Here is a 576,716-nt window from a genome sequence, read left to right on the forward strand (position 1 = left end):
CATTTAACACTGGCACCGGCCCTGCCCTCAGCCTCCATCCGCACAGACTATAGAACGAGGGATAAGGAAGAGTTAACTTACTCAACGGGTGCAGCCGAGCAGAGAGAGGACCCCTTGGATGGATGGAGGTGTATTGCCTTACATTAACCCTATTCATGTAAAGGAGATCTTGAAGCTGCAGTGAATGTGCACAGAGCGAGGTAGAGAGGGTGAGAGTGAGACAACGAGATAGAGACCAACACAGCAGGCACTCACTCTCTGGATGATTGTTCCCCTGCTGCGCTCACCAGCGCTAATAAGGCCATAGACGTTTTTTTGTTCTTTACTGTGGGATCTTATCAAAGAAAATCTAGATCCCGCAGAATTAGCAACTAATGACTTTGGCAAGAGATCTGCTGGCAGTGAAGACGCGTCTCATGTAGACAGACAGAGCACAAAAACACTTTCTCCTGCCACACTTTCTCTGACGTGCTGCCCTGATGATGGTTGGTTTCTGACATGAAGCTGGTTTGTCAACATATGGCCTTTTCTGCAAGAGGAAAGCTGCTTTGCTCATAGTGGAGTCAAAATTTCTTAACATTTGTATTTATTTAAATATAGTTGTAGCTACACGAAAGTGATCAGCAGAGCTTTTTGATGAAAAAAAAATGTGTTTTTCATTGATGAAGGCAGCATAGTATAAAGGAAAATCAAGATTTTAGACTTTCCTACCGAGACTTAGGTGAAAAGATTCTGAGATCTGTACTGTTTGTTAAATATAAAGCTACAGCAGCTGGTAAGTTCAGCTTAGCACAAAGACTGTAAACAGAGGCAAACAGTTAGCCTGGCTCTGTGCAAAGGCAACAAAATCCTCCTATTAGCACCTCTAAAGCTCACTAATACCTGGTTTGCTCCTGAAGTCTCTGCATGTTGCCTGTACCTTCACAGTGATGTCTAGGCTTTCTGAGCTGCAGTGAGGTATAAGCGTTCTCTGGAGTGTGTCAGTACAGAATCATGTTTATTTAAAGGTGTGGTTACAAAGCATTAACAACAATTTACAAGCTGTTAAACCATCACAGTATATATATTTATGTGCATTACCTGTCTAAAACAGATTCTCATTAAGAATATATACATTTACTGCATTACAGTTTATGCATTTTATCACTACTGTGTACACCAGCCTACTACAGTAACAAACAGAAATCAGGAGTTGTGTCTCTGGGGAACAGGAACAAACTGCACACAATAAGAGGTTAATGCTAAATGTACTGTTGGTCATGAATAGATGGTTTATCCACAGTCTTGTTCCCTGTCTCCTTCTTTGCTCCTGCAGCATCACAGACCAACCACACCTCCCGAAGGTACCGCCCAGCTGCACCCTTAATGTGTCTTTCCTACCCTGTACCTGAAGGTCCCACACTTAGTACACCAACTGCCCTCACATGTTTTTAAGTCAAGGAGCACCCCGCGAAGGATACATAAGCTGATTATTTGCACAATTCCCTCCCCACTGATCAGGTGTAGCTCACCCAAGAGACTCCATGACACAGCAAAGATCAGACTGGTTTTAAACAAGTGAAAAAGACACACACACCCCAAACAACACTGTCTTACTCCTTCCCTTGTGTGTTCCACATTAAAATTCTTGGTACTCTGTCAAACATTCCTTCACAGCAGCTTGCACACAGTGATAAAAACGTCCCTGTTTTCCATGAAGATGCGGCACCACACTGAAATACAGCACGCTGTCAAACGGATAGTCTTAACTGAATGAGAATTATTGCATGTAGGAAGCTTTTTCGACTAAATTTAGAGACTTGTGATTTGTGTGTGTGTGATTTTATCTGTGAAAAGAATGAGCGTATTATCACATCTGTTCTACACTGAGCAAATGTTGTGTCTCTAATGACCACTTGGTGGCAGACTTGTGTTTTAGGTTTAACCACAGGGATCCTTACAATTACAGACCTTGAATTATTTAGTTTAAGCAAAAGTGCATTTAACACATTTTAGGAACGTATAAAAATATGTATCGGCTCATACTGTGTCTTATTAGAACCTTTTGGTGGCCGACAGCAATGGTGATGTTACTCTCTCAAGTACATTTAGGATCATAACAATCCAGTATCTTCATTAAGCTACACTGCTCTTCGCCAAATAGTACTATGACTCAAATGTAGCACAGCTCCTTTTCTTTTGTAGTGAAAGTCCATTGACCACGTCAGGGTTTGGCCCCAGCTGTGGTTTCACGCCTTGCTGGGCTCGGTTTTTCACGAGGCAGACCACTCCTACACTCATATTGACTAATTCCTAACTCAGATATAATGTGGAGCTGGGACCTGTATCATGAAGTGAATTCCTCCTCCATCTTCGGTCAACAAAGACTGCAGACAATTGCACAATCATTCTAAATGCCACAGAACAAAACACATCTGATTGCACAGAGATCGGGCTCGAAATTAATCTCAAACTGACATGGAGTTAACATAAAGCAACATATTAATTTACCATCAGACCAGGATAATGTGTACCTGATCTCTGTTGTGGATGTGATTATATCCACAAGTCATCTTAGTACTTTGGCCATTGTGTCTAATCTAATCTATGTATGTTGTTTGCTCAGTGGGTGATTTGCAAAGGATGTGTTACAGCCTCGTTTCTAGAAGAGTTTTAATTAAAATGAGAAATGGAACTATTAAAGTGGGGAAGTGACTGTGCAGTACAGATTATCATATAACAGGAAAATAGGAAAATGTATATATATATATATTAACACATGTACTTTGTATGAAAGGGGCTTTTTGGAAATGACCTCTTGAGTGCATTTAACCCAGCCCCAGCCCACACCCAAAACACTGTATAACAACAGACAAAGACTCACACAAACATGAGCTACACACACACCCAACAGTGCAAACAATGTTCCTTCAAAACAAGCCTGTTAAATGACACTATAATACATTATAATGGCAGGGTACTGTCTGTCCTTTTCTCTTTTTTTTTTTTTTTTGTTTCAGATTTTCACACAGGTGACTCAAGGTCTGTCCGGTCTTTGCAAAATTCACTTTCACAATCAAAAGACTGAGTCATACAATTAAATGGAAAAGATTCAGATTTGTTGGTCACATTTAGTTAGTTATATAAAACAATGCAAATGTCATGTCTTATATTGATTTTGTGGCAAACTCTTGGCTGTAGCAGATAATAAAATTCTTTGACTTTGCACCATAAAACCAAACTGTATACATGTTAGTGCAGGTACTTTGGTCTAGATTTACCTTCAAAAGGCTGTCCTGTGATTTGAATACGTTTGACATTCACTATTTTTGTATGCTGCATTTCAATGATGTGTATTAAAATACCCAGTATACTTGTTTGTATCTCTGAGTCAACCTTAAAACCGTAAACATATTTCCTACAAAGAATGATGGAAGCGTTTGCACTCCTATGTACAGAAACTTGTACCAAACAGGAAACAAACCTGAGAACAACCAGATTTTCATGTTGTTGTTCATCTTGTTGTCACATGGTACAGTACAGTACATAAACAATTTTAATGCTACTCAAGAGAAGTGTTTATTCTAACTAAAGAAAAAATCTGAAAATTAAATGACACAAATGGGATTTAAAAGAAATTTTAGTTGAAGAAAAATAAGTATATTCTGTTTGTTTTTTTTTTTGTGACCAGAAGAAAACATTAAGTGCAATAAGTGCAAAGGAACCACCAAGTTAATCAGTGCACCTAAATGCGTCATTTCAAAGTTAATTCAAAGATTATGTCCCAGCTGTGATACAGTGTGTGTGCGTGTGTGTGCGTGTGTGTGTGTGTCTATTGTTGTCCATGTCTGTCAGTCACTGATTGTGGCTAAACTGTCATCTTAGCTGATTACCATGGAGACATCCATTGTGATGGCACACACACCTGTAGGAAGGTCAAGTTGAACAATAGCACCTTTTGCAGGAGGCTGTAAAGTTGTAGAACTTAAGCTGTGTGTGTGTGTGTGCGTGTGTGTGTGCGTGTGTGTGTGTGTGTGTGTGTGTGTGAGAGAGAGAGAGAGAGAGAGAGAGAGAGAGAGAGAGGTTATCGAATACTGACAAAGATATTAATATTTGAACACTTTCTGGGGTTTCCTTGTAAACTGAAACCTGGCTGCATAGGCAGTGTTGGCGTGCACACGTGTGTGTTTTTCTCTGTGTCTCTGGACCCAACTGTTGCCAGGAGTCCCCCCTTGGTTTTCTGGGAGAAACAGTCACAGGCCACAAGTAAACACAACAGAAACAGTACTCCACCCCTCTGAGTGTTTTGAGAATGTTTGATTTAGCAGATAGCTTTGTTTACACCTTGTCATTCTGGAGATAACCTCTGGTCCCTTCCTTCATAGATACAAATTAACATGTTAAGTGTAAACACAAGACAGTTCTTTAAAGACCCTGAGACAGGCTAGAGAAACACTGCTCGGTGGGATGCCATGAGAAAACGCAGTACCTAGCGTTTTATGTGAGTGGAGAGGACTGGAAGTGTGGTAAAAGAAATTAAATAAAAGGAATAGAGGGGAAGTGAGAGAAAAGGAAAGGAAAGGAGATGAGAGGGAGTTAGGTAAAGGACATGAGAGGAGATGAGAAGAAATGAAAGGAGAGGAACGGAGAGAATAGAAGGGGAAGGAAAGGAGAAGAGAGGAGTTGAGGTGTAGGAAGGGAAAGAAAATAAAAGGGAAGGGAAGGAATGGACAAGCGAGGAAGTGAGGTAAAGGAAATGATGGAAGGAAAGGAAAGGAAAAGAACGGAACAGAAGGGAAAGCATTAAAGATGGATCAAAATGAAAGGAAGGAAAGGGAGAGGCATGAAGAAAGTGACGGAAATCAAAGAAAGTTAGAAAAGGAAAGGAAAGGAAGGGAACAGAGAGGAGAGAAAAGGGTTTCAGTAGCAGTTCAGGATGAGCTTAGATGTGCAGGTTGAGAACGGAGGGTGTTGCAGCTATTGTGCTCGTTGGAAAAAAAAAAAAAAACAAGACGGAGGTGTCCAGTTTCAAGGCATAACCATAGTTACCTGGCCAGTGCCTCTGCTGCAGCTAAACTGATAACCAAAACAATTTCCTGCTCCCTCACCCACCATCTGTGTTGATAATACTGCAGGAAATTTGCATGTGCAGGGCAAATCTAATTTCAGCACCATTGATTCCCAACTGTTCTACTAGCGAGCCCTTAAATGTTTCAGTTCCTGCATTATATTGATTTGAATTGTGTATGTTCAAACAAAGAGGATAGACATGCTAGACTTCAGGTAAACAGAGCTTTGTTGGCACTGACAGGTTACCTAGTGTCTGCCGTAGGGAAAGCAAAGCCGCTGGGTACTCATTCCTGCACTGTCTAGGGAGAACTGGTTTGGTGGCTCTGCCTCTTATTGTGTGATTCCACTTTATGTGGTACAGTCAATGGTGTCAGGTATGTGCTACCCATGAGCCTATGTTTTACTTGCTCTTCCACTTAAAGTAACTGCTCTGCTTGACTGAAGGCCTAACAGACTTGATACGCTGCATGGATACACACACTTTCATATCAGAAAGCAAACAAGGGAACAGTTGTCCAGGTATCTTCAGACATCTTTATTTTCTGGATATTGCAGTGATGTGTTGCTATCATGTATAAATAGGTCTATAACATTCATTTTGGTGAACAGCGACAAAAGCCTCTCAGAGAGCTCTTCATTCTTGGTACAGGAAATGTTTGGAACTACTGCAACATGTTTAACGAAACTTTACATGAAATGACGCAAACTGGGAACAATATAAAAGCACTTTCAGGTGGAAAAATAAAGGAAAGAACAAATGATGTGTTATTTATGGCCACAAGAGAACACAGGTATAAATAATCAAAGAAGTTTGGTAATTGACATTGTAACCAGCCAAGCATTTACCAGTGTATATAAATATATAACTCCGTATAAATAAAGTTAACTTAGAGATCATGATTTGACTGTAATCAGCGAGCCCTTGACCCAAAGCACAAATAATCAAAGATGATCTTAAGCACACAACTAAATGCAATGCTCATCACAGCTACCAGATACCCCGCGACTCATTCTGTCTCCGGTTCATCCTCTATAGATCAACTATATGTGAGGAAGACAGGGTTTGCTTTTCATCCAGGCTGCGTTTGTCTTTGCATTTTGCGTGTGACCACAAGCAGTTCTGCTTTGAGTCCAGAGGCTGTTGATTTTAACAAAGCCAAGCCTAAACTGCAAAGGTGTGTTGTATAAATATTTGCTCATGCTCAGTGCAGGCCACACCTTCCCGACGCACCAACCAGCTAAAAAACAGAAGATAAAGAGAGGGTTCGGCGCACATTCGTGCCGTACTTCGTTTTATTACTCACTTTGACCAGTAAATCGGTAAATGTGGGCCTGGGACAAACATTCCTCAACTGTGTGACGCATCCCCGATCGTTACACTTTTAAGATCCGTTGCATAGCTTGGGATTTTCTATCAGCGCTCTCTTGGAAGATCAGCTACACAGTGACTTGAAATGTGCAATGCACCCTGCTAGTCAGCATTACACTGCATAAAGGCAACTTAAAAAGGTGATGATGGCTCTGACACAAAAGCATAGATCAACCAGCAACTTAAGTGCATGTCAGAAATGCTGGGATGAGCACTAACTCGCCTTTTTACCAGAGCGCAGTTCCCAATCGGTGATAATGTGGCGCCACAGATGTAGCAGATTAAAAAGGACACACATACTTAAAGGGGCAATCCACTGATTATACAGATAAAGCTCAGTGTACTCGTCACAGAGAGTACTCAGCCTGTGAAAACAGCTCTAAGATGTCTTCAGTGGCTCTGAGTGGAGCTCTACAAAGGCCGTGTCTGAAATCACTCCCTCCTTCTCTAATTCACTACTTCCTATCAACAGTTTACTCTGTAGTGAGTTTAGACAGACATTTACGAAACAGTCATTTTGCATCATTGCTGACAGCTGCATAATGGCTATTTTCACATCTATAAAGCGTGAACCATTGCATTGTGGGACTAATTGCAGAATGCACTTTTTTCGTTCCATTGTTGGAACTTTTGAGGGCGTTATACTGTACATATCAAATGGCAGAGGCTAAATGTAGTGCACTTTATAGTTAACAGTGATTTCAGACACAGCCATAGTCTGAAAAATAACCCAGAGAAAGTCATCAGAGCCATTTCAGCCTGGGCTTAGAGACTACACATATGTTGGCTGTGCCTTGGGTTTAAAAGATGTGGGCATTGACCAGCTCAGGGAGGGTCTACCAAAAGACCCACTTGAGTTGTATTATGGGAAATGTAGGATCCAGTGTTTTGTCTTGACGCTTGACCTCGGCTGCTTCGATTAAGACCACTCTCTGTTTAATCTGTCTCTTAACAAGTTCTCCAATTTTGGCGGAGGTGACAAACTGAATCCCTGGAATGCCCCTTTAAAGACTGTTGCTTCAACATCATGAACAGAAAAAAGCCTAGGCGTATTTTTTAGTGAGATGAGCATGCAAATATACCAGCCCCATATGACCCTATCATGCAAAACCAACAGGTGGTATGCAGTCACGCAGGACATGTGTGGGGGGGATTAAAAAAAAATAAACAAATGGAACAAACAACATTTCACAAGATGTTTCACAGCGAGGGTGTGAAAGTAATGTACAGTCGTGTGTCTAATACCATGGGGTAAGGCCAGAGGGTTTGGGATGTAAAGAAGATAGTAAGGCTCTGATTTCCAGATCATTCCATTAAGATCTTCATGTTTTCAGTCTTGATTAGCAGAAGTGGCTGAGCGCTGTGGTTCGAGCTGAGGAGGAGCTGAGTAATAGGAAATGATTTGGGGACTCATGCTAATCCGCCCAGTCGCTGCCTCTTTCCCCTCCATGTTCTCTCCTTCTTTTAGTTCATGAGTGCCATGGTGCTCTCAGGCTGGCCGCCGAAGATCCCAGAGAAAAACTCCAGTGCGAGGCGCACGTGGATTGGCACGAAGACGTATGAGGTGTAGATCACCATGGCGATTGCGGAGAAGAGGATGGAGTTGAAAATGGACTTTTCCCAGGGTTCCAGGACATAGATGCCGGTGATGAGCAGGTACTGGTAGTACAGCCAAGCCAGGTACTCCCTAAAATTCTTGAAGTTCATCTTGCAGGCTGGACGGAAGGGAAACAGAGGTGGAGTGTTGTGAGAGTCAAGCCGTAAGAAAGAGATGGCGCAAAGGAGGGAGAGGATGCAAAAAAAGGAAAATAAACACTTATGAGAAAACACAGGTAGTACCTCAAGGTAAAAATACCACTCTATAAATCCTGTATGCAAAACATTACATTAGTAGAAGTACAGAAGCATTAATAGCACAAATATACTCAAAGTATTCCAAAGTAAAGTACTCATAAGGTCAAAGAATGGTTGTATTGTATGACTCGATTATCATTACTGATGCATTATTTGGTAAGCAGCATTTTGTGCGGATCAAAGTTGATTTATATACTGTTGGGTCGTTTAATCTGTAACAATATATATTTTATGATCTGATGAAATATTTTGTATGGAAATCCTTGATCTTCAAAGTAACAACAGTACAAGTACTTGCACACAGTATTTTAGTAAATCTACTTAAATGCAATCTGAATTTTAGGAGGTAAATGCAATGAAGAGGCACCCTGAACAAGAGGAATTTACTCTCCAATAAAGATTACCACAAAAAAAAAATCATTTATATCATAATAACATAATATTTAGAATTTTCCATGGTGAATGCTACTAATACTCTGCATACACAGGTCATGTTCTTCCCTGTGTTACCAATTATCCTTGACACAACTGTGCAACCACAATGGAAAATAATCCTCGAATAAAAAGAAGGACTTGTGGCTTTCTGTTTATTAATTAGGAGGTGTGAAAGGGAATTAGGAGCATTCAGGTCCTTCAAACCCGCAGCAGAGCCCCGAGCGGGCAATCAAGCAGGTCTCTTTGCAGCTCGAGGTCTTATAGGATTCAGTGGTGTGGGCAGAGAAACAGCAATGAAATTAAAACCCAGGGGTCCCACATGAACATAAAACAGTCCTCACTTATTTTCCTGGCACACTTATTCCCACACTTGACACACATGTGATCCCACACACACACAAGGGACGCATAATTTATGTTGTGTGAGGAGGGTAATGAGCTGTTCCCCACCCCCACAGAACGCGCAGCACAGGCCAAAACATGCACTTGAATTTGAGGACGAAATATCTCGTTTTAATGCTTTCTTTGCACGCTACGGCGTTTGTGGTTACTTAACCGTTTTCCAGATATCTGAAGAAAATCTATATCTGATGGAAGGTCTACACAGCCGCAGGCGTTAACCGCTCCTGCAACACAGGTAGGGGGGCGGGCCAACAAGTGCAGGTGCGCTCACCTGGCTTTCTAGAATATGCTTGCAGGGAGAACATGAAAAACAGCAGACGTGCTTTTCTTGGGACAGGGCAGCCTCTGTCTACAGGATGTAAGCAAATTAACTTCCTTAACATAAATAATACTGCGGGACTGTTACACTGAAGTTACAACAGTAACACTTTTTTCAGTGGTTATCATTATTTTGGAATTAGGAGTATCATAATGTCCCGATAAATACATTAATTGAGAAGTTTAACCCAAAACACTACAAAATTATAGTAAAAGTTATACTTCCTGACCTGATGGTATAACTGCATAATGACCCGCACTTAGCAATGACACATTTCGTCACCACTCCTCAGTTAATTGAGATATTATATTAGAGGGGATACATCAGCTCTGCATTGTGTATAACGGAATCCATATAGACTCACCTTAGCGGCCGACGTGAGATCCCCTGGATATGAACTAATGGCAGATAATTACAGGACGAGCCACGGAGAACCGCCCGCGTCCCGCTGCCGCTCCGCTGCTTTGTGTAAACGAAAAGCTGTCTCACTTGCTCACCGCTGGCCTATATGTAGCAGGTCATACGGGACTATGAGAATGACACCACACCCACCACTAGTGCTTATACTCACCTGGCTCACAGATCATGCAGGTGGAGTGGCCAAGGACTACAACGCACAGGCCGGTGTGTGTAAGTGCGTGCGTGCTTGTTTGCGCGCGCACGCGTGTGTGTGTGTTTACGCAGCTGAAAGAGACCAGTCCTCACCTCGGAGGCACGGGAAGAGTCAATGTCTTGATTGCAGCTCTATTTCAGCCATGTGAAGTCCGCTGCTTTGTGCAGCATCTTTAAACTTTCTTCAGTCCGCGTCGCATCCTTGTGCGCATCGGAGCCACCATGCTGCAGCCCGACGCTGCGCCGCAGTACCTCCGCCTCTGACGTAGGCAGCAGCAACAGCAGCAGGAGGAGGAGGAGGAGGAGGATGGAAAAACAAGCCGAGGCAGCACAGACAGCACGCACTCACACTGCAGCGGAGGGATGCTGGAGTTTAGAATAGTTATTCAAATGGAGGCCAAATATTAAACAAATATGAAATCACGCACTGGCAGGTTCTTAATCTTGAGCTACAGTCTCTGTTTGTTTGTATCATTTGTCTGAAACGTGCATTCACTAACCAGTCCAGCCGCTCCTTTTGTGATAACATTCGTCGTGATAAGAGTATTTCGCAAGCCGCTTCTATAAGATCGCATGAGTGCATTCGGCTTCTATCGGACCACTGTTCGAGTAATTTCGGAGATCAAATCGAAATTTTGAATAAAACATGTACATGTCTTCTCAGACAACCGTCTCTGCTCTTTTGGCTTCATAAATACGGTCTATGCGTTTTAGCATGGTGGTGGCAGGGTTATGATAATTGATGATAAGGATGAGTGATAATGCTATATTCAGGGACAGAGAAGTGACTGAGTTGTGTGACTGGTCAGGTGCTCAATGCGTAAACGTATTAGGCGTTTACGCATCGAGTTAACCACAACAGCTGTGGCTCTGTTTGTCTTGGCAAACCACCAAATGCTTACTACGATAGGCACACTCATACAAAACCTACCACCAGAAGAGTGTTAATTTAGCCTCTCTAGTCATCAAAGTATTGAGGACTGAGGAAAAAAAGAGCAACTGAGAATAACCTGAAGGGTTAGTGAGGCGTCCTCAGTAAGGACAACCAAGAGGGGAAAAAACGCACAACCCAACCACCCCTGCAGAAGAAATCCAAGCATGGTCTGAGAAGTTGTTCTTAAGTTTTCGGGCAATCAGACATACGGTTAGGAAATCTTATCTCCTATCTGCCCGAGGGTTGCTGACCTGCTCACTTCTTGCTCTAGACAACACTATGCATTATTGATGTGTAAACACGGGCAGTGCCGCCGTGGCGCACCGTTTACGCATGAACACACTGCGATTCTGTTAGCTATTGAGGACTGGTTTAAAATGCCAGACACGACGCATTAGGAAAATATTCCCCTTAAAGACATTAAAAACCTCTATGTAATATAAATACCGACAACCGACTTAACGTGAACTGTCCTGACATGACCCGCCACAAGTAAAACAGGGTTCAAATCAGACACCCAGCCTCCTTAGACCTTAATAGCTCAAGTATTGTTGCTCCAACAACATGTCATTGGTCTTCTTGCACTTGGAAAGTGAGTCTGTAATACTATAAATTGGTTAAAGGGCGTACAGAGGCAACGCATTTGGTTGTAAGGGCTCTGTTTGTGCACAAGCTGAGATGGTGAGAAAATCAGGTCAACAGGAGGGTGATCAGGAAAAAGGACAACCCCTGCTCTACATTGTTGTTACCCCCAACACACACAAAACACACACAACACTCACACAACACACACACGATTCAGCTCATTCACTTTCCCAAGTAGATCTGATTACCATTAACAACCAGCTCAGGTTTGTGAAAAACAAGACAGGGCCACCGCCTCCTCCTCCTCCTCCTCCTCCCTCCTCTTCATGTTAGAATGTGAGACATGTCACACAGACTAATACAGCCTGTGGTACACACATTCCTCCGGTGTCTTAGATTACATAAAGCCTCATATCAGTAGGTCTGCACACCGTGCAACAAATTTGGTGACAAAAGAAAACCTCTCAAACTCTCTTAGTTGAATTCTGGTTTGGATTTAATGATGAAGAGGAGGCTGCATGTGTGCAAATGTCATGGTTTTAAATCACAATCACTCACATTTTATCTATTATACTGCAGCCATATGACCACAGGCACATTCCCCCTCTGCTTTTAACAGTTGCAGAGGCAGCTATAAAAAATATTATCTATGTATTATTTTACTGTATATACAGCTGCCCTCCTTATCATGATACTTTTATAGACACAAGAACTTTTTGGCATTAAAAATGTGTCTTGTTTTCCAACATACAAAAGTTTATGTAGTGCTTTCCATTTTTATATTGCCAGCCTCAGAGACTTCAGCTCATTCAAAACACTACAACTCAGCTATTAAGCAGAACCAAGAGGAGGAGAGAGCCAGATATTAGTGCAGTTTTAGCTGCTCTGCACTGGCTTCCTGTAACATTTCAAATTTATCTTAAGGGCCTTTTCCTTGTACACAAAGCCCTTAATGGGCTAGGACCAAGCTACATTGCTAAATCCCTTGTTCACTATTTGCCATCAAGAACATTGCAATGATCTCCTGCTCGCATACTGGAGGTTCCTGGCAACAGCTGAAAGAAAATGAGGGATGCAGCCTTTGTCAATTTAATATGGAACACACTACTTATAGCTATCAGGGAAGGCAGCTTGCTGAATATCTTTAAAAGGAAGATAAAAAGGCATCTACAGCTACGACTTTTCTGATACACGCCATAAACGTTTGAACTTTGCCTCATACTTATGCATACACGGCTAAAATGTTGTACTTTACTTGATTTTATGCATTCTGTGTACTGTTTTTAAATCGAATCAATATTATTCAGAAGGTTTTATTCTCCATCTTATTTCACATTAATGTTCTATCCCTTATCTTTTTATGTTCATTCTGTCTTTTTTATGTGACGCATTCAAGCAGTATTTCTTCCATGAAAGCTATTATACAAATAAAGATTATTATTATTATTATTTGAATATCCCTAGCCAATTAGGACAAGCCTATGTGTGTGTTTCTATGGTGTGTAAATGGTTGCAGGTTGGAGTTGGGAGCTGTTTACACCTGAGCTCAACTGCAACTGCATCAACTGCACGTCACTCCAGACCATATGAGGACATCACTGTTATTCAGAGCAGCAGTAATCCCAATTTGTATCCAATTTATGTCCACATCAGAGCAGAGACAGCTCTCTCTCTGGCTGAAAAGGTGGCACAGCTGGGTGGTATCTGAATATTACCCATGGTAGCCAAATGGCACCATTAACAGCCTTGACCCTGCTTAGTATGAGTGTGGATATTTGAATGGATTACCCCTTTTCTAAGTGGTCCAAAGCTCCCTCTGGTGGATATGCACAGGAATCTACTACACAAGCGCCAATGTGCCAATTCCATACTGAATGCTGATTCTCAGCAGGTTTTGGGCATGTAGTGTGTTCACACTAGAAATGTGACACAATACAACGAGTTTTGAGTGTGCTGTTGATGCACACTTTTCTTCCACAGAGCACGTAGGAGGAGCAGCTGGCAAACATTTTAATAAATTATGGATGGTGGTGAAACAGTTCCAAAAAATCATGGAAAACAAAAACAAGTACTAAATCTTCAGAAATGAACTGGATTTCATGAAGTTTAAGTGGCGGGAGCTTTCCAAGGTGGCAGTTTGACATCCGACACCTATTTACGATTAGCATGTAGCATATGTTGGATAAAATCAGGATATAGTATGGATTTGGGACACAGCTAATATATTTTAAACCCCCAAGCAGAGAAGATCTACAAAAAGGCGGTAAGACAAATTATTTATTTTGATATAGTGATCCAGAAGAACTTCCATGTCCACATCACTTCAAAATTTTACAGGCAGAGGGGAAATGAGTATTTTAGAAATAGCTGAAAATTGTAGTTTTGTAGGCCCAGTGTGGAGATAGAAACTTACTGAAAGTCCAGTTTCTCAGCATAAATATATTCGCTACTAAGTGGCACAATTTTAACCCACACATTATGGGTTTTAACTGCAATGAGTCATTACACCACAGTCTGACGAACTGTGGATTTGTTGAAACATTATTTGTCGATGGTGCAATCAGTCCTTAATCTGCTGTCAGGTCAAAACCAGAGGCCCCAGCTCTGTGTGTTATTGTATCACCGTATCATCAGTGGACCTGTATTTGACAGATCAGCCATCAGTGTCACACAGGCAGGACGGCGAGCGGCTAGTCTGTCATCATGTCGGCCCCCTCTTCTCCTGTGGCATCTGTTAGGCTGAGCTCTTCCAGCATCTCCACCAGGGAGATTCGTGGTGCTCCGTCATCGTCAGTGTCGCTCTCCACTGGGATCTTTGATGCATCTGAAATTCAAGAAAATCAACACCTGGTCATTAACTATCCAATACATCATGTGTAATAAACTGTCTAACATTAGATCTGTTAGCAGCTTAAGCAGCCGCTGACAGTTAATGAGCCATATCTTAACTATTTAAACTGCAACAATGGAAGCAAACATCTCAACAGACGGGCGGAAATCTCAGGGGAAAGCAGTGCAGTCAAAAGTCTTTAGCGTCCAGCTGCTCACCTCTGTAGATGTTAACGTTCTTCCTCAGAGCCTCATCTTCCTCCAGGTCCTCCAGGAAGTCCTGGTATTGTCTGAAGACAGAAAGGCGAGTTAAAGGAAACCACATGTGGCACAACATCACAGGGAACAACATATCCACAGGAAACTGGGCATTCCTGGCACATTTTCAGACTATTCACTAACTCACCAAAACAATGTCTTTGGTCACCATCTAGGCATCTTAAATGCTTTCCCTTATTTTCCACTCTAAAAACTTTCCTTATAGCCTCAAAATGCAGTTGAGGTTTAAACTTAATTTAGGTACAACTGTATTCTTGCAGCTGGATAAAGGGTTTTTCGAGCACTGTCACATTTAAGTAGAAGTCTGGAGATATTCTACACTTGTCTTATTGTCACATATCCCATGAAATGATCCAATCCAACACGAACTGATCCGGATAACATGCAGCCAGAGCCTGATATGGCTTATTCCTTTGTGCCATAGAGCTCCAATGTTGTCCAAAAACTATTAAAACACATAAATGAGTCCCGACTGGTGAATTGTTATTTTTGGTCTTTTCAAATAACTAATACATCTAGAATATTGCTAACCTCATTCTTTGAAGATGACGAGTTTAACATCGGAGCTGCATACCAGACAGCATTTCACAAAAACACTGGCTGTGAAGTCCTTGAAGCTGTAATTCATTCAAGAGGATTCAGACACTCCAGCAGTACTCTCCTACCTCTCATCATCTGTGTCCATGCCCTCACGGTCTCTGGCCATCTCCTGCAGCTTCCAGTTCCTGCGCTTCACCCTCCTGGAACGGTCGAAGCTCTTCTTTATCAGCACCTTAGATAGTCCACAGCCAGGGTTGCAGAGGTTAAAACACTACAACAGATCGTCTACACACATTTCATATGTGATGCGATGAAGGAATGTAGTATTTTTCCAAAAACATGATCAAATCTACAGTCATTATTTTATGTTGCCACTAGAGGTCAGTGTTAACCAAGTCAACAATAGCTACTCAAGGATCAGGTCCATTCACAGAGGATGTTCCATGATGTGCAGGTGAGTCTTACCACATCAGGAACGTGGTGAGGGTTCATCTTATTCAGGTACTCATCGTTGATGTTAGAATTGGCAAAGTCAAACCTGTTGGATCAGAGGAAAATGTGCCATCGAATGTAAATAATGCAAATTATAATAAATTTCACAACCTGCCAACCTGACCAACATCTGAACTCCTCAACAATAACCTCATACTAACCCTAGGACCAGGTCTCCGATGTTCAGCAGGTGGCCCAGGAATGTGCGGCAGTGATACTGCTGACTGGTGTCCATCTCTGATGTTTTCTGAACCCACACCTCAGCCAGGGTGTGCTGTAACACACACATACACACACAGAATATCAATGTACTTTCAAGACATTGAACAACATTACTCTTGTTCCTTTCCTCGAATCTATTCAGACAGTTGTATCGATACTAATGCAACATTCAGACAGAGGAGAGAGAGAGAGCGAACATCGCCCCAACAAACTTCACTCCCTGCACCCTCGCAACAAACACTCCTTGTTGTTTCTGTTCTGCTGGCTTAAATCCCACATTCAGGCTCAGGAATAATGTAATGGTTCGCTATTGATTTTGCTTCCAGAAGAAAAGCAATGTTCCCTCATAATGCAATCTGTTCTGCAACAACACACTCACGCAACTCACACACACACACACCTTACTGGACCTCATGCCAGCTCCAGCACCCAGCTTCTGGTCTCTGATGATGTCAGTGTCCATAACGATGAACTCCTCCAGCTGCCGTGGGTTACAGAGACTGCTGAAGGGGTCGCGCCAGTACGTGCTCCCATCCACCTCAGCAACTAGAGAGGTAGAGATTATGTATTATTATCATTATTCTATATTATTAATCAGTTGAGCAGAGAGCCAAAACACATGAGCACAAATTATATAGTTCCTTCATTCTTTTTACTTGACAGTTAAAGAACTTGGAAAATTACATAAATCACATGCGTTTCACTCACTAACACAAACAGCTTTTCAAATGACAAAAATATCTCAAACAAACAACTTAAATTTCAACATGTTCTAATTTCCTTTATCTAAAAATAGCTGTCAATGTGTTTGTCTGTCTAAAGATATTCCAAATAAACCAGACCGACTGTTTCTCTCTATACTGCAAGTAAATTGAACACAAGCAGACAAACAGCATCACAAATATTTTTAATACTGCAGTTAATTGCCTACTGCAGCCTAAATCTGCTGAACAGAGCTCTGCCTCGAGGCGGTTCCTGCTATTCAGCCTGCTGAAAAACTTTCTGCAACAAAAATAGCCTGCTCTTTGAAGAGTAATTAAAGACGCGTGTGCCGCTTCCAAGATGTCAGAATTCTGCGGAGGAGCGTCTCAGCCTCTCACATAATCAGCGATTACACCAGATACAGAGGAAACACGTCATCACTAATAGTCACCATACTTGTATTGATTATAAATCCCTCCAAGTAAGATTACATTGCTGTGACAGGATGTATAATGCAAATTAAAGATATGTTTTTTTTCGTTGTGTAAGTGTGTCTTGTTCCGTGACTAGGAGCAGAGGGAAGCTGTTGAGTTAAGACAGCTGTGATGAACATATGGGCGGCAGACTGGGGTCAGCTTCATGCAACACATACGGCATTATGAGCTTTGCTTTTACTTAAACACTCAAATACACTAAAGCACAACTGTGTAAAACCTGCAGCAGTGACTACCAAAGTCTAAATCCTAAAATGCAACTTAAGACTGTAATAAAGTGAAGAGGTCAAACAATTCTTCAATTAGGAAATCAAGAGAAACCTAATGAGCAACTATTATGATAATCATATACTATATGATTATATAATTAGTCATTTATCAAACAAAACGGCATACAAAAATGGCATAAAACAGTGCATTTGTAAATTATTGCATTCTGTTTTTAATTTTTATGCAGTTTAACTTTTTTCGTATTCGGGTTGTACGTGAAATGCCAGACAATATTTGACTGGCTTAAATGAAGAACTGTCAGCAGTCTGGAGTTTTGGACTATTGGCTGGACAGAACAAGACATTTGAAGACTTCACCCTGGGCATTTTTTTTTTTTTTTTACTATTTCAAAACTAACTCAATATTGAGAACATAACAGTCTCAATAAAGGGGTATTTGACTACTGGAAAGATGGTCTTTTCATGAAACTGGGCTGTCTATGCAGTAGAAAGATGCAAATATTTTTTTTAAATTAGTGCTACATGACCCACTGTTGTGTCATGCTTTGCTCTAAAAGTAGAAAACCTACAACAACCAGAATGCATTGTGCCGCACCGGACCACAATCGGTAAAGTGGATCCCCCTTCCAGGGAATAATAGATGGAGATAGAGGGAATCTACATAATGGAAAAACTGACACATCATTTGAGATTGCAAAAATCAGAACTGGAGGAAAAGTGGAAGGAATGGACATTATTCAGGACCCCAAACAGTCACAAAGACTACAGACAGGAAAACTGAGAAAGGATGAACTGCTAAAAATGAAACCTTTCTTTGTATCGTTTTGTTTTTAGGTTTGTTCATCTGTTGGTTTTACATGTTCATAAATCATTAACGAAATTTTAAGTGAAAAACCAAACTCAGCAGCACAAATACTCACTCTGCAGGGTGTTGGGATCGATGAGGTGGATGGTGCTGGTGACACGGACGCACACACACACTTGACCCATGTTCCCCAGGCTCTGCGCCAGCCGTGGTGAAAGGCACACTACGTTGTCCTGGCAACCACACAAAGCCAGACAACCCGGGGTCAAACTGAGGTCGAGGGGAAAGTTAAAGTTTGTTTCCCATATCCCATCTCCCTCCACTCTGAACTTTAACAGTGGTCATAAAGCTCTTTAAGAGAAAATTCACTTTTCAAGCCCTTTCAAGGTACCTAAACTAAAACTTTCCAGACTCTGGAAACATATCATCACGTCTAAATTGTTACTAGAAATCCAATTCTAACCTAACTTTAAAATTAAGCCTTTTCCAAACAGAATTTGCGTGAACCCTGCTTTAAGAATAATCTGCTGACAAGCAGAGCACGACTCAGATTCCTGTTTTCAGTTAGTGAAGGTGCCCCTGATATTCAAACATCCTGTAAAAACACACCCGAATCTATCTATTGCTATTTTAAACATGGACCTAAAGCTACAAGTCGAGTTGGAAGAAGCAGCTACTGAAAGTACACACACCTGCCAAGAATCTATAATCCTACCTTTGCTTTAAAGTAAAAGTATGTGAAGTTTGAGTTTTATTCATTATCAGCTGGCACTGTGAAAAACAAATATAACACGAAAGATTCTTGGCCAGGCTCAGGTTTCCATCTGCATATCTGCAGAGCATGAGACAGCTTTCTAACACAACTTTCTTACTAACTAACAAAGCGAAGGCTTCAGAGGTGATGTGTGGAGACAGATGACAGCTCTGGCTTGTGCTGAGCAGATGTGGCTGTGTCTCAGCTCAGCTTAAATTGAAAGTAAAACATGTTGCCGTATACCTTGCAGACGGGCACGATCTCCATGGAGAAGGTGCTCTTGTAGTTGTAGGTGTTTGAATGGATGTCGTGAGAGATGAGGCGCTGGGACGTCTTCGACCTTTACAATTAAAAAGAAAGTGTTTATTATTATTATCGCAGACATCGTTCAGAGACACAGCAGATCTGCCCCGGTTGGACAAATCATAACAGCAGATAAAATACAACAAGATGTTATGCACATGTGTAACAGACTTGTCTTCGTCTGGTTATGTAACGTTTGAGCTTCTATCATGCAGAAACAACACCTGCAGCTTTTCTTTTGCAAATCATAAAACGTACACAGTGACAGAAGCACACGTGTAAAATTATGCTTTTTAAACAGAGCTGGATTCTGTGCTAATGCATGTTTTTATTAGGACATCGATCCACTTCAGCCCACATTTTGATGCACACCTACTAGCAAATTATTCCTCTGTGACATCGCCACATTTTCTCATAAACTTCTGGACTGTTGGATGTAGACAAGTAGGGAAAGTAGGCAGCCATCATCGGTTTGAATCCTCTTGTGATTAGCATTTTAATAAAAGGGGAATGTTGTTCTAATACCAGTGGTGAAATACAACTACATGCATTTTCTCGAGTACTGTAATTCAGTGAAAAATTCAAAGTACTTGTACTTCACTTTAGTATTTCGATTTTATGCAACTTTAAACTTGTACTCCACACTTCAGAGGCAAATACTGTATTTCTTAATTCACTACATTTGTCTGACAGCTTTAGTTACTAGTTACTTTTCAGATTGCACGTTTTGATACCTATTCTGTCCAGTGAAAACCACGTATCTCAAACTTTGGAATTTTGAATTTGTCTGATAACCTGAAGGATGAAATGCTCCGTTATGGGTCGAGAAAATGCTTTTACTTCCTAATGTACATAAACTATTTAAAAACTTGGATTAGGATAACAGAGATAAAAACAGGGCTGCTGAAAAGTTGACTTTTAAGAGATGCGTGATTCTCACAGGACAGCAACGCTTCAAACATGAGGATCTTGCTGAATATGATGCATTGATGCAAATTAAACGAGCAAACAGTGTATGATGTAGTTAAAAAGAGCTCAACTGTAAACATACACGTTAATGCAGCAGTAATATTAATCCAAAAACATCATATGTAATATACAAAAACTGACAGGGCAAAATGAGTACTTTCACTTTCCATCTGAGTACATTTCGCTTATAATAATTAAATACTTTTGCTTCGTATGGTTTTGAATACTTCATCCACCAATGTCTAATGTTGTTTTTACAGGCACAGATTGTGCGTCGCTCACCTGCAGGGCACGGTGCATTGGAGGAAGTCGACCATCTTCTGAGCGTGCTGCTTGGAGCCATAGTAGAAATCAATTCCCTCTGAGCGAGAAGAGCAACACCATCAAACCCTCCACAAACAAATTCATCACAGGTGCTTTACGGGTCATCATCGTCGCAGAACACACATGCATGCAAGCAACACACACTGGAGCGCAGAAAATATGGCGGCCACATGTTGTAACCTTCACGAAGCTTTTAAGTCCTGCCGAGATGTGGAGAAGATTTGAATCACTCTTCTCAGCCAAAACTCCACTTCACAGTCCCGTCCAAGAGCACACAGAGCTGCTGCTGAGCTGTCACTCAACGCACAGCATGTGTGCCTGCGTGTGCGACTGCTGTGTGTGTGATGCAACGCTTAGCATCCCTAAACAGGGTATGAATCAAGCTTGCATTGCAGGAATCTGGTATGGAATGCCTGCTCTGATTACAGCGCACTGATTAGATGCCCAACGCATGCCCCTCTGAGGCCCACATGAGGACAGATTGGCGCCAGTGATATGCATGCACGGCCTGCTGTCTGGAACGGGAAGTAATTAACGCTCGACACATCATTATGTTCTGCTTAGTTCTAATCCACATTAGCTACGCTGGTGACGAATGAGACAAGTTTCCCACTTTCCAGTATAATTCAGTTAGAAGCCCTGAGGAATATAGCAGGTCCCTCCCTTAAAGATATGTATATTATGATACATGGAGAAATGAAACATAAAATCATGTGCCATTGACCTACCATGGATTTCTTTGATGTTGAGGGCATTCTGGTGGAGTTTATGCTTGAGGATCAGCTGCTCTAGATAGTAGAATGTCTTTTTATGAACAGTCTGTAAAAATATAGAGAGACAGATTTCTTTGGCATCATCATGATCATACAGATCCCCCCAGCCCCATGCCCCTATTATTTGATTATTTATATATTTGTTGGTATGAAACTTGGATGGACAGCCTGGCATCTGCCACAACCTGTCAGCACCTCTGACCTTTCAGAAAAAAAATCAATCACAGTGAAAATCTTCAGCCCCTGTGGCCATATAGATATTTTTGTTTCCACTTAAAACTGTACATGCATCCTCAGGGCAAAGCACTGCGGGGGAACAAGTGGGAGCTAGTGTGATTTTAGCATGCTATTAATTCACACTTTCTGTGCAACTGCGTCATAGTAAAAGCTTTTCAGTGAAGAGAAGTGACTTTGGCCTTTCTTGTGAAGTAGCTGCAGAGGGCGGCCAGTTGGGTAGCTTAGCATATTTTAGCTTAGTTAAGTGGTAAGAGTGGCAAGGTTCATGTTTTAACATGCAACTGCAAAATTAACCCAACATAGCAGGATTGTTATAAGGAAGAGTAAACCAAGCAGACTTAAAACCAAATAATGAGAGGAACTGAACTAAGAACACTTAAACAGCAGTGAAATATAGGGTCACAATTAAGGGATGCAAGAACGTTTAACCAGATTCAAGGAGTCAAACTAATATTAATGTTTCAACTAATCAAACTTCATACATACTTCCTATTAAGCATATAGCATGGTGTTGTGATTAGAGATCCCGTAAAATAAAAAAAGGCAGATAACCAAAATGATAATAGTATTTATTTATAGGATATTTCATTGAAGCACAGACTCTTACCTTCTGCCTAACTTGAACCACAGCCTTCCAGAAATCCTTGGCTTCCACACGGTGGCAGTCGTCACACATCTGGTACTGGATGACAAACTCGACCACAAACACCTGCTGGAGAATAGCGCCATTCATCACCTGGAGAGGCAAAGACAGCAACAAGTTACACCATATGCTCGAACTGCATGACAAACAGCACTGAAAACTCTGCACTTACTGTGGGATGAAAAAGAAAACTAAACACGCTGCCGTGTTGCCATTTGACCAGCAGGATCTGGAGACAGTATTATATAGACCCTCCACAAGTACAAACAAAAGAGTTAGCCCTGAGAAGCACAGGGCTCAGGTTCCCAGTAAAGGTCAAGGAGATGAGATGACTGCCACTGGCAAAGCTCACATCTCTCAAACACACATAACTCAGTCAACAACAGACGACTCCATTTAAGGGTTTATCTTGAAATCTGTTGCATATATGATTATCTTACTGAATGTCTCTTATAGTAACAGGACGTGTGTGTGTTACACCTTGACATGACCATTTCAAACTGTTCTTGCTGCCAACTACCACCTGAACAGGTAACCCAGATTTTAGATTCAGATGAAAAGCATGTTGCCCATCTCAGGTCCACAGTCATTTTTTTTCCCCTATAAGTTTGAATGTCACTCTCCCACACTTATCACTTCAACTCAGTTCTCTTACCTCTTTCTGGATGGTTACTTTCATCTTAATCCTTTTGGAATGTGGCTCTGTCCAAAGGAAGCCAGCATCAATGAGACGCACCTGTGAGAAGAGATGTGTTGTTGAACCCATGAAGTAGCAGGAGTCCCGACTGAATATTCAATATACTGTGGTGCACATCATCATGACAAGTCACATACACGGGGTGGACATATATGATAATGCATCTATGACAAAAGACCTGAAAATAATACCATACATTTGTTAATTAACAATGTTAATTTTTGGTATAAAGTGTGTTAATGTGTTGGTCATGGTTATTTTTGAGGCCATAATCCCTTAGATTGTATTAGGCATCATTATATTATAAGACGCTCCAATTAATTTGTCACTGAAAAGATCCTACTGCGTGTGTGTAAGCTTTATCCTCTGCACACCCCCACAAACATGAAAATCAGCAATAATGTACTGAAATTACTTCTTTCACAATTAACCAAATGTAGGAAAATAAAAAAGGATATAATAAAAAATAAGTCAGTGAGGGACTGACAACAAGACAAGGAGGGACTGAAGCAAGTAGGTTAGTATCAATATCCTGCAATCCCAAGTTTAGTGGGGACAAGCTGTAGTTTATACCTGTAATGTTCATGTATGCTTTTTGTGTCTGACTGCAATTATGCTACTGTCTTTTTTAGAAGGATCAAACTTACTTTGGTCATAGAGCTCTTGATTTTTTTCAGGCAAAGGGCCAAGAGTTCCCTGGACTCCAAGGCACACTGCACCCAGGTGGCTGGTGGCTGTAAGTATCTGCATGAAGGAGGAAGATGTACATTCAAGCCTAACCTTTACCAGCAAAATTACTCAAGAAAGCATTTTGTACCTAGAAATGTTTTCTAGAGAGGAACAATGATATGATCTGTGTACCATGTTGGGGAAAAACAGTATGATTGATCTGTGCTTAAAAACAAACCTTTCACACTGTTTGCAGAAGTGCACCGTGACTTGCTTGGGGATTCCCTCTGAGATGTCCACCTGAGTACGCAGGCAGGCTACACACATGTTGGCTGGGTTGGGAGGAATGGGCACACCACAGGTACAGCACAGACTGGAGAGGAGAGAAGCAACATTGCTTCAGTGAAACTCAGTGAAATAAAAGGATGACGTGGTACTTAACACATCTGGCTTGATCGGAAAATATGCTTTTTGAGTTTAAGCCTATTCAATTAAGACAATATGCATTACATATTACAGCAAACAAAAGCAAACCATAGTTTATTTTATTGTGTTTTCCCCCCTTTTCTAGCAGTCATTGGTTTCTGTTCACTTTAGCATGCCATGCAAGACTTAGAACTAGCAAGACAAAACTCTTAGCTAGGAAGTTTTGGAGCAATTTAAGAAGATAACATACTTTGTGAATACAGCCCATGAGGTTGAGCTGTATAGCTTGTGAATGCACAACAAAAATGACCAAATGATTACTATGATACCAGATAGGCAGTTTGCTCATTCTTTGAGCAGTACAGAGAAAGGAATGTGTGCTTTATCACCTGTCAATAAGGCAAAGATGTTTTCCTTCTACAACATGCAAACACGTCAGTCTTGAGAAATGTTTATAAGTTGTCAGGACTCACACAATACTACACACGGAAATAAAGACCTTTTATGTTTTGTTTTGTTTTTTTCACTTACATATTCCCCTGGCTGCTTGTGGCAGGAGCTTGCATGTACTCCATTCTTGCCAACTTGACAGGTCAGTGCGTGTCAGTGGATCTTCGTTTAGCTCGATGATCGCTGAGGACAGATAAAAGGCAAAATTAAGGGGCCTGTAAAAGCTTACACACAGATTTGGCAGTAGACAAACAGCTAGGCAATAGCCAACGTTAGCTGGTAGCGTTCACTGTGTGACGGCTACTACCATTCCTTTAAGTAGGTTAATAATATAATACTATTATCTCATTTTTCACAAGTGGGTACTAATAAACAGACAAACAGTTATATAAAGACTGCTAGATTACTGAAAACATGCAGTGTGGGCTCTATATTTAACGATAACGCTGCAAGCTCATGCCCTACGTTCAGTGTCAGACAGCTAGCATTAAAGGCTAAATTGCTAGTTTTGATGAGTGATTCTAACGGATTTTCGGGACGAAACAAGCGACAAAATGTCAACCATAAGCACTGGACAACTTGAACTAGTACAAGCGAGTGATGACAAAACTTACTGAAGTTATTTTGACGGGAAATCCACAACACACCCTGAAGTTAAGTCCTCCACGTTTTCCCCACCGAGGAACGAGGGAGGCTTGATGACGTCACGTGGGACTCAAGGACCCCGGGACTGTTTTTGATTGCCTGAATAAATTTCCTGCACTAAAAAACATTCAAATTAGATTAAAGAAGAAAAATGAAAGCCTAATCAAACATATTTGGCATTTAACTCTTGTATCAGCTAATCCACAGCATTGAGAAAAGTTACAACTACAACTGTTGTGAATCAACAAACCAACCAAAATAAAAGGAAAGGTTTGTCAAAAGACTTTTATCCTATCCTAGAGATTAATAAAAAGAAGAAAAGAAAATGAAGGAAAAGAAACGAAAAAAGAGGGAGCCAATTTCAATATATCCTATATATATCCTAGGTCAGCAAAGTAAATGAATAATTTATAGGGAAATATTTTTGAGAAATACACCACATTCAACCACATAAGACCTTAACTTGGGGTCCATAATATATAAGAGCCTACAGCATTTTAACTTTTATGACACCACACAATTCAGAGTGGTGGTAGCCTGATAACTCTTACAATCATAAGCAAAACCTGTATTGCATTTGCTTCCCCTCTAACCATGGACAGATTAACTTGCCTCGGGGAGTCTGGGGCAAAAATGAGCTGCTGGCTCCTATTAACCCCTCTGTTCCTGCCAATGTCTGTGCAACAGATACAGTGCTCCTATTCTGGAATATTACATGATTCCAGGTTTACTGAGTGGTGTTTTAATCACACACAAATTATTTTGGAATATGCACCATATAAGAACAAAACCATCTCAAATAATGAGGATCGTATGACTAGATTTTGACAAAAGGACCCTCCACAAAACAGGGTCTTAATGTCAGGCAGTAGTGCACAACCTTAAGGCCCTTGTCATACCATCAGATATTGGGCTTGTGGGGCCCCTGTGTGTCTGGGGGCCCAGGGCAGTTGCAGATTGTTTTCTTAGTCTGTAATTGTAGGATTACTTATCTGATTTTGTCAGTTGTTGAAATGAATTTGGTAGTTAGGCCCACGTGTTTTAATAATTAGAATGAATCAATTTATGGCTTTTGTGCACACCTGTGGTATGACAGCGCTCAGGATCACTTAAATGTTGTCGGAAATATCTAAACTCGAGAGGAGCGCACACTAACGATTTTACCTCAATTCTAAAATGCACATGACAGGAAACATGGGCGCACTTGATATGCTACCAAGCTGTTAAGGCTATTAATAGACAATATGCACCAACGTCCTGTAGAAATTTGATGGTAAAACTGTTGAGGCAGTTTTTATATTGCTTAGCCTTATGTAAAGCACTTTGAACTGCCTATGTGTTTGAAAGGTGCTTTGCAAATAAAGTTACCTTCTAAATTTCTGTACTCAAATCAATTTGCAAAAAGTTTTTGTCAGACATATGAAGAACTTGGTCTCATGTTATGTGGAACAGTGGAACACAATTTGATCGGTCTGATTGATTTATTTGCAATTTTACCTACATTTCCATATCGTATCATCAATAAATATCCACATTGATATCACGATAATACTTCCAACCATATCGCTCGGCCTTATCTGTGAAGACGTTCTGATATTTGAAATACAAAGTCGATTAAAAAAAACTCAACGTAAATTCTTTATTAAAAAGTTAAATGACTCTTAAATCTCCCGTGGTTTTGTGGTCAGCACGTTGGCTCCGTTAGATCACGCACATTCCGGGCTGCACCTGAAGGCAGCACCACTGTTTGGTCAGGCACCAGCAGAGAGTCGCAGCTAGTGTGGCAGCTGGGAATGTGACGGTTCCAGCACAGACCGCTATTTTCAGGGACTGGCAACAGTAGCGGGGCTGGCCAGGAAGAGGCTCATCGCACAGCTATAATCTAGCCAGCACACAGGCTTGAACTGAAGTCCAAACGGGCGACCTGCGTTTTCTGCCCGGAGAGTCGGTGTGTTCTCGGACCGCATCAGGTCAACGGACGGCCGTTGGTGGCTCACTGCGGGGCTTGCATGCTAGAGGGAACCAGCCGGAGCACCGTGTTTGCTCCCCCACCGGTCTGCGTACGTACACTGACACCTTACCTCCCGCCTGGTGAGTCGGGTTAAAAATGCAGTGAAGTGTCACCGGTTTAGTGAGTGTAATCTTTAATTACCCCGGTTAAATGTGCCTGTTTCGCCGCTACCAAAGCACCCAAGCCAACGACGATGGACTGAAATCTGCGGCGGGCGCGAGCGACACACAACCTGCCGCGGTTTCCTGCATGTAAACAAATAAATGATAGAGGATACAATGACCCTGCTGTCTCTGTTAGGTCGGATCATGCGTTATTTTCTGCTCAGACCGGAGACCTTGTTCCTGCTGTGTATCAGCCTGGCTCTGTGGAGTTACTTCTTCCACACGGACGAAGTGAAGACCATCGTCAAGTCCAGCCGGGATGCGGTCAAGATGGTCAAGGGGAAAGTGGCGGAGATGATGCAGAACGAGCGGTTCGGCGGGCTGGACGTCCTGGACGCGGAGTTCTCCAAGACCTGGGAGTTCAAGAGCAACAACGTGGCCGTGTACTCCATCCAAGGCCGGCGAGATCACATGGAGGACAGGTTCGGGGTGCTCACGGACATCGTCAACAGGAGTCACCCGTCTATATTTGGGGTTTTTGATGGCCATGGAGGAGAGGTGAGTGCGCTGTGGTGGGGAGGAAAAGGAAAGGCAAGGTGTCTCCTTATGGAACCCAGTCCTCATTGGCGTATTCTCACGCTGTCTCTCACCAGCACTGACACATTGAAAGTGTGTGTAGGTGCCCAGGGTCCCCCAAACTGAGGTGCAGGGGGCCACAAAACGTCTGGTCTTCAAGTGTCGATTTAACAGTTTTGTATGTGATCTGGTTTAAACACTGCTTTCAAAACATCTGTCACAAATGCTAAAGTGAGACAAAGTGCAGCAAAGCCATTATTGTCCTTCATATATACTTTGAGAAGGGCATTTTAACGCAAAAGTAGGACTAGAGCTAACAATGAATTTCTTTTTTTGAACGGTTAAATGAATAAGTAGCCTTATCAAATGTTGAAAATGATCCACCCATCAGCAGAAATGACAATCAAAAATGATCCAGTTACAGCTGGATAGCACATTCTTCTGAAAAGCTGCTACAGTTTTGCCTTTTCCGAGCAAATCTTTATGTCAGCTCATGAACAAGTGATGACTCTGATAAATGCTTTATTGCATTATGTTGAATTTATTTAAGATTAATGTGCGGCGGTGTGATGAAGTTGTGGACAGGGTCTAGCTCAACCTGCCAGTGGGCAAAAATGAGCTGCTGGGCCCCAGTTCCTCCCACTGTTTAGACTGTGTTGTTTTTTTTTCCTATGCTGGAGTAGGAGCTGGTCCCAGATTTGCTGTAGGGTAATTTAATTAAACACAAATTAATTGAGGAATGTCCAACATATAAGATCAAAACTGAAAAACGAAGGACTACTTTTTGACACAGTGATCTCCTTTGAGACGGGGCCTCAAGGTCAGGTGAGAGAGGAGGACAGACTTTAAGGCAGTTATTATGTCAGTTGATGTTGTGCATTAGTGGTGCATATTCCCTATAACTTTTCAATTAAATTAGGACAAATCAGGTGACACATGGCAAGACTGGAGCTATCGGGGGGCCCTGGAGGAAATTGGTCATCCACCCATGGCCATTTGTCATCGAGTATTTATGGATAAGTGGAGCAGGGACCCCTACTGTGCGTAGGAGCCCATGATTCCTTGCTACAGCCGTGCACGCATATTCACCCACACTTACTCTTTTCCCTTCCAGATGGCAAGGCAACTGCATCTTGTCTATTTACAGCTTAAAATAATTTCCAAAATATCCATCGCATGTGTATTTGCCAAAACAACATTATTAGGATGCAGACAGCATAGGCTCCATGGTCTAACATGATTATAGCAGGAAGGAGGAGGGTGAACTCAAATCGGTGTGCTTCAGAGGCAGCTGAGCTCAACACTGTGAGGAAGGATAGGTGAAGCTGGCCAATTAGATCACCGATTTGCTGGTCACTGCCCACCCCCAGTCGAAACTTGCTGGCAGCTAAGAAGTCTCCTCCCTTTCTGTTTCCTCTGTGTTAACTAGTGTCGTTTGACATGAGCGCGCAAACGTGGCGATGCATTCAGGGCAGCAAGGGAGCAGCTTTACAAAGAACTCACAACAGGAGGAAAAAGTTGTCACTTAAAGGGACAAAGAGCATTTGTGATGATGCCACAGTTAGGCGCAAGCATGAAAACACTGATTTATCATGAAGTCATGGCTTGCATGAACACTGACATTGTTTCAGTATTGATGCGACAGAGCCACACATGAAAAAAAAAAAGCACAGAAACAATAAGTGACAGGGTATCTCTTTTTCCTCTGTCTCTAACCTTCTCTTGTGTTCTCTTAGTTCAGCTCTTACATTAAGCATTACGCTCTCTGATCAGCCAGTTCTGGTTGCTCTTTTGGGCCTGACAACGACTGGTCTTCATTCTGAGTTTGACTGCTGTGGTCTGATTGAGGCTGAACGATAACATGCTAAAAATAGGCAGCCAAAGGCATAGAGGATAGCTGTTCTTTTAGGGGAAATTAAATTTTAGGCTGCAGTGCTGACTGCTGCAGCTTTTGACCAAAAGCGGTCATTGGATTGTTTTCCCTGTGGCCTTTTTCTCCCATGCTTCTTCACTCTGCGGAGTGCCTTTTTAGAGAGTGGTGACCTAACCTGTGAGCTCTGCTGCAGCTGCCGCACATATAGTTAAGAGGCTAGGAGAAATAAATAGTGAATATGAGATATATGTTTGTATATGTGTCAGGAAAAGGATAAAATGAGTGGGAGAGCATCAGTGGTGAGAGTAAGAGCAAGAAGAAGAAGGCTCAGATTTGCCCATGTAGGCGAGAGGCTTTTTTATCACTGCATGTCCATGGGCAACAATTTGGTCTGTTTTCATTCCCACACCCTCGTTTGAAGTGTGTGAAATGGTTGCCAGACAGCAGCCTTCAGAAACAACTTCCTCTGTTTTAGCGACTCTAGATTCTTCTTTCAGCCAGAGGACATTGAATAAAGCGGAGGGATGCTGTGTGGCCCAAGGCAGCACCAGGAATACTGGCTGCCTCAGCTGGCTTGTTAGTGAGGTGTCAGCTGCTTCCGTTTCTTTCCACACGCACACTCCGCTCATCCAAACCACATACACGGTCATTAAACAATGTCGGACTAGTGTCGACATCTATCTAGCGTCCAAGACTTTGCATCAACATCAACAGGTCTTTGACAGTGTTTACAAAGCCTTCGAATGGACAGAACTTTTCACTGGGGTGCGAGTGTGCCAACTAGTTAGAGCTCAGATTTGACAAAAGATTTAAGGATGGGGTAGTCGATCCAAATGCAATTAGTCCCGCAATGAAGGAATATTTTATATATATATATATATATTTTTTTTACATTTGAAGCTTCTATTCTAAGCTAAAAACAAGGCATACGTAGACTGTTCCGGCCCACATTTTGGCTTTTGTCATGGCTCAAAAAACTTCCATAGAAACATTTGGCCTCATCTTGAACCAGAGCATCTGCAGATAAAATCTTTCACGGTATGTTATGATCCACTAAAGGTCGGCACAATTCGAGATGAATAAAACCCTGTTTTCACTGCCATCTTAGTTGTAAGAGAGCTGGGAAGGACACTGCGTGAGATTCAACTCATTTGTTGAACCTGTCTCACAGGTGTTGTGAAAGAGTACAGGCTGCAAATGGTCATTTTGCAAAACTAGGAATCACAGCACCCAACGTAATCACGATATCATAAGCACTGACTGGTAAAGCAATCGCACCCGTGAAAATGTTGTAGGCAATGGATATTTTGCACTGTGCGATGTATAAAAGCACACTTAATGCATCTTTAATAATAGACCTTACACTTACTTGCTTTCTTGCCAAGAAATAGATTAGAAGATCAATATCAATCTCATGTCTCATGGACCTGGAGCCAAGAGGCGATTATCTTATCCTAGCATAAAGACTAGCAGTGGCTAGAACTAGTTAGAGCAGGAAAACACCACAAATTGTCATTTTTACATTTCTATTTATGTACAGATTAAAGCAAGATATATGTCAGTTAGTAAGAGGTAGGTGTATTTTCTATTTCAATGTTGACAGAGGCTGGAAAGCTGTTTCCACGTGCTTCCAGTCATTATGCTGACCTCAGCTAATCTAGACCTGGCTCTAGCTGCGTAAAGACATGAGGGTTGTATCAATCTGTTATCTCTCTCTCTATTCAAGAAAGCGAAGAAGTGTATTTCCGGAAATGTCAAACTATGCCTAACAATTGTTCTGCATTTGCAGCATGGTCAGGGGTGATTCAAACGCTGTGATCCCAGGATGTGAGTCAGCACGTTGGAAGGTGTCAAGTCGAGAGGGAAAGCAGAATCCCTTAGTTATGTTCTAGCACCTTACTTGGACCAACTGGTTTAGATAAATCATCAGTCAGTGCTAAATGACATCTGGAAATCTCCTTTTTTTTCTTTATCTCTCTGCACCACACACCCACTCACCCACACCAATGCAAATTCAATTTTCAGAGTGCTAAAAATCAGTGTTTAATGTGAAAATAGCCATCGGCGGCCTCAGTCACATTATGTTGGCTCAGGGAGGGGATTTAACTGCTAAATGGAGATTTTTAGCTGACGTATGGGAATAACCTGCATGAAAGCGACAACCCTGGGCCCTCCATCCATAAAATGGCAACATGAACCATTTGTTCCTTACTGGCATGTAGAGAGTCAGCCGTACTCCGCTCCTCCCTGCCTCACTGTCAGGATGTGGCTTCAGGCGCTGCAAAATTACCTTAACTGTGGAGTACAGAGAAGACACTCACTACAAGGCTGTTTAACTTGAGTGTGGGGGCTGCTTTTCTCTGTCTGCTTTGCCATTCTTTCAGCTTTTGTTCTGTTGATTTCTTTTTCTATCACAGCTCACTCTTTCATGTAGTGGTGTTTGTGTGAGTGGGTTGTGATAGATACAGTATGGTCCGTTAACTGTGAAGGAGGCAATGAGAGAGCGCAGAGTAGCAGTGGAAGTGGAAAAAAAAAAAGAAAACGCTGAAACCACAGGGACGATGACCATTTTTAGAGGGATCCTTTCTGTCTTAATTCAGCTCTTGGCTTGTCTTTAGTTTAGCTCCGCTTCATATTCAGTCTGAAAGGCCATTTCATTTTCAACTTCATTATTAATTTCTTGAATTGCAAAGTAGAAAGGACGTTTGCGAGCAACTGAAGCAATGATGCAGCAAAGCTCGCCTTCTTTGCCCCCTCGCAATGACATTATGGATCAGGAAGGCTGGCGAATTTTAGGCATTTTAATGTGTTTATGTGCATGTTTATGTTTTCGAGCAGGGGGTAGGTCACGTAGTTTAGATACTAAGCAGTTTGAATTCCTCCTGAGTTCGCTCGCACTAGATGAAAGAGCCAGCATGTGACTAATTGCACTGTCGGCATTACAGGATTAGAGAGAGAGCAAACGAAGAGAGGGAGTGTGTGAAGACCAAGGGCAGCAGTGTGTGTATGTGTGTGTGTGTGTGTGTATGAATATTTATGTGTGTGTTGCAAGCTTTCACAAGAAGACGCACTGCTTCATGGATGTTGAGGATTCACACGGAGATGAGAGGGGCAGTTCGGTGTTATCTGGTCTTCCAGGGAGAGACGACTTCACTGTGAGAGACTGAAATGCCAAAGGCCTATCAGGACCAGACACTGGCTTCACGCTATTTCACCTCACGTCGTCAATCAGTGCCCTCAGCCAGTTTGTAAAATAGCCTGAACAGGCACTCATTTTGAAATAAATGTCACTTACTAAATAAATTAAGATGGGAATTTTAGGATTGTGAAAGCGGCTATAATCAATATTTTTTTTATTGACAATGCCTCACATAACCACTATGTGTGAAAGGGCTTGCCTGTAGTGCTGAACCACCCGAATCTGCAAGCTTTATAGCATCTTTTTTTGCTCATCATTTGGTTTTACAGCCCAAGACTTTATTGTTATGGCTCATCTTCAGCCACGACAAGCAGCCGTTTTCAGTGAAAAAGCTCTGACAACCCACTGACCTACCCAGCACCACACGCCAGACTGGCAAAGTTAGCGACTAGATGGCGAACATGGAGCATTTAGCGTTTAAACAGCCAGGTATTTCCCTCAGGAGTTGACCAAAACAGAGTTAAAAGGAGAGTGATTTTTGGATTAAATTTTAATGTTTAAATTTTCGCTAGCGTGATGTGGAAACGTGAAGCCTCCAATGCACAAACACGGAGAATGGAGGAAAGGAAAAAAGTTCATCTTTTGAAATGACATATTTGCATAATCATAGATTCAGGATTTTTAAATCAGGGTGAAGAAGTACATGTCATTTCAAGCATTTTCACAAAATAGAGCTTTTTTGTGGAAAAACCATATTAGAAACACATTATTAGTGAGTTTATATACATCTTAAAACATGTCCAGATGGGTTCTTTAAACATCAAATCCCTCTGCGGATGTTGTTTCACTGGCCAGCTCTTTCTGTATACTATGACACAACTGTGACCAGCAAATGTGCTCTGTGGCATGGTGCACTGAATAGCTGGACGTTCACCACCAGGCTCCAGCTGAAGCATCAACACTGAATTCCTGGCAGCTCAAGCAGTTTACTCTGCACTTTGCAGAGGGCAAAAACAGAGGAATTAATCTCATGAGGATCAGTAAAGTAGCTCATTACTACTGTTATCCTCCTGTACCCTCTTCTGTCACTTGTGGCGAAAGCTTGACGCTCAACATTTCAGCCCTTCCTTGATGTCAAGTGAAGCAGAAAGTGGAAAGCACACGGGAGGTCATGTTCTGCTGGAAAATACTTGTGCAGCGGAGACAGGAGAGCTGGAGGGTTCTGCTGAAAAGTCTTCTGACCTTTTGGTAATTTGTCCCCGGTGGTGAGGTTTGTTTTCCTTGCACCAAGAGGACTGTCGGGGAGCGACTGCGGAGTGGAGCCATGGAGTGAAACACACCAATGAAATGGATGAATGGGGCTGTTGCCTGTCAGGCAACCTAAATGTTTAGCCCCGGAGTAAACATCTGTAATCTCCTCTTTTCCACTGGCATCCTTTTCCGTAAAATAAATATGAGGCTCATTCATAAATCCACTCATTTTAATAATATTTTTGCCACAGTGTGTCTTAGCATGTAAAACCTTCTCCTCTCTTAAGATAAGAGCATTTAGTAGGTTAAAAGGAACATGCACTCCTCTGGTTTGATGCGTGTTTGTGCCCGTGTGACAGGAGTGTGTGTTTGTGTGTGTGTTTGCCGACAGCATGTAGCGGCAGATAAGAGTGCCTTCTTCAGCCTCAGTGTGCTGTCCTTCCCTGCTGGCAGTGACTGCTCAATAATTTAACACCCACTCTGTCAAACGCTTCTGCTAAAACCCCTTGACTAAATATACACGCACCTGCATGCAGAACGAAGCCACAAGGTCATTGTTCACACACACAAACACACACGTATGTGTCACACCACATGTCACTGTGTATGTTGTGTTTTTTGGGAGGAGGTCTTGTCCAGAAAGTTGTGAAGTTGGAGTGTCATGGTGTTTAGCTTCTCTTTGTCCTCCTTCACTTCACCCACTTTCTCCCAGTGGGGCTAGTTTGAGCTGACATGGTGCTGAAGGGTGAGTTTGGTAATGGAGCTGTTTGGTTGCCCCCCCCCAATTTTCTCCTTTCACCTATATGTCTCCCTCCTCTCTTCATCTCCTTCTCTCTCCTAGGGGGTTGGCAGCGAATGAATGGGCTGCAAAAGCTCCATCTCTAAGGCCATGTCAACCTGCTGTGCGCCCATTATAGCATCTCACCTGACTCCCACTGTGTCCACACTTGCTTTGACTGCTTGCCACGCTCAGTCACTCAATGTGGTGCACTAACACGCTACCCCGTGTGATGTTGCATGCTGATTGTGTTGGAAGTGTAAGCTTAGAATCCAATTTGTTGCAAAGCTACAAGTCTTGCTCTGAATGCATAATGCTCACCCACAGCAGTACTGCACTTGTCCAAAGCAATGCTACTAGATTGTACCGTTGCATGTATTTTTGGTGTGTAGCTGATTAGCAGTCTCTAAACCTAATCACATGGCTAGAATTGACTGGGCTGCTTTGTTTTGAAAGGGTGACATTCTTCACGTAGACGGCAGTTATATAAAATGCTGAAATGAAAGAAAGCTTGTGCATGTTTTTCGGAGTATCGTTGACAATTTGAATCCGACTAGGAGTGCCAGGGCAGGCTCCACAGTTGTTTGTTTGTCTGTGTGTGAATGAGAAAATAGATGAGTCAGTTGGAGTTTGCCTGCTCGCTGTCTTGGCAGTGAAGGACGGCGGCAGAAGAATGTTGGCTGAGAAAAGGTAGCAAGTCGCAGCTGCTCGAAGTTAGCGACATTGGTGTGGTTGTGTGCGCAAAGAGACCGGGGGCTGTGATTTTTGTAACGCTCGCAGTTGCGGCTCTTCCTCTCGTCTTGCTTCCCAGATGGGCCTCTGAGTAGGGCAGGTGCATCCTGGTAAAAGGAAACAGGCCTCCTGGTTGTGTTTGTCTGCCACTGTATGCCCACATGTTGGACATACGCCATTTGATCATTTTCAGAATCAGAGTTCTCTCGCATGAAAATGAAACGTTTCCCAGTGATTTGCTGTACCTTACTCTGAATGTATGACTCTAGTGCCCTGTACAGTATGTATGTTTAAAGTCTGCATGCTGGAGCCGATCTGCCGCACACATGTGCTGCACAGCCTTCCGGACATCGATCCATCCGGACAGGAGGAATGCAGCTGATATGAATGTTTGATATTTGCACATGGTTTCTATTCACTGCGAGCTACAAACCCTCAAATCCACTCTGCGGTGAACCAACCCTGAGCCAGGTTGTCTTTAATTTACACTGTAACGAAGGCTCGCAGGGTAGAAGAGAGGATCAGACTCCACAGCATGTCATTAATTTGTGCTTGTGATTAAAATTGAGAGGAAGAGGAGGGATCTTATGTGCACACACAAGTGTGTGTGTGTGTGTGTGTGTAAGCTCACTGCATGTATTCTTAGGCAGAGTATGTGTGATTGTTTGTATACCAGGGTCTTGCTGGATCTCTGCCATGTACTCTTGATTATGGCCCTTTGAGATTTATGACCCTTTTCACCCTGTTGTTTTCGCCTGTGGTTCCCTCGTTTTTTTCCCAGCCTACTTATTGAGAAGGGTGGTGCAGGGCCAGTCTAACACTGGTAAGGCTCTCTGGTGAACCATCTGCTGTGCAAGAGTTAGATAAAGTCGTTAGGCCTAAAGAGAAAACAGAAGAGAGGTTAAGAAGCAGATTGAGAGCTATTTGCAAACAAATTGAAGACAAAGCCTGTGTTCATTAGTGTAACTACAATAAGTAAACTTAATCTTCCAATGGGGTTTAAAGTTGATTCCAATCTGGATTTGTCTGACCTTTTTGTTTGTAATCCTCAACCAAGTTGACAGTGGCAAAGGCCACAACTAGCAAGCTGAGTGTAAATCCTGTGTTTAGTCACATCCCAGTCAGATATAGGCTATCTCCTGGCTGCCAGAGCTTAATATTTGAGGCCTCCAGGGGTATCGTTGGCCTCATTCAGAAAATCAGAAATGGGTTGTTAACATACTCTGACCCCAGCGACATAACTGCTCTCACACACATTTTTCCTGTTAACATCCAAGCTTTGTTTTTACATCGGCACTAGGCATGTGCTGCGATGAAACATTTAAGGACAGTTATCTAGTTTAAAGTGTTCTTTGTACTGCGTCTAAATTCATACCAGTGTTAATGTTAACATGGAATTAAAGCATAAAACAAATTTATGGCTGATAAGATTAATCACAATACATATTTTTAAACCTTATTTAATCGTAAATCGTAAATGTTTTAACCCAATACGTGTCACTCACAAGTAAATGTTTTAGCTAATAAAAGCTAATGATTCAAACAAAATAAAATGTAAGTTTGTTTAGATCAGGTTTTTGTAGTAGTTGCTAGCATATATCCTTTACGAAGTCAAACAGCATTGTATCTGGTACTAGGGTTGCAGATAACAATTATTTTATTGACTATTGATTAATCTGCCAATGATTTTCTTTTTTCATTGATTAACCACTTTGCTGTAAAATACCTGTAAAACAGTAAACAGTGTCCATCCAAGGTGACCAGCCAGTCCAAAACCCCCAAAATATAGTATAATATATAAAGCATCAGAGAATTGAAGATGCGACTAGTGACGTTTATGTCAAGTCTTTGCTTGAAAAATGACTTAAACAACCACTCAGTAATAAATAATGAATACATCAATGGACTAATCGTTTCAGCTCTGTCTGATGCATTACTGACACTATTTACAGGCTTCTCCATCTATGCTCTTCCCATGCGGCCATGGTGGGTTATCCCCTTTAACGATGGTTACTGGAATAATGTGAACTAAACTGGGGAGATGTGATAATTCCAAACCGTCACAGACATTTGTGCACCAGCAAATATGCAGTACACATCAGATCCAGCGTGTTGGTAAATGGAGCTTTGCGGCAAGCAGGCTGGTAATTGATTAGTGTGGTGCAGAGAAAGCTTATGGTGATGTGAGTTAATGCTAACAGCTCAAGGCTCTTAGGATCCCCGCTCTCTTCCTGAGAGCGTCTCTAAACTGAGGCTAAAAGGAGTAGAAGAGACAGCGGGGCAGATTAGATTTACACTAATCCCACTGGGGAGATTGGGACTATACGCTCTCTCCATGGATTCAGTTTTTTTCCACCATCCCTCTCTCTTATATTTATTCATTTCCCCAATTAATTCCTCGTTCTCTTCGTGTTAGACTTTTTCAATATTTTTAGATTGTCCCCTCCTTTTCATTTACACATCCACTACCTACATGTGTTTGTTATGATGAGAAGTCTGCATGTTGCCCTCTTCCTGAGTTGGTTTAATGAGTTTATCCAGCAGCAGAGCTGGTAGCTATACTTACAGATGCCCAGAGGAGGAGAGATGCTTTATAGAGGGTGAGAGGAGATGAAAATGATGGCATGCACGATAGGTGCCCTGAGTCGGGTCAGGAGAGAAGAGGGGGAAAAAAAGATGCCGAGACGAGAAAAGAGGAGACGGATTGACAAAGCAGCCGAGAAATAAAAATGCGACACGCTTACAGAAGTGGAAGTGAAGATAGTGGAAGAAGGAGCTTAAAGCTGCTGTTTGGGGGTGGAGAAAAAGGCAGAGAAGAAGCTATTTCTTTCAGAGGAGATGGGGATAAAAACATGGATGCTGAGAGGCGACGCCTTGCCCATAGCCTGAAGATTTTCCAGGGTTGCAGCATTACTCAGAAAGCACCAATGAGTGTAGATTCAGAGGTTTAAAGAGTCCGTGTGAAGCCAAGAGTTGACAGAAATAACTACAACGTACTGGAACTATACAACGAGCTGTGAGTTAGACCATGTATGAAGTGCCAGTGGAGGTTCTTCATCTTTTGATCATAAGCCTGTCAGACTGAAGGCCACGGCACCATAGGGGCAGTTCCTCCTCCAAGAGCGAGCGTGGCATACTTTTCCACCTCTTTCTTCTGTTTTTCATCTCCTCCCTCACACTCGCTCTCTGTCTCTGTTGACCTTTCCTCACCACAGTAACTGTCTCTGTTTTCTCTCCCTCTGTTCTCCTCCCTCCTACCTCTCTGTCCACACCTCCCCTTCCTTCCGCCTTACCTACTTATCTGTTCTCTACTTTCTCTCCTCCCTCTGATCCCCCCTCTGATCTCTTTTCTCCTCAGAAATCAAAATGTGTCATTCACTCCAATATTGAGTATTATCAAGGGAGGCCAATTGGAGTGTGTGTGGAAGTGGGAGCAGTGAAGGACAGAGTTTCCTCTTTCAGATCACACATCTGATTGGGCTGTTGAATTACACAAATTTGTAGGTTTTGATCTGCATTATTGACTGTTCCTAATGCTTAAAAATATATACAGCATATATCAGATATTTTCCTTTTGGCTGTAGAGCCTTATATAGCATTATTTCTGTTTTCCCCATTTCTCACCTTCATGTCTTCTCTGACCTTTTGCTCTATTACCTTATATATCTCTTTCCACCTCCTTATATCCATTTCCACCTTCTCCCTTTCTCCCCTCTGTCTCCGTCCTCCCTCTCCCTCCCCTCACCCCTACCCGCAGAGTCACCTTATCTCTCTGCAGTCTGTCTGACTTATTTATCACTGCTGTGAAATATTAAAGAGTCTGCTGCCTCCAGTCCTGAGGGGAGTCCACGACTTTTACTTAACACACACGCACGTGCAAACACATACACATAACCTAAATCATAATGTCTTCTTGAGGTGGCGCACAATCTGCAGCAGTCTGCTGTGCACAAACTGCTCATTGTCTTGCTGTTTTAGAGTCTTGTCCCGCTTCTTACAGACTGACAGACAGAATGCCGAGTCTTGACAAATTCTGCTCCTTGGGACCCTGTAGATGCCTGTATGCCATTAGAAAAACTCCTGACATGTCTGCTAGAGTGACTATCAGTCTGATGTACACATGCCAGTTCCATGAGACCAGTTTACATTAGCTGGGCTTGTAATATGAGGGAGTCCTGACTACAGCTGAAAGGATTAGTTGCCTCTATTTGCCTCTATTTTGATAATTGAGTAATCATGTCAGCCTCTTAATGTGCTTTTCTCTGTTATATGTCATTATAAATTGAGAATTGTTGTGTTTTGGATTGTCGGTTGGACAAAGCAAGACATTTGAAGACGTCACCTTGGGCTGTGGGAAGCTGTCGCCCAAACAAATAATTGTTTGATTTTGAAAATAATCAGGTTAATCGATTATGAAAAGAACCATTAGTTGTAGCTCTAGTCCTGACTCATTTGACCTATCGGTGGCACAGCACATTTCAGCAAAAGTAACAGCAACAGTAACTTCAACTTTTCTCTGTGAATATATCATTCCACAATTAAAATAACATGGATTAGTAAGAAATAGTAAAATCTTGAGAGAGTTCTCTAGTGTTTTAGTTCTGTCAAAATAAATCAGTCTGTCAAAATCACAAATTTGCTTCAAAGTGCTTTACAGCCTGCACAATGTGCAACAACCTCTACCCATAGACCCTCATTTCAGATAAGGAAACTCTCTCATTTTAAAGAGGAGAAAAAAGGACAACACCAGGCACCTCCATAAAGTTGGGAAACCTGCAATAGATGAATTTAAAAACAAAAGAATGGTGAAATCTCATGCAGCAAAGGCTGAGATATCCTTCTTCTATTCTTAGCAGGCAGTCCCTTGGGGGGCAGTGGTGTCTAAGGCTGGAAACAGTGAGCAGGCCAAAGTGGAATGGGTCTGCTCTGTGATGGTACTGCACCTGCTGTGGAAACTGGGCTGCCTTGGAGACCCGTGGCCTGACGCCTGCTGGCTCTTCCACAGCGCCTGCAGCCCTCCCTCACCAGGCAGGCAACAACAAATGTTCAAGCTGTCAAGAGCTTGCAAACCAAAAGTGAACAAAAAAATGATTATAAGCTTATTTTAATCCAAAATTATTCCCTGCGTGGGCAAACTTATTCAGCATATAAGCATCGATTCAATTCATTAGCTGGAAAGTTGTTGGACACTTTCCACGTAACGCTTATTTGAGCGTGGCCAGCCCAAATGCCCACGGTGTAGTTTTGAGCTGTAATAGGGAACGTTGAGATTGTTTTGGAAAGTGGGCACTGGGTTTCGTCGTTGGCTCCACATCCTGTCCTCATTATGTCGTATGGGAACTTGGCTGCGCCGAAGATTTGAGCCATCATGGAGCAGCATGTGTCATCATCACCGCCTCATCGTCATGTCATTATACTGTTTACCACTTAAATTGGTTTGACCTTAGGGAATAAGTCAAATTTAAGGCTTAAATAAAGGAAAATGAACATCAGCAGGGTCATGGGCCAATTGGAATGTTGTTTTCGTTGCTTCAAGACCATAACTGACTCAGGTTCAGTCAGTGCCTTGTTTTCTTTTGCAGATCGAAGAAGACACAATGATCCTGGATTAGATTATTTCTCAGAGACATCTGCTACTCTCTGCCAGAGTGTGCCTTGGTCTCCCACTCTACAAGCCTGTCACACAGACTGATGTGATGCAGGATCTACCTCTGTCTCTGTCATGACTCACGGGCTGAAAGTAGCTACTTCTCTTCACTCTCAAATCCAGTCTGTTGTCCCGTCTCGAACTGAGTCCATTAAATCTAATCATTATTCTGATTAATAGACATCTGTACTCTCCCATAAAGTGACACAGGCATACACACAAAAGCCTTTAATTTTGTCGGGAAGCTTTATGGGAGCAGCAGCGGTGGAGGGAGCAGATGAGTATTGATTTTTATGAATGCCTGTATGTTTATCAGCTAGTGCAATTTGGTTTAGGCGTTGCATTGATCCCTGTGTGTTTTTTCTTCCCTCTGATGAATGGGAACGCAGAGTGGGGGAGATGCCAAGAGGCCAGTGTTGTGACTTGTGAAGGAAAGTCATATTTTCAGCATTGCATATCAGTGAATCATGGTGAATAACCTTGTGATGAACTCTGTGCGTGTACACCTGCGTACGTCAATGCAGGCCTTGGCATAACACTTGTGTTTGTGGCTTTCCTCAGTGTTGCCTTTTTTTTCTATGTCACTAATCAGACCGAGAGAAGAGGCAGGCTGTTTGTAATTAACGTGATAAATGCAACATCTGTCTCCAGAGTGACAAGCGAGAGAAAAAGGGGGTGAGGTTAAGCAATAGGAGGAGGATATAGATCGAGCACTGGAATAGCAAGCGAGGAGGATGGGGGAGGTATGATCATAAACGAGAGAGATGAGAATGAAAGAAGGTGTGGTGAGCTGGTGCAGCAGGAGTACATAAAGGTGCGAGAAGGAGGGAGTAATCCAGATGACACCAGCAGAGTGCAGCGTTATTAAAATGAAGAGCCATCAATTTATTCACACATGCACCTCGTGCAAAACAGATCAGCAGAAATCCAGGCGTCACTCTGTTCCTTATTTATGGATGCCCCAATTATTGGCCTGCTGCTGCTCAACACACTGTATGTGTATGGAAATTAGGTGCATATGCATGTGAAATATGGAATGGTTACTTTGCACCATATGCTCACTGTTGGGTTATTTTTTCATGCGCGCTGTGGTATTTAATTGAAAGCGTTGTTGCGCCAGAGAAGCCAGCTGTATGGAGATGAGAGCGATCATGAATGGATGGACACAGGAAGGGATGAATGGGGTCCAGGAAGCTGTAGACGCTGGATGGTGGAAGTGGCACTTGGCAGAGCGCTCTGCAATGTGCCTTGTGGTGGCAAGAGTCTTTTCAGAATATCAACGACTGCAACGACTCAATCTGCATTTCAATAATCACCAGGTGTCCGTAGTAATAACAGGGATGTTAAATTTAGAGCTGAAACGAAGTCGATAAATCAATTAGTTGATTTACATAATTTTTTTTTTTTTTTTTGCTATAAACAGATGAATAAGAAATAATATGAAATAGGATTTGCAGCACAGTTTAAGATGTAAGAGACAGATAGGCCGGCTTTAAGGCCACAGTTTGTTTTGCTCGACTTAATTTAGAATGGAGCTAAATTTCTGGTAAATCGGCAAGCCATGAACAACCTGCTGCTCAATAAGGTGTAGTTCATGCATGTCATTTTGGTTTAATTTCCTGAGTTATCTGCAGGTCAATGTTGTTTTATTTTCTAAAACTGTTTATGGAATGGTGATTGGACAAACTGATCAGGGAACCAGAGTTAGAGTTAATGAAACATACAACATACATGTCTGCTCAGTTTAATGCCATAGTTGTGTGTTGCGTCACAATTCAATATTAGATCTCCTTGGATTGGTGGAGGGTGTTCACCTCCGGCAGGAAGAGGTGACAGAGGGGAAAGAAGGAGCTGGAGGAACAGCAGGCCAGAGTGTGTGTTTACTTCAATATGTAAACAGCTCCTTCCTTCCTTTCTCGCTGTTTTCCTCTGTCCCACAGTGAAGGCATTGGCGTGTGATAAAACACTTGCACAGCAGAGGTGGTAATCTGTAAACAGAAAACTTGGTTTGCTCTCCCCTCATTCTCTTATCTCACATTCGCTCTTTTCATCTCTAAAACTTTGTGTTTCCTCCATCTGTAGATCTAACTGGGAGTGCGAGCTTTGTGCTCCAACTCTCTCTCGCTTTCATTTTTTTGCCATGCTCCCGCTGCCTTTCCGTCTTTGATAAGAGCAGAGGATGTATCCACCTAAGGAGAGGATAAGGAGGGGAGCGGCAAGAGAAACGGCAAGTGTTGAGTTCAGATTTTGCTCTATGAAGGCCACATGCATAATTGCCCCTTCAATCAAAGCCGTAGAAAGTGAGACTGAACAGAGCAAGGACAAGGTTTCAATGAGAGTGAGTGATATGGTATCGCTGTGTTGATATGCGTTGTGTTTGCAGCGAAGTGGAGAGAAATGCAAATTGATATTTCAGATCAGAGGAGCTGTATAAGTGTATGGCTGCAACATGTGTGTGTGTGTGTGTGCCCGTGTGTGTGTGTATGTGGGAGGGAGGGAGACGGAGCACGGATGCAATGAGCCGTGAAGACGTAGGAGAGAAAGTTGGTGAGTGGAGATGATGAATGCACAATAACAGAGGTCTCGAATTGTCTCTCCACCACCAACACCTTAATGGCCTCCCACAAACGGGGAGAGAGAGATTCCTACTCCCACTCTAATGAAGTTTGACGACATCAGCGTACGACTAAGTCCAATAATGGTGAGGCTTTGTGGAGAAACTTAGCTTTAGCTGTGGTCTTCAAAAGTATTTACTGATATCTTGATGCCTATGCCTCGGCATCCAAGGACTGACACTCATTATGCATTGTGTGTGTGTGTGTGTGTGTGTGTGTGTGTGTGTGTGTGTGTGTGTGTGTGTGTGTGTGTGGTGCGCACATTCACACATTCACAGGTTTCTGCCTCCTTCCGAAGCCTTCAGACAGATGTGATTAATCTACATGGTCCACTGTACCAATTATTCAACCAGGAAATGATTGATAAGCGGCTTCAGTCAAAGGAGGAAAGAGGCAGAGATGCAGTTCTTCTTAGATATCCATTGTGTGTGTGTGTGTATGTGTGTGCGTGCATGCATGCGTGTGTGTAACATGGGGTAACAAACAAACACTGACATGGTTCATTAACCTATGGTGAAAGAAGCTGCTGTGGCTCTCAACAGTTCTGTGTTCACATACCGTATGTGCAGAATTGTTTAGGGATGCATCACCATTGTGTGAGATGTGTGTTTGTGTGTGTGTGTGCATGCATGTACATGCATGTAAGCAGTCAAACACAGAGAGGGGTGGGTTGGTGAAGCTTGCCACTCTGACTAGTGAATGAATATTCATGCAGTTGATATATCAGTGTCTGCCAGAGAAAGCAGGCTCCAGATCGCAGGAATACAAATAAGAACACTTGCCAAGTGTGTGCATGTGTGTGTGTGCGCGCTCTGTGTGTGGGCACACAGGGAGATTATAGGCCCTGGAGTGCATGAGCAATTGGGAGGGTGTAAGATTGTGATAGGTGTGTGTGTGTGTGTGTGTGTGTGTGTGTGTGTGTGTGTGTGTGTGTGTGTGTGTGTGTGTGTGTGTGTGTGTGTGTGTGTGCATGCTCGCTCCAGAGAGAGAAAGAGAGAGAGAGAGGCGTAGCTGACATTTACTCAGCTCTCCTCCTCTAGGCTTTTTGTGCCCCATATTCAAAGGAGGGAGAGGAACACTCACTCTTGTTTTTTCGAAACTTTTGCCTGCTGTCTTCTCAACTCAGCCTCCGTCACTTCATTACATCCTGCTGTTTGTTGAGAGTTCATGGATAAACTAAGCTCTATGTGTGACAGTACAGTAAAATAAGAGATGAAAGTCTGTGAAACACTGCTGCGATAAGAACTTACAAAAAGTAACCAAGCGTAGGCGCTGAATATCAATCTGCGGTTCGTTGGACTGACAATCACATTATCCCAGTCTCATCAATAAAGATTGTATAATTTGAAGGACAAAAAACACAGTCCTCGTCTGGGTTCTCTTCAAAAGTTAGTCCTTTTAGTACAAAATCCCTCCACCGCTGCTCAGCAAGACAACACTTTTAGTGAAAACACTAAAAAGACTAACTTTGGGAAATATAATTTGAGCTATTCAGCCTGCTGAAGCCTCATGTTAACCCAGGCCAAACTGTGGGTTGCATTTTTGCACACAATGAGGACTGTGTGGCTTTTGTCCTCCATCACTTCCACTGGAACTGCGTTAGGTAGGGATCTTTGTTATGTAGATATGAGCATGTGAGTGTATTAAGACAGACTAAAAAACATGAACCTGTCCTTTAAATCTGATGTAAGTTAGATTTTGTTGGTTGGAGCTTGGCATTGCTTGAGATCTTTTGATACTCGGGGCAGTATGGTAGTCAGGTTTCCGTGCAGCTGCAAAGGCATAATTTGTTTTGATGCCAAAAAAGTTGGGACATTGTGTTAAATGTAAGCAGAATGCAGTCACTTGCAAGTGAACTGTTTTACAAGCATATGTAGGAACAGCCTTTATACAATCATGTGTTCACAAAGTGACCCTCACTCCATCCTTGCTTGTGAACAACTGAGCCTTTGGAGGATGGAAAAGTTGTGGAAACAAACAGGTGATTTTGGAGCATTCCACAACTCAGAAGAAGCAGATATAACAAAAATCAATGAAGCCGATGAGGTAAAACATTAAATATGTTGTGTGTACTTTTTTGATTTTAGTACACAGCAAAAAGGATTAGCAAATTATCACATTCTGTTTTATTTGTTTTCACAGCGTCACAACTTTTTCGGAACCTGGGTCATAAATTTCTTTTGCAAATACATATAAAACCCTTTTTTCATTTCTCAAAAGAGGCAGAACTCCTCTAGCCTGGTTCCACACCTCCGAATGGCTTCTGTTGTTAAATGAAACTCTCACGCTGTGACAGATTTTGCATAAGATTCCATTATCGTTCATTCAAATATAAAAAATGTGAGCAATGAATTGTGCGCCACAGCAATTTCGTTCCAGTACAATTATTTGGAGAGACGATAGGTGGTTGTTTTGATTTATTTTCCTGCCAGATTGGCTCAGACCTCTCGGCCCAAGAGAAGGTGCAACGAGGATCTCTAAACAAGAATCATATGAGTTCCATTTGCAGGGAACTTGTTTTTAAATGTCTCTGCAAACACATTCTGTAAACAATAAAATACTGGAACCACGTAAGAAAACATAAACACAGCAACAGCAGAAAAGCAGACAACTGGATAAACATTTTAACTCTGCATGTAAAGAATATGGCCCCTGATTAGTGTGATGTAAGTCAACTCCCCCAGGTTCTTCTTTTCTTGGAAAGCAAAAGAGAGAATGACGACACGTAGATGTCAGCAGTATACTCCACATACACACACACGCACACAGAAATCATGCAGGGGTGTGTGTATAAATAGACCAGAGGTAGGTGTCGGGGTCTGAAGGACAAGTGAAATTCTAATAGATGCCAAAGGACAGGCCTATGGAGACATGAAGCTTCTATATTTGATTAGTGGCTCATTGTTCTTTTTCTCTTCTCTTCCAGCTATAGATTAGTGCTTTCCAGTATTCGGATTCAAACGTTCACGTGCAGCCCCGATGAGTCTGCCGGAGCGTATTGTTTTGTACAAATGTGTTTTAGAAACTTTTAATAGTGCCGGATCTGTCCTCCGCACAAGGACATCTGTGAGCTGATGGACGTCTGAGAAGTGCTTAGCCAAACCCTCTGGGTGCTGAACAGAAGCAGTCATCATTCTAGCTTCACATCTGTTCATTTAAGAAAATTGCAGTTGTGCAATAATCTAGTCTACTTGCTGTCATGATTTTGTATGATAAGCACCGAACAAAGCAGTTTTTTGCGCGGGTTTGGCGTCACTCAGACCTTATTCGTCTACTGTCTACTTGTCATAGTGAGTCCAAACTGATTCTTAAGGCAGATTGCCACTGTTTTAGTTTTTGTTCAGTATGTTATTACCTTTAAGTGCTTCAACTAACAATTATTTTTCATTGTAGTGTCTGTTGATTTTTTTTTCAACTGATCAAGTAATTGTTTTTTTCATAAAAGTTCAGAAAAATGAAAATGTCAAATTGCTTGTTTGAACTGTCCAATACCGCAAAGAAATTAGAATGACAGAAAGCAGAGAAGCAACAAATCCTCATGTTTCAGAGGCCGCAGCCAGCAGCACAGGGCTGTAACTGGCAATTATTTAGATTATCTATCAAGATGGAGATTATTTTTCTCAATAAGTGAGTTATTTGTTTGGTCTGTGAAATGTCAGGAAATGGTGAAAAAGGCTCAGCACAGTTTCCTAAAGCCCAAGCTGATGCTGTTTTTTCCAACCAACAGAAGAAAAGCATCAAATATCTCCAATGACAAACTGAAACTAGGACATTTTGTGCTTCATTAATGACTCGTCAAAAGTTTGGTTAATTATTATTTTATGATGACTAAGAAAAAACAATGGTATGTGAACAGGTAGCTCACCTGGCGGAGTGGGTACCATCTATCATGACTGGGTTCAAATCCAGCCCGGGCTCATCCTCTCTCTCTTTTTTCTCTTTCTCTCTCTCCTGTCTTTCCTGACGCTCTCCAGCTGTCACTATCAAACTAAAGCAGAACTGTCAGAAAAAATATTGAAAAATGAATTGATTGTCAAAATAGCCACAGACTAGTTTTGTGTTGATCAGCTAATCATGTATTTAACTAATTGTTTCAGCTCCACACCGATCAATAGACAAATGTCACATGATCAGTGCCACGTATGTCCTGATTGTGCTGTATCTTGTGCTGTATCATTAAGACAGACAGTACTATTATTCTCGGTATGTAATGCCTTGGCTTGCACTAAACAATCAATAATGCATTTTGCCTGCCTTAAAGATGGAGGCTCATCTGTGCAGTGGAAATGTTGACCCTGCAACTTGGTGATATTGCCTCCATTTGTTTCTGCAGCCCCCTGTCCCTCCTACCCATATTCAGCTAAACTGATCAGTCTCTAGTTTTTGAAAGGGGATTTGTAAGAAGAGACTCATGGGAAGTCTTCTTTGCTCTGTGGTGTAGCTGGAATGTGTAATATTTATTTAGCATTATCATGTGTTTTTTTTTTTTTTTTGCAGCAGTAGTAGCGGCGTGGGATCGCGGGTTGATGTTGATAGCTGCTGGTAATAATAGACTTACTGGAGGTGGAAGATGAGAAAGTATCCAAAGCATTGTCTGTGCTGAGATCACAACACGAAAACACCACCTTCTCACAGGAACATCATGTTCCAGCATGTCTACGCCTAATCATAGCCGAAGTGTTGCTTTGCAGGAAACCGCTTTTATTTGTCGTAGAAATGGTGTGGAAAGAAATCGGTTTGGGAAAAAGTGACTATAAATGGATTTGTCTTGTTGTCCAAACTGATCAAACCTGACATCAGTTCTTGTTGCGGTCAGTCATCATTACTTCTGTCAAGATGGAAGTAATGAAAGGATGCGTGCTTAGTAAAAAAAAGATGTTATTATTCTGTGCAAATAAGTGTATGACAAAGCATATAAATTCAGAACGGAAGTGTCTGTGTGTTTGTGTTATTTTTGATCAGTCCCACACCTCCACGAAACTTGGAGAGTGAATCTGAGTAGGAAGCGCTTTTCTCATTCTTTTTCTCTCCATGTTTCCCCTCTCATTCGCCTCATTTTTCTCACCTGGTCGCACATCAAAAATGGTTTTATCACCTCTGTTCTCTTCCACACACCTCCTCATTCCACCTTTTCTTTCCCTCCATCACTCTCTTCCCTCCGCCGTGGTGTTTATGGCCCGCGCTGATTTATGCCAGTTGGAGTTATTCTAATTGCCACCTCTCCACTCTGTGAGACAGGCGTGTGACGTGTGGAGCACCCAGGCCAAATATAATCACTTACTCTGCCTATCTGTCTGTGACACACGCACACACAAATACTGGCAGATGCACACACACGTCCGCACACAGCACGAGGCTATTCCTATTCCTCTGCATTACTGCTGCTTAGCACTCAGACCCATGTAGATTATTACGCAAGAAATTACAGCGCTGTAGTGCTTAACGACTAGCATTACATTTCATGGGTGCCACATTTACACTGTGGCAGCTCTGTTTGCGTGTGTGGTGTGTAGCGTGTATTGTATGCGCTTGTGTTAAAAAGAAGGCAACAAGGAAGTCTGGATGATATTTACCGCCATCCTGGAAATGTGTGAGCATCAGCGCCTCTGGTATATCGTCGTATATGGCAGCACTTTTCTTGCTGTTATCAGTGGAATATAGAAAGAAAACAATGTTAGTCACACATAAAAGTTGATGCTTTGGTCTGGTAGCTGTTGATGGCTGGTTTTAGTTATTCATAGATCTGTAGTTGGGTTTATGTCAGTAACAGAGATGCCAAATATGCTGTATGTTTTAGGCAACAGTAGAGATTTGGCAGATAATGAGGTGAGAAGATGACCTGCAACAAAAAGTTCCTGCTGGACTCCAGAACAACAACCAGGTTGTTCCCTAGGCCACACGGATGCCCCCGTCTGTTGACCAATTCAGCTTTATGCTAGCTTGTTACCTCATCAGTAAAAGACTGCTGCACTGGCAGCCATTATAAAACACATTTCAGTTATTCTGTTGCTAAATTAGCATATATATATATATATATATATATATATATACACACACACACACATATATGTGTCATACCAACATTTTATGAAATCCACCTTTTTACCTGTTTGGAAGAGTAAGCTTTAGTTAACTTTAGTTCAGGGTGTGTTTAGCCTAGCTTAGCACAAAGACTGGAAGTCAGGAGAAACTGGTAGCCTCTGTCAAGTGCAACCTCGATCGAACCTCTTTTGGAACTGGGGTTGTAAAAGCTGACTTTAACAAAAATAAACTAAAAATATCTATTTGATTTTTAAAAATGGGTGAAAAGTGCTTTTTTTGTTCCATGACAACTGAGTACACATGCACTGATGAAGACTTTGAGATGTGTTTGAAAGCCATGAAAGAGGGTAATAAGTGGACCTTGAGTTTTAAATGTGTCTGCTTTTCACTAGGTGACAACTGCTTGTCTTCTGTCTTCTAAGTTCAAAGCCGAGGCACAGAGCCTTTGCTGAATGACAGAGCTCATCATCCAATGCCTTTTTTGCATGGTACATAAATTCTGTACACGGTGTCTCACTCAGTACATATCTTAATCACAACAATGTATTGTTACCTTTACTTTGTTCTTTTCCTCAAATATCAGTGTCAGTATGCTCAGCAAATATCCAGTATTGGTCAGGCTGTAATACAAGCAGCTCACATCCTTCCACGCTTCAGCAGTTATATGAATCATGTTCTGGCATCACCAAGCCTTGGAAATGACGCCGAGCCTCCTTTCTCTAAACTAAACATCAGTCTATTATTGAGTGGGTGTCCAGGCTGTAGACACTGACAGGGTGCTCTTACTACGGGGTAAGGCTATAGGAAGCTATGGATCAACAAGACGGCCTCCTTCTAATAGACTGTTTAGGTTTAATATGAGTTTTCACCTCCTCTAATGGACCCGGCTGTCGCAGGAAGGACGCACAGTGAGGCCTTACTCCTAGGTTGTGTGTGTTGTGAGTAGAGAGGCAGAAAGATGGCTCCAAGTGTGTTCACTGCCTGAATGTGAATCACATCGGTAATAGTTCCCTTCCCTTTATGAGTAAAGAGAGGCAAGATATGTCTGTGTTTGTGTGTGTGTGTGTGGTAGATCTGGAGTCGCTAGACGGTCACCTTTGCTGTAAAATCTGCTTTATTGGCAACTGAATGAGCCAACAACCTGCGGTCTGTAGTCCTCGGGGGCAGGTGTCTGTGTATTAGCACAAGTTTAAGGGGACTCGGAATGAGACGTCTGCTGAGGTGGGACAGATGTTCAGCCAATCGGAGGCTTTGGCAGCAGTAACCATGGCTACCAGATGTTCTTATCGCACCAGCCTTACACCTCTCGTTCTTTCACAGTCAGACATAGAAAAGAGCCGGGGCTGACTCTGTTCAGCCGAGAGGCAGTATTTCATGTCAAGCGTTCTCCCTCTGAAGGCTGAAGGCACCGAAGCATTTCCTGCCACTTTTAATGGACTTCTATTCAACTTTCCAGTCCTGATATACTTTTATAGCTCTGCGTTTCGCTTCTGAAATCCTCATTCACTTTGCAGAAGTCATTTCTGTCCTCTTTACACTGTCAGCCACGCAGCACAGTGTTGGCCATTACATGTACCCTCTGAGACATGACTGGTATTTGAATATGAATGTTGGTCAGAGTGGTTTATCTTTGAATGTTTCTTGAGCTGGTGTAGCGACGTGTGTGTGTGTGTGTGTGTGTGTGTGTGTGTGTGTGTGTGTGTGTGTGTGTGTGTGTGTGTGTGTGTGTGTGTGTGTGTGTGTGTGTGTGTGTGTGTGTGTGTGTGTGTGTGTGCGCGCGCGCGCGTGTGCGTGTGCGTGTGCGTGTGTTGGCAGATTTGAAGTTCACTGTACCAACACCACAGTCGCCCCTCCCCAGCCCTCCACCCCTGAGCCCATCTGTGCTCAAAATGTTTGTTGTGGTTTTGGGTGAGATTTAAGAGCTGGGAGAGCAAAATAGTTTTGGGATGCCGCGGTAAAATCGGTGTGTTTGGGCACAACAAAGCGGCGTTTTCAAGGCCACACAAACACTTCCAATCTGGCTCCAGGCTCACACTGCACAGGAAGCACATTATTGAGTCACAATACTCAGTTTTACAGTTTTCTGAACCAAGTGAAACTGATCTACAAATTGGTTTTCAGTGTTTTTGCACTTATTTGAGGACGTTCTAGAAGTAAGACTCATGACTCACGAATCATGAAAATGACACTATTGATTTTTAGCTCATTATTTACAGATGACAGTGCATATTATTGAGCTTTTTGAAAACATAACTGCAAGTGTGGGGGTTGGCACAGGTAAATCACAACTAAAACTGAACAAAAGGATGAAAAGATTTATCAAAATGGTCATGAAATCGGCTTCAATTAATGAAAAATAAGATCTCAAAACTTTCTAATAAACATACTTGTTAGCCTGTTAAGATAATGTGCAAAAAACCCATCTCAACTCAAGGTCCACTTTCTAGCTTTTTTTAGCGCTTTAACCACATCTCACAGAAAGAGCCCTTTTTATCTACATAGGGAGCGGCAAGGGGTACTCAGCTGGTTGCTGCCTCACCTCTAGATGCCATTAAATCCAACACACTGGTTCTTTAAGCGCTTTTTGTCTATGCTGACTGACTCCAAAACAGTTACTAAATGGACCAGTTGGCTGTTTCCAATGTCAAGTATCAACTTTCAGTCTCCGCATTACAAATGATGATTGTGTGCTTTGTGTTCATGTGCACTTAACCCCTGTTTTGTTTGCCTGTATTTACATTCCTCTTAAGTACAGATGAGTGGGCTTTTCTTTATGATGCAGTGACAGCATTGTGCTAACACACACACACACACACACACACATACACACACACTCCCACTCACAATCTAAACTTGGCAAAGCCTTGACACATACAAATCTGAGGTGTGAGATGATGAAATTAGGACTCCTTGTTCATGCTCTCCACTGCCTGAGCTCTTTGATGTCATCCTGAGCAGAAACATACCACACTGTTTCTGTAGAGCACCCAACCTGTAAATATCAGTGTGTTTTGATTTTCCTGGTTAAACGTACTACAAGGAGTTTTAAGCTGGTTATGAAACAGTCTGGGAAGTCTGGGCATCCCTGCTTAGACTGCTGCCCCCGCGACCCTGCCCAGGATAAGTGGAAGAAAATGGATGGATGGTATTACAGTCTGTAATACGGTTGCCTCTATATGACCTACATAAGCAAATGAGACCATCGGTGAGAAGACTGACTATTTCTATGTAGTTATTCTTAATGAGTGTCCCAGGGTCTAATTCCCAGATGAAACGATTTACAGCACACAGACCGGAAGAGCCTGTGTTTACATTTTCCTTGCAAAGTTTCGTAGTGAGTGGCTTAAAAGGACACACGAGGAGATTTGTCCTAGGAGAGTTTTATTTTTGACGTAAGAATTTGTGATTATGGCTGATACTGGCGTTAGGGTTCGGGATAGAAGATAATAGATACACTACCTCATCGCTATGCATCCTGCAAACTGTTGTGTTAAAACAGAGCTTGCCACAAAACAAATGCATGTGCGAGCCAGATCAAGATGCAGACGCCACAAGGTGGTGGAAACACCACAGAGGCCGCCAAAGTCAACAGAAAGTGGAATTTCCTTGTAGTTTCTTTCATTCAAAGTAAAGACATATTATATCCCACCTGCCTGAAGCATGAAGCACATGGCAATTTACAGTCATTACATACTATACTGGGATTAGAAAATGTAAACTCCTCAGAGATCTCTTTTGTGATTATAATTTAAAGCGTGTGAATTGGAAATCAAAACAACAAAGAAAAATATTTCGAAATGCTCTTTCTCCAGACTCCCTCTTCTGTAGTATCCTCTGCTCTCTCTGTAGTTCATTGCTTTGATGGTTTTCTGTCACTTATCTCCGGCTCCGTCTTAAAACTGGAGGGACCGTCTCTCTCTCTCTCTCACACACACACACACACACTTTAATGATGTGCTTGAGTGATGCTAATGAATGGTTCTTACACTCCTCCTCAGTCTCTCCCCCTTCGCTCCCCTTTCTCTTCTTCTCTCCATCTGCCTGCTTGATCTGTCAGAGAGGCAGAAAGAGATTTTTCTACTTCCGTTATGAAACTCCCTCAGGGTGATTCTAAAGGAAAACTCGGATGACTTTCCTCATTTCAGCCGGCCTGGCGATATGATGGATGGAAGTGTTTAAAAGGCCTGACTATTTCTGTTGGACTGTTCGTCTGAGTGGCTCACAGTTAGCAGTCAGGAGAGAGTGTTTGGGCAGATGATGCAAAGCATGAAAAGTGTGTAGGTTGCCCTGTTGAGATTGGAAGGTTTGCGTGTTTGTGTGTGTGTGGGTTTGTGTACTTACTGTACGAGCGTGCAAGCCTCTGTGATTGCATGTGTGGTGCAAGTGAAGTGTGGTGTGAAGGAGAGCCCAATGTGACGCTCTGCACAGGTATGACTGATTGCACTCTGAGCCGACTCTCCTGCGTCGGGACTTGGAGTCACAGTAATAATTTTCTGCAAAAAATATACGTTTTTTTTTTTTTGTAATAAGTCTTTAAACTATTGGTTGACTGAGAAATTGAACCTGGTTTTCTAAATCAGACAAAATCATTCATTTTTACACTATGTTTTATAAACCAAACAATCAAATGATAAATCTAATAAAGGATCGACAGATTAATAATGAAAGTTCATTTTAGTTGCATCCTTATTAGTGTAATTAAACTTATCTCACACCAGCTCATGTTTTTGTATTACCAAAGAATCAAAGGATATCTGTGTAATGTAAAAGGAGTGTTTGTGACAAACCCACAGGTAATTTTCACTTGATTCTGCAGTTTTCGCCTCATTTTACAGCCCGCACTTTAACTTTTTTGATTAATTCTCGCCTCTCTCATCAGCTGCATTTTCAACAGCAGCAGGAAGTTGTTTTCAGTGACAAAGCTCTACGGTTAAAGCACAGCAACGCACGGCACACAAAGTTACCAATTAGCTGGTGAATGTTGTGGAGCATTTAGCGGGTAAAAGAATGGATATTTCCCTCAGGAAGTAGCTCCACTTTGGTGGAGCTAAAAGGCAACTGAATATTGGGCGGTTACTCATTTTGCAATCTGTCCCAAAGTGAAGTAAACTCAACTTTCTTGCATCATGTATATGTTTTGTGACACTTTATTATAGTTATACATTAGTTAAAGGATTTGTGTGAAGTTTTGACCATTAGCAGTGCAATGAAAAAGCGTTTTTATGAGTGAAACTTTAGTTCTTGACCCCTGCTGCTTTGACCCCTCTATCTTTCTTTGAGCTAGAATAAATCTCCCATCAAACAGAACTCAAGCTTTAGCTCTTCCTGCATTCCTCTGTTGTGCTCTTATGCCAACCGCTAATCTCATCCTCCATTTTGTTCCCTCCTGTATTACTATCCTTGATCCTTGCCATCTTGTCTTCATCCCTCTATCCCACAGTCTTCATCCCCATCCATCCCTGCTATCCCTCCCTCATCCACCCTTCCCTCCTTTCATCCTCTAAGCCGGCACAGATGCTGCAGCCAGGTGTTCGATGTGTCGATCTGGTTAGCCAGCAGGTTAGATTGTCAGATAATCAAGACTCAGCCTCCATGTCTCAGTCTGTCACGGTTGTCTGCTGTTCCCAAGATAAGACTCATATGCAGTCACACTGTCTCAAAGAGCGGTGGAGGAAGTATTCAGATTCTTTACTTTAGTATAAGTATTCATACTGAAAATACTCTATTACAAGTAGAATTCCTGTATGTATGCAAGAAAAATCAGGAAAATGTACTTGTCGCAGAAAAATGGCTCTTTTGACTGTTGAATTACATTACTTGCGCAATAACATAAAAGCAGGATTTTACTAATGCAGTGTAGCTAATTCTTGATCATTTTGTACAAGACTGATGATTATTTTCATTATCAATTACTCTGCTGATTAATCAATTGATTAAGTGGTTAGTGATTGGATTGACTGTTAGTGATTTAAACAGTGATTTAATAACCAAAGTGACACATTTGCAATGCTTGTTTTGTCCAACCAATAGTACAAACCTCAAATTATTAAAAACAAGTAACTTACTAGTACTTACTAGTACTAGTAAATACTAGCACCCTAAATTTGTACTCAAGTACAGTACCTGAGAAAATGTATTTGCATTCCACCACTGGTCTCATAGACTGATTGGTGCATGTGCAAATGAAGTCAAATGCTTTGGAGGAAATGTAGCTGGAAAAAGGTTTTGTGACCCCAGTGCTTTGTGAAGGACTGACAGGCAGACAATTAAACTGCCAGGTTACTGGCACAGTATAACACAAGCAGACAAAAGTCTTCCTGTTCTATTTATGACCTTTGAACTCAGTTTATGACTCCTATTCCCTGCATGGCAACTGCAGGATGAAGGTATGGCAATGGTGATTGTCTTTGGACAAGAGAAAGCACCGTGTCAGAAAGATCCATGGTGATTTTGGACTGAGCATCACCATAGAAGCAGACAGAAGGGACTTTGGGAAGTGGGTAACTGCAAGTGTTTGGGTTTCATTGCAGAAGATAGGGGAAGAGTGACGGAGCTCGCAGAGGAAAGCTTCAATAACACTGACAAGATATAACAAGAGAGGAGTGGATGAGTTGTTTTCATGTGTAGAGAAGAAGCGGAGGAGGCAGGGTTATCTGAGTCCTTGAAAGTAATTTCCCAGAGCAGAACAAGATATAGATGGAGAGAGAAAGAGAGGGAGGTAAAGATAGGAGAGAGAGCTAAATGGGGACACTCTTGAGACATGGGGCTCATCTATGGGTCTCTGTCATATGATCTCAAGCATCATATTCAACGGCAGGAAATTGCAAACTTTTTCTCTCGTGCAGTCTTGACTGGCTCACCCTGTTCTCTTAATCCACTGCTTTTTAATTGCTGAAGTAGTTTTTGTGAGTGAAAACCATGTATGGAATATGAGCCGTATGAATCTGGGATGCTCCAGACCACTGGCATGTCAGCAGAACATTATCTGACATTTGTACTTGGAACTTTTTGAACTCGGTGACCTTGGACTGGCTCATCTTTACTCTTTGGCACTGAGCCATAAGAGGGAGGCATTATTTGTTCTGAAACAGCAATGGGAGTGTGTGTGTGTGGTGTGTGTGTGGTGGGGTTGAGTTGGTGTTAACCTTAGAGTAAAATGGATAGAGGTGAGGATACAGTTTCTCTTGCTCAGCTCTATCCCACAGCGGGGTGTGAGTGTGGGCTTGTGTGGGTTTGATTGCCGATGCACTTTTTCTTTCTTTATCTTTGTTTATCTGTGATTTTTTTGCTTCGCCAGGGCAGAAAGGATGAGCAGGTTACTGGCACTGCAGCCTGATGTGTATGTGTCTTGCCAAATACAGTGTGTGTGCATGTTTACAGTTGTATAAAAATAATATATTGATACTATGTTCTGTATAAGTAATGTGATATATTTTTGTGGTCTCCCCCAGAAAAATGACCCCTTTTTAACCTGATTATTGAATGTCAGATTTTCATTACACCTCGGTAAGGCCTTAAAAAGCTGATCGACAGAAAATCAACCAGCAACAATTTCAATAAACAATTTAAGCCATTTTTCAAGTATTTTTTTAAAGTCGTTTTGATCATATGAATTAACGCAATTGCTTGAACATGGCCAGTTTAAAAGATAAGCAGACGTCAGATTATGTTTGGTTACACCTGTTTTTGACCGAGCCTATTTTTATGTGTGGCCATCTAACACTCCTTGTCTCCCTCTGCTCTCCGTTATCAGGCCGCTGCTGAGTTTGCCAAGGCCCACCTGCCCGAGGCTCTGCGCCAGCAGCTACTGACCTACGAGCGGGAGAAAGAGCGGGACAGAGAAAAAGACAAGGAGAAAGATGAGAAAAAGGAGCGGAGCGGCCTGTCCTATCCTTCCATCCTAGAGCAGCAGATCCTGGCTTTGGACAGAGAAATGCTGGACAAGCTCTCTGCCACTTACAATGAAGCAGGTGTGTGTGTGTTTTTGTTTGTTAAATTCCACAACAGCCTAGAAAAATACCCCCAAATTATACATGTATGCAAGATATATTCAAGTGTGTCCATGTAAAAATGTATGCATGTATAACAGTATGGGAATGTGTTTCCTGCTGTGGTTTTATCTGTCTAGAAGCTGCGCTGGTTAGACATTAAAGGAATAATATGCAAGAACGTGAAGCAATTTACATGCTCTGTATTGCCGATGCGTGAACAGATTGGAACATAACCTGAAAACTGAGCCCTTTCCTGACTTTTTCGGTTGCCAATGACAGCCTGTGGACTGATTTCTATGTAAATGTGTTGGAACATTTTTTTCCAGGGGAAAAAAAAGACATGCCTCTCTTCCGCTCCACTGCACCACCAACAGTGCGCAAAATGCAGAACATATTTTTCGGATTTATTTTGCAACATTTAGTGTTAATTTCAGCGATCTGTCTCGTGCATGTCATGTCACTATTTGGCCAATGCTCAGGATCAGGGTGATGCTCAGTCATGCCTACAGAGCGTGAGCAACAGGATGCTGACTGCAGTTCAATTAACAACCACTGATGTTACAAGGATTTTTTGAAAGTTCCACATTGTGCTTTTAATTAGAGATTATATGAATGTGTACATATAAAGGTCAGAGGCCACATACAGATGGATTTTTACCCACAAGTGTTGTTCATTATTGGGGAAACAATAGGAAAGCACCAGTTGGTCGGGGATCATGTAAATGCCCCTTATAATGCCGCACATAAACTATTGTTTCCTATTCCAAGTTTTCACTTGACTGTTGTTGAATAGCGACTGTCAGCAGCCCCAGGCCTTGCTTATTCAGCTGTTTAAATACAAGCTGATCTTCACAAGGCTTGTAGTAATTATCTCTGGAGGGAGGCAAGGAGGGAGGGGTGACGCAAGAGAGAGAGAGTGATAGATGGAATGAGGTAGGAGAGGGGTCAGCGGGAAGGATGCATGTGTGGAAGGAAGATATTTTGCCGGTGAGAGCTATATGGTAGAAAGGGACAGGAGACCTGTGTGACAGGCAAAACGAAGGGAGAACAATAAATGAGAAGTGCTGAGACAAAAGCGGTGAGGAACGAACAGAGAGCGGGACAGTGAAAGGGTGAGGAAAATGAGAACATGGATACAAAGGGTGATAAAAAGGCTGATCTGAACAACCCAGAAGAAGCCTTTGGGGGAGAGGAGGAAGAGGACAAAGACAGCAGAATCATACAGTGCAAAGTAGAGACATACAGGACATAAACATACTTGACTTTGCTCTGCATTCCATCAAAGGTAAAATAAGTTTATTGTAGGTTTTGTAGGCATTAAAGAGACAATAATGATGAGGGAGAGGGGCAGCAGCTCTATCAATGTAACATCTGTAACATTAGGAGAAAATGCAGGGGCGTAAGACATTGGAGACCATATGATAACATGATGGTGAACATATATGATGGTTATGTTTGTTTTTTCTACAGCAGAAACCTTATTGGCTTGCTGACCGTGCAGGGGACAAAGTTGAAATACAGATTATAAGATGGTTACATGGACTAACTGTAGTGGCATATTTGCAACCTCAAGAATTCAGCGTTCCTGTGGGAGGCTCACTTTTCCTTCCAGTGCCCCCGATTAAACAAACTCCCTCGGTTGAGTGAGAAGCAGAGCAAAGATGGACGAAATGGGGGCATGGTGAAAAGGGTTTGGTTTACAGAGTAACTAATGACTGAGATACAAAGCGTTGTCATTCCTTAAATGGAAATTCCGGTTTCAAATAACCCAGGTTTTAGCTTCAAGGCTGCATCCATCATACCTTGATAATAATAACAACATTATTATTGTCTATATGGGGCAAAGAAAAAGGTATTTGTAAGACAAAAATAAAGTGAATGGTAAGATTATTACCTAAAACATGCTTCCAATTTACAGAGCCTCTGACCAGTTAAGATTCTTACATCGTCAGACATTATTGTATCAGTGTCACCATGTTCCCAGATCTCAGCAGTTGCATTGCCAGTAGAAACGAAGGCCAAAACCATGAAAATGTAGACCTATGTTGTAATGCACAGGAATCTGAGAGACAAGGGGAAAGAAAAATGCAGCAGCTTCCAATTAGATCACAAGAGTGAACAACGTGCAGTCCAAATGACAGCCTTCACTAACAGCTGACATGTGACTCACATGTATGTTGGTGAGGGGGGTCACTGGTATGAAAGGGCCTTTGAGAGTGCCTCACATCCTCCAGAGAATGACGGGTCATATGATACGTTGATTGTTAAAGAGAATAATTAGAATTTACAGAGCTGGAGCGCCCAGTCTGCAGGCGACAGCTGATTGTTACCTAACAGAAACGGTTGATATTCTGCTGCTGTGATACCTTTTGTTACACTCACCTGCTCTTGACCTCTTCATCTTTTTTTATCCTCATCCTCCTCTGCTTCACTGGTTCCTCAGCTGCAGATAAAGCATCGGCTTTCTGATCTATGTTGCTCTCAAAACAGCCACCAAGTAAATCTCCCCTCCTGATCCCTCTGCCTTAAGCTATGTGACCTGCTGCATCCAGGCTCCAAATATCTGTCCAGATCCTCCATCCCTCTATATTTCTATCATTGTTATTTGGACAGCACAGCAAGAAAGACTGACGCTGTTGTAGATAAACTTACAGTCAAGCTCCATTGCGATGAAAACGCTCCTGCGGTGTCTAATCCAAGCATTAGACATTCAGGAATTGAATCTGTCGCAGTATTTGTTCTAGCTTTCTTGTCAGCGTCTCAGGTGGGGGTTGTCTGCTGATCAGGTAATTGTTGTGCAGTCTTGTCCCTCTATCTGATTCAACAATCGCATCATTTAGGGTGCAGAGCTCCCCGCTTTCTGTCACAATCAGGGCCTAAATTAAGCTGGCAGGGAAGGAAGAGAGAGGGGGAAATAGACAGATGCACTCTCAATTCAGCTCCCAGTCCCCAGGACAACAGCATATCAGATTTATCCCCGTTTGTTCATCCCTCTGTTGTTTATCAGCGAACAAAAGCGCTTGAAAGGAAGATAAGGTAGATGGGACTTTGATGGAATGGCCAGGAGCTTGGAGTCTATTATTGAAACCGTCTCCTTGATACGGTATGGTATTCTGTTACCACTAACCTCTAAGTAGCTGTGTGACATGTCTCTCAGCACACGTTTGCACCCGCGCAAGCACACACAAGTGTCCAGTAGTGCAACGGTCCAAATAATCAGTATTTACTGTTGCAAGCAGCCATATAGACAGAATGCTGACACTGTAGCCATGTCATGCATAAAGGGTTAAGAATTAGAGGTTAGGAAAAGTTTAGATTAAGACATTCTTTTAGATTAGTTTGTGGACACATGTGCACAAACATTTTGGGAAAAACATTTTGTGCACCATCATCTGTCTTCCGGTAGGGAAAAAAAATAACTCGAAAACAGCAGAAATTAAACATACTGTATACTGTATTTATTCACTTTATGTTTTATAGACGGGTGGTGTAAAACAGCGAGTGTGTAGAGACTGAGCCCTCTGAACACACATAGCTACATGAACACACGTGGCATCATTTCATTGCCAAACCATCTGCAGGCAGGAAAGAAATATTTCTGCCTCAGTAATGCAACAGAAAGTTTTTGCATTACTAGTGTCATTCTGTTGATATTGCAGGAAAACGTATCACTATGAAGTATGTTGCCACGATAACAGTATGCGTCTTCCTTAGTTAGAAATGTTTGTCAGGCTTTCCTGAACTGCCAGAGACACTTGAAACAGTCATTCTGTTCGCTTCAGAGTCATCTCCAGTTTGTTTTTGCATTTGTTTTCTCTTCTAATCATTTTAACTGAATTTTTATGTCATTGTCCTTTTTCCGCTGAATCATTTTTTTTATGTTAATATTTGTTTGGATTCAGAAGCAGAAGCAGAATTGGCTTTATTGTGCCAAGCATGTGTGCACATACAAGGAATTTAAACTTAGAATTAAAATTCAAGCTTAATATTAAACATTGCTCTCAATGTACTTGCATAGGTGAAAAAAGGACATACAGCTCAACAAGGACAGACAATAAACAAACGAAAGACTGAACAGTAAGTTAAGTAGTGCAAAAATATAAAATAAACAACAAATACAATGAAATTTACAACGTGTTGACAGTGACAATGAGTGGTGAATGTCGTTTGGATTGTTTTGCTCTGTGAAGTATCTGCGCTTCGCATTCCATTCCCCTTCAACGAAAGGTTTGTTCACACCGAGTGTGTTTACAGCAGTTTGTTCAAACTCTGCAGAGTTTCCTCCTTTAGGCTCCACGTCATTACACCGAGTACAACAACATTTTGAACTTAGTGGCACCAAATACTGACGCCCACGCTGGCCTTACAGCTGCAGCTATGTACACGAACTGGTATCAAACTTTTTTATTTTCTACTTGCGAATGTTGTTATATTTTTTTTCCTACTTTAATTGTTAATCACCATAGCTCCAGTTAGTGACCCTGGTTCCAACCTGTGTGTCAAGCTCCAAGTTTCTCATTTAAATCAGGTCTGCCAACTCTCTCTCGATTCTTAATCAATTTATTTGATTTTTTGCAAGAGTAGTGAACAGAGATGTGAAGATTTCTTTGATTCACTTTTGGAAACGCACGCTGAAAACCGCTTCAGCAAAATGATCCAAACTTAACTCTGGCCTATAGGTTGTAGTGGCGCTAAAGGGACGAGGGCCTGTGACTCTGCCAAGAAATGTTTGTCATAATAATACAAAGCACAATTTTCTGGTTCTGTGACCATTTCTTTAAATCAAAAGCTTGTTTATCCAGCTGTCAAATAAATTATGAAGTAGTAGGCACACAATAAAGGATTGAAATTGATCAAACTTCATATAGCTGATAGCAATCAATAAGGGTGCCTTGAGTGTAATGACACTGATCCTCTCATATCGGATCCGGACACGCTGTATTTTGGGTCCTGATTTACAGTGTTGTTGCCCAAATGAAACTTCGGCAAGACTTGGACAAACAGTAGACCTACAAATAGACAACATGTGTATCTGCATGATGCAAAAACAAAAAGCTTCATGGATGTTAATGAAAGAAGGCTCAAAAAGATTCAAACAGTTTTAATTTTAAATGTTTATGAATGTGCAGCAGAGATAAAAGTGCACTGGGGAATGTTTGGCCTGTAGACATGAGCATAATGTTGATTAAACATTTGACAAAGATCAAACACGTTTGACGGGTTCTTGTTACATAACAACACAGCTCATCATTCCAGCGTTTCTTTGGCAGCTGACTTTTAAATTTCCAATGCCTTGGTTTCCTGAACTCACAAAGGCCACTTTTTAAAGCAGTTCTTGCTCGCCGCATGACTGCAGGACCATTAGATGGCTAAGATGGTGAGTTTTCCATCGTGATGAATTATCCATCGTCTCAAGCAAGTTTCACGTCTTTGCAAGTTTGATGTTGGATTTAAATAGCGCTCTGACTGTCTGACCTCCGCATGAAAAACTCAAGACTTTTGTGTTTTAAAGTTGTTAAAGTATTTAAGGACTCCAGGCACTAACTCTTTATTTTTTCTGCACCCACTTAGTTGTGTGAAGAGGAAGGCGACTGAGGGGGATTTCTTATCTGAAAGGGGAACTCCACTTACTTACAGATCTTGGACTACTGAATATGTGAAGAAAGTTGGAAAGCCTTTTGTGGGTCCAGAGGAAGTCTGAGAAATTGATGTCACTTGCTCAACGTTGGTTGAGTGTGAAGGCTACAAGTTTGAAAACGCCGGGGGTGTGGAGTTAGAAAGCAGTGAACTTACCAGACCTCCATAGCCCGCTTCTGGCTAGCAGCTCAAGGCTGCATTTACCACTAAGAGCAGAAGATGCCTGAATCTGAAACAGAGCTTGTCTTGTTGTATTGTGGGTAATGTAGTACTCCCGTTTTGACACAGAAGAAGAATACAGTGTTCAATGCTAAACTGGTAGCAAACTCTTTTAAACCACTTCCTGAACAACAAGGTTGACTTTGTCAGTGTTGCCATAACCACCATCATGTGATTTGCCCAGAACTGGATGGCCTGATTGTTACTGTAGCTTATGATATACTATTCAATACTCTTCTACTTTTCATCATGACAAATCTAACAAGAAACACTCGAGAAATGATTGGGCGGTTTAAATGTACACAGAAACCAAAAACAAATTCTCACACAGGGCTCTGAAAGGCTGAGGCTGGCCCCGAGGCAGCTAGTTACTTAGGATAGAAAGGAATGACATAGTATGCAAATTCAGAGCGTTGCACAGACTTGATAAAGCAGTTCAAAATGCTTTATGCAGTGCAAATTGCTAAAAATAGCATCGCTATAAATGTTAACAGTGCAAGTCCAAGGAGGGCAGGTGAGACAGGATGGCAGCTCTTGGGGGAAGAACATATTCAGCGGCGTGTGTGGACTAATGGGCAGGTAGTGTCTTTTAGAAAGGCTTTGAAGGAGACAATGAGCCGGGGTGAGCCGGGTGACGGCAGTCCTGCCCTAACATTTTTCACCTAAATGCCAAGCTGTTTGGTTAAGAACATAAATTCATGGGATGTATCCTGGTGCTGTATGGACACTTATACTCTCCAGACTTAAGAGCACAAACACAGAGCCTTTGCTAACTCTGAGAAAGTGAGTCAGTGCACTGATACAAACTGGGTGGAGAGACTAACTGGGGCTGAGATGTTAATCATATTGGAGTGTTGAAGGTGTGCCTGGCCAAGCTAAGCCAATAATTAGCGTGAGCATAGGGTGCATGCAGGTTGTGGTGCCATTTTAATAGGGGATGCTGAATGTGTGCTTGGCATGGCTGGGCTAATTGAGGAAGGGTGTGCTAGCAAGGCACCTCAGTCCATTATCTCTATCGCCATGGGAACGAGATAAGGATAATTAGCTGGACAGCATGGCACAGTGCAGCGGCAGCTCAGGCGCGAGCAGCAGGATTAGGGATGCATACAATGATGAAACTAATAGAAATGGATTTTTAACAAACTGCGTAAAAGATTTAGTAAGTCATTTACAATTAAGTGGCATCCATATTCACTTCATTCATCTTTAGCCTCGCTTCCAGCTGGTGTGCTTTCTCTTTTTTTTTTTGTTTGTTTTTCATTTTGCCCAATTCCCCGCTTCTCACCCAGAGCTATAAATGGGAATAATAAAATCATTGTCCCGCTGAGAAGTAATCTCTTTTCTCTTTCTTTCCTCATATCTCTCCCATTCTCCAAGCTCTCCACCCCTCCTCAGCTCTTACTATTCATTTCATCTGCAGCCACTGCTGCCTGTGTTTCCTCTCTCGCCCATCCCAGTCCTCACACACTGACTGTATCAGGGGTAGGACAGAGTAGCTGTGAACTGAATGGAAGTGGAAGAGCACTTCATGAGGGGAGATAGATTTGTTTCATTCGGCCCAGTGCACCCTGTCGGTCAGTCAACATCACACCAAGATGTGGAACTTTAAAGGGAAGTCTCAAGAGTTTGTAGGTCATCCACATTGTTACGATAGTATTTAAACCAGCTTTGTTTTAGTATTTCCTCCACCTCCTGAGAATGTCTGAGTATGTCCAATTTTCCCCTCTCTCTCCCTGTATCCCACCCCTCTGTCTCTCTCTCTCTCTCTCTCTCTCTCTCTGACCAGGTGGTCAGGGCCAGTAGGACCCCCACACACACACACACTTTCTCCCTCTTTTTTTCCTCTCCTCTGTCTCTCTCTCCAGTTTTGTCTTTTCTCTGTGTGAGCAGATGGCCAAACAGGCAGATCTGTTCTTTCTCTACAGGACTTTGGATCTCACACAATAGGCCTCAGATTCTGAGTCCAGACTCTGTTCTGCCTGGCTGGGAAGCTAAACAAAGAGAGGAAGGAGAAGAAGAAATGAAAGCGTTTTGGAGAGCAGTGCAAGGAAGAGAAGTTCCTTCAAAGAGTTTTTGCAATGTTTGCACATAGTTTCATGTGTCTCACTTTAGTGCAGGGGGGGAGGAATTGTGTGATTTAGAAGTGTAGTGTGTGTTTACTGAGGTTGTGCGCCTTAAAAAATGTTTTCTCCTTATATTATTTGCTGTAATATAAGGTTGGGTGATATGATGATATAAACCGTGGGTTGATATGAATTTGTCAGCCGCCATAGACCGTTTTATAGCAATACATCAATATGTCAGTCCAACAGTTTGGTCCAATTTTTTGATGGATTGGACATTTTTTTACGACATTCATAGTCCCCTGAGGATAAATGCTAATGATAAATGCTAATGCCATCATGATGTTGACATTCAGTGTTGTGAGTTAAATGTCTCGACAGCTATTGGATGGACTGCCATGAAACTTGGTACACACATGCATGTCCACCTCAGGATGAATTGTAATACCTCTGATCACATACTGCGACTTTTCATACAGCGCCATCAGCTGGTCAAAGCTTGACTTGTCCACTAGACATCAGCCTCAGCTGTACTTTGTGTTTCGAGCTAATTACCAAATGCTAGCATGCTAACCTGCTAAACTGAGACAATGAACATGGTAAACATCAGCAAGTTAGTATTGTCATTATGAGCTGTTGAGATGCTAATGTTAGCATTTAGCTCAAGCCCCTCTGTACCTGAGTACAGACTCACAGTGATCTGAGTCTTGAATGATTTGTGCATAAATGTAATTTGTCAGGTATTTGGTGTTTTGGGTTAACCATAAACAAGCATTCTTGTCTGTCAGTTAATTTTTTACAAACTCTAATGTATTACAACTTCTCCCCCATCTTTCTCCTGCCCCATCTCATCTTTCCCTGGTCCCCCGCTGTTCCCCTCTCTCCTCCATCTGTTTCAGGTACTACGTGTCTGGTGGCCCTGCTGTCTGATAAGCAGCTGACGGTGGCCAACGTCGGAGACTCACGTGGAGTCCTTTGTGATAAAGATGGCAACGCCATTCCTCTATCTCATGACCACAAACCTTACCAACTCAAAGAGCGCAAGAGGATCAAGAAGGCAGGTAAGAGAACAGCTGCAGTCCAAACCAGCAGACTCTCCTCAGCTGATTCTGAGCTGCAGAACAAGACTTTAGTTAAAACTTCAGGGAACATCAGAACTCAGATTGTTGTCATGAAAGCACAAAATAAGTCTTATGATCAAAGCTAAGCACCATTATCCTTTTTTTCACATCTTGTTTCTCTGAGCTCAGGCTGACATCAAACCCCGGTGAATGATAACACAATCTGCTTCCAAAGCAGCATGTTATCAAATGCAGCCAGACAGTGCACAGTATTTAAGGTGTATTTGCAGGCATGATTCTTCCTCCCACCCTATCTGCATACTCTAAAGAGAGCTTGATGGCAGGTTGCCAGAGGAGTCAGTCAGTGTGGTCATCGTCAGGATAGCCCACCACCTCCATCTAATGGTCTAACTGGGTACTGGCAAAAAATGACATATAGTTTGGATTATGCTGCTGTTTACTTTTTCATGTAACTTACCTGCAGTTATGACATTGCACATGCTGAGATTCCCTACTGTTTTAATGACCCTCAGTGAGTGGGGCTACCTAATGTTTTAATCACATATCCTCATACACAGGAACCACTAGAATACTGATAAAGACTGTGCATACAGTAGCCCTCTCTCATGGGGTAGCATTATGTTGTCAGGGTGGTGTTTGTCTCCCTGTGACACATTGTGGTAAACAGGCACTCAAGAACAATTAATGACAGAAACTTTATACCTGCTCCACAGGCTGCAGAGGCTTGAGCTGATGATCTGATTAGATTTTGGAGCACCTTGCTGCATACATTTACATATTAATGAGGGAAACCTGATTTCTTTAAACTGCAGTGACTCTTAAATGCTAAACTAAATGCTGCCCAGGCACTGAGAAAAGAAAAGAAAAAAATCCCAAAGAACATTGAAATTCACCCTGTCAGCACAAAGTGTGTTGAGAGTGCTGTGTTTCAGTCATAGACGTTCTGCAGGCACCAGAGTCACAATATGAAACAACAACATCTTGACACCAGAACCACAGATTGTAACAACCAATTAGAAAGAGTCAAATCACAAACACAGCTTTACCATCAATCATTTATAAAAAATGCTCCAAGCAAGACCAGCAATGTATCATAAGAGTCACAGAATACAGTGAATACATTTTTTAGGAAAAGTTTTGCATTTAATATCAGGCGATTTACCATTTCCTTAATAATGATTAAATTTGTTGTTCTTGTGTCTTTCTTGAGTTGTTGATTTTTAAAGTGAAATTTTCTGTATATTTTTTCATGGTTATTAAGCGTATTTCTTGTTTGTGTGTTAGACTTAGAACCCATATGGGAAATCAAATATGGATTTTTGTTCTTGTTGATATGAATTACTTGTTTTGCATTGCCTGACCAGTATTTTCTGTTTCCTTTAGCCTGCTGTGTTCTGTGTATCTTAAGATACCTTGTTGGTCATATTAGGATTTTGTAAAAATCAGTTATTAATGGTAGAATTGTCTTAGGTGTAATTTGTGTTACTTTTAATTGAAGTGATTGCAGTTTTTGCAGTACAAAAATGATGCTGTTGCTCATGTTGTTGGTTTGATGCCTCGCGAAGGATTTGAATGAAGCAGGGAAATCTGCAGTGATACAGCAGCATAGGGGATAGAACAATAGTTATAACAATAGGAAATATTGATATTGCAGTTTTAATACCCTGCATTTATTTGCTTAACTACTGCCCTCAGCAGCTAACTGTTACCTCATAGTGCTTAAGAGAGACGTTAGACAGTGTCTAATTTGTTGTAATTCATGGCTTTTTTCTAATTGCAATTTGTACAGAACATTTTCCCAACAATTCTGTCAAAGCAGCAAGCTAAAGAGACAGTAGATGCTAAAGTAGCTACTGTTGAGGACACATGTCCCATGTCCTGTCTGCTATGTCTGGCAATCTGGGGATTTTTGCAAACTTAAGTGCAGTTTATAATAGAGAGTTACACATAATGTTTTTTTTATGGACGGAACTCTTAACCCCAGTGTTTTTAAAACGTTGGCTATGGCCTTGCTCAATAAGGCAGCCTGACCTAGTATGGAAGTCTTCATCTTATCCACTCATTTCCAGTAGAATTCCCTGCTTGCAAATCTGTTGAAGCCACAGAGGACACACAGCTGTACTTGCAGGATGTGACATGAACTGAAACCAATCCAACTTAAACAATTCGTTCCATGAGCATGAACAGTGAGCATCGAGTGAAAACATGTCAATGGCACCGATCCACATTATTATTTGCACTTTGACGCGACGAGCAGAAGTCTCGTGCTTGATAAATGAATAGACATTCTGCCAGTTGGTTCAGCGGAACAAAAATCACTCCTTATCTTCCCGTTTAGTGGCACTAACATGGAAAACATCTGTTTCCCTACTTTTCTTCTCACCTTTGTGTTTCTCCTTCTTTGCTCTATCCTCCTTCTTCCTCACATTCTTTCTAACACCTCCCCCTTCTTCCACCTTACATTTCACTTCCCACTCCTTGTTTTATCATTTTCCAACCATTTCCGTTCTGTCTTCCTCCTCAGGAGGGTTCATCAGCTTTAATGGTTCGTGGCGTGTCCAGGGCATCTTGGCCATGTCCCGTTCTCTGGGCGATTACCCCCTGAAGAACCTCAACGTGGTCATTCCTGATCCCGACATCATGTCGTTTGACCTGAACAAGCTCCAGCCTCAGTTCATGATCTTGGCATCGGACGGCCTGTGGGACACCTTCAGCAACGAGGAGGCGGTTCGCTTCATCAGGGAGCGACTGGATGAGCCTCATTTTGGCGCTAAGAGCATCGTGCTCCAGTCCTTTTATCGCGGTTGCCCTGACAACATCACCGTCATGGTGGTCAAGTTTAAGGGAAAGGCCAGCGAGCAGTAGACCACACACAGTATCTGTATTAAGTTTGAATAAAAGTAAGATAAAATAAGATTAAGATGAAAGATTTAAAAACCGAGCCCGCCACTTTTTGAGCGAGGACTATTTCTATCACAGATATTTACAGAAGTTAGCCCTTCAGTGCATCAAATCACACTCCACCCCCCCTTCCTCTACTTTTACTGCTGAAAAACTGAATTAAAAAAAAATGTCTTTCATTTAGGCTTAGCCATATTGTTCAGACACCGTGATGCGAGTTGGGTCACTGTTATGCAAATAAACAGATTTAGCTCTGTGCAGCTGTCAATACGCCCATAAGTCTGCACATATTTGTGTGTGTGTGTGTGTGTGTGTGTGACAGATGTGTGTCTTTGTGTGTTAAACTTGCACACAAGTGTCATATTAACAACCAATCCATTGTCTAGCCAATAATGAGAAATTTAAAGTATACAAGATAGCATGGACTTCCATTTCCACATGAGTTCAAGCGTGCTGGCTTTCACTCAATGTCTATGTGACCACTAATTTTATACTTTTAGTTTCCTAACTCTGTGTTTCCACATCATTTAATTGTATTTACATCTACCAAGTGTCTGCACTGTCGTTTAACAGGTCGGCAGGTTGTTTTTTCCAGGATCAAATACATATCTCTGGTGCAAATCATGAATTTAGTCCCTTTATACATGAACAACACAAATGACAATATGCATATGCTTGCTCAGATATCACCATTCATATTGTACAGCGAGAGAACTTGTCATGTCATATCACACTTGCTGAACGTGGCGACTCTCGACTGTTTTATCTTGAGTTGCCCCATTTTCTAAGTTTATCTGTTGAATGTCTTAGTTCACTGAAAATGATTGCTGTTAGTTTCTATGCTGATAAAATCTTGTTTCTGTTTTGATTGTTGATACTTTTTAAGACTTTTTAAAGCCGAGTTATTTCGATCTGTTACTCAGCCCCAACTTATCAGCATCCATGTCCCTACTGATAATATAATACATGTTGGGTAATGCAGTAGATTGTCAAAGTGTAACCAGATCTCACTTTAAATGGGTGGAAAATGTAAAAATCTAAAGCAATACCCTCTCATGGTTAGCAGTGAGGAGTTATATTGAGAAGGTGCAACATCTCAATATGACACTGAACCGCTAATTATTAATTTGTGAGGTTTATCACATGTTATCTGATGATGTAATAACATTGAGTATTCATTTTAACATGTAAGAAGGTGAATGAGTTACATATGATGATAGAAAATTGGCAGTTATGATTTTAATATTATTATATGATTCAGGAATTTGCATTGCCATTTAAGATGTACAGCCCTTTTAATATTTTTTTGCATATACTATTGCTTAATCTGACTTTTCTTACATTATCATGCACTACAGTCTACATGAGCTATATAAATATACTGGAATTTACACCTTACTGTTACAATGCCATCTGTTAATGTCACCTTCTATAAGAGAAAAGCCCTTCATCCTGATACAGATCATATATCGCATTTCTCTGAACTGTAACTCAAAATGTAACAAGCCTTTGAATGAAATGTGTTATTGTTGCCTTATTTTTTTAACTGTTCATTTCCTGTTACGAAGTCTGCTGCCACAATGACGTCTCGGGTTTTAATGTAACGCAGTCAATCATACCGCGCACGCTGCACGGCCTCAGTGCCACAACTTGTTAACTCACATGTAGAGTAGCATCAATGAGAGAAAGTCTCCGGGAGACATGAGGTTGTAAGATGAATGTACATACTGTCCTCATGTTAGTATCAGCCCTCCACTGTTTATACAGCAATGAAGAGAGCAACGCGCCTGTTCCTGGATTGTTAAACTTCAGACATATATAAGAGATCAAACTGTTTGTGCTTTTTCAGTTCAGATTCTTCCTTGATGATGTGTGTGACAGAATGTTTATGTGGCATTTGTACTTGTTTTTGTTGACTTTAATAAACTGTAAAAGCAAAAAAAAAGAATTCTGAAATTTAAAATGTAAATCAAAAAGGTAACATTAAAATGATCATATCATTCTCTCTGTGCCTGTTTTCTTTTTAAAGAAAATATACATCATAGAGGCAACAATATAGACATAAAGAAAAAGATAAGAGGGAAAAATGCCTTACCCTTATATAGTGTATATCCTGGGGGACTCGTTATCTCATACTGAAAAGAGAAATAATGATAACAATGCACTCTTAGCAAAAACATGAACATCAATATTCCCATTAAATATCATAACAGGTTCTTAGTTCCCCAGGTTTTTCCAAATAGTTCTCTGCCCTGGTTTAATTTCCTTGTTTGAATGGAGAAAATGCAGCAAAAGAGATTCATGACCTGCAATCTAACAATGAGCCTTTTAAAAAAGCTTGGTTTAGTCCATCTGTGCCACCTGCTGGGTGATTAGAAGATGTTCATCAGCAACAGCAGTTCACATGAGTGCTGGGCAGTAAGCTCAATTTATTTTGTCTCTGACATCATGATTTTCCCATCAGTTAGAGTTTAGTCATGTCATATTAGACAATAAATAGAAATTTAACCCATCAATTATTCATCAGTCCAGTCAAGACGTGGAGATTACGCTTGGTAATAAGGACAAACAAATCAGAAGTCAGCCAGCATGAGAAATGAAATATGATGCACTGGTGTACTTTTAAATTACATGTATCTACTGTTGCTGTGCTAATTGTGACATTTAATCATGTAGATCATATTGTCCAGTCCTACTGTAGTGCAATATTAGTGTCATAATAATTCAAAAGAGGTTTTACATGTATGCATATTCATTTGAGATCAATAACAAATTTCCAGAAAAGTTTTTTGCTGAGAGGTTTCTGGAAGCTGCACCTTCAGCCTACATATCGTCAGTCTATAGATAAAACTACGTCCCTGAGACGTCACTGGTGTGGGACTTTCAACTAGGAAGAAACGCAATCTTCCCGTTGAACCAAACATGGACTTCCTGGCTGCTGGTGTGTATGATGATCTGGGCCAGGTGTGATGTGACTCCAGCAACTGTGATGTGGTAACCAGAGAACTTACTCGCACCGTCAATTTGGATATAAATAGCTTTACTGAAAGCTGCGCAGGGACAGAAGGAAGTCCATCACAACAGAGGGGGAGGGCTCGCTGTGCCTGTGTATACATAAAGCATTCTGAGTGCAGACAGTCGCCACACTAAGCCTACAGATAAGGCGGTACAAAGGGAGCCACTGACTGCAGGCAGCTTAGTTTACACAACTATACAAGCAGAAGAAACCATACTTTCTTGGATATAGACCCTTTGCTTCTAGAACATGGGTATGCATGGATCCAAGCCTCACAAACATGCACAGGTCCTGGTGCTGGGTCTGGATGGATCAGGGAAGACCACCCTGCTTTACAAACTGAAGTACAACGAGAGTGTGGTGACCGTGCCAACTGTGGGCTTCAACGTGGAGACACTGGAGACGGACAGAAGCAGCCCGAGCCTGACGGTGTGGGACGTGGGGGGCCAGAGGAAGATGAGGCCCCATTGGAAGCATCACTATACTGATACAGCCGGTCTGGTGTTTGTGGTGGACAGCTGGGATCAAAAGCGGCTGGACGAGGCCCGCAAGGAACTTCATCGGGTAATTAAATCGGGGGATATTTGATTTTTGACGAGAGCAACACTTTACTTAAACATCTCTGTTTAGCATTTCTGAGCTTTTAAGATGTGTTTTGCTTTTTGTTGTTTCACTTGGAGATTTGAGCTTCACTGTGCAGAATGAAGTAGCTCTGAACACTCTTTCAGATTTCATTACGGCTGTAATATTCTGTCAATCATTCATTACCTTTTTGTATACCAGTTACAGATGCTTCATAGGAGTTATGATGCACGAATACTTTAATAAATGCTAATATGTCCTTATCTCTGCTTACAACCACATTACAGTGTGATTAAACTACACTACTTCATGCAAAAAGGGAAGGTTTCAGTAAAGTGGTCCCCTGATGCTACGTGTAGCAAACACAGCACCTTCCTGTGATGGACAGATTAATCTAAAAAGTTTGTTCCACACTGTAGTAATAAAGGTGTTCTACACTTTGTTTTCTCCACTCATTAGGTCCTGAGGTACGAGAGTCTCAGAGGAGTTCCTCTCGTGGTCCTTGCCAACAAACAAGACCTTCTGGGAGCTCTGAGCCCAGAAGCGCTTTGTCTGAAACTGGGCTTGAGAAGAGTATGCGAGGGCAGGGCCTGGTTCATCCAGCCCTGTTCAGCCACCACTGGCATGGGACTGGAAGAAGGTTTCAGGAGGATAGTCTATTTGATGAAGACCCCACTAAAACAGACCCAAGAGGACATTAAGGTTAAGATGAGGTCTAAGGGCTTCAGTATCACAGCTGCGAAACAAGTTTTGCTCTGCAGCGGATGAGGGATTAAAATCGTTTTTGAAGATGCATTCTTGCGATGTGTAGGATTCCTCCTCGCCTGTCTGTGTAGCTCGTCAGCAGATGGACTCATTGTGGCAAGATTGAATGAGAGGAGGATGGCATGATCACAGCTTGAAATGTTGACCTCTGTGGCGGAAAGAACTTTTACTCAATCCTGGTGAGGACAAAGTGTCTTTGAAGCTCGGTGATAACCCATGATTAAGCTGTGCGCAATCTTGGAGTGTGAGGATAATTTTGAGAATACAGCTGTTGTGTCACAAGCTGATATGAGCTGTTTGCACATCTGAGACGATTCAGTCTGACAGTGCCACAATGTCTGTGGAAAACTGACTGAAGAACCAGTGTTTGTGGGTCAAGTTCCTGTGGGTCAAAGAAATGTTGTATTTCAGTTTTGCATTATCCATTTTTCTTTATTTACATTACTTTTAAAACCACAACATCACGATATAAAGTCTTCTTGTTATGTGCTTACTATTCCATACAAGCTTTATTTATTTATTTTGGAAGACAAATACAAATATGTTTGTGACAAGTAATATTTCCACCTTTTCATGGCCTGTTGAAGAATTTTCTGTATAAATGTATGTGTTGATTAAGTGATTAAAAAATACAATCATAAAGACCTTAATGGAGCCTACACAAGGTGACTTTTCTTGTTTCTGGAAACATTGGAGCTGATGTCTACATGTGTTTTAATCACTGTGGACCTCTGAACTGCAATGATTACATCTCTGTGTTGTTGTTCTGTATTTATTATTTTTATACTGATATGGACCTAAATAAAGTGGAACTGAACTGATATTGATGTAAAGTTTACATGCTGTTACATTCAACACATTAAAAACAATACCAAATCCAGCAAATCTGTCATATGCCAGAATCAGGTTTTGAACATGTGTGTTTAATGTCAGGCTGTTTCAGTATTGTTTTGTCCATTTGTTACAATGAAAAAAATATCAAGAATCGAATGAGGTGGTTCTTCAGGAAAAGGCCTTAAAGGACATATTCACATTACAATTCTGTCTTAAAACAATATAGGTATATAATATAGGCATTGAAAGAGTTAGTGGCCACTGTAATTGTTCCTCCTATAAAAATTAATGGCTGCTCCATCATTTTGGGAAAACTGTCAGTTTCCACTGGTTGGTAATCCAGCCTTGTTTAAACAACAACATTATGCAAAAATTGGTATTTTCTACAATTTGGCACCCCATTATTTTCTTATTGCAATTTACTTCTACACCAGTATCAAAAATATACACAGCTGTACACAAGCATTTGTTATGAAGACCAAACAGCAACCTCCAGGGCTGAAAAATTAAACCGAAGTGCCAAAACCTGCAGTTCCTTGAATGGCCACTTGAAGCTGCCTTAAACTCAATAGAAGCCCATACGAAAATGCCCAAGTTTACAGCAGAAGTTAAGATGTTTACAGGCTGGTACAAAAAAATAATAATAATAATAAAAAAAAAGACTTTTAGCCTCTATGGCATTTCATGACAACTGTATGGGGGATAATTTTACATAACTCACCTGTTTAAATTATATCAGGCTCTAATGTTTGCATAATTTCATGCATGGCCACTTTGAGTGACAGCTAGCACCGAGGTGTCAGCAGCCAGGCTTCATTCTGACGCCTCACCTCCACCCACACTCCACCTCTTTGTCCCTTTTTGGATTAGCCGGGAGTTAGTGCGGAGTTTCCTATCACTGAGCTTTACAATGGCTCTTCAGAAACCTCTGGGTGATGTTATGGAGCTCACGTCCACGTTTCATACAGTTTATGTACATTAATGATGATCAAAAAACTGATAACACAAGGCAAGCCAGCCAGTGTTACGTACTAGTCTAACAGCAAAAAGGCCAGCTATACGTCTGTCTTGCAGGGTGACATTAGATCATAAACTGGAAAATCTCGGGAATAACCTGTGTTTGTCAGCTCTCCTCTGCAGCTGCCCGCCATTTTCATGTAAAACAAAAGTAACAAGTGACGAGGCTATTTAAATTTTAGTGATGCTAAATGCATTATTTAATTAAAAAAAGGATGCGTAGCCCTCTAATAGACTGAGCTACTGGTGGTTTGAGGTGGCCTGACTTTAGTGTGTGGTGCCTTGGCCACCCCTTGGCTCCGCCCCTGGCTGTAAAATAAATTTAGTTCAGTAAAATACAATGTAGCGGCATAAAATAGAAATACTCAAGTTAATACTCAACATTGTACGTACAATAAGTGTAGTACCTGATTGAACTCACTTTCAGTGTAAAAAATATGCATGTATATGATGGATGGTTAATTGCCTTTGAATAAAATGATCAAATCTAAATTTGCATGTATTATGTGACGGTGCGCGCGCTGCAGATAGATGTTAATAGCGAAGCCAATGAGAGTAAAGGGGGTTTCCCCACCCTTCCTCTACGCCAGAGAGAGGCTGCCGTCCACCACCGGCATTCCCAGTATGCACCGCGGACAGAGCAGCAAAAAATAGTCCATTAACGAAAGGCTGAGAAAAGGGAAGTAGAAAAGGGTAGCTCGCAAGCTAAATCCACGAGTTTAATTGTATTTAACGTTACCAGAATTGCTAACATGGCTGACAACGAGAAACTGGACAACCAGCGGCTGAAGAATTTCAAGAATAAGGGCCGTGATTTGGAGGTAAAAGTTATGCAGATTGGTGTCGAGGATGTCCTCTTTTCCGCGGCGCCGCCGTTATGTTCACGGCCAGCTTCGCCTACTGGCTTCCTTGTGACGTCGTTTCTAATTTCCACCATCGGGAACTTTGGACCCAAAGCCTCGGCCAGGGCCTTCACAGATCACCAGTTTTATATTGCTGGCATTGGCTTTGCGATTCTCCTTTGGGTTTCGCTGGTTTTGTTACACCATGAGACCGCGTTGGTTATAAAACATGTCGGAAAAGCTAGTCAGACTTCATCGCCTGCGCTGGATGTGCTCTGCTAGCTTGCTGCTAGCCAGGCCCACGGGGGACATGCTAGCTTAACTGAAGCATATTTAGCTCGACGAGTTAGTTAGTGAAAACGTTTAATGTATGTGTAAAAGTTCATGTAATTGACCTTCATGTTGCCCTAGGGAAATATTTGCTTGGTGGTCAAGCTAATGCAGCAGCAGATTAGCATTATTTTGATGCTGCAGTTAGCTAACCTGCTTGCTAGCTTGTTTGCTAGTCACTGTTAAGCTCCGTGGTTGGTAGTGCTGGTGGCCGCAGTTCCACCCATCCCCCGTCTTTATCACCAAAAACAATGGCGGAAACCAGTTAGCCTCTTAGCCGGCCAGTTGCCAATGTCTTGTAAATTGTCGTTTAATGTTAAAAAAATGTTCCGCGGTTTACTGAAGTTACATTTGGTTAGAAAGCAAGGTTAACACGTCCACCATCACCGTCTAGTTAACACGATCACATGACTGATCGATCAGAGCTACACGTTAGCTAACCTTGGATCATAAGTTACCAGTTGACATAACTGTTACTGTCAGCTAAGCACGCCTGTGGTTCATTTACCTTATGGGATGGTGTTGTTGTCAGACGTGCTCTCTTTAGATGTTTATGCGAAGGATATACTCACATCCTGTGTACTTTCTGTCGCTTGCAACCTGTTAATAACTTCAGTTATCATCATGATGGAGGTTTGTCAGTGACGAACTCAAGTATTTCCATCAAACATCTACTTTAACTGCGACGTAACCAATACCCTTCAGTTCACAAAGTATATAGCAAACCTAATACCATTAGCCAGTTTATTAGGTTCATTTAGCTCAGAGTAGTGCAGTCTAATACACTCTACTGTCTCTAATGAGGACCAAAATTCAGGATTGGCACCTTGATAACAATTAAAACATAAGGTGAACACTGTAACCGTCATGATGGTAGGATTTAGAACAAGACTGTATTAGTTTTGGCTAAATGAGCCTAATAAATTGGAAACTGAGTGTGTTTCATTGCTGCAACTGTTGTACGGTTTGTATGGGCAAGACCATGAATAAAAATACAATGTGTATCAAAGAATATGGGGGACAGCTGTCTTGTTAAGGCACATAAAATGGTCTTATGGCAACTTAAACTGAGTCATAGTAGGTCAGAATCGTGCCAAGTGTGTTTGGGTGCTGGCATATGCAACGTGTGGACTGTTGACCTAATACTCCAAGCATGACTTCTACTGCTGATCAGCTCTGGTCACACAAACACGGATGCTGATCTCACACTGGCCAAATTTAATGTGTTGCTCTCTTGTGCAAAGGCATGTTGTGATTAAAGTTCATTGTTGAATAATGTTAATGCTCTATCTCTCTGACAGACTATGAGAAGACAGAGGACTGAGGTAGTGGTGGAACTCAGAAAGGTAAATTCATTTGTGTTATCAACTTCAAACTCCTAATAACTTTCAGTAACTACAACTAGCAGTGACTTTTACAAAGAAATTCAACTCTGGCACAGTGCATTATCGAAGTAATGCGCTGAAAGATGCTTTTCCATGTTGTCATGAGTTTTAGGTGGAATGTACATGAAGTGATATATCTGTTTCCTCCACTACAGAACAAAAGAGATGAGCACCTTCTGAAGAGGAGAAATGTGCCCCATGAGGACATCTGTGAGGACTCTGATGTTGATGGAGATTTCAGATCGGTACGGTTGTACATCTTCCACTCAGTGAAGCTTAAAGCTCAGCAGTAAAAATCGCAGTCAGTCCTTCATGCGTACAGTGTTAGCACATGTCACACCTACATTCTTTAGGCTATCAACCACATATAACAATACCATCATCACAACGGGGCTCTACATTTGGTGGCATTGGTGGATCAAAATGGCCACTCAGCATTTCAGAAATTCAATCACCGTAACTGCCTAGTAGTATTGAGAGGTCTGATTCAAAACGGGCTGTTTAGTTATATATCAACAATGACATGCTGCTCTGATTCAATGCAAGACTTGAGAGAGGCTTTTGTAGAAAAGTGTGCTGGCGACTCTAGTTTACTACTTCACAAACCAATGACCGCTGTACAGCTGCTTTCAGTCGGACTAAAATAGCACATTGATCGTCTTGTATTGTTGCCTTGAAGATGATTTGTTATTTCAAACTCAAAAATATATATACATATATATTCCCTTTTCTAATACATCAAATGTTTCCCAAGTCCTCACTTTCCCTCGCCTTTCTTTTTATTTTTCTGCTGTTGTCTGAGTTCTTGTCACCACTGTTTGTAATTTCCCTAAGTTACAGATGTCTCTTTAAGCTTCCACTACAGCCGTGGAATGTAAATACACAAATATAAATCTGCTGCAGAGCATATTTGTATGCAGGGTTGTGCTTGAATGTTCTTTCTTTTTTCTCGTTTGTCTTTTGTTGTAAGTCTATCGAGCCCCCTTTCTATGAGTGTGCACAGGCAATCAGCTGCAACTGCTGTCTGTCTGAGGCATCGGCCAACTTAAATTAATAGGGCCGCAGTCAAGGTCAGGGCTTGCTTGAAAGTGATACTCCGATGCTGCCTACACTGGGCTCTAAACTCTATGCAGACCAGTGCTTCTTAAACTTTTCTGGCACACCCCCTACTGAAACTGAAAAAGTTCATACCTCACCCCCCAACTTACCTCATAATTTTTATTGATCATTAACAATGATGGGGGAAGCAATGAATAAAGCATTCACATTGAATTTTAGTGAAATAAAAGTCAGCACAATGGCATTATCAAACTCATGTTTATTTTCCCTATTATACCTGTTATACCCCACCCCCTGTGGTGGCTGTATGCCCACAGTCTGAGAACCACTGCTGTAGAGGGTGTCAGGTGAGCTTGCCAATTGGCAAATTATCATGTTGAATGCTGGCCTGCACGTCAAGCCTGCTGACTGTTACACCACAACACCACATTAGGTCAAGTGAAAATGCAAGTCACTACATTGTTCCAATGGCATTTCCCAATCAACAGCCTCCGCTCACTGTTCTCAGTGGTACTCTGGCTACTTTCCTTCCTGCTTTTTCAACTTCACATACAAAAGAAATTTTGAGAGTTACTGTTTTTAATACTAAGCAAGAAGCTGACAGATATCTGCTCACCAGTGTTTGGTGCTGCCAGGATTTGCATCTTCAGAGTGTTCAAATTGATTATGGCATCTTTTTTTCTTGCCAAACCACCAGTTTACTATTTTATCTACTACTGATGATCTTGTAACTATTGACATTACATACGATGTTACAAATGTATGACTTTCCAAAATTTTTCTCTTTCAGCAAAACACCTCCCTTGAAGCAATAGTACAAGTAAGTAGTATGTTTTATTTATTTTTCTTCATCATTTATCCCGTCTTATGGGCGCTGTTCAGCTGTATTGACACATCGACTGCTACCCTGAACTTTTCTGGACATTACCCTGGTAAGCTGCACGTGTGAACACAAATGTCTGAATCAGCTGACCTGGACATTAACTGGACTTAACTTGACCAGCTCCTGGGTACAAAGTTTGGATAATGTCCGATTGAGCAGGTGTGAGTAGAGCAGGCGATTGTCCTGAGAATTCACAGCGAGCGAGTGGTCGTGTGGATGACGTTGCATGGAGTGTAGCTGCGTCATCCTCTTTTCTACTTACCGGTATACTGCTTTCCACTCTTTCGTTGATATTGCGGATATGTCCAAATGTGTTTATTATTGATCTCAACACAAAAACATTCACCATTACGGGTTAGTCCTCCTGCATGCTCTGTTCTAGCACCACCCATTGCCTAAACCCAACAGAGTATTTCCAGTAGGTGAGAACTGGCTGTCAATTTCCTGTTATGTGTGAAAGGCCAACTCTGGATAATATCCAGGCCTGTTTACATAATTTCTCTCTTAACAGGGTGCAAAGTCCATACCAAATGATACACTGAAACTAGTTTGTTTGATTCTCCACTGTGCTAACCCCTATTTTGCCAAGGACTTTACACCTACTAAGGGCTAGTATAAAATTTAAGTTGTAACTTATGGCTATATTTGAACTACTTAAGGTGGTGCAACCCTTAAAATGGTAATAGCATGTAAACTCTACCCTAAGTTAGAAATTACATTCAAACTAGGCTTCGTTTGAACTTATGAATATAATGTTTCCGGTGTATTCTCAGGACATTGTCCAGAGTTCATATGAGAAAACGTCTTGTGATGTGGATTAGAATTTAATGTCCTCCAAACTAAACTCAATGCTTAATAGGGCTGTGAATATTCTAACTTCGAATTTGTATTCAAATTGTAAAAAAAAAAAAAATACACACATTCAAGGGTCAAAATTAGTATCTAATTGTGGAGGAAAAAAGCAGCAGCACTGCGGTGGATGGACAGGAGCCACAAGACCAGAGTTTTGGTTGTCTAGTAATTAACGTTTTTTTTGTTAGTTGTTTTCAACCGGGAAAGTCTGTTTAAGGCGCACCATATTTAAAGAAAAAATAATTCCTGAGTTACATGTGTATTACAGCTCAATACAGTTTGGCTGCTTCTCTGATGCCCTCCCTCTCTCTTTTTCTCTTCTCCCAATTTGGTGAACTAAGTTTATTTCAACCAATCCAGAGTCATTGATGACTGTTTGATGATTGAAAAGGACAAACCAAGAAGTGTGTTTGACAATTATAGAATTACTGTTTCTGTGAATGGAGTCTGGTGCGCAAACGCCCAGAGGGATTAAATTGCAGCCCATTTTGTGGCTGAGACTGCAGCGCTCTCGCTCAATATTGATAAAAGCTTCAAAAATTGTTGTCCTCATCAGTCACTTGGACACAAAAGCATGAAAGTTGGGTCCATAATCAGATGATAACACATATAGGACATTATTTTGTTTGTAGGAATGTACATCTTTTAAATGAAAAATTACAAAAATAGATATTTCAGTGGTTTGAATCTGTAAGAATATTCAGATGCCATTTTTGGCAAATTTTGACAGCCCTGATGTATGAGCATTACATTGTAATACAATGTAAATAGGAAGCTGGAAGTTAAATAAAAAACAAAGCAAAACATTTGTTTACATCTGCTTGACGGCATACAGATTCTAGGGATTTTATTTTTTTAAATGTTGTGTATGACTTGTCGTTTTAGAATGCCACCAGTGATAACCAGGGCGTTCAGCTGAGTGCTGTCCAGGCTGCCAGGTAACACACATGCTGACAGTCTTTGACTCTTGATGATCATGTCATGTTTATACCAGCAGTTGACCAATAATTGAATATTGTTCGTCCATGTGTAATCATTTAGCGTCACTTTTCTCATGTTGTGATATTCATTCACCGTTCCAGTTGTCTAGAGGTGCTTTCACACCTAACTTGTTAAGTTTCGTTCATTTGAGCTGGTGTGCAAGCTGTCAGTCAAACTCTGGTATGGACTAAAAAAGTCCAGTCAGATGCTGGTGCAGTTCATTTGTGGTGTGAAAGCAAAGTGGACCGACTGCAGGATTTTATGATGCCGATTTTAGCATGAAGTCAAAAACGCTACGACTGAATTTATCTGCTGAACATAAACTGTCATGGAGTCTTATTTTATAAGCGATCAGTATAATCTGAAATAAACTGATCTACAGATGTGAAAATGATCAAGATGAAGTGATGAAATCTGCCATAGCCTCAAACTTTCAATACGTTAGAGGGTATTTGTAAAGAATTATTCCTGCAACATCACAGAACTTACTTGAACTCAGTGACTGTAAATGTTACTGTTTGACACGTGAAATGGTTAATATTGTTACACATTGATATGAAGACCATGCTGTCACGTTTATCATGATGTTGCTATTTCCCATGCTACCCAAACTCAGTTCTTGCTGTGAATAAACTATTGATGTTTTATCTTATTGAAGTTTTGTTTACTCTATAACAGTAACAGGTTAAATGTCATCCAGATTCACATCTGGTAACAAGTGCATGTGCAAGCCAGAGATTCTGATTAAAATTGACAGGTTCTTGCAAAATACAGTCTCAGTGCGGAAATTACGGTGAGTGTTTTTCCAGCTTGGTTAGACAGCTGTGATTTACAGTAAGTCAGTCCCAGTCAATAATCAACGTAGATTGTAAATGGCAATGCAGCTCAGAAGTGCAGACCTCCAAAAATTGGGTCAGGTGCAGCAATAAGGTAGCTGAATTCATGAAAGGATTTCAGGATTATTTTTATTTGTTTGCCTTTCGTTCGTTTTTTTCCATTGAAGTCTACCCTGCAGCTATATCTAAAGATGCCTTCACACTGTGCCTGATGTTGAGAAATATTGATGTTGGGTCAAATGCATGTTGAAGTCTCTTGTTTTTACAGTCACTGAGATTGTGTTTGACTTACAATGTGTACAAGGTAAACATTCTTTAGCTCTTTTGCCCTGTATGTAATTGGTTCGTCTTGTTGGTATGTGTCAGTAAAGTTATGCCAGAATGTGTGTATGAGTAATGTTCTTTGTTTCCTCTTTGTTTTTGTAGGAAGTTGTTGTCCAGTGACCGTAACCCTCCCATAGATGACCTGATTAAGTCTGGGATCCTTCCTATACTGGTCCACTGCCTGGACAGAGATGACAAGTAAGCAGGCTGTAATTCTGTTTGTCTGCATGTAGCAGTGAATCATGCTTTTTCATGTTGATAGTTATAGTACATGCTAGCCCTTTTTTTCTGATCTTGTTGAGTTTATGTACACTTCAAAGTTATGCAAATGAGCCAGCAGAGTTTAGCCCAGCCTACATCTGAACAGTGTTGCAGTTATGTAAATGTGTTCTAGTTTTCACCTTCCAGGAATGGCAATATAAATGGAAATATAAATGACTCATCAGCGCACTTTTGTTGTTTAAGGCCCTTGCCCAGTCACTCACTTTTACTGCTGCCTTCAGAGATGAAAGTTCCATCACCACAACAGATTTCTGTCAGTTGGCATCCAAAGAGGCCACATATCAATCTGAAACTGGTTGTCTGGGCCACCGGGGGTTTTCCCAGTGGGATTTTTGTCAATTAGGGGTGATGCAACACAAAATATACGTGTATTTTCTAATAACCCCAGCCTCCATTTAAAATGAAAATAACCAAGTACTGTGTCTCTCAGTCAGTGTTGCAATTGGCGCCAGTCCCATGTTTCCTGGAAGATTTCTGCAAATGGGAGAAATTCTGGTCAAACATCAACTGTTTTTAAGGACCCTATTTTCCCATGTTTTTCTGTATTCAAGTGACAGATGGAGACAACAGTTTCTGAAATTTGTCCAGTATTAAATGGGCTGCAGTGTAATCTGTCCAAGAATTTGCATACTGTCAAAGTACATGCGCTAAAAGTGGATGCCACTGACATGCTCAGATTGTTATTCTAAGTGTGTGACAACATTACTGACACTTCAGTAGACTCAAGCTGTGTGCAACATGTTTAACTTTTCATGAACTTGATGCACTAGTCAATGTCATTTTTCGTGAACCAACCAATCACAGCCTGGATCTGGTGGGACATAGGTTTATGTGCTACAGCAAACTGTTGAAATGTTGAATTCATTCTTATCCATGAATGGTTATAATTCATTAATCTAACTAATTGGAGACTAACCACCATTGTTGGCTATTTTTCTTGCACCAAGATTTAATGAAGCAACAAAATCATCGTTGGGTTGTTATGGGATTTAGAAATCGACACACACTCTACTAATGTAGCGCTTCATTTTTGATGATCTTAAACCACGCTGGTTTCACTACACTGCATGTACTACAGGTTTCTTGCCTTGTTCAGCCCCCCATGATATATGCTGAAAGCAGCAGTGAGTGAAGTCGTCTCTGTCGCCCCAGAACTCGAGATAGCCTCTTCATCAATCATAGCCTATATTTCTTGCTTGACCATAATAATCTCAAATGCCCAATCTGTTGACGAGAATGCTGATGATGTGAGTTTAGCACCACATGTCCATTTCAGATGGCTATAATATTATGTTTTGTTTTTGTTTTTGTGTTTTGCTAAGCTATAAGAGACTCGTTTAGAACAAAATCATTGTTTGGTGTTATGAAATAGTTATGCAGATGATTGATAATTTGTCTAGCCTTGCACGAAAGTATTATCATTTCATAGATTGACAACAGTATTCAAATTACAAAAGATAGCTAGCTCAAAAGCTACCTTAAAATATGACTGGTCTCAAGTATTTAAAGTTTATGTTACAGCCTTCTTACAGCGTGTTGACTACATTAGAAGAACAGTAGCAATGGTTGTGTGTGGGCTGCTGCTGAAAGCTCATAATTTTACATATTGTGCTATTTCTTCAGCACATGTTGGGCCAATGTTGGGAACTCTAAAGTTGTTTTCTAAATTATAGATGGGAAATATGACTTGGCTTGCTTTTTTGCTTTAAACCCTTCATCCAAATCTCACCCTCTACAGCCCATCTCTCCAGTTTGAGGCAGCCTGGGCTCTAACCAACATAGCGTCTGGTACCTCAGAGCAGACCCAAGCTGTGGTCCAGTCCAGTAAGTGCCATTGTATCACAGTGCCTTTTCTTCTGTCTTTCGCTTGTTGTTTCTATTTCAGTCTTCAGATTTTGACTGCTCCGCTGCTGATTTTGTTAGTCGGGCGCACAGTTCTGTGCTGGAATATAAACCTGTCATATTTTTCATCAGGCAAACTGTAATGGAATGGCAAAAACTACACATTTACTCTGTTTGCAGACATAACCTTTGCAAAATGCTGATTGTTTTCAATGTGCTACACCTCCTGTATTCACAGACTTATTTTCTTATTTCAATACTTAATAAACAGTATATTCACATTTATGTCACCTTGTCAAGTGATGACACTTTGTAGTTGAAAGGACCTCACAAATGCACAGTGGCAAATTTCACAAGAATGACAATGGAAATGTGTCTGTAGTTCATACACTGTTAGTGTTTACCTGAATTATTTGAACAGTCATAAGTACTTTTCTCAGTTTTTACCATGCAAACAAAGGTATTATGAAATTATGTCTTACGGGTGTTGTGTTAAGAAAATTAGAAAAAACCCAGCCTATTATATAGCATGGCTTTGTATTTTGTAAAACAATTGCAATGAGGTTCCTTTGTAACACTGGGTTTATTCATTCTTTTGTAGTCGTCAAAATAATCTATGTGACATTTTTGTAATAGTGCTGCCTTCTTCACCATCTTGATTTCTGTTTTGTCACAAGAATGCATGACACACATTCAGTTGAATGAGGCAATTGAAATATGTAAATCATAATGTCAGCATAATCTGTGACTAATTATCCCGTCTTAATGACAGAGTTTAAGTATTCTGTCCTTGAATTAGCATATTGCCATGTCCTGAACTTTCCCTGGTCAAACTTCTTCAAAAAATCTGTATTTGTTGGGGCAAGAAAATGTTCTCCCTCTTCATCTTTTTTGTGTTCATTCAATATGTGTGATCAGGTGATTAACATTGTATTAGAAATAATGACTGTATCTCTTACCAGAGCTGTTTATATATTCTGTCAGGAACATGGTGTTGTACATAAATTAAAGCAACACATGACATCACGAGATGTCTTTGTACATGATTTGCACTGATCTGTTTCTTTTGTGTAGATGCTGTGCCGCTGTTTCTGAGGCTGCTTAACTCCTCTCACCAGAATGTGTGCGAACAGGCTGTCTGGGCCCTGGGCAATATCATCGGTGAGTCGCTGTTGGCGCGAACATTAGAACATTGGCAGTAAATACAGTCAGTCCAGAGAAGACATGCGCTTCATCTGTGTGTGTTCTCCAGGTGATGGCCCTCAGTGCAGAGACTATGTCATCAGCTTGGGTGTGGTCAAGCCCCTGCTGTCTTTCATCAGTCCCTCCATTCCCATCACCTTCCTCCGCAATGTCACCTGGGTCATGGTCAATTTGTGCCGCCACAAGGACCCTCCACCACCCATGGAGACGATCCAGGAGGTGTGTATGTGTGTAGAGGAGGAGAGAATGAGTGAGCAGTACACATGCCAGATTGCTGGGTAACAGGAAAGGCATTGTTTAAGTGCTAACGAGTGGGAAGCCAGTAAGGGATTACACATGCAGTCTTCTTTGGTTTATACATTTTCTGAGGAAAGATATTTAGACTTGTACATTCAGAAGGTCAAACATGTCTTTTTATTCTTGTATGAAGCTTGCAAATGTACAAGCGTGTTGAAAAGGCTACGATCAGGTCAAACGATAAGAGAGGATGCTACAAGCTTGCAGCTAGAACGTTTTCGATTATAGGGAAAATGTTTTGATGTAATTGTTTGGCTCTTACTCAGCTCATTGAGGTCACGTCAAAACCAACGGTTTATTGGATGTTTGATCGAAACAGGTGTCTTTTACAGGATAAAATATTTGTGACCTTGGACAGTGTGTAGGATCTCCTCCTGCCTTCAGGCCTGAAGTGAATGTGAAAGAAAGCTGGTTTACAGGATGTGTCATAAACTACAGAAATGGTTACCAGAGGAGAATCTTACCTTGGAAAATTATTCATTTTTGGGTTCTGACTGCTGCTGTGAATGCTTATCAGTGCTGCATATATCCTAAAATCTAAGGTGTGCATGTGTATTGCAGAGTACATGGTCAAGCAGAATCTCCACTATCATTAAGCCTTTGTAGATCACATAGGAACACTATTATTGTTTTTGTCATTTTTCCCCACCTAATGATTCCAACTGTCTTTTCTTTTCAATTCTTTCCTCAGATCCTCCCAGCTCTGTGCGTGCTTATCCACCACACTGATGTCAGTGTGAGTAGAATGAATTTTTCCCTCAGCTTTTTAAGCAGGCTGTGGTGCCTTGACCTCACTTAACTATATTACCACAGTATATATTCCTGTTAAATTAGAACTATCTTAAGTTGTACAGGAAGAATGTGTTCATTTGTTTTTCTTCTTCTATGCCTCCAGATCTTGGTAGACACAGTGTGGGCTCTGTCTTATCTGACAGATGCTGGGAACGAGCAGATCCAAATGGTCATCGACTCGGGCATCGTCCCCCATCTGGTGCCTCTCCTCAGTCACCAGGAGGTCAAAGTTCAGGTATGAAGGGCTGGCAGGCATGACTGATTACTCTTAAGACTAAATTGATAAAAAGTCTGTCATGGAGAGACACTAGAGATCACTATGTTTATGATTAAATCAATAAATAAAATGTATTATTCTATTATTTACACTCCCTCTCGGCATCCAGACCGCTGCCCTAAGGGCTGTTGGGAACATAGTGACTGGCACAGATGAACAGACCCAGGTGGTGCTCAACTGTGATGCTCTCAGCCACTTTCCTGCACTCCTCACACACCCAAAGGAGAAAATCAACAAGGTAATAATACATTCTCTACTCTCTCCCTGTTGCTCCTAAACTACTGCAGGATGTGTTTTCTGGAAGTGATGAAATCAGAGACTTGGTGCTTGTATGAATGCTGTGTGAAAGGTATAGACAGGATAAGTGGCTACTTGCAGCAGTTCACAACATGGAGAATCGCGAGGATGAAGAGGACGAAGAGGACCCCCGTGCTGGCTAGGTGTAGTTAGTGAGACAGATTAGTGGGGTTGGGGAGGAGGGTTGCCTGTGTGCATGTGATTTGAATGTGTGATACCATGGGTTGGTGGCCAGAGGGTGCTGAAGACCATGTGTCTCTGCTGATATCGGAGTGCATCTGAGACCAGTCACTTAAACACGAGGCCCCCTTTTGTGACCTGGTTGATGATTAGAGCCTCAGCACCACCCTCGCCCCACTCACAGTGCTCTGTCTCGACCAGAGGTCAAACGCTCAGACAGGACCTCTGGATTCTGATCCAGTTCAGACAGAAAAACTCAATTTTGACAAATGTTTTAGCCCTCAAGAAAGACGGATGGCGCAGTCTGTTATGTTTCATTCAAATCATAGTCTTTAGCAGACAACTTCTCCGACAAGTTCCTCCTCTCTTGAAGGTGTGACAAGTAAAATCACCTTGCTTGTAATACCTTACTTGCTTGGAATAAAACCTGCATACACATAAAACTCTATGGCTCGACTGTCAATTTCCACAGTAGAGAGCGGTCAGTGACGCTTGTACTTATGCTTTCTATCCTGTAGGAGGCAGTGTGGTTCCTGTCCAACATCACAGCAGGCAACCAGCAGCAGGTGCAGGCCGTCATTGACGCCATGCTAGTTCCCATGATCATTCACCTGCTCGACAAGGTGTGCATCCATCTCTCTTTGTAAACTGTGTCAACTGTGAGTATTTTTAGAGCATATGGGGAAAATCTGTATTGCTCTCTTTCAATGCATATTTGTTTCTTTAGGGTGACTTTGGCACTCAGAAGGAGGCAGCCTGGGCCATCAGCAACCTAACAATAAGTGGGAGAAAAGATCAGGTAAGAATCTTCTAAAATACATGACTTTGTACTCACTCACCTACTGTGCCAGCTTTGGGCTAATTTTTGTACCTACCCTTTAGAAAACGATTTAATTTTGCATACAAAATCAAATTTTAAATTTTTGATGACGGCCAAGTTAGCAGGTGTCATTTTTTGAGAATGAAATTGAGTCATGAAAAAAGAGAACTATGACGAGAAGTCTTGAAAAATTGTGAAGGAATAGGGTGTGAAATATGGTTTTATATAAGCTTAACATTGCTAACATGCCAGATTACTGATGCTCCTTCTTGTCTCTTTGCTTGCCTACAGGTGGCGCACTTGATTGAGAAGCAAGTGATCCCTCCTTTCTGCAACCTGCTGACTGTGAAGGATGCCCAGGTCGTTCAGGTTGTTCTTGATGGCCTCAGCAATATCCTGAAGATGGCAGATGATGAGGCTGAAACGATTGCTAACCTTATTGAGGAATGTGGAGGTAAGTTCCACCTGCACAATCAAGGTTTTACCATGTTTGTATTCATTAACATTAGGCAAAGATGTTCAGTTGACAATTTGTTGTGTTTTGTTCCTCAGGTTTGGAAAAAGTGGAGCAACTGCAGAATCACGAAAATGAAGATATCTACAAATTGGCATATGAAATTATTGATCAGTTCTTCTCATCTGATGATGTAAGTGAATGCAGTTCTTCATTGATTTTGTAACTACAGTTTAAAGTATATCCTTTTTTCCTCTCAGTTGTGTGTTTCTGTTGGCCCTTTCAGTAGTATTGCTGTATTGTAAAGTTGAAAGTTTGGACTGATATCACACTTCAGTGTTTAGTTAACGCCCTCTTGCTTCGTCTTTTCATCCAGATTGATGAAGACACCAGCCTGGTCCCAGAGGCCATCCAGGGCGGAACTTACGGCTTTAACTCAGCCAACGTGCCAGCCGAGGGATTCCAGTTCTAGACGGCATCTGGGGTATTCTGGAGTTTTGTTCGATGCAGCACTCTGTTCAACATAAAAAAATTAGGAGAGAAAGAGCGAGAGAGAGCGAGAGTGTGAGAAATTTGATCCATTGTGCTTGGCTCGTGGGATCCATGGCTGCATCTTATCTGAGAGAAAAATGTGTGGATTTCATTTGGCATTCCAGGGGAACCAGCCCAAATGAAGTTTGAGATGGCGAGTGGGTGCGAGTGAGAATGAGTGGCTACATGTTGCAAAAAAGCGAAACATCTACATCGAATGCGTTGAGAGACATGCCGACATAACTTCTGTGTTATTGGAGCTGTCGTCTTCGGAAAACTACTTCAAATGACAACAAAAAAAACTCGATGTCTGCCCGGGAAGAACCATGGACGTCCAAAAATAAGAAATCAAGAGATCTTGAAATATTTCACACAACAAAATGTAGAAGTGAATATAACTTTAATTATGAACTGAGATGAACCACGAACCATCACAATCCTGCGGTCCTCCGACTAGAGAGGGCGCCACCATTGATGTGCCCCTCCCCCAATCGGCCACGCTATCAGACATGTGTGTGAATGGACCCATTGTGTATGAATGTCTGGACTCAGTGCTGAGGAGCCAGGTTCATCTCCTCCAACGAAACGCCCACAACAGGGCACCATCCTCTCCCCCTGGTGGGCGGGGCCAGGAGTCCGGCGGCGCGTGTCGCATGTGCGAGAGAATGGACGGATGAGTTGTGTGTGCTTGGCTGCGTGCGTGACTGGGAGTATGCAAGACTGGGTGAGAACGCATGCAGAGAAGGGGAAAAAATACAAATACAACATCTGAAGAGAAACAAAATTGAGAAACGCAACAATGAGGTTAGCAAAGGTTTCAGGAAAGAAATTCTGCCTTTGAAAGAGAGGCTGATCCTCAAATCCTTGAAAGGAAGAACTTTGGATATGAGAAAAAAAATCGTCATCACAAGGATTCTTTTTTGTTTTGAATTATTGTTAAGTTAGTATTAATTGACACTGGACAATGCTATTGGCAGGTGTGGAGCAACAGTGCATTGTATTAAGATGCATTTGGTGGCTTTTGGGCTTTTCTTTTTGCCTCCAGTGTGTTCCTTTTTATGATATTTTTTTTTTATTTTCAGCTTTTAGTTTCATTGCTTCTGTAAAGGTGATTGACGACGATCGTATTCCACCCTCACACCAGAACCCTAACGTACGCACCAGACATGGGCTTGATGCTGTGAAATTCTGACACCATCAGTATAGTCAACCAAATGACCTGTTCCCCTTGTGACATTTATTTTTCCTTCAGTTTTCAGCAAAATCACTGCTTTGCAGTATTGTTGCCATAGCTTTGACTTACCACCAAGGGAGAAGAGAACAATGGCCATTTCATGTAGGATTGTGAATCATAACCTTTGCATGTACTAAACTATAGCACAGTTATTTTTTAGGGTATTTTAGTTTCCTTAGGCTGTGGATACAGTGTAATTTTCATTTTAAGTAAAACTGTGCTTAAATGTTACATGTTTCCCCTCCCCTTACCCCTCACTAGTGTCCGATTTGCTAAATAATCTACGGTTTTGCACATGTTCTGCAAAGTGAGGCCTGAAGTCTTTCTGAAGGTGTGTTGGTCAGTTTCATAGGTTTTGACCTGCCAACAGCCTCAACAATATGCATCACTCAACCACAGTCTTTGTTGTCTTTCTAGAGTAATCCAATGATGCTTTTTAGTGATATTTGAGAAAATAATGACTTTATTTCAGGAGCAGAAGTAACGAATCTGCTAATGTATCTCAGCTAGACTTTTCTCAAGGTCAAAGGGTATCCCACATTTCAGACTGGAGTTGTCCTAAGTGGTTTCTCCTGAATTATAAATAAACCCATGAACAAGTTTGCTGTACCTTTAGTACTTTGCAGAGTCCTTCGCCCCATACTCTTCTTTCCTCTGATACCACCCAGGTGTACAAGCTTACCCTTGCTTACCCTTACCCATTTTTTTGTGTTAACTTCAAACACTGTAGTAAATGATTACACATTGTGCTCATACACCTTCTGTTGAACATAGGGTTATTTTTTTTGCAGCATTCCTTGTTAGCAAACATGTGGTTTCAAATCTAAAATTATGACATGGAAGAAAAAAAGGTGGTTTGCCCATATACCTTTTTGGGAGATAGGCTACAGGATAGGTTGTCTTCGAGAAAAATAAATAGTGAAACCCAAACCGGGAGATTGCGTGTGTGTGTGGTCTGTTGTGAAGAAGTGTTGTGATTAATCATTTGGCATTTATTTGCTTTTTTCCTCTTTAGTCTACAACAGCCAGATGCCTTCGTTTCTCTCAACCGCTGAGCTTGAATTCAAATCGAGAAAAGGTGGACCCTGATTGGCCAGAGAGACCGTTTATCCGCATGCGTACTAGGGGAATTATGAATGGTGCGTTCAAAATTATCGGAAAACTCATATGCATCCGCACGATAAACATCCACTGGAGCCACTTATTTATTTCCTAGTTGAAATAACGAGAAAAAGGCAGACCGTTACATAGGTGAGGTAAATGTGTCCACATTTTCTTTATTCTGCGTACAAAAGCAAAAGTGTAAAAACACCATAAAACATTTTTAGTACTTTTTACAACAGCATTTGAACGCGCTGCAGAAATGTATGCTCTCCATTTTCCACCGGCTGCTGCAGTGGGAATGTACTTAGAGCACATGAAGGCAGCACAACAAGGAACAGGAAATGAAACGTCTGTTGTGGACAAACACTTTGCTCCGAACAGACGGTGAGTTTCTGACCAGAGACTTCTCGTTCTAAGCGTCTTTTTTAAAGTGTGTACGTTGCGTCTAAGCGAAAGGGGTATAACGTTAGAGCTCGCTGAGGAAGTAGCCACGACAGCTGTTATGTGGCTAACGTGACGTTACAAGTATTTGGACTAATTTGTTATGTGAATGCTACATGTTTTATTTAGAGTTGACGAAACTCCGCTTCATGAACCCATAAACCGACAGTGTCTCGGCTTGTTATCCGGTGACTAACGGCGAGGTTAACGGTATTCGATTTGCTTCCTGTTATGGAGAGTCAAACTGACGCAACGGCTACCTGCAAACTTAACCTGTCCAGCCGACATCGCGAAAGATTTGACAATTCACAACTCAGAGTGAAGAAGAAACATGTCGAGCTGTAAATGCAACATTTAATATATGCGCATGCGGCTAAATCGAACTTCAAGACAAGATGAATTGATGGTATTGATCGGGCCGCAGCAGGACACCTGTTACCTGTTGGGATCTGGGCGCCTGAACGTTAATCGCTGCAGGTTGGAGATGGATCAGGTTTTAGGGACAGTTGCACAACTGAAAATCCTGTCCTCCTGACCAGTGTGTGTCTGTGCGTGTGTGTGTTGGGACTGGGTGGGTCCTGGCAGAAGGCCTCCTATTGTCACTGCTGTGCTGGCTGTAACCAGAGGAGAGAGCGCGCGCGCGCGCGCGCGCACACACACACACACCAACAACATAACTGATCCTCTAATAGGAGCTCAGCCGGTCTGTTTTCTTGTTTTTTCAGACATGCTGGTTAGACTTAGTTGAATGAGGCATTTCTTTTAGTTAAGCCTCCCAGTATTATTATACACCCACTGGCCATTTTAATAGGGACGCCTGTGTAATGCAATCCAATGCAACTGGTCTGCCATAAGGTCGACAATGGTGCTGAATAAAGGGTTTCACACAGTAATGGCACTCCCTCCTGTAGTTAATCTTTCTTTGACTTCACCCAATAATTAATTGAGAAAATATTCAGCAGATGAATCAATCATTTTGTCTGGAAAATGTCTAACAGTCGGGAAAATGCCTCTTTTTCCTCTTGTTCATTCCGACCAACAGTCCAAATCCCAGAGGTACAAAGCCAACATCAAACCAGCACACGTTCGAGAGCCGGGAACCTTCAAGTGTAGTTTAGAAAATGAATGAAACAATTATCAAAATAGTTGGTGCTCAAATTTCTGTTGATTGACTCTAAACTCAATCACATTCTGTACCAATTTTGAAGCCATCATGTTATTTTCACAGTTATAGCAAGTTATTGTATTTGGCTGAACAGGTGAAACACGTAGCTTTTCATCCATCCTGCTGTCCTGCCAGATCTTCTTCTCCCTAAAGCTTCATTCCTGAGCCTGGACTCTAGTCTCCACCATGGACAGCCTAGAGGAGGACCTGACGTGCTCCGTGTGCTACTCTCTGTTTTCTGACCCGCGAGTCCTGCCGTGCTCGCACACCTTTTGTAAGACCTGCCTGGACAACTTGCTCCAGGTGTCAGTCAACTATTCCATCTGGCGTCCGCTCCGCCTGCCGCTAAAATGCCCCAACTGTCGCAGCGTGGTGGAGCTGCCCCCGACGGGCATAGACGCCCTGCCCACCAACGTGTCTCTGCGGGCAATCATCGAGAAAGTAGGAGAGAATCACTCTGAAACATTCACCCTTTGATTACCGATCAGTCTGACACCTGCTTACTGGACCATACTGTGCTGCTTGTCTTTGTGCTCGTGCGTCTTGCGTGTCTGTTCAGTACCAGAGGGACAGCGAGCCGCGACCCCCTTCCTGTCAGGAGCACCACAGGCAGCCTCTGAACATGTACTGCATCCAGGATCGGCAGCTGATCTGCGGGCTGTGTCTGACTGTCGGGCAGCACCAGGGCCACCCCATAGATGACCTGCAGGCGGCCTTCATCAGAGAAAAACAGACCCCGTCGCAGCTGCTGGCCAGACTCTCTGAGCGTAGATGGACACAGGTGGGGAACCCTGTTAATACGACCAGTGCCTGAGTAGTGGAATATATGGCAATCTGTTCAGCTAAATATATGAATATAAATGCATGTGCCCCCTCCCAGCCAAAAACTCACCTTCCTGCTGTCTCTTGCTGTTAGGTGTGTGAGCTGGGGGAGCAGCTGGAGCAGGAGAAGGCCCGCTGCGAGGGCCTGGTGAGACAGGACCGACAGGAGGTCAGTCAGTTTTTTCAGAGGCTGGAGGTGGTGCTGGCCAGGAAGAGACAGGCCTGCCTGGAGGCCCTGGATAAAGCCGGTGCCGAGGTGTCCCGAGCCTACAACCCGCTCATCGACAGAGTAAAAGAGCTGCAGGTGTGTGGTAGTGGCTGATTTACACAGAGTCATCGTCACACATTTAGTGACCGTTTCCCATCCCTGGAGCGTGTAATCGAGATACTTTAGCACAAGAAACATTCCCTTATTTTGGGATTGCAAGCGTTTGGGTCACTGCATGGCTCAAGGCAGTTTGTATGATTTCAGCTTTGGTTGCGTGAGCGTAATGAAAATACTGTGCACAATTCAGAACAATGAACAATTCAGCACCACATCCAGTGAATTTGGATTGAGCTACTTCCAGTGGCGGACGAGAGGCGTCCATGCTTGTTTGGTTTTCAGGCACCTCTACATTATTTAGCGCACTATCGGATGTGTCCGAGCTTTCGGAAAACTCATGCGTCTCCCTGTAATTGCTAACTAGTAATTATGGAAATTCCCATATGAAACTTATGCAACATCGACGTTTATTTATGATCTTTAAAACTGGTCCGACAAACAGTTCAAAACGCAAAAATATTTTATCAAAAAGCAAATGTTTGCTAGTTTTGCTGAAGTTTAAGTTTTGTCCTTTAATTTTCTGTTGCCTGATCGCTTCAGCGCTGCTGGCGTTCCACAGCATCTGTAACAGACTTGTTTCCTGCAGGAAGAACAGCTGGACCTCGTGTCCTTGGGTTCCTCAGTAGAGGAGGAAGACTCGCCGCTGATTTTCCTGGAGAAGGTGCATTTGTTCAGAGAGAGGGTGGAGCAGTTTATTACAACCCCTCTGCCCTCAGTGATAAACCTCTCCGTCACCCCGCGGGCAGAAGAGTACCTCCAGCAGCACTGGCCTACCGTGACCATCGGGAGCCTTGAGGAAGCGCCCGTGCCGAAGGTGTGCTGCTGCAGCAGATGCGGCGTGGAAGCTGAAGCCGGGAGGGATCAGCCCGACTGCCGGGTGCAGGACCTGTGGTACGAGCTGCAGCCGACTTCCTCTGTGGTGCTGCTGGGGCTGCTGCTGCTGCTGGCGGCGCTGTGGGTCAACCCGGTCGGAGGGGCGTCACTCGGTTTCTCTCTGGTCTCCCGCTTCAGTCAGTTAGTCCACGGCCTGAGCAGCGAACTGATCACATCTGTCTGGGACACAGCGGGGTCAGCATACACAGTGATGGAGGTGGCTGTGGAAAGATGGAGCTCTCACTTCTCCTCAGTGGGCGAGAAGGCCTTCCAGCAGCTGGCTGCATTTCTCAAAACTCTGACATCGCACTGAAAGAGACCGGGCTGGTCTTAACTTTGGTTTAGAAGCTGAGAAAGTCTCTCTTCCTCCACTCTTCCTATTCCTGCACTAGAGGAGAGAATCAACCATAATATCCCATTTAAGCACCTGCTGTTTAAGATTTTGCAGGTCCTGGGTCTGTTTTAAAATATCAAGTCTGATAGTAAAAACATATTTAACAAGTCAAAACAGTGAAAATCAGATTTTGCTGTTCTTTTTAGATTCAGACCAACATTGAACCTTAGGTGATGACACTAAATAGACCACAATGCATTGCAGGTGCTTTTCTTACACTCCTTTGTTTTTGTTAATGTTTCACCACTCCCACAGTCATCCTGGAAAATGAATGATAGTTATAAAATTTAATATAACAAAAATGTAATTTAATGTAATTTAATACTGATCCCTCTATATGAGCTGCATAAGCAAACGAGATGGTCGGTGAAAAGATTATTTCCATGTAGTAACTCTTAATGTTGGTTTGTAGTTGCTTTAGATGTGTACAACTAAAAACAGTCGAAATAACTTTATCAGAAAAAATATCCTTTAAATGCATTAACCATGACATGGGGATAATGTTCATTGAAGGATTTTCTCTTTAGTTTCACCTCAGATTCCCAGGGCGTCCTGCGCAGACCTGGGCAAAAGCACAGGACATGACTCTAATTTTCTATGCCTGCAAACTGCACAGAAAAATACAGTTTGTCAAGCCTTTAAAAAAACTTGAGCCGTTTCTGTAGCTATAAATCTTTTTATATACTGAATGGTGTTATTATCATGTATGTGCCTCTTTGGGGCGTATTATTCTAGGTTATGGTCGTACTGCCTAACTCGTAAAACATTTATCATATCAAACGCCAATAAAACATTTCTGACATAGATTCAGGTTTGCAAAAAGCCACGAGGAAAGGTGTTCTGTATGGAGATATTAAACAGGTGCCTAGAGACTCTTAAATCACCTTTCCCATCACGCAGTGGGCCTTTTCGGTAGCTTTCCCGTCGTGTCAGAGAGCTCAGGACTGCAGTACAGCTGCACATGTATCTCCTTACACGAGACTGTTTACAGCATGTGGACTTTCGTGGCTGGTGAGTGGAACCAGACACAGTGGACCTGAAGTCCACGGATCATGTTGCAGTGATGCACAGCTCTGAGTGGCTCCCTTGCTGTGCCTTTAACCATCACGCCTTTACCTCGCCTCACGCAATAGCCTTATTGTTGTGGACTGTAATTCCACCAGGATCAATAGGTCTGGCTACAATGCTATTTTTACTGAGATGGTGCACTTACAATCTATTTTAAAGCTTATTATAGCCTTTGGGAAAGCTTTACCAGTGCATCCCACAAACGTTTCTTTATTTGAGTCAAGCAGACTTTAGCAGGACTGAAACACTAACATGAGTATCTATCACATGACAATAGGCTGCATTCCTACATATTATGTAGTTATGATATCACAGACAAATGGCATTTTGATTAACATGTTTGCAGTTTATAAGAAATGTTGTTGCCCAGACCTGTTTGTTGTGGTTGTATTTTTCTAATCTGTGTTTTTTTTAAGTGTCATAATAAATTTGTTCAAATACTTTTAGTTTGTTGTATACATCATTTTCAAAAGCTGCGTGTGCAGTATGAAGTGCAGTATGTGAGATCAATTAACTGATGCTTGCTACAGTTGTCTTTGTAGTGTGAAATATGTCTAAACCGTCATGTTACCTCAGAGCAGAACGTTACTGGTGTTCACACACTAGATAAATCATGACGGTTTGCGCTGGTCTCACATCAATAATTATTTTAAATATAACCTACTGTAAATTGCACATTGGTGCATTATCTCTAATTTACTTACTCTCCCCTTTGTCTTTTTTTTTTTTAATTTAGTGGAATATTTAAGCTGATGTACATCTGCATCCCAGTTTGGATCTTCCATGACACCTTAAATGGCCAAAATATTATAAAAAAAAAAAAATGGAGTGAGTGGTCAAGTGAATGTGCACTGAGCAAAAGCAATTACCAGAAAACATTTATTGATTCAGAAAGTAATAAGGAATAGCAGCATTTCATTGTTAAGGACAGAATAAAAAGATGCATAAAATATTTACACACTGTGGGAAACAAACAGTAAAACAGCAAAGGTTAGCACAGATTCTTCAGGCTTTAGCAGTGACAGCATCGTGCTCTTTAAACACAATGGTCTTGGGGTTGATTCCCACACTCTTGGTGGTGTTGTGAGTTTTGTAGATGCCGATGAGACGATCGGCGATCTCAAACATGTTGTTCCTCAGGGAGATGATGATGAACTGAGCGTTCTTTGTTTGCTCCTGCACAGAGATGAGGGAAAAAGAAAAAAAAATGAGTGATCTGAAGAGAGATTAAATTTAAGATGAGATGGATATATACTTCAAGAGAGAAGTGAACATTTATCCAAAAGCCTGTAAAAATGGTTAAAATCCTGTTTTGGGAACTTCACCATGCAGCTTATCTCATTGCCTAGTACACCTGTAGGTCCATACTCACATAAATGTAACAGGCGACGATGGAGACGTTCTTGAAGTCCAGAGCAGCATCTATCTCGTCCATGAAGTAGAGCGGTGTCGGTTTATAGTGGTGCAGAGCGAACACCAGAGCCAAGGAGCTGAGGGTCTTCTCTCCTCCTGACAGGTTAAAGATCTTTTTCCAGCTCTTCTTTGGAGGACGCACACTAAGAGAGGGTGACAGATGGGCCTTCAGGACTTATGTCTAGCCAACAGGAAGCAACAAAATGTCCCTTTGGTCCCCCTGTTTATTTTTCTCGTCTCGTACCTGAACATGATGCCCTCAGAGAAAGGGTCTAAACTGTCCACGAGCTCCAACTCTGCATCGCCGCCCAGTGTGAGCATCTGGTAGTTTTCCTTCAGCTTGTTTGTGATCATGTTGAATCCGGTCATGAACTCGTTAAGGCGCTGTTTGCGCAGGTCCTCGTAGGCGCGTTTGAATTTGTCCCTCTCAGTAGTGATCTCGTCCAGCTGAGCCACGCGCTGCAGGTACAGCTCCTCCTGAACACACACACAATGACACACACAGAAGATTTATTAATGACACAATGCGTGAACCTCTGCTAAGGTTACATAAAAGCACGTCCATTTATATTTGTTCATACCTTCTTCTTGTACTCTGCAATGGCCCCGAGGTTCGGCTTCATCTGAGCACACTGAGTCTCTAACGTGATCATCTTGTTGATAATGACGTTGGGATCTGAGATTTCTTCAAGTTCAGCAGACGTAAGAACAGGAAGTTCCTCTGCTGGCTTGTCCTCAATGGCATGAAGGGACAACTTGATGGCCTGAAGAACATAAACAAGAACAATTAGCACTCAGTCAGCATTCAGATGGCCACACATTTGAACAGAGCCATCTGAAACTTCAGGTAATTCAATAAATAAATGCTGGTTGAATCCTAGCCTTTGTTTTAGAAAACAGTGTCACAAAATCTTTAACAATTTAGCATTAAAACGTCTTTTAAAATATCAACATTTGTAAAGAGCACATTTCAAATCAAGATGCCTCAGAGATAATTAAGTAAAATACAGGTAAGACACTCATTGACAGTCAATTCGATGGACGCAATCAGAACAGTCAAGTAAGAGCAGAGCCCCAAACTAAAATGACAACAAATAGTGATTTTTTTTATTGACTGTGACTTTTCCTTTTCTTCATCAAGCCATATTCAAAACAACGTGAAGTACATGAAGCGTTCATTACTTGTGTTTGTTACCCCATCAGACCAATTCTCAGCAATGTCAGCATTCTCAGCTGTTACTTTAGTGAGTATGTTATTGTAATTAAAGCTGTACTAGAATTCTCTCACACACACCAAACGCCTCACAGTTCCTCACCCACCTCTTTCTGCCAGTGTTTGATCTTGCTGTTGTGTTCGGTGATGGTGGTGTCGATCTGCTCGATGCGGAGCCGGACGCTGAGGGACTCCTCCTGCAGTGCGTGCTCCTGCTGCTGCAGCACCTTTATCTCCTTCAACACCCCCTGATACTGCTCCTGAACCTCAGGCAGGGCGGCCTAGAGGACGAGAAAAAACTCAGCTTATCCCAGTGTTCACTTGAAACTCATTTAGATGTGTTGTACACAGCTACAGCAAAAAACACTCTGCAGTGGTTAAAAGACATTGTTTTACCAAACAAAACCACTATTACTAAACCCAGAAATGGTCGGAATGATCAATTATCACCATGTACCCACACACTCCTATAGAAATCACTTGCATACTTTACTTAATTAATGGAAAACAACACACTGGTGAAATATAAAGAGGAGTGTGATAAAAAAAAAGGGGAAAAACTATTTTCATTCCTTTGTGGGACCCGTCATCGGCAACCTTTCTCTAGATTTTTAAATTACAAAATACATGAACTTAGCTACCAACACCACAAGAAGACCAGACCAGGTTTCCAATAAACTGTCTTCTCAGGAAACAACCACTTTTGGATATATTGACAGAAAATATCTGCATTTTTCAGTGCCGAAAACAAAAACGAGCCTTAAACATAAAGTGAAGACAGAGTGCCAACCTCAGCCTCCTGACAGGCCTTCATGATCTCCCCGGCCTCGTCTTCCAGTTTCTTCAGTTGTTCTGCGAGCTCGGCCATCGACTTCTCATTCTCCTCCAGCTCAGCCTGCACACGATTCACGCTCTCCTCACACTTCTTCAGGTTGCTGCAGAGGAGGCACATACAACCAAAGACACAGACATTAGCCTCTGTCAGAGGAGCTGTGGTTAATATGTGTATGAGTGGGGAAAAACTGATGTCTGGACACGTGATGTGTTCAGGTACCGTGTGAGTGTAGGTCACCAGTGACAGCACTCGGAGCCCAACACACAATCACTGTAGTTATGTGTGGAAAACCGAAGAAAATGAAACATATAAATGCACTTCTTGGTGGCTGCCAAGACTAGGTAGGCAGCTGGATTGATTAAAACAAAAGCATATTTGTTCCGTCACATGAAAGTGACATGGACGACTGAAAAATGCAGTTGAACCACTTTCTGTGTGCATACGCCATAAGACGAATAAATTTCAAGTCATTTTCATGTCAAATATAGTTTTGTCCACACAGATTGTTGTTTTCCAATGTAAAACTAGAATTACAGCCTCGTGATTATGAAGTTGCAGTTTACCTCCATGTCTGTCAAAACTCATAACAACAATTGCATAAAACAAATAAAATAAATAAAACAAATGTGTGTATTACAGCCATTATCTGGTGAGGAATGGTGTGACTAAGACACGCCACTGTTAGACACAGCACTTGTTCTCAGCATGATAAACCTATTTGCTCTTTATTAACATTTACACTATGTTTCAATACAGCTAAATGCACATCCCAGCTGTTCGAACGGACATATTTTTCTGTTTCTGTCGTCAGTGGACTGTATGAGGGTAAAGTAGTGATTTGATGCGGCTCATAAATACTGCTTGCTAAACAAGGCTAACAGTAATCCCTGCACTGCTGCACTGAGACCCTCACTCAAATTAATATGGCATGCCTGTGAGGCCATCCAACATAAACAGAAACGCAGATCAATGTGTGATGAGGTGTACTGACATGCAAGCATTAACTATCAGAAGGAATTAGGCGATAAAATACATCTAAAAATGTTACTGGTACTACACTATGGAAAATGCTGACTAAGTATGTGAGGATATTGTGCGAATTTTAGAGTGAACATGGTTAGAAGCTGCATTAAAACTGTACTTGACATCAAGGAAGAACTTTCATACAGGCTGGTGTGGTTTATAAGCTCCACTGTTTTCTTAACTGGCTGGACAGCTCCTTGAGTGGAGCAAACCATGTCACACACAACCACCAGTAGTGGTGGGCGGTATATGGGTTTCAGTGTCACGTTCAGCCATGACATGGATTTTGCAATTCCGTCATTTAACTGACAAATGTTTTAGCACATCTAAACTTGCTTTACTGTGGCTGTGATAACACGCAGGACTAGAAGCCCACTCATAAAACTGGAGTTACACCCAGTGACTAGGAGTTTCCCCGCAATAATGTCAACTCCGGTAACACGAACATGTGGAAGGTAACATTAACAAGCAAAGCACGTCAATTTCTCTGCTGTTGGCAACAACAAGCAACACAGTCCTCTCCTACTCCCACCATTTGAGAAGTGAATACCCAGTTGGATGGAAATGTCCCTACAAGAACAACAACTGGAAAACTCAACTTGAGGGCAAATACAAATCAGGATGCGCTTCAAAACTGAAGATGGATCAACACCAACTTCAAACTTAGAACCTGTAAGTTTTGCAATTTTTATGTTGCCTTACTGTTTATTTCAGTGGTTAGCCTGTTGAATTGCCATTAGCAGGTTCTCCCGCCAACGTAGCGAGTAGCATCTATTGTAGACCCACACACTGGAGCTATGTTGGCGTATTTAATATTAAGAGACAGTCAAGAGAAACTGTGTGAACACATAGCTTGATACCGACTAAAATTAAAACTCTGGAGAGAAAGATAAAAATGGTTCAGTTTGCCCCTTAAACGCATTTCATGTTAACTCGTTTTGAAAAGACTTTTGTGACTTGTTGAGAGTTTCATATACAATTAAACTAGACACTGTACCAACAAATGTGCTGAAACTAAGTTGCTACACATGGCTCAACATTTCTGACTATTTAATAAATATAGTATTTATAGTGTAGGAAATAGAGTGGCTGACCCCTCTGACTTTAAACAATGAATGAGCGTGTGACCAATGCAAACACATGTAATCACAGAACTTAAATGCATCATTTTCTCACCGGTCAGCTGTCTTTATGGCCACTTGAGCCTTGGTTATGGTGGAGGAGCAGTCATCTAGCTCCTTGTTGACCTTGTCAAGCTTGTCCTGTTGAGCCTTTAGCTTGTGGCTATTGATGTCTACAATCAGGTTGTGGAGCCTTTTAACCTCATTTTCCACCTTTCCAGCCTTACTGGATGCTGCCTCATAGTCTGAGAGCAGGGACAGAACAAGGACAAAGGAATAAGACCGAGAGATAATATTCATATCGGACATTCATAAAAAGAGACATTAAAAGGGACAAAAAGGTCATGTCGAAATCAGCACTAAAAACAATAACTACATGTGAACATTTTGACACCATACGATTATGTAAGGTATTATTTCCACATACTGCAACTCAGTCTAACATGAGATCAACATTAACTTAATAATATTTATTTTATTTAACTATTAACATATCTGTTCAGTTTCCAGGAGGACCCTACCTTTCTTGAAGGCATCCAGGCTCTTCTCCATCTGTTTCTGTTTGGCTTTGTCTGGGGCAGCAGCCAACACGTTGGCCTCAAGTTCCTTGATCTGAACTTTCAAGTGAGCCTCCTGGTCAGCTAGACTCTGAAAGGAGAAAGAAGGAAAACACTCTGTCACACAGGCTTGGTAAGAGCGAGAAGTTTTCATACCATCACATTTTATGGTTGGCTATGAATGATAGAGGTTATTAAAGTCTAAATCACAAATACACTCAAATGAGTGAAACAGAAACACAGTGATTGCTGTACAGTCATGCTGTTGGCGTATTTCTCCAGGGTGTTCTTCATATCTCGGAGCTGCGGCTGCAGGCGCTGGACACTCTCCTCTAGCTGCAGCTTTCTCTCTTGGCAGCCCTGCAGCTTCGACACTTTCTCATTCAGCGCGCTCTCCATACGGTCGAGCTGTGGAAAACACATGAAAATCAATCATGTCTCGTACACTGACTATCTGATAGCAGTGTCATCCAGCATCTCAGCATCACTTTGAAGAAATATACTCAAGGTTATTTATGAGAAACACTTCACCCACTTGGAGTAAGGAATCACAATCAAAAGACTGACAGAATGAACTATTCAATAATGTGATACAAGAAAAAACAAATTAAATACAGAATGAAAACCAAGTTTTTATCCTTGTTAACATGTCCATATAGTGTTTCTTAAATAATCATGAGCTATATAAGCAGTCAACACCATGCCTGAGCATTTCCACCTTAGAACTGCAGTGGACCAACGACAGTCTCACAAACACGGATTCAGACAGCCAGGGTTTCTTATACATTACATAACAAAGGGATCAATCCCATCAACTTGGGGGTCGAGTGATGGTGAAACGAGGGGTATCAAAGGAGAAGCCAGGTGTAGCTACATATTGGTAATTTGTAATGTTTTACCTCATCAACTTCATTGATTTTTATAAATATCTGGGATGTAGTTCGACACAGGTAAATGTTAAATATTAAATTGAGTGTGCCTTGGTATAAATAGTATATTAAGCAATGCTATGGCACTGATGTCAATCTGTTCTTATGGTACAGCTGCATCTGTATGGTATTTTTCTATAATATCAAAAATCCCATATGCTCTGTATTTGAATCTTTTTTCAAATTAGGTTAAAAAGTGAGGATAGTTTTGAACATACAACATATTAGCCATTGAGGTGCAATAAAAACAATCACAGCTCTTCTATTCTATTAGTATTAGCATTAGTAGCTTTCAATTAAGTGCAAATCACAAGAACAGTACCAGGACATGTTCCAGTTTTCTGCACAGCGTGCACTGTTGTATAAAAGTAGCCATTACCCAGGACAAAATCATTATTTTTAAAACGAATGCAAAACATTTTGAATAAAACTTTTGCCTATCTAGAAAAAGTTGAATCAAAAGTAGCAATAAATATGTATTACTTTGAGTTTTGGGCCAGTTAGGACCAATTTCAGTGTCTGTAGTTTGCACTCACCTCCTCCTGGGAGAACTCAGTGCCAATAGAGGAGCCCATCCTGCCCTTCAATACTCTTCCTCCTCCAGTCATTGTTCCTGTGAAGGACACGTGAGGATAAAAAAAAGAAAGAAAAAGTATGTATGTTATCATTATATTCACAGAGACAGCCATAAATATATGAGCTAAGGAAAAGAAGATCAGCCACATAAAGTTAGGACAGAAAAAGTAGGCCACCCACCAGCCATCTCTATTATCTGTCCCTTCAGGGTGACCACTCTCCACCGCTTGTCTTTCTGGAAGGCCATCCTCGTGGCCTGCTCCATGTCCTGGGCCACCAGGGTGTCCCTTAGGGCAAAGTAGAAAGCTGGTCGCACACTTGCATCTTTCACTCGCACCATGTCAAAAAGACGAGGGCTGTCCTCTGGAGTGCGAATGGGAGCCATGTTCCTCTCCCACACCTTCATCTAAGCAAAGGAAGTAAGGATGAATGAGATCAGGCAGCGAGATGAGGAGACCATTTGTTTTATCGGAGGAAACCTGAATAGCTCAACACAGTTTAAAAGTCTGGTAAATGAACGTCTTTATCCACTAATCCCCAAAGACACAGAAGTGAACTACTGCCTGTGTTGCATGTATGATATTTCACAGAAAGGCTAAACCAATCCAGCATCTAAGAGACAAAATTGAAAGTTTACAAGTTTACTGATCTTTACCTTGTCAAGACCAATGAAGGTGGCAACCCCGATGTTCTGTTCTTTGAGGAACGTAACACATTTCTGAGCTGTGTCAATGGTATCCACCACAATGTTGTCCAGAGCACCACAACAAGAGGAAATGGCCACATCATACTTCTCATCAATGGCTCCAAGGTCTCCCTACAAGCACAAAAATAAATTATAATACAGCTACTATAGACTTATGGTTTTCATTCCAAACACTGAAAGCTTTGATGCAAAAAAAACAAAAAAGTTTTTGTGCACACCATATCTAGAGGACAATACATTTAACTGCTGCTGTGTGTCCTTGTGTATTAATATAACAGCTTTTTACCAATCTTCCAAAGATGCCAGGGATTCTGCCACTCTTCTTCTGATGCATTAGGGCATCCAGGACCTTTCCTCGACTACGGTTGGAGGACAGGGAGCTCTTAGCTTCATCCACCTTCTGCCTCATTTCCCTCACCACTTCCCTAGTTTCATTATCCTTCTTCATCAGCTTCCCCAGCTCTTCCTCATCCTGCACAGAAGAGAGGAGCAATTCAAGGAGAAGTTCAAACAAATGATGCCATCCACTGTGCATAAATAGCCACCTGACAGATGTAGTGAGTACAGCTGGATGTGTAGTAGTTTCAACACAAGCTACTGCTTTTTTACAGATCCCATGTAAATGCTGCCGAAGCAAAATGCCATTTAAACATCAATGTTGATGTTGGTTTTACCCTCTTGAGCTCCTGTTCTTTCTGGGGTATTTTGACTTCCAGGTCTTTGATGGCGGCCCGGCGCTCACGCAGTGTGTCAGAAGTTGTCTGAAGTGTCTGCTTGGCCGTGTTGAGCTGCGTCACAGCTGTGTTATGGCGGCTAAGGTAGATGTCAAGCTCAGACTGAGCCAGGTCCATGCGAGACCGTGTCTCATTTACAGCCTTACTGAGCTCCATCAACTCTTTCTCTTTGGTCTGGAGCAAAAAAAGCAAAAAAGAGAAGCCGTAAGATTGGAAGACAAAGAGACATGATTTTACACAAACAATGCAAAACATATACTATCTGAAATTAAGCTATGCATGCAAAAAACTAACACCAAGATGTATATACACACCTCTTTGTCCTGTTGCAAGCCGCTGGTCTCTTCCTTCAGACTCTCCATCACCTCTTTAAGCTTTTCCTCTTCTTTCACCTTCTGCTTCTCCAGCTCCTCCTTGCGAGCTGTTGCCTCAGAGATGGCCTTTTCACTGCTGGCTGGTACACCGCGCACGTCCTCCAGCTGAAAGATGAGCAAGACAGGAGAATGTTGTCACTTGTCTAGATTCAACTTAAGGACACATTTCATCAATGCACACTTCATCCAACCACAGAGTAACAGCCCTTTGCCTCTTAAATTAGATGTTGAGATAAAGGGATCAGTGAAGACTTTAGGAGACAAAAGGTATAAAGTAAATGGACTGAATACGTTTTGTGTCAGTGCCAGTTACGAGCAACTGTGCTACACATTCAGACGCAGGCCAAAACACACAACTGTAATCAACTATAAACACACATTTGGGACTGAGCAAGCCCTGGTTAAGACAAGCGCAAAAGTCTGCTGCTTGGCAGGGTCGAAACAAGGCAAGGAGTGGTGTGTGTATGTAGTCTATGTTTTGTAGGGTTAACTGCGGGTGAAATGTGAATGTGGCTGCTGGGAGTGTTACACAAGTCAGGCCATAGTTGACTACCACACAGCAGAACAGTGCTCTCCAGAGGTCTGCCTGCCTCTGACCAAGACATTTCCAAAGCACAGCCATTGTAGGTGGAGCAGAGGAAGATGAGAAGAGATACCTCCAGTTACCAGACAACTTTTAAATGTATGTTTGCGTGAAAATGTTTTTTCAGTAAATTACAGAAAACATTAGTCCAACAGACAAGACCATCATTAATGGTGAAAGAGAGCATGAGTGGGCTATCACCAGGCACACACTGCCAATCAACTTGTACGTTACTTCACAGCCCCCTAGTGGCTAGTTTAGGGCAGACAGCCCTTCCTGTCATGAAATTTGATTTACAAATCGATACAGGGTTTCTTTTTTCCTATGGATTGTGCCAATAAATTTAGAATTACAGAGATTTCTCTTTAACCAAGGTAAGAAAAAATATGAAAAATGAAAGCGAGGTCCCTACACTCTTGTATAATTTTCCAGTCACATGTCAATAGCAATATACATCACTATTTCTCTGTACTTAGTACTGTTTTGTGTGGCTGTAGCCTTCATGCAAAATAATGTCACACTCTGGAAGAAGTAACACTACCAGCAGCCAGTCCTTTTTTTATACACCACATTAACTGCAGTATTTTTGCACAAATTTATATCATCTTTAAAACTAAAAGAGTGCTTAATTTTGAAAAGAAACACCAGGCCAGAAACATTTAAGTATTATTATTATGAAGTATTTATCTCTAGGACATTTATGACTGTAAAATCCACTTTTATATTTGCAAATAACTCATGTAAGATTGAAATTAAAGGCAGACAACATAAAATGAATCAGAGTTAAAACACACACACACACACACAAACAGTACAGTGACTTGTGTTTGCAACTGCAAAACACGAACCTGTGAAAGGTAGAATGCTTTAAGGGGGAAAAAAAACCTTTAACAAGCGATTCTGGTAAATTTGACTTAAAACTAAACATACAAGGCATAGAGAGAAGTTTAAATGTCTTTGTTTAACTCCGCAATTCATTTATCACTTATATGCCGGTTTCTGTCCAGCCTTGACAAATGTCTTTTTCTCTAGGCCTAAAAACAACAGCCCCTTGTGTTTTCTATAGGCAACGGAAATTGTATTTTTAGTGCCCATGTTTCGGTCTTGGCTATGACACAAAATAAACACAGTAACACTGGAGTGTCATACAACTGGTTCTAGCTTGTCTTGACTTAATGCAACCTCTGTATTTGTTAATGGATATATATTGTAAATTATGAAAAAAATGGCTACAATTACACTTCCCTGACAGACTGGTTGTCTGTGTGCCTCCAAACACTGTGAGAATGTGCACTGTGACACTGTCAGAGTGAAATGATCACAACTACTGTAGAGTAGCAAAGAGTAATACTAAGCTAAATTAAGTCATTGCACTGTGAGTGATAGTGGACCACAATTTAAAGGCCAACACACCTTTTCTTTGTCCTTTTCCAGCTGTTTCTGCAGTTTCTTGTTCTTGCTCTTGGAGTGTTTAATCTTCTCACGCACTTCAACGTCCTGCAGATCCAGCTGGGTGAACTTCTCCTTCTGGGTCTCAATGTACTTGTTGAGCTTATTTTGTTTCCTGGTGACAAGGGACAGCATTTTGAGTGGGTACACTCCATGCAATCATGGAAAAATCAACTAAAATATTAGCTTAACTATGAGAATAGGAAAAAAAATAAAAATTAAAAAACAATATTTTACATTTCAAAGGAGTTTTGCCAGTTTTCCAAAAAAAAATATATATATATATATATATAAAAAAAAATTCTATGGTCACTAAGCAAAGAATGACTGCCTGACTGTCAAGTTCATACTTCTTATTGTTTCGGCAAGGGAACAATTTCTATGCTTTTTTGCAACCATTTGTGGAACAATCAAACTTTAGGACACACAAACTACTGCTGGCACTTCTGTACTTTTCCAGACCTGAACTGGAATTTTGACTGAAACAAAAATATACAGGGCAACAGAGGCCCTGACAACAACCACAAAATGATTGAATAAGTAGAACAGTTAGTGACCTTCTAAGCATATTAAATTGGTTAATAGAAGGGAAGACGAGAAAATGCCTTACTTCTCCACGTTTTTGAGCTCTTGGTTCATTTTCTCTGTCTCCTCTGATATCTTTGTATTTTTCTCAGTGAGTTCCTTGGTGTCCTCCAAGATCTTCTGCTTTTCCTGCTCTTTATCCACCACACGCTTCTGTAGATCATGACTAATGACAAAGAGATATTAGGAAAAAAACTGTGAGAGGTTAAACTTAATTATTTACACATGCAACAGAAAATGGGATCTGACACCAGAGAAAGGTTATGCTGCCACTGTGCAAGTTTCAAAATAGAATTGAAAATTTGCATTTTTATTCTTTTCTAAAATACTGTGGGGTCTACACTGAAATGTAATGAGACAATATTATTGTTTAATTTGCCTTGTGCAGAGAGATGGTGCTGGTGCACTCACACATAATACTGGCAGAGCTGACTCTTGTGTTTGAAGATGTCATTCTCCAGGGTGAGGAACTCCACAGCTTTGTTCTTTTCCCCCTCCAAAGCATTCTTCTCCTTTTCTACCAGCTTCACTCGGTTTAGCTAGGAAAGTGAACATAATGCACTACTTAATATCAGGTGACAAAACACCAATAAAATTCCTACACATAAATCATATTCATTAGTGTCATGTTCAAAAGATGATTTTTACATTGTCTTCATCGTTTTGATGATATATTTTGATAAAAGCTATAACTGCATTCATTTGTTTCAGATCACTCATGTATCTTGTTACCTATGTAGAACATAAATAAATATATAATGAAAAATATATTATTTTCATCTTAGATATACACACACCAAAAGCTTCCAAACACATGTACACACAAAATAAAGTATCTTCAAACTCTAATGTCCACTGTGTGAAGTCAGGACACAGGAAGGAAAATTATCTTGTGAGAATTTGAATGCATATTTAAGCAGATAGTGTATGAGCGCATGTCACCTTCTCTCCCCTTTGCTCATTGAGGAGCTCGATGCGGCGGGACAGGGTTTGGATGGGCTCTTTGAGGCGGCAGGACCCGATAATGTCCTCCAGGTACTCCAGCATGCCCTCATCATGCTCTGTCTGACCTTTAGGCTTCATCATGGCAATCTGTTCCACCTCACCCTATGTACAATCCAGAACAACACATGGACAAAGACACACATGCAATCATTCAAACACAAAAAAGAAGAACAGAGCTAAAAGGTCTGATAAAACGACAACTCTTCCAATTTGCAATAATAAAATAAAACATCCACAACACTAACTCCTAGATATGCAGAAGATATGTGATGACTAAAGTTGGTCTGCTATACACACAATTTGGCAGATATACACGTATAGTCAGTGTACCAAAAACTAATTTCTAGAGTTTCCCTTTGAGAACATGATGGCTTTTCCGACTCAGAGAAACTAAGAATAATCCCCAGTATTACAAACAGCTTTATCAATTCAAAACAGAACGAAAAACAGAAAATTAAAATACTGAACTACTGATTCTTCAAAAAATAATGGATATGATTCATTCAGACATAAATAGTATTCTAGTGTAGCGTTAATAGCGCTATCAAAGACATGTTAAACATGCTTCAGAAGACTGAGAAGTATTAATGTTCTAACACATTATCACCTCACCATCCCATCCCACCAAGAACCACTACCCATTGCAGAATGAGTTTTAAAATTATAATTAGCAAATCTAAAGTGTTCTAAATTTGGACTTCTTTTAGCTATACCTTAGCTGAATTTCCAAATAATGCACATGTATACTACTTGGGCCCAAGATAGGAACAATGCTCCAGTGTAATTACATTTGTCTGAACATGTGTTCATTTTTATTTATTTATTTGAGATAGCTGTCTTAGAATAACAATATTGCTACGTAATAAATTTTAAGTTAAACACAAATTAAATCCAGATATGGCAAAAACTAAGTCTCAAATTATATTTCATTTATATGTAGGAAAAAAAGGCAGCTCACATATTACTTTTATGTATGAAAGAAAGGAGAAGCCAGTAGAGGAAGGAGGGGGGGAATCCCACATCATCCTCTGCTCTGACCAGTGCACAAAATAGACAGCTTCCCCTTAGCCAGAGGCCTGGAAAAGTGACCTTGGAGAACAAGCTAAAGCCTCTTCCCATAGTCATGCAGCCATGTCATAGACAGAGAGCTGAAAATCTAACATCCAAAGAGAGCGAGAATGGACGTGCACATAGACACACACACATAGTCGAGCAGGACACATGTAATCAACCAACTAACCACAAAACCACAGTGGAGGGTAGAAACCAAGTGTTCACCTGAAACTATCACATACTGTAAAGATATGTGATATCAAACAAACAAAAAAGTACAAACTGGAACAACAAAGATTTAATCAGCCATTTTGTTTTACTCTGACATGAATAATCGTCCCATAAGCCTTGGGTTAATCAGTAATAATAATGTGTAGGTCACATGTGTAATACAATCAGAAGGGGTAGAAGTATAGCTAGTGAGCAAACTCAGTGCAACACAATGCAAAATAAAAATTTGAATAAAAAAATTCTAACAAGAAAAATAATTACAAAATATACAGGAATGCACTACATTCACAGTGGAGGCAAAAAACAAACAAAATGTTGAACCAATATAAAAGCCATGGTAATATGGAGGGTGTTTGATCCAGCCACACTGAAGCAGCACTGCTAATATTGGGGTTGGGGTCTATTCTCACACGCCAATATTTACGTGCTGCTAAAGCGTGGCAGGTACATGGGAAAGGGAGGGGAAGGGAGGTCCAACCTGTCCCCACTGGTGGGTCAACCCCATCAAAAATTTCCCCCACTACAAAATCTGAGTTAGTTGCTACAGCCACTCACATCCGGATCCACATATGGGTAAAATTGCATTCTTTCCTTAAAATTCTAAAGCAGCAAATAATGGTTCGCACCTTTTCCACATTGTTTCAAACCATGATGCGCTGCTATAGCAGTCTAAGGGACTCACAGAGGACACATCCTCTCCTTTTCAATTCCAGTGCAACAGGTTATTCCCACAGACAGGCATGGCTTTAAGGTAGCCATGAAACATTTGACTCAAAGAGGACTGGGAAATGGGCAGGAAATCTCTTGACAGAATGGGATGGTCACAGCAAGGATAAAAAAGCAGAGTTAGAAGTGCAAGAGGAAATTAAATAAAAAATTCACAATTACCTGTAAGATCAGAAATCTGTTGTGGTCTAGGTCAATACCATGGCTTCGGAGTAAAGCCCCCACTTCTTTGAATGTGGCTTTCTTGCCACTGATATGGTAGACTGAGGAATTGTCTTTGTTGGCAGTCCTGGAAACATAGAACTTGCTGTTGGGGATGACTTCGTAGTCATCTCCTTCCTGGCTCAGAGGGGGGGAGGGGCAGAAGACACAGAGGAGCTTAGAGCAGAACAGTTCAGGAGAAACTCAAACAGCTCTACACATCAAGTGATAATACACATAATACTGACAAATCCGCTGAGGGCGTTTTGAGAAAAACATCCCACATTAAAAACAATTACAAAAAAGGCTTCTTTAAAAAGCACACAATAGATCTAGGCCAGCAGCACTACATGTAAATAAACAATATCAACATTGATGTGTATTATATCATGTTACATTTACAAAATTAAAACATGATGGATTAGATGAGATTAACAATGCAATACAAAAAGGTATGTCATTTGCCTAAAATGTATTATTTTAAGAAACAACTCTAATAATTTCAGTTGTGTACACCTCTTAAAAAATATTTTTCAGTTTCAGAAATGGCAGATTGTAAAGTTGGCAGAGTTCATATGAATTATGCCATTAGTTTAACTACTCGGTTTTAATTTACTGTGAACTGATGGACCAAACAGAAAGACTTGGATATATTTAACAGTGGTCAAGACAAAACTTACACCCCCTGTGCCAGATCAAATTTAGAAACATGTTTAACTCTAATTCTTTAAACTACAGTCAGTTTTCAGAGTAATTTATGATCTTTTGCAACAGACTACATTAGTCTCTTAACACATTTTATTGACTTTTCACAGTACAATCAGTGAAGTAGAGTCTAGTAACTAAATGGCACATTGACATTTTTTTCAAAAATAGGGGGAATCAATTCAAGCACATTATGAATTGACTACTGCATGTGTGGGCGTTAGCTGTAACTTTCATGATTGATTTGAGTCTCTCTTTAGTCACTGGTGTGATAATTATTAAGCAATATTATCTCATGAGAATTAAGGAAAAAATATATTTAAAATTCAAGAAAAATATCTGTCCACTAGAAAATATTTGTAGTCACCCTGTTCAATTTGGACTGTGTATTGATTATTTCAGGAGTGGCCAGAGTGAGTGCAGTGTGTGTTTGTGTGACAGAGATATAAATACAGAGAGATATATATACCTTATCAATAATCTTTTGAAAATGCACCTCCACAGTACAGCTTTGCACATCTTTGTGTTTATCAGAGCTGTGAATCAGCACTGAGAGCTTTTTCGATCTGATCTTTTGAGCTCTGTATCCAAACACAAAGAGCATCGAATCTATCACATTGGACTTCCCACTTCCATTTGGACCAATGATGCACGAAAAGCGCTGCGAGAAAGATAAAAAATATATATATGAATCAATTATGTAACAATAGGCTGCATCCACAAACAAATAATGCAAAGGCCATAACATTAGAGGCTATATGGGAGCATTTCAGCATAGTAAGGTTGTGACAGGGAGTGTGTTCCAAGTGGGTGTAGTTAAGATTTATTTTAATATACCTATATTGGCAGAGCAATGGGGGAAGCAGAAAAAGGTGAAAAGACAAAGATTTTAAAAAGTCATAATTTAAGGGAAATGTCAGGACATCACTAGATCACAAGCCCTTATACGATACACTCACTAAATCAAAATGGAGGAGTGAGACTTTTTTTCACTTTGAAAAAAAAAACCTCAATAAAGGTTATACTGTAGTGTCATTAATATTTTTGTACTTTTTTGTGCCTACCACGACATTAGGCAACATATTAACACCTACACAACATGAACTTAAAGACAAATAACATAACACTGAGAAACACTAGAAATAATGGCAAATCTGTGAGCTTAACACAACACATTAACAAAGTATTTTCCACACAGGCTTGACATTTGTAACCATGTTTGGTCGTACCTTGTGAAAAGGCCCCAGAATCTGCTCGCCTGCGTAAGATTTAAAGTTGCGATTAACTAAATGTGTTATCATGAGGCGAGGAGCGCCCGGTTCATTGGTCATTGCTGGGGGCGGGGGTGGAGGGATGCTACCGAGAATCTCCTCCAAACTTCGATTATCAACCGCCTCGGCAGCTTCCCCGTGAGACGGATCTGTGACACAGAAAAAGTACAACTTTTATTCCTCTGTGCGAGTCTTTTCAGGTGGGGGACAGTGGTGCATGGGGGAGGGGTAGAGGAGCTAAAAACAAACAAACAAAACAGGCAGCAAGTTACAACAGCAGTCAAGTAACGACTCCCGAGAAAGTTGACAGGCGTTATTTTTCTTTGTTCTCAAAACAAGAGTCAACCCAAAAAAAAGAAAGAGACCATGGCCGCTTATGAACAAATCCACATTATTATACAAACGCTCTCCACGAGAAGCGTTGATACGTGAGAGTAGATGCGCCACATTCATTTCGTCGATAATAAATAACTAAACCGTACATTTCGATCACCAACGCCACATTTTCACTCATGCTGAACTCCACTCCAAACATAGACAGGAAAAATCTTGTTTCGTGATAATAATGTATACGGTAAAACCGATTATGTTGCCATCATAGCAAGCCACAGCGACCTGTCCAAAAATCTATTGTGCTCACATAAGCATAAACAAGCTAAGGGGTCGATGTTTGTAAATTAAATTCTTGCAGCCAGACACTCTGAAGCATTTCAACATATCCTAGAGAATACAGACATCTGTTAATGCCTGTGTGCATCTTAAGCTTCGCTTGAATTAGCATACAAATTACAAATGATCAAGTTAGGAGAATTAAGACAAACACCCTTATGGTGTACTACAGAAAACGATTCATTATTCGAAATAAATTAACGTTACCTCGTTTGCTGAGAAGATCCGAGGAAGAAGTGCACTCGACGATATCAAAATCATCTCAAAAATTATAAGACGTTTATTGATGACTGACACTTCAGCAAAAAATATACCAGCCATTCTACCTACGTGTTGAGATTAAGGAAGAAAAAAAGCTCCACAACTGTGCCAATTGGCCAATACCAATACAGCAATACACGCAACGCCATTGAGTGAACACAACTTATTTAGATTCACAGACACCAAAACACCCTTTGTTACTTGCCAGTTGTCGGCGGTGCCTCCTCTTGGCCATTGGAGTTGGTTTCTTGAGGGGGTACATCCAGCTCGTCTTCGGAGTCATCCCGAGGCTGCGACCCCTTCCCTCTTGGCTTGGCGGAGGCAGTTGAGCTCTTTGCAGTTTTAGATGGCATGATTTGAAATCTGGAGGGGTCATTGGTAAAATGGAATATCCATGAGTGGTTTTTGTGCCTGTCAATCTCCCAACTCCACTTTTAGTCGGTCACACGCAGCTACCGTTGTCAAGCTTAAATCATTACCACAGTCAGATCTCACTGCCGCCCATCTAAATGTTAGTCGGTTTATCTTTTATATAGTGAGTTAACTAGTTTTTTAGACAATAGCATATAAAGTAACAACATGAATGTTTGTCACCTGAACATAGTGAGTTATTAAAATGGGCTCTCGGCCTGATAACATTAGAAGAGATGGTAGCGATCAAGCTGCCAATCTGCGTGATGGCTGAAGCGAATTAGATGTTACTCTAACACTAAACCCAAATAACAGTTAAAATTAATGGCCTCCTCCTGTGACAGAATGGTTTTAGAATCCTTCTGCGTCTAAGGTGAGCATTTGATTCGCGCGTCACTAAGTTGGTCAGTTAATGACCCTTGCAGTGGTGGGGAAAAAAGAAAATAAGGTTAACGTAACGTCAACTTGAAAACAAATTCAGTTAATATGCAAGAAGCTAAATTCTCTCTCCACAGCTCGTAACCTAGCCTGTGTCATATGGTCAGTGCTGAGTAAACGCAGGAAAACAGGCTCTCTGGTTGGTGGTGAAGATACAACGTCTTAAAATGATCGAGGTCTAAAACTGACATATCAACCTTAATCCCCTCAACTTTTATGTTGGGGGGCGGAGGTCTACACGGGCAACCTAACTCGCTAGCTAACTGGAAAGTACATTCAACGAACGCATGTAACTTAACGGTACCGTTGAACTAATAGTGACGTTGTAATTAACAGTCACACGTATGTTTGCCATATATGTTCAGTAGCTTTGTAACGCTAGACTGGTCACCGGATTAAAAAAAACACGTAGCGTTAACTTTGCCACGTTACTGCGCTGTTCCCACTCTGCTAATGTTAATGTTAAGTTAGCTGCTGTAGCTCACTGTCTGATGGAAAATAACGCAGCAATGCTAAAGATAACGTATAAGCTAACTTTGAGTGGCAACGTATGTGCATTGGGGATCTGTAACGTAAACGGAGCACTGTAACGTTAACTGTACTCAACGTAAGCATTATCTGACAAGAAAGGGCACTTAACTTAGCGTTTACCCAACTAATGTTTAATGTTACCCAACATTAAAGTTAAAGTAGTCGACTTTAACCAGACAGAGGTATTGTAGGTCACAGTTTAGCAACCATCTGTAACATTAACATCATCGTAGACAATCGGAAAAGATGCCTATTTTTGTCTCTAAGAAGACTAATTTTGCGTTAAATATAAGTCAAAAAGCGATCGACTCTCGTTGCATTTCAGAATATTATTAAAGTCGGTCAATACGTTTTCCACCGTAGCTAACGTTAAAACTTGAGTTAACGTGTCGTTAATGTTGAGCCTAGTTTGGAACTAACGTTATGCGTTTCAGCAAATAGACGGAACCCAGCCATTACGCTCAGCTAAAATGTTTCTATGTACCTTCCACAATATGGGTACCGCCTGTCAAGAATCTTCCTTTCTGAACCAAATCACGATTTCGAAAAAGTATTCGTTAATCCAAAATTGGGCAAATATAATCCACAAAATTTAGCCCCGTGTCATTCCGAGCCGCTCTCCTACTTGAAAACTCTAACTTGTAAATGGCGCCTAAACTGTGCTGGCGAACCAAATTCGTTACAAACTGACGCAAGGCACCATGGAACGTTCAAAGGGCAAAGGAAAAAAAAGCCACGAAATTCAAAAAAGGGGACGATGCCAACTCCGCCTCGCTCTAAACAAACCCACAATCATATGACGAAAATAATCAGACGATTATCACAGAAAGCAATAACACCTCTTTACGGAAATATATGTTATGTAGGATAATTGTCAGATTAAAAGTTTCAACGTGTTTAACCCGTTGCTTGGTTACAGTTGAACGAAGTCCTGCCCGGAGAAATAGTTTACATTTCAGGAAATATTGTGCGATGGACCGACGATTAATATTAGTGACTGATGATTACAATGAGTCCTCTTAAATGCATTTATTTAACAGATGTCATACTGTCCTTGCAAATAATTCGAAATATCCGTTTTCAGGGAAGCGAGACTTGCAGCTCTCGCGATATCTCATTTTCAAGCTGTTTGTGACCCAGATTAAATGGCTACTATAGGTTAGCTTTGATAACGTTAGCGACAAAATTACAGGTTAGTTATGAACAGGCGCGCTCTGTATTGTTTTGGAAAGGAATGCATCTTTTGCTGGGGTAAATGACACGCATACATTGCTGGTTGTCCCACCGTACAGTCGGAAACGTCATAGCGATGTCTGCTTTAACCAGAAAACCAAGTTAACGTTAGCATTCAAGTCACAGGCGAGACTCGGGGACATCTGAGGATTCACGTTAGCAACAGTGGCAGGTACCGTAGCAACTGCAGACGCTTGTTTCATTAACCGTTACAGCTATCGGAGCATGCGAACTGCTGGCTTGCTTTGTTAACGGGGTAACTTAACGATTCATAGTTTTGGTCTTGTATTGTTGTGTTTTTGTGTGTTGTTTTGACATTAATGTAGTAAAGGAGCTTTCATACGAAAGTTAGTGTCACGTAACTGGCAATTTCTTGTTAGTTTAGGGATCAACAGCGGACATCCGCCATGAGACTGAAAACATCGCTGCTACAGGAACCCAAACATATCCTTTTTATGATGTTGTTAGCTATCCAGCCTCATGTTTGTGTTTCTGCTTAGCTCAAATATATATGATGAAACAAAACATGTAAAACTTTGCTGTTGTTACCATTAATTTCGCTATCATTGTTAGCACCACTAGATATAGTAATACAATTGTAGTAATTGGCTACTTCCCATTGCTTGCCTTGACCTAACGCCTAACCCAGGCATGTCCAAACTATTCCATAAAGGGCCGTGTGGCTGCAGGTTTTCGTTCCAACCAAGGAGGAGCACACCAGGCCAGCCAATCAACATCAAGGGATCACTGAGTTATCAGCTGAAGACTGAGCTCAGCTAATTAAGCTGGTGTGCTCCTCCTTGGTTGGAACGAAAACCTGCAGCCACACGGCCCTTTATGGAATAGTTTGGACATGCCTGGCCTAACCTATAAGTTTTTAGAGGACCCTGTTTATTGCAGAAGCTACCATGGAATTCGATGCAATCAATAGAAATACGTACCCAATGACTAACCATGAATAACCATCACTTTCCTTAACAGTAGTTCACATAAGGAAGTTGTGAGTTGTGTTGGCTGGACCACAGCAGACGAGTTGTACTCGTGCAGTGAGGACCACCAGATCCTCAAGTGGAACCTGCTGACCAATGAGACCACTCTGGTTGTCAAATTGCCAGAGGACATTTACCCTGTTGACCTGCACTGGTTCCCCAAAACCGTTGGTGGCAAGAAACAGAACCAGACTGAGATCTTTGTCCTTACCAGCACTGATGGCAAGTCTCTTTATTCTATATATTCTGGCTTCGGGCCACAGGGCTCTGTGTCTGACTTCACTCATAGGATCAATTTGTCAGTTTTGTTTCACAAGTTGTTGATTCTGTGAATAGCCACATGACAAGAATCTGTGATCAATTGAATCATACTCATACAGGGAAATAAAATTAGTTAAGCAATATTATGTTGATGTAGAACAGAAATAGTCATATGCTAACTGAATTAACTAGACATGATACCTGGTAAGAAAGCTTTCACTACTCTTGGGTCTGCCTCTGGTCTGTTTTTTGCCCAGTCTGGATTTTTGTACTGAGTAGAGTTATTCTTTACCAATTTGAAACTTTTGCAGTAAAGCTGCTTTTGCTCTCTAAACAGAACAACCATTTAGAGAGAAACATATTCATTTTCACAATTTCACATTAGGCTTCCAATGTCAAATCACTAAAGGTGGATTTTTGTTCTGCCTCTGCCCATTTGTAATACTAAACTTGGTCGACACAGCCTGTGTGACGTGCATCTACGTGGCCTCTTATGTCTCTACTTTGGTCTATATTAGATATAAACACACAGAATATGGATGTACTGTTATGGCAGGCAATGTGTGGTCACAACACTAATGGCAGTGTAGGGTTGCATAAACACACCCACAAACTGAAGCAGCAATTTTCTCTGGCAGACCAGAGAGTAGTGAAAACTCTGTTACGATTCACTTTTGCAGCTTTCTTATGCCTCTTGCCTTGTTTCAGTTAAACAAATACCAGCATTGCTGTAGTTGTTTCTTGAAAGATGTTTTTGTTTTTAATTAAAAACGAAACGTGACAGTAACAGGTTTATTCATTGCAAATTTGGTGTGCACTGAAAGATTTTGTCACAGATTTTTATAGCTGGATTCAGTAGAAGATATTCAGCATTTTCTAAGAGATCTGAATGATATAGTTGAAAAGAAAGCAGTCCAACAGCCAGGGTTTTATTGGTTGGGAGGACTGTATATTAATGCTGTGGCTTTTCCTAACCTTATTTGATTAGTCAGCCTCTCATTCCCTTGCCAACATATTAAATTAGTTTTTTTTATGTAGAGCATATGCAGTTTGACCTTTTTCCGTTTACAAACATTGTGTGGAAAAATAGGGTTTGTGCAACATTTTACATAGTACAACATTATCTAAATTTTGAACATTTAATTAGTATACTTCGTTATTTTTGGATGTCTAATTTTTCCATATGGCTAAGCATAAATACGTAGCTTCCATGCTTCATTTTCCATTCAACCAGATAGGGTATTGTGTGGAATGGAAGTAGACCTGTCCCAAAGAGGACTAAATTAAGCATGAAGGATATCGCTTGGCCTTCTGTTTGGAACAACAGTCCATCAGACTCATTCTCTTTTACCCTGTGGAACTACAATGTGGCGTCATAATAAATTTCACACAGACGTATCATCAAGCCTTATATAAATACAAGTAATATAGCAGAGAGTTAGGATGTTATCATGATAAGATGTCATAAAAACACCTGCCTGATAACAAAAAAGCAAACAAACAAATCAGAACCTGAAATCACGACACACACAATGCTTTGTTACACAGATAAGGACTGTTAATGTGATTGCACATGTAATTGTCTTAGAAATTCTATTCTAAAATAGTTTTATTTTCCCTTTTCCGTCCTTCAGTACAGCTGTACACGTCTGTTACATTCACTACCTGCTGCACCAGTAATATCCACTTTTGTTGGCATGTCCAAATTTAGAAATGGGAGAGAGCGGCAGCATGCTGATTTGCAGTTTTAGGCTACCAAAAATTACATAGAACATTCAGAATTTTTTAATATACACTGCCACAAAGTATATGTTAGACTAGCCTCTTCAATAACTGTCTCCATGCCTGATCACCCTTCGTGTCTAGCAAATAGAAAATTGCCCTAATTCAACCAACTGAAACCCTTTAGTTTCACTCATCCGCTTTATGCTATAAGTTTGTAATTTAGCTAGGAGGAGAAAATATAGCTTTGTTGCTAAGTGTGTGTAGGCGATTGACAGTTATTATATGTGTATTTTTAGTGCTGAGTTCTAAAGTTTTTTAATCCTAACATTTTCTCCTCACTGGTGTTCTGGATTGGCCATAGAAAACTGTTCTGCCAATTTTACCTCAACATTAATCATTTAGACTTATGAAACCATGGTCCCTGTATTCTTTATATAAGATGGCATCCACGAAATAGCCAGTGAATTACAGTAGACAGTAGTGCTCCTGAAGTAAAGACTGTAAACACCCACACTAACCCAGGCTTGGAGTGTGAAAATGCCATACAGTAAACATCTTTTTGTCTCTTTACAGGGAAGTTCCACCTGGCCTCTAAGATGGGCCGCATTGAGAAGAGCGTCGAAGCACACAAAGGAGCTGTTTTAGCTGGAAGATGGAACTATGATGGGACTGCTCTTATCACAGGTAAAGATGACAGGGACATATGGTACATATTTTTTATTGCTTTTTAACAAATACGTGTTTAAGCAGCCCAGCCAGCCATGCAGTTTTGATTACGATTAGAATTTTGTGAATTCGGTTGTTTATATCTTTATATCCTTGAGGTTAATTTCATCTCTTTCTGTAATTACTTAGCTGGAGAAGATGGGCAGATTAAGATCTGGTCAAAAAGTGGGATGCTACGCTCAACACTGGCCAGCCAAGGTAAGGCTAAAGACCCTTGCTATACTTCATTGAATATCAGCTCCATATGTATCTAGTGCTTGTGTGAAACTGCAGTCCATAATTATATCATCACTCAACTGAAATTTTGTTAGATGGTCACTGGACCAAAAATTAATGAACAAAGCAGAACACATGCAGTTGTTACACACACAACCTCTGCACTGTGTTGAGGCAATAATGGCTGCAGACGCCTCTTTGTTTGCAATAATTGACGGACTAAATGATAAAAGTAAGGCTAAAAAATGTATCATTTTCATACCAAAATAGCAATTTGAAACAGTGCAGTTTTGCAGCTGCAGCTGTGATTGTTAATGATAGAGGTGAAAGTTTAGGACCATTGATTTCACTGCTTGAAAGTACGACTGCAGCCAGAAAATTTAATCAGCTGTAGCTAAGAAAGAATAATTCCGTGAGTTTACAAAATGAAAGTTTTTCCCCTTTAATCCGTTTAATGTATTCTCTGCACGCCAGTGTGTGTGCACCATTTACACTTGGCCAATTTCCTGGAGAAAGAAACACAACACTGTATCATTTTGATATTTAAGATAGAGAGTGTTTTAGATGTTAAAAACGACCAGCAGAATGGTGAGTCCTTCTGTAGTATTGCATCTTGTCATTTTTAGACGCGTAGTAAGTTAGCAGCTAGCTGACGATGGTAGATAGTAGACCTTTAACCTAAACACATCATAGTTTTAACATAACACCTAAAAGCCAATATGTCTCAAGCCAATTTTTTACATAAAAAATATTTTATACGTGGAAAGGAACACATAGAAGCTGGTGCACTGCTCACCGTCTTTTCTGCTGTTATAAATTATCAGCTAATCCATCATGATAAAGTAACTTGTGACCAACTATAAATATTAGGACGTAGTAATAACCGGAACCTTTATTGCGTGCACACATGCATGCAATAACACTAGTGTGAGAAAAAAGGCGATCTGTTCAATCAGTTTTCGACTGATACAGTTTAAAGCAGGTCACATCCATAACAACTGCCAGCAAGCCAGCAGCAGAGGCCATGCACAGCTGCTGGCTTTTAGTAAACACAGCACAACATACCAACACCAATTACACCCTCTCAGTCTCTCTATATCACACACACACACATGCACACACAAACACAGAGTACCAATTGCTTTCGGACCTTCTGGCCCAGAGAGTGCCTCTGTTGACAGAGACAGTGTGACAGAGGGAAAAACAGCAAGAAGCAGAGACCTGAAATGAAGAGGACCAGGTTTCATTCATGTGTATCAAGGAAGCCTCCTCCTCCTAGTGCTATGACACACAAGTTCACCTCCTCATCTACACTGTGTGTATATGTATATGCTTGCACCATGAAAGTGTATTCATTAGCATATACCTCACATGTATGTCCGTGTGTCTGCTCTGGCACACTTGCTGAACGATCTGCAACATTTCCTTCTGTGTTGAATGTGCCTTTTTACTCAAGCCAGATAATTTAAAATGACAATCAAGGAGGAAATGTGTTTTTTCTCTCTGTGGCTGTGTGTGTGATTTTGTGAACATCTATGGTGTTTGTATGCGTTGGGCCTGTTGGGATGTAATTGTGTTCCGTTCAACCAAAGGCAGAATTGGTACAGTTGCTTACAGTTCTATGTTGTTGTTTTTTTTCATTAAAAGGACTATAAACTTTCAAAGCTTTATAGGAGTGGAGTTTTATTAAAAGCCATAAAAAAGACTCCTAATGATACATTTCTCCATCCAGCATTCACATATGTATTACTTATTAATTGATTCATTGTGCAGTTTGACTTAAAAATTTCTTCTTAGTTGTGGGACAGAAAAAAGATGGGGGGTGGTTGGCTTCTGGGGAAATGGATGGCACACTCCTGTTGAATAGCGGGTGCTGTGGAAAACCTGGCATAGGAACAGCAATTCAGCCCCACTATGTAGGAACTTTTTTCCCTAAGCTAGCTGTTTGGAGAATGAGCTGCTGGGTGGCAGGCTGCTCAACAGACCTACAGATTTGTAGAACACCTGGATGTAGTAGCGTTGCCACAGATACACACCATCCTCCACATGGCACTCAGATCACTGCAGGTGTTGCTTCTCTTCAGAGCCCACAACTCCGTGCACGTGGGCGCGCGCACACACACACACACACACACATACATTACAGCAGCATGCTGTTCTTCTGCCATGACCCATTTTAAGAGAGAGAGAGAGAGCTCAAGGAAGAGGTTGGAAGTGAGTTAGCGAGAGGGAAGAGAGAGGAACTTGTCTCAACACCTCTCATCGCCTTTGTCAGATTTAGATCATGTGACCATTTGGCATTTGTGAGAAACCACATGCACCTGGAGCGGGGTTAAATGTCAGGCCCTCTCCCCTCCACATGCGTAGCCACAAACCAAACTCATACACACAAACACACAAACACACAAACACACACACACACACACACTCACACTCACACACATGTTTTCCCTCACACATGTGAACGTAAGCACACACACACACACACACACACTCGCACTGATTCTTGTGCTCATACTGTAGAGGTTAGGCAGGTTTTCTCAGCTGGTGTGCCTGCAAGCTAGGTACTGTTCCATAGGCTGAATGAGGTGAGATCTCTGAGGGAATATGAGACCTTGTTAGAAGAGGAATTAGCACTGCTGTATCATAAAGCTATTGTTCATACTCCAAGTTTGTCAAGGAGAGAGAGAGAGAGAAAGGGAGATTCATACACACACAATTTTAATTTACATCTCAAAGTCCTTAGGTGCTGAAGTTCTTTTCTCTTGGCTTGAGTTTAATACAGGATCTCATCATGCGTATGCCTGTGTTTCTGCATATCTTCCAGGGTCTCCTGTGTATTCTGTGGCCTGGGGTCCAGACTCTGACAGAATCCTCTACACATCAGGAAGACAGCTAGTCATCAAGCCTCTGCAACCCAGTGCCAAAGTCATACAGGTACACAAATTTTACGTATTTTCTGACAGGTAAAAATGTACATTGGTTACTTAGGATTCAAATAACTCCAAATTTGTAAGTTTTGAAATATTATCTTGTATGGAGTGGGATGGGGGGTTTTTTCTCAGTCACTTCTTGGCCATGTGATCCTTTTGCTCCTAATTATTGTCAATGACTATTACCACGTTAGCTACATTAGGTGTATTTTACTGAGAACACTGAGACAATTGTTTTTGGTGGAATGATTAAATTACCAGGACAAACAGGGGCATTCCTCATTTCATAAAAATATATAGATAAACATTCAATACAAATCAATTATGCCACTAGTTTACAGGTCATTTGACTGAGAAAATCTAATAATCACTTATTACTTTGTGTACAATTAACCCCCTATGGTAATGTGACAGAGTAACTACAGTTTTGCTTAACTTGTATTTTTCTTTTTTGCCTGGCTTGTGTTCTCTGTAGCTCAATTTATTTTCTAATTTGTCACCTACTTAGTATATAATGGCGAGATTCTTCTCTGTTGTCAATATCTTTGTGTGATTGTTTTGATCTTCAATGTGGATCTTCCTTTTTTTTTTTTTTTTTAACTAATTTGATCTGTCCACTTGCCTGACATCACTAGACCCTTTGCCTCTTCAGCTCTTTGTAAATTAAACTTGAGGTTAATCGATTTTTGCATTGCTATATGCAATAGATCTATATGTGTTTAAGTGCTTCTGCATTGAGGAAGAGTGCAATGCTGAGGACCTTGCACACCAATGAGTATTTCTCGTGTTCATGTATACATTTGTTTATTATTCTTCTTTAAGCCGAATAGCGCCTGGGACCTTAGATAAACAGCAGAGAGTTTAATGTGCGCCTTCTCTGCCCTTTGCTCTCGCTCAGCTATTACCACACATGCGTGTGCAGGCACAAACACATGCACACATGCACACATGCCCACGTCTAACTTCATCACCTCTCCCGTAGACCCCTTGGAGACCAACGCAGTGATGAGTGTTGGACCTGTGTGGGCTCAATATGAATGGGTCAGCATGCATCAACCAGCCAGTGTTAAACATGGGTTGAACATTGCCTGGCTTCGGTATCTGATGAAAGGGTTGTGATTGATACAGGCTTTCTGCTAAGCTCTCAGTTAGGCTGATAGGAAACATCTCATAAACTTTTAACTGTGTGCAAGACCGAGAATAAATGCCACTCTCTCTGGAGCCTATCCTGCTCATCTTCATGTTTACACTCTTATTTGGACTCAATAAAAGTGGAGGGATTTATTAGCAGTCTCTCCCACTTCTCCTCAACAGGAAGTTATGTATGGATAGCATTATTATGTTGTGCTGACATAAAATTGTCTTTTCTCTCTTCCCTCTGTCTCTCTCTAGTGGAAAGCTCATGACGGGGTTATTCTGAAGGTGGACTGGAATTCAGTCAATGACCTCATACTGTCAGGTGGAGAAGACTGTAAATATAAGGTCTGCAGTGTTTGAGTGTACTTTAGCTTTGTTCAGACTGCAGGTAAAATTGCTTCTCAAATCAGATCTTTAACACAGACTGTCTTGCTAATGGTCACGTCGATTTTGTGCGTCCAGACAACGGCAACGTATCTGCATGGGTTGCTGTGGTAGCAACGTAACTATATAGCAGCATGGACTCTGCTCAGCCACACTGATGCATTTCTGTCACTCTGGATTTGATGACGTCATCCTGTCTTGTGTTGCAAGTGACACAAAAGACACACTGAAATCCGATTTGAGTGTTCAGAGCATCGGGACTTAGATGCATCTGCAGAAATCTGATTGGAATCGCATATCAATCCCTGTCAGTGGGCTCAGATCCAATTAGCAATTTTTTTATTTTGTTGCGCAGACTTTCTAAAATCAATCTGGATGTAATATGGATATGTCAAAATACAGATTTTTGACTGGCAGTCTGAATTAAGCCTGTTTGACATCATGTCAGTGTGTTAAATCTTTTTTTTTTATTTCAAACCATGTCCTCCTTTAACAGGTATGGGACAGCTTTGGCCGTCTGCTTTACTCCTCGTCGTCTCAGGACTACCCGGTCACTTCTTTGTCTTGGGCACCAAATGGAGAGGTGTTTTCTGTGGGCTCCTTTAACACCCTGCGGCTCTGTGACAAGACTGGAGTAAGAAAACCCCTTTTACTCTCCATCAGAACCTTATCTTTGTTATTCTATCAGTGGGCTGTCAGCAGTTAGCAGTTTTAGAAACTCAAAACTGTTCATATTGGAGAGTTGGAGTTACACAACTGTTTGCAAAACAAAAAAGTAGGAAAAACTGAAAGATGTTACAACAGCGTAGTACTTTGGCATCAAGTTAACTGGTCGATAAACCTATTGACTTTATGAATTCATTTGATTTTGTGTATTAAAAAGAAAAACTTAGCTCCATCAGTATGTGCAAGTCTTGTTCCATATCAGCTGATAGTTAGAGAATCCAAACACCTGTATTGCTTTGCACTTCCAGCCAGGCAATCCATTCACTACCAGTACAATACACACTCCCAAATGCATTTGCATTAACAATGAAATAAGTTGTCTTCAGTAAGTGAATAAAATTATGCAGATGCAGGTTTAGAAGACCAGTATAGCCTGTCAGAAGTGCTTGTTGGAGCTTGTCTGCTTCGGAAACCCCTTCTTCCCCACACCGTTCCCTGATAAGGGGGCGCTGTGTCCGACCAATGCTGTAACTTTCCGAAATCTGACGATCAACATTCACACCCACTTCACGCCATTATTGACAAGCTGAGCAGAGGTGAGAGAGGAGCCAGAGTTTGAACTCTCTCTAGCTCTCTTTTTTCATTCTCGACGCAACTATTTCTTCCCTTCATGTGTGTACAAATAGGTGTAGCACTATGAATATCTTCCAGGAGAGACTGTCTAAAAAAGGGCTCTGTTATCCCTGTATTTAAATGATATCACTTCTCCCACCCTCTTTATGACGGCCAACTTTTGATTCCGCCTTCGAGTGTAGCCGCTCAGAACAACTATAAACACTTTATTTCCGACATGGTCTTCGTAATATACCCGGCTCTTGCTCAAAGTTGGACGCTGACACGAAGGATGTCTTAGTCGGCTTATCCTTATGTAAAAAGCAAGTATGTTAACATTCTTCATCCAGCAGGCTATTTGACACAATCCTCCACAAAACAAAAATGATGCACACACCTGACCCTAAATCCCTGACATTGACCATTTTTGAGTACATAGTAAGATGAAACATTTCACCTAAATACATTTGAGTCACCACTCTTATGTAAAATGAGTGAAACTATTACCCTCTAATGACAAGAACTAGACTTTAGAACGCTGCAGTGACAGTCTACAAAGGCAGCCTGACCTCAGTTACAAGCAGCTGTTGCTGACAAGCTTTGCAGAAGCTATGTAACTGTAGATCTTAAGGTCCATGTACTTTCTAGCCTCTGTTTTTGTGTATTTTGTATGTTTATTCTCATCTACTAATATGGCATTTCTGCTTTATAGTCAGTCAAGTACAAGTACTTATGTGAAACATACAGTGTCTGTGGTACACTGTCAGGGCAGTATGGTTTATGTTATGAGTCTCACTACAGGCTTTATGGTCTCTAAACATTGTTCATCTCTGTAAACCACATTAGGCTGCATGCCACATGTTCTCGTTACCTGGTGCTGATGGTAACTGGAGTTGTAATGAGAGAGGAAATGAGAGAATGATGAATGGTAATTGTTGTTTTATTATTGCTGAACGTTTGGCCAGGAACAATATTACTAGTTCCCCGCTCTGCCCTCATGGGATGGTTGGGGCTTCTTTGAGTTTACTCAGAGATGTCAGTGTATTGCTGTTTCAGACCTGTTGTAATGAAAACAAACAGGCAGGGCCGGGTTTTTGTGTGCTGATCACCAGGCATTTCATGCTCCATTTTGATTTAATTAGGATCAAATGGCTTTTTTTTTCTGAAGCACTAAAACAAATGGGCTGGAGAGAGGCCTGAGCCAACACATATGTCTTCTCCAGAGGGTTAAGGTGTGTGTTTGCATGCGTTTTTGAGAGGTTATGGTAATAACATTTGTAGACTATGAACATCGAAATGGAGACTGGGGATATCCCTTATCCTTTACCATTATTTCTGGTTAGCTGAACCAGGGATTACAGTAGTTTTTGGGAAAATTGCCAGAATATAGCCATGAGCTGATGAAATCGTTCAAATGAAGTCAGCTTGTATCCATTTTCTCTATAAACAAAAATAGAAATTATTGTGCTATTGTAACTATAACAGACAGAACTGAGTACAACTTGCTCTGTTATTTTTTGTAATGACCCGATTCACCTTACGTCCTCCCTTTATGTGTTTGTTTACGTGGTTGGTTTGTCCCATTGTTTCGTCATCGCACCACTTGCTTTGCTGTGGTGTGTGTCTTGGTTAAGGCAGTGTGATGATGATGATAATTATGATGATTATGGTTCTGCCCTGCTCTAACTGCAGGAAGGGTATGCTTGCCTTCTCTCCCTAAGCCCCTCAGAGACAGTGTGTACTGTAGCATGGCGTGGGAGGCTTGCTCAAGAAGAGGATTGTAGGGGGTGCAGAGAAAAAGATTTTAGAAAAAGAAAAATCCCCCTCAAAGGTCACTCCATTTGAGTCGCTTTCTATATGTGAATTCAGACATGTGCCCCTCTCACGCATCAAGTTGGAAAAAGTTCAGTTTGCATACATACAGCATGCACACTTGGCCACTGTACTATAATGACTGTAATCTTATTGTGCATGTGAGGTTACACACAAACTCAGATGCCATTAGCCAATTACAACGGCTTTACCTGTGTTATTGCTGTGGGTTGTTTGTGGCACAGTAAGGGTTAAGCTGCGCGAAGAGTCTTTTCAGTTACTAGCGTGACTAATGGGAAGGAGTTTCATTCTGTATCTGCTACAATGAAACCTTGCACTTTAACGTATTGCTGCTGGCTCAGCAGGATCAGTCCCGCGCATTTAACCCCTTCACCTCCCGTCCAGCTCGGCTCTCCTCTCGCCCTAAATTCTCAACTCTCTCCTGCTCTTTTCCCTTTTTCTCCTGCACATTTTCTCCCTCCTCGCACCACAGGGCAGATGTTGTGTGTTACCCCCCTCGTTATCACCGTGGAGGGAGAGGGAACGCACTCAGACACACACACAAAGTTTACACCGAGGCAAAAGTACTGGGAAAGATAAGTCGTGTAGTTCCACTAAGTCGCTCATGGACTGTACTGACTGAAGTTTGTTTTTCCATAAAGCATCAACATGTGGTTATTATTGAATACGTTATTGAATTATTAATACACCTTTGCTTATTTTTGTTGCGATTTTGTCGAGTTTGGAGTTCTCGTGCGTGGAATACATTTTCTCTTCACAGGAGCTTTAACAGGACACAACGCACAAAGAGGTTCACTGTCCCTTTTACAAGATTTGGAAGAGACAATAAGTCAGTGTCTGTCTGTGTGCCTGCCATAGTATATGCATGTGCCCACATGCCTGTGTGTCTGTGTGCGCGCGCGTGTGTGCAACCATTGCCGTGCAAATGTGCCTGCGAGACAGCAGTCTATTTACGAGGCGCTGCAGCTGGTGTCTAGCGTCTGGACCCTGTCACGATCCCTGACACTGTCACTGGCTAACAAGTAGGACTCATTGTGCCAGGCGAGCACCCTCTCGCTTCTTTTTCTCCGCCTCCCACCCACCCCCGTCTCCCCCTTCTCTTCCCTGTGCTTGTTTTTTTCTCTCTCGACTGTACGCCCATGCTCACATACATAAATGTAATAGCTGCCTGGTTTCGCTCCTCTAATTCCTGCACGATATTCAAATTTTTTCCCCATTTTTAAAACTTTTATGGGTTGGAAATTGTGTAACATAAGTTCAGCAGGTTTTCTTTGGTGAGTGTTCCAGAAACCTTAATGATAAATGAAGAGAAAAGTCTCTTAAAGGGCAGACGGACTGTAGGACATTGTCCCAAGAGCTTACAGAAGTTCAGTATTTTGCTCAAGGACACACAGGCAGTGGCGAATCTTGTAATCAAGAGGGCTTGAACACAGCTATAAGGCCAGATTGCATAATTATTTCACCATCCTTCCTGTGGGTTGATGCTCATTTGGGTCTTAGCGGGCTTTCAAATCAAAACAGCCCTGTGTTAAAATAACGCAGGCCCCCGCAGCACTTTGCCAGATGACATCACATTGCGTTGTCACAAAAGTTGAGCCTGGATCAATTTTTGCCAGCCTGGCCTCATTTAAGTGAATGAGCTGCCTGAACGAGGCCTTAGACCAAGGCCTTGTTGAGCTTAAGCCTTGTTTCCACCAAGCAGTTCAGTTTAGTTCAGCTCCATTTGTCACACAATCGAATGGTTAGTTTTGCATTGCCATTGTCAAAGGTTGTGAATCGAAGCACTCCAGTCCGTTCCATTTTTTCATTACCAAACCAATCGAAGCTGATACTAAAAGATAGATTGAATCTCACGACTTACGTGGTTATTACCATCTGGTAACAACCCCGCCTACATTTAAGCATACTGTTTGAGGTGGAAACTCTAAACAGATCTAATGTTTGGGTACGGGTAAGGTCCGTTTTTCAATGGTGCTATACTAAGTGTTTGGCGGAAATGCAGCTTTAATGATTACTATTCCCCTCCCTCCTACTGGTCTGCTCGACTGAGGTCTTACTGAAGACGTGGCTGAGTTTGGCCCTGGTACGATCCAGTTTTCTGTCACACTCCTCCTGATAAGCCAGTGTACATCTCCGCTTTTCCCCTCTGCTCTCCGCCCCTTTTCTTTCTACTCCCCCATTTCTAGGTTATACTTAACCACAGGCAACCTAGTGAGGATCATCAGGTGGCTTTAATTTTAGTCTCAGGCTGAGCCCTGTTTCTTACTGACATCTTTGTCATGTGTTAATAACTAAAATGTTTCCTTCCTAGAGGTGTACTTGCCTGCAATTTTCCTTTTACGGTGTGATAACAGCTGTCACCCTCACACAGTTTAGGGAGATGAGTAGTTATAAATCAAGTATCAAAGTTATAGCTCTTAATGGCATCATTGTTTTCAAAACTCGAGTTTGTAAAAGTGTAAAACCACTGGTATCTACTTGTGTATCCTCCCTGTTATTTCATACAATCATGACAATCAGTGATTTATTATCTGTAGCTGAGATTTTTTACCAGCTCCACAGGCTTTGAAAAAAAACCCTGCTTCTTCCCTTATCTGTACTCATCCTGAGTACTTTGTGCCAGTACATTGCTCTAACAGCTACTCTGTATGAATTTAAGTGGGAGACAGAGCTACATCATTTTCTTCCTCTTTGTCTGTGAGATATAAGCATGCTTTCCTTTTTAAAGAGGGAACTGTCCCATTTTGAGGATAAGTGTAAATCTCTATCTGCTCCTTTTTGCTGCTCATGCCTCCCTCCTCCCTGTGTCAGGGTGTGTTGGACTACCTCGGGCTTATCAGTGCTTCCCCCCGCTTGGCTCCCTTTCCCTCCTGCTTCCCCAAGGCCCTCTTTACCTCCCTTTTTTCTGGGTGAGTCTGGGGGGGGGGGGTCCCGTTGGGGTCTTTGTTAGCCTTGCTCAGCATTGCCACTCTGGGAATGGGTCCATGTCCAGCTGGAATCACCATCGCTCCTTTCTCTCTCTCCCTGCTTCTTTCTCCTATCTTGCCTCTTTAACGTGCAGCCTCATTCTCTATGGGATCTTTGTCTGCCATCCTTATAGCTGCCAACCATTATTTTCTCTCAGAGAGTCTATCACTCTTGTGTGTCGGTTAGGCTGCCAGGCTTCTTGAGGTCTTTTTTTTTTTTTTTTTATTTCTTTTCTTAGCCATAGACTCTCAACCTCTATGACATGCCACCTTCCCCCTAATTACCAGGCTTCAGGCTTCCCTGTCTTCTCAATGAATCCGTCCAACAGTTTCCCCCTCTATCACAGCGGAGCATATACCTGAGCCTGTGCTGGCAGTTTGCTGCCAACCACTGGCCGGCCAACATCTGGAAATTGCCGCTGCTGGAAGAGAATAAAACAGCCCAGAGTTCTGGTCCTGATCGTGAACCACTGTTAGTGGAGCATGAAAAGGCCAAAGAAACCACTGTAGATTTATTAGACTGCAAGCCTTTATCTGCTTTCATCACGTGAGAAGGGGACTTTTAGTACAGTATAGTTCAACTGGAGAAAAATGTCACTGCAAAAGAAGGGAAAGGAGTAGTTTAGGAGAGACACGCACACACACACACGCACGCATGGAGGATAGAAGGTGGAAAAACAGCAGAGGGGGGGGTTACACAGAAGAGAGGATGAAAAGTCAAGGTGAAATTATTAGTACAAGTCTGACAAAGAAAGAGCATGTGCACAAGAGGAAAGATGGTGACTGAGTGTTTGAAAAAAGACGAGTAAGTTTGAGAGTGTGAGTGTGTCAGAGAGAGAGAGAGAGAGAGAGAGCAAGAGCGAGGGAGCATTGTCAAACAAAGAGAGTCCTGAGTCAGCACCAGAGCAGTTTTCTCCCCAGGCAACTGGGCAGGGCTACCCCCCCCCCCCCCTCTCTCTCTCTCTCTCTCTCTCTCTCTCACACCCCCCTCCCCCCCACTTGCTTTACCCCTCCCTCCCCTTACAAATCTGTGCTTTTGCATGCTATTTCTTGCTCTCTGCACTCTTCCTCTCTGCTCTCTTGCTGTCGTAAGCCCGCTCCCTCCGTACACCGTGAACTGGTAGAAAGAGACCACAAGTTCTGAAAAGGGCAATTGGGGTCTACATCTCTCTTCCTCTGCCATTTTCTCTCTTGTATTCATAGGAATAATTTTAATGATTTCTTTTAACACATTTTGATGAGGTTGCCAGGCCCGTTGAAGCCCAGTTTAGAGTGTGTGAACAGCATAAGACTGTAAGATGCTGTACTTACACGTAGACTTAATCTATCATCCCAAGGAGCTCATTAGTTTCCCGACCAGATTGTGAGGATAATGGTTTCTCCTTTGTATTCCAGGTCCTTTGTGCCGAACAGGCTTTGGTTTTCTGTGTTGCTGAACTTATTCTGGCACACTCTGTGGAACAGTGTATACTAAGGTCGTTCTTGCAGATGATTGACCCCAATTTTTTAGTGTGTGTGTGTGCGTGTGCGCACATGCGCATATGCGCATGGTTGCATGCGTGTGTGTGTATGAGAGCTGGTGCCTGTGTGCGTAAAGTGGGTTAGAGTAAAAGGCACTTGTTGACATGGTAATACTTTTACACCTCTCTAGAGTTCGGCTAAAGGCTTGCCTTGTTGGAAACCAAAAAGGAGGGGAGCATGAAAAAGAGCTGAGAAAAGAGAGCAGTTGGAGGGGTGGGGGGCGGGGAAGTGTGGAACTGTCCAATATATCCTGTAAAGTTGGCCTAGGCAGTGAGGCTTGGAGGATTGGTCTCCATAAAAGACGGTGGTTTCTCTTTCCCTCAAGTTTCTCTCTCTCACTCTGCTCTCGTCCCTCTCGCTTTTTTTTTTTTTTTTTTTACTTTACTTCTCCACCCCTCCATCCTTCCCTCCCCCATGGCTGGAGTAAGTGTATGACAGTGAGACAGTGCCCTGCCAGCCCCTCTGGCAGAGTCATCATTCTTAGCGGCACTAAATCACAACCTCCACTAGCTAGACAAACATGTCACACTCGCAGAGAGAAAGAAGCAGAAAGAGAGGAAAGAGGGATAAAATTGTAAAAGGAGTGAGGGTGATAGTGAGTGACGAAGGGAGCAAGTAAAGGGCTTTGGTGGTGCACACAAATAATGTGTGTAACTGGGGTATCACTTCAAGCTTTACTGCCAACCCAGTTCATTAAGGGCTGTTATTGAGGGCTAGGGCTGGGCTGGAGGCAATGGACCAAGGTCCAGAAAAGGATAATTTGAAAGGGTTTAATTTTGGCTGCACCATAGGGTTCCTCCCCCCTTTCTCTCTGCTTCCACAGAGATCAAAATGGTGCTACGCTTTGACGTTGACTAATTTATGTGACTGGCTCCTTCATTTGGTATAATTTGTTCTATATGTTTTACTCCACAGAAAAGCAATTGGCCTGTCATCACATATGCCCATTCATGCACTTAACTTAAGGTGTGTGTTTGTACTGCTATGTAATTTAGAATAATTGTTATCAACAGGTATTACATAACCCATTGAGGAGCAGCTTAGAGGCATGCTTGTCAGTGTCTTACAAAATAAACTTTGTGTCTTTAGGGATCCCATAGAAAGTTGTCTCAGCTCATTGGCTAAATTTTTAAACCAGCCGTCAGTGGTGTAGTGGGTCCATTGGAGGGCTTATCTGTTGTGCAGTTTGTAGCATGCCAAAACACATTCAGATAGGCAAATTACCTGTGTGTGTGTGTGTGTGTGTGTGTGTGTGTGTGTGTGTGTGTGTGTGTGTGTGTGTACAGCACATGTGTGCATAGTTGGTGCTAATAGAATTCTGCTGTCCAGCTCACAGCTGTGTCCTGCTGATGAGTCCCAGGAGGCCCCAGCATATGTGTATGGTTACTATGTTGAGGCTCCAGCATGAAACCATGTGTAGATCATTACTCTCTCTCTCTCTCTCTCTCTTTCTCTCTCACACACTATCTTCCAGTTTGTCTTACTCCCCCCTCACTCACCCACCCCTCTCTCTGTTTCCCCTCGCACTGCCAAAGCTTCAACTTGTGCCACTCTACACTCATCCCAGGCCCAGCGTCTGTATCTCTTTAGCCAAGCCAAGTGGGTATTTCAATACAGAGATTTGCAGAGCTCCTCTCACTGGCCTATGTTTAGAAATGGGCTTATTTGATAGCCATAGTTATTGTGTTAATTCAGAGTCAGGAAATGCAAATGGTTTATTGTGCAGCAGGCAGAGAAAACTGTGTAAGTGCTGGTAAGTTCAGTGTGTAATGGATGCTTTAATAGTTGGAAATAAACATTGTGTTTTGTTACAGGCCATAACATAGCAAACATAACATAATATTAAAAAAAAATAAGATGCCATGTCAATGTTATCTTCCATTGTACATTATTTTTACATACACATTTGCACACACTCGGACAGTTCAACTCCAAAATGGGAAGACTGAGAAGGCAACTTTTTCAGAAATAAAACCCACGTAGTAGAAGTGTACCGTGTTGAGGGACGTTGTTGTTGAAGACAGGAATCGACTCTGACAGTGGTCCAAAAAAGAACCCCCAGCAAACTTATACCAAAAATACAGTGATTGGTTGAATTTCTGTAATTCTTTCAAGTGAAACCTCACAAATTCCTTCAAGGGCTGCTTTTTGCTTTTTCATAGAAGCTTTAACTATGCTGTGTAATGGAACATTTGAAAGCAGCTCTTTTACAGGCCTGAGTCCTCATTTGCTTTGATAGTATGTAATTTGATACAGCAGGTTAAGCCTTATTATAAAGCACAGTACATTAGATGCTTCACATTTTCCTCCCAAAGAACATCTTGATAATTTACCTTAGCAGTCTTCCATGAAAAATGATTTATTTTCAAGTACTGCTTGTAGACTTGCATGTTTGAAAAATGTCGTTTTGGTAGCACTGGTGCATATTTTCGTAGAAACGTAGAATTTTCTTTTTGTCACAGTATAGGGCATCAGCGATGTGGTATTGAAATAAATAGATTGTTAGTAGTTGAATAAAACTGTAGTTAAACGTACACATTAACACCAGTGTGAGTGTGGATTGGTAGTATCTTTTTAGTATTCACATATAGTCAGTGTCACATCAACACAGTTCAGTAGCCTGTTTTTGTTTTTGTATGTTGGTTCATAGTATTTTATCCTCTCAAGAAAAGGTGTGGTAATAAGGATCACAGTCTATCCGAGAAGTTGATTTTCAGCCACACATAGGCCTAACCTGTCCTGCACGTAGGTGCAGCTTGCCCTTATCCTAATAGTCACCCCATCCCCCATCGAGGGGTCAGTGCACGCTGACATTTACAAGGCCTCCTAATCTGCTGAGAGATTGATGAAGCCTTGTCCAAAACCGCCCCCCCTTTGGTCAAAACAAATGTCTTGTTTTTAGTTTTCATCTCAAACACTTTTTCCATCTTACAGAATTGGTTTGGGAATCGATTTTGTCTGGATGAGTAGATTTGTGGCAGCATTTTCATACATACACACACCCTATGTCTGTTTATGGCTAGATACTTGCCAGTATATGTCTAGTGTCCATTGCACTCAGACATGTGTGTTGTGTTTATTATGTGCAGGGAGTTACAGTCTGTACCTGCACTGCCAGGTCCTGTCCTGCACACAGACACACAGGCAAAGTGAAGCCAGCTGGCTTTGCAGAGAGTCTGCCATCTGTTCTGATTTATGTAAGACTGTTAACCCTGGACTAGGTTGGCTCCCACTAGCTCCCACTAGCACAGTGATAAACTAATAGAGAAGGTAGTCCTCCTTTCACCAGTGTACACAGTGTACACAGCGTTATAGGCTTAAACAATCTGGGGCTTTTGGTGGTAGTATCTGTTAAATAATGATGAGATAAACCAATACTTTTACCACTTTGAGTAATTGATTTCATGTTAAAAAGCTGCTTTCAAAACTTTGTCTGCAGTATACATTAAACATATAAAGTTTCATAATTTTCGAGATAAACACAGCTTTAATCATTGGGAACAAGGGGTCATTCATCATTCAGAGTTTTTTAAGTTTATTTGCTCTCTTTTGTTGAGCAAAGTTTATATGTAGCATTCATGGGATCTGATGTTAAATATATTTAACTCACTTTTGCCCAGCCTTACCACTCTGTTGGTCTCAGGTAAATACTGGGTCACTGTCATGTTTCCATGTCGTTAAAAGTGGACGATACAATGTTGTTTTTAAGATGGATTCAGATGGCAGACATTACAGTATGATAGTTTATAGTGTAATGTCATGAAACAACTTAGACTTGCCAGTCATGTAAAAACTTTGTTGAGCTGAGTGAAATTTGGTGCAACATATTGGTGTCGGTATTTGCACAGTATCATTTCTACTGTGTGCACTCTATACAGTTCTGTATATGTACTACATGTACTTGGGCTGTACTGAATTTAATTCTATAAATAGTATAATACTAATAGTATTAGTGCAGCCTAATCTTTATCTTTAACTGTGCAGAAACACCACGTTTAAACTGAATGGAACAACATGTAAAAAAAATGGCGGGGTTGGGCGGGGTGTGTGAGCTGCAGAGCATTCGAAAGGTTGATTTAGAATTCAAATGTTAACGTTCTGAGTGAAACTTCATCGCTTCAAACTATTCGGCACGGCCCGAACATGTACATTGTGTTCATCTTTTTATAGTAAGGCCCAGCAGTGTTGCAGCTGCATAAAATGCTGGTTTTTAGCAGGGTCACAGACTCAGGTTGACCCATTAACACTAATGGCTGTTAGAAGTTTTCCCTGGGTGCTTGCTCCAGTGTCACAGGAGTGTCAGAGATGAAGGCCTAGAAAAGCGTAGAGAGTCTGGAAATCTCATGCCCCCCTTCTGATTAGCGTGTTGTTGACTTGCACTAGGGCTGGGGGGAGCAGAGAGCAGTCAGGGCAGACATATTTAATGCTTGTGGAGTAATGGGGCTGAATCAGCAGATAGCTCCACTGGGAGCCATTAGTCCAGACATGTGTCATTAACCCTTTCCCTGGCCGGAGCTCCACCCCCTCCCACCCGACTCCCCTCAGCCAGGGCCATGAAGACCAGAGCACTGTTTCAGGTAGTGCAGATGGGGGTAGGGGGGTAAGCTCATGGCACAAATACAAACTTTCATTTTCTCCTTTGACTTTGTTTCTGATATTTTCCAAGCTACCCTCTCTGTGTGCTCCTCTGTTCTTTTTTGGTGCTTTGTTTTTAAGATAGCTTTTGTTTATTTTGTGTATGCCCAGTGTTTCATATACCAGGCTTGTCTTGCATGTAACCTTCTCCGGAGCAACTTAAGATAGGGGTGTTTGATAGAGTTAGCGTCACACCACTAAAAATCTATATTTTATGTATGTGGTGCTCACACCCTGTAGATGGATGTCAAAGGAGGGGTATATATCATCTATGCTCTGCATCATATCAGTTACAATGTCGATAGAAACTTTTGAAATCACAGATTTGCTGATTATTTGACCAAAATAAGTCTAAATAGACAGCTTCCGTTTGTAGTTGTTGAATTAAGTTGCTTGTGACAACTTGAAATTGCTCACCATGAAAGGTACAAACTTGAAACTTGTTTTTTTTTTCATAGTTTCTTTCTGCCATGCAAAGTTGTCACTAGCTGACATAATTCAGGCTGAATGCAGCTGCTATTCTGTGGAAAGGACAAAACTTTTAACTTTCAACAACAATCTTTCAAGCCTAGAGGGAACAAGTATTTTGTACTAAACAGACAGGTGGAGTGTCACTTTAATTGTGGGGTGATGTTTAAAAAAAAAAGGAAGAAACAGCTGAAAAAAAAGGCAGAGCTAGTAATATCTACACCTACATAGATAGGAGCACACAGAGACGAAGAGGCAGTGGGTGCCTTGTGTAACAGGCTTGAGTTATAATTTTGGGGGGTAAGAACGTCCTTGCCTTTGAGCTAACATAGCCTTTTCGCAGGCCTCCCCATGCTGGCTGTGGCTGCAGGGCAACAATAGAGAGAAGGGGCAGGCCCACAACACCTGCCAGTCTTAATGGTAAACATATGTCGAGAAACGCAGAGAGAGAGGAGGAAGAAGGGAGGAGGGAGAGGGCAAGCACACTCCTTAAAGAGGCTCTCACCAGGCTTTGCATTCGTAGATTGGCTGTGTTTTTTGAGCGTGTTTTCCCGTTGTCTCTCAGACTGTCCGCATGTCCAGGTGGGCCTATGGTAGGCTGCATGCTGCAAGTCATGGCCTGTGGATCATCACATCATAGGTCTGCCTCTGAAGCAAAAAGAGACCCAGATAGTAACACCACCAGCCAAATATGGTGAAGGATGGTGGATTGTAGAGCAGTGTCATCAAGTTTTTCTGTGTCGGCACTACAGCATCACACAAGGTCATTTTGACCAGTTCAGCACACCAGGGTTTGTCACGTACATGCAACTAACGTCTGAGCGTCTGAGTCACATTAACACACACATGTCAACACATACAGGATGCATGTGTGGGTGTTTTGCTTGGTGCTCGAAGTGATCATTGCAAGTGTTAGACTACCAGGTGTGGGTGTGTATGTTTCTGTCTGCATTGTGCAGTGTGTGCCTAGACTTACACAGCATGCATTGCTGCTGTATGTACATGCATACGTAGTCAGCGTGTATAAGCTCATTGTAAGTTTGAGGGGCCTCCCCGTCTCTCCCCCAGAGCTCAGCTGAGAACTACACGTCATGTCTGCCACCTTCTCTCTGGCCACAAAGCTGCCCATTATGGACAGACAGGGTTCGGTGACCAGAGAGTGGACTCCTGCTACAGTAGATGAAGGCCCAGACCCACTTTCCACATCCTACTTGCCCCTCCTAAATCCTCATTTTGGCCTTTATGCACTCTTTCGGCATGCCTTTGTGCCTTTTCTTCTTCCTGTTCTCTCTGTGCTAACCTTGAATCAAGTAGAGTTCACAGTATCCAGTACAGTTCCAAACCTTTTGGCTGCAATGAAACCAGTTGCCAAATCTACTGGCACTGGAGTTCATCTCCCTTGCTGATCTCCCCTTTCCCCATCTCCTTCATCTCTCCTGTCCCTCCTGTCCACCCCCACTACCTCTTTATTCCTTTTTGAAATCTGAAAACACTTGTCTGGCTTTGTATTGGTCAAAATGAATAAACAGTATTTTCATGACATACGCCTGCTCAGACACTGACATACTAGGTAGCAGAAATATGCTCATTATGGATGCAGATCACACAATACAGGCATTATCATTGCTGAGAGTACCTGATCTGTGCCGGTCCTACACCTACAAGATGATGGCTGTAATGCACAATTTTGTTGTTTACTACCTAAAACAGGATGCAGAAGAGGAAGAGATGCTAGTTGTTCTTCCCTTGTGTTGCTGTATTTGTCCTCATGTGGACATGCCACTAGTCAGTTGGTCTTAAATTCTCCTTTTTATGGAAGAACTTCCTCATGTAGTTTTCTCCAGACCAGTTTCTTGTCAGGCAGCCTGCTGTCAGAACATCTAAACTCTTCACCCGTAAGGAGAGAGGGAGTGACTGAAAGAGAGGTAGGCCAAGAAGCGAGTGCTGCTCTGGAAAAAGGTTTTCATGTCCCAGGTTTCTCCTCTGCTGGCCCAGTCCGTCCATCTCAGGACAGCTATAGGAAAACCCCCTGTGTGTCATAGTCAGACACTGACTGACAACTCTGACAAGCCTGAGGATTTTCACCTCTTTTACACACATGCATACACACCTTCAAAACAGACATTTGACACTCAAGGGGGGGGGGAATCATATTTATTTCACCCTGTCTACACACACATTAATTACTCTGATGTGGTGTCTTATTTTCTTCAAGTTGTCACAATTGTAGTATTTACACTTTCTTCATCTCATCTATAGTGTCTCTCACTTTCACATGGACAAACCACATACACACAGGTATGAGCACAAGTTCTACACACACACACACACATAGACAACTCCTCTTTCCAACAACGACAACTGGCTTGCCCGCTGACTCTAGAAGGAGTCAAATGGCTCAATGTGTTAAAAGCATTAGGTAAGCATGGATCCAGCAGTGCTCCTCAGGCCGATATCATGTGTCCTGCTTCATTACAGTCTGGTGTATACATTCAGCTGCATCTCTGATCCACCATCTATCCATCCCTCTCTCCTACATCCCTCTCCTCTCCTTTTCCCCCTTGGGTACTTTAACACAGAGCGGGCCATCTCAGGATGTTAGCTGAAGAATGGATGAGATCTCTCATTATTGTAAACGCTGGGCCAGGCTTCTTGGCTGTGGAGATCGTGCAAGCACATGCATGACGTGCGGAAAGACTCAGGTTTGCAAATATATGTATAAAGAAAGTATGTATATAAAGAAAGACTAATTCTTGTTACAGGATGTATCAGTAAGGGCATGTGGAGCTGCGTAAATCAAACTTAAATTAACTGCAGAAAGCAGTTAATTAAAGTTCAACAAACTATCTCTAGTCCAGTACAGGTCTTCATTTTTACTGCTGCAATTTTGGGTCCTAGTATGACTTAAACTGCTGGGAGGGCGCTGACCAAAACCAGCTGAGCGGTGTGTGTATGGAGCGGACAGACAGACAGACCAGGAGAGGGAGAGAAGTCCAAGCAGCGGCCCTGTAACCTGCAGCCTTCCGACTGTTACCTCACGCCACACCTCACATCCCGCAGCTGCATGTGTATGAGGCAGCGAACACACTGAGACCGTTTCTTTAAAGTCACTACAGCACTTGGCCAGCTACACCACACTTATCTCTCCATCGCAGTCAGCGCTAGGCTAACATTAGCACTTTTCTACCTTCAGAAGCAGTTTACAGAGTGAATGCACGTATTGGTGTGGAAGATCACAGCTGAGAAGCCTCCAGCCCAACTCAGATCAGCCAGCCACTTTGCGCCCAAGGCAAGAGGGAGGTCAGGCTGGCCACTCAGGCATGAGGAAGATTCACAGTGGTGTTGGGGGGTGTTGTTGTGTGAGCAGGTCAGCAGTAGTTATAACAGAAAGATTCCAGGTGTGCGCAGCGGGCAGCAACATGTTATAATTTCAGGAGATAGGCACTTACTTTGTGTACCTTACTCTGCTTTTGCCTGGGCTAATGAGTGATCATCCTGGAAAATAACTAATCGGAAAACTTTTAACTGCCGGTGGATCCAGACTAGGAGGAAAAAACACTGGAAACAGGGAAAAAATAGAAGGATCACATAGAGAAAAGGGATACCTGAGGGAAACTGGGAAAGGTGAGAGAGGTATTCTTGTCTTAGATATCTCTCAGTTGTGTCTTTTGCCGTCACTGACAGTCATCAGCACAGCAGACTTTCTATTGCTTTGTGCCTGTTAGTCCCCTGAAAGCTCTACCTTTTCAATCCGTTTCTCATGAAAAGAAGGGAGAGGTCTTGTTAATCAGCTTTTGGCTTCAGTTTGGGGGCTCGTATATAAACCCTCCCTTTTCCTCCCTTTACCCCTGCCCCCCGTGTAAGTAATAGATGAGGATAGCAGAGTGTATGTTTACGAGCGTGAGTGCTGGACTTGGCAGGGCTGAGCGCTACTTCAGTGTCTCACAGTTCATCACAGCTCAATGACTGACTGACTGGGCCCCTGTCTTTCTAGCAGAGTTTACATTATGAGCACACACACACTCATTTGTACGCACTCACTCATACACGACTCTTGACTCTCACCGCTGCTCTTCTCTAAACTTCTCATTGTTTGTAGTTCCTAAGCCGTCCCCTAAGGTAATTGTTTAAGATTGTAGATAAATATCTGTAGCCATTAACTATATTGTTTTCTCGCTCTCCCTCTCTCTACCCTTGTCCCCCTCCCTGCAGTGGTCATATGCATTGGAGAAGCCCAACACAGGCAGCGTGTTCAGCTTGGCGTGGTCTGCAGATGGCACCCAGCTGGCTGGGGCCTGCGGAAATGGGCATGTCATCTTTGCCCATGTGGTGGAGCAGCATTGGGAGTGGAAGAACTTCGTGATCACCCTTAGCAAGAGGAGAAGCATGCAGGTAGAATGAGAGCCACACATGCATCCTTTTTTGTGTTTCCGCTCCTTTTCGACCTTAAAGAAAGTCAATTTAGTCTTGTGTAGGGACTCAGCAACTCTTGTCATTGTTAAGTTTTAGTTTATTTGATAGACAAAAACAAGTGATAAAGGAGGGATATAATACAACGCAATGACAGAAACAGAAAAAAGGAATCTCACCTAAACAAATAGCACAGTTAAATGCATCTGCAAAAGAATCATGCCGGAAACCCATCTTGATTCCAGGTTCATAATAGGAGCTACGGTTTTAAATGTGAAGGGTGCCTTTAAGAGTTTTTTGAAATCACTGAAGATCAGCATGTCTATGAGGGAAAATAATAGGTTTTCACCAAGTAAACATTAACAGACAAAGCTCAGTTATATCAGCATAACAAGAGAATTGAAAAGTACTGCAATGCCATAGGAAGACTGTAAAGGAGTGAGTGAATATGATATGTGGAGAAGCAAATGTTTCCCAGGCCTTGACTAGTTGTGGCCATATATTAAAGTAGGACCCTCCCAGTGTGCCAGTGTGCAGCCCTGAAATGACAATGACCAGCCTGTCTAGCTGCCTCTCTCGCTCCACCATTCTCGACTGTTTAAACTCATTCTAACCACAAGGTAGCGTTTACATGCGGTTAACACACCCAAATGTACACACACACACACAGTTTTATACTTTCAGTCAGGGGTACACACGCACACCTACAGAAACGAGGTCACGCACATGCATGTGTGCCAACATACACGTGCATTCATTTACCATAGACATCTTTACCAAGTGCAGTTTGTGTAAGCCAAACAAAGTTGGGTCATCAGCCGTTTATTTTCAGCCTTGCAGGCGCTTTTCTGTCTCCCTCCTCCCCTTCTCCTCCTCGCAGTCCTTTTTAAAAGTGCACATCTGCCAGTGGTTTGTGAATCAGCCAGCTAAATTTACCACCTTGCGGTCAAATGTTTTTTATTCCTGGTTGTGTTGCATGTAAATTTGGCTTGCTGGAGGGAGCAGAGGAGGAAGATTTGTAAAGCTGCAAAAATAACCCCACCTTTCACCTGGTGCTGGAAAAGGCCTTTTCATTCATTCACAGAGAGAGCTGCAGGGAAGTATTTATCTATGCAGGTGAAAAAAGGAGTAGCAACCACTGCACACACACACTTAAAACAGTTAAAACTGCTTTCTTTTGACCACAGTTGCCCTACGTATACTTGAACATACTGTAGACTGTTTCTTAAAGTGAATAAATACACTTTAATGTGTACGTGACTGTGTTCACCACTCTGTTAGTGAAGCTAGTGTCTCCCCTTTGTTGTTTGTGTGTTCAAATGTAAAGTGTTTGCTCAGTACTATGCAGTTTATACCTGTTTAGTAATTTTTAAGAACTTTATTTGTCCGTACTTGTTTAACTCTTAATCTTTTTGTCCCCCTCTCCTCTACTTGTTTTTTCTCAGGTGAGGAACGTGATGGACGATGCAGTGGACGTACTGGAGTTCAGAGATCGAGTCATCAAAGCCTCTCTGGCTTACGGTCACCTTGTGGTCGCCACTTCCCTCCAGTGCTACGTTTACAAGTCAGTAGCCCACTCCTCCGTCGCTTTTCTCCTCTGGTTCTCTGACCCCCTTTCTCATGCTGCTCTGAAAATTCTCATCTTGATTTCAGAATTTTCCCCACACATCACGATTTTGTGCATCTAAAATTTTGTGAAAGAATGAAAAAAAAAAAAAACAAATGGAAAAAAAAGGAGTGGTGAAAAAACAGCAACTGCATCTTAGCAAGATGCTGATTCTTACTGGTCTCTTTTTATCAGATTACCTCTGTGTATGTGGTGAAATATGGTAGGTAAATGTCATTTTTGAATTTTACACATCATGGAAATGGCAGGGTTAAGATCAGCCTCTGTGCTTGTTACAAATGAGACGAGCACTTAGCATAAAGTCCTACTCTGTTTGTGTGATGATTGTTTGTGTCTATCACTGCACTCTCAATGCTCTGTCTGTATTTCCTTTAGTTTGAAGTCTTTCATAAGTCTTTGCCTTTCTAGTCTTGTTTTCAAGGTCTTCTCACCTTTGCGCTTATACTACAGACGAAGCACTTTTGTTACTGGATGTATGCCTTCTCACATATTTTGCTGTGTATGTGTCTGTTTGTGGTGTTTATTCATGCCAGCTCGAGAAACTGGAACACTCCCCTGATCTTTGACCTGAAGGAGGGAACAGTGAGCCTCATCTTGCAAGCAGAGAAGTGAGTCTCTCTATTCCAGGAGCAGCGCAGAGAGAACAGGCTGTTGGATCGTCTATCAGCTTCTCTAATGCTTCATTACTCTGCACTGACCACTCATCAAGCAGCCAAGCAAGCACGCACATACACGCGCGCACAAACACGCACGCACACACACACACACATACACACACACACACACACATAGGGGCTGTGGTCTAGATCAGCCAGCCCTGTCATACAATAAGGCTGGAGAGTGAAATCACTGGGGGAAATTAGATTAATATGGAGTAGCTCTTGTGCAATACTCCAATGCAATGGCCCTGACATTCAGCATAGAGCTAAAGAGATTACCGGCCATTCTGAAATCACAGTTGAGTTTGATGAGTCTTGCTGAGTTAGTCGATGCTTTCTTAATGCACTTTACATGTTTAAATGACCCGCTTGTGTCAGTTGATTAACTTGACTCTTCACTCTTTTACTGTTTAACATTTCATCTCAACTCCCTCCTCGCTCCCCTCCCCTCCCCTCCCCTCCCCAGGCTATATATATATATATATACAGTGCACTTACTCTGCTCTCATCCACTGCATCCTCTTGTCTTCACCACCCAGGTATTTTCTGCTCGTGGATGGAGCAGGGTTGTATACGTTCTCATATGAGGGTCGATTGATATCTTCCCCCAAGTTCCCTGGCATGAGAGCTGACATCCTAAATGCCCAGGGTGTCTCGCTTAGTAATGACACCATTGCCATCCGGGACAAGAGTGATGAGAAAGGTGAGGGCATCACTATCACCATGATAATTACATGAACAGAATGGACTGTGTTTTTACCCTGTTCCTTTTTTCCCCTCACCAGTCATCCTTCTCTTTGACGCCCTGACCGGGAAAGCCCTTGGCGATGGGAAGCCCTTAACTCACAAGGTGGGTCATCCTTTTGCCCTCATATTGACCTGGTGCATCTGCTGCTTGTGATCACCATCCTCCTACATTTTAGCAAATATCTGACTAGTTTCGTCGTAGAATGTACAGCAAGGAGGACAGTCTGATGAGAGACTTTCTTCTCCAGCAGTATGACAAACATCGACCGCTGTTTACAAAGCGGCGCTGATTAGATCAGTTCTCCTGCACAGCGCTGGGATCAGCTGGTCATGTTACTGTTTTAACAGTCACAGTGACTGATCAGAAGTATTCGTGTTTTATTCTGTGTTTATGTCAATGTGATGTCATAATAGAAGGAGTATGGCCATTCACACAATGTGTATTAATACAATATTTCTTCATCCAAAACAGAGTGCTCAGCAGAGATTCCTTTGGTTAGTCGAACTATTACTCACTGGCCAGTCATCTATGACGTGAACTCATCAATAACTCATGGATATCACATACTTGATTGAAAAGATGTGTTTTAAACCATGTTTAGAAATCAGATTCCAGACCAAAAAAGCATGAATCAACTGGTTTAGTGATAATTTGTGAAGAACGTAAATAATGTCTAATAACTGTCATCATGGAACTGATATGGTAGCATTAGAGCTCTTGATACTTTAAGGTAGTATTAACACCTGGTTATACCAGTGAAACTGAAAATTGGTGATATAGTGACCCCCTAATGTGGGTCATGCTAATATGGTAGCTTCTTTTTTAGACTTTTAATTTAGACTTCATGGTTCTGTCCCTTCCCTTCAATAGTCAGCACCATCAATACAGTTTGCAGTTGATCGGCGGTGCAATATTGTGTCTAAGTACCCTAAAGTTGAACTTAACTCAAAAGCACCGTGCATATTTACTTCACCTCTGCTAGCAATTCCACCGATCATGGTGATTCATTTGAAACGAAATACTTAAATTTTTTTGCTGTTGTAAAATGCAGGTGTGCCCAGAACCTAAAAGTAATCTATCTATAGAGTTTGATGATGTGCTTTTTTCACTTTCCATAGCAAATAAAAAAGCAAAAGCGTGTTCGTACACCTACCCAACTGCCGTACTACAAACAATATTAACATAGCACTTAGGGGGTAGCATAATTTTAGCTAATTGCCTTATTTTGTAGGATAATAGCTCTGCTCAGGACAGGCACAGGGAGATGGCGTGAGATGACTTTTTTCTTAAGAAAGAAGAAATTAAATAAATTGTTTAAAATGGTAATGATAAGGCATAAATCTTACCTCTGTGTGTCTTGTCTGAGCATGTTTTGTTATAGCAGGCATCCAAATGGGGCATCCAAATGGGGCTATGTCAAAAGCGTTTTTCCCTAAAATATTTTACTATACAGTAATGCTTGAGCTGGCCAGATCCAGCTTGTGCTGCAAGATTGATGCTGCTGCCTATTTTCCACATCTTGTAATCTATTCCACATCTATATGAATCAACTGGTGAGGATGCTGACTTTTTGCTTGTAACCTTTAAGCTTTTGCTGAAGGTGTTGGCTAATTGTTGGACCTGATGATTCAATAGGCCAAGCTTCATCTAAATATATAAAAAAATGTACTAAAGACACAGGAAAAGAATGGGGGAATGGCATTCTAGTCAAACTAAGAGGGGAAAGAGACAAAAAGAAGGAGAGAATTAGAAGAGAAGGAAAAGAAGTTGAGGTAGCAGTACTCACTGTTTGTCAGCATGGCTTTGTCTGCCAGTACTCCATAGCTCCAAGACACTGCAACGAAGCCAGCTGGCCTTGGCCAAAAACATACACACACGTTCACTCACACACAGGGCCAGACACACACATACCCACTCAATGTCTCTCTACCTCTCTCTCTCATATACATACACACACTTGGCAGAAAGGCTGTTGGGTCACGGTACAAACCGCTCTCCCCCATTTCCTTTCTTTCCCTGATCTTTTGTCGTGCCTCCATCACTCACTCCTCTGTTCCCTCTTACCTTTGTGCTTGTGTGTATGTCATTATTCATATGTAGCTGGAGGTGGTGGAGGTAGCTCTGGACCAGTGTGGCCCATCCAGTGAAAGAAAGATTGCTCTGATAGACAAGAACCGTGACCTTTACTTGGCCTCTATGCGTCATCTCGGGCGGGGACCCAAAATCTGCAAAATTGGTGAGACGGGAAGGCCAGGAATCACTCGGAAAGATATGTAGTCTCCTTGATTTAATACACAAGTGTAGCTTAGACTGGGCTAACGTGATTGTTGTATGTGTATTCTGTTCTATAGGAAGCATGGTTCACAGTATGGCATGGAATGATGCTGCTAACATCCTGTGTGGAGTCCAAGACAACCAGCTAACAGTGTGGTACTACCCGAGTGCTGTCTTCACTGACAAGAACCTGCTGCCAAAAACACTGTATATAAAGGATGCCAGGTAGACATGTACAGTCCTTTCCTCACACTTTCATGTTGGCATTTTTTATGTGAGTTTAAAACAGCGGTGGAATTAAAGTAGAAGGATTCAGTGTAAAATAAAAGCTCAGAGGAGAGATAGAAGAAGCTTTTTTTTTTTTCTTTTGCACCTTCCAGCTCATTCCCCACGGTACAACACAGCGCTTTAGGCACTCTTCTTTGCCAGCAGCTGTCAGACTGTACAATACTTCCTGCCCAAAAGCTTCAGCCAGTACAGGAGGTGCTAAAACTGAGTGCCTGCACACTCTGTACAGGCGATCCTGGACTACTTTTGCACATCTCTGCTAATCTGAACATTTAGTTTGTTTTTGTTTATGCTCATATTGCACACACTGTACTTTTCTTTATTTTTTGACTCTCCAAGTGGTTTCTGGCTCACCGTTCTTGCTGAAGTTTTTACACTTTTTATGCTGAATCATACTTTTTTCAGACATCATACATTTGCTCCTAATAGGATCAGGTTTTGCAGCTGTAGACTACTCATGTCAACACAACCTTAATTACTGTTGCTACTTTTAAAGGGTTTTTTTTTTTGTTTTACAATTTTGGTGCTCCAGCAGGCAGATTGTATCATGGGAATCAATAAATGTTTGTTTATATGCAATTTGCACACGTGGAGCACCAGATAACAAGTGGCAAGAGCTAATACATAAACAAATACAAAGGCTCCACTTTTACAAATTCGTCTAGGTTTTCAGGATATCTGAGATGGATGGCAGGTTGGACCAAGTACAGTGAAAGTTACAACAGCAGCACTGTCAGTATGTTATTTCATCAATTCAGCAAAATTGTACATGTGGTGAGCTGCCACAAATTTCCCTTTGTATTAGACATTTCAGCACACACACATGCACATAACTGGAAAAAACTGTATGGTCAATAAGTCGATTGTTGAGTTCTTAATTAGCACAGTCCATCGTCATCTGTATGCTAACATATGACATCTGTATGCCAACGTGTGTGTGTGTGTGTGTGTGTGTGTGTGTGTGTGTGTGTGTGTGTGTGTGTGTGTGTGTGTGTGTGTGTCTCCCACAAAGTGAGTTCAGCCGCACACCCCACATTCTGAGCTATGTTGGCACCAAAGTGACGTTACGCCAAGGAGACGGTTCTCTGGTGTACAGCAGTGTACCTCCCTACCCAGCACTCCTGCATGAGTACAGCACCTCTGCACACTGGAAGGATGCCCTGCGCCTCTGCCGCTTCGCCAAGGTTAGATACCCACATATCTCTATTAATGTGCACTAATTGTGCCAATGAGGAAATTTGAACTTGGCTCTAACTGCCATGACTTCATTCTTTCGTCTGGTCTCAGTGTTTGTTTACCCATATCTTTACATGTCAGATACCCAACAAAGCCACATTTGTTTTATTTTACATTTGTATTTATATAATTGACCTCAACATAGTGTGACATATCCTGCAGTCCAGGCCTGTGGCACAGTCCAGATTCGTGTGGTGTGTGTCACGTGCACACATGTACTGTATGTACGAAAGAGAGTGAGACAGAGTCTGAAATGAGAAGGTAGTAGACAGGTTTATGGGAGCAGACCAGCAGGCTTTAATTAGCCTTCAATTAGCCTGGTGACACCATTTACCGGATTTAGCCCCCATAGACCTCACTCATAAATACACACTCCGCTATATGCATGTGTAAACTCTCCACATGCACACACACACACACACATTGAACGCAGTGTTAGACTGTGTCTTTGCTTGGGCGATGATGCAATAACCACAGCCCTGGAGAAATGGACGGCTAGTAGCAAGACGAGGGTGGGACAAAGCAGAGAGAGAGAGGCGCAGATGGAGAGAGAGGCACTGGTTTTAAGAGCCTTTTCCTCAATCCCTCCCCCCTCTATTTCTGGTAAGAGTTTGGTGGCAGCGCAGCTTTTCCCAGAATCACAGTCCTTATTGTCGGTAAGCCTTCACCTGATAGGAGTTGGTGCAGGTAATAGTTTAGAGCCAAACACACAAACAAGCGTACTGTACACAACATACAGTATGACTATGATACAGGCACATCAAAGGAAGATTTCGCCTGAAGCTGTGATAGCTAGCTTTTGTATCAAGTTTATGACCTAAGGCAGTGGCTGACAGTGTTATTTGTTGTTTCCAGGAATGGTTTCCGATTAGAGCTGTTTGTCTCAGTGATGGACACTGATTAAAGGGGGAATTACAGAGTGGTGACTGCAGTGTGAAGTTTGCTCAACTGATGGGCAATTGGTGGTTAAGGCTTCGTTTTAATGAATGCAGCAGCACAGAATAAAGTGGTGACACATTTGTGGACATTCATTGATGTTGCGAACGGCAAATGTCTAGGTTTGTGTTTATGTGTGTCGTGCATGTTTTCTTCATGCCTTGGAGCATGACTACCATGAGGCCTGCCAGGATATGAGCAGGATGTACGTGGGACTGTAAAGGCCCCATCATACCCTGTCCCTGTGCACATTCACACACCCCCATCATCCTTTGTTGTATTCCCAATCGCTGCTTGCTAGAACTGACTTTGTGTTTGAAATGAAACAAGGTCAAATAAAGTTACATATGCTCAGATGACATTTATGTGAAAAAAGGAAAACGTAGAAAATGGGTAAACTTATTCAAAAACTAGTCTCCTGTTTATTGTGTCACTGCCTCTGTTCTATCTATCTATAGGACCAGTCTTTGTGGGCATGTCTTGCTGGTATGGCTATGGCTAACAGGGAGCTGACCACAGCGGAGATGGCCTATGCTGCCATTGGAGAGGTAATGGCCAGATCAGTCAGCCTTTAGTCAGGTCTTCCAACACATGACAACACTCACAATTTAGTTACTTGAAACTTATTTTGATAGAAGTAAGTCAAAGAGACCAGTAGTCTCTTTTTTTCTCTCTGTACATCCTCTCCCTCTCTTCTCTCAGCTACCTAGGGTGCGGTACATCAACTTTATAAAGGAACAGCCATCTAAGGAGTCGTCTTTGGCCCACATGCTGTTGTTCAGTGGTCAGGTCCAGGAGGCTGAGACCACTCTCTTACAAGCTGGTCTCATCTACCAGGCCATACAAGTCAACATTGACCTTTTCAACTGGGAGAGGTACAACTCAGTGTTTGTCTAAATGTCTGTGTGAAGGTAGAGCTTCAAGGAGAGGGAGAGTACAAGATGTTTTGCAGGCTTTTTCTCAGCCTTGTAAGGGGTATTTTAAGAAGAAAGTGTAAAATTAGCTTTGAGTGTGAGTTGTGGTGAAGCATGTTTGTCCATACAGGATGGATGTCTGTATACATCTTGTCATCTTGTGTCCAGGGCACTGGAGCTGGCAGTCAAACACAAGACCCATGTGGACACGGTGCTGGCCTATAGGCAGAAGTTCCTACACAAATTTGGCAGGAAGGAGAACATTAAGATATTCCTGCAGTACGCTGACGGGGTAGGTTAGGGCAGCCTGTCTGCTGCACTTGGCGGCAATCACACTGGACCCCTTTTTAGCACTGGAAGTTGTCTTTTTTAGCTTTTTGTGCTCTACTTATGCACTCTGCGCGCCTCCAGTTAAAAAAAGTTTAATTCTGACATGATAAAGACTTTATGTCACCTATTTTTATTCTCTGCTGTCCAATCGGAAAAGCCCGGGGAACTAAACCAAAAACAGAGGAAAGCCATTGAACTTGTTACTGTCCAACAGGAGCGTCACCTGGATGCCTCTCACTGCAAAAAAAATCCCCAGTGTGATCAGGATCACGAAGCATTAAAACGTGGCACACTTTTCGGGCATCCAGTGTGATTCCCGCCTCATCATGTAATGTGATGCAATGTAATGTAATCAGTATCAATCCCATACTGATCAAAGCACAACACAGCATCTTATCTGATCGCATTCTATGTCGTCTTTCTTTGTCTCTACCAGGTTGAGGTGGACTGGGAGAAAATCCAGGCGAAGATAGAGATGGAGTTGTCTAAAGAGAGAGAGAGAGCTGCTAATGCCACTGTGAGGAGCAGCGTGGCCTCGCGTCGTTAATGCTCAGCGGACCTTTCTCGCAGAATTTGTGATTCCCATGTGTTTTTGACATTTGGTGAATATGAGGTGGTTTGGCTTGGCCTCAGAGTAATAAAAAATGTTCTGTACAATGTCCACCATTAGTTCCAAGTACATTAACTTTGAGTAAAAACAAAAGGGAACATTTGAAGATGTGTAGTAGGCCGTGAAGAGTGTGACACTTGACTTTCAATCTTACAGTCTTGTGTCATGTGCTGTGTAATGTAAAACATTTGCACAACATTGTACATGGCATTCTGCTACCGCGGGTGGATGATTTGACTTTTTGATAAGAGCGTCTGTATTTCTCAGCAACAACTCCGGTATGGCCTTTCTGTCATTTCAGCCTCTCAGTGATTTCAGCGTGACAAGTTCAAAGTAGATTGTTATCTTTTTACATTTTTCAAAATTAACTTGCTGTGCACAGTCATGCACAAATGTATTGCTTTGTTTTCTTGTCAGTGATGTTTGACTTTGTATTTTATATCTATAGATATTTTTATAGTTCATATATTCAAAATGTTGCCTTCTGTAAGAATGTCAAGTAATAAAACAGACTGAAATACTGTATACATTCAGCCAAAATATCCTCTTTTTATCATGTTTCTTTAATGTCTTCATGCTTCACTGGTTCTTTACAAAGATCATTGAGTATCTTTAAGATGTTTTTTCAGCTTTGCACATGCACCCAGAGGGTATTTCTGAGTGCATGTGTGTGTTTTAGAGTCCAATATATCTACAGAGTGTGCTTCTCTTTGAGTTATTCTTGTATTTCCTTTTCTGCTGAGGTGTGAAACCAACTGCTTGCCATGCAGCTCCACCCCCTGGTTGGCAGAAGGCCAGTGCATCAGCGGACCATTATAGCCTATCCATCTCCTCTAGTGGCCCAGGAGGGACGAATGAGGGAGAAGATCTGTCTCAGGGCTCTCCAAAAAACAACTGCTAGACCGTATCACGACGATGTGGACGGAGTCAGTAGAGAGTGATCGGCCCAGTCTCTGAAAAACTGCGAAACATCAGAGAAAACGGTAGATGTAGGAAAATCTATCAATGGTTTCATCCTCTCTTGCTGTTGCTTTCCCCCCCCTCGGCACCCTGCACTTTTAGCCACTTCTACCTTGTCTCTCTCTCTGACTCACTGTCTTTCTCTTATTTTACTCGCTCCATCTGCTTTCTTTCCGAGCCTACTCACTGCGTGATAAACCATAGTCATCCAGACCCAACAGCATTAATCTATGAAAATACTTATCAGTGAGGAGTCAGGTTTCACATGCATTACCACTGAGAGCGGCCACACACAGTGAAAAACAACAAAAATGAATTGTGTACTTCCTCTCAAACTATTCACAGCGCCCTATACCCAGTCTGAGTAATGTGAGGAGGGTTTTTTTTTTTGGATTCTACACTAAAGACACTCTGTGCCTCATCTGTAGATTAAGAATAGAAAAGCCACGTTTAGACTGCCTATCTTGAGACTTTTTAATCTCACTAAGTTATATTGTTAAAAGTACACAGCACAAAATGCCAAATCAAACTCTAGTTTTATTAAACCACAGAGCTGTGTTCCCCTTTTTTAAGCGACCAGCAAGTTCTCATATATTAGATTGATAGCCAAACAATGCAGCTCCCCCAAATATACGCTTCCCGGATATAATGTAGAATTTATGAGGATAATGCTCATTGATTTGCCCTTTATAGTTGATCTGTTCTTTAGCCCAGTGAGCAACAGAGTTACTGGATCATTGGCGCAGATTCTGCTGCTGCTTACACCAAATCCATTTTATGTGTGTGTGTACTGTGTATTCGTCTGTGTGCGTGTCTGCTTCTTTCTGTCTGTGTCTCTGTATATGTCTGGATTTGTAATATGTGCATTTGAGGAGAACTATTGGCAGAGGGATGTCCCAGCTTTATATGATCTGATTAAACTTTCATGCTGGGAGCTGCAGAAGACCTCTGCTCTCAAACCCGCTGTTACACCTCAGATATGGGAGCTGGTTCACGGTGAACTGCGACGACCATGAAGGAGAGAGTGAAATGCAACTTTCACACCTTTTAGTGTGAGTAGCACTCATACATGTCCTCATACATTTGTATTATTTTCTATATTTTAAGGCAATACTGAGGACATCAGAACTGTGGAGTAATACACATTCTTCAAAGTAGCCATGTTTTCCATTGATGTCAGCTTTGGACACTGTTGGCATTCTCTCAGTCAGCTTCATGAGGGAGTCACCTGGAATGCTTTCAGTCCTGAAGGAGTTCAGAGGTCCATCTTATCCCAGACTTGCTGCTTTGGGTTTAGGTTGGGCGATTGTGGAGGTCAGGCCATCTGACACAGCAGTCCAACCTTCTCTGTCTTGATTGAACAGCCCTCACACAGCCATACACGTGTGATGTGAATTTGAACATATCGCCAGCAGCGTCACCAGCAAAGCACCCTCTACACCATCACACCTCCTCCATGCTTCAGAGTGGGAACCACACATGCAAATGGCATCTATTCACCTTCTCTGCATCTCACAAAGACCTCATTGGTCGAACCAGAAATCTCAGTGCAGATTTCATTGGTGTGATGTTCATTCTTTGCGTTTCTTGGCACAAGCAGTTCTCCTTTTCTTTTTGGTCTCCCTCAGTTAATGTTTCTTTTCAGCAATTCGACCATGAAGGCCTGATTCACGCAGGCGCCTCCGAGCTGTAGATGTTGAGATGTTACTGCTACTTGATCTCTGTGAAGCATTTATGTGGGCTCTAATTTGTCATCTTTTATGATAGCGTTTGATGGTTTTTGCGACTGCGCTTGAAGTATCTTAAAGCACTTAAAGTAATGATTGTCATTACTTTTCTTAGAGCGGTTCTTGCCAGCATATGCATTTCTGCAGTAGTGGCATAGGGCTATTTACTGTATGCAAACACCGCCTCTACATAACAGAACTGATGGTCTTAAAGGCAGGCACACCTGTTAACTGAAAACCATTCCAGGTGACGACCTCAAAGCTTGTTGAAAGAGTGCCATCGATGTCTTCAAGGCAAATGGTGGCAACTTTGAAGAATCTAAGAATTGAAACATATTTTGCTTTGTTCACGTTTTATTGTTTACCACAGAATTCCACATTATTTCATAGTTTTGATGTCTTCACGGTCGATCTACAATGTAGAAAATGAAGGAAAGCCGCTGCATGCAAAGGTGTGTCCAAACCTTTGACTGCTACTGTACATCTTAGGGGTAACACTCCATCTCATCTACCCATCAGTGGGTTTTAAGTATGGATTTTAATGCTTTTAAGTGCAAACTCCATCCACCCACAGTTTTCCCTGTGGAAAGGAAAGCCATCAGTGTTCACTAGTGGCTCTGCCATCGTGGTCTGGCAGTATTGGATTACAAAAGCCACCACAATCACACTCAGACTTTTCATGTTACGGGCATTAGAGGAGCTCAAGGTCTCTAATCGTAAAGTCTAGGTTTGCGGATAGATGCTCTAGCAGTACCTTCTCCCTCCATATTTTAATAGCTAGACATTTTACAGAAATTAAAGTGTTACTTGTGGTGAATAAGAATGCTTTTATTACACTGTCCTAACGAGTATACATTGGTCTTTGTCTGATGGCACAAAACCACCCTGCAGCCTCTCAGATAAATCAGTCGAGTCGACGTAATGAGTTGAGGGTCACTGGTCGCTTTATGGCTGCTTATGCACAGTTAAAGAAAGGACAGGTAAATAAATCTGCACATTTTAGATGCTAACATAACATCCCCATTCTGACAGCAAAATAATTTGTGTGTTGTTTTCCATGGGTGGAGAGATTTGTTTGATGTATTTCAGGTTTGAGCTGACAGGATTAGCGCAACTATTTTGATAACTGATTAAGATTGAGAATCAACCTTTGAAGTTAATTCTTTAAGCAAAATTTCCAACAATTGACGGGTTACAACCTCTGAAATCTGAATATCTGTGGTTCGTCTATGATGGTAAATTAAATATCATCATCATCTTGGGCTCTGGCAACCTATAACCTCTTTACTTTTCCATGACGTGTCGTAGATCAGCCATGAGTCAGTTACTTGCAGCCCGGATGGAGATTCACTGTCATTTTTTTTGTCTTCTTCTGTTTTTACCTGGGACTAATGATGTGGCAACATTTCTTCAAATAAACAAAGCATTAGCAAAGATATCACAAGTAAATGAGCTTAATGTTATACCATAATGGAGCATTTTAATGGACACTTTATAGCAGATGTATCTTTAGTTTTAATCCAGATAAAAAAGACCATTAAGCCTGATGCAATCAGGTGTGTGTATCAGCTTGATTTTTGGTTTGCAGCAGCAAAAAAAGACACTTCTTGTCTCATTCGTCAGAAAAGCAAATTAGGAGGGGACAGTTCCACACTTACGGTGAACATACAGGTAGATCTGAAGGGTTTTTCAGTGTGCATCTTCAGACCACTCTGCCAGAACAAAGACAGTTCTGCCTACCCTCCCCGCCTCACCCTTCTTCTCTGATAGATGTGCCTTTGTCCGTCCCTCTGCCTGGTCTGAGCTGATGTGCACCGTTGGGGCAGCAGTTATGATCTTGTCTGACATGCTATCATCAAAATACAACTTTGTTTCTTGGCAGCATACACCCGATCAGTATGCCAGCTGTAATCTCTGCCATTGTTTTTTTTTTTTTTGCTCCTGAATTCAAAAACCTGGGAGACACTGATACATGTAGCCTCGGGCAGCAAGGCTCCCAGGATCAGAGCATCTTTGAAAAACTGCACAGTTGCAGTAGGCATATCAGACATGGCTCAGGTCACTGATAAAATGCTCCTCTGTCAGCCCCTGGTGAAGTGTGTGTGTGTGTGTGTGTGTGTGTGTGTTTGAGTCAGTTTGAGAGAATACTGCTTTCATGCTGATAAGCTATAAATTAACTGGCTCTAGAGCTGGCTGATAAAACCGTGTGCCTCAGAAAGTATTAAAATATTGATATTCCTCCCTTCTCTCTCTTTCAGCGCACATTTCAGGTTACTGAGAGGGGGAACAAAATCTGAATATTCCTCCTTTTGTATGCAAATTCAATCACGAATACATAAAAGAAATGGAGGTCTTTCGGGTCCAGCAGAATATTTCGCATTAACACTATAAGAAAGGACGGGAATTTGACAGAAGAAAAACGGTTTCACGGTGCCACTTAAAATTGAGGTGCTGAAGTGAAACTTAATGCGATTGTACCGGAGCCAAATTAGCTGTCCCTATCACAAAGAGCCTCAATTCCAGCCGCCTTCGCTTATTTTATAATCTCCTTCGCTTTAACCCAAGCGGTCATTTGCATACAAAAGGCGAGTAATCCTCTATAATCTTACAAAACACGTACATTTTCTCAGCCTCCTCCTTTATTCTTAACATTCAGGATTATAATTGCACTTGAGTTTTTATCTCTGCATGATAATTACCCTGATGATATTAAAAGAAGAGTGCTGTATTGTCTCTGCAGCTTTGCTCAGTCTCTGTTTCCCCTCAGACAGAGTTCCGAGATGTCCTTGGGCTGTGTTGCGGTCCTGACACCTCCAGGACATCCCGTCTCTGGTCTCCGGCTCTCGGTCCCGACGCTCTTACCCTGCCCTGACCGCCCCTCTCGTTCTCCGACAGCAAGTTATCATCGGACCGGTCTCTGCGCATCTCTTGCATGCTTTCCTCATACGTGGGCAAATATTTCACCTCGTCGTAGGCTGGCAGGTTCGGAGAGGCGAAGTCCCCGAGGCTGCACTCGGGGTAGCGGTCCAGCAGGGAGTCCTGGGACGCCGATGCGTGCCCGTGAAAGAGGGAGGGCTCCTCGCTGCGGTCATGCTGCGGGTGCCGGCGGGGCCGCGGGCAGATGATCCGCTGGATGAAATAGCCCATGGCAAAGAGCAGTAACAGGATCAGGATGCCCGACAGCTTCCGCGTAAACCAGCCTACGTTGTCGAAGAATATGTGGATGGGGAGCTTGCAGCAGCGCACCGTGGAGCTGGCACTGCCGTTCGCGGTGACGATGGGCGGACAGCACTGCTGGCCGTCGCCGCACTGGACCTCCCCGCAGCTCCGGAGGGCTTGACAAGCGGAGAGAAGACATGCCGACAAAAGGGTGCCCGTGGTCCCGCGCGTTGTCCTGCCGCCGCGCGGCGCACGGGGCATCATCTCTGGATCTCCCGGGACGGAACACAACGCGCGTGTTGCGGCCCCGGTGCGTGCGACGCTGTAATGCTTGAAGTCCGCTCAGGTGTTACAGGTCCGCCTTCCTCTCCAGCTGTGCGCTCATCATCCGCTCTCACAGCCACTGCAGCGCGCAGCGGGACGGCAGGTGCCCCCCGCTGAGGACGACCTGTCTGCTGTGGTCTGGGCGATAGGAGTGGAGCAGCATCAGTGCCTGGAGGGAGCAGTGATGAGAATCATGAATAATCTTACATCATTATTACGCGTGAGGTATATGATCAGATTAAGTAAATACCAAATATATGTTAGATTAAGCATAATTGGGGTAAACTGATGTTTAAATGTAGATTACTTTTAGTTGTAGTATGTGAGACCACATAGGGTCAGAGCAGGGAAAGGGACACCAAAGGTAATAAAGTTTATAGAGGGGCTATTAGGACGCAAACCTCTCAAAGAGATAGATATAGCTTGTCGCAAAGGAAAACATTCCTCAGTGGCACATATGCCCAGAACATGATCTGGTTTTTGAATTAGGAAAAGTATGGGTGGAGTAAGACGAAATGCCATGCTATATATTGTGTTGTCTTTATGTTAAGGGCAGAGTCTTCTGATCTGACCCTGAAGCTCTCTCGGATGGCCGGCATCTGATCTGATACTGCTTGTTAATAAAGGTCTCTTTAACTCAAGCTTGTATCAGCGGAGTTCTTCCTACATCATCTTCATACCACTGCTTGGCAGGACCTGGCTGATAAACTTCACGCGAAGACATTTCTATCAGTTTCCTAGCATGTCCTTCTACCGGTGCAACCCACACACTGTCCCCATCTCTCGACACTGTCACACTGAACCTCACCTGAACTGTCCTCCCCGGGAGACTTGTGACCCCAGCTGTCTCATATCAACAACCTCCCCTCAGATGACTGCAGTGTTTGCTGCAGAGCCCCATGATTTGTGCTGTTTGGGAAAATTCATGTATAGGGAATCCTGTACATGTAGGAGGGGTGACAACCACAGATGAGAGAGTGAGGATAGGCTGTGAAATCCAACTAGTCTTCACATACATAAAAGCACCAATACTGCAATATAAAAATACTCAATTCCAAGTAAATGTTACTAAAGGAAAAGTCAGATTATTGTTAGAAAAATGCATTTAAAGTATCAAAAGTAAACCTAATCATAGTGCAAGAAAATAGTGTTTTAAAAAAGTATATTATAAGTGAAGCGGAGTAAAAGTATGTTTCCATCTTAATTGCAGTCGGGTAGAAGTAGTATAAAGTAGCAAAAAATAATACACAAGTAATGTTCCTCAAAATTTGTATGCGAGTACAGCACTTGAGTGGTAAATCCACCACTTGGGGCCTGTAATCCTCTAGGGATCCCTGCAAGTTCCCAGACCCCCACTTTATGATCCATCGCCCCCCAAAAGGCTGAACTGTGTGAACTTGCACCCTTACTGAATCCTGCATGGACAAAAGTAACCAGTAACGGGTGAATGCCCCTGACATGAGGCGCCAACAGATCTACCCCTCTCATAAAAAATGAATAGTTCTTGCAATGTGGGCTGTAATGGCCCCCCATTAGAAGAGTGTCTGGATTCACATTAGTCCAGCATCACCCTAGAGGATCATGTGTCTGCAGCATTGACGAACATAACCATAAAACTAAATCTCCGGTTTAAACGACAGTCTCCTCGCCCCAACGTGTTAATTTACACTAAAGATGTCCCTTTGGATAACATCCAAGAATGACAGACGGCCCAGAAAGCTGCTCTACAAGTACTGAATATTAACTGATTAATTTAACCAGTCTGCATGTTGTATCGCAGTGAAACAGTGACTGCATGAATAATATTCTACAGCGGTTGCACAGAGTGACCAAGGTCACTTTCAAAGCCTTATTCTCTTATTGGATTTGAAAGGATTACATCCTCTTTTCCTCAGAGAATAGGATTTATGATATTAAGACAGCCCAAAGAAAACTATAGCTTGTTCCTATATTTTAAATAAAGGGGACCTTAGTGATGAGATATGACATCGACAGTCTTTTATCAAGTCTTCATGGTGTAAATCATACAGCGGATCCCTTTAAATTACAGGAACATTTCACCCCTCCTGTCTTCATGTTACTCTTTGTCACTAATAGCCAGTCTGTACTCCTAATGCACAAGACACCAAATCTAATTACCGGAGCATTATGACGTGAAATTCAGTAGAAGGGTAACATCATGCAGCCTAATTTATGCGGCATCGTATTTCTTTCTGCAATCTGCCTCGATTAGGGAAACCTGATCGCAGGGCTCCCTTCCACCCAAATAAACAAATACACAATCAATCGTCTGTGGACAGCTCTGAGAGAAACCCTTTTCAGTCGCTTTGTTTTGAGGGCTTTCCCAGCACCTCTGCTATTCTGCTACTCACTGGGCTCTTATTGACATGTATTGGGAACAGCTGCTATTTTTGATCGCAGCTTTCACTCTCTGGAAAGTAGAAAAATGCTGCAGTCTCCTCGTTACAGGGGTGAACTTGAAACAACTTTGGCTGCTTATTCCCACCCGAATCCAACCCGTGTAGGCAATTATGAAGATGAGAAATAAGATAATAAAGACTTTATTCACCCTGAAGAAAACTGAAAGTATAAACGAGAGTACGTGACATGATGTCAAGTTTTTTGCTTTTCGCAGATCACAAGGACTCTATCACAGTATATTAGAATACAATCCTTTCCTTTTCCTCTCATGTTTGTCTTCTTTCTCTGACTGTTTCTCCTCCTCGAGTCTGTTTCTAACCCACCACATCCTGCCTCTTTTTCCCTCTTTCCCTGAAATCCACCACAAAGTGCTGTTCTTGTGTGAGGAAGATTGATTGAATAAACTCTCTTTTTATCTCTTTTGCCCCCCTCTCTTTCTTGCTCTCTGTCCATCCAGGAGTGGCTCTCAGCAAACACATCAAACTAATTAGAGGCCGAGTACATCCCAGAGGAAACAGATAAGGACAAGTGTTCTTTGCATAGTATATTTACAGAAAGTGGAACATTTCTGTGCTCTAACAGTCGCGAGACATCTGCACAGGCGTAGAGAGAGGATTGCGACGAAGCAGCGAGAAGCATACGCGCAACAAATCTGTCGAGAAAAGCAGCACAAGGGCGGCTTCGCTCCTGTTGCATTAACAGACACGATGACTTGAAGTTGCATCCTCCTGTATGGCCAACAATTAACATGATAACACACCGACTACTCTATATCACTGTAATAAATGTGCTGTGCTGTATGCTTCCATTAATCTGGCACAAACGTCTCCTGTGTTGTGCTTAATAATTCAGTCTTATGGGGTCCATTAGCCCTGTGTAATGATGAATGGCAGCGTTCATTTTCGTGTGTCAGAGACGCTGATGTGCGGACCGCCCGACTGTCAATGTCATGGTTATCGCCTTTGCATTAATTATGAAACAAAGAAAGCCTTGTCAGGCCTCGGGCTTTGTTAATGGACCCGCTGATGGTTCTGGGTCTCGCTTTGTTTGCACCAGAGCAGGAGTCACAACCTCAGGGTTACTGCCCCGAGACCAACAAGCCTCTATAGCCTCTTTACGGAGGGAATGTGATCTTTACATGGTGTGATGTATTGTTGTGATCAGGTGTATAGCATCGCAGCAGTGTTTAGTGTCCACACATAATCTCCTGGTGTGAGTGAAAATAGTTATGTCAGAATTTGCAGACCGTCGAGGACGAATGCATAGGTTTTATCTTAATGTGAGACTGTGTGCGTGTGTGTGTGTGTAAATACTGTGTCTGTGCAGTTCTTAGCCCAGAATTGCAGGATACGTGTGTGGGTGTCACCAGCGTCTGTGTATTCCCATCAGCTTGAACTCTAATAAAATGCAGGGCCTGCAGTCAGTGTAGATTGTGTGAATCCAGAAAGTCCCACACCACAGCTATTTCACACCCACGTACTTCCTCTAATCTTATCGCTCTGCTGGCTCAGAGGTCTTTAAGTGTACGGGATCGTGTGTGTGTGTGTGTGTGTGTTGAGAGTATGGGGCAACTATATTTATGTTTTAGTTTGTTTGTGTGGGTGTTTTAAAGTTTTAAGCATGTTTTGCCTTTTTTGCTTCACTGGACAATATGTGGGTGAGACGGCCAATGGAAGCGGGAAGGGGGCGACATGTGACACAGGTCACAGGGCGCACTTCATTTACAACACAGTATAAACTTTGTGCTCTTTCCCCAGAACTCCACTGATCGAGGTGGTGGATGTGGTCACTCCGAGCAAATATGTTTGAAAGAAAGTGCCTCTTACCTTTATGTGGCTTCCCAGCGTCGTGTAGTTTTTGGCTAGGAGAAGAATCAGAATCCTGACTTCCTTTGAGGAGAAAACCTGCTCCAAGAGCCCCAAAAAACCTTCACAGAGGAGAGAGAGTGAGCGAGCGAGAGAGAGGGAGGTGAAATCCCTTTTCTGTCTCAGTGCTCTGAATAAATCTGACAGGTTGGGTTGGGTTTCTGCTGAGCTGGGCTTTTTTGATTACACTGCGAATAACTGTATAAGGTTGCATATGATGATCGTAGGCCATCCATAATACACTGCTATCATTTAGACAGGTTTGATGGGTAATAGCACTAAGTGATTTGACTCAGCATTGTTGCTTTCTGTTCAAATGGGAACATCGTGTTTCCAGGAAAGATATACATCAACCACTGTCTTTTTACCTTTTGGGTAATATAATATAATAAAATCAACACATTAAACCTGACTACTGTTACTCTCTGGGTAAGAAATTCTCTATTTATTAACTATTAATTAAGGAAGGAAGCTTTAGTATTCTTTTTGTTAAATTCTCTTTCTTCTTTTCACGCAGATCTAATGTACACGCGCCAACCTCAGAAAGATTTAATGGGCAAAGTTCTCATCAGAGGGAGGTGAGTGCGAGGCATAGCTTTTCTTAGGTTGCTAAAAGCCCCCAACCAACCCCCAAAGAGTGAGGGCAACCTCATTTTCTCCTATAAGATAACCCGTCTGCTGCACCCAGCTGCTGATGACTCAGTCACTGGGACTCACGCACAAACCAGACAGACACCTGGAGGTTAAATATAGGATAAAGTTTTCCCATTCCCACATGTTTTGAGTGGAGGCGGAGGGCAGGGGATTTTTGACCCCCTGCCTCCGCACTACTGCGCTGAGTCACTCTTAAAGGGAGGGGGGCATCTCAGAAGGTGACTAGACTATGGCCCTCAGTCGTGCTCCTCCTACAGAACGCCCACATCATATCCCAGGACTCATCCTTCTGTGGCCTCTGAGTTCCTTTAGGCCTCCGAAATATGGAAGCAACAACACGGAGAGAAAGCGGGAAAGATGAAAAGAGGCCGTGACACAACACACATTACACATAAATGTTTAGTATAATATAGAGCAATAAGAGGAGGCTTGTGTAAGAGATGGTAGGGTGTATGTGAGAGGGGTCTTCAACTCAGAAGCTTACATCCAAGTTCCCAGGAGACCACGGAGACACTAACCTCTCCTTATCCCCCCTGTTGCTTAAATTATGGTCTCCCTTCCTCTGGTTCTTCTCTCCTTCCAGTTTTATAGACGTCCAGAGACAGGAAATCTGTTAATGTGAAAAAATGCACAACAATTAAAACCAATCTCCTCAAGCAAAAGGGGGAACAATGAAAGAATCCCGAAAAAATTCTCAGCGAGGAGGCTGTGTAGGTGTCAAATCCAGTGACAACATCGAGGACAGATGTGCCTGAAGATCTTAGAAAACACAGTTTGCACACGATACAAGACTTGAAGCTGTTTTTTGAGAACAAACCTGACGTCTTGCACAAAGAACACTTGAGAGATCTCACCACTATATTGTAAAGGCTTCATTTCTTCACCTCTCTGCAGCCTTTGGGAGGTCCATCATCGCAAACTTATGGTGTGCAGAGAGAGGTTGCTCAAACCCACAAACCTTTACTTTAAATTGTAGTGGAGGTGCCAGGGTTGCCAGAAATATTAAACACTGCATGCCAAATACAGGGAAATGTGTATAAAACGATGCACAATTCTCCGCTCGATACAACACTGCTGCTAAATGGAACTAGGATTTCTGTATCTGAATGATTAAGTGTGATGTAACCCGTGAAAGCATCAGAACAAACAGAGCACACAGGCAGAACGTGGTACTATCAAACGATGTTGGAAAACAGTTCATTTGACTCGAGAGCTACTTTTTAAAGTGAGTACTGGGACCACTGAGGTTTGAGTGGTAACACTTTGTTTTTAGCCACACAAGCTGCGCGGCTCCCGGGACAGCGCTTTGGTCCAGACTGAAATATCTCAACTACTGGATGGGCTGCCATGAAATTTCATACAGGCAATCATGACTGCAAGATGATAAATCCCACTGACACTGGTGAACCCCTGACGTTTCCTATAGCGCCACCATGAGTTGAAATTTGTGGTTATGCGTCAAAAGTCTCGAAAACTATTGGATGTATCGCCATGACACTTGCTTAGACCCCCTTTGGGATGACTAATAACTTTGCTGATCCCTTAACTTTTAATCTAGCGCCATCATCAGGTCGAAATGTACCGTGATCACAATTATGACCCAATATCTGAAAAACGAATGACATTCCAGCCTTGGTTGTACTTGTGTTTAGTGCTAATTAGCAAATGCTGCCATGCTAACACAATAAACTGAGATGATGAACATCAGCATGTCAGAATTGTTGCTAATGGTAAAGTTGACATGTAGCGTAAAACGCCATTTTGCCTGCATGCAACCTCACAGAGCTGCTAGCATGAATGTCGATCACTCTTACAACACTGTTGTGTTAAGACTTTGAATGTCTGTGTTTTAAAAATTAATTTCCCCCATCAACAGCTGAAATAAAAGCGCATATATGTCAGACAGCTTTTCAGATACCAGAGGTTTATTTTCATCTAAATCAAAACACGCTGAAAATAGAGAACAAAAGACGTGTAAACAGTGTGGGTGAGATGAAAATTCCCCAAAGGACTCATAAAACATCGCAACTCAGGAGGAAAATAACATACGATGGCAACAGCAAATGGAGGCGATCGCTGCAAAACAATAAAAGGCATAAAAATAAAGATAAAGAGCAAACAAATATAGGCTCTGGATAATGAAAATGAAATCAAAGGGAAAGGGGGCGTATGAAGTCCCAAGTTCAGGAACAAGTCATTAGTGTTTGCTATTGAATCAGCTTATGCGGTTTGATCCAAAACGCTGAGTCTCACAACAGCGCTCTGTTTTTGTTCTGCTGTGCTTTCATATGGGGAGTTTATCCTATTGATTGCACAGGAAATAATGTTACAGAAGTACCAACTCTAAGGCCCATGCATTATACATTACATCGCTGTGTGTGACTGAATGAGGTTGCCTCTGAAATCTCTCATGGCTGGATGATCTCCAGAGCCTCTCTCCCATTTTGTCTATGCAAAGGTGTTGCTCTTTGTCCCCTCTCTCCAGCGTCTTTATGCGGGGCTGCAGCAGCCACGGCTCTTTTGTGACTATGGATCTTTCCCGTGATAACTCAGCCCTGATGGCGAAATGGCCCATTGAAACTGAAAGGATATGGCGCTCCTCATCTCCAGAGTAAGGGGACACCCTTTGTGCATCTGCGTGTGTGAATACATGTATGTTATAAAGGGAGCGTTTGAGCACAGAGGTATGGGCTTTCCTCGTGCCTTGTATGTGAGTGACTGTGTTTTTCTCTGTTATTTTATGTGTGTGTGTGTGTGTGTGTGTGTGTGATGGATAATGAGTCTGCACAATGAGGGCTCATATTAACCCTCCAGGGTGTGTGACATCATCGTTTCCAAACAGGTTGGTCGATCTGTAAAAAAAAAAAAAAGTCCTGTCCTAACACACATACACACACACACACACACGCACGCACACACAGTTAAAGCCTGTTTTAACTGAGCCACAGCAGAGGGAAAGATTATGTCAGTTGTTTCCTTTGATAAAGAACTTTCCCAATACCTGTTTTTAGAAATATATTTCAGTTCAGCTTTTTATGAAAAGGCTCCAACACAATAGAGATGTATATAATTTCCAGGGAAGTCTTTTGGATCGACGTCAAGTCTTGGATATTTGACCTGTAAGTCAAAAAGTAAGTATTTCCAGTCCGTCATTGCTTAGAATGCTAATTACAATAGCACAGCAGCCAAAATCCCAACATATCTCTCTTGCATTAAACCTTCAGTTGCTAGTGAACCAAAGCTGTATCTCTCTGTAGACCATTCATGATCCCCAGAGGATTAATCTGAATGTAATGATCCCCTGACTTTTCCTCTAGCGTCACCAACTGCTCAAACTTGTCACTCACCTTACTTACAAAACATCTCAACATCTACTGCGTAAATTGGCATAAAAGTTGGCAGACATTCGTGATCCCCGGAGGATGAATTCAAATGACTTTGATCTCCCGACTTTTCTTCTGTCTTCACAGCTATTGAATAGATATTTGTTTTTTCAGTTTTTCATTTTCCCTTTAGAATGAACAGTTGAAAAAGTTGGTGATCCCTTAACTTTATCTGGATCATCAGGTCAAATTTTCTCCAATACTCTGACTTATGGCAGTGACCAGCAAAGCTAAAGACAATCCTTTGGTCCTAGTTTTGTGTTTCGTGCTGATTTACAAATGTGAGACGGCTAACGCGATAGCATTCGGCTCAAAGCACCACTGTGCCTGAGTACAGCCTCACATAGTGTGGCTGCAGTCGTCCTCTTCTTGAAAACGTACTGATCTGAGGTCAAGTCTCCTCAGCTTTTTGTCTCAAGTCAAACCAAATCTTCGGTCGGTCGAGTCTCAAATCCAAATCGAATCCAGGTTTCTAGTCTCAAGCCTCCAGCTCTGATAATTTCATACTTTAAGGGACTTGGGACTCCTTCCCCGCTTCTTCTTTCTGAGCTGACCTTTTCTCTAACTTCCTCTCATCTCCTCTCCTCCTGACCTTCCCTCTCCTCCACTCCTCTTGCTTTATCTCCTCTAATTTCCTGAGGTATTGGGTGTATCGTCTCGCCACTAAGTCTGATGTTGTGCTGTCTCTTCCCGCGCCGGGGAGCTGATCTCTCCCTTTAGACTCTGAGACTTGGATAATGTCCCTCTTAGTCTGCGGCGTCTCTCTCTCGCTCTCGCTCTCTCCTCCCTGCTGCAAGCTACATATCCATCCAAGTTGGACGAGTGGATGGAGAGAGGAGGAAAGGAAAAGATCAATGAAGATCAATGGGAAAGCCCTTGATCCTTCACTCATTCCTCCCACTGGACATCTCATGGAAAGCTCTCCATACCTTTCCTGCTCTCCTGATTGACTGTGAGCTTGTGCCACGGACGGATGCTTTGCTTCCTCGCGCATTTCACTTCAACAACATGTTGACACTCAAATGCATGACTCTAGTTTGAATATGACTTCTGCTGGTTTCGTTGTCTGATGGGCCATCTGCTGGTGTCTTGCGGGTAATGCAGCTCTGCAGCCTGATGCGCGTGTTTTCCCGCTCAAAGTGACCTAGTTGCACTGTGGAGTGCTGGCTGCTCCCTTCATGTGTGGGAGAAAATGTGCACCAAACCAAGATGTCTCAGATGAATGCAGGCATCTTATTTTGATGCGTTCCGCCTCTTCCAACTCACATCCCAGCATCTCTACATTTGAATAGAATAGCTGGATTTAGGACAAACTTTGGGGAGTAATGCATGAAGGTGAGCACGTATGGGGACTCTACAAAGGTTTAAAAGCGTCATTAGTTTCACTTTATTCTGTTATCATTGCACAAACAACGGGGCCAGACATGCAGCTGATTTCAGCCGTGTTTAATGTGTAACAACAGACATCTTCTTATCTACCTGCACTTCTCAATGTATTCTTAGTATGTAAAAAAAAGTAGAAATCCGGCTGTAAATCATCAACATGACTTTACAAAACCCATGCCGAGGGCGGGATGCTGCACCCCGCCCACATGTGGCTGCCCATTGGAGGGCTTCCAAACGCTGCGCCGCAACTGCGCCGCCGATCGCGAAAACTGCCTGGCGCTGTGAGCGGCGCAAAAGCGAACAACATGTAGTGGAGATCGGTTCAGTCAGCCCTCGCACACAGGCGCCGTGTTTGTGAGCGGAAACAATACATCCACATCCACGCCGCGGAACGGCTGGCTGGCTGTTTTCTGTTTGGATTCTGGAAACCGCGAGCGCATTTATATTTTTGGTCAAATGCAGATGTTTTGGAGGGATGCTGCAGCCGAAGGGACGAGTGATGTGAAGTTTTATCAGCCACTGCGCCGATTGCCGCTCAGCGCTTAAACGAGACACCGATAGCCGATGATAGGATCGTATTCAGGTGCTTTTACGCGCAAGTGCTGCACGCCGTGGAAGAGCAGAAGGTGTAGCGGGGGTTTGGCTGCTACAGAGAGAGGATGGTGGCAAAGATGGCGAGCTGCGGAGCGACTTCTCACCTGGAGGACGGGTAAGACTTTTAGTTGCTGTCGCTAGAAAAAAAACAGACGAACCCCGCGTCTCTCGAACAGTGTTCATGCAGTTTGGACATGATGCATGCAGATGATGCAGCGCCACTTAGCGCTCCGCGTCGACACAGGAAGTGGTGTCTTTTGTTGCTGATTAGGGGCTCCTGCGTTTGTGCGTTTGAAGCGAAAGAGACACATATACAACGATCGCTTCCTCATTTAAAGTTCGTGTACTTGAACGTTGGTGCAAAGAGAAAGTAAGAGGAGAGTCCAGCTCTATTTGTTGGTGTTTCTCTGCGCTGCACGCTGCTGTCTTGCATTGGGATGACTCACTGACGACGACGCATGATGCTGCTTGGAGACACAACTGTAAACAGCGTGTTTGATAACGAAAGACGGAGCTTGAAAGCAGTCATTTGATACATGTATATCCTTAGTGTAGGTCAATAACAAAGAGTCCATATAGTAATAGTGCAAGAGAGAAAAATAACCACTCGTTGCTGTGAAAGTCGCCTCATCATCCAGAAACAAACAAGCGCTTTAATTTGACTTCCTGCTTAATGACACTAAACGCGTGCCATGTGATGCACACACGTTTTAGACCCATTTAAAATAGCGGATAATCATCTGATTTAGAGCTGCAACGATTGATCGATTAGTTGTCAGATATTACATTAATGAACAACTGTTTTCACAATCAATTTATCAGCTTGAGTCATTTTTTGAAGAAAACAATTCAAAATCCTTCTTAAAGGTGAACATGCTCCAGTTTCTTTACTCCTCTGTGACAGGAAACTGAATATCTGTGGGTTGTGGACAAAACAAGGCATTTGAGGATATCATCTTGGGCACTGATCAATGTTTTTTACCATTTCCTGGCGTTTTATTGGCCAAACAAGTAATTGATTAATTGAGAAAATGATCAGCTCCTTAATCAACAATCAAAACAATCGTTAGTTGCAGCTGTAGTCTGATTCTCACAGCCACTTTAAGAGTTATACAATATGTTTTATCAGTTGTATTGTCAACCACAGACAGGTGAGGTGATACTGATGACTCATTGCCCTCTATGACTGTCGTGATGAGGGCTGGAAAAACCTGAATGAGCAACACCACAAAGGGTTTATAAACACTGGATTACAGCAAAAACGCTCAGTGAAATTAGAAACAAGTGCCCGTGAGGGGCATATAAATAGTTTAATTTACAGGAAACTTGATATCGGAAGGAGCAGCAGGACAACATTTGCTTTTTATATGTTTATAACCCTCAATAAACATCACAGTGAAAGCACTAAGGCAGAATATTAATGACTTAAGGTAGCAGAGGTCAACAGTTTGTTTTTTTTTTTTGTTCTCCTGTGTATTAGATGCACACAGACTGTTGTTATCTACACACAGATGTCCTCGCTCTTCATTTTGTTTATGGGAAGCTGGAGGAAGCATGTAAATGTTGTGGCTTTTATCTTTGAGCCAGACACAGACCAACACCCTCACAGGAGGGTTTTGTTATCATATTTTGTAGTCGGGAGATGGAAATAAGTGAGTGCAGAGAAACTCGTGAGAAGTCATGCCAGGGAGTTTTCATTTGTGGCCTGAAAGTGTTTGAGCGATGAAAAAAAAGCAAGCTGTTTCTCAAAGGAAGAGATGATTACCATGGCAACTAACGAGCCTCAGAGTTGTTGTGGTGTGAACGTGTTGACCTTGAAGAGAAGAAAATAGCGTTTCCTGGACAGACGTTTGAGAACAAAGGAAGCCGCAGTGCCTTATCAGGAGTAACAGACGGCAAAATTTAAAAAAACGCACTTTGGCAAGGCTTAATAATCCAAATTTCCTGATGCATCATTTTGCTTTCGACCACCCAGCTGTGCTCTTTTAGGAAGAGGCAGGGCGGGATATGACCTACTTTTTCACGCCCGCTGGTGGCGAGCTCGTTCGTCTTCCCCCTGACGGATCTCAGACGTGTTGCCTCTTGTTGAAGCTCAGTCTGTGTCAACAGGTTGCTTCAGTCACACACAACAACTGAACTGTTACAACACTTTCCTGGATAGTCAAACAAAAGTCAAAAGATGTATTGATGCCTGCTGCGCAAGGTTGAAATTAATATCACTGATCAGAATTTCTTTTTGATACTGATATGTATCACACTGTGGCGGATGCGTCAAAATAATGCAAGATAGTCAAGATAAGTCCAGTGAAGTGTGTTCCGTTGTGACGTGTTACATGCTTTCATGTGCGTAAAACAAAACTTTCAATTACTCATTTTGTTAGTTTATAATTACAACGTGCTTGGAATTAAAAATTTAGACGCCAGAGTTTTGTAAAAGGATAAAACCACTTGATCTTATCTCATCACGACATGGTGCCAGTGAAAGTAAACAAATGATGAATTTGAATATGAATGTGAATCATTCAGGCCGTGTTCAGTTTAGTTCAGTGTGAAGCGGAGCACTTTTGTTTAATGGCAAACGTAGCCAGCCAGTATCTTTCCATGGCTGGTTTCCTGTGCCATCAGCGCTGCTCTGAAAGTGGGTCAGAGTGAGAGTTTGGGAGAGAAGGTGAACCTATGGTTCGACAGGATGGGTTGCCGTCTGAAGTATGAGAAAGTGAACATTTCCTGTTTTTCTAATTCACCAACTGCTCGAGTTCCTGTTTCGAAAGCAAAAGTGCTGTCCTGTAAGAGCCTGCGGCTCTTGCAGCAAAGTTAAGAACCATCACGTCCAAACTATGATCTCCCCTGACTGTCATCACACGGAGGTGCCTCACGTGACTCCTGGTGAATTCTGTGTAGTTGAAAGTTGTGTGAATGTTTTCTCCTCTGCCCCACAGAGACGGAGATATCCCTGCGCCTGAGAACAAAGGTAAACATCAACCTGTTTTCATTCTTCCCTCACCCCCACTGTTGGCTTTCCTTTCCTCCTTCACTTTCAGCACATGTTGGGCGACGTGTGTCTGTGTTGTTGTTTGTTATGCAGCGATTGTGCCATAAGCCTCCTCTGGCTCCTTTTTAAAATCTAAAAGCTGTGCATCCACTTCATAGACTATTACTCCTCAGTCCTCACTACTTGATTTCCATATCATTTGCCTTAAAGGGCAGCAAGATTTATGCACAGTAATGCAACCCAACGTTATTATAGTTAACTAAAACTATATGAAAACTAGGTGTGAAACTAACTAAAACAATATTAATAATGAAATGCCTTTAGTTTTAGTCTTTGTCAGTTTGGTCGAATATGTCAACACATGAAGCAGGAGGAGGCATTGGTGTGTGTGTTTGTATTGTAAAACATATTCTGAACTTTTAAATCTTGCCACTGACAAATACTCCCCATATAATAATAAATAAGAAAAAAACATTTTTTAAATAGAATAGAAACTAAACTGAAATGAGCAAATCCACTCTGGGAAGAGAATGGAATTGAAAACAAAAGTTGAAAATGAAATAACAGTAAAAACAAATAAAAAATACAAAACTATGACAACTCTGATGAGAACACCTTGTTCCCAGTTTTGCTGTTTTTGATAAATGTGCACCAGTCTCTTTATTTTTCTGTCTCTAATCTTTTCCCATTTTGTAGCACCACATTGTTTCCCTCTTATGTCTGCAAAGAAATATTCAAATTAAGACAAATGCAACTGGTTATGATTACAAATGTTGCGATTTTACTTTTTATCTCCTGATCCCGATGACAGTACATACTGCCAGTGTGTGCTCTATTGAAAGCGTATAACATTGTTTTTATGTAACGTGATGTGGGAGATTGCTGTGGTTCCAGGTACGATGTTGGTGGGCCACCGTGTCTCAATGAATATAACAGATAGCAGAAACGCTGACTTTTATAGTGACATTGACCAAGAAACAATATTTATTTTGGATCGGCCACAAGCCAAAAAGGTGAAGAACTGCTGCTGTGCGCCACACGTCAACCTTTTCCTGCCCTTGGTTTTACTATTTTTTTTTTACACCAGCAGATGGCAGGCAACGCCCGTGAAACCGTCCAGCTGTAAACAAGCGTGTGTGCGCGCGCTTGTGTGTGCATGTGCGAGTATCTGTGCGGGTGTTTGCTTTCCACCTTGTTTGTCAGTCTGATGAAGGGAAGCGGCCGTGCCAGGGTGAAGAGGGATGCCTGCTGGCTCAGATGAGAAAAAGACGTCGGCCATAGGAGGCATGCGAGGCCAAGGAGACAGAAATGGAGGAGAGAGGGAGTGCAGGGTGGGTTGAAGCAGACAGATCGAGCCGAGTGGAGGGGAGAGATTGATGAGGGAGGTGCCGCGAGTGGAGCGGCGACGGCAGCATCTGCTTGTTAGTCTAAGATAAAACTCTGTGGGCCAGAGAGGATGGGCTCCATCCATTAGACGGCCAGGCACTCAGCCAGATGGCCCGGCCCACGGACAATCACCGCTGCTGGGAAGAGAGGAGAAGCAGCTCCTCTGGACCCCATCTGCATAAACGTGCCAGAATGTTAATGCATGGCACTTATCACAGGCCTCCTCACAGGGTGCCACAGTTCAGCTGCTGAGGAGTGATGGATATGTAAAAGCTGGCGGTGTAAGTCAGACATGCAGAGGGCTTTTTTGATGACTAATAAGGGTGAAGACTTTTTTTTTTTTTAAACACACACACGGTACACAAACATATAAGCAAAGTACAAGTAGAGGTTTCTCGCTGGGGCTGCACCTGTTACAGGAAGAGCCCCTGTGACAAAAGGTAAAACTCGGTGCTTCTTTTTCTCAGACTGCGTTCACCTCTTGTTACTTTCTTTATGTAAGGAACAGAGCATTTGGCTGCACCTGAGGGTTTGTCTGCATGAAATAAGCATCGGTGCGTGAGACAGTAAAGAAGCAGAAACCGAATTGCACATTTGCTCCCCCCCTTTGTATAAAAGCCTCAAACCTGGCTGCTATTTGTTTCTCTTGTCATTGCAGAACTATGACACCTGCGTAGGTGAAATTAACATGAGACACTCGCATCGCTTTACTCTTACTGAAACACTGTGGTCATCAGCAGCACGGTCACGCATTTACTGCTTGGCAGCGTAGTAACCACAGCATTGCTCGGTGATGCTATCAAAACTTTAAACGTGGTGAAGTTCCTGTAACGATGACGAACACGATGTGGTTGACAACAAATATTAATAATGATGCAGTAATAGCCAGTGACTAATAAGATGGAAATGTACCAGGACATCTTCTCACATGCTGACATTATGGCATCAGTATTGTTTCACAGGTCAAACAGCACTAACCTCAAAACCATCCCTCATTTGTTACAGATAATGTGACAGAAAGTGACAGCAGCGGTTCAGGTAAGCACCCGTTGGCACGCCAAAGCACCAGTTGCACGCCAAAACAGTTCAACTCCTGTTAAAAAAATCCTCTTCTCACATTTAATTCCTTTTTTTTTCCTGTAACTTTTAACCGTCGTGGCACGAATCCCACTCAGTGTTCGTTTTTAAACTCAAAGCAAAGTTTTCAGCTCTCTCATGCATCCCCTTTGCATATTGATTCATGAAACAGAGAACACGGGAACGTCCACCGAGGACAGCTCGGAGGAGGAAGCGGAGGATGAAGAGGAGGATGAGGATTCTGGTGAGAGATGCTTCGAACAGCTTTATACCTTTAAAGGAGTAGTTTCACATTTTGTGACATTTGCTTACTCGCCTTCTTGCTGGGGGCCACGTGGGAAGACTGCTAGTGCTCTCATTTCTGTAAGTTAAATATAAAACTACAGTCAGGAGACGGTTAGCTTAGCTTAGCATTAAGGCCTAGCAGGTTGTCATCCAGGCTCTTGTTATCTACTGCACCTCCCTCCATCCGTCCGCCCTCCGCAGCTCATCCAATGGCTGCAACCACAGGAGGCTTTAGAATTGTTGGTAGGCAGACTACCTGTTCCCCCTGGTTCCAGTCTTGGTGCTAAGCTAAGCTAGCTGGCTGCTGGTGGTAGTGACACATTTACCACAGAGACATGAAAGTGGGTATTGGTCCTCAGCAAGAAAGCGATTAATCGTATAATACTTTCTTTGTTTCTCACCCTGCCCTCTTTCCCATGTTGTCATTGTCACCAGAGGGCTGTGCTGAGAAGGATGGAGGAGAGGAAGGTAGGCTAACCATCATCAATCCTAGAAAACCTTTGTAATTTAAAACACTTAACAAGATAAAGCATGAATGGTGTTAGAACGGTTTAACCAAATTTATCTCTTTCATGTTCTCTGCAGATAACGAAGAGGCCGATGCAGAGGAGTCTAAAAATGGTGCGACTCCTCATGAAACCTTGTGTCTACAATATATCTGATCCTGCCTAAGTAACTGGGAAAACTGTCTGTTTGCTGTTTACAACCAGGCTGCCAATCAGCTCGTTGTCATAGTTATCACGGCTTTAATGGTAACTCTGTGGACTATAGCCCCAGCCGCATCTTTAATGGCAGCTGCACTACATAATTGTGCCGGCTGTTTCGTCGTGTCGTTGAGCGCTTGCTCTAAAAACTGGCCCACAATCTAAAAAAGTTTGCCTGGAGTGCCTGCCTGAGGCTTAACACAGGCTTTCATCCTCTGACGTGTGATTTTCATGTAATAATATTGGAATTGTTTGACCCTCTAGAGTCAGTCCCTGGACCTGAAGCTGAGGTTTCAAATGGGAAAGGTAAGAGGATGATACGTGATGTCACAACACAAGGAATGCTCTGTTGCGTCATGTGAATGACGTCCTGTTTTTGTTTTGTTTTTTTGCCCTGCGTCCTGACAGGTGAGAGGCTCTTCAAATCGTGCTGTGAAAAATGCAAAGCCATCCAGCAGGTGAGCCCAGAAACCAGGTGCTGATCTGGCCAACTGGTGACTTTTAATGTCTCGTCCGCCTGATGTTTTTATTTATACAGTCATATTGAGGAGGACCTTCTTTAAGCCATCTATAATGTTGTAATTGTTTGACAGAGCCACGGCAATGAGCTTGTTACCCCCAGGAGAATCTCTAAGGGACGATTGCAGTGAGTTTGAGTGTCTTTGAACATTTCTGTTGATTCTGCATGTACAGCATCGTTGACTGTGCGCGTTTGTTTCAGGGTGCAGCTGGAAGGGGAGGGCACCTACGAGTGTTCGGTCACCGGCCTGGTGTTTGAAGCGTCGGAGCGGGTCCTCCTGCGGTACTCGGTCTTGTCCTGGTCCAAGTTTGGCTCGTTCCTCCGGGACTCCTGGAAATTTGCTGGGCCCATATTTAACGTGGACACAGTCAATAAGGAGGCGTCCGTCCTCAAGTCCATCCAGTTCCCTCACTCCGTCTGCCTTGCCGGTGAGAATGGATCAGGGCTGTCTCAATCCTGCCTGTCTTCTGTGTTCAATATGTAATTCATGATCATGATCTTGGCTTCCTGGCCCATAAGGCAATGCTGCGACTGTAAAATATTTCCAAGAAAGGTGTCGCCTGGAGGTTGTTTTGAATACAGTTGATCTCTGTGAAAGTGAGCAGTTCTTAATTATTAACTAAGATTATGACCCATCTTAAGGCTGTTACACAAAATATTTAATTTTAGCTGGTATCATAATCTTTTATCTATCATTTAAAGCTGCTGGAGGTGAAACATAAAACCCTCTGTTTCCCCACTATCTTCACACAGCTCAAGAAAATGAGATGACATTCAGCGTCCTGCACATAAAGGACAACCGTCCACGCATCGAGCCGACCGTGGACCACTCAGGTAGCCACGTCAAGTGGAACGTGACGTCCCTGTCCCCCGTGGGTCCCATCATTGAGACGAACCAGTCTGTGGAGCGTCACGGGGTGGTCCTGGTCTACAAGCAGCTGGCCAGTGACAACAACAGCTACAGCTTCCACGTCTACCTGGCAACCAACAGCTCATCCGACATCAAGGTAGGCATTGGTGAATACTGTGTGTGCCTCATTGTTCCAAAATCATCCCCAGCGTGGAAGTGAAATCATTTATTTTTTAGAAATGTCATTTCAAGTCGGCCCTGCAGTTGATGAGTGACAGTTTCCCCACTCTGACTTGACAAACGCAGCACTGTCTGGGCTGTCATTAGTCTTTACTTGCATTTTCGAAACTGATAAAAAACGCGACAGCTGTTCTGGAAACGCGGTCAAATTTCTCCAAAACCTCCTGTAGCTGCAGCAGGATCCTGTTTAATCTGCTTCAAACAGGCTCTTTAATCTGTAAATTTTACACGTCTGGCAATTTTACATCAGTCAGGCAGTTTTACTTCAGTGTCACGACTGAAAAAAAAGAGCCTCACAGTTGCTTCCACCATCTGTCTGCTCAGGACGGAGTAACATTTCCGTATCTGTTCCTGCACGGTGACGAAATACTGCACTTACATTTGTGGGTACAGTGCACGCAAGGTCATGGTCTGAGTGTCTGAATACACACACACAAGTTTATCAAATCGGATGTATCATATGCCCAGCTGCTTAACGCTGCAGTAGATTTTCACATGTAATTACCATTTCTTATGCATATGGACATAAAACCGTTAACGATCCTCTTTTAAAATAATGTGAATGAGCCAAAGTCAAAGTGAAAACCTCCTTGTGGCTTTTCGCTTCAAAGGGCATTTTGTGTTTTAATTGAGGAATTTTTCCCCTGACGTGCGAGAAGATGAAAAAACAAAGAAAATACAGAAAATCCCGTCCCTCCATGCACAGCGCAAAGAAATATTCCATTCATGAGACCATCACCTGAGTCTCCCTGCCAACTACTGACTGGATAAAACTCCAGCAAAATGCCTGCGAACCCTGTGAATGAATGATTGTGTAAAAAATGAGAGCCGTAACGTAACTTTCACTTCTTGTTCATATTTGGAACTGCGCTGGCCTCGATACTGTAAGACCTTATAAAGTCCAGGTTTGTGTAATACACTATGATATGGTATAATACACAGAAGCAACGCTCCAACAGAGAGTTCATATGATGATGTCATACAGTATATTACAATGCAAAAATGTGATAACACACTACATTATATTGTTGAAAAGCGGAAATGTCAGCATGCATGACAGTAAGGGCTGCTGAGACCAAGCTCTCTTATCCAAGCTGCCCTGAATAAAATACATATCAAACATAGCATACAGAGTGCACACAACAACAGTCAAAGACCAGCCTTTTTTTTTGTGGAGCATAATAGCCGGTCTCAGTATTGATGCAACCCTTTTCCCAAAAAAGTCTGGACGCTGTGTAAAGCATAAATAAAACAGAATGTGATAATTTGCAAATTCTTTTTGGCAAATACTCAATTGAAAACAGCACAAAGACAATATATTTAATGTTCTGCCTCATCAATGTCATCGATTTCTGTAAATATCTGCTTACTCTGAATTTCAAGTTGTGGAACGCTCCAATAACACCTGTTTGGGACGTTCCACAGGTAAACAGGTTCATTGGTAACAGGTGATAGTATCATGATTGGGTATGTCCTCGAAAGGCTCAGTCGTTCACAAGCACGTTTGACAAGGTTGTGTTCTGCTCAGTTAGCCAGGGTGTCTTAGTGTATGTTCTAACGGGTTGCCAGGTTTGATAGGAGGTCTTTAGGGAACCTCTCTCTCAGGGAGAACCTAAATCCTCTCAGGCCCAATGCACTGCAGTATCTCATGAAAACATCTGTCATGGGTAGGTGGGGATGGATGTGTCCATTTAAGGACAACAAGAGCGGTGAATGCAATAACGTTAAATGTGTGGGCCATAGAGGGAATCACAAGAAGGGCAGTGAGGGGGTTGAGGTCTACTGTCAAATACCACAAGCCAAAAGTCTGATATTGTGGGCATGGCCAACACATGTGCATGCATGACGGTATGTGAGTGGGTTATTGCTACAGTCATTTTGTAACACGGTACAGCTGAGGTCACTCAGGAAGTGTGTTTGTGGTTGTTTGAGCATGTGCGTTTGAGTGGATGCAGCTGGTGAATAATCATACCATACTTGCTGTAACTGGGAAAAATGTGGTAATTCGTGTTTTCCCATCTGATGATTTTTTCCCTCACTGTGTACATTATGATGCTCTGTCCAGCAGTCACCGACGAGGGCGGAAGCCCGAACGGCTGTGCTGAGCCGTCTGAGAGAGTCGTCAGTCTTCCAACCCCCGCCCGTCTCTTAAAATGTGTTTTACAGAATGTTAATCACCATTCAGGCTGCTCATCATCTGTCGCCTCATCTTGTACTCCTTCCTGCTGTCCTTATTTAAACCAGGATATAGCCAAACAGGTGCGAGGCTACAAGAACCGTCACATCCGGATAGATAAGCCTCCCACATGTATACTGGATGAGGGGATGTATCGTCTCATGAGCGAGCCGGAGGGAGAGATCAAACCTCAGGTGCGTCTCTTTGCGCGTGCATGTGTGAAATCATTTGTATTGCAAAAATCTACATTGCATTATGCGTCTGAATTATTATTGCCATCATCATATTTGCATTTGTTATGCGTTGACTTATTTTGAACTGTTTGTCTCTGCAGGATTTGAAATTCACCCATGCGGTGACTAAGATGAAAGGCTACTTCGAAGCTTTCTTCGAGCAGCCTCCTCCCTTTAAATTGTCTCTTATAGAGATTGACAGTGAGGAGACTGTGTGGTCGGCCACCATCAGAGAAGGTACCAGAGCATTTAGTCACACGGAACATGTTTGGCGATTTGCAGGTGAAAGAATTAACGTTTAGGTGTTTAGGCTAAAATCAGTAACCTGATGCATCCTTGGAAACTGTTTGGAAACGGGCAGGTGATTGGATGAATCATCTGTCCGTCAAGCCTCCAGTGTTGTTCTTTGCTCATCTTTTAATGAGGAAATACTCTCCAGTTCTGATATAACTGATGCTGTAGCAGCATCTACGCTAACGCTACGCTAACCTATCCGCCACTGTATGAACAGTCTCGCTGACGTCACACCTAAACCAGCTGCCAGTTGTTCCTCGCAGGATGCCGATTGGTCCGAATGACTGTGGTTCGGTCACAAGCGCATAACTTGAAGCCTGGCAAGATGGATTCTTGCAATGTGTGATCTCCCAAATCCAGCTGCCGGCTGTATTTGTTTGAAAAGAACCTTTTTTTCTGTTTTCATTGGGCAGCTGACAGTAACAGGAAACATACATCTTTTTATCTGCAAATCAACCAAAGAAGTGTTCACTGGGTGTTTACTGTTGTGCTCCAGAGTGGTGACGACTATCTTATTTTTCACTCTCTCTTTTTTTTTTTTTAGGTGACTGTGTGGATAACACAGAAAAGAAGCCAAGGAAAAGGACAAACAGTGAGCTTGTTGTTTTTCTTGTTTTTAATGCGATTTTTCCATCCCAACATGCTCACTCACACCGTATCTGTCTCTCTCACAGGCAGACAGAGGAGCAGCAGCCCCTCAGAAGAAGAAACGGTCTGTAAAAGACCTCGATGGCAGGACGAGTCAGGTGACTTTGCACCTTCTTTTGCTAACTATACTGATTTCAGAAGCGCTTTGTTTTTCCCCAAGTCAGCAGAAACCAGCCCACACCTGAACAATTTCTAGACGCACGGGCGAAAATGAAACTGAAATCGAGTACCTGCTTGTGTTCCCCAGATGGAGTGAAAACAGCGATGACTCAGGCCCGGGACATGTCAGAGAAGCAGCTACTGCAGGTGGCCAAGCGGCTCGGGAAGGAGTGGAAGCAGGTGGCCATCTTTCTAGACTTGGACTCCAAGGACCTCTATGACATCCAGGCGGCAGAGAATGACGTGACCATGCAGAAGCTGAAGATGCTGGTGGAGTGGAAGAGCAGAAGGCGGCCGGGAGAGGCCACGGCGCACCACCTGTGGAACAGTGTGAAGGACCTGGATGACCTGCCAAATGAGGTCCATCAGACACTGCGCGGTAATGAACTGCAGACATACGTAAATAACCCAGTGGAATAGATATAATAACTACAATTTGAAAAGATTATTAAAAATAAATTTCAGCCATGCAGACAGCCCTGTGAGGCCGTATTCAGGCACAGCTGTCCTTAGAGTTCAATGCTAACATCATGCTAACACGCTCACAGTGACGGTAATAAGATTCTGATGAGCAGCAGGTGCAGTATTTACCATGTTCACGATCTTAGTTTAATGTGTTTGCATGCTAACATTTGCTAACTAGCACTGAACAGGAAGCACAGCTGAGGCTGATGGGAATGTTGTCAGTTTTGCAGGCATTTGCTCATAAACTTAAGTGCCGGACAAACTGAAATGTTGACCCGATGATCCTGGTAGGAAACTGCTGAGATATGTCAGTCTGGCTGACCCACCGTCCAAGATTGGCATCCACAGTGCCACTCTGCTAGCACAGCTAACCTGCTGCAGACTACATCATCTATTTTATGACATCATATCGGTAACTAGCCCTGACCCAACGCTGTGTATTACTTAAAGCACAATCTGCTCACAAAAGGTGTTGCAGGAAAAATGATGAAATTGCAAACTCACTGGATCTTCTTTGCTACCTATAAGCTGGGAGATGGTGCAGGACTGCTTCCTTAGTACTAGTGCCTATCATGGTGTTCATTCTCATGAACACGTGTACACAGTGGGCTGACAAGTTGCTGTGTTCTGTTTCTGTGTGTCTTTTTTTCAGACATGATGCACAATCAAGAGGCTAAGTGAAAGATATTTGACTCAAAGTGACTGTTGGGTATCTGCGATATCTGCTCCATCATGGATCTCAGGAATGCAACAAAGCAGAGTTGACTAGATGGACCAAACATCAGCTCTTCTCTCAGTTTGAGGTTCTCTTTTGAATATTTGATATTTGAATACATGAAAGTGGCCTGTTTTTGTATTGCCTTTGAATGGACATTTTCCCTAATTTTGTTAATATTAATATGGTCACTTGATCCTGAAATAAATACAAAATGGATGAGCTGTACCCAAAGCTCCCTCTGTGTTGCCAGAATTTAATGCTCAGCATTATCATGTTCAAAAATGACCAGTAGTGTATAGAGGTGCAGAGTTCACTGAGATATCAAGTAGCTAATTATGTAGCCAGTAACAGATGGAAATGTAGGTGCTGCAGTGTTGAAACTGCAAAAAATGGGAAAAATCCAACCTGTGTATTTTGTTTCACTTTTAAATGTGATGTTTGTGGGACTTTTTATAAAATAATTAGGCATTACATCACATGCACGTGCCTGTGACTCTCCAAATCATTACGGACTGAATTGCGTTTTTATTATTTTTACTTGTGCACTGTATGTCCTGTACATATCTTTTTTTTACCGACTTTTTCAAACCTGTGAACTATTTTTTTAAGTCTGTTTTGTCTGTTTATGCCTGTTTGTGTTTTATTTGACAACCCTCAACCTGAAAAACTAAATGGAACTGCATAATTCTGTTCATTTTGTTTAACTTGAATTATGAATCTTGCCCACCTGCGACTGGGCCGCACATCAGGTGTCTATTGAATATAAATGTGTGTGTGTTAAAGAAGTGTAAATTGTGAGAAAACCACTAAACACAAACATTTGGATTCAGGGCTGAATTTTAAGTATTCTACCTGTGTGAGTGCAGCTGCAGCCTGGAAGCATTCATATATAATTTTATGAGTCTTCTTTTCAAGGTTTATCTTGTAGCAGCGAACCTTAAAACACACAAACTCTACTGTAAGCTGCCTCTGGAAACATTTCAGTTACATTTTCTCAACATTCCACCATTAGTCACAGCTTTGTTTCGGTTGTGCCTCTTTTTAAATGGCATTTGTCATATCTGAACACTATTTTGGAAAACCTGCATGGCATCTGGAATGTCCAGTCTTTTAGGGTCTTCCATGCCAATCTTGTGCAGTAATGTTTACAGTCAGAGAACGGGGTCGCTTCCTTAAACAATTCAACACCAACAATCCAGTCCGTCCTTTTACACTTGTGTCTATCATGCCTGAGGCCCTCCAAAGAATTGTGGAATAATTGCAAAGAAGCAAAATGTTGACCAAATAAAACAAGAAAAAGCCTTCCGGATGTTCCTCTTTCCCTCATTTACTCCACAGCGTTATCTGCAATTAAGTGTCGGCAGGTCCATTTGCATTTGCACCCAACTTCATTCATAAATCACTCCCACTTCAGCACTTGATACCAAAAAACCCTTTATTATAAATAACAATAAATAACATCACAGGCCATCAAATAAATAAATAAATAATTAAATAGATGCAATAAATATATATATAAAAAACAAACTAGCTTTTCCCCGAATAATTAAGTACATTCATATATTTAAATGGGCCAACATGGCCTCCACTGCTAACCTCACAATGGTTTGCTGCTCAGCTCTCACTGAGTGAAGAGGCTGGAGTCTGGCCAGCTAGCTTATGCCTGAGCAGAAATCATGCCGACAGTCGTGCAGCATGTGCAGTGTAAAGCACTACTCGGTCAGTAGTGTAAACGATGGTAGTGAATGATTATGGAAGCTTGTTCAGTTGTGATCAATTAAAGGGGTTGAGAGAGATTGCGGTATTAATTGGAATGATGGTGATGGTGATGATGATGATGACGAGGTTGAAGGACGTTTACTTCCTGTGGTCTCCTGAGGAGATGTAGCCCATGGCTCGGTTGATGGTGATGGTGCGGACGTAGAAGCCCCTCAACATCTTACACATCTCCTGCCTGTTGCTGAAGGTGTTGGTTCCCCACATCTGGGCAGCGTCCTTCTGAGGGGGGGACAAGACACAACCATCATCTGCCAGTTTCACACACAAAAAAACACCTGAACTTCCCTGGGTGTCCATTACATCAGTTTCCAAATTCAAGACTGAAAGATAAAGAATAAATAGAGAACAAACAAAAAAGAAGGAATAGAAAAAATACCTCTGCAGAGTCATTCTCTGCATTTGGCATCAGGGAGCAGTTCTGTATAAACAAAGGAAGATTTCGTCAGGTAACTTTCAAATGTTATTTCCCTTGAGATTCTCTCTCTCTCTCACTATTTCTGCCTTTGAATCACGACTCTGTCTCTCTCTATCTGTTTTTTTACCCCTCCCACACATGCATAATAAACACACCTTCCTCAGGCTCTGGATTATTCCCAGAGTTGGGCTCAGAAGTGCAACCTCTTCCTCAGGACTTCTCAGGGTGGAGTTGAGGTAAGACTGAAAAGCAGCAGCGTAGTGGGCCACGTCCTCCATGATGTTCCTCAGACATTCACTCTGCCAAGACAAACAAGAACAATTACCCATCAGCCTCCTGTCTGCATGATGAAAAAAAGAGAGAAAATGAGAAGAATAAGTGATTAAATGGGCGTGTGGTGTAAAATGCCCTCATTCTGATGCATAGACGAATGTAAAGTTTGATTTAAATAACGTGCAGCATGTCTGATAATCCTCAAAAGAATTCACAAAGAAAGTGAAGCATACCTCACTGAAGGGTGAATTTCTTTGCATCATGCAGCCTGAGTTCTGTGGGGTGGGAAGCATTTTAAACATGAATGATTATATCTTACTGGTCACTGGTGCCAATAAGCACTTGCGAACTTGATTCATTATGTGAGAAAAAGTTAGTGAAAACTGAGATTAGAGGCTGTTTCCATAAATATGTCCAAAAAACAAACCCCCCCCCCAAAAAAACAACTGCATCCTCTCTTGGATTTTTTTTTAAAGAAATCATTATCATTTCTCTGCTAGAATTCAAAGTTAAGCGGCTCTTTACTCTTAATAATAACTTGATAATTCATCATTTATACCGCTGAGAAATGAACCACTGTCACCTGAGTCAGGGTGGGTGTGCAGGCCGCCACCGTCTCAGCTCTGCTCCCCAACACCACTTTATCAGAGGCGATGCCAAAACACAAGACATCCTGGAAAACAAAAGACGGCTGTTAATGATCAACGAACTCCTGTGCAGAAGTGTGTGACAGAGAGGGAGACGGAGAGAAAAATCGCATGAACATGCTACCATTGTACTCGCGTTGTCGAGGAGCTCCCTGATGTTCTTCAGGAGGCTTTTGAAGAGCAGCGAGCAGCTTTCGCACTTCTCCGTGTCCAAAGTGCGCACCGGGACTCCGCTGGATGTGCGCCAGCTCAGGGTCAGCAGCAGCACGCAGCTGGCGAAGTCTGCACGGCAGAGGATAAGCATCAACACACACACATAGAACCGTACAGAAAAAGCTCATCTCGTGCCTCAATCTGTGTTTTCGGGCTCGTTGACTTACAGAAATTAAAGGCCGCCATGTTTCTGGTCAGATACCTCCGGGTGATGCCTGGTTAATCAGTAGCACTGTGCTGCTGCCCTCTTACACCATGGATTTATATGTATTGCAGGGAGGGGGATTCCCTCCGACGGCCTGCAGGAGCGCCAGCAAAAAGAAAACTAAAACGTCATCTGTAATTTCCTCGTTGATCTTCCAGCACTCATCAGTTGAACGAAAAACGGGAAGCCGCCTTGTTTGTTTCATATTTTGAGAGAAGGCAACTACCGGGGAAAAAGTGAACTCAAGATGTGATGTAATTGTGATATAAATTTAGATTCAGGAGGTTTTTTTTAACAGCTTTGCACACCGAATCCTTAACATAGGTGTAATAAACCCATATGTGACTCCACATGGGTGCATACTAACTACTAACTATCCAAACGGAAGAAATACAGTTGAAGGTGATTGCTGAGATTGGTGGAGATTTGCAGGAAGCGTCTGTGAGGTGCGAGCAGCACCACTCGCACTGTCCACGCCATGACGGGGGATGTATGGGATCTATACCTTCAGCCCCGGGAGGCAGCTGCAGCGTCTGCAGGACTTACCAAATAAAGATAATTCACGTGAAAAAGCAAATGAGATTCCACCCCAGCGAGTTGCACAATGACTTGTTAACATCTAAACAAATGAGCGCATTGCGCATGCAAATCCATCCCAGAGTTTTTAGCATTAGGAAACTGAAGGGAGCGCCACAGCGGAAAGTGGAAAGTTTGGTCATGTGCAACAGCCTGTGCTCGTCTCGTCAGCGCCACACTGTCAGGAGTTGACGACAAATTTATTTAATTCCTGATGTATCTAATTAAGACAACTGATGGTAAATGGGTGATAATGAGGTGGAGATACACGCGGGGCTGTGGCGGTAAATGAAAGTGCTGGTAAACCCAGCAGCGCTGCATTGCGGGGGGGCCCTGCTCGCTTGCAGCGCGTCACTCAGGAGAACACTGACGCTCGATGAAGCACGTTTCCAGCAGACGGCTGCGGCAGGTGTTACGCGCTATGAACCTGAGTGGCTCACGCTGCTATTCCTGCCCTCGCCATGATTTCTCATGCTTCAACCCCACCTACGCCCTGTGGCCGTCATCTGGACGGGGGCGCTTTTCGCGGCGCGGCACAGAGGTCGTCAGACTGGACCGGCGTCCGGAGGTGTTGCGCCGTAAAACGCGGAGTCAGGTCCAGTCAACGCTCCCGCTCCCGCTCACGTCAGCGCGGAGGAGGGTTCGCTTGGGTTTTCACCTCTGGCTGGCGCGGGTGGGCGGCTGCTTGGTGACTGTCAGGGCAGAAAACAAGCAATCCCGACATCTCCGACAGAGAAGTGTAACGCAAGCGCTGGCAGCGCATTTCCATTTCACCGACTGTGACAGACTTTATTCTTCTACTCCAACACTTTTCACATGGAAATATTCTACTTTATACTATTTAGTCCTATTTGCCAGCCATGCTGATTTTACATCTAAAATATATGATCATCTTAGAAAATATGATGCAGTATTACAGGTAAACTCCCCAAGAGTATATGAAATAGTCAAAACTACCGCAGCTACACCATTAAATTGCACCAGTGAAGATTAATAAAACAACTATATAATAATACACAGGAGGAGAAAGGAGCCATTCTGCAGGGTGAGCGCTCATTCAGATACTGAATGCAGGTCTTTTAACTAGAATATTGTGGCATTGTTACTTAAGTGATGGAAGGATGTGAATGCTTTTCCCACCACTAGTACTTATGAGAGCTTATCTTTTCATTTGTCATATGTAGGCTAAAAAGATCAACTTCTAGGCTGTATCTTGTGTCTGGATCTCAAAGTTCTTTGTGAAATCTTTTTATGACTCCATAAATGTGCAATAATTGCCATTTCAAACAACAAAAAACATATACTTTGTGCTTGTTTGTTGTAATTTAAAAAGAGTTTAGGTTAAATACGTGAAAAGGAAGTAGATAGTGAGATTGAGAATTAACTTTTGGTGTCAACTTTGAAGCCAAAATGGACGTTAATGTTCAGAAAACAGAAAAACAACTGGGCAAATTCATTTGTAGCTAACAAGCCTTGTGGTGAAACTGTTCCGCCCGCTTCTGTTTCCAAGGTCTGCAGCTAACTTTCAAACAAGGCCCAAACAGGAGAATAACTCATCAGCGTAAGGACCATGATTTCATCCTCTACTGAAACCAGTCCCACTTTTCAGGACCTCTGATTCAGTCAGCGTGTTGAACACATACCTTTGGAAGGAAGTGCACATTCTGAAACTGCAGCGGTCAGTGAGTGGCTGACAGGAGTTTCCTGGCCTTTCTCTGGCTTCACTGCAGGACCATCAACGAGCGAAACTAACCCACACTGTATATGATCATAGAGCTGACCACCCACAGGATGGGAGGGGGGACTTCTTCAGAGAAATATTTATCATATCTCACACGAAAAATAACATTGTATTCATTACTAAACCTTCCTGTCACAGTCACTTCTGTGTGTTTACACTTTAAACCACCAGCGGCCCTTCATAGTGGCCACAAGTCCACAATTGTCATTTTTCACGTGAAAGACAAACTCCTAATTGTGACTTCAAAGGGGTTGTCCAAATGAATTAGAAGCCCCTGCAAAACCAACCCCTGCTGAGAGAATGAGAGACAAACAGTGCCATGATGAGGCAAGACCGAAACAGAGGGAGTTGAGTCATACTACGTGTAATGTGGTGATATATTCTCACTGCAGTTGTGACCAGAGGCCACACTTCCTGCGTTCGTCAGAAAGGGGAAGCGCCGTCTGAAAGAGCAAATTCATCCAGCTGACCTGCAGCAACGTGCAGCTGTACAAATCCAACAAACCGCACAGCAGGCCCACATATATGAAACAAAGTTTATTCTTTATTTTACATATCTGTACATAAACATTTCTTCCCTCAAATAAAGTTTCTGATTACAATAGGATGAAAACGATATTAACACACTTATTCATTTAAAATGACTCGTGTCAGAAAATCAACATTCACAAAATGTTGAAGAGCAATTAGAGTGAACGTATTACCAAAAGCTACGACTCCACTACAAGGCAGGCATGTTTCCTTTACACTCTTTTAGCACCTTCAAATAAACATTTCTCAGTTGAAAACTACCATTTGTGCAGAATAAAAACAGGTCGACTTTGAAATACTTTAAAATTACCGTCCAACTTAAAATGGTCTGAAGAAGTTAGTTTCCATCTGTTTTTTTTATACAATGTTGTTTCTTTTTTCTCATGACTCACTTTCTACTAAATTTTTCACTATTATTTTATTTTTTTTTCCCACAATTTTTGCATTTGACAGTTATAATTTAGTGGCGAATGTAGAAAGTTAAAAAGAAACCATCGCAAAGCAAGGCCGATCACTGCACAGGAAGCTGGGGACAGAATCCATGACAACACACAATCAGTTTCCTCTTCTCCCGGGAAGCAGGAAGTGCTCCTCCATCCTCAGCGCTAGGAGAAAACCACAGAAGCAAACGAAAGAGGGGTGGCCTTCTTCTGTGCTGCTGCTACCACTGGAGTCAGTGGGTCGGACAGGAAGGTAGACGTGGGGAGACGGGGGGGAAGCGGCGAGGAGCGAAATACTTGGGACGAGCGGGCAGGATTTGGATCGACACGGGGCAGAGGTGGAGTGGCCAGGGGGGAAAAGTCTGGTTTGGAGCGGGGGCTTAGCTTGGCAGAGGGGAGAAGGGTGGCGTTGGGACGGGCATCTTATTTGGATAGGGTCCTCTCAGCCAAATGTTTCTGCTGGCTCTCAGCATGCCTGGAAAAGAGCGAGGGAACATACAGTCACTTAAAATCTGGTGATATATTATATTTTTCTTATTGTCAGCAAATCCAAAGAAAAGACCAAAACAAACAACGAATTGATCCTGCTAACAAGCTGAAATTAAGTGCACCTTATTCCTTTCCGCCAGAGACCTCCATCATTGTCAAAAATCTATAAAACAAAACGTGTGAGCCACACTGTTGTATTGGGTGACATGTTGCTATGCAACCAGTCATTCACGCTGAGAAAATCCCAAATATACCGTCCGCCCCCTCCCTCCTCTGCAGGGCAGGTACACTGAGGTGCAGCCAGCAGCACGGTGACTTCATTCACAGTTAATTGGGCATATTCACCTGCACGTCTGCGGGATTCCCAGTAGATGAACACTGAGATGAAGCAAGCAGCACAATAACTAGAAATAATCTCACCTGTATCTCAACAACAGGATGTACAGCGTGGGCACGCTCAATTTCATGGGGGGGTGAAGGGGGACAAACACTCACTGAAAACACATCATGATGGTTTCTTTCCTGTGACATCTTCAAAGTGACTGTTTCGGCTGTTCCTTCAGTGTTTCAGTAGGACTTTAGGGCTCTGTTCTCAACATGAACGACTATGTGACAAAAACGAAAAGTTTATAACAGCGACTTCATGCAGAGGCACTGGCTCAGGGGTCCGTTCGATAATCCACCCATGACCGTCCTGCTGCCCTGACAAATGCACTGTTTACTCCAGTCTGAGTGATGTTTGGCGAAGGGGAACTCCACCGATTTTACACATTAAATCTGTTCACGCCGATGTCACTTGAGTCAGTCACTTGATCGACTGGCCCTGAAGACCAGTTTGAACCAGAAAATAAATGTAGAGTTAGAGAGAGGTGAGCTTAGCAGACCTCTTTAGCCCCCTACTCATCCCTACCTCCGATTAGCAGCTCGAGGCTACATTAGCTGCTCCTAGCGTGACGTGACCGAATTTCTCAGACAAGATTGTTGGTGGTGAAGTGTAGGTTTTGACAAGAAAGAAAAATGTGTGGAATAAATAAAGATTAGATCTGTTTATGCTGCAGCATGAGTCTGAGCACAATGCTAAATCGGTGGAGTACTCTTTTAAAAACTACAGCTGTTGAAAATCTATTAAAATAAATCTGACTATATAGTTGTCACTTATTTTTAAATATCAGTCAGAAAAGATTTTGTTGGGTTCTGTCTCCAACACACCGGACGAGTAAAGAAATGATCGTGAACGCGGTGAATAAATTCCTCATTAAGTGCTTCATCACCTGGTGAGGTCCTCTATGTCGACCAGCATGGCATCCTGCTCCATGTGTAGTTCATCCCGAATCAGCAGCAACTGTACAAGCTCCTCATTCAGACCTGGAGACGGCAGACAATGTGAGGAGGAAGGAATTTGTCCTGATCACATTTACAACATGGAATCACTTTACACACAACAATGATCACTTTGTTCTGTTCTCATTAATAGATTTCAGATCTACATCTCTGACTCCAAAACATAAATAAAACACAATGTGATAACTTGCTAATCTTTTTTTTTTGACATATACTCAATTGAAAACAGTAAAAAAGATAACATATTTAATATTTTAGTTCATCAGCTTCATTATTTTTTGTAAATATCTGCTTATTCTGACTCTGATGCAGCAACACGTTTCAAACAAGTTGGAACATGAGCAACTAAAGACTGGGAAAGTTGTGCAACGCTCCAAAAAACACCTGTTTGGAACATCCCACAGGTGAACAGGTTGACTGGTAACAGGTGATAGCATCATGATTGGGTATGGAGGGGGCATCCTGGAAAGGCTCAGCTTAGCAAGACTTTGTGAACACATGATTGCATAAATGCTGTTACTACATGGGCTGTTGTCAGCAAACACTCTGCTCATCTGTAAATGATTGCCTTCTCTTTTCATTTCCGTTTTATGCGGCGTCCTGACTTTTGGGGAATCGGGGCTATACGTGAAATACCAGACAATATCTGACTGGCTAAAATGTCCCACGGATGATCAGGTGACCTCACAAATCCATCGAAAACATAATGAGCATGAACAGTCAGACCGCGCTTCAGTGGTTGTGGTTGTTTTCGAATCACATGTTTAAGCTATTGTTCCTCCAGCTTTGCCAGACAATATGCAGCACTGACAAAACCGATTTTGAGGGGAAAGTCTGTGTTGTGAGTAAAAACTAGCTCATGATTTTGGACTCATGGGGATTTCTGGAGCTGCTTTATGTAAGACGAGAGATTATTCATCCCCGAGTACCAGGATCAATGATCTGTACAGTGTGGTAACAGTAAATGCTCAGGGGAAGCCGTTAACTGGTACAGTTCTTTGAAGTAATATATATAACCGTACTTTCACATCCACTGTAAAGGGTAGGGGTCAGTATGTATGTGCATGTTTTTTCCCCATTTGCTTTCTTGCTCATTTCTGCAATTGAAAGTAGAGATCGGTGACTCTCTCTCTCTCTCTCTCTCTGTATGCGTGTGTGTGTGTTTGGTCAACTCACTTTCAATCTGGGAGTGCAGGTCATTGACTATAACCTGGAGCTGTCCCAGAGTCATATCTCTCAGGTCGGTGGGCTTCAGGCTTCTTTTCATTAGACACTCACTGATATGAGGCATGTGTGGAAGCTAAAAAACACACACAGAGACACACAAAACCATACAATCAATATCAATACGATCATTTCACATTATCCATCATTCTATTATTCCATATTGTAGGAAATAATAAAAAAAGAAACATCACTGACGTGCAGTACATACAATTCACTGCATTTACATCATGTACAAACAATGGCAGCGGTTGAGTCCTCAAACAATCGCCCACCGATTGAGGGATCAATAACAAATTTGCCAATCAGTTAATCTTTTAAATCGTTCACTGATGCCAGATTCTCAAATGTGACGTGTTTCTCTCTCTCTTTTCACGGTTTTTCACTGTTTTCTGGCGTTTATACACCAAACATCTCATCTATTCATTGAAAAAGGTTATCCAGTGTTGAGTATAATCGGGAGCTGAAGCCTAAATTTGCTGAAATCTCGTCAAAAGAGCATCAATTATCAGCGGAGTAAAGAGAGGCCTATTTGAATCAAGTAACTGGAGGGGTCTTGATTGACTGACAGCAGGTCATCCTTAATCTGCTGCCTGCACTCTGCGATCAGTCACTGTCAGACGCTCCCTCTGTGATAAACGGCTGCTTTTCAGCCGCTCGGCTTCATCTGATAGTGAAACAAAAGGGAATGCCACACTTTCCTTGAGGAGCTCGTCACCCTGCGTAACAAGGCTGTAAAGTTGGGGGATTTCAATTAGACATTACTGTCTGGTCACAAACAGGTCGGCGGTGTTTTATACAAATAAACAGCAGGTGAACCCGGCGATCCTGAGGTGGTTTAACTCTCCAGCAGGGGCCGGCAGTGATACTTTCACCCCACAGCGTAGACTACAGACCGGAGCAACCTGCTCTCGCCTCGCACATCAACAGCATGATTTCTCTTTTCGCGGGAACTTTTAAAATTCCCGAGTCTTTGACGTTTAGCGCAAAATCCCATTCGTCTACGGCAGGGAAAACATCTGTTGTGTAATCAGAGACAAAGGAGGAGTGAAAACAAAGGGTTAGAAATTACACATTATTTCCCTATTAGTGAAAATGAAAAGCTTCCATATTATGCAGCGTCCTGGAAGTTTTGGAGTTGTATTCGTACCAATTACTGTATTGACCTGAGGAAATATGGCTTTTGTTTTTCGGTGCTGCCTCTGATGTGCTCTTCACACTGAATCATCATTCCTCCAGTGCTTCTGATGATTTGCTTTTCGCTCTCCCTCTGCCAACATTCCCATCCAACCGGTCCACATTCTTTCTCTTTCCTTCCAATGCCCATTTTCCCTCCTGCTCGCGTCACCTCCACTCCTGACAAACAGCGGGTGTGAAAATGTTGGCATGCGGCTGGCCCTTCTCAAACCCGCTTTCACTTTCACATTGGCCCTGATGCAACTGTACTCGAGGCTGCCGCGTGTCACTTTCAGTTTCGGGCGACCAAGCGCACGCACGGCGCTGACTTGAGGGTGACAGAGAGAGAGGTGTGATGTTGAAGAGGACGCAAGGGGGTGATGGGAAAGGTTTGTAGATCGGTGTGCGGTGTGAGTTTCTGCGGCGGGCTGATCACACAGCTAATTAAAAATTACTGTCTGAGCGTTCAATACCAGCAAACAAGCGTCCTGCAATGACTCAATATGAGACTGCAGACAGAACCATGCTGCTATTTGAATGATGCTGAGAGAGAGAGAGAATTGAGGTTTTACGGTGGAATTTAAGTCTCTCTCCCCCCGTTTTCTCTTTTGCTAACGCTCTTGCTTTCTCTCACTGATTCTGTTTGTAGAAATTTAGGAAAGTACACAGACAGACATTTGGATGCAGGATTACTGTGCTGGCCGAATTCCCATCCTTTGCCCTTGACAAGAGGGTAGGACAACCCAGCTTGATTAAAACTGAATAAAACTAACTGGCAGCAGAGCCAGAATCAGACCTTTCTGGTCCAACACAACCCCCCACCTCAAGGAACCCTTCATTGACTTCACCTGTTCCTGTAGGGAATATTCATTTTGACAGATGCAGATGCGAAGAAATACTACACACAGTGAACTGCTTCAGTTATTTTTTTCATACAGTTAAATTGTCAGTTTTCACCACAAGGGGCAGAAGCTGAATCCTTCATTTATCCATAATTTACTGCTCATTATGTCAACTGTTTATCCATTAGGCCACCTTTAGCAATTCAATTCAAGTGTTAATTCATAACTTTAAGGTATTTCAACTGTTTATCAAGTAGTTCCAGCCAATGGTCACCCTTTACTTTTACCATCAACTATTCATTTATTTATTTTACTTATTTATTTTTTATCCACCTGTTTGTCATGCTTATTACTATCCATCGCTTTTAGTTAACTGTTTCAACTATTTATTAATCTCTATATGCGACCTGTTTCACCTGTTCATCCATTAATTTGAGCTAATTTAGCTAATTTAGACGATCATTGCAAATGTTTTGGAGAGGGATGAGCACAGCATCATGAAACTGACCTCGCTGGATGGAGAGCCACTGAGCTGGATGGATTCAGAAGTCTATTCAAACCATTCGTCCATGCTTTTGGCTAATTATTTCCACTTTTTCATGCAATGTCGGTCCCAACATGTGGATTTAAGGCGTTGACTGAGGTTGATGGAAGGTGGAGAACAGCATCACACTGTTATCTAATCCTCTTTGGATGGATATATTTTTTCAATCAAATCATAATTTCATTTTTTTTTTAACTATTAGAGCTACTCCACAATCCTTCATTGTACCCCAGGCAACTACCCCCTGGTAAGGACTCACTATTCTAGAAAAGCATTTAGCACATGTAGCTTCTGCAATTTAATAGATTTCTGGTGTTGTGGACGTGGCAGGCGGCTGTAACCTTAACACATCTTAATATTCACTGTGTTCAGTACGGCTGTGACAGTGATGTCTTCTGACTGCTGAGCACCGCTACATCCCTAAACACTGAAGTCAATGCTTTCCGGCGTATGAATTATAGATGGACCCGGCCGAGCTGCCCTTCTCCTCTCTGAATAAGTAAAGCCGCTCTGCCTGCAAGTCCGGGTGGAAATACGGTGCGTGCGCAAGTCTGACAGCGCGAGTGTGCGTGTGAGTTGGTGTGTGTGTGTGTGTGTATGTGTGCTTCTGAGTGAGGCAGATAGAAACGGATGAAATAGTGATGAGCAGGGTCGTCATCACCTTCCGTCCTCTAAATGGAGGCAGAGGAAGAGAGGAAACCGAGGAGGGGCGGGGGGCTTCCTGTGACATCACAGCAAGCGTATGACCCAGTTGGCTCCCAAATAATACTCATATGTTACTGAAACACAGCCCACCCATCTATTCTCACCTACTTTAATAACGGACCCAGATGATGGACGTTTGTTTAAAGGGCAGCGTGGAGAAAGGTTTACTGTCACACGATGACACATGTTAACCAGGACATGTCTGACATTTTGCTCCAAAACAGCTAAACTGCAAGTGTTGCTTTGCATTACATGTGGCGGCTCTTCTATGACTTTATGATTCGTTTCCATTGCATCTCAGTGCCATATAAATGTCAATGTGACGTACTGCTGTGTCACTGAGGCTAATTTCCGAACCTTCTTGTCAAATGATCGGCACAAGTGTATCGATAAACGCGACAAAGAACAGAGGCATCCTTGCTGTTTTAAGCTTTCGGTTTTGCTAGAAAACCATCATCAAGTGCATGCAGAGGTGTTAGAAAACAAGTGTGCCAGCTGACTGCTCACACTCTGATCAGCGTGAAGAAGCTTTTGCCACTTTACTGTAAGCTGAACAGTGGTCTGAACGCTTCTGAGGAAGCTGAAGCTGATTACACGACGATGAGAGAAATGGGTGTTGTTGTAGGCCTGTGACATAATTGATGCAACTGAGCAATCTGCTGGCACACCTGATAAACGGTTCATAATGATGGTTTTAACCCTGAAATAATTTATTGCTTTGGCCATTTGGGACCGGACGAAACAAACTGTAAACAAAATGAGAACATATTATCACCTTTTAATCAATATGGCCAACTTGTTAGCAGATATGGAGCAACGCTAGCCTTCATTTGGAGTCACGTTTCTGCCTACTAATCGACTGCAAGTCCAATTATTGAGCAGTCCTGCAGTCCTGAGCAAAATGTCTGGCTCTTCTTCAGCCGCTGAATGTTCGTCACTAACTCTGTCTGTCTGCCGCTTGGTGCCGGGCAGGGAGCTCACTGCCGATAACTCCACTGACGGGCGTGTTGAGAGTGAACTGAAACAGTAAAGCTGCGGGCTGGAAAACCTAAACACTGAGCTGAAAGATGTGATAAAGCGCCGTAGAGCTGAGGGGGACGGGAGTCAGTCTAGTCATCACTCACCACCACAATAAACCCCTTTGACATACATACAAGCAGTCATGTGATCAATTGTTCATATAAAAGTAAAAGCAAAAGCTTGAAACAGCAAATATGCCTTTGTCCTTATTTGGAGCGACTCTACTCTTGTATGTATCAGTGGATCTCTTGGTTCCAGTGTATCGCTTTGGTGCTGCGTTTGCTTGCTGGCCTCATCCGTATAAAACTACAGAACTCTTGGTCCAAGCTTTCCCTTTTATATGAATTTTGTAATATCAAACATGGTTGTTGTCCCTTTTTGAGGTGAAGCTTGTCCTTATTGATGTAAAACTTTATAGTCAAAGTGTAACTGTGTAATTCTGGTACTGACCAGGTCGGCCACCGGTGACTTCTTGCGATTCTGTTTCTCCACCTCCACCTGCATCTTGGCCATGGGTTTGGCCATAGCCAGGGCCAGCTTCGCCTCTGCCTGCAGCTTCTTCTGTCGACTCAGGAAGTCCATGTCCTCCAGGGACTCCGAGTCGTCCTCTGTGGTGTCCCTGTCCGAGTAGGACGAACTCTGCTTGGACTGCGGGGGAGGAAAGCGGTGGGAAGAGGATGGGGGAGAGAAGACAAGTGTGGCAAGGTGAAGGAGAAAGAGAGCGGCATAAGACATGAGGGAGAAAAAAGAAGTATAGTAAAGGTAAAGGAAAGGTAATAATGAAGGAAGGAAAGAGGGACAGATAAGAAAGGCCAGGCCAGAGGATTAATGTTCATGCATTCTTGGCATTTTGGTATGTAGTTTTTACACACTGACAGGAGCGTCATGGCACATCAGATAGGATGTGAGGCGAGAGAGGATGAACATGTAAGGAGATGATAATTCTCCTTTTACTCTTTCTGTTAAATGTGTCTCAGGCTGACAGGAGGTTAATGCGGCCAGTCATCCGTGGCCATAGCGAGCGTATTCCCATTCACCTCTCGTTTGCAGTCTATGAATTGGTTAACAGGGCAGAAAACGTGAGCAAAGACATTCATAGAGCAACTGAACCGCCAGCTATCTCTCTGGTTCTTAATGAATATCTCCCCCTCGCTGCTTTCACTCTTGTTCTGACTCAATCTCGCTTTTACACAATCAGATCTTTACGCTTTGACACTTTGTTCAGTCATGTACATCACACTACGTAGTGATTTCAAGGTTTAAGTCCTTTTTTTCCCACCGTCGAAGTCTGGAGAAATACTATAGTATATAACACTATAATATAGAGCACAGATGGGCATTGGTGCGTACCATGGGGGACAGAGGTGTGTCCAGACTGGTCTCCGTCTTGCTGTCATCTGCATCACTGTCCTTGTCGCTGCCGCTGTCATTGACAAAACAGATCTGTAGGTTCATTCCACTCTGCAGCCTGCGGGGAACAGCACAGATAGAGAGGAAGACATGTTAACATTAGCAGAAATGCAGATAACATCCAAGCCAGTTCAATGTTGGCACTTTCTGCAGTATTGACTAGGACCAGGGCCAAAACAGGCAGCAATGTCAACAGCAATGCTGCTAATACAAATGACCTATGACGAGTTCAACAAAGTGCTTTGCGTCAATAAAGGATTTGGAGTGGAGTGGAGACTGTGCACTGCGCCGTGCGGTTAAGGGAGAAAAAGTGCAAACAATTTGGAAAAATAGAAAGAAAATCCAAACGGACGCTAGCTGCCTTCTTCAACAGAGCAAACTGCCAACTGTGGATTAAGGAGGGCTTGTGTTTTTAATCATTTCCCCTCTTGTCTCCTATATGGATCGATCCAAGACGCCTCCGTCAGCTCTGAGCCAATCTGCCTCGGGATGGGAGTGGTTTTGTGCCACAGAGGAGCAGAATAGGCGCAGATCCAGCCCACTGTGGATCAATAATCTGCTTATTCAATGCAGTAATTACAAACAGAGCTGATTGGTCACACAGCATGGATCCAGTCAGTTCTGATTAAGATAGTGATGGATTGTTTTTTTGCTGTTGTTTTATGTCTGGAGAGGCAGCATCAGAAACCTCCTTTTAACTTGAATTTACTGTAATAGATTGTGGAAGCGTTTACTAACATTTCTGATACAGTGTGGCGCCTCTTCAGTGTAGAGCCTGACTGATACATCTGCCAATACGAGCTTATTGCATATGTATTAGTATTACTGTTGGCAAACGAGTTAGCTGATAAGAAACAAGAAGCTGCAGTGCAGAGATCTCAAAGATACGTTTGAAGTCGTTTACAAAGAGTGTCACTGCATACGTAGTTTATGTCTCACTCAGTGTACATCTTGGTTTCGCTACAATTGAGGAGATGTATCTGGACGCACATCATGCAAGTGCGAGGCTATTAACAAAGCATGCACACTGACTCCAAGCTGCAAATTTAAACATTTGGAGATCAAATGTTTTTTTGAACACATGTTGTGGTTGGGAGTCGAGTAAAGATGGCAGTTAAGGGATCTTTAGAAAAACTGTTTGGCTGATGCATCATTATCTGATTCTTCAAAAGTCAAATATCAATAACGGTATCAGCCTCAGCCTAGTTGGGCTCTAAAACTGGCCGTCTATGACTTTGTCACCCCAGACAAGTGTATCGTCATCTCGCTGTTTCCCCGTAATCATCAACGAGGCATTAAGCATCACAACCAGTCATTGATCTGTTGCAGCAATATTGAGAAATCCACGTGATTCAAATCACAGGAATACAAAGAGCAAGTGTTTACAGAACATCTAGTTCCAGTAAGGTACAGTGTAGAAGGCGGTAGTAGTTTGTGTATGTGTGTGTGTGTGTGCGTGTGTGTGTGCGCACTTGACAGTGTCTTTTGGGAAGTGATAGCCACAGCGGCTGACTTTGTGAGGCTCATTTCCGCAGCACAAATCCTCTCTGCTTCCTGTCACTCTCTTCCTCCCTCTTTGTTCATTCTTTATTGGTGACCCTGACAGTAAATCTTCACTTTCAGATTTATATGCTTTTTTTAACCCTTATATTCAGCTCAAATTTTTGACATTTTGACATTAAACCGCTGCCCTTGCTGCACGCCCTTCCTCAGAGAATTATGATACAACGAAAAACGCTAGAAAACTCGAAGACGGTGCTGAGAGTGAAGTCATAAGACAGAGGTCTTACCGTGAGGACAGGCTGGGTTTGCCACTCTTGCTGCAGCTCGTGTAGATGCCTGGCCCATCGTCAAAGAAACTGCCCAGGGCCAACTTCTGCCTGATAGACTCCCTCTCATTCTTTTGGGCCTGCGAAGGGAGATTAACGAGATGCGGTTACCTCTTCATGAACTGTTTGCTGACTTATTTTGCAGCTTCACAATGAGGTCAGAGGTCAGGGTCAGGCAGGCGTCTTCCTCAAAGACTCTTGTTGTCACGGCACCTCAAAGCCAGGTACTTAAATATATTTTCTGGCATGCTGCATCACCTTGATACAACCCCCCCCAACCCCCCCCTCCCCAACATGAGCTAGCTGTACACAGAAATAGAAACGCTGTTACCCCTCGCACTTCCTGACAGTCCAAAACACGAGTGCAAGTGTATTAATAGCAGCAGCTTCCTCTTAATTTGCAGAAAGAGGTTCAGTGTCATACTAACAAGCTCTGATGCAAAGTGTGGAGTCAGCTGAAGTGAGAAAAAAAAGGGTAAAAATATCTGAGTGGAGATCATTACAAGTTGACATTACCAGTATTCACAGGCAGGTGGTGCTGTTGTCTCAGAGAACGACCAGTGAGCGCTCCAAAAAGGCCCCACAAACACAAAGTATATCTTCTAATACACGACACACGCAGGATTATGTTTATGTATGGTTAACTCCAGAAGGAGAACAGTCATAGATGTTTCCTACATGCTTAAATCTGCAAGAATCCAGACATTACACGACTCCAGAGTCACGCTCGCCTGGCCTCTTCCCAATCCTGAATTCCTAACTCATTCAGCTTTGGCAGCACTTCACACACGCTCACACACACCAGCCCCCGCAGGACGTCTCGCCTGTGCTGATCGCAGGTAAACACATCCAACTGAGGTGCAAACAACTAATGAGAGAGTCAGACTGTTTCTAATCAAATGAGAGGAGTTCAATTCTCTGTAGCAATTTTCGCACATGCTGCACAAGCAGCGGAGGCCAGATTTTTGTAACAGCACTACGACTTAGGAAGGAAAGGCTGTCTATGGTCCTCGAGACCCTCGCTGCAAAACGTTTTCTGTCCATCAGACGCAGAGAGTCAGCCTAAACACCGCAGTGCTCCTGAATGAAGAGGTTTGGAGAAAGAAGTTTCATATGACGTGAGCTTCAAGAGAAAGTTCTTTTTGGCCTGGGAAACTTTAGGGCAAAGCAAAGCATACCGATGCCACGTCATATAGGATGCATCGTAGTGGCGGAAAAGCCTCTGATGTTTACATCATTGGATAACATGAGACAATTGCAGCGTTGGTTGTGGGGAGGTTAAAAATACTGTGCATTGACAACATGCCACCATATCCATTAAATCTGGGCATATTTTTCTTGAACATGATGTGAAGCACCCATGGTTCTTTGGTTATTGGGCACTTCCTGTTTGTGTCTGTCTGCTTCCCATTATCTTCCACCTCTCTCATCTATCTGTGTTCGTCACATTCCCATGCTGTCTTTACCCACCTGATTCAGCCTCAGCAGCCGTTTGTCTTGCTCTCTCTTCCTCATTATCCCCAATTCCGCTCATCTCCTTCCATCCCCGCTTCCCTCCATCAGCCTCAGGCCTCTGCTTTTCTTCCACCAAGCCATCTCTCTGATGCTCATTCTGTTCCTCCCTCTCCAAATTGCTTATCACAGCTTCACCTCTCTCCCACTCGTTTTCTCAACTCCTTCGCTCCCTCCTTCCCTCTCTCCCTCGCTCTCTGCCTGTCTCTCCTGACAATTGTGTGCAGGCGTTGGTGAGAGTGCCTCCACCAAGGACAAATTAGCATAATCCCACTCCACACAAGAGCCTGCAAGACGCACTTGGCACTGCCAGCACACACACTGGCATGTAGAGGGGTGGACTTGGCACTGCTCCTATGCGTGTGTGTGTGTGTGTGTGTGTGTGTGTGTGTGTGTTTGAAAGATAGCCTGGGGAGTCAAGATGAACACACTTGAGAGTTTCAGTTCATCGCTTCAAAGGCGCAATGGCAGCCTGTGTGGTGCTGCGCAGCCACGTATTTATGTACGTGCACGTCACTCAAATGTTGTACAAGCCTGAACACAACACAGCTGACAGACTGTCAGTCAAGTTACGCAGCAGAACAGCTGCTCCGAGCAAAGACGAGAACCAGAGGCAGCGGGTTCGTCGAGCACTGGGAACCGCCGGCTCCCCGCGAGAGGTGACGGGCTGAGGCAACACAAAAACGGGGGTTGCGCCGAGGCCGTGGAAGGGAAGTGTGACACATTCAGGGAGGCTCGGGGGGATGTTTTGCCTTAGAATACTCAGTAATCACACAGCATCAGCATCACCACAAACTTTAGCTAAAAACCTATTTGCAAATGCGAAACCCCGCACACTCTCTGCTTGAGTCATGGCTGGTCGAGTTTTCACTACTATCACAAAATCTGGTGAAACAGCAGGCGATGTCTAGCATTTTTACAACAGGTGATCAGAGCTGAGAGCTGGGAGGTATATGAGCCAGAACACAGAGCATGTGCTGCTGCAGTGATTTCAAGTGAAGAACATTTCATATGCCGCCCCCGCCGCTAAGATCATCAGCCCTCAAGGACAAACTAACGTGTAACTAACCTTGGCTAATATTTGTGATTTATATAAACGTGGACACACAAGGAGACACTTTGGCTCAAGGCTACTGGTGACACGGGACGTTTTAACATCTAGCTTTAAATATGAATTTGACTAGTTTTTTAATTCTCCCCCTTTACATGATACAGCCTGTGAGACAGTCAGAAGTGAAATGTGTTGCCTCTATCATTGACTAGAGTGGTAATTGGTCAATCACACCAGGTCTACAACAAATATTTTCATCAGCGATTCTGATTATTTCCTCAATTAATTGATAGATTTTTATCTATAAAATGTCAGACACCAGTTTATCTTCTCAATAAGACACCTTTAAAATTCTCATTTTGTCCAACCACCATGTAAAACCCAAAGACATTCAGTTATCAATCATAAAAAACAGACAAAAGCAGCGAAACCGCACATTAAAGATGCTAAAATCAATTTTCTGTCAATCAACTGGTTGATTAATCAACTAAAGTTTCATCTCTAAATTCTGCCCTTAACTGCACATGACATTCTCATGATAAAAAGCTCTCAAAGCACCCCATGCAGCATGCAGGACATCATCTGTGCATCCCACACCTGCCTGACAACACTTTGCTGTCTAAATGTCACCTGTTATACAGCATGTTTTTGTTGTGTGCTTGTGTGTGTGTGTCTTGGTGGGCTGTGTGTGGTAAAACAGTCATCATGGGAGCCCCATAAAACATTTACAAAGGTGTGGAATACGCCACCGAGAGGTGGAGGTGTGAAATGGGCAGTAAATATTTGCTCCTGCCCCTCCTTCCTTTTCTGTGCATTGCTTTCACCTTATCTTCCTTGTCTTTTTGAATCTTGTATGCTATCACATCTCAAACGCACTTCCTTCTTTGGAAGTAAAGTGGATGAATTTTCACATCCTCTTTAATGCAGGAAGCAATCAAATCCTGTCATGTTCACGGTTTCCATGTTTGCCTATTGCTCCTCTTCCAGGTGTGATTTTTCAGATTTAGTTTTGAGTGAATGAAATGCTAAACTTGCACACCAAAGGCAGGAAACACACAAACTTTCTGCTCTTCTGATTGGCTCCCTCACTCAAACCGTCACGAATAAGACATTATTGTAACGTTTTGTGTGCATCCTTGGTTATTTCACCCTCTAGAGCTTCTTATACAGTCCCGAAATGGCAATTATTCAAACTTATCTGCATGTTTCCACATGATGACATGGAAAATTGCCGGATCCATTACATTAGCATTTTAAGATGCCTGTGGGAAAGGGAACAGAGAGCTGGAGAGAAGAGAATGAGTGACAGTCCTAACCACCTCCCTCATTTCCTGGCCTTGAGCGCCAGACTCGTCGCCATCCAAATTAGATTGGGAGGAACACAATTGGACTAATTTGTGTTTTTCCTCAAATTCACAGAGCAGTTTCCTCTGCTGAAAAGCCCTCATTGACAAAGACATTTTCTCCTCCACACTGCACTATAACCATTCATCCGCAGACCTAGAGGGTGATTTAGCTCAGGCTATGGACGACGCGGTGCTTGTTCTGAGCCCTCAAATCTTCCCTGAAAATCTATATTACAGGAGGGAGATGAATTTAATTATCTGTGCTAACAAAGCGCTTCCTCTTTCTCCCTCTCTCAAATTACTGGCTCTTGTGGTCAGAAATTGTCGTTGAGATCTGAGATGTGTATAACTTAGTGTGTGTGTCTCTGCATGCCTACAGATTTCTGTCCTTAGCTTTACTCAGTCTCCCTTTTAGCCCCCCCCACCCCAAAAAAGGTAAATGGACAGGTCCTTTAAAACGTGTCACCTCTTCATTTATTAATAGTTCTTTCTTCTGTCTTCTCTTTCTCTAGATTCCTCCCTTTTTTTGCACAATGGAGGCTATTCACCAGCCAACACATCACTGCCTGGTTAGAGACAAGAACCCAGTGTACACACACACACACACACACACACACACACACACACACACGGAAAAGCAGGTCTTGTGAGAAGCAGTGAAAAGCACGACGTGTGTGTCTGGAGGAACCGGGACAGCTTCACTCTGATATTTATTCCAGGCCTGACAGCGAGCTGCTGCTGAGCTCACAGCTCTGCAAACAGATACAAGGTCACCGTGTCTTCTGTGTGTCTGTATGCGTGTGTGTGTGTGTGTTTTGACTGTGCTCTTTAGCCCCACAGTTCACACAGATGTTCCTGTAATCCTAGATTTGACTAGAACTGCATATACGAATACTTGTCTATGAAAAAATTAGTCTTAAGTCAACATATTTCCCATTTAAAGGAACCAGACATTTTGGGAAGTACATGCATTTGTTTTTTTGGCAAGACTAAGGCAAGAACACTAATACAACTCTTATATACACATGTAGCTATGGCCAGCAGCACCTGAGCTTAGCTTAGCATAAAGACTGGAAACGGCGAAACGGCTAGCCTGGCTCTTTTCAGTGGTGACAGATCCGTCTACCAGCACCTCTAAAGCTCACTAATTAACAAGTGATATCTGGTTTGTTTAATCCCTAAAAAACAACAACAACAAAAAGGGTTTTTTTTAAATTTTGGTGGATTATGTCCATTTTTTGGCTGGGAGTTACGTCAGTTAGCGGCCTGGCAACTTCACTGTGATGACAGGACTCCAGGAAGAAAGGCACAGACATGAGTCTGAAAATGCATGTGTGTATAAGACTGCCCTGTGTTCCTGTGCTATCTGAGACCTGTCTGTCTATGCGGTGCAGCATTCCATCCCAGATAAGGCACCTGACCTCTGACCTCTCATGCAGTTCAGCCTCAGGTCAGTGCAAGGCTGCTCCTGTCACTCAGATTGGAAGTGAACAACTCAGCAAGTGGCAGTGGGCTGTGTGTAAGTGTGTGTGTGTGTGTGTGTGTGGTGGTAAAAGACGTGGGGGAGGGTTATGGTGTGATAAAAGGGAAAAAAAGACAAGGGGGGAGAATGACAAAGGGAGGGAGGAGAGATGGGGAGCATGAAGTGGGTTTAGGCAGGACAATAGGTCTCCAAGTGACATTTGAGCTTTCTCTCTGCAAGAAGGCCACACTATGTGGGAAAAGACTCAGTGGAGGAATCTGCCTTTTTATGCTAGAGAATGAAGCAGGTTTAAGGATAAAACCCTGGTTACTCACACCATTACATCATAGCTTTGCCCCAAATATTTAAGCACTTTAATACCCAAACTTCAAGCATTACGTCACCCTCGGTCTTTTGGCTGTGAGATATAGCTACAGACAAAACATAAAACCCTATTACAGGACTATCGAGGAAAATACGCTGTCTTGCTGAGAGTCAGAGGAGAAGATTGAGACCACTCTTGTAACTGCCTTCAACTCGAGCCAGGAGGCGGTTAGCTTAGCTTAGCATAAAAACAACAGCAGGTAAAAATCTGCCCACCAGCTCTTTCAAAACTCACTAATCATATTTACTCATTAAGTTTGTACAAAAACTATATAGCAAAAGTAGCTGCATGTGTGTGTGTGTGTGAGCATCCAGTAAGCTACACGCATCAGCTAAAATATTCCACCTCCATTGACCCCACTGCTTTTTCTGGATAAGGAATAAGGCACACACAAGCATGACACGTTCCTTTACCTCTTTGTAGTCATCACTGAGGTAGAGGCTGGATGTCTGCCTGGTGACATCATCCACTCCACCACATCCATCCATATTATCCAGCGCCTCCCTCATCCTCCCCTCCCTCCTCGTCTTCCTGTCTTTTCCTGTCTGCTCAGAAGGTTAGTCCAGACCGGCTCCTGCGTCCACTCAGCACGCATCATATTCCCAGTCGACTCCTGCCTGCCATGGTTTGACATGGGAGAAGGAAAATCTACTCCTCTACCGGTGGCTTCTCCTTGTCTTTCTCTTACATGTTGTGACGCCGCTTTCCTCTCACTTCCCTGCGCTTTCTGACGACTCCTCTCCCTCCTGTGGTTCTGCCTCTCCCGCAGGACGGTGAAAGCACAATGGTCAGAGGTAAGGCCCCTTTAGACCCTCCCTGCCTTCCACCCTCTGGTCAGGGCGGCCTCTCGCAGCCAGAGAGAGCAAAAGAGGGAGAAACTCACACTGGTGCTTTTTTTTTTTTCCTCCTGTTTTTTTCACGCCCTGACGTGAGGACAGCAGCTGTTCGCAACCAGTTTGGAAAGAGACACCTCAGCCATGGGATAGCCACAGTGTGTGTGTGTGTTTACGGCAATGCACTTGTGTTGTGCGTACCCGTGTGTGTGTTTTCAGATGCCTCCTGGTGTATCTGGAGCCTCTCCTGGACACTATCTCTCACCGTCTATATTTATTCCCCCTCTGTTACACCCAAGACTCCCTTCTGAATTCTTCCTTTTAGGCTTCCCAACCTCTTACCTGGGATAACTTACAATTCTGTGTATGTTTGTGAAAGTAACTAACTAAAAATGTAGATTACTCTACATATTTGGGGCGAAATGAATGTAGAAGTGTGTGTGTTTATGTAACAGAGGAGGTAGCGCGCTCCCTTCCTGCCAAGGTAAAAATAGTGCCCCGTCTGGACTCCAAAGCCAGCAGCCCCACAGCCCCGGCCAGCTAAATAAACCCTGACAGAGCACAATGGACCATTAGTCTGGCACACAAACACACATGCACGCACACAAAGTCACTCTCTCTCTCTCTCTCGCACAGGCAGAGACTGCTCGTGCCTTGTATCAGTGACTTACATTTTCAATCTGAGCTCTCCACAGTGTGTAATGATCTCATCTTAGCGAGACGCTATCGACCCGTGACTCATACATTTGTCATAGCCGCCCAGACAGAAAATTATGTCCACATACGGCTGCAGAATCACACTGCAGGGGAACATGACTTCACACAAGCACACAAACCATCAACTGGTTACACAGAAAAATGACAGGCATGGCAAGGGTAAACTCATATTTCATATGCACCAGAACAGGGGATCACAGCTTTCCTGTGTAATGATTACATGGAATGCACATTAGAGATTATTTTTATTGTTTGACTAACCAGTTGATTATTTTTTAGTTAATTGCTTATTTGTCTATGAAATGTCAGAAAACTGTGGAAAAAAAACCCAATTTCCATGAGCGCAACGGTGATGTCTTCAAATTGCTTCTTTTGTCTGACTTAACAGTCCAAATCCAAAAGATATTTCACTTTAAAAGGATTAAAACGAGAGAAAAGCAGCAAGTCCTTATAAGTGAGATGCAAAAGAAGCTGAAGAAGAGGTAAAACTGATTGTTTTAGCAGCACAGTAGTGTAAACAATTACAGAAGCAGCAGGCTGGCACCGCAGTAGCTTTTGCATATATTTTGGTAACACAAGTGCACAATGCACACATACATCTTGCTGCAGGGCTGGAATAAAAGAATGCACTATACCTGTCAAGAAACTAGAAATATAACTATACTAAACTGAAACAATAAAAGTATCATAAGCCTTAGAGAAATACACATCACTTTAACCCCGACCTTATGCAAAGTTCTGTTTCTTTCTCTCTCTGAAGCATCAAACCTCCACCTGCACACTGACTCAGAGGATGAATCACGCCAAATACTCAGAGATCTAATGGGAAGACGGGGATATCAGATGAGAAATAAAATAGCCAGCCAAGGACAAAGGGGTATACAAGAGAGATGAGAGGAGAAAGACAAGAGGGGAGAGAACGGCAACTGATACTGATGAACATGAGTCACATTCATCTGTTCCTCTGCTGAGCGAGAGCGAGAGCGAGCGAAAGAAGAAGACATTTGGGGAATAATGCATTTGCATGATAACATCAAAGTGTATTTGAACACACGCACCCACGCACAAACACACACACACACACACACACACACACACACACACACACACAGACACACACACACACACACACAGGGGTTAAACGAAAAAATAGGAAGTGGGTCTGATTCAGCGTTGATCCCTAAGGATTATGGGTAGAGTACAGCGAATTGTCTGGCTGTCTCCTGAATCCACCCACACTGGACTGCTGCTGCTGCTGCTGGGGGACAATACAGACAGTACACACACACATACACACACACACACACACACACACACACACACACACACACACACACACACACACACACAGGCCAATAAAACTGTTGTTAGTTGTGAGCGAGAGTGGCCTGTTCGGAGCTGAAGGGTGGGGCAGAGTCAGCCCCGATGGTTCCCTGCTTCATTACTGAGGCTGACTTCATGGTGAAGGTGAAGTCAGTGCCGATTCAAATGGGATAGGAGGCCGAGAGGGAGGGGTTACCTGGGATGCCGGCAATGCGGATCTGTGCACACCCACACGCACTTCACAAATGTGCACAAAAGCGAAGCCTCAGTCTCAGCTGAAGGGCGAAGACAGGAGATGGTTCCAGCGGCATGTTTGAGACGTACACACAGGTTAATAACTCAGATGCTTGGCTGTGGGGTCAGCCGAGGGGGCGAGCAAACGAGAAAGACAGAGCAATACACACACATACACACACACATGCACACACAGAATGGCTTATTGTTCCAAGTGAACAGAGGGTGACTGTGGGAGAGAGAGTTCCTGGCACCTCCTGTAAGCCTGGGATCCAAGGCCAATGGCGCTATGTGTGTGTGTGTGTGTGAGAGCATGCACATGGCCGATACCTACACCCGTGATGCACTTTCCCTTTTTTTAATCAGCCTCACTCCGTGTTTGTTTACAAGTTTCTGTATCTGCACACTGGCACACACTGCTCCTTAACATCTATGTGCGTGCGTGGTTTTATAACACCAGAGCACATTTACTGACACGTTCGAGAGAGAGAGAGTGCTACAGACTCTGATCTGATCTTATTTTGGAAAGCAGGAGGAAAAGAAATGGGGCTGCTACCATAGCAACGTGGTGAGAATTTCTCCATGGCGATGCTCTGTGTTCAAAACAAATTGGGCTGTGAAAGGAGCACAGGGCGGCCCATCGGGACGTCCGCTAACTCACACAGAGGCTAGTGTTGGAGGGAGCTGAACTTCTGGCAAATTGTATAATATTAGGACAAAGTACGGGCTTGTCTGAAAGGAAAAATAGGCTGGCTGCACAGCAAAGGTGTGACACAGGGGGCTCAAACAATGCACATCACATTACAAATCACAATTAATAACGAAACTTCTAAACTACACTTGTGTCTTGTTGTAACTGTGTGTACAAAAGCAAATATTATTAGTGATATTAGTTCATTAAATTACCATAAGTTTGTCCTGATTAATAACCAATTAAAGTAATATGGCTTTAGGATAGAATTAGATGCGTCTGTGCATTTACTTCAGGGATGGGACATGTTTAGCTAAGCTTAGCATAGAGACAGGGAAACTGTCCTAAGTGGAAAAATGTGCCTTCGCTATGTTGCATTTTGTTTAGCTTGTACATAAACACAAGTGTAAGCATGGTAATTTGTTTCAGTGGGAGTTACATGCTATAATGACTTCCTGGCAAACTAGATTCATTTATTACATGAGTAATTTCATGCATTCGGTTTATTGTTTGGCCTTATTGATCAGTTCTGTCGTTGCAGCGCGATCCATCAGCGGCATCTACTGTACTGCTAGTCCTCATTTATAATTCATCAGGCCACACCTCATATGCTGTTACACTGAGCTCTCCACCGCCGCTCCCCAGCCGAGCGGGACAGACTGCACGAGCTTGTAGACACATATGCATAACATAAACACACATAAATCCTCCAACTGCGGAGTGTGTGACAGGATCCGACGTTCAATCACAGTTCCCGGGGTCTTGGCAAGCTGACAGTGCTCCTGCGGCCTGGGATGACACACTGGGGCCGAGCTGATAAATCTCAACATCACCCTTCAACCTGCTGGTGCCACGATACGGCACAGCAGGATTTAGAGATTTACACGAGGATCTGAAAACGGGATGATATATGGAGACCTTGGCTGCTAGTAAACACGGTGAAGAACAGCGTGCTTTTAGCTCACTTAAATTAAGCACTTAACAAAAAGAGCAGCGTCAAGATGAAGAGGACGGCTGCAGCAGATGATTTAATGATGGACATTTTTTTTGCTTGTTTTGGCCTCGTGGTTTATTTGAAAAATTGACAGAGCTTGAATCAATAGATGCTTTTGGTCGAAATGGTTGCCTCAGTAGTTCTCCCAGGGTCAGCCTGGGACTTAACTGGCTAATGGTTTCTGACATTAAGTGGGAGCTCGCCTTGAATATTAGAGGGTGAGCGATCAGGGAAGATCAGATGCTTTCCGTGTTTCTTTTCCAGAATTAGACAGAAAGACGAGGGCCGCACCTTAATCAAAGCAGAGGAAAACAGCGATGCTGAGAGATCGCCACCGGAGACAAACAGAAACACAGGGACACCCTGCTCCATCTTTCTCCACCTTATCTGCTTACTCCTTGTCCATTTTACGCCCTCATTAAACCCCTTGTCCCCTCTCCTCCTCTATTCCTCTGCTCTTTCCCCCCATCGCACTTTCCTTCTTTCCATCCCTCGATGTGTGTGTGTGTGTTTGTGTGTGTGTGTGTGTGCATGAGGGGCGCTGTCTGCCTGCTGGTTGCCAGGTTACCAGTCTAATTGAGGGGCCTCTGGAGAGTTTCTGTTATCGGAGCCTGAACCCTCTGCTCCGCTTACTGCTCTCATGCTTTCTCTGATTCTCTCTTTTCTATAACATCTCTCACATTAAATCCAGCTCATCTTCCATTACTTTCTCCCCCTCCATCAGTTACAGGTGTGCCACATCATATAAGATAACATCGGCATGAAATTAATATGTATGTATGAAAATAATATGAGAGTTAATGTCAGTAACATGATTTGTAATGACATCATACAGCAGCAACAAGCAAACAAACTACTGATTCAGCATTGCATTGCCAAATCTTTGTAAGGGTTAAGTTGTACTCTATATTTTGTTATATCATCATTGTGGTGATATTTTAGGGCCATATCACCCAGCGACACCCTCAATAAACTTTTTACAACTCAATTTTTCCTTTAAATTCCTTAAATTGGACCAATGTCGGTGATTTTTCTAGTCTTCCTATCACATCTAATCTCAGTTGCCTCAGAAAGCGATGCCGCTCTCATTTCTCTCTTTTCCACCCATCTCTCCCTTCATTGTGCTCAGCTTGTGTTGTCAATAGTCCTCCTGTTACTCTTTCATCTCTGCCTTTCATCTGCTGTCTCCAACGGCCCTTTGGCATCACTTTCTGCCGGTTATCTGCTGCTCTTTCCTCCCATCTTTCTGCGCTCCATCTAGCTTTTATCTACCACCGAACATGGCAGGAAATCCTTATCCCGTTACACAACTTGTCCCCCGCCCACAGAGGCACAAATCCACCCTCCTGACACGCACATGTGAACATGCGCAACTTGCACCAAGATTAATACAAATGTTTTGTTCGATGATTTGAGTCTTTTTGAGGTTTTCCTAAACCAGGGGGCACTTTATTAATTCCCAAAACAAAATCTCACGCGTTAAGAGGATGTGCAGGAAACTGACAAGAGATCAGCTTTTATAAATGCTGATAATGCCACATTACAGCTGCTAGCACCCAGCTTGAAGCACTTGAAGCACATACTAAACCAATCACATTTGCCAATGCATACACTAAAAATGTGAATCTATTTAACCCTGATGAAGGACGGAATCTGGACTCTGAAGTTTCTTGCTGTATTTCAATAAAACACTTAAAGTGCACCCACAAGGCCCGTCCGTTTCTCCAGGACCCTCATGTTTCCTTCTCATCACTTCCTCTGCAGCTTCCCGTGCTTCTACACTCGCTTCTCCCCATCAAAGACGCTCCATCTTTTCCCCCTCAGTGCCTCCCCTGGCATATTCAGCTCATATCTTTTGCCTTTCATCTACCTCTCTGCATCTCCCCTGCATTGCAGACTTTCTTCCCAAGCAGGGCTGCTTACAGAAAAGGGAATGTACAGCTGTGATGTACTCGCTCTTCTTTAATCACGGCCACTTCATTCCTCCCAGTTCCTCGTCAAAGTGGGACAGAGCTGTCACACGTCCCGCCAGAATCACACATGCTCATAAACATGCATGCACACATAGACACAACCCTCCAGGCAGCCATTCACATTTATATTCTCCATGCACGCTGAATGACAGGCATCCTTTACATGAAACTCACAGTGCAGAACACATTCGCACACATGCAGAGTTCAGTCACGACACTGTCAACTTGCAGCTACATGCACACCTCATGCCTCCTTGACATGGATCGGTGGGGCTGGACGAGGGGGAGGTGGAAGGGACGCAGGGCATTATTCCCTTGAGTCAAGTGCTCTCTTAGCAACCAGACAGACATCAGATTCACAACACAATCACGTAACCACAAACGACAGAGAAATACTCCTACACAGGTCTGAGTCTCTGCAATGACACACAAGTCCTGCACATGTGCAACACTGTCCTACTTTCAACGTGACATTCAAGGATTTGCAATATGAGGAGGTAAAACATGATGGTCTCTCTATCAGCGAAGCAAACAACAACAAAATCAACATCAGCTTGCGTCTGTTAAAATGTTTAAGACGCTGGAAATGAAATTAAATGAATGCAACGTGTCGTGCTGCTCTGAGAAGTACCTGGTAAGAACAGTTTTCCTGGTGGACCATCCTTCACAGCATCCTAGAGCGGAGCTGGCTGAGCTGGGGGAACAGGAGCGGGACTGGGACAAGATTCCCAGCCCTGCAGGGGTATTCCAGCGGAGATTAGAGGAGAGGAGGGATCTCACCCAGTCCTGGATCCAAACTAACAAATTCAATACTCTAGCTCGCCAGTCAGCTCAGTCTTCCACTGCTTTCTAGCTCTGTTTTTTTCTGACTGTTTTCTGCTCTATCTGTTTGCTGAGAGCGAAGGGCAGGGTCTGATCGCTGCTTCCCCAAAGTCGAAAGAGGGAGGGGAGCGAGAGGGCTGGAGGAGGGGTGTGAGAATCGGAGAGAGAGAGAGGAAAAGAGGGAGGGAGGGGAGCGGTGGAAAGCAGAGAGTACACTCCCGGTCGCCTTTCTCTGTCTGGTTCAGACTGAAAGGGGGAGGAGCTGCCGGGCCGAGTGTGTGCAGAGCCGGCTGGTGGGGAGAGGGGACGGTGGAAAAGGGAGGGAGGGTGAGGTTGGTGTGGGTCAGGGTCGGGATGTCATTCATATGGACTGATGCCAGACAGAGAGACACACAGAGAGGAAGAGAAGGGCAGAGGAGCCACTTTAACCTTTATCTTAATCCATTTCTGTGCTGCATTAATAGTCAACAAAGACAGGGCGCTGCAGTGCTTTAAAAGTCAGACTAAAACGGGGGCTGGGTATCAAACCCCAAATGTGTTTCAGCTGCAAGCATCCGAAAATGTCAAGTGCCAAAAGATGACATTTAATCTCTGGTTAGATTTGTAACCTTCCACTTAATATTTAATCAGCTCCTGATTTAAACCAAAATGAAGACAAAGAGGCAAAGATGTGTCACCCTGGCGACGTTTGATGATTTGTGCCGTCTTTGTCTCACTGTGTAAAAGTGCGCGTACACCTTCCCCTCAGTCTCTGTTTGTCCCTCTGCAGGATTATAATCTCATGGTGGCAGATGGCCGCCCTATAATCCACACCCAGGCCAACCTACTCAGATAATCTCTCCCTTCTCCATCTCTCCATCCATTCCTCTACCCTGACCTCTCCACATTTACTGTTATGAATCCGTCGCTTTGTTTCCTGGTCTGTCTATAATGTTTGATCTCACTCAGATGTAAACATGTGTCCTGCATCTTGACTTTTTTTGCAGCGGGGTATCATCACATAACATTATTTTGCAATTAATTCAAATTTTTACAATATTTATGTAGCCCAAAATTGCAAATAACAGATTTTCCTCAAAGGACTTTACACTCTGTACAGCATATGACACCCTCCATTCTTGGTCTATTGGTTTGAATAATAATAATAAAAAACCCTTTTGGGGTTCAATTACAATAAAATAAAGCAGAAAAGAAAAACAAAAAATCTTCATATTTGAGAAGCTGGAATCCAATTTTTTTTGTAGAATCTTTGCTGGTTTTTGGTGAATCAAATAATCTTTTCACACACTTGCGTAGTATGTTTGCTTTTACCTACAACCGTTTATTTATATTCCTCCACCGGCAACACTACCATTAAAGCAGTGGAACAGCTTTGCACCAGAATGTGTGGAATGTGGCATCCTGATGCAAAAAAAATCATGCATCTGTTTCAGCTTTCATTTTTGCCTTTTTTTGGCAAGGTAACAAGCTGCAGACACCTCCTGTTATCTCATCCCTCCTCTCCTGCCAGATCTCTCTATCCGGTATTGATCTCTGTTGGGTGACGCTGCTTTCCCCCCTCCGATAAGACCACTCTTGGGTTTAATGACCTGGAAGTGGATCGATGAGCTCCCTGCTCTGATCTCTCTGCTCCAGCCTGCACATCGCTGGCTCTGGTCTGGCCCTCTGTGTGGTGCCCAGCTGGGGCAGACTGGAACGGTGCCCATCCTGTCACACTAACCTTGGATATAATTATCTGTGCATGACACTGACCGGTGATAAACTTGTTATTCTTACAGTGAAAGCTACTGACTGGGCGTTGTAAAAGCACTCTTAAGCTTGTGCTGAGTTTATAGGCATACAGTAAATAGGGGGGAAATAGTAAAGTCAAGCGATTAATGGCAGAGAGATTAAAAAGTGGCTGTTGAAGAGAGTCAAACATCTGGCAAGTCAAGGGATTTTCTCTGCCATTCACTCTCAAGCTGCTGTGTCTCTGTTGGATATATTAAGTTAGCTGTTTGCCAATACATGAGCTGATAGAACTTGGCTACTTTCTGCCCTCTAGTGACTGACAATCGCTGGATAATAACTGGTGGATTATAGTGGACTTTTGTTGGACTACGCAGCACAATCGCAAGTGAATCCGGCTGCTGATCTGAGACTCTCAAAATCTTAAATTTGGTGCCAAGAACAGACTCAAACCGAGTTTCTCTTGAGGTGTTTGGATGCTTCATATGAAGTGCTTCATCTGATCCCCCCCCCGCTGTCTATGACGAGTGACGAGATGAAGGTGCAGCTACATGCTTATTGCAAATTCATCTCAAGCCTCCCCTGGCCTTTAGTGAGTTTGTGGGCTTAAAGAGTGAATGACATCAAAATGGAGGCTGATTCTCCTGTAGTGGTGATTCAGAGGCCATGTTTCCATGCAATTAAAAAAAAAAAAAGTAAAATGTGAATTATTTCCATCAGCGTAGTTTCGTTGGTGGTACAGGCTGTAATAAACAGAGCAAAAGAAGAAGAGGTCGCAATCTGGACACAAAACCAGTTGTTTGCCAAACAATTTTAAAGGAGAAGAAGAAGAAACAAAACCAGTTGCCTCACTATTCATGAGAGATAAACGGAGAGAAACAACAACAGAATCAGGCACTTTTCTTCTTCTCCTTCTCTTAGAGCAGAAACAGCTGATCAGTCACGTGAGTTAAATGTTGCCAAAAAAGGCAAAAACCACAAAAAATTTTTTTTCGCAAAATTGAGGAAGTTTTTTCAAATTTTGGCATTTCCATCAACTTTTGCTCACGCAACACTTCAAAACCTGCATGAAAATGCTTTGATGGGAACACGGCCAATGATGCCATGTACTGGCCTCAGATACATTAAAGCCTGACACTTCTCCCTTCCGAATACAAATGCATCGCACTGATTTCTCTTTCTGATGCACATGCATACCAAGGCAAGTGCATGTACAGGCGGGAGCCCAAACCCCCCAAGCCCCCCCACAAACTTTGATGTCCAACATCTGTGAGCCACGCTTTGATATGAGGAGCCACAGCAGCCCCTTTTTTCTCCCCTATCACCATGGCAGCAGTCACTCCGAAGACACCCCCCGCTGACCTTCACACGGTTGTCAAGGTTACAATCTGAGTCAAAGCACAGGTGGAGACCGAAACAGCACCTTTTCATCCATGCTAGAGAGGAAAACAGTATCTGACACCATCCAGACTGCATAGTGTGCAACCCCTGATTCGCAAATTAGAAGAGTATTAGCCGCGTTAAACAGAAACAGCAAACAAACTCCAATAACTGTGATTATGCAAGTGGCACAAAGAAGATTCAGGACAAAGATTATTAAGCAGAGACAGGAGGAGACGACAGGCAGGCAGACTGCAGTTTAGCCTCCCACACACCGGCCACATTATGAAGCGTTCATCTGGGTGGTGTGGGAGCTAAAAGACAAGTGCCTTTCTGCTAAAATATAGCTGTGCACTGATCCTAATGGCGAACTTCAGCAGCACTGTGTAATTTACGTCTGCAGAAATCGCTCACGTCCATCACTCTCGCTGTAGTACACGCCGAGCAGCTCGCCTCATCCTCCATTCCTCCACGGCTGTGGGGCTCTGCGTGTTTAAACTCTGCTATGTGGGCACATTCACAGATGCAAACAGAAATAGTGAATGCTTAATCAGAAGTTGCCGATAACAGAGCGAATAACAAGCTGACTCTCTCTAGTCGTGGGATACAGAGAGAGCTGGAAATGATACTGTAGGTGGGAAATAATGCCCCGTAACACCCTGCGCAGCTCATGGAAAAGCAGGATTCTCAGTCATGCTGTGACGCCTCCTCCCTTCCACTGGCAAACAGCTTGCCCTCTCTCGTTCTAGCCTCCTTGCCATCTACCCCCTCCTTCCTCTTTCTCTTTCTCGCCGGCCTTTCAGCGTGGCTACACTTGCTTTCTTTCTGCCACTTTTCTCCTCCTTCCCTCGCTCTCTGATCGTCTGCCTCCCTCTCCTTCGCAGCAGGAAGAGGGGAGCGCAGATGCTTTTAGCGAGCTGACATTTTGTGCCAGTTTAAAAACACTGCATAGCAAAGCAGGTTGGCTCAGTGTGAGGGCCAGATTCTGGCAGTAATGAGCTCGCTCTGACAGGGAGGAACTGATGTGGAAGGCCAGGGAGGACGGGCGCGTGTGTGTGTGTGTGCGTGTGTGTGGGCGCTCTCGGTCTTATGATCAGCCACCAGGGGTTGTTCTAATGAGGACTGTCTACGGCTTGTGGTGGAAAGCTGGAGCATGTTGTGACCACCAGGCTGTATTAATATTTGTTTCACATTCTTAAATGCGTCACAAAATCTGTGTACCAGCTGAGTAAATGACTGACTGACCACCACTTACACTTGTGCAATGACAAAGTCCATTAAGAAGCAGGAGCTGTGAGTCACACTGAATAATAAGCAGCTGAGATGGGTTCGATGGGCTTCTTGTTGTCTTGACTACAGATAAAAAAACTGTGAAAAGCAAAAAGGTGAAAATGTGGAAAATAACTGACTTTAGTGTAGAGCTGAAACAATTAAGTGATTACTACATTAATCAATTAGTTGATTGAGAATTTTCAGGCAAAAACACTCTGATGCTGCTTTAATTTGGTTATCATCATCATCATTGTTAACTCGGTTGGACAAGATGAAACATTGTGATTAAAAATTAACCTGCAGATTAACCAATAATGAATATAACCGCTAATTGAGGTTGTCACACGTCTTATGTGATAGCTGAATATTTCGGGTTTCGAACTGTTGTTTGGAACAAAACGAGTGATATGAAGATGTTGTGTCAGGTTTAAGGGGACTCAAACAGGCACTTCTTGCTTTTACATACTAGGCGATCAAGTAAATAATGATTAGCATCAGCCCTACTTCAGTCTGATGGAATGATTATTCCTGTTACGGGTATGTGAGAAGATAAAAGTGCTCTGTTACAGCAACAGATGAGGCTCTCTGCATGACCTGGCACTGAGTCTCTTATTTGCTCTCTCTCTCTCTCTCTCTCTATCTCTCTCTCTCTCTCACACACACACACACACACAGTCACATGAACAGACATCTTAGATAACACAGAGTCAGAAACATGGAGGCAAAAATACTCTTCTTTTGTTGGGGTCTGTGTGGGTGTGTAGACATGATTTAAACATGCCGTATTTTTAGCCCCATATAAACAGACCAGGTTCAAAACCCACTTCTCTTACACACACACACACACACTCTATAATTAAGAGCAGAAAAGACCAGTGTTTCATGTTTCAGCTCCACCCGAATGAGCATGCATGTACACGCACGCACGCACTCACCACAAACACAGGCCACTCTGTGTGTGTGTGTGTGTTTGTGTGAGTCTGACTCAACCTTTTATCCCTGCGACTAGAGACAGGAGAGGTGATTGATAGGAGTTTAAAACCCTTCACTCCTTCAACAACATGAACCCTCTTTCTCAATTTCCGACTCTCACTCTCATTTTGTTGCCTTGTTTTGTTTTTTTTTTGTTTTATCTCCGTCAGCCCTGTTCGTACTTATAACGCCGGCCTGTGCACGAGTGTGTGTTTATACGTCTGTGTTCAGCTCCACTCTGTAGCCACTGACACAAAGTTATAACATTAGAAGCCGTCTCCCGGCTGCTACATAAATCCCCATTTCCTCCACAGCACGCTCTGCCACTCACGGCCTGTGCCCCTCTTTGATAGTTTTCATGGGGTGGAGAAGGGGGAGCCAGGCGGAGGAGGAGGTGGGGGGGAATGGTCTCCTGCTGTATTTTGGCGGTGTGAGAACATTAGGCTATAATGCTTCCTGACAGCTTGAGGAAGAGGACAATTAGCAGGGAACGGGAGTGGGAACGGTAGCGAAGGACAGAGGATGGAAGAAAGGAAGAAGAAAAGAAGAAGGTGGAGACTCGCAGCTGTGTAGCAGAATGAGTTTGAGACTCGGTATGAGGGTGAGCCGACTTCCACGCCAGATAGGATTTACCACATGCTGGAGAGGGGTCTGACTCACAGGCCTCGGTGAATCACGGTTGAAGGAATCAGGGGAAGGGTGTGTTTGCGTGACTTATCAATCAGGATGATCAAGCAGACAAACGGTGGAGGAATGTGTAGCTGTAGGCTACGCCTGTCCACCGAAAGCATTGCCACCTATCTGATTAACTCATGATGCAGCAGGCTTGCCTCGGTGACGTGACTCTTGATCATTAAGCACATTCGGTGGAGGTGAAATCCTCAGTATAATTCCACCTCGAGCGACCGAAGAGAAAACTTATCAGTTCATCTGCACCTACGGCGTCATTATTACTCATCAATACAAACAGGGCTGAATGTTTGTGTGTTTGTTTACCTGTGCAGACAAGGAGAGTTTATCAGGCAGCTGGTTAAACTGTACTTTGACACCAGATAAGAGCAGTTTAGACTGTACCACTCCTGTCTTGAACTTAATAACCTGATGCGTTTCTTGGATGTTTATGCGTCCCCTGGTTACAGTTTGTATGCAACATTTTGACAGTCCTCAGCTAGCAGCTAGCAGGTACATCTAAACAGCGTGAGTGCTGTGTGTGCAGGTGCGGACCCCCTCCAGATGAAAAATGGCGTAGCAGACCATCTGATGTCAAACTGAGCTCAGTTTTCAACCACAGCTGAAGCCCATGGGATCAACGCTGGGCACGTATATGTTTGCTACCTGACCAAGCAGACAGTTGGCCATCGGGCACATTTGGCTGACAGGGCATGCTGAATGGCCGGTGGTGAGAGAGCTAACTGAGCGGCTGTTCAGCCCTGCCAACCTGATTTTACCCATTTAAGGCAGTTTGTTCTAATGTTTTGCTTCTGCCTTTTTTCTCTTCTTCCACAAGCACAGACCACAGGCTGACAAGGCCAGTGCAAAGCAAAGCGTTACAGTACCAGCAGTGCCTATCTGACCTATTCTCTCAATTTGTATTCATAGTGCACAGAAAATGCATGTGTGTAAATTATATGCATGCAGTCGCTAGTTAGTTTCAGTGGTTGCGGTGTGGGCAAGTGACATCCTCAGGTGGCAAAGACATTTTTATAGTCTGGTTTTGTCATGGCGAGTTCTTTGAGCTCGGCCTGCCACTTTCTCCGCAGCTCAAGGTAAAGCAACATTCAAATCAGGTGTATAGCACAAAGCTTTGCTTATTTAAAACAGGATTAAAACACACGTGCGCTTCACATTTGACGATCGACTTCCTTCGCCAAGTAGAAATCCACATATGGTCAGCCAGCATGAACCTGCTCTTTGTTAAAGGGTCACACAGAACGTAGCACTGAGGAAACTGAGTTGCATGGATGGATGTGCAGCTGGCTCTGCTTCATACTCCATCCTCCACATATTTAACTTTTCTGTTACATGCAACCTCAAAAGACGACATGTCACAGCAGAGGAATGTAGTGCCCTAGGATATGATTACATTTGGAGGCTTTTGCCAAACAATTTCTCTGACTTTTAGTCTGTCCTTTATGAAGTTTTAACGCTGTTTACAGCCACATCACTTTCACATGCGCTGCTGAAAGAGGTCTGACAAACCGGACAGAAAGCACACTACAAATTTTACAAGAGGTCATGTTCTGCTTTACCTGAGTTAAGTGCCCGACTTGCTGTGAGGAATCCAAGGTTAAGCTGGGAAGAAAAATACTCCTCTGATAAAAAACGAGGGGAAAAAGAACATCTACCAGCACTGGCAGATTCTCAGGATACCATGAAAACAGAAAGATACCCTTTGTGATCTAGTGAGATGAGTGTGTGCATGTGTACGTGTGTGTGCGTGTGTGCTAACTGGAGACAGAAAGCTGCTCGACTCTAAAGCAGAGGCGGTGCAGTCAGCATGTGTAAGGAGTGTGTGTGTGTGTGTGTGTGTGTGTGAGCTGTGGTGTGCAGAGGGCCGGGCGTGTTTCAGCTGGTACCGGCCATACATGCACACACTCACACACACTCATCACACACACGCAGGAGGAACCGTGGTTAAGCCTAGGGGGCTGAACCAGACACCAGAGCCTCAAAGAGCGCTCTCCACACCTGGCAAAAGCCCTGCCCCCCATCTCTGAAGCCTCCTCCCACTTCCACCCCATATATATATGTTGACTATCTACTCCTCCAACAACCCCACAATCCTTCTCTCACCTCCCTCCTCCTCCACAAGTCCTTCTGATCCCACCTATCTGCCCCAAAGGTTTCGCCAGTCTCCTAAATTCAGACTTCCCTGCTTTGTTTACCCATGCAGGACCTAAGTGGTGCCTATTTATATCCACTATAACTGCACTCAAGACCTCTCAAGCCCTACAATTTCGTCCTTCTCCTACCCTCTCTCCCTGCACATAGCACAGTCTGAGTACTGGGGGAAGGTAGTAGTTAGGTTGTTAGTGGAGGGTAGCGAGTACAGTTCAACTGCTGAACTTGTACATAATCACAGAGCAGAGCGTAGAGAGACAGGAACAGAGAAACCTCTGCCTTTGCTCTTCTCTCTAACCTCTCTCTGCTTCTTTCTCACCCTCTTATTTTCCACAGCCCTCGAGTGCTTCGCTGGGGCAGAGCGCTCCACACTTGTGCAATTCGGTTCGGCTCTTGGCCTTTTCGCTGTTTATATGATATGGTGCGCTTGAGCAGCACCTTCCTATTAAGCAGATGTTCATCGGCCTGTTACTACCTCTGACAGCTGGAAACCGGCAAAGGTAAAATTGTCACATCTGTCCTTAACAGTGCACAGATCATATATTTAGAAGTTGTCCAACTTTTTACAAGGCAGACGGTCTTTTGGATATTTGTGATCTCAGATCTAACAGAGGTTAGGTTAACATTTCTAATCACATTAGCTACATAATGTTGAGGCTGACATATTTTGAAATTTATTTCCTAAAACAAGGATCCTACATGTCCCATAATGCATCTTGATACACTCTCTTTTCATTGGACCTTTCCAAACTACAAACATTTTTTTTTACAAAGGTTTACAGAAGAGATACAGCTGTTTTCATAGTCAACTGATCCAGATGTGTACAACTGGTGCATGGAATTCACCTTTAAAACAATAGTGACAATACTTGACAGCCCTGCAGTGCTAAAAGACTGTAAAGGTGATCAGTGGTGTGACTGACATGCATGGAAGCTGTGTTTTTTACATGAAGAGGAAACATTGGAGGTGTGTTCAGGGGCACTATGCTTAATCTTTCTACTGTACTGTATGAACGCATATATTATGGATTTCACAGATGCTGTCTGCTGTTAAACAAATTTTCGCAGTACTTGAAACTATGCAGTCACATGCACAATAACTACTCTGCCATGATTAGCAGAAGTTCAGTAGAGTGAGCATGTGTGTGTGTGCGTGAGAAAGAGCACGAGTAGTGCTGCAGGTTTCAGCACAGGCCCTATCTTTATAACCACAGTTTGCCCATGGGGTGCTTTTAAATTGCGTGAGTAAGTCTGGGTGTGTGCACTCTGAGATTGAAAAAGAAGCACCCTGCAGGCATGAATTTCGTACTATTCCGGGAGGCACCTTAGACAACACACAGGTGCATTCCTGAGTATGGCCCGTCGTACATGTAGACTGACCCTGTATCTGCCTTTTTCACCTCAAGACTGGCCTGGAAGAATAATGTTATTGTTTATCTTTCAGGGGTGTGGAGCTAAACGGAGGGCTAGGGGTAGTGTTACCCCTGGCGTACTTGAGGTCCCTGTGGGCCCCTCTCTGCCACGCGACTCCAGAGCTCATTAGAAACATATTACAAACAGGTCAGCGTGGCCCTCATCCTCATGACCTATATTGCCCCCGCACCCACAGCAGCCAGAAACCACACCCTAACTAAACACACCTGCACCAATATGACTGGTCCATTGACACAAAAATGAAACAGCATGCAGGATAAATGAAGGCTCTGATGGTGTGCATTTGCCAAAGTATTCTGTGTTAATCTACAAGCAGACCTACAGCACAGAGAACATGTCTTTGCAGGAAGACATGCAGGAAATAGCACAGCATCTGAACTTGTTTACACTTCAGTATTTGTATGAATGAAACAAGCATGATATAAAGTGTTAATTAGGGAGTTTTAGAGGTGCTGGTAGGTAGGGTTAGCTGTAGCTGTAGCTGTAGCTTCATAATTACAGTGTGCAAGAGTGGCATCAATCTTGTCATCTAACTCTCGGGAAGAATGTGAGTAAGCGTACTTCCCCCTGCTAAAATTAACTCTTCCAAGACCTGCAGTCTCTACTGTGACTCAACAGAAAGGGCTAAAGGGACTGGCGTGGAGATGTGGACAGCACAACAGGATGAGGTGTCACTGCTGGTGACTGCATGTGTACGGTTTACACCATATTTGAAAATGTTCCTTTACACAAGCAAATGAGTGTATATGGTGCGTCGTAGCTGCTGCATCTGACTGGAGATCAGCCAAACCAGCCTCCAGGCACTTAGCGGCCACTACAGATTATTAGCTTTGAGCTTCGCCGTGTCCCGTCTCTCTGAAAGCACAGATGCTTTTGGAGCTCCACTGAAGCATGAATATCTCCGTCCCTCCGGACCCCGGCAAACATCCCAGACAGACAGACCCCTCCATACATGAAGACACGCATCAGCTCGCTGGTGGGTCCCGCCTGAGCGGTTGACTAAATATTTAACAACATTTTAAAAGCATCAAGCCCCCCCCTTTCCCCCCAGGGTGTCTGCTAAGTCCTGCAAATTTAAGAATTAAGAAACTCAGATGCCCTCTGGCGTAGGAAGACACCAGCAATGTCTTGTGGGAATGTATTCATGCCTAAATTGACACTTGACTGCTTTTGTGCTCTTCTTAGCAGGTTAGCACAGGGTCAATACTAGCATATCGCCATATGTGGACGCTCAAAAAAGGAGTAAAGAAACCAAGAGGTCAAATTGCACACCAGAAGCTCTGTAATGGTTTGCACTGATACTGTTCATATGATGGGCATTCCCGTACAGCTGTAGCAACAGCTCTTAGTGATTTTAAGAGAGGGATTGTCCAGGATATGAGCTTGAGTCTGCTGTTTTTTCTGGCATATCTCTTCTGCTCCCTGCACAGGTGGGATTACACGGCTAATTCCAATTTCTTATCTACACAGGGCCATCAAAAAGGGAGGCCCAGTCTGAGGGTTGGTTGTTCCTTGTAATAGGAGAGACAGTTGGAGGCTGTGGCACTTTATCGCCATCAGGACCGGGCTATCTCTATCAACCACGCCAGGCCTAGTCTGTGGTACCTTCATGTGGACACATGTGAGACCCGCAGAGACAGAGAATGGTCTATGTGTGTGAATGTGTGTGTGTGTGTGTGTGTGCAGACGATAGCGGCTGCATGCGGAGACAGAGGCTCTCTTTCAAGAGATTTTCCTCCACCCAGGTCAATTATATCACAGCCCACTGCCTGGGGAGAGAAGGACAGAGAGAGAGACGGAGGGAGAGCAGACTTTCCCCAGACTAAAGCAAACCAGGATGTGACCTTCTCGGTTAAGATGGACAGCAGGTAATGAACATTGACACAAACACATGAGCCACGTGGCCCCTGAACTGCCTGGTCCTAAAGATACCATCTTCCTGTCCTTTCCTCCCTCTTTCCTTCCTCGCATCCCCCCACTTCTCCTGCTGCATTCCTGACATGCCTCAGGGAGACAGAGGGGGCCTCCAGGACAGACAAACAAAGACACACAACACACACAACACGCTCACAATGGCACTGGCTGCAGCCATTGTCTGTGTGCACTGAGGAAAAGGTCTTGGCGCTTGCATACCAAAAGAGAACGGCAATCCCCCTTTCTCAAACGCACATTTGCCCTCTCTTAGTTCCTTCTCCGTGACATAAGAGCTAAGTGAATGCACTAAAACTGTGGCTGCTGTAAATAATTTTCTCCTGCTCCTCCCTAAACATTTTCAAAGCTACACCCCTTTGGACCCGCAAACTAACAGTAAACCATAAATCTCTGGCTGGGACTGTGATTTAAACTGAGTGATGTCATGAGATTGTAAGTGAATCATAACAGCCTTCAGTGCCGGAGCTGCTGGTGTGGCATGAAAGGCCTGCAGCAGCTCTCTGCTGAATGTCAATGCAACGCTGACCTCTTCTGGTAGAAACAACACATGGCCACTACAAAGGACATCCAGAGCTTTTTTTTAGCAGGTTAAACAGATACAAGACTATGGTCAGCAAGAAATCTTAAGTTGAAGTTGATATCTGTCCAGAGTCATCAAATATTAACAATCATTTGCTAAGATCCCTCTTGCTAATACGAATGATGTGCCTGCATTTTTGAGAGTATCTAAATCCAGTTTGCTTGCACTGCTGGACTTACTTCTCTGAATCAGTGCACTTATGTAGTCCAGACTTCCGTGATGGTCACGTTAATAGCTGGGCCACATAGCTTAGCGCTACATTAGCCGACTAATCCCTCTTCCTTACTCCAGCTAGCCAAACCTCATGCTTCCAGGGTCCAGCTGACACGGATAACTGCTGGATTACAGATGCCGACCACAGCATGGGAAAACTAAGAAAGACGACGTGTGAGATAACCTTTGACAGACATGAGCAGGAACATTTTTTTAAAATCCTGCAGGAAAATGCAGAAGCAAGATGGAAAAATTCTTTTGACACTTACGGAGGTGTAGTTGGTCTTGCCCATGTTGTGGTTCTGGTTCTGGTTGAGGTTCTGGTTCTCTTGCTCTCTGCACTGCAGCCCAGCCAGGTGTCTCTCCAGGGCTGCCCAGTCCATGGTGGGCAGAGGCTCCTCCTCTACACCCTCCTCCTCCCTGTAGCCCCCCATCCGTCCCCCATTCCCTCCACTACCTCCTCCTCCTCCTCCTCCTCCTCCTCCTCCACCACCACCACCACCCCAGCCAGTGCTGCGACTCCCCCTGCCATGACTGGAGCTGCGGTGGCTGGGCTTGGGAGTCCCTGTGCCCCCATGTGGTGTACCAGGGGAGTGGACCTGGTTGCTCCTGGGCAAAATCAGATTGCCGTTTTGTTTCAGTTCCTCTGGGACGGCTGCGACCGAGGTGGCAGTGTGTCCGCCGGGGGCCGGGAGGGGCGGGACGGTCTTCACTTCCTGGAATTCTTCAGCGAGGCTGCGACTGTTCACTGTCTTCCTGTAGCCCTCGCCAAGGCCGTCGACCCCTACAACACCTCCTCCGCCTTCCTCCTGACCAGGAGGCTGTGGAGAGGTGTAGTCCTCCCCGTACTCACTCTCCCACTCCTCTATCACCTTCTTCTTGTACTCTTGGTAGTCCTCATCCTCCTCATAGTCCTCTAAGGTGACCAGGTCCAGAGAGGGGGAGGATTTGTAGTCCTCCAAAGTGGCCAGGTCAAGAGAAGGGGAGCAAGGTGTAACCTTGTTGGAGTTGGACTCTGAGCTGGAGCGACTAGATGCATCACTCCCCAGGTCCATGCCATCCTCCCGGTAATCCTGCGATGACAAAGGAACAGAGAAAAAGAGTGAGCCTGAGGAACATGCATGTAGAAGGAACAACAGTTTAAACGTGTTCTAAAGAGTAAAAGAGAAGAGAGGAAAGAAGAAGAGGACAATGAAAAGAGAATTTAGGGAAGTTTGTAGACTTAGATTAGTCACATCAGTGCTGTGGTTTGAGACCGGCAACCACAAAGCACTTCCTGTCCCGCAGGAACTTCCTTTCTGCACAGAATTTTGCTGCCACTGTCTCTCCTGGACTTGCTGACGAGCCTTCTGCTGTAAGACTGCAGCGCTCCAAAGCCTCCCAGCCTTGGCAGAGCGGGCCAACTGATTATACATTCCTCTGTATTGGTGAATGTGTGCTCGCGTGTGTGGGCTTGTGCAACACTTGACACACACACACACACAGCGAAGGCGGAGTCCGTGTGGCTGGATGTGTCAGAATAATATCCCACCACCCACAGCTACATCTGCACAGCACCACGGGGACAAAACAGGGTGTCATGAGGGGCGAGAGCGAGAGAGCGACACTGACATGCCAATACACAACACACCAAACTGTGACACGGACAGATGAGTCCAGAGTTGTTGTCTAACCTTGACTGCGATGCCCCCGCAGAGCCCCCAATTCCGGTCTGACTGATAAGTTCACGGCTAATGAAAACGTCTGCGTTGTTTACAACCCTCCACAAATCTCCACCTGACCCGGGCCTTCTCTCGCTGCGTTATCAGGAGCGCATTATCGCAGCGCCTCACGCCACTTTTAAAAGTTAATGAAAAGGAAGGAGCGGCAGAATTTCTCTCAGGGCAAAGAGAAATTAACGACACATTCCTACGTGATCCACATTATGAGCTGCACTGGAAAATAAATTAATTATGAAGATTGCTGATTACTGGTCTGGCCCACGAGGATTTACAGTATTTTTTTTTCCTCTTACACAAGAGGCAGAAACAGCGATCCATACAGCAACATCCAAATGATAATAAGCTTTCTTGAGTTATGGCTACCAGGCCACACCTGTGCTGCTGATGTCAGAGGACGGCGCAGAAAATATCTGTGTTGGGGCAAAGCAATATGACTCAGCACCTTGGAGACGAGGGATACAAATCGCTGATGCAGGGTAGAGACATGAGCCACTTTGTGCTGAGGAACTTGCATTTCTCTGTGCAGCGCTAACAGGTCAGTGAGAGTGGAGGCGGATGCTGCAGGGATGAATACGGCGCCCCCCGGGCTGCACAAATGGGGCCATAAAAGCCACATTTTGCCTTGACGTGATGGCAGGGTGTCATTACAAAGTAAAACTACATAACATATTGCATTGCCACTGAGGTGTTGGGACCTCAAGGGTGTTCAGAGAGTTAAATGTCAGTATTATTTCACTCCCTCATGAATTAGACCTGTGCCACTAATGTTTGATTACTGTTTTGCTTGTTCGGCAGTAATAATAACAACACTTAAAAAATCCCTTATTTAGCTCCTTGGGATGGTTTCAAACAATCTGTGTGTTCTTCACATGGAAACTCCAGGAGCCCCTGTAGGTCTAAAACTGAAGGGGAAGGGGAGGGGGGATTTAAGGGCACATAACATTACCAGCCTACTTATGGCCTAACACTCTACAAGAGCTTGTTAAAAGGAAACATTTAGGCTTGGAAATGTAGCATTGATGGTGGTTATTTTATGGTACAATATATCAATCTGTCAGCACGGCGGAGAACAAGCTTACCGACGTGCTCATCAAACGCGCTGGATCACTGCGCGGTCACCAGCCCCCGTGGTGTGTGAACCAGCTTGTCATTTTGGCGTTGTCACCCTTTAAGTTCTATAAATAAATAAGTAAATAATAAAAAAAAAACCCGCTCCAGGAACCTCTCCAAAGTAGGAACACCGCTAAGTAGAAGCGGAGTATCCGAGCTGCGATCGCGTCTTCAAATCTCGGCCACCGATCCGTTTTTCTCCAGGAGCGCAGAATCCACACAGCGCTCGGTTTCCAGATATTATCGCGTAAACACACGGTGGTCACATGAGCCCCGATTAAAATAATGTAATCATTTAAAGTGTGTGTTTGTGTGTGCCTGAGAGAAAGAGAGAGAGAGAGACAGAGAGAGAGAGAGAGAGAGAGAGAGAGAGAGAGGGGAAGGCGCTGCAAGACGGCAGGCTGGAGCGGTAAAGCTGATCCGCTGTGGGATTAACCGAAGCGCAGGCAGACCATGCAGGCTGGATTTGGCCACAAAATACATGCAAATTGACAGCTGCACCGATCCCCACCCCGTAGCCGGGTGGGTGTTTTGGGGGGGTTGGCGGTGTGGGAGGAGGAAGGGAGAGGTGGCTACCCCTCACACAACTCTGCCCGTCGTTCTCTAGGGTGGTTTGCAAGGGGACATCATCGCATACGCCCAGTCTCTGCGTGCATCGAGCGCACTCCAAGTGGCATTTCTGCACGCATGACAGTTGCACGGTTACATCTGGCAACACGTAGGCTACAATCTCCGATATCGATCGAAAGAGACACATTATTCAGGTTGTAAACATTTTGGATAAAGCGCGTGCGTTTCTTTAATGTTGCCATCGGCTACTCATATGATGTAATGTTGCCAAAAAGTCCCAGGAGGAAGCTGATGTCCCCCCGGCAACAGCGCTGACAGAAACGCCCAGTATCACACTATCACACGGAGGATGACACCCGCCGCAGCTGTGACCAGGCTGACCCCCCCCCCGTGTAGATTCACTATTACCGGTCAAAACTGAAGTCGCCGCCCGCGCTAACAAACCGTACCCGAGCTAAAAGTGGCCTGGATGCAGCATCGGTGCCTTTTAAACGAGCCCATACTCACTGTCATCATCTTTGTAGCTTCCCCGTCGCGTCTCAAGACATTGTAAAGTGTAAATCCCAGCTGTTAGACAACGGCGATGGTGCTGACTCGCTTCACAGCAGCTTTATTTTAAGGGCGGGTGGCGGCGGCGGCGGTGGTGGTGGAAGTGGTGGTGGGGCTGGCTTCGCTGGAGAAATTACAGAGAGCCGGTGGATGATTCAGTACAGTCATTGCTCTGAGTGTAGTCAGTCCACAGAGGAGCCAAGCGGAGTCTCGATAGGAGGAGAAGAAAAATCCCAGCAGGTCTCCGCCGCTTCTCTCCTCTCCTCCCCGGCTCGCAGGAAGATGCCCAGCCGACAGCTCAGCCTGCGCTCTCTCGCTCCCCACGTCAGCTGGAAAACAAATAAGCTCGGAGTAAAGTGCGTCCTCTTCTGTCGCGGGCTTACGCACGCCTCGCTTGCACCCGAGCGCCCGGCGTGCCGTCGCCCAGTTGTGACCCAGAAGCAGGACTCGGAAGTCGGCGCAAAGCGAGCATGCCGCCGCTCCACGGCGCGCACGGGTTCGGTGTCTGTGGCCGCGCTCTCCACGCGAGCCGGCTCTCTGTCGCAGCCTGCAGCTCTCGACGAGAAAGTGACGACGACAGAGCACGAGTGAAGCCCAACCTTCTGCACCCACTGACCTTGCAAACGGCGGAGAAAGGGAGCGATGGACTGAGTGAAAGAGAGAGGAAACTATTTCCGTGAATTATTAAACACGCTTCTGCTGCTCTGAATTTAGAATACCACCACATATAATAATAATAATGATAATAAACCATGGAGCGGTCATGGATCCTGTTTTTGCATCTACTATGTGGTTTCACCTAATGAAAACAAAGGCTGTCATTCAGTTTTGTGGCACACCTGTGTAATCTAATGCAATCCAACGCAACGGCCTTGAAATTTGTGCTAAAAAAAAAAAAAAAAGTTGTGGAGCCCCAACAGCCTGTAGCCACAGAGAGCAGCCACCATTAAAGGTAATTTAAGGTTGGGACCCAATGTTTTATAAAAAATATTGCTTTTCATTCCCCAAAAATATAATTTCCAATCGCAAAGGGCAAGTTGATCATCAAACACCTGCGCGTCAAATATCACATATTGCTCAGAGACCTCCATATTAGATTAACAGAGGTGGAGGAATCCCCCAGCAGTGCAGGAACAGCTCAGCCTCTCCATCAACTCACACACCATTAAAGCCCCCCACAGCACTGCTCACATCCCGCCTATCTAGCCAATGCTTTCTTGAGTTTTCTAAGGTTTGCATGCTACTTTCCAATGCAACAACACTGCAGCCTTGAAAAATCACCATCATCAACCCATCCTGACACTTTGTCAACAAAAACATTCAAAGTTTCACAAATAAATACAGTGATACGTGACGAATTGCTAAAAGTATTAGCTGATTCATCGGTTAATACTTTGATTTGATCCTTTCTGCTGTTATTCTCTTTTCAAATGTCAGGATTTGCTGCATTTCTATGGCACAAACTGCAGTTAATTCAATGTCTATTTAAAGGCCTCAATTGGGCTGTGAGGAATTTGATGTTTAATAGGCTAAACGATTAATCACTTAATGAAGTAAACAGACAGCAGATTTATTGCTAATATCTTGCACGTTGACATTTTTTAAAATATTTTTTTTTTTTGTCCTACATGGGGATTACTCTCGCTGGATGAAAACATATGGATTAACACACACACACACATGCGCACGCAGATGGCAGCTGCAGTGTCAGAGCTGAAGAGGGGTTAACACCAACATGGCATGATATCTTCATGTTGCATTCTGTTCCCTCTCGCAACAGCTGGTAATTTCCATATTCCGAAATGCAGATCAAGCTAAACGTAATAAACCGATCGCAGCTACAGCGGGAGTAAAACGTGCTCCAAAGCATTTGTACAGCACACGTCACGATTAGGAACTGAATGCTGCATCTCGTCAAGCCAAACAGAGAGCCACAGCAGAGATTTGAGGTGTTTGAAGGGTGGGAGTTGTCTTCGGTCATGGTGCGTTGATTGTATAATAGCAGCACAAATGGCTTCATCCATGTAATGACAGTGCAGTACTTCAAAGACCCCTGGCTGAGCCTCCCCTTCCACTGCAGTGGGGACAGCACAAGTGGGGATCTCCCCAAAGAGGAGACAGCAGGAGTCCAGCCTATTGCTACCACGCCATTCCCAGCCGCCGCTTTCAACTCTCTTATCAGCCCCTCCACTCCACCCCCTGCTTTTCCTCCCCAATTCCCCAAACATTAATCGGTCATAGTGAAGTAAAATGAAGAGTTGTACTGAATACCTTTACGGAGGATAAGATACTTTTGGGGTTTTTTTATTTTGGAGAAGAATGTCAAGACTATAAGTTCATACGCTCACCAGGCAACAGAATTATCATTAACTTGTCAACAGGAGGCCAGTATAGTTTGAGTCACTCTTGCACACACGCAGTTTGCTTTCTTTGAAGTTTCCACTTCCCTTTAGCATCAAAGCCTCTGAAAACGCTTCTGACACGGCATCCTTCCCCTCAGCGAATTGTTTCGCAAAACAATAAAAGCAGAAACAAGCTGGAAGTCGGTCGGGCCAGATGAAGATGTCCACGATGTGTCACATCAAAGCTCCATGATCCATGTCTTCATCACACCTGGAAGAGGGAGATGACTTTTATTGCACTTTTGATTGAAGAGGTGGTCAAAGGAAGTTCACCGTGCAGCACTTCAGGCGCATCGAAGCAATCGGTCCTCCCTTCTTGTTTTGTTTTTCCCCCTGCTCGACTAAGAAGCAGAGGAGCGGAGTCTGTCAAGCTGCCAATCAATGGGATTTACCAATCACCGAGGGGCAGAAACATGTGGAAAAACAGCCAGGTCTAGATCTACAGTATCTGGGAAAGCTTTGCACTATCTGCCTGCCTAACAGTCCATCCGCAGCAGCTATCTGGCAGGAATCACTGAAGGCCCATTTCTGACAGAGAGATAAGGCCGGAGAAAGGAATGCCCCTCAGATAATACCGAAAAGTCAGGCAACATCTTCCTCTGCTTATATCTGTCTCACAGGCGTTTAAAAAACAGGGAGCTCCTGACAGTCAGTGAGAAATTGAAACTGTCTCTGCCTTGTCAGGAACTCACCGACTCTAACGGAGAGACACCGAAAGTGACCTTGGAGGATTCTCCCTCTCACTTTTTCTCTCTCCCTCTCCCTCTTTTCAGGGGCCGAGGGGAAGGGCTCACCTTGAAATAAGACTCGGGCCGAGCCAGATGACAGAAAATGAAGCGTCAGAAACATGACTTTGGTACAAGGCGCAGACCTGCAGATGGGAAATGTCCTGCCTGGTTATGAGAAGACACGGGGGGCGCGAGGGGCCGGACAATAGACTCAACACCCTGGTCTCTCACCATGTCATGTCTTTTTCAGATGAAGAAGACCCAATCCTGGCATTTTTTTCATCCTGTCATGACAGAAATCTTTACACTTCACTGCAAACCTTTTAAACATCTCCCCTTAAACACTTGTACCACTTAAATGACTCCTTAGCTCATGCCAAGAAGAGTCTTATGTACCCGACTGTATGAAAGTGACTCGTACATGTAAGAGTAAATGGAACATTTTCCAACCTATTACTCTGAGGCTTTCTCCGTGTCTCTCTTGTTCAATCTTGTCTGCAGAGGATTTCTATAAGAAGGTCTTATAGAAAGAAGTAATTTGTTCGTATTGTAGCACAAAACTGAATGTACTTAAACTAGTTGTCTACTGAAATGCATTTACAACCTTGCTGACAAGCGTGCACGCTTATTACGATATGTAATGTTATATTGTTATGTTATATTTTCTGGAAATCAGTTGAGAAACTGCTTATAAAGGAGAAAATAACCAAACAAGAATGTCTTTTCTGACTAATTAATCAAATCATCCTTTGTGTTTAGTTGATACTGGCTTTACTTCCACATGGTTTGGGGTCCAGCAGATGCGGGATGTGTAAAAATAATGATCATAATTGAAAAATCAACCAATTTTTTCCCATTAAATACGTGTTTTCTCTCCTTGTGACCTCATTAACCACTGTGTAGAAAAGCCCTGAAGGAGTAAAACTGCCACAGAGTGGCGGCAAAACATGGAAATGAGCATAATAGGTTTTTATTTAAGAAAACAAGGAAAAGTGTAATGTTTTATATGTTACATGAATAGACAAAAATTTTCCTTTTGTTTGGTAAAATGTTTTGGGTCACTTAGAGAAGAACTGAAATCCTAATAGACTTATTTGGGATTCAGGAGGGATATAATAAATAATAATGCTGTGTAAAAAGCATTTTCATTAGCAATGCTCATAAATGAGTAGTATGTGTTTGAGCTGTTAAAGGGGGCCAGGACGGGACCCCAAACACAACATAAGGATTAAACACCAACAAAATAAACTCAATATAGCCATAAAGCAGTCCTGCAACATTTTCCACAATGACCTAATATACCCAGAGATGAGATAAATCGCAGCATAAAAGGTATGGCATATTTTATATCATAACAAATTGCCTTCCCTGTGTGGACACAGACCTTTTTCCTCACATTTGCTGCAACACAAAGTGCCACACAAAGCTGCCTTGAGACAGCAGCAGCAGCAGGATGCACACTGTGCGATGATGAATAGAGATGTCAGACGGCCACAATAGAGGTTGGCTCCTTAACTGGCCGACTGACCCGTCGCTCTAAATAGAAAGGGTGGCCAAACCATTGAGAGCAGCCATCAATCTACTTCCTTAACACAATGATGATTTACTCCAGTCAAATCACTGTGAGTGAAGGGGAGTGTGTGTGTGTGTGTGTGTGTGGATTTATGGGCGTTCTTCATTTCCAAAGCAACTATATGCTTGCGTGTGTGCAAATACCAGCTCGGATATGTGCATTTTCGGGTCTCGCATGTGTTCACATGCTACGATGCATGACCGTGCACCTTTGTGCCGTGTTTTTGTAATTGCGTTTACACGACCGGTCGAATCCCAGCGCTTGCATTGGATTGCACCACTAATACCTGGCTGTAATATATTGATCTTCCCTTCCATACTGTACAAGCAGCCAACAATTTCACCTGCTAACGAAGTGTGAAATGAATTGTGAGAGCAACATCTTGTCCGACGTATATACAAGGAGCCACAGCTATTAGAGTAATTTACATGGGAAGCACGTCAGGTTCCAGCCTGCAGTACGGTGTGTGCAGTGTACAGCTGTCGCCCAATGAGAAGAGGCTCAGACTTACCAAATTTATTTAATCTAGATTGGTTTATAGAGGCTAAATGGATCTTTCAGTGGTAGACAGCTAAGCATTCATCAAGGAGCCTTAAACCCAAACTAGCAATTACAGAAAAGACCAGAATATGTACATATGGCCATAACCATAAAGAAAGTGAGGGCAGAAAACAAACAGCGCTAAATGTGATGAAGGGGGAGGCAATAGTATTACAGAGTGGGAGGAGGAAGAGTATTACAGTGATGAAGAAGTTGAGGCAGATGAAAATGGAGCTAATGATAATGTTGACAATCACTACAGAAATCAGAGTGATTACGGCCATGCTTGTGCTGATGAAAATGATAGTGTCTGAGACAACAGTTACAAGGAAGGGGGTGATCATGACGACAAGCATGATAAATCAAAACCAATACGGTCTGGATGCATCCGAATGCATACAACGGAGAAAACGTTTTTTTAAAAAAGCAGAAGCAGATGAGAAATCTGCAAGAAACATGTGAAATCCAAGCGGAGATCTGTACGCAACAGGGAGGCCAAATTCAGACCAGACCTCCTCGGGGGGCACTGGAACCAGCAGAGTTGGAAAAAGTCAGCCAAGTCATTAATGAAGTTATGACCAGTCACTGCTGGGGAAGGAGATCTTAATCACCTGCAGGAGTGGAGGGCCAAGACCCAGTCCAGACCCATTTAGTCCTCGGCACACTAATGCTAATTAGAGGGAAAGAAGGGAAGGTTTGTAATCTGTTCAATTAGCCCAGCCTGGAGAGGCGTCCTGTGGGGCTGAGGACAGATTCAGGCCTGGGACCGTGCTGTGGGTGTAGTTGCTGCTCTAGCAGAGCAGTTTGCAGCAGCCCGCTGTAAAGGAGGTTATTATGTCACAGCCAGAGTTGTATGGAGAGTTATTAGACAATAACAGTTACTGAAGATGTTTTCATGAATCGCAGGGGAGAGGCCTGAAGGTTTGCAGTGCTGTTCCATTCATTTTCAAACTCGTCTCGCAAACTGGATGAATTTTAGGTCAGACTTCTTTCTCTCCTCCTCTGGCCTCGCTTTACGCTTCCCTTCATTACCCTCCGCTCCTGCTCTTTCTGCAACGCGGCAGAAAACATCCACGGCGGTTTTAAGAGTCAGATATAGAGACGGAGACTCTCAGAGTGTGTCAGGTCGCAATTCCCAGTCTCTCTCTCTCTCTCTGTGCTGCCTGCCTGGCACCCCTCCACGGCTGTCTCTGTGCCCTGTCAGCAGTACAGCCAGGCAAGGGATATGCATCCACCCTGCCCTGTGCTCAGCTCCAAGCCTCGCAGTGCGCAGATGTCCTCACAATTTACTGCCCACACCAAATTGGATCGCTTCTCTGGTGTTTTGTGCAGGCCTCGCACCTGCTGTTTTCCACCTTCTCTCATAAACGACTAAACATCCCGAGATTGGGGCAAAGAGAGAGGGGAGGCGGCGGGAGTTGATTTAAGGAGCAAATTAAAGAAGGAAGGGCTGAATGAAATAGAAAAGGAGAGGAAGCTGTTTGATGATTGATATGAAAAGAGGAGGCTGTCTCTACTCTTGCTGCATGTCCTTTCCTCACGTGCACACATCTGTGAAAAGATTCCACCTCTTGCGTTGCTGGGGATCAACACAGCTGATGATCTACAGCTTGCACAGTTTGACCTCGGAGGCAGAGATGCAGTCTGCCAGGTCACCGGGGTGTTGTCGAGGGTAAGCGCGATCTGATGTCGGTGAGTGGCAAGTCCATTTTATACCTGAGTTGGTTGGGTATTGATCATTACAGTAGAAAAACAAACACGTGGGCGTCTGTGTTTTCTGGTAATACATGTGTGCATGTAAACCCCGAGGGGCCATTGCAGGTGGTGGCACACGGTCTAGATCAAGTATTGATCCCTCCTCGAACGGCCAGGTGTGAGATACTGCTGCACCCCGCTCAGACGTGGCCTCATAACTCATCATGGCAGAGGTGGCAAGAGAGAGAGAAGGATCAGGCTAAATAACGGCGCCTTCGCTCCAGCAGCAACCGGTTTGTTGGTGTGTCACAAGGTTGGAGGGCAGCCCTGTCCCTACACAGATTGTTGACATTGGGCGATTCTGCAAAATCCTGGATTAGACTGGATTCAGATCAAGGGCAACAATGGCAGGGTTAGGATTGGGCAACAACAACTGGTCAAAGTTATAGAAAGATGGTGGTTACATTGGTACGGTTGGTGAGTGATGGGGTGTAAATTTTGGTCTCTGGCATTAAAGTCAGATGTGAAATCACCACCCTGATCTCCACACCCATAGTTTCTGCCTCACTAAGCTCTTCTGCAATACATACGGCCACGTTTAACATATTTATAATGTATACAAACACACACATTTCAAAGTAGGTAATTTAGTCTCTTGTTTTAACCCCAAATTGCACAAATTAAACACATAAAGAGAGGCTGTGATGCTCTATCAAAGACTTTCTCAGCATTTCAGATTGAAATCTGCTTTTGAGTGTTAGTATTCTGTGTGCAGTCTATTAAACGAAGAGTTCTCTTTATCTGATATGTAATTGGTTTGAGTCGGTTATATCTGGTATAATCACGAGCGCCTTTTTCATTCACTCAGGTTATCTGCAGTATCGGGCCTCTTTGTTTATCACAGTAATTACAGAGGAGCACCATGTTTCCCACTGACTCAGACAGTTGAATGTGAACCGCTTATCACAGTTCAAGTGAACTGTCGTACCGACGATGTAACTCCATTATCATGTTCTACGTGGTGTGTACTTCATACTGTAATGATGCCTGTCTTTGATAGAGGTTGGGTTCAAATTTTATCTCATCTATTTACAAGACTGGCTTTTTCTTTAAGATCATAGTACCTTTGCATGCGGCGCATCACCCCTGTTTCTATACTTTCAGCTAATAGCCTGCCTAATTGTTTTCATAGTTCTTAAAAGCATATAAATCAAAAAATAACGACCCTCAGCTTATTAGTGTGCTCAAACTCATTTCTTGCTCTTTCTCCTCAAATACAGCATTAAACTGTTTTTGCTGCCTTACAGGATAACAAGGCCAAATTTTCCTTTAATCTTTTAATCTGAAAATCCTCCAAATGATTTAGTCTCAAAAAAGTGCAGCCCTCCTCAAGGTGTTTCATGTGCCACTCGTCTCATTATTTCTGCTTTCATGTCAGTGTCTATTGCTCCGTGTCTGTAACTGGAGAAATTATGATCTTTGCGACAATGGTTATCGCCAGGCTTTCAGATTTTAGCATCTGGCAGCACATCTGCTATACAGCATTTATCAGTTCCAGTCTTCGCTAGAAAGTTTGTCTCAGATATTCACGGCATTAAGGTCTGTGGTTGCAGGAGTCACCGAGTGTTGGGCTGTATTGTCCATGTGCATTTGGATGGGATTGGGATTGTATTTTACTGAATCATATTCACACTCTCCATATCGATGCAGATAGAAGACACACTCAGAGATTAGTTAAGTGATGAAGTAATTGAGGAGACAGTGGAGGAAATGAGATCAGATTATAGCAGTTTAAATGATAATAGCCTTCGTTTTCAAGTGGATTATATAATACAACAGTGATGATTAGAGCTAATCCATGACCACAAAGCATGGATAATGGAAGAATCAGTGAATAGATTGCCAGAGTTTGTATGAAATGATGGTTTGGTTTCAGTAATTACATCTGTCATTTGTTAATGAAACCATTCTGTGGAGACCGGAGTAAATAGCAGACCCACCGGCACTGGCTCGGTCGTTGCTCTGCTATGTTAACGAACGGGCAGGTGGATTGGCGAGGCAGATAATCAGAGAGATGCTTTGAATGAAATCCAGCAGAATTTAAATATTTGTGACTAAAATGATGCTGAGCCAGAGAGGTGTGCAGGTTTTGATGTTTTAAACTACAACATATTCATCCAATGGCACCTGCAGAAAACCTCACTCTGGAGGTTTCAACATTTTCTCCCCTGAAAAGCCATAATGTGCGAAATGCAGTCCAGCCTGAACCACTGAGAAAGCCATAATGGTTACCAGCCGCTGTTGCAGAGATGCATGCCCTGTCAGAGGCAGCGCCAAAAGCCCCTGAAACTGAAGAGGGAGGATGTCACCTCGGCCATTTTGACACAGAGCACACCTGGAGGGGGCCTTATCACCTCCATCATGATGAGTACCTCCCCTATCGTAACTACTCATGCGCTCCCTTTCAACTGTCACATTCCACCTTCATCAGAGCTTCTCAGTGAAACACTTGTGCATCTTTTTTTCATCTTCACTCGCCCTATTCTTCTCTCTTTCTACTCTTTTGTATTCCACATTCGCTCTATCTCTTCATCTCTCTCCTCCAGGCTCTATGTGCCACCTCTGATGCTTTATGCAGCACCAGAGATGCCGCTGAAGAGGCTGAGAGAGTAACTAGGCATGAGGGCATCAAGCTCACAGCTCCCTGGCAGAAATGGGGGGGGGGGTCATCAGCAGAACATTGAGAAAACCACCCTGACAAAAGGAATCAGACAGCAAATGGGCCTTGCAATAGAGTGTGTTGAATCATTCAAAAGCTAAACAACAGGGTTGCACATCAGTATAGTAGCTGATAGGTGAACTGTGTGCATGCATGTGTGTTTGTGCATGCATGTGTGTTTGTGTGTGTTTGTGTGAGTGTGTGTGTGACTTTGCATCTTTGTGCTTCATTTAACGTGATTGCCAGCTCAGGAAAATAACTGCAAGTAATGTAAAAGAAATTCCCCTTTTGCAGCACTTCTTTAATGGCAGCTTATGAGAGGAAGTTCTGTACAATGTCACTTGGACAGAGGATGAAGGCCTTAAACTGCACGTTCATTTACATTTGAAAGTTTTGCTTGTTTGTCAGCGTATAGAATGAATTAAGGTTCATATTTGTGTTATGTAGGAGGGTGAGATGAGGTAGGAGGTAAAGACAGCGCAAGGCTGTGTTAGTTTTATGTAAACATGCTGCAATTTTAATGGACACTAACGTCCTTAGCAGACCCCCCCTGTGAAGAGCAGAGGGGATGGAGGGGAGGGAGGATGAGGGAGGCTTTCAGACCACTTTGCTCCTTTCAGTCTGTCAATTTTGCCCTGCTTTTCCCATCCTCCCTCTCTCCTCATCTTCCCATCTTCCTTCACCGAAGATCTACTCATGCATGCTATCACTAAGCTGGCAGCAGTGGGAGGCTACAGAGGAATTCTTATGCCCGAAATGCTCCCCCGGTGCCATCCAACCCTTCACCACTCCATCTCCATTTTTACTGCCATCGCTCCACAACTGTCCGCCTCTCTCGCTACTGTAACCATTATACCATTATCCCTTCGCTGCATCCAATGTGTGTGCCATAACTAATGATTTCCTCTCCTCTTCTCTCCTCTCCTCTCCTCTCCTCTCCTCTCCTCTCCTCCGTCCTGTACAGTGACAGACTGGCTGTGTTCTATGAGCTGGAAAAACTCTCTGATAAGCAGAGTGGACTTCAAACAGGTGTGACAGGTTTGCATTTCTCCCACCACCAACTGACTCCCTCCCCTCCAGCGGAACCAAAATGCTGCGACTAAATCCACAATCCTGCAGCCTCACCTGCTGCTGGCGCTCCATTATACGCCCCCGCAGTTACTGTGCCACTCCGGGCCATATCCCAGATATGTGTGCCAGTCACCCAGTGATGATAATGACAAGCCTGCACTGCCATTCAGTAGCTTTGCCCCTCAGACAAGTATCCATGACTTGGTTTGAGTGGGCATGCCATCAGGAGAAATTGGAGTGAGCATTAACGAATGAGCTGCTGTGCACAAACACACAGGGAAGCTGATACAGTACATGTTTGTGCACGTGGAGGGGGGCACCCCTTGGCTGCAGTTTTGGTAGCCTGTGCAAACAGGTTGTATCCAAGTGAATGTTCATTCATCTACATTCACCACAATAAGTGCAAAAAGTTTGTGGAGAGAGGAGAATATAAATCTGAGCATGTGGCTATCAATGATTATCCTCTCAGCTAGCCACATCACTGGATTCAAACTTGTTTTAAAACAGCTGTGATAATCACATTGCTTCCATCCACCTGTTTTTATGCACATTTTCAATTTGCACAGAAAAAAGCTTTGAATGGAAACGCCAGACATAAAATAAAAAAAAAAGTTGAGATATCAAGTTTTACTCTTGGCTGAGGTGTAAAAAGTTGGCGTATTGTTAAAGTAAAATGCAACATAAGTGCAGTGGAATGAATGAAGCAAACAGAAATGTTTGACTGGCGCTCTTTTCATTCCAACATCTTGTTGCACTCTCTTCTTCTGTCATGGTTTGACGGCACCCGACTAGAAAATTAGCAATTAGAATTAACAGTGGTGGATGTAAACATGCATTAATTAGCATTTTCTTTTGCTGTTTTTCTGGAAATTTGTTTAAAGTTTTGCTATAAATTTGGACAGAAACCAGCTGATGGCACGTATTGACCATGGCTCACCAAGAGGGGAGAGTGCAGATGAAAGCAGCATGCAGATGAGCTTCTTCAAGCAGTGAAGTGCTTTGTTTTCTGCAGGTTCAGAGAGGTGAGGTGCAAACAGATGGCTAAACAATTATGCAGCCAAAGGCAGATGATTTGACTTTTAAAGTTGAATTTATAATAACCGCATGCTCAGTTACTTAATCTGTAGCACAGTGACCGAGACAAATAAAAGTTAGAATAAAGAATTCAAAGTGTGGTTATTTTGCAGTGGCCTGGTGTTGAGTGTGCATGATGTAGTCAAGGAAACCACAGTGTACCATGTGTGTAATGGTGCTGCAGTTTGGCACTTTTTAAATCAGAAACTGCAGGGAGAACACATAGATCAGTTCAAACTGGCAATTTTTAGCTTAGTTCCTCCACATTATAATAACACATATTCCTCTGCTTACCCCAAGTGGTGTCTGTTACTACAGCTGGTTTTGCTTATTGTTATGCAGCTTTTCAGATGCCCCCTTTTGAAAAGAATAAATGATGTCTCAGTTGCTGAATTATCCACAGATATTCAATCTGTATCATGGTTTTGCAGACCAGTTGATGCAACGCAACCAACTATGATGCACCTGCTTCTGTCAGACATCACTGTCATCTCTATTCTTAGAGAAAGAGGGAGCAACAGTGAAATAGAGAAGAGCAAAGTAAATGGAGGACAGAATATGCAGCACTCGCTCTAAAAGTAGGGATAGTGTGTCCCACTCTTCCCTCCCTCTTCCTTTTTTCATCCTCCTGTTTTACTCTTACGCTTCTCCTCTATTTGCAGCTCATGTGGGACACTAAAAAATGAACAACACGGAGGAGGGATGTGGTGCACTTGTATATGTGTCTCTCTGCATGTATTTGGAGATTACTTAACAACACATCAGAGTTAACTATAGAAGACAAGAAGGAAATAACAGAGACCGCTGAAAAAAGTCACAAGGAACCGTCACAGACATTGCTTTCTGCTCTTGTTCTTTCCAGTCTTTTGTAGCCTCATATGTGTGTGTGTGTGTGCAGAAAAGCAAAAGAAAGCCATAGCAGTTACAAAAGTTACAAATCCTGTGATACATAATCTTGAGATGACAGTGAGAGCAAGAGTGGGAAGTATAGGTTCAGCAAACATGTAGATGGATGGAGCAATAATTCAAAAGCAAGATGCACCCGTGCTTGTAGAAAATAGAATGAGGTTGAGAAAGTTATAAAGAAACATTAGAAAAGAAATGTGCTTGCAGGATTTGTTTAAGGAGTGTAGAGCAGAGGTGAGGGAGAAGGAGGAGGAGGGGGTGAGGAGGGGAGGAGCGAGTTTTGAACAACCTCCAGCATCCCGACGCAGTGTGAACAAGGTGAGGTCATCTCTGGGAGAGCTGGGGCTGAATTCTAATCACAACAATAAGGTCAACGGAGTAATCCCTGTCCGTTGAAATGTCACTGTTCCCCGGCTCTGACACGGCTCCCCACGCACAGCATCACAACAACCGGCTATCGATCACACACTAATTAGGAAAGGATGAGGCCAGCGTGTATAAGACGCAAGGGACGCATGAAGGTGGACAGGTGGAAGGTGGACGGCACGCGCGCGCACAAGAGAGCTAAATACAACACTTTAAAACAAACGTGCTGATGTGACTTGTTTGGCTTAAACGGACTCTCCTGGGATGGGAAGTCAGGTGAGTAATCTGACAGGAGAAGGAAATGGGACTGCATAACATGAACCACACACACACGCACGAAAAGATGAAAAACAGCAAGGAGAACATCTCAGCACTTTATACGGATCAGTGGTTCTTCTGGGAAAGATTAGCGTGTAACTAACTAACTTACAGCAGTGAGAAGTCTGGATTATGGATTTTTATCAGACTGTGATTACTGAGAACAGGACCGGAGCACGAACTGCTGACCTCAGCTTGACACGCTTAATGGAAACTGTAGCCACAATAAATGAAATGTTTATGCATGTTTGTTTTTGTATGTGTGTAGCGTTTCCAGGGACAACAGAGGAAGTGCCTCTGTATGCGCTTATATGCATTTACAGTATGTAACATACGGGCTGGCCATACAAATGAGATTGTCTATCAACAGTATAAAAATGCAAAGTGGGTGGCCCTGCAAGTATTTCCCCCATTTTAAATTCCCATTTAAAAATGTTCTTTCAATGATATCCTCAGTGTTTCTCAACTTACAAACACAGGAGTGTCCTGGATAATTAAATGATCATATGGGTTTATGTTAATCATTTCAATAGTTTTTGTTTTTTTTTTACATCAGTTTGGCCAATGGCTCTGAAACCCTGCAGGAGAAACCATTCAGAGCCGGGATTCATCACAGCAGGGTCAAAAATTTCTATGATTGTGGATGTTTCTTCTTGAAATTCACCATGTGAGTCAAAATATAGTATATATCAAAGGTTCATGTTTTGTTTCCTGTCGAATAAAGGAGTAGACATGGACCAACTGGGAGTCATGGAAAAAAATGAATGGGACTGAATGGGACCAGGGATGCACTATTAGTTCCTCCTATTTCCCAATTGAGTTGAGAAATCGCCTGCAGATAAATAACAACATGGGAATGTCTATTATCGGCCAATCCAGTGAATTTAATAAATAATGCAGGCGCTTCATAATATGGATGCAAAATTCCTGTAAGTCTAGGCGGCCATAATATAATCCTTCTGAATTATTTGCATTAGTTGCTGCAATGGTCTATTAAACCCTAAAATATTAGTTACAACTGCCTTGGTATGAACAGTAAAAACAAAATCTGTGGTACGCACACATGCACACGAACACGCTCACACACACAGTGACTCAAACCAGCAGTAAAGAGGACCACAGAGATGTAGTATGCTCTGCCATCTCGATTCAACCCATGTAAACTAACATCTAGATGGGAATGACAACATTGTCTTAGCGGCAAAGACTGAGACTGCAACATCACTGCTGGTGTGTGTGTGTGTGTGTGTGTGTGTGTGTGTGTGTGTGTGTGTGCGCGTGCATGCTCGTGCTGTACTGTAACGTGTGTGAAAAAACACATGAAACGGTCCTTGTCAGAAAGACAGGGGTTGAAGGGGGAAACGACAGCAAGTTGCAGCGCATAACTGAGAAGGAAGTGCCTGGAGAGGAGAGAGGGAGAGGCAGGAAAGCAGCACGGGAAGTCAGAAGAGAACGAAAGAAAAACAGTTTCTGAGAGGAAAATATATAAGGAAATAAGACTGCACATGCAGAGACATTTAAGAACTTGAGAAAAAGAATTTTTAAATGTAGCGGACTCTTAATTTGCATGGAGTCTGTATTCATGTCAGCGTCACGGTATTCCATATGAAGCCATGATTGACGAGGCTCGCTCTGGTGACATTATTAAACTGATTCAACTCATTAACATTTTAACTACCTGGGTGCTTTGGTCAGAAGGGCAAAGGGAAGGAGAGAGATGCTAATGCAATGCAAAGATATTATACGGTCATACGTTTTATTCACTTGGGCGACATATCTTCATCCCGGAGAACGTGTTAAAGTGGAAACTCAAATTCGCACTGGATGGAGCCGTGTTAGATTTTGACGGCCCCATCAGCGTGTACGTTACTCCCAAAATGACTTCATCTTTCCCCTCTGCTCTTCAGTCTCGCCTCCTTTCAGCCAATTACCCTGAGCACAGTTTTATCATGTACAGGCTACCAGGCTGCTGACTAAGACGTGCATTATCTATGCATCCACAGAGGATCACAAACAACAGCTTATTGCTCATAAAATGCAGCCAGGCTTAAAACCCCACGTACACACACACACACACACACACACGGATGCAAAACACCTACCTACGCAGGAACTGTTTTTCATTCAATTATCAGCATGTCTGTGCAATCTGAAACAGCTTAGAGATAGACAGAGCGCAGTAAAAATGGGCTGTGAAATCTGGCCCGCATAACTGTGAGAAACAAAAAGCGGCGGCAATACGTATAACACCGAGCACAATTATACCACCTCCGTCTGCCTCTGCTGCTCTCAGACAAATGGATAGGTAGATTAGTTTTGCACTTGACTGGTTTTGTCTGGCAGCTCCAGCCGGTCCGCGTGTCACCTGCTGACGACAAGGCCACCACTTCCCCAGGTCTGGTCACAGCTAGACAGGCTCATTTGGTCTGCTGCAGGGTCTCTAACTGTCACTGCCATCCAGCCTCCTGCTCACCGGAGAGACAGGGGTTCATAGATGGGTCCATGAGGGAAACATAGATGGCACAAAGGCACCATGAAGATATAGGGGTTGAACAGGAAGTTATTTGTAAGGGTGGATGCAGTGATGGGTGAAAAAAAAGGATGTAAGGATGAATGGGTGATGAGAGGGAAGATGTGGGGACAGCCAGATTCATGGGAGGAGTAGGCGTAATATTGCAAACTTACACTGCAACAAAGATATATAACACTGACTTAATGATAATAACAATAATAACAATATGTAAAAATATTTTTTCTATTGGTGCTTCTTCCTAAAAAACTGGAATATATACAACAACCAAACAATTACAGGAGGATTCGCTGTTGCTTTAGCTGACCTTAAACACTTGAATAAGCCCTCAAAGGTCGATCACTACACTAACACGCTCACGTCACGCAGCGATGGAGCAGCTGTGTTGGCATCGTTTGAACTCCTCTCTCAAGCTCTCTTCTTGCATTCTTCACACAATATTCCTGTTTCCACGCCAGGCATGTTGGCTCGTCAAAGCAGAAAAAGCACAGATAGCTTATGATGACTATTTTCAGACTATATTAACTCTTATACCACAGCATCCAGCAGGTGATTTGCGGGGGAAATGAGGAGTCTTGCTCGGAAAATGACCAAAATGCATCCCCCTTGTTAACCTGCCATGCCTACCTCCACTCCACAGAGTGCAGGGGCAGAGGGGTTGTTTGGTTGAATATCTTAGTCTGGTCTGTCTGACTCGTTGATCTTTTATCTGACTGAGGTTTGCACAAGTTAGAGTCTACGATCCCGACCACGTCTCCTAAATATCAGCAGCCTAACTGTGCCGTGTATTGATAAATCCATGGTGCTGTCTGTGGTGCTGAACAGCGGACAGGTTTCTAATTGTGCCTTTACCTCTCAGTCCCGCTCTTCTCTGTTTCATGTTGTACCTATAATATTCTCTAAACTATATACTATAAATACTCAGCTCTATAGTATACTGTGGCCTATACTCTATAGAGTTGTGTCACCTCCATGATCAAAGTGACAAGTAGCAACCTGCAGTCGAGAAAGAGCTAGAGGATCATAGAGACACACTGCTATTTGTAGTATTTCTGTGATATTTCTATTATCATTCAGCAGCATCTGTGGTGCTAAAATATATAAATATAAAGTAGCAAAATCTTTTATGGGAGACATGACTACAGATATAGTTTTATCTATAGGGTTTGTATGAAGTTGGGTTAGGACCATCCTCTGTGTTTAAAATTAACAAATCACCGGCTGACAGTGTCAATATCGTATTGATTTATTTCCCAGTTCTAGGATTGAAGGCCAATTATGATGAATGAATACAGAAATGAGTGCAAGGAAAGATGCATGGCTGAATGGAAGCAAATATAGGACGGCACTGAATTAGGGAAGAATATGGGGGTTGATATCCACAGAGAGGAAGTGGATGAGAATAGATGAGCACAAGAGAGGCCCAGTAAAAGAAACACAGTGCACCACATGGCCTAAAAACTATGCAATTTAAATGCATACACAGAATGTCAATTCTCTCTCTTTGTATGCGTGTCTGCCTCTGTCCCAGTGCAGACAGGTGTAGCTGCAGCCTAATAAACAGAGTGGCCAGTTATTCAGTGTCTTGTCTCCATGCTAAGAATAGTCAGTCATGTCTCTGCAGCAGCGACTCGCCGAGAGAGCTCACACATGCTGGATGACCTCAGCTCACGCACAGCAGGATCTCACGGCTATAACGACGCGTAAACAGCGCTTCTGTTTATATGCGTGCTCTTTACACGCTGATACACGTGTCCATGCACATCACATGCCCCATCCTGAACTCTATTTTGGCCACAGCCACAGCCAGATCTCTTCCCATCTCCCATTTCACTCCTCGGGCCTATATGTATCTCTCCGCTTGCTCCCTCCTGCAGCACCCTCGGCCCCCCCGGGGGACAACAGACTGCTGGGTTGTCAGGCTGTAGAGCCCTCAGAGATGGGAAGGATGACAACGTATGTCCCCCTCGGGGATCGGCCAGGGACAGAAGGAGAGATGGGAAAGCAGAATGGAGGGACAGAGAAGAGGAGAAGGAGACAAGAGAGCGCAGAAGTGAAAGGAGTTATAGTCTGTGATGTGATTTAACCCCACAAGGTAATACAGTATGTGAGTGAGGACAGAAGAGGAAAGTCCTAAACCATCTTCCCCCGCCCCAATTCCCTTTTCCTCAAAGTGATATATGCTCTGCCTGTCCCAGCGGATATGGAGCACATACTAGCGATATCGTTCACTTTAATGCTATTTCTACTACAATTCCCTGATGAGAAAAGGGACAATGAAACTTTATAGTGTGAAGAGGAAAGAGTTTCTGTCTGCCGTGCTGTCATAGGCCATATTCTATGGGGCCTAAAGGCAGAGTTAAATACACAGAGACAGGACAGGGAAGCACAGTGTAACACTTCAAAGAAAAAGATGAAGTCAGACTCTGAATGAAACAAAGACATCGGCTAAATCAAATCATGGACTGTTTTTCAGGCTAAATTACAATCATTTTGCATTGTGAAAGTAGGGTTAAAGGTTGAAAATGTGAAATCGTACTTGTCATCACTGGTACTGGGTAATTCCAAATTAGAGGACGACAGCAATCGCATCTTTGAAGTGTGAAAATATTATGTGAGAGATTATTGTGCATCATCAGATAATGCTAACACATAAACTCTCATTCACAAATTCTCCCGATTGAAGAGGGAGTGAGTGGAAAAGGGACTCCTTCCAGCGAGCAGGTGACAGTTGTGTGTCAGTTTATTTGTGTTATGTGTGTGTGTGTGTGTGTGTGTATGTGTGTTTGTCATTTGCCTCCAGCCTCGGTGCTGGCCGGCCTCTCTCTGGGGCCCATCTGTGTAACCATAGTGATTGAACAGTCCCCATCTCTGTGTATTAATCTAGTCTTCCCTGTGGGCTGTGTGTGTGTTTCTGTAGTTTTCCCATTGGCAACAGCACACAGGTTGGTGATGCATTCATTATAAGAGCTCAGTAATTTCCCTTAAACTGCAGCTGGCTAACACCCATTGTCACTGTCTGTGTCTGGAGGACACTAGAAAAAGGTGGTGTGTGTGTATGCTTAAGCTGGTGTGTGTGTTTTGTTTTTTTTTTGGGGGGGGGGGGGGGGGGGGGGGGGGGTGTCGGGGAGTGTGTGGAGAGAGCGGGGTGACATGCACAGAGAAGCTGCTAGTTAAATTGAGCCTGAGCAATGTGACATGTAAACAGTTGCACACACACACACACACACACACACACACACACACACACACACACATTGAACTTTAGCTCAGGTTTTTTTAGGAATAGGTGAAGTATATAATGGAGGAGTGCTTCTCAGTCAGTCCATCTCTAAATGTAGACAAATACTATGCCATTTCTTTGACAGTGCATCCACGATAGCATAGGAGGCAAAATTCAGATGGGAGTGTTTGACTGTATGTATATATATATATATGTGTGTGTGTGTGTGTGTGTGTGTGTGTGTGTGTGTGTGTGTGTGCTCTAAAGCTCTGCCCTGTCTTGCCAACAAGGCTACTTTATCAGTTAAGTGTTATTCCAGACTGACTCTCCTCCGCAGCACAACTATCTGATCTGCAGCAGAACTGTGGGGATTCACGTATTTCCACGGCGTTGCCGAGCGAGCGGGAGGAGGCGAGTGTGTGAAAGCTGATGTTGTCAATATGTGGCAGCAGAGGACAAACTGAAACGGTGGGGAAGTGAAGGAAAGAGGGACAACAGATGAGCTGGTCGGTCTTCCCTTCTACCTCCTGTCTTCAGCTCTGAAGATGAGAGTCATTCCTGCTAACTCACCTCCATTCTACCGACAAACTCCAGGCTTTCTCCTCTTTCCTTCTCCTTCACTCCATTTGTGCTGTCATACACCTTTCCCCAAAGTCCCCCTCCCCTGCTTACCCCCAGAGGTCTGTAACTGGGAGATGATGGACAGATCTGCCAGTCTCGGGGTGCTACGCCATCAAATTGGTATGCCAGGGATACCAAGGCTGTCAGACAAAACACATTCTGCCCAACCCTACCTTATTTACATCCAATTACACATGCACATGAGTGTTTGTGCATGTACGTGCTGAAATGTGTGCACATGCCTGTGCGCAGACTGGCATACAGACCAATCTACATTCAAGAACATGAGATCTCGAACACACACACACACACACACACACACATACACACACACACAATATGAAGTCTAAAAAGTCCCTGTGTGTTAATGTGTCTGGATAAGTTTCCTTGACAGGTTGCAGAACGAGCAACTGTGTCTGAGACAAATCCTAACTCTGCATGCCAGTTGCTACAGTCAAAAACTAATAAGAGATTCACAGACTGAGATGGCTGGGGAGAGGTGAAGAGAGAGGAGAGAGGAATCAAGGCAATAAAAAAAGGGAGCCAGAGAGGAAGATATAAAAAGGAAGAAAACAGAGAGAATATATGGCATTTATCATCCATGTTGTGAAGGCTGACATACAGCTCTGGAACCGCATGACAAATCAGTCATCCCTCGACCACAGGGATGAGACCTGAGTGGCGTAAGGACCTGTGAGGGTGCCAGCAAACTGCCTGACATATCAATCATCCAAGTCCTCTGGGATGCAAGCTATACAGGGAGACACAGGTGGCTGAGAGACATGGACTGGCAGGTTCAGTACACACGGAGAGGTCGGCAAAAACTGCCTGACCCGTCTGTCGGACAGGGAAAGCTTAACACTTAAACTTGCACCGAGGCTGAAACGTTTACACACAAGCTGACGGAGGGTAGCCATGATTCGGAAAACGGAGGCAAAAAAGTCTGACAGATGTGACGTCTAGATTTAAAAAAAAGGTCAGGCCAAAAAAAAAAAGCAAACAAATGCAAGTTGCTCCACATAGGCGCATAGAAAATGCAACAGGCAGGCGGCCATATGCTTCTGGGCCCTTCTAAGACAGTGCACCCGCGGGAAATTAAACAATATCAGTAATCTCTCTTCCTGTTCCCAGTCGCACTCCCATGACTCGATGTAAGAGTTTTAATATGGTTGTGCATTTATGAGAACAGACAGAAAGAAGCTATCAGAGGATGCATGCACAGTATACTCTGTGAATACATATGAATATGCATTGTACTAGCAGATGGGCTGGCTGCAGTGGAGGGGCAGTGAGGGAGGTGGGGGGGGGCATGATTTGATAATGAGAAGCGCATATTTAAACGAATAGAAATTTGCATACCAGTAACACACCCAGACCAATATACAGTATTAGTGTGTCTGTCCCAAGCTGACAAGCAGAGCATCTGTTTGAAAAGATGAAGAGATAAAAGACTCACAACTGCTTGAAGTGTTCTTCCCTCAGTTTCTCACTCACTTCTTTCATGGGTCACAAACTTGAACTATTCGAACAGTTGGGAGTTGGGAGATTCTGCGCCGCAGTAGCAGGTTTATAGCTTCAAGGTTTTCTGGAGAGGTACTTACCAGGAAATAAAACAGATGAATAACACTGACTGAAAGAGCAAGAGGCTATATCAGACTTTCAGGCGCACCTGTTGAAATGATCTTGTTCATACAAGCGAACGGCCCCATTAATTTATTTGCCTCTTTCGTTTTTTAATGTGGAAAACGGAGGGAGGGATAGTGAGAGGGATTACGGCTCAATAACAGGCTAGCATTATGGCTCCCCGTCCCCCACCCACTCAGGGATCAGCTAGGCGTGGAGAACCCCACGTTAGCATTGTAGCCTAATAAAATGGCCATCATATAGAGAGGCATTTAGGAGCAATGAATACCAATGAGTGACTACAGAACGCATTCAGCAAACGGGTAAATGAAAGCCATGCATCACAGTGACGGAGTATAATCCATCTGTTGGCTGACTGGAGCTCAGCTGGAGCTCAACATGTTGGCTTCCTCGCAGTGAGACACGTCTTACTGAGTGGCTTGGAGAGGAGGACCATTTTCTGGATCTCAGTGGAAAAAGGAAATTGTGGAAGCTGAATGGTTTTCTGCTGCAAGTGTAAACAGATGGCGCTAAAACATAAAAGCACACGACTTTTAAGTTTGTAACAGGGCTGTTTTACAACTTAAGATGTATTTATAATATGTGAGTGGTGGAAAAGGTAAAGACTGAGAAACCAGTGTGACAAACGCAGTGATAGTGTGATCGGTGAAGGTATGGACCAGCAGCCATGTTGTTGTGCAAACTCTAAGTAAAAACTAACACATGTATAATCTGCAGCTCTGTTCCTCCTCTACATATCTAAAAAGCATCATTCATTAAAACTGCAAAAACGTCATTTTTTTGGTCATTTGGGTACAAGAAAAACAAGGCCTCAACACAACGTGGACATATTATCACCTTGGTTGGCATGGCAAACTTTTTTTTTATCAAACAACTGGCTACTAATGAATCCAGCAGGCATGGAGCAACATTTCTGTCCACCAGATGAATATAAGTCCAACATTCACTCTACTTTTAGCTTAACTTTGGTCTCCACCTGTGATCGTCTTCCTCTGAGAGTCAATTTTTCCTGAAATTATCTGGCTTTATGGCTAAAAACGAAACAGTAAATTTGTGCACTGGGCAGAGCAATGAGCTAAAAGATGCGATAAAGCTCCTGAAGTTGAGGGGAACTGCTGAGTCTGGGGGTTATTCTCCGGGGGTTCATTACTATGAGTGATCCTCTTCATATGCAAGTACTCATGTGATCCAAAGACCAATTAAAATAAAGTAGTTCACATGCCGATATTGCCCACTAGCCAGCCTGAGCCTGTTTGACTACAGGTAGCTTACAGGTCACCTATTAACAGGTTAGATCAGGTCCTGTTTAGAGAGAATTGTGGGTAGCGGCTCAGTAACAAGACACAATATCATCATGGGTAACAGCACTGCACCCTTCAATTTTCATACTGTACTTTCAAACTGTCTGAAACACAAAATATATTTAATTTCAACCTATATAAAAATCAGCAAATCCTCACATTTTTGACGCTGGATCTTCCTAATATTTACCATTTTTGCTTAATTAACAGGTCAAACAGTTAAATGGGTATCAACATTGTTTGATTGATACTTAATAAGGAGTTATTGTGTATGTTCTACACAGGAAGGTAAGGTAAGAGTCAAAGTTGGGGGCAAGTGAGGGACAGAAGAGGAGAGGGGGGACAATGATGAGTGTGGTTCGGCTGTGTTAATAGTTCTGCCCTGGCTGGCCGTCTCTCCCCGCCATGCCAAACCTTAATGATTTATGGGCTATTTGGAGATAGCTGGGCTACTGAATGTACACAATCCCTCACATGCAGCTGAGAGAGAGAGAGAAAGGCTCGAGGTTGGGCGGGGGGGGGTGATAACTCGGGCGTGGATCATTCCTCACACAAGCCACGAGAGCAAAGAGAGGAAAACAGAGGGAATTCAGAGGTCGGGTAGGAAGGCAGGCGGGAAGGGTGAAGTGACCAGGAGAAGAGGGAGAGCTGAGGAGGAGAGGAGGGTGACCGGTGATGAACGCAGGGAGGCGGAAAGTGTCGGAGCAGAGAGACAGATGAGACAGAGGGCTGGATAAGAGAAAAAGTCAGTGAGAGCGTAGGAGAGGGAGGGAGTGAGCGAGGGAAGGAATGAAGAAGATTGAGGAAGGCGAGATGAACAGAAGGATAAGAGGAGGCCAGCACTTTGATCTGGGCCACACAGCATTGGTATTCACCCTGAACACTGCAGAGGGAATCTATCCCTCACTCATACTCCCTCCTCCGTCGATAATTTCCATCTACCTTTTCACTTCTCTATCACCGCACCGCACGCCCTCTTTCTTTCTGTATTGATAGAACCACAGACACACAGCTGCATCTGCTCCCTGCTCTAATTATCGATTTGCGGTGATAGAGCCGTATAAAAGGGGTTGTTGAATGCATATGTGGAAATCTACAGTTTTAGAGGGACTGTTCTCATTCCCAAGTCCTCAAATCCCGACATTTGGTCATCTCACACAGACGCACAAGGCACCCTTCAGTGTCTGTAGCACCAGGCTTTCAACTTACTCCAGTGTAAACCCATCAGAGGCAATATCAGACGCTCTGACTCAGGAGGCCGGAGGCACGTACCAGCGATGCGTAGTAGGACGTGAAAGTTTTTGTCAACAGCAGCAGAAGAAGCAGGTGCTGTAATGTCAAGATAGAGAATCTGTTTCTGTGGATCTCCCGCTTTCATGCCGACTTTTCTACCTCAGCTAAGCGGAAGAAGTTTTTAGTGAAGCCGTTTTGAAATCTCGGCTATCACGTGATGTTTTATGAGAAATCTTTCAAAATGCACATAGAAACAGGAGGATGGAGGATATTCACATGATGTGACGTCCACAAGAAACCACTGCAGTGACTGAATGTTCTGCTAGTCTGCCCTCCCTCTTCCTCTATCTGTGTGTCACTTCCTCCAGTGTACCTGAATGCTACCTAGACTATGTTCAGTCCGGCAATTACATGAACAATTTAAGTTGTCCTGGTTTTTGCCACAGTTGTCTTTCATCCCCCATTTCCCTTTCACGAAACACTTTCATCCGAGCTCTGGCACACCTAAATGCACCTCCAGCTCTTGTCACTTCCTGGAACAATAACACGTCTTCAGTACCGCCATCTTCCCTTCACTTCTGCACCTCTTTGTTCTCTGCCAGCATAAAACTGAGCGAACAATATCTTTTTACGTTGCTCATTCAATTATGTCGATTGCAACAAAATTCACAGAGGGTGCAGGTGTTATGTGTGGTATGTTTCATGTACTTCAAGGCAGGATTCTGTCTTTCATTCCAGTTAAACAATCAGTTGCAGCCCTCTCCTTCTGCTCTATCGTCCTGCCCAGCTGCTCACAGTCAGTCCATCAAATACACTGCATGAAGAGGCTTACTGACTGTTCTCCAGCCAAGAGTTTGACCAAAAAAAACAAAACAAAAAAACACCATCAATCCCAGAATAAACAAAGAACACTGACCACAACAATGGGCAGACACAGCCTGGGTAACACATATTCTCCACTAAATGAAGCAGGATTTCCTTTTCATGGTCTCCTGGCTGACTTCTGACGGCTGCCACTTCCTGGCATTTCCTCTGCCGTGTTTACTGCCAGATCCCCCTCCAAACAGCCAAGCAGTAATGGCACATAATGAGAGAGCCACTAACCTGGTTCTAACCCTACATGGGGAACCGCCAGGGTGGGACACCTGTCATTTATGTGCATATTTTTGTGAGTATGTGTGTGTGTGTGTGTTAATATGAGACTATAAGCATGTGTGAAAAGGGATTTAAGACCTCATGCATATCATGCATACTACAGTGCACACACATAGGTGCACATGTACAACATAGTACATCATGCACACACCAGACAGGGAGGATAAAGAAGATTTTACTTCTCTTATTACAGCCCATCAAAGTCTTGGATTAATGTCATTGAACTCATGTATGAAAGAAGAACTCCATTACCATATTTATTTTTGACATTTAATTACACTCTGGGGTGTATTCAGGGTTTTCCAACAGCGAGAAACAATATCAGCTTACAAGTGCTGCAAAAAAGAGGGAGTGTAATGTGGCCAGAGGGTGCCAGAAACATCACTGATGTTTATTTCCAGTGCATTTATGCTGTAGCTCCTTCAACACTGGACCTCTGGCCTCTGAGATAAAATTCAGTTCCCGCACATCACTCCCTGTAAACACTTAAGACTTGGTGTTAATGACCTGAGCAAACAAATCAAACAAACAGCTGCAGGTCTTTCTTTCCTGCTGATATTCAGACTGCAATGCCAGGTCGTTATCTCTCTGACTTTGACTCGTTAGCCATTTTCTGTTGGGGTTGGGAGTTATTTTGCCCAAACCAATATCTGTGGAAGCTGTTTCTGTCAACGTAGCTTGTTCTTTATTAGACTGATCAAAGCCTCATATTGTTTGTTACATCGTGAGCAAACTCTACTAAACTATTAAGTATTTACTATTTCATTTTTGCTGTGCATGCAAAGCATGCTGCCGTCAAGGAGAGACTCTTTTCATTTAATCCTCCATCAAGGTGATCAAGGGAAAAACAACTATAAGCAGTGAATCTGTGCAACCCATTTCCTCAAGTACCAGCGGGACCAAATGTTGAATTAAACCTTTTCCCAAAACCTGCTGGGAAAACACCCAAAACATAATTCCTCTGAAGAAACAACATTCAATGTGCAACGCTCTGATTTAAAAGCCGCTCTTTCAGCTGCTCAGTTTACAACAGCCTTGATAGCTGCGTTGATTTCAGTCATGCTTCATTCATATTCGCTGTGATCTGGGCTCCAAAGCTCTGGGAAAGTTAGAGAACGCTCCTCACCTTAGTTCCACTGAAAAAGGCGCTGACTGGCGTCCTATAAAAGGCGAGGCAAATTCAATTGCACGACAAAATGTACGATTTCGACATCTGGAAGCAGCCCAGAGAATTACACTGAATTATGCACAATTTCTCAGACCTGTGACTGACTGAATCAAGCTCACCGGTTTCGAGGTACTACAGTGTACGAGAGTTGTTACTCAGCAGCTGTAGAAGAGTGGGACGCATGAACAACTTGGTGTCACATTATGTAATAAGTAAACAACCTACAAGAAAATGTATTAATCTATATTCAGCAGAAGAATAACACTTAATTCTCTTCACACATACTGCATGCCAGTGGGCTTATGTGCGTGCTTATGTTTTATGTTACAGAGATTGATGAAGCTGAAGGCCAGTGGGTTGCACAGTTGTGTGGGTGTAAAGCCAGCAGCCCTCTGTCAGCCTGTCAGAAAACTGAGGCATGCCAACAGCTGTGTGTGAGTGTGTGTTCGTCACCTCCCGTGTGCGCGGCGTTACAGCGTGTATATTTGCGCGCAAGCACAGAGTGTGAGTGCTGGTGTGTGTTTGACACGGGGACAGCCTGGTCCGCTGCCAGCAGCTAGGCACGAGCCAAGCTCCCTCTCGGTGTGACACCTGCTGGCCATGAGCGAGAACAGGACGCGCCGGGGACGGCCCTGATGGATGGCGGCAACTAGGTGTGTGTACTTGTTTGTGTTCGTGTGTGCCACTTGTATAAGGACAAATCTATCACACATGTACAGCTTCACACTGTGAATTTATGAATGTTTAAGCAGACATCTGTTAGTGCACGCATGCATAACAGCGATGAGCAAGCTGCATCCCAAAGAATGAACAGGCTCCTTTAAAAAGGGAATGAAAAAAAAGGGAGAGGGATGCCCCAGGCGCTTTAACTGCTGCCTCATAGATAAGTGAGCCTAAATCTGCAGCTTGGTATGCTTTCATCTGTCCATCCATCTCCCATACACACACACACACACACACACACACACACACACACTGGTCTCTAAACTTCTCTCTGAAGCTCAGCCTGCATTGCTTAGAAATATCTTTGCTTCTTGAGTTTCCTCATCCCATTTTCAAATCTCATCAAACCTTTCCTAACCTCATTTACTCGGTGCTGAGAGGCACCTTCTTTTCATTCCTATTTAATACCTCCCTTCTCCTATTCATCTAGTCATTTCCCAATATCAGTCAATATTTCCCCTCCCTCATTCATCATTTCTCCATTTTCTCCTCTCTTTCTTCCCTAATGTTTTTTTTTTTTGCCTCTCTTCTCTCAAAGCTTGGCCATTGTTTTTATTCTCCGTGCTAATCTGCCAGCAGCAGACATTGCTGCACAGACGCATCGGCGTGCAAGCTCGCATATGCACGTTCACACACCAGCGTCCAGACACATACACACATACACATACACAAAGAGCACAGAGTGCAGCAGCCCCAGACATAAGGACTTAAACAGCCGTTAATCCTCTAGCACAGTGTTTCTGTCTTCCACAGGGCATTGGGCCTGGTGCCATCCATCCAGATCAGTATGTATTCACCTCCCATCCACTCCCCTTTCAAACACACAAACACACACCGCAGCCCTGCCACAAACACCACAGCACCGCTCCAAATGCGAGACAATCAGAGGTCTGAGAAGGGCAACGTGAAAGACAAAACGCATTACAGGAATAACAGTTTCAAAAAGGAGGAAAATTAAATGGACTTCAGAATAACCAAGGCAATATGAACGGTGCTCTGAATCTGGGAGCAGATTTGATAATCCGGTGTGGTTGCAAATAGGAAAATAGGGTACAACAAGTGCACAGTGTGTGTGTGTATGATACTATGTGGTTGATGGGATTGTAAGAAACCAGATGAAAACTCCATGCTGATATTGAACATGAGGGGGTTAAAGTAGCTTTCGACAAGCCTCTGATTCACAGAGAAAGAGGAGAGGAGGACAGAAAACTGAAGAGAGAGCGAAAGAGAAGTGAAGTAAATATGGGTCTTTTGAGTTTTGGCCAGGCAGACAGATTGGCTCCGCATCAGAAACACAGCACATGAAAAGAGGAAATCTGGGCGATTTCTCCATTTGCCACGGATGAGGCCTGCACAAATGAAACTATCATCCATGTGCACCCCCATCCGCCCCGCTCTCCGTCGCCTTCCAGGAATCCTCCCTCCCTCCGTCTGTCTGTCTGTCTTTTACTCCAGCTCTTCAGTCTATCCTCTCTCGGGCGCCTCTCTCACCAGCAGTGCCTCTGTCACACCTTTTCTCCGATCCATATGTTAATCTGTTTCTCTCTATTTCATTACCACTATCTCTGAGTTTTTCTCTCTCCCTCCAGCACCCATCCCTTCACTCGGCTCTATTCGCGAGAGAATGAGGTGCTTTAATGAGTCTGTTCTTCCGTCCTCATTAGACTGTGGACAATGATTGATGCAGGGAGGAGGTGAGAGCATGCAGACTGAGAGGCAGTGAGCAAACGCACAAACGTGAATCAACACCTTGACCGGAATTGCCGTGTGTGTTTGTGATACTTCGGAAATGCCTGCTTCACTGCATCTGAGAGAGATGGCCACTTTGCCAGGCCCTGATGGGAAGAACAGTTGGTAATGATCAACTGGCAAACAAGTACTGTATGTGAGTGGGTATGTATGTGTGTATGTGTGTGTACGTAAGTAAACAGCACTGCCTGTGGAGGCAGAATGGCTTTGTCTAGCCCCCATACAGGTTTTGGGTGGTACCATTTGAGGAGGAAGCGTCCCCAGCTCCCTCAGTAACACAAAATACTGAGAGGCTGTAAATCTACTGTAAGAGGGAGTGAAAGGGCTGCCACCAGGCTGGAGCAATGTGTGAAGAGATTCCAAATCAGAGCGAGGTTTCACATTGTCATCGCACACACGCACGCTTGCACATTTTTGATAAGCCAATCAGCATCAGGCCTCTCTGGGTGAAGAGGTAATTACAAAGTGCTAATTGGATGTCATTATTATTAGCCCTGATGAAGGGGAGAAGGGGAAGGAGGGCAGATGACAAAACCTAGGGCACACAAGTTCCTGATAGGGAAGCCTGAGAACATTAACCACAATGGGATGAAGGCTGGAGGACGCCGCACACTCTATGTCTGATAGTTTAGATAATCAGATATGAAAGATGGTTATCAAACGGATGCTGGATTCGGAGAGAAAATAAAACATCTAAAATCAAACATAAAATGACGATCAATAAGACCTGCAGACAATCCTCATAGAAGACATGTTTGAATTCAGCATACTGAGAGTGTACAGTACAGATGAAAGAACAGAAAGAGGATAAAGACACTGTTGCTCCAGAAATGCAAACACAAATGGCACCTGAACGGATGACTTATCCTGCATTTGACCCTGAAATTCACAAATAACTTTACATTAACTTTTCATCTCTGTGAGCATCTGATATCAGAGGAAGCCCCAATAAAAAAAAGCCTGAACTCGGCGGCAGCCAGACGAAGACAGGCAGATGAAACGCAAGGGGAACATAAAAACGACTATTTTGCTGTTATTGTGCTTCTAAAAAGGAGGGTAAACACTGAAAAAGAGGAGGAGAGAGAAAGTAAGAGCGAGGAGTGGTGAAAGACTGAGAGAGAGTCATAGAGGGAACTGCGGTTTGAGTCCAACATCAATCACGGAGATGAGAGGATAGAGGAGGCTTGAAAAGGGAGAAAGACAGAGGGAGAGAAAGGCAAAGCGATGGGGAGTTGTTTGATGAGTTCATACGAGTCAGGTCCTGGGTGGCCTGGAGTCAGGGATTAACCGTTGTGCAAGAGGCTGAAAGGTCAATATTGATTGACACCTTGGCTTTATGGATGGAGGATCCTAGTTTTGCTCGTCCATGATGCAGCACTCTTCGCCTCAAATCTTTAACAAAAGCTTTAAATTGATTTGTTTTCTAACCTTAAATAAGACCTTTGCTTTTTGGTTTTAACATGCAAGTGAACATATAACCTAAACTCCAAAACTTAACCCTCAATCCCTGAACAGAAATTTCCCAGAATTAGCTAAAAAAAAAACATCTTCGCTTTTTGTCTCATACTGTTGCAGCTGCATCGGTGCACAGAGGAAGGCTGTTGTGTGTTATCAGGGATCTTCATGTTTCCATGTCTGTGGCAAACTGTTGCATCAACATTCATCCTTCTACTAAATCCACCTTCGCCTGCCCTCTGTTTTCCCATACACAGGAACAAATGGCATTTTATCTTTCTCTTGTTGCGATAAGTCTGTCACATGATGTCTCCGTGTCCTCTGGACTAAAGCTTATAGCCTTCAGCAGCATAGAAAGACAATGTTTGGTGGGAAAAAGCTGCAGCATTTATTGTTTTTTTTACAAACTGTGTCTTAATTTATATACTATTCTAACTATTTGTTCCAGTTTGCAACACGGCTCTACAGCCCACATAATGCACAATAAGTCACACTCTGCATAGTACAAATAAAGTCAAAGGACTGGAATCACAGAAAGCTGTTTTACCGCCCAACAGCTTGTCTGTGCATGGTTAATTGCACTAAAATGCACAGTGAGATGTAGTGTGTGTGGACACTCAAGCACAAAAGCATGGTGATGTGCAAATGCGTGCTCATTTGAAGGTGAAAAAAAAAAAAGTGACTGAAACCTTTCAGCCACTGCAATCAATCACTAGAGATCGATGGCATGCGGTTCAGCCCAGCCAGCAATGCAGAAATGAGAGGTGTAGTAGGTGAAGATGTGTGTGTGTGTGTATGTACAGCAGGTAGAAAGGAAGAAGAAAATAGAAAGCAGCTGAATGAGAAAGCGAGTGCAAAGACAAGGCTAAATGAATTAGATTACAGTGTGGTATCCATATCAGATGACGTGCTCTGCCTCTCCAGCTCTCCATGGAGCTGCAGCATGTGACACACGGATGGTTGTCTAAAAAAAAACAAAAAAACATGGCCATGATGAGGATGATGATGCAGATCCTCATTTAACAAGGTCTACTGATAAATCGTCTCATTTGAAGCACATGAGGGAAAACCATTTCTATCCATTTTTTTTGCTTCTTCGTGCCCCGTCCTTGTTCTGTCTTTCTTCAAACTAAACCTCCGACACACTTTCACACCCTTTCTCACGCTCTGTGAATAAGTCCCTCAGCCTCTCCCATCAAATACTCTACTGTAATGCGGTTTAGAGAGCTGTGGTGGTGCAGCACTAGTGGAGACAGACACTCTGGACACCAGTGGAATAGAGAAACAGGGGACCTTCTCACTGACATCAGATTTCTAATAGGGCTGCTTCTCTTTCTCTTCTTGCACCAAACAGGAAGTGTGACAATATGAGTCCGTTTAAACTGTGAGTTTTTCTGATTCTGACAATTAGAAGTATATTTTAGGCAATTCACGCTGCTCAGGCTTTTCTGTTGAGCTGTCATCTACTCAAGTATGAATGTGAAAACTGACCCCCCAGAGGTCTGTAGGTGACGCACGGAAGCCTGTATGAGAGGAGTTTTTTCTGGGTGAGAAGACTGATTGGGGAACCACTGATTATACAGCCTGCAGCAGTAGAAAATGTCGGCGAGAGCAATACAAGATAATGCAAGGAAGCTTTTATTGATGCTTATTTTGAGTTTCAATAAATAGTAGACCAAAATGAGAAATAGAAGAATGTATGATACAACACGGTTTGTTAAAATGTCTTCTGCAATGCAGGCACTCAGTGGAGCTCTCGTGAAAAACCAGCAGCTCGTTTGCATTTTCTTCACTTTCTTTCCATGACTGGAACATTTTCATTGCAGGAGCACCTTGTTTAACAGCAAGCTGTACTGAATAACAGCATCTTGCTGCAGCAGGACGCTACTGCGCTTAAAGTGCGTGGAGACATCGAACCCGGAGAAAATTGATTCAAGCCTACCTGTTCCCTTTAAAAAAATTTCCATTAACAAGTATGTCAAACTTCTTGCACAATGGGGAGTGCTATTGGCAGGTGCTATGATCAAAAACTCTTGAATGTAAAATAGGAATTTGTGAATATATTGTACCTGATTAAAATTAATATAAATTCAGGTGAATTTTCCTCGATGTCTCAGGACCAAAGCGTTCTGAATTAAATGAGCACAAGCGATCGACAGTTTGCAGGATCCTGTCTTGCTAGAAATCTCGAAAAGCTGAAAACAAAGAGCCTTATCAATATGCCCAGCTAAAATGACCTGAAACACACAGTTCCCCAAAGAATCACATCGAGAACAGCTCCAACCGTACTGAATTACAACAAAAAGTCATCCTTGGACAAGAATTCAAGAGATGGATTGTAATATCCACACCCCACAGATATGATTATGAGGATAAACCACATTAAGGTCAGGAGATGCATGAGAAGAAACACAGGTTAGGGGTCTCGTTAGAGAGAGAGAGCCCAGTAAAAAAAGCACATGGATTAGAACTGCTGTGTGCACAAACCGCTGCAGGCCTCCTGCAACAGACTGAACTCATCCACCGTAGTGAATTACAGACTAACCTTCAGTACAAGAAAAAACACTGCAGAGGACACAAATCCACGGGTACACACACGCAAACACACACCAAACACGTTGGGGAAGTGAAGGAGTGTGTGTGCAGCTGGTCTGTCAGAGGAATCCATGAACTGGAGATGAACCAATGCATTTCTTACAGTACGAGATCTACCACTGGGTAGAGGCGAGGCAGCCACTGAGGTGCATTATGGCAGAGGGAAGGATTGACTTAACCAATGTCGAATTGATCTTTCCTTTGATGTTTTTTTCCTGTGCAGTCAGCCAGGTGTGAAGTTTACAAGAGGATATGAGACAAAGGTGTTAACGGGCTACTGCGGAGTGAATGAGCGTGATTAAACAGACTGAATGGATGCAACTGAGATGCAGGCTGCTGGAGTGACGCGACCCAGTCTGCTGAAATGTATGTATAGTCAGTGCAGGTTTGTGAATTTTAGAGCTCTGAGATCAGTTGAAAGTAGACCGTCGTCGCCAGAGAAACAACAGCATTGGTTCTTTTCATGGAAACAGATGACTGCAAGTTTGCGAAAGGGGTTTGCTAAGAGATTTATCACCCAACTCTGCCGCTCACCTGAGCTCTACGGGGCGTTTTAACATCTTCAAGCGTGTTGTTTTGGTTTTCTGCTGTTCCCAAGTGGCAAAAAAATCTGCTATTCTGCTTTAAACACTTCAAATGATGCATGGTTCAATTTTCCTGACAAGCGACCCCTTGCAGTTGTGTGAATAATGACTGTTGTCTCTCTGAAGCAAAGGTGAAAATACTGTTGGGATGCTGCGAAACCCCTTTGGGTGGAGGACTTGGGTGTGTGACATCCTGTCTCATACACATTTAACACTGGTTTCTTTTAACAATTTTTCCTCAGCCATAACCAAGTAATGTTAGTTGTCTAAATTTGATCAAAACTTAAGTGAGGAGGTGGCAGAAAAAGCTGTTATGGATTCTTTTTGGAAGGCACTGACGAATGACGTCGTCCTCTTAACAAGGGCACCAGAAAACGCTGTGATGGGTCAGTTGGGAAGTCAATGACAACCTATTTTGTCACTTTAATGAGCTCTTTCTCCCACCTGGGCTCATAAAGCTCTTTTCAAAACCCGCTTAAAACCAGACTGCTTTTCTTAGCTATTGGATGGCTGACGTTTTCTAAATGGACGGTTTTCAGGAAAGTATTCAGATTTCCACCTGTGAGCCTTGTTTGTGATCTAAGGATGCCCCCCCTACAGGAATAAGTCTGGTAATAATAGCAGTCAAGATAAAACACGGTTCCATAGCCTTAACTTTCTCCTCCTTTCCAAAGGGTTTCTTGGCCTGCCATTCTATCTGTGGAGGAGACACCCAGTATCGATCTGGCTCCGACACATCGCCGATGACTCACTGAGGAGGGAGATAGAAGGGGAATTTGTGTGTAAGTGTGTGTGTGTGTGTGTGTGTGTGAGGGACATAAAAAGATGAGGGTCTTCACAGCAATCCCTGCAATCCTACGATGTTCTTCAAAGAGGAGTCAGCGAGAGACGATTTCTCTCGCTCTTTTTCTTTCTTTCATGGTACAGTTTGAAGTTCAGAGCATGTTCGAGCTGATGGCCGTGTAAAATAACAAGCTGGGGCTGGTTTACACATGTGCATGTACACTTTCTATTGAGCCTAAACTCCGTGTTGACATCTTTTTATCCGTGGAAGGGCTCCGCTTGGACGTGGAAGCTCTCCCTCCCTCGGATTTGCCCCTATTTTTTCTCCCGTCGTCGCCTTTGTGTCACCGATCACCTCCTCTTCTCCACCTCTTGCTCTCACGGCCCCTGTCCGTGGCACCTCTCCCTCCTGTTTGAAGGAGACGACTGGCTGCGACGTGCAGATTAGGTCCAAGCTGGCCTCGCTTTGCGACTGCGAGGCCAGTGGCGCGGTTGAAAGCTGGACTTCAACACATTAGATGAGTCACTACACTGGGGAGAGCGAGGGAGCAAAGGGAGGAAGAGGGCACAAAGAAGACTCCAACACTAAATATTCCACTCTCAGAGAGCGACTGCAGACATGAAAGAGAAGCTCGTGACTGACTATTTTTGATGATGTACTTGGCCTTTTATCAACAGCATATAAAAAGATGTTGAGATAAAAAAAAACACACAAATATCTGCTTTTGGTAACACTGAGTAATGAACATTTCTTCAAAAAAAAAACGATGAAAAGCTTTCAGCAAGACGAGAGAGAGAGAGAGGAAGAGTGGATTAGAAAGAGAATGAATGGAGCAAAGAAATTGAAAATGAGAAAAAAGAAATGTGATGAAAAAAAGGACCAGGAGATGTTATTTGGAGAGAAAAAGGAGAGAGAGAGAGAAACAAAGGGGTGAAAATAACTGCGGCAGACACTTTATTCTCTCTCGGTTTAACAATGCAAGGTAGTGTTCCAGAGCAAATCACAGACAGCCTATGCATACTAATATATTAATACTCCAGTTATTACTGCTACCATCAGCACAATGGTAAATATTCCCCTAATTGCATATCAGAGATAACACTACAGCTTTATGTTGTTAATGTGTGTCTTTGTTCGGGTATATTTGTGTACTTATTCATATTTGTGCGACTGTGTGGGGGGGGTGTATGGAGTTAATTGGCTGCCACAGATAACGAAGCAGTGTCACGTTCCATTGCTCCGCTCTCTGCTGGGTTTCAACATGTTTTAGATGAAATTTAAGCAAATTGCAAAGATGGCTGTAAATACAACATCATTTTGCTGAAACGATTAGTTGAGCCGTCGATCAGTCAGACGACAGAAAATTAATCAGCTGAGTCAGCTAGTTTCTGAAATGGAAGGATTTGCTTCTTTTCTGTTCTGTACGATTGCAGATAAGAGAAAAACCTTTGGGTGATGGACGACTGGTTGGAGCACAAGATAACATATGCTTTTCACCATTTTCAACACCTTTTACAGTCTACACAATGAAGCACTTAGTCAATAAGACCAAAAGTCCACAGCAGCAGCTCTGTGAGGCTGGACTTTGAGCTAAATGCTAACATCATACCATGTTCACCAGATTAGCTTCTAGTGTTAGCATGCTAACATTTGCTAATTAGCACTAAACACAAAATACAGCAGACGGCTGATGGGAATGCCATTAGCTTAGTATATATTTGGTTGCATTAGAAATATTTGACCTAATGATGGCGCTAGATGAAAAGTGATTGTGATTCACCCCGAGGGGACACAAATGTACAACTAGATTAAATGGCAACAGCTGTCGAGACATCTTACTCAAAACGACAACTATGAGCCTAATGGTGGCAGGAAAGAAAAAGTCAAAGGGCAACCAAAGCCATGGTCTACATCGTCTGGGACCCAGAACTGTCTGCACAGAATTTTGTGCCAGTCCATCTTCAGGTATTTTACAGGATAATTGAAAACATTGACCCGCTGGTGACAACAGGAAGAGTCACAGGGTCACCAAAGTCTTCAGACTTCATCTACTATAATACAAAATAACATAGAATCGAAAAGTTATTGAGACATTTCAGTTTGGACTGAAGTGGTGGACTCGCTGATCCACCGACAAACTCACATTTCCTTCCCTATAGCCATGCTGCTGGTATGGCTATAGGGAGGGAAATGTGAGTTGATCTTGGTGAATAGTTCAAATGAAAATGTCTTCAAATGTCTGTTTTTTTTTAATCTATTCTATAAATAAGTATTTATTAGCACTTTCTTTGTTTATTGGTTTGTCTCATTTTATTTGTATTAGCTACTTTCTTTTGTCCAGATTCATTCTGTTTGTCCTGTAATCAGTTCTTACAGAAAGCTATGGCATCTATCAATAAGCAGCATCATTTTTGGAAGTATCTTGCTTAATGTTGCTTCCTCAGCTGAGGATGAAGCCTAATTTGACCAACTTTTGTTTACAAGCTCCTTCATCGTGGGCTGAGTTGACGTTGGGGTGACGGCAGCCCATCGTAAAACAAATAAATGCAACATAAAATGTGGGAACAATGCGGCGAAACCTGAATAAACGAGACAAACAAACATAATGTCTGTTTCTGCTCACCAAACACTTCACTCAACCATCCAGCCTCGTCTTCATTCATGAATATTACATAGCCTGTGATTGGCTGCTGGATCATTACACTGATGAGTGAGAGCGGGCCATCTGGTGGCGGTGAGAGGGTTATCACGACTCACTACGACGAAGCAGCCCACACTTGTGAACAGGTTTGCAGAGAGAACAATGTGTTTCTGTGTCTGTGCGTGCAGCTGTGTGCAGCCGGCTGTGTTTGAATGTGTGTGCAAGTACAGTAGAGAAGAGATAAAAAAGTCCCCAGCCTAAACCAGGGAGCGTGCAGCAGAAGCCCCCTCCAGAAACACAATCTCTGGGGTAGCTCTAGCTCTCCAGAGGGGGAGGCAGGCGAGGTATCTACCCAGCGGGGGAGAACTCGTGACAGGCTGCTTGCGATGGCATCCTGGCCCCCTTTCCTGGAACTCGCTGCTCACACAGGTGTTGGGCTCAGGTGGGCGAGAGAAGAGGAAACTTGGCAGGCAGGCAGGTAGAGCAGAAGAAGGAGAAGAGAAGGCAGGTTCGTGGGCGGCAGTGAGGGGGAGGGAGAGGAGAAAAGAGGGAAGAAACGGAGGAATGGAGCAAAAGGAGGAATCGGGAACAGTTGGACCGATCTCATTTAGTCAGCTAAGAGACTGAAAAGATACGAGGCACTATTTTTCTGCTTACATAAGGCACCTCACGCTGAAGGGGCTAAAGAAATACCTCGCCTTCTTCAGCTCCCTCGCTATCTCTCGCTTCTTTTTCCGCACTCTAAAGCAAGCCTATATGCATCTCTGGGGAACAAATGTGAATGAGGAGAGCTGAGAGGTACTCAGCGTCTGTCCTGCTTTTACATCCTGCACACACACACAAAAACACATCACACTCATTCACTATTTAAGGAATACCAGTCACTATACAGAGGAGAAAAAGGCGACCAAGCCCTTTAGTGGCGTCCATTCTGATTTTCACCACGTTGAAGTCTTATCAGCGTGTGCCCCTCCCTATAGGCCACGCTTGCCTGTGCTCACCTGACCATCAGCCAGTCAGCGTGTGCCTGATTAAAAATCGAAACTGTGAAATGGAAATGGTGCACGCGTTTATTGTGAGGCTAGCAATCTTGTGTAAAAAAACTAAAACAAAACAAGATGATGTTTGTTGCCACAGCATCAATGCTGGAAACCCCCATTGGTGAAAGCAATATCACTAAGCGAGAAACACAATAATCACATCCCCTCCCATGATAATTTACCCCATGGGCTGCTTTAGCACTATTAAATGAAGAGTAATCAGCCTGACTTGTAAAATGATCTGTGTTTATGAGCATTTACACAAAAACCACCGGAGACATCAGTCAGTTAGCTAAATCACGCCGCTGCACAACGGTGCCACGCCTTCAAACGCAGCTAAACATCTCCCATAACTAATTGAATGTAGGGTGGATTGGTTAGCCGGCGCCATCTGGGAGCCCCTGTTAGTCATCCAGTCACTCTAACAACTTTGCAATGTTTTAAAATCTTTATCACTCAGGTTTGTGACAGTGAGATTAAATCCTCCTGTGAGCGGAAACCAGTTAAGACGGTCTGATGCGAGAGTGTATCCTGCTGATTTCTGCAGAGCCCTGAGGCGGGCCACCTAATCTACAAAGCCTCAACACTCATCCGCACGGATCAATGGATAACGGGGCAAATATTAGCACACATCTCCCCTCAGTCCGCCCGCCTGGCTAACTATGACTGGATCTGTCTGTATTGAGAAATGTAATCTGCTCAGAAACTATGTCCATGTCCACTGAGCGCCGTGCCAGTTAACCCCGACAGCCTCATAAAACTGAAATTCTACAAGAGCTGTAAATATTTTACAAGACAGTAACTGTTAATAAATCCTGGTGTGAATTTATTATCATTTTCTGCTGATGAACAATTAGATCTAACATATTAAATTAAAGTTACTCAGACGGTCAGATCCTGTGGTGATAGGATTGCATCGTGCTATTGCCTCACAAAGGTTTGCAGTCCACACGTTTCAAAGCAAATCAGAACAGTAAAGTGACAAAATTAGTCTTCTGAAGGTTTTGTTGAGTGCGTTTAAAGAAATGTACCAGATGTAAAGCAAAACAATAAGCATCAGTTTGAAGAATTTACATGTGATTTCTCATACGCTGGCTGAGAATAGTTGTCTGCACATCCAAACAACTTCAGTGGGATTTGGTTTTGTTTGCCAGATCATCATTGAAAACATAATAAAAAAGTGCGCGTTGGAAAAAAAACTTAAAGAAAAGTTGAAAAAACATATGAAATACACTTATTGACTGTTCTCTTGCTTTGAGTCACAATAGAAGATCGATACCACTCTTATGTATGTAAAGTGACAACATGTCATTTAACTGTGGGTCATGTGACTTCCTGGCAACCGAGATTCCAGGAAGTTGCTGCTCCCAACCAGAAAAAAATGTCAGCGTGTTAATGAGTGAATTTTATACAAACTCTTCTTTTAATGATGCTATTAGTGACATTTCAGCTTTTCTTTTTCCTGCCTACAGTGTACAAGTACCTTTCGAATATATATTTTTTTTGCATACATTTATATTGCTATCATGATACTGATTCCAACCCTACTGCTCAGGCCTCTTTGGAAGTAACATTAGATGGTTTTGCTGGAGTCATTGCTCATGCGGCGGAGTTACCACATTGCACTCATAGATCTTACAAGATAACAGACATGTATGGTAACACAGACGGTCCCAATATTGTATATCTGTCTCTACTTTCCAGCCCTGTTGGTTTGGTAATTGAAGCATAGCTTGGGGAGAATGGTGTATGTGTCGAGAAATCTAAGCGCTTCAGCTCGTATAATGTGGAATTTGGAAGACATAATGTCTCTTTGTTAGTGTGCGTGGGTATGTTTGTGTGTGGTATGTTTTATAGGCTGTAGGGGGTATTGCGAATATGGGAAGAGGAAGACAAATGGGTTTATTCTGCACTGATAGTTCAGTGCCATCTCTCCTCACATCCCTCCATCTCTCTCTCTCCTTGCATCGTTAGAGCTGTTGTCTGGGTTGTGAGGCCCTGTGGTGTGATATTGAACATGTTGTAAAAGACTCACGCCCCGCACATTAGAGCTGCTAACACACACAGGCACACGGAGAGGACGGCGACGGCATAAAAAAGGCACATGTGTCAAAAGTTCTGAATTACTGCAGGGCTGTCTGGGGCAGCAGTGCAGAGAGGACAAAGCAGAGAAACAGGGAGGAAGAGGAAAATAAGTTCTTTCTGTCCTGCTTTAATTTTCCTGTGGGATATGAGGGGAGGGGTGGCATTCGGCAGATCAATAGTGAAGTTTGTCTCTGTCAATGCAGAGTTTGGATTGGGATAGAATGAGAACAAGGCGAGAGTGAGAACATGCTACTATTCATTGCTCCTCTGCAGAATGATCCTAAAAAAACAACCCATTCACATTCCCAGAGCGTCAAATTCTGACACTTTGTCACGCCCCTCAGCGCCTCATACATAAGGTACCCTTTAGTGTCTGTATAAGACGCTCTGGGCTTCCAACTAACTCTGCAGCAATATTAGACGCCCAGAGAAACTTCTCTGTCCGCCCAGCACGTTCTCATCTCAGCGATGCACAAAGCCTACGGCTAATGTTGTTAAATGATCACATTTGGTTATGTTCATGCAACAAAGCTACACCAGGCTCAAAAGAAGCTTTTCAACACAAACAAACTTCGATGCAATAATAACTTAAATGCGGATTGCAGCATCTTTGACACGTACAGAAATTGAATGAAAAACACTCTTTCATTCGTTGGTGCACACCTTAAGCTGTTGCTCCGCATTTCTGGCACGAACGCATGAGGACAGTATGTCCCACTGACTGTAAACTCCTCATGAACGCAGAAATGAAAAATAGGTCACCCTACTCAAACTAAAAAATGTTTTTTTTTTTTTTTTTTTTGCAGGCAATCACACATGCTAGCATCATGGGATATGCAAAGGGTTACTGAGTACGTCTGTGTACTTGTTGTTGATTAGTTTTGGCAAGCCGTGTGGATTTTGGCTCAGAATTAAGCAGGGCGACCAGCTGCCATTCATAGGAAGGTTGGGCAAGCTAGATTTAATGATGCTAAGCTGCGAAAAGCATTAAACAGTGATCGTTCTGCTGCAATACTTTGTTTCGGACTGCAGACAAAGTGAAAATAATCCATACATTGGGAACAGAACGTACCAATGCCTGAAAAATGAAGTCCATAGGTGTTCAAGGGAGCAAATAATCAATGGCAGTGCATGAAAAGTTTCTCATTAGACTGAATTTGTGAATTTCTGGTTTGGATTTTACAGAGCACAGCGAGGGCACTGACAGTAATAGAAGACAGAGATGTAAGCTAGTTTCAGTATCATATAGTAGACGAGGAGTGGTTTCCCAGGAAACGAGCTCGTAGCCACTGCAGCCTGTCAGTGAGCACTTTTCTAGTAATTCACCACGCACACCGTGTGCAGACAGAATTTGACCTGCTTAACTGGTGCTGACACATTACCACACTGTTACACAGTACGGCACTGACGCATAATCTTCATATTTTCCTTCTAAAGTGCTGTAGCGTGGAGTCGTGATTAGAGAGCTCGCGAGCAGTTCAAGGACTAGGATTCAATCTCCCGCGTTAGAAACAAAAGTCCACCAGGTTGAAACACTGAATATCAATATCAGTTCAAAAGCTCCTGCTCTCTGCAGCTCCCTGGAAACTTCTCAAGCAAAAAATAAAAATCTCTTTTATGTTCAATGAGGGTTTTTTTTGTAAGTATCCTCCTGTTGTATTTTTATGCATGAAGTAAAGCTGCTTATGTTCTGCCAAAGGAACTGAACTGCTTTCCTTGGTTTCGAAATGCTGCCACACTTTTGACTGAGCTCCTCTCTCCTCTCTGTCTTCCACCACCCACCAAACAGCCCGAAGACTCGATTTGAACTCTGGCATGAGTGCAGCTCATTATTGCAGTGGCACAGAGGTGGGGACAGAATCAGATGATCCAAAATTAAATTTACATAAAGTAACCTTGAGGTGAAATGTAGCAGCTGATGGTATTAGTCAGTGAATTAAAATGACACCCTTCGTATTCTTTTATTTTCTAACTTTCTCTGTCTCGCTTAATCCTGCGAAGTAAAGGATTTAGTCGGAGGAGGTTGATTATCAAGTGCTCTCTGACACGGAGAACAGACATTTACCTCCTCCATCCTTCTGGCTTCTTCCTCACTCCTCCCTTCTCTTCCTTTTCCTCTCCTCTCCCACTTCTCTCCTGTCTGCCGAAACGGAGGGAATCGATAAACCCAGCGTCAACGTTATAACAACATTATATCAATTCTGTCGGTGCTAAGGCGGCCCGATCATTACTGCGGAGATGAGCGCTTGCTGTATCAGTTCGGGATGAAGCAGCATTCTGATTGGCAGAGTGCGACATTGATTTATCTGTTACTGAGAGGAGATAGCGTTGGTGTTTATCACGCAGACTAGATGTCCTGCCGGGAAGGAGTCAGGGGGACGATTGGTGTGGCTGTGAGAGTGTGTATCGCAGGTGTGTGTGCTTGAATTTTGGGGGTTATGTATATTTCATTTCAATCTAGAGATCCGGGTGTGTGTGTGTGTGTGTGTGTGTGTGTGGCGGCATTCTCCAGATTTCTTTTAATTAAAATGCATCTGACAGGTCAAATGGGATTTCCCGCCCGTGGCAAGCTTAAAGGTCGAGACTGAATGTGGTATGGTCTTCCTGGGACTGCATGGACACGCCTTAGAGGGAAATTACTTAAATGACTTTGAAAATGGTCTAGCAGCCCACAAATCCTGAAATATTCACACTATAACAACATGAAACAAAGGAAAGTGTCTGCATCTTAGATTTCTGATGTATAGTTTATCAAAATCAGGCTGTGTGTTGAGTCTCAAAGATGAATAGCTCCTATATGTGTTACAGGTGTCAAGAGAATAAAATGCCTTTGAGGGGAAAGTTGAAACTTTGAGAAATTACACAAGTCCTATGTGCATAAAGTATGAACTCTTTCCCTCACTGATTTTCTGTAATAACAACTTATTTAGTCATTGTGTCCTGTGTTTGCACTGGTCTATTTTTGAGAGCTAAAAAGAAAGAACAGGGGTAACAGTAAAAGCGCAGCTTTGGAACAGTTGCCAGGAAACTGTTTTCACGTGCTCCTGTTGACGACCACTTGTCCTATATCTCAAAGACAAGGCTGTATCGCTCGCGCTTGTCGCGGAGTCTTCTGCTGAGGTGGATCGGAGCGCTGCTGTCCCATTGATTCACTCCTTCTGACATGTTGAAACAAGTGAAATTGTTCAACGATTACCTGCCAGCTTCATAGAGTAGCCCACAGGACAGTGCTGATGCAGCCAAACCTGGATAAATTGGAAGTAAACACTTCATCACAGGTTGGAAGTAAAAATAAACCTGGACAAACAGAACAAACTATAAATGTGCTCTGAAGAAGGTGCTCAGAGGACACTTGAGAGTATGAATGCAGCAACCAGGCTGTTCTGGTAACACCTTTCAGCACTGTTTACTGCATTTACAGGAAGCTGGGGCAGGGGACTGACCTTTGATACTTCCATGACACTGTATTTCCACGGACTGGGTCGATACTAAGGAGTATCAAATAAATGGCTTGGTATTTTGTACCAAATTTTGATAGCTAAGTGGTAAATCTCATCAGCATCACAGATTCAATAAGCATGCAGTATGCTTGAGATTTAAAGTTGATAACGCTGGTGATTGGCTGGCTAATGCTACGCTACACGTCATACAGGAAACCGCCAGTTACTTATCAGCACAGAAAACACACCCTTTCCTCGCCACTGCGGGGATGGATAACCCGGAGCCGAGGCGGAGAGCGATTCTGATGGCAAACATGGGGTTGCTTAGAGACTGACAGGTAAAAGGAGAGAAATACACCTGAAGTTGACATGGTGGATGGCTGTCAGACCTAGGCTAGCTTCTCCTCTGCAACTATTACAATAAATGTCAGCCATGCTGTCATTCCCCTCTTTGTCTTCTTCTTTGGATTGGGCAGACAAGATGTAACAACGGTCTATTGCTGCCATACTTTTTGTAATACTGTATGGATATCTTACCCCAGACAGACCTGAAGCATCAGCATGCATATGCACATTATACATCTATCAGTAAAGTGATATATATTTTTACATTACATTTATTTGGTATTATTTTATTAATCAAGATGATTGTTAATTAAGTTTGCAATGGTTGATCGTTCTTGATTTACATTAAAAATATGGGGTATACTGGTGCACAAGACATTTGCTATTTCAAGTAGAGAAAATGTACATATGACAAACCACTGTGTCGTTTTTGCCAGCTGAACGCCTGCTTGGTTGTTTGGCAGCTATCCAGCCAACTTCCCCGAAAGGTGCAGTCCAGCTCTCTTCCTGCCCCTCTCACGCTTTACTCTACTGAATCCACTCGCTCAAAGCATTATGTGAACCGCAGTAAGTGCCCGTCCATGAGCAGATGAGAGGGTAAATCCAATCTATTAAAAAGCCACAACTCAGCTCCAGAGCCATACGGCCACCATCCAACACTTGACCCAAATCTGTGCAGCACTGCAGCTGAGCTGCCACACAGCGTCCGTGGAGGCTTTTGTTTTTTGGGAACAAATGTGTCTTTGTGCCGTGTGTGTGTGTGTGTGCCTCTTTTGAGCGGCGGAAATGGTGTGTGTGCGCACGTACAAAAACACTGGGGTTATTTTAATCCGTATATGCCAAGGTGCTAATGAGCAAGCTTATATGCATGTCTTGTTATTCATTGCTGATCCTGTTAGAGCATGCCCTGTATTAAACTCCATGCATTGTGTCTGTGTGCATCCACTTGAGCCAGTGCTTAACTCAACTCAATGAGCCACTAGATTACTGAGGGATAATTACGGTTTCATGGCAACAGATTTAGAGCAATGGACATCATTGGCCCACATTCGCAGAGCATGGCCTATATATTTAGGCTTTATTGCAGTTAATACAGCTAAGAGCAGATGCAAACACCTGCAGTCCACTGGAACGAGAAGCTGATACTAACTGGCAATAACAGAAGTTTGGTATACATGCACTGAAAGCATGGATGGGTTTTCGTTTGCAGAATAATTAATGAACATGTCTCAGTGGGTTAATCATAACATCAAAGACCAAATGCAAGAAAAGTATGGGATGTGCATTCGCATGGATCACACAACAGACAGAGGAGCAAAGAAGTGAAACTTGTTCCAACTCACTCAACAGAGGAAGTTCAGCACACTGCGCTGTCCTTTAAAAAAGTAAGTGGCTGATATTGAGAGAGAGGCGAGAAATAGAGATGAAACTAGATTGAAAAGGGAAGGGTGGTAATGGAGGTCAAACTTCAATCACCTGACAAGCAAAGGATGCTTTTACAGTGTAAGGCCTTTAACGGCATTAGAGAGGAAGCAAAGGGAGAGTGTGAGCAGAGGAGCCGGTGATGGAGAAAAGATATCCAGCATTCCTTGCCGTCAATATTTAACCGCATATTTTACTCACATGTGGCTTTTAAAAATATCTCCCCCTCGCTTCCCTTTGCATCCCCTCTCCGCTGGTCTCTCTTTCCCTCTTCAGCTATCCTCCTGGTCCCCCTGCATAAACACATTTTTGTTTCCACATCATCTCCCACACTCTTTTGGCTGTCTTTATTTGAACAGATAAAAGCGCTGTCGCTCTTTGACAAGACACACTCCGCTGCTTCCTCCTCTGAAGGGAGAGAAAGTTAGTCAGTCAGCGACGGAGAGAAGAGAGGGCTGATATATATGCAGGTACAAAAGTTCACTGCGTTTATGCCGCCTTTGATCTGTTGAGCACCTGTCTGGAGCCCCGAAGGCCACTACAGTTCACAAGGTCAGCCATGCAATGATCTGCCACTCATTTCTACTACATTTGAAATATTAGAGCTGTAAGGCTTGCAACAGAGCAACTGCCAGACACTAGCTCACTTTCACCCTAAATGTAGAGATTCGCCTTTTGGGCCGTACTTAGAAAAAGAGGAACAACTCAAAGACCGATAAATGTCATGTAAAACAGGGACGACATGATCTTGATGATGTTTTAACGACTTTATATTTACATTTTCAGGTAGATGACCGCATGCACCACAAGAGGATATATATGCGTTATGTATATCTGTATGTATTTTGGCCTAATGGGAAAGCTTGGGAAAGACTGGCACACTCAACAGACATCCATTCAAGCCAGAGAGGTACAGCAGCACAGAGGAGATGCCTCCTTGTGTCTGAACAGAGACTGCAGGATGGAGGTGGGTGGAGGTGAATGGGGGGCGGCGGGCAGGAGCGGAGGGAGCGGCATCCCCGACACAGAACTGCAGTCTGTTTGGATTACATCACATAGATCTTTCAGAGCAATTACCACTCTGACTGGGGAGGAGGCAGAAGGTGGTGGCAGAGACAGGGCATCGAGGGACAGACACTGAGAGCCCAGAGGTTGGGAGCGGAAAACAAAATGAAACCGCGTGGGTGAGAATAGAGAGGCAGGGCTAGAGAGAGATATAGGCAGAGACAGAGGGAGGAAGAGAGAGGGAGAGAGGGCAGAGGGAAGTAGGGCGAAGTGGCAGAGCACAATTTATTATGGTTCCCTTTCTCTCGGCGAGAGCCCAGGAGCGAACGACAGTGTGAAATATTCAGAGAAGGACCAGGAACAGAAACACCGGCTCCCGGTGACGTAACGCAGCTGCAATGCTGGAACAACGCCCACAGAACTCTGCTCCGCTTACAAACCCTGTTTGTTTGGCCGGCTTTGATATTCATCTCCAAAGTTATGAAACAATGAGACAAATTTAGCCTTAAAGAACAAGTTTCCTGAGAAACTCATTCCAAAGATATATATATATATTTCATCTCATTAGATTGCTTGATGCATTTGTGATGCAAATTTTGCATCTTGATTTAATGACTGTCCTTAACAAAGAATGTAAATGAATATGCATCAGTATATGAACTTTAAAAATAGGTCTGTTCCTGTAGAAGACTGATACTCCATGATCAGACTTTGATTTCATCACCCTTCCCTCATAACATCTCTCCTTCAGTATCTTCTAGGACTTTAAGGACTTTTACATGTACATCCTCCTCTCACGTATGCAAGTTAAAATGAGGGACTTTTGGTTTTTACATGGGCTGGTGTCCCATGTGTGCGTTGGATCCATCCATCGACTCTGACCTTGTCCCTATGCAGACTTTGTCTTTACGTCACCTGACTTCCTCCTTTGCTCCCGTCATAATTACTACACCCACTGGAGACATAGCAATAAATGCAAAAATAGGTCGTAATAACCTGCGTGCACAGACGAACTATACAGTTTTTTTTTTTTCCTTGGGAAGGACAGTCTGACCATTACTGCAGTCCATCCCCTGCCACTACTTCTCCCCCTGCTAAACCCAAGTCTGTCTTTCACCCCTCTCCCAACCTTTAATCAAACTCAACTTGTCCGTCTCTCATCTCCATTACCATTCCAAGGTCACTCATTTGATCATTTCCTCTCTTATCCAGTCAAATTTACCTTTCTCCACCCCATCCCAATGGACTCTGCTTCCAATATGTCCTGAGGCAAACAGAGGAGAATGTGTGTGCATGTGTGGGACTCTGTGTGTGTGTATGGGAGGGTTGTAACATTATGGATGACTTCATTTAGGAGGGCTATTAACAGAGCATGTCTCTGGGCTGTGGACCTTTCATTCGAGTCTTCCCCGGAGAGACAGCAAACGGGGAAAATGGAACGGGAAGCATTTGAGGGCGTGCAGAGGAACGGAGATGTCGCTGAATGTTTGATGTGTGTTTGTATACAATTTAAAAGTCAGATTTGATAACTGTGCCCTGAATAACGCCCATTATATCCCGACGCAAAGAAAAATGTGCCGTAAAAAGTCCCAGGTCTCTGGATTGCAGCGGTGTAGTAGAATACAAGATCAGATCCAGGGCCAAGATATGTATAAACGACTCTCCCATATAACCTTGTAGGTGCAAACACACACATGCACAAACACAAACCCTGTGCGCCTAGCACACACAGTTTAGTGTGTGTGTATGTGTGTGTGTGTGTGTGTGAAGAATATTGCTAATATTGCTACGTTATTGGGGGGTAGATACAAGCCCCAGCAGCCCCTTTTAACTGTCAGTTTGCCGACATGAGTGATGATGCTCATAATATCATACTGATGTTGTGTGGCCATCAATCATATGATCAAGAGGGAAAAATATACAAACAAAATTGCATGAAGTGAATCATCAACTTCACTCCCTCTCCACATCGTGGTAGGCGTTGCAGTTCACCAGCTTTTATTTGAACATTTGTGCCACGATTTATGGACGACTGTGCTGCAATCGTCTGTTGCATTACTATTTGTTGGGAGACTGAGAAACGGCGCCCCTTTGTATTTGCAATTTGGCGGCTACGGAGAGCCACCACAGCTTGATGAACGCAGAGTAAAACAAGACACGTCTACTTAAACCTGCATTCGTTAACCTTCACACAGACTGGCTGGGTTCAGAGGTTTAGCAGCGTCTTTGTTCTGGGAGAGATTGAGGTGTTCTTGAACAAAGCAGACGGCTGTAAAACACGTCACATATAATATACCAAGAGACAAGTTAAAGGCCCAGGCGCCTGCCCACTCTCTTAATCGCAGCACCTCACAGTATATTATACCAACACCTATGAAATGGCCACAGACAGTGAGAGAGAGGGGGGTGGAGGTAATGAAAAATGTGTCATTTCTGAGACTGTGTGATATGTGTTTGATAAATGACGAGAGGGGGGGAAAAAGGTAGAAAGTGTCCTTTTATTCCCGTTTCTTTTTATTGTAAAGAGGAACGCAGGAATGCTGCAGACATACAAGGCAGCTTGGTAGAGGCGTTGGGGGAAGAGTGAACATGGAGTGCAGGATAGATCAAGAGAAGGGCTCGAGGCGAAACACGGTACATACTTTCACATACTGCTTCCTCACCTCCAGCTGTGAGGCAGCCAGAGAGCGGGTTCAGTGTGAGGAAACAGCGGCGGGCGATGCATCTCAGGAAAAATGAGGTGATGGAGGCGGACTAAGAAACACAAATAGAAGGATTATCAAAATAAATAACACATAGAGTTTTTTTGCGATAAACACCCATCCACCCACGCCCAGACATATGTGCCTGCAAAGTCCTGGAATTCAATGCCAGTCGCTTCGGTCCTGCTCGTCCTCATCGTACTGGACGGCGGCAGCGGGTGGTGGGTGGACGGCTGGAGTTAAATGAGAATCGATAGAGTTAAAGAATGCTCCTCTCCCTCGGCATTGATTCTCAGCTCCTTGGGGTAATGGTCCTAATGTTGTAGGCTCTGACCTCCACACGCAGAACAGCTTTAATTAAGAGAAAGACTCCTGCAGCCCACCAGCCAACTTAGAGTGACATATAGAAAGAATCATCTCACCTTAATCTCTATGGAAAGAAACGCTGAAAATAAAATGTGCAGCGAAATTTGTTTTGTTGCACTGAATTTGATCTGAGGCTTATTTACTTTGGACTCATCACTGAAAAATGAAAGAATTACGTAAGGGATATCTAATTAGTTGTTCCGGCTTTCTCTGCAAATACTCTGTCTCTGCCTCCTCCCTGACACTCCTGTGACTTCTTCATGTCTTATTTTCTGTGCAGTCTTGGTAACATGTCCTCTCTCCTTTTCCCTGCAGCCGTCCCTCACACCTACAGGCCACCAGTTTCAACTTAGTTCACATAGCAAATTTTAAAAGTCGCCCATTTCCCGCTTCTACCACTTGCTGGTTTGGACGCCCAAATCAAACATCAAACATTCATCATATCAAATTTGGTGGTTGTCACTGAATAGTAATGTGTCTATTCTAATTTGTTGGTTACACAAGTGAATCAATTTAGCTGAGCTTCACTGCAGTGGTCTTTAACTACAGTTTCATTTACAACAAACACCTTCTTCTAAAAGTTAACGTACATGACGGCTTCCAACCAATCAGACTCAAGACATCTTAGAGGCTGTGTCATAATTGATATGCAGTACAGAAAGTGAAGATACATACATGTTGCATAGGGGGCTGTGGGGGTGAATCATTAGTTGGGATCACTGGTTTAAATCTTTACAAAAGGAGAGAAAACATTGCCCTTTTTATTTTGCAGAAGCAGGCGACTGTGTGTAACTCGAGCCTCTGAATGGTGTCTTATCTTACCAAAATGATACTCAAGTTTCTATGTTGACCTGTGCTTTTTCAGCGATGCTCCTGTGTGCAAGGTCTCTGCAGACAATTGCAGGGTGCCTTAATTGTGAACTGATGGGATCTCAAGTCCATCGCTTCAACAGCTAACCTCTGACCCCGCTAGTACAGGAAGTGCACAGAGCCTCACCATGCTATATACCGGAGGGGTAAAAAAGAGAGAGGATATTAGAAGAATCTGACACGTGGAAAGCTTGGCACCACATTCCACCACTGTTATTGGTCGGCTCATCTAAAGACAGTTTTTCTTAAGGTCAGAGGCAGTAAATGTCAAACCAATTAACAATATGACAGGAGGAAAGCTGCTTTAGAGAAGGCAGATAGAAAGGCAGGAGATGTGTGGTAGGCATCACATCTTCTGCAGGAATATAACAGAACTTTTCTAAGTGCTCTGCAAATGACTCATTTACGTTCACCAGAAAGGACACATATTTTCCATGAACTGCATTATTGTTTCACTGCGGTTGTCCTAACGTTAAAAACAGAGCTCACGGCGCACAGCTGTGGCGAGCGGGATGATGAAGCTGAACAGAGGCATAAAAGGAAGACAAACTAATGTTGACACTGGGGTGTAACGATTCAAATTTTCTCCCTCTATATCTGCACTTCCCACACAATAAATGGATGGAAATGAGAGGCAATAAAAGGATGAGATGAAATCATTTTCAAAGGCACTACAGTTATTTCCCTCCCATCTCCCTCATTAAATGCTGCGCTCTGCTGATGATAACCAACGCACGGACACACGGACAGGCGTGTGTGTACATATAGAGAAGACATTAAGACTTACACACTCACACACAAAAAGATGGACGTTGATGGGAAATAAACAGAATACAAACAATCAAGCAAAAATAACCAAATATATACATATATGGATATATTGACGCAGTGTATACGTACAGAGAAAAAGGCAGAAATTAGGCAGAAAACCCTCCTCAACCACACACCACGCCAGACTTTTAATGGTCTCCCTACAGGTGATTAGAGGGTGGTGGAGCACTGACATCTTGGCTCATGGTGGGTGCTGCTGGTAATGCTAAACAGCATGAGGCCCCTCTGACCTGCCCTTGCTGCAAATAGACCCATTTACATACAAACCTTTCCCTGCAGCCTTTAACTGGGCTCCAAAGGCCACTCAAGGCCTCTGCCTATTAGCTGAGGAGTGTTATGCTGGACTGTGTGTGTGTTTTTGCTCATGTGTGTTTTGATATGCTGCCGCTAAAAGCCTACAGCAACCTGCTTATATGACGCCAATGCACCTTTGATCTGATGGATCTCAGCGCTGCCTCAGCATGTTCTCGTGAACTTTGACCCTCAGGGAGGAGAGAGAGAGGACAGCTGATCATGTGACGCATCTCTCGGCTTCTTTCTATTCATCTCTGAATAGAGGTAATGGCTCACATGCAGATAGCAGATTTACATCACATCCATCACAAATTACACTGTGCACAGCTTTAGATGTACAGAGGAGAAAAACCCAGAAATAGCTTTAATTCTCATCTGTTTACACTGAGGGCGGCAAAAGTCACTCTGCAAACTGCCAACAAGCACAAATTTGGTGATGCCCCCCCCCCCCCCCCCACAGCAGCCAGACTCTATCATGATGAATTGATTGTCAGATGTGTTTGTGTCAGGGGGACTAGGAGGTGTCCCGCTGCTGAGTGATTTATAGATCCAAACTCTGAAAGAGAGACACCCCTCTCATGGATGACAGCTCTGCCACTGTCATTTGGTCAAGGGTGGACAGAGAGGGGTCTGTCTGTCTTTCACAGCCCACTGTGTGTGTGTGTGTGTGTGCGTGCGTGTGTGTGTGGTAAGAGGGAGGCTGGATGCAGGCTTACTCATGTGTGAAAAAGATGTTTTAGTCGTGCAGCACAGGTGTGTGTAAATGAATGTCATAATGGCAACCAACGCAAGTGTGAAGCTGTTACATTATTAACCCCTCTAAATGTGATCTTGAGGTTTTTAACAAAAACAAATCAACTCTCAGGCCCTGAGTTATTGCCGCCATAATTAGCTGTTAATTAGTTTTTAATTGAAAGGAAGAAAATGCCCTCTTATTGGCTGCACATCAGAACGAGGCCTCTGTGAATGTTTCTTTTCTCCGGATGGAAATGTTCAAGGTACCTCGATTTTACGAGGATTACAATAACACTATTCTCAATTGTAAAATCTTTCCAGTGCACATAACCCTCGCAATGTCGCCCGTCTGAAGCACCCACTTCAGTGAAAAGACAAGAACAAACACAGAGGTTATGCAGAGGCTAAGTGCTCAATCAGTTTAACATGCAGCAAATTCAGGGAACCTTTAGGTGCTCTTGAAGATGAAAATGCTGGTCATTGAAAGGAAATGTTCTTAAGTCGTTCTTAGGTGGTGTAAAGAGAAAAGGGACCGTATCGTGAAAGTCTTTATAAGTCAGGCATACTAATAGGCAACAGAATATTCCATCACATAATGAAATCACCACAGATATGAAGACACACAAGGATAATAGCTAAACAATCAGCCGATTAAGGTTTCAAGGCAGAGGAGGAAAAAAAAAATCCCCAAAGGTGCAAATATATTTGCAGGAAAACTCATCATAAAATTAAAAACTAGAATGACGCGCTCCCAGGGAGTTACAAGCGTCGCCGTTAACTCTTAAAAAGCAACAACTGTCTCTGTGGTGCAACGAGCCGAACGCTGTGTCCACTGGGCTCTGAAATGAGAAAACACTGTAAAAGAAGCTGGGAGGACAACGTGTCTGCATAACGCCGCCGCCCTCTTGCTCCTATCGTGAACATCGGTGCATGAAATCCCTGCCCCGCGAGGATTTCCTCTGGTTTCATATAGCAACCACTTCATCAGTTTCACGCTGTAATTAGCAGTGGAGGAGGGAATAATCTGAGTTCACTTTCCATGTGGGTACAAATGTCAGAGGGTCGCAGCAACACCTCTATCATCACAGCACATGCACTCACACACACACACGCAGAGCGGAAAGGCATGCTGATTGATTACACTCATAATCCCTCACCCCATTTACTTGTTTATGTGTGTTTGATATGTAGGCTTTTAATCATAAAAGCAATATATGTTATAATCATTTCATGCTTTACATAATGTCCAATATGGTAAATTGGAGCTGTATTGCAGGTCAATACTCCTTCATGTGCAGCTCTGGCGGCTCTCTGCTCAACAAGGAGCATCTGCTGGAGGCTTTAATGGGATCATTGATCTCAATGGGTGATATTTGGTTTGTTCAGGTTTTAATATGTTTATTGCTGTTTGGTTTCATATCCACCATCTCTGCTGTTTCAGCTCTACACAGCTCTTATCTTCTCAAAGTCAACCTCTTATTGCCTCTCTTTTCTCTCTTTTCCTCTTCAGGCACTTCGTCTCAATATGCAAGATTATTGGTTTTGTTTCCCACCTCTCCTCTCCATAATTAAGATCATGTGAGCTATAGATGGCACATGCTCTCTCGTTCATTAAGCGCATGCCTGCCAGGGTCCACCTCTTGTACGTGAGTCTTTCACGCTCCTTCTTCTACTCACAACGTCTTGCGTATTCCAGCAAACGCCCTGAGGTCTCTGAGCGGCAATTAACGTTGTTTTTCAGGTGTGCAAAACGAACGCATGCTCACATTGAACTAGTCTGCATTCTCAAACAAATGGTGGATGACATATGTCTTTAGCCTGAAGATAATGTTTTTACATATCGACTCTATGTAAGCAGGACGGACTGCCATGAATCAATGTGACAACAACGCGAAGCTGCTCTTATTACTGCGGCTAACACTCGGATGTGCAAATAACCAACCACACAGCCATTAACCCAAACTTCCTCCCTGTTTGACTTAGTCATGGTGAGCGCTGTTGCCCGGTATAATGATATATCTCTTGCTCTCTTTCCCTTTTCTTTCTCAGCCTTTGTTGTATCTCCCTGCATGGACAGTGTTAATGTGACTGCAGTGTGCTGGTATGCTTCGGAGCGAGCTCAGGAGACCTCTGGGGGTTTGTGCTCCAAGAGAAGTTAAGGTAGAATGAAAGTTTAATGATCCCCCTCTGGAGAAACTGGGTCATTGCAGCAAGATTCTGGACAATAGAACAAATTTAATATGATACAGTGTCTTTGTTCTACTGCTCTTTGCTTACTTCTGTCATATTGCATAGCTAATTAACTCCAATTCTACAAATTTACAAATATGTGCATGCTCATCAATTAACTACATCTTATTTAAATTCATGCAAATACACATACAGCAAACTTTTGATTCCAAGATGAATTCAATAATGAACTGTGGATGTCTCAGCATGTGTAGAATGGATGCATGAAAGCACAGTGTAAAGCACTCTGGGCAAAATCCAAACTTAAATAGATTGTGCAAGGTATGTGTATAATATTGTAAAGCTCAGGTTTGATTCCTACGTGTATGGAAAATTCTATCAATTATACAAATGTTGTCATCAATACAGAGAAAAATTTAAAATGCCAGTTGTGGGAGTTCAAGCTGGAGTTAAAAGCAGCGCAATCAATCGCTTCTGCAAAGCTGAAGCCGCATGATGACAGCATACCTACCAATTTTGAAATAGTCTGACTCAAGAGTTAGAAAACAAAAAGTTCAGGCCCTCTGTGTCACTCTCCGGAGAACTGGCGGCGCTAGCCTACCACGAACCCTGATACCCATCGCCCCACTTTTGTTGATTTTTAAATTAGTGCAAGACATGGAGACAGGTGTTTTGTAGCCCTTTAAAGCCACTTTATGTGTAGTTGACAAAACAATCTCATCACAAGATCCATTGCTGTCCTGGAGCTTTCGACCGTATCGCGCAATCTTCCTCAACAGATGGAGTTTTCCCAGTGTGATACGATCGAAAGCTCCAGAGCAGCTATTGAATGGACCTTGTGGTGAGATTGTTTTGCTTCCAAGGTCAAGAACGAACTTTCACTCTCAACTTTGTGAAGATTTTGCCGCCTCTAGTAGTGCTATCAAAACAGACACTGCAGCAAACAGACAGCCAATCACAAGCAAATAACCAATGAATAAATGGACCAACCACAAAAGGGGACACTTGGTGACATCATCACATTCAGCACTGATTTCAAGAGTTTTTCTATATTAACTTCACTGCTGAAAATCATGAAATGTGTAATCGTGTTTCAGCCTTTAAGGGTTCGGGAGTTGGACCGAAACATATTGCATTACCGTCTCTACAAGTCAGGGTTCTTGAGTGGATGATGAAGCAATAGGAGACGGGATGGTGGGTATATGGGGTGAGGCGGGGTGGGAGATGACACTGATGAAGTGAGACAGCAGTCATGTGTTAAATCACTGCTTCAGTCTCCTCTGCTCTCTGCAGCCAGCGTTGAGTAACCTGAAAACAAGATAGACAGGTATGGGCAGACAATTCCCTCCTTCTCCTCGGCTAAAAGGAATCCCCTCCCTCCCCCTCCCCCATCCCCCCTTAGGGAAAACTATCTGACACATGGGATGGTTTGGTGAAATCCTTGTAAAAAGAAAAAAAAAGTGACTTTCTTACATCTATCTCTCCTTCTTCACGGCTTTAATCCTCCTGAATGACTGCCAAGCTCATTTCACTGCTACAAAGCCAAGCCTGATTTGAATAATCAGATTCCCTGATCCCCCCCCCCCCCTTGCAAAAACAGAGAACTTTCTTGCTCATTAATTTCCATTTGTCAACAACATTCACACACCTGCCTCCCTCTGACTGGTGTGTGTGTGTGAGTGTGCGTGTGCTTATGTACACACACGGGGGGGGATTGGTGGCAAACTGACAAACCGAGCACAGTTGGCTATTGAGAGTAAGACAATGTAAAAGGGTGGGAGGGAGGGAGAAGAAAAAAGTGGGATGAAAGGAGAAATAGGCCATGTGCAGTAGATGCAGATAATTACTCCTTAAAGTTGCAGACAGCTGTGCAGGGGGAGCTGACGTCTTTGTGTGTGTGGTATTGTAGCGTACCTGCACTTTTTCTGTGTCTGTGCGTGTGTGTGCTTTCTGTTCTGAAACGACTAGATAATTGATACACACATACTGTACACACACTCTCCTCCCACCTTCTTTATGTCTCTACGTTATTGTTGCCATTACGTATCCACGAGAATATTCTTTTATAACCCTGCTTCTAGCCCTTCATCATTTTAATGACCTGTAAAAGCAAATGGGCTTCATGGGCCACTAACAAGCCCCCCCCCCCACATTAATTAATTGATTACATGATCAATTATGTGTGTCTGTGGGCTATTGTAATTAAGGCCTGCCATATGCGCCTAGCTGATGTGACCAAATCCCTCACAGAGACGTCCTGTCACCGCTGCACACGCCACCATTTGTTGCCAGGAGAAAATGAATGTGCGTGAGCTCATTCAAGACAGGCTTCTATTTGTGTGCCTCGTTATTGTTTTTTCTGCGCCGTTTGCGGGAGTGTGTGTTTATCTCAGCTGCACGCCAGACAGATCTGAATTGGGTTTGTGCACGACGTGAGGACGCGGTATTTGTGTGCGTTCGCGTCGTCCCCTGCAGGCCTGCGGGCTGATAAAGACTTAAAGGTCAGGTGTTCCCTCTCATTTCCCTGCCTCTCCAGGTAATTACTCCAAAGCACAGTTCAAGGCACACAGAGAGACAGGAGGCAGGTACACACTCACCACGGGGATCAGAGAGAGAGGGAAGGAGTGGCAGAGGGAGATAAACTCACTTCTGCTCTTGTAGTCTAACCAGAGAATTAAAGACAGACGCACGGATAAAAGATAAAAGCCAAGGCAAAAAAAAAAGAAAGAACTAAAGTTTGAATAAGAGATGATTTGTGTGAGCTTATTTGCACAGGTAAGTGTACTCAAGGCTGTAACAAATCATTCAGTTCAGCGCACATTTCTAGCCCACAGAGCTGCACAGAGCGTCTGGGCTCCAGGGAACTATAATGCAGAGAGCTTGAGGCTGTCCTGATCAATACGTCAGACAGCGGGGCGAGGCAGGGCACTGCAGTAAGGGCACAGACACGTCGTTAACAGCGGATGTGAAAGTGGAGACACATATAGAAAAGGATTGGGGTCAGCATAAAGAGGGTAACTGGGCTAAAATTGCAAGAAAAATCTCACATTCTTTATCAAAGATGTTATAAAAACACGCTAAACCACTAAGAGTCTGTACTTTTTTGCGAGTTTTATTATTTCTTTCCCTCTGGCAGCAATGCATGTTCACACTGTGGGTGGTGTATGATGTTTTTTTTTTTTTTTTCGAAGAATCTTTGAAATAGTTGCCTGTAATCTGCACTAATAATCCCCTTCCCTGAATAGCAGCAGTAATAGTAACAGTGCCGATTACAGTCTCATACAAAATGCATGTGGCGAAATCCTCTTAAGGCCAAAACATGCTGATCTAATTCAATCAAGGATCTGATACGGTGGATGAGGAGTCAAACATGATTTGCTATTAGAAACATGTATGCCTTGGCTTGCGTGTGTACGCACCCACACACGCTCGTACACATGCAGCAGTGTCATGATGAGAAGCTTAGCATCGCTGTCAGTGTGCACAAGTGTAGGAATCTCAGAACATCCCCGTATTCCCAGAGAGAGGAAAATCTCACCACTCCCCTCCCCTCCCATCCTTTATCCCGTTTCTTACAGCATCCTTGATCCGATCACCAGGCTTCTCCCGAGCTTCAAAGCAATGCAGTGAAGAAAGAGGAATCCCTAATTCAAATAGGTCTCTCCCTCTCTCGTGCTTTCTCTTTACCCTTATGTTTATCAGTTGTAGCCTACAGAGGGCTTTGGATCGTCTGACAAACAGTCAAGACATCACAGAGATACGATTACAAAGGCAAAGGACAGAAGCACACACTGACACACACACACACACACACACACTCACAGAGGAGCATTCAAAGAAAGCCGTGTTTATAATAGGCTTGCCTTCTGAGAGCGCCGTCCCTGTGCTTTTGTGTGGAACAAACTGAATAACCTCAGACTTCTCCATGAATTCCACATCCAAGACACGGGCTAGATCAGCTCTTTAAAATACTAGAGTCTGTGTATGCGTGTATGTGAATGAATTGATTTCAAAGGATGTTTTGTGCTTTCTTTTCACCGGAACGCCGGATAAAAACCTTGCTACCTGCAGCATGCATGAGGATGACAAAGGAGTGTGGGATCCAGAATATGACAGTGGTGAGTAATTTGTGCTTTATGTCCGTGCCAAGTCTGCCGCTGTCGCTCATGGATGCAGCTGCCTGCAAGGCCACTGGCATTTTAACAATGCCTGGTTGTATGTCCTTAGCAGGTAAGCAAGATGCTACACACACAGAAAGCTCCATCATCTCTGATCTGGCACTCCGCAGATAAGGTGATGCTACTGTTCAACCGAAGGCACACAGAAACAGGCTTCATCTGAAGAGCTGTGTGTCGCCCTGACTTGATCTGCTGGGATTTGCAAGGACAGGAGTCAGGCACGATGTCTAGGTAGAGCGCGACGCTCCGACAGCACTCTGACAGCTTTCCAGCAGCTTCTTGTCATCTCGCTGCATAATCAGAGCCTCACTGTGCCCAATTAACCCTGTTAATCATTGTTATGGCTAACGAATACACAAACATTACACACACCTAGCCTCAGGATATCAGCCTGTCAGGACGAGCTGTCAGTGCTATGACCCGACTGGAGAGGAGTGCCCATGCGTGAAAGGAGTCTATTGTCATGTGCAAGCACACGCGTGTCTGTGGATTAACTGTGTATAAGACTGCAGTTTGATACGAAGTCTCATGAGCTGGCATGAAATGACAGCTATTGACTGCTGTGGCACACTGACAAGATGAATTTTAGTGCTCCAGTTTCATCCCTGGGCAGGAGCAACAGCCTGAACCTCCTGGGAAGCTCCGGCGGGACCAGGACTGATGAACACGGACTGTAATCCATCACTTTACCGTTCATGCATTAGAGCTGCGTCCACAGCAGAGCAGACCAATAGACCATTAGCTCTGTAATTAGCCAGGCACTAGCACCGAGAAGTAGGCAGCATACAGAAACACTATCTCAGCCACAATTAGCCAGTAAACTTTAATTAGCATCGTGATTAAAGACAGAGAGGCAAAAAAAATCCTCCAGCAAATTCCTCGGCCTCCCACTCGCTCGCAACTCTGACAAGAGCGTCCAAGCTGAGCTGCGTCAGCGTTTTTCTAAACAAATATGTGTGCACGCCTGTGGTCTATCTGGGCTTAAACTAACGCAACTCAGCACTTACACACGCCGAGGATGACGACACAGCAGCTGACGACACAGCAAATAGGGGGCAGAGAGGTCTGTGCTGCAAACCATGACTGTGGTTCACAGTCTCGCTATGTTTAAACACACACTGGGCTCTATGAACTACAACATACGGGCAGCCAGAAACACACTGCTGTATCTGTGCACAACGTGTGAGCAGCATTTTAAGGTTGTTGCATGTCAGAATAAAGCTAATTTTGACTCTACATTAGTGTCAAATCAGGTTGTAATTTGTTTGTCTAGAAGACGGGTCTTATCTTATTAAGATGAGTCTCTCAGAGAGGGGGAAGGAGAGGAAGGCAGGAAAGGATACTTATTGTTGAGACCATGATGGCCATGATGATAGCGCTCATCCCTGAGGTACCTGGGTTTAACTTCTATCTTCCTCTATGATTAAACCTAACGCTGAAGTCCTCTCTCAGTCCTGATCTTAGAGAATTAAGGAGTGTAGTTCCAGGTGATGTCAGGGTGGATGAACGCAAGCAGGTGCTCCTGGATAGTTTTACACTTCAGCTGTTCTCAGGGAAGAAACCCACTTTTGCACCACAATCATATGAGTCGTATCATGATTTGTGTAAGTTGTTTTCCTGAATTCAGGCTTTAAATCGGTTAAAAATATTGGATTGGTACTGATGCAACTGTCACGATGTCTGCCCATAAAAAACGAATGCCTGGCCAGTTACTTTCCAGCTCATCCGGGATTGGCCACACAAGACGTTGCACCGCTGCATACAAACACACACACACACATCAATAACAAAAATTCCTCCAGAGGGAGTGAAAGACCTCACTGCATGTTCTCATTACAGCGGGGAAGCTTGCTCACACACGTGGCCCTGCGGTTGGAAGCGATCCATAATTCAGTGCATTGATGGAATGCAAATAACACCTTTTTCAAAGCACCATTGACAGAAGTGTAATGGAAGACGTGGAGGACTGCTGTCGGAGCCGCCTCGCCGTCTCTTGCTTTATCCGCTCCACATCGTCATCCACCAGCCTGCCGCAGGTCAGGCAGACATGACTTGATGATGTCAGAAAAGAAAAACTTCAGAGAGAAGACACAAATGGAGTAGAAAAACAAAAACAAAAACAAAAATAAATCCTGCTAAACAAAGTCATCTAAGGCCGAACAAAAGGAGAAGCTAGTGACACAGCCCTGTCTGCCGTCACCACTGCAGGTGCAATGATTCATGGGAGAATTCATCTAGGGATGAGCTGGCGGGCAATAAATCACCTCTACTGCAAGACATCTGCACGCGCCAAAAACCCAGTCTGCTCTTTCTCTGTGTGTTTGCTGAAATTTATGAATGTCTGCGTGCACGTGGAAGGGGCGTGGCCGTGCGTGTATCTGAATGTGTGTGTGTGTGGAAATGCTATAGATCATTATTTAAATCTCTACCACAGGATCCCTTCTGTAGATTTCACTAAGGCTTAGCCCATTGATTTGTGACCGAGCACTGAGGCATATTTAAAACATGAACTGACGCTATTTCCTCCATCCTTCTCTCCCTGCTGTTCGCCCACTCTCGACTCGTCCGTCGTGCATCGCAGAGAGTGTGTGCCGTGAGAGCGGAGCTGGGTTAAAACTAAGTTCGCACTGTTTCATTCTGCAAAGCCTCCCTCTGTCTCCCTCCTCTACCTCTCTGCACTGCGGACTGTCCCTCAGCAGTGAGCCGGTCTTTAAAGCAACATATTTATCTCTGCATCAATGACATCACCAGTGAACAGAGGGGCACCGAGAGAAAGAGGGGGAGAGCGAGGGAGTCGGGGAAGAAATAAAAAAAGATATGTAGCATCCGGTCTGCTGTCTGCCCGGCAGAGGTTACTCTCCCTGAGGAGAAGAGAGGAGAAAGTTTAAAGGCAGAGGAGGAAAAAGACATGTTGCTGTTCAAGTACACAAAATGGGTTTAACCCCCTTGTATTTTATACATCCCCCCTCATACTGTAAAAGCAGGATAACACAGGTGTCTCCACCCAAACCAAACTGCCCTTTGCTGCCTGGGAGGGATGCGCAACAGAGGGGAAATGCAGGTGGTTAAAGCAGTAGCAGAAAACAGGATGGTAGCAGATCAAGCTGTGCAGCCCTGAGGAATGTTTCTCTCAGACAGACAAGCTGACCTTTTTGCTTTTTAGTTCCGTAAGAGCGGCTTTGGTATTACTCAGACAGCTTTCCTTCACGCCATGTGTGTCTTTTCTTTTGTCACATATGCCTGTTATCTATTTCCATTTCTCTTTTTCTTCCTTTTTCTGAATTCCAGTCTCTCCTTTTCCCTCCATTCAAAGCCTCTTTTAAGTCCCATGGCAGTGTGTGAATACAATGGTGAAGAGTCTCCATTGAAGGGACACACACACACACACTCACACACACAAAGCTGCAGGAACTAAGCACAGACAGTGTGTTTGTCTCTGTGCGTCACATCATGGCTTCATTACAAGATATTTTTTAGATATAGAGTATAAGTGGACAACCAAATGAATAGACTCAGTGTCCAGCTCATGACATCAAGAGTTAATGGCAAAAAGAGGTTCCCAGTGACCAAAGACTGAAGTTGTCAGACACAGTTTAATGGTCACAAGCTTCACCTCAAACACCACTTCCACATAAAGTGCACTTGCTTTGTATTAACACAGAGCTCAGTTGTCATCATGTGACCTATATGTGAACTTTTGGTCATATACGTAAAACCACATACTGTATCATGATTATACAATATCCTTGAGTTTGCCTGATGAGGGCCATGACAGAGGTCTCTTCAATAATGGTAGTCGAATGGGTAAAAAGCAAAAAACAAGGCCGAATCGTATCAAGCCCTTTATATAAATCCATGGTGGCAGTGCATAGACACTAGAGACATGCACAGGACAAAGCGTTTGCCAACTCTGCACCTGGGTTCATTCCTTCATTGGTGCTGCCCTACTGACTCCTTGTCAATTGGCTAGTCAGAGCGAGAGGCTCCCAGCACATGTTCAACCTCTCTGATGGAGCTCTTTCACATCCTCTGGCTTTAGCAGAAATGAGGACTGCAGTACGTGGGAGCTGGTCTCTCCAAACCGGTCAGAAAAAAGACAGGATGAAACGATGGCGTCTCGTCTGCGGTCTGGGCACAAATGCAGGGCGGAATACCAAAACAATGATGGCTCCCCGCATTGTTTGGTTACTGTACACGGGAAAGAGGACTGGAGAATATGTTTATGCTGAATAAAATGGGATTTGTAAAAGGAGGAAGCCGAAGAGAGAGTGGACATAGAAGCCAGGTGTGAAATTACCAGATTCAGTCTGACTTCATACAAGCTGGAGGAGTTATGAACCCTTGCTCTCCACCATTGCTTCCCTCTTTTCTCACACTCTCATCCTGTCATCTTCCAACGTGCAGTCAGGGACATATCGGCTATTTCTCCATCTCTGGAAACAGCCAAGCCCCCTTTATTTCCTCACCATATCAGTTGTTCCCTCCTCTGCCTCTGCTCCGACCACTTGTCTGCTGAGCCAGATCCAGTTATTCACAGCTTGATCAGGTCTTATCAGCCCGACTGTTTATCTGTTTGCATTTTACTGCCTTATCTGCTGAGGTGTTGTCCATCTGTCCCAATCGACAAAACACTGGCTCTCTGTTTATTTTTGACCGATATTTGCACAGGGAAAGTTGGCTGAGCATTTATCTTCTTCTCCAGCATTGCACATCACATTCATGAGCATACATTCACACTCGATTCAACCACAGCTGTCCACTGACGACCAATGAGCACGTCCAATCACGAGTGCTTCTGTGGAGTAATGATTTGATGAACAGGTGCCTGTTTTGTTTGTATGTCATGCTTAACTCAAAAGAGAGGACAGAGGACAAAATGTCCAAAATATCAGCTACATGAATGTTTTATTAGGAAGAAATGCCTTCAACATATTTGTTAGAGCACAGACTTCGATGCTGCGTTTTGGTGAGAAACACTGAATGAACACGACTGTTTGTTTGTGAGACAGCTCCACAGGGTACCTTTAAGTGCCTTGCTAAAGTGCACAATTGCTGTGGAAGCTAGTGTTTGGTCCACAAGGAATTAAAATGGCTCCATGCCCACCTCTCTGGTTTTCTACTGGCCTGTTCGCCGAAGGCTTATATTCATTTATCAGTCTGGTGAGTTGCTCTCTCTCTGTCCCGTCCAAAAATATTCTCACTGTCCAGCTTCATGCAGCGCACTGTGGCGGCAATGTTTAGGTTTAATCATGGAGCGCAGACACGGGCAAGTACTTGGCACACCTCTAATAGGCACCTCCAGTCTAGACGTGAGGGCTTCTGTGGGCTAAGCAGAAAACATAAGACATCTGCAGGGCAACATCCATTCAGTCTCCATTACCCCACAGATAGGCTTTCTCAGTCCCATACTAGCCATCATCATCAGTCAGTAGCCAGCCTAAGCACCCATACAGACCCAGTGCTCTGTCTCCTAGCCAATTAAGTAGCCGTTATGAGTCCAGCTACACAGCTCTGATGGGACAAATGACAAATAATCAGACATGCTCGGTCCAAAATGAGCCTCGGCCTAATTGGTGCAGACATTAAGCACACTGAGAGTAACTTGGACCAGACGGATCGGTTAAGAGCCCGTAACAGCGGGAGGGTGTGGCAGTGAGCTTGGATGCTGGTGCATCGGCAAGCTTTTAAAAGTAACCAAGGCGGCGTATTGCTCTCCATTTTGCTGTGCCGTTACATTTACTGTATCCGTTTCCGCCGTGCTCTTCCCTCCTCTTCCCATACAGCCGTGAATCCACATGAGGTGAGATCTGTAACCGCGAAGAAGAAGTGAGCCAGGCTTGAGAGAGAAAACTGGTAAAAGAAGGAAACACCAAAGGGAGGAGCTGAGAAATTCAGAGCATGAGGGATTGAACGGAGTGCAACATTTCATCATCAAAACTCCAACAAGCAGCTATTCAGAAAAAAAAAAAAAAAAAAAAAAGAGAAAAGCCCTGAACCGTGTCGATTTGTTTCGGAGGGTGAAAAGCCGGCGGTGAGATCAAACAGGCCTTTGATATTTCTGTCATGTATAAAGGGAACCATACTCTTGGGAGGATACGCTGGTGAACAAGCTCTTCTTATATTCACTGTTTATCTTATGCTCTCTGCCAGTGTATACATACACCTCTGTGGAATCAGTCCCAAAATACACTATGCAGGCTTCTCTCCCCCATTGCATATGGATACAAAGCCCCTGTGCTTTGGTTGTATTGTGTCTGTCAGAAGAATTACAGCATCCTATTTCTTTGACAAGGCTTCCCCGGCTGTCATAAACCCCCGAAAGCGACAGCCGGTGGTTGAACACAGTGCCACTAAAACTGCCTGTGTGTCCATCTCTTTCCTTTTTCTGCCTCTGTGCTGGATCGCTGGCCAGGCTGATGCCTCATGTGGGCAAAAGGCATCAAGAGTCGATCTGCTGATGAAGAGGAATGGCCGCGGAGTTAATGCAATATACCGTGGACGAGGTATTAAATGGGACGAAGCTAAGAGGGACAGAGGAGTAAAGGAGACAAAGCACACATCACTTGCTATGAAAATAATTAGGGCTGCTGTGATATTGATGGACCCTATCTGATGTTTGTGCCAGGCTCTCTCATAATGCCGCTTTCAATCTCACCCACTTACATGGCGGTTAATAAAGAAAAAAAGAGCTCAAACAAACCCCAGAGTACTATCATCCTGCTGTCTCTCAACCTTGGGAATCAATTCATCAATGAAGGAAAAAGTAGACTCTAGCCAAAAGTATGCAATGATAAATCAAATTACCTAGCCGAGAAATCATTATTCATAAGCCACTAGAGCTGTCTGGCTTTTAGATTCACTCTGTTTTGTGGTTCAATAGGGCCAATAACTTACTGCATAAACTCTGTGCTAATTGTGTTACTGTGTGGGTGTTCGCTGCTGCAGTCCAACGTTTGATACGTGCAGTTTTTCTAGCTTGGTGAGGCTCCTGTATATGAATGAATATACACATACAGCATCACAAAGTTACAGGAGGAAAGGTCAGGTGTATATAGAGGCTGTTAAATGTGTGTATCAACTCTAGGTTACCTTACTGGACTAAGGACAGTCTGAAGTAATGCTACATCACTGCTATCTATCTATATCTACATCTATATCTATCTATCTAAATTATATATAGATATCTATATCTATATCTATATCTATCTATGTATTTATCTATATATCTATCTATATATATGTGTGTGTGTGTGTGTATGTGTGCGTGTGTGTGTGATAGAGTGTGTATGACTCTGTTCTGACTTCATGGAGGATTAATTGATTGCCGCTGTGCCGTCATCTAGATTTCATTTCCTTCGGAGAGAGATGTGCAACCTAGCAACAATCTTACTGTCTTTCCTCACGCGCACACACACACACACACACACACACACACACACACACACACACACACATCGCAAAGTTGCTTGATATGAGCACCTTCTCTGCCTCTCTCGCTCTCTCTCTCTCTCTCTCTCTCTCTCTCTCTCACACACACACACACGTACACACACACACAAACACACACACACACACACAGAGTACACTTCCATTTCTCAGCCCGTACAGCTCAGCACATTGAGGAAACTCAAATCAACTGCATCTCCGCTGATAAAATCCAGCTGCATTAGAATTCATTTGGAGGTTTCAGGACAATGAAAGTAAGTTTCAAATATCCTGCTGAGAGCCAATGATTAGGATATTACGTCAACTCGGACCCACTGATTTATGGAAACCGCTCGGAGATGAAAGGAAAAATTGGATGGGATGAGTCATCAACAAAGAGCCAAGTCATGGTTGAGTTTCCGGCACACCTTGAGAGACTTTATTATGATGCAAGACAAGGAAACGTTTGATGCTCTGAATGAAAATGCCTGGTGATGCTTGTATAGTTTAATGTGTGATGTGTTCGCTCTGGATTTATCTGTGTACGTAAAGAGGGAGCGTACATGCTTGATCGGAGGAGAAGGATAAAACTGAGCGGCCTGTGCTTATGACTACAAATCACTTGCGGTAAATAGATATCTGTGGATGTCTTTAAGTGCGCCGTATGTGTGAGCATGTGACAAAGGGCAAAGAGGAACTGTGCCTCTTGTGATGTGAGGCCTGATTAGATCAGAGAACCATTTGGCTTGTGCTGAAAGTGCCCGCCATAAATCCATGAACTCTTGTTCTCTGCAGGAGAGCTCATTTTATTCTGGTAAAGGATGCGTCCTCGGTTCCATGCAGCAGGAGAACAGCTGGAGCTTCCTCAACTTGACAAAGCAGGTCCCAGTCTCTCTGACACAGCAGTGCTGCAGTTGCACTGATCCACTGCTTATCCAGGGAAACTGGACCAGTGGGAGACATTCAGGGTCGTAGCTGAGTACCTCCATCCCGTCTGCATGGGTCTGTTTTTGGAGGGCTTAATTGGAAGAGGAAGAATGATGTCTGAGGAAGGTGCTCTGTGGTGAAACACAATGATCCTGGCTCCCCCTTTTCCTCACAACCTTTTCTCCCTTAAATGACTTTGTTGTCTTCATGTTCCTTAACTTTTTTCAGTCTTCAGTGGCTCTGCCATTGTCTTGTCTTCACAGCTTTTAGCTCAACACCCGTGTCCTCCTTTGTTCTTACTCACAGTATTCTAGTCTCTTTGTGTACTGACAAAACAGACCAACTTGAGTAAAGAAATACTAATAATATTAATTGTGGCCTGCTAACGAATGAGAAGGCACACCACCCCATGAGCACGAGTTCGGACTGGCTGCACTTGACGAACACAGCTGGACAAACGTCTTTCAACACAGAAGAGATGGACTGAAGTGTTAGAAAGTGAAGGGATAAAAAGAAGCAGAGGAATACGCCGTGGAGCCTAATATTTGGAACCAAGACTTGGCTGTATGTTGCGTTGATATGCACTTGCTCGAGGCTAAGCGCCAACAATATTACAGCTGGATATAGAATAAATTTGAGCCTGAGGTTTTGCCAAATTACCATATTATTTACATCAGTCTAATGGCTCCTGTCCAAGCAATAGGGAAAATTGAAATGATTCCTCCCAAACTACATAATGCTTTCCACCACAGCCCCTCAGGAGCTGCGACAAAGTAAATGAATGGATATGGGGACATTAAAAATGGAAATTAATAAAAAGGAGTAATTACCTGTGGATTATCTCTGTGTAGTAATTAAACAGCATTGGCATATGCCTGACACTGATATGCCTGCAGAGCTTTATGAATTATGCTGATGTCAGATCAGCTTGCAGCTATTGTTCTGCTTTGTGCTATCTGTGATATGGGTGGGATGATACACTGAGGTGTCTGTGAATGGATTGACTGATTTCTGTTGTCAGATGCGGTAATCTAGGACAGGTGACATTTAACATATAGCTGTTGGGATTCTTTACCCAAAAGCATCTTCAAAGAATAGTTTGACATTTTGAGGAACGTGCTTGTTCTCTTTCTTTCCAAGGCAGAGTTCGGAAGATCAGAGCCTGTCTGTTAAATATGAAGCCGGAGCTGGAAGATGGTTGGCGTAGCTTAGCATTAACGCTTGAAAAAGAGAGACACAGCTATGGCTATGTCCATAGGTTGAGTCTTGTGGTGGTGGTTTTGAAGGGGGGCAATAGCAGGGACTATTTGTTTCCAGTCCCCTTTTTCAGTCTTTATGCTAAGCTAAGCTAACCATCTCCTGTCTACAGCTTCATATTCGTAACAGGCATGTATGAGCGGTGACGATCCTCTCATCTCGGATAACTCCATGGCATTTCCTAGAATGCCGAGCTGTTCCTTTAAGGCCGATCTCTTATACTTGCAGAAACTTTGCTAGAAGGGACAATTCACTCAGATCTGCAGGAGAATAAAAAAAGAGATTTCAGCTCAATTTGGAAAACCAACTTTAAGCTGCAAATTAAAATTACCCCTCTCTATTATATTGTTACATCTGTGAAATGTCAAGCTTAAAACCAGGTACATTTTGAATGAGCTTCGATGCTGGTAGCTCCCTAAGCTGCTTTACTGCCGTCATTTCAGAAGATGTACAGCCGACCTATTCTCTCCCTAATCATCTTTGTGTAATTACGCCCACAGCTCATTAAATATTGTGCCACGCAGTCATGGAACATAGGCTGAGCGGTATAGGCGAACCCGACATTAATGACGCTGGATGGTCCCAATCAGGCTCAACTGGAATAACTTGATATCTGCTCAGTTTTGATATCCACGGCTGTGGTCTGACAGTGAGACTAGAAATATTCTTTCTATAAAGAGACAATACGATTCTGCTCTCAGTGCCCTTCAAGCCGTTCAGGAGCAGGCACGTATAGTCATGCACGCTCAAACAAACAGAGTGAGCGAGAAGGACAGACAGAGTGGAACGTGTCTTCCCTCCATGGTTCCCCGAGCGGGTGTCCATCAGGCTAAATGAGAGATGAGAGGTTCAGCTTGGTGTGATTTGGATGTGTTCCTAATGACTGAAACCTGGCTGGCTGACAGACGGACCAACCGCATTCAAGCATGTGGACGAGCCCAGGCAGACGTGCACGGGAACACACAAATATATTAAAACACGTGCACGCGCTCAAACACACAAGCATCCAAACAAAGGGGGAGGAGGGGGGAATCCATGACTATTGGCAGCTGTCGCCTTCAATCAAAGTATTTTTCATCAGGACTGAGGGAGTGTTCATCAGAGAGATGAAGCAAGGACACATATGGGTGAAAGCTTCAGTAACAGCCTTCATTTCTCCTTTACAACAGAGGAAGGAAGAGGGAGAAGAAAAGACAGAGAAAGAAGACCAAAGGGGCTACTTCTCTTGCTTGATTACAGCCACACACTCTGGCACAAGAGAAATCCCTTTAGAAAGTATTTATAGGGCTTGCTCAATGATTAATGGCTGCATATCAGGTAGGATGTATGCAGGCAGCATAGCGTGACCATAGCTGTCCCGGAGTTCACGCTGCACAGGCATCAAACACGCACGCTCATACACGCGCTCGCGAACATGGACCAACACACATTTGCCTCTTTGGACGTGATGACGGGAGTCAGGCAGGAAGGGCTGATCTACCTGTACTTTAGCTAATGGAATGGAAGGGTCCCTGCTGGGTGCTGTTAAGCTTGATTTCCCCCGGCTCCACAGTCTGTCGGGGGCCGCCACCGGATGATTATTCACGTCTGCACACAAATATTACTAAGTAAGACCAGAGCAATGTTTATGTCTGCTCCAGAGAGCATGTCGGTACTCTCTGCGCTCAGAAAGCAGGGTGTGCTTTCCTAGTGTATATGATATGTGTGTGTATATATATATATATATATATATATATATATATATATGTACTTTATATATGTACTAATTGATTCACATAAGATTAAACCAGTTTTGATTGAATAATTGGGATTTATCAAACAAAATTGCTGATTGCAAAATGTGGTGCTTTTCTCTGATTCGCTCTTAACTTAATATTTTGTTGCAAAACAAGGAATACTATGTGATGGAAGTTGCTAGCAGCAATGCTAATGGCATTTACATCAGCCTCATCTGTTACATTTAGTTCTAACGAGCAAATGTTCGCATGCTAACTTGGTAAGCTACGATGGCAAGTTAGATAGCATGTTAACATTCTTAACTGCGAGCATGTTAGCATGCCAATGTTAGCATTTAGCTTCAAGCACCACTGAGCTCAAGCACAGGATCACAGAGCCACTAAGCTGACTTGTGACATTTCAGATCTTATTGATTAATAAAAAAAATTGGTCAAGGGTCAATTATGTCTCCATGTGTTTATTTATTGGTGTATGTGAGTGTGTGTACATTTCTGTATTTGAATGAGTATGTGTATATTCATGTGATGACAGTGTTTGTGTGCTGGTCTGTGTAGATGCATGTGTGCTGCACATGTATGTCTGTGTGTGTATGTACGTGTCACAGAGCTCTGTTTGTGCGTGTATATGTGTGTGTGTGTGTCTTCAACTTTGAGTGTGCATGTGTGTTGTCCTCTCTCTGACTCAATTATTTTTCTGCCTGCAGCAATAAGGATTAGAACTTTTTCACCGCTACAGAAAAAACCTCAATTCATTTGCTGGAAATATGACAATAAAAATGAAATTGGTTTTCTTTGGCCGAGGAGATAGAAAAATCTGAAAATAATTTTCCGCCCCTAGATGACATTTTTCAGTTTTGAGGAGCTTTTTAGTTTTTATTTTCTAGGGAATATCACTTCACATAAAGGGCCGGGAGATTAAAGGGAAGGCAGTGCAGTATATGACTGTCAACAAGACTACCATATTGAGAGCAGAGGACCTTACAACAAGGCTGGTTAATGTGAGACACGGCAATGCTCAGTGAAGGCTAAGAACAGCTATGACGTATTTCAACAGCACAGTCCACATCAGTGCACTTAACATAGCAGCTGTGAGCCTCTGACACCTCGACAGGACACTGCAGAGCGAAGGCCAGAGGTGACGGCGGTGGTTTTACTGTTTGGTGGACTTAAAAGACCTCCTCTAAATTCCTCATTTCTTGTCTGAATTACGCAAGAGTGATACAAGCGAAAGATGATTGGAGTCACGAATTCCAGTAGAATGGGAATGACTACCTTCACCCCCCCTGCTGAGCAAGTAAATGGCTTGCGGGGTCCGACTGAGTGCGTGCTGGAGCCTAGAAACGACTGGAGCTATTGTATATGCATGTCACTGAGAAGACAGCACAAGGTTTGATTTTGAGGGCTTTGCTTGTGTGTGTGCATGCGTGTGTGTATGTGTGTGTGTACTTGTACACATGTACAAAGCAGTGTCTCCCTGAAAAAAAATCACAGGCAACAGATTGAGGCTTTGATTTTAAACTGCTTACTGAGTGATGTCTAATTGTGTTTGTGTGTGCAAAATAAAACAATTCATCTGTGAGGGTATTTGTCTCCATGGTTAACATTTAATATGAAAGATTGGAGCAGACGTTCTCTTGCCTATCGATCAACTTGACTCCATTTCTTCCTCTGCGTATACATTCAGCCCTAATTGTCTGTACTTTATCATCAATCTCTCCTTTTCTTCTTAAGAAATAAACAAACTCATTCCATTTGCTGTCTGATTGATTTCCCAGCTCTGTTTTTACATTCGTCTTTGTGTTAATGCATTTAAAGCTAATGTGTTGTCATCATGGGCGTGATGGAGGAGTGGACGTCCTCGGCTTGGCAAGTCGTGTTTTCCAGAGTCCCACTTAAGACTGAGTACTGGGCTAAATGAAACCGTGCTGATTCACTAATACGCTAACGCAGAGGACTCTGCGTTGCATCTGTAACGCCTCATCACTTGAAATGTCAGTTAGCTTAGAGGCTACTGCAGAGACACCATCCTCATGCCAAAGCACAGTGCCTACAGTGCATTGGGCAAGCATTTGCCTAAAGGCCTGACACTCAAGAGGATATGAGGCTCATGATTGGAAACGAATCTCAAACCAGTTGGGGAGTAGCAGGGCAGGAAGTATGAATGATAAATGTTCCCTAGTCTGCACAAGTACGCTACATGTGCCCTTGAACAAGATACGTAAACACACCAGCCAGCAGTGGAAAGTACATTTACTCAAGTGCACATGAGTAGTATTTCCATTATATGCAAATTTATGAGTCTACTTATATTGTACTCTACAATATTGATCAGAAAACTATAGTTACAAGATATGCTGCAGATTAAAATCTTACATACTAAACCAATGATGTTTAGAAAATGTTTGTGTTTAATGCAGGACCTTTACTAGCACTTTTTCCATGAAGGGAATGCTAGTTTTACTTATGGAAAGGATCTGATCACCTCTTCCACCTCTGCTGGCTGTGAGAGTTAATCTCCCGCATGGAAAACAGAAGGCTATTGAAGAAGACTTTTTGCCCCTTTTCTTGTCTCATTGAGCAAAACCTCTTGAATGCAGCAGTGTCGCCTTAACACGAGCCTTCTGGAGGTAAAATAATATATAAATGGCAAAGTTATGATCATAGTCACAAAGCATTTGATGCCAACCTTTTGATAATTGACAGCTTTTAATAGTCGATGCCACACATTTCATTTAAACACCTGAAAAGCATTGAGGCCCTTGCTACAAACATTTCATCTTTGAGTTTCTTTGTTGGGATCTGCGCTGATCTATGTATCTGAGGGCATCGCAGATACAGCATTCGTGCTCAATCGTCCCTAATGAGCAAAAGGTCATATTAGTAAATCTGTAATCAAACATTTTTCGAGGTGTTCTGCTCCGCAGTCATGATCTCAAAATGCTAAAAACAAATAGAAAAGTGAAACAAGAGGCAGCCAGCCAGCCACTTAAATCCCCTCTCCGCTCTCTGAGGGCAAAACGTCATGCTGATTTCTCTGTGACATTAAGACCAACTGGCGCTAAAAGTCATTCTGTGACTGAGAAAAGAGAGCGGCACCACCGAGTTAACTGTGGATTATCAGACATTACACCTCACATAGCAAACAGAAAGTAAAGTGAAAGTTTCACCGCTCGCAAACTCTGCTTCTTAGGACATCGTGGTGTTACAACATAATCCGTCCAAGCTGCACGACCGACGCTCCATAAGGACAACCGGGTGGTTGCTGTGTCCCCCTCTGAGTAATTGTCTCCTCTTGTATTGGGGGGTGGGGTCCTTGGGGGATCGTCACTTTGCCTGCTGCTTTCAGATGCGATGCAATTACGGTTCTTTTTTTTTTTTTTTTTTTTTTTTTTTACAGCACTCAGCCATTCCACATACATTATGGCAGGAGGGCTGAACATATATTTTCTCGGCTTTAAATCGACAGCACTAAAAAGAGGATGGAAAATAGCCCTCCCCAGGCACACACACACACACACACACACACACACACACACCTAAACTGACCTTTAACCTAAAGTAACCTTACCCTTACCTTAACTCAAAGTCTTCACCCTAAAATTTAACTTGATTTAAATTCCCCACAATGTGAGAATACATACACACAGACACAAACGAACCTAACTAGCAGTTTAGACAAGTTTATGATGAATCAAGGCTGCAATATTGCTACCACGCTGGCACACTGATGAAAGGAAGGTACAGAATAACAGAAGAGAAGGATGGAACTAAATTAAACTGAAGTGCAAAGTAATGCGGATGTAATAGCAGGAAGAAGGTAAGTAAATCAGTGGGAGGTAAAGCAAAGGGATACAATTTCCTGAAAAGTCAGGCAGAATCAGGAAAGTGACAGCAAAGAAAGTGAAAAGAAGAGGACAGTAAATGAGAGACAGAGCCAGTCTTTAAGTCTGGGAGCTAATAACCCTTAGCGGCTGATGGGGCCGTTTCGGGGCGCCGACACTAAACGTCCTGTTCAGTCGTCCTCAGTCCCATAATCCTCTTATCTGAGTTGATTTCAGCACTGTGAAGTCACAGGCCACTGTTTGCTGTGAAACTGTCTGCGGCAGAGCCGTGATGGCCGCCTCTGTCTTCAGCTCAGGGAACAAAGCCCCGAGGAGAGGGGGAGGCGATAGGGTAGATAGAGGTGGACATGTGGTGATGTTCTGTGGGCTGAAATAAAAAGAAACTAAAGCGACCTGAAATAAAAGATTCAACGCACAAACGACGCTGCGCTGCATTCCTAGGAGATTTAGCCCTGCGTGTCTCACCGCACCTAAAACCATATTACATGTAAGGAAGAAAAACTCATAAATCTTCTCTTTTATTCCCTCCAAGGTCACACACAGGGGGCTCTGTTAAATCAATGATGGGGTGTTGGGAGGTGATCTGAGGTCAAGGTCTCAGTAGTCTGACTCTTCACCTCGACCTGGAAGTCAAGCCTCAGTGATGTGACGTGTTGTATGAAGCTGAAGGCCAAATTGGTCACACCAGCCTTTATGCAGCATGTGACCTTTGTTGGGAGTACACCCAGGAGGAGGCACACCAGGAGGAATGTGCATCAGCGATATTAATCAAAAAAGGAAACGGCTTCCCTTTAATCAATAAAGCTGCATTCGATAATACCTCCAGCACTTTTCTCCACCCTAATCCCTGCTTTCCACATGTTTTCCCCTAAAGGATACCTACAGCTCTTCAATTTGCTTTCGGTGAAAGGCAAAGCACTGAGGGCCTCTGACTGTGTGTGTGTGTGTGTGTGTGTGTGTGTGTGTGTGTGTGTGCGTGCGTCCCACTGTGAGAGAGATGGCTGCCCAGCTGATCAGCTCTACAGGACACTCCATGCTCTGTTAAAGAGATAACACTCGCAAGGCTTGAGACCCATGCCTTCCAGCAGGGACCACCTACACATGCACGCACACACACGAGCACACATGGATGCCGAATGGAGGGAAACCGATTGGTACGGGGGAGTGCAGCCGGACAGGGGCTCCAGAACATGCCACAGATTATAGATATTTCCTGTTTCAGGGCCATGAGTGAGGTGTTTTCAGGAATCTCAAGAAGCACCCATGCTGTCAAAAACAAAAACCAAAAAAACAAAAACTGAGCTGTTTCCTTTCTCTGCAGGTGCCTTCTGGCAGAAGAGCCAGTTTAAATTCCTGATGTTGTAAATTTCGTTCAGTTGTACAGTACATGTGCAACGTCAGGCCGAAACTCATCCACTCAGCACAGTGTTGCACGAGAGCATTCATTTTATTTGATCAATTTCACAATTAATAAGTCACCTTATTCATCCCACAGTGTTTGCTCCTAAATGCAGAAATCCTCTTCTAGTAAAACCTAATCACTAACGCAGCGTGTTGTTCATGCACGCGCAACCGTGCGTGCATGTTTTTTAGGTAAAAACTCATTTCTCTGGGTGCCCTTTATTATACCATTCTGAAGCATGAAATATTGCAATATTCCAGTTTTTAATAGCTGAACAAACAACACTTGTTTGGTGCAGATGTCTCCGTTGAGGCTGGTTTCATATCTTTTGACACTCTTATATATAACGGCGGTGTGACTCCACATCGAAGCAGTTCATAAACCCTGTGACAGCCAAATATAGACATTATTCCACCCAGGTCAAACTGCACACACTGGTATTATAATCTTTTTTCATCTCTCTCTCTCTCCCCCTCCCTCTCTCTCTCTCTTATTTAATTAGAATGGGCTCATCTCACTCATCTTATGCTGAATAATGGCCAGGCTTAGACGGGAGGGCAGATAGCACATGAGATACCATGTAATTAAGGCTGGGGTGAGATAGTGGCCAGCGAATCGATGGCTTCAGTATTAAAAACGGACGGGGTGGCTGTGATTTTCATATTTCAGCTGCGGGGGAAGAGCAGAAATTGTTCCTTTAGTGATGGATTGAGTTAAACTATGTGATCTGGCAGCTAGTGGTGTCATTGAGACTATTCATTACAGATTCCATAACTCACATTTTCTCCCCACCCTTCCGGATCGTACTGTAGCGACTATGCAGAGTGGTGTTGGGCTGGGTGGGGAAACATGCAGAATGTGTTGCGGCCTTCTTCTCACATTTGTTTTCATCTCTGTCACCATGCATGTTTTACTTGGTGTATCTTTTTTTTTCCTTTTACATTACAGTGGTCTACTGCTCCATTCACTGTATACTACAGGAATCCATCCTCTGTGTCTAGACTCTTTGTCTTTCTCATTTTTTACCTGTCTTCTCCTCTGTCTATCAGGTGAACATCTGTGTTAATAAAGCTTCCAGCAATGCTGCCACCTCACATAACACAGCCTCAGTTGATAAACTGCAAAAAACCATATGTAAGTACTGTAACAGGGCACCGAGTGCACATCAGCCTCTGCAAAGGAGCAAAAGATGAGCACACACGGCTACGATAGCAAGCCTTTTGGGATGAGACAGTTCAATCCTTCGCCATTAAATGCCCAGCTGTTTTCTATTAGAGACAGAGTAGAAGACAAAGCTGGAAAAGTTCAGATGGAGGACACGGTCTTGCCTTGTTTAGTGTAATTAAACATCCGAATTGATCAAAGGGACATATGTTAGGCTGGGACCAAAGGGTGAGGGGGCTGGGATGCACAAACACATACAAAACACACCCGCATGCCATCACATGCTCAGAAGTGAGATGATCTTAGCAGCCTGAAACAAAAGCATCAGTCCCCAGTCTGTTCACAGCAAGGTAAATGCTTCTGATCCCGTCGCACAAGGTTTCCCCCATGTCCTTTGGTGATTTCCACTTCCCACGGTGCACGGTCAAGCACTTGCGGTCTGCTTGTTGAAATGGATCCAAACAACCATGCTACGCGTTCTCTCCGACAGGATATTTAGCGGTGTGGAGATCAGCACCGGTTCACTGTTATGACAGTTGTTTATGGAAAATCCCTCGCAGGTACAGTTTCAAACTGTTAGGGACACCTGTTTGGGCTTTCTGAGTTGAAGGCAGATCGTTATTGTGAAATCACAAATGCTGCTGCTTTCTAATGTAATACAATAATTTATTGCTGGAAGTTCTGCAAAGGAAACAACAACAAATCTTAGACTCATATGGTTGATTAAGTATGTAAATTCCTTCATTACATAAATGGCAAATCGTGCGTACAGTCGTTTATTACGGCAGAATCCTCTCCTCATTTAACGTCATAAAATTGGCCACGTTTTCACTCTTCTCACATCACACTTGGACCTTTCTGACCGCAGTCCATGCAGAAATCCGAGCTGCAGCAATGTAGACAGGCCTCAGAGAGAGAGAGCAGAGTGCTGGACAGAACAAAGTGAGCTTTTGGGCAGGGCAATCTTCCCTAACGAAAAGTGAATTAGCTAATCTTAGCGCATAACCGGCATGACACTGGCTGCATTGAGGCCAGCCATATGGACACACGCTCCAGTGAGTTCTACTTAATAGCACATGCAGGCACACCAACATTCACACGAGCTAACACCAGACTGTGCGCGCTCACACAGGCCTTGATGAAATATGTGTCCGCCTGCCTTGAAATTACAAAAAAAACCCTCTTTTAATCTCCCTCTCAGCCTGTGTTTGTTTCTCGTGTCTGAAGTCCTGCACATGCACACATTGCCAGTTCATTCAGTGCACCTAGCTAAAACTAATGCAAAGTAATACAACAGTCCTGCACTATATCTTCCCCTCCTGAAGGTCATGATGTTCAGTTTTTTGTTGGGCTTGATGCAACTGTATGGTTTTTTTGGAGGCTGCAGTTTGTCGAATTGGCGTTTCTGTTATTTTGTCAACCCCATTTTCATCAATGAGGGTAGGCTAAACGGCAGCAAAAACAAGAAACGAAGAAGAACAAAGTATGGTGAATGTTGTATTAATATCAAGGTGCTAATCTTAAACTACACGATATCATTGGAGTGTTTGGAAAAAGGAGATGCTCACATAAATCAACTCGACTAAAACGGGATGTGCTTAATGATGTGATCTCATCAAATGTCAGCTTTTATGTCCCCCAGCAGACACTCCTGCTGCACGTTTGTGCCGCCAAATTCTTCTTATGCCCTTGACTGCGGCAACATATCAAATCAACTCCTGCTCAACAAATTAGTGTCTGCTTAGTCATTTGTCACTTAATTGCGGCTGTTGACTGAAATACGGTGGCTGTGCCTACCACGACTGAACTCATTCACCGAACAAGATGGATTTGTAGTGGGAACCCAACACAGCTGTGTTGAATAAGGATTTTTGTGTGGCATTATGCATGCAGAGAGTGTCCCTCCGTTCGAAATGGTACTTGTAAGAGTATAATATTGAATTTGTAAAAGACTCTGAAACATATGCAAATAAGGGATGGTGCTATAGTGTATTAGATATATACTGTGATTGATGCTGTGTGATTTGAATACATTTACTGTGCCAGAGAGACTCCAGTCATTTCCATATTCCAGCCTTTACGTATGGCAGGGAGACAGCTGCCTGCTGGAGAATGGAAATCATCCAATGAAATATTTATCCACAGTGAAGAGCAAAACAGCTGGTGTGCACGGAGTAGGAGACGATAAATGACTAACACAAATGTAGGACAGAGAGGAACCTATAGCGGCGACGTTTGGCAAGATATTTACTTCCAGTACTGCGATTAATAAAACAACTGGAACTGGAAAACTTCCCCGTCTTGAAACTAGTTAGCTTCTTCTTGCTTGTACCTGCTGAACTTTCTACCTCTGCCGGTCCCAGGTGAGATGTGAATTGCTACAAAGCAGTTAAAATGCAGTCGTCTTAATAGTGATGTGATCTCCTTTCTCAGCAAAACCTCTGTTCTCCCCACAGGAGCGGGAAGCCACTGAAGAGCTGTACAGGATCGAGAGAGTTCCTAGAAAGACTCCTCTTCTTCCCTCACATTCGCCGTTTCCTCTCTCGCTGTACCCCCACATAGCGTGTCGCTTTCTTCTCTCTCCCTCTTTCTAGTTTTTTGCGCAGTTCGCGAACTCGCTGAATGACTGATTTGGAGACCGTGGCGCCGTACGTGAGGGGAAACGTGTTGTTATATCAAAGCTGTCGGGCGTTCTCTGTTTGCTCTGTGAATCCTGCACGCGTCGTTTCCGAGGCGCTTCATGGTGAGTGTGCACACATTGTAGTCTGGGACAGTACGTCTGCTGTCACTGAGAATACAACAAGGGTACACAGTCATCTGTGTTTGTACTATCTTACTGAATACACAAACAAACACAACCTGAATACTAAATAAACCCAAAAGAGCTGATAGTTGATTCAATTTTGACAAATATGATAAACTCTACGCTGAGTTCCCAGTTTATTAGGTAGCTAAACTAATGCGGACTCATGCAACAATAAATCATGTTTTAGGGAGGTGTTGATCCAATCCCGTGGTCATTTAGGGGGCTTTAGTTTTGGTGCTGCTGAGCTGTACTGCATCATACGTTGTTCATCCCATTTATATCAATGAGAGGAGGCTAAATATGCGAGGAGGCAGCATTTTCCCCAAGTGGAAGGGTTCGGGCATCTTGGGATGTTCCTCAGGAGAGAGGAAGGGATTGACTGCACGACTGAATACTGCAGCTGCAGTAACATCAGACTGTAGCGGCGAAGAGGGAGTTTAGACACAGAGAAAAGCTTGTTTTACAGGTTAAATGCTTGTTCCTGTCTTCACCAAGAGCCACGAGCTGTGGGCTTACTGAAAGAAAGGCCTGGAACAAGAAGAGGTTTCTCTGTCCAAAATCCAGTAAGGTCTTTGGTCAGTTTAGGAGGTCCTGAGGAGTCTACCCCGGGAGGTATTCTGGGCATGAGTGAATGGAAGGACTTGTTGGGGCAAAACCAAGAAAAACTGGAGGGGTATTACTGCTGGGACAGAAGCATAATGGTGGAAGGTGGAAAGACATTTAGGTTATTCTCAAACTCTCGCAGCAACCTTGCCCACTGTAAGTGACGAACCTTCCCATTATCTTTAAACTTTAAACATTTGCTCTTCTGGGTTGCCCTGTTTACATTTCTCAAAGTCTCTCCTTTCCCTTATCCTTGTATGAACCTTCTGCCACTGCCTCACACCTGCACGGCACCCCCCTTCACCTTAAAGCTCCCTGACATTACGTGTAAAAATCAGACCTCGCCTCGACAGCATCCCGCATTTCAGTAGAAACGCTGTTTCCTCTCCCTAATTACCATCTTTCCCTTGACGCCTCCGTTTTCCTGTCCCCACTTTTGACATGCTAACAACAGCTCGCTCTCACCGAGTAATGTTCTGTGAATGACGGCTTGTACCGCGCTTCCTGTGAAGTCTCCCTTGCGACAGGCAGGTGCAGCGCTGCACCGTGGCTCCTCTCTGGATGATACTTTGCCTCACCCCTGTTCCATCTCCTCACATCCTACAACTCTTCTGTTTCGCTTGTTCCCAACTTCCCCCCTTGCCACACTCCCCCACTTAATCCTCGTGGGTTTTAGTTTAAAGGCAAACTTCCTTGCCCTTTCTGTTTGTCGCTGGTTGAATAAGGAGGCCCTGTAATATCAGCGGCGCACAGGGATGTGTGCTGTGTGACAGGAGGCGGTGGTGGAGGCGATGATAAGGACGGCACAGCTGATATCAGTTTACCGGGCTAATGAGGCATGAAGGCGCTCCACACAGCTCAGGAATTTCCCTCATTCCCTCCATCTGCAGGTTTCCTTTAGAACTCTTTTATCAAAACTCACTTTGTAATCCGCATCATCGCCTGCCTGCATCATTTAAGCACAAAGCTTACTTTTTTTGCTACCGCTTTGCTAAATTGGATATGGATACTGTGCAAGTTGTGGTAAAAATGGGGGGAAAGTTGCACAGGAGAAGGCTGTGACTTTGTGCTTTGCAAGAGGTTAGGTGTTTACTTCACGATAGCATGTTATCTCCATTCGCCCGCAGAGTGGCTGTGTGATGATAACACTGTAGAATGTTTTTGTGTTCCTTTTATTGGCTGATTTCTCTCTTTATCTCCTCCATAATCATTCCCTACACACAGACATTATTACAGAGATGGATTTTCTTGGTGAGGGAGTGAGGTTAGAGAGAGAGAGAGAGAAAGGGAAGGAGGGAAGGAGGAGAGAGAGGAAGCCTCTTCTCCATCTTTTCATTATTCACAAATCAGTGTATTTCTCTCTGGAGACCAGACCTCGCAGCGGGAAGGAGAATAGGCTCTTTCGCCCCTCTTTTTATCTCCCTTCTGTTCAATACATTTCCCTCCCTTCTTCTTCCCGGGATTTCTCCAGTCTCTAAATGCCAAACCAATAAACCGAGGAGCAGAACTCCCCACCCTCCCGCTCTCCCTCTCAAACAGACTGCATGTTCAGTATTTTAATAAAAATCACAGCTTAGATGGTCACATCTCAGAGAGCAGACGCACACACGCTCAAAACACACGCAGACACGCACACAACAACGCACGCATGCTGTCTCGTACATTTCCAGAGTGGTTTGGTGTAACCTACTGCTCCACGCCTCAGCAGCCACTGTGACTATTAGCGGGATCTCACAGGGCTGAATAAGCAGTGGGATTGTTCAAGTTGAATAACAACACAGAGAACTTCTCAGAAATACGACTTCGGACCAGGCAGTGAAAATCGGAGGGATGGAGGGGGAGACGGCTGTCAGTTTGACAAGAAAGAGGAATGAGGCGGCAGCACACACGATCAAAGAAAGAAATACTTTATGAGGGGAAAACTCAAGAGCAGCAATGAAATAATGTGGGTTACTCTAACTCCCTTCACTGATCTTTTTCTAAGCCATGGTTAATGCTGCATGTCTCCCCACCTGTGTACACACTTGAGCACATACTGTATATATGACCTTGATGTGCAACATAAAGTGCACTCTATCATGCTCAGCAGTGTCATATACATGTGCATGAAAGAAGAACATGAGCGAGCGGTGTTCCTGCTAGCAGAGTTGAGACCTTAATCTCATCTTGGGTCTCCACATCTGCATAAACTGACGCAGCGTCAGCCATGGCCTGCAAGCCGTTGGTGTCAGGGGCGTACGCACAAGCAGCCACACTTACCTCATTTTGCCTTTTTTTTTTCTAACCGTCACAGGAATACTGTGGCAAAAAAATAACAAAACTGAGAACCTACTGTCTCGTGCACATGCACAAAACCTATTTTTTTTCTTCTTTGGTTCCCATGTGAAAGAGTGCTGAATAACAAGCGTTCTGGGTGGGTGTGAGCGAGCGAGATGTGTGTGTTGATATTTTTGCATGCCACCTTGAGTCCCAGTAGAAGTGAGGCAGCGAGGGCAGAGAGCAGGGAGGATAATGATCCTGCTGATAATGGAGGAGTGGAATCTGGTAAATGAGGCTGGATATGCACAGTGCTGCAGGCTGTTCCTTTGCACCCAGTGTCACACACACACACACACACACACACACACACACACACACACACACACACACAGCTAACAGCTCTTGGTATATACAGTATGTGCAAAATCTTGTCACATACAAATCAATGGCAATGTACTTTCCATTAGCTCTTTACGTCCTACGTGTATATGTATATAGGTGTGTGTGTGTGTGTGTGTGTGTGTGTGTGTGTGTGTGAGTACCTGAGATGTTATGTGTGAGGCTGAGAGCATGACCACTGATGATTCATCCATTAATAAAACATCGTCACCACTGGTACTGGTAATGAGAAGGCAGTGCTTATTTCACAGGAATGAAAAGCAGTTTTAACCCTCATCTCTACACAGGTGACATTTTTAAACATCGCTTTAATGTCAAAACAAATGCAGCGGCAAAATTAATGAGCTACAGCAGAGATTTTGTCGTTAAATTTTGCAATCAGGTAGCGCCTGATGTGATAAATATCATGTTTCGTTCCAAAATGAGACATCCACTGGTTGGGGATAATTATTACCAACAGCTTTCCTATGCAAAATGACAAATGACAGAGTGAAACAAAATACATGGTGCTCAGTGGATTATATATCTAGGGACACTTTTGGTCTAGTTGTAAAAAAAATACCAGTTTCAGATCAGCTTTCCAGAATATGACCAAATAACCATCCTTTCGGCATATTTTCACTCAAATCCATTAAAAAAAATGCTTTTAAGTTTTATGTTAACAGATGAAGAAACAAACACTCAGAATGTGTCTATGGTAACTAAGATGAGTTTCCACTTGTTGCAAAATAATAGAAGCTAAAAGAAGCTCCTTCAAAGGGAGTGGCAGGGTTTTATATCTTGGTTTGCCGGTCCATGTCCGTTCTCTTCACCACCCTGACTGTTCTGCTAACCTGAAGTGTGGCTCATGCATACCAGCTTCAACCAGCAAATTGTGTGATGTATCCATCAGTCAAACGATCCACTTCAAGTTCTTATAGGAATCTTACATGGATGCTGTCTTCAGACCGAAGAGTGACACTTCGCTGCTAATCTGGCCTTGATTACCTCTGCAAAGCCCCAATCGATAGATTCCAGAGCTAAGATTACTCGTAATTGTATCAATCTGCTGCTCTTCATATCACCACTGTCCCCAATCAGACATTAATGATCAATTATGGCTGTGTTGCTGGGTAAGTAGGGATCAATGAGGTAATGTGGTAGTGGTTGTGGGATTGGAGGAGAGAGAAAGGCACTCTTGGTATGAGAAAAAGGGAGAGAGACGAAGAACGGAAAGCATAGAAGAAGAAGCATAGAAACCATCTGCAGTCTGCTGCCTTATTGCTCATATAGAGTACAGCGCAACATAAAGTACTTTGGTTTTAAAGTTAAAGATTTATATGAGGATTTTGAATAGATCATGGGGTTATAAGGGCATCATTAGACTTGTCAAGGGTGGAACATCCTTCTTCATCTAAAATTGGAAAGCATTTTGTCCCCTAAGGTGGAAAAGCAGTATATAAATGCAGTCCATTTACCATCCATTCACCATCATTAACTGCAAAGAGCATATGTGAATAAAGCAGCTGGGCTTCGCAAATGAGTAAATGAGTAAAATAAAAATGTCTCATATTTGCATTTTCCATAACAAAGACAATGTACTGAACAGATATTTTTACATTTGCAGTCATTATTTCAGTGATTTTCCTTCTTCAATGTTTATTGTTGGTGTGGATGTTGTGGGTGAGGCACACTGCAAAACCTATAATTAAAACTGTTGACAGGAAAAAATACATTTACATCAACCAGCAACAATGAGTTACTACTCTCCCTTAGGTTTTTATATAGGTGACTTGCTTTAAAACCACACGGTGCATTATTTATATGACATACTGTATACTGTAGCATCGGGGCGGTCACTGGATTCATTATCATTGAAATCATTGAATTCTATCTACTGTCTGCATTCCTGCATAATCTGGCAACACGAACAGATTCACACGTCACGACAGTAAAACAAGTTGAAACTGAAATTGGAAAAAAAAGAGAAAAAGAGAAGGAGGAAATTTATATATAGAAGGCCGGCTGGAAAAACCCAGCAGCTTGTTCACAAGTCTGACGTAATCCTGAAACACTTTAATATTTAATTGAAGTGTCATGAAATTAAAAGGCTCAAGGAGAAGAGGCAGAGGACGAAAGAAAGAGAGAGAGAGGATCCTAGATAAGCCACTGAGATTCAAAACAGCAGCTCACCTCTCCTTTTAATTACAAATATGTTGATAATGGGTTATCATCTTTGGAAGAAGAGGCCCTTGACGGGCATTATCAGAGGGGGGTGTTTGCCTGCTGAGAGGGTCCTCGACACAACAACATCAAGAGTCCCTGTGGTTCCTGCAATTTGGACCAGGTGTGCTGAATCTGCATGCATCCTGCTTTTAAATCCACACTGATACTCTATTGAAGTCCAGTATAGAATGAGAGCAATACCCTCCAGAGAGGAGCCTGGATCCATTTTGACCCAGGGTTTTGCTGGACCAGGACTACTCCCTGCTACTTGCTGCCAACAAAGCAGAACAGTGACCCCCTGTGGATTCTACCGGATAATACAAATGCAACATGACGTCACTCTGAAGCAAGAGCTGCTAACATTTGTAAACAACCGTCCCACGCACACACAGATGGGTATCATGCAGAATCCAGTGCAAAATAATACAGTTTTTATTTAAACTGACGCAGTGTTACTCTGAACCGGCTTTTCAAGGCACTTGTGCTATGAAAGCACATGCTCCAAGGTTTGATGAATAAAGACTCACTGTGCATTTAGTCCCGCCCTCATCCTCTCCATCACAAGCACACACATCATCACGTCCGGCATGTCACAGGGACGTAATGGGTATTAAACACCTCAGAGAGCGTATGACATGACATGTCCCAGGTGTGAAAGGGCCCATGTTCAAGTTGACATGCTGCTGACAGGTGATTAGCAGAGAGTCGGGCCTTGCTGCCCTCTATTACACATTACTGCACAGAAGCCTCCATCTCTCTGATATAATTATAAAAGCAATATAAATGTCCTTCCTATGTGTGCAGGGGGTTAAAGCATTTACAGAGAAACCTACAGCTGGAGTACACAGAAAGAAAATGCTGATATTCTCTTAAGGCGGTCTGGTTGGTTGCAGTCAGAAGAGGATGGAAATTCTGTAGCTTCTAGGTCTAGAGCCAGACTCTCTCTCCACACAAGGTGATGATGGAGTGGTGAGGGGTCACTAATGATCCTGTCAATCAATACCTTGGCTGGTGTGTTACAGCGTCCGTCTCACATCCCGCCATTGCTGTCACTCTGCCCGGCCCACCTCAGACCCAGTGGAGACCCAGCACACCCACACCACACCACACAGTGCATCTTATCTAGGTGAGAGCTTATGACAAGAGGGATTATGTCAATTAAATCTGCCTACAGACCCAGCATCACTCCCGAGGAATAAGTGTAGGCTGCCTCTTCAATCAATTTGCACCTAATGAATGAAGAGGAATGATTAAACACGTGAATTGCCTCCATGAGGCTTCAATAAACCTAAACTAATTCAAGGGAATCCTTAATCGCCCAACCTAGGCTTTTTGCATTGTCCCTGGTATTACAGTAACAGGATTGCAAAAGCATTGGCTCCAGTTACACCCGTCCTCCAGTGACGAAGGGACTGGTGGGGGTTAGCATTAATTTCCAAAGCCTTATGTTGCATTTGCATAATTACCAGAAATCATCACAGGGATGTTCTGGTCCACGGTGGAAGAGGAGCAGGAGAGGCGACTGGGAGATGGCACGGCTCGGCAGGGCCACAGCGTGCAGTAGACCATCGACTTGATAACGGACATGGTTATAATTAAGAATAATCTTGTGGCAGTGTTAAAGATGCAGCATGGCACGTCCTCGCGTGGAGGAAGCTGAAGGTTTATGCAGAATCTACGCTTTACATTATCTGCAGCATCAAAGAACAGGTTATTGTCTGCTATTTTAATGCATCACGTGCGAAAGTGGGACTTGATCTGTTTTGATCTTCCTGTCTCTCTTTTATTGTTTGCTGTACATAACAATTTAATTTCCCCGGCGTGAGATTCATAAACTTTTATCTTCTCTTATCTTACTGATTTACTTGGATGTTTAATATGCTTAACAACATTAGATTTGCTTTGTGGTCCCTTTTTCCCTCGTTGCCCAACTTTAGGTACATTATTTTAATATGTATTATTATTATACCTTTAAAATAAGCTCAACAATATTAAACCAAGACTATAAACTATAAACAGAAAGTTGCAGTGGTTGACTATGTGAAGATTGGTGAGCTGCTGTTGCCTAACTACCAGTAAATGGTGCAGCATGAAGTTAATGCACAGTAAATACAACAGAATGGGGGCACTGTGAGCCTGAGGGGGAGCCATTCATACAATAACATGCTGAGGCCTTAGTGTAATAACCGTTGTACTGGGGTGATACTATATGTGACCTTTTATAGCTTTCTTCCATCTATAGTAAGAAAGGGCTGAAAGGCTGTCTTGTACAGTAAATAGAAAAAACACTGGCAGGATTAAAATGATGTGACAGGGCAACGCTTTGTACCCTGCATTGGATTAGATGGGTGAAAGTGAATGTGAGGGGTTAAATGCTTTGACACTGGGTACAGTCTGTGCAGGCTGCTGGCTCAGTAATCTGTTGAAGTTCTTATGCTTTGTGTAATGATGAATTTGAGTCAGCCAGAGCAAAGTCAGCTGGTTGTTTCAGGACATCTTGTAGCAGACCCAGAAGTTGACCTGGACACCTGAATAGGTGTTTAAGCTGCTGAATGTCTTATCTCTGTGGAGTCAACCACTGCTTTATGCACCTGTACTGTCCATAAAGAGTAGACACACAGGAACTCCACAAAAACTCCAAACTTTGCCTAACCACTTTTATCTCTCCTGCCAGGCTTCCATAGCTGTTGCTGCAGCTGCATGACCTGATAAAGCCAAGAGAACAGTAGGTGGGCGAGTAAGCGATAAAGAGACAATCAGTGAAATACAGACGGAGAGCCAGAGAGAGAGAGAGAGAGAGAGAGAGAGAGAGAGAGAGAGAGAGAGAGGGGTACAAAGGAAGAGACGAGAGAAAGAGGGAGACATTAAATATGAAAAGGCAAAGGCAAAAATAAACTATGACCGGGCAGAAAAAGGCGGGGAGGAGGGGAACATTAAGAGAGCACTGATGGAGAGGGCGGAGATGGAGGAGCATGACAGCTGGCAGACGGGAAAGGTGGTGCTGCTCTGCTCGAGCCCAGTCTCACTGCACCTTAGCAGGCCAGATGGACTAACCTGCCCCTGTGTGCCCTTCACCAGCCAACACACACACACACACATCCAGGAAAACACATCTTTGTTTTGTAAGAGTCAACAAAGTACATAGACATTATGGACCTTCATCATACCCTTGTTGAACTGACGTGGCACTATATAAAGTTTTATTCATGTTCTATGCACAAAAGCTGGATGTTTGTAGAATTATGAGGCCCAGATATATTTTAAGAGATATAAATGCCTGAAGAAAGAAGCAAAAAGAGGCATTTTTGTGTCCTTTTTTTCACATATTCAAATACACTTAATAGGAAATTCAGGACTAGAGCTGAGATCTAGTGGTTGTTGTTTTCCCAAAAAATGTCAACATGTGTGTTTGTTTCAGCTGGACCAGTCACTCCCCAGAGGAGCAACCCCCACCCCCCACAATTCCCCCACCGTGATACAGGATCTCCCTCTAGTGTCTGAAAGTGGCTACTGCATCATTTCAGCACCACGGCAGCGGACAGCTCCCACACTCCATAAGCAGGCCAGCCATGAGCGGAGAAACACGACCGGAAAGTGGACTTTATTCTGAACGCCTCAAAGTTTTCAAAATTAAAAACACCAAACATCTCAATCTTCTCGAGGTGTTTGTTTTCATCTTCATTTTTCAAGTAATTTAGTGGCAATCCTGCTAGAAAAACACTGGGCCAGTTCCCAAACAGTATTGATTGATGTCTGGCTATAAAAAGACATCTATCATGGAGACAGTCTGAAATTAAAGCTGCAGTGGTCGGTGTGTCTGTGTGTGCTCCTCACCTCGGTGTGCGTGCATGTGTGTGTACATTTAGGTGGTCGGTGTGTGTGTGCGTGTGTGTGTTGGGGGGGTGGGGGGGTGGTGGTCAACGGGGTGTAGGCATGAAACAATAAAATTTAGACAGCTGATTCATATCTGGGCATAAAAGCCAGAGTTTTGTTAGGTTCCTTTTTAATGAAACCTATAATTTCTGCCTCCCTCTGGTACGGTGTTGCTATGGAGCAGAGGGATCGATCATAAAGAGAGATATCCAGAGCTGCTCGATTTTGCAGGATTGCCATGGCAATGAGTGAGCTAAGTTACAGCGTGAAAGATCATTTACACAGTAAAGAGTCACATGTCAACTGCGCCTCAGTCATACACTGCTGAGAGCATCACGCTCATCTGTCTTGATAACACACGCGGATGATAAAACACTGCAGCTTGGTTTTGACGTGGACGACACACAAATGCACTCACACACACGTGCCGCAGTGTCTCGCGGCGAGGTTTTGTCAAAGACTGATGCTATAGGTGCAAAGGTTACAAATTCAATCACTTTAGAAATGGGCGCCACGTCACTGTGTCTCCGTCCTCGCACGTGCGAGCCCGGCGCGGACCGGGTATCTTTCGCTGGGTCGACAGAAACGAAAACGTTAGAAATTCAAACAGGGTGGAGCTGTCACATTCTCCAAATGCATTACGTTAAAGGCCGGACAGTCACAGAAAGAGGGGGAAAGGGGCAGAGAGAGAAAGTGTGTGCAGTAAGTTAATATAGTGGACGTCATGTGGACTGCAGCCATCAATCAGGTTCATAAAAAAAAAAGAAAAAAGTCCTGAACTCCTATGAGAGGAGCTGCGTCTCCGTCTGCCACAGAGGAGAGCCGATCTACAGCATCAGCACATTCAACCGGCGAAGCAACATCTGTTTTTCATCTTCCTTTACTCTCTACCTCTCTCATTCTTGACCTTAGGGAGCTAACATGCACACACACACACACACACACACACACACACACACACACACACACACACTCGATGATCATCTGCTTTTGTCTCAGTCACTGAGCTAAGCATTTCCCGGCTCTCCCAAAGGGCCTCAAACACAACCAACATTTACTACGTGTGTGCGCGCTGTATGTGTGTTATGTGTATAACCTTAAGGCGGCTTCATCCACAGCCTCCTTGGCCTGACCGCCGACCATCAGCTGCTCACATCATGTGTTACTGTAAAAACCCAGCGGCTCTGAAAAGAGCACACATTTATTCCAGTCGCACACCACTCTGAAATCTCTCCGCTCCAAACCCATCTGACCCCCTTTTATCCACAAGAATCCAAATCAAACAGTCCTCTTTTGTGTAAAAGCTTTTCTCTGTAGCGATTGAGTGGACAAGTACCACCTAAGTGCGCTCATACACACAACTCTCCCAGTCGTCTCCGAGATTTAACCTGCCTGTTGACTTCAGGCGCAGAGATTAGCAGAGAAGTGTACACACACTTGCTATTCAGCCAGAAGGCTGCAGGAGATGTCAGTATAGAATCATAATGACCAGAACAGATGCAGAGGAGAAAATCCTGGGGATTTATTGAGGTCTGGTTAAATGAAGGGAAGATGTGCTGCATGAGAATTGCTGTTTTAACTGATTTCAAATTCTCACTGTGCTGTTGCTGTGTGAGAGAAAGCGTGTGTCTATGTCAGTGTGAATCCTTGTATATTTACTCTCTGCTAGCAGAGAAGAGGCTGGTTGTGAGTCTGCATACTGAAGAAATTAGTTGAGAGATGATGCCCCCTTCTGGACAGGAATGGGACTATGCACACTGCTCCATATTCTCCACATAAAGCAGCACAAAAGAGCCCATCTTAACACGTTACACACTTACAACAAAAGTCTGTGCATGCAAAGCCTCACTGATGCAAATGATGCACAAATTCAAAAATCACTGCATGTGCTCATTAGCCGTAATTTCCCTTCAACTGCCCGAGCAAAGACGCACATCCCCCTGGAACACACGTCAGTCCCAGCGTCGTCTGATTGCCTCGAATTTGTGATGGAGAACATGTTTGACGTAGACATGACTTACCGGGGTGCTGCCATCCGACAGGGTCGTCATGCTGATCGACATGCTCATCTTATCAGAGGAGGAGAGGGAGGGTGGGGAGGGGCTCCTCTTCTCCACTTCCTGCCTCTGGAGGAAGTCACGCCAGGCCCGCTGAATACTGAAGAGATGGCATACGAGAACAGACATGGATGAGCGTTTAAAGTTCATGCATTATTCTTTCCAACTAATCCCAATCCCAACCGATTACTACTGCAAGACCTGGACCAGCAGCTTGCAACCTTGAAAATGACATAATGTCTATTTGTGACCTCTTATGACATGTTATACACAAATGTGAACATTTAAATGACCTCTTATTTCTATTATTACCTTATATTATTTCATTTTAATCAATTATAGAGGAGGAAAAACTGTATTTCACAAGAGAAATGTGACAATAAAGAAATGAGAGGTATGTTTTTGCTTTATTTTGTCAGATGTATCTTTGTACCTCATGGAGGGGTCTTGAATGTCAAGCTGGGAACCACTGACTTTAAAGGAATCAAGCATCCAAAGAGCTTTTTTTCTATTCTATTAGAAATGCTGTATATTCTCAAAATGAAATCCACAGTCGCTCCTTTTCAGCTGCATGCAAAAGACGTACTCACATCAACACCTTGGTCTCAACGGGCGGCATGTTGATATTGATGTTGTTGTCTAGGTCCATGGTCAGATGATTGCTGAGCCGGGAGAGAAGGGGAAGGGGTGTAGGGGACATTCAGAGGACACACACACACACACACACACACAGGTCCAATCTCAGTCTGGGTTATCAGCAATTAAACAGCGACGGGTTGGTCCCATCTGCAGGGAAATGTGCTTTCACAGGAACACAAGAGCTGGCTGCTCATTCTGCCTCTGTGTTTATTGCGTGCGTGTGTGTGTGTGTGTGTGTGTGTGTAAACCCACCTCTGCAGCTGGAAACCTCCATCATTAACATGCTTGAAGCCACTTTGGAGGCTCCTCAGCTGCTCCTGTTTGAGAGAGGGACAAATAGAGAGACAAAGAGACAGAAATAAGAAAGAATGATAACAGATATGGTGCAGACACGGGGAGCAGTCTTCACTGTGAGAGAAGATCCCCACAGCGTAGGTGTGTGTGATGTGCGACCACTGTGCTCGGCTCAAGGAGCCCTGCAGCAGCTTGGATGGCTCAGTTGGATGTTTTCTTGTGAAGTTAGCGAAGTGAGCTTTGGAAGAACTCGGCCGAATCGCTGGTTCAGCGTTTCCACTTGGCCCAGCAGCGCAGAGAGAGTCGAAGAGGGAAGTCAGGCACAGATCGACGGGCAAGGCGCGGGAAGATACGGCGGGACATAATTCATGAACTGTGGCACAGTTGTTGCACAGATGTGGCAGACGCGTCGGAGATTACGGTGATGAAACTTTACACGTTCGCTAAAATGACTTTTAGCTCCGCTCGCCGGCTGCTCTCCTCCCCTCAGCTCCATCCTCGAGCTTTAATAGTGCTGTGTAATGAGGACAGGCCTGCCTCTACATAATTGAGCAGACTAATTCAATTACAAGGGAGCAACAAAGTTTAAGTGGAGCAGTTCTTCCTGATGAGCCAAGAGGGTCAAATCAGTGCACGGATCAGCTTCCAGCAGCACCACGCCATATTTATGTGTGTATCACTGTTTACAGTGAAACCTGCAAAATCCCCTACTTTTATTTGACTCTTGTTTGATTGCTCCATTAATGCATAATGAAGTATGCATGAAAGAATATATTGCATCTATTAGATGTCAGACTGGCCTATAAAGAGACTCACACTAAGAAATACATTACATCTCTCAGATGAACTACCACTCTAAGAAAAATGGCTGCACTGCAGTGATTACTTGGCACTTCGTCTTGGTATTTAATATTCATTATATAGCAATATATACGCTTCCCCCTTTAGTAACTATGAAAGGGTCTCAGAAAGAGTATCCCTTTGAAGTGTAAATGAGCACGTATACACTGTATGTATCTAACTGAAACACTGTCCTACTGAATTTCAGCTAAACACACCAACACCATATCTTTTTCTTTTTAATAAAAAGGTCTGTCTTGTTTGGCCGTGTGTCCAATTTGACTGTGGCAGGCCGTGTTGTTTTTCTCATTACTCTCCCTCCCAGAAGGAACAAGCAGCTCATTAGACAGAATCAAGGACTTTGACTAGTGATCAATGACTGCTTCAAGGGGCTGTTTTTCATCTCTTTCTGTCTGTTTGTTTCTCCCTCTCACTTTCTCTCCGATCAGACGCGAATCTGCGAAAGCAGAACTGTGGTGCGGATGTGGCGCCTGCACAAACCAAGCCTCCCCGAACTTCCTCCTGCTTTGAGAGTCAATGTCACCTCCGCCTTTCCAAATCCGACTTAATGCTATCTCGGACAGAAAGCTGCCTCTCTCCTGTACAGTCCATCACTCTCGCACAGGCACATCCAGACACTTTTAAACAGCCTTTAAATGTGCCATTTGGGAATTTTGAGACTGGCAGGAGCAAAGCAGAGCAGATGCAAAGAAAGAGCAGAAGTGAGTGAAATAAAGGCAGAAGAGCTTCAAAGACACTAAAATAACTTCAAGCCAGTGAGACGCAGAGTAAAGACACGGGTGGTGAAAGAGACAACAGAGAGAGAAATGAGCAAGTGGCAACGATGGAGAGATGAGCCCAGTATAAACAAGGTGTGTGTGTGTGTGTGTGTGTGTGTGTGTGTGTGTGTGTGTGTCTGGGTAATGGAGTTGCTGGTGGACTGAATGAGCCGATCATTTCAATTTCCCCTTAGAGTTACTGATGGTCCTGCCCCGGGCTTGGCCAGGCAAACTATTAGCTCACCTCAAACACTTTCAAACACGTAAGCAGGCGCGCACACACACACACACACACACACACACACACACACACACACACACACACACACACACACATGACAGACACAAACATGTACATATAAGTGCTTTTGAAGACTGCACACATTCACATGCACGTGCGCACGACCTTATACCCACAAGCGTCTCCATTAACAAACCAGCCTGTCTATCAACAGCTCAACAAAAGGTAACATCCGCTGCCCACTCAGCTCCTTATTTAGTCTTCCCTTGAAAGAAGTAAACAATAAGACATCAGCGGTCCAAACAGAGATTATGTTGAGTCTGATTTGACGCTGTGACTGCATGTTGATCATAGCATACTGCTGCAGGCACTTTCATCGCTAAGCCTCAATAATCGTCTGCTGACATTAGAACTGTAATTTGTAGGTACAAACTCGGATCAAATTGATTGTACATATTTTGTTCCAACATCAAAAAGGGGAAAATTATTCCAGATTCCACTGAACCGGCAAATAAGGTTGGTTTGAGTCCGATTTGGCCCATTTGTGAGAATGTGCCTTTTATCTCTTATTCTCAGGTGTTTCACAACGTTTGACACTAACAGAGCAATTAAATGCTGTTGTGAATCCCAACTTTAAGTATGTGAATATACTAATTTCAGTGATGTGCAGCAGGTTGCATTTAAGGCTTTACTCAACCCAGTAGTTCATTAAGGGCGCTGTTTTTTCGTTACCTTTGCATCCCTTTCTTAATTATTCATCATGTAGATGTGGGTGTGTGTGCTTGCAAAAAAAGAAATTGCAACACTGATATCCGGAGCGCATTATTCACCACTTAAACAAAAGCCTGACTTCAGCAGGACATTTACAACCATCTTAATACATATTGATTTCAAAATCTATAACAGTACACATTTTGCAACTATTTTGTACCAAAACCGAAGTCAAAAACAACGTGTCTGGTCCTGAGCAAATGCCTCTTCTGTTACCCACCCCTGTATCCTTCCAGCCCTGCCTCAGTGGAAAACCCCATCCCATATCTGGAGTAGGAATGCCAAAAAAGTACCGGAACATAAACCAGAGGTTTGCATAATTTAGTGGCAGAGTCGACAGAAAATCTATAGTCATTTTGGGCTTTGGCAGTGCCAAGCAGGCTTGTATTGATTGGTGTGCGTATATGTGTGTATGTGTGTGTGCAAATGTGTGTGTTGGGGGATTTATGGTAGAGTCAGGCAGAGCAGAGAGAGAGCGGGATGCAGGGAGGAAGAGAGAGGGAGAGAGAGATGCTGATGGAGAAGAGACCTTGAACCCACAGTACACTATACAACAACAGAGGAAATAGAGCTACTGACAGCCAAACACAGACCACTGGCTCTCTTATGTTCCCCATCCCTCCTTCACCCCCTCTCCACCTCTTTCATCTATCTTTTTCCCCGGACTCCCCTTTCCAAAAATTAAATGAAAATAAAATAAGACAAGTGTGAGGAGGCGATGAGAAGAGATAGCACAGAGTTGAGAGAGATGGAAAAGGGGGGAAATGATAATTCCATCACACGGAGAAATGTACTGGGCCCAGTGGACCAATAGTTGCTCGGGAGGTCTTCCTTTGTTATGTGAGGGAAAGATGCAGGGTCAGATGCAGGGTTAGAGGGCATGCAGGGTTGGGAAGAGACGCCACCAGGCTTCAGGCTGCGGCATATATCATATAGCAGGAGTCCATGGAAAAAAGGCTTCCGCCACTATTGATGCCATAAAAGCCAAGCAGTCCAGGCTCAGTGGTTGATCTCACTGGTGCATGCAGGCATATGAGACATTTCTGGAGCGAATCCCAGTGGCAATCAACAATAGGCAGGGAAGAGTGGCATTTGGGTTCCATTATAGCTGAACAAAAGTCTGACTGTATGCTGAGGTCCAAAATTATCGTGGAAACCTAAACCTGCAATTGCTCACCCAGGCTTAAGTAATTCCAGAAATGAGCCCTTTCAAACAAGCTCTCGGCAGAAAACTGTGTTTACAACACAACGTAAATGCTACCTCCGAAAATGTGTTTTCCAGTCGTGGAAATGAAACTCTTTAAATACCTGCGTATTACTCCTGTGTTTATGCATTGGACGGAGGCTGTTTCGTTCTTTTCTATTGATGGCCGTATACATGAGCCTTAAGACAGGCTTGACAGGCTTGTTGATGTGCCGAGCAGGACAGGCGGTTGAATTGAGCTCGGTTTGAGGATATTTACAACAGGCTGGTCTTTAGGAAGGCCAAAACCATCTTAGACTGTCCGGACCAATCTCTGTACGAAGGATGTGAGCTACCGTCACCAGGCCGCAGCTATATATCCCCCTGCTATGAGGACAAATCCACTGAAAGGTTACAGCTATCGATATGCTGAACGTGGAATAGCTCATGCACAACAGCAGCTGCCCTCTCTGCCTTTTATTTGCACTTCACGCTACCTCAAATCTGATACGATCTCAGGGTTTCTATGCTGCTTATTGTTTTTATATCGTTTTTTTTTACAGCATTATTGTTTTTACTGCCTCATAGTTGTTTTCATCATTTTTTTTATTGTCCCACAGTTGTGTGGGGTGTCACTGCTGCCTTGTTAATATAAAGTTTTAAAACCTGGCTGCATATCACGCTTTCTATAATGAGACTATCAAGACGGACTTAACCTGACTTGACTTAAGCAAAGTAAAAGAAACAATGCGCTCCTCACAGCACGATCAGTTCGTGAGTCGCGTCGAGCTTGCAAAGGAGGAAGGGGAAAAAAAGCTGTGTTATGGAGGAGAGACAACACGGGAGACAGAGGAGGGAGCGGCTGAGTGATTGACGCTCTGAAAGGTTAGATACCTCAGCTGCAGGGGACAAAGGGCAGAGGAAAGATAAAGATACAGCACTTTGCAGAGAGGCAGAAGTGATCTGGTCGAGAGTCGGCAAGGGAGTTGAAGAGGAAGAGAATATGAAAGCGGGTTCTTCGTTGGCGGCGAGAAGAAGGGATATGGAGGTGGAGGAACAAGCCTGTGGGCTCTGAAGAAATTAAACTGGACCAATGCCAGCCAGCCAGCCAGCCAAAGAAACACAGAGAAGAGAGAAATGGCCTGCCTGGGAAATGGCCTTCATCCCTCCTGTACATGGGGCGTAAATCTGTCCCTTGCACCTCCGACTGATCCAGACACACATACTGACACTCACACACATGATTTAAATAGCTCTCCTGCTCCTCTAAATGCCCCTTTAACTCAGCCCAGGGGACAGAGTGACAGACAAAGAGGGGAGGCACACATACACACATCTAAAGAGCCTATAAAAACAGAAAGTCATAATCTATTTCCTCCTCATTGCTGTACTATATTTTCAACTCTGTTGCTCTTGGGCCACTATCTTCTCCTTCTGTGCCTGCAGTATAACAGACATGATACATTCTCATGCTTTTCCACTTGTCTGCGTCTACTTCTTTGCTCTCGTCTCTTCTTGTCCGTCTCGTATTCCCTCCACAGTCTCCCAGTCTAAGTTGGTTTTCCTCTTCAATACTTGATGAGCTTCCTGATGTGAAGTGCTGGCAACAGATTCCGGGTCGTCGCTCTGTCGTCCTCCAGCGCTGCAGAACATTGGCCAGCTGTGTTTGTTTTCCTGATGAACTCAATTAACTCACAGTCGACAGAAAGCTGCACACGGACATTTATGTGGAACACAAACACGTGCACGCATACAGTATGCATTTTTAACCTACAGTAAGCCAGATAATTCCAGTTCATTTACATGGTGCAGACCAAGAACGTGCAACAAAGCACAGAGTCATACGTCAAAATTAAATAAAGACAAAGACAGATAAAACTAGCATGAAATAAATGTCTGAATCAGATAATGACAAACCAGCAGGTTTAAAAAACCTTTTTGCTACATAAAACAGCTCTGTATTAAGCTTATCCAATGTTCCTTCTTTAATGGCTTCACAATAAGTCTCTACAACCTGTAAGTACTTAAATCATCTTAAATATTCAATGCAATAAAACAGCCCATGTGGGTGAAAACCGTATAGGATGTTATTAGATTTTTATTACTGATGCATTCACGTGCAATTAGACTTTTCTAATTATGTCTATACTCAAAACATTTGAAAAGCCTCTAATGTTTTGTTCTAACTCAAACTCTCCAATAGTTTATATTCAAGCACAGATGAAACAATTAGTTGATTCATCAATAGGTTCATTGACAGGACTGGCAAATGCTTTCGTAAGTCATTTTTTATGTAAAAATCTTCCAGCTACACAGCAGCTTTTGCTGCTTTTCTATTTAATCATTTTAATGATTTTGTTTTATTAGATTGATTTTGAGTTTTGTACCATTAGTCTGACAAAACAGGAATTGTGAGGGTGTCACTTTGATCATTCGACCAACTATCAGCAGATTAATCAATAACGAACATAATCATTATTTGCAGTCTTATACAAAATGGTTAAAATGAGCTCAAACACCTGCAACAGTACAATCCTGCTTTCACATGAATGCACGAGTAATAAATACAACATAAAAAGTACAATATGTCCCTCTGAACTCTACTGAAGTATAAATGCAAAGCAAATCATGAAGAAGAAAATGGAAAAGATTAAGTAAATTGCCAAAGGGTCTCATGTGTCCTGAACAACAGCGCCTGAATAAATGTACTTTGTTTCAAGTCACCACTGCCTTTCTGGTCAGTGCCTTGAACTAACAACAATATGTCAGCCGTCAACAGGCAAACAAAGAGAATCAGCCAAACAAACACTAATTTTCCCTCCCTACATGCATGGATTCTTTCTTGTTAGCTCCGTTTGGCCAACGACCAGGTCCTCCTGACCCAATAATGGTATAACCTTGAGGCTCATAGTTCTTCCAGTCACCTTTCAGCCAAAAGGCTGTCGTGACCTGGTTCTCCACTGATGGTAACCTAACTGGTTTAAACAAAATCATACCATCTGGCACACGACATAGGACCCCCCCCCCCCCCCCCTTTTTTTTTCTCACACACATACACACACACGCACGCACACAAGCTATCCAGAGGGTGTGGAGGCAGCCTCTATCAGTCAAGCCTCCCCGGGGTCCTTTGGCCCAGCCAGCCAGCCGGCACCATCTCTGCCATCACACACACATCCTCATCGCTCTCCTCTGCCACGGGGACACAGCACCTGTCAGCACACCGTGTGTTGTGTGTGTGGGTGTGTGGGAGTGATAGCGACCGAGGACAGGTGCTGTTATCTGTAGCCATTCCTGGACAGACACTGTGTCTTCTGGCACCTGCGTGTGGGTGTGTGTGGGTGTGTGCAGTTTTCCCAGTGTCTATAGGGATTCAGTGTCCAGACACTGGCAATGTCGTCCCTGAGTGAACCTGCAATCAGAGCTGGTTCTCTCTCTCTCTCTCTCTCTCTTTCTCTCTCTCTCTCTCTCTCTCTCTCTCTCTCTCTCTCTCTCTCTCTCTCTCTCTCTCTCTCTCTCTCTCTCTCTCTCTCTCTCTCTCTCTCTCTCTCTCTCTCTCTCTCTCTCTCTCTCTCTCTCTCACACACACACACACATTCCTTCTTTCTGCTCTTGGGGTTAGGCTAATGACTGATGGTGTCACAGACAGAGGAGAGGAGCTAGAGACTGAGAGAGAGGAAATGGAGCAGGGAGAAAACCTAAAGACAGTCACACAAGCTAATAGAGAGGCACGAACAACGACGCATCACTGCTGTATATTACAGAATAATAACAAATGACAGGGTAATGACTGCAGTGAGTTGATGGAGGAGAGGGGTGAAAGAGCGTGAGTGGCTTTTATAGACTTCTTGTGTCTTCCTGTCAGTTTCCTGTGCTTAACAAACACATAATAGCTCAATATATTCAAGGGAGGGAGTAAGCTTTGTGGAGACAGGCCGGTCTGTGGGCAATACCAGCTGTTGGAGATGAGAGGAGTTGCCAGGGGCAAACACACACACATGCACGCACACACGCACTCATCTTTCCAATACTTTTTGGGATGTTACATAGACGTACATTCACTTCCTGTAGAATTACCCTAACCATAACCCTAACCTTAAGTCTTCACCCTATAATTCATTGATTTACATTATGGGGACTTACGTTTAAGGAAGGCGAGTCCCCACAATGTGAGTAAAACCCGTGCCACACACACACACACGCACGCTCACTTCAGAGCACCCTGGTTGTCCAGGCAACAGATGGAGCATCTGTGCGGTGTCAGGCCGGAGCAGAAACTGAAAACTAGTTTTGTGTGTGTGTGTCTCATAAATTCCAGAAAGTTTGAATAAATTATGGAGAAACGTGTAAATAAAATTCTGTCAATCGTGCTTGTCAGTCATGAAGTGAGGGGGGGTCGAAGCACCAGAACAACAATCAATTTAATTGTTATGTAAAATCATGTGCCAGGAATTGTGTTGGTGACAGAGGTGCAAGGTGCAGTGCAGCCAACAGAACAGACCCCTACAGATGAAATCATTGTATGTATTCATGTAACGTGCAATGCTGTTGATTCATATTCTTCACATACGGCCTGTATGGTTTAACTGAGAGAATCAGGCTCAAACTTATCCTTAGCAGCAGATATGAAAAACAGAGAACAGAGGATCTTTGTGATTGCCACAGTGACACAGTGAAGGCATGCACACCCTGAGGTAATGTACATTAACGCTGCCTCCTGTACTTCTTGCCTGCAGCGTTTTCCCTGTGTAGTCAGTACTCCCAGCTCCCCTGGTGGGCTATAATCAGAGCTGTAAAGCCAGCCGTTAACATGCCAGAACAAACACACAGTAAAGCAGCGCTTTTTACAGCACCACTCGATACTACCTGTCCTCCGCCGCAGCAGAGCAGAACGCCACCGTACTAACGACTGTACTGCCGGGTGGAGAGCAATATATATGCAAAGATCTGAAGGTAAATGTATGCAACTATAAAGTCTCTTTTATTGGGCATTACGGTGAAACCGGGGGATCGGCATTGTTGCTTGATAAGACTGTAAAAGCAGCTGTGGAAAGAGTAGTAAAAGAGCTGCAGAGTAAGGAAAACGAGCTCCTCTGGGACTTTTTAGTTACGGTGATATGATCCTATTTGAAAATTTATTTTGCATTTGAACAAGTTTTGTTAAAGAGCTCTTAAAGTATATTCAACTTTATTTGAGCTTTCCGCAGTCCTTCGAAATCAGACTTCCAAGCTCTCAGTGGAAGGACTCCAACTAAGGACTGCTCAGAAGAAGAGTCTAAAATGCAGCTACAAACCAAAAAACATTGAAAAGTGCCATTTGGCATTAAAGGAATAGTTTTTTTTTTTTTTTTTTTTTTTTTTAAAGATGAACTCATGCGTAGTTAGTGTATTACAGACAGTAGATGGTGGTCACCATGCCTCCTGTTTGAAAAAACCGAGAGAAGTACCAGCATGGAAGCAAAGCAGTGTGCTGCTGACCCTGTCCACAGCAGTACATCGCTTAGCTTCTGTGCCGCTACTCCTGTGTGCTCCTCCAAACTGGGGGCGTGCTGACCGCCATCTGCTGTAGATAATATTGTGCATAAGTACCTCAAACAACGGCGCTTCAAGAAAAACAAAACTATCCTGTTAAAGTCCTGCAGACAATTAGTGCTGCACTGAAAAGTTAGGGGACTTGCAAGGGACAAATCTAAAAACAACAGGCAAATCTATACGGCACAGGCCGGTTTATCCTGATTTTTTTTGTCCATAATACAGGTCAAGCTCTAAAAACACAGGATATTTCCCTGTTGTATTTTGATAGACCCTCCCTAACCAGTGAAGATGCAAGTCTTTTAAAAAGGTAGTTCATAATGCAGGTTTTCATTTAAAGAGTGTAGTCTGCAAGCTCAAGCCGATACTCGGGTGATAACATTTTTTTACCCACGTTTCCAGAGGATGTGTCATATCCCCTGTGAATATCCAATTGATTTTCACATGTAAAATTGGTGGAGTGAACCTCTAAAGGTGTGATAAGTAGAGTGAAGGTCATCATGACTAATGCTTGGTTCTGCACACATGTTCGCTGTTTTACTGCGAGTGTAGAGGCACACACAAACGACCAATTAAACAGAAATCTGTTTTCTTTACAGTATCTGTCATGAAACTGTATGAAAAACTATGTATGCACAAGTTCACACGCAGTGCGGGCACACACACACACACACACACACCCACACCCACACCCACACACACACACACACACACACACACACACACACAATTATAGCCAGGCTTGAGTTGTGAGCTAATGCCGAGACTGTCCATTAGCAGTGGTCCATCGCTATTGCAGGCTTAATGAAGTAGAAAGCCAGAAGAAAGAGGAAGCCTGCAGACCTGATTAATGAGAGTGGGAGAGAGAGAGAGAGGAAGAGGGATGAAGACAAAAAGAGAGAAGAGGAATTGAAAAGTGAGAGAGACAAATAATGCATAATTAGAAGCGATGAAGTCAGAAGGGAAGGGCGGAGAACTCGAGACTGTGCTTGATTTTTAACTGATCCGTGAAAGGCTGCTATGTGAAAAGCGCTTACCTAGTCTTAACTCCTTCAACCTCTTTACTAAACGGTCCCTCTCACGTCCTCTCAAAGCTATCGCTCCATCTCCTCCTCTGAAAGTCTTTTGAAGAATCTTTGTGTCTGTGAGTGTAGCTTAACACCGTGGAAAGCCTGGCCTGCCTCTCCTCAGCTCAGCAGGAAATGATTAAAGTCACGGTCCAGTTAGCTGCCGCTCGCCCTCAGCCCTGCGGGCCTCGAGTGGAACCACCCACCTGTGCCGGGCCTCTCAGGAAGGCTAAGCGCACGGCCGCACACACAGCCAGCTGAAATCGGCCACCTGCGCAGGGCCGTGCGGCGAGCGTTAGGCATTTAGCTGTGGCGGGCTCTAGCTAAGGCTCGGCTATGCTCTAAAAAGCAGCAGCATGAATGGCACGGCAGGCTGGTGAGGCAGGCAGGCAGGCAGGCAGGCGGCGTGGGTGTTCATTAAAACACCCAGCACCATTCACAGGGAGAAACAAGGCCATAAAAGCAATTAATCTGCCCATAAACAAGCCATTCCGCCTGTCCAACACACCCACAAACACACGAGCGTGGCAGTGGGAGCAGGGAGGAGGGGGAGCCGCGCTTCTCGTTCCTCCTGGCCCTCTTTCTCATTATCTCGCTCTCTGTCTGATTCTCCTTCTCTGAACTACTTAGATAAATCCACAGATCTTTTAGGTTTTTTTTAATCTAAAAAGTGCTGCTATCTAAATGTCGCGGTGCTAAGTTGTAGAGATGGCTCCAGACAGAAGGTGGGTGCAGACTTTGCGTAGATACAGCAGCTTGACACAGATGGTTGTCTGGAGCCGTCAGTGGTGTCATCTCACAGGTTTGTATTTCTTTGCTTTTATTCCCTTATGGACAAATCTGCACCAAATCCACCACACAATATTAAAAAGAGCATTTTTCTGATAATGGATTAGGGATTAAAGTTCATCATATTGTTTTCAAAAAGGTCCTGACAGGTCATCACATTTTTATCAACTGCTGGGTGGTGAATACAAGAAAATGTATGGGGAGAAAAAAAACATGACAAAATGTTAAAACAAAAGCAAAGAATAACCAGAAACCAAACTATTGCCATGACATTAAGTCATAGCTATGAAAGTGTAATATTCTCTGACAGCTGGCAACTTCTTTTCTTTTCTTCTCTAAATAAGGACAACACACATTAATCAGCAGTTCTGAAAATGTGTCGGTGTTAGCCAGCTGGCTAATTCTCAACCACAGTGTTTTGGCGAGAAGTTCGAAACCTACAAACTTTATTTAAAGTGAGAAAAATGGCAGTTTTGGATCATCAAAAAGATGTTGCAGATGTAATCTGGTCTCATTTGTTGTAATATATAGCAAATGTATCCGTGACCTTCTGTTCAGCGAAATAAACAGTGTTATGCCATTTATTTGAAAAAATGAATTTTGCAAAAGAATAGCATATGATTATAGCACCATAACACGATTCCATAGAAAATCAATACATGTTAACATCAAACTCTCAGCTGCAGGGTTTTTTTTTTTTTTTTTTTAGCTTGTCAACCCCTGCTGGCCACAGGATCCTAAGCAGCTGCTTATTGAATTTCTTCCTCAATTTTTTAATCATCTTCCCTGATCCCAAGACATTTTCCCAGAGGACGACAAGAGTATCTGAGTATTGAAAACACAGAAACTCAATTTCCACTGCTGAGTATGAGAACTGAGGACCTTTATCAGCATTGATGCCAGTGTTACAGCTCGTATTAATGAACCTCCACTTATAACGGTTCTGAACATATCAGATACAATACACAGAGATAAGCAACTGAGCTGGTGTGTGTGTGTGTGCATGTGCAAACTCTTGTGTGCATTTATTGCTGGAGGCAGAACAGATGATGAGAGATTATGAGTTGCATGCCTCCACCCTATTGAGTAATAATGAAAGTGCTGTGATTGCCTGAGCTAAAAATAGCAGGCAGCTAGTTGCTTTAAAAGTGGGATTGTCTCTCCGCTCTCCGGCCCTACGGCTACACCGTAACTGGATTTATTTGTACGGGAGAAGCTGTAACTGTGCTGGAAGAGACGTACACACAAACTAATGATGCAAACACACATGTTCATACATGTCGGGAGCAGAGGGAAGAGGAAGTAATAGAGGACATATGGAAAACAGACAGGGAAACCACACAAAGACACTGGAGAATAGGTGGTTTCAAAACTGGTTTCCTCCACCAAAGGTCAACTCTAGAGTTTAAAGAGTAAGTCAAAGCTCCCCTTCCTCTACTCTCCTAACATCCAATTATCTTTTCTCCTCATCCCCGCCTCAGCTTTCCTTCAGAAATTCACTCATTTTGTGCACTTTCTTCACGACTCTCTGTCCTTCTCCCCAATTATTTAAGAAAACTATGAAATCCTTGTCTGTTTCTCGACCTTGACTTTCTATAATTCTCTCCAGCTTGTCTCACGCGGTGTTATTCTGCCCTTCAGGCTCTACGAACACACAAGCGCACCAGGTAATGCACGTTAATGCACATACACATAATGCTGTAATGTGCAAACAGGCAAATGAGATGAGAGACGGTTACATCCAATTTGTTATCATTCCTCTTGTAAACCTGCTTATTCTCAGCCTGAGTGAGGCACTGAAAAATGGTAATGTTGAAGGCAAACACGTATTCCCTCCCCAGTAGGGGTCCTCTTATTTTATATTTTCCTGTCTCCCGTCTCTTCTTCTAGCGAGTGGCCATTGCCCAGAGCCAATCTTGTGGAAAATGAAAACTATCTGAATATTCTTGGGGGGCTCAGGGAGAGCCGCATGCCCTCCGAGCCCCATTTCACCTGCCGTGTTTACGGCTCCACGCTGAGCTATTGCGTGACTTGTCTTTGCGCTCCGGATCGCAGAGGGAGAATGAAGTTGAAATTAGTTCCAGGGATATATATGTGTGAAAGTGCACGCATTTCGAGAGCGCAGAGGCACGCGCACCGGAGTACACAACACAAACACACACACAGGTTCAATTAGTTTCTGATGTCAGGGGTAAATGAGGGATAAGTCATGTTTAGCGCACCTGTCTCTCCAGCAGGACTTGTGCTAGAATTAAAGCAGAGAGTTCAGAAACTCTGCCACGAAAGCATCAACTGGAGGTCGTAAACACACAGAGGAGACAAGCCGGAGTCTATCCTGCCTACATGATGACTCCTAGGGACAGATGCATTAAATAAATCAGCACACACACCACGACCAAGGAAACACACCGCATTAATATAAACCAAGCATGCTTGCATACACATGAATGCATGGTGTGAATAAAACAAAAAAAACATACAAATATCCCAATGCAGAGGGAGAGTACAGTAAACAGTGCAACATTTTTCCAAGGATATGTGTGTGTGTGTGTGTGTGTGTGTGTATAGTATTGACAAAAATGAACCCACCTGAGACTCTGAGTGACAGGTACATGGGTAACCGTCACGAGTACACAGCAAATGAATATTCATACTGTTATTCTCGCTGCATTATTCACATTCACTCACACTCACACTCACACACGACATTCACTCTGTGCATGCACGAACACACACACACACACACACACACATCCGCAAGCTTGCATTTTAACACACTTGAACCGACAAAGAGACAGTCAGACAAATTTCCATTTCTGCCGCTCGCAACCGTACGCGCAGCTGTCAGCGTGCGAGCTGACAACAGGGAGAGACATGCAGCCCACTGGGGTGACCTTGACTTGAAACACACACTCACACACACTCACACACAACAGTTAGCTCCACAGCTACTACAGAAGTTCCTATTCTGTGTTTGACTCTTTGTCAGCAGCATACGCGCCTGTCATTCTGTCCATCTCCATCTGACTCTCCTCGCCTGACTCTGTTTTCTAAATGTAAGAGGAAATGTCAGGGCAAATCATCCTTTTTCAACTGTGTGTGTGTGTGTGTGTGTGTGTGTGTGAGGGAGAGAGAGTGTGTGTGCTTGTGTTATGTGTTTTAATGCAAGGCTCCGGAGAGCGGCAGAAAAGGCAGCGACTTCCTCCCACCACTGAATAAAACATCCCATTTAGTGCAAACAGCCATACACCATAAATCACTGTTCCGCCACCACTGGGCTGCCACCCAGAGAGAGGGAGAGAGGGGATGGGTGTGAGGAAGAGGGAAGAAGAGGCGCAGGTGGAGGGCTAATGAAGAGGAGCGGTGACGTGAAGAAGTTTTGAGAGAGAGAGGTGTTTGAGCGGAGTACGTGAGAAAACGTGATGCAGAAAAAGAAAGAAGCTCAAACAAATGCGGGGAGACACGTGACCGTTTTCTACTAACACACACAAACACACACACACACACACACAATAAAATGGGAGGGCCGTTACATCGAATTGCTTTTCTCTGCTTGCTAAAACCTAAAACCTAAGTTGATGAAAAATGATTCAAATTAGTTGTGAATTTGCAGCTGCATTCAATTGTAATGCTAGATGTAAGCACCACTGACATACTGCTATTGTAAAACTGAAGGGAATAGTTAACCTAACATTTAATAAGGAGCATAAACTGTTTGATTTATTGCTCTGCAGCTGCCTGTTTGGATGGGACAATACATTACTTCGCTAATGACTGCGAAAAATAATATTATTCTAACATTTTGCCACCCGACGCTGCGTAATTGTGACCCACTAAAAGCCAGCGTGTGGTAGATTGTTGTCGAGGCGTGCGTGCATGCTATCGTCTCTGCCCATAGTCACGTGCATGCGTGAGTTTGTACAGGTGAAGGTCAACTTTAATTACCCGTCTCTTTACGGAATGAGCAGAGCTGAGAGCAGAATGAGGTGGGAGGGGCGGAGGCAGCAGTCAGAGAGGGTAAGTGCTGCCTTTTCCCCTTAACCATTTTTTTTAATTATTACTATTATTTGGAGAGGAGTTATTTTAATAGAATATGGGGGGAGGGAGGATTGCATCTGAGTGCTAATCATTTTTGCATTATGGGGGGCAAACGTGGGTTCTTGCAATAGGCTGCCTGTTCGGGGAGGGTGTCTGACTCCAAGTGTCAAACCACATCGACTTTCCTCCTGGCTGAGTGAGTGAGGAGGGGTGGGGGTGTTTAACAGCTCACGTCTGTCCGTCTGACCATCTGTCTATGTACCTGCGAGCATGAATGCACGGGATCAAGGTGGCTCTTGTGTACCTCCACGTGCCTGAGTCCGCAACGTGTTTCGCCCGCTATTGTTGTCCAGCGTTTTATAATAGCTAGCAGGTTATTTACAGCAACACATGCTGCTGCATTTAGCCAGTCGTATATCAGGCTGTGTGCGTCAAGAACGGGCACATGACCGCACGCACACGCAATGAAGTAACGCTCCGGACTTGGATGCGAGCACATACCAATAAATCTCCCTTTACACTTCGCTTTTTAGATTTCCAACAGCTATCCGACCCACCCAGGAGGCATCCAGTGACTCTGTAAATCGTGTTTTTTTTAATCATTTTAATTTCTGTTAGAAAACATTGCAGTAAAAGACGATTCTTGTGTTGTAGATTGTGTTTTATTCACCACTCCTGCTTTAATATAAGCTCTCTCACAACCAAGTCAGCACACAAACACACGTGGAGCGGAAAAAAAATACACATTACGGGCATGTTGCAGGGGTAATGGACTTGGTAATTGCTTAGCAACAGGCAATGGCACCACCTGTCTACCAAGGTACCCACTGAAGGTCAATATGTGTGTGTGTGTGTGTGTTCACGTGTGTGTGTGGGGGGGCACCCACAACCACAAACATCACTGGATCATTGTGTTTTTTTCTATTTTCCAGTCTTGTTAGCTCCCCGCTAGGTGTAGCTCCCCTGCTGGAAGTGGTGTTGTGTGCGTGCACGTGTGTGTGTGTGTGTGTGTGAGGGACCTGCCGGGTCATCGTGCCGCAGGTCTTTCAAGTACCTCAGAGGAAGATGGAGTGATCTCTCGGCCCCGAGAGAGAAGGTGTGTGCCGATGCTCTGCTTTTACATCCTCCCTTCATCTCACCCTTTCATCACCCGCCCCCATGCCTCCTTCACTCTCCCCCTCACTCTGCCACCAACGCTGTTCCTGAGTTACGTCATGTGACACACACACACACACACACACACACACACACACACACACACACACACACACTGCAACCTCCTCTATATCACACTTTGACTTACCTCTCCCTATGTATTAGAAGGTGTGTGTGGAAGTAAAACAAAGACCTTGAGCGCATGCTTGATTTTGAGAGTTTAAAGATGGACGAGAGAGAGGGAGGATTGCTGGCTGCTGCATGCACTGTGTGTGTGTGTGTGTGTGTGTGTGTGTGTGTGTGTGTGTGTGTGTGCATTAGTGCAATGTATACGCGTGCGAGAGCCTACAAGCAAAGCAATGGGAGAAAGAGTTAGGACCTCCCTCTGGCAGCACACAGACTATATTTCTCCAGCAAATGAAAAAGGAGCAGGCCTGCCACCGGTGTTTTACTGTAGAGAGACAGGCATGAGGTTCAAATCAGATGCAGGACTAGATCACAGTCACAGTGAATAACACATGCGTTTTATATTCACGGCTGCTTGTGCATTTCATGAATACCCAGCGGGGATGACAGGACTTTTCAGGGTTATAACTGCCAGCTTTTGTTTAGCTAACAGCAGAGAAGTAAAGGAACACAGAGGAAAATGCTCACCATTAGTGCACCTGTTCATTCTGCACCGCCGCTGCTGCTGTAATGAGGAAGCGGAGTCTGACGGTGCACTGTGCATCGGCGCATGCACGGGCAGTTACTGAGTCTGAGCATGCGATCATGCATGTGTACGGTAAGTGTGCCACAACTTAGGGCTGCAAATAATGATTGTTTCAAGTGTGAATTAACTTGTTGATTCTTTTTTTCTCATTAATCACTTGGTTTTTCAGTAAAGAGCCCAGGATGAAGGCTTCAAGTTTCTTATTCATTCTGTCCAAAGCAAAGAGGAAAAGCAGCAAATATTTATATTTCAGAGGCCTGAACCAGTGAATGTTTGTTTTTATGCTTCATAAATTACTTAAATAATGAAATTCAAGAACTCTGTTTAGCCAAACTCATGCATCTAAAATATTATTAACCTCTCTGCTTGCCTCACCTTCAAGCTTATCCTGACATAAACCAAAGTATATCAGATAAGATAAGACAAAGCTTCATTGATCCAGCACAGAAGAACTGCAGAATTAAAAGGAGAGGTAGAAAACAGAACAAGCCCTGTATTCTGTCAATGTAAACAAAAGGGGAGCTGCAGCATTAAAACTTCAAAGACAGCTGTAATTCCAAGTTAAATTCTACGAAATTATTTTAACCTATAATCAGTCACCGGTGGAAGAAGTATTCACATACTTTACTTAAGTAAAAGTACTTTGAAATGACTCGACTGCTAGTAAGAATCTTGCATTCAGTCTCCTTACTGAAACAAATGTATTTAAAGGATCAAAAGTGCTAATTGTGCAGTAAAATGGTCCCTGTCAGTGTTTTACTATCTATTATGTGATGTTTTTGGATTCATATTACTGCTGCAGTAATGTGTATGTTGCATTCCACTGCTTCGTGCTAATTTTAACCACTTTATAAACTGTTAGGTAGTTTAATCTACAGCAAAGCATCACATTCTTTTAGATCATCATATGTTTGTCGCTGTCCTGTCCTGTATCTCCAGAGCGTCAACTTTTCATGAGCTCAGAAAAACAGTCTAAAGAAGAAACAGTACAGTATTTGCCATTGAGGTGTAGTTGAGTAGAAGTACAGAGTAGCATGAAAAAAGTACAAGCACCTCAAATTTATACTTTAGTCCTTGAGTATGTGTACTTCGATTGTGGTTACACTCTACTTCCGCCTTTTAGGCGAAAGGAAAAATTTCCCCACGAGGACAATAATAGTATATCTTATCTTATCTTATCTTATCTTAAATCACAGATTGACCCTTTAATCCTAAATCCTAAAACCTTGTACTTCTATCTGTGTGAGGACCCTGACTGATCATACTGTGTTTCCTAGCCCCTGGCCTTAACCATCACAACTAAATGCTAAACCTTGTCCTAAACCTAGTTCTAACCTAACCCTTAAAACCAAGTCTAAACCCTCAAACAGAGAGACTGTCTGAATAGGAGGACTGGCCAAAGTGTCCACACCTTCCACAAAAGTGCAAACTGGTTTTTACAGAGATAGCTGTATAAGTACACACACATGCACGCACACTCGCACACACACACACACAGGGTGCAAAAACATGTCTCTCCACACAGATGAGCAAGAACACGTTGACACACACAATCACAGCTCACCTCAGCAGGGCCGTTCTTTAATGCGGAGCAGTTATTCACCCTACACACCGCGGTCAGTCGGTCTGTACCATCCATACATATGGATAACCAAACTTGTCTGCAGCCTCTTTGTCTGGCTCACTGCCTTTTTTGTCATCCTCTCCTTATTCCTCCTCCAGCTCCTCTCTCACATTGCAGCGACACCGCTGGGTTTCTCCAGACATTTCGTTTTTCATTGTTTGCCTCTTGGTGAGGTGACACACGACACATTGTTGAGTCTAGCCACCCTGGGGGAATACTAATAGAGGAGAGGCATGAGCGAGCGAGTCGCAGAGACCGAGGCAACGCAGGGAGACAGAGACAGGGTGAGACACTGGGAAGCGAAAATGAGAGATTGTCATCAAAAGAAATAAAATGAAAGGGAGTCTGAGCGAGACAGACAGAACAAAGTGCGATGAAAATCTAAATTAAAGAGAGAGGAAAAAGTACAGGGAGCAGCGGACCAGGGAAAGAAGTTAAAAATAGGAAAGGTTGAGATTGAGGAAGCTGGAATGGTCAGAGGGAGGATAAAAAAGAATATGTGAAGAGGAGAGAGTGAGGACAGGATGGCGCGAGGAGAGGAGATGGGCAGGAGTGGACATGAAAAAGTGTTGTGTTTAGTCAAACTGAAAGGGCAGGGGAGACAGAGAGGAGGAGGAGGAGGGCAGAGAGGGATGAAAGAGTTTTGCTGCCCGAATGAATAATTCAATTGCAAAAAACAAGGGAATCAGCAGAATAAAGCTTTCCGTCTTTGCATCCTCCCACACAGTACATGTATGGACATACATACAGTATATGCACATATGCTGGTGCTGCTTGGCTTGTGTAACATTAAACAGTAGAACCCCCCCCCCGCCCCAAAGGTTGTATTTTGATGCAGTGCTGGTCGGTTGTCCTCTACACTTCAACCTTTTCTCGACTTTTTCCTTCCTTCTGCGTAAGCGTGTTTGCAAAATGTGTGGTTTGACATGCACATTAAGCCTGGGTACCACATGAGGCACTCCAACAGGTCCTAACCTGACTTTCATTTAAATCTCTCAGTCTCACGGCCCCCTGCTGCTTCACACCAGCAGCCTTTTTCCCTTGGATCAGTAACTATAGCAACGCTGAAAAGCAGACCAAGATAACTGAACAGCGAGGAGAGGTACACAGGATGAAGGGGGAATTCGGGCAGATGTGGGGGTCTAAAAACTAAGCTGGAGAACAGACAGGCACAGGTGAGAGACAGGAAAGAGGGAATGCCTTATTCAGTCTGGCTAAGTGAGGTCTGAAGTTTATTTTTCAAGTGCTGTTAACACGTTTAACCCCTTCTCACCTGAAAAGAAAGAAAGGGAAACAACAACAGATGAAAAACACTTGAGGATTTTACACAACGATGAAATGTTTATTAAGGGCATATTTTGAAGTGAGTGGGCCCCTCCATTTGTTGAGTTGTGGCTGGAATGGGGCCAATAACCTCGCATGTAAACATGCGCCACACTTCGCTGCTCTGCCAAGTAACTCTAAAACAACACCGATGGCAATAAGCTGCGAGGGGAGTGGCAGTGAAATGGATTTCTCTGCTGTTGGATTTGTTTTGCTCAGAATAAGTGTATCAAAAGCTGGCACAGAATGAAATCTACATTTGTTTGTACTCAGCTGTATTGATGTCAGGCGGTCAGTACACACTGTAAATATCGGGTTTTGGTAATGTCTCAAAGCACACCGCCGCGTGACTGCTGACCCTCCCCTTCCACCGCTTCATCTCTCCATCCATCCTGCCTGCATCCACCTCTTCCTCCCTCCTGCTGGCTCAATATAAATCCTGCGTTATGGTGCCTCGTAAACAGCTCAACTTTCACCAAGCCAGATCCCCAACACACTTGCGCTCACGCACGCCATGCGCCATAATTACAGGCGGAACAATCAAGAACTCAACTCTGCATCATTTGATTTGTTATGATTAGCCGTGCCGCGATGTTCTTGCGTGTAAACAGAGAGCGGGGGCCCACAAATAACCTGAGCGGTGGTTTTATGGCTGTTTTTTTTTTCTCCAAGGGTGACATTCAGTTGATCAGTACTTTCTACATCCTGCTCTGTGGACATTACAGCCACCAAACAGGCTCGTCAATCAGGCGGGGCTAAAACAAACCCTGTGAGCGTTTACGGCCCCTTCACATATTTTCTCTTTTCCTACAGCCGTGACTTTCCCATCATTGCTCCCTGCCTCATTCGCTCTATCTGAAAGCTAATCTCCTTAAAACAGCAATCTCTTTCCTCCCTCCTCATCCCTCTCCCTTTGTCTCCCCCGTCTCTTCCCACAGATTGCCCTCTGCCCATCACCAGACCTCTCCGTCTTCCCACCTGTCCGCCCGTCCTCCGTCCCTCATTCGTCTTTCTCTACATCTTCACCCATCATTCTTTTCACCCCAAACAACTCTGCTCTGCCCCTCCACCCCCGATGACTGATACCTTTTTTACTCTTCACATCTCATTGGCCTCATTTCAAGGTGAAGTTCATATGAAATAGATAATTTCCAATCCTGCAGCTAATTCAAACCATTAATAATATATTATGGACGAGGCAGTCAGCAAATGCCCACATATATTCTCTGTGTTGATCCTTTAACAAATTAGACAGGTTGGAAAGCAGGGTTATGTAAAGGTCAAACAAATTACCACAATACCCCCCCCACGACACACACACACACACACACACACACACACACACACGACTGACACTTTCATTAACAGCAAAAGACAAATTTTCAAAAGGTAGAAATTAGAAAGAGGATAAGAGGTGTTTGCCTTTCCAGTGCACTCAAAATGAATGTGAGGAAGTGATAGAAAATCGGGAAATAGGACAGGAGAGTTTGGACAGACAGATTGGGAGGATGGGGCGAGAGATGAAGGACAAGCTGAGGGGAAAGTGTTGCACAGAGCAGTGAGGGAAATGGAGACAGGTGGCAGGTTGGGTTGCTGGTGATTGACTGATGTTCAGGGCAGAAGGAGATCAAAGCAGAGCCAAGAAGCCGCCTTAGACAACACACAGACGGACAACTGGGAGGGGTGGGCGATAAAGTAAAGCAGGAGGGCAGGAGGGTATTTTAAGTAGAAATGAATGAAATAAAATGTCCAATCTTTTGCAGAAACTGTAAACAAAACTATTACCTCAAAAAGGCGTTCTTTTTTCGGCCCTGAGTTTCGTCTGCAGGGCTTTCGCTCAGGCTGCTTGCTAATAATATTCAAATCCTCATGGACATTATTAGTTTCCATTCAGGCCCAATGACCTTCACCGGGAAGGTAGGGCAGAAATGTATGTAGCCTAGGAGGTAAATCCCAGGGCACTAAAACAAATAGCTAGAAAGCATTTGTGTTGCACATTCTGGGTGAGATAGTCCTGCAGTTCAAGAATATCTACAGTGCCTTGTTCAAACAGGAGTTTGGAGATGGGGGAAGTCAGATTGGCCTCTGATTGTTTGTATCTGACTACACCGATACCTTCATATATTTCAAGGTGAAAACTGAACTCATCATTCGTAGTCTGTGTGTGTGAGGTTTATATTGGAATCTTGAGTGATTTACTGTAGTTTACTGTAGTTGAGAGAAAATAACAGAATAGCTTTTCTGTATCAGATAACTCTTTGCCAGCTGGGTTCACATCTCCGGTTTATTCTAAAGGGTAACGATGGAGAACGTGGAAGGGAGAGGGGATAGATGGTCACAGGTGTGGATGGAGAGAAAATAGTGACAGAAGGGACGAAAGAGGGGAAAAAACAGAAAATGCAAGAAAAGTGGACAGAGGAAACAGGAGCAGAGGGAGCAGCACAAAGACAGACACTGTATGAAAGGTGGACGGTTAAGGGTGGGAGGGTAAGTGGAAGAAGGGGAAGCAAAAAAAAAAAAAATAGATGGAGGGAGAGAGAGGGGATGTTCAATGGGCCACAACGCATCTCACTCCCAGCACGACATCGTTCCACTCAAAAAGCGTACAGGTGGAGGACACACACACCTGCACTAACTCCAGCAGAGCCTCCGCCACGTTTCACCGCCACGGCCTGAGAGCTCGGCGCTCCGGATAACGACCCTCCACGAGAACGCACGAGCCAAAAGAGCTCGATGTGATGTCGAGAATGAGTGAGAGCGTGTGCGCGCTATGTGATAACACCGGAGCTGGCATGTGCACAACTGCACATTTGTATATCCAATTACTGCGCCGTTGCTGTGAATGAATAATGAATGTCTCAGTGTTGTCTGATGTGCATGATGGGGATTATGAGTTCAGTGCGAGTGCAGATGCTGCGTTAAATCGTTTGTTTCAAAGCAACAGGAACATGAATTTGGATTGGAGATGCATCTTTGGCCGTGTCAGTGAATGGGTCATTAATGCAGTGGACATGTCTGATTACGCTGCATCTGCTTCATGTGTTGACAGCGAAGGACATGCACATCTGTGTGTTCACGTGTGCTCAGTGAATGTCATTACTGTCTCCTCTTAGGGAGCAGGCAGGTTACTTGGCTGCCGTGTCTCAGCCTGTGCTCCTCACTGATAAGCTCCGCTGCTTATCTCAATGAATGATTGAGCAGCATGTATGAATGCGTGTGTGTGTGTGTGTGTGTGTGTGTGTGTGCAGCCACTCCAGGACATTGTAAATACACAAGAGCAATTCTGTGAGAGCCCAATTTGATGTTAATATTTACCGTCCAAGTGGGCATATTTCCCTTCTATGAGAAGCAATCTGTAGTGTGTGTGTGTGTGTGTGTGTGTGTGTGTGTTTGTGCCACAGGATATGCTTGGGGATGACTTTCAACCCACTGCTCTCACCAAGACACACAAGTGTGTTTTTGACTTATAGTATATTAAGTCCTTGCAGACCTATACTCTTACCTTAAGGGAGCTCTAATCAATATTTTTATAGCTTCAATGGATCAAATGAGCACATGTAATGTGAAAGGGTTCACCCAGAGCAATAAACCCACAGAGGATTATCACCCAACTTTTAAGTTCCTGTCAGCTCTACAAAGCGCTTTGGCATCGATCAGCTCATTTGTTTTGGTTTCAAGTTTTCGTTCCACTCTCACGGATCTCATCTCTCTTTAATGGTTTCCCCAAGTGGGCGGTGAGTGGCCATAATGTGACTGTGTGAGCAGTTTCTTGTCCCCAAAACGCACCAATCAGTACGAGCTTAGTGATGTTTTTAGACTTGCAGTGTTTCTGTTTCCACTCTAGCAAAAACTGACACTGACACAACGCCAGCTGCCAGACACGTCCCGTCTGCACCTAACATACTGTATGTCTGACATCCACGAGGAGTGACAACCATGATATTTGTTGATCTCATGACTAATCCGAGGCAGTTAATGGGAAGGTTTCCCTGCTTCTTATCAGTTTAGGACATATGTGCTAATATGGATGGAAATTGCTTCACACAATTACAACCACAAACAGGATTGTTATCAGTGTGATATTAGCCTATTAGTCATGCAGTCTGATGCTATAGTTAATGAGGCGGGGGGCTGAGACAGTGTAATGAGTCGGACAGCCTGCACAAAGTCAGTCAATTGGAGGTGGGCTAAGGTGTTGCAAGCAAAACTGCTGCTGCTATTGCCTCAAATAAAAAAAATTAAAAAAAAACGTGGCTGTGCTAAAATGAATCGGAGATGTGTCGCTCTGTCACTCTGACTGTGAAGCAGCCAGCCACGAAAACACAGTGAAAAGGCGATGGTGGCATCTCTAATCCTGTAAAAGCAGCAGGAGGGAGGAAGCCTTGTGACGGGAGCGTTGGATAGAGAAAGCTTGCCTACAGCGATGTCTCAGCGTTTGGATACACTCCGCTGGTAGAAAATCATGCGGCTACACGCGCTACGCACGCACACACACATACACATATCCCAAAAACCAGACACGCAGACATGCACACGCCACGCACGTGCACGCACCGCAGCTTTGGGGTTTCAATATTCTCTGCCTGCTGTCCCACCTGGATGCTCATGCAGCCTGAGGAGCATGGAAAAGAAATGCAGCGAGCAGTGAAAAGCATTTCACCTCACTGTGGGAGCGGGTGACAGGGCTCAGCTAGCACACACTGAGGCCCTGTCAGGTATTCACACACAACACACATACACACACACACTGAGTGGCATGCGAACAAACAGGGGGATCTGCCTGAACCGTCATTGCAGTGCAACTATTCGAAGAAATAAGTTCAATAATAATCGAAGATACAGTGCGATAGACCCGTCTCATTGTTGTGTTCGAGGTGCGCAGTAAATGGCAGCGAATTAGTAATCATGAATGAGATTATGCACAAATTGAAATGAAGCAAAGTGAGCAGTAAACTCTGGGTGCGTGAGCCTGCGCTTGTGGTGGCTTGAAGTGCTTACAGGTGTTTAATGGCAGTTAAACTCCCGCAGGTCTTTAAATTGTAACTCTCCTGTCTTACACGGCTCTCTAAATGCAGCCTAAGTGTGGTCGTTCTTGTAAGTGTCGGCTCGTCTTTTGCTGCTGTGAATGACTAAGTGCGGAGAACGGCAAAGTGTGGACATCTCTTTTGAAGTCTGCAGCTAGAGAAAGCCAGCTGTGCTATTTGATGGTCAAGTCCTGATATTCCCTGATATTTCCTCCAGGCTTTTGCAGGTGACATAATGTTACTTGCCAGAACACCTTGATTGCATGTTATGGAATATGTAACTAGTCTTGACTTGATTATTCATTGCACCGTATCACCAGTATAAAAGTGGCAGGCCAGTTTATTGTAGGACTGCATGGGACAGTTTAAAATAATAATGAAACCCCAAATCTGTGTGAACTCCCTTAACTTCACTTAAAACTGAATTCTGGGGAAATCTATGACATCTAAAATATATGTGGTTGAATGGTGCAGCCATAAAAATCAGCATAGGTAATAGGTTGTTTGATTATTTCATCAGTTTTTAACTTCATCCAGCATTACAGAATACAGAATATATGTTATGCCGTCAGATAGTGTGGTATAATATGATGTTTCCAGCCTCAAACCTATTGAAGCAGAAGAAAACTGCATGTTAAAGGGGGTCCATTCACAGGTCAACAGGCCCATTGGTGAAACCCACTGCTCTGGATGATTACTGTGGCTCTTTCCTGCTAGTGTCAGACACCTCCAGCTCAACTAAACTTAAAGCAATGCAGCAGTTGAGCTCTTACAACCCACCGATGGATAAAAGACACAGGTCTTCTGCTATATTCAGCTTAGATCCTTCAGAATAAAACACTTTTAAACAAAAAAAGTTCTAAAAGACAGACACAGACAGACATGACAACAGTGTCACAGTCCCGTAGAATTTGTGCATGAAATATGCCATTCTGTGCAGTTTTATTTCTAAGTCAACTCCAAAGGAAGCGAGTTCACTAAATTTGTCTCATTCTCTCACCGCCAAAGGAAAGGTTTCCCAGGTAACCGCAGGACAAGGATGGAGAGGAGGTGAGGAGAGAGGAGGAGGGAAAATGAGGAGGCATGAGGCAGAAGAGAAGACAGACACGAAGAGAAGGCAATATTCAAAATGAGCGACTCAATAGGAGACGTTCAACGATGCAAAGGCAGCCTGACATGGTTTAGGTTATTTCTACAAGGCAGCCTTAGCAGAAAGTCAGTCTGACCTTCTGTCTCTTCTTTGAGACGTTCTCATTTGTGCCGTATGGGATCATTATCAACAGAACAATTCAAAAAGGTGAAACTGTTCTTTCTATCAGCTGGGTGATGAGAATCCATGAGCCCGTCTAAAGTCTTGAGGTGTTCAGCTTTTATCCTCTCATCCTTTCACACTCCTGCTAATGCTCTCTTTCTCCACCTCCCTCCGTCGCTGACTAAAGGAAAAGAGGAGGTGGGAATGGGGGTTGGGGGTTTAAGAGAGAAGGCAAAGTGTTCTTTCCTTTCTGCTACTCCATCTCAATTCTTCTCTGCGCTGCCCCAAATGATCCTTCAAAAGTCAGAGAAACCTCCTTCACAGCTACTCACCAAGGAAACTAGTTTTGTGTGCGTGTGTGTGTGTGAGACTTTTGTGTGTTCGCCTATGGACAGTCAGAAGGAGGATGTGTTCAGGTCCCCCTTCCCAGGCACATCTCCTCCCACCCCCCTGCACCATTACCACTAACACAAAGCGCCATAACGTCGGCTAAAATTAAGAGAACGATGCTGCTCGTGACGATTCCGTGGCTTGATATGATTTTAATGGGCTCGTAAAAATGTTGAGTAAATGAGTAAATACTTGTCAGGATCAAAGTGGCTTCTCGCTGGGGCGTCGGAAGAACTCATTTAGAGAGGATATGTTTCACAGTTTGTACGTCGTGGACATAATATCCGCATGCTCTAAATAGCACGTTATTGAGATTATGTGTTGTACTGTAAATGATGAAATTGATATGTGAGTTTCATGAGCCTGTGAGAGGCTGCAGTTCCATTAGAAACGGAAGATGCTGTCAAGAAAAGGTTGTAAGATGAAAAACGTAAGTAAAAATGCTTTTTATTTAATTTCTACAGCGCACAATGACACTATCAATGTAAATGTGCAAGCGAGCCAAATGGTTCACCTTTAAACCCTAAAACATGAACCTATCAAAATATTCACAAAATCAAACAAGCAAGATATAAAATCTAGCAAGGAAATTAAAAGTAGCAAAAACGCTACATTAGAATACAGATAAATTTGTGGTGGTTGGTATTGTCTGTGCTGTTAATTTGAAGGTCCACTTCCTGTGTTCTGTTGTGTTGGCTGTAACTTTACGTTTTGTTTTCCTGAGGCTCCCTTCCCCCCCGATGCGTCGAGGAGTGATTGGGCACACCTGAGTTCACTTCCTGAAATTAGGACGCCTATTTAACCTCTGCGGAGACGCTCCTCGACGCCAGAGTATACTTCCACGTACCGTGGTATCAGTTGGTCTCAAGTCTCTTGTGGTAAAGTACTTGTTGATATCTCGTTAAACCTTTTGGGAGTAATCGTTTGTCTCTTCTCTTTTCGTTCCAGTGCCTCCCATGCCCACACAGCCCAGCACTCTCTGGACCTCTCTGAGTTTGTGTTTGTTTGGACCTCACGCTGCCAGCGACTGTTTGAGTTATTGCCTTTCTTGTGAAAATAAAACTTTTGTTAACCTTCTCCGTTTCCGCTCCTGGGTCTCTCTCTGCACCCGCCGTCACAGAATACTCTGGCCAACATGGACCCAGCGGATCCGGACCCCTTTCGAGCGGCACTCGCCCATCAAGGACTACGTCTCGGCCAGCACGAGGACATGCTTCGGGGAGTAATGGAGGCAGTACAAAATCTCAGCGTCCAAGTCCGTGACCTCACCGCTCACCTCAGCCGCACGGACACCCGTGGCTCGCCTTCCTCCTCCAGTCCCACACCAGCGCCACCCCCACCAGCTACCGCTTCAGCCCAATCTACCTCTCGTCTTTCGACAGTTTCTCGAGGGAACTTAGTCGTATTTTTGATCATTCACGACAGGGGCAGGAGACCGCTAAACGCCTATTCTCTCTGGCGCAAGGAGTGAGATCAGTGGCAGATTTCTCTATCGACTTCCGTATCGCAGCCTCAGAGAGCGGGTGGGGGGAGTTAGAGCTACGAGGTGTTTTCCTACGGAGTCTTTCTAGTGAGTTAAAGGACGAATTAGCTTCCAGAGATGAGCCCGATTCTTTAGAGTCTTTAATTTCCCTCGCCATACGTATAGATAACCGCTTGAGAGAGAGACAGAGAGAGAGAGCCCAGACTCGCCTCTCTCATGTTCACGAGCCAGTTTCCCTCGCCCTCCCTTCAGCCAGTGGCGGGTCCTCCGGCCATTCCGCTGCTCCCTCCACGTCCTCCTCCCACGCTTCGGAGCCCATGCAGTTGGGTCGGACCCGTCTCCACCCTAGCGAGCGGCAGCGACGTTTCAACCAGCGGCTCTGTATCTACTGTGGCCAGGGAGGTCATTATCTCGCTAACTGCCCTCAGACGCCAAAAGGGCAGGCTCACCCGTGACGGAGAGCGCACTGGTGAGTCAGACATCCCCTAATATCAGCTCTCCCTCCCGCATTACTGTTCCCTCCTGTCTGCTTTGGGGTCGTGAGTCTCTTCCCATAAGAGTTCTGATCGACTCAGGGGCAGACGAGAGTTTCATCCACACCGAACTAGCCACCCAGCTTAAGCTTCCCCTTGAATCCCTCCCGGTGCCCAGAAATGTAACCGCCTTAGACGGCCGACGTATAGCTCAGGTCACTCAACGTACGCTCCCTGTCACGCTCATAATTTCCGGGAATCATAGAGAAGACATCCAATTCTTCGTCATTCCTTCTCCTCAGATCCCCCTGGTGTTGGGCCTCCCCTGGTTGCTTAAACATAACCCCCAGATAGACTGGACTACTGCCAGTATCACCACCTGGAGCCCATTCTGTCACGCCCACTGTCTTCGTTCGGCCAACCCCTTTTCTTCACGTGTTTCTCCACCACCTCCCACGCCCCCTGTCCTTACCTCCGTGCCTCCCGAGTACCATGACCTAGCCCCGGTGTTCAGTAAAGAGTTGGCCCTGTCCCTGCCTCCTCATCGCCCTTACGATTGCTCCATAGACCTCCTCCCTGGTGCCCCTCTCCCTTCAAGTCGCCTGTATAACCTGTCACGCCCCGAAAAGGAAGCCATGGAGACATACATCCAGGATTCCCTAGCCTCTGGACTCATCCGCCCCTCCTCCTCTCCGTTAGGGGCAGGCTTCTTTTTCGTTAAAAAGAAGGATGCCTCCCTTCGCCCCTGCATCGACTTCCGTGGACTCAACGACATCACCGTTAAGAACAGGTACTCTCTCCCTCTCATCGACCCCTCCTTCGAACCACTCTGCTCCGCCACCATCTTCTCCAAACTAGATCTCCGTAACGCTTATCACCTCGTCCGGATAAAGGAGGGTGATGAGTGGAAGACAGCTTTCAACACACCGTTAGGTCATTTTGAATATCTTGTCATGCCCTTTGGTCTCACTAACGCCCCCGCAGTCTTCCAGGCTCTCATTAACGATGTCCTCAGAGACATGTTAAATCGGTTTGTTTTCGTTTATTTAGATGACATATTGATTTTCTCTCGAGATTTAGAGGAACATAGGCAGCATGTCAGACTAGTGCTTCAGAGACTTCTTGAGAATAAACTGTATGTCAAAGCGGAGAAGTGCGAATTTCATTCTGACTCAGTGAGCTTCCTAGGCTACATCATCGCCAAGGGTCAGCTAAGACCCGATCCTGCCAAGATCCAAGCTGTCACGGATTGGCCCGTCCCCACCACCCGGAAGGAGCTGCAGAGGTTTCTCGGCTTCGCTAACTTCTACCGCAGATTCATCCGTGACTACAGTAAGGTAGCTCTTCCCCTCACTAGACTTACTTCTGTTAAAACCCCCTTCCTGTGGTCTCCTGATTCCCAACAGGCTTTCGCCCAGCTTAAAGCACTGTTCACCTCCGCCCCAGTGCTCAAACACCCCGATCCCGCCCGTCAGTTCGTGGTCGAGGTGGACGCGTCCGACTCCGGTGCTGGTGCCATCCTTTCCCAGAGAGACCCTCAGACTCACAAACTTCATCCCTGTGCTTTCTTCTCCCGCCGCTTATCCCAGGCCGAGCGGAACTATGACGTCAGGAATCGAGAGTTGCTGGCTGTGGTTTGGGCTCTTCAAGAATGGAGGCACTGGCTGGAGGGTGCTACGGTTCCCTTTTTGATCTGGACTGATCATAAGAACCTCGCCTACTTACGCACCGCTAAGAGGCTGAATCCCCGCCAAGCCAGATGGGCTCTGTTCTTGAGCCGGTTCAACTTCACCCTCTCCTATCGCCCCGGTTCCCGTAACACTAAGCCCGACGCCCTGTCCTGTCTCTTTGCTCCTCCCTTGGACTCGGAACATCAGGATGTCATCCTCCCGCCGGCTTGCATCGTGGGGATGGCTACATGGGAGATCGAATCCCTCGTGCTCAAGGCGCAGAAGCAACAACCGGACCCGGGTTCCGGTCCCCCCGGTCGCAAGTTTGTCCCGGATTCTGTCCGATCGCAAGTCCTCCAGTGGGCTCACTCCTCTAGACTTACCTGTCACCCTGGTTTCAACCGCACTCTTCAGTTCCTCCGCCAGAGTTTTTGGTGGCCCAGGATGTACCGTGACACCCGTGCGTTTATTGCCGCTTGCTCTGTCTGTGCCAGGGGAAAAGCTTCTCATCATCCCCCTGCGGGGTTACTGCACCCCTTGCCCGTCCCAAGCCGCCCATGGTCACACATCGCCGTGGACTTTGTTACTGGTCTTCCTCCATCTGAAGGTAACACTGTCATTCTAACTATTGTCGATCGCTTTTCCAAGTCTGTGCATTATGTTCCCCTGCCTAAACTGCCTTCTGCCCTCGAGACTGCTAGTCTACTCGTGTCTCATGTGTTCAAGCTTCACGGTATTCCCCTCGACGTGGTTTCTGACCGGGGTCCACAGTTCGCTTCCCAGGTGTGGCAGGAGTTCTGTAAGGCGGTGGGGGCCACGGCGAGTCTGTCCTCTGGTTACCATCCCCAGAGTAACGGCCAGACAGAGCGAGCAAACCAACATCTGGAGTCCGCTCTTCGCTGCGTGGCTGCTCATCATCCCGTCTCTTGGAGCACTCACCTGCCTTGGATTGAATATGCCCACAACTCCCTCTCCTGTTCGGCCACAGGTATGTCACCGTTTCAGTGCTGTCTGGGTTATCAACCCCCCTTGTTTCCCGAGCAGGAGACTGCGGTGTCCATCCCCTCTGTGAAGGAGCACCTCCGGAGGATTAAGGAGGTATGGCAGTCTGCCAAAGCTGCTCTCACTCGCTCCACGGAGAGGAACAGACGGCTGGCCGATGCTCACCGCGTCTCCGCCCCCGAGTACCGACCGGGTCAGCAGGTGTGGTTGTCGTCACGGGATCTTCCGTTGGATGTCGAGTCACGTAAGCTCTCTCCCCGTTTTGTCGGCCCATTCGAGGTGTTGAAGGTCATTAACCCGTCTGCTGTCAGGCTCAAACTACCAGACTCTATGAAGGTCCACCCCACCTTCCATGTTTCTCTGTTGAAGCCGGTGCGTTCCAGCGAGCTCAGCCCGCCGGCCGCCGCCCCGCCTCCCCCCCGCCTCATTGACGGTCACCCCGCCTACACGGTGTCACGGATATTGGATGTCCGTCCACGCGGTCGTGGTTTCCAGTTCTTGGTGGATTGGGAGGGTTACGGTCCGGAAGAGCGTTCCTGGGTCTCCAGGGGGCTCATTCTGGATGACTCTCTCCTTCGGGACTTTTATGCCGCTCACCCGGACAAGCCGGGTAGAACGCCTGGAGGCGTTCGTTGAGGGGGGGGTACTGTGGTGGTTGGTATTGTCTGTGCTGTTAATTTGAAGGTCCACTTCCTGTGTTCTGTTGTGTTGGCTGTAACTTTACGTTTTGTTTTCCTGAGGCTCCCTTCCCCCCCGATGCGTCGAGGAGTGATTGGGCACACCTGAGTTCACTTCCTGAAATTAGGACGCCTATTTAACCTCTGCGGAGACGCTCCTCGACGCCAGAGTATACTTCCACGTACCGTGGTATCAGTTGGTCTCAAGTCTCTTGTGGTAAAGTACTTGTTGATATCTCGTTAAACCTTTTGGGAGTAATCGTTTGTCTCTTCTCTTTTCGTTCCAGTGCCTCCCATGCCCACACAGCCCAGCACTCTCTGGACCTCTCTGAGTTTGTGTTTGTTTGGACCTCACGCTGCCAGCGACTGTTTGAGTTATTGCCTTTCTTGTGAAAATAAAACTTTTGTTAACCTTCTCCGTTTCCGCTCCTGGGTCTCTCTCTGCACCCGCCGTCACAAAATTATGTTTTTATTTCCATGCATAGTTGGTTATTCACATATAGAGCATTTAAAGGGGCGCCTCAGTGATGTGTTAGAGACACGTTTAAAGAATCGTAAAATTCTGTGCAGCAGAGGCTCAGATGTCCCAACTTTTTGGCACTAGTAAGGCTCACACCCCTAGAACACCAGTTCCTACATTTCCCACAATGCATTTTGATTGATGTATTACAAGTTATACATCCCAAGTTTTTACTTCAAGCTTTCTCTTGTGAATTTGCCGTCTCCAGGCCCGAGCAGACCTGAGACCCTGATGGCATCACCGGGCCTCAACTTGTGAGGATTAAACAGATCTTACTGTGTAAAATCAGTGGAGTGCCCCTTTAAAATGATTTTTAGAGTATTAGAAGCCTTTTTTTATTCCTTTTTTTGGCTGTATGGTGCACAATTTATTTGCCATTTTGGACATAAACGAATGTATCAAGTCTGTATAAATGTATAATTGAGGTCTTGTTTTTGTTAGCTTTACTGGAAGATGCCTCCGTGTATTTTTGATGTTCAGTATACAGCAGTTTTTGGCATGAATCTGAAAATAAATTAACTAAACGACTGCATAAATTAAAAGTTTTCCTCCAGAGTCATAAAAATGTCGTATGGAAGGTGATCATGTGATGTGGGTTTTACTTGAAGCACTTAAATCTCATCTAGGCTAAATGTGCCAAACTCCAAATTAAAGAGGGAGTTAATTATCTTTACAACAAATTTGCCAGTTTTTTTTTTTTATAGGCTGTGGTCTCATCTCTTGCAAAGGATCCAGCAAATCACGGGCTGTGTACTTGATTATGTATGCTGTGAATCTTGTTATATCACATTAGGTTACAGCCCTCCAAAGTGCCTTCAAGATGGGAGCAGGAGGCATGCTAACACCTGGAGCCCGTTTGGCTCTTTAACAGTCCAAAAAAAAAAACAAAAAACAAAACATCTACATAAAACTCCAATTACACACACTCATAAAAGCTCACACAGGCTACAATATATCACCATCCCTAAACTAGATTGATGAGGAATGGAGAGGTGGGCATATTTCAAAAGAGCAAGGAGCACCCTGAACAGAATGCATCAAACTTCGCCCCCCAGCAATTCTTGGCTTCTTGTAATTAGAAGGCAACATTAATGTCATATTAATGAGTGTGCACACACACACACAAACAGAGAGAGAGAGAGAGTGGGAGAGTAGAGAGGCTCAGAGAGAGTAAGAGAGAGAGTGTGGAATTAAATCATGACGTCAAATTTATGTCCCGGCCATATTTACTGCTTTAATAAGAGTTGGGTAAGCAAAGAGAACTGCTGGAGGGCACACTGCCTATGTCAGCAGATATTCAAACACACACACACAAATCCACGCACCCATTGACACACACGTCCTTGTCGATGTGACCTGCTTTACATATCAGTCTCTTCGAGCAAACCCGCAGCCTTTCAATCGTCCACCTTTATGCAGCAGCCATATTTATACATTACAGGCACATGGATGTGTGTGTGCTCACGCGCTTTGCTTTGACCGCACGCCTAACAAGCTACAGGGGTCATCCCTAACAGGCAACAGCTGAAAATCTTGTGTGTGTGTGTGTGTGTGCAGCTTATCGTGAATGAGTGTGGGGGAGATAAGGGGTCGAGAGATGCAAAAGGAACGAAAATGTAGGAGGGGGATGGAGGGCAAGTGGAAAAAAAAATGGCCAGATCTAATTAAATGCCCCTCAGACATGAGCTGCCTGCAGAACCGCTCACTGATAAACTCATCCTGACTCTATCTCTGTTGTAAACAAAGCCTCAACAATGTCGCTCTCATTCTCCTTTTCAACTCGTCTGTGTGTTCACACCCGCCTGCACGCGAGCACAAGAACGATCATCAGCACACACTGCGGCTTGTGGTCCACATACTGTCGTCCATGTAACTCATCCCAAGCTGTGAAATGGTTCATTTGATGTCAGCGGGGGAGGTGGAGGTGGAGGTGATGGTGGCGTCGGGAGCGAGCAGCCGGCCACACCGGCAGCTCGCAGGGCTCAGGGGCAGGCTGTGATATCTGACTGCCGGGTCGAGGTGGGAGGATGGAGGGAAGGGGGAGGGTGGAGATAAAAGTCCACTGATAAAAGCAATGAGCAGAGCAGGGTTGGGTACAGAATCTCAATCAATCCATAACACAACCCCGGAGAAAAAGGGTGGGGACGGCGGCGTGTTTGCCTATGCGTTGTAGCAGTTAAACGTGATATCTGCAGTAGACGGGAGGCTTTACCATCTGCTGGTATGACAGCAGCACCATGGGTAGCATTTGAGAAGATGAACAGTGGTTGTGTTATCACACAAAGCTCGGCGCCGCTGCGACGAGCGACGTAGATGCATCTGGAGAGTCTCCTTGGTATCGCAAATGCTACATTTGTGACGCTGTGAACGAGTCACTGTGAGCAGTGAAATGTCAGAATTTGGGTTACCCTTGTACTTTACTAGAGTAACTCTTTTTCATGCCACTTCCTCTCTACAACGATTCAGATGGAAATATCCCTCTATGATCTGCATGATCACTACATGATCTGACAGTTAAAGTTACTTTTTACAACAAAACCTATGAGGAGTTCATAAAATATGATGTTTTGTTATAAATCACAACCTGATTCCAAAAAAGTTGGGACGCTGTGTAAACAGAATGTGATCATCTGCAAATGAGCTGTGTTTACCATCAACAGATTGCCGACGTGTTCCTGAGTCCATGTAGTAAATCTTTATACAATCATGTGTTCACAAAGTCTTGCTCCATCCTTGCTTGGGAATGACTGAGCCTTTCCAGGATGCCTCTTTCATACTCAATCATGATACTATCACCTGTTACCAAACAACCTGTTTACCTGTGGAATGTTCCAAACAGGTGTTTTTGGAGCATTCCACAACTTTCCCAGTCTTTCATTGCCCTTGCACTGGCTCGAAACACGTTGCTGCAATAAATTCAGAAAAAGCAGGTATTTACAAAACTCATTGAAGCGGATGAGACATTAAATACATTGACTTTTGCTGTTTACAATTGAGTATGTGTCCAAAAGGATGAGTTAGTATTACAAACAATTATGTTGTTTTTATGTATGTTTCAGGAATTGGTTTCATAAAAACTACCCAACAGTGTATATAGAGCATAGATGTGAGTACAGCGGAAATCATCTGTTGACTAATTGATTGGATAGAAAATTAAGTGGCAACTATTTTGATCATAGTTTCATTTTTCAAGCAAAAAGGCATTTCATGGTTCCAGCATCACAAATCGGAAGATTAGCTGCTCTTATTTTCATTTTTTTCAAATTATTTTTTATAATGTGGAGGTTCAATGTAACTTTGGGCTCCAGGTAGCTGAGCCCAAAGTAAATAATTGCAGTCCTACACAAAGTAGTTAAAAATTAGCTCCATCTCAACCAGTTTTAACACTAAAATCCTCCACCACATAGATATGAAGATAGATATTAAGGCTTATTTATGTTTTATCAAACATGCTTTTTTATGGGCATATAAACCCACAGATAGATTGCATTTGATGCATAAAAGTCTATAATAAGTTTCAATGGAAACTCAGATTCATGTTATAACAACTGAACAAATTTCACTGATGAAGACCGTTCAAACTAATGTGGTTGAAAGCTACAGAAAAAGATAGTAAATGATAGTAAATGAGCCTTTAGATGGAATTCTTTTGGTCAAAGAGCGATTTCAAAGGTCAAGAATTAATATTCATGTTTAACCTTTGAGCCAACACAGATCACAGATGAAAGTTTCTGGCTGACCTCGAAACTTGAGCGTGTTGTTTATCCAGACCGTACTTGTTTGGGCACGAGCGGACTCTTGTTCTGTCTTCTTCAAGCTAAATTGTGTGTGAAAATGATTATTTCCATCTTGTGACAGATGTGAGTTTTAGGCTCCATGATACATTTGTTCCAAACAATTGAACAAGTTGCAAGACCAGAATTAGTTTTGCTCGTGCCGACTGTAGAGGGGTTGCTTCATAAAACATTACAAAAAAAACAACCCGGCGTTCAAGCTCATTGTTGACCTTGAGATGTGTGTTGCAATATGATCTCACAGTGCGACTACGAGCTTTTCCAGAGCTCTCAAACACATCTCAGTGTGGAAAAAAGGTCAAGTGTTCATATATAGTAAATGATGAAGACTGGGTGAATTTGTTGATGAGATTTTCACAGTGGAGCTTCACCTACTGATGCCTTCCTGGTAGCATTTTAGAAGCTGTTTAAAATCAGACAAACTGCAGATTTCCCCATTAGTGGACAACCTGCGCCAAAGGGCACATCCTCGTCCACCCACACACACACACACACACACAGACACGCACACACGTACAAACACACATACTGACAAATACATGGACTAAAAGCCATTTCACAGTCTGAAAGCATATTTCACATCCCTGGAGGTAAATGTCAGTCAGTGACCCTCTGTCCCACTGGACAGGGTGGACAGAAAGCTAGAGAGAGGAAGTGTAGGGAGGTCTGACCTCTGGCTAGCTGTCCCCCTGGGGGCCACACTGCTAGACAGCATGAACAAGGGAATGAGAGTGAGGGGGAGAGGCAAAGAGATGGATGGGAGACCGTTAAGTTGTTTCTCCTTGACATTCAGGCTAGTCGGGGTGCCTGGCGTGGGAATATGTGGTCCAGGACAGGAGGGGGTCCTCCAAGAGAGACATCACACACCATAATAAAGGCCTGTAGATCCCATAGACCATGCAATGCCTCTGCGTGTACGAGTGTGTCTGTAGGATGAGCATGTGAGCATTCAAGGTTAGAGATCAACCTCAGCACAAGAAAAAGACAAGCCTGGAGGCATTCACGGGACAGTCAAGCAAAGAGGCAATGCTCTCAGTTGTGTTTGTTTGGATCTTTGGTGCATGCATGTGGTGGAGCAGATCAACATGTGAGAAAGCATGATTTGTACCAGCAAACTGTAACTCTTCCTTCCTCTTTGTCTCTCTGTGAATCAATGGCCTCTGACCCAGCTCTGTCAAAGTCTGACCAGAGTAAATTAAACCAGAGAGGAATGGAAACGACAGCAGTGCCCAGCTAAAGGACAACAGAGTGGCTTGGTTAGGTTAGCACAGCGAGAAGGTCCTGGGTTCAATTCGTCGTCTGCTTTTCTGGGCATGTTCTCCCTGTGCTTGCATGGGTTTGCATGCCCCGGTTTCCCCCAACATCAAAAACTTGTATGGATGTTTAAATGGTTTAAGGCAGAGCCGGACAGAGCAACACAAACAGACACAGACGGGAGTCAATACACATAAAGGCTTATGGTCTCTGTTACAGTATGACATAAGAGACTCTGAGTTTGTAGGCTGTGTAAATATGCCACAGTCTATAAAAGAAACAAGACAACATTGCTTGCAGTTTCACAGGACAACTATAGGATGTCTTGAACTGAACTTGTACAGTCTGTCAGATCTGATCAGTCTACGCAGAGCGGAGCCACTGTTTGATCCAACAGACGTGCAGTAACTAAGCTAAGACAAGCTCACCCTCAGCATATGTTTGTTTGACTACAAAGTGCAGCAAAAAAATAAAAATAAAAAATGTAACTCTCCAGAAACAAACTATCACAGTAACAGAGATTGTGCAGCAGAACATAGTGCATAAATGTCAGTGAAATGGCTCTGCACTTGTGTGGATGATCCCGTTAATTCAGAATATAGTATTCTGTTGTTCTGAAATAAACCAAATCAGGAGCACAAAAGGATGCGTGCACAACGTCACTGATCATTGTTTCTGACAAAAAGCAAACAATCCAACACTCTTTTTTCCTGTCAATGTTTTCTTTTTTTATAATCTTTGCTTGACATCCTGTGATCGGTGGAGAGTGTCAGAGAAGGAGGCAGAGCAAGACAGTGAACTGTGGGTGAATAATCAAGGATAGTCAACAGCATGGGCATGAGGCCGCAACTATAGGTTTCTAAAGATATGGAGTCTCAGTTTGTTGATGAGGGCATATCTCAGCCGTAATATCCCTTCACTGAAACTTGATTTTCAAATTGCCACCAAGAAAAATTAGTGATCAACGCATCAACGTATTTACTGTGTGTTCATAGAGGGATGTTGTTGGGTTTTCCTGTTTACTTCAGCACAGTCTGAGTGTTTTATGAAGTGCATCTTAATGCACTTCACAAAGGCTTTCATGCTCAGCCACGGTGCTTCCTGTTTATGCTTAATCGATGGGAAGGACGGCTTCATATCAGAGAGGGATCACAGGTGTTCCAAGCTTCTGCTGCACAGTCTTATAAGGGAGTTGTTGGTGAATGTGTGTGCTTAGTCACCAGCAGCAATCTGCTAGAGGCTAACCAGCAGGAAAGCCTCTAGCTTAGAGGGTGTTACTTCCATATACACATGGCAGCATGCATTAAAGATGAGAGCTGCTCACACCACATACCAGAAAAGAGCTTTCTTACACTTGTGGATGCACGTGCGCAAGAAAAAAAAAAGTGCAGAAAACGTGGAAAATCTCAAAGCGCTCGCTGACGAGCTCGAGCTTTGGCTCCTCCTGAGGTGTAAGGAGCGAAGATGCACCAACTCTCAGAGAGAGAGAGAGAGAGAGAGAGAGGAAGATAATTTAGAAAGCAAACAAGCTGTTCACAGCTTCCTCATCTATAATGCAGGAGAGAAAGCCCCAGTGTTTCAGCAGCAGCAGAAAATACTGATGTCATGTGTGCGCATACCTGCAAGTGTAAAAGTGTGCAACCTGCATGCATTCATGCACTTGTTTTGAGCCAATGAGAATTCCTGTGAGTGTACACACGAGTAAAAAAAATGTTGTTTGCGTGTGTGTGTGTTTCCCATGTTTATACAGGACGTACAGGAAAAATCAATGCCTCAGCTCACCCCTGCTCCCCCTCACACACAGATGCACTATGACAGGGGGACTTTGGAGGCAGTATAGAGAATCTGATGTAATGCAGCTTCAAACACTCAGAGGGATCAGAAGTAACATCACACACTGTCACAAAAAACACAGAGCCTCTTTCAAACTCGCATTCTGCCAGACAGATTACTGAGGGAAACGAGCCCTGGGAGAGAATGAAAGGAGCTAAAGAGACAATACAGGTGCGATGAAAGCACACAGGAACCGACAAAAAAGTGAAAAGTGAGGGGAATCTGTAATACTTAGTCTAGGGTGGAATAAAACTGACAGCAACTGCAAAACCATGACTATCATTATACACTTAGAGACATATTTGCCCAAACAAAACATTATTATTGAGGCTATAGTTTGGTCTTGGCCAGAATTGCATTAACCGTTCCCAGTTTCTACAGTTCTCACCAGAATAGGCTGCTGTGCCAGGCGACTGTGTGCTCAGTGAGCCGTCTGGGAGATAAGCAGCTAAATATAACCATTACAGAGCCTCTACACATGCTACTACAGACAGCAGCCCTGCTGTCACTGATACAGCCAAGCCCCTTTCAACAGGCTCCTGAATTATCTTGATTTAGCTCAAGTGTGTTTGGCGGAGATGGGAAGAATGACACACATGTTTTTTTTTGATGATCTAAACCTCGGTCACGCGAAATGTCCGTTGATGTGGATGGTGGCTCGAATCCTGTTAATTGGCTTTCTACGATTACAAATAAGTGAAGTGAAACAAAGACAGAGAGACAAAAGAGAACTTTTAGCCCCTCTTACATCTGTACAGTAAATATGATGCTAATGTCGGCAGCTAAAAAAGATATACGCTGACTATAAAGTATTAATTTGTGATCCATAAAGGTGCTGGTAGGCAGATTTGGCTGGAAGAGCCAAGTTAGCTGCTTCCCTTCTTCTTTGTGCTACGCTAAGCTAACTAGCTGCTGGGGGTAGCATCATTTTTGCTGTACAGACGTGTGAGTGGCATCAATCTTTTCCCCTAACTTGCAGCAAGAAAGTAAATAAGCATATTTCCCAACTACTCCTTGCAGCACCACCTCTAGAACAAGCGATAATTAGTTCACATAAAGCTCAGAGCCTCTGTTTTACTTTTAGAGCTGGTCTTGAAGCAACAATCTCATTTAAGGTGAGATATTGTGGGGCATCTGTTTGGGCGTGTGTGTGTGTGTGTGAAATTGTCCTCTTTGTGTCAAGTATAGAGGTGATAAAGGTGACATTGAATATCTTAGACACACACACGCACACATACTTACAGGTTAATGAGAAGGTAATTAGTGATTTGTTGTTGCGGGCAAGGCTCCACTGAAATTCAGACTCCATTTCAACACATGCAATCGCAGATCTGCTCCTACGTCCTACCCTGCAAAAAATAGTCTTGCTGTCTGTGTAAATGAGGGTGCTCCATATATGAGTATTCTGACCTTGTCCAGCAGCGCCACTGTGAAAGTTTCTGGTGCACAAGGCACCAGAAATGATTTAATAAGGTCTCCCTCTGGTTGAAGTGTGGAGACAGTAAAGAAAAATCAGATAATAAAGTATAAAGGGGAGAGATACAGAGTAAGAAATGAATGGAAGGTATGAAAAGCAAAATATTTAATAGAGTTGGACAGTGTTATGTCCACACTAAAGAAACACATAATCTCAAGTCCGTCCTGCAATATTTTGCAACTCTCTAATCATTTTGTCAAGACCAAGGTTATTCTAGGTTGCCACGTCTTAAAAAATACCTCAGATTCTTCAGGTGCAGATCCATCAGTCATTTCATAAATGCAGTTGTCAGTTTTGTCAAACAGTAATATCCCCCTTTTGCACAAAACCGCTTTCTACTCACCGATTTTATATAAGTCGAACGAGGAACCAGAAAAAAAAGGGAGTGAGGCTGAAAGAAAATGGATATTTATATGCCTCACATACCAAGGAGAGAAGTATTTTGGGGTGACAGACAAGCCAATTAACAGTCAACGCACAGAGTGTGAGAGAAGAAGAAAGAGAGCGAGGAAGAGATGTAAAAAGATACAGAGATTGTGAGATGAGAGGTAATTAAAACTGAGCTCATAAGCCCAGTAATTCTTCCTCTGTCTCTATTATATTTGCAATGGTCTCTAAACTTGTGCGGCCATTTTCACCACCAAAAGAGATGGTGAACCACTGCACCAATTAAAGGAGGAAAATTTATGAGGAGAATATTTTAAACTACGGTATGAATATAATGTCATATTTCCAAACTGAAAAAATAAAGCTTCAAGAGCTTGAAATCTAATAAAATTAAAAAGGTTATTCAGCCCATAGAGGTCAACTAACTGTCTTTTGTGCTGAGTAAATAAAACTCCACCAGAGGAAAAACTGGATCCCCAGGATGTCATCTGGGGTTAGTAATTAGCTGCTGTGCTGTAATGGTGCTACCCTCCTACACTATTTAATAAGGGTAACCCACTCTCATCGCTGCCTCACTTAAAAGGTTCCATGTGGCCGTAAATTGGAAAAAGCGAAATTATTTCATGAGCCATTTTTCTTCCTGAAAGCTGTATAATTAGAGTTTTAAAGATTCATACGCCCCATTCTCCACCTAAGCTCTTTATCTCCTCATCCTCCTGCCAATAAGTCTCTTGTGACTCTGAGCCAACTTCTCGCTGAATGCAGAGAGCGATATATCATGTTGTGAGTTAGTCTAAAGTGGTAACCCTGTATTATATTATCACTGTTTCTCTCGCTCTGTCCTGCACAAATATGCCTCCAGATCCCATTTTATGTTATAATAAAGCTTCGCCGCAGATCTTTATGTATTAAAGTCTGAGAAAAGTGTGTGTGATGGGATGATGTGCGACGAGAGGTTTACTGCAAACAGCTAAAACACACGTAGATTGAAGACTCATGTACGCCATGTATTACATTAATGCTGAAAAAGCAATTAATTCATTGGCTGCTTGACAAAAAAATAATAGACACCTAGTGTGGTGATAATCGTTTAATCATTTAAGTTTTTATCAGGTCAAAACATAGCCGCCAGGAGAAATGCCGGTGGGCTGGTCGCTCTTTGGGCCCGCTTGAGCAGCCAGTTAAGGAAAATAAGTGAGTGGGAGACATGCGTTGCTGGCCCAGTTTGATCACGCACCAGCCACCATCCTCCTCCTCAAACCCCAGTAGTCAGAGAGTGGGAGCGTCCAGGACTGAAGCATACCTGGGCTGGTTGTGGTGGGCTGGTCTGGATAAAAAAAAATAGTGCCAGTTCGTCTCTGGGTAAAAAGATGTGAGAATTTGCTCATTTTCCTCTGTTTTATATGACTGTGATTTGAATATTTTGGAGTTTTGGACAGTTGATCAGACAAAACCAGCAATAAGCAGACCTCACCTTCGGCTATGGCTGTGGGAACCCCAGAGATTTTATAGACTAAACGATCCCCAATGAAATCACTATCAATAATTAAAAAAAAATCAGTTTGATCAATGATGAAAATTATAATTCCTTACAACCCTAGTTGCTATGACTCTGCAGAGAGATGCAACACTGGTTCCTCACTTGGACCCACGTTTATCTGAAAAGTTCAGGACTGAAGGTTATTTGGAAAAATCAGTGACTTTATCACATCGTCTAAATACCATGCAGCTGTACGTACCCTCCAGCATGTGCTTCACAATGGAAATCTGCATCAGCAGTTTGAAATAACGCACAATATACCACCATACCTTTCCTGTATAACTCAAATTTCAACCACAAATGACTAAAATATTTCTACAACAGCAAAAGAGCGAACACACAAAAAAAAGAGAGATTAAAATTATTACTGGCTGAGGAAAAAAACTTGCATGCACGTGATGTGATTTATTTTAAACCAGCTTTATAAATGTGCAATAAATGGCTAACTTTGCGTTAATGAGCATGAAACAATGCATGCTCCACTTAGCATGGTCAACAGCAGCACAAGGTCGAGAAACGCCGACGTTCAGTTAGGTGTAACTGTTTTGGTCTATTTGAGCTGCCGTATCCCAGCGTTGCCATTCTCTCTGCCTTGGAATTAATAATAATTCTGCTCCGTCATTCCCTGTTCACTCTGTGGCAGGAAATAGCATCTGCTAAATGGCTGCAGGAGGATGGACATTTGGAGCTGATGCACGATATTCTTCAAAGTAAATGTTTTACTGTAAACAGTGTCGTAAACCTCCCTCACACACAGACGCACACACCATTATGTTCACGGAGATAGAACAGTAACTCATGAGCAGTCATTAAGCGTACGCAGTGGCTACAGACCCAGAGTGTTTCCTGGCTGCCATTACTGACCAGGCTTCTTGAAACTGCTTCATGAGGAGGATGACTGAGCTTTTTGTGTTTCATATGCAGAGATCAGAAGCCTTTACAACTAGTGACAATCGCCAGGCACAGTCATAAAAAATGTAAGGGAAGGCAGCCATCATGTGTACTCCCCAAGTTGTCAGGATATGTGATACTGTTGTTTTCCATCTTGATCCTTTTTCTGCTGCTTATCCAGGTCCTGCTCCCGGTGGTATTGAGCCAGGAAAGTAAATCAGGTGCCTCTCTGACTGGCTGCTTGCTCTAGCTCCGCCTCAGCCATCTCAAGGTGTCCAAATGCCTTATGCATCGGGTTGGGTACTGAAACTGGTATTTTTAGGGGTACAGACCGACACATCTGGGTGAGAGACACTACTATAACTTAAAGGAGACAACAATCAGGCCAGGGCAACACATCTAAGCTGAGGAAACACCTGGTCAACCACAAGATATAGCTAAAACCCGTAGAGTGTCCCATTTCTTGCCTGTGAGCCAAGGCCCCAGCAACAGCCACGGCTAACGTTAGCATGCCTGCAGCCAGTGCAGAGGAAGGAGGCATCCAGGGGCCATTTCAATCAGATATCTGAACTGCCTCAAATGGCTCTCTTGAATGCAAAGGATCAGCAGCTCCACTAGGAGTTACTTTCAAATGTCTGACGTTCTCACAATGTCAGCCCAGTGAGAGGAGCAGGTTACTTTTAGCCAACATTTCATGCTTTTGAGGTCACGTCCAATTGGTGAGGGTTGGCACGCTAATTGACTGATGGTGCTAATCTGCTTGTTGCCCTCACTTGTGAACAGGATCCAGAGATGCTTGAAATCCTTCACTTGGGGCAGCAATTAGTTCCCAACCCAAAGGTGAGGGGGTAATCTACCATAAGACAAAGCAACTTTGCCTGGAAAAAGAATATCATTGCATCATTTGTCATTTTGATGCGCAGTTATTGTAATAAATTGCACAAAAAAATCCAGCGGTTTTAGAAGATGAGGAGTAATAGAACAAAGAAAGTATTATACTCAGGAGAGGAGTTTCAGGAGCGAGCTGCTGAGGTGGAGGAGAGTGGGGGTGCAAAGAAAAGTGGATAGAAGGCGAGGGGAAAGATGAAGAAGCTGGAGGAAGAAGAAGAGTTTCTGGTTTCTCAAAAAGACAATAAACAAATGCAAACTCGAGAGGTAAAGCTCAGGAGATGGCTCAGGCCGCGTTAAAAAGGGGGACTTTTGCAAGATGTAGGAAACGGCATGAAGCGATCCTACTGCTTGTTAGCTGAGACCAAACAGCGGTAAATCATCCCACTTAATTCCCCAAGACATTTCCACCATTTGTAAACATAATAAATAGGCAGACAAATTAGAGTGAAATGCTGCTGGCTCTGCCTGAAGCTTGCACAGGTATTTAACACTAAAGCTGCTCCGAAAAACGGCTACAAAAACAGGAACACAACAAAGAAAAGCACGGATTATAGGATTATAAATAGATAAACGAGAAAAAAAAATTCCAACAACATGACCATGACGTAATGCGAGACTTTCCACAGCTTCACCTTTAGAGGCAGTGATTTCCACAGAGAGCACTTAGCGCATACATAGTGTGCTTTGGACAAAGTGGCGCTCAGTGAAAGTTAGATAACTTTCAGCTCAGGCTGACACTTTTCACCTTGATTCGGCTGAATTTTTTTTACAATATGCTTAGGATTGTGATTGACAGGTTGCAGAGCTGCAGGACGTCATTTGCATAAGTAAATAAGGACATCCTGAGGGAGTTCACTGTTACCATGGTGATAGTAGACGATTACAGGGACACACAGGGCCAACGTTTAAGCTGCTAGAGGGGCAGCTAGACAGGGTGGGTGGGTGCACATGGCATTCACATACACTTGAGCGCACATGTGCACATGCCTGTACAGTACCTTAACAGCTGATTGAAATGCATATGCAAATACAAGTGCTTGCACGGTGGCTTTAAAGATTCAACAATCCATTATAGACAAAGGCACAACTTCAAAGCAAAGATTCCCCAACACACTAAAGCACACTCACATCCGACAACACCACGTTTTTACACCCTCTCCCGTCTATTTTTCACCTCCTCAAATGCCTTTTCTTTGTGCTGCAGTAAAGAACGGATCGTCATTAATTGCATCAAACTAGAGGACAAAACCTCCTCCCCTCATCCCTGACTCATAGATCAAAAAGACATGAGAGAGGGCAGACAGAGCTCAAATGTGCCTGTGAGAAATCCACCCACAGGACATCTCCACAGCCTCCGCTGGCATACTTAACACACTCACCCAACATCACAAAGACACACTTGCATACACGGACATCCAACATGGCTGAGTGGTTAGAGGTTAGCCGCGCAGAAGCCGGCCTAAACCTAACAAGGTCAGTTTTCAATATGAGGTCTTAGTCTGGAAAGCATCGACTGAGAATCGACTGAGCCCTGCAGCTGCCAGCCCGACCAAAAAAGCAACCTCAGAGGAGATGATAACGAGACTTGCTGCTGCACAAATCTCCTGTAACTTGGGCCCAACCATCCAACCTTAGCGTCGACGATAAAATGACGCGTTAAACTGTGTTGCCTAATTCCAGTTTATTCAGAAACAATTTCCGGAGAGATGCAAGATTACTGGGATGCTAAAGCGGGGAATCCAGCAGCACGCCAGCCAGAAATATTTGCTTTTTGAATATACTTCCTGTCAAGACATTAGGTGTGCCTCAGAGATAGATAAATAGACAGCAACAAACAGACACAGAGGCACATGCACGAGCAAAGATAGACAGATAGCTAGATAAATAAAGGGGATGAGGAAACATGGCTGTGTCTGTGTACGGACAAAAACAACGTGTCCTTAAATGGCCGCAAAACATTTCATGAATCATCCCTTTTATCAGACTTGTGCTTAAACTGTTAGTACACAGTTAGAGCAGTGATGAGAGGCTCGCCTTGCTGTTAGGGCGCAGACTAATGAGACAATCAGCAGCTAGCTGTCACAGCCAGGACTTTATGATATCAGGGAGGTGCCTCTAGTTTAACAGCCATTGACCCGCTCATCACTCCTTTCTCCTTAGCCTCCTCGTGGTCGATGGAAAGAGGACTAATCTGCGGGTGGTCTTAGCTGCAGCTAAGCAGACGGAGGAGAGATCGTTATGGCGAGAGGACAAACAACCTTAAAATGAGCTCTGTAGGTGGCAATCCCAAAAGCACAGGAGCGTAAGAGGATGAGCGTTTTGTGCAGTCGTCTCATTAGCTGTCTCTCTCTGGTTATATGACAAGCGAGGTGCCAGTGAAGAAAACCTTATGGACCCTGCTGCACATCACATGAGAGATTTTTTCTGCTTGCTTTGACAATGTAAACATGCCTGTAAAGGCCCTTTGAATTGAACTGAATTTAATTAAAACATGCAACACACAGCCTGGACTTCACTTCCTCTTCCTCCTCTGACCCTCCACCACGGTCCCCAGCCTCCTCTTACATATGCACGCTTTTGATTTTGCTCTGCAACAGACACTCGGTGAGGATACTACCAGTTTCTGCCTCCACACCCGCCCCCCCACACCACCAAGCGTACCGTACACGCAGCAGGAATGCTGTCGGAGAGGATTATAATGCCTCTGATCTGGTTAATGGACAGTAATGGTAGTTGGCTGATGAAGAGAGGAAAGAGGGGTGGAGATGATGGCATGGGGGCGACAGGGATAAGGGGTGTGGGTATAGGGAGAGGTAGAAATAGAGGAGGGTGGACTACGCCAGAGGTTTTCTATCGGAGCAGGTCAACCCTCAGCTCCTCTCCTCCATTCTGCTGCCCCCCTCTGCTCTTTACTCTACTCCCCTCTCCTCCAGGGATCTCATTATGGAAGATTCACTGGCAATGAGGACTGAGCCTATCTGCGTATACGATGGGCTAAAGCAGGGGACAAGCCCTGGATCAGTGTTTCACTGGTTTTAATACACTCTTAGCCCGGAAGGATCGTATTAAACTCAGTATTAGCACTTGTAATTTCGATCTACTGTCATATCCATCAAAATCCTGATCTGAGCAAACACCTGACATCAGTCGATACATGCAAATAGCCAAAGTCGGGCTTAAAACGACTCAAATGTTTGTTTTGTGAAAACATGCAATTAAAATTCTGACCAGAAGACAGCATTCCTGAAACAGATTTTTTTTTAACACAATCAAGAAAGCAAATTTTAAAGGGAAGCTTTGGTGTTTTTCAACCTTGACCCTACTTTCCCATGTTTTGTGTCTAAGTGGCTAATGGGGACAAGACTTTTTGAAATAGCTTCAGTACTGAGCGAGAGCAATGCAGCTGTCAGCCAAGAAGCAGGCTGCAACGCGATCCCCGCGGGCGTTCGCGCACCATCGACGTACGTCCACTCGAAGCGTCTGAGCCTGTCAGCGGCAAAAACAGATTGTTGTCGTGAGTGTCTGACAGCATTCTGGAAAGGACCCTGCAGAGAAATAAAACGTTGAGTTAATCAAAAAGATTTTCAGTGTCACGGTTGAATATTTAGCTGATTTCAACAAACAAGTAAGCAACAAGTCATCTCTCCTGAGACCTGGTTAGACAACAGATAGGATTAAGTGAAAAGCATTTTATTTCTCTGCTGGGATTCTTTCCATTATGTTGTCAGACACAGCCTGTCAGTGGCAAAAAAACAAACACTTTTAGTTGACGCACATTGAAGCCAATTGCGCCAAATCCTGTTTGCAGCCCATTTCACAGCTACCGGCTGCAGCGCTCAAGGTTAAAAAATTTCCCTTTAAGTTTATCCATAAATTCTATAAAGATGCATGGAAATCAATTCACTAATTCACTAATCAGGAAGGCATATTTCTACACGTACCTGCAATATATCTTTGATGCCTCATTACATATATAACATGGTGGTTATTGATATGCTGTAGGTGTAATCTAAGTATAATCAATACACACCTGAAACTTAGGTTGTGCATTCGTAAATCTATTTAACTTTTAACAAAGTAAGTACAGCTGTGTTACATTGCCTTCAATGTAACACAGCTATAGTGTACCTTCTGGATATATAAGGGCCACACTGTGGTGCAGTATATATAAAGTGTGGTTTCACTTTTTTATTTTAGTTCTTGTTTGTCTACATGGGCGTGTGGGGGTGGAGGGAAGCGATGGCGAACATGAGGATACTCTGTGTAAGAGGAAGGGAGGAAGTGGAGGGTGAGAAAGCAAGCAACTGAAAGAGAAGGTGGGGGAAAGGGTGAGGAGGGGTTGCAATGAAGAGGAGATAACTGGAGTTTGCAGAGGGAAGTGTGCTGTAATAGAACAGTGGAGAATATAGCCTTAGGTACCAGATTGTTATTACTGCTGCAGTTGGTTGGGAGACGCTTCCACCAGATTTATGTTTCGCTATAGCCCGCGTGTGTGTTATATGTATGTCACGTCCATGTCTGTACGAAGCCATATGTGAGCATGCATGGAGCTATATGCTTGTTTGGTTTAAGTAATGCCAGCTAAATGGCATGTTTTCTAGATAAATAACCAATTAGGAGCTCGGGGGCGAGGTTTGCAGTGAGCTGCAGCATCCAATCAAATGCACATACAGCAGCTGAAAACCACCACTGTCATTGGAATGCCACACACAGCCTGCTGTAAATACGCAATCAAGTGATCTTGTGCTTTGAAAAACAACAGTAAATGCCATAAAGTGAGGGGACTGAAATGAGCTGAAATGCTCACGTCCTTTTAACTCCACATTCTCCCTATCTCCCCCCAGCGCCTTGATCAAGATCTATCTTGCCCTATTGCTCTTTTCCACTTGTCAGCTCTTCTCCATTTGTGTAACAGCTTTCATTGATTTTTTTTTGGAGGGGTCATAAGATGCTCTTAATGTGCCGCTGAAGACCGTTGGTGTGTTTATATTTGTGTGCATGAGCCGATGCGAGCATTAAAGTGTGTGCATGTGCGTGTGTGTGCGCGTGGATCTGTGCAGGTCAACAGACGTAATGGTCAGCATTAATCTTTGGTGCAGTTTGGACAGAGACGGCGATGAAGAAGAAATAGGACACTTTGACAGACGTACCTGCGCCTGCGCACACACTCAATCTAACACCCACACAAATAGAGGCTCTAATGCAGAGTTATTATCCTCATAATCTCTCCAGAATCCACCACATCTCCCCTATAGTCGCTCACCTACTCCTTTCGGCTTTCCAGCCATTCATCGCTCTCTCGACACCTCCTGGAGACATCGGCTCTCTCCTTTCCACGTTTTTCCTCTCTTTCCACATAGCCATGATAAATCTCTTCCCAATGGGCTTTCACAAAATCAATGGCTATTTTGGAGCATCAGTTTCTAGGTCTGAGATTGTGTGCATGCTGGAATATGTCCACCATGTCTCGCCTGCTGAGCATTTTCAAGTAAAAAGGCGTTATTAAAATCATTTTAGAGTTTCAAATAATAGCCGTGGGCTTGTCAAGCATGAGCGACTATGGGCGGGGTAAAAAACATTAAGGTGGTTGTAATAACCTGTGCTTTAATGGTTCACATGTCCACAGCTCTAATTCCTTCAGAACAACAGTCACGCTGACAAGTCATTTCCCACACTTTACATTTGCCATGAGTCTGTGCTTGAGTCACGCCTCTGCGCTCGCGCTGACGGATTTAGTGAAAAGAAAACATATATTATCCCGGATTCATCAAGACAACAGTGAAACTGAACATGAAACTGTTGAGTTTGCACTATCAGCAAACAGCAGCAGCAACAGCAAATTCAAACAGCAGCAGATTAGAAAACAGGGAGCATAGGAGGCAAAATACGATATCATATGCTGAGACACAGGCCTTAACTCCTAATTATCCCAGTTTTTCTACTATAAGCTTGCGTAGCTGAGTTAAATAACCCTGTTTGCTATTTGGCAAATGCACTGTAAACACTAAATGTGCATTTACACATGATGGGTGTTAGCTTCAGTACGTGAGTTTGTGTCTGTGTGCATACTTGAATTGAATATTCCTCTTGGAGTTTATATTTTGCACAAGCAATCGCAGCCTCTTCCCGAACGCATACAAATGCGGAGAGCCACCATCTCTCAGGAAGCCAGCTGAGCCTGGGCCTGTTTTGACAGTAAATAAGCTAATAGGCAAATGTCATGGTTATTAAATGAGTTAAGCCCGATCGATGTCAACTCCGGGGCAGAGGTATATAAATTTATTTCAAATGAGACACCAACTGACACCAATAAAACAGGTAATCTGTTAGCATCTGTCTGCAGAAACGGGGGTGTTTATGAACGCCGATGTGTGTGTGTGCATCAAGAGGCAGTGGGAGGGAAAGCGAGGGATGACATAGAGTGAGGGTGGGAAAAAGGGATTAAGGGGGGGGGGTGGAGGTGGAGGCACGGATGAAGCCGTCACTTCGCTTTGTGAGATTCTTGGCGGTGAGAGATGAGAGAGTGATCTCCCACGCAGGCTGCAGGAGTGCTTACACTAACACTTTCCCTCCGCCGGAGCCCCAGAAAAAGAAGGGGGGGAAAAAGTGCAAACATGTCACAGAGATAGGAGCAGATCAATGTCCACAAATAGTGTTAGCAAACAAACGCAGCCACACACAAAGCTGTAGCAGCACAGCCCCAGCATAGATGATGTGATGGGTTTTATATTTATTTCACCCTCAGCTCTCTCTCCTCTTCCTCACTTCTACTGACAGTCCTCTTCTCTTAACGATCCATCACTGAAATCATTTTGCTAGTGATCAGGCAGCCCGGCAGCAGTATTAGTTTCTTTGTAATGACAGGCACAGCACCGGAGCGTTTCATTTCCATTCTCATCTCGACACTCCGGCTTTGATCACGGGCTCGTGTCTCAGAGTAAAACTCGCCGAACCCTCCCAGAGGGTCACACTCGGCTGTGAATCACGGGGATCCACTGAAGCAGCAGAGTCAGCGCGTACGGATGCTCACATGCTAATGCGCCCATCAGCGCGCGTTCACATCACAGTACAAAAGAGGAGAGTTTCAAAGCTAAATGTGCCAGCTGCGTAACAATAATCTGCATTTATGCTACGAAAAAATCACCACTGAAATCCACCTCGTGTCCGTAACAGCTTCCAGATCTGCATTTGTTAGACTTCACAGGTCTAGGCTCTCTGCTGTGTCCAAGACCTCATCTGTATTCCAAACTGCAGCCAATCAGTTATTGGGTATCTTCTTCAAACTGGCTCGGATAAGTGGATATGCAGAATGTTAGCTTTGGCCTGGAGGTAACTTAGAAACATGCCTTGCACCACTATGATACTGCCCTCAGCGTTTTGCCTTGAACATATTAAGCATTTTGTTGGATGTCAGTATTTTAAGTTGCATTAATGGGATTTAGATGGATGGGTTGGATGAGAAGATCGATAACGTATAAACATGACATTACAGCCAGGAGATAGGTGGTCTGATTGGCTGAGCATAAAGCATGTCACTGTGTGGCTGGCAGGTAAATTAGTGGAGACTCCAGGAAGTCACTGCACCTGGCTATATACCTTTGGATTGAGTCTGCCTTTTCACATCTTTATGCTAAGATAAGCTAACCGTCTCCTGGCTGTAGCTTCATATTTAATGGACAGACATGAAAGTGGCATCTTCTCATCTAACTCTCATCAAGACACTTCCTTAAATTAAGAACTTCACAGTTTCATATCACATAATGAGCATATCTGAGTGGATTTTACAGTGTTATCGATCATTACTGTTGCTCACAATACAGGTGCTCACATACCGCCCATGTTGTTACTCTGTATTTTGGAGCAACCCCTCACTCAACATCTTGCATAATCATCTATGCGGCAGCCCCCGCAGATCAGCCAGCACACAGCAGCAGAGTGCTCAGAGCAGTCAGACCTATTGATTTACTATCAGCCACGACCAGAGCAGGACATGTAGGGCCTGGCCCCTCTGTGTATAAATAAAGCATTTGGGTCTAGTGTTACAGCGGCCCACCATTGCCGGACAACTGCAATATGGGGAAGACGCACACAAATAGACACTGACATTGATATAAGGTCATAGAGCTGAATCCTGGGAGGTGTTATGAGAGTGAGAGTGTGGATGGAGGATGGATTTCTATGTTTGTTTCTATTTTGAGCGAATTAGGGAGAAAAACCTCAGTGTGTGCTTATATATGCCTCCTTGTGTGTGTGTGTGTTACTGTGTGTAGTGTTCAATATCAGAGTTCCATGAAATATGCATGAAGTACAGTATGTTTGAACCTTCCCCCCACTCCCCTACAGGCCAGAACCAAGGTCCTTCAAGCCCACACGAGCTCACATGAACACCCACACACACCTGAACACGCACAGACATAATGTGGCGCCCTCGCCTCGCACTGATGAATGTCTGTCCTTCACAGAGCACAACAGCCACAGGAGAGTGATACGGTGTGAACGAGGACAGACGAAGAGAGCAAGAGAAAAGGTGACATATGAATAATAATAAAAAAAAACAACAACTCAGAGGCTGAGAGCTTCTTGTGGGCAGAGGAGGAGGCAACAGGGGTGACGCAAGAGGCGCTGGAGTGAAAAACAGCAGTTCCTGTCCAGCAGTACTCCCCAAAGAGCAGCTTCTAAAAATGTCTGCGTTTAATCTCAAAAGGGAAATATTACATTAGATGTTCTCATTTGTACATATCTATAATCTAAATGTCATTTGTATTAATGCACTTGACACTGTTGAGGATAGAGGAGATACGGAAAGCAGAGAGGGGAACATCAGAGAGTCTATCACCTCTGGCTATGGGAATTTACTGTATACCTTCCTAAACATAACCAGAGATACGAATCAGTGTGCATCCTGCAGAGCAATACTGCAGATCTGCAGATCTTTTACTAAAATAAAAGTTGCAATACCGCAGTATAAAAGTACTTCATTATGAGTAAATGTCCTGCATGGAAAATGTACAGAAAGTTATTATTTATTTCAATGCAGTCCTGGCAGCACGTCATATTTTAGAAGGTCATCATATGTTTTGTGTGTGAAATCTTAGTTTGTAAAGTAACTAGTAACTGTAGCTGTAGCTCCAATATTTACTTGGAGTGGTGGTATGAAGTAACATAAAATGGAAATACTCAAGTAAAGTACTTTAAATGTATTTTGACTACATGGACTTTGTTATATTCTCCCCACAGCTGTTGATAAATGCCACGCGCACCCTGCTAAAGGCGGGGGTGGAAGTGGGGGGTGTAGAAGCCACAGTGCCACCTACCAAGTCAGCACCGCATTGTAGGGATGGGATGGATGGTAGGTGTAATACATCAAAGGAGATGAAGTGGGGTGGGAGGGTGGGGGTTTAATCTTGATTTTTAAGTTACAGTAACTTTCTAATTAGGAAGACATTTGCTGTTGTGCTAATGAACAACAAACTCTTTCAAGCAGAACAAACAACCTTAAAACAAAGCACACACACACACGCACACACACACACACACACACACACCAGGACACCAGCCCATCTGTTTGCTCGGGGAATCGTTTTTTTTTTTTTTTTTTTCCTCCGGCGCTGCTTCAACAGAGAGTGGGAAAAAAATGCATCCCACACACACACTGGTGAGCATGCAGACATGACATCATATCTTTCTGTGCTGAGTCTCTCTGCACAGAGCGTGGGCAGGCGTGCGCGGGCAGCTTGTGTGTCTCAGTGTGATTACTACACTGCGAGAGACTGAGAAAGCAGCAGAGCAGACTGTGCGTGTGTGTGTGTGTGCATGTGTGTCTGCGTGTCCTCGTCTGTCACTTAAAAGTTGCAGCGATCTAAAGGCATATTTTCACATCTCCGCATTCATCTCCTTATCTCTGCCTCTGCCTTTTCCCTTCCTGACTTTGTTTCTTTCTCCTTCCTTCACCTCTCACTGTTTATCTGCTGCTTATACAGTCGAGTTTTTTTTTCCCTCTCTGGCTTTTTGTTTGGCTGCCATGCCCTGTGAGCACCGTTTAATTCTCCCCCTGTGCTCCCTCGGGAGGAGGAAAGGGTGAGGAAGTGGCGGGGAGGGTGAGACGAGGGAGGACAAGGGCAGAGGCACTTCATTAATCAATCAACCAGCTTTGAAAATTTACCTAATTAACGGCTAATTACAGATCTGGGCACAATGCCAGCTGGCATCCCATCCACCTCTACCAATACCGACCCCCGCAGTCCCCCAGATGACATTAGAGGTAAACACCCCTCCCTCCTCTCTCCCTCCTTCACTCTCTTCTTTATTAGTGTATCTATCAACGCATCCACTCGCCCGTTCCCTTTCCACCCTCTGCAGAAACAACAGATCACAGCTGATAACTTCAAGATGCCCGGAGCTCTCGCCGCCTGCCTCGCTCTCACGCGTGGTTGCCTGTTTCATTTTCTTTACGCGGTCTTACCGGGGAAATATTGGTGGTCACCGCAGGGTCCTGGAGGCTCTCGGGAGGCACCGTCTCACCCCGATGATGGCTGGTGCGGTTCTTGTCTTGTCCCTGCCAGCTCTCCCTGCGGGACGTGCTTGCACGCCAGGCCCGCTGGATCCTGGGAACATAAGTGGACGAAGTACGTGAATCAGTGGCCTCTACATCTCATAACCAAAGCTTTAGAGTTGCCGTGTGGGAGGACTAATTTATGGGGTCTAGGACTTTTTGAAGTGGTTTTCTGTGTTGTTTCTGTGATCTAGGTGTTGGAGCATTTCCAGGCTTGGATTGGCAAATCTCAGTGAGAGATGAGAAACTGTGAAAATATCTGGTTCTTTGATTAAAAAAAAAAAAAAAGAAGAAGAAGTTAAAAAGCCTGTCAAAAGCAAAGTAAACTAAAACTAAAAGAGCATTTCCATGACAAACCTCCAGTCACTGAGCTTAAAACGCTGATGTGTGCAACACTAATGGTGACACATTTCAGCAATTTCAATGAGTTTGCTGTTGGATTTTGGGTCAATTTTGGATAAATTCAGTAAGAATGTTACAGTGCTTTGTTCCCAGTTGCACTGGCTTGCAGCTCTCTCTGGCTTCTTCTCCATTGCAATGGTGGCTAAGGCTCATGGGTACTGTAGTACAACTGTTAAATATTAAGTTATTATAATGAAGACTCTTGTATTCTACATTGATAAACGCTGAGCATAACTTTAAAACTGAAATTTACAGCAGTGAAAAACAGCACCTCCTCTCACTATGATGGATCAAATATACCTATTTTTCAAAATAAAATTGGTGGTAAATACGTGTGGCAGATATAACATACATATACTGTTTAGTACTGCAGAATGACTCACTGGCCTCGTTGCTATTAAAGAAACATGGGGTGATAAATGATAAATGATATCCCCATTGGTCACGGCTCATTTCTCTTCTCAGTTTCTTCTTCGGTGACTTTAATTCCTGCATTTATTTCTTGGCCATTCTCAAACATGCTTCTTTCCCAATGTTGCTTATTCATCCCCCCTCGAACACACACTTTTCTCACCCCTGCTCTCCACCTCCAGATCTCTCTCTGTCTCTCGTCTCTCATTTTCCACTCTCTTTCATCCCTGTAGTCACCCCAACGCCAAGGTCCAGGATGGAGCGTAGGATCAATTATCCAATGGAGAAACACATTCACCTCCAGTGGAGCAGAGAGACAGCTGAGCCAAATGGAACAAACTGAATTTAGCCATAACTCCTACCTACCCCTCCTTCTTCCTCCATCCCCATTTTCTCCACTTTTATTCTCTTTTGGCTCCTTTTATCTCTCCGCCTCCAGATTTTTTCTATCCATCTCACCTCTCTACACCCCAATCATGTTAACTCTACGCAGAAACATTGGCTTTCTCTTCTCACTCCTTGACTTTCAAGGAAGTGAAAGCCTGAGGCGAGAGTGGTCCCTCCCTATTACACCTATAAAAGCGTGGACCCGTGTTTAAGTAAAATGGAGTTAGATGGTAGCCTACGAGGGTTCATGCACTCCAGAAGTGCCCTCTGACCCCAACTCTGAAACCTTATCAGGGAGAAGATTGAATTAAAGCCACACATAAATTGATCTCTGCCACACAACAAACACAATGCACGTTTAAGGTCATAGGTAATGTGGGTGACACGAAATGTGAAATTGATTAAAAATGTAGAAAAAGAAACATTTAAAAAAAAAAACATGTCACTGTGAGGTTGACCTTTGACCCTTTGGATATGAAATGTCATCATTTTATTATTTTATTATTTGAAATTTCACCATTAATGGCGGATGAATTCTTCAGTTATGGCCAAAAACATGTTTTGTGAGGTCACAGTGGCCTTTGAACACCTCAACCTCATCAGTTCATCCTTGAGTCCAAGTGGACGTCTGTGCCAAATCTGAAGAGAGGAGCCGCAAAACTGAGTTAAACAAAAAATAAGCCAAAGTTGATACTCACACAATAGCCTTGAACTCCAGGTGCTGTTGTTGCTCCTGACGATGAGGACTATTGTCATCCTCTTCCTCGCTCCTGCGAGTGCGGCTTCTATGGTAATAACAAGAAAAGACAGTTAAACAGAAATATGACACGAGAAAGAACAAAAACACACTATTTGTAGCTCCAGCCGTACGCTTAAGAGGATGTCAAAGTAGAGTTTATGACTAAGAGGCCTTGGCCTTGGCAGAATAAGGGTCTTGCATGATAGAAGGAGGGCTTTACATTACAGTATACTGTCCTCATTGTAGAATGGGTGCTGTCTGTGAAATATGATGGTCTTTCCATGCAGCAGAAGGGACACTACAGCATCTTACCTCTCCACCTTTGGAGCTGCTTGCCCTCCGCTGTGGTTGCAGTAGCGATGATACCTCTTCACTTCTTCCTGCACAGTGAAAAGCACCAAATATGTCAACAAGGTTTCTAAATCTCTACACCACGGATATGACACCGAAGGAGCTGTGCCTGGATAAGATAGAGAAATAAATCTGCAGCTCTTCCTGTATGTGTAACTGCCACCCACTGTCTGTCTGACATCGCTGCACAACTAAGCCAAAACAGAGGAAAACAGCAATTTTTTAAAAAAGATTTCTTTCTGTTATCTGTTTACTAACCTTAAGAGTGGCAGCTTCTCTGGGGCTGTTAACATATGCATAAATAATCATAAATACATACTGGTAGAGAGAAAAAAACAACAACAGCGTGTGTGTGTGTGTGTATGCTTTTGCTAATGCATAACAGCATGCGGGTGCTCTGCAGGTGCCAACCGGCCAGCCACCGTCTACAGGCCAGGAGGTGAGGCCAATCTCGGGCTGCGCTGGGGCCGCTGCCATGAAGCTCAATGGGAGCAGACAGATGGATGCGCACCCAAAGCAGCAAAGCCGCTCCCCTCCAGCTCCGGCTCTCTGTGAGCGGGGCGCAAGCTGTGAGTATTTGTTCCTGTTTGTGTTCATGTGCTTGTGTCTACGTCAAGGGTGTATGGATATGTTCAGCTCACAGACCGGCACGATACGTGTTCAAATGACTATAGTATGTGTGATGAGAGAGGTGATGAAGCCACGGAGGATTCATTCAACCCCGCAGTTTCCCTCAGCTCTAAGCTTTTAGTGTCTTTCAGCTCACTGTTTTGGTTTTACAGCAGGACGACAGGACAACAGAGTGGAGCATGAAGAGCTAAAGAGCCTGATATTTCTGTCAAGTGTCGGTGAAGACCAAAGCAGAGTTAAAATGTGAATATTGGGCTCAGATTCATCAATGGGAAAGTAACACAACTCCGAACAAATGCTAATGTTGCTCCGTGTCTGCTGTATGTATAATATGCAACTGACTGCTAACAAGTTCACCATTTGAACTTTACTGCTGCACCCAAGAGGTCAAAAAAATAATTGGTTTATGCATAAAAAGTGCTGAACTGTTTTTTTTTCCCCCCAAATGGCACCATTCTTCTGTCTAGATGTGCATTTCAATGTCTGAACTTGGTTGGAGCAACATTCTCCGACCACATCACATACAAAATGTTTAAATTGGCCATAAACCCAAATAAATGTCATCACCTTTATAAACTTGAATATCGTATGCCACAACACATCACTGCACCACTGGTCTATGTCTGCATCTCAGTTCATGCGGTGTAAATTTAGACAATGTGCGCCGCTGATGCATTACTGCAACAGTTCTGAATGTTCTTGCCTGTTCTCTCAGTGAATCCAGTTGGGATTAAGTGTTCAGGACGCCAGGCAAAAGGCCAATGAGTACTTAAAATATAACTGTATCAACAAGTGTTGCGCTGTATTAACTGCAGACTCCATCCAGATGCTCAGGCTGAAATAAGAATCCATGACGAATGACAATGTGCCGTTTAATTTGGGAGTGAAATGAATAAATGTTGTAATAAAATACATTTTTAAAGACAAGCGTTTAATATGCTGAAACTTGCAAATAGGAGTGCTGAAATGTCTGATTTGAGGCCACAGTAATACTTCTTAATGACATTATAATAACCAATTTTCTACTTGCTGATTGAGCATTAAGAGCATTAATGCTATGATTAAAACATGGACAATCACAGTAAGTGTTGCTATTCCTTCGAGCTTTCAAAAGTTGCAACACTTACTTGATATATCTTGGCATAGGCTCTCGGGGGGGAGGGGACATGCTCCCCACAATATTTTGATCAAATGCACAGAGCTGTTATTTTGACAAACCACTACGACGTGACTCATAGATGCAACGAAGCCTCCGGTAAAGTAGATGGTGGCTGTTACACGGCTGGTCACAGGACCAGGTGATATCTCTCAGCCTTCCTCAGGAGCCGCTCCGTCGGGCCAGCCAGCCAGCCTGCTGATGGATGTGGACGTTCAGTTTAAAAAAGGTGTAGGTATAAAGGCTGTGGGAGACAAACGATTCCCACTCAAACCTGAAAACCTCACCTCCACTGGTGACGGCCACTGAGTCAGAGCCACCAGCCCCCAAGCGTGACGTCAGCATGATCCTGCTTTTCTCAGCCTGCCTACATCACTCCTACATCTATGAGACAGTATCTAACAGTGGCAGTATGCAAGCTCAAAAGCAATGGTTGCAGTCTGACATAAAGTGGACAGAAGAAGAAGCAACTATGGAAACCACGGAGGCGCAAGAAGGGAAAAGGGGGTCCAATATCAAAACATTTTTTCTCAAAAAGTCTCAAAACCAAGTAAGTTGTGAGTTGTGATGGCAGCTAATGAGCAGTTAAGTGATGCTTTTTGAGTTTACTTTTAGAGTTACTGCTGGAACTAAAAGTAATTTTACATTTACGTATATAGCCTACAAATTCACACAACAGTGTTCATCGAAAGATGTTCTTGAATCTAATTATATGGAATATAATGCAGCAAGGCCTGAGAGCCTTACTGCATTATGCATTATACTGCATTCCATTACATCTTGAACTGTCACCTGGCACCTGAATTTTGTGTACTTAAAGACATTTCCACCATAAACTGATGCAGAAATGGAACAAAATGGTGCATAAACATTTCTCAGAAAGCAGGAAAAAGTGTTTGATGCTCAAAAGGTGGAGGATCCCCTAAACCCCAATTAACTTGCCCCCCGCCAGTCCAAAAATGGGGAAACAAAACCTACACCCCCGTGTGTTGGTCATTTTTTTTGCAGCTGCTATCATTGTTTACTCATTTTTTACAGCTACTATCTTTTTTGTGTTTACAGCCAACCATAATGTCTTGGGTCTCTGGACCAGAGAAAATGCACTAAAGTTATATGAGAGCAATAGAAGCACCAAGGGAGCAACACAAGTGCAGCTGATGACAGGAGAAATGCATTATTTGAAGCATATAGGCAACATGACTATCTATTAAATCGATAGCTGAATACATTATTGCATGCAAACAGGGATATTAACAGAACCCTCTTCTGCTGAGCATGTAAACAGCTCAATCACATTATTTTCAGTATCAAAATGAGGGCAATCAATAGACTGAGAGGCGAGGGAAGGCGAAGGTAGACAGTAATAAGCATTATGTCACTGAAAAATGAGAGAAGGAAGGAAAAGAGGAAGGACGAGGGGGAGAGAAAACAACAGCACGTAGCAGAGAGTCTGCTGCCCTTTAATTTATGAGTTATTAAAATCATAATTTCTCAGAGTCCTAGTTCTATCACAGAGATCGATGGCAGGCATAGCTGAATATTCACACCAACACACACACACACACACATGCACGCAGAAAGACAAGAGCTTACTCCCTTGAGTGTGTGAGAGCTGGTCAGCTCTTTGTGCCCCTCAGACTAGCGTGGTCGCTCGCTGAGATAAACTCCCACACACACATACAAGCACATGAACCCACACCTGAGTGGTGCACTGAGAGATCAAACAGGCCTGCATGCACACAGTCACATGTAAATACACACACACACATGCACGCACATCAATCTGATCTCAGAGGATTTGACTGCAGCATGGTGATGCGCTGAAACATCCGCATCAGACTATTGGCTTCTCAGCCGCAGCGCCCGACTTGCCGATCAGCTCGGGGGAAATGTCCAATCAGGAGAGGAGCTGGAACCGGTGGAAATGCTCGTTAATCGTAAGAACGGAAATCAATTTACATGTGCGGTGCGTGCAGGGATTAATATGGAAGTCAACATTTACTCTTTCGCCTGAGTAAAGAAAGAGCCCGCTGAGAGATGTAGGTGTTGCTGATGTGCTCATGTGATTACATGATTTGAAATGGTATTTTCCCTTTCTGTCCTGGCTGTGCAGTAAATCAAGTATTTTCTACTGAGAGAAATGGATGCATTCATGCAATTTTGCCCAAACCTTCAAATCCTATTCGAGTAGAGAGGAGAGTAACAAAGAAAAAAAAGGAAAAGGCCCCTCGGGTTTGGAGGTGTAAACTGACAAAGAATCAAAATGATAAAGTTTTATTGACTAAGAACTGCAGCGAGGAAGCGGTCTCATACCGATCAGATAACGGCGAGCACGGGCCTATACGTTCACACAGGCTGCTGCAGCCTCACAACCGTCAATACCGGCCTGGAGCAGGAGATGTAAAGTGACCTTAGAGGCACAGATAAGGAACAGCGACACCACGGAGGCTTGAATCGCACACACATACAGATGCAAGGTTAATTTCAGATCTCTAAGTAAGCAGTTCATCAAATACAGACAGACCCCATTTCTTTCAGAGCCATGCACGGGTTTTATAGGTACAATTCAAAGTGGCTCTCCTGGAAGACATGTTTAAAAGCACAAACAGTTGGGTTGCACTTGCGATCACTTTCAGCAATCACCAGCAGCCCATTACTTTAAATATAATCAATTCAAAATTATGTAAAAGCATCATTTTTGAGCAGCTGGTACTTCCACTTGATGAATTATGATAGATGCATGGGGGGGGGGGGGGGGGGGGGGTCCTTCAACAGACAAAAAAATACATAATTTAAAACACATTTCCTGCTATAAAAACCAAGAATGCATCAAGAACAGATATATAATATGTGGAAAGGAAATGATTATTAGAAGAAGGCTATTTTTTATTTGGAAATGTTACAATTTCTTTCATTTTTAAAACATTATGTAACCTTCATTGGTAGTAGGATATCAAGGACTAGCTGAGCTGAGAGACCCGGCTCCCTGAAAAGAGTTGGCAAAAGGTCATTACCAGCAAAACCTTGAATAAAAAGATGATTTTCACTAATAGCTAACTAGCTATCCCTTAGTTTAGACCAACATTTTGATTCCCACAATAAAGTTGGCTACGCTGCATTTTGTTTTTGTTTCTTTCTTGTTTCCTTTGTCATTCGGTGTGAGATAATTAGACCTATAACTTCAAGCCTACTGACTTCCTTGACTGTTCTTCTGGGTCAATATTTGCCAAACCACCCCTGGAGTTTCCTACTTCCTGTCTAAAATGTGTAAAACCCATCCAACCCTGCTCCACCTCAGGAACAGCTTTAGCTAATCTGGTGTGCAGGGCTCAGAGTTGCACTGAAGCAGGGTTGGATGGAAATCATGCTGAACAAGGAGTGCGTGCTCTAATAGAGGTCTGGGAAACACTAGTTTAGGTTAGTCTGCTGATGTGTGGGGTCGGGAGGAGAGCGGGGCAGCAAATTCGCCTAAAGGTACTAACAGCAATCAGACAAAGTTGCAGAGGGCGTGAAGAGGTAGAAATGAAAGGCGGGTAAACCTGAACAGGAAGGAGGAGGAGGCCATACGTTTATTCTAAATTGTGAGAGGAGAAGAAGAAGAAGAAGAAGAAGAAGAAGAAGAAGAAGAAGACGTATCAAGACATGTGAAGGTGGGTGGGGTGTGACGAGTAGAGATGAAGGAGGTCTGAGAGCCAGAAAATGACCAGAGTCTATCAAAATGCCAAATGGAGCACTTGGGTATATTCCCCCTATCAACCAATGGGGAGCTGCTCTGTTTAACATATGGTGAGGGAGTGAGAGCATGTTCTCACACACACACGCACACGCACACACACACGCCCATCATCAGTGAAGGGGCTTCTTTTCAGTGATCAAAGACTAAGCTCACTCATTTAGACCAAACCAGCCTTCCAAGACATGGTAATGAGACGGGATGGAAATGACTACAAAACTGGCAGGAGTAATGTGTGTGTGCGCACTTGTACAGCTATCCTTGTGAGACCCAACTTGAGAGCATGTGGGAGTGGGGACATTTGTGGAAAGTGAGGACATTTTGGCCGGTCCTCACGGTCAGACAGAGCTTCAAAGGGCAGTGCGAGGGTTTAGACTTGGTTTTAAGGATTAGGATAGAGTTAGGGATAGGTTTAAGCATTTAGTTGGGATGGTTAACGGTTATGCGATAAGAGGCCAGGGAGAGCAGTGTGTGTGTGTGTGTGTGTGTGTGTGTGTGTCCATGCATGCATCTTTATGTATGTTTTGGAGGATTTGAGGCATTTTGATTTTTTTTCTTGTTTTAAGCACATTTCATTTTGTCTGTGGCATTGAACCAGAGCATGCGCGCACACGCACACAGGATAAAGGATGTACATATATATCTTCGTCATATGACCGTGGTGAACCAGGAGCCACCTCTCTGTCAGTGTGCAGTCTCCATGTACAGGTTATTACGAGTCAATCGCGGAGCGTTTGAGGGAGCTGGAGCAAACAGCACTCAGCGCAGCTCCGTCCCACTAGAGGGGGGAGACGATAATGCACTTCTGAAATATGACACCCTTCCCTGGCACTACACTCCCACTACGTACATCCCTCTATATTACAGCACGCCTGTGTCTGTGTCCGACTCCCACGGCTTGTGTGCTGTGACACAGGGTGTGAACGACACCTGTGCATGTTGGATTATGCTGGAAACAGAGAGTTCATTCATTCAATTAAAAACAAAAGGTGGCACAGCAGGACGTTTTCTTTGCATGTTCGCTGAATTAGGAGCAACAAGGGGCTTCATGCACGATACTGATGAATGATCTCAAGATTCATGCTGCAAGTGCTGTGTCAACAATGTCACCTGCGCTGTGTATTTCATGCTTAACCCCATTAAACATGACCCCCCCCCCCCCCGTTTGGCACGCTGTTTAAATAAGCTCTGTGTAAAATGGTTAACAACATGGGCCCGTGGCCGTAAAATCCAGCTGTCCCATTGATTATGGGGTAATAGCTGGATAGATTAATGTGTTTCTCGGGGGGTTCACGCCTCGACAATAAATCTGAATCACTCACACAGACACAGCGAGTGGAGCAGCCTCCATATCCAATAACCTGCATTTCCATCCTCACTCATATTTCACACACCAGTTACTGATTAGTCCTTCACCACGCTTCTTCATGTCCTCCTCGACAGTCTCGTATGAGCCTCCTCTGACATGGCGTCTCGCAGAGTTAAGCAGGACCAATTTGGAAAATGTCATTTTTTTTTGGAAGGCGACAGTCAGGTGGTGCAGTGGAAACGGATTGGAACAAATCAGGAGTCAAAATGAGAAAGTGTAGGGGAACATGAAATGAATAAGAGTACTGCGTGTGTGTGCGCGTGCTTGTTGGGGGGGGGGGTGCACCATCATGATATATTGCAGAGTGAGTCGAAAGCTGTGATGGAACAGTGCTCTCAGAGCTCACGCGCTCAATATCCCCAGCCGCCAAGCATGTGCAGCACTACATCACTGGCATTAAATATTCAGAAGCACAACACAACCAGGTGAATGTGTGCACCTCCACTCAGCCAAGCACGCACAGGAAACATCGAGCACTTCTGTTAAAGGTGGCTCCATCAAAACTGAGTCAAGTCTGACAAACGCTCTCCTCAAACCAACTGTCTGACTTGGGCAAGCGTATTACTCCCCCCTCCCCGAACATGAGCTCTGGTGTCTAACTTGAGGAGGGCTGGGCGTGCCGCCTCAGTCAGCCCAGCCGTTTAAGCTGTGCCCTCACTCTGCTGGTAATGAAGTCATATACAGCGGGGAGGTACGGTGTGTAGTATTAATGAGACCTTTTCAGCTGCTGCCATGACAAAAATCTTTAAGTGGCCTCAAGCCAACATGAAAAAGCAATTTCCCAAACCATATTGAACTCAGCCAGCTGTGCCATTCTGAATGGGTGAATAAGGGGAGTGAAAATCCAAAGCAGTTGAGGTGTGGAGGAGGAGAGGTTTAGTTTTGCAGATGGTAGTACAGTAAGTTTCACTGTCCAAGGTGCTGATAGTTCTCTGATGTCTCCCCAGCTGCTAAACCACTGGGGAACAGTTGCCTCAGTGTTGTCATATTGCAGAGAATCACTTCAAATCAGACGAGTGGACTGCCTATGAGCTTCTTTTCTCCCTTCAGAAAGTATTCGCCTCTGAGCAGCATCGACTTACTGCCGCTAAAAAAGATCAGAAAGTGAATTACATCATTGCTAAAAAAAAAAAAAAAAATACTCCATCACCCACAGAGAAGATGCCACTCGCGCATCAGCAATGCTTCCAAAAAAGAGGCAGAGAAATGAGTGATGGCACAGCCCTCCCATGTGAGCGCCTCTTACCTGGTTATTAATGCACAGAGCAAGGTGTTTCCTCTCCCGAGCCGCGGCCAGACCCCCGCCGCGCAGCCTCGCCTCCTCTCCCTGGTACATGCTTCTGAAAGGACACCGCTCAAGTTAAGACACAGAAAAACTCTCCAGATGCGCAAGGCGCTACGAGCTCTCGGCGCTTGAGCAGCGCGTGCTGCGGAGAGCGGCGTCACGCAGGGTTTTATCACTCATCAGCGCGTGTCGGAGCGGCTCCTCATTCATCCCTAATAAACACCGTTGCTATGCATGTATGGCCGGCATCAGCCGCTGCATGTGACACTAACCTGTGCGTGCCGTTCCTCAGCATGAAGAGCTCCCTCTCTCCCTCTCTCTCCCTCCGCGGTCAGACGGAGATGAAGTGAGCACTTTGAGTCGGGAGCAGCCGGAGAGAGACCAGACTTGGGAGAAATCTCGCAGCCAATGGGACGCTGAGCTTGAGCGCGTTTCTTTTTTTTCCCCTTCTTCTTCTTTTTTATACAGCGCCCACCGCGCGTGTGTTGACTGTGTCATTTAACTTGCCAATCGGTCTTAATCAGAGCGTTAATTGTGCCGCACACGCCTCTCTGGGGAGGGGTGATCGCATACTACAGTATCTATCTCAGCCTATTACATGCCAGGCTTTTGAAATGGCACACGGTGCGCCAGTCTCTCTGTTTGCGCATATCCTAGATATGGCGTTGTAATGGTTTGCATCACACAGGTGTGGGCTGGCAACAGCAGGGGCGCACAAGTTGAACAAACAACTGCATTTGGTGTTTTTTTTTTAAACAAAGCACACGTCATCCTTACAAGGCGGTTAGGTGAGCTGCAGACAGGTGAGGTGTGAGCTGCTTTTTAGTGAAGCTTTAGGTGATTAGGGGCCCTCCACCAGAGCTGATTTTTCTGGATGGAGCACTTCCGAATCTGCCCCGTGAGCAGCTACTACCAAAGGATCCTCCTGCCGGTGTCCTACAGCCTTGTGTTCCTGCTGGGCTTGAGCTTAAACGGCGCCCTGCTGTGGTGCGTGTGCTGCGGGACGCGCCGCTGGAGCAGCACGGCCATCTACATGAGCAACCTTGCCATGGCGGATCTGCTCTACGTGCTGGCCATGCCCCCCCTCATCATCGCCAACGCCATGGACGGCCTGTGGCCCTTCGGCAACGTCCTCTGCAAATGCGTCAGATTCTTCTTTTTTGTCAACCTCCACTGCAGCATGATGTTTCTCACTTGCATCAGCGTGCACCGCTTCCTCGGAGTGTGCTTCCCCATCGCCGCTGTGCGCCACAGGACCAAACGGGTCGCCCTCTTTGCGTCGGGCACGGTTTGGGTCCTGGCCGCTGCGGAGATTTTTCCAACACTGGTTTTCGCGCACACCGGTGTGATCAACAACGTGACTGTGTGCTTTGAAATGACGAACCCGGAGCATTTTAAAGTTTACTTCCCATACGGGCTGTTTTTAGCCGTAGTGGGTTTTCTGGTCCCGTTCCTCGTCGTGGTCACCTGTTACTGCTCTATGATGAGGGCGCTTTACTGCAGGGCCGCGGACAGAATCTCTAATTGCAGGGCGGCTTGCATGCGCAACAAGTCCCTGTACACCCTCCTGGCCGTGTGCCTCGTGTTCGTGGTGTGTTTTGTGCCTTATCACGTTGCTCGGACCGTCTACCTGTTTGTGAGGGTCTACATGCCCGAAGACTGTGCTCTGGTGAACACGGCCATGATCTCCTTCAAGGCCTGGAAGCCTGTGGTCAGCCTAAACTGCTGCGCAAATCCCCTCCTCTACTTTTTCGGCTCTGGTCGCCACCGTGAGAAGGTAAGGGCCTGGCTGTGGAGGAGGAAGAAGAGAGTGCAGCCCAGCGTGTGTCTGGTGGACGTGGGCAGCGCAAACAGGTCCGGAGGGTAGAGGGCCTCAATCAGAGCGTCAGTGGGCTGTAATAACACTAGAATTGAGCCAACACTGTTTGCAAGCTGTTATTAATGTCTCCTTTTATTATTAAAATATAATATGTATTTGGCAACATTCAACAGGTCACAGATTTCTCTCACTTGTGAGGCTTTTTGTGCCGTAGGACTAAATTATTGCAGCCTATACTATGTGAAACATGAGCCAAAGTTGGGAACTAACTGGGATACTGTGGCCAGAGGTGACAGTAAACACTTGCGGGAATTGGCGCCCTCTGTCGTTTGCAGAGGGTTGTAACCTGCATCAAGGCACCACAAAGCATCAATCCAATTTTATATGCTATAACAAATATGGCACATATATATATATATATATATATATATATATATATATATATACATATATATGGTCTGTGCTTTCTATGAAAACACCTTGCAAGGTCCAAAAATAATCTGTATGGTGACAGTAACTAAAGCGAGAAAACAGATCCTTGTCTGAATACCCAGAAGAAGAATCAGTCAGGTGAAGGTTGAAAAAAATACTGTGAAGGTGGCGAAAAAAAAAAGTGCAACAACTTCTTGTTCAAACAGGAAACACTTCACATGCATCCTCTTTTTATAGTGCGTACTTGTCTGGAGCCATATAGCTGCAGTGTCGGAGGAGCAGACAGCTGAATGAAGGGCATCATTTCAGAACGCTCCTGTGGGCAAGCGATGACAGATGGGTAGAGCAGTGGTCTGGGAGCTGAGAGCAGAGAGGAAAAGAATGATTAAGTGAAGGTGGGGAAAAAAGACCACAGCTGAAGTGGAAGACAGAGACTTGTGTTTAATTATACAGTGAGGGAGTAAAACCAACCCTCCTGGCCTTCTTTTTTTAATGTATGCCAGTGTCAAGATTAGAGGCTGGATGCATTAATAAATGGATTTCTGTTTGAATTGTGTCTAATCGTAAGCGGTGTGTGAGTTTGTGTGTGGGTGCATACCTGTGTGCCCAGCCTGGAGAGGTACCGGTTGCGTAAGCCAAAAGCAGACATGGGCGCTAGTCTAGCAAGCTCGCCCTCTGTCAGCTTACTGGGTCGCCTTTTAATCCTGCAGGAATAATAATAATGTCGCCATCTTTATCATCTTCTCCAGCAAACACTAACATGAGCGCGATTATATTCATATTACCAGCGGGATTAATCACCCGAAGCCCGCTGCTGAAGGCCGAGAAAATAACTTAGCGCCACTGCAAAGAAAAACTTGTACAATAACAAAGAGAACTCACATACTTTCAAAAATGGTGTTTAATTAAATGCCATCGTTCCACGAACAATCTGGTATCAAGTGTGATTTGGTTTGAAAAAAATAGTTGCTTTACTTCTAATCTCACTCTTTGATTGTACATTGGATCTTGTGTAATTTCTCAGTCATGTAACTTTGTGTACACAGTTAACACTTCATAACATTTGATTTTCTGTTAAGCAAAGGCGGCACTGCCGTCACAACAGCGTAGTGCAAACGAGTGACGGGCGAGCAGGGCAGCACGTTTCTGACACATCGCAACATTTGAACTTCAGTGCGTCTGACCGTCTTCTTACGCGCGTCGGGCCTTTTCCTTAAAGAGCAGCTTAATCACCTGTGAACGCACGCAGCGCCACTCACAGGTGGGGCTGCTGTCACACTGTGCCGACACTCCCTGCAGTACAGGTGACATCGCTGCAGCAAAGTGAGGAGTTAAACCCTGGGAGGTCAGCAAAAACAAGACTTCCAGCTGGTATTAAGTCGCTCTTAGTATTCTGATGAGTTATTTGCCCGACTGAGGTAGTGAATGTTTATTATCCACAATCTACGAGACCAATGACAACACAGGGAGACAAATCTCCTTCTATGTAACTGGAATGGTGAGAGGAAACAGAGTGCGTTGTCCCACCGTTCAGATGCAGCAAGCAACAATTTGGGGCAGCGCTTACAGCAAGTTAATAACCTGAGCTTGATAAACGAGCAAAATACAGTCGACAAAACATAATTTGTAGATGTGGATCTGATTCTTTAAAAGGTCACATTAATAAAACAGTTTGTAAAAAGTTGAAATTGCGAATATCATCACACAGGCAAAGGCATTCAAAAGTGCGCCTTTCTTTTTTTCTCATCTTTCTTATCATTGCAGTAATGTGCCATTAATTTTTATGAACTTCTAAAACCGGCCAAGAGCCGATAAAAGAATTAAGAAATAAAAGAATTGACCAGTAAAGATTTAAACATTAAAGAGCTATGCTCTTTTTGAGATCAACAATAAAAGGTCAACGATGCATATAATTAAATTGAATATGAACTCCCTCTGCCTAAGGAGAGTCCAGTAAGGAAGATTTTGGTTGGCAATTATTGTGAATGCAGATGGACATAAAGGAACTGCTGAGTTGTGTGCGATAGCGCAAGTAACAGAGCCCTGCTGAGAAGGATTTGTAAAAAGAAACCTGTAAAAAAAACCCTCCAAAGTTACCCCTATATACACATAAAACAACTGAATTAATACAGGACTCTTACACTGTGAGCTCCATTAGAGTGAAGAAGTAATAAAATCAATCACCTTTCCACAGGATAAGAGTCTCATCCTCTGCTGAACATTTAAAACGGTTAAAACACTTTGTTCTGCAACTTATGAAACTTCGTGCTGAAGTTCAGCCGACACACGCACGCTCGCGCACGCACACACATACACACACACACAGAGCAGTCAGTGGAGAGTGAAAATTGGAGATGATGTCAGTGTGAGGAGTCAGAGAGGAGCTGTGGAGTCCAACCTGACGAGAGTCATTTGTCAGTGTCCTGACTGGGACATAATACACTCGTAACACGGGGTGGGTCATGTAATAGCCGGGGGGCCAGACAGTCAGTTCTGCTGGGAGGAGCCACAGATGACAGCACTGGGCGGAGTCAGTAGCGCAGTCCCGCCCCATGGCAGTTGATTGACAGCTCTGGGGTGGACAGTGCAGCCTGCTGCCTCTGAAGCGCCCAGGACTGTGTGTTCCCTCATCATCATCATCATCTGGAAGATATCAGTTACAGCACGGACCGGAAAGCGTTAGTCTGTAGTTTCACACAGTATAAGCTATATACAACATCCAGCATGTCTTGTATATAGACTACACAGACTAGATTAATGAACAGAGTGACAGATAGACAGATGGAACCTCAGTGCTCATTGTGATCACTCTCATGCCAAGAGTGAGAACAGAAAGCAGCCAAACGCAGCAAAAGAACTCGTGTGGTTTGGTTTTTTGTTTTCAGAAAAAAAACAAACCAACCACAGGTGGTGTTCCATTGACATGTGACACTCAGCATGCAAGCCTTCTATTTTTAAATTCCCATGTAGTGCTAGTTAGGGAGAACCGTAAATGTACCAGGACTAAAACACAACAGATTTTTTCCTCTTCTGTGGCTGTGTTCACGCCTGCAGTCTGGACTGCTTCTAACACGGACTGTGATAGCTGACACTGTGCATTATTACCTGCAGGGCCATGAGCAGCAACTCAATAATAAGTTAAAGCCCAATCGGCCAGCATATCCACAATAGCACGACTCGTCACCTCTTCGAGCTCCTGAAACTTCTAAACTACTAAACCCAGGAGCTGTAGATGAGACAGTAAAATGAAGCATGATTCTGCAACTCTGCATGCGAGTCATGTAGTTGGACTCTGCATGCGAGTCATGTAGTTGGAGAGCAGGATATAGGATCAAAAAACAAATCAGAGTCACTGAATGTGGACAATGTCAACCCTATCAAAATTCATTTAAAATCATGCTCAGTCTGTTAAATAACAAGTAGGAAATATACCAGTTTCAGTATTTGGATTAAATTGACTGCATGGGGTTAGTTAAAGACAGGAAATGAGCACAGGAGCTCTTACAAGTGTTCCTGTCCTAAATATGCTTGTGCCACTTGATTATATGCGTGGCACAGGCATATTTAATTACGTTTCTGAGATGCTTGTCTAATTGTTGGGTAAGTGGGCGGAAAAGCAGCGACGGAGGGTGAAGAGGGGTCAAAGCTACTCACTCGGCATCTGAAGTGGCTTCTTTCTGGAGTTTGGCTCTGGCTGCGGCTGACCGGTTCAAATCTCCTCCTGGTGCACGAGAGGGAGACGGAGAGATTAAGCAGTGAGTGAGTCTGGTGGTAAGGAGAGGGGTGGGGTGTGCTGAAGAGCGACGGAGTGAAGTGAGGAGATGTCACATGAGAAACGTCTTGAGGTGAGAAGGTGAAGGAAAGCTGAGGGGAGTGAGAGAAGTGAAGCGGTGGGAGAGGTTGAGGCCCGTCTTACCTCTGAGATAATCCACGAAGTACAGCGCTACCACGGCCATCAGTGCGACTGCGAGGAAGAAAAAACATGCAGATAACATCACTCAAAAGCGTCGAGCAGAAGTAACTAGAACTCATGAACAATATAAAAATAATAATAGTAATAGTGCAGCCCTAATAAACACACACACAAACAAGCAGACAGACAGACAGAAAATACTGACGGCAGATGCAGGTGCAGAAGAACACCTCCAAAAGCAGGTACCCTCTGACGTCCAGAATGGCTCCTGCTGCCATGGCGATGAGAGCAAGTCCCAGGTTCTGGATCGACTGCATGCTGGTGGACGAAGCCAGAAGATCAATGAAAAATGAGCGTCTTCACGTTGGATATGTGTCGCATCGGTCATAATGTTGCAGGTACATTACAGGTACGTACAAGCCGTACGCTGTCCCCAGCTGATGCTCAGGGACCACAAAGGCCACCATGGGCCACAGTGCGCAGGCCAGTAAGGAGTAGGAGACGCCCATCAGGGACTGGAAAAAACAAGCAAGGAGACACATGCTTCAGATATTCCAGGGTATGATGCACCAGCTGAAATGGGTAACCTGGTAAGATAATATAATAACATCCTACTCTGGACGTTGAGGAATGGTGCTACAGAGAAATGTTCAGTTATATATTCAACTCCGACTGCTATCCAGTGGGAGCTTTACATTACACAGAAACATAATCAGTTTTTTAATTTCTTCATATGCAAAAGCAACTAAGGCTGGAATTAGTCTGCACATTAAAACAAACGAGGTGTCTGTGCAGCAAATCAACTGCAAGTAGGACATAAATTCAACAATAACTTTCATTCGCTGACTCAGAGTTTTTCTATTCAGCTTGGATGCCATTAACAGTCCCAGTGAATACTGGCATTTCTTTCCTTCTTTTAATTCATCTTACAACTCTATGAATGTACAAAAAAAAACATTTGTTACGGCTACAGCGCATGAGGGCGCCGGGCGCACTACCATAGCGATCCAGGGGTTCCAGAAGGTGAAGGCGAGCATCATGTGAGCGGCGAGCGTGCTGACCACAGCTAATATCACCCAAGCCACATTCCTCCCCGTCCTGTCAACCACAAAGCCCAGAACTGGAGACGCAGGGGCTGAGATGATGTACACAATGCTGGGGGAGACAGGGAATAGCATGAAGGGTGAACGCTACAGAGACACAGCTTTAAAGGCTGCAGCACAAGATGCATGACTATCATGCCTTCAGGTAGACTGGTCTCAATGGCGTATTACACCTGATCTGAGTTACCTGTTGACAGCTCTGGCTTCGGCTGGGGAGAAGCTGAATTTTTCGATGAAGAACACCCTGCAAATAAAAAGAGAAGATGACAGGCTCGCGGTGCTGCTCGCCCTTTACATTGATGTGACCCCGAGAGGAGGAGAAATTGAGTTGGCTCCTGCAGCAGGTACTGTAGCCCTCACTCTTCCAGCCATTGTTTTCTACCCCATTTGCATAACAACTATTTACTCTGGAAGCTCTGCCCCTCAGTGGAAACACCGTGTCAGTTGCTAAGTGATTTGAGAGTGCCTTTCAGTGAAGGAAATGCAGGTTGCGAGCGCTTCAATTGGTTTCTTTCACTGCGAACCCATTTGTCAATCCTCTTTCCATTTCTGACTCCCCCTCGCTCCCATTGTGGCTCGATGACAACGCAGCATTGTGAGGTTGCACTGCTGATCTGTCCTCAGACTCCGCCATTGTGCTCATTTAATGGAGGTCCTCCATTTAATTCACACCACATGATTTAACCGAAATATCTCCAAGTGAATTACATTATTCAAGGACAAGTAATGACCAATATATTTTCATCAAGCACGAAGCCAAATACGCTGGTCCAACATTTTGGCAAAGGAAGCCCTTATTTTCAGAGTTATTATGCACAGAGATCATCTCTCAATTTTCTCTGGTGGAGTAAAGGTATGTAGAAAAATCTGAAACCTGGGTGGCATTTTCTTCCACTTTCAAATCTTACTAATTAAAGGATAAGATGGTGATTTTCCGTGTTTTTTTTTCTTTTTGTCAACATCCCACAAAAGAGCCAAACCAACAATGAATTAATCTTATTAACATGTACTGTCTGTGTATCCAAAGCCTGATATATGTTTTTTTCCCAGTGCCAGACGTCTACTGTTGTCTATAAACTTAAAAAACTGGCTTCTTCCATCCTTCATTGTTTGTTTGTCGCAAACAACATCATTATAAGTAATCTGCAGCTGAAAACAGTCCACAACATTTACTGCTGTTTGAGCTGTGTTTGCTATAAACCACAGCGCCCGGCTGTTTTAGTGATTTATTCAGCCGTCTGCTTTCGCTCCCTCGCTTTCACGTGTTGGAAAAAGAGATCCAAGAAGTTTCCTGTGCGCACTAAAGGCTCACGTCTGTCCAATTTTGAGAACAAATTCCACAGGTGTGGCGTGTAAAGACGCTGATGAAGCAGCACGGTTATTAAACAGGTGTGGTCACAATGAAAGGCCACTCTGAAATGCGCAGTTTTATCACACAACACAATGATTTCACATGAATAGGGCCACAGATATGCAAAAAACTTGGCTGACATTAGCAAAACACACTGAGTGGCCACTTTATGACATTCACCCGTACAGTCTGATACAATCCAATCCATACACAAATGTTCACTATTTGATGACATTAATGGAAATGCTTAAATTAAAATTTTGTCTTCCCTATTTACATACATGATACATGACAAATCACCATTAACTATGTCCTCAATGCTTAAAAACAGCTCAATGTCAAAAGGAAAGTGAAAAAAATGAACATAAAAGGCGGCATAAAAGTTGACTTAAAGTCACAACAGTTGGATTGGATTGCATTAGATTGTACAGGTGTACCTAATAAAGTCAGCACTGAATGTATAATACTAGATATACAACATAAAATAATAAATAACATCAGATTTTAGCTTTTAATAAGAGCTCTGATCTAAAAAAACACAGACCAATATTTAGAACTTGTACAAATGTACAGATAAATATGACTGAATAGGATGGTCTCATGATATTTGATGAAAATTTAATGAGAAAGTAAATGTGTGTGTGTGTTGCAGTACTCACTGTCCCAGTCCAATAAAGGGGAAAATGGCGACATAGTAGCCGACACATATGATAAAGATGAGCCACAGGGTGAAGGGGAAGTCTTTCACATCCGTCAGCTTTATCACTTCACCTAACACGGACGATTAACACACATGTCAGCCAGAGAGCAGCATTTGCTTTCAACAACTGTAAAAGAGGAGGCTTCAACTGAAAAGTCAATGACATGCCTGGCCTGAATGTCAATTAGAGATAACAGAAACAAAACGCGGCCTCAGTCTGTCGTTGGCCACGCTGATTGTGAAAAGCACTCTGGTAGTTATTGACAGCCGAGGCCAAAGAGGAAAAGACAAAAACATCTCGGTATCAGTACCCGTTTTGCCTTCTTCCTTGTGGAGGATCCTCTCTGCTCTTTTGTCAAGGAATGCCAACACCAGGGCACAGATGAGCGAAAACAGGCAGGTTACGGAAGCTGAGGACGGAAAAGAAATGACGTTCATGTGAATTTATCTCAAATGGTCAGATTGAAGTTTAATCAGCAGTGGCGGGGAAGACAGATGAAGAAGAGAACACACAAGTGCAAGGTGTGCAAAAGTGGAAGCACTAAGAAGTAACTGGAGAAAATGATCAAGAATCGACACTTCTGCATGTGACTCATCTGCAGCAGCCGGCAGCACTTTTAGTTCTCTATACCACTTCTCTCTTGCCTCTGCAGGCTGTGTCATCTGAGATCACCAGTTGCAGAGACGTGATATAGTATCTCTAGCGGAGACTGTGATGAAGCACATGTAACCCGAGTCTGGATGTTTTAACATTAAATCTTCTTGTTGAGTGAAGCACGTGCACCCAAGCCAAAGCAGAAGCGGCTAATATTTACCTATCATGAGCGACGCGCCCAGTGTGATGTGTCCAGAGGAGCCAACAAGGTTCGCCACTTTGCTGTACACCCAGCCCATGATGTTCATGTTCACTGTGCTGCCCTTGAGACGAGCGCAGAGGAGGGTGAGTTGGACTTAAGGCAGAAATCCGCTGCATGAGCGACATGCACTTTGTATAGCATGCGTAACTTGGCGTTGTGCTCGCGCTGCCCTTACCAGTCGGGCCATGCTCAGCTGAAGGCCGAACACCAGATTCAGCTCCTTTCCTTTGAACCAGTTCACTGCATACGTGTTCTGGGCTACAGCCAATGACTCTCCTCCAATACTGCCCAGGGAAAAAAGAAAGAAAGAAAAAACAGGGAGGGGGAGCTATTTGAGTACAAGACCAAACTGGGAATTTTGGGAAACATTAGGCTGCGTATTAGATTTTCCAGGGTGATTTTAAAGACTGTCCTAGTGAAAGACACCAAATGTGTTCGGATGCATGTGCACTCTGATATATATATCAGAGTGCAGGGAACTGGCAGCTGTATGTCAATTTGTTAGATTATGTTGGTAAAACGAGCAGGTTTTAACATAATAGCGAAATTATTTTCTCACCCAAACACAAAACGTCCAACTTCCATCAGCCAGAAACGATTCAGCAGAGCTCCAGTCGCAAATATTACCTTTTCAGAGTGGAAAAGTTAAAATGGAACAAAGAGAACGATCTAATTGGCATCAATCTTCTGTATTTATTGGTTCCTATTTTGATAGGTCATAAAAAATAGAACTTTTTTGGTGATTATATTCTCCTTTTACACAGAATACCTTTCACCTGTAGATTTCAAAGCGAACTTACCTGTCCAGCACATACAAAGAGGGAGAAGATGATGGTTCCCAGCCTATTAAACATAGAATATATAAAATGAACAAAAAATGAAAGATCATACTGACCCAGATTACAAGAACAACAGCTGCACAACTCTTTCACTTTCACTTTCGGTGAATATACAGAACAAATGAAGTCAAAATAAATGCGACTTATTGGTCTTTATACCTGATGCCAAAAACCCTGTCCAGCAGGAATCCCCCAAAGAAGCAGAGAACCACGTTGGGCCACGAGTACCAGGCATACAGCTGCATGAACTTTGCGGTGTTCAGGTTCAGATCCTGGTACAGTCAGGGAGGAGACGTGGCTTGTCAAACACTGACAGCTGCTTTGCTTTGACTTTTCATTCATAACAAGGTGTGAAACACAGAGCATATTGTGTGGATGTGAAGTGAAGTCCTCTAGATGCAGCACAGAGGAGCAGATACATTTGAATGCTCTGGTTGGATTATTATGCAGATTTCACTCCATGCACAGATGTTTCCCTGAATGCAGAGCCTCATCTGTCTTCGGTGTAAAAATCTCTGACTGATGGGGCTCCATGTGTCAGTCTGGGCTAAATGTGAACTGCTGCATTTAAAGCATATTAACCAGGTGTACAACTTTCATTTACAGAGGATGGTTTACCTGGATGACTTCACTCTGAAGTGCAGCCGGGTTGTCGTAACAGAAGTAGCTTCCTGTAACAAATTAACTACATTAAACACAGCACATACACATTGATGCTGAATTTCTTTAATATTAACATGAGCCCCGACGGGCAACAACACAATAACCCTTCTTTAAACCAAATGTAACTTATTAAACTTAGTCCCACATCTCCACAAAAACCATTCAGGGTGCGTAGGAAAGTTAGAGCCGTATACTGCTCACCGAATCCCAAGAAGCACATGAATAACAGGACAACCACTCGGTGCAGTAGGTGGCTGGGGTCGCAGATGGCCGGCATCGGTCTGCCGGGTCCTCTGGCTGTCCGTCTGCCGGTTGACGGCTCCTCGTCCTCGTCTCCCAACAGGCTGCGCCGCTCTTCGTAGTCCGCCATGTTCGTTTGTTTGGGATTTCCTGAATGGAAAGTTGACGGCAGTGGGGAAGACGTACAGCGGTCACATGACCCAGCGGGCATGTCACGTGGCGTTAGCCATGTAGCTTTTAGCACTCGGCTATCCAGTGTTTAAGTCGCCGCGTGCTTGCGGAGAAGTTCGAGCAACACGCGGGAGCGCGCGCAGCGAAAGTCCAAAGACGATTCATTGATTTCTTAGAAGACTGACGGTTAAAAACAGATACGGTGACGATAAAGAGCCACTAACACGAACATGAAAAGGCACAAGTGCATTATTCGATTATCGGCATCTCGTAATTAGGAGATTATATCTTGTAAGTATGAGGAAATACGAGATAAAAATGGTTCAGAGAAATTGAAAGATTCCGGTCGTCGATTTCGCCTTTTGTGGACTTAAAAATGATAAAAATGCAATAGTAATGTAATTGTAATGCAGAGAAAAAGAGCAGTAGAAATAATATATGGAGGCAAAAAAATGAAAAAAATGCAATTAAAGGAGACCTCCGTCTATTTTACATTTAAATCCGTTTAGGGGTCTTGGGGTGAATATGTAAAAACAAACAAAAAGTGTTTAAAGCCTTCTGTGAAGTGTTGGGCAAAAATTAGAGAACAATTATTTTCTACAGTAGTTCTTTGTTTACTTACTGTGAAATGATAATAAAAAAATACATGTCACATCAACACAATCATCAGACTAAGTTAAGTAAAACTATTATTAATGCTACCTTTGTGGCTCCAGAGGAGGAAGCATGACGTAGAGAAATCGCCTTAAGTGATGTCACTTGAGTGAGCGTTGGTTGGGGTTGAAGGTCACAGTGAAATAAGTCTGGGGTTGATGAGACAGAAAGAAGTGAGTTCATTAGGCCTCTGCGGGCTGCTGCTCGGTGGTTGACTCAGGCTGAGGGGGCAGGAGTGGAAAAGAAAAAGGCCACCAGCAAGCAGAAAGCCATGATGCATTTGTGTAAAACAGTTCAAAACACCTCACATTTTATAGGCCGTTGGGGCATCCAAGAAGGCACTTTACCATCTTTTTTTTTTTTTTTTTTCTCAAACATAGGGGCACCAGTGCTTCTAGACAATAAAATATCAGGGCTGTGGGTCTGACAGCCTTTTTTTTTTTTTTTTTTTTTTTTTTGGGGGGGGGGGGGGGGGGGGGGTGTCCTTTTGCCCGTTAGTGGTCAAAATTTATTTGCTTTGATGGCCTCTCTCTCTACGTTGCCTTAATGAGTGTCAACGTTAAAACTAATTTTTTCTCCAATGTTGCAGCTCTGTTTATGAGTTGAGTTTGATTTAAATGTAGGCGTCTGTGATCTAAAAAAGTACATTTCAAATTAAGTCTTTGAGAAGAGTGAGGCAAGGCTGTTCAGTTTCATTTTTTCCTCTCAGTCAAAGTTTGAACAATTGGACAGTGTGTCAAGATGACTTTTTTGACCTGCATCTTAAGTCTAAGCTCTAGGAAGCTGCCAGGAATCCATTTCTCTGGGGCGTCTTGACATGAATCCGTTTAGAAGCATCTGCTGATTCGCATCGCTGACATGTAGAGTCTCTCCGACATGCGAGCTGTAGCACCTCGCGCCATTAAGTCTTCCACATGCATCCAGTTATATGAAACTGTCAGCCCCCACATCTACCTGCCCCCAGTTCATCTGGCTCTTTTCTGTCCTCAACTTGTGTCAGTGCATACTGCTAGGCAACACTATCTCCAGGGTTTATTTAATTTCCATGAATGTCATTTAGAATTTCTCATAATTCACTACTGCGGGGTCATCTGTCAGAGGATTTAATCTGAGGGTGACGAACGGTCCTTCCCCCGGCTGCAGTCGGCGCTTCGACCACTCTGTAGCTCATTAATTTCCTGCCCGAACATCAGCCTCTGTCGCCGCCAACAGAGGTTGGGATGGAGGAAGATCATATTTCATTATTACATTAATCAGACCCACATGCAGACACGATTGTAAATCAGGTGGGAGGTGACATTAATCCTGCAGAACCAGTTTGTGAATATCCTGAAACCCGTCATCGGGGCTTTGCAGTGTTGGAAAAAGTCAATTCCATTCCAGTTCCGTAATTTTTTTCTCCTCTTGTTCAATTCAAGAATTAATGACACTTCTGCAATACTACTTGCAAAAGGCTATACGCCCTACTTGCATACGCGTGCAGCTTCTCAGTGTGTGCCCACATTTGGTTTCCATTCATTATCAAACTCAGTGTTCTGCAGAGTGACATGAGTCTGCATTTCCTGTTGGTCACTTTCTCAATAATTATTAAAAGTGCCTCAGATACTGATCACTATGAGTGATAAATCATAGCATCATCTCCAGGCATTGTTTACATTTTAAAGAAAAATCTCTCAACTCTCCTTTCACTTCTTCTGTGATGTTTTCAGCCTCTTTTACAGCTTTAGCTTGAGCATGTTGTGAACTATCAATCACATCATCACCGTCTGTGCCAACACGCTGTGGTGGAGGAGCTGGCTTTAGGTGGTTTTACCCTCCGTTCTTATTGGCTGCCTCTGCTGCACAGCTAGGTGCTGTGTGTGTCTGTGCAAGCCGGTGCGGTCAAAAGACAGACAGATGCAGGTTTTAATGTTTCAGACTTGTGTCATACGCCCTTAACCAAGTTACTCATCACAAAGATTAGTAGCTCTGTTATTACTTTAAAGATTAATATGAAGATTCCCAGTATAAAAATTGAACACCATGCAATAGTACTATGAAAAATATGAATTTTATTATCACTGTTATTGTTGTTGTTATTTATATTACACATAAGTTATAGCTGTAAGCAGTGTCTATTGCAGTCCTATGTTCCCTGCTCATTCTGTTATCATCCAGTCCCTGGTCACATTGTGCGTGTGCTGTAATCATTGGATGTGCGGAAGTTCTTTTAAGGGAAAGTGCAGTTTGAACGAGATTACAGAGAAGGAAGCTGAAAATGACAGAAAGCACAATTAAGGAAACGTCTTGGATGACTTAGCAAACGCGGGGCCATAAGTGCTCAGTTAGTACTGTATCAAAAGCAGTGGCCACTGTTGGCGTCGTCCACACATGTTTGACTGATCCCATTGCATTCATTTTACAACATGTGTCATCAAGGTAAAACGCTATGTACAAGTACAATAATACATTCTTTCAGGGAGCGTCTCATCCCGCCTTCACGTTCACAGTTATTAACTGTGTGCCGTTGCACATTGTCCGGTCGCACACATTGTTTACACACATTTTTACTGCGGCATCCCGTTATATGACAGTCTGTTACCCAGGGCTATCTGTGACATCTCCAGCTGAGTGGATGTTGCCGTGGGAGACTCCTTGGTGCCTTTGTGGAGTGGTTTACGGCAGAGTGTGGCTGTCAGCCTCTTCCTAAACACCTTACACAGGAACACATAGATAAGGGGGTCCAGACATACATTAGTGGCTGACAGCCACAGGGTGGTTTCCTTGGCAATGTAGAGCGCATTCTGTGCCTTGCAGTGACTCTCCATGCTGCCGGTTTGGGTCAGAGTGTAGGGAACGCGGGCGAAGTGAAAGGGGGCGAAGCAGACAAAAAACACCCCCACCACCACAAACACCTTGGCTTTGGTTCTGCGACTGGCCGCTTGAGATCTGCTCTTTGAGGCTTTGTATGACTCATAAACCTTCTTGCTTATGAACGTGTAGCAAACCACCATCAAGGCCAGCGTGCCCCAGAAAACCACCTGTGTACACACATCAACAAAACATTCTCACAGTGTTTGTCACGACATGCTCTGAGCAGTAGGTTCATGCGCACTGTACTCTATGAATGAGAATTGATCTTTCCTTCTAATTCTCAGCAAGAAAGCAAATGCATGTATTTCCTTAATTTAATAGCTACCTGACAGAAGTAGTTGAATCCCACATGCCAGAGCAGGCCAGCTTTGTTCTTCATGGAGGTGCACTTCAGTCTGCCTCCAGAGATCCGCGGTGTCTGGTCACTCAGGATAACGTTGGGTAACGCTAAAGATAGCATTACCACCCAGACGGCTGCACTCAGCAGCTGACCAGCACGGACCCGCTGCAGGGCGCACTTCCCAAAGGGCTTGACTATCTTCAGGTAGCGGTCCAGACTGATGAGGCCCAGCAAGAGGATGCTGATGTACATGGTGATGTAGAAGAGGACCGCAGAGTATCTGCAGTGGAAGGCGCGTAGTCGCCCGGAGCCCACACCTGCATCACTTAAGACTTTCAGAGGGATGGTCAGGGTCATCAGCAAGTCGGCCACCACCTGTTTATGAAGGATTTTTCTTAATTAGCCAGTTTGGTCTGCCGTTCTGACAACATTTATAAAGCAAAAGTCCTCATGTCTTACCACATTTTTAAGTAAGACCACGAATGTTGAGGTGCTGGGGATGTTGAAGAAGATCCACGCAGCCAGGGAATTCAGTATGAGGGCGAATACGAAGAGGATGCTGTACAGACAGGGGAAAACCACGGCTGTCACACTGGTGTCCCGAACGCACTTGATGGAATCGTTTAACAGGGTGTTGTTCATCTTCTGATCTTTGCTGGGCCTTCGGAGGGGCGAGAGAGAGAGGAGTCATGATAAGATGAGAGCACTGAGATGTAGATAAAGCAAATAAAGAGACATATAAAGACATAAAGACATGATGTAAAGAGCGACCACTGTATTAAGTTGTTTATGAAACAATTCTATCATTTTGTCTGCCGTTGACTCACTCTATGATTTTGGGTTATTTTTTAACTCTGTCCTTTATAACTGATGTTAAGACTTAAGTCTGAAGATTCTGGTTTCTTCCTCTCTGAATTCAACAAGTAAAGGCCTCTCTCTGCCAATTTCAATTGCCAATTTGCTGATCATTGCCTCAATTAATTGATTGTTTATGCGACCATGATTGTTTAGATTCTAAAAATCCCAAAATTGCGAGAAATGGCGTCACGATTACGCAGAGCCCAAAGTGACACCTTCACACTGCTTGTTTTGTCCAACTCACAGTCCAAATCTCAAAACAATTGAAAATAAACTGAAATAATTCGAAGGAAAAGCAGCTTGTCCTCAGTTTTGCAAAGCTGGAACCATGAGCCGAACGACTGTCAAAATAGTTGCAGATAAATTCTGTGTCAACCGAGTATTTGATGAATTGACCGATTATATCAGCAGTACTTGTATGTACTTTGGGTAGCTTAAATGTTAAAAAATATCATATTTCAGGTCAGAAATCTTAATTTGTAATTAATGCTGGAGACTGTATGTAGTGGAGCAAAAATTTTATTTCCCTCTGAAACGTAGTGAACAGAGGCAGCAAGTGGCATGAAAAGAAGACTCAAGTAAAGTACCTCAAATTTGTAGTGTAGTTATTTAAATTCCACCAACTAATTCCTGAATGTGTTCACTCTGAATTCTCCTCCTGTCTGACAGTATATCTGCCTGGTGTGCTGCCTTTACAACGAAAACATTACCAGCTTAAAATAACACTGAGGCCAGGAGCAGGTGCTATGGAAACCAAGATGTACGATGCCCTTTTTGTTCTGTTTTAGTGTGCACACTAATGTTAATAAGGTCTGACACAACTATTGTTACACAAATTCTGTCTTTTTGCGCAGGACGAAGCCACTCGTGAAGCCAATAATTGAGACTTACCTTCTTATCGTGTCCTTATTGTCTGTGACTGTGGGGCACGAGAGGAATAGTGAATAAAAGGGTGAAAAAATAGAGGATTTCAAAAAAAGGAAGAAGTGAAAAATCCAATTCCCTTTTCTCTTTCTTACCAACTGAGAGCAAATGCAATGAAAGAAAACCCAAAATTGAAAAACCTCTTAGTGTTACTTTAGTTCTTTAATCAATCAAGAAATAAACTGCTCCTGACCTGAGGAGGTTCCAGCCTCTGTGTCCGTCTCAGTATTTCTCTCCCTCCTTAAGTGTGTGTGTGTGTTTGATGCTCTTACAATGGGTGGTCTCTGGAGTTACTGTGTGGCTGTCTTGTCACAATCCCAATGAGTTAGCCAGTCTTCCTCCGGGTGAAAGACCCTTTCCTTCCTTGCTTCCTGTTCCAATTGTCTGCCGAGAGGCTTGTTCTGCTCCGTGCCAGTCCCCCCTTCCTCCGCTAGCTTGCGTCAGGCTCAGTAGCTGTTGACGGCCGAACACCAAAGCCATGGACTCATTTCTCGACCCACATCCAGAGACCTCCTGCACCCCACAGCTCCTCCCTCCATCCTGCAGCTTGTTTACCCCACCTCTATCTGTCTATCTTTTGTCATCACGAGACTCAGTCCCTCACCAACCAGAGACAAAAAAAAAACCCCACCACACATTACACCACTGGCTTCTTATGAAATGTGTTTTTATGCTTCCGCTACTCCTTTACCATAAATGTGATGAGAGGAGAGGTAACTTTTTTCACATGTTGTGCAACATTTGTGCATTGCTTTCATGTACTCATGTACTGTGTGTTTTCGAGATAGCACAGGAAGTAAGTACTCAACAGTCAACATTTTAGCAATTAAACATATTTCCAGTGTAGCTATTCACAACAAATTGAGACCAGATATTGGTATTAACTGAATAAAACTACACAGATAAAAAAAATCATAACACTCCAATAAAAAAAGTTAAGTGTAATAAAGTGGACTGACACAGGATAAAAAGTAGTGAACACTGTGAGAAAAAGTGCTGTGCTGTGCTAATAATGATCAGCTGGGTTAGTGCATGTTGGTAGGTTAGAGCTTCCACTGTCTGAAAAAAGCTGACTCATCCCTGAACGCGAGTTAACAAATGATTTGTTACCAAGCTGTCACAAACAAATATCTCATGATGTTTAGAGGCAAAGAGCTTTCCCAAGACCTTTAAAACGACATTAGGCAACATAACAATGACACTGGTCACTGACGCATTCCTCAACTTCTAAATGTTCCTAGAAGCAATCCTCGAGTGAAGGAACATCAGTCCATCATCAGCGACCACACGCAGGAGCTCCAGCCGGGCAGTCAGAAGAGCAGCCTGGGACCAAAGGACCAGTTGAAAATCAGCAGGTAGAGGCGTCACAGAGGGAACAACAGGCAGTGCACTCCACCGCCGCGGTCTCCGTGCACAATCACCCCCGGAAGAGTCAGCCTGTTTGAAGTTTGCCACACAAAACAAACAAACAAAAGTCGAGCTTTTTGGCAACAATACGGTGCACCGTGTTTGGAGGAGAAATGGCTCTGCATATGAGCCTAAAAGCAGAAAATCTGCAGCGAAGTTTGGAGGTGGAAGCATCGGGGTATGAGGCTGTTTCTCCTCTCGTGGTACTGGCAGAGTCCAAATCACCAAAGGGAAATTCTGTGAGAAGAATCCAAAAGCCAAAATCCCACCTGAACACTGCGGCAGATTAGTTTCTTCGTACAGGAAGCATCTTGACGCTGTCATTACAAACAGGCCTCTCCACCAAGTATTGAGTACATTTCAGTTCGCTTGTTCAATACTTTTTCCTGTGTCGTTGCACTTTATTGCACAGAACGTTTTTTTTTAAGAATTAAAATGTTTTTATCTGTGTAGTTTTATTGAGTTAATACCATTGTCTGCCCTAGATTTCATGTGGGTTGCTGCATTGAAAATATTTTTAATGAAAAAATGCTGACATGCTTGAATACATATGCCCCCCGCTGTGTTCTGTATTGTCTATCCATAACACAAACACAATGATCTTTCACTTATGTTTGACTCAGTTTGGCTTTCTTAGAGTTGAATTCCCTTTTGTGCTTTCTTGATAAAAATAGTGGCCTTTGAGAAGAACACATTATTTCCTGTGTGATTTTACTTGGATCTGGACCAGGGGTTATGACTAGTGGGAAAAACACAGCTGAGAAATGACATACGTGTTTACTACAGGCCCCCTTGTGAACTTTCAACTTTTGTGACAGGAACTTGTTGTTGCTCAACCAGGATCTGGTTTAAATGACAATGACAGACACTTGTAGTTTCCAGTTTTAACAAGTTTAACCTCAACCTTATTTCGCTTGCACCACGATGTACCAACAGATAATGCAAACCCTTACCTCATTTCCCAGCAGTCAGATTTTCTGTTGCAGAATCTTAAACTTAGCAGTTCCTTTAGGGACTGTTCACAGGATGAAAAATGGAAAATTAAACAGCACTGAGCACACTTTAATTTGCAGCTGAACACATTCTTGATCGATGAGACAGTGAAACTGATGTTTGCGCACTTCCTTTATTCAATGCAGTAAACGCCCATGCAAAGTGCTGATTAGCACGCCGCAAATTGATGACATTGGCTGATAGGCACATTTCAGACAAATCGGCGGCACCCATTTAAAGTCATCTTTACTGTTACCACGAACACACAACTTCAGAGTGAGATGCAAATGTGAACTAGCTTCAACTTAACTTGCTTTGCATGGAGGCTTCATTTATAGTCTCTCTCCTAGAACTCTATTTGCCTTCTGATTTTGGACATCCAGACCTCCTATAAAACCTTTGTTGACATCCCCCCACGCCCTCCAGCATATCACCCTCTTGTCTCATGCCGTGTATCTCATCCATCCTTATTGTATTTCCTGTTAATGGTTTCCAAGCTATTTACAGCGACACTCTGACAAGACACAAAACAGCTTCAACTTGCAACTTCAACAAAGAATATGCAACAAATAGCTAAATATATACAGTGCGTAAAACAGGAATCTGACATTTAGTCTATAAAATCTTCTATAAAACCTGAGCTCAGTCCATGTCAGAGTCTACTCTGGTGACTTGCCTTCTGCTTTCCCTGCTGAGGCTGCTTGGAGTGAGATGGACACGCTTTTCATCATTGACATCAGTTTCTCCTTGAACTCCCGACACAGGAAGACGTAGAGAAGCGGGTTCATGCAGATGTTTGTGGTGGCGAACCAGAGGCTGAGTTCCTTGGCGAACCTGCCCTTGACCCGAGCGCAGCTGGATTGGGAAGAATGGTAGACCTGCTGGAAGGTGTACGGGATCCTGACAATGTGGTACGGTCCAAACGACACAAAAAACACAATGACAACCAGAAAAACGCGCAGCTTGATCGTCTGCTTTCCCTGGCTGTTATTGCTGCCGGAGTTTCGAAAAGACTGGATGACCTTGTTTGTGATGCAAATATAGCAAACCGCAATGACCACGCTGACGAGGCAGAATAAAACATTCATGTAAATCACTATACTTTCATGGACCTCCAGTCCGGCAGGTCCTTTCAAGTCCATGCATTTGGTGATCTCTGCCATACTGGCGAATGATTTGTTACTGAAAATGATATTTGGCAAAGCTGTGCTTCCGAACAGTATCACCCAGATTGAGCCTGATATCACTCTGCTAAAGGTCAGGCTCTGACCACACAACTTGCTGCGGGGGCTCACGATCTTGAAGAAACGGTCCAGACTTATTACACCCAACAAAGTGATACATGTGTACAGCGTGCTGTAGAAGATGGGACTGACATAGCACGAGAGTGCGAACATCATGTGCGGCGCCCCCAGCAAATCACCTGCAGGCTTGATCAGGATGTTCAAGGTCATGATAATGTCGGCGGCCACTAGATTTTTCAGGTACACCATGAAGGTGGAGGTGGACTTGAGGTGCAGGGACACCCAGGCGGCCACACCATTCAGCAGCAAAGCTATGGGGAACATCAGAAAGTAGAGAGCTGGGACGAATTTTGCATCATAAATGAAGCTGTCACACGCCGAGTCATTGTGAGACGTTTGGTTCAACGGCATCACTGCACCTGAGGAAGATGATAGTTTAAAATACATGTTAGAAATCAGCTAAAGAAACATGCATGTAGGCTCTAAATAATGCAAACCGTCCCTCTGAATATGTGCAGTATTCATGCTTCTACACTCACTGTGCTGCTGGTGTCAAAGGGAGGATCCATACATTCATCCACTGACTGCCGCTGAGCCGAGTCCGCGTTGCAGGCTAAGCGAAGCAGATGGAGCAGCGTTGTTTAGTTGTTGTTTATGATGTTGTAGTGTAAATCAATGAGATTTTAAGCAATCTTTTTATTCTAATCTTTTCCATGATGCATGTGTGCCATCTTCCATTTAGTGATAGATGAGTTCATTTACAAAAACAGACATCTAAGGTTTATTTATTTTCTTAAATCTTTTACTTTATTGTAATATTAAACTGATGTTGGGTTGTTTAATAGCATATAATGACATTTTCATAAATCAGATTTTTTATTATTGTGCACTCAAGGGAGTATCAATCAAACTGATGTTCTCGTTTTAAAAATGGCGTTTATTCATTTTTATAAATGAACTCCTCCAAAAACAGAAATAAATAAGTTTAAATACATTTGAATCCAAACTCAGAATTTTTTCTTATTGACTTGCAAGTGGATGAAGAAGTGATTAATTGAACTAGTTAAACACATGCCAACCTTACACTATTACAAAGATTGCTATTTATTTTCAGTAACAGTCTCCTTCCTCTGCTGAGAACACAGAGCTCACAGAATCTTTCTAACCCAAAGCCATTTCTGAACAGTATGAATCAAATCTGCTGTTTGTGACTTGGTATAGTTTTAGTTTTAAAAAGACGAATCAAACAAATATTTATTCATTTTTGACGCTGTTGTTTTTACAGCAAGCTTTGTTGTCTTACATCCTTAGCTGTGAGCATTTTAACTGCAGTATTCTGTCATTTTTGTGACACTATGGAAACACGCTACGCTTTTCTGGATCATAGCACACTATATCAGGTGTATCATTGATCACATACTATATCATGAAGTAAAAATGTAAGTAAGACACATTCTGATAATAACTTACAGTTGACGACTTGACTTCTCAAACACAAAGCTGCAAGATGACCAAGATGGTCAGTGCACTGACATAATATCTGTTTTCAGAAACAGTTGATTTTCCTAGCAAACAAATTAATATTTCAGCTGTGTTAAGACTGGCATGTCATCAGGGTGTATGCAAAAATAGGAAAAACTTACTGGTCTTTTGGCTGGATGGGTGAGGAGACAGATTTGAGGCAGGTGCAGTATTCTGTGTTTAGTGCACAAACCAAAATGAGCTGCAGGAAACACTTGTTATCTGCTTGAACAAAGGAAATGCAACAGCCCCCAAGAGAGACATGAGGTTTGGTTTCAGTTCCATTTCAGTCAAACCAAATTAGAAATATTTAGGTTAGTGTGTATTATTGACCAAAACTATTGTTGCATTGTGCAGTGGTTAGAGTTTTGTGGTGACAAACAAAGTAGGCGCGTTGGTATGTCTTTTGAATTCTTTATTTCCCCTTCTTGGCACTGAGGAAGCCATTGTTGTGTACACACATAGTTTATTACTTAGAGAGTAATTAAAGATAATGAAATCATTTAATGAGGCCAAACTGAATACAAGAAACCTATTCAAACAAAATGGATTAATTTTGGCAACTGAGCAATGCTCTTTTGCAGAGGAGCTATTACAGTTGGATACAGGATTTATGAGAAATGTGGAAAGATTTATGATACCATTTATTTTAGCCCTTGAAGTAATAGGCCAAAACTTTGTAGGATGCAATTACACTGTTCTTTTGTGGAGCAGAGAAATGGGAAGTCCACTCTTCTGTAATGTTGCAGGCAATATAAGTCATAATGATGAAGGGGATATTACAAGTTCTCTAGAAATTTCTTTTATTATACTTTTTATTCTAATTGCCCCTTAAAGACCCACAGGACACAAGACTGACTCGCATCATGACTCAGAGAATCTGGTGAGACTGTATCTGCAGTGACCCCATCACAAAATGACAACACAGACGATGACTTCAAACTCCAATTTATTGATACATGTAGGTCTCACAATAACAGCTCAGCATGGGATTATACACAAAAACATCTCAACATGAGGACAAACAGCATTAAAAGCAGTCAGACAGAGTCTTTTCACATGCTGTATGGAAGAGGAAATGCACTAAAAGGCCCACGAAGAAGGTTTCCCCGAATGGGCCTTCAGTCTAAATAGATGTTATTCCTCATTATGTCACTAGAGGGCAGTACAACATACAATTTAAAGATCAAAAGTTACTGTGAGACTTCTAAAGCTCTCTTGCTTTAAAAGTTTTTCACATCATTCATCTTTGTCATTCCAGAAAATATTGTGACTGAGGACATCTCATTGCTCTCTAACTTGATTTCATGCCAGTTTGTTCACTACTAAATGATCTCTTTCTTCTTTCCTCCCTTTTACCTGAAAATAAGGCCGCACTGATCCCTCGAGCTTTCATCATGTCAAACAGTTTGTCTTTGTACTCCCGACACAGGTAGATGTAGAGGAGAGGGTCCAGGCAGGCGTTGGTGGTAGAGACCCACAAGACAAATGTATGGACTTTTGCCATCCACGTTTCGGTGCAGTCGTCATTGTCAAAGAGTTCATGAAGCGTGAACGGGATGCGAGTTACGTGAAGAGGCACGAAACATAAGAAAAACACAAGAAGGATCAAGAAGACTCGTAGCTTGGTTTTAGTCTTTCCGTGGCTGTTGCTGCTCCCGGAGTTTCTGAAGGACTGCAGGACTCTCAGGGTGATACAGATGTAGCAGAACACGATCAGTATGCTGACAAGCCAGAAGAGAGTCTCCATAGACAGAACCACATACTTGTGGAGGGTCAGACCAGCTGGACTTTTCAGGGACATGCAAAAATCGTCTCTTGTGTTGACAGGGTCCTGGCCTGTGAGAGCGATGGTTGGTATACCTGTTGCGACAAATAACACCACCCAAACCAAGGCGGACGTGACAAGACTGAAGACCACGTTTTGCCCCAACACCTTTCCACCTGGTCTAACGATTTTGAAGAAGCGGTCAAGGCTGATGAGACCCATTAAAGCGATGCTTGTGTACAGACTGCAGTAGAAAATCACATAGGAGTAGCGGCAGTTGAACACCCTCAGCTCAAACGCTGCTCCAGGCAGCCTGCCAGCTGCCATCGGCGGGAGCATCAGCACCATTAGCAGGTCGGAGGCCACCAGGTTTTTGAGATACACTATGAAGGTAGAGGTGGAGCGGAGGTGCAAAGACACCCACACCGCTACAACATTGAGCAGAACCGCAACGGGAAACAGGAGGAAGTAAAGGAGCGAGATAGCCACGTCTACGGTCTGAAGGTCAAAGGAAGCACAGCTTGAGGAGGAGGGTGCTGTGCTGTTGGACACCATGATGGAATCTGGGATGAAGACAAAAAAACCCCACAGACATCAAGAAAGTTTTGCTTTCTAATCCTGGCCTGATTTACATGTGTGACCCTGTAGACCAGACCCACATTCAGTGGTGGTTTAAGGGCGCAGGGGTTTTGGAGCAAATCGGCTTGACTTGAGGTCCAGGACTCATTTGAGACTGAAAACTGATTTAAATGTTCCCTGCTTGCCCAGTTGGACCTGATTTGCATGTGTCATTAGTTTTGAAAGACATGCGTTGTGCTATGATTTGGTTTTGAAGGCTCCACCACAGCCTTTGAATGCATCCTGGAAGAGGAACCTGACACTTCCACATTTGACACTACATGACGGAAGTTATGCAATTGTTGGATTTGTTTTCACCATGGCGAATACAAGAGCAAAAAAAACCTAAGCACATTATTTAAATCACACAGACGCATGCTGAATACACGACACAAAATCTACCAACTTTAAAGGACTGGCTCTGAATCCTTTCTGCACAATAGATCTTAGTTACCAGAAAGCTTCTTTTTTCCTATTTGTCACCTTTGTAATTGGTTTGGATTTAAGAAGTATATTCAGTAAGAGCTTCACCTGGATTCTCCTCATCAGTGCATTTTATACCTTCAGTATTGTGTAGTTAAATTTAGATTGACATCATGAGTGAATGAACTGTATAGAGAATGGGCTATATGATAAAGAGCTAGTATAAAAAGCAGCAAAAGAAAAGGCAAGGCCCACTACAGTGTCTGTGCATAGATGCTGTTTGCTAAACCATGTTTAAGATTTTCCTAAGCTAACACGTTCAGTCTGATCTCCTAACTGATAAATGAGTTTGATTTCTGCATCACCTCTGAATCTGATACGAAAAACTTTTTTTTTCCCAAAAAAGTTGTGAAGCAAAACATAATATTGAGTCACTCACCAACAGTGGTTTTGTCTTTGACTCCACAGTGTGTAGCCTGGGGGATTTACACCTTCAAGAGATGAATTAACAAAGAGTTTCAGCCTCTTCAACCAGGGAGATGCAAATCCGCGAAGAGTGCCGCGGCTGCCACGAGGGGGGAAAAAGGATTCAAATAACACAGATTGTGGTAAACAGTGTGTTTTTAGGCTGCACTGAAGTCACACTCAGATCTGTCAGATCCAGGCTGCTTTTTTTTCCACCAGCGTCAGGATTGTTTTTTGAAATGATACACGCTTTAAACCGACATGCTTCAAAAGACATGATCTTCAGTTTCTTTTTAACAACGTAACAGTTATAATAAGTGACGCATTGTCTTCTTTTAAGTCAAGTATGTGCTACTAGAGCACATTGATGACCTTCACAATAGCAAAAAAGTTATTATTGTTATTATTACATTGTGTGTCAGAATTTATAATTAATTTCAGTAATGGTTAAATTTTGACATCTGAAAAATGATATCAGTGCTCATAAAGTGTGTTTTCTCTCTCTCTTTCTCTCTCTGAGTACATTCCCAACAAGAAATAGATACTGTGTGAGCAGTGAGTCATTGTGGTCATTGGCTTTCATATGTAAAAACTGCCAATTGCATTACATGACACAACCCACAGGACTAACAGTTAATCTGTTTTCACATCTTTATTTGTTAGGAATTTTTGTAGAAATGATATTTTGGCTCTGTGGTTGTAACAGAAAGGAATAAGACAGTGCAAACAGCCCAGTAGTCCAGTGCTTTTCTTTTCAGTAGATATGATTTACTTACATAGATAAGAGTCATTGGTAGCAGCAACACTGAATAAATCAGAAATGTACGCAGACATTTTGACACATTTACCTGCTGTATGGTTAGATTATCCTGAACAATCAGTCACTGCTGACACAGCTAAACAACCTATACACACACGCAACAGCAAGAGATTATAGTACCTGTACGATCTGAGGTTTGATGGTTATTTTAGAGGAATACTGCTGAAGTCCTTAAAATGAGATTTATTTTCAGTTTGTAAATGATCGCTTCACGTTTTTTCTTTTCTAGATTAATGGCTATGAGAACACAAAAGAGGAACTTTGTGCTGTTAGTAAGTGGAACAGAGAACAGAAAGACAAAAACATGGCGCCTCTTCTCGTGAGTAAACATCAAACTTTTTAACTTCTCTCACAGGCAATATTGCTTTTTTTCAGCAGTCAATAAAATAAGAAGCTGATTAGTTTAAGTTACAGTGTTCAACCTGCTGGTTTTTAAAAGGCACGATATCATAATCATTTTGTGATGATCATGAACACAAATATGTGGTCTGCCACACGCGTTTCATGTCTGTCTCCGGGACAAAACCCAGTCTCAGTCAACATGCTGATTCCAGCCAAGCGCCGCCTGTGTCACCACACCGGCTGATTTTCTAGTCGATACCACATCAGAAAAGTCTTTATCATGTCCAGTGGCTTTATGAACAGCCGGAGGAGTCTCTCAGAGGGGTGCTGCCTGTGTCCGTGTCTGACCCTCTCATTACCAGCCAGCTACAGGTACCAGGAGGCAGCCGCAGGGTCTTGAACAAAGTGGTCCTGAAGGACTTACAGAGGAAGAAGTAGATGAGAGGGTCCAGGAGAGAGTTTAAGGATGAGAGGAAGAGGGTGCTTTCCTTCAGCTGGAAGAAGAAGAGCTTGAGTTTGCAGTCGAAGAGGACCCCTCGGGTCTGGCTCATGGTGTACGGCACACGGGCGAAATGAAAGGGCACAAAGCACACGAAGAACACGGCGAGAACCAGGAAGACGTTTGCATTCATTTTCCTTTTGGCCTGGTTGGGCTTCCGAACTGTCGTCCCACTCTGCGCCCGACATATGGTCCCTCCAGCGCTGTGGGACTTGGTGCGGGAGTAAGATCTGTACAGCTCCTTGGTGATCAGAGTGTAGCACACAATCACAGTCACCAGGTTGCCCCAGAAAATAACCTGACAGACGTGATTTACCACCTCGTGCCAGTGCAGCCCAGCCTCTGTCTTCAAGTCACTGCACTTGAAATACGGAGAAGTCGGGGTCTTACGGGTGAGGATCACATTGGGCGCGCAGAGAACCAGCAGGATGGTCCAGATGACTCCCGAGAGGAGTTTGCGACGGGCCAGTCGGGCTGCGTTGGTCCCCCGAAAGGGCTTGAGGGTCTTCCTGCAGCGGTCGATGCTGATGAGGCCGAAGAAGAGGATGCTGATGTACATGGTGAGGTAGAAGAGCACTGAGGAAAGCCGACACACAAATATACGCAGCCCCGTGGAAGCCATGTTGGAGTCTGACAACACCTGCAGGAACACAGCATGCAGTTATTTACATTTCACAACTTAAAGATGGCACTCTCTGATTTGCCTCTTTTTATAAAAGGTTTCAAGGCTGTAACTAATTACTTTATTAATGGCTAATTAAAGCTAATTAGAATGTTTGGGTTGCCAAGTTGTGAAAAATCTGTGTAAATGCTTCATTTATTAACATTTATAGCTGAGATAGAGTTTTCGCAATCTTACAACCAAAATCATGTTGGATGACTCATAACTAATCTATAGGAAATGGTTTAATAACCATTAGTAAAGCTATTACAGACGACTTGTACACCCTTTTTTAAAGTGTGCCGTGTGTATAAATGGTACCAGTCATGCCAAACCTTGAAAGGGAACGTGAAGGTCATGATGATGTCTGCCACCACGATGTTCTTCAGGTATATGATGAAGTGAGACTTCGAGGGAATGCGGAAAAACACCCAGGCGGCGACGCCGTTGAGCGACAGCCCCAGCAGAAAGAGAAAGGAGTAGAGAACAGGGAAGACCACCGTCTTCAGGACGTTGTCACGGGAACAAGTGCTGTTGCCGTGGCTGTGATTGCCGGGGAACAGGAGGGAAGTTGCATTTCTCTCCATGAGGGTTGTCTAAAAAATAGAAGAGGAAGCCGTTCTCTGAATAAAAACACAAAAAATAGTCTGATACTCCCCTAGAATCTGAATCTATATCTGTATACATACATACACAGCATATGTGTATATGTTTATTGATATCTCTACATCACATAACATATCAAAATGTCAACATTTGCACAATCTGCCTGATTTATTGTAATAAATACAATTTAAGGTTATATAACTGACCTGTCAAAGTTTCTGATATGTGTCAATAAAGTCCCATCAAGGTCCCGGTGCAGTTCTGATTCAGATCTTCGGTCCCTCTCCCTCCTGTGTTCTGTACAAACGTGATCTGGCACAGACCATCTGTCTGGTCTGCGCTGTTTCAGCTCTTCAAACCAAAGTGTGTGGACGTGCACGTAGTTTGGTGATACATAAGTCACAGGAGGACTTTCTCTTTTTCTTCTCCTTTCTCTTTCCTGTCGCGGCGAAAGGCTGCAGACTGCACTTCTAGATCTATTTTAATAGACACGAAGGAGCTCACTTCAGTGTATTAATAAGCTGGCCCTGGAGGGAGTCTGATTCGCAGCAGATGAACATGAAGATAATCACAAACTAAATGCATCTTCAAAACAACAAAAAGGCACAAAACCACAATATGCAGCTAATTGAACATTTAAAGGTCATCATCATCTTCTGGGCTATCGTTGTGTGCATGTTTTTATGGTGGACTCGCTAATCCAAGTTGTTTGGATTAAAGTGTTGCAGATGTGATAAATGTGACTCCTTGTTGCCCTTTCAAAACATGATACAAGCTAATGTGTTTCCTCTTATTCACTTATACTACTCTTGGGAGCCATTCTTGCATAATGCCTACAGCTTCTGCAAAATATGCTTTTATGTATGTGCATTCATGCATTCTCCGCACGTTTAAAGCCAAAGGCGACAGGAATAAAATCATTTGGTGGTCCATAAAATATTTGTTTTGTTGGATGAATGCATTGCAGTCACTCCATTTGATCAAGCTACTGTGAGTCAGACTAACCTGTAATTTGGTTCATGTAAACCTGCGTAATTGTACAGTGATGTGCAGGGTTATGCAAGATGAAAGTGATTTGTCAGATCATGAGTCATTTAACACAGCCTTCTCTTCAGTTTGTAGGCCACATTGTTCCTCTGTGGATGAACTGCAGCCTTTCCCAGCATGCACTGGGCATAAAGCAAGAGAACACTCTGGGCAGCCTCATGTGAGCAACACAGTTAAGCACTCGTCACTCTACCACACATTTCTGCATTCTGACACATTTCACTATTTATTTTATTTCCCTAAATAGTGTAAAAAGGACTTTCAATACAATACAGTGCAGTTCCTTTAAAAGCAAACAGCTTGGGAGCACATGGCAGTAAAACCTTCTGTTCCAAGGTGGAAAAAATATGAAGCAGTGTTTTTGGCAGACGCTTCACTGATATGAAATTTTCCCATTGCTCACAATCCCATTCACATTTTGAACCCGCTGCCTTCCCAGGTCCTGTTGGTTGTAACGCTTTCTACCGTGCAGTCTCCAAGACATTGCGCATGTTGTGAAATCAACATTTGTCTCTATTTCAGTGGTTTCACCCTTCGACCTCCTCCTCTAAGAGACAGAGCATGAAGAAACTTCCCCAAATTGTTGTCTGTTGTTTTGCAGGCACACGCCTGTCCTGCAGAGCACAATTGACTTAACCCAATAGTTACTATTTTTAATTTTTCAGGCTTTTCGTCTGTATTGTATTGTATCACGACAGCAGCAGAAATAAGCCATGACCTTGAGATGCTGAAAGTATGGAGTCGAGTATAAGGGTTTTCTAGTACTGAACCAACTGAACTGTCAGCAGAGTCAGTGTCAGACTTTAGAGTGTGGGACTATTTCCTGGAAGCAGTACATACCAGTGTGGACCTGAAACGTTTGTTGAGTTTCGTGCGCACTGCTGTAGAATGGAGAATTCATCCAAATCCAAAATAATACACAGTGTTATTGCACTGCAAGCTCTACATGCTAAAGCAGAAGACAAATTATCTTTGAGACAGAATATGACTGGAAGACACACAAGTAAAATTGTCAGTTCATTTAAAATATAATGTGTTTACTCAAGATTCAGTAATTTGCACATTTATTGATGATTCTTTAATTTTTTTCCTTGTTATTTTTAAATAGCATCACTTAAATTTAAATGTTTTAAATTCAACAGCTAATTGAATGATTAGTAAGGCGCAGTTACTGGTGTCAACACAGCAGCAACTACAAACCTATTCAACCATCTGCTTTAAATAATGGCACCAGTTACAAGATAAGACTTTTTCCCACATTGGGGAAATTCCCTTGTCACAACTTTAGAATAAAAATCAGAGGTAGAAAACAATACAAACAGAACAAATAGACAACAAAACACAAACCATACAAAAGATAAAATAAAGATAAGATAAAATCAACAACATACAAAATAACATCACCTTAAAAAACTATATGCACATTATATACAAAATATTATACAAATAATACCAAAAAATACAGTGCAGATGCTCTGTTATTATAGAGAACATCTATTAAACATCATATAATAGCTGACTCTTATCCATTTGAATATGATATTGCTCTGCTGTGACTGTTCCATGGGCCTTATCACAATGTATACAGTACATCACTAACCTGCTCTGTGCTGTTAGTAGTAGTTAGTAGTGCGTTTTCAGAATATTACACAGTATGATAGTTAGACTGGTGTGTTTTCTTTATCAAGATATGACCCTGGTTGTCTTCTAGTTCACATTTCCATCATTATTTTAGGAACTGAGGGTCAGTTTCTGTACATTATGATCTTTGCTTCTGTCTCCATCACATGACCCTGATGGCCCTCATGTGCATGCCCTTCACTCTATTGAATGCCTGCAACTTCCTGTGTCTGGGGCAAGACTGTCACCGTCAGCAGCATTCACTTCCTAAACAAATGCTCATCTAGATGCCTCTCCGCGCTGCTCTTGTGGTTGCTGTCACACGTATAGCTCGGCCTACATTTGGTCATATATACTTTATGTGAGGCCAATTACCCAACCGCCTATATTTACATGCAGTCGTGTTTCCCACAGCTGTGATCTCTGCACATCTGGCTCTGATCAGGAGCACATCAAGCACGAATTCTGCCGCAGAGAACGCGACCGCTACACTTGCTGCTTTTCAGTTTAATGCCTGTATATCCTTGTCTTCCTGGTCACCTTTCTACTTTTTCTCCTTTTGTTCGCTTCGTCGAATGCCTTTGGTTTCACCTCTGGTCGGACATGTGCTGGTCAAGTGATCAATGAGCTTTTTTAAGTGATGTCTCCTGTGTTTCTCTTAGTCATCAAGCTCTAAAATCAGATTCCTCTAGAACAAGGGTCATTATGAAATCCTACCTCTTGTACTGCTGTTGAAAATTTCCGTGAATCATTTACACAAAGGCATAATCAAAAGTACGTGAACATGCAGCTGCAGACACGCATGCGGACGCAGGTTAAGCTGCACTACATTCACACACACGGTAATCCTCGTCAGCTCCCTCCCAGACAGACAGGAAGAAGGGAATGAGGAGAGGAAATAAAGAGAACGTAACTCAAGCCATGACTGCCTTTCCATTTAAACCCCTCTGAGCCTCCTCAACAACCCCCAAACACACACACACACACACACACATGCTTTTCCCTTTCTGTAGGTACACTGCTTTCCTCACCTCCCACGTCACCCCTCGACCTTTAAGTCACCACTCATCACTTTCACTTTCTACCAATCCCGGACCGCAAGCCTCCTTTAACACAGCTACCGTCTTGCACTTCTTTCCACGCTGTGAGGATAATAGAGCCGGAGAGAGGAGGGAGAAAAACTTAATTTCCTCTCTGCACGTGGGGTATTACTTTTACTGCAGCTCTGCTTCGAGCAAAAATAGCCCGTCCTCATAGCCTTTGAAGCGGCTTTTATCGCAACGCTGACTATGAGGCGAGGGAGATGGATGGAAAGAGCCCCTCTTGCTTGAGGGCAAACATCAAGCTAATAACCGACGCAGAGCTGTAACAGCTGTGGTCCGGAGAGCCTGACCCCTGACCCTTACGAACGGTCACCGGTCGATCGTCTTGTCACTGTGACAGATAGAAAGACATAAGAAAGGAGCCCCTCACCAGATAGAGAGAGCATTCAGGGTGGTCCTTGCTGTGGTTTGTTTGTGACTGTCTTTCTCTTTATGCATGCATGTTTGTGTGTATATATCTCCCTTGACAGGCGTTCAAATCTACTGGCTCCCACTGCCATCGCTGAAATGTGTGGGCCACACTTTGTTTTGACAGTTTAAGGTTTCTTCAGCTCCTGCTGCTGGTGCGCTGTTCAGCGTAAGTTCCAGTGGGTCTGCCTCCCATATGGCTATCCACACAAAAAAAAATCTACAGCAGCTCGCATGGAGGTGAAGGGGGAGGTGGATAGAGCTAAAAAATACAGCGAGCTGCAGTGTTTCCAGCTTTTATTGAGGATGAAACCACATTTGCCGTCACGGGCCATCAGGGTGCAAAGCATCGCTCCGTGTTGATCATAAAAATGTATTGAAACGGTGTATTTGTCCAACTATAGCTGCTAACTCTGATTTCTGTGGGAGCTTTGTAAGGGCTCTACATTAGCAACTGCTGACTTAAGTACATTCCTTCATTTCCCATGAGCCCCATGTGTCCAGCATGGGTGTGTTGACAGTCTGCATCAAAACTGCAGACACACACACACACACACACACACACACACACACACATATACACACACACACACACTCAACATCAGTGGGCCAACTGGCTCCTGGGCTTTAGTTTCTTCCGGTTAATGATGTAGTTGTGGTTTCCAACCCGAGCTCCAGTTTTGTTGCACTGATTTCCTAGCAACTGCTTTTGTTTGGGTAATACTACAAATCATAGCTCATCTCTTGGGTCTGGCATATGCATCAGTGAATGACCTACTAAACACTACCTGGCTTACATGACCGATCCCTTCGGAGTTACACCAGCGCACTCAAAATTTCATGGTGATTTTATTTATCTCATGCATCCATATGCATCCATCCAGCTGTGATGCAAGTATAATAAACTTTTGTAATTTTCCCCAAAAACTTGAAGCTGTGCTCGTCTGTATTTTATATTAAGAATGGGTGAAATGACTATATGTAATATGAGAAGTGTTGCACATAGTGACTTACCCACAGCCATCACCCAAATTTGCAGTTCTCTTCAGGAGTTTTCCGGCATCTTTCACTTCAGTGTTTTGATTTTATGGCCCATAACTTGCTTTGGTTCACTCTCACTGCTCTCATCTGTGCCATTTTTGGCCGCAGCAGGCGGCGGTTTTCAGCTAAGAAGTTCTGATTGAGCAGCTGTATGCTACCTGCTCAGCTGCACATGTCAGACAGACAGAGCTGGCAGTTTGCGGGTGAACATAGTGGAGCAATTTAGCTGCTAAAGAGGGAGATAATTTCCTCTGGAGTTGGCAGCTCTGCTCCGTGTCTGCTGGATGTGTACATATGCAACTGTTTGCTAGCAAATTCACCATAATGACTTCATGACATGAAAATATGCTGTCTTTGCATGCATAGACATGCATAATATAAGGTAATTGTACAATTGTCAACAGACATTCTAGACAGGTTTTGTCATTTTGTTCTATATGGGGAGGGGCTGGTGTGTGGATTAGCTCTTATTAGCTGTTATGTGGACATTCATTGTGTCATTTTCTGCACTGACATGTATAGTGACTTCACTGCCAGTCTAAACAGCATTTAAAACATTTTAAACAGCCACCCCTTGTGTAGACTACACACTGTAGCCTGCGTACCCTCCCATTTACTCATCGCTAACAAATCAACTCACGCCACCACTGCACAGAGGTGAGGCAATGAGACATCATCTCGGTAATGAGGAAAAACTCATTCACTCACTTTACAGTTTTTGAATGCCTCTGTCACCTGTCAGCACAGGCATTCCTATTTTAAAGTCTCATCCAGAGTGTTAATGATTGTCTGATAATCCCTCGCCCCACTGCATGCGAAAGCAGGATGCAGAGCTGTGGCTTGAGAATTGAAAAAAAAAAAAACAGAGGGACAACAGCTCCCTTTGAGAGGCTGGCCAGTGTGGGATACCGGGCATATTTGACAGGGCGTCTCTGTGTGCTCAGCAGAGACCTGTGTGCACACAGAGCGGCAGAGAGGGTCAGCTTCAGCTGTTAACCACAATGGTCTGGAATGCATGTGCAAAAAGGTCAACGTCATGTACAAAGAGGACAGAAGGCACTACTGCAGATGCAAATGGTCTAAATGTAAAACACACTTTCCTCATGTGCAAACCAGGTTAAATCCTAATTGCATTCTTCACTAATTAAGAAATTTTAAGGTCCAATGAAATACACGGAAGACATTTATGTGCTACTAAACAAAGCCATCGCAACACTTTCCTTGTCTGCTTTGGATGTGAAGCAAAATGTCATAAAAGTGATCCGACAGAAACCCGCTCTAGGGAATGTCTGGAGCAACGTTTGCGCTCGAGTAGCAAACACGACTTCGGTAGCAACCGGTGACCTCAGAGCCGTAATGAGGGTCTGTTTTTCCTGTGATGTCACCGTGGTATCTGAGGTTGCTAGGTGCCGTAAAGACGTTTGTGTGGAGCAGACAAGCTGCAGCAGGTGGTCCAAATGATGTCATGTAAAATGATTTCACTGCAGCACTTGAGCTGTGAGTCTGTTTACAAGATTAACAGAGTGACGCAATTTCTGTCTGTTTTTATTTCTTTAACACTGGAAGATTAAAAAAAAAAATCTTCTCATGTTCATATCCAAAATTTTAATTGTCTGAGTAACTTAGAATGACAGAACAGATACAGTACAATGAATAGAGCTGCTGATGCCATCTATTGGTTGCCTGTCAGGATAACACAATCAGGGTAAATAGTAGCATGACGTGGCTGTGGCTAAAATCTTAATAATAATATCTCAAAGTCAAGATCGTCAAGATCTGATTAGCTGCTGTTTCTGTGTAACATATAGTTAATATCCTGTAATTCACAGTGGTACAGATGATGAGAGGATGAGACAGTCACAGGTAACATATTTACATCAATCACAGAACATTTCTAGAAAGTCTGAGAACATTCACATATATATGACTAAGCAGACAAGAATTGTACACAGGCCCGCCCAAAGCTAAGCTCCTGTCTCGTTTTTTATTTATAGGTGTTTAGTGTTTCCTCAGCTGTGTTACAGCTCCTCCAGATTGCATCTAAATTACACACTGGCTTTACTACAGAGCGGCAAATTAAACGTTATTTCCAGAAGCACAGAGGAAACGCTGACCGTGGACGTGATTGAGTAAAGGAATGTAATTTGCACACACATGACTCTCTTTCACAACAGCCCTCCAACCCGGGCTTTGTCTTCTTATAGTGGAAACAATGAGATTTCAAAAGGCTGGGAGAAATACAGTAGACGTCACAGCTAATATTGGACATGTTACAATAGAACAGCCACATTGTTACATCACAACTAGACAGTCAGAAAATGAACATTATGTGCAAGTGTTCCCATGACATATCCCCCAAGTCCCCCAGTGAAGCTCAGGCCTTCACTCTTAGCTTCCCACTGACACCCGACCCCACTTACCTTTATTAATCTATCACTGAACCTGTCAGCTGGAAAAGCTGAACCTGTCAAACAGAAAGCATCGACCTTTGCCGCGTGCTGGCAGTGCCACATTGTTGATGTAGCCTAATTGGGTGAGCTGGCTTTTTTAAAAGCTTCCTCCCCCTTTGGGACTCCGACGTACTTTGATGTTTTTAGTTTGGTGTTTGTGTGACTGGAGTGAGAAAGGTTAGGTACACAGCAGTGGGCTCCACCAGTCCACCTGGTTATTCTCCCGGGCCCAGAGGACCACATCTGCACCCAATCAGATTGGAGAACCCCCACTGATGTTCTTCCTTTGCCTTCAGGACAGACGCTGAGGAATATGGTCCCATTAAAAAATGTGCCCTGTGCCTTATATGCATAAAATCTGTCTGACATGTTGCTTTTTCTTATAGTATTTATTAGTCCCTTCTTGCATTTAATGGCAGCAATATCCATTTACTGCCAATTTATGGCTAAAGTCAGCTGATTTATGATAGTACCTTTGTCCTTGTACCTGGCTCAGAGTGCTTAGAGGCTCACTTTCAAATGCAAGACTTGATGATGTTGTGGGAGTAGCGTGGGATCATGGGAGTTCTTCACTGTTAAACAACGACCATTGCCTCTGACATGACTCAGGCAAATGTTCACAAATGAGGTAATGCGTTAAAGTTTTATTCATGTTGCGTTTAGTCGCGTTCGGTGACTTCCTCTCTGACGTATCGTCTGGTGTTTCCCTGGGAGTTATTGCAACTAAGGGGGACGTGACGGCATCAACAGACCAGTATATGAAGTGCACCGCTTCCTTGAATAACAACATGTTAGAGTAATGCAAGCATGCAACTCAACAAATTACACGACAGACATTTTAATGTGTAAATCAGCCACTGTTTTCAATGCAACCATGGAAGCAAGAATACAACTGATACCTGCATGCTTTCCTTTCCCTCACTAATGGCCAACACATACACTCCTGGTATCCTGAGTCCTTTCCTGAGAAGAAATGGTCCGTGAAAACTGGAAACATGACAGATCCATACCTGGCGGAGAAGTGCAAAGATGAATCCGTCTTACTTGTGACTGAAAGGTGGATGTGTGGATTCTGCAATGCTGGTGTTAAATTCCAGCATCACCACAGCTCCTGAGAGAGACACCGATCTACTGTATGAGCGAACGTGTGTGTGTGTGTGTGTGTGTGTGCATCCACAAGGCTGTGTGTGCAATGGAAAGACCTACCTTTCTATTTCTAATGGATTTCCCCAACTATAAGCTTGGATTGCGACAGAAATGAAGCAAGTGATACACCTGTTGCCAAGTTTGCAGCATCAAAGAAATACGACAGACTCTCTGAGCTAACAGAGGAGCACTGTCTCAGACTGCCGTTGGTCAGCTCCCGGCAGTCATCTCCTGTTTCCATGTTCAGGCTGCGAGCGTTCAAGTTTAACTATGGAATTCATACCACAGACCAAAAATATGTCTCACCCTTCCCTGGTTTCCCTCATCAACCAGCTCTGTAGACTTTATCCTTCCTTTCCTCTTTTTCTCACTCAGCTCTAAGTTTTTTTTTCTCTTTCTAACTGTTTGTCATTACTCATATCAGGTATTACCCACACACAGACATATAACATACACTGCACATTAGGAATGAATTCTGAATGACTGTGAGAAATAAATGCCGACTGCATTTTTAAGGTAAAGGGGGTTAAATGTTTGCTTCAGACCTAAGACCTGTGAAGATCTCATAGCAGGAAAAGCACAGGTGTAATTAAAATTTGCATCCCATTTAACAGAATTTGAGTATTTGTAACTAAGAAAGTGGGCATGTAACCAGCAATGTCTTCTTTAAACTTGCAACTCGGGGGCAGTATTATAGTATACATACTATCACCTTATGTGACAGATACGGTGAACATGCTAGCAAACAGTTGCTGATTCCCATACATCCAGCTCTTACTGAGCATTATTAGCATTCATCTGGAGACATGTTTCCAGCCACCTGACGACTGTAAGTCCAGTGTTCTCTCTGCCTTTGGGTCTGGTGTTGGTCAGGCTTACATCAGCCTATATTAGCTGATTGCAGATATATCATGTATGTAGGCTGATAAGTCACGAGAAAACTGACCAGTTGATTTTTGAACCGAAAACTGTCTTAGTGTCAACACTGTTTGTAAATGTAAAAGAAAGTATACTTGAGATAAATCCTTGTGTTTAAGTGGCGGAGAGGGGCATCTTTAAGTAGAATCATTGACTTATTGAGTGCCTGAGCAGATCTGGTCTCCCATTGGTTCCTGGAGTGGAGATGGACAGCCATGCTGACGAATGGAAACACAGTAAAATACTACGGTAGGAATGACCGGTTGAACAAAGCGTCTATTGTTAAATGTTCCCTGCACTGAACTGTTCCCAGTTTAGAGACTATGTTGAGGTAAAGGCTCTCTCTGTGGTCTAATTATACGTTGTAAGATGGTAAACATTGACAGGTGAATCCAGATAGAAGAGATCTTCTCCTGTGAAATATACCTTGGGGTAAGTGTTCTGTGAGAAAGTGGACTGAGGGGTGATGAGGACAATCTTCCCAGCGAGAAGACATTTGAGTCTGTGCAGGTTTGCTGTGTTACCGCAGTCTTCGAGGTGGCCCAGAAGTGGCCACACTTTTACCAAGCTCATCTAGTGTAAAAACAGCTTTTGTTTATTCATCTGGTGAAATGGTAGGGGTAGTGCAACTCTTCATGTTGACATCTTACTTTACTTTACCAGCTGTCACCAGAAATTGGGTTCAGAGGAACATTATATTTGACCTGGTGAAGGTGAAATTCATAAAGACACACACAAATCATACACTAGCCCTTTCAGTAGCTTCACATAAAACCATAATTTAAACGGTACGCATTAGACTTCAACTCTTTTCCTTTAAACACCCGAGAGGAAAGGAGCAAATGGGAAAATCACATGTTTAAAATCCTCATAAATATCCAAGTCAGTGGAAGGTAAACGCCACCATTCTCCAAACACGAACCGCAAAACCAGAACTGAACAAATAAACTTTTCACCATCCACAGAGGGCACATGGTGCGAATGATGAACGGTCCTCCGCGTTTAAGAGTCACACATAAAAATATGTGGCGGCTTTTAAAGACGTCAATTAACTAGTTTAATTTGTGTTTGATTGTTGCCTCGCTCGCATATGCGAGCACTTTTCTCTCAAACCATGGAGCAAGTAGCCTGCATTCCAAAGTTTATGGAAGACAATTCCCCCTTTTCCCGTATCTGCCTGGGCCATATCACACCGCTGCATGACTGGCTCTAAACTTTGGAAAAATGTGTTTTTTCTGAGATCTCAAAAATGGATTTATTGGAACATTCCCACTTGAGGACAAACCCCTGACCTCTTTTGACTGCAGCTGTTGTGGTGATGGAGCCCACTGTTAATTAATTACATCCCATTTGATCGTTTGACTGATATGGCTTTATCACAAATGTTTTATGATACAAACAATAGCTACATATAGAAAACCAATTCTGAGAGCATTTATTTACAAACATAAGTACAAAATCGATTCCTGTATTTAAAAACCTACAAGTAACAGACATTATTTATGAGGCCTTGCAAAAATGAAGTTTTGGCCTATTTTTAATGTGCATTATTGTATGAGTTGGTGTAATTGACTGAAAAAATGTTTCCAGTGTTTGTCCTGAAGGCACAGGGTATCTGTCTTCATGTATGCACTTAAAATGACTTGAAACTATTTTCTTTCACCAAAGAAATGAGATTAGAAAGCAAACATCACTATACTGTAGTATAATTTGTAAACAGGAATATTACATCAAATCAATTGCATACATATTCACATCTTTAAAATACATGGCTTTATTCCCCTTCTCTGTCTCAACGCCATCCCTCACCTCTCAGTTTAAGTAGCAGAAGGGCAGTGAAATCAGCGCAGGATCAGAAACAAAAATCAAAGGCTCCCCTGTGGGTCTTGCTCATTGACGAGCTGTGTGAGGAACTATTTTCACAGCTGGAGAGTTTAAACTGTGTGTGTCTGGAAGATTTCTACTGCAGCCACAGCCATAACCTCCTCCTGCAGGGTGAGGTACAACTGGATAATCCTAATGACCTCCATTACAACAGCAATACACTGGCCTTCTAGAAGCAACAGCCAACTCTCTCTACCTTCAACACTGATATACTGTATTTTATACACATAAAATGTCTCATCTAAAATATTTGTACAATAAAAACAATACAAAGACATCAACGGTCTTTACTTTTTAATTTCATTTTTTCTCTCATACTTTGATAAAGTAGATACTACAAATAGATATACATATACTGTATTATTACAGATTAGCATAATGTATAACATTACTGTAAATTCTTGTGTACAACACAATAGACTGATTTTTTGTTTTTTTTTTCTCACCAATGAACTGGACTGCGAGTAGACATAAAAGAATCTGCTTTAAACTGTCTTCAAAATAGAAAAAGTAAAACGAAGAAATGGTGTGAAAGCACTGTAGCGTCCATGCAGATATGTATCCAGTGTAAAACAAGCATCATATATGTTTTGAATAAACCTATTTTCATCCACTGTGAAATTAAATGAACGGCTTTTGAAAGATATTTTACAATATTCGCTGCCTGCTGTTATTTTCACTTGCTGTCAAAGGACAAAGCAACATGTCATGACATCAACAACTTTTTCCTCTATCTAAAGGGAATTGAAGCCCTCTTGGAAGGCTTTTTTCTTTTCTTCTTTTTTTCTCCCACTCTGCATAGTATGTCTGTATGTGCTGTAATACTATCCCTATGTGCAGGCAGTAATGCCTGGTCAGAGAAATCACTTTTCATTTGACTCTATGCTCTGACCCTTTTTCTCCCATGAGAAACATCCCAAATGGGAACCACCTATGAATTTCCAGACCCCCAGTTCCAAAGTTACAATAACAACGTTCTAGCTCCAGACAGGATTTTCCAGTTAAAAAAAAAAAAAGTTTTTCCCTTTAAAATGTTTGATCCCTTTCCTTCCTTGTGCTGTTTATTTTTTAATCCTCATTTGTCACTTTTTTTTATAATATTCCATAATCCTTGATCCTCACAATCCACATGTGAGAAAACAAACATGTGCTGTACCTCACAGACATAAGCGACTGTGTGTCTGGTAATGTTTACATTCTAATATGCCACTGTCCTCCCTCAGTCTCGTCTTTTTCTCACAGTACATGTACATATGTGACCTTTGAGTCTGTACCAAGGTGGTTCTTGGCAAGGCACTTGTATGTGCCAGAGTCTGATGCTGTGGGCCTCTGAATGATAAGCGTGCCCTGTGGGTGAAGTAGTTCGCTTCCCATAGGCCGGCCTTGTTCTGCTGCTGACAGCACTGAGTAATCGGGCAGCTCCCAGGTGATATCTGGCTTGGGGATCCCAGCGGCGACACAGTTAAGCTGGATTGATGTTCCTCTCACTGCCTTCACGTTGGGAGGTGGCCCTGTTGTGATCCGGGGAGGGGATGCGATGATTATGACAGGGACAGTAAGCACAGCCTCCCCAGCATTGTTACGAGCCCTGCAGATGTAGTTCCCTTGGTCGCGTAGATTAGTATCCTGAATAACCAGAGTACCATTCTCTAATAACTGGTAGCGCCCAAAGAGTTGAGGTCGAGTAAGAGTGTGGCCACCAGGAATAGTCCAGTAGATTCTGGGTCTGGGACTCCCATCAGATAAACAATGAAGGAAAAGTGGGTCTCCAAACATGCTACGTATAATGCCCCTAGGCCTTGCCAGAATGTAAGGCTTCTGCCCAACATCCAAAATTATTAGCTTCTCAATGTAACCCATGAAATTCCTGGCACCACAGCGGTACTTCCCAGCATCTTCTGGGTGAGGGTTGTAGATGACTAAAGTCCCATCACTGCCTAGGTGGTGACGAGAGCCGCTGTTGGGTTCACCAGTAAGCCGAGTTCCATTAGGCAAAGTCCAGATGATCTCTGGCATTGGGTGTCCATCAGCAGAGCAGTTCAGAACTGTGGTTTTCCCAATCCGAGACACAATTCGTTCGTTAAAGGGGTTCTTGAAGATCGGCCTTCGGAGCATACTGGTCACCTCCAGCTGCACAACCATTACTGCCTCTCCTCCATCATTCCTTGCCATGCAAATGAACTCTGCTGTATCAGTTGGTCGCACATTACGAATCTCTAATGTCCCATTATGGTGGACATTAATCCTGCTGCCAAAGTATGGTGCTGTAAGGAAGATGTTATCAGGCATAATCCAAGTGACACTTGGAGTGGGATTGCCTTCAGCCTTACAGTCTATTAATTTCCTGGAAAATTTAGCAGCTACATCTTTGATTACAGTCCTATTCTGCTGGTAGCCATTGATCACAGGAGGATTCCCATCTATATCAAGCTTGTAGACTTTTCTATTTTCTCCAGCAGGGTTGCGAGCCATACAAACATAATCCCCAGCATCGATAACCTTCACATCCCTGATATCCAGAGAGCCATTGACATGCATTAGGTAGCGTTCATTAGATGCTGCAATTACATCGTTGGTGGGCAGCATCCACAGGATCTTGGGTTTGGGTTCCCCAAGTGCTTCACAGTCAAAGCGGATGTTCCCTCCAGGCTTCACCCTGGCATAGGTCTGGCTGGGCGGACGTATCCTGGGAGCAGAGGTCACTACACTGATATGTACAAGCATCTCGTCCTTGCCCACCTGGTTCTCAGCATAGCAGGTGTAGTCCCCTTCCTCTGAAATACCAACCTGGAGAAACATGACACAGTGATTAAAATTTTGAAAAGGCTTTTATGTATCATGGAGGAAGATGACATGCCGTTACATACCTGGTTTAGGTAGAGAGTCCCATTATCAAAAAGTGTATAGCGCCGTGCACGTCCGCCTCCACTGCTGGCATCAGACTGAAGCGCGCTATTGACCACTGTACCATCTGGTAGACCCCAGGAGATCTCTGGCTTGGGTGCTCCAGAGGCTTTACAGTCAACCTTCAAGGCCTTACCGTAGGGTACTTGCTTCTTTCCATCAAGCTTAGGCTCTATCTTGGCTGGCTTCATTGACACACTGACCCTCATCAGTTGAAAATCATCACCAACTTTGCTTCGTGCCACACAGAGATAGTCTCCAGCATCTTTATCGCTCACAGTTCTAACAGTAAGTGTACCATTATCCAGGACTTGAATTCTGCTGCCCATCCTGGAGAAATGCAGGATAGAAAATTACAGAGAGGCCAGAATAAAAACTGATCAAATAAAAGTGAGCACCATTTACTATAGTGCAGGACAAGGACAAATGACAGATATAATATTATGACTTAAGATACTGGTATAAAACTGGCATTTAGAGGATGCAAAAACTGTAATCCATGACCTATGCTTTTTAAGAGCTATGCATTTACAGTATTATGGTAATATATCCACAGAGGTATTCATATAGTTGTATCTGTTCATGTGTTATCTTGAAAAATAATGGCTTGATGGCATGGATTTTGCTGTGCATTCTAACAGGAAGAACTTAATTGTTTTACTTTGGGAAGAACCTCAAAGTAAAATCAGATTTGTAAGCATTCTACAAAAACTGTGTCTTGTGTTTTCATACACCACAGTCACGTCGATAATAACACCAAAGAATTTTTAGATTTTACAATAAAGGGACATGAAAGAAACCTAGATGACAAAACAAATGAGAACACTGTGGTTGAAAAAAATGCTTAAATAGTTAAAAATTAACAACGGAAAACTGGATTAACTACTTACAGCAAACAAACACGTACATAAAATCCCTTTGGGAGACCGAAGAGACGAAAGATTTTATGAACTGACCGGGAAACCAAGACAAGGCCTTGACAATGAATGAAAAACATTAGCACGTCATTGTCACGTGTTTCTTGAAAATAATAAGCTGTCTGTGTTGAGCTGCTTTTTCTCTGATGTTGCATGCATCGAGGGAAGTTATATTGTTTACAGACAAAGCATATACTGTAAGTAAGCCAATATTCTTAAAGGCACTCTCCTACACTAAATATATTTTGAGGTGTTATGAAAAGAAGATGACTAGCATTGACAATACAATAAAATGGCTAAGGTTTAGTGTGCAGCCATCCTCCTTTCAAATTACCATTTTTCTTTCTAATGTAGGCCTACTAAATGTAAATGTGTGTCATACTAAACAAGCTACTGTTAATGAAAATATAATACGCTATTAGTATTGTGACAATGCATGTTTTCATTCTGATTAACCTTAATTCAGTATGGTCAAGCTACTTTAGGGATAATCCAATGTCAATACAGGAAAGCAAAAATAAGCAAATATGGAAACCCTATACTTGAAATGAAATAATCCCTTCAGTCTTTAGGCACTTAGTGCATAAATTGAGACTCATTACTGAGTTTTGCACGGCCTTAAAACTGCTCAAAAACTGCTTTATGTATCTATTTTGTCCAAATGTTAGTCACGTCTGTTTTAGCTTTTGCTGGTAAGCTTGCTGTAAATCCTTACATCTATTCTTCTGTGCATTATTGTCACCAATCAAGTTATTTTTACCTGTGCCACTGATCCACCACAGCTTTAGAGGGCAGCCTCCAGATGACCCTGGGTTTAGGGTCTCCTGTAGCTGAACAGTTGAGTCTCAGCTGATCTCCGAAGAACAATTCAGTCATACGCTGGGATGTTTCCACTATTTGAGGTGCAGACTCTCGCCTCTCAACTGTCAGGGTCACCACCCTTCTTTCTGAGCCAGTCGAGCTGGTAGCAATACATTCATATTTCCCGCTGTCTGCTTGAGTCACATCCTTTATGTGGAGGGTTCCATTCTCATACAAGGATATCCTTGTGTTACTGGCAGGTCTGTTAAATCGTACCATTGAGCCATCATGGAGGACCCAGTGAATAGTAGGCTGAGGGCTGCCTTGGCCAGTGCAGGGTAGCCACAAGTTTTGGCTTACGCCAGCTTTCATCTGCTGTCGTTTCTCCTCCACGATGCCAGGGGGAGCTGCCACCACCTGCAATCGGACTGTAGCAGTATCAGCTCCAGCTGGATTACTAGCGATGCATTTGTAATGACCTCTATCATAAACAGACACCTGCTCAATGACCAGAGTCCCCTCGGGAGATACTGACACCCTACCCTTCTCTGTGTTCAGACCCCTGACCTGGGTTCTGTTGGCCAGGATCCAGGATATCATAGGTGTTGGCCGACCCTCTGCTTTACATTTCATCTCCACAGTCTGTCCTGCATGAGACTTTATGTCGCGCATTTTTGGCTCAAGGATGCGTGAGGGGTAAGCCACTACAGAGAGGGTGACAAGAAGCTTCTCTGATCCATGATCATTCTCAGCCAGACAGAGGTACTGTCCACGGTCCTTAATGTTGGCATTCTGAATAGACAGCGTTCCATTGCTGAACACCTCAAACTTGCCCATCCTCCCCTTGATGGTCAAGGTGCTTCCTGAAGGAGAGAAAAATTGGATTTCTTCTAAGAAACATTCAATTTAAAAATATCTAAGAACAAATTCAAACCACCTGGAAAAACATTAACAATAGTGATACTTTAGGTTACTTCTTAAAACCCACTTCATCCCTATTCTGATTTTTATTTACCTTACCTACCTATTACCATGTGCGCTGTTTCATGTTAATTTTGATGTTTTCTAATTACTTTCATATTTTTATTATGTTATTAAAAATGCCTTATAAATACACACAATAAACACCATAAGATTTTAATAAAACAGACACAAAATAAACATAATTGCTCTGAGACGTCACAGTCAAATATGCAAATATACTGTTTGCAAACAACAACACAGTGCTCTCTGCTCTTTGAAATAAATGGAAAATATTATAATTGCCTAACTGACTTTCATTTACTGAGCATTAGCATTTCTAGATATCCTATCATACATAACAATATTATAACAATACCTGTGCTTGTGGAGAAGCGCTTCCAGGTTATAGTTGGTTGAGGGATTCCAACAGCCTCACATGGCAAGAAAGCATCTGAGTTAGATAACACAGTGAAGCTGGCTGCATTGCCCCCAACTATCTTAGGTTTGCTTGTCATGACCTTCGTAGTGGGTTCAAAGCTGGCAATATTGGCACTTGTAGCTTCATTGCCAGTGACATGATTATAAACACTAGAGATGGCACTGTGTATGCCTATGTTGTTTGTGGCAGGGGTGTTGGTGTATCCTTGCTCAGCTGTGAGGATGGTCATTGTGTCAAAGGTAAGGCCTCTATCTGCACCATCTCTGGCACCACTGCTCTGCACAGTAGGTCTGACTCTCCTCTGTGTTGGTGGTCTGATGTTGCTGTGGACTCTGGTCTGAGCTGTTGTGTAAGGTCCTTTTGTGGTAGTTGGCATGAAAGTTGTGGTGGCGGTGAATGTGGTTGAGGGGATCCAAGGTGTCTTGGTTGTAGTATAGGCTGGTAAACTGCTAGATGTGCTCAAGTCAAAGTCCTCATATAAGTCAGTCTCCTCCTCTGAAGTGTGGTCAGTGGAAACAGCTATTGCGGTTCTGTCCTCTTTCCTAGATGGAGTGTACCGGGGCTTGTAGAGTGAAACAGTCCGATGTGGTAGTGTGGTTGTCTCCATTGTAGTTTCCATAGTTGTTACTGCTGTAGTTAAAGCCTCAGTTGTAGTAGTAGGGTGTAATTTAGTGATTGTAGTTTTCCTGAAGGGTCTCCTGCCCCTAAAGGGCCTCCTTCTCCGCCCTTGCCGTCGTCCTGTCCCACCAGGCCGCTGTCTGCTCACAAACCAATTATCCGGTAGACCACCAGACCCAGATGATATGGCTTCATCAGGATTTCTGACTGAAGGTGGTTTGACAGTAGGTGGGGAAGGTAGAGTCTGTGATTCTGGTGGTGTTTCAGCAGTGGCGGAGGACCTGGAGTAATATGATGAAGAGGTAGTAGTTAGAATGTGAAATCTGGGTCCCAATGTTGTGAACGCAAAATCTGCAGAGGACACATCTCCATAGTCATCATCTGATGAGCCCTCTTTGTTCCCTGTGGATGGTGAAAGAGTCTCAGGTTCAGCCAGTGAGTTTGCAGTGGTGGTGGGAATAGCAGCAGGTGCTGTGGTTAGGGTCGCTGTTGTAGTTTCAGCTGTAGTTGTAGTTTTTTGGGTAATGAGTGGCTTCCTTAGCCTGCTCAGTATCTTTTCCCTCTCTCTGCCTCCAAACAGCCTGTTCCATGGAATCCTTCCACGAATAACCTTAGAGGCAGTTGTAGTCGTAGTGGCTGCAGTGGACACTGATGGTTCTTTATTTGGGGTCAAAAATGGATTAACTGTAGGGTCAAACTCAGGGGCATCAGCAGAGGTTATGTAGCCACTGGAAACTTCTGGCCTTGACTCTGTGTGGGTGGAGGGGGTATTTGAAGTAACATAATAGTTTGTGGTAGAAGCTGCAGTTTTTTGTGTGGTGGCAAGTCTCTCTGTGTTGGATGAAGCTGTTGGTTTCACCACATCAGAGGTTGCTGTCTTCTTTTTGTCTTCGTCACAGTTGCAGTCTGAGGGGAAAAAATGAAGAAAAAAAGGAAAAGGAAACAGATACACAGAATATCAGCAAAACAAGCACACACTGAACAATACAGCAAACATTTAACAATGGCTGTGTTTTCTTACAAAACAACGTTGCTTACCTGTGGTCAGCTCAATTCTATATGGCACTGTGGCATTCCCTTCCTTCTTCACTGAGGGCTGTTTAAGTTTATTGATGAAGGACTGTATGTCAGTGATCCTGCCGGGTTTAATGATCCTCCTGCGGCCTTGGAACGTCCTCCTGCGCCCCCCTCCTCTGCTGTTCTTGTGTGGAATGATATGGATCTTCTGCCGGGAGATGATTGTGGATCCTGCGGGCAGGCGTGGGGATTTGATTGTTTGGGTAGTGTGGAAGGTTATCTCATCTTGCTGCCTCTCTGTGGTGGTGACGGCTGTGTATGTGGTCTGGCTTTCTGGATCTGTGGATGTGTGAACAACTAGCTCCACTGGGCCTGGGCCATCCCTCATCGGAGTGACATTAGGGTCCGTGGTAAATGAGAGCGCCGCCCAAGTGGACGTCTCTGGCTGTGCAGGCTGTTCTCCTGAGAACTGGAGCTGTGTTTCTTGTGATGAGTCTGTCACAGTAAGTTGGAGAGTGACGGGGCGCCTGTTTGAGCCTTGCTTGGTACTTCTTTCCAGGGCAGAAAATTCAGAGGTCTCATCAAAACTAGGCAGAACTGTGTTGTGTGAAATACTGTTGTATGGTGTAACCGCATCACTTTGTCTATCACTCCTTTCTGTTGGATTGTTTGTGAATGTGAACTTGATTGGTGCAGAATCTGACTGTGTATATGACTCTATTGTTGGTGTGTTCTTACTTTCTGTCACTTGGCTTGAATCAATGTGATTGCTGACTGTTTCCATGGCAACAATTTGATTTGTTGCTACTTTACTATGCTGACCTGTCTCTGTGGCTTTTATCGTTTCAGGCTGCCTGTTCTCTTGTCCAAATATTCTAGTTTTCCGTGTGTTACCTGTAGCTGGTTTGACTATCCTTGGAACAATGATGAGGTGGTCCTCATTATGATCCTCACCAGACCCAATTTCACCATCACCAGAAAGACCAGGGTTTGAGTCTGCATTTCTCGCTCTCTCTTTTTCTGTGTTAGCCTTTATTCTTGATCCATCTTGAGCCTTTTTCATAAATTCAGCAAATTTCTGTGGGTCCACTTTCCTGGAAGCTTTATCAAAGACCCTACTGCTCCATGTGCGTCGGCTGCTGACTGGCCTCCTTCGCTGCAGTAGTCTACCTCCAGAGCCTCCCCTACCTGGTGACCTGAGTCTGGGGTAAGGCCGATCTGAGGTGACAGTCCTGGATTCCTGCATAGTTCTGTCAGAGGGACTGGAAGAGGGATTCTCATTGAAAGTGACTGTTTGACTGTTTTCACTCAAGCTGGGGTCAATCTTGTCCTCCGTCTCTGTCCCTGATCCCTCACTGTCCAAAACTGTTACTGTCTCAGACTTCTCTTCAGTCACTGTCAGCTGAGACACAAGCAGGTCAATTCCAAGGTGATTTGCAACTAAACACCGATAAAATCCTCTGTCCCTTGCTGTGAGACCCTGGATCAGCAGGGTTCCATTCTCATACACTTTCCTGTTCCCATGAGATTTGTCCAGTACCGAGTGATCAGGGAGTATCCACTGGGCAGAGGCAGGAGGACTCCCTGAGGAGCTACAGTCAAAAACCAGATTTTCACCCAGTGGCCTGGAGAGTTGAACACCATTGACCTCGGCTTCTTCCACATCAGGGGACAGAACTGTTACTCGAAAGACAAGGATATCTGCATCCAGGTAGTTTGTGGCAATGCACCGGTAGACGCCTGTGTCTGAGGCATCTGCACCCCGTAGAGTGAGCTTCCCTTCAGCACTGATTATGATCCTCCTGTCATAACTGGAGTAAGGAGCTCTGACCTTACTTCCATCTGGTAAAATCCACTCCAACAAGGGCTTTGGCTCACCCTCGATTTGGCAGTTCAATTGTACCACGCCACCTATGTTGAAAATAAAAGAAATGTTTTATTACAGTAATATTGCTTTCATATTTAAAATGCTCAGTAGAGTTTTATAATATAACATGTATCAGTTAAGAGTTTAATTATAGGTAGATGAAGACTGAAAAGAAGGTCATATCAGTTGTCAGCTAGTTAGTTAATTAAATTAACTTCATTAATCTGTAACTCCCACCTGTAAGTACCGTGTGCTCAGTCTCGGTCTGATTATCTCTCTTAATCATGGTCCAGGAATAGCGGTCCCTCTTTGGTGGTGTGTTTTCTACACGTAGGTTGACCACAGACTGATACTTAATGTGCAAAGTAGAGTAAGTGGTAGTAGTGCGGTCAAGCTGGAAGCTCACCTCTCCCTGCATCAACCATGGAGGGGAAGCTTTCATCTCAGCCTCAATGTTTGTGTGAATTCCTTCCTCTCCCTCTTTTGCTTTCATCTGACTATACCTGTACACCATTTCTGGGCTTCTGGCAAGCATTAAGCCTCTTTCCAGTCTCATAGGAGAGTCACTGTAGGTGGCCAGAATCTGCCACAGCTGCTGTATATGCTCATAGTCAATGTTACACACCAAATAAGTAGTTATGGCAGCAGTAAGTAAGGTGACATTGTTTCTCTCCTCCACCACCAAGGTTTGTGTCAGGTTCTCGATAGCAGAGGGCCTCTGTACAGTGCAGGATAGACTGGCATCATTGTGGAACTGGTTAGTCAGGTTCATTTGTATGGAGCCTAACGGGGCAATAAAATCCTTGGGGGAAACTGGAGTAAAGTCCCCCTCATCCAGGCTGATGTTCTTCTGTTTTAGGTGGGGTTGGATCCAGGGTTTGGTACAAGTGAATGCGTCACCGGGGAGATGGGATAGAGGTCTGTTGTGGTAAGGGGCAGGATTTTCACAAACAGGGCACAGGTGGCCTCTCAGATATCTCCGGTCTCGCTTGCATTTCAGCACACCTGGAAACATTTAAATCAAATGGTGTAGTGTTTAGTTGGTTGCATGTAAGAAAAGGAACATTTACAGTTTCCACATCATGGGCTAGCCAAACCAAAACTGATCAGTAAAACCTGTGAAGCAGAACAGATCATCATCACCATACAGAACTGTAATTTATGAGTTGACTTTTACATTAGCCAAGTCATAAAAAATGTATAAATTTTCTGTGTGTTTAGTGTTTTATGAGAAGAAAAATTGATCTTTGCCTCCCGTGATGCCTCTGCAAATATTTATATGTTTCACTTGGATAAACCTTTCTTACTTTGGATACAATCACATGCACTATTAGTCTGTGGGAGAAAAAACAGACCACTTTAAAAGTCTGAGTAGAATAACCTATTAAAGTACTAATGCAGTTAGCAACTTTACCAGCTGTGTCTTATTAAAGCTGCTAGCAAATGTTTTTTTTTTGCATGCATGCATGCATGCATGGAAAATGGTTAGATTAAGAAATACCCCTTCATTAAGAAAGAAGAGGCTCTGTTCCCTTGTAAACATGTTACAAGCTTACACCTCTCTAAATGCTTTCAGACTCTTCCAAAGCAAACACTCCTCACCTGTGTTCCTCTGTGCCCACACTGAGAACCACTTCAAACGGCAATCACATGTCCATGGGTTGCCATGGAGGAAGAGGTTCTCTAACTGGCTGCAGCCTGAAAAAATACCTGCCGGCAAAGTGGTGAGGAGGTTGTCTGACAGGTGGATGTTTCTTACTGAGGACACCTTGAACACCTGGCTGTGCCTCAGTGTGATGAATGTGTCTGGGTGGACCTGCTGGAGGTGGTTACCCTCCAGTTGGACCAACTGCAGGTTGGTAAGGCCATAGAAAGCCTCTGGGCTGATGAAGTCTATGTGGTTGTGGTCAATGTGGAGTCTCAGCAGACTGTCCAGGCCTTTGAACGTATCTTTGTTGATTTTCTTTACTTTATTAAAGGACATCTTCAGGACCTGTCACAATATTATTGAGAGTTGGAGAATAATATTGACTTAAGACTATGTATTATGTTAACACATAACAGCACATTAATGAGAGATGCCATGAAATGTGAAAACAGCAGTATAATTTGAAAATAAGTCTGGAAAAGTGCTGTTGATATGTTGTTTGTTATAAATCCAGTTACTTGAACATCAAACATCAGTGGAAGTATGACAGCACATATCGACACCAAGAACCCATCTGTTTATGTATTACAACATTGTACATTCTTGATATTTGTGTGTTATCATGCACAAGTATTGCAGTTAAACGTAGGATACTGACAGGATGCCTCTACTCCAACATTACAAGACAGGTCTATAATCTGTTCACAAGAGACTGACAAACACATGATTTTACCTGTAAGGACTTGAGGTCTTGGAAGGCTCTGTCTTCAATACTATGGATGGTGTTACTATGCAGCATCAACAACTCTAAGTTCTCAAGTCCTGAAAGATCATTTTCTCCCAAGGCAGTTATACTGTTGTACCTAAAGCAGAGAGATGAAAAAGAGACTTAAGGCTATCAGCTCAAATGTACCACATTTTAAGTTAATGAAGAATGAAACAACACAACAGTGAAAAATGAAAAATGCCATTCAGGACTTTTGTTTTGTTGCTTTTGGAAGATACAGTAAACTGCTGATTTTGCTTCAATACTGAAGAGAATTTTGTTTCAAGTCTGGGGTATCCCCAGACTGTAGTGTGGTGTAGTGTGGGACTTTTGTTTTGTTGCTTTTGGAAGATACAGTAAACAGCTGATTTTGCTTCAATACTGAAGAGAATTTTGTTTCAAGTCTGGGGATACTTCAGTTAAAGGTCCTGCACCTCCCTCACAGGTGTTTTGAGTTGAACTGGCTGATTAGACCTCTACTCAGATTTAACTGGGGCACTGCAGGGTCACCACACTTAATGTACAAATAAAACTGGTAAAGGTCTATATTATCTTCCCTCTCTTAAAAGGTAACAAGAGACAGAAACCAGGTACAGACACAGGCCTAAAGGTGTGATAACACCAAAACTTGCTCCTCATTCATTTCAGTGAAGAATAGAGGATGTGTTTTTCACTTCTGGTCCTGCTTTTCATGCCAGGCATTTTGCCTTCTCGTAGCAGAAAAAGCACAGGTGTTACACATAACATTAATGATGGGTTCCATGTGTCCCAGTAAGCCATGCCACTGAGCCAGCTTGCACAATAGCAGTGCCTTGGAACTGAGATTCCTAAATGGAATGCAGCCATTATTAATATTAGTAAATACAACTGTGCAAATCGTGCCATACGTGCCATAGTCTAATCAGAGGTCTAATCAGGCACAACAATTGAAAACAACTGTGGGCATGCACCATAGACGTGCATTATTGAATCACATTAAACATTTGGCTCTGGCTTTACACCATAAGGCAATGTATAGGTGTGGTAATTTAATATGTTTACTTCGAGGACAGCCACACAGGAGGTTAGAATAAATATTTATGTGTTTGATATAGTGCCTGTAAGCACATTTACAGTTCAGAGGAAGAGACACAAAACTGGACACACAACTCTGGCACCATGCTTCAGATTTCTGAGATGCTAATAGCAGAAGCTAGCAGGTAACGTTAGCAGGAGGACAGGGCGGGACTTCAGGTCCTCTTTGGCAAACAGAAACAGAAGATTTTGCTGCAACAGTTTTTTTTTTTTATAAAAGTGGGAATCCAGAAGAGAGGAGCTAGCTGGTATTTCATATAAAGTTTGTTTAATTGTCATAAATTGTCTATCTTAGCTAATAAAAAGATATTAGCTACTGCTATTAGCTAACGTTCACAAATTACCCATTTTAGCCTGAGCTACATTAGCTTGTTAACCATTGCAAATTTAATGTGTGCCAGCTGCTGTAATGGCCAATGAATGAAAAATGACCACCATTTTCATTCTTTTATTTTAAAATTTTAACCCATAAGTTTTATTACCAGTGATATTAGCCTAGTTACTTTAACGCTTAACTAAAAGGACGCTAAGTTTTCGTTGGCTAACATTGACGTCAGTTTCTTTGTAATGTCACTCCTGTTTATACAGTGTGGTTTAAATCAATCACTGAGTATCTGCACTTCTCAGATCTGCCATAAACTGGAAAGAAAGCGAAAGCTCACCCCAGGTTAATTCTTTCCACAGCTGGCTGGATGTGGTCAGGTATCGCGGTCAGGTATCTGAAGGTGCAGTGCACTTCAGTGGGAACGTAGCAGACGCATGATTTGGGGCATTCGCCGCTCGTCTGCAGCACAGCGGCCAAGAACAGCAGAGCCTCCAGGAGCCACCTCCGCAGGTATGAAGCGCTGCAGGCGCACACACTCATTGTGCACGGTGATGGGACTTTAGCTGCACGGTGAAGGAGGGCTAGACTTTATCCTGAACCATTAATGAAACCCACCTGGAGACAGAGGCACAGCGTGTTGAAGCCTTAACTTACGCCAAATAGTAATTACAGAGAGACAGATCAATATAAATTTTCAATCGGCTGAAGCGGATGAAAGCAACATTAGTGCGAATTTTTTCTATGTAGCTTACAGCAAGATTTGCATCACTTCAACTTCACCTTCAACTTTTTACAACTCATATTACTAATTATTTAGTTATCTGTTCTTATTTATAGGCATTATTAATAGGAACACGCACACGTATGATGGCAATAAAGTTAAACATGGAATAACTTTACATGCAAACTCTTATACAAACATGATAAATTCTATTTGTAATTGTAATAAGTAGCAGATAACTGTTTAACCCTGGGGAAAACAGTTTCCCTCACCGCACTTCAACAGCTGTAGAAAACGGAGCTGCTGCACTTGTAGGAATGTAAAAATCCAGATGAAAAGCGTAAAAGGTCCTCATTCAGTTTCAGTGGTTCTCCAGTTTGATTTCACTGCGTCTGAGGCGCAGAGGGACATTTCTGTGTGAGCGCCTGCAGCTGAGCGCACTTCGGCGTCCTCCGCCCCCCTGTAATCTGCTGCAGGGTAATCCCAGAGTAACTGCGGCTCTAAAATACGCAGGCAAGAGGTCTGCTGCAAATACCACGACGCACTCTTAAACGCCATCAAAAACACAATCCTTCCTCACAAGGGGGACAAGAGTGGAATTAGTAATTGCCGCCAAGACAATAATATGCGATTTACATGATTTAGTTTTAGAAGTGGGTCACCAAATTGTTTTTCACAGAAGCAGATCTTTGAAGAAGCGTCTAAATGCTTCCCTGATGTGATATATTAGATATTGCTCCTGGATAATTTTCTGATTTTCGCTTGTTCTTGGTTCTCTACTATAAAAACAAATGGTACACGATGCAGTTTGGACATGGTATGACAAGCGCCCCAGACTTGTCTTCACTACCAGCACCCTGATGGAGGACAAATGTGTCACATATTAACTCAATAAGCGTTTTCTTGAATCCTTTGTTTTTATTTGTGTGTTTTTCTTATGATAAAAACCACAAGCCAGCAATCATTCCAGGCATGTGGGGTCAGTTTCTTTTTTTGTCCTTTTTCCAAAATCCAGGTCCAATTTTCCAAATCCAGTCCCACAAATCAGCATATTTAAAGGTGCAGACTTTCCCTTCACATTCTGTTTATGTCCAGTAGATATATCAGATATGTAACACGATATGGCTGACCCTTTCCTGACTATTAAGACCAAGACTCAAGGTAAATTATAGAAATAATTCTGCATTTACAGGTGGAAATTTGAGATGCAAACCTCTAAGTACATTATTTTGACATGGTGTCGCATAGCGTCCCAAATCTCTAAATGTGTGTCTCTTGAATTCAACCTGCATTTTCCAGCATTTTTGGATGAAATGATAACTGTGCTAGATGGCAAACGAACCTCCATCTTAAAGTTTGCATGTGGTCAAGTTGTGATTGACTCACTGCGACTGTCGCCATAAACGTCACTTGTAAACAGTATTCATGAAACAGTACCCATCAGAGCACAGCTGCCGCAAGCTGTCTTTAAATCAGATAATGTGTGTTTTGGCCTCACAAATGCTACTGTATGTTCCCTCTCACAAAACTGCTGGTTCGCCATATCCGCATTGTTAAACATCAACACACACACACACACTTTGGACACTATTGCATGCACACAGACACTCAATGACCACACAGACACTGTTGCACGTATAGGCACATTTTCAGAGGGGAGATATTTAGAATTTGCAGTGTCTGTAGTTACACATGAGACGGTTAATGACCGGAGTATAATCTTTCAGCCATATTTGAACCACAGAGGAAGAAGCAGAGAGATCAGATAACTTAATTTCAAGTGTGTTAGTGGACCGGTAATTTGCGTGGAATGGAGGTTTTATCAATGACTTCAGGTCACAGGCGTGGTTGGCATGTTCCGTTGCTGTTGCCATTAGTGTTGTTTACTTGAACATCTGGACAACACACTAACACATGTGGACAGCAACAACTCTTCTCTTCTCTTCTCTTCTCTTCTCTTCTCTTCTCTCCCTCGCTGATGACTAAATCAGATTTTTCAAATTGTCGATGCATGATATACAGATACTGGTGAGTGAGGACTACTAATCTTATATCATCAGAGGCTATTCCCAGACTTTTTGACAGCCACACATGTGATTCAGTTAGCAACTTTCATACCAACTGGTGTTAGTGACTGTCTATTTTCCTCGCTGCAAGCTGATCTTGATACAAACAGCTTAATTCAATTATGCAGGATTTCACTTCATTCTATTTCTAAACCCCAATCAAAGTGGGTTTAGTCCGTTAACAGAGAGGGGTTTTTCTTCTAGGAAGGCACGTAGTAGAGTTAATTATGTCTTGATCCAAGTCATCATTATAACTGAGGATGGCAAATTGCAGTGACAAGAAGCTTAGAGGGTTGAGGACAGGAGAGGATGCGAGGAGCTTGCAACAGTTTGTGTATGTGTGTGTGTGTGTTTGCATGTGCGCAGACATGCGGCCAGTACAATATGGTTTGTTTGTGATTCTGCTGATCACAAAGTTGATTCTTGTCCATCAATTCTCCTGCCAAGGAAACTGTTTCCCTTTGGCTTTAATTTTCTCCAGATGATCGAGTACTACAAGCGCAGCTGTATTATTCTTCAAGCTACAGTGCTTAAAATGTTCTGGGGTTAAAACTTGGATTCTTGGTGGTTTTTAAATGACTTTGTTTCTGCAGCATGTTGTTTGATTTAAGGAAATTCCTCATGTTTGCATACACAGTTTGTCCCCTCGCTGACTGACTGACAGCAGGAAATGAGAAGCTGACATCGCTCTCTTCTTCTCTCTGCTCTCGGTGTGGGCTAAAGGAGTGTGGCGGGACGGGTCGGCTGTTAAAAGTCACAGCTAGCTGGTAGGCTCTGAGGAATCTGTACACGCATACAGCACTGGCCTGCGTGGTTATGACTGGGAGGCCACCTCTGTGGGAGGTGAATGACAGGAATAGTGTGGTTTGGAAAAAATATCGCCTTACATGAGACGCTCTTTCAACATCCTCGACATGTTTTTCTTCATGTGTGGAATACTCTGTTAATAATTCAACACATTTTGTGTTCTTCGGTTTCTTGTGTTGCAGTGATGTTTTAATATTTCTGATTAGACACATGCAGCAAAGATATTTGTAGTTTTAAAATAGAAACTAGTGGTGCTGGGGCTCTGTGTGGATCTAAACTGCAATGCTGTTGAAGTTTATGTGTTTAAATATCAGTTTGAAGGTTTGCTGGCTCCAGCACTGTTTCACACAGCGGTACACAAACTGAGAAAACCTTTTCAGTAGTTTGGATAGAGAAGCATCAAAGTGACGTTGTATATACAGTGCATGAAGGGAGGAAGAAAAGTTTTACTGACAGTAGACATAAGCCAACAGTTTGTGGACAGATAGCCAGGAGTTAATTTTTTTTCTTCACTCCTTTTTAGCGTGAAAAATACAGCAGAAGTGGCCAGCAGGATCCGCTCTGGCTGTTACAGTTCAGTTTTTCAATTGTTCAGTCAACCATTCCAGACCAGTATGGGCTGGAAGTTGTCCATTCTCTATCTCTCATCCAAAAAAATTTTTTTTTCTCTCTTTAGTTCCCTTTTCTGCAGAAATTTCAGCATCGATTTTCACTGTAAACAGTTTTTGGGAGATGTCAGTTTCTGTTTTGTTCAAGTTACATGCAAGAATCTATGTTTGTGTGTATATGTGTTTTATATTGTTTATTTACTATATATTTAATGATAATCTCTGACTGTCATGGCTAAAATGATGATGATGTATGTTAATGGAGATAGTCATTAAATGTAGGGTGTCAGGTCTATTCGTTTTTTAATCTTAAACTGTTTTTTATTGTATCTTTCTGACTTTCCTCACACATTACCTCTGATTCCTCTGTTCTTTGAGTAACCTGAGCTGTGGTTATATATTATTCTAGACTTGTATGGAACACTAGTTTTTTGTTTGTGGTTGATCTTTGTGTCACAAATCAGTAACTCGGTAGCAGATCCTCTATGTCCTGAGGGACGGTATGAATTCCAAAATTGATGTAATGACTCATGTTGCCGCAGAAAAGGTTCTGTGTGCGTTTATGTTTGTAATGAAATTAAATACGGTCAGTCTGTGTAAGTGCAGAGCAGTGTGTGTCTTTTGGGTGTTGTGTGAGTTTAGAGCCATCTACTTCCTGGAATTCAGTTCTATGACTTCACTCCTGCATGTGCTCTGGCTCAGGTTTCATGGACCCTCAACAATACTGATAAAAAAGGAGCCCGGTTCTCTTGACACGTCTAATCATTGTGACATTAGTCACTCGTGTTAACAGCTGTCTGCCGTGAGTCTGATGTTACCTGTGGCCTTTCAGGGTCATGACATGGCATGGCTACTGTGGTTTGACACAGGGAGGCTACAGCAGCTCAGAATATATCTGGTTCAGTCAAGGACATGTTTTGTACTTTTTTGGGGGGTTGTAAGACTTCTCTTACAGCACTATTAAATGCAGTTCATGCTGAAAGACCATGGTGCCAAGATTGATGATAAGATGATAAGTCTTGCCACATTAAACAAGATCACTGGAATCTGATTTCTGGAGCAGTTTAAGTTCAGTGCCTTGATTATAAGTACCTCAGCAGCAGCATTGGGTTTGCTACAAAGAAAAGATCATTCCTTATTTATTGCTCACTTTAAAAAACACATACCCCGTGTTACTTCTTGACAAATAAAATCAATCATATCACTTTTCCATTACAGGTCCCAACTTTGTGTTCACAAGAAAAGATTAAGAACTTATTTCACAACAAACAAATGTGTTATGTGAGAAGCCAAACAATGTTTAAATTCCTACTCACATTTTCAAAATCACTCTAAAATCCTTCAAATACTTGCAAACATTCAAAGTGAACTTCAGTGCAATATCATTACCATGCTTTCTCTACTTGTCTTGCATTATTTTCAATCCCCAGCTGCCAGAGAGCTGTTCTGTTGGGGATTAAAGTAGCATCTCTAACTCCTCTATCTGTGGGACACTGACCTTTTGTTAGAGAGCTTAAGCCTCCGCTCTCAGCCGGTTTCAGATGCGATGATCAGAACCATGTGTGATGATTTTTCTGTTGGTGTGTGAGTGGGTCCATTTAATGCCTCGCTTGTTTTGTTTGAAAAAGTTCCACCACTGCATCACATTGAGATATGTGCCAGTTATGTCACTTCTTGTTACAAACTGGGTTGTTATGGACAGTTTGTAGGAACGTAGTAGTTTGAGAAGCATGCCTTAATTGTCAAATCATGCATAACTTGTGCCTTTAGTTTAAAATTTGATGTATATTAATGGCCCTAGTACTATTAATGAGCAGTAACATTTATATCCACATGTTTGCCAGAACCCCTGTCAATCAGTGTTATGAATTGTCATACTGAAGGCTACAGTTTTATTTACCTTCGAATCAAATGTCATGCCTTTCGTAAACTGCAATAAAACTTCACTTGGCATCTATCGACTTCTTTCCATCGTGAATACCAAGTCTTCAGATGTGTTCGTGCATGAACGTGCTGTGGCCCCTCCTGGAGCCTTCAGGAACATGACATCTGCTGACAGAAATAGTCTGTGGCGGTTAACACGTTCTCCTCCCTCTTGTGAACATGTGTGTTTGTTTGCTTGTGCGCGATCACATTTATGTGTACATACATGTGAGGCTATATAATATATGGAAGTGATGTCTGTGTTCTCTCTGTGCGTTATGTGTGTGTGTGTTTGATTTTTGAGCTTCTGACTGTATGCTAGGAATGTTAAAGTGAAGTTGGCTTTGAAGTGTTAAACACATTCCAATGCTTTAGGAAGCTGCTCATTCTATTTATATTTTCAATATGTGAGAACGAGAATTTCACTTATTCATTGTAGTGATTGCTTTGTCAGTTGACTGAGTGTGGAGACCTATTGGTTAGCCAGTATCTCCAGTTTGTATATGCATTGTGTAATTACACCTTTGTCATTTTTCACTCATTGTAAATCAGGGCTTAGTGGAATCGGGTCATGGTACTGCAGCATGCCATGCGGTGTATGGATACATGCTTCAAGCTTATGTCTTACTGAGGGCTTTCTACTGTGCCATAGTTAGAGTCTGGAATTTGGTGATATTTTTACCCAGATTGGACCCCTCAAAATCCACACGGCTGTTTGGCATTGACCTAATCACCGCTGATTTACGAACATGTCCCTGACTGTCGCCCGTGTCAGCGAGCATGTAAATCACAGTGGTGTTGAAAAAGGTTTTGGCTATGTGGAGGATGCTCACGATAGCGAGCAAATGCCTGATGATGAGTCTGAGCGGGCTGCTTCATGAGTCTATGATGGATCTTTGTTTTCCAGCTGTTCTCACTGTAATAACTGTAATCCGAGCGGTTGAGGGCCAGTGAGTATTTTAGTCCTCAAGACCAAGACGAAAAACAAAACCATATGGTTGGATTTCGGCCTTATTGATATACACAAGAACAGAGGTTAGAAAAAACTAGAGTGAGAATGACAAAAGTAATTTATTCCCACTCATTTCCCTTCTCTCTCATGTTCTATACAACCTTGGCAAAACTCTGTTTTTGCTTCAAAGTTGTCAATGTCTTTTGCTCTCCAGAATTCAACAGGCTTTTGCTGAACAGTGTGGAGGTGAGTTAAGTTAGTTGCTCTCTAAGGAGAGTGCTCTACTGAACTGAATACCCCTTACCCAACCCCCCAACCCTGGCACTCAATGTACAGCACAGACTGGAGGCATCAGTCAGTGGACCAATCTACATGCATACATTGATTGAATCGAGCAATACAGCTAAAACAACAGGGAATAGAAGTGGAAAATGTTGATTAAATTCTGGAGGAAAGTGGCCCAATCTGCCAGTAATGTCAGAGCTCTGTGTTCACTTATGACATTGAAGGCTGATGGATGGTGATCTGAAATATATTCCGTGCACCTGTGATAAAGATTAGAATATCAGTGACTCGCATGGCTGTTTTTAATTAGTTCCACCTTTATCAACCAATCAGTTTATTGATGGATGGCTTTTCTAATAATACTGCAGTCTGTCAGCAACCGTTTGCACCCTGTGATGATGTTTGTCTTTACTGATGTCAAACTAGAGGCCATTCTGTAGTTTGTACTTTAAACAACACAGAAAGACATAAACAGTACTTTTTCTCTGGTATGCATTACTAAACTATCAAATTACCTTCCAAGATACGAGCCCTGTGTTGGTTGTTTGTACTTGTAAACCTGAGAAACAGTCAAAACATCGTGAGGTTCTGGAATTTATGTTCTTTCCACATTGGAAAGATGACCTGAAGAAACTATACTCAATCAGTCTTATTAGCGTCAGCCTTTTAATGTTTCGCCAACATTGCACAACTCTACAGAATGTATAAATACATTCAGCTTACTGGCCAAACCAGAACTAATACAAGATCAGTGACTGTCCGGAGAGGCACCGAATCTTACATTTGAACTTTGACCTCACCATGAGACACCTTTCATGGTTATTGAGCATGATGAAAAACATCTTCAACTCTGATTTATTGGTTACTGCATGCTGCCCTGTGATTTCACAGTGACTGGCCTTGGCTCTGGAGCATCCTCAGGTCTTTGATCGGCCTCAGGTTGTCAAAAAGAAACATGATGACGTTTGTGTATGAAAATACAGAGAGGCGAAGCCAAATACGTTTAGCAGGTTAAATGCATCATTGAAAAGCAAATGTGGTAGATTCTTTTTTCCTGTCAATGACAAGAGGGTTTTAGACCTGTAGCACATTGTTAATGGTGTTGTGAGGTATCATTTGTCATGCGTAGTGTGATAATGAGAAACACAATACGTCTCTTCTTCAAGTCATGTGTGTCGTGTGTTGTGCATGTGCACAAATAACCTGTAACTCTTGATAAACAAAGGGGGGGTCAGGTGGCGTTATAACTGATGCGTGCAACATATGCACCCACTGCTCTGCTTGTACTTTTGGCGCATTCATGCTGATCTGTGCACGCTGTCTTTAGATTCAGCTCATAAATAATGTTCCAGATTAACCACACAGTGGGACACAATGAAGGGGTGCAAGGATGAAGCTCCTTGAGCCGCTCACGTAGGAAACCATTTGTTATTTTCCCCCTCTGTTCACCTCGTCTTTATGCATCCCTCCTTTACTGCCACCTGGAACTTGTGAGTCAGTTTCTGATTAACTGTAAGGTATTTTTACTGCGAGGGGAAGAAAACAGTTCAACTCTTCAATATTTTCCTTTCACCTATTTCACATTATCTTTATTTCTGCCAGTGTTTTTTGCCCTTGCTCGAAACGTCCTAGTCTGTCACACCGTCCCCTTTAATCATTTTGATGTTGTTGTGTGAGACTTGTGAAAGAGCCTGTTATATTTGTGCCTGTGGCAGATGTATGTGGCCATTAGTTGATGTGCAGTTTTATGCACAAGCATGTTAGTGCAGGCGAATGTGTCTGACCTCATTCTGGTGTGTATAAACTCGCCAGGAATACATAGTGTCATTCTAGAGACTTGTAAACCCGTGTGTTTACTGCTTTGTTTATCCCGCTGATTGCAGTGATTAGCTCAACCATGGTAACCCTATTCAACAGTGCCATGGCCATTTTCTGCATTGCACACGCTTCCCCTTTGCAGTGGAATGAATGGTCTCAACTAGTCTGGTTCTCCAGATTGCTTAGTTCTTGTTCAGGCAGGTGAATACAAAGAGCGTTTATGTTGCATGTTGGTTCTTAGACTCGGTGTTATTGTGCAAAGATGACCAAAACACTGCAGACTCTGACAGGACATGCAGTGAAACCAGTTGCAAATCTACTGCCAAAAATATCACTGTGATGTGTCTCAGAATCTCAAGTTTTCATAACAAGTGAGCAATTCTGTGTTTACTGGTATTATCTAGTATAGTCATCATCTTGAAGCAAGACAGAATAATCAATAGATTGCACTAAAATGAAGAAAATAACCCTGAATTCAAAAACATTATTTGAATACACAGTACAGTAGTGAAAAAGAAACAAGTATACATACTCACTTGTTTAGATGAGATAGAGGATAATAAATGTTTTACCTATCTGCAGCCAGTTTCAGATTAAAAAAAAAAAAATAGGCCACATATTTTGAAAGCAGAGCAAGTAATGTACGGGACAGGGGATGTGACAAGCTCATGATCTGGCTGGTGTAGCAGGACTCAGCGGTGCACATTACCCCTTTCCGTTAAGGTTGAATGATTCTGATGCACAGAAACACCGAGCCCACTGCTCTGTACTCTGAGCTTCCTGTCATGTTTAGCCGCTGTGACTCCCACTGATTCCAGAGCTTACAGCTATAGGCCTCATTGACTGAACATGAAGGAAACATGACAACATATGTTCCTGATCGAATGCTCCAGAACATGCGCTGGGTGACCCAGGACCATGAAAACGACTCGTCCTGTGCTCCCTTTTTTTTTTTTATTGTGATTTATTTCCGTGCCTAGTGGTCCTTTGGGCCCTAATGGCCCCAATAAAAACAGTACATGCCATTAGAGGATATCAAGGTCCTGCTGGTAGTCCTGTATATCTTGCTCTCTGTTTATAATCAGTGTCTTTCATCTGCACATACATAAAAGCACCATATTGAACACACATGTGCGAGTTAATTAAATGAAGACGTATGTCATTAATGAAAAACAGCCCCCACTTTCTCCCTGCATAAAAGCCAGGACTGAAATATGTAAAAACTGGACAGCCATGCAAGAATGTAAGCAACTCGTTAAAGTAAAACTTAATAATTAAAGGTTACAAAAATGTTTGGCAAGAATTGTATTGCTATAATCACTACCTTGCTAATGGAATATCAAGACAGATGTGCACTTCCTGACCAGAATAAATCGTGGGCTTTAGTGACAGAAGTTATGTGACTGATCTCTCTTGTAGCACTAAACATAGAACGGATTCCAGGAATGAAATCCAGGCCATTTTTGCAGTGCATATGCAAACATGATGTTAGAAAGAAGGTGCAGCAGGTGAAAGTGACAAAGAAGAATGGCAGGGAAGTATTCTGATGAGTGGTATTATGAAGACTGACAGGACAAACTATTTACAGCGTGCTTGCAAAGCATGCGTCGATAGACATCGACAAGTCCTAACTTCACGTTTTATAGAAAAATCAGTCATATCAGATTTGTTTTTGTTATCTGGAGAATAATTACCTACATGCCTGGTCCTCATCAGCTGACTGACTCCTATTCGACAACACATTCTACCTCCTCTTCCTTCCACAATCACCTTAAAGTTTGCCATCACTTTACTTGTCTGAATGTGTGCGCCTCACCTGAGTAGCGTACCTGTCCTTCCTCCAGTGTCACATGTTTGATTTGAGTCTCTGCTTTCAGACAACCGGATAAAACCTTGTGAATCATGTTGAAATTCAGGCTTTCATTACATAAGCAATTCCATGATTATATGACAATATACTATAACAATTAAATAAACAAGCTCTTCAGAAAGTGTGATGTTGTTTCAATGGCTGACGTCTTGAATGACCTAGTTAGAACTCCAATCCGTTTAAGCTTTTGCTTACTCTCAGGCTCATCTAGCCATAAAACCAAAATATATTATTTAGATTACAAGAGAGCAGAAGCAGAGAACAGCCATGCTTGCAATTATTTTTTAAAGCTGTTATCTTGAGACTGCGAGTTAATTATTTCATTATCTCAAAAAAAATTAGATAATCAACCTTTTATCACGAGAATCAAAAGGCTGTGTCCTCTTCTATCATGCCAGCATGCATAGTTGGCGTCTTGATAGTTGTAGCAACTGATTTAAACTGAACATGTCAGATAAAGGAGTACCCATTACTGCACTTCAGTCAAGGTCTAAAACAGGAAGACATTGCATTGTGTCTTTCTGTTGGAGATAACATTCAGAGTCGTCTTAAGGAGACGATGGCAACTACATTTCACTGATGCTTGTGATAAATTATCTTGTTATCTTGAGAAATCAGCCTTTTGTTATCTGGAGATAACAAGATAAATTAACCTGTTGTTGTGACAAAATGAGCTTTGTCATCTGGATAATGAAATAATTAGCTGATTTGATTATTTTAAATAAATAATTGCAGGAATGGCCATCCTCGTGAGCAGCCAACATGATGAAATTTAGAAAGTTTATATCTCGCAAAATCGACATCCATTCATTTAAAATAACAAAAATAGGCCAAAAATAGACCAAAGTTCCCATCATCATGACCAGAGCTTTCATACAAGTCATAGCTGCTGGAAATAAAGTTCACTTACTTGCAAAATTCCCAAGATGCACTGCTAAAATATTGTCTGTGCATGAGGGACCTGTAAATTAAATCACCCTTCCACAGTCAATGCAATGAGCTCACATGTCTCAGATGACACATGTGGCTCATTGATCTCAGTCAGACCCAGCAGGTCTCCCAGTTTTTCTGTGTCCTCAGTGCCGGGCCAAGTTTTCTGTCACAGGAACAAATCTGAGTGCTTTACAAGTCTTAGTATCACCCATCCAGAAACCTCTCACTTTGGAAGGCGTAGACGTCTAAAGCAGGGAAAGACGAGTCAGCCTGTTATCCTCTTTGACCTTATTTCTTACGGAACATTAAAACAGTGTCTGGTTTTCGGTTGATGGGTCGACAGTGCTGCATTGTTCACCTCAGGAAGTGACACAAGGGACAATGAACAGCAAAGGCAAGCTTCCATGTTTCCCCCCTCATACGAAAGGGACAAAACCTCCACCTTCACGACTTATTATCAGCTTGGGGGCCGTTTCCGATGATGGAAACTGACGATATTACACTGCCACTTACCACAGGACTTGTGTAGTATAAACAAAACAAGAAAGGTAAAACAACCTGTGAGTTTGAGAGCAGCAGCTACTACTGTCACCAGAGGTCCGTTTCACAAAGCAGGTTTACTGAAAACTCCGAGTATGTTAACCCTGAAATGAGGGAAACTCTGAGTTTTCCGTTTCACATAGGAAGGTAAGTCAAACCAGAGAAAGAGGGGTAACTCAAGCCTGTTTCACAGACAGAGGTAAGTTAAACTCTGAGTCAGTTACCGCAGTAAGTGACTCTATGAACCTAACCTGGTCGGGACCAGGTTTTACTCAAGGAACCTCGAGTTTCTCTGTGTCTCCGCCCTCTTTCAACCACCGTATTTCATTTCCTCATTCATTCATTCAGTCGGCAGACGAGTTTTGGCATAGTTCTGCCGTCTGTTATTAAAAAAATCATTAAAAATATCAGTCAGTGGAAGTCCATTAGGCACAGTAGGTGGTGACTTTTTTCGTTAACATGGCATGTTAACGTCTTTTGATCATGATCCCGTGGATGAAGGTGCAGCGATACTGCGCAGAGAATTAAATATTCGTCGTGAGATATTTATCAGACCACGATGTTCTTGCTTTTCCATACAGTTATCGGTGTTAGGCCACCACCCGTTCTTCATGCATCTGCCTTCTTTCTGTTGGCTGAGTAAAAGTCTGTGTTAGTTTAAATATAGGCTTAATTATTTAACATAACATGATATAGATGAGAACACTTTTTTCATTTTTAAATTTTATTTCATTCGTTAACAAAAACAAAACATTATATGAACACAATATAACCAATTTTACAATGAAAGGGAGCCACTTAATATTTACTTTACAATGTAAAACATGATCAAAATGAGGTAGCTACCTCCATGAGATCATCCAGAGGTCTTACCTGTTTGAACCATGTTTTTATATTTCATTTTAAGCTGCTGCCAAGTGCGCTTCTCCCCCGCGGGATTGCACCTAAATGAAATAAATTAATAGGCGACCATTCAAGCAGTTTTGCCCTGTAATATTATTGTGATTTCAAAGGACTACATTTATACTCACGCATTGACCCGAGCAGCAATGTTCTCCCACGCCGTCTCCCTCTCCTTCGCAGCTGCAGCGGTGTTGGACTTCCGTCTAAAAACGTGTTCATATTCGCTGTATGAGCGCATTAAAATGTCTAATTCCAGTGGCGTGAAGTACGCAGCCTTCCGCTTCCCCGTTGCCATGGTGACTCCTCAAATCGGGGTTCCATTGATGCTGTCTTTTTAAAGTTGCGGCGCACGCGCTTAACTCGAGGTGAACCTACTCTGAGTTAATCAAACTAACTCAAATCTGCTGTTGTGGAATCAAAAACTCAGAGTTTCCTATCTCAGAGTAGATCAACTCAGAGTTCAGGGTAACACTCAGAGTTTGTTGAACCTGCTTTGTGAAACGGACCCCAGAGCAGTCTCAGAGGTGTCAGTAAACAGTAAACAGGAAATGCTGCAAATACTGTACACATCTATCTGTATGCTGTTTGTTTGTGAAGTGGAGAAATGTTATGACCCTGATCTACTGATCTGAACATTCAGGATGCTTTCTGGATGTGATTTGATTTTAAATTGGATGAGTGACAGAGATAAGGAAAGGTTGGAAAGTGTGTTGTGGGGTTGACTGTGTCCATTTTATCTTTCTGTGTACCGTAAGCAGGGAAAGATGGGGGCTTGTCTCAGAGGAATGATTCTCTAAATCACGCTGATTCACCTCCTCTGTTGTGGCTTGTATGAGCTAGTCGACTCGAACAAGCCCTTGGTGGCCCTGGGGCTTTGCTGCAGCCCATTTTAAGTGTACTTATTGAGGCTGGAAATCCTGCATCTATCAAATCACATTACTTGTGTTTTTGTGCAGCTTATACAGTGTACACCATAATTTGGGCAATCCTGTGAAATGTTACATAAACAAAAATGAAAATAAAATGACAATAGCAGCAAAATGAAACACATAAGGAGTGACTTGTTACACAAGTAGGTGTGTCTGATGCGTTTAGTCTCAGCTCTCCAGTGTCATGACTCTGGTTTTTCCATCCCTTCAACTCAGACGGAGAACCAGACCGTGGAAGTCCAGCTACTGAGCAGGAAGTAACCTTTAAACTGAACATTCAAATGTGACTCAGAGGTGTTACACTATATGTTACATGGCGGGGCTTAGTCATTAGTGATGACCAGTCCGCGTGTCACTGAGCCAACTGAGATTCAGATGTCGGCCATAGTTTGGGATTGATTTACGCATCTTTGACCTTTCACCTGTAGGTGTCAGCAAAGCAACATGCCATGCAACCTTAGGGACCTTGAGAGGTCAGTGTAACAGAGGAAAGCTACAGGCCAGGAAGTGTGGATGAGTTGGGGAGGTAAGGGAGGACATGCATGCATGAATGCAGCAGTGCTGCTGAGATATACAGTGATCAGGAATGGATGTGGGATTGGTGTTATGGAATGACTTGTCCGGCCACTGGGTGGCCTTGTTTACCCAGCATGCATCTCTACTGGGGTCTCTATGGCAGTGAAAGGAGAAGAGCGATTTTGTTAAATCTATTGGGTTATCTAGGGCAATCTGCAGCCTGGAGGCTAGATATGTATTTTTTGGACATTTTCCATGCAAGTATTAAAGTATAAAATATTAAATAATGCACTCTATGAACAAGAACAGTGAACATCTCCCTTGAAGAGGGCATGGCAACTAGTTATCTCTCTTCTGACATGTTGACCAGTCGAAAGAAGCAGATAAAAAGATTAAAAATCAGTCTCTATGTAAACAGTCACTATTGATGATGATTTGGTGGTTTGCATGTTTCATGTGTCTTCATGAGTTGAGGTATTTTTTTCATCATCCTTGGCTTATTCTCCCTGTCTGGAGAATTATAAACCATTAATTGTCATCTAGCTTAAACATGGTTATTACAGTTCTCTCCTGAATAGTTAACATTTTGGAAATGCAGGCTTTTGACCTGACAGCCGCTGTTGGAAGGCATGCGTCAAACTCTTGTCGCAGTTGATTTAGGTCATAGCACCATCTGCTGGAGAGTCAAGTTCAACAACTACAGATGTACTGATTCACTTCTCATGTATTTGAAATCTTCTTTTTTACTTCAACAAGCATTATATTTAAACGTTAGCAGCAGCGTTCCAGAACAAATTATAATTTTCCTAGTAGATGAAATGATGAAATGATTGAAAATCTTTGTTTTTATTTCTGGTCTATCTTTCTGCTCCTGTAAAATGGTTGAATTTCTTTACTGGATGTCTGAGATTGAATTATGTTTTTTTTTTAAATGTGTCTTTTCTTGGATAAAAATAAACAAGCAAGCAGAAAATAATATATAACATAACATAACATAACATAACAATAACAATAAAAGAGTCTGTTAATGGTAAAATGAGTGCAGGTGTTGTGCAGGAAAATAAAGAAGTTGTGTCCTGCCAAGGAACATTTTTGCATTATGATCGAGTGATGTAATCAATTGACTCCTGTTGAAATACCCTGGTGAAATAATAATTTAACGTCTTCCCAACCACAGATCCCAATTTGCTCTTTGGAGCAGGTTGATATGTCACAGGGAAATGAGGAAATATATGGCAGTCTGATGGTAAAGTAATAGAAGAATAAGTTTTGACAGGAAAGATTTAAAAGCATGGACTTTTTTTTGTTATCAGATTTGTGTTGTAGCCAATCAGCTAAACTAGTGTGGTGGAAATACTTGTCTTTGATGCTTACAAAATTTTGCACAATTGCAAACTGACGAGACGCCACATGGATCAAGGCAAGATAGAATACAATTATTTATAAATCTCTCATCATTACTGAAAGTTAAAAATGGCTGTTCCATTTTAGCTGTGCTGCCAGCCTGGCAATGTTGGTCCACCACTTAGGTCCAGACTGGAACAAACCAGCTGACTGTGGTGAACCCCTGACTTTTCCTCTAGTGCCACCATGAGGCTGAAATTGGTGGTTTTGAGAGAAACGTGTCTGGAACTCATGGATAAACTCTCATGCAATTTGGTACAGATACCCACAGTCATTGTGAGCATGTTAGCATGCTGACCTTAGCATTTCCCCCAAAGCACTGCTGTGCTTAATTACAGAGCTGCTGGTGTCTGTAGACTCTTGTTTGAGTGTGTCTATAAATTGATGTAAACATCACCAAACCATTTTATGTTTCCCGAAGTTTAAGGTCAAGTATAACACCATAAATCCTTAGAAACAAATGTTAGAGATAAAGGTATTTTACCAACACTAATTCACACTTAATGTGAATGAATTGTCTTGTCTGTGTGTAGCCAAATGCCTTCTGGTATCCTTGGGTCTGGTGATAACTTGGAAGAAATTCTCGTGGAATGGGGTGAGAGGCCAACATTCCTTATGACAGAAGTGTTGCATAGGCGACTACTGATAAAGAGCTTATCCACTGCTGTTTGCTCCACCCCAGTCTCATGATCATGAGGCACAGTGAGGAAATCATAAACCTCAAGATTCTTACTGCTGCTTTGGTTCCTAGTCACGTAGGGAAGATATGATGAAGGACGGTGATGAAAACCAAAAGTCAGACCTTTACAGTAAATGCTTATGTTCATTCCCAAACTACATGAAAGCACAAGGCAGGTCCATAGACTTCCAGACAATTGTTTTCCTTAATGGCTTAGCAAGTTAGAATGCTTCAAGTCAAAGGGAAATGAAAATGGAAGCAAATGTGCCCACAATGTTTGAGCTAAAGTGTAGATGTCCTTCAAGCATACAAATATTTCAATCTTACGATCAAGCATTAAGCAGGTATAATATAGTCTGTGCAGATTTCAACTAAGTTTTTTAATGTGTTGGAGTAGTCGTTGCATGCTGTGTGTTGTGACATATAATAATTTCCTTCTAAATCAGATATTTTGCTTTCGACATTTTGTGATAAATCATTAATTTATGTTAATCTCTCAGTCGGTCAAATGGCAGTCATGCTGGTTTTAGGGTCTGGTCACACTTGCAATGATAAGGCTGCTAATATTCTATATTTTTCAAAGTCACTGAAACAGGAGTAAACATGTGTTGATCGTTTTCAACCATGGATCAATACACATTTGAGGTGTTAGTGAATATTCACAGAAACAGGAAGGTGCATGCGGGATCGCCTCAAAATGCACCACAGTGGCCATGTTCGTTGTAATGAAGGAACTTGTCACCCATTCAGTGTTTCCCACAGGCTTTTTTTGACACTATGGTGGATTAAATGCGTCAATCTGCTGCACTTTGAGAGAAGAATCAGGAGGCTACATCTATGAAGGACTGTGTGCTCTTGAAAGCATTTTTGTGCTCTAGAAAACAGATTAATCATAAAAAAAACTTTGATCTTATAGATAGGAATGATGATAACTCAGCAAAAAAGTCACACCCACAAAGCATGGTGAATGGGACCGTGTTTTACCTAACTTATCTTCCATTAGATTAACCTCAATCATCACTGATAGCTTCTGCAATAATGTGTGTTGTTGAACATTGATAATGAAAAAATTGTGTTTGTACTAGTGGGTGTTGCGTAACTATGTGGTTTTAATAGTGTTTGGACAGCAACAGAGGCTACACAAAGGATAAATCCACTGTTGGTTTCAGTCTTGTTCAATAAGAAAAAAACTGAACATTGTCGTCTTTATCGTGTAAGGACAATGTAAAATGTAAGTTCATAGCTAATGAGTTCTTTTCGGTATGGAAGCTGAGATGCTAACCCCTCTCTTTCATTGGAGACAACAGCAACACTGCCACTTGGCTGTTCACTGCATTTGACAGAATGTGCTGTCCATGTGACTCACACTGCCTCATTCACTTAAATCCAAAGGTCGATTGCTGGTTAAATATCTTGTTCCATTCCTTTGCCAAATACTATCCTATAACCCAGTAGGTAAATTATATAAACACGCCTTTCGCAGGCTAATCTTTGTTGGAATATCACCTCAAAGAATAGATAGCTGATTTTTCAGCCATGTACACAAGGGAAAACTAGGCAACAGGGTGCTGCGGGGATAAACAAGTCATTCACACTTGCAAATCCCAGACTCTCTGGATGCAGTGGTTGACACCACCCGGATACAATATAATACAATACAGCACAACACAGCTTCATTGTTTGCTGTGGCGGAGCCTTGTCTCGAAGTAAGAAACACTTGGTCAGTCTAATTTCTGATATGTGTCACAGCATGATGAAACCGGCTTAGTATCACTTCATTAAGCTGAGTAATCACTTCATGTGGGATCCTGCACTGATAAACCTTTTTTTTTTAGATATTTATATCTTCATTTAGTAGTTGATTGTTTACTCAGTGGTACAAAAGGGTCCCTATACTGACGCAAACAGTATGGCAGAAGAAGCAAAATAGTGAAAAACAAGCACAGACAACATGGAGTTCATTGAAATGCACCATTGCAGAGTATTCTGTGTGGACATGTGACAGGATGATGGACCAACAGCACGGGGCAACCTGCCAGGCTCATAATTACAAATGGACAGGTTGTGGCTCTGTGTCTGGTCTACAGCTTGAAATGAAAGCCAGCTGGTTTAGCTTTTTCAGCCACACATAAATACAATGCATGACATGTGAGTAGGTGTATTGTTATCTGTTTAGCTGAATATATGACATGGGAAAGAAATATGCTGCACTCCATCTGTAGCTTGCATGACCTGGCAAAAACACTGTAGCATATTGCAGGAAATTGCCAAGACTTGATGTGTTTGACTCCACTGTATTCCCTACAGGTCTCATATAGCCTTAGCTCTTTGGAAATTGAACTTCTAATATTGTCTCTAGTGCCTCTTTACTAAGATTTCTCTACGGCTTTACTGAGAGTAAGACTTCTCATGTATCACCATGCTGTCAGGTTTTGTGAACTTATGATATGATATGATATGACTCCTAAAAAACCTCCTGCACTAGCTGTTCAAATGGAAATTTCACAGGAGACTGCTGGTTGATTTCAGACTGCTTAATGGGGAAGTTATAGTTCAGTGTCCGTGCTGCTATTTTGTGGTTAAGATGTTTGTCTGATCACAAAGACGTCACAGTATGGCAGATGCCAAGTAATTAATGCCTTGAAATTTTGAATAGAACCTATATGTTGACTGCATGCTGTGTTTGGTTGTTTGCTATATGGAGTTGATATTAAACTGTTCCATGATAGCTTTGACAACGGTGGACTTTTGGTATACGCCTTAAAATAAATGTGTGTTTTGTAGTCCGCCTGTTGCCTTTTGATTGTGGGATTTTAATTTTAGAGAATTGTTTGCTGCCACATTGAAAATTACATTAAATATCAGTATCATCAGTCACATGCAGCAAGTGTCAAACTAACACATACTGACACTGTTAAATACTAGAGAATATATTTATTTCTTGTTTTTGTTTGTTTTGTTTACCTTTGCTGCATCGCTTATTTTCCATAAGAAATAACAGTAAAAAGGATTATAAACTCATGTCAAAACAGAATAATTGCATGTGAGATTCTTTACGAGCATAGTGTAGGAGTTCAGAAGATCTGTCTTTCTGTTTGACTTTCTTTCAAAGAAACTTAGACAACCGAGACTAATCTTTTCTCTTAAATCTACTCTGGGAGATCACAGGAATTGCTGGAGAGTAGCTTTAGCATGAGTTTTGTGTTAAATGCTTAAGTATTTATGCACTTGCGCATATGTGTGTTTCTGCGCATAGCCTTTCTTTCTGCTGAAGACTGAGGTAATGCCATAAATTTAGCTAGATTAAAGCAAGATCCACACAAATGCACATGTACCCATGCACGTTCGGCTATCTTCCCTGCTTTCACCAGACAGGAATGAAGCCGCTGTTAACGGCTTGCTAACAGTGGGGTTCAAACGCATGTGGATGAGAGAGGTTTGTTTAAGATTCCCTTAATTTGTTTAGGAAGCGTGCAAAAGGACCCAGCCAATGTTTATCCATAATGATTTATAAATGTCATAACATAGTTTGCGTTTAATATTTACAAGGGATTCTCAGTTTATTGAGGAACCATGTAAATGAAACTCACGTCTGACATTAGCTGGTGGAAGTTAGCGGCGCACCCAAACCTAGTTCCTGATTAGTATATCAAAAACATTTCTTGCACGTGTCAGCCTGAGTTCAGAATCAAGTGCTCTCAGATGCTTTTTGTCATGCAGGCCATCTACCTTGGCTCAGCAGGGGTTTGCAAATTAAAAAGTTACAGAGTTTGCCGCTAATAGTCATCACAGGCAGAGGAGGTCTGGATTGAATCCCTTAATTATAAGAATTTTATGTTCCTTTGTAGATGTGTTAAACTCAAGAATGTGCACGCACAAAGGGCTGAAACGTGACCTGTCTGTGAGCACGCACACATTCCCATCGAGCATGTGCGCGGGCTTACACCGGCAGGCACACACACTTTAACGCATGAGAACACACTATCGCACGCATTCAAACTTCAGCACTCAAACTCCTTGTTTAAGTCTTCAGACAATTTCACATCTGCTTGAGCTACCCCCACACGCAGCAGGGTGTTGGGCAGCCACGTGGCAGAGCAGTGCACAGCATGGCTCTACGTAGATGAAGACAACATCCCCACCCACGCACTTTCTGACGCCCGTCCTCCCCACTGACAAGACGCGAGGAGTGAAGAGAGCTCCATGAAAGATTTACCAACCAACTGAGGTGGTCTCCCTCAGAAGCTGAGTGGAGGCCGGTGGTTGGAGGCGAAAAGGAGGGAGGGAATTCCAGGGAGAATCCCGGAGTGTCTGAAGTGTGATTTTGTATTCAGCGAAGAGATTTAGTATTCTACCGCTCAGCAGTGATCAGTCTCACAGAGGCTTTCACCATGCCTCCATCACACCCCGGATCCTGCAGATTGCATCTCAATAGAGTTTGATGACTGATGGAAGGTGACACTTGCCAGCCCCTAAACACAGGACAATTACAAATTCCAACTTGACTGAGAAAGTTTGAAGAGGTCACAACAGAGAGGTCAACGCAAAGTCACGTGGAGGCATGTGGTGTAGGTTTCTGAGAAGAAGGCTGCAGATAAATCGAACCGCTAAAGGCTACAACGCAGTCTGCTTTGGAGATCTCTGTGTTCTTTAAGATAAACCGTATACTTGTCCTTTATTCTCTTTATGAATTGGCTCTGAGGGAAAGCTTAGGATAAAGTAGCCTGCACCGAAATACATATCTGTGAATACATTGACGTCAACAAACTGTCATATGACAGTACATTGTGCTAAGAAGCTTTTCCTTTTGAAAATTCTGTTATGTTCGTGGCTTATCACTACATGGTGGCGTAAGATGCCCCCTGTGCAGCTTAAATTCTGACAGAAATAACACAAGACTTGCACCTGTGTGGACTGTTTCCCACATAAATGTCGTGCTGTCATGCGTGTTGCACCTCTGGCACGAAGACGTGGGCATCAAACTGTCACGAAACTAAACGAAATCAAAATAATATCCTGTGCAGGGAGGACATACGACAAACTCCTGAATCAGTTACTTGTGCAGGCTCTTCAGGAAAATGTGAGTGCATGAGAGAGCCACTGCTTTGACAGTCAGTCCTGCCAGGAAACTAGACATCTCATCTGGCTCTGTCACCAATAATATAATTAGCTTAGGCTGCCTTGCAACCCTAGCCGTTAAGCTGCAATACAGAACCATTTCTTTACGCTGCAGCTGCAAGGTTATGTGTCACACTGATATTGAGGGTCTCTCTGGTTGCAAAATGACATGGGTATACAGAACTTATACCCGAGAATCAAATGCAGGCGGATTTTCAGGAGCGCACAGCTGACACTTTCGTGCACCAGCTGCAGAAATGAGTGACGTGCCCCTAAGAAAAGCACTACAGCCCTAACATTCCCGACCTTTAAAATCAGTATCACCTTGAACCACACGAGCCACTGCTGCTTTCATAAGCTGTGATATTTGCGCATCGCTGCATCTTGGCACAAAGTTTTTTGTCGCGCGCGCTGCGCGAGCCGTGCACGCTGAGGAGGCACCTGAGGAATTTGCGGCGCGGGCCAAGATGGGACGGTTCTGCCTCGTGAGTACACAGGGTGCGCGCTCCTGTCTCCGTATCACTGACACCTAAATTAATTCTCCGGCTCCACGAGACAGACATGCAAAACGGAACGCGCACGGGCAGCGAAGAAAAGCTCCGGCCATGCACGACAACATGCCGATAGCCATCAAATGACACCAAACACGTGCTGTCATATTGAGCTGGTCTGGATCCAAAATTAATTCCGAGCGGAGGCTTTGTGGCGCACCGAAGTGACTTGTTAACGAGCGCGGCGAGCAGCGTGTTTGTGTTTGCACCCCGCAGTCAGTTGCCGGGACCGCACGTCGTAAAATGAGGTTGCGAAGCATCGTTTTGTTCGTTGCTGTCTGCTCTTTCACCGCTTATTATATTTATGAGCCCATTCCCGAGGAGATTGAGGAGAGATGGAAACTCATGCTGACCAACTCTTTCTTCAGAAGTCTCAGCCACCTGGTAAGGAAAACACCCTATCCTGCTCTCTTAGGTTTGCTGATAAGTTATTGATTTGGCTTTGGAAATAAATCCCTGTAGAAGCGGCTTCATGCGCTGCGGATGAACGCACAAATATTTCTTCCTGCAGATTAAAACAATATGTATCCATATATTAAATACAAATATGCAAAATTGTCTTGCTTTTTTTTTTTTTTTTTTGCTCTCTCAGAGTACCTGCGATAGCATGTTAACGTTTATTGTATTTTGCTGATGTAGATGTACATGGTGGTTACACCAGATTATGTCAGATGCTAATCCATGTGTTGTATAGTCCTGCTCACCTGTTCTAATAATAGACCCTAATAAGGAAACTCGACTTGTAAATGACCGTTAGACGCCTGTGGGTAACTGTAGCCCTTTATGACTCTATAGTTTTAAAACACAGCGCATGCAGGATTGTAGCAGCATGAAAATAATAAAGTATCTTAGAAATTAGATAAACATGCACGTAAGTATCTTGCCACACCTTTGTTGCTATTAAAAGATCAGCATAATTAGTCCTTTAAACAAGGAGAAAGCTGGTTTGAGCAAATGTATGAAGAAATCTTTCAGGCTGAGTGGAAAAAAGTGCTGGTGCAGGCTACTGCCTGGAACACAACAGGACATTGTTATTTGTGCTGGTGAATAGAGCTCAATTTGAAATACTCTTTGTGGCAGTCTCTGTGAAGGAAAATATTATTTCAGCATGAAAAATGTATTTATAAAGCAACAAAGTCTATTTTTATGTATTATTATGATGGAGCATCTAATGCATCACAGAATCAAGCCTTTTTTTGTAGCCTGCATTGTTGAGTTATTTGGCTAAATTTATGCCCCTTTTCCAGGCACACAGCCATTCTTTTAAATGATTGATTACCTGATCAGGGTGTTATTACAATAAATGTTTTAAATTGTAATCAGATGTTACACTTGGAGAATGCGCTGTAGACGGTGATAATGAGTGACAGATATGTCTTTCTGTTTCAATATTGAATATAATTGCATCGGGGCCTGTTCTGTTATGCTTCCTCTGTTTTACTACAGCAAATGGTCAGCTGAAACAGAGAGAGATAGGATGCCCCAGTGTATTTTTTTTAACTGCCTGATGGCAGTTGAGCTTGGAGTGCATGTCTCTTGATGAGTTTGCTGTAGTCACAGTGGAAGAGCATCAGCTGATTAGCCTCATGCCAGCCACTGGCTGTCTACCTCATCAGAAATATTAGTTTGAGTCATGCTTTTATAATTTATCATTTAGTTATGGCTTCTCAAAACAAACACCGTAACTGCAGGGGGCTGTTGACATTTTACAAGGCAATATTCACATGACTATAGCCTCCATCTCTCTGCAATATGGCCACATAGTTTGGCATCTTAGCCTGCTCTGTTTTGAATTTTATGAGCTTCGGTCAAGGTGATTGTTTATGTAGGATGAACTGGCTCATAACAGCTCTACTGTGTGCACAAGAGTTAACACTAATGGCTCAGGTTTAATAGACTATGAGAAATTCTGTAATGTGTCTCCCTTTATATTTTATGCTCTTTTTCCCTTTCCAGGCAGACCTCAGTGAATTACTGGGGCTGAAGGACTACATGGGGGTGATGTACTTCATTACTTTCGTTGAAAAGGTAGTGCCTGTGTCTGACGAGCATGTCAAGGTGGCAGAGGAGAGGTTTGATGGAGTGGAGGTGGTGCTGTACCAGCCAAATCAGCGGGGCGGAGACAGTGAGCTCAGGAGAGCTGTCATATACCTGCACGGTGGAGGATGGTGTCTGGGGAGTTCCAGTAAGTTGATGGGTTGGCCTGTCCTCTCCTTTATCACACAGTTAGGAGTCTGTGACTTTGAAGGATGGACAGAGAGCTGGATGGATGGGTAACACACGTTCCTGTGATGTGTTCATCACACAATAATTCTACTATTATGCTGAAAGTACGCTGAAAATTCGCTGTTTGATTGATGCGCCAAATGAAGTTACAGCTTTATATAGACACTCTATGACAGCTGTTATGACAGGATCATAAATAATCAAACAAACTAGCAAACAAAAGGCACCAAGCTTTGGCAGTTTCCTGAAGAAATAACACACCGTCTGCTGGAGCAGTGGGAACCTCAGAGGGCGGTTACCCTTGCTAATCCAAAACCTAAAGACATGACATGCAGTTTGACACATCTCACGCTGTTCTTGCAATCTGTTGAACGGCTCTAGCAGTTATAGTAACACAGATCTCTCGGTGAAGTACAGCTAGACTAAATAGCAGGTTCATCTCTGTTGCTGCAGCGTTACCTTCATCATGCAATGTGACATGTGATGTCGAAAATGGTTTGTGTTGCTTTGGAAGCTCTTTTCCGATCTGTGCCTGTCTTCTCTATGCAGGGATGAGTCCATATGATCTCCTGGCCAGAAGAATGGTCACTGAGCTAGATGCAGTGGTTCTTTCTGTGGAGTAAGTATTTCATATTTTATAGCCAGTGATATGCAGCGACTGCAATATACTGCACAAACTGCTGTGTTAAAGAAATTGCAGTTTGCTCAAAAGGAGTTTTTAAGTGTTGTAGGCACAGGCACATTTAATGTATGAAGCTCAGTATTTAGCTCCAAATGTCCTGTTTTATTTGTATCATTGAGAGTTCAGTCCCACTATTTTCCCCCACCCTCATGCTGTCGTATGAGCCTGTCCTCCTTCATTACTCACACACTACATGGAAGTGAGGATGCAGTAGAGTGAAGCTAACAGGTTTTCATTTGGGCCTGGCCAGGCTTTTCCCTGTCACAGCTACACACGCTGTTGATCTTTGGCACATCCGGCTTTAATTCCGCCTCTCAGTACTGTACATTTCTTTTGCCAGCACTCTCTCATCCAATTAACAGCTCACAGTTTTTCAGCTTTTATCAATCAACAGTTAGTTGAAAGGCCAGTACTCAGTCATACTGGTGCAGTTGTGTTTGACAGTGGGAGGTGGAGTGGTTCAGTGTGTGGGCGTTTAGGCCGTGTGGGTGTATTGCCTTATCTGCCCCATCCAAATTCCTGTCTGCAAATTGTTGAAGGTTCAATGAGTAATTCCAACATTTCACAATCTCAAAGCCATCCATGTGTAACATCTGATTTTTGGATCGAAACACTTTGAGAGATGACACCAGGTCAGTGCAGGAAAAACCATGAAGCAAGAAAAAGGGGTCTTGCAATTTCATGAACTGTTCTGTCAATTGAATAATAAAAAGCATTTCTGACTTGCAAATAAAATTTATTTTGTCTGACATTTGTCAGTGTGGTTTAATTACAGGAGATTATTTTAAGAAAAAGTTACGCATCCTTATTTCACCATTGATTTGCACATATGCTACAGGATGTGTTTGGCTGAAGAGGCGGATTTTAATCGTCAGTGAATGGGTATTTTTGCCTAGTATGTCTTAGCCTATAGGTTAGGCTTGTTAAATTACAGGCAGATAATACTGACCACTGATTTGTCACTTACAGCCTGGGTGAGCAGCTTTCTTTTGCTTCATTTATTTATTTACTTTTTTCTTTTCCAACATGTGACTAAATAAAATGAGAAAGCTGATCTTTAAAAATACGGTTTGTAGTTGTGTAACAAACTAATCTGAGTAACAAGTTAGTAAGTAACAGTCAATTTGCCCAGAATCTGAATCACATTTTGTACAGCCCTCTGTTATTTATACTTTAGTTTGCAACCTGTTATCCCTTGAAAATGTCATCATATTTATTTTCCCTGGCTCAAAATGTTGTCCGTGCACATGGCCTTCAAATCTCATGTTTATTTATGCTCTATCTTTAATCTGCACCTCTCGGCTTTTTCAGGTACCGCCTTGCCCCTGCTCACCACTTCCCTGTCCCATATGAGGACGTGTACCGTGTGGTCAAACACTTCCTCCAGAAGGGGGTGCTGGCCCAGTACTCTGTGGATCCAGGACGCATTGCTGTGTCTGGGGACAGTGCTGGGGGTAACCTGGCAGCTGCCGTCTCCCAGCAGGTACCGAGTCTGTTTTTCTTTTTAGTGTCAGCTCTATTTTTCTGGGTCACGTATGGAAAAAAGGTATAAGGCAAAGTTAATGAGCAAGTTTATGATAAATACTGTTATATTTCCCTGAAACAAATGAACATAATGACCTACTATTTCAGAGCCTTCCGTGAATAACATTATCTTTGGATCTCAACTGTTCAGTCCGTAACTATGTTCATTGTAAGCAAATTGCTTTAGGGATATACAAGATAGTTAAAGCCTTGGGGAACTTACAGTACTTGAGTTGGCAATGCTTCACTCTCAATAAGTAGAATTGTCCACAACTTGGCCTGCAGTGAGGGTTTGAGAAGGAACAATCATTATTCATGTGTTTTCAGTTTTCACGTTGTTGGAATTTGAGGTCAAATCTGTTATGACTGAGGAGGATGCTAAGTTTGTTGGACAACAAGATAATGACCCTTCCCACTGAACTAGCAGGGGAGCCTTCAAATGTGTACAGATGACATATTTGAAAAACTTTAATATCAAATGGAAAAAAGCTGCTAAAACTGGGCTAATAGAGTAAGTGTCTGCATGCATTACGGCATCCTGGTGAAGCATGCTGCCACTACACGGCTGTCTACACTGTCACCATGTTGACACAGTTAAAAAAGAAACCAGGACATCATGCCAAGCTACGAAGTGCACAACTTATAGCTACCTATTAATTAGTGTGTAATTCGGGCTTTATTCCACCCAGATTACCTTAATCTGATGACCCATTCCAGGTGGTGGGCCTTGTGGCACACAGTCCAGTTGACACAAGTAGGAGTGCCAACCTCTATGGCCTTCAAAATCCCGGTTTAAGGCCATTGAGAGTTTGCACTGTTGCACCATGGAGAGTAGCTTTCCCTCAAAGTGCTTCACTTTCCTGGCGTACAAGATCCTGGAGCAGACATCATGTCCCCGGGCATGCTATTAGTCGATGTTTGGTGACAACGCTAACATCATGAGTCAGACATCAGGCTGGATTGGGATTTGCTTCCTCAAGGAAATAAACAAGTGCACTCACTGCTTTGCACTGTCAAAAGGGTGATCCAATGGTGAACCACCCTAATGGGACAAGTTGCTGTATGCCTCTCCTCCTATTGGACAGATTCCCCAGAAAGTCAGCCAAAGGAGCTTTCAGACAATCCAATCCTTTCTACTACTACTGCATGGATTAGACATACACTGTTTAATGTGTTAGTGGAGTGGAAGTACTCCATTAAAATAGCTTCAATTGCTCCCATATTAACATATATTATTCCTTTGAAGCTGAATACAGGAAATGTTTTGAATACTTTCAGTTCATATTTCATCTGATTGAGAAATTCAATTTTCATCGCCGACCTCTCTCTGTCTCCACAGTTACAAAGAGAGCCTGGGCGGCAGGTTCAGTTGAAGGCCCAAGCACTCATCTACCCTGTGCTGCAGGCTCTGGACCTTAACACTCCTTCCTATCAGCAGAATCAAGACATGCCTATTCTTCCTCGCACCCTCATGGTGCGTTTCTGGAGTCAGTATTTCACCAGCGACAAGGCCCTTTTCAGAGCCATGATGGCCAACACCCACAACAGCCCAGAGTCTTCAAGCCTGCTGAAGTTTGTCAACTGGAGCGCCTTTTTACCAGAAACATATCGTAGAAAATACAACTACAGCGCTCCTGCTGTGGCGCAGGGAGTCGAAGGGGAGGCAGTTGGGATGGATGGACCATCTCGATCTTTCGCTGATCCGAGGGCATCGCCCCTGCTGGTTCCAGACACGGCCTTACACTCTCTGCCCAAGGCCTACATTCTGACATGTGAGTATGACGTTCTCCGCGATGACGGGATCATGTATGTCACGCGACTCCGCGCTGCAGGTGTCGAGGTGACACATGAACACTATGACACAGGATTTCATGGAGGGCTGATGTTCACTGTGTGGCCGACCGACTTCCTGATTGCACGTCGCATCACAGACAACTATATCAAATGGCTCAAGGAAAACTTGTAAAAACTCCTGACTATCAATGTCCATTCCAGTTTTTCCACACAATGCACCACTGTTTGATTAGGTGCAATTTTTCCCATCTGGTGTTCAACTTTTTGTTTGTCAATTCTTTTTCTTTGCTAATGCTATTGTCTGTAATATATTGAGAAATAAATGAACTTCTTCTTCTTTCCACTCATACATTTGACCACTTTCGATATCGGTAACACAGGATTTTGAAGGAATAATTCGTATTTTTTCAACTAAGGTTGTTTGAGTACAACCCAAAACATATGACACCATCGCTCAAGTACAACAGAAGTATTGGGTTTATCATCCAACAAACACAATACTAGCCACAGAGATCTGAGGGGGAAAAGCAAACTGTGGAATATCACCAAAAGTTGTGTGTTTGATGGCGGTAGCTGGCCCTGTGTGGTGCTGCTCATTCTTGTTTCCCACCATTGGACCTGCTACCTGATCTTATTTCCAATGCGTCAGTATCAATACTATAACTTACTAATGCATGCCACTGGAATCTGAACTATCTCCTGGGGTTTTCAGAATCCAATATAAGCCTTGGCAAAGTAGGAAAGGATTTTCACAACAGCCAAAAATGATACTCAGTTTAGCCAAAGTTAACATTTGTCACTTAGTACAGCTTATACTGAAACCTAAGATTGTTGTGATGAGAGCAACTCCTGTGTTCCTGACATTGCATTAAAGGTTGGCAAGTGGAATTCAGTTAAATACAGCAACCGTGTTTTTCACAAGGAAAGAATGAACCCTCAGTTGTGTAACCCATACAAATGTGCCACACCAGCAGATGCTTGCTGGTATGGTAAATTATTTACATCGCAGAGTGAATGGTGTCTTCATCAGCACGACATTCCACACAGAATATTGGTATTTATAAGTAAAGACCATGCTGTAACAATATGCATACATCCAAACATTCTTCACCCCATACATACACAAGTTTTTTTTGTGATTGAGTTTAGCTAGGTGTGATGTAGCAATGTCAAAGAGAGGGATAATGCCAAGAAGAGAATTCGGGCAACAATATGGAGCCTTAATCTCTACAGCATGCCACACATCCCAGCATATCAAGGATTCCCTATAATGAGATAGGGATGTTTGTGTGCGTGTGTGTGTCTGTGCGTGGTCTGACTCCTTCTTTGTTGAAGCATGATTTTATTGTAGAGTGAGTAAAAAGCTTTACGTGTGGTAATCCAAAAAGTGCAGTCATATGGGAATAAGAATAATACTCACTGAATCATAAATTTCACTGTATGTTCACAATAAATAAGCTAGTATAGCTTCCAGTATAGACCTGCCTTTCCTTTGTGTCATGAATATAAGCAACAACACAAAGGCTGCTTTGCTGCTGATGAAGTTGTGAGCACAAGACCAAGTGCCAGTTTAATGATAACACTTGCAACATGGAGGAATGTCCAGACAGGAGGCTGGCACTAGACTATCCACTTCTCTGGTCTATGTGGCTATGACGGTAGTGTGTTAGTTCTCAGTCAACTTTTTGTCTCAGAACCTCTGCTTTAACAGCATTCAGAGGAAGAGAGGTTGCTGTTATTTTTTTCCCCCGAGGCCCAACAATAGTTTGAAGTGGTTTGAAACAAATCGCTCGTCTCTCCCAATTATCTTTCTGTTCATGTGTTCTAAAAGATAACAGGGAGGTTAAAGGTTACCAAAAAATAATACTTTATATTAATGTCTCAGTTCTTTAATGTCACACTGTTCTTTCAACCTGCAATGCAGGACACACAAATGCATAGATACAAATGAACGTCCATTACATTCAAGCCCTTGCCAAACAAGTTCAGACAAGCCTATCACGGCAGGTAAATCTCTTTGCATTTTGCAGTATGCTGGAGTTTTTAAGTGTGCGTCTGTGGGGACATTCCTGCTCTGGCGCACAGGTAGTGATGTGTTATACGTCAATTGGCAGTGATTGGTTTGTCAGAGCTGACCGCTGCAAGGGAGTAGGCAACAGCAGCTAGGACCATGGCGGAGGCTACAGCGTATAGCCTCATGTCTAATTACCCTCAATGCCAGAAAGGGGAAACAAAAGCTCGGCACTGCAGGATTTTAGGTTTAACTGTTTAAAAAGAGTCACAGTTGCTACGAAACAGCTGACAGCCTCAGCTTTTAGGCATGCCATTGTTTGAGTGTTTTGAATGTTTTTTTTTTTTTTACCACTTTCTCATTTTCACAAAGATATACACAATCACACAACGTATGTAGCTTTTTCAACATGTGACAGCTTTACAGCTTTTTTTTTTGTCATTTGCTTTAGCTCTGCTACATTCTCCATTGTAAATATGACTACTTCTATTTTTGTTTTGGATTCCCTTCTGGAGAGCTCGTGATTTGCATAATTTTAAATGTTAATGTTACCTGTCATTAAACTGACTTGACCTTTAACTCCTGATCAATTGTACTTCTATGTGTGTGTGTGTGTGTGTGTGCATACTGTGAAGACATACTCCAATAGATTTACCTGTCAACGTCATGTTGACGTTACATGATGTTGTATATTACATGTAGTGACGGCAATATGGACGATATGCTGAGAAAAATATTCTGCATAGTCATTCTGCATCTTGCGCGTAAAGCAGTCCCCATTAGATCTGTTCATATAGCTGAGTGAGACAGTAGAATTGATCTGCAAACATACTGTGGACCATGTCTACAAATCTACCACTAAACACACCTACACACACTCAATCCAAGAGGCTGGAAAAAACAAGCTTTTTTTTCTCCTCTGGATAGCAAAGAGGATGATGCATGAGTACGAACAAACCATTTATAGGAAAGGATGATTCAAATAGGTCAACCACGTTCATCAGGACACATTAAACAAAACCCTCCACACCTCCTGGGTGTAGAGTGAACTATGTATGTGCTACACTATGCGCGTCATTTTCTTGTGTGTGCTGGCCTTGTGTGTGTATGTGCGAATACATTAGGTGTATATGTACATATTTGTCCTCTGTAGATGAAATGGTTCAGCTGTTCCATAATTCCTTGACTGCCGTGGAGGGCTAATAACAGTAACGTGAAATGGATTATGGCAGACGATTCCTTGAAACTGTTAATAATGTGTAGTGGTTTTGCAGGGATTATGCTTCCATACAGTCGAGGAAGTTCACAAATACTCACAGTAAGCTCACAGTAAGTACTGTGAGTAAGCATGCACACACTGCTCCTGCAAATATGCATTTTGCGTATACGTGATTTTCCTCACAGCTTGGTGCAACACTGTTTGAATATAAATCACATCATATTCAAAGGTCAGATACTGAAAGATTTGAAGTCAAAGCCAGACAAGATAGATTTATTTTCTTTATTAATTAACTACATGTTGATAACGCCTGCTATCAACATTAGCTGTTTACATATAAATTTTATCACCACAGCATTGTTACTGCCCGGAATGAGTGCTTTATTGTGTATTGTTAAAATTATGTATCACATTATTTGTATAACCCTGATTACAAAAATGTTGGGATGAAGACAGCAGTCATTTGCAAACAAACTGTGTTTACCAACAACGGTTTTACAATCATGTGTTCACAAAGTGGTGAACCTCTTTGACTGAGCCTTTCGAGGATGCCCCTTTCATACCCACTCATGATACTATCAACTTTTACCGATGAACCTTTTACCTGTGGAATGATCCAAACAGGTGTTTTTGATCATTCCACATCTTTCCCAGCCTGATGTTGCTCCTGTCCCAACTTTTTTGAAAGACTGGCATCAAATTCAAAGCATACATTTATTAAAATCAATGTAGTTGGTGAGGTGAAACATTAAATATAAATATTAAATATATTGTCTTTGTGCGGTTTCAATTGAGTACATGTCAAAACATATCAGCAAGTTCTTACATTCTGTTTTATTTATCGTTTTATACAGTGTCGAGTTTATAATGTAGAGCCTCAGATTTAGCGTTTGTCCTCACATGCACTTTTCTGCAGTGTTTTTCTCATTGGCTGTGTCTCAGTATCACCCCTCTGGCTTTTATTATGAAACTTAAAACGCACATGCAGTTTTCTTTTCTTTTCTCATTCCAGGAGAGATGCCAATGTAAATGAAATGACAGATCAAGCACGGTGTGATTAGTCATGAGTGAAAGAAAGCACCTGATTATTTCTGTTGTATTAAAGACCTATGAAGTTAATTGTTGTTAATGTTTATCCAGGGCCTATGTAAGCAGCAAAGGTCACTGACAGACCAATATGAAGGAGGCTTTCATGAGAGCTGAGATGTCCAGATAATTCCTTCTTTTCAAATATTAGAATATGATTAGAATATATTAGCAGGTTTCAGAAAACACAACAAACAACAACAAAGGAGGAAATTATGTACTGTTGTAATGGTGGTGGTGGAGTTCATGCGTAGGAAGTGTCTCTAGACTGACATTATAAAATTATAACATGTATTTTGAAAATACACATGCATATTCACACAAAACAAATGATACACACTGCACGCTACAGTGATAGGATAAGTATTACTTACATCTCGGCCAAGTGCAAACCCTTCATTTCGCTATCGTAGGTGTCACCCATGTACAATCTTTGTTAAAAGCCCTGAGACGTCTCAGGAAATATCACAATAAACCTTTGAAAAAACAAAACAAAACAAAACAATGAGGAGCTCCTCCAATGAAAATGAAAACCCTGCTCAGTTGAAAAGGTCACAGTGTAAGGTGCAACACAAGTAAGCGAGCTGGGATCAGTTAAGTCCGTGAAAAACAAAAACAGATCAAAACTGAAACTGTTTCCCTTGATTTATTTTCAGGATAATCGTTGAATCTTGTTTTTGTATGTATAAAGGATAAAAAAATAGACCTTTTTAAATGTTTGAATAGTTGGATATCCCACTTCAAAAAATGCAGATAGGAAAGGTATACAAGTAGAGTGCTGAGGAACAAAAAAAATAGTTCTCAGAAAATCAGCTTCACCGCTTCACAGGAAAGATTCTGAGAACAAAGCTTCAATCGGCAGGTTTGAGAATCATTAGAACTGTATTAATACTCGATGTTACTAGAAGTAACTGGAGTTCAGTCAGCCAGCTGCATGGACTTAATTGTTATATGAATACAGAAAAAGTACATAGTTTATATTTGGCACGTAGGCTGTAACCCCATCACTCCCTGCAGCAAACGCTGAGCTCAGCTCAGTAGAGGTTGGGGAATGATAATAACGGGCTGTTGTAATAAATGTGTTTGGTCCAATTCTAATGGGAGACATTGCTCAATGCCTCAATGCGTCTCTTTTAAATGATATATATTTTCTCACAAATCCTTAACCTCCCAGTAGTCATATATGTAGCAGCACATTATTATTAGTTATGTTTTATTACATTAAAAGGTAACTCAGTACAGTGCTGACTTTAACAAGCACAAGCATCCCACAGATGGTAGTAACAATGACAAAACATGAATCTCCAGTTTCATCCGACTATGAATATAAATAATTTTCTCTTTTCAATAAATATAGATACAAATACAAACAGCAACCTACCTGAACATATGGATACGTATGTTTAAACAGTGTAAATATAATAGCAACAGGCCCTAGCCTTAACCCCTGATCCTAACCCTCTAACAAAAACTGTAATGTCTCCCCTGAAATAGTTTGTTACAGAGGTGACTGTATGTTCAGCACCACCCATTCTACTGAATGATTCAGCAGCGCAAATGCTGCTAAATGATGATAGGAATATTATAGGAATACCACAGGCAGCAGTGTGTCTCTATGATCCTCTCACTCCTCCCTGACTACACTTTTCTACTTGTCACTTTGATCATGAAGGTCACACTACTCTATAGAGTACATAGGCTGTGATATACTATAGAACTGAGTGTTTATAGTTTCATTGTAGACCCATGATGAACCTGACAAATGGAGTGAGAGAAAAGTTACATTAGAAATCCGTCTGCTTCCTCAGAAACACAAACAGCGCCATGGATTTATGAGTGACAATGACAGTCAGGCAGAATAGTCATATAATCATATTCGAGTAAACAACCCCTCGGCCCCTGCTCTCTCTCTGCTAGTAGGGGATGGAGAGGGTGGTGGCAGGTTAACAAGGTGGATGCATTTTGGTAATTTTGCTAACAAGGCGGATGGCATCACCCCTCAAATCACTTACTGCTTATAGAACATGTAATGTGTGGATATCATCGCTACAACAAACTATCCACATTGATATACAGTTTAACAACATTTTAATGGATGACAGTTATAACAGTGAGAATGTAAATAAAGAAATGCATAACATAAATATAATTTTTAAAGATCTCCTTTTGTACGTATGCAGGGATCTTGTGTTGACTTTTGTCAGGCTGGCTGTCTTTGCTGCCCTTTCTGTCTGACCATCTTTCTGAACTTAGCCAATAGGAGCTCTCTGAACTTGTCACCCATGAGGAAGTAGAAGACAGGGTTTATGACACTGTGCAAGAAGGCCACTGGGCGGGTCAAGATGTACAGGGCCTCGATGTACACCTTCGTACACACTTGCAGCTTCGCCCAGGCCTGCACAGATCCTATTCTGACATTTCTCAACACGTGGTAGGGAGTGTAGAGAATCAGAAACAGGGCTGCAGCCGATGCAACAACCCTGAGAGGCCGCTTGAATGATGCTGTCCTGCGCTGTAGAGCCTTTTCCTGGACATGGAGCAGATGTGCAATTTGGAGGGAGAAACCACAAAGTCCAAGCAGAGGGAGAATGTAACCAGTCAAGGTTAGCCCCAGGCTGTAGCCTAATGTATTGATGTCTCCATTTAGGCTTGCAAAATCATTGCAGCGTGTCCAGTTTTTGCTCTGCAGGTCATGGATCATCAGCGCTATCATTGGAGCAACTTCCACATTGACCGCTAGCCAGCTCAGCCCTGTCACGATCAGGGCTGTTCGTGGCCTCAGCAGGTAGTGGTCCCGTGATGGATGCTTTATGAGCAGGAAGCGGTCCATGCTAAGCCAAACCATAAAGAGGATGGAAGAGTAAAGATTCACGTGCAGGATATAGCGGTTGATAATGCAGGCATAGGGCTGGGTCTCTGATTGGTTGTTTGCATACAGGTACGAGAGGCGTGGCAGCGTGCAGAGGAAAATAAGGTCGGAAACTGCCAGGCTGAAGAGGTAAATATTGCAGCTCTGCCACTCTGGCAAACAAAATATGTAACCAAGGACAACCAAAAGGTTGCCAGGGAAACCAACGCAGAACTCGATGCCATACGTTGACGACAGGTAGTACTTCTCCAGCACGTCAGCTATCTCTATACAATCAAGCACCTGAGAGGAGGGAAGGAGAGGGAAACAGAAGAGGAGAAAATAGAGAAGAGGAGGAAGGGGAAGGGAGGGAAGTCGGGGGGTGGGGCAGGAGAGGAGAAGAAACATTCGGTTCAATAACGATAGAAACAAAGATGTATGACTTGGAACTGTGAACTTGAAGGACAATTTTCAAAAACAGATTTGGTAAAAGATTTTTTTTGTTCAGAGCTTGACACATTCAGTACAAAGTAAATATTGTGTGTGTTCGGATAAGACTTACCATGCTGTAGTCGTATCGTAGCTGCTGGTAGCGTGAATAGGGAGTGTGAGCATGAGCAGGTGCAGCCACTATCTGTACAGTGTAAACAGTAAACACTGAGCTCTGAGGGTACTGGTGCTCTAATATGACAGCCTACCATAATAACCATTCCTTTTATGACTGGAACAGACGGGAACTTTTAATATCATTTGTATATAGAATAGGAAAACGTGATACAAGCCAACCCCCGACCAGGCTTGATAGGTTACTTAATAACTGTACGCCCGTGCCATGTCTTGTTATCTGGTACGTCAGGTCACGAGCTCAAAGCAGCTCTAACACAGTATTAAAGTTGATTGGACTAGCTTGGGTCATATATCCTAATGTCTGGAAGGCATCTGAACTTTTTAAACAGCTGTTGCAAATATTTGTATTAATTTTCGAAGAAAAAAAAGTTTTTGGTTTCATTCCATCTCCTTTAACCCTCATGCTCCATGTGAAACCATGCTCTCCACGCAAGAAGAGTACTCCACGTCAACAAATTCATGTTTCAGATTTTTAGTAAATTATGTATTTTATCGGATTACAATGCAAGTAATCATGTATCACTGCAAGTTTGCAGTGTCAAAAAGAAAATCAAGTATAACATCTAATGCTTGTAAGGGTATTATCAGCACAGGCACAGCAAAAAAGAATACATGTTAATTTTAATTTTTGTCTCCCAAAGCCTATATCACATCTTACTTAAGGCTAGTGTTTCAAATACACTATCATTATCTGTTAGCAGGGTCAATTGCTGATCAACCATCCATGTGCTAATTGTCAGCGAAACAGCATTCAGTTTAACTGTGCCACCAAAGTAATTGTGGCATTGCCGCAGAATGACGGTAGTCTATAATTAGTCGACAATTATTGTACAGGGTTTTAAACAGAGTAGGCTGGTTTAGAATGGAGTCGTCCAGCTCGCCAGTGTCTGCAGTGGCCTTTCCAACAGCACCTTCTTCAATGTTGATGTGCTTTAAAGTAAGTTAAGTTGCAAATGTTATTTTGCTGTATCTATTTAGACTCTAAATACTTAGATGCTTTGAATCACTGTAAAGAATACTGATGCGTGCAGTCAGGCATACCTGAATACAGTTTACACTGTATGCTATTTAATATGAGAATTATCAACCCCTTTCCAAACTCTATTCTAAAGTTGTACTTACAGTCTCCTATGAGCTGAGGAATACCGCTGGTCCCAAGCAAAAACTCTCAGAAAATGCACAAGTAGAATATTTGGCTGTTGCAGGTAAATCTGACTAAAACCACAAGACTTTTCCAAAACATTGTTTCTCGAGGCTAGCTGTCCAAGCAGCCCTTTGGGGCTGCTCTCCTCCTCTAGTTCAGGCAGTATGTATGTCTTTCCTGGCTTATGAGAATGTCTTCTTCCAAACCCTGCAGCAGTGATTAATTTTCAGAGTACTTCTGTAAATTTTGTCCTTATTTGGACGTTCTCTGTTAGATGATTACAGTATCCACAAGATGAGATAAGATAATGAGCTAACAACTATATTACTGTATTATCTGTGAACTCTTGGTACTTTCCACCATTGCTTCAAAGTTCCCTTTTTTATTTCAGTCAACTCATCCACATTTATCTCCTCTCTTTTTTTCCTCTCACACTTAATGTCTTAAAGTTAATGTTAGATGAGTTTCAGATTGGGACATTTTCTTTGTCATTCACTCTACTGTCTTATTTAAAAAAAACATATTTGCTATATAAGTCAATCCAAATCATTGACACACAAAACTATGTAAACTATGTATAAAACAAGTTTCAATTTCTCAATTTTAAATAATTGCTAATTAAAACCTTTTTTGCTTAACATTCATTTCCCCACTTTTCAAAACCTTCTCTATGATCAGGTATTAAAAGCTGAGCTAGACACACTGTAGCCCGATGACTGGCAGCAACCAGAGTTGTCTCGTCATCTGTGCTCTGATGGAGGACTTGCCCATTCTGGGAGGCGTTAGGTTGTCTGGTTGTCCGTCCGTCAGCCCCGTCCTCCTTAACACAATAACTCAGGAACACCTTGAGGACATTTCTTCAAATTGGCACAAACTTTCACCTGGACTCAAGGATGAACTGATTAGATTTGGTGGTGAAAGGTCAAAGGTCACTGTGAAAAAACATTTTTGGCCATAACTCAAGAATTTGTGTAGTGATTATGACAAAAATTCACAAAATATGTCTCACAGGATGAAATAATGAAGTGATGACAGTTTATATGCAAAAGGTCAAAGGTCAGCTTCACTGTGACATCAAAGCATTCTTCAAAAACACTTTTCTCGCCATTATTCAGCACCATAACTTAGAAACAGAAGGAGAGATTGTGACCATTTTTCACATTTGGTCAGCTACTGAATTGGTGACACTAATCTTGGGAGTCCATCTTGAAATTTTGCTAATTGTTTAGATCTTCTGTGCTGCAGGGTTGAAGATGTGTGTGAAGCGTCCACCTTTTACACTTTGTAGCTTCTTTGCAGCAGCATCCATATCTGAAGCAGTATAGTCCACCACTCATTGGTCCTGCTGATATTGAGCTTCAGGTAGTTGGTGTTGCAACGTGTGATGAAGCTCTCTATCAGTCCTCTGTATTCCTCTGTAAATATAGTCTCTAAGTGAAGCATGTTTCTCACTGGAAATTATTCACAGCAGTCATACATGTCACTATAATGTCCATCATGTCTCTATTCCATGACCAAAACATGGCATGTAGCTTCATTCGGCTATGCAACATCAGGGCTCCATGGTGGTTATCAATCTCCAGACTTTATTCTGAAGTTATATTTATGATTTCCAGCAAGATGAAGAACGGTCTCAGGCAAAACTGAAAACTTCTCAAAAATGCACAAATAGAATATTTATTTGTTGCAGGCCAAACTGACTAAAACCATGAGACTTATCAAAAACATTTCCTGGTAGCATTACTTTTTCTTGAGGCAAGCGGTCCAAGCAGCCACGTCAGGCAACACTCCTCAATATTTATTTACTTCCTTACAAGAGAATAAAATACAGGGCATGAAAAAAATTATTTTCGACTGAAATGCAGAGAGAAATTTTTAGTCTGACCTCTTTTATTTTAGCATTTATATGCTCTTTCTATTTGTCCCTGTTGGACATTCTCTGTTATATGATGACAGTCTCTGCAAGATAAGATAATGAACTAATGACTGTACCACTTGATTCTTCCTGAGCTAGCATTTTTTTGCCCTTTATCTTGGCTCTTGTCTTCCTATTTGTCTGTCTTGGTGCTTCTCACAAGCGCTTCTCTTTTTTATTTCAGTCAGCTAACCCATGAAAAATTATTTCCTCTCTCGGCCTCATCCTTAATATCTTAGAATAAATGTTATATTACTTCCAAATCATTACCATTCAGTCTGTTGACTTAATTTCGGTGGCAAAAATCCATTTAGCGTTCCATGGAGGTGGTAGAGGCATAACTACTGTAGCTAAAATCCCATTATTCAGTAAGCCATTTTTTTTACACTTCTCCTCAGAGGTGACTCACTCTGGGTACACATCAGGCTCTTTGGTAATTATGGTTAGACAGTCATATTTGCATGAATTCAAGCCAGTATGTGTGAGTTAAAACTATCGTGCAGTGGGGGGTAAATCATTTGTATGCTTTGGACTTGAAAACGAAAACTTGAATATTGCATATTGTATTGTTGCTTTTAAAGCATTGTGTCCTTGGCATAAAATGATATTTAGGCTTTCTTCTGGCTGAACAGAATGTCATTCAGGTAAAAACAATCAGTCTTTACAGACTTTACCAATCAGGCGAAAATGTGGCTCCCTGGTCTGTCAGAAAGGTCCCAAAACAGCTCACAGTCGAAGTGTCTGCAGTGTGTAAAAGTACTGTATAATCAACAGTATCGGCTGGTTTACACACACTCTCCGCTAATGGTTTTACTTAGCATGGGACTAACAGCTCCCTTACCCTGGGGCTAAAAGTGCAGTGTGAGAAGTCGATGAGATAAAAACAAAGCTTTGTGTGGGAAAGTTTCCCCCAGAAAGCAACAAACTCAAATGTAAATTGTGTGATGCTGCTCTTTAGTTTAGTGTCAGCACCAGCACTATGCTGCGCCACAGTAAGAACAAGCACCAGGCTGAGGATGGCCCCGCAGCCACAGATCTCATTGTTACTGGCCTGTTGGAGGCCATCGCCCAGTGGGTGTGCCGAATGATTGAGACCGATGTGCTGCCAATCGGGGTGGTGGAGGGCCATCAAGAGCTACTGTGACTAAAATGTGTCGGGCTACCGAAAGCCAAATCAACCGAAACCGACATCCCTAATACAAATGAACGGAATGATATTCAAATGTGCAGCAAATATATTCCAACGAAATGCTTTCTATTCACACAATAACTGGATGTTTCATAACTAATTTCATGCAAATGGTGCTCAACTCTCAACAGTGTGGAGGTGATGTAGCATAAACCTGATCCTCTCTTGTTTGTGGACACACAGGAGGCATGTTTAATTCTTATGGTGGTTGGACATGCTGATTAAAAACACCTGCGAAATGTTCAAATGCTCTCTGCACGTCAGGAGAGAGTAAGGCCTTAGCGCATTTATAGAGGCTATAAGGGGGGAAAAATGCATTAAAATGTTTCTGGTTGTGATTTAATGAGCTTTCAATGATGTGAACACAATTTGAACGATCCATGTTATTCATTCACTTGCAGATAACAAAACAATACCACAGTGTTGACTTTTGAATTTTTCAATCTGCGTCGTCAAGCGGCTTCCCTGTGCTTGCATAACACACCCTGATCTTGACGATGCAGATTCTGATAGAGAGCCCACAGTATATTTTGGCAACAATGTTGGTCAGCCTTTATGAAGCACATGATCTACTGCTGAGAGGCATGTGAGACAAAGTCAGGGTAGAGTTATATTTATTTATTTATTTTTTTTTACCTTTATCCTGCAGGGAAGGTAAGCTAGGTATAATAGAGTGGGCATGTCCTTAAGAAACCTGGGACTGACAGTGGTTTGGTTATATTACTGTGGGATCAAGAGAAATCTGTGAGCATTCCTGTGCTGTAGTGGTGTTAGGATTTGCCCTGGTGGAGGCCCAACAGTGGGTCACTGATATGAGACTTATTTTTAACACTGACTGAGTGAATACTGTTTGGTTATGTTAGAGTATCTTTTGGTTTGTATACTTTATAGATCATCCTCATAACAAATAATCTATCATATATCCAATAATCACTTATATTTTCATAATGTAGCATTATGAAAGTATTTGCCATTTTATATAATGAGAGTGCCCTCTGGTGGCAGACCACAGCAAACAAATTGTCTTCATAGAAGCAAGTGCAGCTAAAAGGTTGCTGCCAATGCACACATGCCCATTCTTCAGTACTAACTGGTTTCTCAGCTCCAATTAAAGTGACTGCAATGTGGACTATGTTCGGTCTTGAAAGTGAAAGTGCTCATCTTTTTTGGAATTATAGGTCAAATATGACCACATACCGTATGCACATTTACAGCCTTCAAGCGCGAGTTACATTAAGCAGAACCAGTAGTAGTAGAAGAGAAGAACACTCGGAGCTGGACGGACACTCGGGACCTCTGGCCTCAAAGGCACCAATGTTTTTTCCTTACATTTTTTTATAGACTTCCTACAGTATGATGTTCAATCATTTCTACCCCTGCAGAGAGGTTCTGATATTGGCCAGTACATAATCCCCTCTAATACTCACTGGTGCCATATTTTATTTTTGTTTTGTTTCAGACAAATGGGGTGTCACTTCAGCAGTTGCATTAACTAAATGGCCATAAGGTGTGTGTGTTTGTGTGTGACATTCTGAAGAACTACAGGCTACAGCTACAGTACAGCACACTACACCTTTTAAAATGCAGTCCCATTTACTGGCGACCCCTCACCACCAGCCTGCCTCTTGGATCCTTTTTCTTTTTGTGCACATCAGCTCTCTCGTCACATCCGGACTCCTGTGTTGGGAACCACTACACTAAACTACCCTCCCAGCTTAGCATTTAATTTGAATTTGAATGCAGTTGCTGATAAACACTGCAGTCTCCTGCCCTCCTGTATCTGCATGTGTTGTAAAATGGGTATAAAAGGAGCGATGAAGGCCGGATGGCCGAAAACTTTTTGTGTATTGCCAGAGAGATGATTGGGTAAACTTATTGAACGATATATGGACACATCCAGGTTAACACACCAGGTGGTCAGAGTGCAGCGGCAACCTTACAAACAGAAGGGGTGTAGAAAGAGCCCATAAATGTATCACTGTCAGACGTCATTGTGGTGTTTGTGTTTCTGCTATAAGAAATAATAAAAAAATAAAACAACTAAATATGCAAATTCCTATCCTCATACAAGTGAGACCTAACAGAAAAGGAAACTGTGTTCAGACCAATGAGAATTGTATATAAATCATGCATGAAGTTATAATCCAGCAGGGCATTTCATGCAACCTTAACAGACAACATGTAATACAGATTTGATCCAGCAGAGGACAGTATTAGCCCAAAGCTCATCGTGGGCTAAAACTCCACAAGTGTCCTGCGCTGTGTTTGTGGAAAATTACATTGATTGAATTACATATCAACAACAAAAACAAAAAATAAAATAAAGTGAAATGCAATATGAGAGTTACGGATCGGTCAGATGGATTAATGGTGGACAACACATTAGAGCAAGTCCTAACTGCTACTAGTTACATGGAAATAAAGCTCAAAAAAAGGACACAGAATGAGGAACAGCGAGACTGAAGAGAAATACATGGCAGAACTTGCGATTGAAGCTGAAGGTCGAAGCTGGGCCAATCAGTGTGTCACAGTGCCCTCATAACTTGTGACTCTGTGGTGGTGTGCATGTGTGTGTGTGTGTGTGTGTGTGTGTGTTTGTGTGTGTGTGCATGTTGGTGTGTCTGTGTGTGAAATGAAGAAATGAAAAGGTGATGGACTGTATCTGCTAGTTTCACTTCTGCTCATTCCTCCCTCTCCCCCTTTAGATGGGCAATTTGTCCCAAATGTACCCTGACGCTGACACACACACACACACACACACACACACATGCACAGACACACAGAAAGAGAGAGAGAGAGAGAGAGAGAGAGAGAGAGAGAGAGGACTGAGTGACCTAATAGAAACACCAAAAATCCAAAATCTGCTGATAAATTCTGAATAAATTACTGGGCCTGACAACAGTATAAGGGTGTTATTTTAAGTAGATTATCATGTCAACGCATGTCAGTGAGGTGTGAGTGAGGGTGTATCTCGTGCTGGTCCATTGTGAGTGAGTGTTCCCATTAGCCCCTGTAGCTTAAATTGTCCTAGTTCTGGAAGGTGACACACTTAGAGCTTTATCACCACAACCCTGCACTAATTATCAACATGGTTCACATTTGACAGCGAGTTAATTGGATCAAAACCGGATGCAGCTGATGAGTGCTGTAATGCGTATCACATGAGATGGAGGCAGAGGAAGTGAGAGCTTTAATGGAGACATACTGTAGTATCTCTTTACTGCATAATGCTAAGGTTGCTCAGGTTGAGTTACGTCCAAAAGTTGTAAGTGCTGCACAAAGACCTTGAACTCTCTGTGCTCACCATCGTCTCTCTTCAGTTCGTAGCTCTTTTTCTCCCCACAGTCTCCTATCCTTCCTTTATCATCATCTCAGCCTCCTCTCTACCACTTTTTCATCCCGGTCTCCTTTATTTTCTTCCAAACTTCAATTTCCAATATGTTCTCATAGGCTCCAGTGAGAGGGTGTTTCAATAATTCATCCAGTGTTTGTTTGAGCAGCAGTCAGACTGGCATGCTCAGAGAGGGGTGAGATTGAGGGCTGCACCTGCACCGCGTCCCGTTGTTGGGGTCGTAGCCAGGGCTGGTTATGCAAACTGGTTTAAAGATGTCCTTAAACGCCCTCCGTGTTTTCCTATTTCATATGTGCGCTGTCACGCTGTCCCAGTGAAACATGATCATTAGCTCTGCAAGTATTCAGCCAGCTATTGCTTTTTTTGGCTGATTTACAGTTTCAGTGGCAGAACCAGTTAGGCCCACGCTAATTTATCTGTGTCAGAAACACTGTCAAAATAAGTCCCCGTTGCTCTTCCTCCTGACTATGGCAGAGAGAAAATAAAACTCAGGCTTCAGCATAAAGTGAACTTTTTTGGGTATTTCTTCATTCAAAATCCCCAAAAACCACAAATTCTCACTCAAATGTATCTTAAAACATGTCAAAACTGCACATGGGTGCACATATTTGAAGGCCTGATGAAAACTGACAAGGTCAACTGATGGGGTGAGGAAACCAATTTATGTCAAGGCATTCATTTTGACAGAAATGCCTTTGAATAACCAGGACCCCCATGTTCCACTGAGTCTTACAGGTGGTCTGGGACCTGCCGCCCTCGTCAGTCGGAACCCTTCTCTTTTGTATTCTTCGCCCTGCTGTGGATCCGTTTCATTTTCAGTCACGGCCGCTCCGGAGGCTTGTTTTACACACGCTGGTGGTGTATGCTGTGTCAGGCGTTCTCAGCGTTACTGATATGATTGCCTCTGGTCTCTACTGGGACGGATAAATTCAAAGCTACCGTCGGGTCAGCTAACCGTCAGCTAATCGCTACGCTGGTCACTGGACACGTTTGCAGAGCTAAGGCTTCCTGGCCTCAGCGGGGGTTAATACCCAACCCCGCACAGCTACAGTGGCTCTGTCCAGATGCTTTACACTTGTGTATGGAGCTCGGACAAAATCTGCTGTGTTCCTCTCCCAGCACTGATTAAACCCCTAAAAACTCATCAAAACTGCATATTCAGAGGTTTTTCCATGCCTTCATGCCTTAAAATGACTAAAATGTAACTCTGCACCGTTGCCTTCATTTGGTAACCCTAACCCCGTGTGCCACATGCACTTAAATGACCTTATCTACTCTTGCAATGCTATACTAGCAGCTAATGAGGACCTTTATCATGGCATGCCGTCTCTATTTCCTGTCGATTCTTCTGTCAGAACTATCTCAGCGAACATAGTCATCATCATATTCAGCAGCTCAGCTACCTGAAAAACCGCTCTGAGTAATGTTTGCACTAACTTTCTTCATCACCATCCCAAAGCCGTATAAAACGTCCTGTTAGCGTTTGATATCAATCATCATGTGACTTTTCTAACGTTATCTAGCACACTCCAGATACGAGAGGTTGGCTCGTACTCGCTGTGTCCCCAGGATAAAATGGATGGGACTGCATCAGGCTTTAATATACGCTTTGCAGCAAAACTCATCTGTTTTTGTGTAAAATTTTCAAAACAGTGCTCTGGAACACGGCTACTGCAAACCCGTGTTTTCTCTGTCCCGTGTTTTTATTCCTTTGGTGATACATGAAGGATCACCGGAACAGAACACAACAGAAAACAGAGCACATCTCTGCCATCGGTTTGGAAATAGCAAAGCTTGCAAAATACCGATTCGTAGCTTCACCTGGCTTCCCCTCTTGGTTCCTTAGGTCGTCCTATGTGACGTGGCTGTCTGAATTCATTGGTACACTGCAGTCCCAAGGTGAAAATGCTCATGCACGGCGTCGCCTGCTTATTCCGCTCATGATACGTCTCGCAGCACGTGAAAAATGGACATGTTATTGAGGATAAAAACTTGATTTTCATCAGAGGGGACCTTCCAGACAATGCATGGTTAGCATATGCATACAGCCTCCTGCTTTCAATTTCCCTAAACGGTAGCTTGAGTGAGCCTTTGTGGATTTTTTCATCGGCTATGAAAGTTGTTCTCCCGCATTAAACTGGCAGCTGTGTGACACACGGCGGTGCGCGCCGAGCGGCTGCATCTGTGTGTGATTTGCCTGTTGCTACCTTGTCATGCTCAGTTCATGTGAATTACTATCATTCATTCGGGCAGGTGGCAGTTGTGCGTTTCCTTCTACAGGAGTTGTTTTCCACATACACACACACACACACACATAATCGTAGAGCGCACGCACCTCAGGGCCTTTTCAAAGTCTCCTCTTGTTTCATTATGGGCATCACCAGGTTTTACAGATGTGAACATTACAGCACTGCACAGAACATAATGGCCCTCCTGTTCTGTGTCTTGACTTGATGACATCATCCCTCTGCTGTGGGGGAACCTGGGAGCCGTGAAACAGGTCATATTATGTAAAGCACATTGTAATGGTTTAGCAAGGTTAGCAGAGACAATGAGCGTCTTGTAAGCCTCTGTGGCGACTGTAAAGCACCGTGCCGTGGAGGAAATCACCCTTTATGCCTCACATTTCCGAGCACTCGAACAGCACATCAGCTCTCCCTCACTCTGTCTCTGTGAGGCCAGAATCGGCAGCTCTGTAAGCCCAGCAGTCAAGTGTGGGCTGACAGAAAACTTCCCTTTGCACAACACACACCAGCCTTTTTTAACTCGCTTTCAGCCTCAACTCAATTCCCCCTCTTTCTCTGTCTTGTTCGCCCCTTTTTACCTTCCTGCGTTCTTCATCATTGTAATTCTTGACTTGTCTCCGTTTTGCTCCCTGACTCCTCGCTGTAATATCAGACACAAAGAAGCACAGAGATAGAGGGTTTTTTTTTTTGTCAGTTACAGCATTTGGACCAATGGCTTGTCATTTCCGCAGCCTTCTAATTGGTGTTGCACGCTGTCAGGGGACTGGCGCCGCTGAGGACGTCACAGAAATCTGTCTCCACACTCAAGACAAGAGCGTTTGCAAGAGACACATGGAGCAAAACAATCCTTTGAGCGGTGACATCATCTGGACGTTTTTCACTGTGGATTTGCCGAGATAAGAAGTGAGACGGTGGACTAAGATTTGACACAAAAGCTGAGATGACAAAAAAGACTGTAAATAACCCCTGACAGCTCAAATTGTAAATATCTCTCTGTATGAGGTCTCAGTGTCAGAGGTGGGGGATGACGAATTCATTCACTTCCGGGCTTGTTTGTGTTGGCGCCGAACGACAGGACTCACTTTGCCAGCCGGTGCCGAAGCGGTCGAGCAGTTCTCCTAAATAAACGCGGCCGCAGGAATTTGCCTCAGTCTGCTCAGTTTTAAGAAAATAAAGAGAGATCATTTTTGGAGGTGCTCTCAGGACTAGAGAAACAGAGCCACTAAGAACTTAAATGTTTGCTCTGCGGTCGAGAGGGGTTATCCTGATCCGTAATCAAAACACAGTGATGAGTCAAATACAGTTTATAATAGACGCGTGCTTGTGTGTCTGTGTTTGTGTGTGTGTGTGTGTTTGTGGCGGCGGCCATCGCGTCCGTCCAAGCACATGGTCCCGTGTTTCCTTGTCCTCTTCATCTGTGCTCTCTGCCGTCTCCCTCATTGGTCAGTCGCCCTGCCCTCTCCTCCCTTCACTCCTCCCCAGGTGGCGATTATGAGCGGCACGCTAATGTCTTGACTTGGCGCTCTGCTGCGCACAGACGAGTGGGACAGAGAGGGAAAGAAAAGCAAAACGTCAGCGTTAGGACGAGGGAAGCAGTCTCTCCCTTCTCCCACTCTCTCGTCGCCTCCCTCGGCAGGTAGACAGGGCGGAGGTCTCGCCCTGTGACATCACGGCTCTGCGCCTGCCTCGTGGCGACTCAGGTTTCAGCGCCACAGATTAGATTAGGCTCATATTGACTGGCTGACTCACTGTCCTTGACTTGTGTTGCGCCGCGAAGGGGAGCCTGCATAGGTATGTGGTCAAGGAGGGGTGGATCTAAATTGGATTTTTGCTCAGATGGAGATAAATCTAAAATGAAGCTGCACAGATTCTCTGCTCTCTGTGCCGCAGTTTCAATGTTTTCTTTTGTAATTCAAGGCGCTACCTTGACCAGCTCGATGCCTCTGCTTTAAATCCTCCCGCTTCCTTATTTTCAGCCATGCTAGTGGCATGGCTCTACCACTGTGTCCAGACTGAGATATCTCAACAAAGCTGGATGGATTTCAACCACTGAATGATTTTTTTCAATGAATTTCATGGTGCTCGGAGGATGCTGATTTTCACCACCTTCAACTTTGTATTTTAGTGAAAACATGTCAGATGCTGGATGGACTGACATGATGCTCATGGTCCCCTCAAGATTGATTATCTTTGGTGATCCCTTAAATTTTCCTCGATTTCTTTCACCCACCTTACATGCCATCATGACTATGACAGTATAACACCTCCTTTCTTACTCCTGAATTAACCTCTGTGACATCTGTTCCATATGTAGCTGGGCAGGGAGCAGCCCGCATTTCCTGAGGCATGTTTCGGTCTAAAACCTTCCACTTTTAGATATCAGCTGAGCTGCTATGAATTGCTCTTTATTTTCCAATGACACAGAAACTGATTTTTATTAGACCCTCTCGCTCCACTGGTGTGTATGATGTGGTACCAGCGCGTGTTCGCATATTGTCTTATTATTGCAGTGTTGTTGGCCTTATTTATTGCACTCGCTTTGACTGGGACGGGGAGAATGTAATGTATTAATACGCACCCTGCACACACACCTGGCCTGGATAGATGGGCACAGAAATGTGCTCAGGAAGCTCAGTGATGTTGTGAAACAGATGTGCTGCTTCCAGGCAGCATGAAACAAAGACGAGGGACGCACTCTGCAGTGATGGAAATGGTAGAAATGGTGCAGGAAGGGCTTTGATACAATTCTAAAAAGAGCTTCTCAGATTTCATTAACCTGAGACTGCATTCTTATGCAGTGTGTAAAACTCCGCTCAATGGACAGCACGCCTGAGATTTCTCTTTATGGATCCCATTCTTTTCTTTCATTCCCTCTCCCCCGTGTTCTTTCTTTTCTTTCTTTTTCCCAACGCCGCTTTGGCAGAGCTCCAACACTTAAGCTTCTTCATTGGCCTGCTGACTCTACAAACAGCTTTACAGCATTCCTGAGCAAGAATCATGCCTCCTTCTCACCTCTGTGTACTTGCCCCTCAAAACCCTCTGATACCCTGTACAAAGACCTCCCAGGAACATCCTCGCCACAGCCCCACAGATCGCCGCCCCAGTTATATTTCTTTATCTGTTCTGTGTAAACACGGCGCGCACATACAAGTGCGCACATGGTCAGCTACTTTCCGTGTTTATTCGAGCAGGGGATGGAGGCATGCCGGCGGTTTAAGCACTGTAAACACGTCTTAAACGGATGTCTGCTGCACAGTGTGGGTGATGTCAGCCTGAGCCAAGTTCAACATTCTGCACATGCAAGCGGCGAAGAGGGTCGCCGCCGCGCACGAAAACATATGACCAAAAAAAGGCAATCCAGCGTCGGCCGTGGCATCAGTAGTCTGGAGCAAACATCATTAAGCTAAGAACTGTGACTAGTAGAGCAAAGAATTGAGTTAGCTCAGACAGTCAGCTTTCATCTAGACTCATTAAGTTACAGCTCATTCTTAGGCCTGACACACAACTGCTTCTGGTGTTATTTCTTCCTTTCCCCTTCATTCCTTTGTCGCGTCTTCCCTCCTTCCCTGTGTCTACACTATTTTCTCTGTCTCCCTCTCTCTCTCTCTCACACACACACACACAGACAGAAAAATGAATGAGAAATATTGACTCTGCATAGTAGAGTGATTACTTTTTAAGATGATGCCGTTGCAGACTGCAGCTTGTTTTCAACTCAGTGGCTCACTGTGGGCAATGGGTGACGGCCGAGATGGAGACTGAGTAGAGAAGCGTTGTGGTTGGCAGGCCTGGCTAACAGGGGCTGGGACAAAGGAGGACAAGTCCTCTGCTGGTTGTCTTGGTGCTGCTCTGGCTTAGAAGGCTGTGTTTGGAAACTATCTATCTATCTATCTATCTATCTATCTATCTATCTATCTATCTATCTATCTATGTTTATTTATCTCTATATTACTTTGCAGAAACATACAACATGCACACGTGCACGCACACACAAACACATTTACATACAAATGTTTGTCTCCTCCGTGTGTGAATGAATAATTCAGGAAGAATGCGGCAGACACACCAGGATGCCGTTGTGAATTCAAATCTGACAAAATTATGTTAACATCGTCTCACGTTGTTCGCCCGTCCAAAACACATGAGCATGCGCCGCATGTTCGTGAATATGCTTTTCATAATTTTTCATAATTTGCTTGCTCATGCATACACGTGCGGGAGCGAAGCGGTGCACAGCGATTGGCAGAAATCCTCGTATTTAGATATCATGGTTCTTACGGTTACTGTGAGTTACAAATAAGCAAATAGGACATAAAGAAATAATGAAAATAAAGACAAAAAACACAGTTTATGAAAAATACACACTAAATGAGCCATTATGCAGCACTAATTAGCTAAGGTACAATGCTGTAGGGCTATCAATACGAAATCAATGCAGTGATCATGTTGTTATTACCTGCACTGTTGGGTGTTGTTTCTGTGTATTTAAATACTACTTTTGCTCATGTTTTCTGCACCAGCTTTCGGGTTCTTCCATTTTCTCTTCAAACCTCTCCCTGTCGCACGCTGACACTCACCTGACTGATGAAGCTGATGATGATCTCTTCATCCTGCCTTTTTGCTGCCTTTTCTCAGAGGACTCCCAACCAGCAGCCCACCGAAAAGCACTCTGCTGTAACAGCCTCAGCGCCTCTGTGATAATGTTGATAATACACTGCACACCACCTTTCTACTCTTTATTTAATGTTTGTTTTAGTTTACTTAAATCAATAACGAGCTGAGTAATGTGCATGGATTTCCTGAGGCAGTCTGGGTAGTGTAGTCCCCCAGAGTGTCTGTCTCAGTGTAGGTCTGAGCTCTGTGCTCCCTGTCGGGTACTAAGGGGATTGGATATGCTCTGCTAATGCTATTAGTGCTGCAGCTAGGGATTACTGTCTCAAAAGGAAAGGGGAAAAGGGCGTGAAAAGTGAAAAATCATTGTGCTGGGGGAGTGTGTGTGTGACAGAGATTTGCATGTTCGTACATGTATTTGAGAGAAAAAGAGGGAGATTAAAAACAGGATATTCACGCAGACTATTACGCACCAACAAAAACACTAAGTCACTGCCTCTAATGCAAAGTGTTGTGTGAGCTGTTTTTTTTTTTTTAATTTCATTTGGCTGTTACAGTCCTCCTGGGATTTGAGTTAATTAGTCTATTAAGCTGGCCAGCACCTCATAGAAACAGACTTATTTTTAGCTAAAAGAGAGATAGATGTCGTGATTATTATATTTCCAAGGAAGCCAAAGTTGAAATCTGATACAGAAGCAGAGGGCTGATCTGTTTTGCCTGTGTCAGAAAGCAAAAGAAGTCTCATTTTTAGCACCCAGCGCTGAGAACACTGGATGGCACGCTCCATTTGTTGACATATCCATTTGTCTGACAGCTAAGTCCTCCTCTGGTCAGTGTCAGTGATATTACTGAGCTAAGATTGGATCTTTGTATTGGGTAGAATGCATACTGTACAATGCTTGAGATCAATACAGATGGAAAATGAGAATCATCCCTACCTAAAATAAGGTGCACTGTCCAACAGGCAGAAAATCCAAACCCTGACAGCAGGACAAAGTTTCAGAAGAAGGCAGCTTTATATATATCACCGCTGTACAAGACCACATGGGAGACAAGAGGAGGATTACAGCATGTTGTGCCGAGTGGACATGATCTGCTCTGCCCACCAGGATCCCCCCACAGCTTGCCTTCTGGGTTGGTCTGCTCTGCGAGTTGTGCCTCTATAACCAGCTGCTGAAGACGAGTGTCTGCCTTCAGGGAAAGACGTTCTGACTTTGAATTAAGAAGTAAGAGAAGAAGAAGTGTTGTAAATCATTAAATACCATGCTCCTCATCCTGCAAGCCTCATGAATATGTAGAGTGTGTGTTCAGGACTCACATTCACCACAGGCAACATTGTTTCACAAGGCATTTGTTTGTCCAATCAAACAGAAAATCTTGATTTCATATTGCCTGGGGGCTGCCGCGGGTGATTTTGTCAGGTTTTTCCCACTGCAGCAAAAGCAACAGTTTGATATTCCCAGTCAAATTTCTGCAGGAGTGCAAACCGTAGACATGACGGTTGTACACTTCGAGTCTGTCTTATTATTGTATCAGCGCTTCAGATTTCAGCCCCATTAGCTCAGAAAGTCGCCGATCGAGTTATGCTGCATAATGTTCTGAGGTAGTTTTGTTCGTGCATCTCTAATCAGCCATTAGCCTCCACATAAACACGGTGCAGTTAAATTTTGTTTATGCGTTGGTAAGCTACCTTAAATAGTTTGCACATCTCTTAGACTGAAGCATCCCAGGTCTGGCTCTGTCTAAACTACCAAAACCAATAGAAAAAACAATGTTTCTGTTCTCTCCATTGTTATCCTTGGGCCTTCTGCCTCTCCACATTAGCATCTGTTCTCTTCCTCCCGACACGCTCTCCCATAATCATTATCTTTCCCCGTTTTTCTCACACATTTACACATCTCTCTGCCTCTGCGATGAGCCTAGAGATTGTCCTTATGAATATTTACCAACAGTAAGTTACCAAGGGCAATCTGATGAGATTTGTTCACTCCCACCCTGTTTCATGTGTATGCATGCATATGTCTGTAGGCTTCAGACCGCATATATGTGTGTGTGTGTGTGTGTGTGTGTGTGTGTGTGTGTAGCGTTTTTCAGCACTCTGACTCTCCTCTAGGCAGGGTCAGGTATTTGGATCAAACCCCAGAGTAACCTACGTTATCAGAAATGTCAACATCTCTCCCACATACAGAACCTCACCAACTGTAGTCTCATATGCAAAGTGTTTGAGAATATCCGTTTATTTGATATTTTCACAGGTTTTTTTTCTCTGCAGTGTTTGGTGACTGACCTTATCTGCAACCAGTGTTGGGAAGGTTACTTTTGAAATGTAGTAGGTTAAAGATTGCTAGTTACTCTGTTAAAAATAGGTGATGATAATCAATAATTGAACTATTTTAATGACTTAATCAAAGTATTGTAACTTATTACGTTAGATTACTTTTCTAACATGTTTTAAACTGGCCAACCGTTACATTAACTTGTCTGTAGATGTTCTCTGACACGGAGCATTTCAATGCTGACGGCATTTTCGCTGCTGCGCTCCGGTTTATCTGTAAGCATACAGTGTGTATATGTTCTGCACCACAGCAAAACACTACATGAAGCAGACAAGGTTGCAGCTACATTGCACCATTCTGTTAACAAGGAATTTTCTGTCTGTCCACCACTTTTCAACAATTCACATTATTGTGCCAACTACGGCGCTCATCTGTAGATGCGGTTGAGCTGGTTGTGAAGCTGATAACCAGAGGTACGGTAAGCATGTTTAATTGAGTGTTTTTTTATTGGAATAAAGTCAGCCACTACATGATGTCTATTGAATGCTCAGCTTCTGATTGTGAACACTTTCAGTTTGGCAGGGATATACTGGACTTTTATTGCACTTACTGTAATCCACATTGGACAAAAGCACTGTAGCTTTGGCATTTGAAGGTTAAAAGAAGGGAGCTCATGTGGAGCACTGTCATTTTAATACTATGATTTTACACGTGGCTTCACATGAAGGGCTTTCTTGCACACTTTGTTCATTTAGGAGGGGTAACTGGTTCACTATTTGTTGATCAGCACATGCTGACACTCGCCAAACTCTCGAGAGCTGTTGGTGTTTTTGCACAAGCCCAGCATCAGACACCACCAACTTTTGATTTAAGAGCGACGACAACATGGCATTCAAGCCTTAGCAGGAAACTGATTACTGGAGACAGTTTGTGCGAGCATCTCTTTAAAAGGTTCTGGCAGTTCTTTTGCTTGCTGCACGGATGAAGTAAAATCCTATGTTTTGTTAATATTTTTCAACTTGCCATGAGCAAAGAGGTGATGTAATCTTGTTCAGGGCAAAGCACGATGCAAGACTAATATTACCCTACAACGGCCTGTTGGGATGATACTGAGGGGACTGTTGATAGTCTGCATGTGAAGGAATAATAAAAAGAATTCCTTGCCCATTCTGTTTGGTGCGAGTCTCTCTCTGCAGGAACAGACTGATTATAACAGAGGCAGACATCAAACCTCTCACCCATCCCCACTCCGTCTCTCCGATAGAGACGAGGGAAGATGTGGTTAAAAATAAGTGGGTAAATATTATTTGCTGTCAGACGTCATTTGAAAAGCCTGTTCAAACTTTCACCAGCAACTCGAAACCAAGCCTTAAATACTGTCGTTCTGCTGTTTACAGATCGCACGCAGGATCCCAGGTTTGGAACTGCTGTTTAGATGCTAAATGTAAAATATTTCGGATGTGGTACCATGCTCAAATCAACAAACTCAGCCTTTAGAAATAGAGATAATAGACAATACATCAACTTCCATAATACCTATCTGCACATGTGAGAGTATTAGCAGGAATCTAATGACTGTTCAGAAGTTATCCTTCAACAACCCTCACAGGTAATGCAAAAGCGAGCGGTGATCTTTCACAAATTTTCTAATTGCATCTGTTGCTGCAAACGACATCTGCTACTTGCCACTATGGTCTGCATCCTCTGGTAGCTGAAAAAAGATCAAAAAGAAAGTTAAAAATTCTGAGCAAAGCTGCTTTCACATTATGCCATAAAACGTTTGTGTGGGCCTCCTCCATAATTGTGGCTGTGTTGTTGTTGTTGCTGCTGCTGGGTATAAGCATGCGGTCGTTTATTCATATACGTACTGTGCCCAGAGTTAACATTTTTTGAACTTTGACCCCAAGCTGCTCTGACCTTTGCAAGTGCAGCCAGTTGCTGAAGGCTACCGGTTGTGCTGAGAATAAAGATGGAGGATGAAATATTAAAGAGAGGTTCTGAAAGTACCTATGCAATAACACATCATATTGAGAGCAAAGAAAAAAGTATTTTCCTGGGTGAAAAAACAGCTTTATCGTCTGATACTCCTGCAATGTTGATATTGTGGCATGTGGGCCTTTGAAAATGACACCTGGCAATCAGAAAAACTAATACTAGGTATTAGCATGATGTTTACCAGCAAGTTAGTTCCCCTCTCAAGGGCTTTTTTTCTGCTATAAAGTGAATATGGGTTTTGTAATGCAGCATACACACAGTATGTAGGACTTCTGTTGATTTACTGTATCAGAAGAAGCACAATGCCTACAGTTTGAAAATCAAACCCTGGTGAACAAGGCTGAGGGTAGTAATAATTAAAGCAGCAGTTCCTCCACCATCATTATGCATAAACCTAATCAATGGTCATTGCGCTTAAGGGGAGCTGCAATGTTGTTAATGAATAGTTCCAATGAGCAGTGAGCTGTGTGTGTGTGTGTGCAAGTGGTTAGTGTTAATGTCTCTAATGAATAGACGTGGCACATGGAGCCCGTGGACACCTGCTGTTGCCATTAGTCCCAAAGAGCAGACTAATCACCCTGGCTTTCAAATCTGAGCAGGTTTTTCAGTGTCCCTCAAACTCGAGGACCCTTCATTACGCGGAGCACGTGTGCGTTCGCCGATAATGCCGCCGTGCGCTCCCTCCAGAGGTAGTGGCACGTTCTCCATAGACCCGGAGAACAAGGAGCGCCAATTGGCAACCTGCACGGACGGACAGGCGCACGTATCCTCGCACATTCACACTTATCACCATCTGTTGCCTCCCACCTTGTCTATACCATCCTCTGCTCCCTTTGCCTTCCTTTGCCAAGCTCGCTTATTAAATCATCCTCGCAGGAGCTTCAAGAATCAATGCTCAGTGAATCACAGTTCCTATATGAACACAGTGGAGTCCTATTTGAATCCCATTACTTACAGTATAGGAACTGGTATCCATTGAATTTCTACAAAGCATAATTGGCTGCTGTGATTGTCTACAGGATTACTGTGATTTTCACAGTATATAATTGTTTATTGTGATTTTCTACAATAGAGACTTCATTATGATGTTCACAGTAACTCTTTCATGACTGTGATTATGGATTGAACAAACAGCGCTCTACTGTGAAATAGTATTAAGTAATTTGCTGTGCAATGAGTTATGGTGGATTTCACATCCATTTTTTTTACAGTGTACCTGTTCCCATGGCTACTAGAAAGACAGAGAACAGAGCTATGGGAGATGTAGTTTTTTTTGTCTCAGCTGCTCTCCTTTCTGGCTTCGGCAGCATGGTGCTATCGTTCATCTTGATCCGAATATGAACATTCAACATAAGATTCTGGTAGGGTGAGGTTAGGAGCAGAACAGAGAGACAGAGGGATGACAGCTGCAAGAGAGAAAAAAACAACAACAACAGGAAGGGCTGGATGTTGAAAGACTGAGCGTCAGGGGTTACCAGTGCTACAGTTGCAGCGCAGGACTCAGCTGTGAACTGCTGATTTACAGGGCCTGAAGGACAGCCACGGCCTTCCACCCACTCTGTCGCCATGGGAGACGGTGGAGAGGAGATCTCATCTCCTTTTCTTCCTCACCCTCGTTCTCTCTCCTTGCTGCTCATCCCTCTATCTTTCTGTTCTTTTGCTGCCTCCTTTTCTTCATAGCCCATTGAGCAACTGTTTTCATTCTGAATCAACCCACTAAACAGCACTTAAAACCAACCTCCTGGAAGGTGAATAAAGATGAAAATTGAAATAATTACACCAGTGGGCGCAATCAGTCTTCCTGTGCGTCTGTCTACCTGCGTGCACACGACCCATTCATTTCACTGGGCAGTCCGGCTTTACTTCCCTTGCTGGTAACGTGACTGAAATGTGTGTTATCAAAAGGCTGCAGGCCTCCGTGCACTGGCAAGAGCAATGGAGAGAAGGAAAGAAACCACAAACAGGAACTATAGCCTGCTTCCAGGAACCACGACATCAGCCCACACACACACACACACACACACGTGCATACACACAAACACCCTGTATCTGTGTCTGTCTCTATTCCCTCTTACTACACACCGCCCTCTCTTTATCTCAGAAGGCAGAAGCAACAGTTACTGATCACATGGCTACAAGAGTCTTTCCTGTTAGCTCTTAGCTGGTTAGCTCAGGCTCAAAGCAAATGTTAAATAAAGGAAGTAGAAGCGAGCAGAGTGAGTGCAGCTTGTGAGACATTGTTTTTTGTGTGTGTGTTCCACTCTATTTCACTATTTAAACAGAATACACCGCGAGAGAGCCCGAAGAGCTACAGGAGCTCGAAAGAGAGGGAGGGGGGGGGATGCTGTTGCCAGGGCAACCAGAGCCGCGGCGGTTGCCATCATGAGGCTTCTTCTGCATTGTGTGTATGCGTGTGTGTGGACACAGCGCGTGTGAGTTCACCCTCCTCTCTCCAGACAGGAGGCGAGGACATCCCCCTCTAACACTGTGCCAGCAGAGAGCGAGAGAGGGAGAGAGAGACAGACAGAGACAGAGAGGGAGAGAGAGAGAGAGAGAGAGACTGAAACCCCACAATGCACTGCACGCTGCAGGGCTGAAGTCGTGCAGATTCATCAGTTCCTGTTCGGAGGGATTGTGTGTGAGCGCTCACAAACTCGTACACCCAGACCGAGTGCAAGAGGAACACACAGACAACCAGGCAGGTAAGGCGGCTTTCCTCTGACCGCGCAGACGGCTGCTGGCTTCACGAGATGATGCGTTATCTGTCTGTTGCTGCCTCTTGAGAGGAGGAGAGCGGAGAGCTGCTCTACAGAGACGACAGGGTGTCATTAATATTTGACATGTTATGATTCCGACAACTTCCCTGCCTGTTGCTAGTGATTACTGCTGCTGCATTTTTTCTTACTTGGAAAAATCTGTGTTGGGGATTTTTTAAAAGAAGATATATTTTAGAATTATTTGAACTAGCCAATAAGCGTGAGGACTGTGTGTGTTAGTTTTTGTCCCCGGGTTTTGTTTTTTGCATGTTTTTTTTTTTTTTTTTTGCTTCCAGTTTGCAGATACTGTTTAACTGTAGCTGATTTGAATTTGCTGGGAAGGTTTTGCAAGTAAGAGTGATGTGGACGCAGCGTAACTTTTAGGAAAGTAACAAATAATGTGTCATGGAATCGCACAGTATTAACTTTCATTCATTTTGAAGGCTGTTTACCTTTCTGCGTGCATTGGGCACAGCCCTGTATATGTTGACGTGCTAGAATAGTTAAAGATTAATTGAGATCTTAAGCAGCCATTTAGAAAATTTGGTCTTAAAGGTTTGATAGCGAAACATCCAGTTAGTGTTGCATGATTTTTGTCTGATATGCTTCATATAACACTATAGTAAGACAAATATATTAGTCCCACGATACTACAGATACTGAGATAAACTTAGCTTGGTTTTGTATGCACATGTTTTGCCACTTGTGACACTAGCCTAAGCTGATTGGCGGGTAAAAGCATGGCTTCTCCATTATGGGCCATTTTGTGGTTAAACGGCCACTGAGGCTTATGACCATATCTGTTGCGCCAGAACGCAGACAGGCTGGAAAGCCCGATTGCAGCAGCTTAGGGCAGGGACTCTTAAACTTTATTACCTCAGGACTCAAATGGGAAATTTCTGCCCTCCACCCTGGGACGCCGTTGTGAAATCATGTTTCAACGCTGTCATGTGCAGACACAACAGAAGGTCAGAATAAGGGCTCAGAGTGAGAAATAGGTTTTAAATAAAACTCTTTCTAAATTAAATGTTTACTCTGAAAGGACAGCCATAAAGATCCCTGAAGAAAATAAAAAGTTATCTCAAAATTCAGCTTTTGAATAAAACAAAGCTCAAAGCAATCTTATTTATATCACCTTTTATCACACAAAAGTCTCACAGGAGCTTTGAGGCTGTTTTACTTGTGTATCTTGCACCTTTTGACAGGGTTTATTATGTGGATGTGGGAAGCTGTTTATGCAGAACACTGTAGACAGACTATGCAAAGAGCTTTTGCGGCTTGGGAAATAAAATGCAAAAAAGCCATAATGCAGATCAGACGAAAAAAAGTCTTTTGAATATTCAGTTTGTCTCCATTTAGCTCTGGCAGAGCACCACTTCCATCTGCACTTCCCCTGCAGAAATCCACCTGTCAAACTCAAAATGGAGAAGCCCCTCGTTGTCATTATGGTTCCTTTCATTAAGAGCCACCTCCCCCCCCCCTTCACTATCTGTGCTGTCGCCTGATAGAATTTTCCACCAGACACCTATGTGACAGAAGCATCAGTAGCCTCCGCTCTGCAATAATTCAGCGTTGGTGTTCGGGAGACTCAAAGCTGCCTCGCAGAAGTATACATGCATGTGTCTGCATACAGTAGTCCTCTGGGTATATGAGGTGAGCGTGTGTTTTAGATGAAGTGGAGAGATACTGAAAGTATGAAGAAGAAAAGCAAAAGGGTGCACGTCTGTCTTTAGTTATAAGTGCTCAAACCACAGCTCTTCCAGTGGTGAGTTTCAGCGTTTAGGAGGTTTTTGAACAATGCTCATTCATATATATCCATCCGGTGGTCTGCTATTGAGCTCTGTGTTGACAGATTCAAACATGTTCGCCTGAGGTCCCATCTTGGGGCCCCACGGTCTGCTGGTACCAGAACACGGAGCTGTTAAGACTAAGAAGAAAGACGCAGAGGCTCTGCAAGGTCATGCAGTTTTAACAGTCTGAAACAACTACTGTTGTTTGAAGATCATCTGTTTAATGATTTGACAGTCGAGCAGGCGGTCTGTTACGAATGCTGAAAACCTCTCAGGCTCACACCGGGTCGTCCTGCTGGATTTTCCATTCACTAAGATCCTTGAGGTTCTCCAGAAGATATTCTTTTGCTCTCCGTCCAGCTCTGGCTTTGCTTAGCAGTATGGATCAAAAGATGTTACATGGATCCAGATCTCCTTGTCCAACTTCAACTCCTCCTGTCTTTGTTCTTTGTGTCAGTTTTTTTTCACTCATTCCTGCCTTTAATGATCTGGAACACAAGGGACACATGTTCATGGATCCGTGGCCTCGTTTTGATGATCGGAATGAGCGAGGACGTGAGGGACACTGGCTCGTGCTGGAAAGCAGTGCCTCAAAAGTCCTTTTCGTTCTCTCTTCAGTACACACACATCAGCAAAGCAGTGAGCAGGAACCTTAGTGTGCATTAAATTATCTGCAATTGCAGCAATTATCTAAGTCCAAAACCTTTCACTGTGCCTTGTCTCTTCATCACTGTGTCTCTCCCTTTAGACTAGAAGCCTGCTGGTGGAAAGTACATATGCTCAAGTACTGCACTCAGGTATGATTCTGAAGTACTTGTTATTTCCATTTTTCACTACTTTGCACCTCGCTGCGTCTCCGGGGAACAAGTGCTTTGCAGATTCATATTTTAAAAGCTTACGATGAGCATTTAAAATGTCAGTCGCTGTTATACAATAAATTTAAACGCCATATAAAATCGTTTGAACAAGCTGAATTTTGGCCAGCTGCAATATTAGAATACTGCTTACATGGTAATTCACAAATTATAATCTAATAATATATATATGAAATAATGTACTTGAACACTGGCAGAGGCCACTCTTCCTCCATAGTGAGTGCTTTTATTTTTCATACTTTTATACTAATTACATTAACTTTTTTGCACATTTTTAATTAAAAGCTGCATGAATCAATATTTCTATATTAATGGGTTGCATGACTTCATGTAATGTGAAACGCGATGAACCCACGTAAAATGATCACTTGACTCTGCAGCTCCCCTCAGAGTATTTTAGCAGACTTTAGCTTATCGTTTTGGTTTTCTGACCCTCGACTTTACTGTTTTGGTTCACCGCTCTCAGCAGTGTCATTTTCAGCTACAAATGGCAGCTTTTCTTGCGAAAAAGCTCCAAAAATCCATCGTACACTCTTGATCCAGCACCAAAGTGCAGACAGACAAAGTTATCATCTAGCTGGCGAACATAGTGAAATATTCAACATCTAAAGAGCCAGATATTTTACTCAGGAGTTGGTGGAGCCCAAACCAGAGGCAAAATTGGAGTGAATATTTAATATAACATTTGCCAGGTGTCCAGAATGAAAGACTAATGTTCCTCCTTATCTGCTGGATGTGTAAATTGCTAACTGTTTGCCACCGTAACAGCTTTATGAGGTGATGATGTGTCAGTGTCAGCTTGCTTCTGCTTCCCCCAAGTAGCCAGAGAATGTAGAAATGCAGGTTTAAGTACATTTTGAAATACTTTTATTTGTAACGGAGCATTTTTACGTTGTAAATTTGCTACTTTTACGCAGATAAAGGATCTTCTACTGCTACTTATCACAGTGGTATGAGATGTCTTGTTGCGTGTGTTTGAAAGCAGTTGACCAACTGAAATGTCGATGAGCAAGACACTAAATCTGTAGCTGACATCTGGGCTTTGAGCGAGGAAAAGGAAAATACATATTTCCTCACAGAGCATGACTCAGACATACATTACAGACAAAGCTTTTTTCCAGAGAAAAGTGCTGTCATGTCCTGTACTTTCAGAGTTCATCTGTGTTTTCAACTCGCTCTCACTCCCAGCATACGGATGCTTGGTCAGGACCCCTTGGCGTCAGTTTTTAAGGCACTGGGTACGTCTAACCCTAACCCTTAATCTACTTATTTTAAGCCAAACCATGATCTTTCCCTAAACCAAACCAAGTAGTTTTGGTGCCTCAACCTAACCAAAGTGCGACCGTGTCACAACGGTAACCACATGTTTACTGTTGTTGCCACCAATTTTGAAAGTGTAACCGGATGTTGCTAACCAAACGTTGTATATTTATTCTTCTAACCTGACCGCAGAGCCCTGCACGATGAAAAATGACACTAAAGGGGAACCAGTGCCTTAAAAACTTACACCAGCAGTCCTGACTTAGCGTCCATACGTGATGATGTGGGAGTGTGAATGTGTACACACTTGGATACAGTGCATCCCGTTCCCAAGTAATCTCAGAAAACAACTGCACGGCCTTTTTAGGGCACAAGTCGGTGAACTTACCAGCTCTAAAATCCAAATTCCATATCCTCTGTGGTGCCTTGCTTTGACTCAATGAACAAATTGCTAAATATTTATAGAAGCTGGAGCTCAACATTAACACTTAGAGCAGCACAGATCCATCATAGGTACTTTTGAGGCCAGGCTGCAGGCTGCTGTTCAATCAACACCTTTCCGTTACACTCTTATCCACACGCACACACACACACACACACACACACACACACACACAAGCCAATACAGTGATAAATTCCAAACACCCTGATATATTGCAGCCACGAGTCAGTGATGTGGCTCTGAGTCACTTGGTAACACCCACCTGACACACACACTCACACATGCTCACATATACACACATGCACCTGACGTAGTGTTTGATGGAGTTAGACACCATGGCAACAGAGCTGTGACTCTTGCTGTCCTGTGAGCGGACTGAAGCTGTGGAGGAGGGAGGAGAAAGCTAGCAGCTAGCACTGCCGCTCAAGTGCAGCTATTATTATTCCCAATCTCTCTGTCTCTCTCTTCTCGTTTTTTTCTGCTTTCCTTGCCTTCGCCGCAACCGCTGTCCGCATGCCGCATTCCTCTTCTTTCTTTCTTTTTTTTAAGTGCATTATAAAGGCTGTAAGTTGAAAAGAACTCAACCAGGGGAAGTAGAGGAGGCAGAGGAGAGGCCAGCAGGCATGTATTTTTAAAGCCATCGATTGTGCAAAACCTGACACATCATCAGAGGGATTTTCTTGGCCGCAACTAGACAGCACGCGGCATGCCGTCTTATTCGTTGACATATTATTTTTACGTGGCTCCCCTCGCACTCTCACTCGCTGCATCACCCTGTTTCAACCGCAAATCAGAATGATTTAACTCCTCCTCTCTTTTCCTGCCTCTGTTTAACCCTTTTTTAAAAATTCTGTTGTCTCCCTGTTCTGTTCCTGCTGGAACGTATTTTATAAAGGTAGCAGCACAGATAAGGAGTGCAGAGGGAGGTAGAGAAGGGTGGGGGGCGTGCAGGTGGACAGGTCTCACAGGCAGCATCTGTAGGAGATTTACTGCCTGCAGATACAGATGGTGGAGAGACTGTGAGGGGGGAAAGAGGGAGGTGTTGGAACAGTGCAGGTGAACTGCGTTTCGGCCTCCGGTAGCATTTTCACGGTCTGATTGTCAGCTTTTGTTAACATACACACACGCATGCGGACGCACACACGCGCTCTCAAGCAGGGCGGAACTGTGGGAACGTGGCTGTTGACAGTAGAAGTTTGTCTGAGTTAAGATCCCCTGTGTTGCCCCCCTCCTCTCCTCCCTCTTTTGCATACGATCCAAGCGCGAGCTGTGAAAGGTGAACTTGCAGCCTGCTGTGGATAAATTATGTGTGACATGTTTAGCCACGCCGCCTTATATGGAGCCTGGTGTATCTGAATACAGTAGGGCTCTGCCAAGAAGGAAGGAGGGAGAGAGGGAAGGCGTGAGGGAGTGAAGGACAGGGAGGGAAGGAGGAAGAGGAGAAGGAGGAGGAGGAGGAGGAGGAAGGAAAAGAGGCAGGGGAGGGAGAAAAGCGAAGGAAAAAGGAGGGAGGAGGGGGCAGTGACGGAGGGAGTGAAAGAGAGGAGTGCCGCGAAGCAAGCATGAGGTTTTCACTTTCCATTCTCCCCTCAGCAGCAGTCAGATGAGTCCTTGCAGAGATACAGTAAGTCTTCGCTGTTTACTGTGTGTGTGTGTGTGTGTGTGTGTGTGTGTGCGTGTGTGTGTGTGAGTGGGTGTGTGTTCATTTGTGTTTGTTTAAACACAAGACTAAGTTGTCCCTGCTTACATTTTCTGCTTTGTTCTGCCATTTTCCCTTTTTTTTTTTAACCACCATCTGGATGTTGAGTGCGATGCGTCGACGTGTGTTTGATTCGACTTATACGTCTGTTTGCGAGCGTGTGTGTACATATGCAGATGGCCACCGTGCTTCGCCGCTAATGTGTGGTAGTTTGAGGCGGGACAGTTTTTTAATGTGGAAAAGGGCTGAGCGGACAAAAGAATGGGTAATGTTAGTGTTTAATGTTCCGCAGAGTAGTTAGCACACACACACACACACACACACACACACACACTGACACACATTCCCATTTCTGGCAGACCACACTCTGTCTCTCTCTTTCTCTATTGGACTACACTGAAATCCCTGTTGTGTGACTCCTACTGTTAACACTAAAGCTAAATACGCACTCACGCTTATGGATGAATGAATGAAAACACACACACACAGCGACTCACTCCGACACACACAGCAGCCCTGCTCTCCTCCTGTATAATGACTGGACTACTGGTGTTTACACTACTCTGCCCTCAGGAAATGATTACACTCCCGCGTTGGCCAGGCCGTCTGTACCAGTCTGACGCACAAACACACCAACGTGCACACGCACAATCATCAAAAATCATCACTGAAATCTGTGTGTTGCAGAAAGGCCAGAAAAAGTGAACATAATTTGCATATTATGGTTATACTTTAGTAAAGTTTGAGTATTTATTAAAGAAGAAAGTAAGCAGCTTAATAATTAAAGTTGTATATATATGTTGATGTTGTTATATTTATATTAGTGTTTTGCCTCCAAACATTCTGAATTTGAGTGATTTGGGCTGTTAATTGGATGGGAGGCGACTATGTGATGGCTTTATATTATCATGGAGAAACTAATAGAATAAGCGGAGCACAACAGACGACTCTCATTTTGAATTTTGAGTACGGGCAGGATTTTAGGACACGTTTGTTTGTTTTTCATCAAAAGCTTAATTACTGAAATAGATAGAAAGTGTCTGAAATGCATTAGCTTCAGGGTCTGAACACTTTTTCAATTAATCTTCACAACACGCTCAGCTCATTTGCAATTTTCCATACGGTTTGGATGCCTCAACGCGCCGCGCCGTGAGCAAACGCTGCCCATTCCCAATACTGCGTGCAGGAAGTTACGGCGAAAGGTGTCACCTGCTTTGATGACGTGTTGGATGTTTAACTGTTAACTTTTATGAGCGGCTGCTCTTCCTCTTATAAGCTGTATGTAGCTCTTCTCACTTGCAGTGTTCAAAACTGATCTGACTAAAAGAAAAAGAAATCTAATTCAGAAAATTTTCTTTTTCAATACACAAATTAGCACAGTGGCTAACCCTCATGACAATATTTCTGCAGCGACGTACTTCACAATAAAAGCAGTGCAGTGGTTTGCTGGTGAAACACTTTTATTTTGAAGCTGTGACTGTGCATTAACAGTACCTCAAGTTGCAAACTGAATTGCACCTCCTGTATTATATATTCATATTACTATAAATCAGAGTGGCTCAAAATACTAGAAGAAGTGAAATTAAAGTAAGAGCTTCATTTTGGGAATAGAGGACATCATGTTGCTTGAATGCTGATGGAAATCTGTTGGTGGTCCACCTACTAATATGTATGACAGAGGAAACGCTCTGAGTATTTTATTTACCCATTTATTTTTTACCGCGGTTTGAACTTTCATGTTTGATTTTATTATTTACCGAGCTGATGCTGCAACAGACACTGCATCTCTGTTTTCCCTGTTGTTTGGAGTACACACCCTCTGCTCACCCTCTAATCTCCACACCTCCGTCTCTGTTTCACAGTTTCACTTCCCCACCTCTCTCTCTCTGTCTCTCTGCAGCTGTCTGTCTTATTCTCTGTCTATCTGCTTTGTTTTTTCATGGCTCGTTTTGTGTGTTTCTGACTCTCGGCGCGTTGAAAAAGCTTCTCTGCGGATCAGAGCAGGCAGATCTACAAGGTCATTAGAGTATAGAACAGCGAGAGCGCAGAGGCACTCAGATACATACTGAATTTCACAGCGCACACGTCTCTGACTAAACAGCCACGTACGAGAGAAGAAAGAGACTCTGAGGGAGAACGAGAGGATGCATGGTTACCTGCGTTTGACTGTGCTGATTTGAAAGGAGTTGAGGAATGAGCTCTTTCTACGAATTTGTCCTCTTTTTTTGTTCTTTTCCTCCCCCACCTTCTCGCTTCATCCCTCAACTAATCTGTCCTTTAGAAGTGATGTCATGTCCCTGCTGTCCTCAGCAGGCACAGGGCAGTCTGTTGCATGCAGATGAGCAGCATGTTTGTGTGTGTGTGTGTGCGTGTGAGAGAGAAAATGTGTGTGTGTGTGTGTGTGTGCGTAATGACACGAGCACCCTGATATCCTAATTTACATTATTCAATTATCAAGAAAACGGAAAATAGGGCGGATGCAGTGATCAAGGTGGCAGCAGGGGGATGCGAGTGGAGATGACTTTGAGCCTCACAAGTCTCACCGAGCACCTAACTGGCAGATAGACAGTCAGTCATTCAGGCAAACGCTTGGGGGAGTCCTGCGAGGCCATTTGGCAAGTGGAAAAATCACAGTGAGTCAGTCAATGGTGTATGATTGCTGTTTTCCCTGCAGTCTGCAAAGCTGTCACTGGACTAATGCACACGAGTGGAAGATGTAATCTATAGTAAATACAGTCGGCTCCACGGAGGAGCCCTCTGTGATTTCCACAGATTAAGGTGTCAAACTGAATCACTGGTCGCGGACATCTGAAGAGTACAGATTATCCCCCATTTGGCCAAAAGACAAGTCAGGGATTCGGCACCTCGTGTGTGTGCGCGGCTGCGATTTGGAAGAGCGATTGTAGATATTCTCTTTTGGGCAGCATCCACTTCTTTGGTATTTCCTGATTTGATCGGAAATACCAGACAGAAAGACGAGAATGTGAAAAATTCTCAGAAGGCCAAGTCATTAGCGTTAATCATCTTCTTCTATTGAGCTTCACAGTCTTTACAACAGGTCTGCGATTAAGCTTTTCAGCTCCTAATCAGTGATCATCTTGCTGTTGCTGAACCGTCTCCTGTCAAGGATTTTCCACTGTTATAAATTATTCTTATCTGGCTGTACTTATTGTAGCTCTCTCTGTCTGACTCTCCTCGCTCACTCTGCTCCCATCTCATTATATGCTCTCCCCTCTGACTGTCTCGGCCACCTGTACGTCCCCTCAGTCTACCTGTCTGTCCGTCTGTTTTTTTTTTTTTTTGCTTTCAGCATTCTCTGATACACCTGCCTGTCTCAGCGTCTGTCCAGGTTGGCATGTGAGAGACACAGTGAAAGTAAAAAAAAAGACTGTACGTACGTGTGTGTGTGTGTGTTTGCCTTTTTTTCCAGCACGTCTGATAAAGGCCCCCGGACTTGAAATGCCACATGCGGAGGTGGTTAATTTTACACAAGGGAGCTTTTTCAAAGTGAACGGACTACTTCTGTCTGCCTCACTTCCACCTACAGTTTTACATCTATACCTCTCCGACGTCTCCTTTCGTGTCTGTCCGTCTATTTGTTCTTTCTGTCTCTGTGACTTTTCCCCTCGTTCTCGCCGTGTTTTTCAATCTTCCTCCATCTGCCCTCCCGCCGACACTCGCTCACACGCACGCATACGTGCGCCTCCTCCATCGCTATTCCTGAGAGGAGTAGACCAGTCTGGCAGCCGGTTGGTTTATGTCCATGAACTCAATGACACCCTCGCTGCCGCTGCATTACACCGCCCTGGCGCTACCAAAGCCAGGTAGCCCCACTGCAGCGAAGATAACAGTAAAAAGCAGCTGTATAGACGAACAAAATGTGTGCATGTGCACACGTAGCTGCCCCCTCCCCTATCACACGCAAATGAATACATGCATCTGTACGTATATTATCTCACATCCCTATTCCTGTGGGTGTCTGCTACAACCGCCTCACCGCCGTCTCTCTGTGCACGTCAGGCTGTTTAAACACTTGCGCTGATATCACAGCGCAGACGACAGCTTGCACACGTGCCACTTGACTGCCCTCGTCGCCTCCCCTCCCCTCTGTTTGTCTTACAGCTGAAGGAGGGAGTCATAGATTGTGCGTGCTCGTATGTGTGTGTGTGTGTGTGTGTGAGATAGAGAGCGTGCCCAAGAGATAGTTGATGTTGTGCATATGCATACATATTACTCATATGGTTGCGTCCTGAATATAAATGCACCGACTGACCTTCCATTCATCTCTGTGGTTGCGTATCCCTCCGTAGATGATGCAGATCTGCTGTCTCATGGTTTGTGGTCAATACTAGCGTGTGTGTGCGCGCGTGCGTATCACAAGCGAGGGAATGAAATGAAGTCTTGGATTACCCTGATGGTACAATCTGTGGAAACATCATCCCATTGGTGTATCATTTCAGAATGACCAGCACAGTGAGTCGGCACTCAGGGCTGCTGGATCAGATCTCGAGCTCACGCAGGTGGGACTGTTTGTTCGACAGGGCTCACGCATGACCATTATTAATACTCTCGTCCCCTCGGCAAGGTGCTTGAGCTCATTAACATCCCTGATATGTCCATCATTCAGTGTTCCTCAAGCAGCTTAAGCAAGAAGAAAAAAACATTTATTGTGATTGAGATACACAGAAAATTTGTGGAGGCACCTGCGATATCCTTGGCTGAAGTAAAAGGGGAAACTTACCCAGCTTCCATTATTCACTGTCATGTGACTTAATGTTTTCTTAATGAGCCATGTCACTATCGTTGATGAGGATGTGCAAAACGTGCATATTACATGTATTTCAACAGAAAACTCTTGAGATCTGACCTTGCTTTGATGCCAGCTAGGAGGTGTGTGGGTTGTGTCCGATTGCAATACTTCTGGTTGTGTAAAATAGATAAATGTATATAATATTGGATGTTCTGTTATGTTACATTTCAACCAAACAATAAGGACTTTAAGTCCACTTGAAATTATAAATCACTTTAGCTTGGCTGAATAGCTGTTGTTGGCAGCTTAACATACAGCCGTAACGCAGCAAATAATAAAGCAATAAATTGGTAGTCATTACCAAAGCACCCACTGGTCACATGTTTTGTGTTCCTGCTGGCACATTGTGTCATCATGTTATTTGAACAAAAATGTGCACTCCTACCGCGGCACACAACCCCTCAGGGTCCATCTCCAACCCCGAGCCTGTGTCATGTGTTCAGCCAGCTGATGGTCAGCAGCTCTCTGTCGAAAGACAGAATAAACTGAAAAAAACAATGTGCCCCGACAAAGCAGTCCCGTACACAGTAAGCTGTCATGTGAGCAGTAAATGCTGTCATCTGCTCTGTTTATAGAGTACGTCCCGCACCCTCTGCTAGCTAGCCGCGGTTCCCCTAGCTCCTAAACCTCTGCTCATCCCCCAAGCTGCGGCGAATGGGCATGCACCATCTCACTGTGAGAAAGACAAAGCAAGAGTCAGAATAATGTTGAAACCGGAGGCTTCTGGGTCAGAACAAGCTGTGGTAAACTGAGAATTCTGATTCATGCCAGACGGTTTCTTGCCTACTGTGACCTCTCTGTGCAATACTCTGGTTTTTTTGTCATCTCTATATTAATCCTGCACTCACTCCTACTGCTAGCCTCTAAACACGGAATAAATCAGACTGAGGGCGATGTTAAAGTTACAGTCTCATCCACAGCCTTTGATAATGCGACATTATCGCTCGCTTATCTTTTTATACTTGTCAGCCGGTCCGTCTGTTTTCGTGGTTTGTTTCGACTGTTGCTGCCTTGTTCTCTAATTTTCAGCGGGATTGTTGATGAATATAGTCCATAAATCTGCTGTCTTCTTCTTTCCAAGAAGCGGTGACGCTAGCTAGCATTTTTTGGCACAGTCGTGCCATTATTGAAAGGCAGGATTCTGCTTGTAAGTGCAACAGGTCAAGCAGCTAAAACAACTTGTGAGATGGCTCTGGCAGTCAGTGTGTGAGTGTGCAGCAATTCACTCATGCATTTGACCAGCACTTTCAAATTATCCTTTGGCTTTGGTTCATATCATCATTTTCTGCGTTTTCAAAGGTATCTTCTCGTTTAGCTTTAGTGCTGCCTTTGTGGAAAAACACACTTTGTGGTCGCCGATTAATATTTTTTGCCTCCGACAAAATCAACACTGCCCCGGGCCGACATCAAGCTGCGGCACGACTGATTTGTGAAAATATGGCTCAAGTGTGAAGTTGGAAAATATGGGTCAAGGAGAACGTGCAGCGGCCAACGAAATGACGGGGGCAAGATCTGTTCACAAAACATTATGAGGATTTTTTTTATACCAGGTGCTCTTGTGCTCCCGGTTCATGTAAGTTATTTTGTGGTTAAAAAAAAATGTATTCTTTGGTTTGATTATGGTATCACAGTTTTGGAGTAAGACCCAGCAGGAGGCATTTTGGTTGAAGACACTTTGCTAAGTGTTTCATATGAGATTAAAGGGGCTGTTTGAATACTCTATATAGCTGAAGTGTTTGCGCTGTCTCTTGCTATTGCACAACTTAATAGCCTCATTAATGGACAGTCTAGTGGTCACTCATGTCAGAGCGTTCATTTAAAACCTGTCCGTCATATGCTTCCCACCACACTGCTGTGACTCCGCAGGCTGGACCTGACACCGTCAACCACATTGTCCTTGCTTTAAACGTGGTTTCTCTAGTTGCCGTGGCGATGATGACCTTGCAGCACATCGCCGTGGTACTGCAGCATAAGGTATTGTGTGAACAAGGAACGAGAAGGGGAGACAGAGGGGGCCGAGACAGTGGGCGAAGAAAACGAGGACAGCTGCTATTAAAAGACGAGCCACGCTCACAAAGTTGTTTGTGTCACATGACACTCGGAGCGCAACTTAGCGGGAGATTTCCGAGAGGAGGGAGGATTTTGGGAGAAAGGGACGGGAAGCAGCGAAGCGTACGCCCCGAAGAGAACAGGTGGGGATCGGTGAAAGGTAAATGAAGAGAGATGAGAAATGTCAAGATGGGATCACAGTGGAGCAGCAGTGCTTTGAGATGGAACAAAAATCTGCTTTTTCGCCACCCTGCTCCTACCTCTGATTCGTCCTCTTTCATACCTGATAGTGCTCACCTTGTTTTCCCCTCTCGCTACCAGACACCAACCCCTGTCTCCCACCAACTTGCACTAATTGCTCCTACTTGGCTCCCATCACTCTTCCTCTAGCCTCTCTCCTTCCCCTGTCACCACCTCTGGTCTCCTTTACTCTGTTTGTCTCCCCCAGCCTGCCTCACCCCCTCCCTTCTTCCTGACGCTCCTATCGGTATAAAGGGCAGCTCAGGTCGTATACAGATGATATCCTGGTCAGCCGGTGATGCGGTGTAATACGAACCATCCAGCATCTGCTTTTTGCTGCTGCAGTCAGCGGCCTTTAACCTCTCGCATTACTGAATTTCCCCTCCCTCCCTCCTTCTCTCTTTTTTTCTGGTTTGCTTTTCAGAAGGTGCAATAATCAGCCATATTTCCCAACATCCTCAGGGAGAAGACATAAAAATTTTTTGGATTCTGAGCCCTCCGCTGAACTGTAACACTTCAGGAATGTCTGAACCGTCGCTTGCTGCTTAAACAGGACCTTTTGGTTACCAGACAGCAACTCCAAGGGCACTTTAACAGATTTAACAGTTTACAGTTTGACCCTCTTGGGGAACAAGAGCAAATTGTTTCCTCTTAATCTCCAGCAAGTTTTGGCCATTGCTCTTTTTGTTTCTCTGTCTATTGTTCTTCAAAGGTCAGCCACAGGAAATCAAACATGGAGGAACCTGCTTTCTGCTTTTCTTTTCTTCATCTCTTTTTTTTCTTCCCTCCTCTGGAAGTCATTCAAGGTGAATAAATAGCTCCCGTCTCTGGCCCCCGTTCGCTCCTCATTCTCTCTCTCTTTCTCCCTCCCTATTGCTCTCAGATGCAGGGCTGAATGTGGCTTGTGTTAACGGTGCGAGAGGCCTTGCCATAAAAGAAAGTGCGATTCCATGTGGCTGGCATGTGCACGTCAGCATGCGCAGCTCAGCGTTAATTTCATCCACAGAAATGAAAAATATTTGTTGACAAACTTTACAAGAGCAAAATAAAAAGTAGCCTTTTTTTATTTGTCACAAAAACGAATATAGATTTTCCTCAGAACACTAAGACTAAAACAAATCGGCTCAGCTAGAACAAACAAAAACACACAAAATGCTGCCTTTGCACGGTCTGCAAACTCATACAAACACATTATCTTTTAAAATGATTTTCAGTTTTTGCACAATTTGCAAACATTCCCGTTCACGTAGCTGTGGAAGTGACTGGGGCTGAACAGCCGGTGATTCCGCACCAGTGGCGTCACTGGGGGGCTAAATCTGTGTTTTTTTTCCTGGAGAGTTGTCATAGCCATGGAGTTGAATCCAGCGATCTGCCAAGCGAGTGGCATCGAAGGATTAGCAAAGGATCATGCGGCCGCCTTTAAACGAGGAGGTGCTTGAACCCTGGTGACACTCTCTGCATTCCACCTGCTTCGTGCGGACCGCATATCAACAGCTGAAGTCAGACATAAGTGACACAAAGAGTTTGGCTGTTTAGACGTTAAAGATGTGTACATATGTGTGTGTGTGTGTGTGTGTGTGTGTGTGTCTGTTGGGGAAGTTGGGGGGTGGGGGGTGCGTAATATCCCCAGCCTTCTCTACCTCCCTCTCCTCTCCAATTTATTACCTTGGCTAGTTGATCTGATGGTGTAATAATATCTCCTGCCTCTGGCTACGGGAAATGGCCACATGCATTATTCACATATGCTAAGATGCTTATTGATGACTCCTTTATTTATATATTTCCTCAATGCCAGAGCCATTCCTCATATTTTTAACCCCTTCGCTTTAATCCTTCCTTTTGACACGAGCCTCGCCTAACGAGCCTCACTCACTCAAATGGGCTGTGCTCGTTGACGGGAATATAGCTCAACCTGGCGCGAGATGCATCGCTGTGGAACTGGGGCTAATAATACACGTAGGTGGAGCCCCTTTTATTACATCTATTTTATCTGCTGTTAAACCATTTGACATGGTTGTTCCCATTCGGGTATCACACAAGCGCTGCATGAAAATTCACAGAAAACATAACTCCTGGGAGAAAACTAGCGTGACATTGCCTAAGGCCTCTTGGGAAAGTTTGTCTAATCTAACATGTGTACATTCTCCAGCTATTAGCTTCCTTTCCATTCATCTAGTCATTGTAAATGGGGCATATTCTCTTTAATGTTGAGTTCAGTGCCACTAGGTTTTATTTCTCTAAACGCAAATTTCCTCTCTGCTGAGGCCTCTGAAATGGCAATGGGACAACTGTGGTGGTCTGTGTTTCTGGCCCAAAATTGGTCCTGTAGGTGTGCAAGTGTGTGCGTGTTGGCATCATTATTTTATTTAGATGTTTTTGCTTTGCAGTCATTTTTATGATAAAGGTCCTTTTTTTGCTTCCGTTTCTTCTTTCCATGACTGTCTGCAAATAGATGCATTCAAAGCACAGGCCCTGTCATCCTGTTCAGCGGAGAGTTTTGTGTTGAGTTGGCTTAATGCATGCAACATACAGTCCGAAGTTTCTAAAATTCATTCATGATCTGTCTGATTTAGAAGCACATAGATGCAAAAACAGTTTGGTTTTGCTTGCAAGGTTGATCCTCCTGCATTTAGCAACAAAATCTAATGTTTGTGTTTACTTTTGGACAGACTCAGGGACAAACATTTAAAAGGATTTCTGTAAAATTGAGGTCTATTTGGGAACCTTTAGGTTGCTCATGCTGCTTTGCCGCAAACGACACTGTTTTGTGTGTTTGTGAATGCCTACAACAAGGGTGGCGAGATCAAAATTACACCATACTGAAAGTTACACCTTAGGCTGCAAGTGAAAGCAGCATGTTAGCAGAGCAGCGTTGCACTAAAAAGTGTCTCACTGAATGTAACTGCTAGTGGATATAGTAAACATTATAATGACACGCACAAATAAACTGTATTTACTTGTGTATTTTCAGGTCTTATTGGCCCAGCTCGCTAAATAATGTCAGCTTTGGCACAATTCTGATCCGGCAGATTTGATTGGTCTATCCCAAATATAATAATAATATAAGAATATCTGTTCTGTCAAACTGGAAAAAATAGCTGCTGGAAAACCTCCTGTGCAGACGAGCCTTTAGCATGACCCACAAACAGAATGGCTGCAAGTATGAAAATAAGACTTCCATTTCGTCTCTTCTAGCGGTAGTGTTTTAAGTGCCAGTTTTCCTGCTTTTATTTGCATGCAAGCAATGCCGTCTACCATCCTATCTGGGCTTTAGCTGTGCAATAGAGAGAAATTTATAGGAGAGGCCAGGGAGTGAGTAAGAATAGGCAATGCAGAGGACTAATTTTGCCACTCCATATTTAATGCACTGGTCTGTATTCTCCCTCCTTACCACAGTCTTCCTGCCAGATACAGTGGGCTACCCTGGCCTCTCGCTTCTTTCCGCACGCACACACACACACACACACACACGCACACACGCACACACACTGCCCAAAATGTCAGCTTCATCCTGAAAAAGTAGTTCACCACAGATGTGACCGGCCCAAATAGGAGAAAAGAGCATGACACATAGGCAATCAATGTTTGACCAAGGGAGTATTTTTACTTCTCTTCTTTTTCTTCCTTCCTCTCTCTCTTTCTTCCTTTTTTATGCTTGTTTCTCTTCAGACCACCATTTTCTTCCCTTTTTTTGCAGCATTAGTGATTGCAGATCTAAACTAATCCTTTGATGCTCTATCACTGTTAAATGTCCGCTGTGTTCAAGGTTATTTTGTGATAAATAGCTGTAAATCACTTGTCTGTTACAGCTTCAGCCTGACTCATTTTCTATTTCAGTTCCCAGAAAGAGAAAATGCCTGAATTTGCTGCATCTACTACATGCAAAACTAGTAGTCTAATAATAATAAGCTGAAAGTTTTTCCAGTCAAGCACAGGCCTTGACGCCTATCCAGCGAGACACATCACATTTTATACTTGCATATTTTTTTAAGTGTCATTTTGATGTGTTCAAATGCTTGTGGGAACTTCTGGCATCCAGCAGCAACCATTCAATGCAAGATGCTACCACGCACAACTTTTTCACATCATTCATCATTGTTGCTGTTTGTCTTTCGGGTTTTATTAGCTAATAAAACAGTTTATGACAATGTTTGGCAGTCGATTGTACACTCTTAGATGTTGGTGTTTCCCACCAGCACATGATAACAGAAAACAGGAAGTGTGAGCCCAGCGGACAGTGCTGGGCATTCAGTTGTGGACTCATGGCCACTGGCAGGCTTCTGAACACAGATCTATGATATACAGCAGCTGCTAAAATGTAAAGAGGAGTTACATATTCCTGAGTCTACAAATTTAAGGTCATGACTGCTGTATGAATAACAGGGCTACCTGAGTAACAGACGAGTTACTCGAAATAAACTCACTTTTAACGTTGCCCACAAACTTCTGTCTGCCTTAGATAGGAATTGTACCAGTGCTTCATGTCAGCATATTCATGAAAACATTACGTCTGAGTGTGGGGGGGACTTGGAGGTGATGTAACCACATGTGGGATGTAGGTTTGAGGACACTCACTGTAAGTGTAGCAGCTGTAGGAGGTTCGGGGGGCTGTCTGTTTTTTCAACATCCGGACGTGAGCAAGAGAGGTCAGAAAGCGTTTGGAAGGAGTGGATTTAAGGAGCGTGCGGGAATGCGTGGAATGAAAGAAAAGTGGGGAGATATGTCACATGCTTTCTCCTTTTCCGTCCCTTTGCTGTTCGTCCAGCCCCTATCTCGCTCGTCTCACCTGGCCGCCTGCCAGCAGTGATGCGGGAACCATCGAGCCAGATGATTTGCCGTTTCCAATCTCACCAGGGACGGCCAGATTGATAACTCACTGATCAATACTTTGAAACTCTTGCTCATTTGTTATTGACGCCTACAAAAACGGTTGCAGTGTTCCATTTCACGACACAGGCTCTTATGATTTTGAAACAAAGATCAGTTGTAATTGTTCTTTGAAATATATTGTAGAGGTTTAGAGTTGAAAATGTTAAAGTCTGTAATAAATCTTTGACATCAAATCCTAAACTGCAGGTAGAATCAGCATAATTAATATTGTAGTTTAGTATTATACATAGATGCATACACAGACTGTGTCTTGATCTCTCTCTTTTCTTCACCGTCTTCCTTTGAAATGAATCGTCTGCGCCTGAATGCGTGAGCTTTACTGTTAGCGATATGGTGTTTGATTTGATTTTCCAGCTGAGAGCCTGCCAGTCTCTGTGAGGGCTACCGTGAGAGAGGATGTGCACGAGAATGACTGGGAAACGTGTTCGAATGAAGCTGTGTGTGCGGATGCAAATGTGTGCCCGAGTGTGTAAACCTCGGCGTGCGTTTGTGTGTGTGTGTGTGTGTGTGTGCGTGAAGCCCTGCTCCACTGACACTCTTCCCTCCTTCTCCACAGAGAGAAGTGCCTTCTTTCGCTGACCCCTTTGGCTGTTTGGCTCCACTGAAGCCGCCTCTGCCTCCGTGCCTGTCCATGTCTGCTGGAGTTGCCAGCCTCGCCAGGAGCCCCAGGACTGCCAGGACTGCCAACCCCGTCCACTGAGCCAGCCTCCGCACCACGGACACCTCCCTCCATCTCCTGCTCTGTCCGTCCGCCAGACCTCTCTCCATCCATGCCACTCAGCCCTCCTCTGTGGAAGTCAACCACTCCTCCTTCCACCGCAGACACAGCCAGATACTGAAGACAGACAGCTTTTATCGGCTGCTGTGAGGGGAAGGAGATCGTCTCTTTTGCTGTCCCCTTCTCCTCCTCATCCTTCTCCTTCTGTCCCTCTTCCTCCTCCTCTCCTCCTCTCCTCCAGCCCTGCGCCTTTTCATCATGGGCCAACTCGATCGATAATGTGTTTTGCCATTCGTCTCATCTGACAGTTCGGCCGAGGAGCGAGGCGATAGAGAGGACTGGCGTGTGTGTGTTGAGTGAGTGAGAACGAGGGAGAGATTACAAAGCAAACCTCTGTGGCCGCCACCAGCCCAGGCCCTGGGTGACAGGTGCTGAAGGATTCCTATTACAGCCACAAACAGACTCTAAGGATGGGCCGCAGGTGGTAGGCGAGTCCCAGGCCTCACGGGCTTCACCTCAGAATCAGACCCTGGGGACAAAACTCTTAAAACCGTCTTTTTCCCATGTCCTTTACCTATTCTTTCTCATCACTTGTCCCAGTGTCATTACAAACATACAGACGCACACATAATTACATTTTCCGGACACCTACTCCTCTCAATCGGCCCCTCCTGCCTGGTTCAAAATGGCGGTGAATGTGACACCGATCCGGGACACGAAGTGGCTGACGCTGGAGGTTTGTCGGGAATTCCAGAGAGGAACGTGTTCACGACCGGACAGCGAGTGCAAGTTCGCCCACCCTGCCAAGAGCTGTCAAGTGGAAAACGGCAGAGTCATTGCCTGTTTTGACTCACTCAAGGTGAGTATGACAAACACCTGTGATGTTCATTCATCACTGCCCCGTCTTCTCTTTTTTCTAGCCTGCAGTGTTGACAAGCATTGTCTGCAGCATCGTAAGAGAAGGTGTAGTTCGTGCACAGGAGATCAGGGTCTTCGTTTTCAAGAACAGTCTAAACAGTGCTGGATTATTGCCACTGCAGATTAAGATTACTGCCATTGAAAAGTAACTTGTTCGAGTACCCCTTTGCGATTCCTTGTGCATGTTGGCCATATTGTCCAGAGGGTATGTGGCCTACTGTACATGTACCTTTGAATGCACTGACTCTACCATCATTGCACAGCCAAGTCTACAGCCCATAATCAGTCACTCTGCAGGCTAACAACAGGAAAAACAGACACAACATCCTCTTTACAACTCTTTAGTAACAATTATGTTGCAAATAAAAATAAAATCAAGAGGGTATCATGGCTCAATGCATAGCTTAACGACTTCATGCAACATGTATTTTTCTATGGGAAAAAAAGCCAAATAACTTGAGGTGCATGAAAGTAGACAGAAATTGATGGTACCCAAGTGTTGTGGAGCTGTGCTTTGCTTGCAGGTGCTTCTTCAGATTTGAAGCAGAGCTCTTCACGGACACTTATCACCCAGGCACAATTTACATTTCACTGGCATGTCTCTATCACCCAAAAATTCAAAATAATGCAAACGCTAGCTCGCCGAACAGAAGACTACGGTGAAATTTCAGCAGTAACAGATTGCTTATTTGAAAATGTAACCAAATGACTGACTACTTGAATTGCAAAACTAACGTGTTGCGTTACTCAGCAGTGAATTTGCTGTGAAGTTAGAAACCGTTTCTTGAGATGAAGCCATGGCAAGCAGATAAATACATTTATGAGAAATATGTAGAAAGAGAGCATGTGCTTGTGCGTGTGTGTGTCTTGGTAAGCTGAGATGAGGCAGTAATCGCATTAACATCTGTGAATGAGACTCAGAGTTTCCTTCACTGGCACATAACTTTAGCGCAGGACCGTCGGTTGGCACATTGCGAGAGTTTCTGTGCGATCGTCACATCAACAGGCTGAATGGGAAATATAGAAGTAGGGCAGCACGCTGTGTGTTTCGTGTTTGTAAGTGAATCTGCGAGTGTATGTCTGTGTGTGTTATTTTGAGGTCATGCAAGCACAGTGGGGTGTTCTCAGAAGGCTCTGTAATTTACTGTCTATTTTTGCCCTGGCACTGGGACAACACACTCCCACCATGCAGCTCCTCTTCCCTCTCTCTCTCTCTCTCTCTCTTTCTCTCTCTATCTCTCTCTCTCTCTGTCTGTCTCAAAAAGAGGGAAGATGGAAAGACGGCGGAAATATGTATTAAAGGATTCATTGCAGGACGCCGCGTATTCATCGTGGCAAGAAACGTTTACCTGATGCTCGAAAGCACAGCTGATTGGAACGTCTATAGCGTCAATAGACTGTGCCTGAGGTGCTTGAGTTTAGTCTGCACAAAAACGTCAACAATACTTCACTGTGAGAATCTGTCACAAGTCCTTTTGTCGTGATGCTGTGTTGAACCGACATCTCCAACAAAATCGGTCTGTATTCCACTGTACAAGAATGTAGGCACTTCCTGGTCTGGACAAAACGCTGCCAGTGATCATAATCTTATCAGTGAATAGGTTTCCTTCAAAATGCATCGAGCAAACGCAGAAGTCATGGGAGGATAGTTAGTGTAGATGATGAGCGCCAAAAGAGCAGGGATTTGAGGCTGGAGACCATTTGAGCTTGTGAGGAGGTTACTGTATGTCAGTTAGATGTAATAGGTAATTAAAAAGTTACGTTACAGTATCGCTGTCTGTGCATAGTAATATGTTATTACACTATTTTTGCGTTACTTTCACCAAATTAACTGCATAAGTACAACTAGCTTTATATTCGGCTATATATTCCAGTTTGTAATAACTACGCTATCACCACTACAGCCTGAGCTTTACCTGGTCTCCATGGCAATGTTAACTTATCTCAAGATTGTTTCCAACAGGAACTTTGCTGACGAGCTTTATCAGATGCGTTTTTCCTACACGCAACAGATGCTCTCATTTAAATCTCTGCAGCTGTCTGCAGCGACTCTGTGCGGGATCGTGTTTCAGCACAGTCTCACAGGCGTAAAAGCAACATGAAACGTTCAGGTTTCAAGTCTTATTTTTTTCACAATACGTGCGTAAATGTGAGGTTGATGCCCAATAAAAAGGAACTGAATAAGAGACACCCACACACACACACACACACCTCTTTCGCGTCAAGTTTGCCGAAAGCTGAAGCTACAGCTACACTGATGGTCCTCATTTCCCATCATGCCGTGCTGGACTGAGTAGTTAGTTGGATTTGCTGTTTTATCTTCCATAATGCAAATTTTGCTTTGTAACATCAGTGTTTGTAATGTGTGTGTTCAGAACATGGTGGTTTATGTTGGTAATTGTCATGTTTGTGCTGGTTTATTGTGAATGAGTGCCAGATTTCATGGCCATCAATCCAATGCTTGTTGTGGTTTCATCCTAAAAAAGTACAATATTCACCAATTCATGGTGATATAGGAAAAGTCAGTGGATCACCAAATCAGAAGTTATTTGTAAGCTTCCTGGCAATCCATCCAATTGCTGAGATATTTCTGTCTGAACCTGAATGTGGTGGACCGACTGACCAACAGAACCAACAGACTGACCAACATCGCCATCTCTAGAAAAATGCTGCTAGCGTGGCTAAAAAGTAAACATCCTGCCGCCTGCTTCAAGTCAGCGTTGACCTTTTCAGTATAAACCAGAACCCTTTCCAGAACCTTAACCAACATAACAATGAATCAATCATGCTTTGTTTGCTGTGAGCTGATATTGTTGTCAAAACAAATGAAAATATGTTTTCGGTGGATGCTTTGCAGATACGTTGAGTCGTGTTTGTCGGATATGCTGTCAACTCACTTCAGCTAAAGAAGAGAAGAGAAGACAATAAAAGTACAATTTTAATGGGCTGTAAGACACACATTTTCCCTTCAGTCATAAACATGTGGCGCACAGTTCAGGACATCCATACGTTGCGTGTGTGCAGCTGGTCACACTTTTAATTTACCAACAACAGTGAGAGTTTGTAAAGGGTCAGCTGTGGCACCATGTGTCATGGCTGACAGCCAAACAGGAACACTGGCTTTCTGTAATATAGTATGTATATATTAGTATATGTATATGAAGACAAGCACATATGCATGGACATATGCAGAATACAAGCCTCGCACACAACACATGTCGAACAAGTCTCACACTGTGGCTATCAGCCTGCTGTCTCATTATTCCAGATGCTGGGAATGTGTTGGATACAGTGATATCAGTCAAGTCAATCTGCCTGTTTTGGCTCAAGTGAGCGCGGTGATTCTGGATTCTAGTGTTCTGTCGACCGTGTCGTGCACATGTCCCGTAATTTGTCCCCTATCTGATTGGCAAGCAGGGTGTTATTCAGCGTAACTGGAGACCAGAGCTGGAAGTCAGTCAAGCCAGTCCAGGCCACAGCTTACCTTGGTTTGTAACTGGGAGCGGAGGGGGTTCTTGTTAAGCCGGGCACTGTGTTATTACAGTTGTGGCCCGCTTGGTTGGAGCTGCGATGGCTTGGGTGGGTTTGTTTGGTACAGGTAAGACAGGAATGAGTGAGGGGGGGGCTGCCAAGGCATTGCACGGATCATGAAAACAGACAGGGGGACTGAGTTGGAGAGGACGAGAGCAGGCGCAGCAGGGAAAGGGCGAGGAAGCGTAGCACTGTGCTCAGAGACCTTCCCTGCTCTCAGTGCCAGGACATTCCATAGTCTACCTCCCTTCCCTGCCTCCGTGACAGAATGATAGATCTGCTTTATCTGCAGATGAATTCATAACACACAGCTAGGCATGGGGAGGGGATAGGGAAGGACAGGCGGGACGATGTGGAGGAAAAAAAGGGGAGTGAAGGGATGGATGTTGGCTTTGCTCTCCGGGACAATTTGGCATACCACCTGCCCTTAATTCCTTTTGAAATGCACGCCGGCAATGGAGGGGAGGGCCTGTAGCTGGAGTAACAGAGTGGCTCTCGCTTGCTTTTTCCATCTTTCTCTTCCGTTCTCTGATTTAATAAATGCACTTTGTTCTGTATCTTTTAAAATAATTCTCCAATTCTTCTTCCACGTCTTCATTTCTCCTCTCCTGTCACAAACTTCATTCAATCATTCGGTGCTATCTCCAGCGAAATAGCTGTTTGTCAGCTGTGAGTGTAGTGGAAAGTTCCATTTGACGGGTGGCGCTAACAGAGGATGGAGCGATAGAGGTGAACGGGAAATGAGTCAGAGGGAGAGACTCCGCAGGATTGGCCGATATCACGGAGAGACTGACCCTCTCAGTCTAGAATCACAGCAGTAACAAAGAAAGCAAACTATCCGAGTGCACAGCACAACTTCAAGATTATTTAACATGGTGCATATTTGCTCATTTTGTATAGGAAGGATTAGAGGTAAGAAATTAGGGGCATTTTCGTTTATGGAATTGAATGGGTTCAGTTTGCATTAATCCCTAACTGCTTCCTCAGTTCTAGTACGTGTTTATGTTTCTCTGAAAAGGGATTTTTAGCTGTCTGAAGGTGTGTTCAGACAAAACTCGAAGGCACAGACAAGCAACCAATTTTGTACTTGTTGGACAAATGTCTATAATTAGAGAACATTTTTAAAAATGGGGTATTTGCTTGTCCTTTTGGCTCCTGCTGCAGGAATTCAGCAGCTTGTTGCCATTAGCTGCTGGAGACAAAGCCGGTTTCATTGTAATAGAATAAAAAACAAATGTGGGGGTATTTAGGCTGGCGAAATACAATAAACTCGCCATTGGGCCGTGATGGGAAACAGGTGAGAGTGAGCCAGAGAGCCACAGGAGCAGCACAACAGTGCTGATGACCATACACAAAGTGTCTCAGTGGGCCAAATTTCCAAGTCATTTCTTCTCATTTAGATTTTAATCCATTCTATTGACATTTCATGTTTTCTCTAAAGGAAAGGTTTTATTGGAATCCACTGTAGTCATACAAAGTTGCTGCATGGAAGGAATAAATAAGAAGAGTTAAGGTTTTGGGTGAAAATCCCTGGAACCCCTCTAAGCAACCAAAATGTTTCACAGAGTGAAAATTGTTACTCATTTGTTAAATGATTTGTACCGCTTAAAATTTAGTATGTCAGGAATGCAGAGGAACACGTTTGATTTTAGTGCAGCGGTTGTTGTAATTCCCCTTTTTTTATCTACAAATATTTGTTTCATTTTTGTGCTGATTATGTTTTAGCCTCAAATAGAGACTGTTAACACGCAGCCTAACAAGCCCACTCAGGATTTACCAGTTTGCTAATTTACTCTTCTCAAAGAAAACAACATTACATGAAACACTTCAAAGTGGTCGTGGATATAAATTTGTAGTTATCACTTTGGGTGCTTAAGGGAAATGCTCTGTGACTATGATGTGATGCTGCTCCCCTGTTTTTGTCTCTTAAAGCTGGGAGGTTTGAAAGGAAAAGATGTTGCAGGGCCATGGTTTTGACTGAATTTTCCATGGGAAAGAACAGGAATAGAAATTTCTAAATTGTACCAGTAACGTCAGTGTTGATACAATGCAAATAAAAAAAAGTTCCCACTACAAGATTATTTTGAGAAAACCAGGACCAGGTACACTAGACATTTGACCTTGGATAAATTGTAGAAAAGGATTTGAAATGTTGTTGTAGGAGTAATTACAGTGTGTCACATTTTCAGCAATATGTCATAAATTTAGTGTTTCTTTATGTTTGTGAAAAGTATGTTTTGTTAATTACTAACTCTTTCATGCTAATTATCCAATCAGAGAGCAGAGTGAATAAAAAGTTGAGATTTTCCCGCTTTGTGTCAAGCCAATCATGTAGCTGCTGTAGTAAAGGATGCGTTTGATAGAAAGCCATTGTCTTGATTATATATTTAGTTTTGACTCATTGTGAGAGAAAGCTTGAGGTCATTAGAACAAAAAAAAAAAAAAAAAAAAAACACTCCTAAAATATTTTGGTGTCAAGAGTTTTCTGGCCGGTCGGCACCTGACTGTTATTAACTAAAAACAAAGTTTCCTCATGTCTAGTGCTCCAGCTGTGTTAATTCCGCACTCTGAAGACAGGATCTGGGAGTCTCTTAGTCATCAAGATGCTGCTCGGCTCCAGCTTGTGCGGGCACTGCTACAACACGACCATGCCCTTAACTGAAAGGCCTGTAAAGGTGCTGTTATTACCTGAGCTTAATGAAAACTTGGTACAGTGTATGTGTATTAACGTTACCGCACTCTTTTCGGTTTAATTATGCATTACATTATCCCGAAGGTGAAGATGTGTGCGAGTAATGGCCACATGTCCTTGAGAATTGGTGGGCCTATTATTGCAATAACACAGGGCATGCCTCGCCATTATTATGGTGATGCTGCTGTGTATTATGTCCCCATAATCACCTTAAACAGCCAGTTCAAGCGTATAATAGTTGTCATGAAGTGGAGCCAGTGCCAGTGTGTGTTTTGAAGTATTTTCTTAAAGCTGAATATGTAAAAAGCACGATCTCCCCAGATGCCAAAAATGCATAGAAACCAATTATGTGTGTGTGGCTGGAGTGTGGCTTTGGTCTGCGCCAAGGTCTGGTCTCCACAGAGTCCCTTTTGAGGACACACACATGCACACAGACATGTGCATACAATTAAAAAAAAGAAAAGCCTTTGACACACCTTCAAGCTGGGCCATATATACTGTATATATATGTTCAAAAATCCCCCAACGTGCCTAAATAAGTAATGAAATATTCAAATGATTAAAAAAAAAACAGCTCTACAGCTGTTGTAAACTCCATAATGTGCCCTCAGAAGAAACACTGGAGTACTTTAATGTAAAGTATGCGTGGTCGACCCCCAGTGTTTGAATAAATGCGGCATGTTCAGAAATATGTTCTGGTCAGTGCAATCAATGATTACAGGCTGTATTTTAGAGAGCAGGACTCACACGCACCAGCCACGACCAGATGGGCATTTCCTTATAGCGCAGACGTAGCCACTCGAACACGAGCTCAGCAGCACTGGCATCGTATGGTGACCTACATATGCGGTAAACTACAGAGTCCTTGAAAAGACAGAAAAAGTGTAGAGGGTGAGTGCAGGCGAGAGGGAGAGAGAAAGACAGAGGAGAGCAAAGAGAACAGATAACAGGAGAATAGGTAAGGCAATGTATTGAGATGAGAGCCCAGTAGAAAACAGAGGCAGAGATGAGTGTGTGTGTGTGTGTGTGTGTGCACAGAGGGATGCAGCATATTGGATAAGAACTCTTTGAAAGGGAAACGTACTCCAACAGTGTTAATCTGCTCTGTATCTGTATTCTGCTGTCATGCTCTGCGCTCTCATCCTCTCCTCTCATTACCTCTGTTAATCTGTCTCTACTCAACCCATCCTGCAGCCCCCCCCCCCCCCCCCCCCCCCCCCCCCCTCCTCTTTTTTTTCTCTCTCTCCCCGCCATCCCAGACGCTTTCATTTCCATTTCACACGCGGTGATTTTTATCTTTTTTGTCTTAATCGCTTTTCATCATATTTTGGGGAGACATTCGTCTGTTTCGGGTCGTCTTTTTTTCTCCCTCTCTCTCTTTTTCGCCGTGGCCGACCATCAGACAGAGATGAATCATGCTTCCATGATGCTTGCTTGTGTTTGCTGTGCGTCATCAGACTTTTCTGTGCAGGGGGTCACTCGGGTCTGTGTTTAGACTATTTCTGCGCTAAACTGGCTAAATCTGAAAATGCTGTTTACGCTCATGCATCCACTCGAGGGGTTTAGGTTGTTGTGTCTGAGTAGTCTTAACTTCATTGTTCTCCAAAACCACAGTTTTCCCTGTCAACACAACAATGTGAGGCCAGTACTTTTTGAATCTATCCACATAAGGGGACTTTGCTTTCAGGCATGAACAGTGCAACCCTGTCTGCTAGAAATGACGTTTATATGCAACTCATTTGCATTTTTAATTGGGTTGTGTTGACAAACGTAATTGCCTCCTGGATTATGTTCAGAGTCACCACTTTTGATGTACCGTGCTGGAGTTTCAGGGAGGTGGCTGATGTTTATGGCAGGTGTACAAAGTGCAGGACTGTGACACCAGAATCCCGGGTTCAGCGTCCAGACTGTGGTCTGGTTTTGGCAATAAACACACATTCATCAAGGTTTTCTGTGTTAAAACAGACCGTGATTTTTCCTTAACATAAAACAAGTGCTGCCAGCACCTAAACATAACCATAAGAAAGTTGGATAATGCTGTAGTCGCTACGTGTGGGCGGTACATTGCATTTCTATTTTGCCAGAAAACAAATCAAGCACATTGTCAGTAAACATGAGTTCAGCACATTACATTAATTAACAGCATTTCCTCGTTATGTTAATACAAACGTGATTTGGTCCATTACGTTTCCTTTAAAACGTACTTGCTGTTGCTAATTAGTTGTGTACAAACTAACTACTAGGAGGCACGACTCAAACATGCTGACTCAGGGTCGGCAGAAGATCCAAACAGGGAAAAAGATAAGTTTTCAAGTTTCTTCAAGTTCTCTCCTGATATCGATTCCAGTACCTTCACTCAGGGTATCTCCTCCAATGGCCGATACAATAGCAGTGGATTGATCGTGTCACTTAATAGGGTCAGAGCATAGCCTTGAATCAGCACTTTGACCATATAGATTACAGGTATATACTGCACACATATAACTGAATATAGTTAAAAAAGGATTATCAGATATTAACAGTCAGATTAGATTAAGAGTTTTGTTCTTATTAGATTATTTTTGTTGTTGTTGTAACTGTTAATTTATGCATTAAAAGTTGAACTACTGCAGCTAGTGTGCACATTTTTCCAAATTTGAAAAAAGGAGAAAACCATTTTTGCACAAGACCTTTATTGAGCATTTCCTATAATAACTAAACCGTCAATCTATTTGGGAGCAATAGCAGGTTCCCCACTGGTGGTTATGTTCAGAAAAGGTTTTGCTTCTTTTCGTGTGTGTGTGTGTGTGTGTACACGTATACGAGTATCCTCTGAGCTGTGACTGTGAAGTGGTGTTATTGGTGTAAGAGACGCTCAAAAACATTAGTGTTAGCAAGTGGGTGCACTCCTGCTAACTGTTTTCATCCAGCACTCGGCACGTCCATTTATAGAATATATTTTTGGGCCTAACTAAACGAGATATACCATATCTGATTTCTCGCATGGCTCAGCCTACACAGGACATTATGAAAGGAGGCTTTTATTAGCACGCTGCCGTGAAGTAAGCAGGGAAAACACAGCCAGCAGCTATTAACTTTGTCAGGCTCTATTCATGAGCGAGTCCTCCCTTGAAACGTCTCCTCTAAATGTCTCCCTGTCCTCGGAGAGGCCACCATTTCTGCATCCATCTGTGGATAAGCTGCCTCAGCATAGACACACAAACACACACACACACACACGCACATCCTTCTTTAAACACACTGCATCAGCATGGAGACATGACACAACAACATCACAGCCAAAACACATACAAGGGCATTCAGGAATAGCCTCTCACCGCACGCAGCCGTCCCTCCTTCACCTTTTGGCCCTCTCCTCCCTCTCACTTTTAATCTTCCGCTTCCTAAACTATTAACGTTGCCTCAAACTACAGCTTTCTGCATGCAGCTGTCTCCCCATAGATGACTGAGTTTTCAAGCATAGCGTAAAATGTGCACGTGTTTTCGTACGAGGGTGGAGGGCGCCGGATGGTTAGACAGTCTGAAGGCAATATCAGCATCTCTGCGTGCTGAGTCGTGATGTCCCATTGCTATTGCTGCTCCTGCTGCTACTGCTGTTGTGAACAGAATATCTAATCACCCTCCGACACACCACCACCTCTCCAATCAACTCCCCGTCTTTCTCCAAGTGCACCGATCACCTCTCCTCCTCCTCCTCCCAACTTTTTTTTGCCTCACCATCGTCCGACCGCTTTTAAGGCACACCATGTGAATTCTTTGGGAGTGAAGCGGTAAAACAAACATTTAAATTAGACTGCGGACAAGTAAGGTGCACGGGGGTGGAGGGAGACATAGACGGAGAGTGGGAGCAACAGAACATTAATTCACTCCAGGACAGCGAGCCGTCTGCCAACCTGTTCTTTTGCCGTTTGGCAGCGCCATAAGTCTGTCTAGCACCGTCTAGCCTTTCCTCCATCTCCTCTCCCCTCCACCTGTCACCGACCCTCTACTCTCCATCTGATCTCAGGAGTTCGGGCGCTATGCGGTCGCACCTCTGAAGCGTAATCCTTCACTTTCAACCCTGAACACATAAACACACACACATCCACTCGGTCTCTACTGCAGTCAACCACACACACAGTGACACACACAAACACTGATCCGGGTAAAGCAGAGAGAGTCCTGTGAAATAATGAGCATTCACCTCAGGTAGGTAATCACGTTAGAGCAGGCTATGGTGCCTGGTTAATGGTATTGCCGGCTGGAGCGGGCAGGAAGTTTGAGGCTGGGCAGGTCTCTCGCTGCTGCGTTACTGGGCATTTTGAGTTGATTATGTATGCGTGTGCTGTTATGGAAGCCATTGCACGATAGCTCTGACGTAATGGAATAAAGAAATTAAAATGGGACAGGAGAGAGTTTGTGCGATCACAGTGGAAACAGAAGGCAGATGTGTTATTATTTTGGGTTTAACATACTGTATGGGCCGACTTGTGGTGCAGTGGTTTGTCTCTTTACGCTAACTGAATGCAGAATCGACTCCCCGTACCTGCGTGGGTTTCCTCCTGCAGACTAGCTTGTTAGCTTAATTAACGTCTCTAAACTGCCCATAGGCGTGTATGTAGTGTGAACAGTTGCACGTCTCTATGTGTTAATCCTGTGACAGACAGGTGACCAGCTAGTGTGTAACCTGTGCCCGACCTAGTGAGCACTCTGATAGGCTCCAGCCACCCCTGCAAAGGATAAACAGGCATAATGATGAATGGATTATATGTCATGAGCCACTCTGTTTCCTAATGGTTATACTTTAGGGGATAGATTTTATATGTGTATGTGCCATGTTATGTGCCATGCTAGCACTAGCATCACGTCCAAAACTAAAGACATTCCCATCAACCTCAGCTTATTGTACGTGTGCACATGCAAGGAATTTGACTCCAGTTTAAACATGAATTAAATACATGCAAAAGACTGAACAATAAGTGAAATAGTGCAGAAACATAAGGTAGACAATAAACAATATATGCAAAGAACAGGGAGGAAAATAAACAATATATATAATGGAATTTCATTGCATATTAGCATGCTAGCGTTAGCATTTAGCTCCACCGCTGTGCCTAAGTTCAGCCTCTGTAGAGCCTCTAATGCTGCTGTATGCTATCGTTTATTTTTATGCTTAGGGACGCACTGCACTTGTTTTGGGATTAGGGAATGATCTGGGTTTTGTGTTAGATGTAAAAGCCAAAACACATGTTCACTTTATTATCATTATTATCATCATGTGACCAAAACTGTAATCTTTAACCACAGAGCTTTTGTTTCCTAAGCTCAGCCTAGCTGTACATGTGACTGTGAACCAGTATCACTAACCACGCTGACCACGTTGGTCTAACAAACCAAACTAATCATATATAAGCAGAATTTTCAAGAGACGGGGCTTCTTTTCTGAGCTATATGATAGATGGATGTGGTAAAATTTCTAACTTCTACACCTGCTGCTCTGCTCCGCATAATGAAAAATATGCTCGCAGATGTACAATTTCTCAGCAGGCAGGTCCAGCTTGATTAATGCAACTGAAAACATTTTAATATTTCCACCGGATGCATACATTTTACATCATGCAAGGAATTTGATTTTAGATTTGTAATTAGTTTAAACGCTGAAAACATTTCTTTCCGCCAAACGACCCCCGTTCCCGAGGGAGCCCAGTAAACAAGGCACGACTGAGTGTGATTTCTGTCTTTGCGTCTGTCATTAGCATGTTTGTTGTTTTATTTTTCCCCCCGCAGTCATAAACATGCATTCATGAATTTACTCATTGCCCCCATCATTCACTCCTTTAATTAGAAAATAATCAGAGTTGGATGAGAGGTTCATTAAATCTCATCCTTGAGAGCCATCAGCCACAAACACAGGAGTGGGATATTCATCACGCTTATGAAAAGAACTCGGATACCTCCTCTCGCTTTGTTTTCTCTGCTGAGAGGCAGAGCATTGGTTAGGAGGACAACATCAACAGACTTGGACGAAGCCAAAGAAGGAAAGGGCTCTAATAGAAGGGAGCAATAAAGTGGGAGAGTGGGAGGGGAAGTACAGAAAGCGAGGGAGTGGAGAAGGAGAGGAGAGAAAAGAGCGATCATTAGAGAAGTGCTAATTAACAGAAACCGCACTGTTTAGCAGCACTTTGTCTCCATGCAATATTGATCCTTCATGACCATAATGGAGCGGATGTTTTTCGCTGCTTTCTGCATGGGTTTTCTCTCTCCAAAAGTTAATACATCAACCCTGAATCGCCGTCTTACAGCGACCTGTAAAAGCCGCTTGTTTTGCTTTTTTGTTTCCCCGCCCTGAAACATGCAAGTCATGCAAGTCTGCAGCAAAAAACAAAAATAGCTGTGAAATGACCCAAGAAGCCAGTCTGATTGCGGAAATGCCCGCTTCTGTAATTGCATCATCATGACATCAAATATGAGGCGAAGAATGTGATCCCCGCAGGGACGGACAGACGGGAGGGTGGTGTCAACAAGCAGATTAAAGCCAGAGAGGAAAAGAGACTGTGCGGCAATGAAATGGAGTGAAAGAGAGTGAAAGGTTGATGGATGGGCGCGTAGACATCAAATGGTGTACCGTCGACAGTGATGGACAGATGGAGGGGAAAGAACGGCAGAGGGGTGGTGTGTGGATGGAGAGAAAGTAATAACAGGGGGAGAGCGTGGAAGTGAACGGGAGTCGTGTCAGTCGCCTGTTCAGCGCGCGCCGAGATTGAAGAATGTCTGTAATATCCCTTTATTGCTATAGCGCATGTTGCGGGGCGTGCTGTTGGACATTGTGATTCTTCAAAAGGCTTTAACGGGATTACAGCGGTATCAGGCTCAGCCATCAGAGAGAGATACAGCAGCTGTGTTGTGTTGGGTCTGCCGACAGCACGCTGTCTGTCACCGCGGCGTCTCTCGCTGCAGCTCTCCTGCTGATATTTGAAATCCGGCCTGGACGACACAACACAAAATCTGTGATGACACGGAGATTTCAGATCTGATCTGTAGTGATCGTGCAATACGAATAGTTTAAACCTCAGTGTAAATTGAACTAGTTCACACCTTAATTTTCATGTCTTTTTAATTGGATTTGGGCTCCTTTGATGCACAACATTACTTGTGTGACTGCATACAGTACATGGCAGTGGCAGCTTTGAGAACGGGTGAGTCCACTGCGAGAGAGGCTCAGGGAAGGTGATCACCCTGCCCCGTTACCCCGCGCTTTGCTGAAGTGGTACGAGCCGACTTTGATCAATGTGGATCGATGTGGATGAGTGTGCAGCCGGAAGGCGCTACGTGGAGAAGGAAGGGGTGATGGCCCTCTGCTCTGTCGCTCAGTGTGTGTGTGTGTGTGTGTGTGGGAGTGTGTGGGAGGGAATGAAGACACACTGTGTCACGCTTTCCTACATGATGTATCACTCTAACAAAACATATCCTTAACCTATGAATGACTCTGTTTCGTTCGCTCTCTTGTGTGTCTTCATGGGAACAGGCCAAGGTACCGGCTGAACTGTCCTTTGCTGCGGTGAAGCCAAAGTCCAGAGAGAAACAACACTTATTTAACTGTGCTTTGTTAATTATTTGCGTTCTTTGCGGGAAAATGTGTAACTTCAGCATCAATAAATTACATCAAATTCTTAAATATCAACTTTTTTTTCATCTGTTTCTTTTCTTTGTTCTTTGTTTTCTTTATTTCTTGTGTTCTTTCTTGTTCTTTCCCCCCCCCTTTGTCGGAACTGATCATGAATTCCCCAGACTTCAGTTTGAGGATTTTCCAGCTCTGCGGTTGTTTGTGATACAAAGGATTACATGCCGTTGCTCCGTATTACTGTTTCCCTTTATTTAGTGTTTAGCTTTGACGGTGAGTCTTTAAAAAGAGAAGCTGCCGCTATGGAGAGAAATTCTGGCCATTCGCCTGTGTGTGCGTGTGTGTGTGTGTGTGTGTGTGTGTGTGTGTGTGTGTGTGCCTTGAGCATGTCTGTGCATCGCTGAGTGTGTGTGCTTGCGGGGGGTATCATCACTTTATGGAGTAATGAATGCTAATCCTCTCTTATCTGCTTTAACCTCCAGGCAATGACACTAGCTGCTGATGCCAGTACAGTGACACCCTTCAATGGAGGAGAATAGGAGTGTGTGTGTGTGTGTGTGTGTGTGTGTGTGTGTGTGTGTGTGTGCTTGGCAGACATGCTCGTAGGAAAAGATGTCTCTACTCACATGTGACAACTTTCTCTCAGTTTTTTCTCCCTCTGTTCGCTGGCTTCAGGGTGTGGTCTCGCGTTTATCTGCCACGTCCCCGATGACTCATCAGACGTAGAATAGAATAGAACATTCCAGCCCTCTGACTCTGCTGCATCGGATCCTGGCTCCATCTGAAACCAAACCCCTCCTCAGATCATGATAAAAAGCGGGCACATTAGCGTCTGCGTTTGTTGTTTGTGTCCACTTACGCAGCTTTCGCCAGCGCCCTCCTCTGTAGCCGGCGGCGTCTTTTGTTTTCACTTTTGGTGCCACTTTGCGTAGCTGCTGAGGATCACAGCACAAACCGAAGACAGCCGCCGGTCTTAGTCAGCCAGCATCTTTGCTTCATTCACGAGGACAACTTCATCTTTTTTTTTCTGTTTTTTTTAACCACTCAGATTTTCTCTCCGTCGCCGTCCTCGAATAGAAACAGTTTCTCAAAAAGATCTTTCTCGGCCAACTTGAACACTTGATGACAATGGCTGCGAAGCAATCTAAGAAGAAAATAGCTGAAGATCGAGATATGAAAAAAGGAGGCAGGTTTAGATGTAAAAAAAAAAAAAAAAAGGAAAGAAAGAAAGAAAGAAAAGAAAGAGGTCTATTCCCAGCTGCCAGGAGGCCCATATATCTGCAGAATGAGTCTTACAAAGATGGGCAGAAAATAATTAGGCCTAAAAGCTGTTGAATCCTGTGTGCCTGTTCACCAGTCTTCCATTAAGGCCCTTTTAATGGCTCTGCTCTCTGCCTGCCTCCTTGGCACAGTGAATGGGAGATAAAACTGAATTAGACTAAACTTTGGAGATTGTGAACAGAGAATGCTCAAGCTGAGAGTGAAGGAGAGATGAAGGCAAAGAGAAAAACGATGAACAGATAGGGGATGGAGGAAGAGGGTTAATTGAAAGAGAAATGGAGAAGAAGGGCCAGATCTCAGGGGCTGTGGGATGGCCTGTCGCTCTTTGCATCACTGTGTGTGTGTGCGTGTGTGCATGTGTGCTGGTAAATGTGTGTTTGTCTGAGGGGAGATAGTGTTGTAGACCTTAATGAGAACAAAGCTAATTAGAGACTTTGCCTTACACAATTCTACAATGACGTTCCCACAGGAGCCGGGACAACACTCGCCACCTATGCTGCACCCTCGAGAGAGGGAGACTTTCTCATTTTGACTACTTTACTCCTCCTTTTCAAGCAAATTTTGCAAATCTGGGCTACACGACCACAGCCGAGTCAGTGGAAAGAGCAGCGGAATGAGCGCACATGAAAAGGAGGCTCTGCTGCTGACTCCGTGACTTTGAGGTTTCATTTAATCCCTTTGCTCACCTCCAACTTTATTCCTCAAATGCTAATGATGCTGACTCTTCTGACCGTGGGGGTGTTCACGTTCAAAGGCTCCGGAAACAGATAGGTACGACTTATTTATCCAACCACAAAAGGGTCCAATGAGGATCGGGGTCTCGAGGGTTCAGGGCTGCCCCCTCTGTGAACACACTTTTTGTAGATCAGGAAATCTGCAGACTTTGTTCAGAGGAATAACCCATAAAGTGTCAGCGCTGTGATGTCAAAACAGCACATTAAGGCAGTTGCCTAAAATCTATTGTTTTCTGGAACTATAAACAGAAATGTCACCATGTGTACTTGTTCGTGACTCCCAGATATGTCGATTTGCAGCAACAGAACAGTCTTGCTTGCAGTTATGGAGCGAACAGCAAACGCTGCAGTTCATTAAACTACGTGTGGAACTTGATCCTCACTTAAGTGGCCACAGAAACGTCTGTCCAGGTAAGGTTACTTCACAAAGTGCTTGCTCGTTCCTCGTGCGGTGTTTGGAGACTTTAAACTGGCATTCTCGCAATGTCAGCAAAATGTGAAGAACAGTAAAAACCTCATTAATACACCTTCCAACGTGGTTGCCCCTCACTGTCTGCCATCTAGTAAAATCATGTGCAATGCTCCTTTTAAATGAGCTGAATCGTGTCCATTAAAAGCATTAATATTGCATTTTATTTAGACGTAACTACCAGCGATGGCCGTGGCTTTGTTGACACCTTGGTAGTTCTTGTCACCAAGACATTTAACCTGACGCGCCAGATGGTTTCTTACACACAACCATCTGGGAAGTCGTCCTTGGAAACTTTTTGGAAAAGGGTAGGCACTTTCAAAAAAAAATAAAAATACTTGGCAGGTGATTGGACGAACCATCTGTCTATCAGCGTCCATCACTGGCTTACTTCGACCAATCAGCTCAACGAGCCATATGTTGTTGTGTGATTCTTGCCGAAGCCAGACAGGAGGAAAACCTTCAATGACGTTCTTTGTTTTTCTTTTAATGAAGAAACACTCTCCTGATGCTGTAGCAGCAGCTATGCTAACCTCTTTTGGAGCTGCCAATAGCTGCCAGTAGTTTCCCATAGGATGCTGATTGGTCTAAAACGACTTAAAATTGCCAATATGTGCGACTCAGAATTACAGCTAGCAGGACAGTTTTTGTAACTCAGTTGCTTATAATTATGCTTGCACAATGATGTGAACGCGGCATTACCCCTTCCTGTGCTCACACAATTATTTTGATCGCACAGGTGATGTTAATTAAAGCTTGTGCAGGATCAGAACTTCAGCTTCGGGGTGAACAAATCAAAACCTGGCCCGCGCATGCCCATCTGTTCTCTGTGCCTGTTTATCCCTTGCAGGGCGGTGGGGAGGCTGCAGGAAAATAAAGCAGGGTGAGACAGTGTGTCACGTGCTTAACATGTAATGAAACACATTCACAGCCACAAGAAATTTAAAAGGAGTCTTACCGAACCTGCATGTCCTTGGAAATCCACAGGCACGGTCAGACTGATGGGCGTTTTTTTCTCTGTTTACTGTCACTTAAATTACTTAAATGTATTGAACAATTAATGTGAAGATCAATCAATCAGTGGGAGGCAGCTGTTCTAATCAGACACCAACAACGTCACAATCTTTATGTTGCTATCAAATTAGCACACTGAAAAAAGTTACATTTAACCAGATTTTTAACCTGTAAATATTACAGTGTGGAGTTTAAAATGTATGTGAAAGAGGACACAAAGAGCACTTTTCAAAGTTTCCATCACTGATCATGAAAAACACTGACACTAACAGTTAAATGTTGGTTTAACATGGCCCACTTGAGCCAGCCATGTGCAACAGTGAATAACAAAAACAGGGAACGGCTCAGCTTGACAGTGGCAGAGAGTGCTGTCAGCAGCCATGGCGGCTAATGATTTTGCCCCATCATTAGCTTCCTGTGCTAACGATTTTGTACCCGCACCCACCCAAAACATGCTAACACACTGCCAGACTAAGTAGTGCTTTTGGGAGCTGTAATTGGTGTTTTGGCTAATTGAGCACTGCGGCTAAAAGCTTTCCACGGACTTGCCGTGATTTGTGACGTAGAGGAGCCTCGCTGCTTTTCTGGGCACTCGCCAGCTATTTTATTTCAGTGATAGTTTCGACCAGCTTTGTTGTGTCACCTCCATCTGTCATCACCTGCGATTGGTCTGTCCAACATATCTATCTTTGTCGTTGTCTCAGAGGCTTATCCCCATGCCCAGCTAAATGAGGTTTTAAGGCCATTAACTGATCCAGGCTATTATACTAATGCACCAGGGCTGTTCCAGATTTGATAAATGATTGGAAAGAGTTAATGAGACTTATATAGACATCTAATATCAGCAGTGGCTCTAAGAAGCAAGAGAAGACAAAGAAGACAGGATGTTTGTTCCTCAAAGGAAAAAAAAACATGTTTGTCATCAGGTTTACTTCCTAATATGTATGTGGCGTAATGGGTCAGTGGTTTGCAGCTGGAGTGTATTGCTTAATAAATGTGCTGCGTTAATGTGTGTGTGTGTGTGTGTGTGTGTGTGTGTGTGTGTGTGAATGTGTGTGTTACTGGCCAGCCTGGCAGCACTCTCAGTCCTCAGACAGGCCGTTCTTTGTGCTGTGTCTGATGTCATAATTTTTCTGACGTACACTTGCCAACAGGAACCTTTGGTCAAGAAAAGCACATGTGTGTGTGCGTGAGTGTGTGTGTGTGTGTGTTTGTGTGTGTATTCTCATCACGGCCCTCACCCAGACGCCGCTTTCTTGATTGATGGTTGTCTTCGGGAGCAGGGGGGGGAGGGGCAGTGAGACTGGGAGAGAATTAATAACGCGCAGGGGTTCGGGACGGTGGCCGTCCAGACTTGAGCCCTACAGTTGTCACACCGGTCACGGTGTTCGCAGCGGCGAACGGCAGCAGCCGCGGTCTGAGGGGAGCTCAGGCTCAGCGTGAGCACGGAGAGGGAATGCAGAAAAGATCAGAGGCTGCTGGATTACGCGAGGTTCGGTCGGAATGAGTCGTTCTGGACGGGTAGATTAAAAGATCATTTAGAATCAAAGGGTGATTACGGCCGTTAACACACAGAAGGGCCTGGTGGAAAGCACTGCGCCATTCAACCCTTGGAGGATGTAGATATCTGCCAGCAAAGACACCGCTGAAATCACTCAGACAGACTGCTTTGATTAATATTAATAGGAAAAGCACACTCCACACCTGTCTCTCTCTGTCTGCCTGTCTGTCTCCTTCAGTCTGTTATTCGTTCCTGTCTCTCAGTGTCTACCTTCCTCTTCCTCTGTTCTTGTTTTTGTCTCTGTTGCCAGTCCGTGAGTGGAATTCTGCCACAGGTTTTATTCTCTGGGATTCCGCAGACACATCCTTCAGAGAGCTGCCAGACTACCACAGGCAACAAATAATACTGAAAGTTTGGGGTTTTGATCACATAGCCCCATCGAACACACACACACACACACACACACACACACACACACAGTAATAGTAATACACATAGTAATTCAGTGACTTCATAAACATCTGATCCAAAGTGCTTTGACCCTTACTTTGACAAAGGTTGTTACAAGCCTCTTGTACTTTGGATGATTACCAACAAGACTTCCTGAACATTTATGACAGTGTCCTTCAAACGAAACCCCTCGTTTCAAGGACTTGGATCAAACAGATGAGACGGGGAGAAAAAAGGAACAAACATGATGTAAATAACTGTGGCCGCAAAGAAAATGAGCGACAGATTTCCAGCAGCATCTTTACGGTGGGTGCAGTGAAGCAGTGCTGCTGGATTAAGCATTGCAGACAGAGTGCAGATCTACTTAAATTCAACAATTGTGCCTCATTTGTGATTACTGAATTGTTTTTCTTATCAGATGCAAAAAAAACCCCCAACATGACATCAACAATTAGACCAGCTTTAAAGTACGGCGCGTCCAGAGGCCGGGACTTAAAAGGTTAAAAAATAAAATCCAGTGCGCACTGTCCTGACTCGCTGTTGTTTTTGTAGACGCCCTCGCCGATGTAACCTTGTCACGGAGGATTAGGTGATGCTGATTAAAACCCTGTTGCTGCAGAAGCAGCCACACATGTGACACCTGATAATACAGCGAAAATATGGCATTGGTAATTGAAGTAACTCAAGGTTAGGATGCGCCTGTGTGTTCGTGTGTACGCGTACTTGCGTTTTTATGTAGTCACCTGGGAATAAATTTTACTTTATTTTCTCTGCTGCACTGATTAATGAGCATCAATAACATTCTGCAACCCCATGCTGTTTATTATATTATCCTAAAAAGGAACAGTAGTGTGTCTGTGTGTGCACCACACATATGTGCATGTGAGTGTGTGTCCAGGAGCTGAAATATGGCTGAAAGATATCTTGTGTAATGAGGCCAAGGTGATTTATAAGTGCAGAGTGCTCCGTTCCCGCAGCACGTACATGCACACACATGCTCTTCAGAGTGGGACTGTGACAGCTGCTTCTCTTTCCTTTTAATTGCTTGCCAGTGAAACTTTCTCACAGCCAAAACCCGGCAAAAGCAAATTGGTTCGCAACTTTCAGAATCTATATTTGGTGATGAGGCTCCTGTGTGCGGCTGTTTCCCGAAACCTCGGCCTGACGTGTTAAAAGATGCTGTGAGGCTTTCAGTGAAGAAAGGATAGAATTTGTTTTGCTGCAAAGGCTTGCTGTGAGAGCTGACCAGTCAGACAATCACCTGGTAGGATGGGAGGCAGAAAGGGGAGACAATGAGGAAGACGGAGCAATCGAGAGAGTACGTGAGAGGCAGATGCAGGTAGTCTGTTAGCATATTAGCGTCTCAGCAGAGGACAGGCAGGCAGGTGAAGGCAGAACAGAGTCAACTGTCTTTTAGTCATACAGTCTAGCCAGAGGGAGCGCTGCTTTCTGTCAGACAGGCTCACCATTAACCTGCATTGACACTGTTTAGACAGCGGGGAAAACAGCAGAGAAAAGAGGCAGGAGGGACGTCAGGACATTAGCATCACTGGCAGCGACTGGTGGGGACCTCAGGCTCACGCAGGCCTGTATCGTTCAGGCTACTGGTTGGATAAGACTATGCCAAGGTGCTGACCTATCCAAGTGCAGCTGAGGTGAATTCTCTGCAAGTATACATGTATAATACTTGGCCCAGCTCACGTGTCCACAGTGGTGTTTATCTCCAAGGAACAAGATCATCTATTGTACTCATGATGATAAACAGTGGTTCTGTAGCAACATTTAACACTGTATTATTCTGCAGCTACAACTGATTGAGCAGCCAGATAAGCACATTTAATGCCACCGGCCTTGCCCTTGAAAAATTTAGAGGACCAAAACCATCAGAATAAGAACATTCCCTAACTTTTTAAACTTTTCTTTTTTTTATTAATCATAATGTTGTGTTTTCCTCCCTTCTTTAATTTCCTCTCAGCCAGAAGATTCCTGTATTCAGTCCGCTGATTTAGCTGCTAAATATTCATTCATTAGCCACAAAATGTTCTTTAATCACGGTTTCCCAAGAGAAGGTCAAAGGCTTTTCAAGTGTTGGAGATGAAATTCCCTCCATTTTCAAATTCGCCTTTGGCTATTTGTTCAAACCGCGTTTTATTTTGAAAATGTCATTGCATATCATTTAAAGGTTTCTGCATGAGTTTTGCAGCTCATCATTATTCCCAAATGTAGCCGAATGTCAAAAAAAATGTTTAAAACTTATTTAAACCTGCAATAACAGATTTTTGCCCACTCAGACAAAATCTGTAAACACAGATGATCGTTTGTTTAAGCAAAAAGTTGCTTATTTTTCCCATCCAGTGAACACAGAGCAAAATTAGCATTCGCAGTCTTATAGCTATAGCTGCTAGACGCTCCACGATGTTCACCAGCTAGTGGCCAAGCAAACGGAGGGTTTCAAGAGCTTTGCTGATGAAACCAGCTGCCTGATGTGTCCAGAAATGAAGTTGAGAGTGAAACTGAAACTGAAAACCGAAACAATGATCTGAAAGATGCTGAAAATACTGCAGAGTTTGGTGATGATCCTCGGTGGGTTTTAGTGACACCTTTCAAATGACACATAGTGTGGTCGAAGAAAAAAATATTGATTTAAGCTGCTTAGAGTTGCCTTAAAGCATACAAACTGATGCAGAGATTTCCCTCAATGTGGGAGATTTTATGTAATGATAAGCTCTGCATTGTCCAAGTTAATCACACACATACACACACACAGCTGTAGTTGACATGCTAGAGTCTACTCACCCAGAGGGAATGTGCCTTGAAAATCAAAAGACATTAACCAATTAGCGCTGATCAATAATCACAGCCACACAGGCGCGGGCCAGACTAGGAGCATTGTTAATGCGTGCCTCTAGGCCAATCAGCAGGCTTGGGACTATTATTGCTCTCAGCTCCCAGCCAATGAAAATGCTGGGAGAACTCTTGACATTCTGCCGCGCTCCAATGCAAAGTACCTCTCCCGCTGTCGCTAGGCAGATCAGGCTGCATGAGGAAATAAGAGGGCGAGATGGAGAGAAAGGAAGGGAGGTGGGAGGAATAGAGGAAGAGTGGGAGAGCGTATGTGTTAGGTTGTGAAAGCAGGTGTCATAGTGGGCCGCAGTGGGCAGCAGGTAATCTCACTGAGATAAGCAGTAGCATGACAGCCAGCCTTTAATTCCCCATGGGAGGTGGTGCTGTGGCGTTGCTGCAGGGTTGGTCTCCCCAACCCCATGGAAGTAGATTTATACAAAGGAGTAATGGGAAGAGAAGCGTTTCGATGGGCCAAGATTGAGGCGAGACAAGAAGAAAGGCAAAGGCAGCGTCCTGGTTTTGCACATTCTACGCACATACAGTACAAGAGCATGTTCACATACACAGATCACAGCACAACAGATCACAGCACCTCTGCACTTCCACCGCTCTGTATTCACGATGAGGAGAGCAAATATCAGCATGGGGCTCGGGAGCGTACGGGGGATCGAGGCGGAAGGAAGGGAAGGAAGGGGGAAAGGGGGAGTAAAAAAAAAAGAGGAGGAGAGATCTAAAATATTACACCTATCAGGGGGAGTGTTCAGCGGAGCAGGCATTATGAGAGTGTAAATTACATTCCCTCCTTCTCCCCTTGGGCTGCCGGCTTCTGGATGAATATAATCACCCACAGCACCGAGCACCCAGACGTACACGCTGCACCGTCTGTGGACACGAGCAGAATATTAGATAGAGCGCCATGATGTGTGTATGTTTATTGTCGCAGGGGTCTCCAATCGCGAATCGATCCGACATCGCTGCTCCAGACTGTTCTCTTCCAGAAATGACGTAAAGTATCGACACGTTAAATAATGTGTCACAATTGGGAGATCAATAGTGATTGACTGGGCCTCGTAAAAACATGCAGCCCGCACGGTGGTGGGACGGAGGGGAGCCGGGGTCTTTGCTAATTGAAATTCCCAAAACTCTTGCTCCCCCGTTTCACTTTCCTGTCTGTATTCTTACTCAGCTGTTCTTGACCCTTCTGAACTTGAGCCTCTTTTCTTTGTAACATAATTTGTCTCAAGAAAAGCAAAAAAATGACCTTTTGAATAAAACAGTTCACTGCTCAGGATGAACATTAGAGCTGAAATGATGCGTCAATCGATCAACGGGCTAATCGGTCTGCAGCTATTTTGATAATCTATTTTATTATGTTTAATATATTGTGTATAATATTTTTAGTCAGTTTTCAAGCAGAAATGTCAAAACAAATCAAATCAAGTTTTGTTGCGACAGATACAATCATACATTACAACGTAGTCTAATGAATCAAATGAATACATCAATTGAATGAGCAATCAATACAGAATCATCTAACAATATAAACCAATGAAGCAATTAGATGGAACAAAACAGAAGTATACGACATAGAATAAAAATTAATAGTGTGAATGATTGAGCCGGTAATGATTTTCAGCGTTCAGCACGTGGGTCAAGATCTACTGGCCCGAACAAAAGCGACTGTTTCCGATCGTTGTCCGCCTGATGAGAAACGCTGCTGACTTGTCAGACTCTGTTGGGTACCCAACAGGGCAGCTGCATGTATGGAGTCATCATTCTCAACGTCAAGATGCAATAAATGTGCTTTAGCGTTTCGACTCGTAGCTTGTTTTAGGGCCAATTCATCTATGAAGTAAACAAGCCTGTCAGTGTGAGAGAGCAGACCAGAGGTAAAGTGATTTGTGTTGCAATGTCTGGAGAGTTATTTCTTTTTTTTTGTACTTTTTCAAGCACTGGCCCCATCAGGCTACTGGCTTATTGTGTAACTTTTTACTGGCCCCGGGCAATCGGGCAGTCCTTATTGCTAGACCCTGAAACAGTAAATTCTCAGATTCTTAAATGTGAGGATGTGCTCCTGGTTGGACTAACAAGCACTTTAAAGACGTAACATCAAGCTTTAAAAGATCGCGATTTGTGATATTTCCCAAATTTTCTGATATTGTATACTGATCCAACAATAATTAAAAAGATGACCAGATGATGAAGAGTATCCATGTCTTCAGTGTAACGGTGCATCGTTCGCTCGTCTCTTTTTCTTTCGCTCTGTGTATTACAATCTGTTCGCAGAAGCAGACAGACAGCTAATCCCCTTTATCTCCGCTCATGAAGCTAATTTGTCTCTTGATGGGACGTTGAGAAGATAGGGGAAGGTAGCGAGCGCGCGGCTTAGGTCATGCAGGGGGGAGAAGTAAGCAGAACTGATCGGTCTTCTTCACGACAAACCCAGTGGCAGGCCCACATGTCGGGGCTGTTCGGTCAGCACCTGCTAAATGGGAGGGCAGCAACTTGAGTCAAGGCTCATTACTTCTTTACATTAGGCAACAGTTCAGAGAAACATTATTCTAATCCATCTCTTCCCGTGTCTCCATCCTCCCTATCCCTCCCTCTTTTCTCTCTTGCCCTCCTTGTCTCCTCCCATGTCCTCCTCTTCCTCTCTCACCCCACCAGGGCCGCTGTTCCAGGGAGAACTGTAAGTACCTGCATCCTCCTCCACACCTAAAGACGCAGCTGGAGATCAATGGAAGGAACAACCTCATCCAGCAGAAAAACATGGCCATGCTGGCCCAGCAGATGCAGCTTGCCAACGCCATGATGCCCGGCACACAGCTACAGCCAGTGGTGAGAGGACACGCGTGCACGAACAAATGCAGGAAACGCTCGTACACACGGGGTGCACACGCTCTGCATATTGTGGAAGCTTACAAGTACAGACAGGGTCACACTTCTGGGTCTGCTGATCTGACACAAGCCTGGCTTTCTAAGTTTCCTGAAGCTGCCTTAAAATTTATCAGGAGTTACTGTCAGAGCAAGAACGGCAAATAAATTTAAAGAATGCTTCAACCTCTATAAAGCTTTTTCATTGTAAGTTGACCAAGATCTTTTATCACATTATGGTTTAATGTATAAAAAGACCTGTTTCCAGATGGCGCCCCATTCTTCTTACTTGCCCTGCAACAGTTTCACACCCCCCCCCCCCACTGACAACAGATACTTGCAACACTGACTAACATTCACACACACACACACATATATATGCCCCATGCAGCACAGGAAACTGAGCTACTGCACTGAAAAGAAAAACAGACTAATATTTTTGTCCGCAAATGTTGATACAGTCACGGTTGTTGCTTAATGACATCGGTGAGTCTCATCATCATCTCTTAGTCATGGAAAAAAAAGGTCGCTGACAAACATACTTAGTCATACTTTTCATGAACAAAATGAAAACTAGTGCATAAGGAGTAAATGGTTTGCAGGCGTCCTTGGGCTCCTGCGTTTCCAGTTAGTTGTTCTCTGGCCAAGCCGGCTGACGTCCCGCTGGCCACCATCAGACAAGAACGACACGAAAATGATTACGCCTCATACACTTCTTGATTGTTAATAATGACTCACATTTAGATACTGCATACTGAGTATTTGTGTTGCTCAGAAAACCATTTTTGTAACGTCTTTTTGGGCCAGAGGGCATCATGTGACCTGCATGTTTTACAACAGGCTAGAGGATGAAATTAATTCAGTACACTTCAAAAAAATTAAAGAACAAATACAAATTCACTTCGTGATTCTGTGAGCAGAAGAGCTGAATTCGACTGAACGCTTCGTGAAATTCATTATGACACTTTAATGAGGATTTTTCAGTCGAATTAATTACTGAACTCTGAGTGTTCTGCATTAGCTTTGTTATGCCAGCCAATCATGCTGCACTCACATAATCAGCACTAGACCAGTGATGAAATTCTGATCATCGTTTTGATTCTATATGTTGACTTTATTTTCAGTTAACCAGCCAAAAATGACCAAATATCAAGCTGTATAAGAATTCACAGGCTCATTTATTCTGAGCGTTAAAGTTTAGTCTTGACTGAAAAAAAAATAAAATAAATAATAATAATGAAAGAAAGAAACATTGTGAGGAAGTCTGTGAGATGTGATTTTTTTTTTTTTTTTGTCTAATAATCATTTAAATTCATGTCTTGCTGCAAGTTATGAAACGTTAGTCTGGCAGCTCCAGTCCTGATTAATGGATTAATTGTTCAGTTTATAAAATGTAAAAAAAAAATAGTCCAAAACCCAGATATGTCTTGTTTACAATGATGTAAATAAAGAAAAGCAGCAAAATGTGAGCAGCTGGAACCAGAGAACGTTTGGGAAATTTGCTTGAAAAATAGATTAAATGATTCATTGATTATTATCAACGAATCAATCGACTAATTGTTTCAGTGCTGAGTTTTAAAGTGTCACACTGAATGCTTATCACCACTGTGGGAGCACTTTAACACAGTGAAGAATAAAATACTATCATGCGATCATTAGCACACAGACACACACACACATCAACGCACACACACCCGTGCACATGTGCGGCAAACGACATCAGGCTCTGCGTGTGTGTGTGTGTGTGTGCTGCACGCTCCGAGGGTCTTCAAGGTGATGGTCGGAGCCCCAGTCGGCCAGCTCAAATGAATCCTTCCCCGCCCGCTCCATGAGGCCTCACACAGTCAATGAGACCTGTCAGTCAGGCCGGGAGTGGCTCCTCCGTCTTCTCCTCCGTCCCTTTATGTTTAAGTGAGAGCACTGGAGTGAATTTGTCTCAGACTGTTCAAAGAGCCTCAGATGCTGCACGCTCGGGCGCACACACGCACGTGCACACTTAGCCGATGGCTTATCACCCTTATCTGGGGAAGAGGGGCTGAGTCGAGAGGCCCATTGAGAGGAACAGAGGAAGCCATGAAAGGGTTTTAAAAAAGCAATAGATCTCCCTGGGACAGCAAAGCCTTCCCTTTCTGTTTATGTCATGGGGAGAGAGAAAGTTAGGAGAGCTGAGGAGGAGGAGGAAGACAGGCTGACAGAGAGGGACACAGCAAGAAGAAGAAAGGAGGCAGGAGGACAGAGCGAGGCAGGATGAGATAAATGGACGGAGTAAAGACGGGGAGGTAAAGTGAGATAGGACAACAGCAGTGAGGAGAGCCATGTTGTGAACAAAGGGAATAAAGTCTAAAACTGGGTACCGGCCTTTCCAGGAATCAGACTCTTCCTCCATCGCTCCCTTGTGTCTTTAGCGTAGCTTCCTGCCCCCAGCTTCCTCAGCTTCTCTACCACATTTTATGTGCTGCTCTCCCACTTTTTTTTGTCTTTGGCTCTGCCCCCTACCTCCATGTGCGTAGGAGAGTGCTTTCATTTCAAGCGTTGAACTGTGCAGAGGGTGAAGTAATTAGGGTCCATTACAGCTGGCTGTGAATGATGATACTCATGATGATTTTTATTACAGAGTTGACGTCAGCCGACGGCCCCCGTCACAATTATATCTGTCTACAGTTCTGTATCACTCACTCACTCACAATCGCAAATCTTCCCTCAAGGAAATCTGGTGTAGCTGTTTGGCGCAGAGTGTTTAAAAATAAGTGAAATAAAACCGTAAAAGCCACAAGGAAAGAGCACTTCAGTTGTGTCTGACTTGTGTATTTGGATGCATTTCCATGTTTGGGTGGGAGGTGCAGGGAGGTGTTGAGTCTAAGATCATCAGAACTTTGAAGATTTTTCTCATCATGTTATTGTGTTTTTATTTGCAGTCCACATTCAGTGTGTTTTAGCTTTGTTTTCGAAGGTGCTGCATTTTATATGAGGGTGTGTAAAAGGGTAAATCTTTCTGAGCTACACAAACACTGCTGCGACCACTTTGCTGGCAGGAAGCACTGAGATATTTCTCTGTTCCTACTGTGTAAATGTGCTCAGCTTTAACACAACTGCTTGCGACTGTGATTTATAGCAAGAGTCTCAAATGTCCTGTCGTTATTGGAAATTATTCTGCGCTACGTGAAGAGATATTCCAGAAAAGGCCGTCAGCAGGGTCAGAAACTTTTTGCAGGATGAGATCACTGCATTGTTACGACCTCGTGACTGTGAGTCTCTTCACTGACGTCATGCCTATTTCATCCTAACCCGGAGCTGCAAACAACATGCAAACTGATTTCTGACCACCTTGAGAGACATGCCGACCGGGTCGCAATCCTTCAGACGTCCCAGAGGGCAGCACTGGAAGAGTTACAGTGTCAGTCATTATTCCTGATTGCCTGAGTCATTCCAGAGCTAAGAGGAGGTTTGGGGAGGATTGTAGCTGTCCATGGCTACATTCCTCCCAAAACTTCCTGCTCTATTACTCACTGTGGCGTGTTGGCAGAGGCTCAAGAGACAATCCTCAGACTGGGGCCGAGGTCAGGAACGTGCAGGGAAAACTTGCAGAGCTCTACGTCAGCTGGCACACTCCTCAGCCTCCCTCTCACAGAATGTGGCTGTTTTCTTTTTCATACTCCGGTTCTGCAGTCGAGCGCCACCCCCACCCCCTCCCCGTGCACACGCAGCTTGACGTCCCTCAGCCTTATTACTCCTATATGTGTGTGATCTCTGGTGTATAAAGCGTGTGATCCCATCTGATCCATGTGCGGAAAAGTCAACACCACATACAGAGTGTAGCCTTCCTTTATGAGTTATTTCAAATGAAAGACAAGCAGCCATCAAAGAAGTTTGTTTTTCCCTCAGATGTGAGCCCTTTAATTGTCTATTTTTGCCATCGTCTTTGCCTCCACATCCCCTAACACTGTTCCTTTCCTCTGCTTTGCTGTTGTTAATTGCATACATCTCTTATTTTACCATCTACTGTCATATATCTTCAATGGGTAATTTGAGTAGGAGTGTTGGAGGATGGCATTATACATAATGGTAGATGTAATGAAATATTCATCATTTTTATATACAGACTTTTGTTTTCGCTCAATTTTGACCAACTCTCTCATTCTGCTTGTGCCCACAGCCCATGTTTTCAGTCACACCCAGCCTTGCAACCAATGTCAACGCTGCTGCGGCGGCGGCCGCTGCGTTTAACCCTTACCTTGGCCCCGTGTCGCCCGGCCTGATGCCCGCTGACATCTTGCCCAGCGCCCCCGTACTGGTCACCAGCAACCCCAGCGTCCCCGTACCAGCTGCTGCCGCTGCCGCTGCACAGAAACTCATGAGGACAGACAGACTGGAGGTGAGAAACACACACATTCACACACACACACACACACCACAGACCACACAGATGAGGGGATTTGCATAATTATTTTTTCACTTTCATAACAGTCACAGATTAAAAGATAGATTAACAAAACGCTACTCAACATTACCCGGCGAGGGTCGTTTTCGCAGCTATACAAACAGATTGGGCTTTGAAATATGGGCTGTGCCTATTTGAATATTAAAGACATGGGTTGGAAAGTCTTGCCTCAACAGTTTGCGTTTGTAGACTTTAATTATGTATCTGGTACACAGTTTCTGTTACAGTAACTACATCCCATTACCATAATACAGTCATTACCCAGATTTAAGCAAAGAGAAAGAGACGTTAATGAGAGTATCTCTCTACAAACATTACCGTCGCTGATGCTGAATCCCATCAGCAGGCAGGGGACGGCGTTGTTTGGCACAAGCTGAAGTTATACTGTATCAGTGTGTAATTTTCAGGAAAATCTTTAATTCTTCTATGAAAGCAATCAGTCATTTGAAGCCCGATGAGTGCCGCTCCTCTAGCTGTGTTCAGATAATCATTAATTGGACAGTAAGTCAATCTCATCCATTATGCAGCCCCACCCGGGAAACACTCGCAGCGGAATAATGGGGAAATCGTTGGAGGCAGGCAGGAGGCGTGCGAGAACGTTAGGAAGGTTACATTTGAAACTTAACATTGGGCAGCCGGGTAATTAATGGGGGTGAGGCTGAGGAAGTGTCAGGGCCCGACGAAGGAGCGGATGACATGCGGAGCGAGGGAATGGGTCAATGGCAGGAAAAAGAGACGGAGGAAGAGATAGGAAATCAATTTGTAGACCTGTTGTGGACATCAGGGGAGGGGCTGGGACAAGCAGAGATGAAGATAACAGAAAGAAAGGAGAGAGCAGTGACTGGATTTCATAGAGGAGTCGTGACCGGTGAGAAGAAGTTCTCGAGGTTGGAGGCGAGAAGTTGTTGTTGGTAGAAGAAGAACACGCAGGTCGTGATTCAGACTGTGGATCGAAACGATTGTCTGGCAAAGGATTCAAAGCGTCCTGCAAGTCCAGTAAACAGACAAACTGATATGAAATATTTATTAGCCAAATGCAATAATTGGCAGTGGAGGGAAAATCTGCTCTGCCTTTCGCTGCTTTTCCCTTCGAGATATTTCCGCCCAGTGGTCAACACTGCCTGTAGTGCTCAGCCTGCGAGCACTGCTGAAGCTCTTTTTGATTGGGAGAATTCATACCCCAGCCTAATTTGTCAAGAACTAGGTTCGCTAAAAATATCTCAGAGAAAAGGGCCAGCCATATTTTAGCTTCCAGTGTGTGCTGTTCAAAATAAACATAGCTTGGATTCTGCGACCGACACACATACCAGCCAGTAGATATATGTTACAGGCTATTTCCTCGAGCCTGAGAGAAATTCCTATTTTAGAAGACAACCGACCAGACTGCTCTGCCTGAGAAATATTTCCCGGCACTCTCTCCGACTCTCTGTCTCGTGGAGCTATATTGCAGCCTTTCAGCGTGCATAAAACTCATATGTTGCTTACTTGCAACCATGGCGATGTAAATGGCCCAGAGGGACATTTACCATGGGGACAGAAATATGATTAACAGGCGCTGTATTTGTTTGTCCGACTAAGCACTTCCACTGGTTTAGCTCTCTCTAATGCATGATTAAGCGCTGTTGAGAAAGCACGCAGGTCCACACCTGGTGCAGAGAGCGCATTTACTCTTCTCTGTCTTCTCCAGTTTTTTTTTCCAGGCCAGCCACACTCTCTCCATCCCATAAGACTCTCACTCTGTCTCCTTGATCCCCATCTCCCTGTCCTTTACTCTTTATTCATCAACCACTTTTACATTTTCCTCCCACTCTCTTGTTTCCTCCCTCCCTCACTCGCCTCTCCAACATCTGCCTGACAACAAGGCAGTCTCTCTTTAAAAAAAAAAAAAGGAAGACCAGTAGCGGCAGTGGCGATGGTGGCAGTGGTGGGGAATTGATATGTGTGAGTGTGCACGTGTTGTACATTCGTATGTGAACATGCACGAGTGAAGTGCATAAGAGAAGGGAGGGACGGACAGGGGGAGAGACTCCTTCCCCATCGCTCACGCAGATCGGTGATGGTGGATGATGAGCTGTCATGACAGCAGACGGAGCAGGGTTAGCTTGCAGATAACGGCGCTGGTGGCCTTTTGTCTGGCACCCGTTCCAGCACAAATCAAATCCTTTATGCACGCAGACAGTGAGACCGGTAAACAGACATTTGGTAAATGTCTTGTTGTATCACAATAACTGATAGATCGATACAACGTAGCATGAAATTACATTTCATTTGGTGTGGGATCGGAGTCTGAATGTGATTCAGACACAGCGGTGGCTGTCTGTGCTCAAACGGAGATCTTAAGTTATCGCATAGCTATTTAAGTGTCAAAATTTAATTCTGGGAAAAACGCTGCCTCATAATTTATATGTGTAGCCACCTTGTGTGTGTAGGTGTGTGTGTGTTGAAGTGTATTACTCATGTTGTGGGGACATAAATCGGTTTACCCAGTCACATTGTAGGGACTTGTCTTCCTTAAGGGGACACATTGCAAGTCCCTTTTATGTAAATCATTAAATTTTATGGTGAGGACTTGGGTTATGGCCTGGGTGAGTCTCCAGGAAATTAATGCATGTCTATGTAATGTCCCCAAAATTGATGGAAACACAAGTGTGTTTGTGTGGACATGTATTGCTCATGTTGTTGGGACATAAATTTGTTTACACAGTCACATTGTGGGGACTCGTCTTTCTTATGGTGACAGAACACAAGTCCCCATAATGTAAATCATTAAGGTTAGATTAAGGGTTAAGGTTAGGCAAGTAGTGGTTATGGTTAGGTTAAGTCTCCATGAAATTAATGTAAGTCTATGTAATGTCCCCAAAAATGATGGAAACGTGGCTATGGTTTGTGTGTGTGTGTGTGTGTGTGTGTGTGTGTGTGTGTGCGCGTGTGCGTAATATGATGTGTGGGTAGGCGATTACGTCAGCCACAGCTTCCCTCGAGGGTAACCAGCCTCATATTTCCCATGAGCCTCATTGAGCCTCTACATTCAGGCTGAGGCAGTCAATGGACAGCTGCTGCACGCAGATGCTGCCCCCTTCTGTCTCTGTGAGGAACAACAACAACAACAACACAGCTCATTTGAATAATGGATGAACGCTGTGTGATTGATGAGTCTGTAAACGCTGGTTACGGTCTGCTCTGCTTATCAATCAACAGTAATGGCCGAACATGTCATTAAGATTGGTTAGCTCTGTCTGGTAAAGTGATTGTCAAGTTCTGAAATGACTGAACAGATTGATTATTTCGTCAGATGTGAAGTAAAGTGAATAGTAACTTCATAATGCGTGAGTGTGTGTTTGTGCTGGGGGGTTCTGGTGTTTGTGTGCATCCCTGTGTGTTTTCCATCTTTATGAAAACAAAATCAAAGTCAGAAAATGTGTGTTTGTTTGCATATCTCTGTGCACCAGGTATGTCGGGAATACCAGCGGGGTAACTGCACACGTGGCGAGAACGACTGTCGCTTTGCCCACCCTGCAGATAGCACTATGATTGACACCAACGACAACACAGTCACTGTGTGTATGGACTACATTAAGGGCCGCTGCTCGAGGGAGAAGTGCAAGTACTTCCACCCCCCGGCTCACCTGCAGGCCAAGATCAAAGCCGCCCAACACCAAGTCAACCAGGCAGCGGCTGCTGCAGCCATGGTGGGTATCTGCCCACAGATCACAACACAAAGAACATCTGCTTTCGCCTCAGCCGAGTGCAGCCGGAGGAATTACTCTCACTTAAAACAAAATATGAGCAAGCTAGAGTAAAGTTCGTGCACCAATTTCAAAAACTGAGGCTTGATTTCTCATGCAGAACGAATAATTAAGCCCTTCTAGTGTCATATCTGGTTTCTGAGCACAAACTGCAGCCACAGTTATTTGGGGACTTCTTATGGGTGCAGTTGTTTGAGTCTTCTGCCCTTTGCTTTTCCTCAATCTCGCAGCACACATCCCAGTCTCTTCTGTTCCTGCTCCCCTTCAGCTCTGACCCAGTGCGCACTGAGAGGACACAGAGTCGATGTGTGCTTTATCAGCAGCAGGCTGTAGTGATCATGCTAGTGTGTGACTGAGCCTACTGCTCCCTTTCTCCTGCTCCTCCTTGTTTTGCTGCTTTGTTAGTTGTATATTTTGCTTTTCATGGTCAGGTATGTTACTGTGTTTGCTAAAAAAAACAAAAAAAACAACTGTGAAGACTTCTGTTAATGTCAACCTTGTTTCTGCAATGCAGTGATAGTTTTCTATAAAATGACACGATAAAGTTTTTCTCAGCCTGTGCTGTAGATGACATCCTGCAGCAGGTATTCCAGAAAGGAGGGTGAGCTTGATTTCAGTTAACCTTTCATGCTAAAGTTATTCCATGCGGCCAAATCGGATCTGCCCCCACGTCTGAGCGATAGTATCAGTTATATCTGTCCTTTTTAACCTCTCTTTAAATGTCACGAGCAGATGAATTCCTTCCGTCTTATTTACAGCAGCTTTTATTTCTATTGCCAGCCAGTGGTGAAAATGCAAATTTCACAATGTGGCCACATGCTTTTTTTAACGGGCATATTTATTTATGAACATACATAAATAAGGGAACATATAAGATTTTTGTAGCGTATTTAAAAGCACACACTAAAGTGCTTTGATGCAAATCAAAGCTAACATGATCAGGCTTCCTTCAGACTGTTTATCAGTCTCTTCTAACCCCTCGCTTTAAAAATAGTATTATTAACAGATTTGAGACAACAAGAAAAGTATACAGTGAAAAGTGACAATAAACTACGTCAAGGGCCATAATTCTTTTCAGTAACCTTACAGCCATTAATGTGCATGCACTAGTCTTGTTACTGTTGTATACTGCATTCCAATGATTTGTTTTTTTATTTGTTTGTTTGTTTTTTTGTTTGTTTTTTTTCTCACCAACCCACACTGCACTGCTGCCCCCATGACGCACCTCCGCTTGCTGGTTTATGTTAATGCGCTTGAACCCCATTGGCCCATTGCCATCATGTGCTCGCTGCCTGCTAATTAAGACTCAGTCGGCTGTCAAATCACTGAAGCGACCCCTCGACGCAACTTTTGACCTGGTACTATGACCTTTCACCTTTTAGCTTGGCATGTAGCTGTGGTGTAGTAGATATACTGCTGTACTTCTAAAATAAAGTAGATATTTAATGATCTGAACCGAGGACACACTGAGGGTGATGAACTGATTGTAGCCATTTGTTTTGTAGCATAAATATTGTGATAAAATGTCCAATTGAATCTCAATTTAAATGGCCCATGCCGGCCTATGCATTTTTCACAGTCAGTGATCAGTTCATCACCTTAAGTGAGTCTTCGGAGCAAATACTTGGCATGAAAGTGTAATATTTTAGTGTCTAATGAGGTATGGTAGTCTTTGCATGAATGTGTCACTCTCCATATTGCATGTGTAGTTGAAGAGGTGTCATAACAGTCTTAACATGGCTTATAGTGTACTATTATCATGGAGCTGGCAGTGCAGCTTTCCCTAAACATTTCTGTTGACGGTCCAACAATCAATACAATACCTGTATTATAGCTCATTATCTTTACAGAAAGATTAGTTGTGCAAAGTAATTATCTCATGTTCTGTATTATTCAAAATCATGTCATACGGTTTGTGATGTTGTGCTGAGGACTGTTTTTTGTTGTCACTAGCGAGGTAGATGTCACAGTTTGTCAGCTAGAGCCACTGTCCTGTCATTCTCTGACAGATTTAGTGTAGCCCACTGCTTGCTTGCCAGTGTTTGTAATAGCTGTTTGGAAGGGCAACTTTATCTTCTAATGAAATTCTTTCTTCTCTCTGTCCTGAATGTCACTGCTACCATCCTTTGATTTCCCTCACTCCCATCCCGTTATTTTGGTGTTGTCCCCTCATCAGGGGCTCCCTCCCGTCTTGCCTCCTTTACCAAAGAGACCTGCACTTGAAAAAGCCAACGGTGCCACCACTATGTTCAATGCTGGCGTATTCCAGTACCAACAGGCCCTGGCCAACATGCAGTTTCAGCAGCAGGCTGCCTTCATACCATCAGGTAAGGCCTGAGCCTTCTTTAACACGTGTTTGTGGCGGTTGTCCCATTGCTATTGGCTGTCAGATCATATGTAGTTTCTCCCAAATCTCCTGCTGTGGCATCAGCGGTGAGTGGCTGAATGATGGTGTGATGTCATTGTTGGTGAAAAACTTGCATGGACTTGGTTCGTTGTTGCACATGTACAGTATGTAGAGCATGGGAGCAGGTTTTAGTGTCAGAAGTCAGGGTTGTTGCTTTTCATGTTTAGGTATTTAGTGCATCAATTTAGCAAAATCGCATTGCTTTAAAACTGGTCACTATATTCTGTTAATATATCAGTATTATTAATGGCTTAGCCTTCCTGAAAAGATTAACGGATACAGACTTGTATCAATTCTCGTATCAGCAGCTCTGCCCTTTACTGCCTCATCTTTGACTGATGATCTAGTTAAGCTTTTTTCAAGAGGATATTATAATTTCACACAATCTGCTGCAAACCAAACCTATCCCTTAAACACTGCAGACGGGGGCATGTTGCTTTTTTTTGGCCCTAACAAGTGTCTTCTTACTGTCAGGCAGCATCCAGCCCCAAGAAACCACCCATTGGGGCAGCCTGACAGGCAAAACTCAGGGCAGCAAAAAACCCACATAGTGAGCACTGAGTAACAAGGTGAACCAGATGATCAAGCAACAGCTTCATCAACTTTTCTTTCCCCTCATCTGGTTTTTAGCGGATGGACAGTACGGTGACACAGTTTAGAGAGATTTTATTGAGCAAATCAAATTCAAACTGCAAAGTGGGGGACATGTCTCTGCTCTGTCCCCAGTGGAAATCCCGCCCTGAATATACAGCATGTGTGTGTGTGTGTGTATGCAGTACACAAACACACACAGCTTATTTGAGCTGCTCTTGTCTGGCCACTGCGCAGTCATCTTACACTGTGTCCCATATTCCATCTGACAGCCTAAGAATAGCCTGCCATCGATTCCCCTCTGTGAGCGATTCGGATACTCAGATCCTCACATGTCCCACGCTACTGGACTGTCAGGCCACTGCGACGCACTTTGAGGATTTCGAAAGCAGGTCATTTTAAAACGACCAGGGTGCAAACAGCTGTTGCGCTGCTGACGGGAAAATGGGAGCGCTGGCAGTGTTTAATCTGCCCTTCCTTTTAATGGAGTTGAACAGTAAACTGGGTCTAGACAGGCAGAGTGGGAAGTTTTCTGAGCTTTGTGTCTCATGCATATGCTTTATGTGCTGTGCAGTATGTCTGGCTGCAGCAACTGTGACGTGTGCAAAGGAATGATTATGTAATAAGTGCATATCAGAGCTATGTAGCCTTTGTATTGAAGCCAGATTAACATATTCACAGCACAGTTTGTTCATACCCAGGTTGAATCCAATATGTCTGGCTTTATAACACTTGTAATGAGTTTTCTTGATTTCTTCTCCTCCCTATTCACTCCACTCCCTGTTGCAATGCATGATGGGCAGGCTCGATATTGTGCATGACACCTGCAACAAGTGTTGGTAGGTGCCAGCTTTCCTTACTGATTATCTTTTAGCCCATTGTAGTCACTCACGTGTCATTCAACTCACCACATAACGTGAGCACATTCTCATTTTGTGACTTTGGACTCTGACATGAACCTAAAACGGCATATGTACGCAATCTCTTTTCAAAGTAGTCGACGATGTGGCTGATAAAAACGTGAATTTACCCTGATTTTAACTGTTTGTGATTTCAATCGGAAGTTGATGTGTTTTGTGATACTCTGCAGTCCATCTTTGTGGTATGGAATGAACCCCTTTTTGCTCCGCCACACTTCTGTCTGTCACCTAATGCTTGTTGCAGTTCAAAATCCCCCCTGACCCTTGCTTCATTATACTTCCATCCCAAGCTTTCCCCTAACCTCCCGAGCACCTCATTACACTGTCTGCTTATACATGCCATATAAACATGAGGAGTCATTAGTGCTAGTGGAAGCAGTGGAAGATGCGGTAGTTGCTGTAATTTGATTTTTTTGCATTATTTGTCACAGTAATTGTAGTGTTCCTTTTTAGGGAGGTCAAATAAAAACCAATTAGTTAGCCTGCGCCAAAGAAAAGATCTGAATTTATATTTTGCTCTTCAGATTTGCCAATTAGCCGCCTTTCACTCGAAAGAATGTCTTTTTCTTCCTCGACAGCGCGTCTACTGCCGTTGCTTTACTCAGATTTGTGGAGTGATTGTCAGTAAAGATTACCAGAAAGCTATTTAATACTATTAAAAGATTTTCTCATGTTTATTAGCATCCTATAGACAGACATACAAATGAAGTGTTGACATATAAAAAGCTTTAAATCTGCTCTGGTTCAACTGCCTGTGTGATCTTTCCCTCCAAGTACCCATGATGCACGGTGCTACTCCAGCCACTGTGTCTGCAGCCACCACATCTGCCACAAGTGTTCCCTTTGCAACTGCAACAGCCAATCAGGTTTGCTCCTCTCCTGCCTTTCCCCCCCCCCCCCACCCCCACCCCTCTCTCTCTCTCTCTTTTCACTCCTGGTATCAGCTTTTACTTTTCAATATCTGTTAGTTTCTTCTTTTTTTTTTAATCTCATGATTCCCACATGCCTCTTAATGAAATATGCATGAATGGTGCACAAGGCTCTTCTCTGATCTTCGCTAGCTTGTCAGAGCATCTAATACCGTGATTACTTAGATAATTACAATGCTTATCTTTATTATCAATGTAGGTTGAAGTGCTATTTGTCCTCATTTCAGCTGACGTCTCTGTCTCTTCTGTTTATTTCTTCCTGTCTTTGCCTCACTCTCCCTCTCCCTCTATTCTTTTCCCCTCTCAATCAGATTCCAATAATATCTGCCGACCATCTGACTAGTCACAAGTATGTGACCCAGATGTAGGAGTCTCAATCAGAACAGTATGTACCAAACCTCTTTCTCACACCTCACACACTGTGTTTGGACCGATACTGTCACATTTCATCCAAGCAGCTTTGAAACTGCTATGTGAAGCATTTGGCGCAACTTCATTTTCTTTGCAGCTGACAAAGCCACTGTTGTTGTTATTATTATGATTATATTATTAGTTATATTATTATTTTAATCTAACCCACTTCATTCAAATAATGTAGTGTAATAATGTATAGGAAGTCTGATGTCTTGGGAAATGCTCTTTCTGCAGAAAGTTGAAACTACAGGCTGCAACTAGCTAGCTTAGCATAAAGACTGGAAACAGGGGGTCACAGCTAGCCTGATTCTGTTTATGGGTAACAGAATCTGCCAACCAGCACCTCTAAAGCTCGCTAATTAGCATGTTTTATCTTGCATGTTTAATCCTTGGTTTACTCTTGGTTTGGCCAGTGACATACCTGGAATTGTGGAATAACGCATAAGCGTATTCCCCAAAATACTGAACTACTGTACTATTGAGTTGAAGCCTGATCCGTCTGAATTAAAGACAATAAGAAATATCTAAAGGAAGCTTTGTCAGAGCTTTTGTCCTCGTCTTTCACAGCTGATTTTGCTGTGTTCTTCCTTCCAGATGGAACTGGAGCGTGCTGGTGTCGAGTCCAAGATTAGCGGTCACCCATCATGCCTGTAACATCGAGAGAAACACGGAGAGCCAAATCTCAGTTGGCTTGGAATAAATCTGCATGTTAACATAGGCGGCACAGTTTGTCAGGATGGTTTTCATGTGTACTTCATGCACACTATTACACAACAACCGAAAAGAACACCATTTGCATCAAAGACTGCCTTTCGCTCTGTAGAGGCAACTTACCTTTATTCACCGGACACACTTTGAATGTCAACATGAGGTAAATGTGTGGAGCAGTCATCAAAAAAAAAAAAAAAAAGCGGCTGGATTGGCACGTCCATTGACCAAGAATCATGACTTGTGTTTGTTTGGTCTTTGACCTAAACGTGTTCATTTGTTTACACAGAGGTGCACCTTGTATTTCAGTTGGGGTGAACGAAATCTGACTGAACCACATATGCATGCACGGCGGTTTTCTTTATGATTTGATTGCGTTAAACCAGTGAGAAGGGAAATGACATGAGTGCACTCAGAGGCAAAATAGCAACTGAATGTCTGTGAGGTGTCTTTCAAACCTTTGTAGCCTACCTTTCTAGTATCTCTTAAGCACATGTCTTTAACCGCGCGGGCATCCCTGTAAAGTGCCATACATCTCAATACACATGAATGGTATTTAAGCAGTGTTACAAAGTGTTCAACTCAACAATTCCCTTTAATACGTCGATTTTCTCTCTTGGACAGCATGTAGTGTCCAATGTCGTGACCTGTCATTACCTGTGATTCCCAATAGCACCACTGCTGATTAGATCACCTTCCCCAAATTGTCTGCTTTACTCAAATCTTCTACTGAATGATTTTTTTTTGTTGTTGTTGTTGTTGTTGGTGGGAAACGACTGGATCTGTGCTGACACAGATCCCTCCACGATCATTAAGTCTAAAGACTCTAAAGGTCAGATGAGCTGTATGTGGGGGTCATGGCGAGCGAGCGCGAGAGACCAAAGACTCTCCTAAAGATGAAGACGTTGCGATGACTAGCTTTGAAGCAACGGGCCGGTCGGTTGGTATCCAAACTGCTGTGAGACGGAAGTCACAATCGGTGCAACCGGCGATGCGATTTGTACGACGTGATTCGTTTTTTATGTTTGTATGGTTTTGCATATTTCAAGGCAGATCGTCAAAGTAGAGTCAGTGTAGTGTATATATAGTCTGGCATATTTAAGAATATTTGTTTAATACGTCTACCTGAGAACTGTTTTCAGATAGTCAGCCAAAGTCTTTTTGTGTCACTGTTACTAGATATTGCAGGTGGGCCGGCGGGACGGAACTGTCGAGACGCGTGGGCCGCGTTAGCGAGCTCGAAGAAAGGTCGGGCGTAAAGAGTAGATCTCTAGAACTCGTTGTTTTCGTTGTGTTCTGGGTGTTCTTCAGGCATATTTAATTGGTGGATAGTACAGGGAAAGTGGCAAGAATATAAACGATTGTATTACTCATCCAAAGCCTTAGAATGTACCATCGGGTCAGCACAATGCAACATGCCATTTTGAACCATCCAGTTGCCTAATCCACGCCATATTAACACACACACATACACACATGCACACATGCACTCACACACACACACACACACACACACACAGAGCACTATGTAATTGTCACTTTTTTTGTCAGCGTTTTCTTAACCTTCTGGTAGTTTTTCTTTAGATGAGAAGTGTTTTACTTTATTTTGTCCGGATGATATTTTGATATTTAGTTCTGATTTTTTTTAGTTTTGCTTATTATATTTATCTTTCTTATAATGAATATAAGGTAAAAGTGTGTGTTTGTGTGTTCCTCATGCACAGTTTCCTGAAATTCCATGTAATGTTAATTTTAGTATGATTATGATTGTAAACTCAATATTTTCTACGTTATGCATATTGTTGAACTGTATGCATATTGTTCATTTCTCTAGTCTCTTTGTGTTCTTTGAACAAAGATGTTTTATATGAGTATCTAACAGTGATGAAATAATAGAACAGAGAGGCTAAGTTGTCACTGTGGCAACCGTCGCCGATAACCGAGTAATATTTTAATGATTGTAAGGTTTGTAACTAGTCATTTAAGAAAAAAAGACTATTATAAAAATCTAGTTCTTAGATGTTTAGAGTAAAGATGTTATTTTCTACTGTATCCATTTCAAATAGTAACTATTGTTTTAATATTTTTACTCTCCCTGGAAATTGGGCCATGTTGGAAAACAAGCTGCATATTTGATCACTTTTTTGGGGGCGTTGCTGGCGGGGTCAGGTGAACGTGGCGAGCAGGGAACCGAGTCTGCACACTCGTCTCTTACTCAGCCAACTGCAAACAACAAGGGTGGGGTGGGGAATCTCAAGGCAACAAAGGTGATAAAGGTTGACTTTTTTGCACTTCTGTACATAGTCAAAAAAGAGAGAATCATGTATATTGAGATCTTATTTTGAATAAAAAAAATTATGTCTATAACGACAAGGAATTTTGCTAGGATAACAAAAAAAATCTTATGAAAGGCTGAACAAAATTGCTTGCATCAAAAGGGCACCGAGTTCTCGCTCTCCGACCCCTTTCAGAAAAGGCCAAGTGTTGCTCTTCTTTTTTGTCAGCAGCTTGTAGTTTGCCAGGTAACCTTCCGGAGGAGGCGTCCACTACCCTCCAGCAAGGGCCTGTGACTGGGTTTGTCTGGTCCCCTAACCTGCCTGTACCCACAGGTCTGTGTGTCATGGCCACGCCCTCCCAGGCCCAACCAATCACAACACGTCCTGTCTCTTTACTTTACTCAGAGAGGAATGCATGTTAAAGGAAATACATATACCGTTAAAAAAAAAAATCACGACAGTAATATTGAATAAGAAAACATGTTACACAGAAAGATGTATTTACAGTATACAATATTCTATCAATGTAATGGAATAAAATATATATAAAAAATACAAAAATAGAATAGTCGTTTATTTAAAAAAAAAAATTCCTGAAAATATACTCACTAAAGTTTTACCACTTGGAGAGTTAAAATACATGCAACACAAACACCATAGCTATAAGTATGTTCTTTATGTTTATGTAAGCTGTGCTTCTAGTAGATGAAACTGACCAAACAGGAATGTAGTTCAACATCAGGCAGAATTTAAGAATAATTTCAGGTTGAAATACTGTTTTTGTGGTTTGGTCATTAAGTTGTTAGTTTGAAATATTGTCCTGATCATCTTTGTCACCTCTCATCTCCTACAAGCACGCATGCTTACGTTTATGATATAATGTAAACTGAACTTTTTCTTTCATTTGTCGTTTGTTTTCTCTGCTCGTAGTGCTGATATGATGTATTCTGTCTTCTGCTGCAGTTTGTTTCTGCTTGTTTTACCGCTCCGGGCCCCCTGAAAGCATGTGTCACGCGTGCGTGCCGGCCACCTCCTCTGAAAAGCACCTGTAGGGAAAACCTCGCGTTGTCGCAGTCTAAAGCCATAAAATACAATCTCATCCGAACGAAGCGTGTGAGAAGAAACCAGCACAGAAATCGAGGTGGGGAGTTGCTCCTTCTGAAGCTGGCGGGAACCTGTTTGCTGGGGTTTTATTAGCTACAACATCATGTAATAACTGAAGCCATGAACGTAGCTAATAGAACCTGATGCGTGCTGTGCCAACTTTGATGGACGTGTGTGGTTAAGGGAAAAAGCTCATGACACATTGTTTTCACGGGGCCTGCATTGCTATATTTGATTCTTGCTGTTATGAATTTAAAAATGTAATAAAAATTTACAAACGAACTGAAGTAAAGAGGAATTTGCTTGAGAGGCATTATTTCGGGGATTGCAGCTTAAAGCTTCTCTGTCTGGTCGAAGTAATAGCTCCACGGAAAGTGTTTGTCTTCTTGCAGAGCCGAATGAGATTTTATCACAACTTAATGCTTGAAACTAGAATTTCGAGACTAAGCTGTTTGATCAACACTGAAAAGTACAAAACTGCTTTGTCAGAATATCTTTGTGTCCAGACAAATGTACTAGATTTAGTCTTGTTGCAGTGCTTTTAAAATTACTGGTGCTCTTTGAGACTAGATATTGTTACCCTTTTTAAATCTTAAGTTAAGCAATAATTTCCTGTTCTGTTTGCAGATAATTTTTCTCATTTTAAGTGATTTTTTCCCTCCCCCTTAATTGCTTTTTTAAAAATTGTTTTTGAGAGCAGTGCGGTTAGCTTAGCTTAGCAGAAAGACTTGAAATAGGGGGAAACAGCTAGCTTGTCCTAAAGCAAACAAAATCCATCAATCAGCACCCATAAAGCTCTAAAACTATTATGTGGTATCTTGTTTGTTTAATCTGTACAGAAGCAGAGGTGTGAAAATGTCAAGTTGTGATTTTACGAAGGGTTGTGTGTGTGTGTCTATGAGTGTGTGTGTGTCTATGAGTGTGTGCGCACGAATATGTCTTGCCCAGATACACTGACATCCTTCTTGTCGTCGCCTTGTGGTGGCCAGACGTAGCGGAGACTCCAAGAACTCTCAGGCCACATATCGTCTCATCTAACTCTTCATCTTTGCCCAAATTTCAAACTGCTGCTTTAAGCAAAGCCAAAATGTCATTGATAGCCGATCACCAATAGACAGGAGAAGGGGAACAGTGATGTCATATAACAGTGAGCCAATAAGCTATGAAAACCATCTTACAAATTAAATTGTTGTTAATCCTCTGAAGCATGCACCGCTGCCACTGAATAAAGTCAGTATTAATACTATTGTTGCATATAAGCCAATTACTTGAACAGGCCATCACAGAATAAAAGAGGCTACTTTTGAAAGGCCGATAGTGTTAGCATGATATGCTCTCTACTCAGTATCACCAACTTGGAGAAACATATCCTATATTACTAATTTCAGCTACTTTTAATAGTTTTGATTTCATAAACATCCTATAATAAATCTTGATTAATTATATTCTTTTTAATAAAGAGTCTGCACAAGACGTTTATCCTGTTAAGAAGATCTGAGTTATTCACCATAAAATCCCCTCTTTTGTCAAATATTTCTATATCTGTAATCCTGTCATCAAATGACTGTGTATTTGCAGTCATTTTACGCTCAGTCATAATCAGTGAGCATAATTATCTCGCGCACACAAACACTGGTCCAACATGTTACAGATACATATTAAATGTTTTCATCGCACTCAGTAGTGGCAAATCAATATGTCTCCACGTGCGATGCATCAATTTGTCCTATACCCACTGAAGCTTCTAATTAGAAGCAAAGATTTTAATTGAGATAGAGATAAGTGGCTCATCTCTTCGAGAAACGCGCTGACACACCAATAAAATCTGAATGGGACTTAATTTAGATGCAGTTTTTAAAGGGGTGAATTTAGTCAGTGGGGTGAGGAACACCTTGAAATGTTTGGGGTAATTCATCCAGCTGATGGCAGCGCGTGCACGCATTGTGGAGGAGGTGGACGAGGTTCATGTTTTTAGCATTTAAAATGATGATGAAATACCCTGAATGAAAGCCCTGGTTCACTGACGCAGGTGTTTTCAGTTTATCTGGCTGATTAGACCTGCAGAGTCCTGAGAAAACGTCGAATCAGCCCAAATCATTGAAAGCACCTGTGCAGGTTTGCAGGAGGGGTCTAGTTTGACGTCTTTTCACAGAAACCAGCCACGAGTAAGGGCTCCTTCTCTGAAGCAAAAATGAAAACCACGCTGCCAGTTTGAAGATGCGATTTGCAGTACAGCCACCAGATAGCACCATCTCTTTGTCAGCTGAGGCCTGCAGCTCAGCAGTGACGCCACAATGCAGGAATCTGCAATCACCTGTTAGTCCATCGTAATGCAGAACTGTTAGACCGAGCTCAGGTGATTGTTTCTGGTGCTTTATCTATTCAAATGAAATAATAGCGACAGTTGCTCGGGAAAGACAGATGGTCGGGTGGATGGGTGGCAATTAACCTCTGAAACTTGGATGTGGCGAGCCGTCGGTGGGGTTGCCAACACGCTGCTTGAGCTGTTGTGAAAATGTTGACGAAGCCAGCATTAACATTAAGCTGCGGGCCATTACCCCTGATGCATTGTTCCCTCGCTCATGGGTTTCTCCATCAGATTATCTGCCTGAAAAAGAGAAAAACGTTAAATTACCTTGAATTGCAGAAAATTGTGTGCAACCGTCGTTTTGTTCCAGTGTTTCATTTTCACATTAATTCTCGCTCCTCTCTCGTGCCTCTGCCCTCGTGCAGCTATGCTGTCTCACTCTGCTCTCAGCTTCTTTCGCCTTGTCTCTTCCCCTCCATCTCTTCTTCCTCCCTTCCTCCACATCTACCCCCCCCTCCCAGCTTTTGTCCATCCTTTTCCCTCTCACTTCTCTCTTTCCCCTCCCTCCATCTCTCTGTCCACAGGCGTTAGCGGCAGACTGTGTCGTGCAGAGACTTAATGAAGCAGCGCTGATCCAATAATGGCAACTTCTGTTGCCCGCCTCACAAACTGTGATGTACGACCTCATGTCTGCAACGCGTCATGAATCTCACTTACCACTGGCCCCTCAACATGCCTACTTTTTCAATTAGGCTCTTCTTAAAATGACCAAAAAAAAAAGACTGAACAGTAGAGTGTAAAACGATTGCAGCCACCCCCGGCCACGTTGGGGAAAAAAGGACAGCCATGAGTGTTCATTAATACACAATAAATGTCATTTAATGAATTACCTCTCAGGGGAGGAAAACACTGAGAAAAACAATAAAGCATTAACGCTTCCGTCTGTGCATTAAAGCTGCGGACAAGGCAGTGATGTGGGATGTCTGTTCAATTGAGGGATTAAACGAACGCTTGAATTGAACGCTCTTTTTCTTTTCTTTTTTTTTAAACTGACCCCATGATGGACTAATGCTCTGATCTCATTATGGAGGAAATAATGAGAAACGATGGAGGGAGAGGAGGAGAGCGTGAAGCCAAGCGGAATGAAGACGAGAGGGAGCGACGCCGGCGGATGTCGGCCCTTAAAACCGCTGAGCGCTGAATGCGGCGGGAGGCACAGCGGCGAGGTGGCAGTGCATAAGGAAAAGATGGTGATGTGTGTCCCTGCGAGATCACAGGTAAGCAGCAGATCAGAGACCCTAACCCTAACCCTAACAGGGTCAGAAGGGGTTTTATGTGCAAAGATAAAGAGCCGGACAGCTAATTCTAATGATACGTGATGATCAGAAAGTCTTCTTCTTCACTCTTTCACACCTTTACTTCAGAGCACTCCTTTTCATTATTTCCATGCATCCTCCCCAGCTTGAATTAAGCCCTGTTGCTATCTCTCCCTCACTGTTATCTGGCTGCTGAGTCACCACTTGACTTTCACTGAGTGCTGCTTGGAGCGCCGCTCAAACATCCAATTTTCTCTAGGGTGTACGTGCGAGTGTGCACTCAGGTATATCTGATTACAGTGAGTGTGTTTGTATGTGTTTACGGGAAGCGCCTGCGAGTGTTTTAAGCTGCTGATGGAAAAGGAGAGAGGGAGCGGCAGCAGGTTGGCCTCTTTGGGACTCCTCCTGGAAGACGAGCGTTATCGACCAGGCCGGTTGAGGTCCATCGCGGAATTTAACACCGTGCATCTGCCATGCGTCCAAAAACGGGCCTGTGATTCGCTTGTGTTTTGATGTCATGTAACTTAAACCTCTTCAAAAACACTTGGGCCTGAGGCTGTCCCATATAGGCTGGACCATGAGGCAGTTAAGGGAACCAGCAGTGCTAGAAAGTCAAACCTTTAGAGACAGAATCCTCACTGCAGTAAACAGAAAAATCAATATGTATGTAAAACAAGTTGACTTTGGCAGCCCAGCGCGGCCTCGTGGATTCGGCAGATTTGCATCACACATGTACGCTTATCTTGAAGTTGGTGCTGATTGACACATTTGTAAAAAAAAAAATGAGTCGATCTGTTCAGATAGAGGGCTGACGTACACGCACATCAAACGCCAAGTGCACACGTTTTACTGTTCTTTCCTCCTCTGAGTCCTCAGTAGCCGTTTTTCCACCTATTGTCAAGCGAATTTTAAGTGAAATTTTTGCAAAAAGAAAATGTGAATTAGGTGCATTTCCACAAACTCATTTAAAGCAAATAAAGTAGGCTATGCAAAGCGTAGTTTCGTCAGAAATTGGTGGTACAAGCTACCTTACATATGGCTTTAATAAACAGAGTAGAAGAATGTGTATCTGTTCTGTCATTTCAGCAGGTGTTGGTCATGTTTCGTACTTTCCAGAGGCGAAGATTACGAGGACAGAGAGCATCATGGGAATATCTGAGAAGACGATGTCAGCGGAAGCAGCTCCGTCTTATTTTTTCGTCTTCTGGGTTTTGTAGTGGAAACAGCGGATCAATCATGTGTTATTTTTGCTCCATCAGAATTTGTTTAGCGCACTAACTCTTTTTTGAAAAAGGCAAAAACGACCTCAACAAAAAACTCTTTCACAAAACTCAGGAAGTTTATTCAAATTGTGCTGTTTCCATTACACTTTTCAAATGCTATATTTCAAAATGTGCACCTTGATGGAAACACAGCCACTGTATGATCATAAAATTATAAAATTAATGGATTAAAATGATTGAAGACCATCAGAATAAACCCACTTAAACACAGTTTAAGCTCCAGTGTAACACTGCACTGTTACTTAAACTTTTTTGCTTTGCTGTATCATTATGAAGTAAATGTTGATTGCACTGTGTTATAGCTATAAATACGCATTTTGATTGGTTCCCTATAAGCCTTGCTTTCAATATGAAATCTTCTCTGCCACTGTGTATGATCTATCGGGAAAATGAGGACTGAAGGCTGATGCTATTTCTATCTGCTTTCATGTCGCCATTATGGACTAAAAGAATTAATAAACTCTTCTTCCATTCCCCCCTCCGCCCTAACACCAAACTTCTTTTCTCTCTTATTTCTAAAGTGATGTTCATCATTTCTTAACGAAAAATTGGAAACAAATGTATTTTTTATAACAATTTTTATTTATTTGTTTTTGTTAACAATACATTGCAATACAATCTCCTCTAGATATTCAGGAAACAAATGTATTTTTTGGTAAGCGATCCGGTTGTTTTTGCAACAGCAGCACCAACAAAAATACCACTTGGAAACTGTAGGGGGCGTTGTTTCCACTTCAAAATGTCTTTCTTTTGTTTAATTAAAGTGGGAAGCCTCAACACCTCAGTTTTCAGTGAGAGAATTTGCAGTTTACTGAATGTTTTAGCTCTTAGATAGCGGGAAAAGAACAAGTCAGGGGGTGCATAACAACGGGCAGGGCATTTTGCTGACAGAATATGGGTCATACAAAGAGGGTTGTGAGGGCACAGCTGTACCCAGAGATGAACAGCGGCTATTCACATGGTGACAGGATGTCCCTCGGCGTTACGTGTAGCACACAAAGACGGGAATAAGGGAACGAGAGGGGAGGTCAGGGGAGGCACGATGTAGGTCCTATTAACATACTGTGCAATGTCCTACACTGTGAGTTAATTAGCCAGTCATTTGTCTTTACAGGACTGCGGTGGTATTTGAGGACGAATGAAGGAGCAGTGGGGGAACCTAACGGTGAATGAGAGCCGCACAGAGAGAGACAAAGCCTGAAGAAAGATCCCACTGTGACACCAGAGCCCACAGGAAGAAAGGGGGGAAAAAATCTGTTGTAACAGCTGCAGTGGAGGCTAAACTTCATCTATGTGACAGCACTCTGTGGACAGCTAGGAGGACCAAGTGGAGTCACATGAGTGAGGAGCCAAAATGGATTCAGATCAACTCTGTCACAGCATCAGCCTCGGGTTTGCGAAGGTGGGAAGGGGAGGGGAGGTGGGGATCGCCCTTTCAGTCCAGAGACAGGCTATTTGAAGCTTTAATATAAGTCTGCACTTCGGGGTAGACCGAGTGTAAATCAGCATGCCGCTCTTGTATGTGTGTACGTGTCATACCCTTAATTCATCCCTCTCATTAATGACTTTCCTGCGCAGCTCCCGCTCTCTTTTCTCTCTAGCTCTTCCTCATCTCGTCCATCTCTGCCACCCATGTTTGGCTCATAAAGCAATCTGTTCGCTCAGGCTATCACCGAGCGATCAGTGCAGTGGCGGTTAGCACCTAAATCACCAGTGGTGTAATTAAATCACAGTGATTTAGGAAGAGTGAGGGGGCCTGTAGCTGAGACAGGCAGTTTGGCGTGTGAGACCTATGGAGCTCTCCTCCGCCTCCACCTCTAATCCATGCATCGTGTGCTGTATTACAGTAGTTAAGAGGAATGAATTGATCCAGTGGTGAAAAGGTCCTCAAGCGATCAGCTTCCTCATTAGTCACTAACTTCTTTGCAAGGTTTTCTTTAAAGTATGGTTCAACATACTGAACACACTTCACAGCTTCCCTGCTCAGTTAGAAGAGGAGATCAATGCCACTCTCATGTCTGAGTCAGTTAGCTTAGCTTAGCATAAACAAGGGGAAAAAAACTAGCCCTGCAAGTTTTTTTGAACAGGATGCAACTTGTTAATTCCTGATCTTCCGAGGTGCCGGTAAGTGACTGTTTACCTACTTGGACAGAGCCAGGCTTGATCACAGTTTAGCTTCTCAGCTTGTTGCTCACCATGTGACCACGGCAGCTGCATAAAACACACTGAAGGAAATGATACCAGATAGCTGAATTATGCATCTTTTCACCAGCATCAACAACAGCAACAGACCAATGAAGAGAAACAATGTTTGACCACAGTCAGCAAGGTCTGATTGTCTGGTCTGCACCAATAAACAAAGGTTATAATATTAGTTAGTAAAACATGCTATATTAATAGAGTCAAATTGTTACTTAAAGCCACAACCTGCTCTATTCGCAGCACATAGCAGTCGGTGGAGAACATCAACCTGTAGCATATTGGTTTTTATAAATTTCAATTTATCATTTCCCAAAATGTCTCCATATTAATTTAACAGATCTTTTCATTTCTCCAGCCCCTCAGTGCTTCCCACAGTGTGTTTCCTTACATTTTAACCATGGTGCAAAACAGGAAACAGGAAATGTTTGTGCCATTTATACAAAAGATAGCAATCACAGTGCAGAAGATGTGCTTTGCTTAGATTTGTCTCTTCTTCCCTCCCCCGGCCTCACACAGCAGAATTAGGTCTCATCAGGTTGAAGTTAAACTCTTGTGTGTTTAAGAACCTGCTGGGGATCGAACTGTGGTAAAGGGAAATAGTGCCTTGCTGTTTTATTTAGGGCCTGTCAGTCTAATTTCTCTGCTACTTCCTGCTCCGGTGCGCAACCCACCGCCGCGCTCCTCGGCGTGACCTTCAGCTTGAGTGTATTCATGTAGGCAGCCAAACCTGAGGCAGGCAGTTTCTCATGAACCCGTGTGTGAATAACTCTCAATAGCGCCGTGACTCAGGCAGACACTTCGTCACACAAGAACAAACAGCTGCTAAGGATGTTCTGCTTCCTCAGAGCCAATGCTTTATTGAGGTACCACCAAATCCTGTTTTCAAATTCATCTGTATTTGCCAAGCTAATATTAATTAGCCCCCAATAACAGGCCAGTGGATGAAACTGGAGAAGCAAAGTGTTTAAAGTTGCACTGACTTCATTACTTCTTCACTGACTTCTTGTAATCCTTTCTGCCACCTTATTAGGCTTGGAAAATGGTGCTCGCCAGACCGTACAGCTATCTAGTATGAAGTTAAAAAAGTAGCATGTCTGTCTTTTGGTTTAATGCGTCTGAGAAAGTAGGAGGGGGTAAAAACTGAAGAATGTGGGAAGGAGGAGGATGCAAGGATTAGTCTCATAAGTTAAGGAAGAAAGTTATGTTCGGTATTAGTAGCGGTGGCAGCATTGAGGTTGTTTATTTAAGCTGAAGCAACTTTTAGGCTTATTTAAACATACTGCATAGACGTATAACTTCACCTCCAGGCGAGCTGAACTTCTGTAGTGCAATATCTTAATTTCAGGACTGAAAAAATCAAACCCGCTCAAGGGCTTTAATGTCCATATGAAAATGAATTAGCATCTGCTAATCTGCTAGTGCACTTGCTCCTACAAGTTTAATTTCTGTTCTAGCGAAGCTAAAGAGAAATCATTAGTTAGCAGACAAAACACAGCTCCTGTGGAAATTTACCAGCGTGGTAGTGCAGTGCTGCTCATCAAACTTGGTTTCTTCCACATGTCTTCCACCAACGCAGTCTTCTAATTTTAAAGTTAGTGCTAATAGGTTATTATGACCCACATTTACGTTTATTGTTAAGCTGCGACCTCTAGTGGCCACAGTAATTATAGGAAGTCAGGTGACCTAGTATAAAAGAGCAAGAAACACAGGCCTTTCACCCAGGAGACCACTTGTGTCATTCGTGTCCTGTGAAACCAAGAAGTCAACGTTGACCCATTTTAAGTGACTTAATGTGCTGAAGTTACTTAACATATGTAACAATTAGGTTTTTAACCAGAACTATGATCTTTTCCTAAACCTAACCGAGTAGCTTTAGTGCCTAAATCAACCAAACTGCAACCATTTCACTATGCTAACCAAGCGATGACGAAGGTCTGGTGTGTCTATCATATTTGACGGTTCGGGAGTCTTTGGCAATCAACCTATTCATTCATTTACGTATGAGGACATGCTGGATGTTCAGCAGGTATAATGTTCACCAAATTAGAATTTAGACCTGATGATGGCGTTTGAAGAAAACTTGATGGATGACGAAAGTTAATACAATTCATCCTGAGGGGAACACGAATGACAATCCATCCGATTGTTGGGGTATCTGGAACAAAACTGTTGACCAACCGTCATACTGATGTTAGCTATAAAGCTATAAATTACCATCTTCATCCACCACACAGCGTAGTTACGTTAATAACGTTGGACCAAGGCTGGATTTTTACTCGTTTGCCTTGTCAGCGTGACTCTGAACGAGGCTTTCTCTCTCACCCCTGAAACAGAACTTGAAAGTTCCAGTTTCACGGCCCGAGTGAAGAGTCGGGATGTGGTTGAAAGTTCACCCTCGACATCAAATTATTTTCTTCAGTGCTGCTCAGTTTGAACCTGGCTCTTAGCCTGCTTCTCCTCATCTCCAATTAAATGCCTCAGAGCTCCCGCGGTGCGCTGCTGCCTTCCTGTCCTTTTCTTTGCTTCCAATAACAAGAAAGGATGAATTGTTTCGTTCTCGGCGCTCCCTTCTCTCCCAGATGTAACACACTGTTGCTTCCTTTCCCTTTACACATCTGTCAGTTTTCCCTCTGTTTTGAGCTCTTCGTCCCTTTCCCCTCTCTCTCTGCTTCTCTTTTATTCATTCACCCTTTGCTCCCTCTCTGTGTCACTAATGCTTCCCGTTGTCGCATCCCCCTTCGCTCTCTGTACTGTCCCTTCATCTGCCTTTTAAGTCTTCCTCCCTCCTGTGCTTCATCCATCTCTCAGCCTCTCCCGTTGTGGTGCAGAATATTGATCAGCAGCAGTATGACAAGGAGAGACTCTTAACTGCAACTCCTGAAAAACCTCCGCACAACATCTGATGTTTTCATTTTACTTCTGATGCATCAGCTCGAGGCTCGTTTGATGTGGCAAGCTGCCTTGTGGCTTCTTGTAAGCATGTCATATTATAATTGCAACGTCATCAGTTCTTGAGTGTGCGACCACAGCCATTATGTCTTCCTCTTTCTCTCGGTGTCACGGCGGTGACGTGCAATTAAAGCGTTTGTGTTAATTAAGTGAATTACAATTAAAAACAACTGAGCGAGTCAACGCTTTGGAATGTGGTTAATCTGCCGTGTGCATTTCTTGAGAAAATGTTAAGGCGTACCCAATTACAATGTTGGTATGCATGCATAAATGTAGGTGTGTGTGTGCGAGAGAGAGAGACACACACACACACACACACACAAAGGGAATAAGTGAGTAAGTCGTAAACTTGTTGCATCATGCCGTTTCCACTTCTACCTCTCTTATTTCATTTTTTTCTTTCTTCCAGTCTCCCGCTCTTTCTGTTTTCCGTATTGCCAAGCGTGCACTAGCACTCCTTAGCATGTTTAGACACGCTAGTTTACGCACCACGCAGGAGATACCTGCTCTAAGAAATGATTTAATCCTCAGGTTTTGTGCTTTTGTCTCAAATACACTGAACATGCATGATTTTCCGCCTCATCAAAGTGTTCGCGTTCCACTCTGAGTGTTCGGCAATTTTACAGTGGCTCGGCCACTTAATGGGAAAAGTTTGACAAAGTCATTTTCTCCACTCTTTTCTCCCTTCCTCCCATTTGTCAGTCCAGTCTTTCATCATGGGGCTTTATTCCATTAAGGACTTAGTGAGTCAGAGCCATTCTGACTATGGTTCACAGACGGGATGATAATGTGAATGCTGTACGGTACTACACATTCAGGTGACGTCATGCATTCAAAATAGGACCAATGCACTTACACACTCGTACAAACAGAAACACAATTAAAGCTCATCTGCGCTTGGCGCTACCGCAGGCACGTACAGCAGTTATGTCTGTTGGGTGAAAATGGAAGTCATCCAGGAAATATTTGATTAAGACCTTATTTAGTTCTGTAGGGATCCTGGAAGAGCGCAGATCGATGTGGGGCTCTCCTGGAAACATGGTAATGTACATCCTGTATGCCTCACCAAGCTGAGTCTCTGTGAGTCAGTATTAGCCTCACTATATGGCCACACAAAGAGCTTTACGCTAATGTGCACCATTAGTCCCCACTCTTTCACCCCTACTTTGCTCTAAACATCTCAGCATCCGTGTTTCCATCCTCCGGGCAACAAATTATGAAGTAACAGCGAACCCTCCCCATTAGACCACCTAACTACCCTGCAATCCCCCCCATCCATCCCTCCACATTCCGCACATCTGACGCTAAAAACCACTCCGCTTTGGAAATGTTCTGTCATTTAACCCGACTCTTCTCATAAATCAGGTTAAGTACATCATTTCGGTCGGTTTTTACAACCTTGCTGTTGCAAATTCACTTTTAAAATGTGCTTGTTTTGTCATCTAAGTTTAAAATGTTGTTCTTCAGGGTAAACAGATAGAAACTGAAATGAGGATTAGGTGGAAATCTGGAGGTTGAAAACCACAAAGCTGTCTCAAGATCACTTTTGAATATTATGAGCTAGTGATCAGATAAATGAAAAAGTTCTCCTTCAAGGCATAAAGATCTTGTTGGCTTTACTTTATCTGTTTGTTTGTTGTTGTTGTTTTATTATGATTTGATTGTTAACATAGAGAAAATACTTTACTGACCATTTACTGACCACTGATTTATTGGATCAGAATGACATCTGTCTGCAATTACAATATGTGTCTATTCAGTCACTGACTTCTCTTAAAAAGAAAATTGTTCAAATCCAGTTGTCATGATCTTTTCGAAATCCTCTATGTCAGCTGGTGCTCTTGTAGACTATACAGCACTGCCACTGGTCTATTTATTCAACAAATGTTTGAACAGCTAATCTCTTCATTCCCAGGACTCACTTTACATTAATTTATACGTGTATTTTACTAATAATTTGTTTCCCAATGTACACACTGAACCAGATAAAACCGGGTCGAGGTAGACAGCAACGAGGCACAGATCAAGAATAAAAAATGATGACAAGTATAGTGCAAATAATAATGAAATTATGTGTAAGTAATATGTCATCCACAGGGCGAGTAATTAGCAGCAGATATAGTGTTTGTATAAAAACCTTCATATGGCTGGTGCTGTTGGATGTGTGGAGGGTGGGATGGGTAAGTAAGTGAGAGAGTTGTAAAGCTGCTACACAGTCTGGTGGAGCAGGTTCGGAGGTCTCCAGAAGACTGGAGAGGATGGGTCGAGTCACTCAATGCTGGTGGCTTTGTGGGCTCGGCGGGTGTTTTAAATGTCCAGGAGGGAGCAGAGTGACGCAGCAGTAGTCTTCCCAGCCGTGTTCATTATGCACTGCAGGGTTTTTGCGGTTGGGGGCGGTGCACTCACGAACCACACAGTGATGCAGCTGGTCAGCTCTCTTGGCCAAGAGAGGTCCTCGATGATGCCGACCCACTCCACAGCGGTGCAGTTGATGGTCAGCAGGGAGTGTTGGTTGTGGGCTGTCTGAAAGTTACAGAAAGCCTGGGATCTCTGCACCATGTGGCCAGTTGGTTCACCCCATTCCGGTGGTTCAATTTGCCACTGTTGCTGATGAGACCCACCACAGTTGTATTAGCAGGACATTTGACAAAGTGGTTGGAACTGTAGTTTGGTGCACAGTCATTGGTCAGCAGGGTGAAGAGCAGGTGACTGAGCACGCTCAGTGTGGTGCTCCCCTGTGTGTTATTGCCAATTCTTACTGACTGCAGCCTCTAAGTGAGAAAGTCTAGTATCCAGTTACAGAGTGTTCATGCCCAGCGGGTCCAGTTTCCTTATCAGCGGCTAGAGGATCATGGTATTGATTGCTGAACTAAAATCTATAACAGAATCTCACATAAGAGCCTTCCCTGTCCCGGTGGCTGAGGGCTGAGGGAAGAGCAGAGGGGATTGCGTCATCTGTGGACCTGTTGGCATGATATACAAACTGAAACGGGGTCCAGGGTGGGAGGGAGAATGGATTTTATGTGGCGCGTGACTAGTCTCTCAAAGCACTTCATAATGGTGGTCAGTGCGACGGGGCAGTAGTCATTAAGGCAGGATGGGAGTGACGTCTTTGGCACAGGTGTGATGGTGGTGGCAACAGCCTGACTCAAGGAGGTGTTGAAGGTGTCTGTGACTACATCAACCTTTGAACATTGATCAGGTATGTTGTGATTTCTTCAGGCTGGCCTGAGAAAGGCACAGAACCTGGTCTTTTAGAGGGGTCGGTGTCTTCTGTGCAACTGTGTTGTTTAATGCTTCAGAAAAGGCAAAGAAGTTGCTGAGTTGGTTCAGCAGAGAGAGATTGCTGTCATGGCCTGTGGTGGAGATTTATAGTCCATGGTGGTCTGGATCCCTTGCCACACAACCATGTGCAACACTGTGGTTAAGGTCTGGTTAGGTTTAGGCACAAAAACTGCTTGGTTAGTGTTAAAGATAATGTTGTGGCTTAAAATACCAGTTATGCTAATTTTGCTGTCACACCACCACCATTTACTCCTTCTCCTGATAGGAAGCACAGCTCATATATATGTACCAGTAACCTGAACCATGCCACTGTGATACCTATTGTAGAAACATTGATACAATACATATGAAATGTTCAAATTGTATTCTGGTGACTGGGCTGCCACACGTCTCTGCTGGCTTTGAAATAACGGTTTATCCTTTTGGTGTACAGACACTTGGCTTTTCTGGGACAGGTTTCCTCTGGATGTTCTCAGAGTTGCTGCGTCAGCAACTCTGAAGGCAGCGTTCCAGGTCCTCAGCAGTCTGTGAGTGTCCCCTGTCCGCCAACACCTCCCTCCTCCCGTTAATATAGATGTTGCATGATATTCGGAGATTATTTGGACACCCTCTCTTCTCGTCGCCTTTTTTTACCTTATGTCAGACTTTAATGTGTGTGTCACAGGTATCGTCTGCTGCCACTATGCAGTATGCACTATGCATTCTTATAGATGTCAGCGCTCTTCAGTGGTCAGGCTCATTAGAGGGACACCTGATTGGTTGGATGGTGTATAAGTATATATAGTATATAAATGTGCAATCATGATGCGTTGTGACCATTTTCACTGTACTCTACCTGTTCTGTATTCTGTATATTTTGCTTCACATGTCACTTTGCAATTACATAAAACCAGTAAAAAATGTCTGTGCACATGTGAGTGTTTACTGAGCATTCATGTTTACTCTGGAGCTGGACTCACTGTAATGAGCGTGTGCCGAGTCGCTGACATACAGCACGCATAAACTTTGCGGTGTGGTTGTTTGACGTCCTGATGGATCTCATATGGCTTTAAATGGATGGGCTGGAGGAAGAAGAACGATGCAGGAAAATAAACAAGTGAATAGAAAAAATGCATTAAACCTTTGGAAGGGAGGACAAAGACAGGCTGCAACGGGTAAAACCCTGTTAAACTCAGGGGTGCTGTTAAAAATTAGGGTCAGTGACGTCATTAGCGTTTGTTGGAAAAAGCTGAAAACGAATTCTTGTTTCTTCTAATGAGGTGTTTGTACCCTGTAAAGAAACTGGCAAAGTGGGCAATGTGACAGCAAATCACTTACAGGGATTAATACCCTAAAAGTATTTTTTGATCAGATTAATTCATGTAATCAGTTCGACTGAACATTTAGGAAGAAATAATGCAGAAATATTTAACAGGTTGATTGGTCATCATGACTTTGCACAACATCGGCAACAACAACTTCAGCTTCAACAAACATCCGCCGTACTTTGACCCAGTGTAAAAGGCCTGGGAGAATGGTGACCCAAGAACTACATTACTGTGGTATTTACACAGAACGGATACCCTGACCTTCTCTCTGCCTGACAGAAAGGCTCTGTGACATTCAGCTGCATTGATCAGATTATAGAAAAGTCGGTTGTGTTGTAGTGTGGACCAGCAGAAGCAAATGATACCTCGCCGTTTGGTTAAGATAGACAGATAGCGGATATGAGGAATGCAGATAGACTGATAGGGGGGTGGGGAGGGGGGAGTTCAAATGAAAAAGAAGAGAAGATGGAGCATAGGTTGCATGTGGGGTTTGGCCATAAGGTTCAGCCTGTTGATCACAGTTGCAGTCAGAGGTGCCCTGGGGAGCATCTGACCTTTGTGTGTGCATAGATGTGTGTGTGTGTGTGCAGGAGCTGTTTACTAAAAACTAAAGAGTCCACCTGATTTGACTGACCTTTCTTTTAAGGTCCGACCAGTGTGAATGCTATTTGTCTGGCGGAGCAGGTGAGCGCGGTGCTTTAGATGAGATACTGATGTCACAGGTAACATTACAGTCTGTCCTGAAATCCGTCCAACACATCTTTCATTAACTCGTGACTGCAGAAACAAGCTGTGATATTTCACGCAGCATCACGTGTTTAGTTCATATGTTGTTAGCAAACAGTTCAGCGCTGAGAAGG

The 576,716-nt window shown here is 43.4% G+C and overlaps 22 protein-coding genes across 41 annotated transcripts; 9 read left to right on the plus strand and 13 right to left on the minus strand.

The window, feature by feature from the left end:
- Nucleotides 1–5,570: 5,570 nt before the first annotated feature.
- sptssb (serine palmitoyltransferase, small subunit B) lies at nucleotides 5,571–10,223 on the minus strand. 2 transcript variants are annotated; one of them, XM_041940761.1, is made up of 3 exons: nucleotides 10,134–10,223; nucleotides 9,793–9,932; nucleotides 5,571–8,133 (listed from the first exon to the last, which is right to left on the minus strand). In XM_041940761.1, the coding sequence occupies exon 3, from the start codon at nucleotides 8,123–8,125 to the stop codon at nucleotides 7,883–7,885; it is 243 nt and encodes an 80-aa protein (XP_041796695.1). In that variant the 5' UTR covers nucleotides 8,126–8,133; nucleotides 9,793–9,932; nucleotides 10,134–10,223; the 3' UTR covers nucleotides 5,571–7,882. The 2 variants fall into 2 exon arrangements, with proteins under 2 accessions (XP_041796695.1, XP_041796694.1); XM_041940760.1 differs by having other exon boundaries at nucleotides 9,793–10,144.
- A 3,599-nt stretch (nucleotides 10,224–13,822) lies between these two features.
- Nucleotides 13,823–25,104, minus strand: nmd3 (NMD3 ribosome export adaptor). Its single transcript, XM_041941375.1, has 16 exons — nucleotides 25,012–25,104; nucleotides 24,479–24,580; nucleotides 23,760–23,894; nucleotides 23,500–23,596; nucleotides 22,811–22,891; nucleotides 22,120–22,248; nucleotides 21,231–21,321; nucleotides 20,461–20,539; nucleotides 19,150–19,246; nucleotides 18,268–18,385; nucleotides 16,322–16,467; nucleotides 15,861–15,973; nucleotides 15,673–15,745; nucleotides 15,333–15,439; nucleotides 14,608–14,678; nucleotides 13,823–14,383 (listed from the first exon to the last, which is right to left on the minus strand). The coding sequence occupies exons 2-16, from the start codon at nucleotides 24,520–24,522 to the stop codon at nucleotides 14,250–14,252; spliced, it is 1,515 nt and encodes a 504-aa protein (XP_041797309.1). The 5' UTR covers nucleotides 24,523–24,580; nucleotides 25,012–25,104; the 3' UTR covers nucleotides 13,823–14,249.
- Nucleotides 25,105–26,816: 1,712 nt separating this feature from the next.
- ppm1lb (protein phosphatase, Mg2+/Mn2+ dependent, 1Lb) lies at nucleotides 26,817–71,691 on the plus strand. The gene is made up of 4 exons (XM_041940483.1): nucleotides 26,817–27,715; nucleotides 57,564–57,780; nucleotides 66,620–66,781; nucleotides 69,327–71,691. Exons 1-4 carry the CDS (start codon nucleotides 27,317–27,319, stop codon nucleotides 69,665–69,667), a joined length of 1,119 nt encoding a protein of 372 aa, XP_041796417.1. The 5' UTR covers nucleotides 26,817–27,316; the 3' UTR covers nucleotides 69,668–71,691.
- A 1,277-nt stretch (nucleotides 71,692–72,968) lies between these two features.
- Nucleotides 72,969–74,069, plus strand: LOC121609214 (ADP-ribosylation factor 6-like). The gene is made up of 2 exons (XM_041940790.1): nucleotides 72,969–73,283; nucleotides 73,761–74,069. Exons 1-2 carry the CDS (start codon nucleotides 72,969–72,971, stop codon nucleotides 74,067–74,069), a joined length of 624 nt encoding a protein of 207 aa, XP_041796724.1.
- A 2,444-nt stretch (nucleotides 74,070–76,513) lies between these two features.
- kpna4 (karyopherin alpha 4 (importin alpha 3)) lies at nucleotides 76,514–90,473 on the plus strand. Its single transcript, XM_041940223.1, has 17 exons — nucleotides 76,514–76,738; nucleotides 78,391–78,435; nucleotides 78,630–78,719; nucleotides 80,324–80,353; nucleotides 82,154–82,206; nucleotides 83,512–83,607; nucleotides 85,430–85,515; nucleotides 86,608–86,694; nucleotides 86,786–86,955; nucleotides 87,725–87,769; nucleotides 87,929–88,060; nucleotides 88,212–88,340; nucleotides 89,098–89,202; nucleotides 89,307–89,378; nucleotides 89,691–89,853; nucleotides 89,952–90,046; nucleotides 90,230–90,473. The coding sequence occupies exons 1-17, from the start codon at nucleotides 76,670–76,672 to the stop codon at nucleotides 90,323–90,325; spliced, it is 1,563 nt and encodes a 520-aa protein (XP_041796157.1). The 5' UTR covers nucleotides 76,514–76,669; the 3' UTR covers nucleotides 90,326–90,473.
- Nucleotides 90,474–92,912: 2,439 nt separating this feature from the next.
- Nucleotides 92,913–98,256, plus strand: trim59 (tripartite motif containing 59). Its single transcript, XM_041941480.1, has 5 exons — nucleotides 92,913–93,106; nucleotides 94,464–94,769; nucleotides 94,888–95,109; nucleotides 95,245–95,454; nucleotides 96,062–98,256. The coding sequence occupies exons 2-5, from the start codon at nucleotides 94,515–94,517 to the stop codon at nucleotides 96,659–96,661; spliced, it is 1,287 nt and encodes a 428-aa protein (XP_041797414.1). The 5' UTR covers nucleotides 92,913–93,106; nucleotides 94,464–94,514; the 3' UTR covers nucleotides 96,662–98,256.
- A 425-nt stretch (nucleotides 98,257–98,681) lies between these two features.
- On the minus strand, nucleotides 98,682–118,039 carry smc4 (structural maintenance of chromosomes 4). 2 transcript variants are annotated; one of them, XM_041940513.1, is made up of 24 exons: nucleotides 117,895–118,039; nucleotides 116,236–116,393; nucleotides 115,059–115,249; nucleotides 114,299–114,490; nucleotides 113,086–113,262; nucleotides 110,851–111,015; nucleotides 110,320–110,447; nucleotides 109,934–110,074; nucleotides 109,288–109,438; nucleotides 107,232–107,396; nucleotides 106,858–107,091; nucleotides 106,470–106,655; nucleotides 106,133–106,294; nucleotides 105,658–105,883; nucleotides 105,438–105,514; nucleotides 104,228–104,380; nucleotides 103,937–104,063; nucleotides 103,471–103,660; nucleotides 101,227–101,371; nucleotides 100,544–100,717; nucleotides 99,805–99,987; nucleotides 99,468–99,700; nucleotides 99,183–99,366; nucleotides 98,682–98,986 (listed from the first exon to the last, which is right to left on the minus strand). In XM_041940513.1, the coding sequence occupies exons 2-24, from the start codon at nucleotides 116,381–116,383 to the stop codon at nucleotides 98,816–98,818; spliced, it is 3,903 nt and encodes a 1,300-aa protein (XP_041796447.1). In that variant the 5' UTR covers nucleotides 116,384–116,393; nucleotides 117,895–118,039; the 3' UTR covers nucleotides 98,682–98,815. The 2 variants fall into 2 exon arrangements, with proteins under 2 accessions (XP_041796447.1, XP_041796448.1); XM_041940514.1 differs by lacking the exons at nucleotides 116,236–116,393; nucleotides 117,895–118,039 and adding an exon at nucleotides 115,977–116,113.
- A 518-nt stretch (nucleotides 118,040–118,557) lies between these two features.
- On the plus strand, nucleotides 118,558–154,272 carry ift80 (intraflagellar transport 80 homolog (Chlamydomonas)). 3 transcript variants are annotated; one of them, XM_041940662.1, is made up of 20 exons: nucleotides 118,558–118,899; nucleotides 119,029–119,087; nucleotides 119,633–119,854; nucleotides 122,192–122,302; nucleotides 122,474–122,542; nucleotides 125,388–125,497; nucleotides 126,886–126,975; nucleotides 127,511–127,648; nucleotides 143,928–144,107; nucleotides 145,571–145,689; nucleotides 146,286–146,360; nucleotides 146,951–147,114; nucleotides 147,197–147,261; nucleotides 149,260–149,395; nucleotides 149,511–149,658; nucleotides 150,734–150,905; nucleotides 152,352–152,441; nucleotides 152,596–152,768; nucleotides 152,976–153,099; nucleotides 153,574–154,272. In XM_041940662.1, the coding sequence occupies exons 2-20, from the start codon at nucleotides 119,051–119,053 to the stop codon at nucleotides 153,682–153,684; spliced, it is 2,334 nt and encodes a 777-aa protein (XP_041796596.1). In that variant the 5' UTR covers nucleotides 118,558–118,899; nucleotides 119,029–119,050; the 3' UTR covers nucleotides 153,685–154,272. The 3 variants fall into 3 exon arrangements, with proteins under 3 accessions (XP_041796596.1, XP_041796593.1, XP_041796595.1); XM_041940659.1 differs by having other exon boundaries at nucleotides 118,558–118,815; nucleotides 119,024–119,087; XM_041940661.1 differs by having other exon boundaries at nucleotides 118,558–118,815.
- Nucleotides 154,273–159,197: 4,925 nt separating this feature from the next.
- LOC121609215 (uncharacterized membrane protein C3orf80 homolog) lies at nucleotides 159,198–159,864 on the minus strand. The gene has a single exon (XM_041940791.1). It carries the CDS (start codon nucleotides 159,855–159,857, stop codon nucleotides 159,198–159,200), a length of 660 nt encoding a protein of 219 aa, XP_041796725.1. The 5' UTR covers nucleotides 159,858–159,864.
- Nucleotides 159,865–169,916: 10,052 nt separating this feature from the next.
- On the plus strand, nucleotides 169,917–184,263 carry si:dkeyp-97b10.3. Its single transcript, XM_041941435.1, has 17 exons — nucleotides 169,917–170,335; nucleotides 173,160–173,191; nucleotides 175,604–175,636; nucleotides 175,848–175,919; nucleotides 176,396–176,428; nucleotides 176,546–176,581; nucleotides 176,929–176,970; nucleotides 177,073–177,122; nucleotides 177,258–177,310; nucleotides 177,386–177,612; nucleotides 177,938–178,191; nucleotides 180,519–180,644; nucleotides 180,785–180,920; nucleotides 181,522–181,569; nucleotides 181,652–181,723; nucleotides 181,873–182,163; nucleotides 182,902–184,263. Exons 1-17 carry the CDS (start codon nucleotides 170,286–170,288, stop codon nucleotides 182,928–182,930), a joined length of 1,584 nt encoding a protein of 527 aa, XP_041797369.1. The 5' UTR covers nucleotides 169,917–170,285; the 3' UTR covers nucleotides 182,931–184,263.
- Nucleotides 184,264–184,509: 246 nt separating this feature from the next.
- On the minus strand, nucleotides 184,510–186,480 carry il12a (interleukin 12a). Its single transcript, XM_041941324.1, has 7 exons — nucleotides 186,462–186,480; nucleotides 186,218–186,363; nucleotides 186,018–186,107; nucleotides 185,668–185,709; nucleotides 185,317–185,460; nucleotides 185,123–185,164; nucleotides 184,510–184,965 (listed from the first exon to the last, which is right to left on the minus strand). Exons 1-7 carry the CDS (start codon nucleotides 186,478–186,480, stop codon nucleotides 184,825–184,827), a joined length of 624 nt encoding a protein of 207 aa, XP_041797258.1. The 3' UTR covers nucleotides 184,510–184,824.
- Nucleotides 186,481–189,350: 2,870 nt separating this feature from the next.
- Nucleotides 189,351–387,123, minus strand: schip1 (schwannomin interacting protein 1). Of its 4 annotated transcripts, XM_041940013.1 has the most exons (16): nucleotides 387,101–387,123; nucleotides 386,790–386,883; nucleotides 378,617–378,684; nucleotides 378,264–378,350; nucleotides 376,276–376,417; nucleotides 321,192–321,224; nucleotides 320,859–320,932; nucleotides 320,233–320,368; nucleotides 226,571–227,135; nucleotides 226,332–226,537; nucleotides 200,329–200,447; nucleotides 198,479–198,596; nucleotides 197,579–197,776; nucleotides 192,794–192,917; nucleotides 191,548–191,641; nucleotides 189,351–190,262 (listed from the first exon to the last, which is right to left on the minus strand). In XM_041940013.1, the coding sequence occupies exons 1-16, from the start codon at nucleotides 387,121–387,123 to the stop codon at nucleotides 190,211–190,213; spliced, it is 2,133 nt and encodes a 710-aa protein (XP_041795947.1). In that variant the 3' UTR covers nucleotides 189,351–190,210. The 4 variants fall into 4 exon arrangements, with proteins under 4 accessions (XP_041795947.1, XP_041795946.1, XP_041795950.1 ...); XM_041940012.1 differs by having other exon boundaries at nucleotides 226,332–227,135; nucleotides 320,859–320,930; nucleotides 321,160–321,224; XM_041940016.1 differs by lacking the exons at nucleotides 226,332–226,537; nucleotides 226,571–227,135; nucleotides 320,233–320,368; ... (5 more) ...; nucleotides 386,790–386,883; nucleotides 387,101–387,123 and adding an exon at nucleotides 213,520–213,811.
- A 579-nt stretch (nucleotides 387,124–387,702) lies between these two features.
- LOC121609216 (P2Y purinoceptor 3-like) lies at nucleotides 387,703–388,695 on the plus strand. Its single transcript, XM_041940792.1, has one exon. The coding sequence runs from the start codon at nucleotides 387,703–387,705 to the stop codon at nucleotides 388,693–388,695; it is 993 nt and encodes a 330-aa protein (XP_041796726.1).
- Nucleotides 388,696–389,259: 564 nt separating this feature from the next.
- On the minus strand, nucleotides 389,260–398,908 carry mfsd1 (major facilitator superfamily domain containing 1). 2 transcript variants are annotated; one of them, XM_041940018.1, is made up of 17 exons: nucleotides 398,707–398,908; nucleotides 398,461–398,513; nucleotides 398,002–398,114; nucleotides 397,804–397,846; nucleotides 397,563–397,630; nucleotides 397,179–397,287; nucleotides 396,962–397,064; nucleotides 396,458–396,556; nucleotides 396,106–396,217; nucleotides 394,283–394,339; nucleotides 393,991–394,147; nucleotides 393,410–393,507; nucleotides 393,198–393,310; nucleotides 392,996–393,043; nucleotides 392,734–392,800; nucleotides 389,678–389,783; nucleotides 389,260–389,439 (listed from the first exon to the last, which is right to left on the minus strand). In XM_041940018.1, the coding sequence occupies exons 1-17, from the start codon at nucleotides 398,873–398,875 to the stop codon at nucleotides 389,380–389,382; spliced, it is 1,575 nt and encodes a 524-aa protein (XP_041795952.1). In that variant the 5' UTR covers nucleotides 398,876–398,908; the 3' UTR covers nucleotides 389,260–389,379. The 2 variants fall into 2 exon arrangements, with proteins under 2 accessions (XP_041795952.1, XP_041795951.1); XM_041940017.1 differs by lacking the exons at nucleotides 389,260–389,439; nucleotides 389,678–389,783 and adding an exon at nucleotides 389,963–391,722.
- Nucleotides 398,909–401,604: 2,696 nt separating this feature from the next.
- On the minus strand, nucleotides 401,605–407,038 carry LOC121609700 (P2Y purinoceptor 13-like). Of its 5 annotated transcripts, none has more exons than XM_041941391.1 (5): nucleotides 406,906–407,038; nucleotides 404,818–404,998; nucleotides 403,223–403,424; nucleotides 402,749–403,138; nucleotides 401,605–402,590 (listed from the first exon to the last, which is right to left on the minus strand). In XM_041941391.1, exons 3-5 carry the CDS (start codon nucleotides 403,403–403,405, stop codon nucleotides 402,117–402,119), a joined length of 1,047 nt encoding a protein of 348 aa, XP_041797325.1. In that variant the 5' UTR covers nucleotides 403,406–403,424; nucleotides 404,818–404,998; nucleotides 406,906–407,038; the 3' UTR covers nucleotides 401,605–402,116. The 5 variants fall into 5 exon arrangements, with proteins under 5 accessions (XP_041797325.1, XP_041797327.1, XP_041797326.1 ...); XM_041941393.1 differs by lacking the exon at nucleotides 406,906–407,038 and adding an exon at nucleotides 404,513–404,540 and having other exon boundaries at nucleotides 404,739–405,107; XM_041941392.1 differs by lacking the exon at nucleotides 406,906–407,038 and having other exon boundaries at nucleotides 404,739–405,107.
- A 54-nt stretch (nucleotides 407,039–407,092) lies between these two features.
- LOC121609637 (P2Y purinoceptor 13-like) lies at nucleotides 407,093–409,895 on the minus strand. 2 transcript variants are annotated; one of them, XM_041941320.1, is made up of 3 exons: nucleotides 409,833–409,895; nucleotides 408,729–408,802; nucleotides 407,093–408,608 (listed from the first exon to the last, which is right to left on the minus strand). In XM_041941320.1, exon 3 carries the CDS (start codon nucleotides 408,598–408,600, stop codon nucleotides 407,605–407,607), a length of 996 nt encoding a protein of 331 aa, XP_041797254.1. In that variant the 5' UTR covers nucleotides 408,601–408,608; nucleotides 408,729–408,802; nucleotides 409,833–409,895; the 3' UTR covers nucleotides 407,093–407,604. The 2 variants fall into 2 exon arrangements, with proteins under 2 accessions (XP_041797254.1, XP_041797255.1); XM_041941321.1 differs by lacking the exon at nucleotides 409,833–409,895 and having other exon boundaries at nucleotides 408,729–408,998.
- Nucleotides 409,896–410,857: 962 nt separating this feature from the next.
- LOC121609218 (P2Y purinoceptor 13-like) lies at nucleotides 410,858–412,033 on the minus strand. Its single transcript, XM_041940795.1, has 2 exons — nucleotides 411,070–412,033; nucleotides 410,858–410,865 (listed from the first exon to the last, which is right to left on the minus strand). The coding sequence occupies exons 1-2, from the start codon at nucleotides 412,031–412,033 to the stop codon at nucleotides 410,858–410,860; spliced, it is 972 nt and encodes a 323-aa protein (XP_041796729.1).
- A 1,568-nt stretch (nucleotides 412,034–413,601) lies between these two features.
- Nucleotides 413,602–416,264, minus strand: LOC121609246 (P2Y purinoceptor 12-like). Its single transcript, XM_041940827.1, has 3 exons — nucleotides 416,119–416,264; nucleotides 415,642–415,902; nucleotides 413,602–415,285 (listed from the first exon to the last, which is right to left on the minus strand). The coding sequence occupies exons 2-3, from the start codon at nucleotides 415,891–415,893 to the stop codon at nucleotides 414,440–414,442; spliced, it is 1,098 nt and encodes a 365-aa protein (XP_041796761.1). The 5' UTR covers nucleotides 415,894–415,902; nucleotides 416,119–416,264; the 3' UTR covers nucleotides 413,602–414,439.
- Nucleotides 416,265–427,731: 11,467 nt separating this feature from the next.
- Nucleotides 427,732–441,408, minus strand: igsf10 (immunoglobulin superfamily, member 10). Its single transcript, XM_041940713.1, has 9 exons — nucleotides 441,206–441,408; nucleotides 439,437–439,566; nucleotides 438,658–439,048; nucleotides 437,293–438,060; nucleotides 435,210–437,099; nucleotides 433,491–435,077; nucleotides 432,111–433,014; nucleotides 430,397–430,763; nucleotides 427,732–430,316 (listed from the first exon to the last, which is right to left on the minus strand). Exons 1-9 carry the CDS (start codon nucleotides 441,406–441,408, stop codon nucleotides 428,766–428,768), a joined length of 7,791 nt encoding a protein of 2,596 aa, XP_041796647.1. The 3' UTR covers nucleotides 427,732–428,765.
- Nucleotides 441,409–463,643: 22,235 nt separating this feature from the next.
- Nucleotides 463,644–472,034, plus strand: aadac (arylacetamide deacetylase). The gene is made up of 5 exons (XM_041940966.1): nucleotides 463,644–463,875; nucleotides 465,448–465,676; nucleotides 466,267–466,336; nucleotides 467,711–467,882; nucleotides 469,263–472,034. The coding sequence occupies exons 1-5, from the start codon at nucleotides 463,735–463,737 to the stop codon at nucleotides 469,887–469,889; spliced, it is 1,239 nt and encodes a 412-aa protein (XP_041796900.1). The 5' UTR covers nucleotides 463,644–463,734; the 3' UTR covers nucleotides 469,890–472,034.
- A 4,199-nt stretch (nucleotides 472,035–476,233) lies between these two features.
- On the minus strand, nucleotides 476,234–477,450 carry LOC121609686 (succinate receptor 1-like). The gene is made up of 2 exons (XM_041941372.1): nucleotides 477,444–477,450; nucleotides 476,234–477,184 (listed from the first exon to the last, which is right to left on the minus strand). The coding sequence occupies exons 1-2, from the start codon at nucleotides 477,444–477,446 to the stop codon at nucleotides 476,234–476,236; spliced, it is 954 nt and encodes a 317-aa protein (XP_041797306.1). The 5' UTR covers nucleotides 477,447–477,450.
- Nucleotides 477,451–498,878: 21,428 nt separating this feature from the next.
- LOC121609706 (muscleblind-like protein 1) lies at nucleotides 498,879–560,569 on the plus strand. Of its 7 annotated transcripts, XM_041941407.1 has the most exons (11): nucleotides 498,879–498,938; nucleotides 517,604–518,624; nucleotides 543,467–543,637; nucleotides 547,827–548,045; nucleotides 551,561–551,800; nucleotides 553,162–553,215; nucleotides 554,034–554,184; nucleotides 555,659–555,694; nucleotides 556,550–556,641; nucleotides 557,016–557,089; nucleotides 557,713–560,569. In XM_041941407.1, exons 2-10 carry the CDS (start codon nucleotides 518,451–518,453, stop codon nucleotides 557,070–557,072), a joined length of 1,194 nt encoding a protein of 397 aa, XP_041797341.1. In that variant the 5' UTR covers nucleotides 498,879–498,938; nucleotides 517,604–518,450; the 3' UTR covers nucleotides 557,073–557,089; nucleotides 557,713–560,569. The 7 variants fall into 7 exon arrangements, with proteins under 7 accessions (XP_041797341.1, XP_041797335.1, XP_041797337.1 ...); XM_041941401.1 differs by lacking the exon at nucleotides 553,162–553,215; XM_041941403.1 differs by lacking the exon at nucleotides 553,162–553,215 and having other exon boundaries at nucleotides 554,067–554,184.
- The last annotated feature ends 16,147 nt before the right edge of the window (nucleotides 560,570–576,716 follow it).

Source organism: Chelmon rostratus, chromosome 7 (assembly GCF_017976325.1).
Source record: "Chelmon rostratus isolate fCheRos1 chromosome 7, fCheRos1.pri, whole genome shotgun sequence".
Taxonomy (NCBI): domain Eukaryota; kingdom Metazoa; phylum Chordata; class Actinopteri; order Chaetodontiformes; family Chaetodontidae; genus Chelmon; species Chelmon rostratus.

Excerpts from the sequence above, each read along its gene's own strand:
- LOC121609218 (XM_041940795.1), bottom strand. The coding sequence starts at position 412,033 with ATGGTGTCCAACAGCACAGCACCCTCCTCCTCAAGCTGTGCTTCCTTT.
- LOC121609637 (XM_041941320.1), bottom strand. The coding sequence starts at position 408,600 with ATGCCGTTGAACCAAACGTCTCACAATGACTCGGCGTGTGACAGCTTC.
- igsf10 (XM_041940713.1), bottom strand. The coding sequence starts at position 441,408 with ATGAGTGTGTGCGCCTGCAGCGCTTCATACCTGCGGAGGTGGCTCCTG. Across the intron at positions 438,061-438,657 it reads GTGGGCACAGAGGAACACAG|GTGTGCTGAAATGCAAGCGA; the intron begins GTGAGGAGTGTT and ends AAATGTTTCCAG. Across the intron at positions 433,015-433,490 it reads GCGCTTCTCCACAAGCACAG|GAAGCACCTTGACCATCAAG; the intron begins GTATTGTTATAA and ends TCTCTCCTTCAG.
- LOC121609246 (XM_041940827.1), bottom strand. The coding sequence starts at position 415,893 with ATGGAGAGAAATGCAACTTCCCTCCTGTTCCCCGGCAATCACAGCCAC. Across the intron at positions 415,286-415,641 it reads CCTTCACGTTCCCTTTCAAG|GTGTTGTCAGACTCCAACAT; the intron begins GTTTGGCATGAC and ends GTGTTCCTGCAG.
- LOC121609700 (XM_041941391.1), bottom strand. The coding sequence starts at position 403,405 with ATGAACAACACCCTGTTAAACGATTCCATCAAGTGCGTTCGGGACACC. Across the intron at positions 403,139-403,222 it reads TGGTCTTACTTAAAAATGTG|GTGGTGGCCGACTTGCTGAT; the intron begins GTAAGACATGAG and ends CTTCATAAACAG. Across the intron at positions 402,591-402,748 it reads GATTCAACTACTTCTGTCAG|GTGGTTTTCTGGGGCACGCT; the intron begins GTAGCTATTAAA and ends GTGTGTACACAG.
- LOC121609706 (XM_041941407.1), top strand. The coding sequence starts at position 518,451 with ATGGCGGTGAATGTGACACCGATCCGGGACACGAAGTGGCTGACGCTG. Across the intron at positions 518,625-543,466 it reads CCTGTTTTGACTCACTCAAG|GGCCGCTGTTCCAGGGAGAA; the intron begins GTGAGTATGACA and ends TCACCCCACCAG. Across the intron at positions 556,642-557,015 it reads CAACTGCAACAGCCAATCAG|ATTCCAATAATATCTGCCGA; the intron begins GTTTGCTCCTCT and ends CCTCTCAATCAG.
- aadac (XM_041940966.1), top strand. The coding sequence starts at position 463,735 with ATGAGGTTGCGAAGCATCGTTTTGTTCGTTGCTGTCTGCTCTTTCACC. Across the intron at positions 463,876-465,447 it reads TCAGAAGTCTCAGCCACCTG|GCAGACCTCAGTGAATTACT; the intron begins GTAAGGAAAACA and ends TTCCCTTTCCAG. Across the intron at positions 465,677-466,266 it reads ATGGTGTCTGGGGAGTTCCA|GGATGAGTCCATATGATCTC; the intron begins GTAAGTTGATGG and ends TTCTCTATGCAG.
- trim59 (XM_041941480.1), top strand. The coding sequence starts at position 94,515 with ATGGACAGCCTAGAGGAGGACCTGACGTGCTCCGTGTGCTACTCTCTG. Across the intron at positions 94,770-94,887 it reads TGCGGGCAATCATCGAGAAA|TACCAGAGGGACAGCGAGCC; the intron begins GTAGGAGAGAAT and ends GTGTCTGTTCAG. Across the intron at positions 95,110-95,244 it reads CTGAGCGTAGATGGACACAG|GTGTGTGAGCTGGGGGAGCA; the intron begins GTGGGGAACCCT and ends TCTTGCTGTTAG.
- LOC121609216 (XM_041940792.1), top strand. The coding sequence starts at position 387,703 with ATGGAGCACTTCCGAATCTGCCCCGTGAGCAGCTACTACCAAAGGATC.
- il12a (XM_041941324.1), bottom strand. Across the intron at positions 185,710-186,017 it reads GCACACCCACCCTGACTCAG|AACTCAGGCTGCATGATGCA; the intron begins GTGACAGTGGTT and ends CCCACCCCACAG. Across the intron at positions 184,966-185,122 it reads CAGAGAATGACTCTGCAGAG|AAGGACGCTGCCCAGATGTG; the intron begins GTATTTTTTCTA and ends TCCCCCCCTCAG.
- sptssb (XM_041940761.1), bottom strand. The coding sequence starts at position 8,125 with ATGAACTTCAAGAATTTTAGGGAGTACCTGGCTTGGCTGTACTACCAG.
- nmd3 (XM_041941375.1), bottom strand. The coding sequence starts at position 24,522 with ATGGAGTACATGCAAGCTCCTGCCACAAGCAGCCAGGGGAATAT. Across the intron at positions 16,468-18,267 it reads CGATCCCAACACCCTGCAGA|TTGCTGAGGTGGATGGGAGC; the intron begins GTGAGTATTTGT and ends CTACCTCTCTAG. Across the intron at positions 14,384-14,607 it reads GAACGTTAACATCTACAGAG|ATGCATCAAAGATCCCAGTG; the intron begins GTGAGCAGCTGG and ends CTTGAATTTCAG.
- smc4 (XM_041940513.1), bottom strand. The coding sequence starts at position 116,383 with ATGCCATCTAAAACTGCAAAGAGCTCAACTGCCTCCGCCAAGCCAAGA. Across the intron at positions 111,016-113,085 it reads ACAGATTTCTGATCTTACAG|GGTGAGGTGGAACAGATTGC; the intron begins GTAATTGTGAAT and ends GATTGTACATAG. Across the intron at positions 104,381-105,437 it reads CTGAGTTCTCCCAGGAGGAG|CTCGACCGTATGGAGAGCGC; the intron begins GTGAGTGCAAAC and ends TGTTTTCCACAG.
- LOC121609214 (XM_041940790.1), top strand. The coding sequence starts at position 72,969 with ATGGGTATGCATGGATCCAAGCCTCACAAACATGCACAGGTCCTGGTG. Across the intron at positions 73,284-73,760 it reads CCCGCAAGGAACTTCATCGG|GTCCTGAGGTACGAGAGTCT; the intron begins GTAATTAAATCG and ends TCCACTCATTAG.
- kpna4 (XM_041940223.1), top strand. The coding sequence starts at position 76,670 with ATGGCTGACAACGAGAAACTGGACAACCAGCGGCTGAAGAATTTCAAG. Across the intron at positions 86,956-87,724 it reads CCATGGAGACGATCCAGGAG|ATCCTCCCAGCTCTGTGCGT; the intron begins GTGTGTATGTGT and ends TTCTTTCCTCAG. Across the intron at positions 89,854-89,951 it reads CCTTATTGAGGAATGTGGAG|GTTTGGAAAAAGTGGAGCAA; the intron begins GTAAGTTCCACC and ends TTTGTTCCTCAG.
- ppm1lb (XM_041940483.1), top strand. The coding sequence starts at position 27,317 with ATGATAGAGGATACAATGACCCTGCTGTCTCTGTTAGGTCGGATCATG. Across the intron at positions 27,716-57,563 it reads TTGATGGCCATGGAGGAGAG|GCCGCTGCTGAGTTTGCCAA; the intron begins GTGAGTGCGCTG and ends CTCCGTTATCAG. Across the intron at positions 57,781-66,619 it reads TGCCACTTACAATGAAGCAG|GTACTACGTGTCTGGTGGCC; the intron begins GTGTGTGTGTGT and ends CATCTGTTTCAG.
- LOC121609215 (XM_041940791.1), bottom strand. The coding sequence starts at position 159,857 with ATGATGCCCCGTGCGCCGCGCGGCGGCAGGACAACGCGCGGGACCACG.
- si:dkeyp-97b10.3 (XM_041941435.1), top strand. The coding sequence starts at position 170,286 with ATGGTGGCAAAGATGGCGAGCTGCGGAGCGACTTCTCACCTGGAGGAC. Across the intron at positions 176,971-177,072 it reads TGAGGTTTCAAATGGGAAAG|GTGAGAGGCTCTTCAAATCG; the intron begins GTAAGAGGATGA and ends GCGTCCTGACAG. Across the intron at positions 181,724-181,872 it reads TCGATGGCAGGACGAGTCAG|ATGGAGTGAAAACAGCGATG; the intron begins GTGACTTTGCAC and ends TGTGTTCCCCAG.
- schip1 (XM_041940012.1), bottom strand. The coding sequence starts at position 387,123 with ATGCTGAGGAACGGCACGCACAG. Across the intron at positions 197,777-198,478 it reads ACACACCTCTGTCCCCCATG|TCCAAGCAGAGTTCGTCCTA; the intron begins GTACGCACCAAT and ends CCTCCCCCGCAG. Across the intron at positions 190,263-191,547 it reads GACATAGAGGACCTCACCAG|GCATGCTGAGAGCCAGCAGA; the intron begins GTGATGAAGCAC and ends GCTCTTTTCCAG.
- ift80 (XM_041940662.1), top strand. The coding sequence starts at position 119,051 with ATGAGACTGAAAACATCGCTGCTACAGGAACCCAAAC. Across the intron at positions 149,396-149,510 it reads ACCCAAAATCTGCAAAATTG|GAAGCATGGTTCACAGTATG; the intron begins GTGAGACGGGAA and ends TCTGTTCTATAG. Across the intron at positions 152,769-152,975 it reads GACCTTTTCAACTGGGAGAG|GGCACTGGAGCTGGCAGTCA; the intron begins GTACAACTCAGT and ends TCTTGTGTCCAG.
- mfsd1 (XM_041940018.1), bottom strand. The coding sequence starts at position 398,875 with ATGGCGGACTACGAAGAGCGGCGCAGCCTGTTGGGAGACGAGGACGAG. Across the intron at positions 394,148-394,282 it reads GAAGCCAGAGCTGTCAACAG|CATTGTGTACATCATCTCAG; the intron begins GTAACTCAGATC and ends TGTCTCCCCCAG. Across the intron at positions 389,440-389,677 it reads TCTCCAGGCTGGGCACACAG|CTCCCAGACCACTGCTCTAC; the intron begins GTATGCACCCAC and ends CTCTGCTCTCAG.